Raw genomic sequence first — 440451 nt, 5'->3', positions numbered from 1 at the left:
CTCTCTCTCTCTCTCTCTCTCTCTTCCTCTCACTCTCAATCCCTCTCAAAATAAATAAGCATTAAAAAGAGTGCTAGACAAATTCCATGAATGTGGGGGTTGACTGTCTCATTCATTACTCTCCCAGAGCTTGGCACACAGTGAGAGCTAGGTAGGTTGTTGTAAATGAACACATGGGTGGATGGATGAATGAATGAATGAATGAATAAATGGAAGATAAAGTTCTTAGAATTCTAAAGATGCAGCATAAGGCTTTGGAGATAGTCCCAGGTTTGAATCCCAATTCTATCACTTCCTAGCTGTTTGACCTTAGGCAAGTTGCTTAATCTCTCTGAGCCTCAGGGTTTGTTTTTTTTTTCTTTAAAGTAGGGATAAAAAGTAACTCCGCCTCACAGTACAATCATAACTATGAGGGCTTCAACTCCACATTCATTCTTCCCCCTTTTCTTTGAGACCCTCTTGACTTTTCTTACTCATTAAGTGAGGGCTGCTAGTTACCTTATTTTAAGAGCCTCACCCGAACTTTAAAGCATTAGAAACTGGATTTTCAGGGCAGAGTACATTCCCCCAAGGTCACCAGGAGTCCATTATATATAGACCCCTGTTCCTACATGACTATTGGTTATGAACCAGTGGTTCTCAGCTAAGGGTGATTTGGATCCCCCTTCCCCAGTTCATTTGGCAATGTTTGAGATAGTTTTGGTTGTCACAGCTGGGGGATAGTGGCATGCTACTAGCATCTAGTGGGTGAAGCCAGAGACACTAAACATCTTACAATGCACAGGACAGCCCTCCCCCAGCCCCAGCAAAGAATTGTCTGTCCCATAATGTTGATAGGGTCAAAACTCTGCTGGAACTGACTGTTCTTTCAATCCTCACCGGGTTTAGATGTAATAAATTCTTCTTGGCAGTAGTTAGCCCTCACCCTTCTTTAGCCTCTGGTGTCTGGTGATAGCCACAGTCCTCCTATCCCCGGACCTCACAGCTTTGAGCAACAGCTTTTTCGCATAAGCAGTTTGAAGAGAGGGTAGGGAGGAAATGGCTCCATCTGTTGGCCAGAGCCCACATTATAGCAGGGAGCACTGGATATTTCCAGCAGAGGCCTCAGGTATGTCATAATTCACTGTACTACACATCCCAAGGGCAGCTGGAGAATGGTAAGTGGGATAGCAAGTGACTGGATAAAGTTGTCACTGAAGCTGCCTGTGTGACAAGCTTGGGGTTAGGGCATAGCGGATTATATTTAGGGCCTCATTGTATTTAACAACTTCTTATTCTTCTTGGAGTGCTTTCCTCCTTATTCTTTCTTCTTGTATTATAATTTATTTTATTTTTTATCATTTTTTTCTCTGACAATAACTCTGTGGTGTAATGGAAATACACATGAACTTGAGAATCAGAGAGACGTGAGTTCAAATTGCAAGTAATTAAACCTCTCCAGCTATAAAATGGAAGGCAATGATATTGATGGTCAGTAATCAATCACACAGGGCTATTGTGAGAATCAGAAGAAATTACATATAAACTACCCAATAATCATGGGGCGTCTGGGTGGCTCAGTTGGTTAAGCATCCGACTTCAGCTCAGGTCATGATCTCACAGTTTGTGAATTCGAGCCCTACATTGGGCTCTGTGCTGACAGCTCAGAGCCTGGACCCTGCTTTGGATTCTGTGTCTCCCTCTCTCTCTCTGCCCCTCCCCCACTCATGCTCTGTCTCTCTCTCTCTCTCAGAAATAAAATAAATATTAAAAAATTAAAACAGAAAACAAAAAAAAACCCTACCCAATAATTAGCTAAAATACATTAAAATCTTTCTCTCCCTCTCTCCTTTTCTTCTTCACTGACAGAGTAAAGTTTCTTCCCAGCAGGGGCATTAAAAACAGTTGTGTGGGGCGCCTAGGTGGCTCAGTTGGTTTAGCCTCTGACTTCAGCTCAGGTTATGATCTCACTGTTCCTGGGTTCAAGCCCTGCATCAGGCTCTATGCTGACAGCTCAGAGCCTGGAGCCTGCTTCAGATTCTGTGTCCCTGTCCCTCTCCTGCTCATGCTGTCTCTCTCTCTCTCTCTCTAAAATAAACATTAAAAAAGAAAAAAAAAAAGAGGAGGCATCTGACAAGTGAAAATACAATCTCTGACTGTAGTACAGAGATCGAACTCTGGGCTCCTCTCACCTCATCTCCCCTTCAAGGTATCCATCAAATATTATGCCAAGGGGAATAGTCCCTGTTAGAAAGTAGGTGAGGTAATGAGAGACTTAGGTCTCTCACTTTGGATGGAACCTGGTTTCTGGAGGGGGCTCATAGACTTCCAATGGGAGTGGAGCTGTGCATCCCAACCATAACTTTGACTTAATTCTTCATTACTTTTGCTACCTTTTCATTCACTTACTGTTAAAAAACAAGGAGGTTGTTTTCTCTCCCCTGACTTTTGCAGAGGCAGTCTGAATTCCAGTCTCCAATCAGAAATTATCAGATGCAGAAGGAATCTTGGAAGTCATCTTGCACAACGCTATCATTTTACAAGGGGGAAAACTGAAGCCCAGTGGGGAGAAGGAGTGGGAAAGGGGAGATTTTTCTCAGATATGTTTAGATAGAGATGGATTTCAGCTTTTCTGGATCTCCAATCTGGGCTGTCTCTAGATGACAGCCATCAAAGGGGGAAGAGGTTTGACCTAGCAATGCGGAGTCTTGCTTTCTTTACCTCTGCATGGGTGAATGACCCCTAACCCATGCTGTGTGTCCTCTCATAGAAATGGCAGTGCCTACTAGGTGTACCTATCTCTCATTGCCATAACAAGTCTCTAATGTAGGTCTTGTTATCATTTAAAAAAAGAGATAGGTCTACTTCATGGGATTCAATAAGATAACATTTGAAAATGATTTGTAAATGGTAAACCATACACATAAGATGAATTAATAATTTCTTATCATTATGGAATGTAGTGGAAGAATATGAGTTTTAGTTAGACAGAACTTGTTGCCTCACATATGTTTCCTGGGCCTCTATTTCTGCTCTGTAAAATAGGGGTAATGATACCTGCTTCACAGGGTTGTCACAAAGATTGGTGATCAGATATGTAAAGAGACTAGCCAAGTGTTCAAGAATACCTTACATTTGGGGCCCCTGGCTGGCTCAGTCAGTGGATCATGCAACTCTTGATCTCAGGGTTGTGAGTTCAAGTCCCACAATGAGTATAGAGATTACTTAAGGAAAAAAAAAAAACCTAAAAAAAAAAAAAAAAGAATGTTACATTTATATTACATTTATCCAAAACTTATTATGTTAAAAATTGCTCTAAATATATTATGGGGACTATCTCTTTCATTTCTTACCCCAACTGAATAGCAGAAATTATTGTTATAAAATCCTTATTTGATGGCATGGAATAAATGATATAATAATAAATGATATTCCCCCCAAAAAGAACTCTTATTACTACCACCATTCTACCTCTGGAGAGAGGAGAAGAAAGGTGAAAAGATGCTTAATGTCAGTTTGGAGATGAAATACCTTTGAATTAGGCTGAGATTGGTGGTGTATAGAGGGGCAATTTGGTGGAGTTCAGGGTGGGGGGCGTCACACAGGTGTTCCAGGCTCCACATTACTAAAGGTAATGACAGTGGCTTTCATTTTTTTAAACATTTCACAAATAAGATAATTATTTAGATATTTTCCTTTTGAAAAAAGGAACAGTTTTGAGTCTTGGTTAAATGAAAGAATGAGTGTGAGGTAGTTCCTGATGGTCAGATGAACATGAAATGGTTTGTTATGCACCTGTGCACTGGAAGTCTCCGAGGTGGTTTTTACTATTGTAGTGTTTTATTTTAAGTCATACAAATATTTAAAATGTACCCACAGTGGGTAATAATTAAAGACTCCAAAGCATAGGGGCGCCTGGGTGGCTCAGTAGGTTGAGTGTCTGACTCTTGATTTTGGCTCAGGTTATGATCTCGTGGTCGTGGGATGGAGCCCGTTGTCAGCCTCCACACTGAGTATGGAGCTTGCTTGAGATTCTCTCTCTCTCTGCCCCTTTCCCCTGCTTGATCTCTCTCTATATAAAATAAAATGTAAAAATATTTAAAATTTTTAAATGTTTTATTTATTTATTTTTGAGAGAGAGAGAGTGAGAGAGAGAGAGAACGAGCAGGGGAGGTGCAGAGAGAGAGAGGGAGAGAGAGAAAGAATCTCAGTCAGGCTCTGTGCTGTCAGCACAAAGCCCGACCTGGGGCTCAAACTCATGAGCCATGAGATCACGACCTGAGCTGAAGTCAGACACTTCACTGACTGAGCCACCCAGGTGCCTCTAAAAATATTTTTTAAAAAGGACTTTGAAGCATAAGCCACCTTGATGCTGAAATACTAGTTAATGGTTATAGGTAGCCACATAGGTGGCTCAGTTGGTTGAGCATGTAACTCTTGATTTCAGCTCATATCATGATCCCTGGGTTGTGGGATTGAGCCCCATGTCAAGCTCCACACTCAGCAGGGAGCCCGATTAAGATGCCCGCTCTCTCTCTCTCTCTCTCTCTCTCTCTCTCTCTCCCTCTCCCTCTCCCTCTCTCCCTCTGCCCCTCTCTCCTGTTCGTGCTCTCTCTCTAAAATAAAATAAAAAGTAAAAATTTTAAAAATTTAAAAAATTATGGTTATAAAAATTATGATTATAAGATACAGGCCCAACACAGAGACTGGTTATGTATGTTTATGATACATACATATAATGGATTACCATGCAACTTTGAAGAGCATAATGGGGAAAAATATTTATTAACGATGGGGTAATGCTCATAGGGAATTATGTAACAAATGTGGACAATAAGATAGTATGAAGGTATGTACACAGGTGGATTAAAATATTCAGAAACCAGTTATTTCTTTTGTATGGGACTTATATGGTAATGTTCTATTTATTCATTCATTTAACAGACTTCATGTTTTTAGTACAGTTTTTAGGTTTATAGCAAAGTTGAGCAGAAGTTACAGAGATTTCTTGTGTGCTCCCTGCCTCATATGTGCAGAGCTTCTCTCTCATCAATATTCCCCACCAGAGTGGTATACAGTTGGTGAACCTACCATGACACATCCTTACCACCCAAAGTCTAGGGTTTACATTAGGATTCACTCTGGGTGTTGTACATGGGTTTAGACAAGTGTATAATGACAAGTATTCAGCCTTACGGTATCATACAGAGTTGTTTCACTGTCCTAAAAATCCTCTGTGTTATGCCTGTTCATTCTACTCTCACCCAACTGGTAGAAGCCACTGATTTTTACTGTGGTTATAGTTTTGTCATTTCCAGAATGTCATATAGCTGGAATTATGCAATGTCTAGCCTTTTCAGATTGGCTTCTTTCACTTAGTAAAATGCATTGAAATTTTCTCTGTGTCTTTTCATGGCTTAATAGCTCATTTCTTTTTTTTAAAGTTTATTTTTATTTATTTAAGAGAATTTTTTAATGTTTATATATTTTTGAGAGAGAGAGAGAGAGAAAGAGAGAGAGAGAGAGAGAGAGAACACAAGTGGGGTAGGGGCAGAGAGAGACACACACACAGAATTCGAAGCAGGCGCCAGGCTCTGAGCTGTCAGCACGGAAGGAAAGTCGATGTGGGGTTTGAAGTCACCAACTGTGAGATCATTATCTGAGCCAAAATCAAGAGTGGGACACTTCATCAACCGAGCCACCAGGCTCCCCAGATACCTCATTTCTTTTTAGTGCTGAATAGCATTCCATTGTTTGGATGTACCAGTTTATTCATCCATTCACCTACCAAAGGACATCTTGATTGTTGTCAAGTTGTGGAAATTTTGAATAAAACTGCTATAAACAAGTTTTTGTGTAATATAAGTTTTCCACTCCCTTGGTTGCATGATTGCTCTGGATTGTATATTAAATGTAAAGTTTTGTAAGAAACTGCCATACTGTCTTCCACAGTATTTTTACATTTCACATGCCTAGCAGCAATGAATGAGAATTCTTATTGTTCCACATCCTTGCCAGCATTTGGTGTTGTCAGTGTTCTGGATTTTGGTCATTCTAATATAGGTATGCAGTAGTATATTTATTATTCTTCATGATTATTGTATTCTTCAAGTTTTATACATTAAAGATATGTTATTATTTTTTTAATGTTTACTTATTTTTGAGAGAGAGAAAGAGTGTAAGCAGGGGAGAGGCAGAGAGTGAGGGAGACACAGAATCTGAAGCAGGCTCCAGGCTCTGAGCTGTCAGCACAGAGCCCAACATGGGGCTCTAACCCACAAATCGTGAGATCATGATCTGAGCCAAAGTCAGATGCTTAACTGACTGAGTCACCCAGGCGCACCAACCATACATTATTTTTGTAATAGAAAAAATGCATTATAAAATAGAAAGCTACAAAGTCTATGTCATAGGAAGGATTGGGGAGGAGGGATGGTAGAGGAATAAATATTATATAATATTACATTAAAAAACAATACAAAGTAATGATACAACTAGAATAACTCTGGTTTTAAATATTGTAAAAAAAAAAAATTGGGGTGACTGGGTGGCTCAGTTGGTTGAGCGTCTGACTCTTGATTTTGGCCAGGTCATGAGTCATGATCCCAGAGTCTTGGGATGGAGCTCCGATGGAGCCTACTTGGGATTCTCTCTCTTTCTCTCTCTTTCCTTCTCCCTTTCCCTCCTTCTCCCTTCCTCTGTCCCTCCTCTCCTTCATGCTTTCTCTCTCTCTCTCTCTCTTTCTCTCTCTCCCTCTCAAATTGAAAAAAATGCATGACAATTCTATCCAATTTAGCTTTTCATTGGGACAAGAGACTGGTTACACCCAAAATGTGTTGTTTGTGGAGAAGTGCTTGCCAAAGGCATCTTGAAATCTTTTTTCTTTTCTTTTTTTTTTTTAATGTTTATTCATTTTTGAGGCAGGGGGCAGGGAGAAACCCAGCGAGAAACCTGATGAAACCTGATACAGGGCTCCATCCTGTGTCTAAAAGATCATCATCCGAGCTGATATCAAGAGGCTGACACTCCACCAACTGAACCACTCAGGTGCCCCCCCCCCCCAAACTTCTCTGTTTTTTTATTATTTAAAAGCAAGACATAGGGAAATCTGGGTGGCTCACTTGGTTCAGCGTCTGACTCTTGTTTTCAGCTCAGGTCATTATTCCAGGGTCTTGGGATTGAGCCCCGCATCGGAATCTGTGCTGAGTGTGGAACTTGCTTGGGATTCTCTCTCTCTCTCAAATGAAAACAAAAAATGGGGGCACTTGGGTGGCTCAGTCGGTTAAGTGTCTGACTTCGGCTTGAGTCATGATCTCATGTGCTGACAACTCAGAACCTGGAGCCTGCTTCGGATTCTGTGTCTCCCTCCTTCTCTCCCTCCCCCACTCATGCTCTGTGTGTGTCTCTCTCTCAAAAAATGAATAAACATTAAAAAATTTAAAATAATATTTAATAATTAAAAAAATTAAAAACAAGACATAAAAAATTATAAAATCAAATACAATTGTAAAAAATGTGATATTTTAAGGGGAAAAGTTAAGAATTCTAAACAAGTCATAAAAGTATTATTTGACTACCTATAAATCCATAAACAATTACATTTCATCCTATAAGTCAGTATATATTCAATTTATATTCAATATATATAACACGGGTATGATATAATGTAATTTTTGTATTTGCTAACAAATCATGCTTTTTTTCTTATTATAAATTCTTTTTATATTCTTATTCATATTTATATTTATTTATTTATTATTTGTTATTTATATAATTTATATATTTATATTTATTTTATTTATATTCTATACATATTTTATATTTATATTTATATAAAAGAATTTACATTAAATTCTTTTTATTATAAATTTAAAACAAGTATAAAGTGTGCATCATTTGTGTAACAAGAAAAAAGTAGAATTCTGCCAATATATTGTATATCATGGTGCAATAAAGTTGACTTTATAATACAATTAAAAATTTTTTTTAATGTTTTTATTTTTGAGAGAGAGAGAAAGAGATAGAAAACATGAGCAGGGGAAGGGCAGAAGGAGAGGAACAGAGGATCCCAAGCAGGCTCCGCACTAACAGCAGAGAGCCAAACATGGGGCTCTAACCCAGGAGCAGGGAGATCACCACCCCAAGCCCAAGTCTGGCGCTTAACCAACTGAGCCATCGAGGCGCCTCTATAATACAATTTTTTTTTAAATTTTTTTTTCAACGTTTTTTATTTATTTTTGGGACAGAGAGAGACAGAGCATGAACGGGGGAGGGGCAGAGAGAGAGGGAGACACAGAATCGGAAACAGGCTCCAGGCTCCGAGCCATCAGCCCAGAGCCTGACGCGGGGCTCGAACTCACGGACCGCGAGATCGTGACCTGGCTGAAGTCGGACGCTTAACCGACTGCGCCACCCAGGCGCCCCTATAATACAATTTTAAAAATATGTATTAATCTAAAACTACATGCTTTACCTAAATGTAGTTCTATATAACAGCCAAGGAATGACAAACGATTCGAAAAATTCTCAAGCTGGTAAAAGTATTTATTAATATGAAAGGGTTAAAAAACGTTGAAAATGTTCATGTAATGTTTAAGAACGTTAGGGTTAGATCTGGCTCATAATCTAGACTCCTTCCTTGGAAGAGTGATAGAAACTCCCTGAGGTTTCATTTTACCTGTAAAATTGGGATGATACGAATATCACAGAGCTGTTTTAAAGGTCAAACCAGATTATATCTGTAAAAGTACATAACCTGTTACAGGATAAATCCCCAATAAATGTTAACTATTCTCCCCCCGCCCCCCGCCATGGGGTGGAAAATGAGGAAGGAAGGAATCTCCCTCCACCTGTGGCCATACATCTTCCTAAATAAGAAAAAATCCAGAGGATAGCCGGCATCCTTGCTAGACACATACACCATTTCGTTGTCCAGCGGCACAGAATCTGCTGACAAACTACACTCTCCCTTCCAACCACATTATCCCTAAGATTCAGGGCACTTTCCCTTCTGCGCCCTTTCTTGCTCGTACTCCGAGCCCCAGCTTCCCAATCCACCTATTCCATTCACTACCTCTTTGCCCCGCTTCTTTTTTTTTTTCCCCTCTCTCTATCCCTTCTAGTTCTAAATTTCCCGCCCTAGTAGCTCTTGACCAATCGGGGATGGGATTGTGTCTTCTTTCCCGGCCTTTTGGTGACGTTGAGAGAAGTAACATTTCTGATTGGATTTTCTGGAGCAGAAGGCCACCAATAACTGGCAGACTTTTTTGGTGCAGACGGACCGCTAGTATTATCGTTGGTGATTGGTTGGAGTGGCGAGTCAGGAAAATGGCTGCGAGTCCCTCTGTCGTCCCTATGGCTGCTCCGGTGATGCCGGTCCTGTCATCGAGCAGCGATTTCTCAAATTTACGAGAAATAAAGAAGCAGCTACTACTCATCGCGGGCCTTACCCGGGAGCGGGGTCTACTGCACAGTAGTAAATGGTGAGACGTCAGGGTCGGAAGAGACTGGGTTTGGATCCTTGGCCTTTGGGGCTTGTTGGAATTAATTCAGTTTGGGTGTTCCAGGTCCGCGGAGTTGGCCTTCTCGCTCCCTGCCTTGCCTCTGGCCGAGCTGCAGCCGCCGCCGCCTATTACAGAGGTAAGCACTTCCATCACTGTGAGCGCTCCCCACCAACCTGAAGGGTTATGGTGTATCCCGTCCTGCTTAGCAGGAATGTTTGTAGAGAGAATTAAAGCTTTTAAAGAGCTGGATGTTTTCAGCGATTTTTATCTGTGTGGTTTTGTTGATCTTTGTAAAGATTTGGTGGTGCTTTACTTAAGCTGGAGAGAATTAGTAAACAATCCTTGCTTAAGATTTCAGCCTTTTAAGTTTGATAGCCTAGCCTAGACAACGTTCTTAACGATGAGAAGAATCAAAGGTTTTAACAACAATGTAAAACTGGTTTTGGATTCAGATAGCTCTGGGTTCAAATCTCAGCTACACTAGGGACTTTTGGCAACTTTCATTTGTGAAATGCGGATAATAGTATCTCCTTTAAGTGGATCTTGCTAGAATTATATAAGATGGGAATATATTTTATGTTTGATCTACAGAAAGTATTTTTACCTAGTCTGTGTGGTTTGAATAATTGTCACAATCCATTTTGTTTCTCCTGAAGATGCCATTTCTTGATTCCCCTCCCCTCCACACACTTTTTTTTAAATTTAATTTTTTATTTTTTAAAATTTACATCCAAATTAGTTAGCATATAGTGCAACAATGATTTCAAGAGTAGATTCCTTAGTGCCCTTTACCCATTTAGCCCATCCCCCCTCCCACAACCCCTCCAGTAACCCACAGTTTGTTCTCCATATTTATGAGTCTCTTCTGTTTTGTCCCCCTCCCTGTTTTTATATTATTTTTGTTTCCCTTTCCTTGTGTTCATCTGTTTTGTCTCTTAAAGTCCTCATATGAGTGAAGTCATAATGATTTTTGTCTTTCTCTGACTAATTTCATTTAACATAATACTCTCCAGTTCCATCCACGTACTGCAAATGGCAAGATTTCATTCTTTTTGATTGCCGAGTAATACTCCACTGTATATATATACCACATCTTCTTTATCCATTCATCCATCGATAGACATTTGGGCTCTTTCCATACTTTGGCTATTGTTGATAGTGCTGCTATAAACACAGGGGGTGCACGTGTCCCTTTGAAACAGCACACCTGTATCCCGTGGATAAATGCCTAGTAGTGCAATTTCTGAGTCGTAGGGTAGTTCTATTTTAGTTTTTTGAGGAACCTCCATATTGTTTTCCAGAGTGGCTGCACCAGCTTGCATTCCCACACACACACTCTTAAAAATAGTGAAGGTTTCTGACTTCAGAAGGTATAATGCATGTAAGAGGAGGTGGGTGAAGAAATAAGGAATTGATGAAGACGTGAAAAAGGCCACTAGACTCCTAAGTTGAATGGATACATTTAGGATTTATTAATTCAATGAAGAAAACACTGAACATGTTTTGGTTCCAGTTTTGTTCAAGTAATATTTGGGGCAAGAAGGATGAGGAAAATGTAACAAATGAAGATTTAATCGACTTACCCCTAGAATTTGGGAGATTGTATACTTTATTAACTTAAATGTGCATCATTTCATTTATATACAGAATTATGACTGTGTTCTATGCTTTTGGCAATACTAACATGTCAAAACTTTTTTGAAGTATAAAAAATAAAAGTAATTGCACAGTATGTTGCATTTCTGTACATTTTTGAAAGCCTGGAAAAGGAAGCAAATGTCAGATATTAATGCTAGACATTTTCCATGACTTTTCCACTTTTTCCTCATCAAATGTGTATTATTTGCTCCATTTTACCCATGAAAAAATGAGTTCTCAGAGAAACTAAGTAACTTCCCTACTAATGTCATGAAACCAGGAAATCAAGGAATCAGAATTTGAATCCAGTTCCCTAGCACTAAAGCCTGTGCAACTTCGCACCTCATTTAAAGAACTAGTACAACTTTCTGAGTGTCTTGGTTCAGTTTTTAAAATTTTTAGTTTTTCCCAACTTTTTATTTTGAAAAAAAGTTCAATGACCTTAGTGTGTAATAAGACAAATATACAAAAGTAATTTACATTTCTATGTATATGTAAATATGTATACATATCTACACACACGTATATGCTAGGTTTTGGGGAGGAAGAAAATACTTTTTCTTACATCTTGAAATTAATGAATATGCTTCTTGAATTTGAATTTTTGTTGTCTTGTTCCCAACCACTTATAAAAACTTGTCTCTCTTCTAGGAGGATGCCCAGGATATGGACGCTTATACCCTGGCCAAAGCCTACTTTGATGTTAAAGAGTATGATCGGGCAGCACATTTCCTGCATGGCTGCAATAGCAAAAAAGCCTATTTTCTATACATGTATTCTAGATATCTGGTGAGGGCCATTTTAAGATGTCATCTGCCTTCCATGAGGCATCCATATGTAGAACGAAGGGGGAAAAGTTTAATCTTTTAAATAGTTGAGCAGTAGCCTACTTGCTAAATATACTTTATAAATACTTAACAGTAATAAAGAGGATGTCATAAATAAAGTTAAAAAGTGGCAATATAGAAGAAAATATTAAAAATATTTTTTATTACATTTTATTTATTTTTGATAGAGAGACAGCACAAGTGGGGGGGAGGGGCAGAGAGAGACAGAGACACAGAATCTGAAGCAGGTTCTAGGCTCGAAGCTGTCAGCATAGAGCCCGATGTGGGGCTCAAACTCACAAACCGCGAGATCATGACCTGAGCCGAAGTCGGACGTTCAACCAACTGAGCCACCCAGGCACCCGGAAAATATTAAAAATATTGATAGGAGTCCATGGCTGGCTTAGTTGGTGGAGCATGTGACTCTTGATCTCAGGGTTGTGAGTTCGAGCCCCACCCACATTGGGTGTAGAGATTACTTAAAAAAATAAAATCCTTAAAAAAATTGATAATATTCATTACTGATAAAATAGGCATTAGGCTCCCTATTTTTATTTATTTATTTATTTATTTTTTAATTTTTAAAAAAACTTTGGGGCACCTGGGTGGCTCAGTTGGTTAAGCTGCCAACTTCAGCTCAGGTCATGATCTTGAGGCCTGTTGGGTTTGAGCCCCATGTCAGGCTCTCTGCTGACAGCTCGGAGCCTGGAGCCTGCTTCAAATTCTGTGTCTCCCTCTCTCTCTGCTCCTCCCCTGCTTGCATTCTGTCTCTGTCTTTCAAAAATAATAAACATTAAAAAAAATTAAAAAAAAAATTTTAAATCTTATTTATTTTTGAGAGAAAGAGGAACAGAGAAAGAGAGAAGCATTGAATCGGAAGCAGGCTCCAGGCTTTGAGCTGTCAGCCCAGAGCCCGACGCAGGGCTCGAACCCACACACTGCCAGTTCATGACCTAGCCGAAGCTGGATGCTCAACCGACTGTGCCATCCAGGCACCCCTTAAATTTTTTAATTTTTAAAAATTTATTTTGAGAGAGAGCATAAGCAGGAGAGGAGCAGAGAGAGGAGAGAGAGAATCCCAATGCAAGCCCAACACGGGGCTCAATATGTGCTCAATGATGTATGAACAGGGCTATTTATTAAAGTATTTTTTGCAATAGCCATAAAATGTCAATAACCTAAATATTCATTAGTCAAGCGGCACCTGGGTGGCTCAGTCAATTGGGTATCAGACTTCGGCTCAGGTCACGATCTCACCATTCATGATTCGAGCCCCATGTCTTTCTCTGTGCTGATAGCACAGAGCCTGGAGCCTGCTTCAGGCTCTATGTCTGTGTCTTTCTCTGCCCCTCTCCCGCTTGCACTCTGTCTCTCTCTCAAAAATAAATAAACATTAATATATATTAATTAGTCAAGAAATCCATTGTTAATTCTTGCCTGAAGTATTCTTTACTATGATATTGCAAAATAATGATTTTCCACTCCAGTATTCTCTCCACATTTGCTACTAGCTACTTGGCATTCTACTCTATGCAAGAGTTTTCCCTCACCATCCCCATTTATTTACCATCAGTATGAATTCAAGGATTCTTATATTTGTAATTGTAATTTATTACTGTACTTATAAATTATGTCAGTGCTCAAATTATTCCAGATTTGGACAGTGGGAGCCCCTGAATTATTGTTTAAAAGTAGTGACCAGTAGTAGTTGACATTTTGGTTGGACTTGAACCCTTTAGCTAGAATCAGACTCCTAGTTTTATTTTTATTTTATTTTGTTTTGTTTTGTTTTATTTTAATTTATTTTATTTTAATTTTTTTTAATGTTTTTATTTATTTTTGAGAGACAGAGAGAGACAGAGAATGAGCAGGGGAAGAACAGAGAGAGAGGGAGACACAGAATCTGAAGCAGGCTCCAGGCTCTGAGCTGTCAGCACAGAGCCCAGCGCGGGGCCCGAACCCACAAACGGCGAGATCGTGACCTGAGCCGAAGTCAGTTGCTTAACTGACTGAGCCACCCAGTCGCCACCAGACTGCTAGTTTTAGAATGAGTTTCAAAATAAACTGAGAAAAGACCAATTTGTTGATTTTCTCTTACAGTCTGGAGAAAAGAAGAAGGATGATGAAACAGTTGATAGTCTAGGTATGGATCTCTTTATCTTACCTTTTGGATGAAAGCAGGGGTTGCATAATCAAATGCCTATATGAGCCAGGCAGGTAATATAAAGGTGTGAAGTAGACTTAGGAGGACTGTTGCAAATTGGGGAGCACAACTTGGTAACTTGTAACCTGCTTGTTACCCAGCCCTGCTGACAGCTCCCTTGAGGAAATGTGGGCCTAGTGTAGTCAAGGCTTTCTTCCCTTGGCCCTACCTCATTCTTTGGGAACTGAAACTGGAAATTCAGCTTTTTAGTTGAGACTTCTACTTTTTAAACACTGATTATTTTAAAGTTTTAAAAACCTTTGTGGGCCTAGCAAAATATGACTGTAGACCAGTTATCAGTGGTAATTTCTGGAATAAAGTGGATTGTGTAAGGTATTGTTGGCCACTTCTGAGTATTTGCTGGAAGTTCCAGGTGTAACTTTGGTTGATGTCAAGGGGAATGTCTAGGTCTGTGAAATGAAGATTGGCAGTCTTTCCTTAGATCTGAGATTTGGTTCCTTTCCTAGGTCCCCTGGAGAAAGGACAAGTTAAAAATGAGGCACTTAGAGAATTGAGAGTGGAACTTAGCAAAAAACACCAGGCTCGGGAACTTGATGGATTTGGCCTTTATCTGTAAGTGGTAGAGTAATTTTGATCCTTCTATAACATTTTCTCCAGAGTGGAAGGGATGTGTTATGAAACATTAACTTCTGTGATTGTCTCTTTCCTAGATATGGTGTGGTGCTTCGAAAACTGGACCTGGTGAAAGAGGCTATTGATGTGTTTGTGGAGGCTACTCATGTTTTGCCTTTGCACTGGGGAGCCTGGCTAGAACTCTGTAATTTAATTACGGACAAAGAGATGGTAAATTGAGAGGAGCTATGTGAAAGACCCTCTGCTCCAAGTCTTAATGTAATTCTGTAATGGGCTGGGAAGAGAGGTTTGCTAAACCTTTGTAGTTACATCTTTGCTTCTTCTCTAGTCTCTTTCATTGCTGGAATTTCGGTCTTTGTTTGAAAGACTCATGTCTGGCTCTTGTTTGGTGGTTGCTGTTGGATATGTGTCTAGTTATATTAGAATATCTTTTCATTATTTCATGATTCACATTCACATTTTACTGTGACTTGCTTTATAGACTAAATGCTATTATACTTTTTTTTCCTCATTCCAAAGATGCCATAGGAAAGGTTTCTCTGATATCAAGGATTGTATTAAAAACATTTTTAAGGTCTCCGCTGAGCTGTCCTAGGACTTTGTAGAGATTTAGAAATTTGTTATTTAATGAATTAAAGTATATGAAATTGCTTTATAAACTGCAGTCATTTTATTAATTGTTATTATAGGATATTGTCTATAGAGTTTATTTTGCCATTCTGCAGTAGTTAACGGAATTGATAATACACTTGCTTTTGTTGGCTCTAAAGAACTGAAGGCTGGTCGATTTCCCCCAATAATGATATGTGCTACTAAATCTGGGTCTGAAGTCTTATCTTGACTTACTCCTATTTATTATCTCTAACTGCCTAATAGACTTTCATTAAAAGTTTGTTTTTTCTCTGAACTCAAAATATGCAAAACCAAGTTTCTGATCTTGCCTACCAAATTCTTTCTTCCTCCCAGCTTGATAGACTCCCTTGATACCATCACTATTTCTCAAGATACCCAGTCTTGATGCCTCATCAGTAGATTTGTTCTTCTCTTTCTCGTATCTCCTTTTATCTAGTCAGTCACCAGACATTGCCATGGTCTCCTTCTTGCATGCATCTCTTTTGGTTTTCTTTGCCATCTTAGTTTTCATCTCAGATTTGGATTACTTATAAGTAATAGTTACTTTTCTACCTAGTTTTTCCATTTGTACACTCCCATTCCTATGCTATCGTGCATACTGTTTTCACACTTACTCTTAAAACACCCATGTCATCGTGTCGTTCTCTTGCCAAAAATTTCAGTGGTTTCCTATTGGATCCCACTTCCTGTTTCGCCATAGGACCTGCCCTACCCATTCAGTCTTATTTTTTTCACTATTTTTGAACACATAGCCTCCTCTCAAACTAAGCTAGTTTCCTCATCCTATTCACTCACACTCAGGATTGTTTTGCCTCTATTGATGTTGTTGCCCTGCCTGGAGTGTTATCTTTTTTTCTTCCTCCTCTCTCTTTTTTTCTTTTCAAGTTCTACCTATCCTATAAGACTCACCTGAAATACTAGGCTTTTCTTTGAAGTCTTCCTTAATTTGGTCATTCCTCCCTATTGTGCTTGTAAGTCCTGTTCACTTAATTGAACTGCCCTCTGTTTGTTATGTGCTCTCCTAAAGTTTTGGTGATAAATTTCTTTAGACAAAAAGATAGTTCCTTGATGTTCATTTGAGAGAGAGGTCAAAGTATATTAAGTGTGTCCCTCTCTCTCCTGCTGGCAGCTGAAGTTCCTGTCTTTGCCAGACACCTGGATGAAAGAGTTTTTTCTGGCTCATATATACACAGAGTTGCAGTTGATAGAGGAGGCCCTGCAAAAGTATCAGAATCTCATTGATGTGGGCTTCTCTAAGAGCTCATATATTGTTTCCCAAATTGCAGTTGCCTATCACAATATCAGAGGTGAGTGAATAAGGACAATGAAATACCATCAAATCCTGAATGTAGCACTATGTTGTTTTCTAAACTTTCTTACCTTTTTATCCTGCAGATATTGACAAAGCCCTCTCTATTTTTAATGAACTAAGGAAACAAGACCCATACAGGATTGAAAATATGGACACGTTCTCCAACCTTCTTTATGTCAGGGTGAGCTGCTTCCTTTGCTTAGAATTGATCAAGCTCTTTTTGCTTTAATCTCTTGGGTTGAATTGTCACAAGTTGCATTAGCTAAGGGGTTCCTTAACTCATGCTTAGATTGTCTTTCCGTTTTCTTCTAGAGCATGAAATCAGAGTTGAGTTACCTGGCTCACAACCTCTGTGAGATTGATAAATATCGTGTGGAAACATGCTGTGTAATTGGTAAGAGTCACTACTTTTTTTCTTTTAAGATTTATTTTTACTGTAAGTAATACAGATGTAAAAAATAACAATTAAAAGTGTCAAAGAGGGGTGTCTGGTAGCTCAGTTGGTCAAGCGTCCGACTATGGCTCAGGTCATGAGCTTCCAGTTTGTGGGTTTGAGCCCCAAATCGGGCACTCTGCTGTCAGCACAGAGCCCACTTCGGATCCTCTATCTCCCTCTCTCTCTGCCCCTCCTCTGCTTGCACTCTCTCTCTCTGAAAAATAAATAAACATTTAAAAGTGTCAAAGATAACAAAATATATACTATAGAATGTAAAAGCACAGTGTAATCCCACCCCCTAGATTATTTGGTGAGCATGACTCCAGAATGTTTTTCTATGTGAATACATGTGAATGCTAAAAATGTGTGTGTGGGTGCATGCGTATGTATAACTTGCTTGCAAAAACTATATCATTATACACACTGCTCTGTAACTTTTCCTTTTTAAAAATATTAACAGTAAGCTTTCTCATTTTTGTATTTAGTATATGAAGATTTGTATTATTTTTGATGGCTATTCAGTATTTTATTTCATAGATGTACCATTTTTATTTTTATTTAACCATTTTCTATTGTATAAGTTGTGGCCAGTATTTATTAATATAAAAATAGTTTCAGGAAACATCTTTGTATGTGTACATTTATTTTTTCATGTTTATTCAACTATCATCCATGTGATCCATTCCTAGCAGTGAAGGTTGGATCAAAAGTGTGTATATTTTAACCTTAATATTACTAAAAAGCTTATAAGAATTTCCAATCCTAGGGGCATCTATGTGGCTTAGTCGGTTAAGTATCTGACTCTTGATTTTGGCTCAGGTCATGATCTCACAGTTGTAAGACTGAGCCCTGCGTTGGGCTCTCACTGAGTGTGGAGCCTGCTTAAAGTTCTCTCTCTCCTCTGACCATCTTACCTGCTCATGCTGTCTCTCTATCTAAAGTAAAACTGAAAAAAAAAAAAATTTCCAATCCTATGAAAACAAATGAGAAAACCTCTTACTTCGTATAGGGGTATTTCAATCTTTGTACTTTTGACATTTTGGGCTGATAATTTTTTTGTGTGTGTTGGGGGCCGTCCTGTACATTGAGGGTGTTAGCAGTATCCCTAGCCTCTACCCACTAGATGGCAATAACCCTCTTCCCCCAATAGTGACAACCAAAAATGTTTGCAGATATTGCCAACTCTTGGGGTCATAATCATCTGTGGTTGAGAATCATCCGTGGTTGAGAACCATGCCGTATGTACTCCACCACACTTATTGTGACCTTATCATCAATTGACATAAACATATCAGTGGCCACATTTGGATAAAAGTAAGCTTGGTTGTTTGTGACAGAAAGCCCAGGTTCCCTGGAAATGAAAGGGAAATCCCCCTTCCTGGGTATTTGGTGACCTGGCGTTGAGATCGTACATTCATATCTTTCTAGGTCAGGAAGTTGTTAGTAAACTGATAGAATTTCTATCCGTTAATTTAATATTATTAGCCCTTGAGTAAGTTGTAGTTCAGTGTGGGAAATAAGCATTAAAAAATATAATAGGTCCTAGGGTGCTTGGGTGGCTCGGTTGGTTGAGCATCCAACTTCAGGTCAGGTCATGATTTCATGGTTTATGAGTTCGAGCTCCACATCTGGCTCACTGCTGTCAGTGCAGAGCCCCCTTTGGATACCCTGTCTCCCTCTCTTTCTGCCCCTCCCCTGCTTGTGCTCTTTCTCGCTCAAAAATAAATAAAACATTAAAAAAAAATGTAATAGGTCCTGGGGTGCCTGGGGGGCTCAGTCATTTGAGCTTCTGACTCTGGATTTTAGCTCAGGTCATGATCTCACAGTTTGTGAGATTGAGCCCCATGTGAGGCTCTGTGCTGACAGTACAGAACCCGCTTGGGATCTTCTCTCTCCCTCCCTCTCTCGAATGCCCCTCCTCCGCTCATGCATGTGCTGGCTCTCTCTCCCCCTACCCAAACAAATAAACATTTAAAAAAATATAATAGGTTCTTTTTTTAAAATTTTTTTTTTAATGTTTATTTTTGAGACAGAGGGAAACAGAGTGCAAGTGGGGGAAGGGCAGAGAGAGAGGGAGACACAGAATCTGAAACAGGCTCCACGACTCTGAGCTGTCAGCGCAGAGCCCGATGTGGGGCTCGAACCCACGAACCGTGAGATCATGACCTGAGCCGAAGTCAGACGCTTAACCGACTGAGCCACCCAGGCGCGCCAAAATGTAATAGGTTCTATAGGAACATAGGTGAGAATAAGAATAAATGATCTTTTCAATATCAGAACATTATAAAGAAAATATAAAGTGCATTAGGGTGAGGGCATAATCCCATTTTATTCAGAAAACATCTTTTGAACATCTTTTTTTTTTTTTTTTTTTTAAGTTTATGTATTTATTTTGAGGGAGAGAGAGAGCAAAAGCTGGGGAGGGGCAAAGAGAAGGCGAGGCAGAATCCCAAGCAGGCTCCATACCATCAGCACAGAGCCAGTGCAGGAGTCAAACTCAAAAACACTGAGATCATGACCTGAACCAAGATCAAAAGTTGGATGCTTAACCAACTGTGCCAACCAGGTGCCTCATCTTTTGAGCATCTTCTGAGTACCAGACCCTGTGCTTTCTTTTGCAGTACCTACCCTTATTGCCCATCGAGTAAGACTAGTAAAAAAAAATAACTATAATGCAGTGGGTTGAGTGTTATGATTGAGGTAAACCTAAGATGCTAAGAGAGTACATAAGTATCTAATCTAGCCTGTGATTATTAGGGAAGTCTTCCTGAGATGGTGGTGCTTGAAGGCTGGGCAGAAGTAAAACAGTTCAGTAAGAGAGTAAAAGGATTGACTTCGGAAGGGCATTCCCTGTATAGCACCAAAGTATGAAACAGGCATTCTGCCTGAAGTAGCTCAGCATCTGGAAGCATGGTGTGGGAATGTTCAAAAAGGGGCCCTATCTTGAAGAGGCTTTTATGCCTTGCTGAACATTAGGATTTTATTATGAAGGCAGTAGGAGTCTTCTGAAGGAATGTAAACCAGAGTGATGAATGTTCTCAGATTTTCAGATTTTTGGAATAATCCAGTCTAGGGATGATGAGAGCCTACACTGAACTATTGGCAGCAGGGATGGAGAGAGGCTGTTGGACTTAAAAGGTATTTAAGAAGTAGAACAAATAGGGGGCACCTGGGTGGCTCAGTTGGTTAAGTGTCTGACTTTGGCTCAGGTAATAATCTCATGGTTTGTGAGTTCAAGCCCCACATCAGGCTCTGTGTTCACAGCTCAGATTCTGTGTCTCCTTCTCTCTCTGCCCCTCCCCCACTCACACTCTGTCTCTGTCTCTCAAAATTAAATAAACGTTGAAAAAAAAAAAAGTAGAACAAATAGGAATTGGTGACTGGGCAACCAGTTGGATAACAGTGCTCTATACATGAAGAAAGGAAATAGAGGTGGGGAAGAGAAGGAATGAATAATCCTTTTTTAAACCTCCACACTTAATGCCAGTTAAAATCAAAAGAGACTTACATATGAAGAGCAATGATTTAGGAGTTTCTTGTTTGTTTTGATTTTATAGTTGCTTTTATTATTTTTTACTTAATTTTTTTTTAATTTTTTTATTTTTAAGTTTACATCTAAGTTAGTTAACATATAGTGCTATAATGATTTCAGGAGTAGATTCCAGTGATTCATCCTCTGTGTGTAACATCCAGTGCTCTTCCCAACAAGTGTCTTCCTTAATGCCCCTTACCCATTTAGCCTACCCCCTGCCCCCCACAACCCCTCCGGCAACCCTCAGTTTGTTCTCTATACTTAAGAGTCTCTTATGCTTTGTCCCCTCCCTGTTTTCATATTCTTTTTGCTTCCTTTCTCTTGTGATCCTCTGTTTTGTAACTTAAATTCCACATGAGTGAAGTCTTATATTTATCTTTCTCTGACTAATTTCGCTTAGCATAATACCCTCTAGTTCTATCCACCTTGTTGCAAATGCCAAGATTTCATTCTTTTTGACTGCCGAGTAATACTCCATTGTATTTATATACCACATCTTCTTTATCCATTCATTCATCAATGGATATTTGGACTCTTTCCATACTTTGGCTATTGTTGATAGTGCTGCTATTAACTTTGGGGCACATGTGCCCCTTCGAAATAGCACACTGTGTCCCTTGGATAAATACCTAGTAGTGCAATTGCTGGGTTGTAGGGTAATTCTATTTTTAACTTTTTGAGGAAACTCCATACTGTTTTCCAGAGTGCCTGCACCAGTTTGCATTTACAAGAGTTACTTGTTTTTTTAATAATCATGTGAGGTGAACTCCTTAATGAACTGTTTTTTTTTTTTTTTTTCCCTCAGTATATGTGTTAAATGCCCAGCACAGTGCCTGACATATGGTCAATAAATGTTTGTTGAATTCAGCCCACCTACTTTAAGAATGAAAAATAAGGAATATTAGTTTATGATAAAAAAATATCCTTCAGCTTTCATATTATAGCCAATTCAGAGGAAGTAAAAGTAGAAAAAAGGGTAGAGAGAAGAAAAAAAACCTGAGGACCTGAGAGAAAATGAACGCTCTTATGAATAGAGTGGTCGCAAGGATATCCTGTTGGTTTAGTCCTTGTATCTGCTTTGATGTTTCAATGTGAATTCTTTCCTTCTTTGTCTTTTCTGGAGTCCCAATGTCTGACAGGCAGCATTTTATGTACTATGTAAAACAGCTTATACTACAATATAGCATAGTTAAGTTTGAACTCTGGAACCAGACTACCCAAGTTTAAATCTCGGTTCTACTACTAACTAGTTGTGTGACTTTGGGCCTAACCTGTCTCTGCTATAGTTTTCTCATTCACAAAGCAATAATAATGGATCCTTCTCTCATGTAATTGTCATGAAGATTAGATAAATTAATGCCTACAAAGCACTTACAGCAATGTAGTTGCCCAGCACACTTGTAATCATTAGTATATTTTAGCTGCTCCAAATGAGATTTAAAAAATCTCATGTACTTGATCTTTGCTCAAAACTTGGCCAATTCTGACTTCCTTAATATCTCTATCATTCTCACTCCTTTAGAAGCTAGGGCATATATAGGGCTATACCCTTCTTCCTGGGTGAGGATCAGTATTTTGGCCTAGAAATGTACTATGCTGATGTATATAGCTCTAATCTTCCCTTTCCCTACTCTCTCACTTATGACTTTATTTTTTTTACTATTATAAACATTCTTCTTCATAGCTACATTACAAACAGGATTTGTGGGGATTTAAAATTATTATTGAAGTATAATGTTATATTAGTTCCAGGTGTATAACATAGAGATTCTACAATTCTGTGTATCATTGAATGCTCACCATGATAAGTTAGTCATGATACAAAGTTATTACAGATTTATTGACTGTATTCCCTATGCTGTACTTTGCATTCTGTGACTTACTTATTTTATAACTGGAAATGTGTACCTCTTAATCCCCTCTATCTATTCATTCATCTTTTTAAAAAAATAATTTATTCCTGAGGTTCCTAGGTGGCTCAGTCGGTTAAGCATCTGATTCTTGATCTCAGCTCAAGGTCATTATCTTATGATTCTTGAGATCAAGCCCCATTTGGGGCTTTGTGCTAACAGCGTGGATCCTGCTTGGGTTTCTCTCTCCTTGCTCTCTGCCCCTCCCTTGCTCTCTCAAAAATAAATAAATAAACTTTAAAAATAGCTTTATTGAAAAAAAAACCAGGTTTATTAAGGTATAATTTACATAAGTTTATACTTCAAGGAGTTTTTGTAAATTTATACAGTTGTGTAACTATAACCATAAATCCAGTTTAGAACATTCTGGCACCCCTGGAAGTTCCCTTGAGTCCGTTTGCAGTCAGTCCCTCTTGCATCCCCCAGCAGACACAGATTTGCCTTCTATCTCTATATTTTGCCTTTTCTAGAAATTTTCATGTGAATGGTATCTTGCAGTTTTTAGTCTTGTTTGGCTTCTTTCACTTAGCTGTTTCTGAGATTCACCAGTGTTGTAGCATGTTTCAGTAGTTTTTTTTTTTTTTTTTAAGTTTATTTATTTATTTTGAGAGAGAGCTCAGCATGTGCACAAATTGGGAGGGACAGAGAGAGAGGAAGAGAGAAACCACCCAGACACCCCTCAGTAGTTCTTTTGAATGTTGAGTAGTACTCCATTGTTTGGATATGTATATTTTGTTTATCCATTTACCAGTTGACTTAAGATAAATGGGTTTTATACCCTTTCTGCAAATAAAATCTTCCACAGATTCCTAAAAGCTCTCACTTGCTCTTTTCAAGACCAACAATGATAGATCTGATTTGATTCTTATGGGAGAGAGGAGCTCAGAGCTCTACCTTTTCATCCCTTGAAGTACCTCTTCAGAAACCTGGGAGTGTAGTTGGAAAACTACCAAACTGTAGAAATTTCCCATCCTTTGTTAAGAAAATATGTATAAGTGCTATATCCAGATGAAATAAACTGAAGAAAAACTTGAAGTGTTAGGGAACATTTTTTTTTTTTAAACCAATATGTGTGATAGATGAGTATATTTCCCAAGGGAATAATGATGTTCCCTTCATGTACATTTTGGCTTTTCTGCAAATACTTTGGGGGAATGAGTTATAGTTTCATGCCTGCTCTGTGGAATGCTATTTTAGGGAACTTTTATTTTTATCTCTCTAGTTACTTACATGTCTTTTGTTTTTCAATCAGGCAATTACTATAGTTTGCGTTCTCAGCATGAGAAGGCAGCCTTATATTTCCAGAGAGCACTGAAATTGAATCCTCGGTATCTTGGGGCATGGACACTGATGGGACATGAGTACATGGAAATGAAGAACACATCTGCTGCTATTCAGGCATACAGGTGAGTTTCTAGTTGAGTGCTGAGGTGGAGGAGATTGATGTTAGGAGCCTCTCTTGAGCCTACAAGTCTCTAACCTTGATTCTCCCCTCTTACCAATCTCTCTTTTGTTTCGTAGACATGCCATTGAGGTCAATAAACGGGACTACAGAGCCTGGTATGGGCTTGGACAGACCTATGAAATCCTCAAGATGCCATTTTACTGCCTTTATTATTACAGACGGGCCCATCAGCTTCGGTAAATCTGACCAGTTGATGATGTGTTTGTTATGAGAAGGGCTGGTACTTTATCTTTTGATTAGCTACTGAAGAATCACAGTGAATGAATGGTTTTGACTCTTAGAGACCTGGGTGTAAACTTGCCCTATGCTCCTTGGTCATTTTTATGCAGTATATTCTGATGGGTTAGTTAGTAGTATAATTGTGAACACAAAATACTGTAATTATATGAAGTATTGGATTAAAGGCTAATCCCTGCATGGATCTGAATTAGTGGTTGTTGGTGGTGTGTCCTCAAGGTTGGACTTTAGTAACTTTTTAAAGTCTTTGCTCAGACTGCCTATTCCTCCTCTTTCTTAGGCCCAATGATTCTCGTATGCTGGTTGCTTTAGGAGAATGTTATGAGAAACTCAATCAACTAGTAGAAGCCAAAAAGGTATCTGAATTTGGGTCCTGGAGAATTTGAATGGAGATGTGCTGTTTGGATGAAGGGTTGGTCTCTCTGTGTTCTAATTTTCCTTCATGTTGATCTATCTACCTAGGAAAGTTTTAAGTATTTATAGGTGCATAGGCTAAAAAGCAAAGCACGGCTGACATTGTCAGTGGGATTATCAGTCTAGTACAAATGCTTTGTATTCTGCAAATCTGAACTTCTGGGAGGCTTGTAGGACTTGAGCCTTTATGTGGTAGGTCATAGCACACGGGACAATGGTCAAAAGTGATCAGTTTATTGTTTTGACAGTGTTATTGGAGAGCTTACGCCGTGGGAGATGTGGAGAAAATGGCTCTGGTGAAACTGGCCAAGTGAGTGAAAGGAATGAAATGCTGTTGTTATTTCTGCTGGCTTCTCTGGTACTGCTCATCCTGCACTCTCTAGAGCCCCCATCGTCCTCCTACATGAGTGTGCAGATGCATCAGGGTGTGTGAATACTGGTCTGGAAGTTAAGCCATCTTGACTCAGGAGACTCCTCTCTAAAGGGGGAGCTGCTTTCCTGTTAGGCAAGGGATCAAGAATGAATTGAAAGGAATGAAATTTTCATGTCAAAGCAGTCTAGGAAAACTACTTTAAGTACTGATCCTCCTCCAGATAAAGCCCAAGGAAATAAGGAATGACTCAGAAATAGCAGGCAAAGAAGTCTTAAATGCAATCTTATTCCTGCCAGTTCTTTTCTGAATTCTTAGAAAAAAGTCTGAATTGCTTGGTGTCTTTTTAAAATTTTGCTCAGAGTATTACCAGAGAATTTTGCAAAGGTGTGTTGTCCACTATAAGTATTTACCTACTCTCCCTCCATCACCAGTAGGAGAGGAACGAGGCTGAGTTTTGATGAGGTATCCATCACATTGGGACACTAATATTATTCTGGGTCCCAGTGTGCCATTTATGTCAAAACTTGTAGTTTTCTCTGTATTGCCATTTTTTGGGTCTTACTCATGTGCTTTGCATTTTACCATTAGCTTGCTCTGAGATCTGATTTGTACTTACAGACCTATTTATTTTGTAGGCTTCATGAACAGTTGACTGAGTCAGAACAAGCTGCCCAGTGTTACATCAAATATATCCAAGACATCTACTCCTGTGGGGTATGTTTCACGACCATGCGAATTGGGTTGCTGATTGTATTCTCATCGCCTTAGTCACTCTTGCTTTCCTTATCTAGGAAATAGTGGAGCACTTGGAGGAGAGCACTGCTTTCCGTTATTTGGCACAGTACTATTTTAAGTGCAAGCTGTGGGATGAAGCTTCAACTTGTGCCCAAAAGTGTTGTGCATTCAATGATGTGAGTAGCAGTTCTTTGCTCAAGGGTTTGGATTTTAGGTTCAAACATATGATGTTTAAGAGGCACGTGGGGGGGCGCCTGGGTGGCGCAGTCGGTTAAGCGTCCGACTTCAGCCAGGTCACGATCTCGCGGTCCGTGAGTTCGAGCCCCGCGTCAGGCTCTGGGCTGATGGCTCGGAGCCTGGGGCCTGTTTCCGATTCTGTGTCTCCCTCTCTCTCTGCCCCTCCCCCGTTCATGCTCTGTCTCTCTCTGTCTCAAAAATTAAAAAAAAAAAAAAAAAAAAGAGGCACGTGGGTGGCTCAGTCAGTTGAGCATTCGACTCTTGGTTTTGGCTCAGGTCATGATCTCACGGTTCGCGAGTTTGAGCCCCACATTGGGCTCTGCGTTGGCAGTGTGGATCCTGCTTGGGGTTCTCTCTTCCTGTCTCTCTGCCCCTCCCCTGCTTTTGCTCTTTCTCTTAAAATAAATTTAAAAACAAACAAAACATATGATGGTTATGATCATCTGAGAGTGGAAGATGGGTAAGAAGGTAAGTGGAAAGGCTTCCTTGGTCTGTGAAACTTTTACATCAGTATTTGAGAACTGGTTTTTGAGAATAGCCTTGGATAGACTTTGAAACACTTTCCTGATTTTGTTTCAGACCCGGGAAGAAGGCAAGGCCTTGCTCCGGCAAATCCTACAGCTTCGGAACCAAGGGGAGACTCCCTCCACTGAGATGCCTGCTCCCTTTTTCCTCCCTGCTTCGCTGTCTGCTAACAACACTCCCACACGCAGAGTTTCTCCACTTAACCTGTCTTCAGTCACACCGTAGTTGGCTGTTTTCAAGCCAGCACACTACTAGACCCATGTTAAGCCTTACTTCTGTGTAAGGAATGGCCACAGCTGTTCTTCCAAGGACCTTAGTTGTCTGTTTGTACAGATGGAAACAGCTCCTTGGGGATGGTTTACAGAATCTGACAGAATAATCCTGGCAGGAACGGACATGGTCTTTTGCCGGTTAGAAGCACTTCTGTTTCCCTTCTGTTCAGAGAGTGGCTACGAATCTGGGCCTTCTTCCCAGACCTTTTCTCCACATCTAAAAAACATCCCTTTAACAGCACTTTAGTACAGGCAAGGCTTACAGAAACCAAGTTTTAATGCTGCTGGGAGTGAGAGATTTCTTTAGGGAGGGATGGAAGGGAGAACATTGTGCCACTCTACCCTCTGCAGGCAGTAGGGGCACTGGATACCCTAGGAAGGTGAGGGCACCAGATAGACATGACCTCATCATTCTGGATTTACTGAGCATGACTATGCTGTCAGAGGTAAGATTTAAACGGAAGCTACACTTTTGTTCTTGCTCTGGGGGGACATTTTTCAGAAACATCATTTTAAGAACTCTTCATAGAAATTTTCATATTGGAGTTAACTTACTAGAGTTGAAGGAAAGAGGGGGCAAAAAGAATCTTACTTTGCATGGAACTGTTGATGGCAAAAGAGCCTATGGAGTTACTTATACTCTTACTAAAGCGAAGCAAGGAGGCAGGATTACAGATTTCATGGATGTTCAAGGAGTGTTAGGTTTTGTGACCGTATAGACAAGAATAAACCCATTTCAACCTGGTCTGTTGTAATAAATATTTTCGATGTAGTTATGTTCCCTACCTGCCCCCCACCCCCACCCCCATGCCTATTTTCTCCCAACAGAATGGTTCCTTTCAGCCTTCACCTGTTTAGACAAGGCAAAGGGAGTCATTCTTGCTGTGCTCTTGGAGGGTTTCAGGCCTGTGCATGTGTATTCAGTAGGAGGTAATATATGCTATGCTTGTAATGTCTGCTGTAATGAATTTGAACTGTAGATACCATGGATTATTCTGAGCTCAGGGCCCAGCCTTCCTTTATTGTTTCCAGAACAAGTTTGTTACCCATTCACCAACTAAAGTCTGACACTTCATTTTATATTAAGGAAGGTTTAGAATATCTAATGTCCCTTGAATTCATTTTTTACCAAGCTTTCTTAGCTGTACACTAGTTACACGTCTCCACTGCCATTCCTGTGCAAGGTTCCAAAGGGCCTGAATTTTTAATTTTCAAATTTTTTCCCCATTTTACAAGTTCTGTTTTAATGAATTTGTTAAATTTGGAATTCAAACAAAAAATGTGAATATGTTTATTTAATATAACTTTGTGTGTGCATAGAAACCATATAAGTAAAAAAGCAATGAGATTACATAGGTGATTATATTACAAAAGTGAAGAAAATAACTAGTACCTGTATATTGCATTCTGGATACAGTTCCAGGTATGTGGTAAAGCTTAAAAGAGACCTATTTCTCCAGCAGCTGACCCGCCTCAGAGCAACGACTGCCCTCTCCTTCCCCACAGCCTTAGTATTTTTTGCCAAAGGGCCCGGATTTGAGTAAAGGGGAGCGCCGTGAGCGCAGGATCCGCGCATAAGGGCTACAGTCTGTTGAGCTTTGGCAGGTGGGTGTTCTGGGAAGTAAGTTTCGAAGAAATGGTTTCTTCCCTGGGGGCTGTTGGTTTGGTTGCTGGTTTTCCTGGTTGGCACCAAGGCGTTTTTTGGTAGAAGCCTGGCCTTGGAGTTTTAGTACAGTATGATACTGCTCTGCGATGCATGCTGCCTTCTTCCGAAGGTCCAGTTTCACTAGCATCATGTTATTCTGCAGCTCAGCCAGGGTCTGATCCTAGAAAGATGAATAAAGTTACAGTCTGGTGTATTATAGAAACAAAAGGGCAAGGTACTCACCATCTGTTATTAACAACTGTTTTTAAAAAGATTAATTCTTTAAGTTAGTGCTTTTAATGGAATAGAGGGTATTTTCCTTAAGACCCCAACAAATAGCACTGAAGAGGAAGACATTTTTTACCATGAGGTGGCATGAACTCAAATAAGTTTACTTAACCTCTAAGAGCGTTAGTGCCTAGGTATCAAATCAAGATACACAGCTCCTTTTTATTTATTTTTTTTTTAGTTTATTTACTTATTTTTGCTAATCTCTACACCCACTTGGGGTGCCTGGGCGGCTCAGTCCGTTAAGGGTTCAACTTCGTGTCAGGTCATGATCTCACAGTTTGTGGGTTTGAGGCCTACATTGGGCTCTGTGCTGCCGGCTCAGAGCCTGGAGCCTGCTTCAGATTCTGTGTCTCCCTCTCTTTTGCCCCTCCCCTGCTTGCATTCTGTCTCTCAGAAAAATAAACATTAAAAACATTTTTTTTTTAATTAAAAGAATAAACTAAACTGATGACCTCGAGATCAAGAGTCTCATGCTCTACTGCCTGAGCCAGCTAGGCACCCCTTAAAGTCTACACATTTTGGATGAAATACAATACTATTTATTTTCATCAGGTTGTTACAACAGAGAAAACACCTATAAATTACACAGCATAGTGCCTTGTACTTAGTGAATGGTTATTTTTATTTTGCAAAGAAAACAAACTCTCCTCACTCTAAAACCAGCCCCCAAATGTCTGCCTTTCTCATCTGCTTCTCATTCTTTTTTCTCACATATACTCTGGGGTGGGCTGATGTGAGAGAAGGAAATATATAGGGTGCCCTTACCTGTTTGATTAAGATGTCATCACAAGTGGTCAAGGCTTGGCGAAGTTTTCCTGCCCCAGTGCTGTGGCAACAGGCTCTTTCTGCCGACTGGAGAGACTCACCAAGTTTCTGAAGCTCTGTCCGCAGCAGTCTTATATTCTGAAAAAAAACGAGTAGGAACCACACTGGCCAAGACCAACCAGGATAATGATCTGGAGGCACTCAACAGCCATTTGAGAGATGTAAAATTAGAAAGGCTAGTCAGTTAAATGAAGTAGCCACTCTCCAGGACACCACAAAAACCCCCTGGTCCTCATGTAAATCAGACTGGGAAGGAAATTGCTTTATGTAAGAGCCTTGGTAACAGAGAAAGGTATCAGTTACCTTCTGTCCCTCCTCTAATTTCTTGTCCACATCAATGGTGAAGGGCTTGGCTGATGGTGGCGGTTCTAACATTTTCTGATACTTCTGTAGTTCTGAGAGAAGGAAAAAAGAAACTTCAAAATGTAGACTTTCTAGCCTTCGACTTCCCTCTTAACTGAGTTAACAGTAGCTTGCAACAAATATAGAAAGTGAGGCCATGTGCAATCTAGAGTGAGAGGTTAGGGAGATACAGGTGCAAGTGGATGAAAGTATTTTGGAGTTGGAGTCAGAAGGCCCAAGTTTGAAAACCAGTTCTTCTCTGAACCACTCTCATGCTTTGTGACCTCTCACCTTCAGTGGTGGAACGTAGCTCTGCTCTGCACTGTTCCAGTTTAGCTTTAACCTCCTGGAGCTGCTGGCTGGAGGCAGAAGCCGCCAACCTTTGTGACCGCCGAAGGGACAATTCAGACCCTGGTTGTTGATGGGCTATTGGCTGCTGTCTGGCTTCCTGCAAAAGAGCTTCTAGCTCTTCTATTTTCTCATCCCGCTCCTAAGAGGGAAGCAGAGAACACAATTCCATCCACAGTCAGACAAATCCTACAGGAACAGATGGCCAAATGGTGAATAAAACCTTCCCTGACACTTAATGCCTGTTAGCACTTATACCATTTTCTAGGCCAAACAAATCCTTAATCAATTCATAGACTGACACATATATAGTACTAAAGACACTAGAAAAAACTTGAGTTACATATTCCTGCTGTACCAGCATTTATAAAATCTATTTATCTCAGGCAACCCAGTGATGGGAATCAGTAGCTGGCTGGGGCTGGTTCAGGACAACTCACCTGAAGCTCTTCTTGGTAAAAACTTGTCAGTGACTCCTTGAGGATCTTTAGTTTCTCTTCATACATTTCCTCTAACAGTTCCTTTTGGGTGTCCAAATGTTCACTTTCAGAGGAGAAAAATGGATAAAGAAGATGTGATATCCATACACACACATGCATGCACACACTCACACACACAGTATTCCTCAGCTATACAGAATGAAATCTTGCCGTTTACAGTGATATGGATGGACAGAGAAAAGTCTTCGGTTAAGCAAAATCAGATGGGTGCCTGAGTGGCTCAGTTGGTTGAGCATCCGACTGTGGCTCAGGTTGTGATCTCACTTTGTGCATTTGAGCCCTGCAATGGGCTCTGCACTGTTGGTGTGGAGCCTGCTTGGGATTTATGCTCTCTCCTCTCTCTGACCCTCCCCACTCATGTTTTCTCTCTCAAAATAAATAGAAAGACAAAATACCATATGATTTCACTTATATGTTAAATCTAAAAACAAATGAACTTAAAAATACTATTAAACTTAAAATTATTTACTTATTTTTAAACTTAAGACTTTATTCCAGTCTTGTCATTTAAAAAAGTTTTTTTTAACATTTATTTATTATTGAGAGACAGAGAGTGAACAGGGGAGGGGCAGAGAGAGAGGGAGACACACTATCAGAAGCAGGCTCCAAGCTCTGAGCTGTCAGCACAGAGCCCGATGTGGGGCTCGAACCCACAAACTGCAAGATCATGACCTGAGCAGAAGTTGGACGCTTAACTGACTGAGCCACCCAGGTGCCCCCAGTCTTGTCATTTTTTGTTGTTGTTGTTTTGTTTTCTTGGAGAGCACAAACCAGTGAGGGGAGCAGAGGAAAGCAAGTGGGCTCTGTGCTGACAGCCTGACGGCAGCAAGCTGATGTGGGGCTCAAACTCATGAACCGTGAGATCGTGACCTGAGCTAAAGTCAGACGCTCAACCGAGCCATTCAGGTGCCCCTTTTTTAAATTTATTTTTGAGAGAGAGAGATGGTGCAGGTGACTGAGGGGCAGAGAGAGAATCCTACACAGGCTCCATACTGTCAGCATGAGGCCTAAAGCAAGGCTCGAGCTCACCCCATGCAGGTCTCAACTTTAAAACAAAAAACAGACTCTTAAATACAGGGAACAAACTGGAGGGCAGGGGGGTAGGGGAAATGGGTAAAATAGGTAAAAGCAATTTAAAGGTACAAACTTCCAGTTATAAAATAAGTAAGTCACAGAGATGAAAAGTAAAACATAGGGAATACGCTCAATAATATTATAATAATGTATGGTTGACCAATGGGGACTACACTTTCTTTTTTTTAATTTGAGACAGAGAGAGAGAAAGCATGGATGCATGAGTGGGGGACAGAGAGAGAGAGGGAGAGAGGGGGGGGGGGGAGAGAGAGAGAGAGAGAGAGAGAGAGAGAGAGAATCTCAACCAAGCTCTGCGCTGGAACTCACAAACTGTCAGATCATAACCTGAGCCAAAATCAAAAGTCATATGCTTACCTAACTGAGCCACCCAGGTGCCCTAGATGGTGGCTACTATTGTGGTGAGCACTGAATAATGTACAGAAGTGTCAAATCCCTAGGCTGTACATGTGAAACTAATATAACATTGTGTGTCATTTATATTTCAATAATACATTTTTTTAAAAAAGAGAAGATAAGTGAGTGAAGATTCTGAGAAGCAAGCTTGGGAGACAGATCTTGAGGCACAAGATCTATGATAGTTTCTATTTCCCACCCTCTGGTCCTATTGACAGACCAAGAAGAGTCGCTCAGCTGGTACCTGCACCACTGTTCCCGCTGCTGCATCTGCTCCACCATCTCATTGCAAATTTCATCACGAAGCTGAATCTCCAGCTGCAACTTTTCTTGCCGTTCTTTACAGAGCAGTGCTTTCATGGCTTCTACCACTTGTAGGAGCTCCTAGGAGAAACGCAGAGGCGATCAGATGGAAGGCAGCATGGAAAATACATGGCCATAAAGCTGCTACACCAAAGCTTTTTTGCATTCTCACCTCCTTGCCATACGTGGAAATGTCAGCTTCATTTTCAGTGTCCTCATCAAGGCCTGGATCTGTCTTAACTCCTGTCTCTAAGCTGGGAGATGCCCGTAGACTGTGTTCCTTGATGAATGAATGTAGCAATGGGAATCCCAGTTGCACAGGTGGAGCATGCACAAGCTAGGGGTGGGGTGGGAAATCAACTGAATTCATAACTAGTCCCTAGTAGATTCCTTAAATAAAGGTACCAGCCCAAAGTGAGCACAACCATCACACCTACAACTTCTTACCTGGCTGGCAATGGCTGAGAACTTGGCCACATGGAGGGTCTCATCATAGGTAGATGCACAGGGATTCACATTGACAATCATGCAGGAACGGCCTCGGCCTGTGAAGAAGCCTTGGAACACTCGAGTCAACTTGCTGTCACGAAAGGGAACCAGGTTCTGCTTTGACCTAGCAGGGAGAACAGAGCTTTGAGCAGAATTTCAGCCTTTGGTGTAACCCAGCACCATCCCCAGTGGTGACCAGGAAGTCTCTCAGCAAACCGCAGTACTCCAGATCATCCTAGCGCATGGCTTATAATCAGAAGCTCACCGATTCTGCTGGTTTTGGCGCAGGGCAGCAATACAGCGGCCCAGGGTGTGCAAAGAAGTATTAATGTTTCCTGCTTCCTTCAGCCGCTCACCACTCTTCTGATCTTTGCAGCGTTCTGAGCCAGCCAGATCACAGAGTGACAACCTTGAAGAATGGACAGGATCTGACATAAGGACCCCACATGTTATGAGCTTTCCAGCCCTTCATATTGTTTTGGGGAGGGGAGGACCCACCAAGAATCTCTGTACTCAAGAAAGCAGAGCAAGACTCTAACAGAAGTAATTCCTCTGAGGCCCTCCCTTATCCCCTATTTCTATTACCACTTATGACCAAGAAGTCCAAATTTCTTTCTTAATTTTTTTTAATGTTTATTTATTTTTGAAAGACCGAGAGAGACAGAGCACAAGTGGGGGTTGGGGCAGAGAGAGGGAGACATAGAATCTGAAGCAGGCTCCAGTCTCTGAGCTGTCAGCACAGAGCCCGACGTGGGGCTCGAACTCACTAGCAGTGAGATCATGACCTGAGCCGAAGCCACCCAGGCGCCCCTTTTTTTTTTTTTTTTTTTTTTTTAAGATTTATTTATTTTTGAGACAGAGATCACAAGAGGGGGAAGAGCAGAGAGAGAGGGAGACATAGGATCCAAAGGGGGCTCTGAGCTGACAGCAAGCCCAATATGGGGCTCAAACTCACAAACTGTGAGATAATGACCTGAGCCGAAGTCAGATGCTCAACGAACTGAGCCACCCAAGCGCTCCAAAGCCCAAATTTCTAAATGGAAAAACTTACTCGCTGATCTTGGGGATGATATCTCCTTCCCCTTGAAGGTGCAGGATCCGGATTGAGAAGATGCTGTGACTGGAAATGAAGAAAAAAAGAGAAGTTACTGTATATCTTCCATGACTATGTAGAGGACCAATGTTTCCTAGAACACAGTGAAAAGCTGACTCTCACAACCCATTCACCTGCGGCTAGAGTTCTGGTTCAGATGGGTACTGGCAAAGCTCTGGTTTTTACGACCCACTTTGAGCAGCTTCCAGGCCTCCTCAGCATCCTGAACATGAACCCAATTGAGATCTAAAGCAAAGAAGAGAGAGGAATACATAAGATGGGAGCACCTAACTTTTCCTGGTTTCTCCCAAGTCCCCTTTCAGGGTTGTCCCCTGCCTCCCACTTTCCCATACCTTTCACATAGGGATTGCCATTCTGATCCTCACACAGCCGCAGAGTCTGCCTCTTGCGCTGCTGGCTAGGTGGTTCTAACAGGTCATAAAGCAGTTCGTTGTAGATCTCAAAGAAGGAGATCCAGATGGAGAAGCGGATGTCTGCAGGGACACTCACAGGGGCAGTGTCTGGCTGTGCCCATCGGTGACTCATTTCTGGGGAAGAAGCCAATGTACAGGATATCAGCCCTACAGGAGTCCATCTCCCCTATGGTCTGCAGTGGCCTTAGAAGGAGCAACTTGGGTTGCAACCTCTGGTCTTTACCCCTGACAGCTGTTGGGAGCAAGGGAGTGGGTTTCTACTGTTACTTGGCACAGAGCTCAATCATGGTACATACCATCCAGTTGGCTACTGCTTGTCATTTGACTGATGGAGGAGAGCCCAGCAATGCCACTGTCAAAGCTGCTACTGGTACCCATCCGTCCTTCAATGTAGACACTCCTCTTCAAGGAAGTGGACAGCTCCTCCTGGAGGGGCGCAGGAAAAAGATAAGCACAAAACTTTCCAGAGATTTATCCTCTTATCCCCACCTCTGTGAACATCAACACTTCACCTCTTGGAGGCCTCCATTTAGCAGGGCCAGTTTCTTTATCTCCTCCTGTCGAATCTGCTTACTGTCTAGCCAGATGACCTCATTGGAGAATATGGGCTTCAGATCAGGTGTTGCATGAAGTTGGCCTTGGAGGCTATTGAAGATCAGAGCCAGGGACCGGGGTAGGATTCCCCCATCCTTGATGGTACCTGGAAGCATGCGAAAAATGGACAGCTAAGTGCTATTCCCCAATTCAAAGCATCAAAAGGCAAAGAAAACACCATTACAGGCCAATCAGCAATTCTGTGAGGCCTACTAACTCACCTTGAATTGTGTGGGTTTTCCCTGAGTTGGTGACTCCATATGTATAGATGAGCCAGTTCTGCCCTTTGAGTACATCCTTTACCATCTCTTTGACAGTCAGGTTGAAGAAAGATGCCTGTCCCACTTCTGGCCCGAAGATCTAGAGATAGACCCAATTTCTCAGACGCCCATCCCTCATCTGTGTAGAGGCAGAAGCATCCCTTCCTGGGTGACTGCTTCTGGACACTACTTAAGCAACTTCTTCCTACAGTGCTGCCAGCTACTCTACAAGATTAAAAATTAAAACCACTCTCTTCCAGTGCATCTTTCATCCAAATCAACAAATACGTAAGGAATGCTAGCCACTAAGTCTGATGCTGCAAACACAATGGGGTAACACAATGATCACAAGTGTGGGCTTTGGGGATGGGTAGCTCTAGGTGCAAGTCCCAACTCTACCACTGACTGGCTACATGGCTTCCACAACATAACCTTCACTGAGCTATAATATCCTTGTTAGGAAAATAGGGACAATAATAATAATAATAGAAATGTTGGGAATTAATGCACATAAAGTACTTGATGCACCGGTTAGCACATAACAAGAGTCCCCAGAATTGTAGACATGCATATATAAGGAACTCAGAGTCAAGTAAAAAGCTTCCCTTTAAAGAGAGAATAAAGGGGCGCCTGGGTGGCTCGGTCGGTTAAGCCTCCGACTTCAGCTCAGGTCACGATCTCACGGTCCGTGAGTTCGAGTCCCGCGTCGGGCTTTGGGCTGATGGCTCAGAGCCTGGAGCCTGCTTCCGATTCTGTGTCTCCCTCTCTCTCTGTCCCTCCCCCGTTCATGCTCTGTCTCTCTCTGTCTCAAAAACAAATAAACGTTAAAAAAAAAAAAAAAAATTTTTTAAAGAGAGAATAAAGCTGCCTCTACATGTTGGTCCCTTGCTCATAAACCAGTACCTCCATACCTGGGAAAAGGTGAATCTATGTGTGGCTTGTCCAATTCCCCGCTCACTGCTCTTTTGGGCAAAGGAGTCCTTAGGTGCCTGTAGAACAAGGGTCTCCACATTCTCAATACGGACACAATCCTGAGAAGGGGGAAGAAAACAGTTGTCACAGAAGGAAATAATCCTGGGAACCCCTTCTGTTCTGCATCATTACATCTTGAATCCTCCCTCCTCAGAAACTCACCTGATCTTCCTGTCGTTCCAACTCTGAAGGTAACAAGGGCCTGACCCTCAGGTATACTTTCACCTTCTCTGTACTATCCTCAGATGGAACCTGTGGTAGAATTCCAGGCTGGAATCAGCAGTTACTTCCAAACAGATGGGCAAACATAGCATAGTTCCAGAGAATCAGGCTAACACTACCTCCATTTCACCTCAAATGTCTCTGTACAGCTACTCTATAGTTCTATAATCATTTCAATCCACATGTGTTTTTTCACTACTTCATCACCCTTCACTATCTTTAGTATCTTCAAAACCTGGCTTGCCACAATGACATTCTGAATCAGAACTGGTTAACTGGTGTGAAAATCAGCATGTGGTATTTTGGCAAAACACAACAGGTAAGCACCCTGGAAGCAGACACACCTAAATTTGAGTCCCAATTCCATCACTTAGAACAATGACACCTTGAACAAGTTCTTTAGACTCTCTGCCTCTTTTTCCTGATCTGTAGAATGGGGTTAATAGAACCCACCTCATTCATTCAACAAATATTTAGAGATCTGCCTACTATGGCCCCCAAACTTTAATAGGCACTGGTAGTCTGGAGTCAGGGACTTTCTTAAGGCTCCTACTTTCATGAAACTTACTCTATAAAAGAGGAGACTTATCAGTAGAAGTGATCTCAACCAGAGCCACTTTCCTGCCAAGGGACATTGAGGTATGTCAGGGTAAGTTCCTTGGTTGTCACAAGTGGGAAGGAGCTAGTGACATCTAGTGGGTAGAGGCCAGGTACGATGCTAAACATCTTCCAAGGTACAAGACAGCCCCCTGTAACAAATTATCTGGCCACCAATGTCACTAATGCTGCAGCTGAGAAACCCCAGTTTAGCAGAAAGCCTCCATAAATGGAAGCTACAGTTGATATTAAAACCTTACTTAATGGGCAGTATGCTCTTGTGTAAATTAACACATCTAGGCATCACAGTGAAGAAGAGAGAACTATTAGCCTTCTCTCACTGGATTAACTGATATGCACTTGAGAATGTTTGATTTGTGCAATGTAATGTTTCTTCCTATGGACACAAAAATTTACATTTTTTACTTGTCATGATCTTAATTTGGAATTCATCTCCCAGACCCTTAGGATTGTTGGTCTTTGCCCTGAAACTAATTCTGTATGGACAACTAGCAGGCTGAGGATATCACTTTCTGCTGCCAAGCCACTGTCCAAATCCTTTACCTGCTGCTTATCCTCCAGGGAGGTGGAGATGACAGAACAGTCTGTTATCAGGTCCTTGCGTACCACAGACCCTAAATCTGCAGCTGTGGACTCAAACATGGGGGAGACTACAACTTCCTCATCTGACAGCAAGCCGGCTGGCGGAGAAAGGATCCCTTGCGACATGACAGCAGGGGCAGCTTAGGTCTACAAAGAGACAAGAGTGGGTAGGGAGGAGAACCTTAAAGGACACAAGGGGCTGCAAATTCTAGCTAAGAAACAGTTTTCTTGCCCCAGGACACCTTCCTCTTGCTGCTTGAATTGCTACTCCCTTTTCCCTTCAAATGCCAGGAGAGAAGAAGGGGATGAGACGGGTTAATTATGTAATCCAGTCTTAGGCATTTCCGACCGCCAACAGGAATGAACAGATACCTCACTCCAAAAGCAAAATACCCACTCTAATTAGGGTGCCTCACCCACCGGTGTAGAGAAGGTGGTATAATTAGCTTTAGGCTTCTTCTCGAAGCCCACCCCCAGGCCCAAAGGCAGGACAAAAAAAGGGATGGCGGCAGCTTCGCTTTCTGAAAACCTATCCCGGGAGAGCAAGAACTCGTACAGCCAGCCGCTGGACTCCAGGAGACCCGCAAACTCACCAAAGACGGACACTCGCTCCTCCTCCGGTACCGGCTCACTCACACCCTGCAGCCGAACCTGGACTTTCGCAGTCAGAGAGCACAACTCCACCCACGAGGTGCACCTTTGTTACTGATACAATGTTTTAAACTACGCGCTGCGTTCGTTCGGCCAATCAGATAGCGAAGCCTGCAGCTGCCAATCAACGCAAGGAAAGGGGGCGGTGGAGCCTTTTAGACCGTTTGCTCTGGTCTGACCTCTACCCTGCACGTGCGGGTCCGGGTTACCAACTGTCGGAGTTTGGATTTGGGAAAGCCTAGAATTTTTCGCGCTTAACACTTTTCCTTGGATACACGCGTTTCTTTTCTAAGAAACTTAAAGGAAATTCTGAGGCTTCAGAGCCATCGATTTTAGCACATTGCTTCCTAAGATCGCTCAAAAAACCTGGTTTAGGGAGCTTGCTCGTCCTGAAGGTTGGGACTACGCTTCCCAGGAGGCATCGCGTACAAGCGTCGGGACTCTATTTCCCAGAGTTCCCGGGCTTAAGCCCCACCAGGTAGTCCTCCCTGGGAGGGGATTGGAGTCTTCGGGGCCAAGATGGCGACAGGAACGGGTAGTAAGTATGTCCGATGTTTTTGTGTGGAAGGCCTCTTAGACCCGAGAGTAGGCACCACATTTCTGTCACGCGCTTAGGGAACAGGTGCAATGATTTGCTTAAGAACCCAGGGTCTTCAAAGACCTGCGCTCGATCGTACTGTGAAGACCAACGACTAGACGCCCAGAAGCGAAGGGTCTTGTGTTTCAGGGAGGCTGCGGAGATTTGAGAGGAGCAGCTCGGCAAATCTTTGTGTGTTTGGGAGCTCTGCGGGGTGAGAGATAAAGGGGTTCTGGAGTCTTGGGTGTGCAGACGAAGAAATGCCGGTAGCCGTACGGAGTAGCCTGATCTCCAAAAGCCATTCGTTTTCTGACCAACGTTTTTGAGGCCCGTACTCTATCTCCCACAGAAACAGGGTACTTGAACTGTTAGTTTTTTTCGGCCACTAGGGAAACTGCGTTTTCTGCGTCTCAGCCATTTTCCTCTGTTGGATACACTGAAAAGGTCTTTTAGGCCCGACAGCTACTTGGGGGAGGAGGTACTGAGAGAAGTAAACAAGTTTATGCTAAGGAGGAGGCAGGGCACTAGGCTCGGGGTGGAGGAGCGGGTGGCCGCTCGGAATCCTGGGAAGAAGCCTTTGCGTTCAAATTTGAATAAAATAATGTTAAAACTGGGCCTCTCCGGGAAGTGCCTTATCTTACTCCGACCTTCCCCCTTACATTTTTAGAATAAAACGGTAGCCATGTCATTTGAAGAAGTAAAAGTTTTGCCAGATATTCAGTGCAATTCGCATGGAATTGCCAATCGTTCGGTGGTATTTTCTTAGGTGAAAATCAATATTCGGTGATAGTAACACATTTTGTTCTTAGAATCCGGGATGTTTTGCATTAGGCTTTTAGTCGTTACTTTGGGCCTTAGAACTAGTGTCTGGGTGGCTTGTTCTCTAAGACTTTTCTCCTTTTAGAACACAAGCTGCTGAGTACTGGCCCTACAGAGCCATGGTCCATCCGAGAGAAGCTCTGTTTAGCCTCTTCGGTTATGAGGAGTGGAGATCAAAATTGGTAAGGCATCTAAGATGGCTGCTTTCTTGGGTCTTAGAAACTGTTGGGTATTTTTTTATTACACTGGTGCAGTCTTACAGTTAATCATACTAACCTTTAAGCAGTATTTGTTTTTTAACAGCTTTATTGAGATTTAATTCAAATACCATAAAAGTAACCTAGTATATTCACAGAGTTGTGTAATCATCTCCACAGACTAATTTTAGAACGTTTTCATTACTCTTAAAAGCAGTCTCTTATCCCTTCCTTAAGCTGCCACTTGACAGTCTCCTCTCCACCTCCCACACACACCCTCAGGCAAATACCCCGTCTGCTTCCTGTCTCTCTAGATGGCCTATTCTGGAGATTTCATATAAATGAAATTTGAGGAATAGCAGAACTATGTTTTAAAAGGGCCCCATTTTAGGGCGCCTGAGTGGCTCAGTCGGTGAAGCCTCCTACTTTGGCTCAGGTTATGATCTCAGGGTTCGTGAGTTAGAGCCCCAGGTGGGGTTCTGGGCTGAGAGCTCAGAGCTTGGAGCCCGCTTCAGATTTTTTGTCTCCCTCTGTTTGCCCCTCTGCTGCTTGCACGCTGTCTCTTGCATTGTCTCACAAGTAAGTAAACATTTAAAAAAATTTTAAAAATAAAAGGGCCCCATCGTCTTTATATTCCCACAGGCAATGAATTTTCTTTGTATACTTGACAACACTTACTGTGTGTCATGCTAGTGGGTATGAAATGGTATCTCATTGTGGTTTTAATTTGTATATCCCTGATAATTAATGTTGTTGAGCATCTTTTCAGGTGCTTATTGGTCATTTGTCTGTCTTTGGGAAAATGTCTGCTCAGATCCTTTGGATTATCTATATTTTTATTATTGAGCTTTAAGAATTCTGTAAATATTCTGGACACAAATTGCTTGTCAGATAATTTGCAAATTTTTCTTTTGTGTGTTGTCTTTTCATTTTTTTTTTTTTGATTGGTTTAATTTATGGCACAAAAGTTTTTAATTTTGATGTGTCCAATTTATTTTTTCTTGTGTTGCTTATGCTTTTGGTATCATAGCTAAGAGACCATTTACTTCTATGTTTTCAAAGCTAGGTTTATTTTGTTTATGTTTTTATTTAATCTCTCCCCCCATTGTGGGAGGCTCGAGCTCACAACCCTGAGATCAAGAATCGCATGCTCTTCTGACTGAGCCAGCCAGGCATCCCCAAAGCTTTATAGTTTTAGCTCTCTATATATGGGTCTGTGATCCATTTTGAGTAATCTTTCTGTAGGTTGTAAGACGGGGATCTCTTTTACATGTAGATTTGCAGTTGTGTCAGTCTCCAGTCTTTGTTAAAAAGACTGTTCTTTCCCTATTGAAATTGTCTTGGCACTCACTATTTCTTTTTAGAGACCAGAAACTAAGGACTCTGGTTTCCAATCTTTTTTTTTTTTTTTTTTTTTTACTTCTAGGACGTACCAGTTTTTATTTTTAACATTTGCTTGTTTTTCCTCAGAATCAAAAGACGCCTTTTACTTGTCTTAAGCCTGTTAATTATTTAATAAACAAATTTGTGTTTTGTGGCACATCTCTACTATTTTAATTGTTCAAATGAGTCTACAGAGGCACCATTACTGGTTACACTTAACATTTCTGCAGCTTTATATATTTTCCAAATGACTTAAAAAATTTTTTTTAATGTTTATTTATATTTGAGAGAGAGCATGAGCAGGGGAGGGGCAGAGAGAGAGGAAGGAAGACACAGAATCCAAAGCAGGCTCCGAGCTGTCAGCACAGAACCTGATGTGGGGCTCGAACCCATGAACTGTGAGATCATGACCTGAGCCAAAGTTGGACACTTAACCGACTGAGCCACCCAGGTGCCCCTTCAAATAACTTTTTAAAGGTGAAATCTGGATATCCTAGGTAATAGCTGTTTTTAAATCAAATTAAATGGTAAACCCCAAGACAAAATGCATCACACTAGTTTGATAAATCACAAATTAAAAATAGTATAAGAACACTTAAGTAAAACTTTGAAATTTTAAGTTGCATTTCTTTTTTTGGAGGTACTAAATCATAAGTTTCCAAGTTCAGAATGGCACACAGTGTCTTCCATTGCTATACCTCATCTACCAGTGTTAGCATTTTCTTAGAGTTTCATTACTTGTGTTTCTCTGGCATTGATTTTATATACATTAGCAAATACATGTTTTTTTCTCCTTTTTTTTTTTTAATGTTTAATTTTGAAAGGGAGAGTGACAGAGCATGAGTGAGGGATGGGCAGATAGAGAGGGAGACACAGAATCTGAAGTAAGTTCCAGGCTCTGAGCTGTCAGCACAGAGCCCGACATGGGGCTGGAACCCAGGGACGGAGAGATCATGACCTGAGCCGAAGTCAGACACTTAAACTGACTGAGCCATCCAAGCACCCCTCTCCTCCTACTTTGTAAACACAAATGGTTTTATGCTATATATACTGTTCTTTACCTTGCTGTTGCTTGTCTTTTTTTCTGTAACTTAGTGTATGTGAAGCTCTGTCTCGTTCTGTTTTTTCTTAAGTGTCTGTGTAGTATGGTGATAAAGGTAACTGTAATTTATTTACCTGGTATTCTATTGATGGACATTTCATAATACAAATATGACTTTGCATATTTGTATGTAAAATAAAAATAGGATTATTGGGTCAAAGAATATATGATACAGAATTTGATAAATATTTCAAATTGATCTACTCCAATTGTTTCGATTTATATTCCCGTTGGTAATATATCACAATGCTTGTTTTTTGGTTTGATCTTTCACAATATTATAAAAGGTGAGAAATGGTTCTCATATTTTTATATTTTTCATTTACTTTTATGTTGAGTGTGGTTGAATATCTTTGTGTGTTAAAGAGCTGTTTATAGTGCTTTTTTTGTAAGATGCCTTCTTCCATTTTTCTTCTTGATTATTTGTCTTTTCTCATTACTTGGGAGAGGGCTCCTTACATATTAGGGAGATTAGCCATTTGTTTGAGCTATGAGATGCATTTTTTTAAAAACCAGTGTGCCATTGTCTTTTCTTGTAATATTTTTACATTAAGACTTTTAAAATACACTTAGTTTATTAATAATTTTTTTTTTTGACAGGTCCTGGATTTTGTGACCTATTTAGAAAGTTCTTCTCTAGTCTGAGATTATAAAATAATTCTATGATTTTTTCGAGTACTTCCATGGTTAAATTTCTTTTAATGTTAGTTTATTTATTTTGAGAGAGCACAAGAGCACGCATGAACAGGTGCGCAAGAGGAGCAAAGAGAGGGAGAGAGACACTCCCAAGCAGGGATTAACTTAGTCCTTAACTGATGCTTAATTGACAGCCACCCAGGTGCCCCTAGTTAAAATTTTTTTTAACATTTAAATCTTTGGTTCATTTGGGGCTTTTCTTGGTACAAGGTGTAAATTATGTATCGAACTTCATTTTTTGTTGATAGCTATCCATATAACAATATCATAATAGCAATATTATAAAGGAAAAGAGCTGTGTGATACCATTATCTCAACACAAATTGAAAAAAAACTTTTCTTTTTAAAGTTATGTAGTTTTTTAACCATATAGTGTGGAGAATAAGATAGGATATCCATGTATCCAGTACCTGGATTTAATAAATCTTAATAGTTTGTCATATTTTCTTCACATCCTTTTAAAGAAATAAACATAGACACAATTAAAGCCCCTTTACATACCACTGTGATCCCATTCTAGTCGTGTTTTTATTTCTGTCTGTCTTTTTATCTACAACTTTTTAAAAGATTGCTTGATTACATGATAGCCGAAATTTGTCTCATTTTTCACTTAATATTATGTAGTACATATGTTTCTTTTTGCTACATACATTTTATAATTATTTTTATGGTCTATTTTAATGTTTTGTTGAGGTGAAATGCCATAAGTTAAATCCCTTGCAGGCATTTAGGAAAAACTTAACTGTTGTTCTGATCAAGTCCACATCATGCTTTCTTCTTGGTAGTTGCTTTTTTGTTGGATTATTACTATTTTTTTAAAGTTTATTTTGAGAGAGACAGAGTGCGAGTGGGGGAGGGGCAGAGAGGGGGGCCTCTACTGCACTCTACTAGTACAGAGCCTGACATGGGGCTCCAACTCATGGTACTCTGAGAACATGACCTCTAATGTTCATGACTAAGCTGAAACTAAGTCAGAACCACCCAGGCACCCCTGTTAGGTTATTTTTTTATATTGCATTCCTATGAGTTGTATTAATGGATCTAAAGATAACTTTTTTATTAAAAAAAATTTTTTTTTAAGTTTATTCATTTTGACAGAGTGGAAGTGGGGAAGGGCCAAAGAGAAATCCCAAGCAGGCTCCTTACTGTCAGAGCCTGATGCGGGGCTCAAACTCACAAACTGTGGGATCATGACCTGAGCTGAAGTTGTATGTACGCTAACCGATTGAGCCACCCATGCACCCTATAAGATAACTTTTTAGTCTGAAATATATTACAAACTGATTTTCAAAAGACAGATCTCTTTAAAAGAGCCAAAATCAACATGAAAATACTTTCTCAAATGAACAGAAATGATGATGTACTAGACTAATACCTTCACTTCAGCCAGGAAATATATCACCTGGGAGAACAGTTTCACAATGATTCTTTACCTCTAAATGATTTTAAAGTAGTTGTGTCATTTTCCATAGTCACATATTCTAGAATACTTTCTGGTGGCAATTTATTTATTCTAAATTTTGTACTCCAAACCTTGAACTATTAGCATAGCTTCCCCTCAACCCCCCCCCCCCCCCCCTTTTTTTTTTCTATTTAGTGTGTAATAGGCTTTTCTCATTTTGTGTAGGGTATCAGTTAGCAGAGCAATCAAGCCCTTTGCAGAACCTGGCCGCCCTCCAGACTGGTTCTCTCAAAAAGTAAGTTCCCAAGCAAGTGCTCTTTTATTTTTTATTTATTTATTTTTTCCTGTGAGTTTTTTTGTTTTTGTTTTTGTTTTTTTTACTTTATGTTTTTTGATTTACATTCAAGTTAGCATATAGTGCAAAAATGATTTCAGGAGTAGATTCCTTAATGCCCCTTACCCATTTAGCCCATCTCCCCCTCACAACCCCTCCAGTAACCCTCTGTTTGTTCTCCATATTTAAGAATCTCTTATGTTTTGTTCCCCTCCTGTTTTTATATTATTTTTGTTTCCCTTCTCTTATGGTCATCTGTTTTGTCCATTAAAGTTCTCCTATGAGTGAAGTCCTATGATATTTGTCTTTCTCTGACTAATTTCACTTAGCATAATACCCTCTAGTTCCATCCATGTAGGTGCAAATGGCAAGTGCTCTTTTAGAGCAGTCTTAGAGACGTGAAATGCATTCCCTTCCAGGCCTTGCTCTTTAATCACAAGTCTTTTATACCACAAAGAGAGAAGAGTTGAGAATACTGTTTCCTTTTTTCCCTACTGTTAGCCAGTCTACCCATGTATGTTCATATTATAAACTTTTCCTGTTGTGTAACTAACAGGTAAGGAGGGTCCAAGCTTGAGAGTTAGAAAGATCTGAGTTTACTATGACGTCACTTAGACTCTTTAGACCATGATTCTCAGTTGTCTCATTTGTAAAATAGAGATAAAAGGTACTTCAGGATTCTTGTAAAGATTTAGTTGAGGCAATACCAGTAAAGCGTATAGCGCAATACCTTGCATGTGGTAACTACTCAGTAGATATTAACTATACATATTGGCTATTGGGTTGCTTTTCCTTGCATATATAAATTCTAGGTTAGAAGACTCCCTGTTCTATGTCCTGGTACTAAGTATTTTGAACTGATTTGACTGCAAAGTATTTGCCCTTCTAGAGACCACTCATATCTTACATATAGCTCTTCTTTGCAAGCCTTAGTTTGAGATGTTGAAACTTTGAAAGATCATTCCTTTCCAGGCTTGTTCATCATATTTTTACTTTTTTTTCATAGCATTGTGCTTCCCAGTACTCAGAGCTTCTAGAGACCACTGAGACCCCAAAGTGAGTACAAAACCAGGTGTTCAAGCCACATCTCTTTAGTGGAGAATGTTTACTGAGGAATCCTGTCAGTTTTATATTATTTATAATGTATAAATATATATATAATATATTTATATATATATATAAATATACTTAAATATAAATTTATAATATATGATTATAATATATAAATAATATTTTTATATTATTAATATTACTGGGTGATAAAAATAGAGCAGAAGTTATCTATGGTTAGATGGTGGAGAGGCTCAAAGAAAGCAAGTGGGAGTGGGAACAAATGTTCTTTTATGCAAATGTGCATTTTTGTTTTGAAATTTTCTACAGACGGAAAAGGGGTGAAAAGGGCGAAGTGGTAGAAACTGTTGAAGATGTCATTGTTCGGAAATTGACTGCTGAACGAGTTGAGGAACTAAAGAAAGTGATAAAGGAAACCCAAGAAAAATATAGGTACTTAGCAGAGGGAATGCCAAATGGTTGGGAGAGACCAAAGGGGCTGACTTGTGATACCGGTCAGAATTTTTTAAATAGTAGATTAAAAGACCCAGTTAACTCATTTCTCTTTATTTCTAGACGGCTGAAAAGAGATGCAGAACTAATTCAAGCTGGGCACATGGACAGCAGACTGGATGAGCTTTGCAATGACATTGTGATGTGGGTTATATTATATTGTTCTTCCTTCTGTATACCTTCCTCTGTTTTTACCCCTTTTCTCCTCAAGTATTCTGGCTTATCTCCTCCATCTGCCATCCCTTTAGTCTTGAGTGATTCTGGAAGGGAAAAGCTGCCCCATGGCCTGGTAGCTGGGAGGGGAGAATGAGTTGTAGACAATAATGTGGAATATTTCAGTGTGAAGATACAACTTAATTTTAACTTAAAAGTGGCTTTAGTTTGCCTGAATGAAGAGCTGGTAGTTTGGCAGTACACTAAAAATTTCCTGTTTTGCTGAGAAGTATTCCTTTTTAGGCCTTTCCTCCATAGAGTGCTAGCCTGGCAGAAATTTCTTTGTGAGGGTGTTATGACCTGTGGAGGAGTTAGAGCTGGCTAGGATCTTACCCTTACTTCCCGCTTTAGGAAAAAGAAATTGGAGGAAGAGGAGGCTGAAGTAAAGAGGAAGGCTACAGATGCTGCATATCAAGGTAAATGGAACCTCCTGACTCCCTTTAGCAGTTAACTATATATACAGTACTGCATGTTAATAACAGTTGAAGACTATATTGTAACATAGAATCCACTAATTCCATTTTATTTGTGCACTTATCTATGTCCTCTTCTTTTTTACCGCAATAAAAACATCCCTTTATATCCAGGAAGAAACTCTTGGAAAATGAGCTCTGCTCTGTTCTCACTAGACTTAGGGTCCTTTTAGGACGCGAAGGCTTGATAATATAGATGTTGAATATAATTAAGTTTTTAGGAAGCAAAGCTCTATAAGAAGATTAAGAATAGCCCAGTCATTGGATAAGAACATAAGCATTTGTAGCTCTAGCTCTGATCCAGTGAGGTCTTTTCTCTTATTAAAAACAAAATCGTAATAATAAGTTGTTGAAGAGGATATTGAAGGATGTTTAAGCTACTTTCCTATTCCAAGAACCTATGGGATAGTTCAGTGGGTTTGCTTAGGGTGAGAATTATGCTTAGGAAAAATGAGTCTTAAAAAGTTGCTTGTCTCATGGTGACTGGCTGGCTCAGTTGGGAGAGCATTTGACATTTGATCTCAGGGCCGTGAGTTTGAGCCCCATGTTGGGTGTAGAGATTACTTAAATAAACTTTTAAAAAAGAGGTATCTGTCTCCCACAAGTAGAATACTGCTTTAATTAGGCAACGTCCCTATTTGTCTTTTATGTAATAGCAGAGTAGTGACCAGTTTCGTTTATTTAATCTTGAAAACTTAAAAATTGTTGCTTTTTATGTTTTAGCTCGTCAAGCAGTAAAGACACCCCCTCGGAGATTACCCACTGTGATGGTCCGCTCTCCTATAGATTCTGCCTCCCCAGGAGGTGATTATCCACTTGGAGACTTGACCGCAACCACTATGGAAGAGGCCACCTCTGGAGTGAGTATATTTTCATCTGCAGGAATTGATCAGCAAAGGGGCAATAAGCCAGCAGAGAGCTGAGTGATGAGGAAACCACTTTTGGCCTAGAGGCAATTTCCTCTCTTGGTGTGAAGGCCAAAGACTTAATTTACCATGTTCTGTGCTCTTAAGATAAGGATGGACCTAAAAATGTTGAGCCTTTTGACCTTTTGAGAGATAGGTAAAATAAGAAGTTGTTTGTAAGTAAACTAGTTTTTTAAAATTTCTGCTGAAATGAGGGATAGTGTTCTTATAAATACAATATTGGTAGTGGTTAAGGAGTTTGTAAAAGGCAGGTTGGGTGGAATGTTTGGGTCACTGTGAGTTTGGGTGGAACAGAGAAACCTGGAAGAAACATATGGCTGAGAGCAGGAGGGGTAGAGGGTTCTGGGCAGTTACACTCAGGACTAATAAAGTAATAGTTAGACACACTAACCCATCCAGATTAGTAGGGAACCTTCCAGAGTATGAGAAGTCAGATAAAGGTTCTCTGTTGTCTCTTAGGTAACCCCTGGGACTTTGCCGAGTACCCCAGTCACCTCGTTTCCTGGGATTCCTGACACCCTTCCTCCAGGCTCTGCACCCTTAGAAGCCCCCATGACCCCAGTAACAGATGATTCACCCCAGAAAAAGATGCTTGGACAGAAAGCAACTCCACCCCCCTCCCCTCTGCTGTCAGAGCTCTTGAAGAAGGGCAGCCTCCTGCCTACTAGCCCCAGACTGGTATGGAGACTTCTGTGGGTGTTTGAGAGCTGTGGTGATTTAGTACTTTGGAAGGGAGTGCCTGGGACCTAAAATACGACATGGAAAAAAAAAGTTCAAAAGAGAAAGAGATCTCCTAATTAAATGTTAACTTAAAAACAGAAACAAAAAACCAATAAGTTGATAGTATCCTCGGGTCCTGAGTTATCTGAAACCACATCTGTTTTGGTTCTCTTCTACAGAGAACTCTTGTCAAATAAGTTTTAAAAAGTAGAGCTTCCCTTGTGTTTGAAATTATTCTCTATGGATATTAACTTCATGAAGTTTGGTCAACTGCTGAAGCTTTTTTGGGAAGTGGTAGTAAAGGAAAGCTTGAGTGTATCCTTCACCTCTGTTCTTCCCTAATAGGTCAATGAGAGTGAAATGGCTGTGGCTTCTGGCCACTTGAACAGTACAGGTGTCCTCCTGGAGGTAGGCGGGGTTCTTCCCATGATACATGGTGGGGAGATGCAGCAAACACCCAACACTGTTGCAGCCTCCCCTGCTGCCTCAGGTAAGTCAATACTTTTCCATTATCTACTTTACTTCAAAGATGTTAATCTTAGTATTGACTATCTTTGGTTTCTAGCCTCTGATAATAAGCAACTGTCAATCCTAGATGTAAAGCCCAACTTTTTTTGGAGCTACCTTACCTATTAAACCACATAGTGCCCCAGATTGTAAATCCATTCTGTCTTCAAAATAGTAATATCTCTGGATGACCACAGCATAGATAATGATGAGAAGAATAGTGAAGTTAGTAGTGAAGCTGCTTCTCTGGGGCTTGCAAAATTATGGAAAGGCGCTAGAGATATCTGAGGCTGTAGTATAAGGGATCAAGATTTGGAGCCAGAGAACTGGACTTGAGTCTCCGGCTTCCTACATTACTGATTTTGTGACCTTGGTGAGATGACTTAACTCTTGAGCTCCAGTTTGCTTTTTTATTAATTGCAACATAATGTACTTTACAAGGATGTTGAGAGAATTGAGTGAGATAGAAAAAGTAAAGCAAAGAGAAAAGCTTTACAAAATATCAAACCTCAGTTATTGATATTTGAATGGTGTTGAACTTGGGTGGTTTATAGCATGCTTAACTGCAGCAGAAGTGACAGATTTATTCATACCAGTTTTTCGTGGTTTTGTTGTTATTGTTTGATTTTCTTCCAGTGAAAAATTTCTACCCGTTTTTCATACACACTGTGTGTTCTAGTATTTTGGTTTATTCCTAACTTGGAAGAAGATCTTTATTAGAAAGGTTGGAAAAAGTAAGGAAATAGTAATGAGCTTACTTAAAAAAAAAGAAGAGTTCCTTTCATCCTTTGAGACTAAAACTTTTCTTGGTTGAGTCTTAAAGTGGCTCTTGCTTTGTATTCATGTGCTTTCCTCTTACCTCATTTTGTGTACCTCTTTGTCTGTTAGGTGCTCCTACTCTTTCCCGGCTTTTAGAAGCTGGTCCTACACAGTTCACCACTCCTCTTGCTTCCTTCACTACTGTTGCCAGTGAACCTCCAGTTAAACTTGTGCCACCCCCTGTAGAGTCTGTGTCCCAGGCTACCATTGTCATGATGCCTGCGCTGCCAGCACCATCCTCTGCTCCAGCTGTCTCCACTCCTGAGAGTGTAGCTCCAGGTGCGTCCCTGACCCACGCCCTGAGCAGCCACTAGGTCCAAAATTTCATCTCGAGCTTCAGTTAGAGAAAACTGACCAAGAGCATCATCTCCAATTCAGATGCTTCTGTCCTGTTCTCCATGGACATTTCTATCCTTAGAAAAACAAGAGTGAAAAGATGTGGGCGGGCATTTATGTGTTGGGGGAAGGGGGCTAAGTGTACACATATGAGTAGGCTTGAGAATGTGTGTTCACCCTACTTTCTAGATAAAAGTGGGAACCAAAAAACATAGGCAGATGCAGATCTAAGGTAACTTTTTGAGCTTAAGTGTGTGGGTACTTGACATCTGTCTATAGCCTTGGTTGATCTCCAGGTGGTCACTTGGTACTAGATAAGCTTCTGAAATTCTTTTCTCTTCCTGTTATTCAGTGAGTCAGCCTGACACCTGTGTCCCCATGGAGGCTGTGGGGGATCCACATACTGTGACTGTTTCCATGGATAGCAGTGAAATCTCCATGATCATCAATTCTATCAAAGAAGAGTGTTTCCGATCAGGGGTAGCCGAGGCTCCTGGAGGATCAAAGCCTCCCAGCATAGATGGGAAGGAAGATTTAGATTTGGCTGAGAAGATGGATATTGCTGTGTCCTACACAGGTGAAGAGCTGGACTTTGAGACAGTTGGAGACATCATTGCCATCATTGAGGACAAGGTAACTATTCACAGAGCCCAAAAGAATCTCTCATGAGTCCTACATAGGCTTCTCTCCTCAGCCTCTCCTTGCTTCTTGTAGGTACATAAACATTTTTCCTGCTTCTGCCCATCTCCATCTCCATAGTCCCAAGCCCTTTGGTGCTCACATTAGTCCTCTCGCAGCCATCCCTGTGTTACTGGTTTGCATAGGACAGGTGCCTGCCCATTAGTTGCATCTGCTACATGGAGAAGATGGGAGAGACAAGCTATAGATTGAGGTCATTTCATTTGGTGCTAACAGAATTGAGGGACTTGGGCTTCTTTCTTTGACTTCAACAGTGTATGTATTATGGGACAGGTAGATGATCATCCTGAAGTGCTGGATGTGGCAGCAGTAGAAGCAGCACTGTCATTCTGTGAAGAGAATGATGATCCCCAGTCCCTGCCTGGCCCCTGGGAGCACCCTATCCAGCAGGAGCGGGACAAGCCAGTATCTCTCCCTGCACCGGAGATGACAGTCAAGCAAGAAAGGCTGGACTTTGAGGAAACCGAAAACAAAGGAATCCATGAACTGGTGGACATCAGGGAGCCCAGTGTTGAGATTAAAATGGAACCTGCAGAACCAGAGCAAGGCATCTCAGGTCCTGAAATAGTAGCTGGAGTTGTTCCAGCCACAAGTATGGAGCCACCAGAACTCAGAAGTCAGGACTTAGATGAGGAACCAAGAAACATTGCCCCAGGAGAGATTGCTGAAGCAGATGTTTCCGGTGGGAAAGGCGATGAGACTCCACTTACAACTGTGAAGACAGAGGTATTTAAAATTGGCCTGGGAGGGGCACCTGGATGGTTCAGTCGGTTAAGCAGGCAACTCTTGATTCTGGCTCAGGTCATGATTTCACTGTTCCTGGGACTGAGCCCCAGCTGTGGCTCTGGCTCTGTGCTGTCAGCAGAGCCTGCTTGGGAATCTCTGTCTCTGTCTCTGTCTGTGTCTCTCCCCCTCCCCCTCTCTCCCCCTCTCTCCCCCTCTCTCCCCCTCTCTCCCCCTCTCTCCCCTCCTTCTGCACCTCCACTTGCATGTGTGTGAGCTCTCTTTCTCTCTCAAAAATAAATAAATATTAGGGGCGCCTGGGTGTCTCAGTTGGTTAAGTGTCTAACTCTTGGTTTCAACTCAGGTCATGATCTTACAGTTCGTGATTAGAGCCCCACATCGGGCTCTGCGCTGACAGTGCAGAGCCTGCTTGGGATCCTCTCTCTCTCCCTCTCTGCCCCTCCCCTGCTCATGGCCACTCTCTCTCTTACTCACACTTTTTTTTTTTTTAAAGAAAAGCTTTAAAAAATTTTTAAAAAAATAAGTAAATAAAATCGACCTGGGAGAATGGAGGGTTATACTTTAGGTAAGAAGTGACTGCTTAAGGGGCGCCTGGGTGGCTCAGTTGGTTGGGCGTCTGACTTTGGCTCAGGTCATGATCTCACAGTTCATGAGTTTGAGCCCCACGTTAGGCTCTGTGCTGACAGCTCAGAGCCTGGAGCCTGCTTTAGATTCTGTGTCTCCCTCTCTCTCTGCCCCTCTCCCTCTCACGCTCTCTTTCTCTCAGAAATAAACGTTTAAAAAAAAGTGATGTTTAGGCCTTTGGTTTTCCTGTTGCATTCCTGAATTGTCACATGGTTGATGTGGCCATAGTCTATAGGTGTGATCATTGCTATATATGCTTATCCTGTTCCTTGTAAGGTGACCATTAGATTCCTTTTACGTGGGTAGGACTAAGAGTTTCTTCTGTAGTCTCATCATTAAAAAATAAACTTCTGGGGGTGCCTGGGTGGCTCAGTCGGTTAAGCATGTGACTTTGGTTCAGGTCATGATCTTGCAGTTCATGTGTTTGGGCCCTGTGTCTGCTTCAGATTCTATATCTCCCTCTCTCTCTTCCCCTCCCTGCTTACTCTCTCTCTCTTGAAAAGAAATAAACATTGAAAAAATAAACTTCTGTAGCTGAAGTGATGTATCAGTATTTAGGGTATGTATTCTTTTTGGTCTTCAGGCATCCCCTGAAAGCATCTTGTCTCCATCACATGGCTCAAATCCCATTGAAGATCCTTTAGAGGCAGAGACTCAGCACAAGTTTGAAATGTCAGGTAAATAATAAGCCCAGGAAATCTGAACTCTGTAACTAACTTGAAATCCTTTGCTTAGGCTTCTTGAGGGATTGTGGGTTGTGGGCAAGTAGAGGAGGTAGAATAGGTCAGCATGGAAAGGAGAGCTGCAGGGGATTATTGTCCATAGGAAGGGGAAGGCTAAGGTGGAAAAATCTTCAGGTAGTCTTTCTCTCCTCTGCAGACTCATTGAAAGAAGAATCAGGGACTATTTTTGGAAGCCAGATAAAGGTATTTCAGACTTTTCTTTATTCCTCTTGCTGTGTGACTAGATTTCCCAATAGCACTACCTTTGTAATAAATTTCAGTGAACGTGCATCTTTTTTTCTGAGATGAGACTGGTTAAAGGAGTTGCGTGGGGAAAAGTTGCAGTGGACAGTCAGGCATACTGGCAGTACTGTGGCCACATGTGCTTCCCATCTGAAAGAATATGTGAATTTCACACAGAGCTTTCTTTTGCATATAATGCACAAAGAAACTTTGATACCTCAGAGTGATTTGAAGTAAATAGGGATGCCAGAGTCAGGGAGAACATACAAGATATCAGATTATTACTCTATCCAAAGAAAGTTATCCAGAGTTTTCTTTTTAGAATTACTAAAGTAGTTATGAACAGTAATAAACATTTAAAGTGATGCGATGTGAGCTTGCTCCATCAGATGAGACACAAAATAAAAACTATTTTTGATAACTTTGTACCCAGGGTCAGAGTTCCTCTCAAGAGCAAGGGGAAAGAAGGAACGCCTCTTAGCTTAGTCTTAAGTAAGTAGCTTTTTTTTTCTTCCTTTTAAAAAGATCCTGGGTCTTCTTCTTTGTCCAGGTTCTAAATTAAACTTGATCAGTTAGTGTAAGTAGATGGTAGTATAAGTGATAGAGAGCTCAGTCAGGAAACAGTGTGAGGCCATTTTCTAGAACTGATCTAACCCAAAAGATCATGTTTAATGACACTTTGCTGGATAGCTTTGCTTGCATTTGTTGACCGGAGCACACTGTGTCTAAGGATGCCCCAGGTGAGGATGAGGAAGAAGATGGAGTCAGTGAAGCGGCCAGCCTCGAGGAGGCTAAGGAAGAAGATCAAGGAGAAGGCTATTTGTCAGAAATGGATAATGAACCCCCTGTGAGCGAGAGTGATGATGGCTTTAGCATACACAATGCTACGCTGCAGTCCCATACACTGGCAGACTCCATCCCCAGCAGCCCTGCTTCTTCACAGTTGTGAGTATCTGAGATTCTTCTTTGAGGTCAAGATAGTGGAGGTGAGAAGTGGGAGAGTTTTACTTTTTCATCTTCTCTTTCTTGGTCTGGAACTAATAGTTGACAAGAAATCATGAGGATTTTTTTTTTTTTTTTTTTTTTTTTTTTTTTTGACTTATGCTTAATGGGACTCTCTTCTTTTATTTCAGCTCTGTCTGTAGTGAGGATCAAGAAGCTATTCAGGCACAGAAAATCTGGAAGAAAGCTATCATGCTTGTATGGAGAGCTGCAGCTAATCATAGGTGAGTGAGCTTTACCAGTCAGTAGGAACATTTTCTCCTATTCCTCCTGCATGTTTGTGACTAGAGAAGAGTCTGAGTAGGTTTATATGGGATTGGTGGCATTGGCTCTTACAACCTTTAGCTACTTAAATCATGTCCCCTCACCTACTTCTGAAGGATAAGTAAGTAATTGCACCTTACTCTTTTTGGACAGATATGCCAATGTCTTCCTGCAGCCTGTTACAGATGATATAGCACCTGGCTACCATAGCATTGTACAGAGGTAAGCCATGATCCATTCAGCATACTGACTTGCCTGAATTGTAAATTGTTTAGTCTCAGTGGATTTTTGCTTTAGACAGTAAGTTTAAAGCAAATGTTTTTGATGTAAGTAAAGGTAACCAGGTGGTAAGCTAATCATTTCAGTGGCTGGATCACCAAAGATAGTCTAAAAGAACCCCCTTTATTACCTTTCCCAGCCAATACTTACTGTATAGATTAACTTTGGTTTTTGGATTAAGTGCATATTTTGGGGTGAGGGGGTTAGTATTTGAGTCCTGGCAGCTAAGACTAAGGGTATATATGAGCCATTTGGGTCCTCTTCTCCTCCATTTACCTGTTGTTTTTTTTTTTTTTTTTTTTTTTTTTTTTAGGCCTATGGATTTGTCAACTATTAAGAAAAACATTGAAAATGGACTGATTCGCAGCACAGCTGAATTTCAGCGTGACATTATGCTGATGTTCCAGAATGCTGTAATGTATAATAGCTCGGACCATGATGTCTATCATATGGCAGTAGAAATGCAGCGAGATGTCTTAGAGCAGATCCAGGTACTTTGAGGATCTTTAGGATGAAATGAAAATATTCAGGTGAAGGGTTGATACTGATGTCAAGAAAGGGTGCTGTGGCTTTTACATAGAATATTCATCAGGGACACAATTAGGAACATAAAATTTTATTCTTGCTGGATTCATGTTGGTTTTCTCATGTTGGCTTGGTAAAAGAGTTATGAGAATATTCTCCCTTGGGCAAATAATTTCAGTTTCCTGAAGTTTTTAAATAATTCATTTATAAAATGGTAAACACCTTTTTAAAAATTATATCAAGTGTGTACATAGTAAACAGGATATAGTTTATTCTTCCCATCATAGATAATCGACTTCTATAGTAGTATTACCAGACACCCTTTGGGATATTGGGCTTCCAAGGGATGTTATCTGTCTATTGTCTGGTAAAGTAAATTGCCTAATGACTTTTGGTTCAACTTTTTTTCTCTTTCTCATTCTTAAGAGATATTTATTTTGTATGATGGCCAAAAAAAAGTTATGTGTATTTAGGGGCGCCTGGGTGGCTCAGTAGGTTAAGCATCTGACTTTGGTGCAGGTCATGATCTCACAGCTTGGGAGTTCAAGCCCCGTGTCGGGCCCTGTGCTGACACCTTGGACAGAGCTTGGAGCCTGCTTCAGATTCTGTGTCTCCCTCTGTCTCTGCCCCTCTCCTACTTGTTCTCTCTCTCTCTCTCTCTCTCTCTCTCTCTCAAATATTAATATTTTAAAAAAGGTTATAGATATTTAGCATTTTTAGTTCCTTTAGCATATGTAACTAGAATTAAAACCTGAAATGCAAAACTTGTAATCAGTTGAGAAGTGTTTGAATGCTATTTGCAAAAGGGTACTACATGAAATCCTGTTTACCAGCCAGAAGTGTCTGAATTCTTCCATACTGGCTCAGATCTTAGGGCCAACCCTGTTTCTTTTCCCTGTAGCAATTCCTCGCCACACAGTTGATTATGCAGACATCTGAGTCTGGGATCAGTGCTAAAAGTCTTCGAGGGAGAGATTCTACCCGCAAACAGGATTCTTCAGAGAAGGTGAGGAGACCAAGAAGGAGCCTTGTATGCCAGTGTTCCAGTGCTAGAAGTCTGAAGCATCTAAGGAGCCTTATGTTACTACTTGCTACTTGGTAACTGCTGGGCTGCTACATTCCAGTGGTGTATAGACATGTGTACATCTTAAGATGGTGGTGGTTTGCACTTATCCAAACATTGAAGAAATCTGCTGTGACTGAAGGGCCCAGTCATACAAGAAATTGTGAGCTGAATGAGTGAATTATTAGTTTCTCTGCGTGAGTGCTTGCATGGTGGGGGAAATGACTTGCAGCAATCCGGGACCATCATCAGTTCCTGTTCCAGACGCATAATGGCCAGACTGCTTTTGGTTCTCTTTCCTCTTGTTCTTGAGTTTTTTTTTAATTTTGTCTTTGTGTATGTGGTGCTTGTGTCTCTGTCCTGAGGTTTGGGGTGCTTGTGGCTGAGAGTTTCTGTGGAACCTGATCAGTGTTTGTTTGTCCTCTAACAGGACAGTGTCCCCATGGGCTCTCCTGCCTTCCTTCTCTCTCTCTTTGTAAGTATTGAATGGCTGCAAGGGGTGGTGTTGCCACAAAAATTCTCAGCTCCTGCTGGGGGTGGGTGGCAGAGGGAAATCCAACATGCAGACCGTGGCACTGTCTTGAACTTCTCTTTATTCAGGTCATTAAGAAACTGTCTCTTCTGCATTTCTGTCTTTCTGCATGTGTGTGTGTGTGGGCTGGGTAGGGACTATTTATGAGTTCACTGGGCTGAAATGAGGTACTCTTTGTAAGGATCTAGGATGCATCTGCTCCTCATTTCTTGACTCCACCTTTTGCCAATTCTTTTCTTTTTTTTTTTTTTTTTTTTAACGTTTATTTATTTTTGGGACAGAGAGAGACAGAGCATGAACGGGGGAGGGGCAGAGAGAGAGGGAGACACAGAATCAGAAGCATTGCCAATTCTTTTCTTACAAATAAATGATTGCTCAGAGCAGCCGCTACTAGCTGGCTTCTAAAAAGTGTTCCTCATACCAGCAGATGCCCAGCACATAATTATTTTCTTTTCCCCTAATATTAAGTTGCATGACTGATGCCTGATACACAAACACTCTATACAATTTAAGATAAGGCTCTTAGGAACGGTGACCACTACATATAGTAGTGGCTGGTAGAATTAGAGATAAACTTAGTAAAGCTAGCCCTAAATAATTATCGTTTTCCTCTGTAAATTGAACAATCCTCTGGCTCTGTGTTCATATGGGGCATTGAGGCATGATGTAATGGAAGAACATCAGGCTAGAAAACCACATGTTCTGAAACTCACTGGATTATCCGTTGGAGCCTTGTTTTCCTCATCTGTGTGATGGAGCTCATATAACGAGGTACCTGTCCAGCCTACCTCACAGGGATGTTGTGAGGATAAAATGAGATAATAAGTATGGAACTGGCTTGAAAAAAAATTAAAGTGTTATACAAATGCAAGGTGGTATTTTTATTCTTCATGTCGCCTCAAAGGCAACTTGTGTTCATGAGCTTTTAAAATTTTAGAGTCCTTGCATGTTAAGAATGTAAAAATGGCCTAGCCCAGCAAAAGTGTTCACTGATTCATCTTGCCTACAGGCTTCATTCAGCCTGTACCACAGACGGAACACTGTAATCTCCCTTCTTTCCTATTGGCCTGCAACAATGACTGTGGATCCCCAAGCAGTTGGCTGGCTGTTGCAAAGCTGGTTAATAGGATCTTTTATCTATTGAAGACAGCAAAGTATTGCACGAGAGGAAGGAGCTGGGCTGCAGGGAGAGAGCAGCAAATGGAAAGAAGCCTTCTGATTGTCCTGATCTCATGGAAAACAACTGTCAGGAGGTGCTAGGGAACTAGTGCCAGGGTCAGTCTGCAGGAAAGGCCTTTCTTATAGGGAACAACAGCTGGACAGGTATGTTAGCCAAGAATCTCACTATCCACTGCCCTTTCTGACCCTCCCACCTTTCTTTTACTCTTCCTCTTCCTTTGAACATGGTTTGGGGCCTGGGTGGGATGACTAATAGTCATTCTTTGGGACCCCAGGTGAACCCCAGTGACCTCTGTAGTGGGCAGGAGCAAGATACTCTGTCCTGCATTACCTCTCACAAACTATTGCCAGGAAGTTTTAGCCCAGTCTGTGGGAAGACAGATCTATGCCCTTCATATCCTGGATTTTTCTGCTGATTCTCTTCCTCTTTCCCCATGAAACCAAATCCCCAATATTGTTGCAACTTCTCTCTCACCTCCTCAGCACCTTGTACTCATGCTCCCTTTCTTTGTCTGCCTGTCATCTAGGATGGGGGAACCAGGGGGCGCCGCTGTGCCATTGAAGCAGATATGAAGATGAAAAAGTGAAGCTTCAGAGTACCCTCACTGAGCTGAACCTGAAGTAGAAGTAAACAAGATAGAGCTTGGGCTTGTGGGCCCAGTTCCAGAAGTGGAAGTTACAGAAGAGGAGGCATCTGGGCCATGTGACATGAGCTGGGAAAATCTCTGTCAGAGAGTTGGAGTAGCACAGTTGCCTGTTTTAGGGCAAAAATCATGGGCTGTGTTAATGTCCTAATGTGTAGCTAGCAGATTGTAGCTAGTTTGTACTGTCTTGTGAAGTGTACAGACTTTTTAAAAAAACAAAAACAGAAAAACACCTGTGAAATGTGTGTGTACACAATACACAATAAACTCTGAAAGAAAAGTCGAGTCTTTGGTGTGTTCTCTCTGTGTATGCGAATGAGAGACTTGTGGGTTTTTTTCTGCATGATAATTGTTTTATCATCTCTGGAAACGAGATTATTGCGGGGGGAGTGGTATTATAAATATGAGCTGTTCAACTGCTTGGAGAAGGTAAGTAACCAAGACTGAATTTAGAAATAATGTTTTAAAGTGTTGCATCATGCAATGAGGATAATCTTATTAAGCTTTTCTTGAATGTTTGGGAAAACAAAGTTTTCAGTGTTCTGTTCATGGCATTGCTTTTGAAGAAGATTAGAGCATGGACATAGGTCGTACTGACCTTTTTCTCAGACATCGGTTCTACCTAGTGTACTGTCTTTGCAGATGATATTTTTAGGACATTATAGTATTTCCTTCCTATTTCTATATGTAGGGTTTATGTGTAGTTTAAAATTAATTGTTGGGGCGTTTGGGTGGCTCAGTCAGGTAAGCGTCTGACTGGCTCGGCTCATGATCTCGCGGTTCTTGAGTTTGAGCTCCACATCGGGCTCTGTGCTGACAGCTCAGAGCCTGGAGCCTACTTCAGGTTCTGTGTCTCCCTCTCTCTGCACCTCCCCCACTCATGCTCTGTCTCTCAAAAACTAAACTTTAAAAAATAAAAATAATAAATTCATTGTTATCTGAAGGCTAAAATCCATGTAAGAACAAATTTATCATCTAAGTTTATTCTAAATTTTGTTACTTAATTGTGAAACAAAATAGTTATGAGCCTTATTATAAAGAAATAGGTCAATAAAAAAGAAATAGACATAGGGTATTGTCTAGAATGTAGAACCTCCTTAAGAAAGATGTGTTTAAGAAAGTTATTGGAAGTTGCAGATCTTTATGGCTTGAACTATATAGCTTGTTATGATGCTCAAGAAGTAGAAGATATGTTCCTGTGAAGTGATAGAAAAGAGTTCAGTCAATCCAGGAGTTAGAAGATTAAGTAACTGTAGTATATTCTCAAAGCAGTCTACAAACTTGCATGTGATACAAGCAGTGAGGCCCTAAAAATTGGAGAGGACTGTGGAGGAGATCCGTTAAAGGACATAGACTTTGGCTTGGCAGAGAAGGTGATGGGTGAGCTTGGCAGAGCAGATTAGATTAAAGATCAAGACACTGACCACGAGGCTATGACATTTATTCCGGAACAGAGGATGAGCTTTGAGAAAAATAGTGGATGAAAATGGGGAAGTGGGCTTGCTTACTGAATACCAGAGAAGGAAAGAGGATTAAGTAAATAGTGTTGATGATGGGCATAAGGGAATTGGGGAGAGCAAATTATTTTGGAGATATTCAGGAAGTGATAATGAGTTTTAGAAATGTTGAGTTGAAGCAGGTGGTAGAGCACCTGAAGGGAATTGACTTTTGGATGCATGGAAAAATGAGACCAGAACACACATAAGTAAAGGTAGAGGTTTAGGAGCCATTTGAATAGGAGTCATCTGATCAAAGTTGAAACCTCAAAATACAGACATTATTTTAAGGAAGTATTCATGAGGAAGCAGAGGCCAAGCAATATAGAAGAAGACAAGGATTTCTTGAAACTTGTAAAAGGGAGGATAAAGGGGTAAGAAAACCAGGATCGTGTAAATGAGGAGGAGGGTATTTTTAAAACTTGATATTGCAGTTCTCATTCTGAGAAGTGAGTGGTAAATATGATCTGGAGGGTGCCTCAGGTAATTTTAAAGGATGTTTTGAGGATTTAATGGTTGATAAATTTAAAATGCCTGTACACTGAGCAAAATATCCCTTGTCTTTCAAATGGATTGCCTTCCAATTGAGTTTAAGGGTGATTTGGGATAGAAGAATTCTGTTCAACTAGCTAGCTATGCTCTTGTTCTTCCTTCCTTCCTTCCTTCCTTCCTTCCTTCCTTCCTTCCTTCCTTTCTGAGTATAAGGAAACCCAAGAAAGAATTACTGGGTAATACCTTTGTTAAACTATTTTAACTGTTTGACATGGGGCTTTTTCATTTTATTCCCAATGACAAAGATTTCCTCTCCTGTCTCCCTTCAGCTAGCTTTTATTCTTTCTAATGGTGAGTAGAAAGAAATTTCTGAACCTTTTATCTTTCTACTGAACTTTGGAGATGGAAACGTCTTAAAAACAGTGATGTGAGTGAATTTAATGCATTTTTTTTTCTGTGTATTTACAGATGGGGCATGAGTGGGTTTGGTTGGATTCAGAGCAAGACTATCCCAATGACTCTGAGCTGAGCAACGACTGCAGGTCCCTCTTCAGCTCATGGGATTCCAGTCTGGATCTTGATGTGGGAAGCTGGAGAGAAACAGAGGAGCCAGGGGCTGAGGAACTAGAGGAAAGCAGCCCAGGGAGAGAACCTAGTGAGCTGCTTGTGGGGGACAGAAGCAGTGAGGAATCTCAGGAAGAGGCAGAGCAAGTCAGCTGCCAGAATCTGCTCCACTTTCTTTCTGAGGTAATGGGGAGCCATTGTTTCCAAAGTTTGGAAGTCCCAAGTTTCTAAGAGAATGCTTATCCATACACATTTCTACCACTTTTGATATTGTTGACTAAAACAAAAGCTCCATAGTGGCAAGAACTAAGTTAATGGCTATGTCTCTAGCACTTGGTGCTAATACAAAACGTGTGCCAAATACGTACTTTTTGACTGAACGTTCTAAGATTCCAGGTATTAGAAGCCCAAGGTCATAGGAAGTGGGATTTCTCTGTGTAAGACTACCTTATGAATAGCATTGCAGTTTGTTTTTCTGAGTTATGGGAGGCAATGCCCAGACTCTTTTTGAAACTTATAACGTGACTTGAAGGCAGTATTTTGCAGTGTCCTTATTACCTTGGTTAAGGTTTACCACCAGCAATAAACTAAATTGGACAGAGTCTGTGTGGCAACTTCACACATTCAGGAGAACCTAGGTAAAGATCAGCAAGAATCCAACTCCTGTGTTGTGTTCCTTCTATCTGGATTGTCCATGGCAGATAAAAATTTTCAGCATTTTTCTAGACTGCCACTCCCAGTTGATCACGGTTGACACAACGTGAACAATGAGAACGCAAGCTTCTTGAAGAGGCAAGAATGATATCTATCTTGTTTACTATTAGGTGCCTAGCAACTAGTCCAGTGTCTGTATATATGAGATATTTTATACATTTTATTTAAAACATTTTTTTAAATGTTTATTTTTGAGAAAGACACACAGTGTGAGTGGAGGAGAGACAGAGAGAGAGTAAGACACAGAATCCAAAGCAGGCTTCAGGCTCTGAGCTGTCAGCACAGAGCCTGGCATGGGGCTCGAACCCACAAACTATGAGATCATGACCTGAGCTGAAGTCGGATGCTCAACCGACTGAGCCACCCAGGCGCCCCCATTTTATTATTTTTTTAATGTTTATTTATTTATTTTGAGAGAGAGCAGAAGCAGAGGAGGGACAGTGAGAGATAGAGAGACAGTAACCGAGGCAGGCTCCAGGCTGTGAGCTGTCAGCACAGCCTGATGCAGGGCTTAAACCAACAAACTGCGAAATCATGACCTGAGCTGAAGTTGGACACTCAGCCAACTGAGCCACACAGGTGCCCCGATATTTTATACATTTTAAATGATGGAATGAATGAATTAATCCATTTCCATCTCAAACTTAGTCACATTCACAGTATAATCATGTAACATTATTAATATGTAGATGATCGTTTCTATTGGTGTTCCTATGCATCTAATAATAAACTATGATTGCAGGTAGCTTATTTAATGGAGCCACTGTGCATTAGCAGCAAAGAATCAAGTGAAGGTTGCTGCCTTTCGTCTGGTGCCAAACAACAGGAGGGAAGGGAAATTGAAGCTACTGAAGGAGAAGAACCATGTAGAGAGCCCGGACAGCTTTCAGCCTGGGTAGACACCCTAGTAGCTAAGAAGTCACTGGGAGAAAATGGAAGGCCAGAGGTGGCTCCAGCTCCCTCAGATATTTGTGCAATTCAGCAACTACACAGAGAGAGTGAAGAAGTAAGTGGATAACTTAAACCATCTGACTGACTGGTCCTCTGTCCATGGAGGCAGAACAGAGTGGTTACTGCATATAGGTTATCTCCAGTGAGTTAGCTACCTGGGCTCAAATCCTGGTTTTAGCACCAGTTAGCTGTGTGACCTTGGGTGTGTCAGTGAACATCTTAGAACCTCAGCTTTTTCTGCTGTAAATGGAATAATGGTGCTTTCTCTACCTTAGGTTTGCTATGAAATCTAAATGAGACATTTCGTGTAAAGCTCTTAGCTTAGTACTTGGCTCATAGTAAGCAATGAATAAAATTTAGAATGCCATTGTTGTTAATATTGTCTGATCCACTAGACTAGTTAACTTAAGGTCCACACGTCATGCTGACAGTTTTAAAAGAATACAGCATCCATCTAGCAATTAGTATATTGCTTTTTCATTTTTTTTCTTGGGGTATGGAATCACAGTTCTCCAGACATATTGTTAGCAAGAAATCATTGATGTAGGTCTAGTTAAGTCACCTTTCTCTGATTTCTTTTATAGCTTTATATAATTGACCCTTCTCATCTTAAGGTCAGATTTCATTTACCCCGTGCAGGTAGAATTACCTTGCAGATAGTAAATCTCTTTGTAAAGTTTCCTTTGTTGCCCGGCATTCTCAGGGGAAGGTTCAGCAAGAATCCAAAGAGGAGGACAAGGGTGAAGGGTATGTGTCAGAGTTGGAAGACCAGCCCTGTTCAGGTGAGTGTGATGATGACTTCAGCATTCAGGAGACTCCTTTGGTGGATATCCTTTTCAGCCGTGCTACCTCCTCAAAGTCGTAAGTATGGATTTTTATCCAAGGTTGTTAAGATTCAGACTTTTATTTATGCCTGTTTTTTTTTTTTTTTTTTTTTTTTTTTTTTTTTTTTTTTTTTTTTGACAGAGAGACACAGCATGAGCAGGGAAGGGGCAGAGAGAGAGGGAGACATAGAATGTGAAGCAGGCTCCAGGCTCTGAGTGTCAGCACAGAGCCCGACGCGGGGCTCGAACTCACGAACTGTGAGATCATGACCTGAGCCGAAGTCAGACGCTTAACCGACTGAGTCACCCAGGCGCCCCTATTTATGCCTATTTGAATTTGTTACCATGAACATGGATTACTTTTATAAATTAAAGGAAATTAGAATTGCAAAACACTAGAAGTAGATTTAAATATAATTTTATTGTACAAATAGAAGTCTGTATGTTTTCCTCTTATAAAACAAATCTGTTCCAGGTGCCTGGCTGGCTCAGTCAGTAGAGTATGCAACTCTTGATCTTGGGGTTGTGAGTTTGAGCCCCACATTGGGTGTAGAGCCTACTTAAAAAAAAATACTGTTTCATCAACATTAAGAATCTCTTTCATAAATAACTTTTCTCTCTAATTACTATCTTTATTTATTCAGGAAACCTGGCTCAGTCAAGTTGCCCCTCAAGTCTAATACTCAAACTCTTCTTTCAAAAATACTAAAGCAGCTTCTCTTAACTTGAAATATAAAACTTGATATTACTTTTGGTTAATAGTGATTATTAAGAGAATATTTATAGAGTTTGGGGTCTCTTATGGAAGCATTAAATATGTTTTTACTCCTATGGTGTTACTCCCTTCAGATATTAACTAGAAGTGCTATGTATTAAGAAAATCTCATTACCCACCTGGGAGAGACAGAATACCATTTGTGAAGTTACTGTTTACTTTCTGTCCCTGTTTTATCCCATAGGTCTGATCTAGGTCAGAGTGACCCTGTTCAGGATCACTTGCTATTTAAGAAGACTCTCTTGCCGGTCTGGAAGATGATTGCCAGTCACAGGTAGGTCTCCACACCACTCTTGGCATTCACAGCCACTCTTCTCATTTAGAGTGACTTTCCAGGGTTTCTTCATCCTGTCAGAGTTTGTCCCTTAACAGGTTCAGCAGTCCTTTTCTGAAGCCTGTATCAGAAAGGCAGGCCCCGGGATACAAGGATGTGGTGAAAAGGTCAGTGAAAAAGGGGTCGAAAAAGGTTGGTTGCTTTTATATCTGTCTTTTCATACTTTTATTTCCCATTTATTAGTTCCTTCCTTCCTTCCTCTCTCTTTCTCTCTCTCTCTTTCTTTTTTTAAAGATTTTACTTTTTAAATATATTTTTTAATGGTTTATTTTTTTGAGAGAGAGAGAGAGAGAGAGAGAGAGAGAGAGAGAATATGAGTGGGGGAGGGGCAGGGAGAGCAGGAGACACAGAATCTGAAGCAGTCTCCAGGCTCTGAGCTGTCAGCACACAACCCAACACTGGGCTCAAACCCATGAACTGCCAGATCATGACCTGAGCTGAAGTCAGACACTTAACCAACTGAGCCACCCAGGCAGCCCATAAAGATTTTATTTTTAAGTAATCTCTACACCCACCATTGGGCTTGAACTTACAGCCCCGAGATCAAGAGATGCCAACTGAGTCAGCCAGGCACTCTGATTACTTCTTTATTTCATTTACATTACTTAAAACTCAAGATATATTTTACAGCTGAACAAGTTTGTAAAGTTACGGTAAGTTTGGTCTTCATTTGGGAAGGAATGCAGGGAACAAAGGGTAAATAATAGGCTGTTTTCTTTTTCAGCATTGATTTTTAAGTAATATCCATTCATCTTATATTAGTCTTTGATACTGTTTGATACTGCTCTTTTGGAACAAAACTTTAAATTTTTTTTTTTAAGTTTATTTATTTTGAGTTGGGGGGCAGAGAGAGAGAGAATCTCAAGCAGGATCTGTACTGTCAGCACAAAGCCCAATGTGGGGCTTGATCTCATGTATTGTGGGATCCTGACCTGAGCCGAAATCAAGATTTGGATGCTTAACTGATTGAGCTACCCAGGCGCCCCTGGAATGAAACTTTGAAAAGAATGCTATATTCATTCAAGCAGTTGTAGGTATGCTAAGGCAAAGATGCTACTCCAAATGTTTATTTACACACATTGGTTGATAGCACTATTTTGGATTTTTATAGCATAGTTCACCTAAAATGCTGTCATAAACTAGTGTATAAATAGTGTAAAAGATCAGGAAAGGACGTTTGGAGACAGACTACTTCATTCTCTAGATAAGGAAAGTAAGGCTCAGAGGTGCTCATGACTTGGGAGTGATCAACAGTGAATAGCAGAACTAGATCTAAGCCAGATTCTTTTTTTTTTTTTTTTTTTTTTTTTTTTTACACCCAAGTTAGTTAGCATATAGTGCAACAATGATTTCAGGAGTACATTTCTTAATGCCCCTTACCCATTTAGCCCTTCCCCCCTCCCACAACTCCTCCGGCAACCCTCTGTTTGTTCTCTATGTTTAAGAGTCTCTTATGTTTTGTCCCTCCCCTGTTTTTATATTCTTTTTGCTTCCCTTCCCTTATGTTCCATCTGTTTTGTATCTTAAATTCCTCATATGAGTGAAGTCGTATATTCTTTCTGTGACTAATTTCACTTAGCATAATACCCTCTATTCCATCTACATAGTTGCAAATGGCAAGATTTCATTCTTTTTGATTGCCGAGTAATACTCCATTGTATATATATACCACATCTTCCTTATCCATTCATCCATTGGTGAACATTTGGATTATTTCCACACTTCGGCTATTGCTGATAGCGTTGCTATAAACATTGGGGTGCATGTGGCCCTTTGAAACAGCATACCTGTATCCCTTGAGTAATACCTAGTAGTACAGCTGCTGGGGCCGTAGGGTAGTTTTGTTTTTAATTTTTTGAGGAAGCTTCATACTGTTTTCCAGAGTGGCTGCACCAGTTTGCATTCCCACCAGCAGTGCAAAAGAGATCCTCTTTCTCCACATCCTTGCCAACATCTGTTGTTGCCTGAGTTGTTAATGTTAGTCACTTTGACAGGTGTAAGGTGGTATCTCACTGTGGTTTTGATTTATATTTCCCTGATGATGAGTGATGTTGAATATTTTTTTATGTGTCAGCCATCTGGATGTCTTCATTGGAGAAGTATCTATTCATGTCTTTTGCCCATTCACTGGATTATTTGTTTTTTTGGGTGTTGCATTTAGTAAGTTGTTTATAGATTTTGGATACTAACTTTTTATCTGATAATGTCATTTGCAAATATCTTCTCCCATTCTGTCTGTTGTCTTTTAGTTTTGCTGATTGTTTCCTTCACTGTGCAGAAGCTTTATTTTGATGAGGTCCCAGTCGTTCATTTTTGCTTTTGTTTCCCTTGCCTCCAGAGATGGGTTGAGTAAGAAGTTGCTGCAGCCGAGGTCAAAGAGGTTTTTGCCTGCTTTCTCCTCCAGGGTTTTGATGGCTTCCTGTCTTATGTTTATGTCTTTCATCCATTTTGAGTTTATTTTCGTGTATGGTGTAAGAAAGTGGTCCAGGTTCATTTTTCTGCTTGTTGCTGTCCACTTTTCCCAGCACCATTTGCTGAAGAGACTGTCTCTATTCCATCGGATATTCTTTCCTGCTTTGTCAAAGGTTAGTTGGCCATATGTTTGTGGGTCCATTTCTCGGTTCTCCATTCTGTTCCATTGATCTGCGTGTCTGTTTTTGTGCCAGTATCATACTGTCTTGATGATTACAGCTTTGTAATAAGAACTTGAAGACCAGGATTGTGATGCCTCCAGCTTTGGTTTTCTTTTTCAAGATTGCTTTGGCTGTTCGGGGTCTTTTCTGGTTCCATACAAATTTTAGGATTGTTTGTTCTAGCTCTGTGAAGAATGCTAGTCTTATTTTGATAGGGATTGCTAAACCCGATTCTTAACTTCTAGTTCAGTCCTCTTTGTACACTGCTGTGTCTTCTCTTATATACCCACTTTTTGTGTCTCATTAAATAATTATTTAGGTAAACATTGACTTGATTCACACTCTTTATCTCCACACAAGGAGAAGGACATTTTTAACTTTTGATTATGTAGTAAGAGAAGTAGATTAAACAAGTATATGACTACACATTGTAAACAGTCAGTCAGTACGATGGGAGTGACTCATCATTGGAGCTCTTTACAACTTTGGTACCTGGGGCTAGCATTCCTCCTACAGTAGTAAGAGTATAGTAGCTGGGCTTGTGGGCTCTGGAGTCAGGCTGCCTCTGAATTGGAATCCAAGCTATGTGACTTTGAGCAAGTATTTAGCCTCTCTAGATGTGTTTCCTCTTTGCCAATTGGTGATAATAAGGCGCCAGCTTATAGGTTTATTGAGAGGATAAGTGAGTTAATGTAGAAAGTACCTAGCACACCTCTTGGCCTATTGTAAGAAGTCAAATGTTAGCTGCTGTTGGCATTTTATTATCTGATGGGTATTGTTATCTTTGCTACTGTTTTATTTGCTATTTTCATTTACTACTTGGAGAGCTGGTTTTCCATGAGAGCATGTTAGGTCCCACATATTCACCATGAAAATTTGATTTTCTCTCGTTTTTCTTGGCCACCTGTAGACCCATGGACTTAACTAGCCTGAAAAGGAATCTGTCTAAGGGACGGATTCGTACCATGGCTCAGTTCCAGAGAGACCTGATGCTGATGTTCCAAAATGCTGTGATGTACAATGACTCTGATCATCATGTGCACCATATGGCTGTGGAGATGCAACGAGAAGTCTTGGAGCAGATTCAGGTAGTGTATGTAAGAGAGCTATAAGAAGAAGGAGTACAGGCTCTGGAATCTGATTTTAGTAAGTCTGAGAATAAGAGTGATGTTAAAATGTGTTCTCAGAGTTTATGTTTAAGGGTGACTAAAATCCCTGAGGTACTAACGTCGTACCTACTGCTTTGGAAAACCCTAAACCTCTGTAGGATCAGCTTTAATAGAATAATGAAGTAAAGTAGTATAGGAATACAGGCAGCAGTGAAGAAGTCTCAAGAGAGTTGGGAATACAGAAGTAACAGGAGCTCCTACTTCCAGAACCTCAAATCAGAGGGCTAACCATGCAAACCAAAGACTGGAGTCACTCCATTTTTTGGTTGTGCTACCTATTGATATTAATGTATGTTCACACTGTCTCATCTATAGGGGTAAGACATGGTAGCCAAAAGAGGACAGAGAGTTTCTTTTCTGGGCAAGACCATACTTTAAAGAAAAAAAGCATAGTCAGATCTTACTGCAGAAAAAGAAAATTACAGTCAAATCTCTGTAATTTTTAAGATTCATAACTTGCTATTACCTTGTCTTTGTAGGTGCTGAGTGTTTGGTTAGACAAAAGAAGAGACTTAAGTAGTATGGAATGAGAACCAGCCAAGCCTGTGGATGTTGGAAAACCTCTTTTGTTAACCAGGAACTGCTATCCTGACCTTTTCTGGATTTGGGACCTCTTATTGATAGTTACAGAAGATCCCAGTACTTGTTTACCAGTTCTCTGTTGTCTTTTCTAATAAGAAAAATGCCTTAATTCACAACCAAGGAGTCAAAGGTGCCTGTGGACATAACATAAAACAGGGAAAGCTGAGATTTGGGGCTAAGCCATAAATGTTGCCCACAGCTTTGTTCCATAGGCTTGATTTAGATGTAACTAAATTAAACGTCTTATAACTGCTCTGTAAATAAATGTTATTTCACAAGTTATAGATTGCTTTTTAATGATTACAGAATCTGGTATTAAAAGACAGTATCTGGTGGAATGAGTAAGGTACTTGATTTGGGTTTCTTACATATACTGTCTGCAGTGGGATGGTGTAGGATGAAGCGAGAGTGTCTGTGATTTGTCTCCGTATTTATAAAGTTGAGATAATTGAAGCGTCCTTCAAATGGCTAGAAGGGTGAAATAAGATGAAAATGTTAGAAAACATCTAGTGCTCTTAAGATTCCCAAGGGGGAATAAAGATGCCTGTAGGCTGGCATCCTCTGTTGGATAAAAGAAACCAGCCACAGCAAGTTCTTACTTGACACATCCCCAAAGGCAAGGGAATTAAAAGCAAAAATGAACTATTGGGACCTCATGAAGATAAAAAGCTTCTGCACTGCCAAGGAAACAATCAAGAAAACTAAAAGGCAACCAATGGAATGGGAAAGATATTTGCAAATGACATATCAGACAATGGGCTAGTATCCAAAATCTATAAAGAGCTCACCAAACTCTACACCCGAAAAACAAATAATCCAGTGAAGAAATGGGCAGAAAACATGAATAGACACTTCTCTAAAGAGGACATCCAGATGGCCCACAGGCACATGAAAAGATGCTCAACATCACTCCTCATCAGGGAAATACAAATCAAAACTACACTCAGATACCACCTCACGCCAGTCAGAGTGGCTAAAAAGAACAAATCAGGAGACTATAGATGCTGGCAAGGATGTGGAGAAACGGGAACCCTCTTGCACTGTTGGTGGGAATGCAAACTGGTGCAGCCGCTCTGGAAAGTGTGGAGGTTCCTCAAAAAATTAAAAATAGATCTACCCTATGACCCAGCAATAGCACTGCTAGGAATTTACCCAAGGGATACAGGAGTGCTGATACATAGGGGCACTTGTACCCCAATGTTTATAGCAGCACTTTCAACAATAGCCAAATTATGGGAAGAGTCTAAATGTCCATCAACTGATAAACGGATAAAGAAACTGTGGTTTATATACACAATGGAATACTACGTGGCAATGAGAAAGAATGAAATAGGGCCTTTTGTAGCAACGTGGATGGAACTGGAGAATGTTATGCTAAGTGAAATAAGTCCTACAGAGAAAGACAGATACCATATGTTTTCACTCTTATGTGGTTCCTGAGAAACTTTTAACCGAAGACCATGGGGAAGGAAAAAAAAAAAGGTTAGAGAGGGAGGGAGCCAAAACATAAGAGACTCTTAAAAACTGAGAACAAACTTAGGGTTGATGGGGGGTGGGAGGGAGGGGAAGATGGGTGATGGGTATTGAGGGCACCTGTTGGAATGAGCACTGGGTGTTGTATGGAAACCAATTTGACAATAAATTTCGTATTTAAAAAATACTAAAATTAAAAAAAAGAAAGAAAGAAAGGAAACCAGCCAGAGCCTGTGATGCACTCTGCTGGATTGGCCCTCTGCTGGATTGGCCCTGTGCAGCCACCATCCCTGAACTGTGCTTCAGGTCTCCTAGCAACAAGCTACGGTGGCACTAGAGGAGCAGGCACTAGGGTGAGTGCATAGATGAGGTCCTTGCTCAGAATCTGCAGTACACTTTGGAAATGCACTGCAATTTGGCGATCCTGGTTTCTACCCAGGCCAAACCTTACGTGTGGTCTTCCAGGAGGGGTGGGAACGAAGCGGCTTACCTGTCCCTAGAGTAGAGAGTTGCTGCAGAGTGGCCAACAGAGTTTTCACCTGCAAGCCTGAGAGTCTGAGCCAGGCCCAGGCCTTCAGACTGCCCCTTGCCTCTCCCCCTCAAGGAAAGCGCTTAGGAAAACCAAGGGCATGAATTAGACATAGAGGAGAAATGGTGTTTGTTTTAGTTTAGTTTAATCTCTATACCCTACCTGAGGCTCAAACCCACCACCCAGAAATCAAGAGTCTCATGCTCCTGGAACTGAACCAGCCAGGCTCCCTGCCACCTCATAGCATATTATCAAGACACTGCTAATAGAAAAAGACTCCGCAGTTTCTAATTTTATAAGTTAATAAAATCAAGCGCCTAATAACTCTGTTCTTAGTCACAATTACATTAAATTTGGGGTGGGGTTGATGCCTGTCATTGCAGTTGATTCCTGTGGAGAGTCTCCTAAATTTACATCGAAAAGGCAGAATGCAGATATCAATGCCCCCACCTCAGATATATGTAGAAAAAACTCTGGCTATTATCAAACCGGATATTGTTGACAAAGAGGAGGAGATACAAGATATTATTCTCAGATCTGGATTCACCATTGTTCAGGTAACTTCTGGGCATAATGATCTTGTTTTTTTCTTCTCTTTCCTTTTTTCTTTTTTAAATGTTTATGTAAACATGTTAACCTGTTTAGTTGCTAGTATTTAGCTTTAAATTTAACATTTATTTTAAGTATAAAAGTTATATGTGTTTTAAAAAGCTTTTCACACCTCAAAAGGATCTAAAATGAGAATTAAAATTCCTTTTTCCTCCACCTTCCTCTCCCACCCAAGTTTCAGTTTCCAGGGAAAGGCAACTACTTAAAGCTTTCTGTCCTTTCAGAATTTTTCAATGCATTTACAAACATTTCCCTCCATAAGATAGTACAATTCTCTTCCCTTGACAAAGTTGCTTAGGTAGCATTCCATGTTATTACATCTGAATCTCTCATTCTTCCTAACTTCTGTGTAATACTCCCCTGTGTGAGTGAACCACACTTTATTTACTTGTTCCTCAATTGATGGACTGTTGGTATTTTCTTTTTCAATTATTACAGACATTTAAAGTGTTAAGCCTTACACTTATTCTGCAGTTGTTAGAGGTTTGAGAATGTATGTAAAAGGAGTGTTGTTAAAGATTATCATTAAGGGTGCCTGGGTGGCTCAGTCGATTAATGTCCAGCTCTTGATTTCGGCTCAGGTCATGATTTCACAGTTTGTGGGCTCAAGCCCTCCATTGGTCTCCATGCTGACAGTGTGGATCCCAAGATCCTCCCTCTCTCTGCACCTCCCCCACTCATGCTCTCTCTTCCTCTCTCTCTAAAAATAAATAAATAAACTTAAAAAAAAAAGATTATCATCAAATATAATGGGATTTTTAAAAATATTTGTTTTTGAGAGAGGGAGACAGAGAATCACAAGCAGGCTCTGTACACAGCCTGGTGCAAGACTCCATCTCACCAGTGGTGAGATCATAACCTGAGCCAAAATCAAGAGCCAGACACTCAATCAATTGAGTTACCCAGGTGCCCCAGGATATTTTAAGTAATCCTTTCTGTACCATCCCTACTTAAAATTCCAGGATTTTTAAATTTTCTTTTATTTCTACAGTGTCATATTGTCTGTTTTGTCAGTGTTTTATGAAAGAAAAAAGAAAATTTCAGTCCTCAGGAAAGATGAGGAATTTCAGATAAGCTTAGGAGGATACGTAGAGGTTCAGGGTAGGAATGGTACAAGAAAGTATAAGGAAAAAGTGCAGGAATGTATAATAAAATATTTAATATATTTAAAAGACTCAAGTTAAGAACTTTTTAATAAATGTTAGGAAAATTCGGTAACCGTTAAAAAAAAGTTGGATTCAAATATTATACTGTGTATACCAGGGTAAACTCCAAATGGATTTAAGATTTAAATATTTAAAAATTAAGCATAGGGTTGCCTGGGTGACTCAGTTAAGCATCTGACTTCAGCTCACATCATGATCTCTTGCCTCGTGAGCTCTAGCCCTGAGTCAGGCTCTGTGCTGACAGCTAAGAGCCTGGAGCCTGCTTCAGATTCTATGTCTCCCTCTCTCTTTCTCTGCCCCTCCCCTACTCATGCTTTCTCTCTCTCAAAAATAAATAAAAACATTAAAAAAATAAATATTAATATTAAACATATAAACTGTAGAAAAAAAGATGCTTAAGTTTCTTTTTGTTCTTGGAGTAGGACAGCCTTATTTTTATTTATTTATTTATTTTTTTACTGTGGTGTCTTGTCTAGGAGCCATAAAAGAAAAGATTGATACAACTATAAACATAAGAAACTTCTACATAGCTAAGTAAACATTATAAACAAAGTGAAAAGCAAATAACAAACTTGGAAAAAAGATTTGCAATTCATGATAGGCAAAGGGCTAATCTCCTTAATACATAAAGAGTTCCTAGGAAAAGATAAAAATTCAGTTGGAAATGGGCAGAAATGTTGGGGTGCCTGGGTGGCTCAGTCAGTTGAGTGTCTGACTTTGGCTCAAGTCATGATCGCACAGTTTGTGAGTTCAAGCCCTGCTTTAGGTGAGCTCAGGCTCCTCATCGGGCACTGTCAGTGTGCAGCCTGCATAGGATTCTCTCTCACTCTCTCTCTGCCCCTCACTAACTGGTGCTCTCTCTCTCTCAAAAATAAACTTTAAAAGAAAAAAGGATAGATCATGTGGATGATCACAGAAAAAGAAAAACAAATGCATCTTAAACATATGAAAAAATGACCAATCTCTAACAAGGAAAAAGCAAATGAAAACAGCTCTGAAATACCATCTGGCAAAAATATAAAAGTAAATGGCACAACCGCTATAGAAGGGAACCTTGCAGTTATCTATCAATATTACAGATGCATGTACCCTTTGACTCAGCACTTCTAATGCTGGGGATCCCTCCTGTGACCCATGTATTAATATGACATTATATGTATACAAGTTATTTTTTGTGGTATTGTTTATTTTCCAGCAAAAGATTAAAAATAACCTAGCATTAGAAAATTGGTTAAATAGGGGCATCTGGCTGGCTCAGTCTGTAGAGCATGCTACTCTTGATCTCAGGGTTGTGAGTTCGAATCCCAGTTGGATATACAGATTACTTAAAGTATTTAGAGGGGCATCTGGGTGGCTTAGTTGGTTACGTGTCTGACTTCCGCTCATGTCATGATCTCACGGTTCATGGGTTCAAGCCCTGCATCAGGCTCTGTGCTGACAACTTGGAGCCTGGAGCCTTCTTCAGATTCTGTGTCTCCCCTGCTCTCTGCCCCTCCCCCACTCATGCTCTCATTCTCTCTCTCTCTCTCTCTCAAAAAATAAATAAACATTAAAAATTTTTTTCAAAAATGGGAATGCAAGCTGGTGCGGCCACTCTGGAAAACAGTATGGAGTTTCCTCAAAAAACTAAAAATAGAACTACCCTGCGACCCAGCAATTGCACTACTAGGCATTTATCCACAGGATACAGGTGTGCTGTTTCAAAGGGACACATGCTCCCCCTTGTTTATAGCAGCACTATCAACAATAGTCAAAGTATGGAAAGAGCCCAAATGTCCATCGATAGATGAATGGATAAAGAAGATGCGGTATATCTATACACTGGAATATTACTCGGCAATCAAAAAGAGTGAAATCTTGCCATTTACACCTACGTGGATGGAACTGGAGGGTATAATGCTAAGTGAAATTAGAGAAAGACAAAAATCATATGACTTCACTCATATGAGGACTTTAAGAGATAAAACAAATGAACATAAGGGAAGGGAAACAAAAATAATATAAAAACAGGGAGGGGGACAAAACAGAAGAGACTCATAAATATGGAGAACAAACTGAGGGTTATGGGAGGAGTTGTGGGAGGGGGGATGGGCTAAATGGGTAAGGGGCACTAAGGAATCTACTCTTGAAATTGTTGTACTATATGCTAACTAATTTGGATGTAAATTTTAAAAAATGAAAAAAAAAGAAAAAAGTCTTTAGAAAAAGAATTGGTTAAGTAAACTCTGGTGAAACCACCAAATTGAATACAATGCAGCTAATTGTAAAATGAAAAAAGAGGAACCTGTTTCTGTCCTGCTATGGAAAAAATAAGATGCAGAGCAGTGTATAAAAATCTTGTGTGGTAGAAAGAGAAAAAGTAATATGTATTCATGTTTGCCAATATTTGCAAATGAAACACTAGGAGATTAAAAACGGTTACCCAGGGGCGCCTGGGTGGCACAGTCGGTTAAGCGTCCGACTTCAGCCAGGTCACGATCTCGCGGTCTGTGAGTTCGAGCCCCGCGTCAGGCTCTGGGCTGATGGCTCGGAGCCTGGAGCCTGTTTCCGATTCTGTGTCTCCCTCTCTCTCTGCCCCTCCCCCGTTCATGCTCTGTCTCTCTCTGTCCCAAAAATAAAAAAAAATAAAAAAAAATAAAAAAAACGGTTACCCAGGGCAGTGCCTGGGTGATTCAGTCAGTTAAGCATCAGCTCAGAGCCTAGAACCTACTTCAGATTCTTTGTCACCCTCTATCTCTGTGCCTCCCCCACTCATACTCTGTCTCTGTTTCTCTCAAAAGTAAACAAAAAAAATTTTAGTAAAAATAATTAGTGAAAATTTAAGTATGAATTAAATTATGAATGAAAAATTAGTGTGAATGGTAATATTTAACACTTTCCCTAATCAGCAGTAAATTTCATAGCAAAGAAGGCCTTGGTATATTGTATGCTTTGTTTTGTTTGTTTTAATTGTGATAAGATATACACAACATAAAATTTACTATTTTCACCATTTTTAGGTGTACAGTTCAGTACCATTAAGTACATTCCCTTTGTTGTGCAGCCATCACCACTATCCATCTCCAGAATTTTTGTCAACTGAAACTGAGAGTGCTTATTAATCACTCATTCCGTTTACCCCTCTTTTCAGCCTCTGGTAACCACTATTCTGTGTTTTTCTGTCCTCCGACTTTGACTTTTCTAGATGTGTCATGTAAGTAGAGTTGTATAGTATTTATTCTTTGTATTGTATGCTTTTAAAGCAGGCTTTATTGTAGTTGGGAGTCCATTGAACTTGAGGCTTTCTTGTCCCATCTAGGGAAAACCTTCTGAAAAATGATGTATCCTTTCAGTAGGTGGCAGTCTTTCTTCTTTTAGAAACTAATGGTTCCTTTTTTGATATCATTTAATACTACTTCTCTTTGTGAAAATATTTACCCTCACAACCCCAAGACCAAGAGTTGCATGTTTCACCGACCAAGCCAACCAGGTGCCCCGATGTAATTTTAAATCAACCAATATAATTACTGATTCAGTATTAATTTCACTTTATTTTTTGAGAAAGAGGGCGCACAAGTTGGGGATGGACATAGGATCCGGAGTAGGCTCCATGCTGACAGCAGCAAGCTTAATGTGAGGCTTGAACTCACAAACCGTGAGATCATGACCTGAGCCAAAGTCGGATGTTTAACCGACTGAACCACCCAGGTGCCCCCCCCCCCCCAATTTTAGTTTAAAAAAAGCTCTTGGAGTGCCTGGGTGGTTAAGTCGGTTAAGCTTCTGACTCTTGATTTTGGCTTAGGTTATGATCTCTCAGTTCCTGCGTTTGATCCCCACATGGAGCTCTGCCCTGAGTATGCAAAGCCTGGTTGGATTTCTCTCCTCTCTCCCTCTCTCTCTGCCCCTCCCCCACCTCTCTCACAAAATAAATAAACTTAAAAAAATAAAAGGAGCTCTTAATTTTTGTAAGTATGCTGCATTAGGTGGCACACCTGCAGAAGGTGGGTTCCCTTGGTTGTTAAGGGGTGTGTGACAAGGGCTTACATTTTAACAGATCAAATTTTTATTTTTAACTCAACAACAAACCCCCCATACCAATATGCATAAGAATCACAAATACTGACACATCTTTATTTTAAATAAAGAATCAAGGATTATATTAAATCAGGCGGTTTTATAATTTCTCGAGTTTCTTTTTCTTGACTATATGAATTTCAGTATGAGAACAGATCCAAGCACCTGTTTTGTGGTAGCTGATCCTTGGCTGGTGAGAATGTTAAGTTTGTCAGTAGAGCCTGTTTACAGCAATGCTGACCCACCTAGGTAAGCATCTTCCCATTTCTTGCTTTAGGCAGTTTGGCCAAGTTTCTGAAACCTGAGGATACATGATAGTATTAGAAGTTTTAAGAGATCACTTGGTAAATTTCACACTATACTCTTAGGAACATCTAACCAACTTTAGAAAGATAGCTCTCTGCCTTAAATATGGAGATTTGTAGCTTTGACCTAGTGATTTATTCACATTCTGGTCATCTTTATTCTAGCCAGAAGTTTTCCTTAATGAGGGCTTTGAATCCCTCTTTTATATTTTGAGTCTTTTCCTTCATGATCCACCTTTAGTGGAACTGAGAAACAGTAGTATTGGATGATTTTTTTAAAGTTTATTTATTTATTTTTGAGAGAGAGAGAGAGAGAGAGAGCATGAGCAGGGGAGAGGCAGGGAGAAAGAGAGCATTCCAAGCAGACTCCGTGCGGATGCAAGGCTTGAACTCCCAAACCACGAGATCATGACCTGAGCTGAAACTAAGAGTCGGATGCCCAACCCACTGAGCCACCCGTGTGCCCCGTTAGTGGATGATTTTTAAAAAGCATTCAAATAGCTGCTTTTAGAGAAGGATGATCTCCAGTCAGAAGAATGGCTGACTTCTATGATATTTTTACTGATTCATTCATATAGTCTCATTTGTGAAGAAAATAATGTTTATTTGCCCTCAACAATTTATATTCTTTCAAATTGAGACACTTAATACCAACTATTTTTTCTTAACATCACAATCAATCTACATATTTATGGCAGAACCAGAATAAATACACAATTTTCACATTCAAGAGAAAAACTTGTTTATAGCGTCATTATACTGGGTGTTATTTCTAAGTTCCATAATGAGACCAGCTCCCTAAAATAATGTAGGAAAGTTTCACAATAAATAAGAAAATATCACACAAATAGGTAAAAGATGAATTTGGAATGTTCTAAAATCTAATTTTGTTACTTCAATGTATACAAAGTATATATTAACAAAATATTGGTGATAGTAGTCTTTTTACTTTAAGGAGATAAGCTGAATTCATCATTAACAAACCATATATTGAAGGAGACTGCCAAATAGGAATAGTTTTTCTTAGGTTAAATAGCTCTTTTTTATTTAAGTATAATTAATATACAATGTTATATTAGTTTCAGGTGTACAACATACTGATTTGACAATTCTGTACATCCCTCAGAGCTTACCACAGTAAATGTGGTCACCATCTGTCACCATACCAGGTTATTACAATTTTACTGACTCTCTTCCCTATGCTGTACTTTTCATCTCTGTGATTTATTTTGTAACTAGAAGTTCCTACCTCTTAATTCCCTTCATCTGTTTTGCTCATCCCTCCCAACCCCCTGGCAACTACCAGTTTATTCTCTGTATTTAAGAGTCTGTTATTGTTTGTTTATTCGTTTGTTTTATTGGATTCCACATGTAAGTGAAATCATGGTATCTGTCTTTCTCAAACTTGTTTCACTTAGCATAATACCCTTTAGGTCCATCCACGTTGTCATGAATGGCAAGATCTCATTCCTTTCAAGGCTGATTAATATTCCATTATATATATATATTTTTTAAGTGTATATACAATATATATGCAAACATACATACACATCCTTGATCCATATGACATCTTGATCTGGGTCATATGGTAGTTTTATTTTTAATATTTTGATGGACCTCCATACTGTTTTCCAAGTGGTTTTGCCAGTTTACATTCATATCAACAGTGAGCAAGCGTTGGTTAAATAACTTATAGAATTTTATTTATAGCCTACATTTAACTTTCTTCCCTCTCCCTTTCTTCATAATACAAAAATCTCAAATTTGTAATGAGATTAGTATTAATTTCAAGTTACTAATGACAATGAGTTATTATTGAATTGTCATTTTAAATACTTTTGTTGACTTTGTTTTTCTTATAGAGAAGAAAACTACATCTCAGCCCTGAGCACTGTAGTAACTTTTATGTGGAACAGTATGGGAAAATGTTTTTCCCCAATTTGACAGCTTATATGAGTTCTGGACCACTTGTTGCCATGATATTAGCTAGACATAAAGCCATCTCTTACTGGAAAGAACTTTTGGGACCAAGTAATACCTTAGTAGCTAAGGAGACACACCCAGACAGGTAACTTTCCTAGGGGGAAAAAAGGAGTCCAACAAAAACAAAAACAACAACAACAAAAAACTGATTTCATTATAATAGAAGTGTCTTTGCATTTGAAAGTTTTCCTAAATCAACTTTTTGGTATTTTAGTTGGGGTAGGGGGGTCAGTTTTACACTGTAGCTATTTAAATGTCTGTGTTAACACTAAATGCCACAAAAGGCCTCAGGGAATGTTTGATTTATGGTTGATTAGCCTCATTCTTCTCTCATCCTTGAATCAAACCGCCACTGAAGTGGGATTTTTTCATAGGAAAATTGGCATGGCTTTTTAAAATAATATTGGTAATAAAGGGCCATAAAACCAGATTTTCAGCATTATCATTAAAGTTTGGGAACTTGAGGACATTGAATTCTTGCACTTTTGAATATGCATTGCCTTTTCACTTCTCACAAAACACCACCTCTTAACCCAGAGAACTCCTATTTTCCCAGTGTATCTCTCCTGCAGATTTAAATATATTTGACCCTCATCTAGATAGATTTAGGCTTAAAATCAAAATAGATTAAAACTTACATATATGTGAGAAGTGGCAATGCTTCTGTAAATTTCCTGAGCAGAATGCATATGTAAAGAGTAGGGAAAGGATATCACATTGGATGGTTATCATCTCTAACTTGCTTTTAGTCTAAGGGCAATTTATGGCACAGATGACCTAAGGAATGCACTTCATGGGAGTAATGACTTTGCTGCAGCAGAAAGAGAAATTCGATTCATGTTTCCTGAAGGTGAGTTATCGATGAGTATTGCATGTTCCTATTGTTTGCTTTTTCTTTTATTTGGGTGATATAGCTGGAAAGAAAAATAGCAGGGGTTTTCTCCAATATATTTTGTCATATTTTCAAGTTATAGTTACTTAAAAATCTGAAGCCAAAAATGGAAAAGTCACTATTTCCCTCATAACTAAATTGTGCCCTCTAGGGAATCTTTTGAGAAGGGTTTGCTTTTTTTATCTTTTCTCTTAGACTAGCCCTATTTAGGGTTTTTCTTCTCCTTTGTTGCAATTCCGTAAGTTATCCCTAATGAGTCAGTAAAGTTTGTTACACATGAAAAAAAGAATCTCCCTTGGAAATTAGGATAGATGTAACATTTTCTCTACTGGTTGCCTAATGAATACTCGTGCAGTTGTGAAATTAATAGTTCTCAGGCTCATTTTTTTTTTTTTTTCCATCCTGTTATGGACATTGTAAACCTTTTAGAAATGGGCATAATAAAGAACAGCATTGAGGTTTTTAGTTTATTTCAGTAATATTTTTAGATCAGGAAGAAAATTTGCGTGCTCGCTCTCTCTCTCTCTCTCTCTCTCAAAATAAATAAACATCTTTTTTTTAATGTAAAGCATTTGAGTGCCTGAGTAGCTCAGTCAATTGAGCATCCCACTTCAGGTCAGGTCATGATCTCACGGTTGGTGTCTTCGAGCCCCTGGCCCCTGCATTGGGCTCTCTGCTGTCAGTGAAGAGCCCACTTCAGATCCTCTGTTTCCCATTCTCTCTGACCCTCCCCTGCTTGTGTGAGCTCTCTCTTTCTCAAAAATAAATAAACATTTAAAAAACTTACAGCATTGAGAAGCATAGAATATTTTTTGGCCTATTTTTTTTTTTTTAAGTCATTTAGACTTATTCCTCAGTATTTTCTATGGAGGATTTATTCAAAGAAAACTGAAAACTCTCTTGGAACTTTAAAAGTCTTGATTCTTAAACAAAACCTGGTGTGTTTTTTTGTTTGTTTTGTTTTGTTTTGTTTTACTTTTTTATTTTTAAGCAATCTCTACGCCCAATACGGGGCCCAACTGAGCCAGCCAGACACCCCACAACACCTGTTTATAGATATTTGTACCCAAAAGGATTTGTATATATTTTACTCTTACTAATTTCTGTCACATAACCTTTCCATTAGGGTATCTTTTTGAAATTGTTTATTGTAGAAAACTCCAAACATAACCAACAGTAGACAGAATAGTATAATAAACCCTTAATGAAACTATCACCCAATTTAAATAATTTTGGTCAGTCTTATTTCATCTATAACCTCTGCTTCTACTTCTCAATCTTCTATATTGTTTTGAATTATATCTCAAACATGAAATGTCTTTTTTTCAAATTTTTAAAAATGTTTATTTATTTTTGAGGAGAGAGACAGAGACACAGAGTAAGAGCAATCAGGGGAGAGGCAGAGAGAAAGGGAGACACAGAATCTGAAACAGGCTCCAGGCTCTGAGCTGTCAGCACAGACCCCAATATGGGTCTCGATTTCAAGAACCGCGAGATCATGACCTGAGCTGAAGTCAGACACTGAACTGACTGAGCCACCCACACCCCGCCCCCCTTTATTTTTTTAAGTAGGTTTCATGTCCATTGTGGGGCTTAAACTCACGACCCTGAGGTCAAGAGTCACATGTTCTGATGATTGAGCCAACTGGTGCCCCCATGAAATGTCTTTTTAATGTGATAGTACTTAGATTTAGTCTAGGTACTAACGAATTAGAATTTTCTTCTGGCTCCAGACATCTAACCTCTCTGTGAGTCTTTCTTTTCTCATCAGTCAAATGCAAATAGATTAGTACCTTCCTACCTAATAGGGATATTGTTAGGGTTAAATGTATACATATATATAAAATTCTTATAATGTTTTGTGCTTCTGTGCTCAAATATTAACTCCTATTATTGTTTTGTTTTTTCTAGTCCTTTTTTTGAAAGCTCTTCTTACTCATAGGATTATATTCCTCAATTGTTATTTTAGATTGCTTTTGATTTTACCATTAATTAGGCCTCTAGACATGAGTTTATGAGATAAAGTCAGACATTTGAGAAGCAGCTGTTGCAGGATAAATATAAAGATTAATTACCTACCGTGTTTCAGATCTTTTGCTGTGAGAATGTGAAGCTCTCTGGAGTAAATTCTCAATTAGGGATATGAGCTCCCTCTTGCTTACCAGTCACTCAAGAACTATGTGCAGGGGGATGCCTAGGTGACTCAGTCAGTTAAGCATCTGGCTCTTGGTTTGGGCTCAGGTCGTGATATTGTGGTTTGTGGGTTTGGGTCTCACATTGGGCTCTGCACCACAGTGTGGAGCCTGCTTGGGGTTCTCTCTCTCTCCCTCTCTTTCTGCTCCTCCCCTGCTTACATGCTCTCTCAAGATAAATAAAATAAACATTAAAAAAAATGAAAAGAACTATGTGCAAAACTCAGTATGATGAGTCACTCAAGCAAGTTATAAAGATATTCAAAGACATGTTCCTAACCTTTGAAAAATATAGTTTGCTTCCCTTGATTTGAGACGGCTAACTCAAAGTTTTGTTACATTCCATTGCTTCAACAAATTTATTGTATTACCTACTATGTGCCAGAAATACAAAGATGAATATGTCCCTGCTCTCAAAATGATCACATATTAAAAATCTATAAAAATAAATATGCAATGCAGTGTATAAACTATAAATATTATTAGAAAGCTTCAAAAAGTTCAATGAAGGTTCATCTCTGTAAGAAACATGAAAAGATTCTTTATTTTCACATTAATCCATCCGGCCCTAGTTGCTAGAGAGAAATAATAAATGGTCAGCAAAAATAGATGAGGTAGGAACAATCCAAAACTAAAGTTAAGGAAATAATTTCATTCACAATAGCATCAAAAATAATAAAATACTATTTCACTCATAGGTGGGATTTACAAAACAAAATGAACAAAGAAAAAAAGAGACCAAAAAAATTAGACTCTTAAAAATAGAGAACAACACCAAAAAAAAAAGAAGAAACTGATGGTTACCAGAGGGTAGCTGGGTGGGGTGTTGGGTGAAATAGGTGGTGGGGATTAAGAGTACACTTCTTTTGATGAACACTGAGTAGTATATAGAATTGTTGAATCACTATATTGTACACCTGAAACTAATATAATACACTGTATATTAATTATACTGGAATTAAATAAATAATAAAATACTTAGGAATAAGCTTAACAAAAGAAGTACAATTCTTGTACAATGAAAAGCACAAAACATTACTGAAAGAAATCAAAGACTATCTAAGATGAATAGACCTCACACGTTGATGTATCAGAAGAGTCAATGTTGTCAAGATGGCATTTCTCTCCAAATTGATCAATTAATGCAATCCCTGTCAAAATCCATGCATTCTTTTATGTAGAAGTTGATAAGCTGACTTTAAAATGTATATGTAATTGTGGGCACCTGGGTGGCTCAGTCGGTTGAGTGTCTGACCTTGGCTCAGATCATGATCTCACAATCTTTGAGTTTGAGTCCCGCATCGGGTTCTGTGCTGACAGCTCAGAGCCTGGAGCCTGCTTTGGATTCTGTGTCCCCCTCTCTCTCTGCCCCTCCCCCACTCATGCTCTCTCTCTGTCTCAGAAATAAATAAACATTAAAAAATGTATATGTAATTGCAAAAGATCTAGACAAGCTAAAACAATTTTCAAAAAGAACAAAGTTTGATAACTTCCACTAACCTGATTTCAAAACTTACTATGAGGGTGGCTCAGTCAAATTAGGCGTTGGACTCTTGATTTTGGCTCAGGTCTTGATCTCACAGTTCAGGGGTTCCAACTCCACATTGGGCTCTGCGTTGTCAGTGCAGAAATTTTTGGGATTCACTCTCCTTCTCTCTCTGCCTGTCCCCTGTTCTCTCTCTCTCTCAAAATAAATAAATAAACTTAAAAAAAAAACAAAACTTACTATGAGACCACAGTAACTAAGACAGTATTGTATGAGTCATATTAATCAATGAAACAGAATTAAGAATCTAGGAATAAATACTTACATAAATACGTTTATGGTCGATTGACTTTCAACAAAAGTGCCTAGACAATTTGACAGGGAAAAGATAGTCTTTTTCAACAAATGATGATAAGATAACTGAATATCCTCATGCCAAAAAAGAGAAAGAACTCAGATCCTCTTTTCTTACCAATTAGAAAACTTAACAACAATGGATCATAGACCTAAGCATAAGGGCTAAAAATATCTAGAAGAAAACATGGAAAATCTTCATGACCTTGAGTTGGACAAAGGATTTTTGCGTATGACCTCAAAACATGATCCATAAAAGACAATACTGATAAATTAGACTACATCAAAATTAAAAGCTTTTATGTTTCAAAAGCCATCATTAAAAGTATTGGGAAGATTAGCCACAGAGTGTGATAAGAAATATTTGCAAATCTTATGAAATAAAAGACTTGTATCTAGAATTTATGAAGAACTCTTACAATTCAGTAAAAAGAAGGCAGGCAATTAAAAATCAGGCAGAGGCACCTGACTGGCTTAGTCAGTAGAGCATGTGACTCTTGACCTCAGCATTGTGAGTTCAAGCCCCACATTGGGTGTGGAGAGTACTTAAAAATAAAACCTTTCAGGGGCGCCTGGGTGGCTCAGGCAGTTGAGCATCCAACTATTGATTTCAGTTCAGGGTCATGAGGTCCAGCCCCACATCAGGCTCTGTGCTGAACCTGGAGCCTGCTTGAGGTTCTCTCTTCCCCACTGCTCCACTCCCCTAAATGTGCATGCTCTTGCTCTCTCTAAAATAAACAAATAAATAATAAAACCTTAAAAATTAAAAAAAAAACACGTAAAAGATTTGAATAAACATTTCACAAAAGATATATGATTGGCTGATAAGCACATGAAAAAGTGTTAAAACATAATTAATCACTGGGGAGGGGGACCTGGGTGACTCATTCACTCCAGCTCTTGATTTTGGCTCTGGTCATAATCTCATAATCTCACGGTGTGTGAGTTCAAGCCCCATGTCAGGCTCTACACTGACAGTGAGGAGTCTGCTTGGGATTCTCTGTCTCCCTCTCTCTCTGCCTCTCCCCTATGCACACACATATGCTCTTGTAACCTCCCACCCCACTTCAAAAATAAACTTAAATATTTATGTAACTAAAAATTATTACAACAATCAGTACAAAAAAGAGTGCTATAATGAGACTAATAGGAAAGGAACTTTTTATTCCAATCCTTTGTGATGTTTTCTAGCTTTACCTGCCATCCTGGCAAAGGACTCTCCTGTTGTTAGTTGTATCTCTCATTGAGATTGAGCCCATATACTAGTCACACAGAAATCTGTCTTCCCACCCTCTTTTTCCTTGGGCCAGTAACGATTTAGATCTGAACATGTGAGACCAGTAGCTTTGCATCCCCATCTTTATTGAAAGTTGCACATTAATGGAGGTCATCCTCAAAAGACTTAAGACTGTAAACTACATTCTTCCTTGTATAAATATATTCTTTGGTACTACGAGTCTGATTGACCTACATAGTGTTCAAACAAAGCTAAAAAGACTAAAACTTTCCTATATGTTATATAATTTATTTAAAAACTTGAAAAATAAGCAGGAATGTTAATATATATTACATAGACACAAATAGATTTTATGTGTATATTCAGTAGTCTATAAATGAACAAGAAATACATGTACAACGTTATATCTATACCACTTTGTAAAGTGCCTGCCATTTTCTTGGCAGCAATTAATTGTTGGAATTAATTAATCTCCTAGATTTTACATGATATTCATATTTTTCTTTTTCATGACATTGTCCATTGTGATATTTACTATAAAAAATATGGAAATGGAAATGCAGGCAAGGATATAGTAGAAAACATAATCAGAACTTTATACATGATCACTGCTAGCATTTTGATATGTTTCTTGCCTGTCTTATATAGTCTTATTATTTCTCTGTGTGTGCTTGTGTGTTTTTGAACAAACTATGTATGCTATATTCTAGTTTTGTTTCCTTTTTTTAAAAAAAAACTTTGTAAGTATCATGCCACTAAAATTTCTTCGTTTGTAATGATTATATAATATTTCATCATTTGTATTATTTTTAATGGGAATACATTTGTGTTTACAGTGATTATTGAGCCTATTCCAGTTGGACAAGCTGCTAAGGACTATTTAAATTTATATGTAACACCAACTCTGCTTAAAGGACTCACAGCCCTTTGTAAGGAGAAACCAGCAGATCCTTTTGTAAGAAATGTTTTTATTCACTCTAAAGAAATTGTCTATAGTTTTCATATTTTAAACATTAAATTTTTTGAAACAGTGAATGAGCATTTTAAGAACTATCTCTTATACATTTTAGATACTCCCTTATGTATAACTTTGGATTACTTATTCTCTTACTGTGTTTTACTTCTTAAAAAATATTGTTTTTAGGGGCGCCTAGGTGGCTCAGTCGGTTATGCATCCGACTTCTGCTCAGGTCATGATCTCTCAGTTCATGGGTTCAAGCCCTGCATCAGGCTCTCTGCTGACAGCTGGGAACCTGTAGCCTGCTTTCGATCCTGTGTCTCCCTCTTTCTCTGCTCCTCCCCCACTCTTGCTTGCACTCTCTCTCTCTCTCAAAAAATAAATAAATAAACATTAAAAAATTTAAAGAATAAATAAACATTAAAAAATTTAAAAAATGGGGCACCTGGGTGGCTCAGTCGGTTGAGCAACTGACTTCAGCTCAGGTCATGATCTCACGGTTTGTGAGTTCGAGCCCCGCATTGGGCTCTGTGCTGACAGCTCAGAGCCTGGAGCCTGCTTCTGATTCTGTGTCTCCCTCTCTCTCTGCTGCTCCCCCACTCATGCTCTGCCTCTCTGTATCTCAGAAATAAATAAACATTAAAAAAAATAATACAAAAATTTTTAAAAAATTGTTCCAACAAAACAAAGAAAAAACATTGTTTCTAAATACATTTTCAATACTGCATCCTTTAATTGCAGAGCATTGTTTTTGTGTATGATTTATATAATCAAATGATAAAATTAGATATATATTTAAATACATTCAAAATTATTTTTTAAATTATTTTTTTAAAAGTAGGCTTCATGCCCAGCAGGGAGCCCAACGCGGGACTTGAACTCATGACCCTGAGATTGATACCTGAGCTGAGATCAAGAGTCCCATGCTTAACCAACTGAGCCACCCAAATGTCTCTCAACATTTTTATTTTTAATGATATCTAACTTTTTTTCATAGAAAACTTGTTTTTAATGTTTATTTATTTATTTTGAAAGAGAGACAGAGCTAGTGGGGGGAAGTAGAGAGGGAGAGAGAATCCCAAGCAGGCTCTGTGCTGTCAGCATGGAGCCTGACCCAGGGCTTGATCAAACCCATAAATTTTAAGATCATAACCTGAGCTGAAACTAAGAGTCAGACCAACTGAGCCACCCAGGCACCCTTAGAAAATTTATATTTGTTCACATCCCTAGATACTTCATTACTGCTCAGTCAGGTGAAAGAACGGTTGGATAGGAGGAACTAGGGTGCTTGTCAAGGGCCAAATGTCTTCCTGGTTCCTTCTTTTACAGGTACTCTCACTCATATGAAGACTCAGAGATAATGAGGAAAGATTATTTTATTGTGTTTATTTATTTTTAATTTTTTTTTAATGTTTATTTTATTTTTGAGACAGAGACAGAGCATGAGCAGGGAAGGGGCAGAGAGAAAGGAAGACACAGGATGTGAAGCAGGCTCCAGGCTCTGAGCTGTCAGCACAGAGCCCGACGCGGGGCTTGAACTCACAGACTATAAAATCATGACCTGAGCCGAAGTCGGACGCTTAACCGACTGAGCCACCCAGGCACCCCTGTGTTTATTTTTTTAAAGTAAGCTCTGTGCCCAACGTGGGGCTTGAACTCACAACCCCAAGATCAAGAGTGGCATGATCTTACCAATGAGCCCTCCAGGCAACTCAGGAAAGGTTATTTAAAAAATATTTTGGGGAGCACCTGGGTGCCTCAGTCCATTGGGAGTCTGACTTCAGCTTAAGTCATGATCTCACAGCTTGTGAGTTCGAGTCCCGCATCAGGCTCTGTGCTGACAACTCAGAGCCTGGAGCCTGCTTCAGATTCTGTGTCTCCCTCTCTCTCTGCCCCTCCCCTGCTCATGCTCTGTCTCTCTGTGTCTCAAAAATAAATAAAAACATTTTTAAAAATTAAAAAAAAATTTTTAATGTATATTTTATTTTTGAGAGTGAGAGACAGAGTATGAGTGGGGGAGGGGCAGAGGGAGACAGAGACAGAATCCAAAGCAGGCTCCTGGTTCTGTGTTGACACGGGGCTCAAACTCATGGAGTGCAAGATCATGACCTGAGCCAAAGTCAGACACTTAACTGACTGAGCCACCCAGGTGCCCCTGGGAAGGTTATTTCAATACCAGCCCTGATAAAATAGTTATCTCTAGCCTCTGTTACCATTCTCAAAGGGAATCCCCTTTGGAAGACAAAGATTTAATTTCTCCTACTAATTTTGCCACTTTTACCAAAAACAAACGATATTTCTTTTTTTATTATATTTTATTTACTTATTTTAAGTAATCTCTACATCCAACGTAGGGCTTGAACTTACGACCCTTGAGATCAAGAGTCACACACTCTATCGCCAGCCAGATGCCCCTAGGCAGGACTTTTTACTTTTTTTAAATGTTTACTTATTTTAAGAGAGAGAGTGTATGCACATGTGCACAGAAGAGGGGCAGAGAAAGAAGGACAGAGAGAATCCCAAGCAGGATTCGTGCTGGCAGCGCAGAGACTGATGGGGGTCTATCCCATGAACTGTGAGATCATGACCTGAGCCAAAATTAAGAGTCCAACACTCAAACCACCTGAGCCACCTAGGCACCCCTAGGTTATTTCTTTAATAATTCCTTTTCATTGTGACAATAACATCTGTTTATTTAGTAAGAAACCTGAAACTACTGAACAATGTAAAGAAAAGAAAAAGATACCTCTGGTTCCATGTACTAAACATGGTCTTTGAAGTCATCTTGTCTGGATTCAATAATGACCAAATCCAAATTCATGTATTAGTTGTAGTAACTTTCTTGTGGATTCTTTGGGATTTTCTATATATAGGATTATGTCATCTGTAAAAGGAAATAGTTTTACTTCTTTGCCAGTTTGGATCTCTACTTGATAATCTTGCATAATATAAAACTTAGTGTTTTAATTTTTTAATAGTCATTTTCTCATTCTTAGAGTGATTTTGAAAGCTAGGTTTTAAATTGATATAGTACTAGGTTTTAAATTGATAGAGGCACCTGGGTGCCTCATTGGCTTAAGCATCTGGCTCTTGGTTTCAGCTCAGGTCATGATCTCACGGTTCATGAGTTTCAGCCCTATGTAGGGCTCTGTGCTGACAGTGCAGAGCCTGCTTGGGATTCTCTCTCTCCCTCTCTCTCTGCCCCTTTCCCCATTCACATGTGCACATGGTTATTCTCTCTCTCTCTCAAAATAAATAAATAAACTTAGCAAAAGAGCATCTGACTCTTGATCTCTGCTCAGGTCTTGATCTCATGGTTGTGAGTTGGAACCCCATGTTGGACTCTGCGCTGGGCGTGAAGCCTACTTAACAACAAATAAATTGCTATAGTACATATTTATACTATTTGTAGTGTATGTTTATATAGTATATTTATACTATTTGTAGTATTTGTTATTTATAGTATTTATAATTAAATGTTTATTAACTTAAGAGTTTTTTTCTTTTTTCCATAGATTTGGCTAGCTGATTGGCTGCTGAAAAATAATCCCAACAAACCAAAGCTTTGTCACAATCCAACTGCAGAAGAACTTTAGTAAAATAAAGTTCCTCAAAGGACAAATCACTATCTTAATGTAAAAGACATGCTTCTACTATAAAAGAAACAAACCTTCCTAAGGGTTTAAGTAACTGCATGTGAAATAAATTGTCTTTATAAGTTTTAAAAGAATGTGTTTTGTGCATAAGATAACATTATCTAAGGTAAAATACAGGTTTAGGGTATGGTTTTTGTTTTCTAATAGGAAAATTGATTTTATCTAGAAGTATTTGGAATGTTAATGAAACAATTCTAAGTGTTTTGCAATTGCAGACTGGTACTCTGTTAAGAGAACAATTAATTCATCTAAGATGCATTAGAGGGGCACTGGGGTGGCTCATTCGGTAAGCAACCAGCTCTTGATTTCCGCTCAGTTTGGTCTCGCAGTCTGTGAGTTCAAGCCCCAAGCTAGACTCTGCACTGGCTGCATGGAGATTCTCTCTCTTTCTGTGTACCTCCCTCAAAAATAAATAAATAAATACACATTAAAAAAAAATAAGATGGATTAGAAACAACTGAAGATGAAAAGACTCTCATCCCCATGTATAACTACTTCATGTTGTGTGCCAAAAAGAACCTCTCTTAAATTTCCATGCTACTTTACATTCCCACACTGTACTCAGCAAAGGTAGTGGCTGCTGAAAATGCCACTAGGACAAGACTAGGTAAAGATACTTTTGATAGTGTTTTAACTATACAAAAGAAGATACTGTACAGTTTATTTATTTTTAGAGATAGCACTCAAGCCATGGAGAGGGGCAGAGCAAGAGAGAGAGAGAGAGAGGGAGGGAGAGAGAGAACGTTAAACAAACTCCACACTCAGCACAGAGGGCTGGATCCCATCACCCTGGGATCATGACCTAAGCCAAAATCAAGAGTTGGATACTTAACCAGCTGAGCCACCCAGGCACCCTGAAACTGTACATTTTAATTTTTTTTAATGTTTATTTTTGAGAAAAAGAGAGAGAGAGCATGAGCAGGGGAGGGCAGAGAGAGAAGGAGACACACAGAGAGAGAGACAGAGCATGAGCATAAGCATGAGCAGGGGAGGGGCAGGGAGACACGATCTAAATCAGGCTTCAGTCTCTGGGCTGTCAGCACAGAGCCTGATGTGGGGCTGGAACCCACTGACCACGAGATCATGACCTGAGCTTAACTGACTGAGCCACTCTGGCACCCTGAAACTGTACAGTTTAAAAACAAGTTTCATGCAGCCTTAGATTTCACCCCTTTTTCTTTCAAAGGGGTGAATTGTGTACAGGGAGTTTAAATACTTTACAGACAAGAACAAAAGTAGTACCAACATATTCATTATCATCCTCCTCGTCCTTTCCATCTTTCTTCTCTTCCTTCTTTTTCTTGTTTTCAGCCTTGATGACTTTTTTGTTTTGCCACATAGGCTTGTTTTCATATTTTGGTATTGCAGCAATCTGATTTATGTAATTTTCCTCAGCTTAGCAGCCTTCTTTTCCTAAGACTGCTTGTGCTCTGCAGCCGTGTTACTCTACATCTCTCCCTGTTTCTTTGCAGCATCACTAATGCATAGGCCAGGGTGTTCTCCTTGGATTTGGGCCAGTACTCAAAAACAAAAAGACTGAAGGTGATTTCTTCAGTACATTGGGATCCTTGACCTTCATTTTGTTTCCCCTTTTGGAGGAATGTAGGTTTTCATTTCTTTTATAACTGCCTTGTCTGTATTTGCCATATCTTCAAAGTTACCTTTCTCTTTATCACACATGGTCTTCCACATCTCTGAGTGCTTTTGTAAAACTGAGAAGGTGACTGAAGCATCTGGTTGCTTCATGTGTTCCTCCTGGCAAGTTTGCACAAAGAGTACATATAATGACATTTTGCTTCTCAGCCTCTTAGGATCTTCTTTGCCCATGTTTAGTTTAGTTGTTTTTTTTTTTTTTTTCCCAGTGTGACACAGAGTCACACATTGCCCATCTGGTTCTTACTTGCCCTAGTCCTGTCTCTATAGAGCTCAGAGTACTGCAATGGCTGTCAGTTTATGGTATGATTTTGACAATGATGTAACATTAAGTAATAGGAGACTGATAAAAGATGTTGCTGTATTATTATTATTTTTTAAGTTGGAGAAGTAAGACATGGAATTTATTTTTAAATTAAGCTTTGTATGGGGCTTGAACTCATGACCCTGAGATCAAGAGTCATATGCCTGGGATGCCCGGATGGCTCAGACTGTGAAGTGTTTGACTTCGGCTCAGGTCATAATCTCATGGTTCCTGAGTTAGTTCCCCACCTGAGGCTCTCTGCTGTCAGCACAGAGCCCACTTTGGATCCACTGTCCCCTTCTCTCTCTGCCCCTCTCCTCCTCATGCATGCACATTCTCTCTCTCCCTCAAAAATTATAAAATGAATGTTTTGGTTTTTTTTTAAAAAGGTCACATGCTCTACCAAATGACCAGCCAGACGCCCCAAGACAGAATTGTAGTTATGATATTTTCCTAAGCATATATCCTATATGTAGATGCATAATTAATACACATTTCAGACAGTTTAGTTCAAAAAGTTTAAATAAATAATCATTTTGTATAATTAAAATAGAACCAGATTATGATTTTAACCAATCACTTATATATAACTATTTCCTCAACAAGTGCCTTCCAAGGATTACCAGAGAGTAGGGTAACAATTCATCTTTGTTTGCCTAGGATTTTGCTGGTTGTATAACTGAAAGTTGTGCATCCTGGAGCTTTCTTAGTCCTGAGCAAAATGGAATGCTTGGTCACTCTACCAAATAGTCCTTAGGTTAGTATTTCCCAGTTATGTTTTTGTGATAAGGTACTAGTTTCAAAAGAAAATGTAAAATTCTCACTTCTTAAATTTTTAAAAATTTGTTTATTTTAGTAATCTCTACATCCAACATGGGGCTCAAATTCATGACCCTGAGATCAAGAACTGCATGTTCTACTGGCTGAGCCAGCCAGGCACTTCTCAATTCTTTAATTTTAATTTACTCAAAAACAAACGAACAAATAGGTTGTAAAGCACTTTATTAACAGATTTTTAACCTGGCCTAATCTCTTCAAAAAGTCAATGTCATTATTAAACAAAAACTGGAAATGTGGAAGAACTTCTACATTAAGAGACTAAAGAGACCTCTAAAATTAAAGCATCTAACTAAAAGCAACCAAAAGCATCCTAACCAAATCTCACGAGATCGTGACTTGATCCTGGTTTTAAAAAGGGGAGTGCCTGGGTGCCTCAGTTGGTTATACATCCGACTTTGGCTCAGGTCATGATCTCATGGTTCATGAGTTTGAGCCCTGCATTGCTGTTGTCAGCTCAGAACCCGCTTCAGATTGTCTGTCCCCATCTCTCTCTGCCCCTCCCTTGCTTGTGTTCTCTCTTTCTGTCTCGAAAATACACACACACACACACACACACACACACACACACACACGGCACCTGGGTAGTTCAGTTGGTTAAGTGTCCAACTTTTCATTTCAGCTCAGATCATGATTGCATGGTTCATGGGTTAGAGCTCCACACCAGGCTGTGCACTGGCAAGTGTGAAGCCTGCTTGGGATTCTCTTTCTCTCTCTCTCTCTGCCCAACTCCCCCCTCCCCCCCGCCCAGTTTGTGCTCTCTCTCTTTCAAAATAAATAATAAATAAACTTTAGAATATATATATAAGATCCTTGGGGGCACCTAGGTGACTTAGTTGACTAAGTGTCTGGCTCTTGGTTTTGGCCTAGGTCATGATCTCATGGTTCATGTCTTTGAGCCCCACGTTGGGCTCAGTGCTGATGGTGCAGAGTCTGCTTGGGATACTCTCTCCTTCTCTTTTTGCCCCTCCCCTGCTCATGCTCTCTCTCTCTCAAAATAAATAAACTTAAAAAAAATCTTGGGGCTTCTGGGTGGTTCAGTCATTAAACTTCCAACTTCAGCTCAGGTTGTGATCTCATGGTTTTTGAGTTCAAGCCCCGCATTGGGCTCTGGGCTTCCAGCTCAGAGCCTGGAGCCTGCTTTGGATTCTTTATCTCCCTTTCTCTCTGCCCCTCCCCCAATTGCACTCAGTCTCAAAAATAAATAAACATTAAAAAAAAAACTTTAAAAAATCTTTAGAGGACAATTAAGGACATTTAGCTATGGATTAAATATTAGGTGGTAATAAGGAATAATTGCTAAATTTCATAGGGTCAAAATGGTATGATCATAAAAGGAGAATGTAATTATTTTTAGATCATGCATTCTAAAATATTTAGGATAAAGTTTTTGATGTTTGCAATTTATTTTCAAATGGTTTGTCAAGAAAATATTTTTATACATTTTTGATAAAACAAAGTTAGCAAAATAATTTAACAATTATTCAGTCTAGGTGGTAGGCACCCTAGTGTTCATTGTACTGTTCTTTCAACTTTTCTGTGCTTTAAAGCTATTCATAAATAAAGTTGGGGAAAAAAAGAGAAAAGATCTGTCATCACCATAATCTAGTAAGTTTTTCACATCATTGATAGGGAGACATTCAGATGTTACATGCCTCTTTTTTTTTTATTTAGTTTTTATTTTTTTTAATGTTTTTTTATTTTTGAGAGAGAGAGAGAGACAGAGTACAGGTGGGGCAGAGAGAGAAAGGGAGACACAGAATCCACAAAGCAGTCTGCAGTCTCTGAGCTGTCAGCACAGAGGCTGACTGAAGGCTCAAACTCCTGAACCACAAGAATGACCTGAGCCCAAGTTGGACGCTTAACCATCTGAGCCACATAGGCGCCCTAAGATGTTGTATACCTCTTGATACAAAATGAAAGATACTAGTCATCTATGATGTGTTCTAGCCAAATGTAAGTACCTTAAGATTATTTTAAAGATTTTATTTTTTAACTAATCTCTACATACAACATGGGGCTTGAACTTACAGCCCTGAGATCAAGAGCTGCATGCTTGGGGTGCCTTGGGTGGCTCAGTTGGTTAAGTATCCAACTTAGACTCAGGTCATGGTCTCATGGTTCATGAATTCAAACCCCACATTGGGCTCTGTGCCTACAGCTTAGAGCCTTGGGGCCTGCCTCAGATTCTGTGTCTGCCTCTCTTTCTGACCCTCCCTAGCTTGCACTCTGCCTCTCTCTCTCTCTCTCTCTCTCTCTCAAAAATAAACTTAAAAAAAAAAAAAAGCAACTAGAGAGGTACCTGGCTGGCTCATTCGGTGGAGCATGCAAGTCTTAATCTTGGAGTTGTGAGCTCAAGCCCGACATTAGGTATAGAAATTGTTTAAAAATAAAATCTTTAAAAAAAATTTTAAGAAGCACCTAGAAAAATTTGGAAGATGGGATGTTTGGCAGGACAGCTGCCCTCATCTTCTTAACACATTGGTGTCATGAGAAAAGGGATTATTTTAGATTAAAAGAGACTTAAGATACATAATCAGAATCAATTCTTGTTTCTAGATTGGACCCTGGTTTAGACAGACAAGGGGCAAAGGATCTTTTTGAAGAGACAACTGGGAAGATTTGAATTCAGACTGAGTATTAGATGAGATGAAAATGTATTATCTTGTAAGGTAAAGATTGTTAACCCAAAAGAACACATTACAAAGCAGTATGCACAATGTGATCCTACTTTGATGAAAAAAATACATATAAGCATATACATGTAGAATATGATGTGGAAGGATACCCACTTATTATATATCTTATTATTATAAAATGTCTGGAAGGTGGGAAGAAGCTGTTTTATTTTTTTTTAGTTTTTGCTTAGTTGTATTTTCAGTACAATTCCAGTTGCATTTCTCCAGTGTTCATGTTACTGCTTTTGTAATTTTTTCTAAGGTTGAGAAAGATAAACATCTTAATAGGTGTCAACATTAAAATTGTTGGCAACATTTCTTTATTAATAGACTTTCTATGGGCAAGATGTTTTACAAGTTCTTAGTGCTGGCGTATATCTGAATTTTTGGAAGTATTCCTCCTGAGACTAATATGCCTGCTGTATTCAAAACACCTTTAGCATCAGTGTTGGGAAGACCAACCAAAATCTTAATAACAAAGGTAAGTAATAGATTGTTGTATTTTGAGCAATGGACAAGAGCACATAGGAAAAAGCAAATTTTACAATCAGAGTCCAGTGTGACAGCTTCAGGAGGTCATTTCCACCACAAGAGATTCCTCTTGTGGAAAAGAGAGGCAACATTGTATATGGCAGAAAAATTGCATTGTAGAAGTCAGCTCCAGTCTTCTGTTTTTTAAAAATGGGGCATTGGGGTGAGAGAAAACAGACTAATCTGAGATGTATTTGGGAGATCGGATAGACAAAAATACATGCACATAGAAACATTTATAGTTAGCCACAGGATTCCTTAATTTTAGGTTATTATTTCATGGGCCATATTGCAAAGGGTAGCGTAAGGTGAATAGGAAAACAAGAAGACCGCCTTCTTGTTTACTTCCTGGATCATTGGAGAAGGGAGTAGACCACTTTCTGACCAACCTTTTATGTAGTACCAGAGTACTGTGCCCACACAGGTCATCGTTAAGTGCTTTAATGCATCTCTCTCACACTGAATGATAGTGTCTTATCCTTATTAATCAAGATAGATCACTTCAATTCAGTTCCTTTCTCCAGGACTCCGAGACCAAAGAAAGCAAGCAAGCATGTAATTCTGTTATGATTTGGAACTAAATGGTTCAGATGTTTCTTTACTTCTGTAGAAGTTTAGATACAGGATAACATCTAGAAGCTTCCCGTGCCTGTTACCAGTCTTCTTATACTTAGCCAGGAAACATGGCATAACATGTCTAACCTGGGCATATCTTCTCAGCATATGTTTGGGGGGTTTTGAAGGGTAGAATATTGCTTGAAGAAGAGAGCTCCCAGCAGTAGTGCATATGCCCTGGCAGAAGAGTGCTACAGATTACCTTGATTTGAAAGTGTCACAAATACTTTTGAGAAGTGCTTGCCTAGCTCGGAAATACTACTACTGCTTTTATGGAGCTCTTTATAAGAACTATTTAAATTAAGCTTTGATTTAATTCAGAGATGGCCCAATTCTTTGTTTGCTATTTCTCTCACTTCAGATGCTTTGCCTGGAAAGGCAAAATGCTTTTCCTTAGTCCCCTCACTAACAGCAGTCCCTGTCCTAACTTTATTCCTTTCATTTTAGATCCATAATTGCTTTCCAAAAGCCCTGTCAGACTTAGGAGAAACTTTAACAGAATTTACTTCTAAAGGTAGAATCCGGTGATTTCTGGCAATTTGAGATAGTGTGAGTTTGCTTTCTCCTACCTCACCAAAGGACATGACTAAAGGAGGAGCTTTGTGGAGCAGTCGTGCATGGCTTTCCTATTAAATTAGACCCTTGAGTCCACTAGACTAGGATAACTAAATAAAATGATATTGTCTGTTCCTTTCCTGCTTCCAAGGTGACCCAAAAAGTTCTCTCCCATCCAAATCAAGGGTTGATGACATTGCTTTGATTGATACCTTTTGTCCCCAAACCAAATTGTTTTTTATAGCTCACCCCCTGCTAGCACTTTCCAAAGTGCCACTGCCATCAGCTCCAGAGGGAGCCCCTTCCTCAGGCTTCCTGGCCAGCAGCTGCACTGTGATGGCCAGTAACACTGAATGGGAGGAGAAAGCAGCTTGCAGACAAATGGGCAGCTAATCTGACCGACAGCCCCATCACTAGAACCATAAAAAACTTCTTTTTCCCCTGCCCCTCCCCCACTTGCCTCATCTGCATTTCTTAGCTGAAGTGGGTGGAATGCCTCTTGGAAGAATTATAGCTTCAATATTGTTTATCAAATCAACCTCAATTTTTTTTTTCCTTTTTTCTTTCTTAAACCAATTCTCTTTATTGGGCCCAATATTGTCAAATCACTACAGACCTTATAGATATTAAAAGGACAATAAGGGAATATTATGAATAACTTTATGCCAATAAGTTTGACAAATTAGATGAAATAGACAAAGCCCCTAAAAGACACGGATTATCAACAATGTGTCTGTCACCTGAACTATAGTTTCTAGATCCTTCTTTAAACTTTCTGTTACTACTCTCTGTGTTCAGCTTTTTATTTTGAAGCAGCCATTCAGAGCTTACTTAATTAGCATTCTCAATTCTTCTGGGATCTGGTTACTTTTCAGCACAAGTTTTGTAATTGTGTGATAGAGGGGTTAAACTATTGTATGAGAATAAGCATCTCGGGGGTTAATAAGTCTTATCTTAAGATTCTAAAACCCTGATCCTTCTGGGTGGCCTTTATGTTGAGGCCAGAATGACAGCCTCTCTGGACTTTATCTAGTGTCTCTGGTCCTTGCAATGTGAGAACATTTCAAGGAGTCGTTAACATATATATGTGGTTAGAGCCTCTTGCACCATAAAATGGTTAGACAAGGACCAATATAAAACAGTCAGTCTACAATGAAGCTGAGGCCTTGAAAACAAGCACATCCTTTTCAGTGGTACTTGCTTTTTTATAATGTGTCATTTAGCAAATGGACTGTGAAGAATTAGTCATGCCAGACTTCTAGCCATCTGATGACTGGCTATAGACTAAATATCCCAGTTGAAAATCTTTAGGCTTTAAAGCTTCAGTCTTTCCTTTCAAAGTTCAATTGAAATAAAATACTACATCTGATAGGACTCCCAAGTTCTAGTCTAGTTTAACTTGTTTGCACCTTTCAGAGATGCAAGTTCAGCACACAAATGGCAAACTTTTATGAGTTCCTTCATGCCTCTCAGGAGTGTAAGAAAATGAAATTTTGAAACCATTGTTACCTTTGTGCTGAGAAATACAATACTAGAGTTAGGTAAAAATGTAATATTATTAAGGTATTATCTCATCGGCCAAATCACCATGTTACATCCCCCTTTCTATTGTGAATATGATAGGTCCAAGGCTGAATTCACTATTGTGTATGGAAAGCCAGACCTTTTCTTGAGATTCCCAGAGGTCTGGATACCCCTACCTGCCTTCTTCTCTCAGCTCTTTCAATAGTTACCTGACTCTCAGGGCCTGACTGTAGGCTCTCCTAAGCCACCTGGCTGGCCTTTTCCCTGGACTCCACACCCTTGCATCTTCTTTTACTTTTCTTACTGTCACAGCTCCATTCTTAAAGTCTCTTCATTTTTTTCTTGATCATCATTTCCTTTTATCTTTACCAGTGAGTTTGGTATTCCTGACCTCAACATAAGCTGCTATAAAAGTTTGGGTTTGTTGGTTAAATCTCAATAAAACTGAAAAAGATAAAGATTTTTTGAAGCTATGAAGCACATCACAGACTAAAGTACTTAAAAACATTATGCTATCATACTTTGTTACTGTTCTAGTTGGCCTGGGGACTCAAGTTGAATAGACACTGCCCATGATGAAAATAGGTTTCCTTCTTCCATTGAGTAGCTAGGTTTGACATTCATTCTATTTTGTGACAACAAGTATTTGTTGAGTATCTCATGTATGCCTAATGCGTTAAAAATAGTATCATATTTGTTGGTCTGGTATTCAGAGCTCTCACAGACTGGCCAGTGCTTGTCTTTCCAACTTTATCACACCAGAACTTGCCCTTATGAACACTGCTCTAGCTAGAGTGGTCTAGTGGCTCATTCCTAATTGTGTTCATTTGCTGAAGCCAGTCTCTTCCTTTACTCCTGCATCCCCACATCACAAATACTGGATGACTCTCCTACTCTTTTATGGTTATGCAATTCCTAGTTTAGAAGGCAATTTCCTAGAATTTTGCTCTAAAATATGCTTGCTTCTTGTGCCTGTGAAATACTCATGCTTAATTTCTGACTTCTCTGGCACTTAATAATATACTCTGTAGACATAATATAGTGGGTAATATGGTCAAATGGTTTAGCAGTTGGCTTTTGGAAATAGTAAAGCAGTTTTGTATCATAACTCCATGACTTCCTAGTTCTGTGACCATGGGAGGAGTTGCTTAGTCTCTAAGAATGTTGCTTCATCTGTAAATTGAAGATAATGATAGTATTGACTTGACAGGTTGTTGTAAGAATTAAATGTGATATGTAAAAGCACCCAACAGTACCTTGGAGGCACAGAGTAAGCACTTAGTCAATGTTAGCTATCATTATTTGCCTCATGTATTTTATTATTGTTTTTAATTATGAATTTTTTTCTTAAGTAAACTCTAGCCCCAATGTTGGGCTTGAACTCATGATCCCAAGATCAAGAGTCACATGCTCCACTAGAATGAGCCAGCCAGATGCCCCTACCTCCTATATTTTTAACTCATTTATATACGGATTATGTTCCCACCATTAATGGAAGAACTTTCTCCTATTACCTATTACATGCCAAACGCTATACTAAGCACTTTTATTATTTAACGCTCACAACAATCTTGAGTTTAAAATGATGGATCTCAGGGTGCTTGGATGGCTCAGTAGGTTAAGTGTCCAACTCTTGGTTTCAATTCAGGTTTGTGGGTTCGAGCCCCACATCAGGCTCCATGTTGACAATGTGGGGCCTGCTTGGGATTCACTCTTTCTCTACTTCCCTCTCCCCCACCCCCACTCTCTCTCCCTCTCTCAAAATAAATTTCTTAAGAAATTCTTAAGAAATTTCTTTAAAAAATTTCTTTTAGGGGCGCCTGGGTGGCTCAGTCAGTTAAGCGTCCGACTTCAGCTCAGGTCACGATCTCACTGTCCGTGAGTTCGAGCCCCGCTTCGGGTTCTGGGCTGATGGCTCACAGCCAGGAGCATGCTTCCGATTCTGTGTCTCCCTCTCTCTCTGCCCCTCCCCCGTTCATGCTCTGTCTCTCTCTGTCTCAAAAATAAATAAACGTTAAAAAAATAAATAAACAAAAATTAAAAAAAATTTCTTTTAAATGATTGGGTCTAGAGGCCATATCTAGGAATTATTAGAGCTACAGTTTTTAACTTAGTTACATTTGGCTCAAAAGCCGTTCCATGACTTCATGGTGTTTTTTTCACAGACCTAGAAAACCTTGTTTTTTTCATAGGTCCTGCTAAGTGTTGTGTACAGACCAAGTTCATTCATTTAATGGACTTATTTTGTATAAATCAGTGGAGTGGAACTTGGAGCTTTCCTACATTTATGCTATTGCTTTTGGGGGCCGATAATCACAGTTTTGTTTCCTTTATCACAAATGAAATGCCTCCAAATCCCTTTTCATTTTCCATATTACTAAAGGCATTCATGCCTTTATTTACATTTAACCACCACTTGTCCTTGCTTAGCTTTACCAGTGAATATTAAACTACATAATACAACCCCTTCATTTATAGTTGAAGCAGGGTAGCTGACAGACATGCCCAAGGTCACACATCAAGCTAATGGCTGATGAGCCAGGTTCCTGGATCACATCCAGAGTGCTACTTACTATGCAAGGAGCCCCTTGAGAAGAAGCACTTTTGAAAAGACTGTTATCATAAGCTGTTAACAGCCTCCACCTGCAGTCTTTTTTGTGGCATTAATTTAACAGTAAACCTTTTAAAAAATATAATATACAAATAAGCTGCCTTCAGCACAAAATTCAAATTATTGAAATCTAATCATAAGACCATATGTACTTGAAGAACATCTTACTATTGCTGTTTTACAGGCTATAAGCTTCTAGAAACCAAAGGGAGTTCTAATTTATTCTGTATGGCAATTGGCATGAGACATCATATGAAGGCCAGACTGTCAGGATAGAGAAACTTAGGGGCTCAGAATAGAATTTTAGAATTCCGAAAAAGTTTTGTGCATATCTAATGCATTTGAATCCAGTCCCATTCTTTTTATAGTAACGATTTTGAAGCTCAGGAAGTGATTTGCATGGCATTATAGTAAAATCTGTGGCAAAATCAGCAACACTTTTCCAATAATGCCCAATTGCATTCTTTGATTACTTGAAAATTAAAATTAAATTGTGTTGATATCACAAAAATAGCAGGAATAAATACTTTTGGAGAAATATAACCTTTAGGGAACTAAAATCAAACATTACCTTAATCTCCCTTGAAGTGTGAACCGCCATATTATGTAGGCAACTTCACTGCATATACAGATTTTCCTGGCTTTTCAACAGTCCTTATGTGTTACTGGCAGAATTATTTTTTTCACCAGAAACATCAGAATTCAGAAAGAGAGAAAAAGGGAATTATCTCAGCTAAATGGGAACTTTGAACATCTCCAAATTGTGAGCTATTCTAAAGTGGCCTCAGTTTTTAACAACTTCTGATCACGGAGAGGAATCAGGATGGGTTTGGGTCATCCTCTAGGAAAATCAACAATTCTTTTCTAGTATTTTAGCCATAGAGGCAACAAAAATATGTGGCTGTTCAATATAGCTTTAACAGTATTTTTATCTTCAGTGTTTTCTTTAGGTTGTGGGTTATGTGTGTACACCTATTAGAGACCAGGATTCAAGAGAAATTTTGTATTGTCAAATTTTTGAGACAATTTCATTCTTCCCAGTTTGTGCTCATATAGATTCAGGTCACACTTTTTTCTTTGGTACAGTACTACCCAGCCTGGGTCTAAAATCAGACTGAGAAGGAGAATTATATGACAGTGGGGAACCACATCCATACCTTAAGCCCAGCCCTGTCCTTCAAACTCTGGAGATTATTCAGAGTCAACCCCAGGACACTAGTGAGTGTGGGAAGCTCTTGGAGAGGTGAGGAGTGGGAGGATACCAGGGACCTGAAAGATCTTATGAAGTTTCCTGCCAAGCTGGCCTAGGATTAACCCATCATTTCCCAGCCAGAGTTATCCCAGCTGTCTTGCTTTCCTGGGGCCTCTCATGTTAATCTATGGAATTGACCAACTGAGTTTGACCGTGACTGGCTTTGTTTTGCAAAACAAAATTGGTAAGGCAGGCCTCATGCTGACTGACTGAATGGTGTCATCAACTCAATTCAAGGGGTGCCACAAAAGCAAGGAAATGAAACTTCAATTTCCTCCTCATGTTAAATGATAGCTTATCATACTGATTATGACCCTTATGCAGCTCAGGGCAAAGTATTTTATTGCTTTTGTTGTGAACAGCAATAAACCACTCTCATCTTCCACATTTTCCTCCAACTCCTACCCCCACCCCACACCTGATTAAGGCTCATCCAAAAGGACTGTTCTTTTTTGTCAATGGTCTGAAAACCAAAGCCTTCTTATTTTTACACCCCCCCCCCCGCAACCTGTCAGGATTTTACCTTTATTCTAGGAGGCCCAAGATTTGCTTTAAAACAGAAACAAACAACCAAAGAGAGGTGGGGAAAAAACCCTTCTGGCTTCAGAGCACCCTTGTAATATCCAGCTCCTCTCACTTGAATGAGCTTTGCTTAGGTTCTGGATCAGGCAGACATTTGTTGTCTTCCCTGTGTTCACACTGCCCCTGTATATATACTTCCACTGGAATACTTCTATATAACACATTTTTATGGGCACAATTGTGCTTTCCTTCTGGATTGGAAAGGGCTATGTCTCTTCATCTTTGTGCCCCTGACCCATAGAAGGCATTCACTGAATGAACAGATTGATAGATGCCAACCCACAAAGTTCAGCTCATCTATTTCCCTACCTGCCAACAAGTCTGTACCTGTCTGTTCCCAGATTGCAAAAGAGGTCCAGTTGCTTAGCTTCCTCATTAGGCACTTGTGGACATCAGTGGGAGAAGTGTGGTGTTTCTTTGGACTTGAACCTGTACTCTCTTCCCTTCATCTCCTCCTTTTTGTAGAAGTCTCATTTATTCCCATGGCTTCAAAACTGTATGTGTATGACTCCTAAATTTACATCTCCATCTCAAATATCTTCTCTAATTTAGTCAGCTTTCCCAGATTTAATAACCAATTGCCTGCCTGATATCTCCACTTGAATGTCTCAGAATATTTTCAAAGTTTGCATGCTTAAAATGGAGCTCTTTGCAATTCATTTTTATTTTTTTATGTATGCCCTATGTCCAACGTGGGGCTTGAACTAATGACTCTAGGATCAAGAGTCCTGTGCTGTACTGACTGAGTTTAAAAGGAACTCTTTGGGTTCTTAGCTGGCTCAGTCAGTACAGCATGTGACTCTTGATCTCAGGGCTATGAGTTCAAGCCTCACGTTGGGCATGGAGCCTACATAAAATAAAATAAGGTAAAATAAAACTCTTGATTCCTGTCTTCCCATTAGCCCTAATGTCTTCCTCTCTCATTTTGCTGATGTCCATAAGTGGCATCATTTGCCACTCACTAAAGCTAGAAAACCAGAAGTTTTCCTAGATCCCTCCTCTTTTCTCACCCACCACATCCAGTGCTTCAGCAAATTTTATTGGTTCTACTTCATTTGTACATACTTCTCATTTTTCCTGTTCTCTCTAGTCGTACTGGCCCTACCTTATTCCAAGCTACCATCAGCTCTTGCCTGGCCTAATATATAATTGCCCTTTTGTCTTCAGGATTCCATGCTTGTCTCTCTCCAGTCCATTTTCCATATGAGCCAGTATGAATTTTCTTACAAAGTAAATAGGATCCAATCAGTACCCCACTTAAAATCTTTTAGTGGCTTCCCATTTCTCTGAAGTAAAATTCAGACTTTTTTACTGTGACCCACTGGATCTTGGATGATCTGACCTCTGCCTGCTTCTCTAAGTTCACCTCATGCCACCACATACAAACCATGCTCTAGTCACATCAAGCTTTTATCAACTCCTAGAATTTTTCAAGCTCTTTTCTGCTTTGGGCTTTATTGCTTTCTTTAATTTTTTTTTAAGTTTATTTATTTATTATTTTGAGAGAGCAAGAGAGAGCGGGTGGGGGAAGGGCAGAGAGAGACGGAAAGAAAGAGAATCCCAAGCAGTCTACAAACTGTCAGCCTGGAGCCTGACGCAGAGCTCAATCCCACAAACTGTGAGATCATGACCTGAGCCGAAGTCAGACGCTTAACCAACTGAGCCACGCAGGCACTCTCCCCCTTTATTATTTTAAATTTCAGAGAGAGAGAGAGAATGAGAGAGAACATTAAACAGGCTCCACACCCAGTGTGAAGCTTGATGCAGGGCTTGACTGCATGACCCTGGATTATGACCTGAGCCGAAATCAAGAGTCAGAATCCCAACCAACTGAGCCACCTAGAAGCCCCAGGACTTTATTGTTTATAACACTTCTTTCTAGAATATGCTTTCCTGAAGCTTTTATAATTGGATCCTGTTCATCTGAGTATCAGCCTAAATGTCAACTCACAGAAAGCCTTCTCTGACCACTTTATCTAAAGATGTTGCTGCCTTATAACAATCATAATTATTTCTATCCCAGTGTGTGATAATTTAATTTTTTATTTGCTCATTGTATATGTTCTCATTAGAATGCCAGTTCCATGAGGGCAGAGAGAGACCTGTCAGTGTCATGAACTTCTGTATCACCTGCATTTGTTCTATGCCTATAAAAGAGTAGGTGCTCAGTAAATATTTATTAAATGAATGAATGAATGAAATAGGTTATAAATAGGATCAGTGTATAACCATCATCAAGACAGGAAACTTTTCAGTGTGAAAGGAAACACAATTACATTTATACTTGGGACAATAGGCATAAATCATAAAGCAATAAAAAGAGCACTAGAGTTTCCAGAAATAAGTCCAAAGTACTCTGAAGTACCCTACAACAATTTTTTTCAAGTTTATTTATTTATTTTTTTTTAGTAATCTGTACACCGAATGTGTGGCTCAAAATCATGACCCCAAGATCAGGAGTTGCGTGCTCTTACAACTGAGCCAACAAGGCATCCCTGTGCCTTACAATATTTTTATATGGGAAAAGCCAAGTTAAAATGAGTACTATAGAAAGGGACATGCAGTGAAGAGTAGGGAATGGACTGACCTTTTCCTTCTTCTTGGGCTTAAGTGGTAAGGGTGTGTTTGGGAACCTCATATGTTCTTCTCTTTTCTTCTTCTTTTTTTCTTTAGTGTTTATTTTTTTATTTTGAGAGAGAGAGAGAGAAAGAGAGAGAGTGCGAGCAGGGGAGAGACAGAGAGGAGAGAGGGAATCCTAAGCAGGCTTTGCACTGTCAGTGCCAAGCCCAATGCGGGGCTTGATCCCATGAACCACAAGATCATGACCTAACCCCAAATCAAGAGTCAGAAGCCTGACTGTGCCACCCAGGCACCCCTCTTTTCTTCTTGTTATTAAAAAAAATTTTTTAATTTCACATAGCACACCCAAGCCCTCGCCCATCAGTTACCTATCTGAGTTATTGCCCCACTAGTTAGTTTTGAGAATAGTATGGATCCACCCCAGAGCAAAAGACCTAGGGTTTGCTTGAACTTGGAATTAGGAGACATGAGATCTATCTTCATCTTGACTTTTACCTATAGGCAAATAACCGTGAACAAATTACTTTCCTCTTTTGCAAGGTGAGAGGGTTCTAGGAGATGACTTAGGTCTCCTTTCTCTGAGATTCCATGAACTATTTAATGTCAGGAGAACAGTAATCACCCACCACATGCAGAGTGTTGTGAGAGTCTTACAGAGGCACTGAGAGGTGGTAACATGGTTCTACCTCCAAGGAGGAGATTTGTCAGCCCTCTTGTTGAGACATAGAAAAAGACATAATGCCTAGATATCATAGGTAGCGATATTTAGATTCTATCAAATAATTGGCAGGCAATTTCAAAGAGCAGCTAATAAACCTTAAGGACAGAGTATTTGGAGAGGGAGAGTCAATAGTTAGGGCAAAAGTATTTCAGGGAGAAAGAAGATGGTCTCCAGTGGGACACAGAAGTTGCATGGGAATGCTATATGTGAGGAACTGTCATGACTTGGTCTGGCTGGAGCTGAGGAAGCAAAGGATAAAATTGGAAAAGCAAGTTAGGAGCAGTTGACCTGTAGGAAGGGCAGTGGCTTGGAAAAAGAAGGGAGTAAAGCTGATTATTCACTTTCTGATCTATTTACTTCTAAATTGTTTGAATTTTTGAATTTTTTCATCAAAAACATATTTTTTATGAGAATGTATGTATAGAAAAAATTTTTAAATGTTTACTGTGGGATATTGTCTAGTTTAGGACACTTCAAACGTAGGCCAAAGAACTGGGATTTTATTCTCTAGGACATTGCATGTTTCTTTTTTTAAAAAAGGTTTAAAAATTTTATTTCAAGTACAATCTATGTTCCAACGTGGGACTTGAACTCCCAACCCCAAGATCAAGAGTTGCATGCTCTACCAACTGAGCCAGCCAGGTGTCCTTGTTTGTTTTGTTTTTTGATCAAATGATGATGAACTGAATGTAGTATATTAGTAAGATAAATGTGGTAACAATGAGTTAAATAGAGAGTTGAGAAGCAAGATACAAATTATTGAGTGCAAAATTCATCTACACAGTACAAGTGTTAGTCCACTGGAGGCAAAGGCAATGAAGAGAAGGGAATAGATTTGGAAGGCAAACCAAAGGAAGATGATTAAGTATGAAAAGTTGAGTCTGGGAAGATTCAGGAATAATCCTCAGTCCCTCAAAGTTTCCTTATACCACTTGACAGAAACAGAAGTCATAAGAGAAAGTCACCACTGTCCCTCTGGTAGAAATGGTAAGAAACAATAGAGCTGTGGTGCCTAGAATTTATACAGAGGTGGTGATTTAGGAATCATCAGCAGAGAAACAAAACTGGAATTTTAGAGTAGGTAAGTTCTCCAAGGGTGAGAGCAGAGAAAAAAGTGTGTCCTGATTGTTAGTTTATGTTCTTGCCCCTGTGCCACTGCAAGCCCCTTGCTATGGAGGACTTTGCTGCTTGAGGTGTCAGCTGATGGAGATGAGAACCAAGGCTACTTGGCTGAAATGAAGGGGGTTAGAAATGAATTTGGGTTATGGAGAAATGCAAATAGGGCCTGAAGGGGCAAAGTGCTATGTTGGCAGAGAATAGGTAGATTCTTCAGATACTTGAGGGCAAAGAGGATATGGCAGTGAGACTTGAGAAGGATATGTGGTTTGTATCCCGCTTACCTATTCATAGAAGACTAAATTTGGTGCATTTGAAGATAGTCTGGGAAAAAGAGTGTGAGAGAGAACTAGTGAGAAACTGGAGTTATTAGGTTTATTTAGCTTGGAGAAAAGGAGAGTTTGAAGGCCTGGTTCATAATGAGAGATCCTAGAAGATTTGGTGGGCTTAAAATAAAGCAGTGCTGATTCAGGTTAGACCTGCAGCAACTGATAAGCAGTTTATCACAGGAAAGGAAGGACTGGCTTCCTTCCCCCTTGATGGTCTTTCAAGAGTGTACAGTATGCTCCTCCTTAGGTGTTTGATTAGGAACTCTTCTGTTAAGAAGCACATGGCTGAATCAAGTGATCTCGTATAGACTGCAAGAAGCTCCTGGTGAAGAAATGATAAGGGACCTCAATACCTCTGAGTCCCAACATAGGTTTGCACAGTTAACTGTGAATCAGAGAGGAATGTGGGAATGAATTTGGGTTCCTGGTGCACCACCAGGCCTTTTCCCTTACCTAAGTCCTCTATTCCCCTATCTGGTCTCCCTACTCCTTTACTGGCCTAATGTGGTCTGAGGCTTCCTGGAGCCTTGGCCTAATTTCCCCATTGCTTCCACTGGTCACCAAACATCCCTTTTCTGATGAAAAGGGCATTCTGTCAGGGTAGGCAGAGCACCAACTGTGGAGAATGTTCAGGGCCTTGGAGTCTCGTGTTACCTCTTTACTTATCTCATTTGGTGACCCTGGGCAGGTTACTTTCTTCCTCTGAACCCAACATTCCCCTGTTTGTTAGGGAATGCAGCAGGATTAGCTAGTTTAGAGCTATAGTCCTACTCAAAGGTCTTTAACTTCTCCTGAAGCCTTTGCTCTGGTCTGTGCTTTCATTTCATTTCCCCTCAATCCAAACATCTGTATCTGGGCCCAGTCTCTCTCTGTCTTTTGTGATTAATTATTGTAAGTAGTTTGTGATCTGGGGCTAGAAATTTGTCTTTCTCTGGATCCTGTTTTTCCTTCCTCGACCCTCTAAAATAAACACTCCTCCTTTGACATTCCTTTGAAACTTTGACCTCTAATATAGACCATAACTGTTAGCATTTTTCTTTGAGTACCCCCTAGCAAACCAGGATTCTGCCCTCCCAAGTCAGCAGGAGTCAGGCTATCTTGCTTTATCATTCTAAGGAAGGCCTTTGCAAGTCAAAAGTTAGGTTTCTACATTCTGGAGAAGGGCTGAGAAATTTAATTCTCCTACTTGCAGAAGAGGGAAGAAGAGGACACCTTTCACTGCATATGAATGGTAGTCATTCTACAAAGCTGTCAAAACAGTTAAGAATGTCACCAGAGATCCCTGGGCTTCCAGAGCCTAAGTGGTGTAAAGAAAGCGTATGGGTTTGGTTTGTGTGATAGTGGCGTGAATTCATATTCACCCCCCCCCCCCCCCCCCTCTTTTTTTTTAGGTTAGGTGCTTAACCTCTCTGAACCAGTTTCCTCAGTAATAAGAAGGGAATAATTGTAACTCTCTAATTGGATTGTTCCCAGGATTGAAGGATATAATAGATACTTGACACTTAGTGGGTCAAGTACTTTCTTTTTACCATACTGTTACAAGGAAGCCCTAGCAAGCCCTGAGGAGATTGGCAGGGGACCCTAGGAGACTCTAGGAACAAGCCTCATGGTTTTCTTAGAAGCCCCTGATTCTACCCATGGCAAAGGTCAGATAGGAAGGAGAACTAGGACAAGAATGAGGACCAGGAGGAGGAGAGGAGAAAGGAGGTGAGAGGGAGAGTAGCAGAGATGAGGTGAGAGGGGCTTGGCAAACATAAGCATATTTTCCTTTAATCCAGACTGAGAAAATACAGGCTTCTATTCTCCAGGCCATGTGAAGAAGTGCCTGGATCTGAAATATGCAAATAGGCTCATGGACAGGATTCCCTTATTGAGTTGATTCCTTTTTCAATAGGTTTTCAAGACCTACCATAGACTGTGGCCAATCTCCCTGTCTTGAGCCCTGAACCTATTGAACATAGGAGTTTTACTGTTTTGTCACCTTAATGATAGCCAGTTTGTTAAGGACAAGCCAAAAGGGAAGGAGTGTAGGGTTGTAACTAGTGAATCTGAATAACACTGTAATGCCTTGGAATGAATCCCTGACAGGAAGGTGATGGATGTAGAGAATCTAAATTCCTTTAGTTCCTGGCTCAGGGTCTATGTGGGAAGATTGGTTGATGTGATTGATTGCCATGAAAGTAAGATGAATGAGGATGGAAGAGGCTTGGAAGGAGCGAGACTATGAGCTTTTTGGGGAAGTAGGAATTCTCAGTTGTTCTGTGAAAACCTCAGATATAAAGCCACAGAAAACACAAGGCATGCTCCTCTTGAATGATCATGTTTGTACAGGGCAGTGGGAATTGTTTTGTTTTTGAATCCCGCCCCCCCCCACTTCAGGATTATTTGGGAACCTCGGGGAGGTCCTGGGGGGAAAATGTCAAAGCATCAGGTAGGTACCTGGGTCCTTTGGATGGAGATTCAGTTAGGAATGAAGGGAGAATATCTAGTTTGTTCATTTCCCTAGCACAGTGTCACAACTCAGGTTTCATAATGGACACTTTGGCATCTATGTGTATTAAAGGATTGACATCAAGGCCAGATCGTTTTATAATTTTTTTTTCCCCTGAGCCCCAGGGTACTATTGTTTTGGTTACCTATTTCTTCACCATAATTTTTGTGCTTAGTGTCTTGCTCCCCTTTCCACTACCAACACACACACATTTCCTGTGTCACTAACTGTAGTGTCTTTCTGTAAACTTCCTTAGGACAGAGGTAAAGGAAATCTTCCCTTTCCTTGACATAGGCTGCACTTTATGGATTTCTCCTTGTCTCTGGCATCTATGGTAGTTGTAAACGCACCAAAAGGAATATTTCACCTTCCTTTTTTACTGAAAGAAAGAAAGAAACAAACAAAGAAACAAAGAAACAAAGAAACAAAGAAACAAAGAAAAAGAAAGAAAAGGTGGGTTATTTCTTGTTGGCATTTTAAAAAATTAGTAATTTAAAAATTTTTTCTAATGTTTATTTTTGAGAGAGAGAGAGACAGACAGAGTGTGAGCAGGTGGGGATGGGGGGCAGAAAGAGAAGGAGACACCATATCTGAAGCAGGCTTCAGCCTCCTAGCTGTCAGCACGGAGCCCAATGTGGGGCTCGAACTCACAAACTGTGAGATCATGACCAGAACCAAAGTCAAACGCTTAACCAACTAAGCCATCCAGACACCTCTCATTCTTTTTTGTTTTGTTTTTAAAGTTTATTTATTTTTGAGACAGAGAGAGACAGAGCATGAACGGGGGAGGGGCAGAGAGAGAGGGAGACACAGAATCGGAAGCAGGCTCCAGGCTCTGAGCCATCAGCCCAGAGCCTGATGCGGGGCTCGAACTCATGGACCGCGAGATCGTGACCTGAGCTGAGGTCGGACGCTTAACTGACTGAGCCACCCAGGCGCCCCTCATTCTTTTTTTAAAAAAGTATTTTATGGCAAGTATTTTTTAAGTACTTATTTTTTTAAGGGAGCACTAACTCATAATCCTGACATCAAGAGTTGCATGTTCTACCAACTGAGCCAGCCAGGTGCCCCAATAACTCATTATTTTTTGATAAGAAAAATATTTGGTTTTTTGTAGACAAGTGTAAAAATACAGAAAAACCCAAAAAGGAAAACAAATCTCTCTATGTTGGTATTATATGATAGCAAATATTTTCACATTTTTAAACATAAGTTCTATGCCCAGTGTGGGGCTTGAACTCCCAACCCCAAGATCAGGAGTCATGTGCTCTGTCACCTGAGCCAGACAGGTGCCCGAGTATTTTCATATTTTTAAAAACAAAATTGCGTTATCCTCAACATGCTGTTTTATGATTAATTTTATTCATTTAATATACCATGTGTGTTTCTCATGTTACTAAGTATTTCTCGAGAATATTATTTTAATGGTTGATAATTTCATTGTGGGGCCATGATTTAACTAGTTTGCCCTACTGTTGAACATTTAAATTGTTTTCTAATTTATTTTTTTGATGTTTATTTATTTTTGAGAGAGAAAGAACAGAGGAGGGGCAGAGAGAGGGGAGGAGACAGGATCTGAAGCAGGCTCTGTGCTGATAGCAGAGAGCCTGACGCAGGACTTGAACTCAGGATCCTAGCCATGAGATCATGACCTGACTTTGGTGAAGCTTAACTGATTGAGCCACCCAGGCACCCCAATTGTTTTCTGATTTAAAACATTAAGCTGAGAATGTTTTTCCATTCTTGGTGATCGTTCATTTCACTTGTTTATTCAACATATCTGAAATACCTCCTCCCTGCAGGGTGGTTGGCCTTTGCACAGAGGGGAGACTCCTAAAGCTGAGATGCTCAGGTTTAGGAGATCAGTTGTTGAGCCCTCAGGAGCTCCTTCTCCAAAGTTTGCCACTGGAAGATGTAGAAGTGCAAATGAAGAAGATAGAATCCATAACTTTCCTAGTCTCTTGCCCACGTTCTCCCTGAGGCATACAGATACCCCAGGAAGCCCAAGTTTAAAAGCACAAACACACTTTGAGTATGGTTCAAGTTGAAAGGGCTTCCTTGTTCCTCAAGTTTCTTAGATTGTATTAAGGGTAATACCTTCTAAATCTAGGAGTCTGGATTATTTTCTTATTGGCCAGTTCCTGGTCCTCAATTTTATTCTCTCTCAAACACTTATATCAAGGGGGTTGGATATTTCCATTTTCCCCTTAGCCTTGTGTATAATTGGAATATAGAAGCAGGGTTTCCCATTCCCTTTCTTATCCTAAGGTTTCCAAAGAGAGAAATAAAAGGTCTCAGATTGATATATATTTTAGCATTTATTGCAAAATGAAGTTGAATTCCCAATCTGGGAAAATAACAAAACAGTCATTTTACAGCTCTTTGGGGGGAAAAAATCCCTCTTTGGGTGCATGATTGGGGCAGGAGGAGACTTGTCTAGGTAACTTTGGAGTCACCTGTCCACTTACTGTGACCATCCTTTTTCTATGGCTAGAGAGATGGTTTCTGAGCTGGAAAAGTCCTCAGCTTATGTTGGGGTCCTGGTTTCCCCAGGGTTTTATGAGAAGAATTTTTTTTTTTTTTAAGTAAGCTCTACATGCAATGTAGGGCTTGAACTCAAAACTCCAAGATCAACAGTCACATGCTCTATTGACTGAGCCAGTCAAGCCCCCTGAGAACTTTATAAAAGTGCATACTCAGATGAAAAACTCAACACCCTAAAAACCTCCCACTGGGCAGATATAAGGTCTCTGCCCCACTTATTTGTCTTCATGAACATATAGTTGGTCTTCCTGGAGCCAGAAAGCACAGGGGAAGGTTGCTCCTTCAGGAGTCTTGTCAGAACTCTTTGATTCCCTCTGATTCTCAGCAGCACAGCTGGGTTGGATGTGATTTGAAACTTACAGCAACAAGTACTTTGAGGGTCCTTCTGGATATGACCCCCAAACCAAACTCCCCTTTAACAAGCTGCAAAAGTACAGGCACAAAGACCAGGAAATAACTTACAAGAAAGATGAAATGGGGTCTGCCCAAGTTAGAATCCCCAGGTTCCAATTTCAACTCTGTGGAGAATATGCTGTATAACCTTGGGCCTCCATTCCCCCCATGAATAGTAGATATGAAGACGACTACAGGCCAACCCTGTGATGTTCCAGTTGTTTTCGAATTCACTCTCTCTGTGAAAGAAGCTGTGTCCGCTTCCATTGTCATGCAACTGAGCAAGTGAATTTGAGTGGGGTGCTATCAAGCACTGCCTGGGGAGCTTGTGCAGTAGTACTTGTTTACCACATGCCTACACTGGTCACACCTGACTGTGCAACACCACTGGAATTTGCAGTTACAGCTGCTGATAGCCTCAGTTCTTCTCTCCTCCACCTGCAGGCCACACTCGGTGCACAAGCGCCCACAGCTGCGTTGCTCCCACCTGGATGTGTTGTGGCTATTCTGCAGACACTCCCGACCTTCTGTGCCATAGATGCCCAGGCTGGAATTGCGGGTACAGTAATCTGGTGATTCCTCCAAAAAGATCAGCTCAGCCTCTGCACTAGGAAGGAATCCCTCAGTGGGTGCCCAGTGGCCCTCAGCACTGTTCCCAGCCCTTAACTGCCGCTTATCCATCTCGATTTTCAGGGCTCGTTCGTACTTGGCCTTCAGGTAGTCTCCCATCTCCCGGAAGTCAGCCAGCTGCAGCCAGCATGTCTGGATACTGCAGCTTCCAGAGATGCCATGACATTTGCAGGTCCTTTTCATAATGGCTCTCACTGCCTTCAGAGAGAGAAAGAGAACGAAAAAGAATGACTCTGGGTAGGGAAGACCAAAGGCTAGTAATTAAATGGAATATTTTAGAGTTGAGCTTCTTAACTTTGGAGGGCATCAGAATTACTAGAGAGGCCTGTGAAAAACACTTATTCTTGGGCCCCACCTCAGATCTTCTCAATTGGAATGTTCAGGGGTATAAAGGCCTCAGTGTGGGTAATTTTATTTTATTTATTTATTTTTTTTAAAGTAGTTGATTTTAAATTTTTTTTTTAAACGTTTTATTTATTTTTGAGACAGGGAGAGATAGAGCATGAACAGGGGAGGGTCAGAGAGAGGGAGACACAGGATCTGAAACAGGCTCCAGGCTCTGAGCTGTCAGCACAGAGCCCGACGCGGGGCTCGAACCCACGGACCGTGAGATCATGACCTGACCCGAAGTCGGCCGCTTAACCGACTGAGCCACCCAGGTGCCCCCAGTGTGGGTAATTTTAAAGCTCCCTTGGGTATTCTTCGGGAAAGTCAGGCAAGTGTTGAGGTTACTGGAATCAGAAACCTTGGGCTCTAGGCCCAACTCCATCACTTGTTGAGCCTGTTTCTCTCTCTCATTGGAATAAGAATGATCAAGAAAGTACTGTGTAAAGGGGAAAATATGATCATTGGCACTGTTATTGTCTTGAAAGTGGGACCTGGAGTATTTGTAAGGGTTTTGATTTGTCCTCTCCCAGAGGGAGGGAAGCTCCTGCAGTCTGAACGCTTACCCTTGAGGCAATTACCCATGAGTGTAATTAATTGCCTTGAAAACCTCTTACCCTTGCCCTGGGCAACTAGGTCATCCAGATGTAGGTTCAAAGGGAAATTTTTCTGCTCTTAGCACTAAATCCAACTTGTTTCCAGATTTGAGTTCAGAATAATCGAAGTTTTGGGGTAGAATAGACCCTCCACAGAAGCCCAGATCAGTCCCAATCCCTCGAAGCCCAGACATATTTTAGGACACAGGTTGGATGAAAACCCCCATCAATTTCCTAGAACATGCAGTTGAAATGGGTAAAATTTTAAGTCATAGAAGCAAGGCTTTGGTACTATATTGTTCTGTGTTCTCAGAAACCTGCCTGTGGAAGGGGCTAGACCGTAATGTTTAGGGATAAGACTAAAGTAGAAGATCTGAGTTTATTGCCTGGTTCTGACGCTTATTAGTTAGTTGTATTGCCTTGGCCAAGCCACTTGGCTCAGCCTGAACTGGTGTTGTCATTCAGAGACTGGGGGTAGCCCTCCCAGTCCTGATAACTGCTGTATGGATGACATATGGGTATGAGACAGCTCTTGGTAAGCTGTACAGATGTGAGGCTATTGCCAGTACTGAAACTAAGAGTTCACTGGTGGACTCCTATACCTACCAGCCTGCCTGCCCTATTGTTGTGAAGATTCATCAGGGCTCTGGCATCCTTTCCCTTTTCCAGGCTGTCCACAAAGAGTTTGGAGATCCTTTCCCCAAATTCCACATTGTCGCTGCAGCCTCCCCAGATCCAGCCATGACCTCCTATACATAAGGAAAGAGTAAGTTCTGCACACATATTCCTGGTCAATTTCAGAAGAGTCAAGGTCACTTTGGCTAACCATCCCCCAAGAGCCCTAGAAGAGTGTAAAGCTATAGCTGCAGGTGAAACAGGGATGTGGAGGTGCTCAGGGTGGGTGGGTGAGGTCCTCTTCCCAAAGCCAAGTGCTCACCCTCAGGTACTTTCTATCTCTAGGCAGTTAGTTTCTATACCCACAGTAAAGGAGGCATACTGAGCCTGACCTAGATGATCTCAGAGGTTCATTGCAGCTCAAACATTCTGGAATTCTGTACCATTATCTTACAGTAGTCTTGTTAGAGCCATCTCCTCCCTCATTAATGACAAATCTGATTCTCTTAGATGGTGTACAAGTAACTGAGTAGCTCTGGATTATGGCCAAACTGTTCTCAGACTGAAATATGAGGGTTGGCTTTAAACTCTCTTTGGCCTTCTAATTCCTAAATGCCTTGTTAGTTCTAGAGTTCAATGCTACTTGGTGATCCTGTAATCAGGGACCCAGGCTCAACTCTTGGGAGACTATAGGTTCAGGACCTCCCACCAAGAAGTTGCTGCTAGTATCTAGGGATTTGAGGGAAATGTGTCCACCTTTTCCTGGAAGACCTTAGCCTGAATGTAGCTCTGCATCCCTCACTTCTACCCACCCACATCAGAGAGCACAACTTACCTGTTTTTCCGTTTTTTGACTCATCACAGCCACAGTTTTCAAAGTCACCCATGCTACAGTTCTTGGTAATGGTGTACATGACTCCAGCAGAGCTGATTGCATGAATGAAGGAAGTCTCCCTGGTGGCTTTGGAGAGAGAGAGGGGACTGGAAACTTGGGCTCTGATGACCCAAAAAAGCAGAGGCTTTGGAAAAGCAATGCTCTTTCTCTCCCCTGTCCCCTGCCCCCTTTGGGTTGAAGAGGATACTCTTTCTTCTACTTGAGAGAACAGTGCGTGTCTTTCCAGCGTCCTTACTGTCATTCACACAGACATGAGCATCCCCATGTACAGATGGGGAAAGTAAAGCCCAGAGAGACAGTGATGAGATCAAAGCCACTCTCCTTACCCCTTGTACTGGGACCAAGACCCTGCTCTCTTGAAAACCAGCCTGGGCTTCTGTTCATTAGCCACTGCTTCTAGTCCTCAGGCAGTGAGGATTCAGTGAGGTGAATACAAAAATATCTCTTTTTGTTTTGTTGTTAAGTTTGTTTGTTTGTTTGTTTATTTATGTATTTTGAGAGAGAGGGGGAGAGAGAGAGAGAGAGAGAGAGAGAGAGAGAGAGAGAGAGAGAGACAGGCAATGGGCAGAGAGAAGGAGAGACAGAATCCCACGCAGGATCTGCATCATTAGCACCGAGCCCGATAAAGGGCTTGAACTCACAAACCATGAGATCATGACCTGAGCCGAGATCAAGAGTCAGATGCTTGGGGTGCCTGAGTGACTCAGCTGGTGTCTGACTCTTGGTTTCGTCTCAGGTCATGATCTCATGGTTCTTGGGTTTGAGGCCCATATCAGGCTCCATGCTAGCAGTGTGAAGCCTGCCTGGGATTCTCTATCACTCCTTCTCTCTCTGCCCCTCCCTGGCTCACTCGCTCTCTCAAAATGAATAAACTTAAAAAAAATTATAGGGGTGCCTGGGTGGCTCAGTCAGGTAAGCGTCTGACTTTGGCTTAGGTCATGATCTGGTGGTTCATGGGTTTTCATGGGTTTGAGCCCTGTGTTAGGCTCTGTGCTGACAGCTCAGAGCCTGGAGCCTGCTTCAGATTCTGTGTCTCCCTCTCTCCTGCCCCACCCCCATTAGTGCTCTGTCTCTCTCTCAAAAATAAACAGTGAAAAAGAATTTTTTTAATTTTAAAATTACCCTTAAAAAAAATAAGTCGGATGTTTAACTGACTGAGCCACCCAGGTGCCCCCAAAAGTATTTCTATAAAATGTAATAATCTCTATTTTTAAAATGCATGCCCATATTTGTGTGTTTGTATACACTTACCTTGCACTGAGTTACATGAATTAAAAATAGGGAAAGGACTCTGTGTTTGCAGCCTTGGAGGAGTTTCCCATCTGCCCAGCTGTCATAAAATCCCAACAACAGAGATGCTGAAAGATCACACTGAGCTGTGTCTCATGTGGAGGTGTGCGTGTGTGTATGCACCAGTGCAGCTGTTTTTAACTGTGTGTAGTAGTTTGCATAAAAGTTGTTTATATAGAAACAATAAAGAGGTGCCTGAGAAGAGGTGGGGAGTAGTAAAGAAGATGATAGTGGCGAAGAGAAATATCTTCCCATGGAGTAGACACTCAGAATGGGGAGTGTGTGGAAATGAAATGGGACAATGATTTTTTAAAGAGTTTAGTAAGATACCAGCTCAATAAATGGTAGCCACGATCATTATGATTATTACATGGCTCCCGCTTCATGTCAGAAGGAAGTAAAAGTCCTTTTCTCTTTCCTAAGCCAGCTTTGTTAGCCCTCATTACTCCTGGTGACCTAAATAGAGCTGGCCTTATTGACCAAATGACAAAACTGGGGTAAGAGAGGGGAAGTAACTCATTTCAAGGTTTCACAGCAAGGAAATGGCAGATCAGCCTTTCACTGATAACTTTTTCATTTCACTGTGCATATATATGTTATACATACAACGTACACACATACTGCAAACCCACCTCCATACACATATACCCCCTTGTGCAGGTGCACAAACTTACCACTTCTCAACCTGTTGTGAGTGGACAGCTGGAGAGCATTTTCCGGGCAGTTCCAGCGTTCCCAAGCAAATTGGAACTTACACTCCTCAATGCCACTCTGGGCACCCAGGGCCACACTAGTAGTGTAGGTCAGATAGGCCTGGCAAAGGGAAAAGGGCTATGAAGTTCAGCTCTGGCTCAGGTCAGGTTGTCTGGGGGGAGCAGGGGAGCAGGCAGGACTCAAATGGGTTAGCTCTCCATTAAGGAAAACTTATGGGTTCCCCCATCTGTCTCCCCTCCCCTCTTTTCTTTCCCCAAAAGAGTTCCCTTAGGAACCCAGATGGGTAAAAACAGAAGCCAGAGACCATCCTACCTTAGGGCCTGTTATCAGGAAATTATTCACTGACCTATCAAAAAGAGAAAAAGTGAGGCAAATGGTGAATGGGGATGATATAATGGGGGTTTCCTTGGTGGGGAGTGGTGGTGGGGGGGCAAGGACTTACCAGGCAGAGGCACTGAAGGTGGCATAACATATGCCAACAGCCACCCTGAGCATAAACAGGTCTCCCATGGCCCTGCTCACCCCCAGGGGACCAGGTCCAGCCCAGGGCCAACTCCAGAGAAGTGAGGAGAGGGCAGGGTCTTTCTCAGTATTTACGTGGGGAAATTCTGAATGGCCAAGGGGGAAAAATCAACAGCTCTTCTCATTTGTCCCTCACTGGCAGGACTGCAGGAGCCACTGACCCAATGGGGGACCAGGAAGGAAGGACTCAGCCCAAAACCTCCAAGGAAAGCCCCGCCCCACCCCGCCCTGCCAGCCCTTCTTCCCTCTCAGGCTGACAGAAGGGCTGAAGCCTTTCCTTACCCTTGAGGTTTCTTTCCTCTATAAATCAGATTTGTCTCTTCCTACTGGATGGCTCGTTTCTCAGAGTCTTGTAGGCTGGAGCAGATGAGGTTCCTAACCCTCAAGGTAGGTCACCAATTCCTCAGAGCTACAGTGTCCTCATCTGTCAGTGAGACCTCGTTCTTTGTCCTGCCTTCTTCCCCAGTATTAATAATTATAGAGGAACCCTACTGGGGACCCTCTACTACTCATTTTCCCAAAGTAAGTGAATGCACCTTTCCTACCTCCTTCCTTGGTGACTGTAAAGTCATGGAATCATGGGACCATGAAACAGATCACTTCAGAGGGTATCTCTGTAATAGGCCCTTCTATTACATTCCACCAAAGTAAGTTCTGGTAAATTTCCTTCATTCCTAGAAGGTCTTTCATTTTATATGTGAGAATCAATCTTCGGGCCACCCAGGGCTGTATTTGAAAAGATTGATGACTTTCTTTCTTTGTTTTTGAGATAGAGAGCGAGAGAGACAGAAAGAGACCACGAGTTGGCAGGGGACAGAGAGAGAGAGGGAGAGACAGAATCTGAAGCAGACTCGGAGCTGTCAGCACAGAGCCTGACGCAGGGCTTGAACTCACAAACCACAAGATCATAACCTGAGCCAAAGTCAGACGCTTAACTGACTGGGCCATCCAGGCACCCCAGGACTGATGCCCTTCTGACACCAGTCTGTTGCTAGGACATCAGCTCCTTAGGCAAGAATATTTTATTTTATTTTTTAATTTAATTTAATTTAATTTAATTTTGTTTTATTTTATTTTTTGTTATTTTGTTTTTTAAGTAATCTCTATGTCCAACATGGGGCTTGAACCCATGACCCTGAGATCAAGAGTTACATGTTCTACTGACTGAGCCAGCCAGGCACCCCAGGAATCTCTCTTCTAGATTGACTTTAGTGCTTGAGATGATGCCTGGATGAGCGAACAGATGAATGAATGAACAAATGAATGAAAGAAATTGTGGCCCCTAGTAGGGACCTGAGGCACCATTTAGGTAGGTTTGGGCACATAGTGAAGGGGTGGAGCTCCTACTTGGTTGGTGAAACTCTTTTCTAGGGCTGAGGAGGCACCATCCTGACTCAGCACCCTGTGACCCTGAATATCTAGATCACATCCCAGCCCTCTGGTGCCTGATTTGGGTGAGAAAGGGAGCTCAAGCACTCCCCCCCACCAAAGGAGCTCCAGGGGCCAAGAAGTGATCAGGCTTTTTTGTTAGGGCAGTGCACTCAAAGTATGGGCTAGGATTGGTGTTAGTGTGTGAACTGTTACCTGTTACCTAAGTACAGAAATGAAAGTGTTTAGAAATTTTTACAGCATTTTGATGTAATAATTCTAGATATGCTGAATCTAATGATAAGAAATTTGGGCTCCTAATTTGTATATATATTTTTTTCTGTTTCATTTTTCTTTTTTTTTTTTTTTTTTTTTTTTTTTTTTTTTTTTTTTTTTTTTTTTGGGACAGAGAGAGACAGAGCATGAACGGGGGAGGGGCAGAGAGAAAGGGAGACACAGAATCGGAAACAGGCTCCAGGCTCCGAGCCATCAGCCCAGAGCCTGACGCGGGGCTCGAACTCACGGACCGCGAGATCGTGACCTGGCTGAAGTCGGACGCTTAACCGACTGCGCCACCCAGGCGCCCTCTGTTTCATTTTTCTAAGAGGATAGGTGCGAATGTCACAAATGCAAAGTGTCCTTAATGAACTAAAGCTCTGCCTCTTGGCCCAGCAACTAACTGTCTTCCTCTGCTTGCTTGTGGGCTTCTCTCCTTGGGGAAAAGAGGTATCTGAGACTTGAGTCACTTGGAAAAAGCCCACTGAGTTTGCCTCCTACTTTCCCCAGTCAAGAATCTAATGCCTGGGGTGCCTGGGTGGCTTAGTCGGTTAAGCGTCCAGCTTCAGCTCAGGTCATGATCTCATGGTTCGTGAGTTCAAGCCCCACATTGCCTCTGTGCCAACAGCTCAGAGCCTGGAACCTGCTTCGGGTTCTGTGTCTTCCTCTCTCTCTGCCACTGTCCTGCTTGCTCTCTGTCTCTCTCCCTCTCAAAAATAAATAAGCATTTTAAAAAATTAAAAAAAAAAAAGAATCTAATGTTTAACTTTACCTTCTTAAGACAGCAGCGTTGATTTCCGTGCCACTGTTGGGTCAGAGCACCGTTAGCCCTGAGGTAGTCCCCGCCATGCTCTTTGAAAGAGTTTTAGGAACGACTCCACATTCACTTCCTGTGTGTGAGCACCTGGGTCTTATTTTTCTGTATCCCCTATAGGAAACAGGAGAAGGTAGTGAGCTTTTTGTGTGCAAACATTGTGTATATTTCCGCTCAGATTTTCCAAAGCTCACATAATTTCTCCAATGGGAATTTAGAATGTTAAGAAAGGACTTTACTCCCAGGTCTTAGGAGCCTTCTGCTTTGGCCACTAATTTGTGGTATAACCTTGGGTAAACTATTTATTACCACGTGGACTCAGTTTTTTCATCGTAAAATGAGGGAATGCAGAAAATGTTGAACAATGAATGACTTCTATAGACTTCCCCAGCTTTCTACATGTTGTAATCCTACTTTTAAGGTTTACAAAATTTATTAGTCCCCAAGGTAATTATAGGCCAGAAATGGGGAAGTCTTGTCTTCCCTAGCTCTTCATATGGATTCATCTTATTTATCTTTGAATCCTTTAGTTGGCCATCAGGACAGATCTGTAAGACAGATACCTAGAGAACAACCAATGCTTTCTTCAGAGTGCTTTGGGTCTATGTCTACATAAGATCCCTGTGCTGGACTGATGGAAGTCCTTCATGTGGACACAGAGATGAACCAGAGATAGACACTCCACACTGGAGTCTACCAATCATTTACAGTCATTGTGCATCCATTTCCTTAACCCCAACTCTATTGTCTCATTAATTGTTTGCTTGACTGTTTAAGTAGGCTCCCATCAAAGGTTGAGAGTCCCATGCTCTACCAACTAAGCCAGCCATCCTATCTCATTAGTTGTTTTGTTTGTTTGTTTAAAGTTTATTTTGAGAGAGAGAGACTGTGAGAGAGCTGGGGAGGAACAGAGAGAGAGGGAGAGAGAGAATCCCAAGCAGGCTCTGCCACTGTCAGCACAGAGCCTGATGTGGGGCTCAGACTCACGAACCCTGAGATCGTGATCTGAGCTGAAACCAAGAGCTGGCTGTTTAACCGACTGAGCTGCCCAGGTGCCCCTTTATCTCATTAGTTTTCTTTCTTTTTTTCTTTTTTAATGTTTATTTATTTTTGAGAGAGAGAGAGAACAGGGGAGGGACAGATAGAGAGGGAGACACAGAATCTGAAGCAGGCTCCAGGCTCTGAGCTGTCAGCACAGAGACCGACACAGGGCTTGAACTCACGGACTACAAGATCATGACCTGAGTCCAAGCTGGATACTTAACTGACTAAGCCACTCAGGTGTCCCTCTCTCATTAGTTTTTAAGTGATGATCCAACTCTTGGTTTTTCTTTTCCAGGAAGGGAAATCTGGATCTGAAGACCACAGGAGATGATGACAGGGAGGTAGAGTGGGCCTGTCACAAGACAAGAGTGTCTCTGAACCAATGGCATGCTGGTAAGTAGTGCTTAACAACCAGCTGTGGTGTGACAGGAGCCATGATTGGTAGTGTTTGTTGATTTCCATGGTGTAAATACTCCCACCATGGCCTATTTCAAACTACCATCATGGACTTAGGAAGAAATGAACAGTGTCACATCATTATATAGTATTCTATCATATAGGTGTAATAGACATATAAATAACCTTAAGAGTATAGATAATAGTAAAATGTCGAAAATAATTCGGAAAAGATTAATTTTGAGTACTTGTCATCTTTGTTTTCAATATAATTTGTTCATGTAATTTAATTTTTTAAAGATTTTATTTTATTAAAAAAATTTATTTTAATGTTTATTTATTGAGAGAGAGAGAGAGAGAGAGAGACAGAGGGTGAGTGGGGAAGGGACAGAGAGAGAGAGAGGAAGACACAGAATCTGGAGCAGGTTCCAGGCTCTGAGCTGTCAGCACAGAGCCCGATGTGGGGCTCGAACTCATAAACTGCAAGATCATGACCTGAGCCAAAGTCGGATACTTAACCAAATGAGCCACTCAGGCACCCTTTAAGATTTTATTTTGAAGTAATCTCTACACCCATCCTGGGACTTGAACTCACAACCCCTAGATCAAGAGTTGCATGCTCTACTCTCGATAAAATCTACTCAATTTTTAATAATCACTGTGTTTAGCAACCAGTTTGCAAAATTTCTGAGGATTTACCAGTCAGCTTTCTGAGCTGGGACAAACTGTGCTCCCAGCACACTAATGGAGACTGTGTTCTCCCTCTACATTATTTGGAGATACAGTGCAAAATATTTTTTTTTTATGTTTTATTTATTTTTGAGATAGAGAGAGAGCGAGAGAGCAGGGAAGAGGCAGAGAGAAGGGAGGACAGAAGATTTGAAGTGAGCAGTGAGTCCAATGTGGGGCTTGAACTCACAAACCATTGAGATCATGACCTGAGCTGAAGTTGAACACTCAGCTGATTGATCCACCAGGTGTCCCAGTGCAAAAGATTTCTATGTGGAATTTAACACCAAATATTTGTCTATTCCATTTATGCACAAGGTTTTAACTCTTGCTGAGCTATAAGTCTTGCTACCTGCCCTCAAAGAGCTTAGTGTCTTGTAAACAGAGGCTAAAGTGAATAACTATAATGTAAGGCAGAAAGTAGAATCCAATGAATAAATGCATGCACCTCTGGAAATATGTTCATAGAACTAGAAAGGAGGCCAGATCAGATAATTCTGAAGGCCTCTTCTGCCTCTAATTTTATAGGATGTTGAGGTTCCAAGAATCCTATGGGAGGTGCTGAAGGCTATAATAAATGAGGAATAGGCCAGAGTCACCCTTGTTGTACCCAGCTTCAAAAAATCTAGAGGACTCGGGGTACCTGGGTGGCTCAGTCGGTTAAGCTAAGTGTCTGACTCTTGATCTCAGTTCAGGTCTTGATCTCAGGGTTGTGAATTCAAGCCCCTCACTGGGCTATAGACTGGGCATGGAGCCTACTTAAAAAAAAAAAAATTCTAGAGACAATTCATAGAACAGTGTCTGATATAGAGGGTCCCATTTTATGAGGTAACTGAGGCCCAGAGAGAGGGGAATTACTCAGGGTCACACAGTGAGTTGAGGCCAAGAAAACCTGGATCCTATCCAGGTTTGCCCAGGATTGAGGGATTTCCCATGGAGTGGGACTTCCAGTGCTTAAACCTGGACAGTGTTGGGCACACCAGGTGGTTGGTTACCCTACCATGATGATGGTGTGAATTCTAGTGCTTCTTTCCATTGTGTACTCCCACTAAACTCCCAAATCCCTGTTCCCCCACATTTCTTTTCCAGGCTCCCTCCAGGGCTCTGACCTATAAGCACTGCTTAGATTGTGGAGCAAATTGGGTTGGGGGCAGTGGAGTGAGAGGGTGGAGAGAGGGTGGAGGTGGCTGAAGAATGCCAGAGTAGAGAAAGAGGTAGGATTTCTGACTTTTTACACTCTTCTGCTAATTAGATAAGCAGGGGGAGAAGGGCGAAGCAGGGGGGAGAATGAGCCTCTATGCATATTCTTCTAAACTGTGACACTGAGCAGAGCTCAAGGATTTTCAGTCTCTGGTCTCCACCCCTTCTCCTTGGAAACTTGTCTCTTCCCACCCCCTGGGGATCCTTGACTTCCAGTCCAAATGCCACAGCTGCTTGAGCTCCTGACCCTCCCTTTGCCCCCCAAATTTACCCTCAGTGACTAGCTTCAATGAATAAGTTCCTCAACAGCATGTCCAAGGAAGGAAGAGGAGAATGCTTGAAGTTCTCTATCCCTTTCAGATCCAGAGTTCCTGGTGTAGGGAGGAAAATAAGAGGACCTCCTGTGTGGAAAGTGGGAGCAGTTGGTGGTCTGTTGAATACATGGGCCTGTGAGGGCTGAGGTACATTAGAAGGAATGAATCTGCAAGCCATGACTAGATCTATTTCAAGTTTGAAGATGTTGCTCTCTTCATTCTGGAAGCTCCTTAGGGCTAGGCCTTGTCAATCCCAACCACAGGGGGATCTTTTCTAGGATAGCAGCATATTTCTCCCACTGGATTGAGGTGCCCAGATGACAGAAGCTTCATCTTCACTATTAGCCACAGGAGGTTTGCAGTTGGACGGGTTCCTGTAAGGAGAGATTCAGGTGGCTAACCCCCTTTATTCTGTTTTTTACTCTCTCACCATTCTGAACTCCCATCTTTGGGCACTGGATAGGACACAGAAATCCCTAATTAATGTTTCTTGATTGATTTTTGAGGAAGAAAGTATGGAGATGATTGTGGGATTCTATTAGTTTTCAGAGAAATATCTGTCCATCTATCCATGCATTTATTCATTCTGAAAAATATTTATCTACTGAGTTCAGACCAGTACTCAACACCTATGGGTCTAATTTGAATTATCCTTAGTCGATGTTTTTATCCTGGGAAAGCTTTCAGTCTGCTCTGAAAAAGAAGTTTAAACAATTTATAATAATACAGTGAGGTAAATAAAGTACTCTGTTGGAGCCAGGAATGAATAAAGAGGAAATTCCAGACAATGGGACTTCTGATAGAGACCTGCCACCTGGTGGCAATGAGTGGTACAACAGGTTCCTTGTTGCTCAGTTGGAAGCTTCTCTACTGCAGTGTTAGCCTTTATAAGCACCTGCCTAGTGGGTAGCCAGGCCAGTGTGTGACACTGGTGAATATACAGTAAAGCTGCTAAAATGATCTCTCTTTGTGAAAAACTTGCAATGTGCATGTGACTATAAGGCATAATTAAAGAAGTTATAATCCAAACAAATATTTGATGTGTGTGTATGAATAAATGAGCTTTAAAAAAGTATATGTGATTCATGCTCATTACAAAAAATAAAAATAAAATGGAAATACATAATGTAAAATTTGATTCTCTCCCATCTACTCCTTGTAGGCAACCATTATGAACAGTTTAGTGTGGATTCTTTTTTCTGCATATACAAATGTTCATATATACATAATGTAATTTTATTTATTTTTATTTTTTTATTTTTTAAATATTTATTTTTGAGAGAGAGAGAGAGAGAGAGAGAGAGAGAGAGAGAGTGAAAGCTGGGGAGAAGCAGAGAGAGAGGGAGACACAGAATCCAAAGCAGTCTCCAGGCTCTGAGCTGTCAGCACAGAGCCTGACGTGAGGCTTGAATCCACAAACCGTGAGATCATGACCTGAGCCAAAATTGGATGCTTATCCGACTGAGCCACCCAGGTGCCCCAATATATACGTAATATGACTTTAAAAACAGAACTGTGTTATTATTCCTTAACGTAGTTTTTAAATTTTTATCTCAGGGACCTCTTCCTATAACACTACATAGCAATCTACCTTGTTTTTTCTTAATTTTTATATTCAATCAAAAACATTCTCCTAAAAGTTAATAGTTCTACAGGATCTGTTAAGAAAAGCCACAGCCTTCTTCAACTATACCCCCTTTTTCCTCTCAAGAAACAACAACTTTCACTTTTTTTATTTGATGCTGTTAGTATTACTTCCATATTTCTTATTTATTTTATTTTATTTTATTTTATTTTATTTTATTTTGATTTAGTTATTTTATTTTAGAGAGAGAGCACAAGCAGGGGAGAGGGGCAAAGGAAGAGGAGGGGAGAGAATCTTAAGCAGGCTCCATGCTCAGCTCAAAGCCCAACTTGGGGCTCAGTACCATGATCCTGGTATCATGGCCTGAGCCAAAATCAAGAGTCAGACACTCAACAGACTGAGCCACCCAGGTGCCCCCAAAATTTATTTTTAAGTAATCTCTATTTCCATTGTGGGGCTTGAACTCACAACTCTGAGATCACGAATCACATGCTCTGCCAACTGAGCCAGCCAGGCACCTCCTACTTCCATATTTGTAAAAAGACCTATTTGAATCCTATTTATTGACTTTTCAATTTTAGATATTATCTGTTGACTTCTGACCATGGAGGACGAGGATTTGCCTTTTTTTCTCTCCCTACCTGCCAAATACAAATCCATCTTTCTCATCTTCCCACCTCCTATTTAGAGGAGTCTAAACTAGGCTTACTTTTATTTCCAAACAAGTCTTTTTGTTTTCCCTAGAATGAATAATTTTTTATTCTTTTATTGTTTGCTTGTTTTCTGCATAGCTATCACCATTCCAAGCCCAGACTAGGCCACTTATCTAAAACACCTCTCAAGACATTTAGCTCTCAGACCTGCTCTAGTCATTTTAGTATCTTCTTTCACTCTCAGGATAGGGGTTCACTTTGCTTCTGCACTTTGTTGTACATCTGTTTCTTTTTTTTTAATTTTTTTTTTTAACGTTTATTTATTTTTGAGACAGAGAGAGACAGAGCATGAACGGGGGAGGGTCAGAGAGAGAGGGAGACACAGAATCTGAAACAGGCTCCAGGCTCTGAGCAGTCAACACAGAGCCCGACGCGGGGCTCAAACTCACGGACCGCGAGATCGTGACCTGAGCCGAAGTCGGACGCTTAACCGACTGAGCCACCCAGGCGCCCCTCTGTTTCTTCAGTATTGTGGTTTCTTTTTTTAAATCTCTGTTTACTTCCTTATTTTGGTGGGTAACATATTTTAGTAGTGTCCTGAGAATGTCCTGACAGAGGTCAAGAGGATAGCCATGTTTTCCAAATGAGACTGCTCCTGTGCCTGCCTCAAAGCTTCCTCCTGCTGAGGTCAGCAGAGAGCCCCTGTGCTTGGGAAATGACTATTCCTCCACACGACTGTCTGCCTCCATCAGTAGGAGTCAAGTGATAGCCCTAGAACTTCTAGCAGGACCTCACATCACTCTCTTCCACTGATACAACCTCATTGCAAAGATTTGCCTTGGTACTACCAAGAATAATTTCATTTTGCTCTTTATCCTTGCCTTGTCAATTGCTACAGGAAGAACAAGAAGGCCCTTATCCTCAGACTGTGCTCCCCCCTCTGCTCTGTATATCTTCCCTTCTGGCTCCAACTCCTTCCCCTTCTTATCTCCTAAAACCACTTCACTGAATCCTCTAGATTTTGCAGTCAGTCACCAGCATCTTTCCCCTTATCCTCAGCTTCTTCTAATGTTCCCTTCTCTTTCTTGCTTTAACTGAATCCTCGCTCGACGAAGGACATTGTTCTTTCCAGCCCTCCCAAGGAATGACTCTTTTTCTCATACACTTGTGCCACTCAAGTCTTCCTCACTACTCATTGACACTCCTGGACTATTCTTCCTCTCTTCTCCATAAAGACACCCAGCTTGTTATCACATGTTGCTCATCCTTCCTACTCATTTCTCTTCTTTGTCGTGGCTAATACTTTGTGCTCTTCCATCTCTAGTCTCTTCAAGATTTTAGGTCCTGGATCACTGTCAGTCTGTATTAGTTATCTGTTTTGGTGTCACAAATTACCCTCAAAACTACTGGCTTAAAACAACAAATACTTATCATCTTATAGTATATGTGGGTCAAGATTCTGGTTGCTGCTTAGCTGGGTGCTTCCTGTGTAAGCCCTCTTAGGACTGCTTGATAATGTGGCAGCTGGCTTCCCCCTGGGTGAAGGACCAAATGAAGGTGAGAGCAAGAGCAATTGTGACAAAGACCACAGTCTTATTGTAACTAATCGCTGAAGTAACATCCCATCATTTTTCCTGTGTTTTATATGTTGGAAGTGAGCCCACAAGTCCAGCTCACATTCAGTGAAAGGGATTATACAAGAGTGTGAATACCAGGAGGCAGGGATCATTGGGGACCATTTGCGGGCCTGCCTACTTACTATATTTGACTTTCTGGCTCGCTAATGATTCACATCCCTGCAACATGCAAAATACACTTTCCTCCCAACAGATCTGTGAGGCACACCCTTAATCTGATTAAAGAGCCTATGGATGATTTAGTAGTTAGTATTCTGAGGCCTCTCCCTTAACCTTTCTGAGGTTTTAACAAAAGGGTTTTCAGTCCTCAGCTTCATCTTTAAACCATATTTTTCTCAGTGTCCTGGATTTAATCTCTGCTCAAAAGCCAATTTTTAATTTTTTTCCATTTAAAATAAATTTTAAGTAAGCTCTAGTCCCAAAATAGGGCTTGAACTCACAACCCCAGATCAAGAGTCGCATGCTTGGGGTGCCTGGGTAGCTCATTCAGTTGAGCATCCGACTTGGGCTCAGGTCATGATCTCATGGTTCATGGGTTTGGGCCCTGTGTTGGGCTCTGTGCTGACAGCTCAGAGCCTGGAGCCTGCTTCAGATTCTGTGCCTCCCTCTCTCTTCCCCTCCCCTGCTTGCACTCTATCTCTGTCTCTCAAAAGTGAACATTAAAAAAAAAGAAAAAAGTTGCATGCCCCACCAACTGAGGCAGCCAGGGCCCCCACCAGTTCTTCGTTTTAGCATCATTGGTGTCTAGAGAAGGTAGAGATCTTAGACACTATCAAGCCCTTGCTCCTTTTTGTTTAACAATCCTTTCTTCAATTTATCTATCTGCTCTCACATTTACTCTGATCAGTAATAATAAACCAGCTGGCATCTTCAACAATTTGCTTTGGTAATCTCCTTAGCTAAATCACTCTGTTCATTAGGCCATATTTTCTATCTACCTCATAAATGAAAATGAAAGTGTTACTAAAATTTCTGTCTTTACATAACAATTACTCCTTTTCCTCCACTTTCCAAAATGATTTTTCTTACTTTCCTGTAAGCCCTCACCAGTGGCCTCCTCCGAGTTCAAAATTCCACAAAAAGTGCCTTCAAGTCTCTTTAAACTTTCACCAAAACTCTCCTCAAAGCCACTGACCTCTTCTAAAGCCCAACATTTTTAGTGTTTTTTTTTTCTTTTTTAACTGTACCCTACTTCCAGGTTCCAAAATCTGTATTGGTTTTCTATTGCCTCATGGCAAATTACCCAGATACTTAGTGGCTTAAAACAACAAATATTTGTCATGTCACTGTTTCTGTGAGTAAGGAATCTGGGCATGGCTTAGTTATGTACTTCCGTCTCAGGGTCTCTTAGGAGGTTGTAGCCAGGCTTTGGCTGAGGCTGGGGTTTTATCTGTAGATTTGACTGGGGTGAGAATGAGGGAATCCACTTCCCAGCTTACTCACCTTGTTGTTGGCAGTCTCAGTTCTCACCAAATGGGGTCTCCACAGGGTTGCCTCATGACATGGCAGCTGGCTTTCCCCAGGGTAAGTGACCCAAGAGAGAATGAGAGGGAATGTCTATGAGAGAAACTATAGTCTTCTTATAACTTTATATGAAAATGATATCCCATCACTTCTGCCATATTCACCCAGCTTGGTATCACGTGTTGCTCATGATACCAACGAGCAACATGTTTATAAATGAGTTATAAATTTGTTATAAATGAGTCAGTGGTTCAGCTCCTCCCTACTCAGGAAGAAGGGATTACACAGGGCATGAATACTGGGAAGTGAGAACCACCTGGGTCATTTTAGAGACTGTCAACAGCACACTTTCCTTCCATTTTCTTGGTTATTTCAGTATTTATATAGAGGATCCTTTCAAGTCCCTGGCCTCTCAGTTCCTTGTTCTCATCTCTTTGGGTGACCTTTTCTACCATTCTTTCTTAGCTACTCCCTTCCCAAGATGATACCTTATGAAATGATTTCAATTTTATATATTTTACTCTCCATCTATCTCCTCACTTTCTAACTTGCTTCCTTTGATATCCCAACTCCATCTATCGTTCTGTGCCATGGGACCTACAGTTAATCAATCTCCTGTCCTTTACCCCCCTCATGTCCTCATGTCCCTCCTTACTCAGCTGGAATCCCATTGTCAATCCTATTGACTACTTGTATCCATCCTCAACTTCCTTGCCTGGATTCAGTTCATCCTTGTCTCGACTTAATTCTCTGTAGTGGTGTGGCCAAGTAAAACCCAATCAAATTGTCATCAAATCCATTTCTTTGCTTAATCACTCCTGTACTTGCATAACTGAATGCAGCTAGAGAAACACATAGGCATGCTGCCTGGTTTCACTTAGTCATGACCACTAACCCAAAGAGGTCTCTTAACACTTCCCAGCAATCCTACTTGATTTTCTTGTCCATTTACCCTTCCATTTTCTAGATGAATATTTCATAGTTTCTCTCTCCTCAGTTCTCTATTTTTTCTCTCTTCTTCACACTGTCAATTGACTCACTTCCTGTTTTACTGGGAAAACAGAAATAATCAGAAGAGAGCTTGTGTCAGCTTCCATTGCCACCTATATCCACTTGCCTGCATCTGTGCTCTCGACCTTCTCTCCTGAGGCAGTGAATGAAGGGTTGTGCTTCTGTCTAAGTTAGTCAATCCCATGTATGTCAGCTCTCATCCCTGAATTCTCTTGTCTCTATGGGATTTTTCCATCAGCATATAAAAAAAATTTCCCCATTAAAAAAAATCATATTTTGGGGTGCCTCTGTGACTCAGTTTGTTGAGCCTCCAACTCTTGATGTTGGCTCAGGTCATGATCTCAGGGTCGTGGGATCTAGCCCCACATTTGGCTCCACGCTGAGTGTGGAGCCTACTTGGGATTCTCTCTCTCCTTCTGCCCCTCCCCTTCTCTTTCTCTCTCTCTCAAATAATTTTTTATTTTTTATTATTTTTTTTAAATTAAAAAAAATTTTTTTGATGTTTTTTTTAATTTATTTTTGAGACAGAGAGAGAGACACCATGAGCAGAGGAGGGGCAGAGAGAGAGGGAGACACATAATCTGAAGTAGGCTCCAGGCTCTGAGCTGTCAGCACAGAGCCCAACACAGGGCTCAAACTCACAGACTGTGAGATCATGACCTGAGCTGAAGTCAGATGCTTAACCGACTGAGCCACCCAGGCGCCCCTCAAATAATTTTTTAAAAATTATCTCTTGACCCTACTACTCTCCAACATTCCATTTTGCTTGTTCTTTTTATAGCAAAGCTCTTTGAAGCAGTTCTCCCTACTCACAGTCTCTAATTTCTGTTTCCATTGTCTCTTAAATCTAGTTCAGTTAGTCCTTCATCCTCACCATTCCATTCAAACTATTCCAGATTACCATCACTCTCCACATCACTGAATCTGGGGTTCATTGTCAGTCTTCATTTTATGTGATCTTGTGTCAGCACTTGACATAGATGATCCATGCTCCAACTAGTAACCGTTGCTTCTTTTAGCTTCTAGGACTCCAGGGAGTCCTGGTTTTACTTCTGTGTCTTTGGTCACCCTCTCTCAGTCTGCTGGTTCCCTTTCATTTCTCTGAGCTATTAATAATGAGGTGCCCTGAGGCTTATTCCTCAGACATTTTCTATTTTCTATCTATATTTGCTCCCATTTGGTTACTACACTGGAATTATATTTTTCATTAGACTTCACCTGAAGTCCAGACTTGTATATCCAACTGCCTACTTGACATTCTCAAGTGGGGCCTAATTGGTTATCCAGCAGACATTTCAAATGTAGCATGTCCAAAACAGAGCTTCCCATTCTCTTCCTCCTCAGCTCCCAGTTTGATCCTCTAGTCTTCCCATCTCAGTAAACGGTAACTCTATCCTTCAGCTGCTCGGAGCAAAAATCATGAAGGAAGTCTAGACTCCTCTTCCTCAACCCCACATCTACTCTGATAGCAAATCTTATCAACACTAACACTTTAGATATTTTACATACTAGTTTTATTTGTCTGTTTCCTTCACAAGAATGTAAACTCCATGAGAATGGAGTTGTGTCTGTTTTTTAATTAATTAATTAATTAGCTAATTAATTATTTTACATTCATTTGTTTTTGAGAGACAGAGACAGAGCACAAATTGGGGAGGGGCAGAGAGAGAGAAGGAGACACAGAATCCAAAGCAGGCTCCAGGCTCTGAGCTGTGAGCACAGAGCCTGATGTGAGCTTGAAGTCACAATCTGTGAGATCATGACCTGAGCCAAAGTTGGACACTTAACTCACTGAGCCAGCCAGGTGCCCTGGGAGAACGTACGTTTTTAACTCCTTTGGGTAAATATGAAGGACAATTGCTAGGTTGCATGGTAAGAGGATGATTTGTTTTGTAAGAAGCTGCTAAACTATCTTCCAAAATGGCTGTACTATTTTGCATCCCCACCAGCAGTGTATTAGCATTCCTGCTGTTCCACATCCTTGCCAGCACGTGGTGGTGTTAGTGCTCTGAATTTGGAGGATTCTAGTAGGTGTGTAATGGTATCTCTTTATTGTTTTAATTTGCACTTCTTTGATGACATATGCTGTGGGGCATCTTTTCATGCACTTGTCATTGTATACCTTCTTTTAAAAAAAATTTTTTTTTTTTACATTTTATTTATTTTTGAGAGAGAGAGAAAGACAGAACACAAGTGGGGGAGAAGCAGAGAGAGAGAGGGAGACACAGAATGTGAAGCAGGCTCCAGGCTCTAAGCTGTCATCACAGAGCCCATTGCAAGACTTGAACTAGGCGACAGCGAGATCATGACCTCAGCCGAAGTCGGATGCTTAACTGTCAAAGCCACCCAGGCGCCCCTCAAAAACAATTATTTATTTGTTTGTTTGTTTGTTTATTTGTTTGTTTATTTTAAACAATTTTTTAAATTAAGCTCTACACCCATTGTGGACCCCAATGTAGGGCTTGAACTCATGACCCTGAAATCAAGACCTGAGGTAAGATTAAGAGTCAGATGCTTAACCCAACTGAGCCACCCGGGTGCCCCATCAAAAACAATTGATTATACCATAAGTAAAATCAAAAGACAAATAAGTCTGGGGAAAAGATTTACAATTCATACTGCGGACTAAAGTTAATCTACCTAATTTAATCTAGTGTGAGCCTAGAAACTGAGAAAAGATAGCAGCTTACTAGAAAAATTGACAAAGAACATGGATAGTCCATAGTCAAAGAAAAAAAAAACTTCATCATATGAAGAGATGCTCAAACTCAGTCAAAATGAGAGCAGTAGAATCAGAAACTACACTGAGGTACCATTGCTCTCCTTGTAGATGAGAAAGCACAAGTCCAAGAGTTCGTTAGCACAGCTATAGAGAAATAGTCACTCATTCCCATTGCTGAAGGGAATGCAAAATCCCATAGCCCTGAGAACCGGAATCTGGAGCTATCTATGAAAATTATAGATGCATTTACCTTTTAATCTGGAATCCACTGTTTGGAATCTATCTGCAGGTACAGCCTCACAAATGTGAAATGATATGTACAGGATTATTCATTAGAGCATTGTTTATAATAGCAAAGATAGAAACAGCCCATCATCAGGGAATAGGTAAAATAAACTAACCACACAGTGGTATTCCCTGTAGCCTGGAAAAAGTGATCAGGAATATCTCCTCTCTATGTACTGTTATAAAGAGATCTCCAAGATATGCTGCTAAGTGCAAAGAGAAAGGTACAGAACAGCGTGAAGAATGTGCCCCTTTTGTATACATAGGGGGAGTAAGAAAAATACATATTAACATTTATTCACATTAGCATAAGGAAACATAGGAATAATCGGGGTGTCTGGGTGGCTCAGTTGGTTAAGCATCCGGTTTCAGCTCCGGTCATGATCTCGTGGTTCGTGAGTTTGAGCCCTGCATTGGGCTCTGTGCTGACAGTGCAGAGCCTGGAGCCTGCTTTGGATTCTGTGTCTCCTTCTCTCTCTGCCCCTAACCCACTCGCATTCTGTCTCTGTCTCTCTCATAAATAAATAAACATTAAAAAAAAATTTAAAGAAAGAAACATAGGAATAATATATAAGAAACTAATAAAAGTGGTTTCTTGTAGGCTCAGAGATGAGGTAGATAGGATATGGATAGATGTGGACAAGATGGGAACAAGGCTTTTCCATTGTTTTATATTGCTTTGATTTTCAAATGTGAATTAATTTTAAGGGAAGTTTAAGTGAAGTTATTATTTTAAGAGATATATCCGTTAGCTATTTAAAATGTCTTTTAAAGGACTGTACAGGGGCACCTGGGTGGCTCAGTTGGTTAAGCACCTGACTTCGGCTCAGATCATGATGTCACCATTCGTGAGCTGGAGCCCTGCTCCAGGCTCTTCACTCTCTCTCCCTTTCTCTCTCCTTCTCCCTCTGCATCTCCTGGGATTCTCTCTCTTTCTCAGTAGAGAGAGAATCCCTCTCTCTGCCCCTCTCTCACATGTGTTCTCTCTCTCTCAAAAATAAGTTAATTAAAAAAAAGAATTTCCACTTTAAAAAGGAAATAAAGGGCTGTACAGATGTTAAGTTAGGTGTAGTGGACTTGATACAATTCAGAATATAAAGACTGTCCTTGCTCTCAGAAGAAATTTTATATCTGAAAAATAAAATAATATACATACATACTTAAAAACTGACAACACTGAAACAAGGAGAGGGTCTAATAAGTACTGAATGATAGTTCTGATCCTAAGTTCTATGAGATTCATGGCGGGGGATGATTTCAGCTGTGTCAGTCTCAAGGAGGAGACAATATTGGCTGGACTTTACTTATTTGTTTAGTTTTGAATATTTTAATGTTTATTTATTTATTTTTGAGAGAGAGGAAGAGAGAGGGGTGAGGGGAAGAGAGAAAGGGAGACAGAGCATCCCAAGCAGGCTTCGCACTGTCAGGCAGAGTCCGACGTGGGCTCAAATCCACGAACTGTGAGATCATGACCTGAGTCAAAGTGTTAACCAAGTGAGCCACCCAGGTGCCCCTTGGCTGGACTATCAAGGAGAAACAGGAATTATGTTATTAGAGAGGAGGACATAGGTCACTTCAGGTACAAACTCAAGTATAACCAAAATATGGGAGATCATAAGTAACCCTTCTGATATTTCTCAAAAAACTTAGGGTTGGGTTCAAGGTGAAGATGGTTTTTAAAAATGCTAGCCATGCAAACAGTCAGGGACAAGTTTCCCTAGCAGGGGAACCCCAAAGGTAAATGCTCAGAGATCTTGTTGGAGTCCAGGAGAGAGAAAGCTGAGAAAGATAAAGGGAGCAACACGTGCCAGACCATGTGGGTCCTTCATTCTATGTGCAATAGGAAGTCATTGCACAATTTTACTTTTATGTATGGGGAGTGAAGGGAATCTGACTCACATTTTGCTTTTAATTTCTTTATTTGTTTTTAAGTAAACTCCATACCCAAAGTGAGACTTGAACTCATGACCCCGAGATCAAGAGTCACATGCTCTACTGACTGAGTCACCCCAGTACCCTGACTGATTCACACTTTCATTTAAATTTTTTAAAGTTTATTTATTTTGAGAGACAGAGAGAGAACAGTCATGCACACAAGCGTGCGTGCGTGAGGAGGGGAGGAGCAGAGAGAGAGGGAGAGAGAGAATCCCAAGCAGACTCTGTGCTGACAGCACGATGCGGGGCTCAGTCTCATAAACCATGAGATCATGACCTGAGCTGAAACCCAGCTTCAGACGTTTAAAGCTACTGAGCCATGCAGGCATCATGACCAACTCACATTTAAAAAAAAAAAAATTTTTTTTAATGTTTAGTTATTTTTGAGACAGAGAGAGACAGAGCATGAATGGGGGAGGGTCAGAGAGAGGGAGACACAGAATCTGAAACAGGCTCCAGGCTCTGAGCTGTCAGCACAGAGCCCTACGTGGGGCTCGAACTCACGGACCGTGAGATCATGACCTGAGCCGAAGTCAGCCGCTTACCCGACTGAGCCACCCAGGCACCCCAACCAACTCATATTTTTAAAAGATCACTCTGACTGCCATGTGAACTATGAACTGGTGGTGGTGGTGGTGCTGATGAAATATTGACATATCTCTCTCAAGAAGAATGTTATGTCTTGGTACTTAATTTGCCTGTCTCCCTCATCCCTGATCCCTACCTCAGTCTTAGTATTTTCCAGCCTGTGTGACTGGAGGGAAGGAGGGTAATGGTATCACCTGACAAGTCAGGGCTTCATTTGGTGAGAAAGGTAATGGCAGCAAAGTCCAATCGAAATGTTTGGTTGGTAGTTGGAAATTTGGCTCAGGCACTGGGAAGAAAGGATAGAATTTTGAAGGTCTAGATTATGAATCCACAACGGAGAGGGAATAGTTGAAGCTGTGAGACTGTGTCAGGCATCTGAGAGAGGGAGCTGGAAAAAAGACAGATCTTCAGGGAGGCAACACAGGCAAAGGAACCCAGGGGATGAATAGTGTAAGGTTTCAGCCCCAGGGCAGTGCAGAAACCCAGGACAATTTAAGCTGGAGAGCCAGCTAGCACAGCAGTTATATGGCAAAGGAGGAGTCATGGCAGGTTGGAGTGCTCAGGAAGCCTTGTGGCAAAAGCAGGACTTGAATGGACCTTGAAGGGTGGGTAGACTAGGTTGATGGAGATGAAAAGCAGGGAGTTCCAGAGTAAAAAGCTCAAGAATCTAGGTACAGCCGATAAATTCTGACCGTTGAGTGCATGTGCAAGGTCAGGGTGTTATTGGGAGTTTGTGAGAGGAGGCTTTAGTCAGGAAGTCTTGGGTGATAAATGTGTGCAGAAAGAGCTGAATCAGTGGATCAACATGCATATTTTTAGATTTTTTTTTTCAATGTTTATTTTTGAGAGAGATAGTGTGAGTGGGGAAGGGCAGAGAGAGGGAGACACAGGATCCAAAGCAGGCTCCAAGCTCTGAGCTATCAGCACAGAGCCCATTGCAGGGTTCAAACCCACCAATGGTGAGATCATGACCTCAGCTGAAGTTGGATGCTTAAGTGACAGCCACCCAGGGGTCCCGACATGTATATTTTTTGAGCAGTTCTGCATACTGTGCACCAGGTTAGGTTCTGGAAATATATGGCAAATGTATTCTATAGAATATATAGAGAGACCAAGGCCTTATACTTGAAAGCTTACCTGTTAGCAAATCAAACAGGTCTTCACAAGCAAGGAGAGGAGTTTAGACTTTATTCTATGAGACACTTGTCTCATGTGACCCTATAATGGGATCTGGATGGAGGGATATCCCCAGCGAGTGAAGGGGCATGGAAAGGAGCATAGGCAGAGGAAATGCAGACTGGCAAAGAGCCTGCATGAGCGTGTGAGCCTGAATCTTGTACACACAGACAAGGACCGGTGCACTGGAAAGGCCAGGAAGTAGTTGGAGCTTCTGAGCTCTGAGTCTTTTATTTGGAGAGACTGATAGCTGATTCATAACCTTTGCAAAGGGAATTTGCATTAATAAGAATAAAGCCTTTGTGGGGCTTCTGGGTGGCTCACTTGGATAAGCTTCTGACTCTTGATTTTGGCTCAGGTCATTATCTCAGGGTCCTGGGACAGAGCCCTGTGTTGGGCTCCATGCTGAGCATGGAGCCTGCTTAAGTTTCTCTCTGTCTGTCTGTCTGTCTCTCTCTGTCCCTCTGCCTCTCTCTCCCACTTGCATGCACAAACACACTCTCTCTAAATTAAAATAAAAGAAAATAAGTTAGAAAAAGGAGTAAAGCTTTTTTTTGGCTTACGCTGCAGTAATTAAACTCTGATGATGGAATTACTGACTTGAGTCAGGAGGAAGAAGAGGTATTTGTTGGATAGAGGGCAGTCAGAACCATACCTTAACCATCCGTTAAGCATCTGACTTCGGTTCAGGTCATGATCTTGAGGTCTGCTGTCCATGGGTTCCACTCCATGTTGGGCTCTATGCTGACAGCTCAGAGCCTGGAACCTGCTTTATATTCTGTGTCTCCCTCTCTCTGCTCCTCTCCCCCTCACGCTTTCTCTCTCTCTCTCTTAAAATAATTACTAAACTTTAATTTTTTTTTTTTAAACCTGTGATTCTTTAAAAAGTAATAATAAAAGTAAAAAGCACTGGACGACTAGAACCAAGAGGCAGAGTGACCAACTCATTCTGTTGTTCCCTGGACTTCCCTAAGTTTAAGGCCAGAAGTTCCACATGGGAAAACAGGGACAGTTGATCATGCCATTGATCATGCCAGATAGAGCCTGGGCTCTATCTCTGCATCTGCCCTTGCCTCCTTTCCCCTTGAACCCGAGTTTACTCTTCACTCGGTAAGATGAGGTACCTGGACAAGATGACATCAAAGAGCCCTTCCAGCACTAATGGAACAATCTGGAAATTTGCCCATGCTTCTCAGACAACCACTTTCTTTTGGAGCTTGCCCTGAGCTTGGGCACGACCATTGTCACCACCAGAGGGCGCACCCAAGAGCTCAAGAACCAGCAAGTTCTTCAACAGACCCTCCTTTGTTATAGAGAGCCTTCTGTGAGTGACATTAGTCAATAGCCACAAACAGTGTATTATAATTATTAGTTGTCACCTACAAAATGAAGTGAAGATGATTATTTCTAGTTGTCAGATTATTTCAAGGAATATATAAACCAGAAAGAAATTTAGTAAGAAAAATAAATTTCTCAAAGCTCCCAGCTGGCACTATATTCATTTAAATTATAGCTATACAACTGTATTGGAGTGACGTGTGGTTATCATTCCTATTTGGAATTTTACTTGGCTAGTAAAAGAATGACTTCTGTCTCTCAATTTCTATTAACATCAAATATAAATTTTTTCTTTCAGTTGTAAAACTTTTAAGTTGGGACTGTATCAAAAGTGGCCTTCTATGCCAGGTTTACAAGGCCATTATCTTTTGGCAAGAATTTGAAAAACAATACGTTTTTAAAGTAGTGCCATTGGACTTTCCCAGAGTTAGTAGTGACATAAAAGCCTACACTCTGAAGCCAGCCTGCCTGGCTCCTGCTTCACCTCTCAGCTCCGTAACTGATTGGTGTAACTTGATGTTTCTGTACTTTCATTTTTATCTGTAAAATGGGGATGATGTTAATAGTACCTACTTCATAGAGACGTCATGACGATTAAACAAGTTGTCACGTCTAAAGTGCTCAGACCTCTGCTTGGCACAGGGTGAGCACTATGTGATTGTTCCAGTGCAATGGGAGCAACTGCAGCACAGGGTTTTCCAATGTTTTGTTGACTTACACATCTCCAGTGCCTAGAACTTTCCCTAGCTCCTAGCGGGGATTCAGTGAGTATTTGCTGAATGAAGGTCTAAGATTTGGTAATAGGTGTTCAATGCAGTATGTGGTTATTCATGAAATTTTTTAAACCCGTGGGATTTATTCATTTTAACCTTTTGATTTTATTTATTTATTTATTTATTTATTTATTTTAAATGTTTTTAAATGTTTATTTATCTATTTTGAGAGAGAGAAAGACACAGAGTGCAAGTGGGAGAGGGAGGCATAGAATCCGAAGTGGGCTCCAGGCTCTGAGCTGTCATCACAGAGCCTGACATGAGGCTCGAACTCACAAACGGTGAGATCAGACCTGAGCCCAAGTCAGACGCTTAACCAACTGAGCTACCCAGGTGCCCCAATTTTATTTATTTTTTTAAGTAAGCTGCATGCCCAACGCGGGGCTTGAACTCATGACTCCAAGATCAAGAGTCACATGCTCTACCAACTGAGCCAGTCAGTTTTACCCCAACCATTTAATTTTTACAAAAGAGCAACTGAGGTGCGGAAAGAAAGAATCTCTCCGATATCACATGAGCTTTGACGGAAATAAAATTAAATATCAAATCTTTGTCCGAAGAGAAAAGCACTAGATGGAATCTCTGTTTCCCCAACTTTATTTTGTTTCTTTTCACCAGTCCACTGTTTATCAGAACCTCTCACCTAGAAACATTCAGCTTTCATCTGAGTGGTTGCCATGGTATCTGACAGCACATCAGCCATTGCAGCAGGCACAGTCAGTTTTCTCCCACAGGAACAAAACGCCTTGCACTGAGAAAAGATGGGTAACTGTGCTCATGCTGTGTCCTGGACTCCCGTGTTTCCACTCATGCAGATGCCTGCTCCTCTTTCCTTCCTCAGAAAGCCGGAGACCCTGTGTGTGTATCAAAAACTCCCATAGCCGCTCCAGAAATGAACACTGCACTGATTTTGCACTGAGGCAGACCTTGTTTCAGATCCCATTTCTGCTGCTTACTACCTGTGTGGCCTTGTTGTTCTGTTTTTTGTTTTTCATTTTTTGTTTTGTTTTGTTGCTTCCACAGCCAGAGTTTGTGCATCTATAAAATGGGCATAATGCCATCATATTCACAATACAGGTAGACATTAGCAATAATATGGGGCCAACAGATTGTTCGACATGTTGAATGCAAAGCATGTTGTAGTTTCAAGGTGGCTTTTCTGGGAAGCCAATTCAGAGATGGAAAGTAGCAGGCAGGGCACTTATGAGAGGGTGTACTTGGGGTCAATAGTTGTGGAAGGAAGGAGAAGGAAACAAGCCTGGGCAGAGGAAGAAATGGGTTGTGGTGCAGGCCCAGGGAAGATCTCAGCTGAGCTCCACAGGGAGCTCTAGAGCTGGGATGAGTCTTCACAGCTGTTGCCAGCTGAGGTGAGGGAGCTGAGCTGTTCACACTCCCATGTTCTCAGCTATGCAGTACAGGCCACGCTGGAGGTTTTCTTCAGCCAAAGCATTCTGCGGAGAGGGCTGACAGCTGCGGGTCATGGCAGCATTCCCAGAAGCTGGGGGAGTAAGTCCTGCATTCCTTAAGGGGAATCTGGGTTGTGCAGCACAGCAGCCATCACTCCCAAACCCTGGAACCTGCGTAAAGAAAAGATCCCAGGGGCGCCTGGCTAGCTTAGTTGGAAGGGCATGCGACTCTTGATCTCAGGGTCGGGAGTTTGAGCCCCATGTTGGATGTGGAGATTACCAAAAATAAATAAATAAATAAATAAAAAGAGAAGATCCCAGAAGCTTCCAGAGGGGAAACACAGGGTGTCCACAAAGGGACAGAAATAAGAATGATCATATTTCTCAAAAATGCCATTAGAAGCTAAAAGGCAATGGAGAAATGCCTTTAAATGTCCCATGGAAATTGATTTCTAACTTAAAATCCAATTCTGAGTCAAACTATCAATCAAATTTGAAGATACAATTAAGACATTTTAGATATGCAGTGTGTTTTGTTTTGTTTTGCTTTGAGAGAGAGAGCGCAAGTGAGCAAGGGGCAGAGAGAGGGAGAAAGAGAGAATCCCATGAGGTGCAGAGAGAGAAGGAGAGAGAGTGAGGAGCCCCCAGTGGGGCTTGAGCTCACACAATGCAGGGCTCAAACTCACAAACCTTGAGATCATGACCTGAGCTGAAGTCAGATGCTTAACCAACTGAGCCACCCAGGCATCCCTAGATATGCAGTTTTTAAAAAAATGTTTATTTATTTATTTTGAGTGAGAGAGAGTGTGCATGGGTATGTGGGCACACATGAGTGGGGGAGGGGAAGAGAGAGAGGGAGAGAGAGAGAATCCCAAGCAGGCTCAGTGCTATCACCAAAGAGCCTGTTGTGGGGTTGAATCCCATGAACCCTGAGATCATGACCTGAGGCAAAATTAAGAGTCAGACACCCAACCAGCTAAGCCATCCAGGTGCCCCTAGATAGGTAATTTTAACTTTTTTCTTTTTACTTCCCATGCATGGTTTCTCAAGAAGCCACTGGATGAAGAATCCACATAGTAGCCTGGGCTTCACCTCTGTCTTTAAAGCAGGTGCGTGCCTTGGTCAAATCATTGCACTTTTCAGTCATTAGTTTTCTGAGTGCTGGGACTATGTTACCCCTGATATCCCTTCCAGATCTGAGAGTCTTTGATTCTAATATCCTGCAGAGCCGATGAGACGTAGCATGGTTAACAGGAAGAGCATGTGGATGTTGAGTCTGGCAGACCTAGCTTTAGTTCCCAGAGCCACCACTTACTAGCTACGTGAGCTTTGTAAATTACTTAACTGTCCTCAGCCTCATTTCCCAGATCTGTACATTTGTAGTTGTACCTACAACGCAGGTCTGTTTTGAGGCTGAAGTGGAAGAGTGCACGTCCATGGTTCCCAAACTGTGTTGGGGCACCCTAAGGCTCTGCAGTGAACTCACATGGGACCACCATGGGATTTGCAAATTTCTGAGGGAACACAATGACTTATGTTGGGTACCAGAGGCAGTTGGTAATTTCAACATTAGATTGTTCCTTGAGGCCTGTGTTGTGGTATCTTCACAGAGTGGGGGTTTCAGTGAGATAAAAGGCAAATACCATATGAAAATCAACGTGGAACACAGAATGAGGGTGGTGGTATCTGATCCGATTAAGAAGTTGAGCAGTGTGCAGTAGGTGCATGAATCCCATTAATAAATAATTGTGGTTATTTAAGAATAAAATAAGGGGGCACTGGATGGCTCAGTTGGTTAGGCCTCCAGCTTTTGATCTCAGCTCTGGTGATCATCTCATGGTTCATGAGATTGACCCCCATGTTGGCCTCTGTGCTGACAGCGTGGAGTCTGCTTGGGATTCTCCCTCTCTTCTCTCTCTGCCCCACCCCTGCTCATGGTCTCTCTGTCTTTCCAAATAAATAAACTTTAAAAAGGACTTTAAAAAAGAATAAAATAAAAATATTTTTCTTTCAATTTACATGCATTATTTTTTCCAAATAACTACTAGGTTGTGAATATGTAAATGCTTTTTAATTTGTTTGGATCTAATTATTTAGTATTTTAATTAAATTAAATTAATTAATTATTTTTTTTAGAGAGAGAGGGCATGAGTGGGGGAGAGGGGCAGAGGGAGAGAGAGAGGGAGAAAACCTTAAGCAGCCTTCATGTTTAGCATGTAGCCCAATGCAGGCCTTGATCCAGTGACCTCGGGATCATGACCCAGAATGAAAATCAAGAGTTGGACGCTCATCCAACTGACCCCCCAGGCTTCGCGAAGATCTAATTGTTTAATAAATGGAGCTGTTAGATATTTCTTTTGGCCCAAGGGAATGGTGGACAACTTACTGAGAGAAAGTTTGGAAACCTCTGATGGAAAGTACTTGGCACATAGTAGGTGCTCAACAAATAGTAAAATTTATTAAGGAAGCTTACAAAAGGGAATAGACTTATCACTTATAGGTTATTTCTGGTAGTGGTGGGAGCTAAGCATAAATCAAGAGGAGTTTGACACATCTTTAGAATAATACTACCAGGCACATAGAAGTGCTGCATAAAGGTCACCTGAATGAGTGAAGGTGTCACAGATAAAAGGTTTTACAAGGCACCTGGGACATGACCACTAGGTGAATAATGTCTCTTCCTCACAGCCTGTACCTTGCACGATATGTTTCCCAAGGACATCCCCAAATAAGAATCCATTCTCTCCAGAGGATTTTGGTCTTTAGTCCTGTTTCACTGTGGTAAAATTTATCTTTTGTAGAATTCCAGTTTGAAGAGTTTGCCACAGGTTCCGACATGTTTCGAACTCTTAATAGGCCTGGCCACAAAGTAGGAGTCTGGTGTGGGAGTTACACTGTATCGAAAGTGAACCAGTCATTGGTTTAGCCTACTTCTCTAGAGAATAGCTGTATTTAAGCCCTTAGGAAAACAACAACATGCAACAATCCAGCATATTACATTCTGTCAATTTTAAGTTTAAAACAATTTAGAAGAAAATATATAATTATGTTCCCAAGCAGCCTCTGCCTATAGTATGGAAACAGGGTTCCCTGCTCAAATATTCAGTCCTCATATGCCTTGTTTGCAAATCAGCTCTTAAGTGAGAACAACTTCTACTTGATGGAATCAAGGCTGTTTTAGTAGTTGTACCTTCCTTTCCCTTGACTTTAGTCACTAAATGCAAAAGTTTTTGATGCATACGTGAAAGAATCTTTTGTTCTTGGTTATGTCAAATAATGGGGTGTTGATAGCAGGAAGGCAGGTTTACTGAGAACTTTATTCCTTACAGGATTTAAGTCCAAGAGAATGTGAGTCTGCTGATATTTACTTAAAAAAAAAAAAAGAACACAAAACAAAACAGGACACCTTTTGGCAGTTTTCACTAAAAATGGAGATTGTAGCTATGGAGATAACTTTAAAAAATAACTTTCAGGGAGCCTGTCTGGCTCAGTTGGTAGAACGTGCAACATCTGATGTTGGGGTTGTGAGTTCCAGCCCCACGCTGGCAGATTTTACTTAAAAAAAAAAAAAAAAGTTGCAGAAACAAGATCAGTTTCTTATCAGTCTGCCCCAAGGCATTTTGATTTTTATTATTCTTTTTGGTCTTTGTCCCTCTAACCATTCCACTGCAGGTTTAGAACGATACTGATCATTCACTCTGTCTCCTCCTCTCCAACTTTCCATTATCAATCTGTTGCAGGTGACTCCTTTTTTATCCAAAACACACTGAAAAATACATTCTAGGGAGAGGATATCTAAATCTTCTCATAACCACTGTTTATGTATGCTTTAAGAAAAGTGTTAAGGACAGGTCTATTTTTTCCCCATAATCCCCTTTTCTTAATTTGAAAATAAGGAGCAATAGGGGAGGAGAGAGGTCCCTCATGGGGTCTGTGTTCCTGACAAGGGTTAATATACTATGTGAAAGTCTTGCCCAGAGTAATTTCAGCCAATGGGAGCTCACCCTGATGAGGTCATACTTTCAGCCCATGCTTCATTGGTTGCCCTTCTCCTTACTTGGTGTTCTTGCAGATGCTGGGAAGTTTTAGGGATAATAGGAGCTTTTTTCCTCTGGCCACTCATGCATGCAGTCTCTACTGAATCTCTGTAGCATGGCTTGTGCAGGAGTTGCTGAAAATAGGTGGTGCTTAGAGCCACTGGAGAAAATCTGGTTCCCATTCTTGAGTAATTTGATTTCCTCAACTTAAGCCAGCTCTTGTACCTGGGGCTGTAGGGGTGTCTTCTAGTCTGGCCCTTTATCTTTATCTTTGTGTCAGTAACAAGGATTCTCAGCAATGAGAACATGAATGAGATGAGGCTGATGCTAAACTCTGAGGAGGCGAGAAAGGAACAGCTAGTCCTGGGACGAATATATCCCATAATGCTTGTCATCCAGCAACCTTGGGGCCCAGCACTGTTTCACTTCTTAACTCTCTGTGATCTGGGAGCAGTAGCGCTGGCTGTGAGTCAGGCTGATTGTCCTTATGGTCTCCCAACAAAGCTGGAGGGGTGATGATTAGGGGAACTGGGGCTTTTTATCAGCCATCTCACCTCTGTCCATCATCTTTTACCTTGTCTACTTCTGTTGTGGGAAATTGTGTTGTCTGCACCATAGTGGTTGGTGTAGATCTTTCGGCAAGGAAACAATTGTTGAGCTGTGACTCGGAAAGAACTTGGAGAGCTCTTGGCCCTGCTTTTACATCAAAATCTATCTAAACTTCTAGGAAGGAGTGGGGAAGCACCCAATTCTAGGTTGCAAATAGGGAAACGTGAGACAGGAAGAATGAAGTAATTGTGGATGAGATGGGAACAATAAGGGAGTGCTTATCTCTGACAATCAGGCTAGTCTATGTGCATAAACTCATGCTCTTCTTCACACACTTAAGAACTAGAGAACCAAGGAGCAAGATGGCACAAGCCACTATGGCTGAGCTCTCTGAAGAAAATTTTCATGACTAACTGGTTTAGAAGTGAACATTTTTACACAGTAAAGGATCCTATAAACACATGGGAGAAAATTGGTAGGCAGAAAATTCTAAAAGAAATTGCAGCACGAAACATATTCTTATGGTCTCTGAAAGCTGAGAGGGTGACAACATTCTGAAGGTGAATGGGTTACTTGTGCAGTTCTGTGGAGTAGGTGATCAAGCTGATGAGAAACATAATTTACTTGTAAAGCATAAATTCTCTGCCCTTCATGGTTGGGCTTCATCAAGAGAGACTCTGTGAGTCTAAGTTAAGGAAATTTTACTCCATTTTGCTATCTAATCTTGGGAAAGTGGCTCTTTTTTTGTGACCTGGTTTAACTGTCTTGAAACAGGAGAACCACCTTGAATTCAAAGAAAGATTTTGTGAGTGAAAGACTCACTCTTAAGTATTTAAAAGGGTGGAGATGCCATTTAAGATTCTGATAATTCTGATAATTCTGTCTGAAGCATCCTGAAACGAACTCCTCCCAGGGCCCCACTCATAGAATAAAGAAAAATCTCCCCATCCTGGTTCAGCCCACCCCTCCAACCTGAAACCACGATCCAGTTGGTTAGAGATCTGTCCCTCCCTAGACTGGATTTATCACAGAAAATGAAGAAAGACCAGGAAAAAAGGAAAGAAAAGATACTAGGTGGCTTCCAAGTTGAATTTGCAATTGTAATATGTGCTTATGGGATGAATCAGATAATAAATTTGAAAGTGTTTTGTAATGTGTAACATGTTAACATGATAACAGGAGAGATTATTGCTTCAAAAGAACAGGAACTATGTTCTATTTGTCACTGAACCTTCAGTGTCCAATCTGTTGTCTGCACATAGGCCTTTTTTTTTTTTTTTTTACCTTTTTATCATTGGAAAGTTTTAATCATACAAAGGTAGAAAAAATAGTTTATTGAACTTCCATGAACCCAGCTTCAAACTGTTATCAACTCATTTTACAGGCATTTAATTGGTGCTTTTGGAAGGAAAGGAGTTTAGGAGTGTCTTAGAAATAATTTACCTCCATCCCCATTTTCTTTAGATTATGATCAATATGAACAATAATATCAGAAAATCACATTTCCTATATTTCTCATTGGGTTAATCACATTTGAGAAAAAAGAAATGGAATTCTTGGAATTCTGGGTTATTAAATAAAAGAACTGTAAAATAAACATCCTGATTTTATAAAGAGCAGAACTCAAACTATTTGCTACTTATGCTTGTGATTAATAGTTCATTCAGCTTCAGAGTTTTAAAAAACTTTTGTAGTTTGGCAGGTGGGTGTTGGGAAGTGACAAAGCCATTTTCAATAGGGCTTACTTGTAGGGCTATAAGCCCTCTTCTTTGACTGTTATATGGATGGAATGGGGCCAAGGTCTCCATGTTTCTTGGTGTTTCTATTTTATCTTTGACCCTTGTACTTTGGGTTGGTTCTTTATTTCTAAGGACACAGATAATAGGCAGGCAAATCTGAAATGTTTGCCTGAACAGCCTTTTGGCATTTTTCAACATTGTTTTCTGGGAAGACCAGGGTGGTGAAAAGCCTACGAGCGGTCTACACTGGATGGGCAACTAGCTATGGAGCTGTGAGTGTTTGAGTGAGTCACTTCCCTTTGGGGTTTCCATATTTGGGTAAAATGAGGCTTTTTTTTTTTAAGTAGGCTCCACACCCAATGTAGGGCTTGAACATCCAATTCCAAGATCAAGAGTCACATGCTTTACCAACTGAGCTAGCCATGTGCCCCTAAAATGAGACTTTTTGATAAAGTGACATAGCGGAGAAAGTGCAGCCTCAAGAGTAAAAAGGGGGTTTTACGAGGGTTTAAATTTCATCTCTATATATTTTCCATATTTCTCATCTGCAAAATGGGTTGTTTCAGGAAAAACTTTATTTTTGGGGCACCTGGGTGGCTCAGTTGGTTGAGTGTCTGACTCTTGATTTCGGCTCAGGTCATGATCTCACGGTTCCTGAGATTGAGCTCAGAGTCTTCTTGAGATTCTCTCTTTCCCTCTCTCTGACCCTCCCTTGCTCTTGCTTGCATGTGCTCTCTCCCTCTCTCTCAAAAAGAAATAAATAAACTTTAAAATAAACAACTTTATTTTCAAGCATCTATAGGATATGGAAGTTGGATGGGTAATTCACCTAAGTAATGCAACCAGCCAAGAAGCTGGTTATGGGATGAATCTCCCTCCCTCCTTCCCTCCCTCCCTCCCTCCCTCCCTCCCTCTCTCTCTCTTTCTCTCTCTATTACTCTACTTGTAATTAGGAAGATGCAAGTGAAATAATGGGTACCATTGTTTTTTTCATCATATTGACAAAAAATAAAAATATACAGAATATCCATTGTTGGTGAAATTTTAAGCAAAAAGGCATTCTCCTATAAAGCCTCTTCTGAGGTAGGTTTGGTAGTTAGCTACCAAATTTATTTTTTTATTATTATTCTTTTTAAAGTTTTTTTTTTTAATTTTTTTTTAACGTTTATTTACTTTTGAGACAGAGAGAGACAGAGCATGAACAGGGGAGGGGCAGAGAGAGAGGGAGACACAGAATCTGAAGCAGGCTCCAGGCTCTGAGCTGTCAGCACAGAGTCCTATGAGGGGCTCAAACTTACTGACCAGGCTGCGAGGTCATGACCTGAGCTGAAGTCAGATGCTTAACTGACTGAGCCACCCAGGCGCCCCTATTCTTTATTCTGCTAAATGTTATGAATATTCCCAATATTACATATTATTTTTACATTTGAAAACAATTAAAAAAAAAGGGTGCTGGTGTGAATCTCTCAGCCACTCTGTGAGTTGGTTACTTGTCTAGATCCAATATCAGAGTTAAGAAGAGCCAAGCATGTCTTAGGTCTAGATGGGCAGGAGAAACTTGCATTTAAGTAGCAAAACTTCTTCATGGTTTGAGGCTTGAACTGATAGACCAGTGGATCCAAGTAACCCCTTCTGAAGATAGCACGACTACATGGGAATGAGGGAGGGGTGTTTCCATAGTCTTCTCTGCTTTCCAAGGTGCTCTGTTAAGAAAGGAAAAGAAAATAAAAGGAGAAAGAAAGAGAAGAAAAGGTCCTAGGCTTCTTTGGAAGAGTCAAGGCGATCTCATAGTTGCAGTATCTAGAATCCAAGACTCCTAGGCTGGCACAGAACCTTCCAAGTTCATCTGTCTGTTTGCTTTCTCTGATGTCAGCATGTCAGATTTTATCAGACATACTAGATACCTAGTAATGAAATTTCTCTTTGGGTCTCAGGGAGCTTTCTTTCTTTTTTTTATTTTTTTAATTTTTTGAATGTTTATTTTGAGAGAGAATGTGCGTGCACGTGCACACACAAGGGGCAGAAAGAGATTCCCAAGCAGAGCCCGATGAGGTGCTCCAACAACAGGATCATGACCTGAGTCAAAGTCAACAGTGGGATCCTTAACCAATGGAGGTGCCCCTGAGGGAGCTTTCTTGGATTATAGGTGCCCCCTAACTTCTCTGTGGTTTGCACATTTAGCTCCTACCACTGTGTACAATATCTGGGTGAGAACACAGACAAAACCTCATTTAAGATAGGGCTAAGAAAGAAAGGGGGAATCCTGAAAGAAGGGGAATCTTATTTTCTTGCTTGAGGATAACTTGCCCCAACTCTGAAAAGAGCTAGCATGGAGTTAAGAAAAGCATCACTCCAGGGGTGGTTGGCTGCCTTAGCCAGTAGAGCACATGGCTCTTGATCTTAGGGTTGTGAGTTCAAGCCCCATGTTGGATGTAGAGATAACTTAAAAAAAAAATACGCCTGGAAAATTCAAAAAAATATATTAAAAACAAAGCATCATTCTTTTTTAAAAATTTTAATGTTTATTTTGAGAGAGAGAGAGACAGACAGAGCGCAAGTGGAGGAGGGGCAGAGAGAGGGAGACACAGACTCTGAAGCAGGCTCCAGGCTCCAAGCTGTCAGTACAGAGCCTATGTGGGACTCGAACACAAACTATGAGATCATGACCTAGGCCGAAGTCAGACACTCAACCATCTGAGCCACCCACGTGCCCCCAAAACAAAGCATCATTCTAATATCCTTCAGAACTCCCTGATTTTTAGATTGTACACAGGGTGAGAATGGTGCTCAAGTACTGGCAAAGCTCTGCACAGAGTGGAAGGGTACTACATTTCATCATATAGCTGAATATTTTACCATTTAAAAAACTGTGAATAATACTTATAGAAGAGTATATAATGTATATGTGTATATATGGTTTGAAAGATAATTATAAAAAATAAGCCCCATGTACTGTCCAACCAGCTTGAAAAGTAGAATATTGCAGAACCTCTGAAGTCCCTTGGTGGGGTTGCTAGCAGTGTGGTACAAGATGGGCACTCACAAAGGTCCTACCAAGGGGAAGGAAATCTGCTCCAGGAGGATGGGGCCTTTTCCTCAGGCACAAAGGCTCCACCTGCAGCTAAGCTGTGGATCTCTGGGCTGTTGTTGGCCACATAGAGGCTAGCGCAGCCCTGTTCTTGGGTGGTTGCATATATATGCTCCATACCCTCCACTAGAGGTAACAATTATACTGAATTTTCGGTTAAATATTCTCTCATTTTTCTTGAGCATTGTTAAAAAGAAACAACAGGCCTGTGGAGTCACCTGTGCTTAGTCCTGCCAAGACTTAATACCTAACCTAACTGCAATTTCAGCCTCTCCCAGGAGTCACATTTTAAAACAGCCGGTCTGGAATTTCCTGGTCCATGCTAGTGAGGTAATCTGCTTGATAAAACCCCAGCTATTCTCAAAGGGATGGTAACTTGGCCTGAAATAATCCACTCTTTGAACTTCCTTGTCCCATCCTGCTTCTGCATATAACAATCTTCCATTTTGAACTCAGAGCTCCCTTCTAATTGGGAGCCCAATTCATGAATTATTTAATAAAGCCAATTTTATTTACCATATATATATATGTATATATATGTATTATATGTATGTATATATGTATTATATGGTACATCATCTTTTTTTCCTCCTCAGAACATCATTTGCCTTTGTATTTGTTTTTTACTGTTGTTTTAACAAACTACCACAAACTTAGTGGCTTAAAGAATACAAATTCCTATATTGGGGGCAGAGATTATCTGTGAAGTCTCTACCTTCTCAATTTTGCTGTGAACCTAAAGCTGCTCTAACGTCTTTTTTTTTTTTTTTTTTTTTTTTTTTTTTGCATTAGGTACTAGGTTTAAGCTAGCTGGAAACTCTCTGTGTTATCTTAGCAACTTTTCTATAAACCTAAAATTATTCCAAGATATAAGGTCGTTTTTCTTAAAAAAAAAAAAAAAAACAAACCCAAAACACAAATTTATTATCTTACAGTTCTATATGTCAAAAGTCTCAATTGTGTCTCACTAGTCTAAAATCAAGGCTCTGGGGGGCCTCTGGAGAGAATCTGTTTCCTTGTCTTTTTTAGCTTTTAGTAGCTGTCCACATTACCATGGCTCCTGCACCTCCCTCTACGCCCACCCCCTTGCTTTTCCAGGACAGCAATGTGGTCTGAGTCAATCTCACATCTAATCACTCCAAAACAAACACAAGATTGTCCGGCCCCCACCCCCAACCTTCAGATACCAATTGCAGGTAGTGGGTCCCTGGGTTACCCCCACTCCTGTCTGACTTGGCTATAAATCAGGGGTGTTCCCATGATCCTCTCCTCAAGTTCAGTAATTTGCTATAATGGCTTACAGAACCCAGGGAAACACTTCACTTTCTATTACTCGTTTATTATAAAGGATATTATAATGGTTACAAATGAATAACCAGATGAAGAGGTATGTAGGGCCAGGTGCAGCAGGTTCCTAAGCTTAAGAGCTTCTGTCCCTGAGGAATTTGGGATATACTACTGTCAGAGCCCATGGATGCATTCACCAACCCAGAAGCTCATTAAATCTTATTGTTCAAGTTTTTATAGATCTTAATCTCCAGCTTCCTTCCCTTCCCAGGAGGTCAGAGGTGGGGCTGCAAGTTCTAACCCCTCTAATCTTTTGGTCTTTCTGGCATTAGCCCCACCCTGAGGTTATCTAGGGGCCCTCTTTAAGTCAACTGATTAGCATGAACTCAGGTGTGATGGAAAAAGGGGCTTGTTATGAATAAGAAAATATACTCCTTTTACCCCTATAACTCAGAAAATTACAAGGGTTTTAGGAGCTCTGTGCCAAGAACCAGGAAAGAGACCAAACATGTATTTCTTATTATATCACAATGTCACACATATACATTATTTATATTCCATATTTGATAACTAGAATACTTGCAGTCATTGCTGATATTATTCTGAAGTTCATTATTTCCTTGTTTTTTTTTTTTGTGATATTTTATTATGAGGTCATATTTCTTGGAACCTTACCTATAGGATTTCCAGAGGATTCACTTTTGCTTATGCAAGGTACAGGATGGAGGGGGGCGGGCACTAACATGATCACCTTTATAGTTTTCAGCTCAGGATTTTCTGGTTCACACCAGTAGTGTGAAATTCTGGGTCCCTCAATATGCTAGTAAACTTGTTTAGAGATTCTTAGAGATGAGTTTTCTTTTTATCTACTCCATCCTCAATTAAGTTGGAGACAGTCAGATTTCCTTACCCTTTCCTTTGGTAGGTCAAGTTCTTTTTTCTTGTTCTCCAGTTGAAGATGTGGCCCTTCAGGGATCTTAGTTTGGGGAATTCTCCAATGTGAATTATGGACAAGATACCAGAGGCCCAGAGAATATGGATGCCTTATCCAACTAGATGAGATCATAGAGGCTGCCCAGATGAGGTGATACTTAGGACACTTGAACTGGAGTTAGGCTTATTGACATAATTACACTGTGTTCCCCAAAAGGCAGGAATCATGTCTAGTGTGTTCATTGCTGTGTCTCCAGAATGTGGCACAGTACCTGGCACATACTAGGTGCTCAATAAATATTTTCAAGTGTGTGAATGAGTATGTACTATCCAAGTATTACAGGTGGAGGGAAACAATACACATAAGACAAACAAGAAGAAACAAATAGCAAAATTTGTTGTTAAAAGGCAACAAATTTGGTTACACTAAGGGCCATTTCATTTTTCCACAAGTGTTTTTGTGGTACTTGTTTTTGGTAAGACACTCATTTAGGATGCAGGTAGTATCCTACTCTAAAAGGGAAGTAACACACTTGCATAATAACTATAATACTTCTCCCTCATGTACAGTTTGGTTTCTCTCTTACTATGAAAGACTGAAATAAGAATGTGAGCCCTCATACTTCAGAGTTTCTCTTCTGATGAGCTGGGAGACTGGAAAAACACTGGATGCTTCTGTAAATCATTATACCTTTGTCTTTAGTGGAAAAGAGCAGTCAGGTGTAAATATTTGGCAAAAATATGGTTGTATATAGAGTGTAATCTGCAAGTATTTGGGCTGTTAGTTTGCCAGAGAAGGTGTGGCCCTAATGAAAGGAATTTGAGGAGGCTGGCTGGTCAAATGGTAGGAGGACCCAAAAACCTCAGGCCTCTAAGGGAGAGGAAAGGTATGCAGAATGGCAAGATCCTCTTACCTGGATTTCTGGCCAAAGGGGTAGCAGAAGGCCCATGCTTTTGTGAAGGTCAAAATCTCGTTGAACCTCTGAGCACTTTTTATTTTTTATTTTATTATTATTTTTTAATGTTTATTTATTTTTGAGAGCAGGGGCGGGGGAGGGGCAGAGAGAGAGGGAGACACAAATCTGAAAGCAGGCTCCAGGCTCCAAGCTGTCAGCACAAAGCCCAATGGGGGGCTCAAACCCATGAACTGTGAGATCATGACCTGAGCTGAAGTTGGATGCTTAACTGAGTCACCCAGGCACTCCTCTGAGGACTTTTTAAGTTTCCTTTACATGGAGGGGTGCCTGGCTGGCTCAGTCGGTGGAGTGTACGACTCTCAATCTTGGGGTCATGAGTTCAAGCCCCATGTTGGGCACAGAGTCTACATAAAATAAAATAGAATCGGGGCACTTGGGTGGCTCAGTTGGTTAAGCATCTGACTTCATCTCAGGTCATGATCTCACAGTTCGTGGGTTCCAGCCCAGCATTGGGGGAGCCCCACTTCTCTCTTCCTTTCTCTCCCTCCCTCTCTCTGCCACTCGCTCACTTGCAACCTCTCTCTCAAAACAAACAAAATACTAGAATAAAATAAAAACCTTATTCCCTACCCTTAGCTAAGCTATTTTCTTCTTACAAAAATTTTTTTTCCCTCTTACACAGGTATAGGAAGAGGGGAGAAGAAAAACAAATACCTTTTTTTTCTTTTTAAGTAAGCTCTACCCGCAACATGAGGCTGTAATGCATGACCCCAAGATCAAGAATCACATGCTCTACTGAAAGAGCCAGTCAGGTGCCATCCCCCTTTTTTAAACAATAAAAGTTCTGATTGTGGAAAAAATACCTAGTTGACTATAGGAATTTAATCAAGAAGCCAAAAGAAGTTAGCCTTATAGCTGATGATTTCATTGGCTTATATTATTGACATACACTGAATTCCAAGTGATCAGGCCAAAAATGTGTACTTGGCAGAGATGAGAGTTACTGTCAATTGTTCTAGCTTCCCAAACTGGATGGCACCAGTAGCTGTGTGAGTGAATATGGAAGCTGAAATAAACATTATATTAACTTTGGTTCTATTCCAAAAACATTCTATTCCAGAGATATGTAAGATGAAGCTTTTTTAGGGCAGAGATCATGATTATATCCCTTAATATAGTACCAGGGCCATAATAGTTGCTCAAGAAATATGTGTTGAATAAATAAATGGCTCAAAGGTTACTTTGGGTTGCTAAGATCAGAACAGTATTTGCCATTATTTTGGATGTTGGCGTGGGATTTGTACACCCTGGAACACTTTCTTCTCTTTGCAGCTAGTAATTTTTTTTGTTTGTTTGTTTATGAAGAACATGCATTCTTGTACACTGGCACAATGGTCCTGGGGAAAGTGGCCCAGATAGGTTCCACTGCATTCCTTAGAAGAGCCAACAATACCACTCTCTAATGGTGAGTTGCTTCTTTATGAGAAAATTTTAATTTTGTTGAGTTTTTAGTCCTTTCTTTTTCCCCAATATACAGGAATACTTCCAGAAAAAAAAAAACTAGCTGAGTTTGATTGAATTCAGTAGCATTTTGCTACTTTGTGGGAATCCAGGTAGTTACAACATCATCTTCTAGGCAGTCGATTTTCCTGCACATAAAACTGCATCTATATCCCATCCTTATCAATACATATGTCTTATTCTATAAGTGGGAAGTGTAAATATACTTCCTTATTAGAGAGGAGGTATGCTTATATGTGTTACAATTCACAAGGTTCAGATATCTTAAAAACAGGGGTGCCTGGGTGGCTCAGTCAGTTGAACATCTGACTTTTGATTTTGGTTTGGGTCATGATCCCAGAGTCAGTTGAACATCTGACTTTTGATTTTGGTTTGGGTCATGATCCCAGAGTCATGGGATTGAGCCCTGAGTTGGGCTCTGTGCTGAGCATGGAGCCTGCTTGGGATTTTCTATCTCTCTCTGTCTCTCTCTCTCTCCCTCTCCCTCTCCCTCTCCCTCTCCCCATCTGCCCCTCTCTCCTGCTTGTATACTCTTTCTCAAAAAACAAAAACAAAAACAAAAACAAAAAACTTAAATAGCCCCAAGAGTTTGGAGGCTCTAAGTGGTTGTTGGTTTTCATTTAAAAATAGATTTACAAGTATTTAGCAACTTCTGCCAAAAAAGACTTCCACATGGGGCTCATCACTAGTAATAAAAACCCAGATGGTGGCAAAACATCTCCAGAGACTTCTTTAGGTCTCTGAAAGCAGCATAGGAGAGAAGAGTGAAAAATTAGAGTACAGAGCTTATAAAATACTTTTATGTATACCAATTCATTCAGTATTACTTTTCCTATTTTACTAATGGGGACTCTAATGTGCATTTAGGTTAGGTACCTTGCCCAGAGTCACATGGCTACTAAGTGAAAGGGCTAGAACTCAAATACAGGTTTTCTTATTGTAAGTTCAATGTTCTCTAAAAAAATTTTTTTAATGTTTATTTTTGAGAGAGATAAAGAGACACAGTGTGAGCAAGGGAGGGGCAGAGAGAGGGAGACACAGAATCTGAAGCAAACTCCAGGCTCTGAGCCGTCAGCACAGAGCCTGATGAGGGGCTTGAACTCACCAATGGTGAGATCATGACCTGAGTCGAAGTCGGACGCTTAACCGACTGAGCCACCCAGGTGCCCCATAGGTTCTATGTTCTTATTCCAAGTCTGACATTCATAAGTATTCAATGTTTGTTGTGTTTATTTTACTTTTTAAGTGATAAAGTTAGTGGGGATGGGATATGTCTTTTTGGCTTTGGCTGACTACTATGGCTCCAGTTTCTTATGAGCATGCTATTAAAAAAGATAATAGCAGCCTTGATTGAACAAAAGTTCATCTATATGCTATTCCTCAAATAGCCTTGGTCTGATATGAGATCAGTAAGGGTGAAGAGGATACTTAAATAATGAAAGTTTCCTTATTGAAGGCACAAGAGAAGGGCTCAACATCCTGCTACAACTAGAAGAGGGAATTCAGACTATTCCATAGTGGGGTTGCACAGAAATTCATTTGCTTTCTCTTTGAATAATAAGGGTGTCGGTTGTGAAGTGACTACAGAGATCTATTCCTTCACTTCAGTATCATCCCAGTGACACTGGTCACCCTGGGGAGTCAGACATGCTGAAGTCCTCCCTGGCATCTAGAATGTGTTCTGGGGTTGCAGGAAGTGTGTATTTCTTCCATAGTGATTTGACATATGACTTGACTTCTGAGGGAGATAAAGTCTCTGCTCAGAGCAGGTGGGTAAGGTGTTTGTTTTCCTGGGCTATAAAAGTCATCTCACAAAGAAATAACTACAAAGTTTCACCTGAAGTGATAACTTTCCTGGCAGGGTTTACCTCCAGCGCAAGTCTTAGCAACACACCAATCACTTCTCATCGGGTCCAAAGAGCTATCTGAAATGCTGTTTTGACACTAATTATATATTCAAATGTAACCTCTACATCTATAGGTAAAGCATTTGGAGGGAAAAGGAAGAAAATAAGTGATGTAATTTTGAGGTGTTTTCTTACTTATAGTGACTACCAAATGAAGACATTCTATTTATTGCAAGATGTTACATTTCAGTCAGATAATTCTTTGTTGTGGGGAGGGCTATCCTATGCATTGTAGGATGTTTAGCAGTGTCCTTGACCTCTACCTGCTAGATGCCAATAGCACCAAGAGCTCATAGAAATGCCTCTAGACATGGCCATAAAAATTATCCCTGGTTGAGAAATATTGTTTTAACCAAAGCAACAGGATATTATGAAAAAAATCCAACAACTCCCCCTACCCTCCAAAAAGCTCACTAAAGTGAGTTCTGAAATGGACTCCCCCTAGAAATAAGGGTTTAGACAGAATCAGGTAGATAACTCTAAGTACAACAAGTTATAAAAAGTCAAGTGAGAAAATAATTTTTTGGAGACAGTTGCTGGTATGCTGTGATTCTTACCAGATGCCTGCCTTCCTTTTACCTCAAGCTGAGGGAGAGGAACCTTCAGTGGAACTACTCAGACTACATGAGATGTGCCTTTGTAGTTAGAGAGGCACAGTGGACCTGTGTCTGATTCCTGCCTGGAAAATAGAGAGGAGCTGAGAGGGGCTGGCAGCTGTTTTGGTGGAAGAGCAGAGGAATGCCCAAACTGCACTGGGTTTGGACTGTCCTCCCCAGTTTGTTTGGGCAAGGAGTACGTGAGAGATTCACGCAGACCAAGTGTGGACCATACAGAGCCACCGCTAGCCTAAATGGCACCGTGAGAAGGAAGTTCTCTTTCATCCAGACACTTCATACCTTCTATTGAAAAATAGTCCCACTAATTTAGTTTGGACAAAACACTTTATTGCCACCTGCTGGAAAACTGTCAAAATCAATAGACAAATCTCTGTAAGGATGGTGGGAATGGTACTCCCTAGGGTATGCAGTGCACCACCACGCATAACTATATGGGGTGGCCCTGGGGCCACTTGCAAATGGGCCAGTGTGAGAGCCATCTTAGATCCTAACAGACAGAGTTCTTACAGAGCATAACAAGTTTCAACAGACAAGAAATTGGAAGTGGGCCTCCAGAATGCTAGGGCCTGAAAGAGGAAGTAAAAGAACTGTCAGAACAGAGTGCTTTTCCTGGGTGGATAACCACCAGAGGATGGGGATGCGGGTGGTTTCTAAAGTAACTGTACAAGTATCCATCAGGAAAAAAAAGGTGGCTTTAAACATCTACTATGCCCAAGTGTTAAACCATCACATGGAAGTAAAAATTAAGAACTTTCCCACTCCCCTTACTTTTCCTCTCTCCGCCTCCCTTTGCCTCTGGTTGGTAAGCTGAGGTAATACAAAAAAGACCAGGCATGACGCCTCTCTCGGGCAAATATTGAGAGAGAAATCCCCAGCTGGAAAAAAGGAAAAAGTGTCATTTTTTGTGACTCAAACACCTTAGGACTTTTTTTTTTTTTTTTAAAGTAAGCTCTATTCCCACATGGCACTTAAAATCACGACCCCAAGATCAAGAGTCATATAGTCTATAGATTGAGCTAGGCAGGAACCCCTCAAACACCCTAGGAATTTTCTATTCCTAAGAGGGACCATGGAACCCAAGGAACCCGCCTGAACCAAGTGTATAATAAATGGACTTCGACTGCCCAGGTTTAAAGGGATGGTGAAAGATGGAAATAAAGGTGTTTTGTTTCATTTCTTAAATTTTTGTTTTAAAAAAATTTTAATGTGTATTTTTGAGAAAGACACTGTGAGTGGGGAAGGGGCAGAGAGAGAAGGAGACACAGAATCTGAAGCAGGCTCCAGGCTCCAAGCTGTCAGCACAGAGCCCAACCCGGGGCTTGAACCCACAAACCACGAGATCATGACCTGAGCCCAAGTCAGATGCTTAACTGACTGAGCCAGTCAGGTGCCCCTTGTTTGTTTTTTTTTTTTGTGTGTGTGTGTTTTTTTTATGTTTATTTATTTTTGACAGAGAGAGACAGAGTGTGAGCAGGGGAGAGGCAGAGAGAAAGGGAGACACAGAATCTGAAGCAGGCTCCAGGCTCTGAGCTGTCAGCACAGAGCCCGACTTGGGGCTCGAACTCACAAACTGTGAGATCAGGACCTTTGCCAAAGTTGATGCTTAACCAACCGAGTCACCCAGGCACCCCTTGTTTTGTTTTTTTTTAAATGATACTCCTGATCTTGCATAGATTCATACTGGTCACATATAACACTGGTTACATGTTATAAAGTAGGATCTGGAAAAGATATCTTCCAAAGACATGTTTTTGAGTTTTACAGGGGAAAATGGTCATCAAATTAATTTGTGTTTTTGGGAGCCCATACTTTGGGAGTGGGTTCAAGGCAATCTCTGTCCTCTGGGAGCCTACAGTCTTGGGTTTCATACTGAAGAGCAATGTCCCTATTACAGTCAGTTATGTCAACAAGAGCCTGTGTTGCATAGGCAGGACAGGTACAAGAAGGTTTTTACTCTAATGATTTACTCTATTTTACTTGCTTACGATTAAGCTTTAGAAGCAATCATGTTGCCCCTGTTCTTCAAGGATGTAACCACAGGTAAAGCTTCCATTTAAGATGTTCAAAGAAAGATGCAAGGCTGAATGCATAGGCTGCATCTTTTTTTTTTAATGTTTATTTATTTTTGAGAGAGATGGAGGGCGGACAGAGAACCTGAAGCAGGCTCCAGGCTCTGAGCTGTCAGCACAGAGCCTGATGCAGGGCTCAAATCCGAGGACTGCAAGATCATGACTTGAGCCCATGCTGGCCGCTTAACTGACTGAGCTACCCAGTCACCCCATGAATGCATAGGCTGCATCTTGATTGGGCTGCTGTGGAACTGGGGCCTATCTCGTCCTCAGTTTGGCAAGATTCAGAAACTTACATTTCACTTCATTTAAGCCTAATTAGGCTCTGCGAAATTAATTCAGATAAAACAACTTTATAACTCAACCCAGTGAACAGAAGCTGATTTACAACCCTCAGGTGAATTTATTAATTGAGAAAGAGTATATACAACTAGTTTAACTAGTACCAGTCATGTCCATTGTCTTGGACAATTGTTTCTCAGCGGGTTTATTTACTTAAGACCCCTTAAGTGATGGGAAGACTAATTCAGAGTATGGGTCTTTGCATGTTCTTAAGGGATATCCAGAATTTAACTTTGCTAGTATATAAACTCTAATAAAGGCAGAGATCTTATTTGCTATAAGTATTGAAAGACTAGAACACAGTAAGCATTCAGTGGGTATTTACTGAGTGAGGGATTGAATTTGAATTAAATTTTTACCTGTCCTGATAATAGGTATTGATCCTGGTCATTAGAATCAGTAGCCTCTCTCCTGGACAGAGTGGAAGCCCACAATACATTCTTATTCAGATTCTGCTGGTTCTAGATTCTTTATGGACCCCACCCTTCCTTTATGACAGCATTAACTAGGCATGTGACACTGAAGGTACAGATGACTTATTTCACTGATGAAATCTGGGAGCTACTCTGGCCTCTGTAACACATTTACAGATCATCTCACACGGTGACTTTTTTTGCTTTTTTAAAAAAAATTTGTTGCAAGTTCTATGAGGGTTCTTGTTTTACATTTTCTGGGTTACTAACTTGCACCTCAGGCAAGCAGGAGACAACCGAATTGTGGTCATTTGTATTTTTACAGACAACCAGACTTCTTTTTGCAGGTGTGGCTTTACCCGCCATCCAGGGGTACAAAAGCAGAACATTGCGTTTTACTCAATGGAAGATGCCAAAGCCTTTATTTAACACACTAAAGCAAAGAAGAGATTGGCTGAATATTCACACCTTTGTGAGCTCGTGGGAGCTGCAGGGTCGGTCTGGGTGGCTATGCAAGAAGTACCGACTCCCTAGACTCAGAGGGCGCCTCATTCTTTATGCCTCCTTGCAGCTCTGCCTTTGAAACTGGTTTAGTGTAGCAAGCTCTCTGTGAACATGTAGCCTATTAACTTTCATATTCCCCGATGGTTTAGCACCAGAGGCATATATGTTCTCTCTGGAGTCTAGGGCATGTCCTTAAGTGAAGAGGAAGGGTGGAGGGCGGGCAGGGTTCCGGATCTGACCCCCAAAGCTGGGAATGGGAACGTTGAGTCACTGCTTCGGCGTGCTTGGCGGTTTTCTGTTAAGGTCTCCGTGCTCCTCACCTGGATAAGGGCACCTGGGTTTTTCTAGTCTTCTGCAGGAAGGCACGGCCCCCTCAGCAGAGGCCAGGAGAAACGTCGGTCTTCCAGTTTTTTCTTCTATCTTCTTTCCAACCTCCCCAAACTGAGGACCCCAAATACCTCCCTCAGGCCCGCGCCCGGCTTCTCGCACCCTAACTCAGGGGCCCAAGTTTGGGGCGGGAGGAGGTTAACTCCAGAGCACGCAGACTCCCGGGCTGAGGCCAGGAGCTTTGGGGAACCCCCAATCGAGGCTCGCTCGCCCGGCCTCTGTAAGCGGGCCCGCCCCGCCCCCTCCCACGCACGTCACGTCCGGTCCGTCCCCCGCCCGCCCTCCGCCCTCCGCTCTCCTCCCGCTCGCCGTTAGGGAGGGTCTGCGCCTCAGCCACTGCTTCAGTCACCGCTCCTGCCCCCTCTTCCACGTCTTCGCCGCCGCCACCGCCGGGGGCATCCGGGGGTCGCTTACCGGGCTGGCCCCGCGCCACAGCCGTCGCTTCAGCGTCCCGCCAGCGGCCGCCACAGGAGGAGGCTCGCCGGCCGCGGAGCCACCCGGGGACTCAGTTCTCGTTCTATTGCCGTCGCCGCAGGTCCTGGAGAAGCGGCCGCGGCCGGGGAACGGGGCGTCGCGGTTCCAACGGTAGGTGAACGGACGGGTACCATTATCTGCGCATGCGCGGGTCGCCCAGGGCCGCGGCCCTCCCCCGCCTCTGCGCCCCCCAAGGCATAGTACCACCCGCGCAGTGCTCAAGGGCGTTGCTTGTTGGGGTGCCCAGGCTGGGAGAGGTGCCCTGAAGATGGGCTAGTACGTAGAGCGGGCCCCCTTTCTGCTCGAGCTTGAAGAGATGAAGCCTTGCCCGGGCTGCTTGCGGGGGGGTGGGGGGGTGTGGCAGTCTTCGATTTTTCAGTCGCTGCAATGCGCGTGAGCGGGTGTGCCTTCCTACCTCCTAGCTCCCCCAAACTCCAAGGCACAGCAACCTACGCGTTTGCTAGCCTCCCCTGTGCACCAGACTGCGCCACTTCCCTGCCACTTCCTTGATGCTGTTCTGTGAAGTCAATGCAAAGAAAAAAAAGTGTGGTTTAATCTGGGCTAAACTACCCCCCCCCGCCTTTTTAAGATCACGTGAGATGAGTGGTTGCTGACTTCCTTAAATCGCTCAGAGAATATAGCCAAAATTGGGCTGTTGGTACATTGGGGACTTGTCTAGAATGCACTCTGAATATGCAGACCAGAGGGGGTACAGCGTTAAGTTTCATATGGGGCGACTGGTTTCCGAGATAAGGTTATATGGGAAATTGAATCTATTGGCACACTTGAGAAATTTGTAAACTTTTATTTGTAATCAATTAAAAATCAAACTGACTTTTAGAACGGCCGTTGCAGAATTTCATTAGGTTCCGCATTGTGCCTTCTAATCTTTGAGAGTAGTACCTCAAGTTGGGCGTTTACCTTCCTTTCAAGGAGCTGATAATCTAAAAATGATAACCCGATCCACAATAATGTACACTGTGGACATTAAATGACTGAAATGCACTTACCTTTAAAGGCAGACATTAAATGGTAGTTTGAATTAATGACTTTCTGGGTTAATGTAAGGCTAGGTCTTCAATTTTGCTTTTTGCAAGTATAGTAGCGGTACTTGTTGGCCTGGGTTTCTCACAGGTACTGTACATTTATTAATTACTTGTTGATGAAATTGAATGGTCACTATTTGTATGTCCATTACGAGCCCCTTCTTTATTAATCTGTGCTGCCTTTAAAATTAGGGCAGTGTTTTCTCCAGTTGTGTCACCAGGTAGGGATTTTTGACACAGTGTGCTTAAATCCTTAGGTGTAGAAAGGCATATCACAGTGTCACAAAATTCTTCACTAAGTAAATTTTATAGTGTGTTTTTTATTAGAATGTGATTGTTTTTAGGACAGAAAATGACTGAAATGAATGCATTATGACTTGTCAATTTTCCCTCACCAGTACAATGACAGCTTCTTTTATTATCACTTATGGATAACCTCCATCTGCATGGCTTCCTCTTCATTTTACACTAACTTTAATATTGGGGAATATAATAGTATAAATTACTTTAGCTATACTTGGGGGAAAAATTGTAAATATACATAACAATTTATGATTTTAACCATTTTTTAAGTGTACAACTTATGGCATTAAGTATATTTACAATGTTGTGCCACCATTACTGCTATGTATTTTGAGAACTTTTTTTTATTATCCCCAATAGCAACTCTGTAGACAGTAATTCCCCATTTTCTCCCCTGCCCAGCCCTTGGTAACCTTTATTCTATATTCTGTTTCTGTAAGTTTGCCTGTTCTAGGTAGCTCATGTAGGTGAAATCACATAACATTTGTCCTTTTGTGTTTGGCTTATTTTATGTAGCATGTTTTCAAGTTTCATCTGTGTTATAGCTTGTATCAGAATTTACTTCCTTTTTAAGGCTGAATTCCATTGTATGTGTATAGAACATTTTATTTATTTGTCGATGGACATTTGGATTGTTTCTACCTGTTAAAAAAAAAACAAAATTCAATTGAGTAAATTTTAACAGTCTTATGGGTTTTATTCAACTATTCATGAATCAGGCAGCATCCCATCTAGCAGACTGAAAGGAGCTCTGAGGAGCTGTGCAAAATGGAAGGCTTTTAAAGCCAAAGGAGGCAGGACAAGGAAGTTCTAGCAAAGAGTGGGTTGTTTCAGGCAGTTCACCATACTTTGGTAGGCAGCCTGAGTCTATCAGGCACATTACCTCACTAGCGCTGACCAGGAAATTCCAGACCGACTAGTTAAGATTACATTCTTGGGGAAGCAGTTAGGTAGGTAGGTAGATACTATCTCTTGGTTTGGTGATGTAGGCTTAGCCCAGGTGACTCAATTTTGGACCTGTTATCTTTTTTTTTTTTTTTTTTTTTTTTTTTTTTTTTTTACGTAGGCTCCATGCCCAATGTGAGGCTTGAACTCATGATCTCAAGATCAAGAGTCCTATGTTCTACTGACTGAGCTAGCCAGGCACCCCCTGTTGTCTCTTTTTTAATACTTGTATTAACTTTTGTGAATAATGCTACTGTGAATATTGGTGTACAAGTGTTTGTTTGAGTCCCTGCTTTTGATTCTTTTGGGTAGGTACCTAGCAGTGGACTTGCTGGGTTATGTGGTAATTCTATGTTTAACTTTTTGGAGAAACATACAAACTGTTTTCCAGGGCTGCTGCACCATTTTTCATTCCTGTTAGCCATGTACAACAGTTAAGTTTTCTCCACATCCTCTCCAGTAGTTGTTACTTTCCTGTTTGTTTGTTTGTTTGTTTGATAATTGCCCTCTTAATAGGAGTGAGCTGATATTTCACTGTGTTTTTGAGCTGTGTTTTTGTGTTTTGTGTTGTGAGCTGTGTTTTTGATTTTTATTTTCTTAAGAGATAAAGATGTTAAGCATCTTTTCATTTATATATCTTCTTTTTTATTTATTTAAAAAAAAATTTTTTTTTTCAAGGTTTTTTATTTATTTTTGGGACAGAGAGAGACAGAGCATGAACGGGGGAGGGGCAGAGAGAGAGGGAGACACAGAATCGGAAACAGGCTCCAGGCTCCGAGCCATCAGCCCAGAGCCTGACTCGGGGCTCGAACTCACGAACCGCGAGATCGTGACCTGGCTGAAGTCGGACGCCCAACCGACTGCGCCACCCAGGCGCCCCACATTTATATATCTTCTTTAGATAAATGTCTTCACAACCTGTGGTCATTTTTGGATTTTTTTGTTTTGTTTATTTGTTTTTACTTTTATTTTTTATTTATTTTTCTTTTGAGACAGCGTGAGCAGGGGAGGGGCAGAGGGAGAGAGAGAGTCCCAAGCAGGCTCCACACTGTTAACACAGAGCCTGACACTGAACGGTGAGGTCATGACCTGAGCCAAAATCCAGATGCTTAACTGACTGATCCACTCAGGTGCCCTGGGGAAAAAAAAAAAAAAAAAAAAAAAAATATATATATATATATATATATTTTAATTTGAGAGAGAGAGAGAGTGTGCCATCTCCAGGAAGAGGCAGAAGGAGAGAGAAAATCTTAAGCAGGCTCCATGCTCAGTGTGGAACCCGACACGGTTCGGTCCCACAACCCTGGGATCATGACCTGAGCTGAAATCAAGAGTCGGACATTCGACTGACTGAGCTACCTAGGCACCCCGGAAATTTCTGTTTTATACATGGATAAACAGCAGAGGGACTGATTATATCTGAAAAATATTTTCATTTATATGTTAGATCACTATATTTTTTATTTTCAAATTTTTATTTAAATATTAGGTAGTTAATGTATAGTGTGATTTTGGTTTCTGGAGTAGAATTTAGTGATTCATCACTTACATAAAGCAACCAGTGCTCATCATAAGAAGTGCTCTCCATAGTAGCCATCCTCCATTTAGCCCATCCCCCAACCACCTCCATCAATCCTGTTTGTTCTCTCTCTTTTTTCCCCTTCCCATAAGTTTATTTGTTTTGTTTCTTTAAATTCCATATATGAGTGAAATCATGGTATTTGTCGTTCTTTGATTTATTTTGCTTAGCATAATACACTCTAGCTCCATCAACGTCATTGCAAATGGCAAGATTTCATTTTTTTTTTTTTTTAACGTTTATTTATTTTTGAGACAGAGAGAGACAAAGCATGAACGGGGGAGGGTCAGGGAGAGGGAGACACAGAATCCGAAACAGGCTCCAGGCTCCGAGCCGTCAGCACAGGCCCGACGCGGGGCTCGAACTCACGGGCCGCGAGATCATGACCCGAGCCAAAGTCGGCCGCCCAACCGACTGAGCCACCCAGGCGCCCCAAGATTTCATTCTTTTTGATGACTGAGTAGTATTCCATTGTATGTATATGCCACATCTTCTTTACCATTCATCAGTTGATGGACATTAGGGTTCTTGCCATAGTTTAGCTATTGTTGATAATGCTGCTGTAAACATTGAGGTGCATGTACCCCTTTTGATCTATTTTATTTTTGATGTTTATTTTAGAGAGCACATGTGAGCAAGTAGGGGAGGGGCAGAGAGAGGAGACCAAGGATCCAAAGCGGGCTGTGCACTGACAGTAGAGAGCCTGATGTGGGGCTCCAGCTCATGAACTGTGACATCATGACCTGAGGTGAAGTCAGATGCTTAACCTACTGAGCCACCCAGGCTCCCCTTGAATCTGTCTTTTTGTATTCTTTGTAGGGTAATTGCTGGATCATAGGGTAGTTCTATTTTTAATTTTTGGGGAACCTCCATACCATTTATCAAGGTGGCTGCACCTGTTTGCATTTCCATTAACAGTGTAAGAGGGTTCCCCTTTCTCCCCATCCTTGCCAAGATCTCTTGTTTCCTATGTTACTTTTTGCCATTCTGACAAGTTTGAGGTGGTATCTCATTGTAGTTTTGTTATCTATTTTCCTGATGGTGAGTGATGTTGAGCATTTTTTCATGTGTCCATCAGCCATCTGAATCTGAATGTCTTCTTTGGAAAAATGTCTGTTCTTGTCTGTTCATGTTTCTTAACTGCGTTATTTGTTTTTTGGGTGTTGAGTTTTGATAAGTTCTTATAGAGTTTGGGTATTAACCCTTTATCAACTATGTCATTTGCAAATATCTTTTTCCGGTCCATAGGCTGCCCTTTAGTTTTGTTGATTGTTTTCTTCCCTGTGCAGAAGCTTTTTATCTTGAAGTCCCAATAGTTCAGTTTTGCTTTTGTTTCCCTTGCCTCTGGCTACATGTCTAGTAAGATATATTTAGAACTCAGCCAGTTGTATGTCAGTACCAAGAACTTTTTCCCATCACTTTGATATTACAAAAGTATATCCATTAAATAAATGCCGTCTTCCCCACTGAGTAAGATTACTTCTCCTAAACTTCCCTTTATTTTGTTAAGTGCTTTATTAAAATGGCTAGGGGCAGAGGAGAGTATTAGTTGACAGGGAAAAGGAATTGTAGTATGTACACATAAACTTGACCTGTATAAGTCACTGTTCCCCAAGTCAGACAGTAGGCTAATAGGTGAGTAGGTTCAGTTTGAGAGCCTTATAGAAGACATGACTAAAGGATATTTGAAATGGAATGTAAAAAGGTAAATTTACCACCAAATCTTGTGGTACTGTTGAATACATACTAGTAGTAATGGGATTACAAGAGTAACTCATTATCAGATTGATTTATTCTTTCACAGATATTTACCTTCTTCTAAATGCCAGAGTTAATGAGCAATCACTTGGTGATGGTTGCATAACTTGGTAAATTTATTAGATAGACATCATTGTATACTTGAAAAGAGTGAATTCTATGGTATGTAAATTATACCTTAATAAAGCTGTTTTTTTAAAAAAACAACCTACCAGCAGGCTTGAAGGAGCTTATACTCTCTTGGGAGAAATAGACATTAAACACAGAAAGGAGTGTATAATAAAACTTGTGATGAATGCTTTGGAGCCAAGGAATGATATGTCTTGAGACAATTTCACAGGGAGAGATCATTAGATGAGTGGGTTGGAGAAAGCCCCTCCAAGAATGGGAGTTGAGTGAGAGCTGAAGATGAGTAGGATGAAGGGGGGGAGAATATTTTAGGTGGATGAACCAGAATGTGTAAAAAGTCTTAGCTTGAGGAAAATGCACTGGGTTGATTAGATAACTTAATGAAATTTACTGGATTATGCTAGAGGGAAATACTTCAGTCTTTTCTGTCAGGTTATTAGCTAGCTCTGGTATGTTTTCTTTTCCTAATGTATATGATGTATGATAATTCTTATGTCTTTGATTTTTAAACAATTTTCAGAGAGATGTCTGTTGAGTTTATTATTGCCCTTTTTAGGAATAGAAAAACAGAAAATGTTGAGCTTTTTACTTGTTCTTAAAGTATTTATTTTTGCTTTTGTTTATCAAGCTGCTGTTCCATACATTTGGAGAAAAAAGTAAAAACTGAAAACAACTAAAAAAATTTGTTTTTAGTGTTGTAGTTGATATTTAATATTATGTTAATTTCAGGTGTATATCACAGTGACTCAGCAATTCTATACATTATTCAGTGCTCACCACCTTGTGTGGTCACCATTTGTCACAGTGTTATTACAATATCATTGATATATTTTCTGTGCTTTATTTTTCATCTCTGTGACTTATTTTATAACTAGAAGTTTATACCTCTTAATCCCCTTCACCTATATTGCCCATCCCTGGCAGAGTTGCCCCTTACAGCCGCCAGTTCTCTGTAATTATGAGTCTGTTATTGTTTATTCTAGAACTATATGAATGTAAGTTAAGTCATATGGTATTTGTCTTTCTCTGACTTATTTCTTTTAGCATAATATCCTGTGGGTCCATCCATGTTGTGGCAAATGGCAAGATCATGTTCTTTTTTTTTTATGGCTGAGTAAATTTTTTTTTTTAAATGTCTAAGCAATACTCCATTGTGTGTGTATGTGTGTGTTTATACCACATCTTTATCCATTCCTGGGATACTTGAGTTGTTTTCATATCTGTTCAGATATGTTCAGGATCCTGTTCAGATCCTGTTTCATATCTGTCCTGTTTCAGGTCTGTCCTGTTGTAAATAATGTGGCACTAAACATAGGGGTGCACATATATTTTTGAATTAGTGTTTTCATTTTCTTTGGTTCAGTGTGCAGTAGTGTGAAAACCACTCGTTGTTTTACATAGTAGCTGCTTAATTGTTGGGGGAGGAAGTGGGGGATGGAGGTTGGTGGGACAGGAACTTTGGTCCGCATTTGGAAAAAAACCACTAGTCACAGTGAATTTAAAATTTGGAAAGGCAGGGGCTCGTGGCTGACTCAGTAGAGCATGTGACTCTTCATCTGGGGACTGTAAGTTTGAACCCCATGTTGGGTGTAGAGATGACTTTAAAAAAATAATTTATTATTTTATTTTTTTAAAGCTTATTTATTTTTGAGAGAGAGAGAGCAAGCGAGTAGGGGAGGGGCAGAGAGAGGGAGGAGAGAGATAATCTCAAGCAGGCTCTGTGCCCTTAGCTTGGAGCCTTGTCACAGGGCTTGAACTCACTAATTGTGAGATCACGACCTGAGCAGAAACTAGAAGTCAGACGCTCAATTGACTGAGCCACCCAGTCACCCCAAAAGTAAGATCTTTAAAAAAAAAAAAAAAAAAAAAACTTGGAAAGGGAAAGAAACTAAAATTTATTATTTATTTACTTTTTTTTAATTTTTAAATTTATTTTAGAGAGAGAGAGAGCACATGCGCACATGTTCGAGTGGGGAAGGGGCAGAGGGAGAGAGAGGGAATTCCAAGGAAGCTCCGTGTTCAGCATGGAGCCCACTCGGGGCTCTATCCCATGACTCTGGGATCATGATGTGAGCTGTAATCAAGAGTCAGACACTCAGCTGACAAAGCCACTAGGGACGCCGCAAGAAACTCAAATTTCGAATCAGATAAGATGAGAGAATTTTTATGTGAAAAGCATGTACAAAGTACTCAAGTTTTTTGTAAATTACTTTCTGTATGTCTTCATACATTTCGGTGAAAGTTTAAACAAAATTTTCAGTGATGATTGTGGTCATTGTTTCCTGAAAGCATCCACTTAAAAGGTAGCAGTCTTAAGGGGCACCTGGGTTAACTCAGTCGTTTATTAAGTGTCGGACTTGGGCTCAGGTCATGATGTCACAGCTCGTGGGTTTGAGCCTGATGTCAGGCTCTGTGCTGACAACTCAGAGCCTGGAGCCTGCTTTGGATTCTGTGTGTGTGTCTGTCTCTCCCTCTCTCTTCTCTCTCTGCCCCTCCCCTGCTTGTGCTCTCTCAAAAATAAACACACACAAAAAAGCAGTCTTAGGTTTCTAGTCATTAGTTCAGTGACTTTGAACCAGTTTCTTCAGCTTTCTGAGATTTTTTGTTTGTTTCTTCTGAGAGAGGGAATGATGATCTGTCTGCTTTTCTCAAGATTTTGAATTTGAGGATTCATTTGGATAGTGAACTGGAAAGTACACCAGAAATGATAGCATCAGTTCAGATATTGGAGTTCTGCTTTTGTTCGGTGTTTACAACTGGGACAACAAAGGTGAAGTCATATCTTTTGCTCTCAAATTTTACAATCTAGTGAGGAAGACACATAAAAAATAAGTTTATTAAGTGTTTTTTTTTGTTCATGTGGTAGTTTTATTCCCCCCCCCACCCCCCAGAGCAGTTTTTACACAAGTTTGTGCAAAAAAAGAAATGTTCTGATTTCAAGGGACCCATTTTGTTAAAACACGTTGTGGAATTGCCTATAATACCCCGTACATGAAAAAAAATGAAGCGTTATAGTTTTGTGTTAATGTGCAATAAGAAACGATAAGCTAGTCTTCTTTAAACCCTGCTCATTAGTTTGGTAGGTGCTACGTGTGCATGTTTTCAGTAGAAAAGAGGTTAAAGGTTACTAGAAGGGAGGAGTCTTGAGTCAAAAGTTATCAAAATTGAGATTATGTGCACATATTTAACTGGCTAGAATATGTGGTTGCTGTTATGCGTGTATGCTTTCTCAGATATTTTGTGTCACCTTTTATTTTTTAATATGTATTTTTGAGGGGGGGAGGGACAGAGAGAGAGGGAGACACAATGTGAAGCAGGCTCCTGGCTCTGAGCTGTCAGCACAGAACCTGACTTGGGGCTTAAACTTGTGAACTGTGAGATCTTGCCCTGAGCCAGCATTGGACGCTTATCCAACTGAGCCACCCAGGCGCCCGATCACCTTTTAAATTGTAGTGCTGTTTTAAAAAAAGGGCCACTCTTTGTGCTGATACTTAGTGTGAAGAGTTAATTTAACTGTTAGGCACTTTGATTTAGTGGAACATCATGCTACATTAGTGGACCAGGGAAACTGGAATGCATGTAGGAAAAGGGAACCCATTGGGAGCCATCTTCTAGTACATTACAGGCTTACCTTTTAATCAGACAAGCATTTCAAGTGCCACCTTTCCTCATACTTTCATAAGCAGGATTAGACATCCCTGTACCACACTTTGCTGTTTCTCATGCATTGATGTTGAACAATGTAGAACTCTAGTTCTCACTTACAGATAGCTCAAGAGGTTATCCTTTGGGGAAGTTTTTTCACCTAATCTTTGAGACTAACTCCAGGTACCTTGTGGTCTCCTTGGCTTTTTGAATCAGAATTGTGGTGGCTTTCCAAGTAAATGTGAAAGTAGTCTTTTGCCTTTTTAATAGTGCTTGTTTTATTTTTATTTAAAATAAATTATTTATGAGACTGTGTTCATGCACAAGCAGGGAAGGGACAGAAGGAGACAGAAAATCCCAAGTAGCCTTTGTGCTGTCACTGCAGAGCCTGACCCTGGGCTTGAACTGACAAACTGTGAGATCATGACCTGAGTGGAAATCAAGAGTTGGACGCTTAACTGACTGAGCCACCCAGGTGCCCCTATTTTTTAATCTTATTTTATTTTTAAAGTAATCTCTGCTCCCAGTGTGGGGCTCGAACTTGCAACCCCGAGATCAGGAGTCACATGCTCTACTGACTGAGCCAGCCAGGCACCCCCAATAGTGCTCATTTTAATGTTCTGGTTTGTTAAGACTTAAGTAACTTTCATTAGAAAGTGCAGTTAGATCCAGCAGCGTATTTTAGCATTATGATTTACAAATTTTGAAGTTAGTAGCTGAGTGACTTGAGGCTCACAGTGCTTTCAACTTTTATATATGTAAAAGGGTAATAGTGTCTGCTTCATAGCATTATTCTAGGTATGAGAAATAACTTGTAAAGTGCTTTAGATACTCCATAAGTAATAGTTGGTTTCCCTTCTTGATTTGGTTATCTTTGGTTGTTGTTATTGTGGAAAATAGATATGACAGCCATTTTTGATGTTTTCTTAGTTTTTAATCACTTAAGGAGATGTTCCTTCTTGCTAATTTTGAATAGACAGTATTGTTTATGTCTTTATGCAACATATATTTGAAAAACTACATTCTGTGTCAGTCTTTGGGTGAGGCCTTTAGTGTTACAAAGATGAAATGACAGGCTTCCTACCTTCATTCATCCTCTCTATTGAAGAGATATACTTTTAAATTCTATGCGACAGTTGCTAAAAAGGGTACACTAGGAGCAAAGGAGAACTGTCTGCTTCAGAAAATCAGGCAGGGTTTGAGAGGAAATGGGAGTTGGACTCAAAGAACAGAAGTTTGGTGAACAAGGTGGTAGTTGGTTATGGTATTGTTAGGACTCTAAGCACAGAAAATGATATGTGCAAAGCCTGAGAGGTATGGACTATGAACTTCAAGTAAATTTAAGTATTGCTGGATAGTAGAGTGAGGTGGAAGAGTGGCAGGAAGGGAGATTTTACTGGTAGTTGAAGTACTTGTATGTAGGTTATGCAGTGGAGTTTAGGGTTTAACTTGTATGCCAGAGGTTCTTAAATCTTTCCATGCGTTATAATCACCGGAAGAGTTTATTAAACATACAGAGGCCCAGACCATGCTCTCAAGGATGCTGGATTGGGGTTGTGGCTTTGCGCTATGTATATTGAGCAAGCCACTCCCTCTCTGAGATGATGTTAGAGAAACAGTGCTATGGGTCACTTGGTCTCAGAAGTGAGGTACTGGCGCTTTTTTTTTTTTTTTTTTTTAATGTAAGTATGGCTGACATATAATCCTGTATTAGTTCCAGGTGTTCAATATAGTGATTTGACATTTATATACATTATGAACTGCTCGCAGCAGTAAGTATAGTTACCCTCTGTCACCAAAAAGTTATTACATTATTATTGATTGTATTCCCTGTTGTGTACTTGTCATCTCTGACTTTATAACTGGAATTTTGTGCCTCTTAATTCCATTAAACGATTTTGCTCATCTCCCCACCTTACTACCCTCTGGCAACTACTAGTTTATTCTATGTATTTATGAGCCTGTTTCTGGCTTTTGTTTGTTTGCTTGTTTTTAAATTCCACATGCAAGTGAAATTGTGTGGTACTTAAAAAAAATTTTTTTTGTAATGTTTATTTTTGAGAGGAAGAAAGACAGAGTGTGAATGGGGGAGGGGCAGAGAGAGAGAGGGAGACACAGAATCTGAAGCAGGCTCTAGGTTCTGAGCTGTCAGCACAGAGCCCAACGCGGCGGGGCCTGAACTCACAAACGGGAGATTATGGCCTGAGCTGAAGTCAGACGCTCAACTGACTGAGCCACCCAGGTGCCGCGAATTGTGTGGTACTTGTCTTTTTCTCTGACTTAAATCACTTAGTTTAATATCTTCTAGGTCCATCCGTGTTGTTGCAAATGGCAATATCATCTTTTTCATGGCTGAGTAATATTTCATTATATATACCGCATATTTTTATCCATCCATTCATAAATGTGCAGTTAGGTTGCTTCCATATCTTGGTACTGTGTATAGTGCTGCAGTAAGCATTGGAGTACATGCATTTTTTGGGAATAATGTTTTCATTTTCTCATAAGTGAGATTACTGGATTGTATGGTATTTCTGTTTTTAATTTTTTGAGGAACCTCCGTGCTGTTTCCCATATTGATTGTGCCACTTTACTTTCCTACCAGCAGTGCAAGAGGGTTCCCTTTTCTCTAAACACTTGACAACACTTGTTACTTCTTTTTGATAACTTACCATTTTGACAAGTGTGAGATGATATCTCATTGTGGTTTTTATTTACATTTCACTGATTAGAGCGATGCTACCTGACATCTTTTCATGTCTGTTGGCCATCAATATGCCTTCTTTAGAAAAGTGGCTATTCAGGTCTTCTGCCCATTTTTTAATCGGTTTGATTTTTGGTTGAGTTATGAGATCCTTGCACTTTGGATGAGCAAGATGACCTATTAAAGGTGTGTGTGTGTGTGTGTGTGTGTGTGTGGCAGTAGTAGTAAAATTTATGTTTTTGTATATTTTTTAATCTTAAAAGTTATTTTTCTATATGAGGATTATGCATATAACATACTTGTATATTTTTTACTACTCTAGTAATATGCATACAATATAAAAATGAGGAGTGGATCCATAATTTTTTTCCTGATCAAAAAATTTGGAGTCCAGGGGCACCTGGATGGTTCATTCGGTTAAGCGTCTGACTCTTGATGTTGGCTCAGGTCACAGTCTCACTTTTTTGTCGGTTCAAGCCCCGAAATGGGCTCTGTGTTGACAGTGTGGAGCCTGCTTAGGATACTCTCTCTCCCTCTCTTTCTCTCAAAAATAAGTAAACATTTAAAAAATTTGGAGGCCAGGATTTCAGGTAGACAATTGAGGAATTTTGTGCAGGGTGTGGGGGATTTGGGTTAGATTTTAGTTTTGAGGAGATTAGTGAGGGCAATAAGTGAGGGGACTTAGTCACAGGGGATTTCATCTCCCTCTTGCTTTATTACTTTGATTTGAATAGCTTGAAATCATGGTTGGAGGTGATAAAATAATTGACTTTGGCCATGAAACCCTTTTGAGAGTTTCTCAAAATGATCCAGGATATTTACCAATAGCTTATCTCTAAAGCAGTTTTTGCCTAAATGAGAGAGGAATAATGAGCTGTTTCAAGGAAAAGTAGTTTACATTTAGTGGGTCTTAGTCTTTGAAATACATGTGCTATATCTAGTATCACAATTTGGCAACTGTAGTCTTACAAAATGACTTGATTCCATTGTTCATTGTAGTTTTGTAGAATCACCAGGGAGGATTGTACCCTCAAGTAGTATGTTAAAGTGCACTCAGATGAGCAAGTCCTCAGGCATAGGAATAAAAATTGTCACAAGAAGTACTTCATGCTCTTCTTTTCTTTTTTTTTTTTTTAAGTTTATTTATTTATTTTGAGAGACAGCACAAGGTGGGGGAGAAACAGAGAGAGAGGGAGAAAGAGAATCCCAAGTAGGCTGTGCATTGTTAGTGCAGAGCCTGAGGTGCAGAAAACTAAGATCGTGACCCGAGCTGAAATCAAGAGTTGGATGCTTAACTGACTGAGCCACCCAGGCGCCCCTTTTTCTGTTTTCTAGGGTAAAGAAGTTGCTAAACTTTTGGGTATTACAGCTCTCTCTCTCTCTCTCTTTTTTTGTTTATTTATTTATTTTGAGAGAGAAAACTGAGAAGGGGCAGAGAGAGAGAGAGAGAGAGAGAGAGAGAGAGAGAATCAGAAGCAGGTTCCTTACTACCAGTGCAGGGCCCTTGTGGGACTTGAACTCATGAACTGTGAGATCATTACCTGAGCCGAAATCCAGAGTCAGACGCTTAACCCACTGAGCCACCCAGGCACCCAGTATAATAGCTCTCTAATTAAAAAAAAATTTCTAGTCTTGAATTCTGTTTTATTTTATTTTATTTTTTATTTTTTTTTCTTTTTAATCTTTGATATAACAATTTTATTTCCAGGAATTTGGTTTGAGGAAATAAGGATAAGTACAAAGATTTGGCTAGAATTATGTTCATCATAGTGTTGTTTAATTTAAAATAGTAAAAGATGATAACCTATATATAATAGTGATTGGGTTACATAAACCACTGTTCATACATAAGATCAATTGCTACATGGTCACTAAAATGTTCCATGAAACCAATACCACCAGGTACTGACAAGGATGTAAAACCAGAGGAACACTTACATGCAGATGGTGAGACTACAAATTGGCAAAACCACTTTGGAAAAAAAATATGGAACGCTTCACGAATTTGCGTGTCATCCTTGCACAGGGGCCATGCTAATAATCTTCTCTGTATCATTCCAATTTTAGTATATGTGCTGCCGAAGTGAGCACTTGAATTCTGTTTTATACTATAATAAATTACTTATGGCATGGTCAGTGAATTTAGTAATAGATTTAATTGACTTGATGTTTTTCCTGATCAAAATAGCATCTGTGAACATATGACTGATAGCTTTATGTGCTTTTGAGACATGAGGCTTTTCAGCCTTTCTGTTTGTTCGGTGTACTGTTAAGGATTTTAGGCATATTAATACCTTGCTAGTTTTCAGACCAGGAAGGAACCACTGATTTAGCATATTGGGAACCTTCATTAGTACCATCTTTGTTCAGTTTGAATGAAAGAGGTGCCTTTTCCTTTGCTTCGTGAACTGTTTAGAGCTTGCTAATGTGAAAAGCTGAATGTATGGAGCAGGGGTACATTTATTTGGTTCATTGACTTAGACTCTGTAATTGTCTACAGACTCAAATCTCTGTTCCCCAAGTTTACTATCTTTATTGAGGTCCAGTTCCCTGTTGGCTTTTTTCTCTTTGTAAACTAGTGATAGGGATTTTTTTTTCTTTTTGGCATTAGCAATTATTGAGGTAGCTCTTTCAAATTTTTCTGTGTGAATTGTATCCTGTTTTGTCAAAACCATTTGGGGCAAAAGTGGGGTTTTTAGTTCCTCTCTATTCATTTTTTTTCCTTTCTATTCATTTTGAAGGTAGAAGTTTTTCCACATGAAAATGACAGTTTATCTTGGTGGATGCCACTTTTAACCACAGGTTGCTTATTTGCAAAATGATAAAACTTTATTATTAGTATTACAGTGTTTTTTAAAATTGTTTGCTTTGACAAGACTTAATCTTCAGTCGAGCTTTAATTTTTTTTATGCTATACAGAAAAATTAGTAATTTCTGAATGTGCTGGATAGCATACCTGGGGCTAAGTAGGGTAGGTTCTTGAAATGTGGCTAAAAGAGATATTTTCTTTTTCTTTTTTTTTGTGTGGAGAAGTATATTTTAAAAATGTCACACTCTATAATGAAAATAGTTTGGTATTAGTTAACTTATTAAAGTGCTGTTATGTCTTTGTATGGTTTCTTTTTTAATTTTTTTGTTTTCATTGAAGTATAATTTTATGTGATAACATTTTATATACAATAGCATTCACTCAATTTAAATGTCCAGTTCAGTAAGTTTGACATGTGTATTAAGCATGTAACTACCACTACCACAATCATGACTTAGAACATTTACATTACCCCAGAAAGTTCTCAGTGTTTTTTGGTTTTCTCATCACTGAAATGGATATAATGAAAGTATCTGCATCCATAGGATTGTTGTAAGGATAAATGAATTAATACATTTAAAGCCCTTAAAATAGTTCCTGAGTTATTATAAGAGCTCAGTTAATACTCTCTGTTGTTATTTGTCCATAGTATTTTTTTTTTCAGGAGTAGAATGTAGTGATTCATCACTTACATATAACACCCACTGCTCATTCCAGTAAGTGCCATTCTTAATGCCCATGACCCATTTAGCCTATCCCCCCACCCAACACCCCTCCAGCAACCCTCAGTTTGTTCTCTGTATTTTAGAGTCTCTTAAAGTTTGCCTCCTTCTGTTTTTATCTTATTTTTCCTTCCCTTCCCCTATGTTCATCTGTTTTGTTTCCTTTTTTTAAATTTTTTTTAATGTTTATTATTTTTGAGAGAGAGAGAGAGACAGACAGTACGAGTGGGGCAGGGGCAGAGAGAGAGGGAGACACAGAATCTGAAGTAGGCTCCAGGCTCTGAGCTGTCAGCACAGAACAGAGCCTGATGAGGGTCCCAAACTTGGGAACTACGAGATCAGAACCTGATCCCAAGTTGGACTCTTAACCAACTGAGCCACCCAGGCACACCCCATCATCTGTTTTGTTTCTTAAATTCCACATATGGGTGAAATCATTTATTTATTTTTCTCTGACTGACTTATTTCACTTAGCAGAATACATTGTAGTTCCATCCACGTTGTTGCAATATCTGTAGTGTTGATGTTGGTATCCTACCTTTTTTATTTTATTTTATTTTTTAATGTTTATTTATTTTTGAGAGAGAGAGAGACAGAGACAGAGTGTGAGTGGGGGAGCGGCAGAGAGAGAGGGAGACACAGAATCTGAAGCAGGCTTCAGGCTCTGGGCTGTCAGCACAGAGCTTGATGTGGGGCTTGAACCGACAAACTGTGAGATCATGACCTGAGCCGAAATTGGACGCTTAAGTGACTGAGCCACTCAGGAGCTCTGGTGTTCTTTTTTAATTTTTTTTTTTTAAACGCTTATTTATTTTTGAGACAGAGAGACAGAGCATGAACAGGGGAGGAGCAGAGAGAGAGGGAGACATAGAATCCAAAACAGGCTCCAGGATCTGAGCTGTCAGCACAGAGCCCAATGCGGGGCTCGAACTCACGGACCGTGAGATCATGACCTGAGCCGAAGTCGGACGCTTAACCGACCAAGCCACCCAGGCGCCCCTCTGGTGTTCTTTTTAAAAAGCCCCTCCTTACTAATTTTATTAGGTATTTAAAACTTAAGAGATTCTTTGTTGTCTGTTCCTATTATGTATATGTATATGTAAATGGACCTGAATGGAATGCAGAAATAGCTTGAGTAGCAGAACTCAGGTTGATAGCTGCTCTATGAAGGTACATGTTCCTGAATGTACCTATCACCCACTTTTATTGAAAATTGGTATTGTGTTATTTTTATAACTGTGTCTCATGATACAGAATTCAAAATGATTTCTTAATTTGTTGTCAGTATCACTATTCTAGGCAACTGTCATTTGTATTTAAAATGATTTTGCTGTTTTAGGTATGCTGGCTGGCTAAGTCCATAGAGCATGTGACTCTTGATTGAGTTCCAGTCCCACATTCAGGAGTATATTGTACTTAAAAAAAAAATCATAAAACGAAAAAGATTCTTAAAATGTTTTTGCTGATTTGATTTATAATAAAATTATACTTCTGGAAATCTTTGGTTATTTTGAAAGTCTACACATTGTATTCCCTTGTGTCAAGCCTTTTATTGATTAAATGCTTTTGTATTTTATGGATTCTGTCTGCTAAGACATTTCATCAGATCTCTTTGGGACATTTTTCTATGGTGTCTGATCCTATTTTCTTTGAGAATTGGAATTTGTAGTTTAAATTTAAAAATTTAATGTTTATTTATTTTAGAGAGAGTAAGAGACTGAGTGCAGGGTGCAGGCTGGGGAGGGGCAGAGTGAGAGGGAGACACAGAATCTGAAGCAGGCTCCAGGCTCCAAGCTATCAGCACAGAGCCCAACATGTGGGGCTCGAACTCTTGAACTGCGAGACCATGACCTGAGCCAAAGTCAGACCCACAACTGACTGAGCCACCCAGGCTCCCCTGGAATTTGTAGTTTAGATATCGCATCAATTTTCTGGAGGTTCTGTGACAAATTACTATAAACAGGATAACTCTAAAACAACAAAATTTTTTTTTCTCCCAGATCTGGAGGCCAAAAGGCTAAAATGAGGGTGTAGGCAGGCCCTCTGAAGGTTCTAGGGAGGAATCATCCATTGTCTCTTCTAGCTTTTGATGACTCCTGGTGTTTCTTGTCTTGTGACAGCAGAACTCCCAATTTCTTCCTGTTTCTTCACACAGCCTTCTTCCCCTCACTGTGTGTCTATCTGTCCTGTCTTCTGCTTATAAAGACACCAATCATTGGATTTAGGACTCACCCTAAATCCAGGGTAATTTCATTTTGAGATCCTCAACTAATTACATACACGAAGACCCTATTTCCAAATAAGTTCACATTCTGAGGTTCTGGGTAGACATGAGATTTTTGGGGAACGCTGTTGAACCCACTACAGATAGGAAGGGAATATTCACATGATTTAAACTCTGAGAAGTGGTGGAGAACAGGATTAAATAATGTCAAAAACTACTTCACAGTTTGCAGAAATGTTATTTTGGGCTACTCTCCACTCTAAATGCTTTTGCAGTGTGTTGGTTCCTGGTTTCATTAAGAAGACACAGAAACACTGAGTACCCATCTTAGTGATAACATAGAACTTGCTTCTGACAAGACTCTTCTAATGAGTGTTTTATTGTACCTCAGGCAAATCCTGTTTTTCTTTATGACTTGAAGGTATTAACCTGAAACCTGACTTTTAATGTGAGTTTATTAAACATTTTATCCCTGAAGTTAACCTCTCTAAAAGGTCTTCTATAACTTAACTTTGAAGTTGTTTTTCAGATGAATACGCTACATGTTTTAGCAGGCATTGCAGGATGTTTGGGAAGTAATCATGTACTAAAGATTTGTTGTGGGAATGTGGTTTTCCTTCCCCTCCATTTTTAATGTTCCTCTTGGAGGTATATGTTACTAATAAGACATTTTTGAAAATCACAGTGAATGATAATACTGTTCTGCTGACCTGAGTGCTCTCTCTCTTTTTTTAAAATTTTATTTATTTATTAAGTAGGGTCTATGCCCACCCAATGTGGGGATCAAACTCACGACCCTGAAAGTAATTAAGAGTTGCATGCTCCACGGACTGAGCCAGCCAGGTGGCCCTGACTTGGACTCTTTTGAGCTGAGTGCTGCAGTGTAGTTTGCTGCTGAACTTACTAATTTTTAAATAGATTGTTAGAATTCCCAGAGGGTGATGAAACAATTGATAAATGAGACCAAATATTAAATGCATTGCCAAACAGATTTCCTCTCTCCAGCCTGTTTGCTGGTTTTTTTAACATTTAATGTGAAGAAGAGAGAAAACTGGTTATCTCTCTGCTACCTGCATGTATTATCTCAGTTAAACTTAACAGCTATGTAGGTATTACTTTTACATAAGGAAATCTAAGATTAGAGACATGGAGACATGGAAGTTTTTCAGGGTCATGGTGGAGTTAATATTTTGAATGTCAGCCTTTTTGGTTCTGTTAACTGCTCTTTTCCAACATATGCTGTTATCTCTCCAAACCAGAAAGGTCAGACAACTACATTCTTGCTAACAAAATATTTGCTGTGTACAAAAAAAAAAAAAAAAAAAAAAAAGAATAAAGTACATGAGTGCTGTTCTGAGCTTAGAATCTTGTCTTCAGTTCTTTGAGCTAAAAATGCTTCTGTGTTTTATTCTGAGTATAAGGGGACACAATGGACGTGGGTGGGGTGTGTGTATATGTGCTCAAATGCAAGATCCATTGAGGAAAATGGATTATTTGAATGGTGTAATCTCTGAAGATCTGTACTGTTAAAGATTCTCCTTTGCAGTTTTCTTTTGTTTTTAGCAAAAAGATTCTTGTCCAGGTTAGCCATCATAATTTGAAACCTTGTGCAAGATTTTTGCCTCTAACTAGGTCACAGGCAAATTTTCAGGCAGAAGAATGGTTTTAAGTGTAGGAATCCTCCTAAAAGGACTTCAGTGTTTATTCTAGTCACTTCTCACAGTTAAAGTTGGTTTGGGAAATAAAAAGAATTTTTTTTTTTCTTCTAGATTAACTGCTGAAGTACTGATCGAGTTCTGCGTTTCTTCAATGAGGAACTACAGGCTGATCTTCTGCCATAATCTCAAACAGCCATAAATGACAAAAGAATGCTTGCTCAGTGAGGGTAGCTGGTACAGAAGCCATTTTTTAAACTTAGGTGTTTAAGTACTCAAAGGTAAGTTTTCAAAATGGTATTCCCATGCTGTATAAATACAAAGAAATTTGGGGGTTTATCTCCTGTTGCTGCTATTTGGTTATTAACTTGAGGTTTGGTAGTTATTAGCTGGCACCAGATATGTTGAAGAATGGATCTTCTTTGTCTAAAGTTGTATACATTTATGGCATTTTGTGGCGCCTAAGTTAACCTCTGTTGTTTCTGTAAGTTGAATGGATTGTGTCCCAGTCACATTGTGATACTCTCTTGATCTACTGGGTACAGCTATTATGTAATGTGTATAGAAGTTGTTTTTGCAGACTTTAGAATATTGAGTAGTTTTATTTATTTTTTTGCTCTCTTGTGTGAGAAAGGAATTGTTTCTTTGGGGTTATGAAAAAAAACCACAGTTGGTGTCATTTTGTTCATTATCAACTTTTGAAAAAAGTTTTTCTTTCTTTTGAAAATACTTACTGCCCACATAAAGTAATGAATGTTTTAGTTTAGAAAACAATTTTTCTTGGGATTACTTGTTCTCTGATGCTTCATCTATTAGAAACGTTGTTTTCTCTCACTGCTTTACTGATCACAGTTACTGCAAAGTTAAGACAAATAACTTATTTCTTCTGAACTAGACTGGCTGTGGAAATTTTTCTTTGAAATAATTAATGAAACAGCAAGTTTGATGAAAGAACATTCTCGTTTGAAAGTTGATGTCTAGAACTGAAAATTTTTCTTCATTTATAAAAAAAACATTATGGCTGCTCTGTCATGTAGAAATAAAAACTGGTTAATCTTGTTCTTACTAGCCTATCATTTATAAAAAGTTATTTTTAAACCATCAATTTATAAAAAGTCATTCTCTCCTGTTTTGGATGCTAACAAATTAACGGGTTAGACGGGGTTCATGTAGCACAGTCCAGAAATGATTGGGTTTGGTTTTTCACCTGTGTCAATAAGCCTGCTCAGTAAAGGCCCTGTTGGAGCCATGTTTGCTCCTTAATTTGTCTTTGGAACATTAATGTCCTTTGCTAAGTTTAATGACAAATTTGCCATTATTTGATAAATACACGAACACTAAAGGCAGTATTCAAAACTAACTATATTTAATGGAGAAAATGTTGGGATGATTATATTGAACTTTATTTGTAGAATGTTCTGTGGGCCTGAAAGCTGGAACATATGTAATGATGAAAACACATTCTGGTATAAAGCATTTTTCTGTAATTATTTTAGTCATATTGTCACCTGTTGATTGTTAGTCTTTTTTATTATTTATTTATTTATTTATTTATTTATTTATTTTTAATCTTTCATTTGGCAGAAAAGACAGCTTTGATTTCTGGCTGCAAAAAAGATATGAGGAAGAGCTCCTCCCCTTCCTTGAGTAACTGCAACTCTGTTCTTGCTAACAAAATATTTGGAATTCCACTTGATGAGCTGCAGCAGGGAGGACATCCAGACAGTGAGGTTCCGTTCATAGTCCGCCACGTTGTGGACTATATCGAGGAACATGGTATACATTTCCTTACCTTTAGGGCTAGCCTTTGTTTTAATAAACTCAACTTACACCTTTTGACCTTGGATGGATTGATTTCTTTCCCCTTCCTTCCTTCCTTCCTTCCTTCCTTCCTTCCTTTTCCAGTATGAAAAGTCCAAAATTTAGTAAGGAAAAATGTTAATTTCTTATTTAAAGCCATACACTTAGAAATGCCCAGCATAGAGCATTTTTTAGTGGGGTGGTGATAGTAATATTTTTAATGGGCCGGGGGTGGATAAAATAGATTATCCCTTAGGACAGAGATAGTATGTTTCTAGATGTGTTATTTGAAGGTGTTCAGCCCAACCGGAGAGCCAAGAAGGGCTTTGAGAAGTATGAATATTTTAAATTGATTGGAAAATGAATATATATGGCCAAGTACTTGAAGTTGAATCTTATTTAATTTTTGCCTTGAACTAATGTAGGAGGTCTGGAGCAGCAAGGACTTTTTCAAGTCAATGGAAATGCTGAGACAGTGGAGTGGCTTCGACAGAGATACGACAGCGGAGAAGAGGTGGATTTGGTTAAGGAAGCAGATGTTCCCTCAGCTATTAGTCTTCTTAGATTTTTCCTTCAAGAACTTCCTGAACCTGTTATTCCTGGCAGTTTGCATATTCACTTGATGCAGCTTTCTCAAGGTAGTATAATTTGATTCTTACCAATCAATCATTTGCCATTAATTTCAGGATATTTTTACTTTATAGAAATCTTGACATGTAGACAGTAATTATAGTAGTTCTGAGATTAATTTCTTATGTTCCCATTTGGGAACATACATTCTTTGGATCTATATGGTCTAGTCAAGGGAATGGCAACTTTTTAGATTACGTGTAGTACTATTTACTTTTTATGATTAGTCTTAGGAAGCTTAAGATACAGGGTGAGAAGGAGGAGGAGGAAGGGCAGGAGAAAAGAACAAGGAATAAGAGGGTTGGGAAAGAAGAAAAATATATATGAAGTGATATTGTGTGGCATAACATCCACTAATAGTGCCATTCCTTAGTGGTGATGTTGATATTGGATGTTTGTCCCTGGTTTGATAGAACTTGCTAGCAAAAACCAGAAGACAACTTTGATTCCAGGTTTGGAATATACTTAAAGCTTGTTCTTGGACTTCTGCCTGGAGGAAATAAAATACCAAATTGAATATCAGGATTCCAAGCCAAATAAAAAAGCGTTGATTTATATTTGTTGGGTTAGGTTTTTGTGGTGACTAATAGTAGGGCTTAGCTGGAATGGAATAAGAAGGAAAAATAGACATAGAGGTAGGCAGAAAGGTAAGAAGAACCAAGCAGTGAGGAAATAATTCTGTTCCTAGAGCCAAATGGTATTCAGTGTACATAATGGAGTGACGTGTTTCATTATATGGGAAAGTTTATAAAGTTGGTGTATAATATTATACATTTCTTGAAATTTAAAATTATGTTTTGGCTTTTCTTTGTATTGTGGAATCTCTTTAATTTTTTGAATTGGGTCTTCTAGAGAAATTCATTGGTGTTAAGACATAACTGTTTAATGCCTATTGCTGTCATAGTTGGATATTTTATAATGTGTTTGTATTCTTAAGCCATATGTAGTCAGAGAAGGAAGATTTTCTTTTGAGTGTTTTTATCCATCTTTAAAAAATTGTTTAAACACCTTTGAGCCTAAATTAGTGAGTACCTCTGATTTATGTCTGAAGGTCACTACTTTAATTCTGTTATTTTAATGTGCCACCTGGATCAAAAAACAGATTTCAAAATACATTGTCCTTAATGTCCCATTTTTTCAAAGGGTAACTTTATTCCCCCCGCCCAAGTACTACTGTTTTGTTTTGAATTTCTGAATCCATTTCTTTGATTTTTTTTTTTTGTAGGAATATTTTCACATATTTATATTGAGTCACCTAATCGGCATTTTGCATCCATTAAATACGTAATGAAACTGATGTGTTAAAAGAGTTTTGTTTTGAGTCCTTTTTATGACTCTAGAGCCATTTTTTTTGTTTTTAAAGTAACAGGGTTCTCTGTTCAGTGTATTAGTTGAATTGCAGACAAGTCTTTATTTTTTAATAAGTTTATTTATTTTGAGAGAGAGAGAGAGAGCATGAGTAGGGGAGGGGCAGAGAGAGGGGAAGAGAGAGAATCCCAAGCAGGCTCCACACTGCTAGCCTAGAACTTGATGTGGGCCTTCAACCCATGAACTGTGAAATCATGAGCTGAGCTGAAACCAAGAGTTGGAGGCTTAACCGACTGAGCCATGCAGGCACCTCGCAGACACATCTCTTAAAGATGGAACCTTAAGTTCCAGCTATCAGATAATCTTTCACTCTTAGAATGAAAATTTATAAATGAGTAACTGGAATAAGATTTAATGGTAATAAAGTCATTGACTTTCACTGAGACTGTCAGAAGCTATTTTATCACTAGGATTATCATTTTGATTGAGTCATTTAAAATGATGACAGCATTGTGCACTATGTTATTCACAGGTTTACAGTATGCATCTTACTAATTACTGCATTGACATTTGCTTGTGAATGAATTTAAAGTATACAAATTTGTTGTGGCCCATATGTTTTTAATTGTTCTAAAATGAGAAATCCATCATGCTCCATTCTCCACTTATGTAACCATTAGCATGTGTATTTATGCATACACATACCCACATATACACCCCTTTTCTTAAGAGCTATGCAGAAAAGGTGTGGCAGTACTTAACTTGAGGTGCTGTTTCTGTTTGTTTTGTAATATAATCTGTTTAATTTTGTTTATTCTCCTTTAGTAATTTTTTGAGAAAGATGTTTAGTAGGTCACTGGATAAAGATTGCTTTCTCCACTTCTTGTAGAAGAGTATTGTGTTGGTATTTTAATTGACATTCAAAATACCTGAGAAAATTATTACTTTTTTTTTAATGTTTATTTATTTTTGAGAGAGAGCATGTGTGTGTGCAAGAGTGGGGGAGGGGAAGAGAGAGAAGGGGACAGAGGATCAGAAGCAGGCTCTGTGCTGACCGCGGAGAGCCCGAGGTGAGGGGATTGAATCCACTATCCGTGAGATATGACCTGAGCTGCAGTCGGATGCCTAACCAACTGAGCCACCCAGGTGCCCTGAGGAGATTGTTGCTTTTAGGAACATGGAAGGAGCATTGTTGCAGTTACATTTGTGTTTTTAAAAAAGTCATTTTCGTTTTCTGTGGTAGCAAGAAAGACACTGCAGTGTGGCATTTCTGGTGTGGTTAGACTTTTTGTTTAGACCAGAGTTTCAAAACCTTGGTACTGTTGATATTTTAGGCTGGATAATTCTTTATTATAAGGGACCGTCTTGTGAATTTTAGGATGTTTAACAAGATCCCTCGCCTCTACCCACTGTCATCCCTTTCCCCCAGGTCATGACTACCATTCCATTCATTGTCAAATGTTGACAGTCATTGTTTTAGACCATGATTTGTCCAGCTACTTATATGTTACGTTTTGTTAGAAAACAAGGTTTTAGTTTTGTAAATTTGTTGTAACATTTTCAAGAAATGCTTAGGTGCTTGAAAGAATTGCTAGTTAGGATAAACTTCTTTGATACATCTATTTTTTCTGTATATAATTTAATTCCGAAGTAGGTTCAAGAGGAAAGAAATTCAAGCAGGTGTGTATTTTATAGCTGTATATATTTTGAAATGCTTCTCTGCCTTATTTGAAGACTTTAGAAGAAGCAGCCTGGGGGCACTTGGGTGGCTCAGTCGGTTAAGCATCCGACTTCGGCTCAGGTCATGATCTCACAGTTCGGTTTGTGAGTTTGAGCCCCAAGTGGGGCTCTGCACTAACAAGGAGGAGCCTGCTTGGAATTCTCTCTCCCTCTCACTTTCTCTCCCTCTGGCAGTTGCCCCCTCTCTCTCAAGATAGATAAATAATCATTTAAAAAAATAGAAGAAGCAGCCTGGCAGTTATAAATATTTTTGTATAGTGGAAATGTGTACAATCAAAAGTAGAGCAACATGGACAGTATTTCAAGTAAAAAACAGCATTACCACTCCATCAAAGCCAATGTTTTATCAGTTCAGCTTTTTGCCCCATTATTGTGTATTCATTTAGCTTATCCAACTAATATTTGTTTAATACCTGCTATATGCTAGGCAGTCTTCCAGACTCTGGGAGTGCATCAGTGAACAAAACTGGATAAAAACCTCTGCCATCACAGAGCTAAACTTCTAAAGGACTTAGCAGAGACAGAGGAAAAATAGATGATAAATAAACTAAATATATGCGTGTGTCAGGTGATAAGTGCCGCAAAGCTAGGGAGGGTGTTATGTAGAATTTGTTAGTGTTATTGTTGCAGTCAGTATATTGATAATATTAATTGTTTGCATATATTTTTTGAGTTGATGACCATGATTTTTAAAAATAACCCTTTGCTGCTAAATGCTTAGGTTGTTAACATTTCCACCAACTGTAGCCATGGTGGTTTAAAAAAACATTCTAGGGACTCTTTCATTCAGTTAAGAAATCAAAGTATTGTACTTGAATGGACAGTTGGTAATATTATCAATATAGAAGAATTGGTATTGGTTGTATTTTAAATTTTAAGTAAAACTTATGTGACTATAACCTTTCCTGATAAGCTTAGGCTCAAGTGTTTTTTGCAGAGTTGGCCAATATCTTGACCATAACCTTTTTACCTATAATTTTTCTGTAAATTAATTTTAAAAATCTGAAGAAAAATATGTAGTGAAACATAATTGGGTTAATTTTCACTATTGAAGCATTAAATTACTTCATTTAGAGGGTATATGTGAGAAATTCTCTCTCCTAAGTGAGACCCTCACCAATCACGGGATGCTATAGGCCTAAGTTTCTATTAGTGAAAATTCAGTGACATGATTAACACAGGGCCTAGCTTCTGTCACTCGAAAATTAACTTCATAAACAGAAAGCAACATCAATTTAGAGAAAAACAGTTAAGAAGTGGAATTCTTCTTTATTTAGTCCTACTGATATTGCTGAAGTTAATTGTTCTTTTCAGGATGTTAGGGGAGGAAGAAAGTTACTTACACCCTGTTCCTTCCTCTTTGCCCATTCATCCAAGTGGAAAAGTGTCACTGATTCTATTTGTTGGTTAAATCTTTGTTCATTCATAGTTGGTGTTGACTAGCATTAGCCAGTGCATTTGGACTTCTTAGAGTTGGCACTGATTTGGAAACACAGGTACTGTCATGCAAAAAACAGTATGATGAGAATTGAAAAAAAATAAATTAGAGAATTTGTGCTGATGAGTAATAGATGAGGAAAACATCCTTCAGCAATTGAAGGGTTGAGTTCCTTCTCTCTAACTCTTCTCTTCCCCTTAATAAGTGAAATGCAAAGCCCTAAGGCATTTGGCTCCTGGTAGAGGAAGTGAAGAGGTTTTGAATTGTTATAGTAAAAAAGGTGATGTGGGTGGAGTAATGTGAACCTGGCAAAATATCTGAGCTTTGTTTTTACTTCATTAAAAAAACCTGTCATTATGTTTTATAGATTATAATAATGAAGATGAATTTGGAAGAAAGTTGAGGTTCCTTTTACAACAGCTTCCACCTGTTAATTACAGTTTGTTAAAGTTTCTGTGTAGATTTTTAGCCAATGTAGCATCACATCATGAAGAAATTTGGTCTGCAAACTCTCTGGCTGCTGTCTTTGGTCCAGATGTCTTCCAGTAAGTTTTTCCCCCAATTTTTGTGTAATCAAAAAATACTGAATTTGTGAAATAGAGTCATTATACTATCCCCCAAGGATCATAGGTTGCTGGGTGAACCATTATTTTTTATAGTAGATCTGATTAATCCTCCCAGCATTTCTGTGAAGAGGGTACAAATTAGGTAGGCTTTACAGATGGGAAAACTGAGGCACAGAATGATGACATAAATTGCTCAGGTTTATAAAGTGACTCATTGGTTGTCTTCTAATTTTACCTGTATTTGATTTAAGGACTCTCAGTTCAATTTGGACTTTTATTCTTAGCATTTACACAGATGTGGAAGATCTGAAAGAGCAAGAAATAGTGAGCAGGATAATGGCTGGACTTCTGGAAAATTACTATGAGTTTTTTGAGAATGAAGAGGAAGATTTCTCATCTAATGATCTGAGTTCAATTACTGAACAGGTGAGAATATTTTAGATACTTGAAGAATTTTTAAAGAATATACTCTTTAGGGCTTGGCACAAACTCAGGTGGAATTTTTAAGTACTAAACAAAGCAGTTGTCTTGGTTATTATATGTAATCATAGGTAACACATCCATGTAATATATGAATGTGATTATTTTTCTTAAGTTCTTGTTTTCAATTTGAGTAATATGGAAAAGGCATTGAAACCAGACTGTGACTATATATTAGGTATTTTTGAGGTTTGTATGTTTTTATTCTAACTTAAGCATTGTTTATTTTGTAAGAATAGGGTGGTTTTTTGCTTTTGCAAAGAAACTTAGCATAGAGGAATGCAGACAAAAGGTGAGAAATAGAAGGTAGAGGGAGAGATTCAATACAAAGTTCACACATACTTTCAAAAATAGAAAGTTTTTCTTAATGGAAGTAGCATCAATAGAACAGTGCAATCATTGTCATTAATGGGAAGCATCAAGAGTAAAAGTTGAGGTTGCAGGTAGTTTTTTAACTCTTGTGACTCTGGAAAATTAACATCCATTTTTCCAACTACATTATATTTTGTTGTTGGTTGAGATTGTACAGGACCTATTTACTGTCTCCTTCCTGAAATGAGAATATTGATGCAGAGTGACTAATTTATTGTAAAACCGTATTAATCCAGACTTTTCACGCTTAGAATTTGTGATTTAGGTCTATGTGGAGGTTTTTATTTTGTTCGTAAGTGAAATGATTTGTCAAACTTTTATTAGGTTAAAACCTATGAAGTTACTTATATTGTGGTCATGGGGTGGGGCTGCTACTTTTTAATTTTTATTTATTTATTTATTTTTTTCAACGTTTTTTATTTATTTTTGGGACAGAGAGAGACAGAGCATGAACGGGGGAGGGGCAGAGAGAGAGGGAGACACAGAATCGGAAACAGGCTCCAGGCTTCGAGCCATCAGCCCAGAGCCCGACGCGGGGCTCGAACTCAGGGACCGCGAGATCGTGACCTGGCTGAAGTCGGACGCTTAACCGACTGCGCCACCCAGGCGCCCCGGGCTGCTACTTTTTTAATGAGTAATTCACCTGGTTAAAAAAAAATATTTAGTAAAATTTCTTGGCTTTTACTCATACCCACTCCCCCCTCACTCACGTTGGTTTTTTATGTGTTTTTCCAGAGTTTCTTTATGCAAATGTAAGCAAATATTGCCTCACAGTTTTTTGTTTTTGTTTTTTTAATGTTTACTTATTTTTGAGAGAGACAGAATGCAGTCTGGAGAAGGGCAGAGATAGAGGGAGGCACAGAATCCAAAGTAGGTTCTAGGCCCTGAGCTGTCAGCACAGAGTGTGACACAGGACTTGAACTCCCAGACTGTGAGATGATGATCTGAGCTGAAGTCCGAAGCTTAATAGACTGAGCCACCCAGATGTCCCTCCTCACAGTTTTTTAAGAGGAAGGTAGCATACCACACACAGTTCTGCACCATCATTTTGTGGTTGTTGTTTTTATTTAAAGTTTTTTTTTTTTAATGTTTATTTTTGAGAGGGGGGGAGAGAGAGAGAGAGGGAGGGAGGGAGGGAGAGGGAGGGAGGGAAAGGGAGTGTGAGAGTGTGAGAGTGGGGAAGGAGAGAGAGGGAGACTCAGAATCCGAAGCAGGCTCCAGACTCTGAGCCTTCAGCACAGAGCCCTACATGGGGCTCAAACCCATGGACCATGAGATCATGACTTGAGCCGAAGTCAGACACTTAACTGACTGAGCCACCTGGGCACCCCCTGCTTTTTTTTAATCTGTTAACAGTTTATCTTGGAACTCTTTTCTTATTGGAATATAGAGACAGTACTCTTGTGTTTTTATGTCTGCAAAGTTCCCTATTGTATGGATGCACCATTATAATTTATTTGATGTATAGTACTGATCTCCACTTGAAAAGGTGATAGTACACCCATTTTCTTAGAAGAGTCCTGGTTTATATCTGCTTCTCGTGTAATTATTAGTAGCTCGCCTTTTCACTCTTACATATATCCAGGTTCTGATGATTAATTATATGGTCACTATTTATTGATGCACATTGGGTGGCTTCTTTTAATTTGCTATTAGATTATGAAATAGCATCTTTTGAAAGGTAGTTTATCATACAGATTTTTATGAATTCTTACTGACCTTGGTTCTGATAATGTGAATTAGGAGTTTTCCCACATAGCCTATCTTTTTTTTTTTTTTTTTTATAAAGGGTTTCATTACTGTTGTGTACTTTTATGAACAAGATTTTTTAATATTTGGAGTTGAGATCTTCCTTATTTTTTAATGTTTTCTTCACATAAGCATTTATACCTTTGATTTTCCTTCCCTCTTTCTATATCCCTTTTCCTTCCTTCCTCTCTCACTCTCTCCTGTTTCTTTTCAAGTATCATGTACTTTAAGGAAACAGTAACAAGCCAAATTACAGTTTTTAATGTGTAAACTGGGGATGAAAACTGCATATGTATACCATTGTGAAGTAAGTCAAGTGGGTAGAATTTGTAGCCAGAATAGTGATCCTTGGAACTTTTGGCATATTTTTTGAACTTCCCAACTATTATATGCTGTTGCTAATTTAAAATTTTGGTTAGAATAAAGAACTGACACATCTCTTCAAAATTATTCTTGGCTTTAAAGAAAATGACAAGAGAAGAGGACAAGGAGAGAGCTATGCCTTAAAACTTTAATGTCTTATTTCATTATTTTTTGATTTTTTAATGTCTATTTATTTTTGAGAGAGAGAGAGTGAGAGAGGGAGGGGCAGAAAGAGAGGGAGACACAGAATCTGAAGCAGGCTCCAGGCTCTGAGCTGTCGGCACAGAGCCTGATGTGGGGCTCGAACTCGTGAACCGTAAGACCATGACCTTAGCTGAAGTTGGACACTTAAATGACTGAGCCACTCAGGTGCCCCAGTTTTGTTTGTTTGTTTGTTTGTTTTTAATTTAATTTTATTTATTCATTTTTTTTCTTTTTTTTTTTTTTTAATTTTTTCTTTTTAACGTTTATTTATTTTTGAGACAGAGAAAGACAGAGCATGAATGGGGGAGGGTCAGAGAGAGGGAGACACAGAATCTGAAACAGGCTCCGGGCTCTGAGCTGTCAGCACAGGGGCCCGATGCGGGGCTCGAACTCACGGACCGCGAGATCGTGACCTGAGCCGAAGTCGGCGCTCAACCGACTGAGCCACCCAGGCGCCCCTGTTTTTAATTTTAGAGAGAGAGTGCAAGCAGGGGAGAGGAACAGAGAGGGGGAGAGAGAGAGAATCCCACAACCCTGGGATCATGACCTGAGCCAAAATCTAGAGTCAGACACTCAACCGACTTAGCCACCCAGGTGCACCAAATCTGTAATGTCTTTGATGCCTGTAAGAAATCCCATTTTTGGGAACTCTGTGTGCCACTTTTCTTTTCCTTAAATTGTTTTAGTTTAGTGGTGCCTGGCTGGCTCAGTAGGTAGAGTGTATGACTGTTGATTTCAAGGTTGTAAGTTTGAGCCCTATGTTGGGTGTAGAGATTACTTAAAAAAGATAAAATCTTGATTTAATTTTAGTTTTTTTGTTTTTTAGAGTTTATTTTGAGAGAGAGTGTATGTACACATATGCATGCACATGAGAGAGTGGGGAAGAGGCAGAGAAAGAGGGAGAGAGACTCTCCCAAGTAGGCTCCATGCTGTCAGCGCAGAGCCCAATGTGGGGCTCGATTCCATGAACCGGGAGATCATGACCTGAGCTGAGATTGAGAGTTGTATGCTTAACTGACCGAGTCGCCTAGGCACCCCAAAAATGATAAAATCTTTAATAATTTAATTTTAATTAAATAATAATTAAAATAATTAAAATAATTTTAATTTAATAATAAAATCTTTAAAGAAATTTGGGGTACCTGGGTGGTTCAGTGGGTTAAGCATCCAAGTTCAGCTCAGGTCATGATTTCAAAGTTCGTGGGTTCAAGCCCCATGTCAGGCTCTGTGCCGACAGCACAGAGCTTGGAGCCTGCCTCGGATTCTGTGTCTCTCTCTGCTCTTCGCCCGCTGGCGTTCTGTCTCTCTCTCTCAAAAATAAACATTAAAAAAAATTAAAAAAATTAATAATGTTTTAGTAATTTATTTAGATAAAATTAATGGCTGCTCAAAGTGAAATAATATGAATATGTTTGTGTTACTCATCTTTTACATTTCTTGAGAAGATTTGAATTCTAAGAAACTGATGATGCCAGTTTGTCCTAGTATTTATATCTAGACAGCTCTAAAGTCTTCAGGGTATATCTTGGCTGTTTTATGTCGTGGTGTAATTCTCTGATATTTCTGCTATCCTCTGTCTTCTTTATGTACACTGAAATAACTCTCCATGTAATTCACTTGTATTTAAAAAAAATTTTTTAATGTGTATTAATTTTTGAGAAAGACAGACAGAGTGTGAGCAGGGGAGGGGCAGAGGGAGAGGGAGACACAGAATCTGAAGTAGGCTCCAGGCTTTGAGCTGTGTCAGCAGAGTCTGATGTGGCGCTTGAACCCATGAACTGTGAGATCATGACCTGCGCTGTAGTTGGATGCTCAACCAGCTGAGCCACCTAGGCACCCAAATGCATATATTTCTTTAAGCACTAGCAGAATTGACTTAAAATATGTTGTGCTTTACATTAGATAGAATGGTAGTTAGTTAACACCAGCACATAATGGTGAATTCTGTAGGTTTGCCCATGGATAGAAAAGAAGATGTTAGCATATTGAATAGAATATGATCAATAATGGATTAGTGCTGTGAGTCCTAAGAGAGAGTGATGTATATTTAATTATTTTGTTTCATATTACTGATTACCAGAATTTGTTTTCTTAACTATTTCTATGATATTTCTATATTATAAACAGGTTACAATAGTAGGACAGATACCTGAAAATTTATTTTCTTTAAAGCAGATTTGGTAACTTCAGTTTGACTTGTGAGGCTGAATTGATAATGTATTGAGTGAAAGTAAAATTTCTTCCAACTTAGCACAATTTGGTTGTATGTATATTTTTAAAGTTTATTTTTGAGAGAAAGAGACAACGTGAAGGGGGGAGGGGTAGAGAGAGAGGGAGACACAGAATCTGAAGCAGGCTCTAGGCTCTGAGCTATCAGCACAGAACCCAACATGGGGCTCGAACCTGTGAGCTGTGAGATCATGACCTGAACTGAAGTTGGACGCCTGAGTGAGCCACCCAGGCACCCCTATTTTGGTTATATTTTTAAGTTGACCTAACTTAAATGTGCTAATTTCTTATCCCCATATTTAAAGATGTGGGCATACTTGGCCTATCCTTGCAGTGCTTTGATTATTTTTCTTCTGATTTTGATATTTGAAAGAAGCAAAGTTAACTAGTGCTCTTTTCCTTTGGAGTTTCATCCCATTTAATGCAAGTATTTGGCTGTCAGAACCTTTTCAAGATGGTAGATATTTCTATTAATAGTATGAGAGAGATGACTGACATGATGACTAGGGAGTGTTTGAGAAATGACCCAGAGTCGGTGGACAGGTTCTTTGTATGGGATCCCTACGTGAATGCAAATTCAGTAGAGTGGTTTGAAGATGTAGGTGATAATTATGTTTCTTTATACATTTGAGAAGGCAGGTAGCAGCGTTCTCCACAAGCTGGAGTCTGGAGAGCAGGCATTTCACGAGGCCCTAGAGAAGGGAATTACAGCAGTCAAAGAAAGAAGAGATGTAAGTATGGATGAGGGGTTTCCATTAAGTGGAGTAAGTCGTTTTCCATTAAGTGGAGTTGAGGCAGCTGCGTATATAGGACAGGTTCTTAATAACTTAGGAATAGATAGACACATTAATAAGCAGAATGTTGAGGTGACAAGGAGAGGATCAAGAACTTTTGAAGTGTGGGATGACAGGGGACATTTTTAAGTTTTTAATGCTTATTACCCAAACCAAGTTAGTCAGTTATTACTGTAGGAAGTTACATTGGGAGGCCTGGGAGATGGGAGGGGGCAAAAGAAAATCCCATTAGGTTACTGTTCGTGTCATATCTTATTGGATGATTATTGTTGAAACTACTGAACAGTGTCACTTAGTTTACACAAAGCTTATTGAATTGAATATAATATATTCAATATAAATGAGTGGTAAGGTATTTGTAGTTCCCAAGAGCTATTGACTGTAGGCACAAACTTATTTTTAAAAACATATACTGTAACATATTAAAATAGCAATACCTCTGTACCAAAAATTGTGGACTGAATAAATGTTTTCAGTTTTTTTTTTTTTTTTTTAAATTTTTTTTTTCAACGTTTTTTATTTATTTTTGGGACAGAGAGAGACAGAGCATGAACGGGGGAGGGGCAGAGAGAGAGGGAGACACAGAATCGGAAACAGGCTCCAGGCTCCGAGCCATCAGCCCAGAGCCTGACGCGGGGCTCGAACTCACGGACCGCGAGATCGTGACCTGGCTGAAGTCGGACGCTTAACCGACTGCGCCACCCAGGCGCCCCTAAATGTTTTCAGTTTAAATAGTCATCTTAAATTTTTTTTTTCCATACTCTACTGTGGTGGCCAAGCCTATATTGATCAACCACAGTAATTCCCATTTAATACTTCTGAAAACAGTATTTTCTTGCTGTTTAATATTTTTTTCTTCAGTTACCAGGAAGATATTAAGTATGCTCTTCAATTTCATTAATGTATTAAATACATACGTGGAAAATGAGGATACTTCTCCATTTGATTCAGTTTAAAAACTCCTCTATCGTGAAATTTTCACCTTTGTGTATAAATCTTACCTCAGTTCATAATCAGTTACTTCCTGATTTTTAGTTTTTTTCACCACTCTTCTACTTGATTGGAAATAGATGAGGGCTGGCATTTACAGGCACAACAATTTCAGCAGAATCTGCTGTATATGCTTTATTTATAAAGTCAGTAGTTCACAAATTGCAGTCATTAAGTATTGTTAATAATGAATTTTTAGAGACCTAGCTGACCAGTGACCTTAATACACTAATGTTTGAGAGCTCCTGCTTTAGGTGGTTTGGATGGCACATACGGTCTTTCTTTCTAATAAAAAGTGATATTACATGTAGAAATAAGGCTCTGTGCTCTATAGAAATAACAGTTCCGGTTATAATGATAGCTATTATTTACTGCTTTTTATGTATAGACACTGTAGGAGAGTTTAGCGTATAGTATTTAATCCTTTCAACTAGCCTTATGAGGGAGGTAGTATATATAGCATCTTCATTTTGTTCATAGGCCTAGAGAATTTAGTAAGTTGAGAGATAGTTAAGGGCACAGTAGGGATGTGAACATACATTTTTCTGCCTTCAAAGCTGGCTTTTGAGTACTTATTGTATTATGCTTGAAAGCGGGCAGTCTGCACTGGTTGATTAGGAGTGTTGTAGAATATCACAGGAAAATTGCCTTTCTTCTGGTTAAAGTCTGCTTTCTGAAGATATTTTATCAACTATGTTTGCCTGGGAAGAACACCACTGTTACACGTAGTGGTAAATTTATCCCAGGTGTTTCCAAGTGTATTTGGCTGGAATGGATAAAGGTATACTTTTACTGCTCAAGTGTTTTTAATGACTAGTATTAAATTATAAAAGGTGTTAAAGCAGTTTATGGCTAATGTCTTCTTTGAGATAGCTTTAAAATTTATTTCTTATATGGGAAAAAAAATACTTCTTGAAGTTTGTTTACTTATTTTGGGAGAGAGAGTGGGTGAGGGCGCACGTGAGCTGGGAAGGAGCAGAAAGAGAGGGAGAGGGAGAATCCCAAGCAGGTGTCCCTCATTTGAAAATATTTTGTTGTGGGGGAGCCTGCATGGCTCAGTTGGTTAAAGCTTCTGACTCTTGATTTCGGCTCAGGTCACGATTTCACGATTCGTGGGATCAAGCTCCACATGGGACTCCTTGATCACAGTGCAGAGCCTGCTTGGGATTCCCTCCTTTTCTTGTGCACCCACCCTGCTCTTGCATGCATGCATTCTCTCTCTCTCTCTCTCTCTCTCTCTCTCTCTCTCTCTCTCCCTCTCTCCCTCCCTCCCTCCCTGTCTCTGTCTCTCTCTCTCAAAATAAATAACTAATTAAATAAATAAATGAACATTTAAAGAAAAGAATATTTTGTTGGTTTTCCTTCTCTAATATTATTCACGGTCTTTTATTAGCGTGATTGTTTACTTAGGTAGCCAGTTTGATAATGGAAGACATTTTATAGCCCCTGCCAGAAACAGAATTATAACCTTTGAGTTGTGCTTAATGACCAAATTAGTGAGTTCCCTTTTGTAAGGTCCAATCTCCTCTTGAAAAATTCTATCTGAATCGTTTAGAAGTTAGTGACAGTTTCTAAAACATGTTTAACACCTTAAGGCAAAATTACTCTGCCCTTTTCCAACATTTACTCTGTGTTAACATCACTTGTTAAATGTACCTGGAAATTGGAGAGGTCAGTTAGAAATCTTTGTAACTATTCAGTTTATAAAACTGATTGGTTAGGAAATGAAGCTTTCTTAATGTTAACTAACTACAGTGTGCAGGCTTTCCATGGTGTGTGGTCTTACTCATATTCCTAGTGATATGCTAACGCAATCATTACTTTGTGTTTTAAAATGTTACATTTGGTTTGAAGTTTTCTTCAAATATGGAAAAGGTGGCAATTACTTATTCCTTTGGAAAAATTGGTCCTAGGAAATGAAGTAAAAAATGAGTTGTCTGTGTCTTAAGTTTTCTTAGAGTAGTATATCTTATATAATGTCAGTTAAAAGTTTCATTAAATTTTAATTGTCAATTTTGTCTTGTTAATGTAGGTTAATGAGCTTTCTGAGGAAGAAGAGGAAGATGAAAAGCTGGAACATATAGAAGAACTTCCAGAAGAGGGTGCAGAAAAATCAAGTGATATGGCAGAGGTGGTACAGTTAAGGATGACTGAAAACATCCTGGAACCAAATAGTGTTACAGCATCAACAAGGTATTATTTCAGTTGAAAGAACCTTAGCTTTTAAGAGTTTTATTCTAGGTGTAGATTCACTGAAGCAGTAAATCACACAAATTGTAACAATATGTAAAAGATTGGTTTACGTATGGAAAAGAGCAACAAGAAAATTTTAAGCAAACTTGATAAGGAAATTTCAAGTATTAGCATTTACACTTTTCTTTCGAAATAGAACTTTTACATTTCTTCTTAAAGTTTGTTTTTGTATTAGTGTGTTAGTTGGGTTGGGTAAATTTTCAGAACCTTTGGAAGTGGTTGAATTGACTTGTATTTCCAAGTTCTAGGCTACAAGTAGGCTGTAAAGAGAGAACTCTGTGATGCATTATGATAGTGCTTTCCAGTCTTATTTCAGGTATAAAGTGATACTGTTTACATGGCATACTATGTAAACTTGGTAGATGTGGTAGGATACAGTCACTGTCTTAATGCATAGCTTGGGCCACTGGTCACACTGTTTAGAAAGCTTTAGAGAATTCAAGAACTCTGCAGCTTTAGGTATTGCTCAATTCTGTGCAGTTCTCTGTAAAGTTCCATGGTTTACTAACCCTTACTAACCCCCTTTTCTAATTAGGGGAACAGCAATATATTGAGATCACTAGAATTTGTTGTTGTCTTTTTTTTTTTTTTTTGATCACTAGATATTTTTCATTAAATCTGTGTTCAATAAAATGATAGTTAAAAAGCAGAGGAAATGATTTAAAAGCATTAGAAGGCAAAATGTCATTTAAACTACCTAATACCAAAGGGATAAACTATCCATTGTCATTTAGAAAAATTATAAAGTGATTTAAGATACATACTGTCAAATACAACTCTTAAATTTCTTTGTGAGCTTCTAGGTCCTTGTATATTATGTATAATTTCTTCAAACATGATTGCAATTATGGTATATTAACTTGTTCACTCTTTTGCCCTTGATTTAACATTGTTTGTGCTATTCTATGTTTATAAGCCCTTTTAATTTATTTGGGGTTAGGGCTCTTAACTCTAATTATATTAAGATATTTATAAACAGTATGCCAAACTATTTACCTATATCTCAATTATATATTTACTGTCCTTTTTTCTGGAAATTTTGAATTATTTTAGCTAGATTGTCTGTATTAAATTGCTACTGATCAACTTTTTAGGTTCTTAGGCCCCTTCTTCCTTCTTCTGAACTATTTGCATACATTTATTTGGCTCAACTAGTGAACTTTTCTTTGGCTTTTATAAGTATTTCCAGAGTGCTTAAAATATACAGCCTGATTTATATTGCCATTAGCAGTATTTTCTCCAGGACCTAAAGACAGGAGACAGATGGGAGTTCTTGGGGCACCTGGGTGGCTCAGTCGCTTAAGTGTCCGACTTCAGGTCCTGTCATGATCTTGTGGTTTGTGAGGTCAAGCTCCACATCGGGCTTTCCGCTCTCACTGTAGAGACTGCTTCAGATCCTCTGTTCCCCCCCCCCCCTCCCCCCCCCCCCCCCCAAAATAAATAAACATTAAAAAAAATAAAATAAATGGATGTTCTTTATTTTAAGTTAGAGTTATGCTTTCTAATACAGTGACCACTAGCTACATGTGGCTATTTAAATTTTAAACTTGAACCAGTAAAAATTAAATGAAGTTAAAAAATCACTTTCACAGTTGTATTAGCCAGAGTTCAAGTGCTCGATGGCCATGTGAGTGGCCACTGTATTGGACAGTACAGTTACAGAACATGTCTGTCGTTGCAGAAATTTCTTGGGGATAGCACTGATTTAGTGATGTAAATTTGTTAAGTCTATTTATTTAATTATTAGCAAAGTTAATATTCAAATACATAGCACTACTAGTTTCTTCTTTTTGATCATCTTTCCAGTTTTGTAAACAGTCCTCCTTTCTTCCACCCAGGTAATTTTCAGATAGACTGGTAGGTAGGTGGTCAGGATTCCTTAAAGGCAAGTCACAGAAGTGGACCTTGTTAAAGGAAAGAAAAAAGACAGTTTATTAGCAGAATGCCAGATAGGTCTCAGAGTCAGAAGGAAAAGCAGAGATAACATTTGGAAACCGTGGAGAATTTAGTGGCAGGGTTATGGAAGAATCTCTAGCATGTGGCTATTTGAGAATTTCAGTTGTCTTTCTATCTGTCATTATACTCAAGGTCAAATTCCTCTGGAGTAGCAGGGGAGAGGGTGTGGCCTAAATTGCATCCACTGTCCAATCACCTGGCCAGGGTAGAACTGGTCATTGTAATTTATGTATCTACCAATACCATTGGATAGGAAGAGGAACTAGTTTGCCACAGAAGAATGCGGCTATTTACCAAAAGAAAGGGATAGGGCTGTCAGACAGCAAGATAGGTGTCTCTACCAGAGTCATCTTTGAGATTTAGTGATGATCAAAATTTCAGCTAATATTTGCATATTAGCCTTTTTTTGTAGTTTTGGGTGAATGATTGCATGAAGATAAAAAATACATTCTTTGGTTATCCACCATGGATGAAAGAAAAAGAGGGGAGAGATATCCCTAGAGTACACAGCCCTAGAATATAGGGAGCATTAATAAATTTGTTTTAGGGAATTAGTGGATACTGTACTTCATGAAACTGGAGATTGAACTTTTGGTAACTTAACGTGCCATCTTGTTGAATTTTTCTGTGAGGTAGTTCATAAACATTTACTGCAGTATTAGGTAGCTACTCTTTTTCTCTTCAGAAGTAGCTGTGGGAAAATATGTTAGAAACCTAAGGGAAATAAACATTTAAAAAAATTATTTAATGTTTATTTAAATAAAAAGTTTATTTATTTTTGAGGGAGAGGCAGAGACGAAGACAGAGCATGAGTAAGGGAGGGACAGAGAGAGGGAGACACAGAATCTGAAGTAGGTTCCAGGCTCTGAGCTCTCAGCACAGAGTCCGACGTGGGGCTTGAACTCACAAACCGTGAGATTTATGACCTGAGCTGAAGTCGGCCGCTTAACCAACTGAGCCACCTAGTCGCCCCAATGTTTATTTATTTATTTTTGAGAGGGAGACAGAGCGCAAGCAGGGGAGGGCAGAGAGAGAGGGAGGCACAGAGTCTGAAGCAGGTTTTAGGCTCTCAGCTGTCAGCACAGAGCCCCCCATGGGGTTTAAATTCACAGGCTATAAGCTCATGACCTGAGCCCAAGTCGGTTGGTTAACCAGGTGAGCCACCCAGGTAAATAAACATTTAATGATGGTTTAAAAAAGCAGTTATCAAATTTTTTGTTTTCACATGTTAAATTCTTAAAAATTATTGATGACTACAAGACCTTCGTTAATGTGGATTATACCTGTAGGCATTTACCATGTTACAAATTAAAACAGCAAATTTAAGCCACTGGAAGTGTGGCTTTGTTGGGTTGCAGTTTGGAAGATGCTTGTATTTGCAGCTGTACTACAGCTGTTTTTATGTAACACAGCTGTTATGTTTTTCTATTGATAAATTCCACCTCCTTTATTAGTTCTCAGTCAGCAGTTTTCAGTTTTTTTTACACTTTAGATTTATTTAGAACCCAAAGAACTTTTGTTTCTGGGGTTATGGCTATTGGTATTTACATTATTGGGAATTAAAATTGAGAATTTTTTTTTTTTTATTGTTTATGTATTTATTCTGAGAGAGAGACAGAACAGAGGAGGGGCAGAGAAAGATGGAGAAAGAGAATCCCAAGCAGGTTCTGCACTTTTAGTGCAGAACCCGACACAGGGCTCGATCTCATGAACCGTGAAATCATGATCTGAACTGAAATTTAGTCAGACCCTTAACTGATTAGGCCACCCAGGTGCCTCAAAACTGAAATTTATATATATTTTTTTTCAACGTTTTTTATTTATTTTTGGGACAGAGAGAGACAGAGCATGAACGGGGGAGGGGCAGAGAGAGAGGGAGACACAGAATCGGAAACAGGCTCCAGGCTCCGAGCCATCAGCCCAGAGCCTGACGCGGGGCTTGAACTCACGGACCGCGAGATCGTGACCTGGCTGAAGTCGGACGCTTAACCGACTGCGCCACCCAGGCGCCCCGTATATTTTTTAAAGTAGCAATAAACCCATTAAATGTTAATGTAATGAATTTTTTTAATTCTTAGAGCAAGAGCATGCACACGAGTAGGGGAAAAGGACAGAGGGAGAAAGAATTTTTTTTTTAATGTATATTTTTAAGAGAGTCAGCATAACTGGGGGAGGGGCAGATAGGGGAGGACAGAGGATCTGAAGCAAGCTCTTTGTTGTCAGTGAACCTGATGCTGGGCTCAGATTCACAAACCGTGAGATCGTGACCTGAGCCAGAGTCTGATGCTCAACTGACTGAGCCACCCAGGCACCCCAAGAGAGAATCTTAAGCAGGCTCCATGCTCAGAGTGGGGCCCCAATGCAGGGCTTGATCCCATGACTCTGGGATCGTGACCTGAGCTGAATTCAAGAGTCGGATGCTCAACTGATTGAACCACTCAGGCACCCCGAATTCACACTCTTTAATATCACCACTGATTGTATCAAAAACATCTTTAAGTACTGGGACATTATTGAATTTATGAAGATAGGGGTTTTCCAAAATTCAAATGTTTGCTTGAAAACTCAGATTTTAACAGTATTGTCACTCGTTTTTCTTAAAGTTGCAGTCTTGCTCATTTTTGAGAAAATGTCTGCCAGATATTCAGGTTGGAATAACCATAATTTGTCAGCTGATCTTTCCAATGAAAATGGTGTTCCATGATAAAAGTTCAGCTGTCAACTCAAACAAGACAAACATTGTACTACGCTATGCCTCAGAAGTGTTTTATGTGTACTTCCCATTTTTGTCATACCAAGTACTAAAATGAAGTATACTCAGAGCTGAGATAAAATTAATAATTTTTCTGCTGCTTCATCAAGGATTGGTCTCCTTTTTAAAAAATCACAAGTGAGGGGTGGTAAAGAATGCAATGGCCATGGTATGGTTTGGTACCACTTGCCTGGATTTGTGCTAAGACCCCAAGCATTTTTTTCTACCATTGATTTTGCTTCCTTATGCAAATGTCACCACAGTGGAAAAAGGCAAATGTTATGAAAATAGTTTTGGTCTTTTTGTTCACAGACCACCCTTTGAGAACCAGTGGTTTAAATATTTGTGTAGGAGTTGTATTGATCAGTCTGTTTATGCATCCGTTATTTCTGTATATCATTTGCTATTAGTCCTATTTTGTGATGATTTGAACTGACTTCAGAGTGGAAAAAATGCTGGGAGTTAGGTATAGGTAGCTTAGGATATGTAAAAACCAGGTTGCTTCTGAGGCTTCATCTTATCCATGAGGTCCATGAAAATCTCAAGATCCTTTCCAAAGTGACTGTATCTGTAGATAAAGAATTATTGCTCTCTCTGCACATACTTATCTGTTATTTACCTTTGTTGTTTAAATGTACAAATTTTAGGGGAATCTACCTTGAAAAAATTTACAGAGGTAGGAGAGTTCTGAACAAGTTTTTAACTTTTTTTTTTTTTTAATTTGTGCCTCATATATTTTACCTAGGCTTCAGGTTTAGGTAAATTTTATTTTTTTTATTAAAAAAATTTTTTTTAATGCTTATTTATTTTTGAGAGAGAGAACATGAGCAAGGAAGGGGCAGAGAGAGAGAGGGAGACACAGAATCTGAAGCCGGCTCTAGGCTCTGAGCTGTCAGCACAGAGCCTGATGCGGGGCTCGTACCCACGAACCGCGAGATCATGACCTGAGCCGAAGTCATACACTCAACTGACTGAGCCACCCAGGTGTCCCATTTTTTTATTTTTATTTTTAAAAAACACTTATTTATTTATTTTTGAGAGTGAGAGAGCACAAATCAGGGAGGGGCAGAGAGACAGGGGGGAGACAAAGAATCTGAAGCAGGCTCAAGCCTCCCAGCTGTCAATGCGGAGCCCTACACTGGGCTTGAACCCACAAACCGTAAGATCATGACCTGAGCTGAAGTTGGATGCTTAACTGATTAAGCCACCCTGGTGCCCCTAGGTAAATTTTAATGTATACTCATGTTTGCAGAACTATACATCAAAAGGTTAATTGGCAGGGGCGTCTGGGTGGCTCAATTGGTTTAGTCTCCGACTATTGTTTTAGGCTCAGGTCATAATCTCACAGTTGTGAGATCGTATCCCACATCAAACTGTGCTCTGGGTGTGGAGCTTGCTTGAAATTCTCTCTCTCCTCCCCTCTACCCCTCCCCTACTTGCACTTGCTCTTTCTCACTCTCTTTCTCTCTCTCTCAAAAAAAAGTTAATTGGCATTCTTACATTCTTATAAAGTTCATTTATAATTGTGCTTTGCCTTCGTAAACCTTGGAATTCAGAAATGAAAATTTCAGTATCTTTTTATGGGCTGTTGATGCTACGGCTTTATTTTTGTGAGTTCATTGGTTTCTCATGGTTTGTTCTTTTTGGGTGTAGTGCAGGATAAAAGGTGTAGTGTTTGAGGAAGAGCTCTGAGTTTAGGGTTTTGAGATTAGTCTCTACAACTTCATTCTGTGGATGCCTTATTGTTGAGGAAATGGGCCCTCAGCTGACTGACTACAGGTGGTTCATAACATTTCCCTTCTTTCATCCATTGAATCCAGTAATTTGCAAAATATTTGTTGGGCAGTCCATTACGTTTTCACTAGCTAGGTTCCACTAAAGAGGAGGAAAATGTGGGGTGCCAGAGTGGCTCAGTTGGTTAATTGTCTGACACTTGATTTCAGCTCAGGAAAAATGTACGTTGTGGAAGTGTCAGAATTGTTGGGCAGGGAAAAGTAGAATTTATGCTTTGGGTCATAAGAAAGTTCTATTAAAGTAAAAATTGTTTTAAAGTACCAGAGCACAATAGATATTGACAAGTTCTCTTTCTTTTCCCTCCCCTTGCCCTATAAATGATGCATTTAATGTTTTAAAGACTTGTAGTTATTATTACTTACTGACTTTCTAGTTGTAAAGAATCTTTCACTTTATTCTTATCATAGTTATAGGGTATTCCCAAGTTAATAGGAAGAGTGAAGAAAGGCTTTTGCTTTTGGCTTGAAAGGGATGTATGATTTTTCTTCTGTTTTAATATATATTTACTTTTTGAGATGATTGTTTTTAAAATTATAGTTTTGGAGTATAGAAATTATCATAATTTTAGATTTGAAAAATTAACCACTAATGGTTTTATGAATATGGGTAATAAATGAACAGTAGTAGTATTGTACTTTTTGTGTACTGTTTTATCAATTTCATATTAGTCATAACATATCTCCAGATAGGGTAGTATGACTAATGCAAACAGATTGGTTTTTCTGCTTTATGTTGGAGTAGGCTTAAATATTTCTACAGGAGTGCTACTCGGATTCAAAATTTTGTCCCCTTTTCCCTCTGTCCTGCAAAATTGCACAGACTTGGGAAGAAATTTGTGGACTCTTGATTAGGTCTCTCCTTGTCAGTCGTGACCTCATGTTGCAGCCTGCTTCCGTTTAGACTGCAGCTCTGATAATTGCTCAGCAGTTTTTATAAGCCCATCACCATCCTTTATGGTGTTTGAAGTCTCTTTACCTGATGTTTTTGTTGGGAGATGCCATGGGTTCAGAATGGCTTGCAGAACTCTGTTGCACAGGTAAAGTGATCCTTATCAGATTTAATTGAAGCAGAGCTGCAGTACTTTTATGAAGTGTTATTTATAACATTAAATATTTGTAATTGAGAAATTAAAATAATAGTAGTTCCCTATGATCACTGTATTTGAATTACAAAATACTTATAATTGGAATAAATGGCTGCAAGATTGATTTTATGTAATACTCTCAAGAAGATTACATGCTTGTGGGCAGATTTAAAAATAGAGTTAACAGAAGGGAGAAAAAGGTCAGAGAATGACTGTATTCTTTTTTTTTTTTTTGTAATCTTTTAATATTATACTTGACTAAGGACTTTAAAATATGTATGACCCTTGTAATTTATTGTTGCTTCTGTTAGTCTGGTCTTCTTTGGGGGTTTAGTGAAAATCCCCATCAGGTGGGTTTTGTGGCATCTGTCCATATAGTACCTAAATAATTGACTTTAAATCTGTAAGCAGTTATTTTTCTTTTGTCTTTATTTATCAGAACTCACATCCTCTTGATTCCTATGCTATTTTGTTGCTGTTACAGATGGCATAATTGTATTGATAAATCCTTTTTACAACCATAGATGTGTGTTAGCCATGGTTTGTGCATAAGTGCTTTCTACCCAAAGAAATTGGCTAAGTCTGAAAATAATAAATTCTTTGAAGTCTGAAAACTAAATCATTCCTTTGTCCTTTACAAGGTCAGAGAACGAATTTGTACAGTCAACTTCTGTAGCCTCGTGAGTGACAATCTGACTTATAAAGTATAAAATCTATTTGATTTATTTACTAAGGCTTTTTGGGGTAGGGAGAGGGTCTGTTGAAAGCAGTTGTTTGATTGTCCCTCCATATCTTTAGGGCTAAAGAACCTTTACTCTTACACTAATAATCTAGCTCATTGATTACTACATATAGATATATACAAATACATATATACATGTATTTGTAATTTAATCCCAGTATCATTTAAAAGGGATAGGAAACAAAAGATCAACTCTGTCGATCTATCCAACATAAGACCATTAGAATTCTTGCTTTTTTTTTTTTTTGCTCTTTTGGATAACTGGAAGATTATATTAAAGTTCAGTCATTTCGGAAGCTAGAAATAAATCTAGCAACTTTAACTTCTAGTATGGATAAGAATTGTCAGTGGTATTTATAAAAAAAATGTAGACTTTTGGGGAGTGCCTGGGTGGCTCAGTCGGTTAAATGTCCGACTTCAGCTCAGGTCATGATCTCATGGTTTGTGGGTTCGAGCCCCATATCAGGCTCTGTGCTGACAGCCCAGACAGAGCATGGAGCCTGTTTCGGATTCTGTGTCTCCTTTTGTCTCTGCCCCTCTCCTGCTTGTGCTGTCTCTCTCTCTCTCTCAAAAATAAATATTAAAAAAAAAAAAGTAGACTTTTGGACCCTACCTCCTCTGGGAGGGCCTCAGAAATCTGTTTTTTAAAAGGTTTAAAAAAAATTGGGAAATAAATCATGCACACAGAAATAGGCATCAACGTATATAGCAAAGCAAGTTAGTCAAAGCACATATCTTTGTAACCACCATCCGCATCTAAAATAAACCCTGATAGCACCCCAGTAGGTCTCACAGTCCTGATCTCCTCTCTCCCCTCTAATGGTAACCACTATGCTAACTTTTTGACACTAGTTTTTAGCTTTATGAAAATTAAATGTCACTGTGTATATATTTTTGATTCAGCTGCTTTCACTAAACATTGTATGTGAGATTTGTCCATGTCTTAGGTCTTTGTGGTTCATTTTATTGCTGTAAAGTATTCCATCCTAAGATTACACATCAGTGATCCAATTTAATATTGGCAGACCTTTGGATTATTTTTACTTGTTGATTATTTATTTTTGTTGTGTACATTTTTTTTTTAAGTTTATTTTCTGAGAGAGAGAAAAAGCGCAAGTGAGGGAGGGGCAGAAAGGGGGACAGAAGATCCAGAGCGGGCTCTGCGATGACAGCTCATGGACCATGAGATCATGAACGGAGCCAAAGTCGACGCTTAACCAACTGAGCCACCCACGTGCCCCTGTCGTGTACATCCTTATATACATCTTCTGGTGCACGTATGCATGTACATGAAGACATAAATTTGACTTTTAACTTTTGTAAATATTACCAAATTGTTTCCCAAAGTGCTTGCCCCAATTTACACTAACAGTGCATGAGCATTCCCAGTGCTTCGCATCTTTGCCAACACTTGGTATTAACAGTTTTGGAGGATATATAATATTATTTCCTTGTCATTTTAATAGGTTCATCCCCTTTTCATGTGTGTATTATCAGTTAATTCTTTTGTGAAATAGCTGTTCTGTTTCTTGATTTTCTACTGTTTTTTTTTTCCTTGTTGAATTGTAGGAGCCCTTTAAAAGTATGCATTGGAAATATCTTTTCATTTTATGTTGTGCCTTTTCCTTCTCATATTGTGTCTTCTGAAGAATGATTCTTAATTTCATTCAGGTTTACTGTTCTTTTCCCTTTGTGGTTAATGCTTTTGGGGTTCTGTTTAAGAAATCTTTTTCTAAATATGTATTTCTGTATTATCTTTTTTTACCATAAAAATAAATTTTATTTGTTTTATTTTTTTATTACGTTTAAAATTTCAATTTCAGTTTAGTTAACATTCCTATATTACCTTCTAATAACTGTATCATTTCACATTTCTTGTTTAGGTGTATAATCTACATTATATTATATTGTCCTTGTGTGTGAGATGGTGCCAACTTATTTTTTTCAATATGAGTTAACAGATTGTCCGAGTACTCATTTTTGGAAAGACTGCCATTTTCCCTGCTTTCTGTAGTACCAGCTTTGTTCTTATCAAGTGTGTATTCATGGGTACATTTCTGTTCTGTTTTTCTTTTTTTTTTTTTTTTAAACAATTTTTTTTTAACGTTTATTTATTTTTGAGACAGAGAGAGACAGAGCATGAACACGGGAGGGTCAGAGAGAGGGAGACACAGAATCTGAAACAGGCTCCAGGCTCTGAGCTGTCAGCACAGAGCCCGACGCGGGGCTCGAACTCACAGACCGCGAGATCATGACCTGAGCTGAAGTCGGCCGCTTAACCGACTGAGCCACCCAGGCGCCCCATGTTTGTTTTTTCTTGTGCCAGTGCTATGTTATTTATTTTTGCTTTATTGTTTTTGGGGTCTGGGGTGGGGTATAGATCTCCAATAAAATAGCACTGTCACCCCAGGACAGTGTGATATAGGTGGTCCATGGATCAAATCCTTGTTTTAGGGGTCGTAAGAAAGCCTCCACATTCTGGCTTAATCTTTACTAGCCTGTGTGTGTATAGCCTGTGTGTGTATAATTATAAAAACATGCTATTTTAAAAATTATTTATATATAATTATTTATATATATTTTATCTTAATCTTTAGATTTGCATTTCTAGTAAGTTTTCTTATATCCATGTATCTATTAGCATTTTAATAATCTAATCTGATGGGAAAAGGTGAGAAAATTCTTCTGAGAAGTTAAATAAGTAGTTGCCTAACAATGGCAGATTTGAAAAAAAACAGAGGATATATACTCCCACAAAAGTTAAAACATGATACTAGGCTTTAGTAACAGACTGATGGACTAAGTAGTTGAGAATTAGAACTTGTTGAGATTTTGGTGTACAGTACAGGAAAAGCTCACCAGAAGCCACAAATTAAATGGGGAAGGGAAGGATGTTGGATTTATATGTTTTCTTCACACCATTTGATATACTACACTGTCAGGTATTAAAAACAAAATACTTCTAATCATGTAAGTATGTAATGTGTGTAAGCTTAGAAATTGCAAGTACTACTGAGGAAAATATAACTAATCAGACCATGTAAAGATATATCTTCAATAATTAAATAGGCAACCCGTAAAGGAAATGAAAAATATAAACAACAAATCATTGTAGCAAAATATCAGAAAAAGACTTAATCTTAGTTGACATTTAAGCACTCTGGAGGAATACCTTCATTTATCTTTTCTTGTTTTGTTTTGTTTTGTTTTGTTTTGTTTTGTTTTGTTTGCGGAAGTCACTAAGTGTTAACTTTCAGCTCATTTGAAACTACTAGAAATGGACCCATGGCTAAACTCTTTTTGTGCACGTATATGTGATTTTTCTCCCCAGTGTTTCCTTCAGAAATGAACTTCCCAAAAACATCATTAAAATTTGAAAAATTTTTAAGTATTTCCCTTGAGGGTATCAGCATGAAAGCATTTAGAACTAAGAATAATCTGTTCATGAAAACTAGCATAATACTGGCTGTTAAAAAATTTTTTTATAAAGCTGAGAGATGTTATGTGTGCCAAACCAGAGTGGCTTACTGTTGTCTGATAAAGCAATTGTGCAATTTGCTACTCATATGTTTACTGTAAGGGAGACCTGAAGATTACTGCATGAATGGTAAATGATGTTATTTGGTTTCCTGCAGAGAATCCTGAGAATATTCATCTGATAGACTTTGTTTCTTATGTTGGTTAGAGTTTGTGTTGGCACATTTACAGGGGATCTTTCATAAAACTGATTTAAATTTACTTTTTAAAAGTGACTCTTCATTGAGTCACAGACATACAGAAAAGTTCACAAATCATAAGGTTATTGAATTCTCAAAAACTCAACTAGTATAACCACCACCTGGGTTACTTGTTCCTTCTCAAATTCTTCCATCTCCCTTTTTGCCAAAAGTAGTTGCTCTGTGGCTTCTGTTGCTATAGATTACTTTTTTCTGTTAACTATTTTTTTCTTTAAAACTCAACTTTGAGCAGCATCTGGGTGGCTCAGTCAGTTAAACATCCTAACTCTTGATTTTGACTCAGGTCATGATCTCACTCTTCGTGGGATTGAGCCCCACATTGGGCTCTGTACCGACGTTGTGGAGCCTGCTTGGGATTCTCTCTCTCCCTCTCTTTTTCTCTCTCTCTGCCCCTCCCCTGCTCTCTTTCTCTCTCAAAATAAATAAACATTTTTAAAAAATCAACTTTGAGGCTGTAATTTTCACTCAATAAAATGCACTTTATAAACGTACACATTTGCATGTATGTGTTTACAACCACCACTGTCAAGACACAGACTGTTTACCATCACCCAACAGTCTGGCCCCATGTCACGACTGATATCCTTTCTGTCACTGTATTGATTAGTTATTAAAAAAATTTTTTTTAATGTTTATTTTTGAGAGAGAGTGAGTGCAGGAGAGTCAGAGAGAGAGGGAGACACAGAATCTGAAGCAGGTTCCAGGCTCTGAGCTATCAGCACAGAACCTGATGGGGGCTGAAACCCACAAGCTGAGAGATCATGACCTGAGCTGAAGTCGGACATTTAACCGACTGAGCCACTCAGGCGCCCCGCTGTATAGATTAGTTTTGCCTGTTTTAGAATTTCATGTAAATGGAATCCCCTCTAGTAGGTACTCTTTTGTGTCTGGCATCTTTGCTTGGCATAATGTTGAGATTCATGTTCTTGGCATTTTTCAGTTGTTTGTGCCTTTTATTTAAAAAAAATGCTGAGTGTATTCCGTCGTAGGATGTCCTACAATTTGTTTCTGTATTCACCTGTTTGCGTTGATACCTTTGGCTATTACGAATAAAGCTGCTATGCTTGTGCAGGGATTCCTATGGAATTATACTTTCACTTCTCTTGATTAAATACCCAGGAGTTACAATTGTGGGCTCATTTGGGAAGTTTTTTTTTTTTTTTTTTAAAGATTTTATTTTTAAATAATCTCCACACCCAACATAGGGCTCAAACTCATGTCCCCGAAATCAAGAGTTGCTGGCTCTGCCAACTAAGCCAGCCAGGTGTGCCCCCGCCTGTTATTCCCCCATTTGGTAAGTTTTGTAAGAAAGTGCCAAACTGGTTGCCTGGGTGGCCCAGTTGATTAAGCGTCTGACTTGAACATGAGTTCGAGCCCCGCGTTGGTCTCTGTGCTGACAGCTCGGAGCCTGGAACGTGCTTCGGATTCTGTGTCTCCCTCTCTGATCCCTCCCTGACACTCACTCTCTCTCTCTCTCTCTCTCTCTCAAAAATAAACAAACATTTTTTTAAAAAGTGCCAAACTGGCTTCCAAAGTAGTTGGAACATTGTACATTTCCACCAGCAGTATATAAAGTTCTAGTTGCTTCACATCCTCACCAACACTTTATTTTAAACGTTGTAGTGGTGTCCACATTTCATTGTGGGTGTCAGTTGAACTTTTAACTATGGTAAAAATGGGATTATTTTGTCTATTTTTATAAGTATCAGTAGATACTGTGGTGCAGAATTGGCTGAGGAAGGTCTGCTACTGGCACAGTGAATGAAATAGTCTGATTTTAGTATCCATTTTGCCTTTTTTTGTGACTTGAATAGTAGCACATGCTGTTACTGTTGGCAGGGAGTACGGAATGAGCACTGATGCCTTCATACTATCCTAGATGAGGTGCTTTTGTTGGGCTAGTAGTCCACTTTTTTCCCCTTCAGCCTTGGAATAGGTCAGTGTTTCTTCACTTGAGCACCAAATGAAGTAGTTGCCTATACACATGGGTATGTATAGTTTTTGTATGAAAAATAAATTCTTTAGAAAATTAGCATCACATTGTGCCAGAGATGAACATGTAACTTAGTGCATGCTCTCCTGGTTGTGTCAAGGTCATGCAAATGTGGCAGTTTTCAATACTTCATGAAGTTAATATTGAAAAGTTTTAATAGCTTTTTTCTTTCTTTGATTACAGTGCCCATTTATCTCCCATCAGCATCTTACCAGCCTCTGCAGAGTAAGTAGTATACTTAGAGAAGACAAATCTGTTTTTAATATAAAAATATTACTAAACTGTGGAAATTAAAATCATGGTATATTATGCTTACTGTAGAGGAAGGACTGTACATAAGTTAGTGAAACCTAGTTAATATTTTATATACTGCAGTAGGAACAAATACATATGTATATGTCTCTTTAAGAAGTAGACTTCATGTAAAAAATATGGACAGGGTCCTTACAGTTTTCTTTGATTTAGCTAAGTATTGACAAATTGTTTTGCATTATAAATGTAGCTTTGCAAAGTCTATGTAAATGGTTTTCTGTATAGTTGCGAGGAATGAATACTGGGACAGCTGATCCTTCCCACCTTGGTAGTAATAGTGATAGTATGGTTGATTTGTCTATTAATTTGGGCAAATTTCTTTTAAAAATTTAACCTAGTATCATGTATTCCTTTTGTATGTTTCTTTTTGTATGCTAGCTTATACATTTCAGTACCCTGATAATTTGTTTTACTAGTCATTGGTTTTAATGTTTATATTTATGTGGCCAAATGCCCAGTTAGGGTGACTGCTTCTTACTAAAATGTGTTCTGTTTTGTAGCATTTTGGAAAGAACAATTAGAGCAGCTGTGGAACAGCATCTTTTTGATCTGCAGAGCAGCATAGATCATGATTTTAAGAATATACAGCAGCAAAGTCTGGTGTGTAATAATGAAGCAGAAAGTATTAATTGTGATGGGGAAGGATCTAATAACCAGTAAGAAACTTTTACAACATTTTACTGTTATTTATTGTTATAAAATGTTTGATTATCTTCTAAAAACCATAGTTTACTTAAAATGGGATCTTGGGGATTTCTGAAAGTGTGTGTGGAAAGTGACTGTATAAATTTGTATGTAAATTGTATATAGTTAATACTGAAAATCTAAATTTTCCATTAAGATGGTAGACATTAAGTCCAATACTGCCAGGTTTTCCTCCCTGAGCACCAGATGAAGTAGTGAGCTTAGCTTTAGGGACTATGTTGTATGAAAAATAACTTAAAAAACCTTAAAGACCCATACTGTGTGCAACACATGGTCTCACCATGAGAGACATGAAGTGATCTAGACAGCAAGGTACGGGGACACCAGATTGACTTTGCTTGTATTGCATAGTCATTAAGTGAAATAGTGAGCAGAATCATCCTTTGCTTTTTAAATTTTATCCCCTGTCACAAGCTACTACCCTGCTGGCCTCCCTGCATACTTTTTTTTAGGTTAGTTGTTAGTAGTTGAATTTTGTATAAGTTAAAAGTATGTCTGTGCTGTGTGATGTTATTCCACTTTTCATTGCACTTGTTACTTTTAAATGGATAAAAAGCCTCATCTCCTTTCCTGTTACCTCAGCCCTGCACTTGAGGGATAAATACGTGCCTTTCTCTGAGACCATAATGCAGTGATTTCATAGTTTTTATTTACCAGTTTTTATTTGGAGGACAGATGAGAAAGATGTATGCAAATTTGGAGGGTTCATAGGAGGTAAAAAAAAAAAAAAAAAAAAGATTGGGTAGAGTGTTTCTTTTTTTCTTTTTTTTTAAATTAGATTTTTAAAAGGCCAAGTGTGTATAGTGCATTAGAATAGCTATTAAATATGAATTGAAACCAAGAAAAATTAATGGATATGAAAACCAAGAGTTGCAATATGTTTATTTTAGGAATGCCATATTGTACAACTTGCAGGTGTGCTCTGTAGTCTGAAGAGATGGCATCACCAGCCTGTGGAGCTTTGTGGCCCTGATTTGTGTTGCTTTGAAGGCATGATTGGAACTGATAAAACTGGATTGCTTAAAAGCATTGCTTTTAAGAGTATTGGGCCAAATATGAAGGAAAACAGTATCTGAAAATAGCAGTAATTAAAAGTTGGAAATAGTAGGAAAGTAGTCCAAAGGTTATAATTCATATAAGTAGATTCCTTGGCGTTAGTCTTTAGTTTAGCTAGAGATCCTGAAAATCTATGCCCATGCTCACACAATAACCTTATTTTTATCTCTGAGGAAATAACTCATGTTCTATCATTGATGGTGGTATTGTCTTTGTAAATGAAAGCCTACTGCAGTATTTTGCATATTCTGAATAAATTATGTAACATGCAAAATTTGTAGTAGGAAACTACTGTTGTACTTGATAAAGTGTTGGACACTGTGGTGTTTAGTGTTTAGTGCTAGACTTGTATTTTAATTGAAACAGATGATTATAATTGAGAGTATGCATTTGTAAGGGAAATTATTTTGGCACATAAATTATTCTTTCAGCTGTTCATTTGTTTATGAAAATTTTCAAAGGGAATAACAAACAAGGTAGTTTTCTCGAAGCATTCCCTGGAGGGACAAAAATAAACTTAGTGTGTTTAATAATCTAATTGACAAAATGAATAAAGTGTGGAGTTTTATGAAAAGGACTCATTATCTTAACAAGTGGAAGTTTCAGATCATTATTGATATTTATTTATTTTAAAAGCATTACATATTCAACATTTGGCCTGATCTGATTTTTTATCTTCATTACTAGGGTTGATATTGCTGATGATATTATTAATGCCAGTGACAGTAACAGTAACAGAGACTGTTCAGAACCTGTGGCTAGCACTAATTTAGACAGTGAAGTTATGCAGCAAGATTTTGTATTTGAGGATGAAGAAAATAACCAGGTAAGACATGGAAAGAATAAAAGATCTTTGGGTTAGGTGTGCTAGACCTGCAACTCTGATTGCTTTGTGTATTCCTTTCATACCAGAAGTCATAGTTCATTATTGTTGACACACACATTTTTTTTGATTATGAGTCCCAAGAACATACACTCTATCAGTAAAGATCAGGAACCATCATTGGGTAGAGAAGTAGATATAAAATATTTAAAAATATTTTCCTGAAAGGAAACAAATGACATTGTTAGCTGAGGTGGTTGGTGGTATTATGGTTGTATTTTGTTCTTTTTAAAAGCTTTTTTTTTCTAATTCCCAATTTTTTCCTGAAGAACGCGGGATCTTTTCATAGAGAAAACCCATGAACATCATTTTGAAAGTAGATTGTGGGGCGCCTGGGTGGCTCAGTCAGTTAAGCATCTGACTTCACCTCAGATCCTGATATCGTGGTCTGCAGTCCATGGGTTTGAGCCCCACATCAGGTTTTGTGCTGACAGCTTGGAGCCTGGAGCCTGCTTCGGATTCTGTGTCTCCCTCTCTCTGCCCCTTACCCACTACTCTCTCTCTCTCTCTCTCTCTAAATAATAAATAAACATTAAAAATTTTTTTAAAAAGTAACTAAATTGTTTTCACTGTCATAAATTGTCCATGGTTGCATTGCTTTTAAAGTAACGTCAATAAATATACAAATTGGGGTGTCTGGTAGTTCAGTCTGTTAAGTGTCTGACACTTGATCTCAACTCAGGTCTTGATCTCAAAGAGTCGTGAGTTCAAGCCCAGCTTTGGGCTCTGTGCTGGGCATGAAAAATAAATAAATAAAAAATAAATAAACACACACACACGTATATACATATACGTACACAAAGCAGTATCTTTTTTTTTTAATTATATCTTTTATTTTTTAAAATTTGCATCCAAATTAGTTAGCATATAGTGCAACAATGATTTCAGGAGTAGATTCCTTAGTGACCCTTACCTATTTAGCCTATCCCCTCTTCCACAACCCCTCCTGTAACCCTCAGTTTGTTCTCCATATTGAAGAGTCTCCTATGTTTTGTCCCCCCTCCCTGTTTTTATATTATTTTTGTTTCCCTTCCCTTATGTTCATCTGTTTTGTCTCTTAAAGTCCTCATATGAGTGAAGTCATATGATTTTTGTCTTTCTCTGACTAATTTCACTTAGCATAATACCTCCAGCTCCATCTACATAGTTGTAAATGGCAAGATTTCATTCTTTTTGATTGCCAAGCAATCCTCCGTTGTATATATATATACCACATCTTCTTTATCCATTCATCCATGCAGTATCTTTGTACAACATGTTTCACAGTTTAGTTTTGATAACTTTTTAAAATAAGATTCTTAATGGATAAGGAAGTTTTTATTCAGCATGTTTTCATTCTAAGTCATGAACTAAAGTGTAGGTATAATAAAGAACTTAGGGTCTGTCGACTGAGATTTGTATTCTGGCTTTGCCTTTTAATAGCAGTGTGACTTTGGCCAAGTTACCTAACTTTCCTTATCTGCTCCTTGATTTTCTTTAGACAGGTAGGGAGTAATACTTCTGTTAGAGGATTATTGTAAGTATCCAGAGAAGTAGAAGTATAAAATTATTTTATAAACTAGGAAACGTTCACTGAAGTTAAGTTGCTCCTGTTATTTTTACTCCACTTGTATATTACTTATATATTAATGCTTTTACTTATGCTGGTATATTAGATAAATCCCTTTTCATGTAGTAGATCATTCCAGTACACTGGATCCAGTACACTGGATCATTCCCATCAGTGTAAAATGTTATTTTCCCATGTGTAGGAAATAATTCTCTCTTGACTCTTCACCCCCCTGTATGTAGTTAATCCCCTATTTTTTGCTTCCCCCTCTAATAAAATTACTTGAATTGTCTCTTTTCTTTAATTCTTCTTCTCTTTCTACTCTCTCTTAAACCTACTTCTGGTAACCTTTTGCCCCATCATTCCTCTGAAACTGCCTTTGCAAGGTACCAATGATGTCTCTTGCACATTTTACTTGACCTTTGAAATTTGGAACAGCCCAGTGCCCATTTCTCAGATTGTTTATTTTCATTCACTCATTTGGTAATATCATTTCGTCTAATGGTTTTGAAATACTGTCTACCTGTAAAGATTTCCAAATTTATATCTCTAGTTGAGGCCTTTCTCTTGAATTTGATTCCTATATCGAGTTGTTATACTTAACATCTCCACCTGAATATCTTGTAAGCATTTTAAGCTTTACAGGCGCCAGACTGAATTTATAATCTTGTCCACATGGCTGTTCTTCTTTTTGTCTTTAAAATCTCAGTAAAGGGCAATTTCTCCTCCCATATGCATAGACCAAAAGCCTTGGGTCATCCTTGATTTCTTTCGCTGCACATCCCATTCTTTACAGAGTCCTGTTGGCAATACCTTCAAAGTTTATCTGGCATCTGACCACTTTTTTACCATTTTCATTGCCACCCTGTAGGTCCATATCAATATCATTTCTCCTAGATTAATAGATTAATATAGTCTTGGTAACTGATATCATCTTTGCCTTCCTGTGGTCTGTTCTTAGCACAGCAGCCAGAGTGATTGTTTTAAAAGGAAAATTAGAGAATTTTCCTTTCCTTTCTCTTCTCAGAACCTTCCATTGCCATCTAGGTATAAAAATAGAGGAATAGGTACTGCAGAAACACTGAATGATATCTTAGTCTTTTTCTTTTTCTTTTAGTTTTTTAATGTTTGTTTATTTTTGAGAGAGAGAGAGGCAGAGTGCAAACTGGGGAGGGGCAGAGAGAGAGGGAGACACAAAATCTGAAGTAGGCTCAGCACAGAGCCTGACGTGGGGCTTGAACTCATGAACCGTGAGATCATGACCTGAGCCGAAGTTGGTTGCTTAACCACCTGAGCCACCCAGGCCCCCTGACAGCTCAGTCTTAAGGTTAGCTATCTGGATTGCTGTTTTCCCAGGTGTCCTGTGGTTTGCTTCTTCCTCTCACCTTGTAGATGTTTGCTCAGTTTTACCTTTTTTGTAAGGCCAAATCTCCTCATCACTCTGTATTAGTATTAGCAGGTCTTCCCATTGACCCACCCCCATCTAGTCCCTGAAGTTTCGGTCCTTTTCCCCCTTGCCCTTGATAGTGTTATCGCTATTGCACATATCTTTTAAATTAGTAGTTTACTGTCTGTCTCCCACCAGGGACTATAATCCCTCAACCCTTCATGTGGATTGAGATTTTTATTTGTTCATTATTGCATCCCATTATCTAGAACACATAGGTATTCATTAAGTATTTGTGGAATATGTGACGAATAAATGAGTAACATCTGGCACATAGTAGGCAACTAAATAAAATATATATATTTTTAAGTAGGCTCCACACCCTGTGTGGGGCTTGAATTTAAAACCCTGAGATCCAAGAGTCATGTGCTTTACTGACTGAGCTAGCCAGGTGCCCCTAAGTAAATGTGTTGAATGAAATTGGTGTATCATTTACTTTGTTAACAATGCAAGAATTATTTTTCCCCCAAACCTTTTTTTGTTGTTTTTTTAAGAGCAGTTTTAGGTTTACAACAAAATGGAGAGGGAGGTATGGTAATTTCCCCTATGCTCCCTGCCCCAACACAGGCACACTCCCATATTATCACCGTCACTCACCTGAATGGTACGTATTTTATCAAGGATGAACCTGCCTTGACACATCATAATCATTCACAGTCTAGTTTACCTTAATGTTCATTCCTAGTGTTGTGCATTTCATAGGTTTGGACAGATGTAAAATGACATGTATTCGTTATGATATTCATACTGTGGTTTTTAAACTGTCCTAAACATCCTCTGTGCTCTGTTTATTTCTCCCACCACCCCTGCAACCACAGATCTTTATTGTCTGCATAGTTTTGCCTTCTCCAGAATCGTATAGTTGGAATTGTACAGTATGTAGCCTTTTCATAGTGGCTTCTTAGTAGTATGCATTTAAGTTACTTTCACATTTGCTTCATGGCTTGATAGCTCATTTTTTAGCGCTCAGTCATTGCCATTGCTGCAGTGTACCACAATTTATTTATCCATTCATCTACTGAAGGACACCTTGGTTGCTTGCAAGTTTTGGCAGTTATCAATAACACTGGTACTAATATCTGTGTAGACATAAGTTCTTCGCACCTTTGGGTAAATAATAAGCAGTATAATTGATAGGTCAAATGGTACACTTTTTATAAGAAACCTCCAACTGTCTTCCAAAATGGCTGTACCATTTTGCTTTCCTACCAGTAATGTTTAAGTTTTCCTCTTGCTCCACTACTTCACCCCAGTATTTGTTGTTGTCAGTGTTCCAGATTTTTGCAGTTCTAATATGTGTATAGTGATATTTCATTGTTGTTTTTAATTTGCAGTTTTCTTAATGTCATCATGATGTTGAGTATCTTTTCATATGCTTATTTGTCATCTGTATCTTTAATGAGTTCAGGCCTTCTGCCCATTGTTTTCCTCACGAACCCGAAGCCCCTTTTTTAATTGGGTTGTTTTCTGTTGAGTTTTAGGAGTTCTTCGTTTATTTTGAGTAACAGTCTTTTATCAGATCAGTCTTTAGCAAATTAATGGTTTTTTTAAATGTGCTACTAGATTTGTAGTAAATATTTAGAATTTTTGTACTGATAGGAGAGTGATCTGTAAATGGTACAATAGTTTGTACAGGAATTTGGACTATTTTTGAGGGGTTGAAAGTGATCAGTAGCCTGATTAGAGATTATATCAAAATACTTGTTCTTATCAATAACTTTATCATAAATCAATCCATTTCAAGATTAGCAAGCTTTTATTGTTGATACCTAACAAACTTACATTTATTTATATCTTCCAAACAATGAGCGATTACTGAGATGTAATCTCCTTCAAGTGGAGTCCAGATGTATTTGGGAAGCTCTCGCAGAGCTAGATGATAGAGCACAAGAGATAGATGATTGTCACTTCAGTGTGTACTATTATGAGATCTCCTCAGATTGTTTTTGTTTTTTCTTAACAGTTACGAAAATACTTAAAACCTCTGCCAGGAAGCAGTCATTCAGTAACATGTTTGTTATGTTGTTTTTAAATCCCAGTCTCTCTTTATTTTTAAAAATGGTGATATAATTGGGCACCTGGGTGGCTCAGTCATTTAAGCGTCTGACTTTGACTCAGGTCATGATCTTACAGTTCATGAGTTGAAGCCCCGCAGTGGGGTCTGTGCTGATAGGTCAGTGCCTGGAGTATGTTTAGATTCTGTGTTTCCCTCTCTCTTTGCCCCTCCCCTGCTTGCTCATGCGTACGCTCTGTCTCTCTCCCAAAAATAAATAAACATAAAAACATTTTTAAAAATTGTGATATAATTGACATATTATATTAGTTTCAAGTATGCAACATGATACTGTATATATTATGAAGTGATCACAGCCTGTGTAGTTAACATCCATCACCACACAGTTAAAAAACTTTATTTCTTGTGATGAGACTTGTAAGATCTCCTCTTAGCAACATTCAAATATACTATACAGAATTATTAAATATAGTCACTATGCTTTACATTATATCCCTGTATCTTATTTATTTTCTAATTGGAAGTTTGTACCTTTTTACTGCTTTCACGCATTTTGCCCACCCCTGAGCCTCTACCTCTGGCAGTGACAGATCTGTTCTCTGTATCTATGAAGTTGTTTTTGTTTTGTTTTTTAGATGTCACATATAAATGACATCATATGGCATATGTCTTTGTCTGACTTATTTCACTTAGCATAATGCACTCATGGTCCATCCATGTTGTGACAAATGGCAGGATTTCCTTCTTTTTTATGGCAAAATAATACTCCAAATATATAAATATATACACTGCATTTTCTTTATTCATTCATCCCTTGATAGACACTTAGGTTGTTTCCATGTTTTGGCTATTGTAAATAATGCTACAGTGAACATGGCGCTGCAGTTATCTTTTTGAATTAGTGTTTTGTTTCCTTTGGATAAATATCCACAAGTGGAATTGCTGATAATCATATGTTCTAATTTTAATTTTTTGAGGTACGTCCACACGGCTTTCCATAGTGGCTGGGTCACTTTACATTTTCACAACAGTGCACTATGGTTCCCTTTTCTCCACATCTTTGTGCCAATGTTTGCTCTCCCTCCCTCTTTCTCTCTTTTCCTTTCTTTCTTGAGTGCGAGGGGAGGAGGGGCAGAGGGAGAGAGAGAATCTTAAGCAGACTCCCTGCTCAGAGCGGAGCCCGAAGTGGGGCACAATCCCGTGTCCCTGGGATCATGACCTGAGCCTAAATCAATAGTCATATGTTCAGGGTGCCTAGGTGGCTCAGTTGGTTAAGTGGCTGACTCTTGATTTCAGTTCAAGTCATGATCTCGCAGTTTGTGAGATGAAGTCTCTCATTGGGTTCTGTGTTGACATTGTAGAGCCTGCTTGGGATTCTTTCTCTCCCCTTCTCTCTGCACCCCGCTCAAAATACATAAATAAACTTAAAAGAAGAGCTAGATGTTCAGCCAACTTGAGCCACCCATGCTCCCCAACACTTGTGATTTCTAGTCTTTTTGATAGTAGCCATTCTGCTAAGTGTGAGATGCTATCTTACTGTGGTTTTGATTCGTATTTCTCTGATGATTAGTGATGTTGAATACCTTTTCATGTACCTGTTAACCATCTGTATGTCTTCTTTGACAAATGTGTATTCAGATCCTCTGCCCATTTTTAAATTGCATTGTTTGGGTCTTTTTCCTGTTGAGTTGTATGAGTTCTTTATACATTTTGGATATTGACCTATTGTCAGATATATTGCTTGCCATTATTTTCTCCCATTCACTAGATTGCCTTTTCATTCTAATGATGGTTTTCTTTGCTGTGGAGACTTACCAGTTTTGACCACATTAATCAATGGAAGAAATTGGCTTATAATGAAGTATATTTAACATACTGTTTAGTGAGAGTTTACTAAGCAGATGAAATGTGAGAGTGGAATGAGAATATTTAGCTTACTTAAAAGAAGTAACTATTAGCATGCTTGAGTACTAGGTAAGTGGAGATGGGAAGATGCGGAACTAAACAATGTGGAAGCTTCAATAATGGATGCATAAGGAATGGGTGGAGGCCAGAGAAATTACTGGAAATGCCCATCAGGCTTTAATTAGTTCCTGGCAGTAAGCTGTGACAGCCCCCAAAACATCAGCGTTATGATTATGTTGCAGCTGCTCCTCCCACTAGTACTGCCGCCGCCACCACTACCACCAGAGCTCTCTGGCTTACCTTAATTGAGACCACAGTGCCTGGACCTCCTTTTGAGGACGCTGATGTTTGTGGGGAAGGGATGGGGTCGGGGGGGAGAGTATGGGCTGTTTTGCCTGCTGATAGTTTAGAATAAAAAAGCTTTTTCTGCCCATGTACAAAGGAATGAATATTTTATGTGGAGTGAATTCTGAGGAAGTACAATTTGTTCACATGATAAAACATACTTTAGTTTCTCAAGAAAGAATTGTATATTTCTGTGTCTTTTAAGTTGAAGTCTGGCCATACTTTAACCTGACTCTAACAGCTTTTATTTTTTTGTCCTGGGGCATATTTTGGAGCATAACCCTATATTCTTACTCTGAATTTCACTGCTGGGCTATCAGCATTCGTCTTCTGTCACTGCATCTTTCTTTTATGTTCCCTCCACTTGCTGTGTTTTTTGTTCTTGTTGTTTGTTTGTTTGTTTTACTACTTTCCAGTATTTGTTTAAGAATTATGTTGGCTACATCTGGCTAGAAAATATGTAGGTATTCTGTCAGCCCTTACACTTGTTTCAGTTATTTCATAGTATAAGGAATTATAGATTAAATTAGAGTTGGTGATGTAATAGTGTACTTTTATAATAGAGCTTTATAAGTTTTTCTTGTAAGCTATTTTTTTTTTATTCTCTCCAGTAACTGTAAGATAGGCAATTAAATGATTGTAACTCTCATTTGTGATGAGACTTGAATTTGGTTCTTTGAGTAAAACACCAAGTCTTATTTTTTTTAATTTTTAATTTTTTTAAATGTTTATTTTATTTATTTTTTTTCTTTTTTTTTCTTTCAATATATGAAATTTATTGTCAAATTGGTTTCCATACAACACCCAGTGCTCATCCCAAAAGGTGCCCTCCTCATTAAATGTTTATTTTAGAGAGAGAGGGAGACAGAATCCCAAGCAGGCTCTGGAGTGCAATGTGGAACTTGAACCCATGAACTGTGAGATCATGACCTGATCTGAAATCACGTGTCGGACACTTAACTGACTGAGCCACCCAGGTGCCCCACCAAGGCTCATTTTAAATCTTGGGTCTAGGTAATGATTATTTCCTGAGCCCAGATGCCTTCATATTTAAGAATGTAAAGCTGTATTCCAGAGCAGAGAGGTTGCTGAAGTCTGATCAGTGTTCTCACGGTTTGAGTCTCAGGATCTCTTGATATTTTTAAGAGTTATTGAACATACTAGAAGGATTTTGTTTACATAGGTATATTGATTATTATTTACCACATTAAAAATTAAAATTGAAAAATTAAAAAAATGTTTATTAAACTCACTCAAGTTACTATAAATAAGGTTGCTTTTAATAAAAAGCTTAATAAAAAGCTACATAGGGGTGCCTGGGTGGCTCATTCGGTTGAGTGTCTGACTTCAGCTCAGGTCATCTCACGGTTCGTGGGTTCAAGCCCTGTGTTGGGCTCTGTGCTGACACCTCAGAGCCTGGAGCCTGCTTCGGATTCTGTGTCTCCGTCTCTCTCTGCCCCTCCCCTGTTCATGCTGTGTCTGTCTCTGTCTCTCAACAATAAATAAATGTTAAAAAAAAAAAAAAGGCTACATAAAACATTTTTTAGAGGAATGGTATTATTTTACATATTTACAAATATCATTAATGCTTGTTTGACTTAATAAAAGTCAAGTTGGATTCTCATATCTGCTTCTGCATTCAGTCTGTTGCTATAGGTTCTTTTGTTTGAAGTGCATGAAGACAATTCAACCTCAAAGAGATATTTAGTTGGAAAATGGAAAAGTAATTTAATAGCTTTTTCCAGATAATTATGAACTGTCTTTCATACTAAAACTGGACAAATAGTTTGTTAAGAATTGAACTGTTGATTGGAAGTGATTCTCAAAAACACTGAAGAGTTTACATAATTTGTAGTAATGCACAGGATTTTTTTATTAGGCTCAGTAAGTATCTGGGGAAGGAACAAGGAATAGGATGGTGTCCTTGGACTCATTAGAAAATAGGGGGAGTGTTCTCATGTGTTTCTGAGGTTTACAGTTATTTCAAATGTATATGATAAGGGGATGTGGTGAACCAAATGATTTCTGTGTTACCTGCTAGGAAGTTACCAACTTAACATGTTTGTGACTGGGAAGAAAGAGAAGCAGCAGTTGGCAGGTAGGACAATAAAGCTATCCTTTTTGGAGGAAAGAGTTCTGAGGAAGGAAAAGGAATGTGATAGTAACTGTAGTACCTCTTAATAGTGTAGTGAGAATACAGGGTCTCCGTTTTACACACACATCCACACACATGCACACAGGCCTCAAGTTTTGAGAAAGATAAATTATTCTCTGCTAAAAGGGATGCCAATACTTAAAGACGATTACAAAGAATTAAAAGGGGGCATTTGACTGACTTGTAATCTAATAGAATTTAGTTTGGAAATTTCCTTTCATATATGAGTGTTGGGAGCTCCATTAATACAGCAGTGGTATTCTTTTTGTCAGTCTGTAGGTATACTGTTAGAGCCATGCAGTGACCACGGTGACAGTGAAGATGGCTGTCTTGAGGGGTAAGCATTTCCTCTCATTACTAATTAATTGGTCATTTTGAGAATTGGAGCCCTTTACACATTTGGGGGTGAAATTTTTACATGAATCTGTTAACATTTTTGATAATCTAAAAAACCAACTTCTTATTTTAATGGTATGCATGAAGAATATTCATAAATATTCAGTGGGGCTACAGGTTCAGACAGACATTAGTTATAACTTGGAAAATATTCAGAGGGAAGAACAGAGCTTTCTTGGAGACACTTAAAAACTTTCAATTGGTTTGTAGAACAATTGGAAATTTATGGAAATTCTGAATACACTTTTCAGTAAGTTGATTCATAGGCATAGAACTGTGGATAACTAACTGAAAGATTATAGTATATTTACTTTAACACATTTGTACAGGATGGTTTTTTCCCCTTCCAGCTCCTCCTTGGTGTGTCCCAGGGTAGTGCACTCTTATGCAGTTTGTGCTTGTTTCCTCATTGGCCAGCAAAAATGGGAGGGAGATACCTGAGGCAATGAGTAGTTCAGCCATATGTGGTCCCCATTACTTGATAGAGTCCTTTTGAGCAGAAGCTTTCTAGAATATTTTAAGTCACTGAGTAGGTTTTGGTCTTGTTACCCTTTTTCTGATTCCCTGAGACATTGCCAAGAAATGTATTATAACTTTCTTAGGAAAGATGATTTGGGAAAGATGATTTGGTATTTAGAAAACACATCAGTAATGAACACAGACTAGATTGTAAATACTGAGGATTCTGAAACAACATTACTGATTTGGTGATAGCGTGTTGGCAAGGGTAAACTTGTGTTAATGCCATTGTCTTTCTTAATTGCGAATAGGAAACCTGTACTCTGAGGGTAAGTAAATTCTTTGGAGCCATGTCTCTGGAGTGTCTCCATACTCTGAAGGTCCACAGATTTCCTGCTTACAGCAGTTCCTTGTGCTTCCTTTCAGGAGGCAGGAATGATCCTCTTCCAGCCCAGGGAGTATTGGAGCTATGGGCTGAAGATATAAGATTAACAGCATTAACAGGCATCCCCAGAATGATGACATCTGGATTTGGTAGAACAATAAGGATCCATTTAGTGAGGACTCAATCTTTTTGGAAAAGATCTTTCCTCTTCAACTTGTGTATAGGTTAGCAAACTTGTTTTTAGATCCAAAGAATTCCTTGGTTAGATGGATTACATTTTGCATGTTTAACACTCATGTTTCTCAAATTAAGGTGATCGGGTCTTTTGTAGTCTCAAGGTAGAAGACTTGAGTTCCGCCATTTGCTCCCACTCTAATCAAAGGAAGCTTGCCTCTGAGCTTGCCAGGGAATTTAGGTCATTTCTCATGCTCAGGAAGAATAAGGTAATTACATATATGAGGAGATGACTTGGAATAGCTAGATCAAGACCTGTCTTCTAGGTACACACTGTTGTGGCAGGATAGAAGCAGCTTCTGTGTGTATCATTGTAAATTATAACCATATCTTTGGGGAAAACTTTTAACCCGTTATGAGATTAGATGCTCTGTTGACTGGTCAGATAGTTAGAGATCATTCGTGACAGCTTGCTCTAATACTTGTTCTAAATAGGGGTTCATTTTTATAGGGGAATAAGAGGTGAGTTGAAATTTTAAATTTCCTTTTTACATGTTACCATTATGTTTTGAGGAAGGAGAGGTCTAGAAGTAGTTGTCTTGTTTTGATTGTGATAGAACACAATCAGATTTAAAATACAGGACCATAAAAAAAAAAAAATAGGACTATAGCTATACCTTTAAAAAAATCTTCAAAAGGAAAAACAAAAAGTCTCAGAGTTGGGGATAATAAAGCTATTCAATTAAAACTAATATTTACTTTACAAAATCTTTTCCATTTGACATTCAACTCTTTTGTTTTCTATTTATTGTGGATTTAAATTTCCTTTTTAGATGTTTTTCTTTTGAGGGGTGGTTGTGTGGGAGGATGGCAGATGTTAATTTTTCTAAACCTGAAGTAATTCTGTGGATCTTTTCAGTAGTGTGTGATTTTCAGATATAGGGCTCCAAAGAATGGGCATATGTCCAGTTGTCACTTTCTCTCACATTGTAAATGCTAAGTATATGGGGAAGAGAGGAATCTAGGTAAAAAAAAAATGCAATGGTAGTAATCTATTTATTCTTAAAAGACTAATAACTGTACTTGTATTTTTAGGAAAGAATATGTGTCATTTGACAGTGATACATTGTCACACCTGATTCTGGTAAGTTATTTTTTCTTATGGTTCTTAAAAATTTGACTAAGTTTAATCTACCAATTATTATATCTGGCCTTTAATTCTTGGATTGAAAGGTTTATAAGAGACTTAAATCTAGATTCTCTTTACCATATATTTTACAGTTAAGTAGCGACTTTTAGTCGTAAGAAACTTGTTTATGAAAACACTTCCTAAATTTGGGATTCAGACTTTGTCTTCCACTAGTACATATTATCAAACTGCAGGTGTATATTTGCAAATAGTTCGGAGGGTGGAAGTGGGACAGCTGAGTATATGGGCACAGTAGACTGAAGGAAACCATCCAAGGATGTATGCTGCTTGTTTTTAAGCTGAGTGAGAAAAGCTTTGTGGTTGTGAAATGTATTTTTTATTTTAAAATACAGGATTCTAGTAGCAAGATATGTGATTTGAATGCCAACACTGAATCAGAAGTGCCAGGAGGTCAAAGTGTTGGTGTTCAAGGGGAAGCAGCATGTGGAACCCAAATTCCACATTTAGATCTGAAGAATGTTTCTGATGGTGATAAATGGGAAGGTAATTTTAGCCACACATTATTTTCCTGATATTTTTGTTTGTAACTGAAATTATTTAAAGCAATAATGAGATTACTGTTCTTTTTTGGACAACCTGATTCATTTCGACTTTCTGTTTTCTCTTTCATGTAAGAGGAGCGAGTGAGTGTTGTTACTTGACTGCACTAATGAGATTGTAGGGTGACTATCTCATAGGAACTAGAAATTCTTATCTGATCCATGAGCTTTGAAGAGGAAGTTAGAACTGATTAAAAAAGTAAAATCCCCCAGTATAGGCTTTCGTTAACTGTTAAACCAGGTTCTGCCTCCCGGTCTTTGGAAATCTTGTATGTTAGGGCTTGGGGATCTCACCATTTTGTAAACAGAAGCCTTATAGGTAGCTACCTTTTCTCTATGATCATCAGGAATACTTTTTTGCAAAATGATCTTCAAAGGCGTTCCTAAGCAAATATTGTCCCATAACCCTGCATCTGTATATTAGGTTATGAAAGTATGAGAACAGAGTCCTATCAGTTTTTACAGAGGAGGAAAGTTTAAATTTAAAAAGCAAGCCACATGTGTAATTTATTAGAACTCAGCAAATGTACACTTAAGACGTGGATTTCACTGGATATGTTTTTTTTTTTTTTAATCAAAAGATGCAAAACCTAAATAAATATTGAACTCCAGTGAATGATTTGCATGCTAAAGTGTTTATGGGGAAGTATATCATTCCCTGCAGTTTACTTTGAAATTCATGAAAAAAATAAGATAGTTAATGGGATGGATAAATGTTTATAAAGCAAGTATAGTAAAATGTTAATGGTAGAATCTAGGTGATTGGCGTATGGATGTTCACTGTAAAATTTTTTCAACTTTGCTGTCTGTTTATAAACTTTCAAATAAAATGTTGAGGGTGGGGGAATGGAAGCCAGCAACAAATTTGGATCTAGGGGTATGGGATCATATAACTTTCTAAGTAAAAGAGACATTGAGACAACTGAGGAATCTTCAAGTTACTTATTTGTTTGCTTGGATGAAGATCCCTTGGTTATCTCACCTTTGGCAAGTTAGCTGATGACATACAGTGGCAATAACAAGAATTGCAGTGCTAATACCACAGGTTCCTTTTGTCACCTAAAGTCTGTTCATTTGATCACAATTGGAGTTTATTTTTAAGGTATAGCTATTTTTTTTAAAAGCCCCAACCAAGTCATTGTCTGTGCCAATCTTTACTGCTGTCTCTCCACCCCCCTCCTTTTTTTTTGTTTGTTTTATTTATTTTTTTGTTCTAGATGTTTGGCATGCCCAATGGCATATTATGTGTCTTAACTTAGACTAAATCAGGAAGTTGTCTTTCATTTGCTTTGTTCCGGGTTATTAGGATGTTTGGAATTTATGAAGATGCTCCCCAGAATCCTGGAATATGTTAGCATCTAAAGGCAGTAAAGATTACACGTCCCTTTTCATTTATATATCCTGGCATAGTCACTGAAAAGAAGTGGTGTTAACAGAGGATCCCTGGAGCCATAATAGGAAAGGAGTCCCTGAAAGATGAGGCTGGGATTCTGACAGAGGCCTGATGCTTCTCCCTTTTGGAGAATGCAGATAAATAGCTCTTTATAATCTTTGGCCTGGGGGTCCTGATCTTGTTTTATAAGCATAGAAGAGCAGTTGTTTTCCAGTGTGTGAGGAGACAGAATTTTCTGTGTTCAGCGTCAGCTTTCTGGAGGCTTACCTAAAGACAACTTAATGCTGGGCTCGCAGTTTCCCTGTCAGAATCTACTCCTTACAACTTGTGGTAGGGAAAGAAGGTAACTATAGACCTCTAATTTTCAGTGCCTCAGCTGCCCTGTTATAAACCTGGCTCAACCACTGTTAAAAATCCACATAGGCCTCCTGCTGGCTTTCATAGTAATAGGGTGACTTTCAGAGAGCCAGTGGTAGTAGCCCTTTGAGTGAACCCAGCCATGAACCCTGCATGTGCTTGAAAAAGTGGCTGTTAGCAGACCTTGTTTTTGCTTCCAACTTTGCCACCAATACAAAGATTAATTTTGTATATCTAGGAATTAGGGTATTCTAAGGAAAGACTTCCTTAAGAGACCAAATTACTTTAGACTCTAGATACCTTAGAATCAGAGACCTACCTTGTTTGATACGACTCTTCATAGAGAAGTGGGGTCACTCCAAATAGAAGCCCACCTCACTCTTCCTTAGTGTGTGGGTTTTGTTTTTTGTATTGTTTGAAGGATTGTCAACAGAATGCAGTTGGCAAGCAGGTAGCACATGTCTACTGCCAGTATGAATTTGTAGCAGCCGTTTAGAAGTTTTTGGCTTTCAATGAAAGTGGACAATATCTTTCCTTCAGATTCTCTCCTGCTAACTCTTGAATGAAAGACAAATAAGATCTTTTTAAAGAGCAAACTAAGGGAGGTATTTTTCTGTCAAATCAATTATACTGAAAAGCTTCAAACAGTACTTGGTTAAGAGTTTCCATTTCTTCAGTTTTATGTTTGAGTTTTAATAAAACAGCACTACTTTGATTTTTTTGCCTTGCTTGCTGAAATGGAAATGTATGTTTGTGTTTGTTTTTAAAGTTTGGTTAGTAGTAATTTCTTTGAATAAAGTTTTTGAGCAGAATGCCTAACTGGTTTTAGGGAAATGTTTTTGGTATCTTTGGCTTTGTGTTAGTTATGTGTATGGTTTGTTCTGACTGTGCTGTGTGTTCACTTTAGTATTTTTTGCCATTTTTTCCATTTTATTAGCGTCATGCCCTATCACTTTTCCCCTCATTGATTTCAAAACAATGCATCTGCAGAGAGATGGGGAGGGTAAGTATGGTTCACCATAGTTTAGTTTTTTGCCTTTTTATGGTTCACTTTGTTTGCCTTTTTATGAGCCCTTCTCCTGCTGTCCCCATATATTAGGAAAAGTGTTCTGGGTTAAAAATGATACCCAGAAAAATTTGTTTTTATTATTTCTCTCTTTTCTTAAAACAGGAGATTTCTCATAAAATGTTTATTACCAGTTACTTGCTGGGGAGCAGGTACAAGGGTTGCTTTGAAAATCACTTTATTGCTGGGTTTGTTGTGGGATTGCACGCTTTGTACCCAATTTTTAGTTATCAGATTGATCTGGGCTTTAAAAACAAACTATATTATGTTCTTATTACCCTGGAAAAAAATGTAATGCTTTAAATTGCTAACATATAAAGTTAAATTAAATTACTAAAGTAATTTTATTCACTTGTGTGAAGAAAAAGAAAAGAACAGCATTGATTTTTGACACTGTCAAGCCATCTTTGCATCCAAAAATACTTAAAAACTCATTTTTGCTATTGTTAATGGCCATACATCAGGATTTTAAATTGTAGTTATAAATAAAATTAATGTGTAGATGGAAAAGTTTTTCTCCCTTCTGGACTTCAGTGGCACTTATATTTTTGTATTTGGAGTATATTTGTGGATTGTATGTTTATCTGTACGTGTTCTGTATGTAATCAAACCTTATGTGTGCACAGACATCAAATATATCAATGTGGTTTCATTTGATGACAGACGGGATAACTCCACTAAGATAAATGTGCTTAAGGATTAATGCTGATAAATTTTGTCAGTAATACTGTTGGGTTTTAATTATTAGGATACATATTAAACATAGGAATCCTGTAATAGACCATAACCAAAATTTAATGCCAGTGGCCAGGTGCTGTCAGGTTAGTTAGCTCCTCATTTGGAAATGTTAAGAATTCTTTTGGGGTCAGAGAGCTCCGTTTGATGAGTGTTGTAAATAGTATGGGGAATGGCTTCTACTTTTAACATAGCCACTTGACAGTGAGGCATAGTTTATTCACCTGGCAGCTATTATTGAGGGCTATTGAGTGTTTACTGTTTGTAAAACAGCACTTGAAAAATAATAACTAATATAACTTTAAAGAGCTTGACAGTGTTTTTTCTTGCTTTGTGACTGGGTTCAGAAATTTAAGGTGTAATTCCTTCTATGAAAATAGAACTCTTGAGCTAAACAAGAAAAATGAAACTTAGAAAATTATACACTATAATAGGCTTTATGAAGATCCTGTATCCCTTGTTTTTTAAAAAAAGTATACAATAAATATTATACGAACCACTGCATAATATGATTTAAAGACAACATAGTTGATAATTGTGTGACTTTTTTCCATGTGGAGCCAAGAGACCCATGGTACTATTCTTTGTGTTTGTTTTACAGAGCCATTTCCTGCTTTTAAGTCTTGGCAGGAAGACTCTGACTCTGGAGAAGCTCAGCTCTCTCCACAAGCTGGAAGAATGAATCATCACCCCCTGGAAGAGGACTGTCCCCCAGTATTATCGCACCGTAGTTTAGATTTTGGTCAAAGCCAGCGTTTCCTTCATGACCCAGAAACACTGGATTCCTCATCTAAGGCACTTTCTTTTACTAGGTGCATTATTTTTATGTACTTATGAGAGGTCATTCCTTTTATGTCACCAGGTCCTTTGAGAGATTTGATCCTCTAGACTTAGCTGTTCACAGCCTTTCCCCCTGTATCATGAAAAACACTCTTGTAATTTTTGGGAAGGGCCCCTTCCCCTAAATTCTGAGTTCATTGAGGGTTCGCTCTCTAATAGACATTTCCTCACAGTGTACATACTCATTTGTTCACTTATGACTGAAATAAAAAACTCTGGAAGGGAAGCAGCAAGTGGAGCTCATCAGTCCCTAATGTTTTTATTGTCAAAACTAAATTGATTCTGAATGTCAAAACCTTTCCTTTGCAGTTTGAACACAAAAAGAACTCTGAGCTGCTAGGCACCTTTGCTTCTTTTCGGCCTTTTGAGTGATTACAAATTGTTTTCAACACTGCTTGCATTACCTGCTGTTGTGGTCTGTAACACTATTGTGAAAGGTGTTTTTTTTTTACTACCTGTTCTTTAATGTTACTTTAAAGATTTGCTTCTTGGAAATGGCATTATGTTATATCAGAATAATAAGAGATACAGTGTTGGTAACAATTTTCAACTGGGTAGCTTCTTTATTTTTGTTTTAATATTCTTTTTTTATTTTTTAAATTTAGTCATTTATTTTGACAGAGAGTGAGTGAGCGTGAGCGGGGGAGGGGCAGAGAGAGAGAGAGGAGGAAAGAGAATCCCTGTTAGTGTAGAGCCCAGTTTGTGGCTCGATCTCATGAACCATGAGATCGTGACCTGAGCCGAAATCAAGAGTCAGATGCTTAACTGACTGAGCCATCCAGGCTCCCCTCTTTATTTTTTATTGAAATAAAATTGACATACAGTATTAATATTCTCTTAGTTTCAGGGGTACCTAGCTGGCTCAGTCAGTAGAGCATGCTTGATCTCAGGGTTGTAGGTTTGACCCCCACATTGGGTATAGAAATTACTTAAAAATAAAATGAAAAAAAAATCTCTTAGTTTCAGGTGTACATCTCATAGTAATTTGATATTTTTGTACATTGACATGAACCCCACGAGAACCCTAGCTACCGTCTATAATAACTTGAACTAACAGTATCTGCCTCTTGTTTTAATTCAGGATTCGAAGATCATCCTTCAGTTCAAAAGATGAAAAAAGAGAAGATAGAACACCATATCAATTGGTCAAGAAACTTCAGAAAAAAATTAGACAATTTGAGGAACAGTTTGAAAGGGAAAGAAATAACAAGGTAAATTTGTAGCATTGTTCAGGGTTTGGTAGAACTATTGGAACTGGGAGGAAGTTCTTTGGCGAGCATTAGTCCATCTCTTTCCTTAGATAGCGAAGTTGAGATGTACAGAGAAATACTGATCATGTAGAACTGAGATTATATAGATCCTTAGCCGCCTCATTTCCAGGCCAGTATTCTTACCATTGTATTTTTAGATTTCCATTGGTGAAAAAGATTGTATAATTTTTTTAATGGAAAATTACTTTATTAAAAACATTTTTCTTAAGTTTTTTAAATTTATTTTGAGAGAGAGAGCACAAGCTGGGGAGGGGCAGAGAGAAGGAGAGACAGAATCCCAAGCAGACTCTGCACCATCAGCGCAGAGGCTGACGCAAGGCTCGAACTCACAAACTGTGAGACCATGACCTGAGCCGAGATCAAGAGTTGTACGCTTAACCAACTTTGGCACCTAGGCGCCCCAAGCTTGTATAATTTTTAAAGGAAATACTTTACATTAACAAACCACATTAATGCTATTTCTGCTTCCTCAAAACCCACAAGTAGCAAGGGGAGCAGGGGGAAAGTTCGGGAGTGAGAGGGATAGGGGAGAGATATTTAATTAGAGCGTGTGAAGTGAAAAGAATCCTATACTTGGAGTCAGAAGACATTTTCAAATGTGGCTTTTGTCAGTTGCTACACCCTCCTGTGAGAGAGCTTTACTTGATATCCCATTCTGTCTACATTAAATAAGGAAAGATGAAGCAAGGACTGGGCGAAATCTCTGCTGTAGGAACTGTAAAATATTATTTGGGCATAAATGAACAATTATTGCTTACCACAGAGGGGTCAGTGTTCCTTAATTTTTCAGCCCTCCTACAGTGATATTGCGGCCAATCCAAAGGTATTAAAATGGATGACAGAGCTTACTAAACTGCGGAAGCAAATTAAAGGTAGAAAACACATCATTTTTACAATATATTTGCATTTAAGTAGTATGTTTTATTCTCACTATTTTAGTATTCTCATTACATGAAAATTACATGAACTAATAATTCTATGGCATGAATTAATGAGAGTTATATTCTATGAGAATTATGGTTATAATTTTTGATAATTTAAAATCTGAGACACTGGCAAAAATAAAAGCTTCATTTTGTTCTTCTCTTAGTTACGGTCAAAGTTGTAGTTCTGTATTCTTCCAGATGTCTTTCTTGTGTTTCTGTTAGTAATAGTGTTTTGAAAGGGGCTATAGAGTATATGTTCATAGGTGATGTTATGAAATTTATCTGAAATACATTTCAAATATTAAACAGTTTTGGATTTGGTAGGTATTTCATTAAGAATTGTTGGTGGTTATTTAATCAAAGACTATCATAATGAACTGTTTATACTACAGAGACTAAAAATTGTCTTTAATTTAAAACTAAGTCTTTGTTAGTGGGTTGGTTTGGCCCAGTACAGTAGTTGCTAAGTTGTATTTACTTTGTGGGTGCTTAGTCAGCATGCTTTTTGGTAATTGTTAATCCTTAAAAAATTATCTGTACCAAGTATGGGTTTATAATCTGGAGCATTACATTTTGGTGTATTCATTTGAATTTATTCAGCAGAATTTTTATTATCTTTAAGTACCAAATCTTGTAGACATCTGAGCCTATAGTAGTGGATAAGACAGTGTCCCTGTGGTCATTGAGTTTACACCCCTGTGGTTAAAATAAGTTCTCTTACCTCTTTAGAATTTTCCCGTACAATTCTATTAAGTATTTCCTTGTTTAATGCTAGTTTCCAACCACCAGTGAAAATCATTACCTTGAGTGTGTTACTGATAAGTGTATTAAATTGACCAGCATTAGTCTCTTAACTAATTTTCCAATTTTCTTCAACTTATGTTGTCTTACGGTTCATTCTCTGCATAGCAGCCAGAATTATCTTTTAAAACTGTTACTTATCTTCAGAGGCCTCAGTGGGGCTTCCCTCTTCAATTAGAATAAACCCTTTACCATGGCTTTCAAGACCTTGCCTATTGTGCCCTTAGGCCATTTTATCATATTCTACTCTCATTTTCTGTTCCTTAAACATGCCATGCTTCAGGGCCTGTGCATTGGCTGTTGCCTCAGTTGGGGAGGAATGCTCTTCCCCCAAATCTTCTATGCTAGGTTAGCTGCTGCTTCTTCCATGTTCATTTAGGATGTCACCATCTCAGAAAGTCCTTTTTTGTCAGTCCATTCAATGTAGTCGCTCTTCCCCCAAACCACGTTCCTTTTGGCACTGTGATGTCATCCCCTGTTCTCTTCTTTTTTTTTTTTTTTTTTAATTTATTTTTTTAAATGTACATCTATCTGAGTTAGTTAGCATATAGTGCAACAATGATTTCAGGAGTAGATTCCTTAATGCCCCTTACCCATTTAGCCCATCCCCGTCCCACAACCCCTCCAGTAACACTCTGTTTGTTCTCCATATTTAAGAGTCTCTTATGCTTTGTCCACCTCCCTGTTTTTGTATTATTTTTGCTTCCCTTCCCTTATGTTCATCTGTTTTGTATTTTAAAGTCCTCATGAGTGAAGTCGTATATTTGTCTTTCTCTGACTAATTTCACTTAGCATAATACCCTTCAGTTCCATCCACGTAGTTGCAAATGGCAGTCCCCTGTTCTCTTTATAGCACTTAGCACTCTTTGAAATTATTTTATGAATCTGATTACTTGTTTTTTGTTTTTACTTCCTTGAATATATGCTCCATGAAAACAGGGACCATGTCTCTTTGTTTATTACTGTATCACCAGTGCTTATTAGAGAATCTTTCTTTATGGTAGGTTTTCTATGAATAATGGCTGAAAGAATGAATGGTATAGCTTGCTATCTGTAGAATTTAAATATTTCATTTAACCTTGAAATATCTGAGCCTGTGTGCTGTTAATGTCTACTCTCCTGTTGTATATCATGCTTATTCTTTTGCATCTTTAACAAAGTCAATATTACTAACCTGTGGTCTTGGTTCTAAAATGTAGATGCAAAACACAAAAGCTCTGATGGAGAATTTGTACCTCAGACACGCCCACGTAGTAACACTCTTCCAAAAAGCTTTGGCTCTTCTCTAGACCATGAAGATGAAGAGAATGAAGATGAATCCAGGGTTATTCAGAAGGAGAAGAAGCCATCTAAGGAAGCAACACTTGAACTTATTCTGAAAAGACTGAAAGAAAAACGTGTTGAGAGGTGTCTTCCAGAAGATATCAAAGTAATCTTGACCTATGCTTTTTGCCCAGACTAGCCTTTAGAGTCCCTGAAACAAAATAATTACCCCAGTGGCATAGAATTGTGTAGGTGGTCTTACTGGTTTGAGGATGCTCCCCAAGTTTGCAGATAAACATGTTTTTATCTCCACACCCTAAGTGTCCAGTCATTCTGGGACTGAGTCACAGTAGTAAAACTAAGGGGCACTTGGCTGGCTTGGTTGGTAAAGCATGCGACTCTGTCAGGGGCTTGGGAGTGAGTTTGAGCCCTACATTGGGTGAAGAGACTACTCGGGAATAAGAGCTTAAAAAAAAAAAAAAGTAAAACTAAAGAAACGAGAATGCTGATCTGTTTATTTATATTGGAGACACTTGGCAAGATGAGTGTATAAAGAGTGTAAACATAACTGAGCTTGAGTCTTAGCCTTGTGTCTTAATAGTTACTTGTATTGAGTTCTTAGCTTTTGCAGGCCCTGACTCATTGTGTTATTTCCATTTTGCCCCTTTGTCCTTTCAACAGTCCTATGACTCACATGGATATGATTATGTCCTTTAAAGTGCTAACACAATATGGTTGTGAGGATTAAATAAAAGAGTTTTTTCGAAGAACTGTAACTCAATAAAGCCCATTCCTAGGACAGTCCTGGTCAGAGCATTTGGCAACCCAAATTGTTTATCAAATGAGATTTGCTGAGAGAATACAGAGTTGGTCTCAGGTGAACTTTTGTGTAGGCCGTGATGAGCCCTGATCCTGATGCTCATCCCTAGCTTGACAACAGAGTACACCTTTCTCAAAATCGAAATATTGGAAGTGTTTGTCTCCCTTGAACAGGGCTAGATTAGCATTTTTAATCACTTCCCTCCCTCCACTTTTCGTATTTTTCAGTTTTGTGTTAGATCAGCCAACCTCCTGTCTCCTCTCTCCATCCAGTTTTCTAGAGATGATTTTTTTTTTTTTAATATATGAAATTTATGGTCAAATTGGTTTCCATACAACACCCAGTGCTCATCCCAAAAGATGCCCTCTTCAGTACCCATCACCTACCCTCCCCTCCCTCCAACCCGCCATCAACCCTCAGTTTGTTCTCAGTTTTTAAGAGTCTCTAGAGATGATTTTGATTGGATCATCGTAATTTGAATTCATTGTCTTAGGTTTAAGGTGCTGGCTTGAGGTTGAAATCACAGTGTTTTATAGGCTATCCATAGCTGTCCTCTACTGGATGTATATAATCTAATGTAGTAGTTATAGGAAGATATTATCCAGTGAATTTTTTTTTTTTTTTTTTTAATTTTACCTCTCTTCCACTCTGGTGAGAAACATAGATTGTCTCACCCTGGGAGTAAGTAGAGAGTCTATTTGGTCTGGTGTTCAAAAGGCTGTTCAGTGGAACATCGGTTTGTTGGGATGTTAAAAGGTGGTCCTGTGGAACAAAGTGGGAAGGTTCTATGGGCAAATAAATTTGGGATGTCTTTCCTCCGTTACAGTTTAGAGTACTGAAAGATAGGAGATGAGTATTGCATGTAAAGAAAGCGTTATATAGGAAGGGAAACTGAGCTTATATAGTAAAAGTCTAGGTCACAAATTGGCAGTGTTTCACTTTTTCAAGATTTATCTACTATACTGCTGCCAGATTTTCTTAATAGTTTAGTAGAAATGCTAGATTATTAAATCTGTGCTATTGTGTGTGTGTGTTTTATGTGTATATATGAAATTATAGTTATAATGCTAATAGAAGACTGCAAAATTAAACAATAGGCATTTGTGTGTGCCTGTTGTGTGGTAGGTAGGCACTATTATAAATGCCTTTGTAACATATTAACTCATTTAGTCCTCAGTAAAGCCCTATGAGGTAGGGTCTAGTATCCCTACTTTATAGATTAGAATATTGGACAAAAAGAATTTAACTTACCCAAGGTCACTAAGCCAGTATTCATAATTTATTTAGGTAAAATATAAATAAGCCACCAAAGAGGGTTGGTACCTCCTTATTAGAAGACCACATTCGAAAAATGTCTGCAAATCTGTAAGGAAAGGCTGCATTCTTTTTAAAAAAAAATTTTTTTAAGTAATCTTTATATCCATCATGGGGCTCAGACTCACAACCCCAAGATCAGGAGTTGCATACTAACAGACTGAACCAGCCAGGTGCCCCAGGAAAGACTGTATTATTCTAGGCTGGAGTGGTGATTGGCTGCCCTTTTACCCTAGTTATTTACGTTGTGGGGATGATGAAAATCATGATGATGCCAGTGAGAGTGGTTTTTTTTTTTTTTTTTTTTCTTTTAAATTGTAGAAAATGACAAAAGATCACTTGATAGAAGAGAAAACTTCTCTCCAGAAAAGTCTTCTTTACTATGAAAGTCAACATGGAAGGCCGGTAAGTGTCTCTTGCTAAAAACATTTGATTTTCCATCTTAAAAAAGATCCCGAATCTCCTTTGTGGCCCACATCTGCAGAGCTGTTTCATAGAGCACTGTTTCCTGCATTCATGAGATTGCCTATTTATTTAAAATAACTTCTTAAAAATTGGGTGAAAGTCATATTGCTTAATGCTTTGGACTTCAGATTTTCTGATGACTAGGTAATTGCCATTTTCCTTGCTTTAGGTGACCAGGGAAGAAAGACACATTGTGAAACCTCTCTATGAGAGATACAGACTTGTAAAACAGATGCTGACAAGAGCTAGCATCACTCCTGTCCTTGTGAGTAAAACACACAAAGCTTTATCTAGTTCATTTTACCAAGGCCTACCCTTTAAAAAATACTTTTATGGTGGTATATTGGAGAAATACACAGCTAAAGTAGCAAGAATTGTATATGTAAGGTGAGGTTACTGTTTTTAGAAGATAGGAAATTAACAATCAGTGTGTACCTCCCATCTCCCAGGCACTTGTAAAAGCACTCTATGTATATCATAAAAGAAGATGTTATTAAATCTTGACAAGTCAGAACAGGTAGCACATAATAGCCTCCTTTTCACACATGATGAAACTGGGGCTAAGGAGTGATACACCCAGGGTCAGCTACGTTGTGGAATTAAAAAAAACGATTCCTTCCTTCCTTCCTTCCTTCCTTCCTTCCTTCCTTCCTTCCTTCTTCTCTTCCTCTCTCTCTCTTCCTTTCTTTCCCTCCCTCCCTCTCTTTTCTCTTCCCTTCTCTTTCTCTCTCTCTCCCTCCCTCTCTCTCCCCCTCTCTTCCTCGCTCCCTTCCCCTTCCCAGTACAAGTGGGGAGGGGCAAAGGGAGAGGAAGAAAGATTCTTAAGCAGGTCCATGCCCAGCACACAGCCTGATGCAACATGGGGCTCACATGGGACTCCATCTCACAACCATGACCTGAGGTGAAATCAAGAGTTGAATGCTTAACCAAATGAGCCAGCAGGTGTCCCCCACAAAAAACAAATTTCAGACGCTGGCCTAGTTTCTTTCAATTTAAATGTGCGTGCGTGCGTGCGTACGCGCGCGTGTGTGTGTTTTAATATGAAATTTATTGTCAAATTGGTTTTCTTACAATACCCCTTACTCATCCCAACAGGTGCCCTCCTCAATGCCCATCACACACTTTCCCCTCCCTCCCATCCCCCATCAACCCTCAGTTTGTTCTCAGTTTTTAAGAGTCTCTTGTGGTTTGCTTCCCTCCCTCTCTTTTTTTCCCCTTCCCCTCCCCCATGGTCTTCTGTTAAGTTTCTTAGGATCCACATAAAAGTGAAAACATATGGTATCTATTTTTTTCTGTATGACTTATTTCACGTAGCATAACACTCTCCAGTTCCATCCACGTTGCTACAAAAGGCCATATTTCATTCTTTCTCATTGCCAAGTAGTATTCCATTGTATGTATAAACCACAACTTCTTTATCCATTCATCAGTTGATGGACATTTAGGCTCTTTCCATAATTTGACTATTGTTGAAAGTGCTGCTATAAACATTGGGGTACAAGTGCCCCTCTGCATCAGCACTCTTGTATCCCTTGGGTAAATTCCTAGCAGTGCTATTGCTGGGTCATAGGGTAGATGTATTTTTAATTTTTTGAGGAACCTCCACACTGTTTTCCAGAGCGGCTGCACCAATTTGCATTCCCACCAACAGTGCAAGAGGGTTCCCGTTTCTCCACATCCTCTCCAGCATCTATAGTCTCCTGATTTGCTCATTTTAGCCACTCTGACTGGCGTGAGGTGATATCTCAGTGTGGTTTTGATTTGTATTTCCCTGATGAGGAGTGATGTTGAGCATCTTTTCATGTCCCTGTTGGCCATATGGATGTCTTTTTTAGAGAAGTGTCTGTTCATGTTTTCTGCCCATTTCTTCACTGGATTATTTGTTTTTCGGGTGTGGAGTTTGGTGAGCTCTTCATAGATTTTGGATACTAGCCCTTTATCCGATTGGTCATTTGCAAATATCCTTTCCCATTCCATCGGTTGCCTTTTAGTTTTGTTGATTGTTTCCTTTGCTGTGCAGAAGCTTTTTATCTTCATGAGGTCCCAGTAGTTCATTTTTGCTTTTAATTCCCTTGCCTTTGGAGATGTATCAAGTAAGAAATTGCTGCGGCTGAGGTCAGAGAGGTTTTTTCCTGCTTCTCCTCTAGGGTTTTGATGGTTTCCTGTCTCACATTCAGGTCTTTCATCCACTTTGAGTTTATTTTTGTGAATGGTGTAAGAAAGTGGTCTAGTTTCATTCTTCTGCATGTTGCTGTCCAATTCTCCCAGCACCATGTGTTAAAGAGACTGTCTTTTTTCCATTGGATATTCTTTCCTGCTTTGTCAAAGATGAGTTGGCCATACTTTTGTGGGTTCAATTCTGGAGTCTCTATTCTATTCCATTGGTGTATGTGTCTGTTTTTGTGCCAATACCATGCTGTCTTGATGCTTACAGCTTTGTAGTAGAGGGTAAAGTCTGGGATTGTGATGCCTCCTGCTTTGGTCTTCTTCAATATTACTTTGGCTATTCTGGGTCTTTTGTGGTTCCATACAAATTTTAGGATTGCTTGTTCTAGCTTCGAGAAGAATGCTGATGCAATTTTAATTGGTATTGCTTTGAATGTGTAGATTGCTTTGAGTAGTATTGACATCTTAACAATATTTACTTTTCCAATCCATGAGCATGGATTATTTTTTCCATTTCTTGGTATCTTCTTCAGTTTCCTTCATAAGCTTTTTCAGCATACAGATCTTTTACATCTTTGGTTAGGTTTATTCCTAGGTATTGTAGGATTCTTGGTACAGTTGTGAATGGGATCATTTTCTTTATTTGTCTTTCTGTTGCTTCATTATTAGTGTATAAGAATGCAACTGATTTCTGTACATTAATTTTGTATCCTGCGACCTTGCTGATTATTTTATGTGTTTGAAACACATTAGTTTTGCAGTGTGGAGGTTCCTCAGAAAATTAAAAATAGACCTACCCTTTGACCCAGCAATAGCACTGCTAGGAATTTGCACAAGGGATACAGGAGTACTGATGCATAGGGGCACTTGTACCCCAATGTTTATAGCAGCACTCTCAACAATAGCCAAATTATGGAAAGAGCCTAAATGTCCATCAACTGATGAATGGATAAAGAAATTGTGGTTTATATACATAATGGAGTACTACATGGCAATGAGAAAGAACGAAATATGGCCTTTTGTAGCAACGTGGATGGAACTGGAGAGTGTGATGCTAAGTGAAATAAGCCATACAGAGAAAGACAGATACCATATGTTTTCACTCTTATGTGGATCCTGAGAAACTTAACAGAAACCCATGGAAGAGGGGAAGGAAAAAAAAAAAAAAAGAGGTTAGAGTGGGAGAGAGCCAAAGCATAAGAGACTCTTAAAAACTGAGAACAAACTGAGGGTTGATGGGGGGTGGGAGGGAGGGGAGGGTGGGTGATGGGTATTGAAGAGGCATTTTTTGGGATGAGTACTGGATGTGGTATGGAAACCAATTTGACAATAAATTTCATTAAAAAAACCCAAAAGTTAAGCCAAGACAATTTGATAGGAAAGAATAATTTTTTTCAGCAAATGTTCTTGAGACCATTGAGTATTCACATGCAAAAAAAAAAAAAGCACGAATGTAGACCCTTATCTCACACAAAATTTAACTCAGAATGGTTCATTGACCTAATTGTAAGAGCTAAAACTATAAAAGTCATAGGAAATAGAAGAATAAATCTTTGCAATCTTGAATTAGGCCAGTTTTCTTGGATATGACAGCAAAAACACTGTCAAAAAAAAAAAAGTAAAATAAATTGGACCTCATCAAAATTAAAAAGAAAATCGTGCATGAAAGGACATTTTGAATTGAAAAGGCAACCAACGGAATGGGATAAAATGTTTGTAAATCATGTATCTGATAAGGGACTGTTACCAGAATATATAAAGAACTCTTAGAGTTTAATAATAAAAAGTTAAATAACCCAATTAAAAAGTGGACAAAGGATTTGAATAAACATTTCTTCAGCGATCTATAAGTGACATTAAGCACTTGACAAGATGTTCAGCATCATTAGTTATTAGGAAATGCAATAAACCACATTCACATACCACTTTATACCCACTAGTATGGCTTTAATGAGAAAAGATAACCGTGTGGACAAGGATGTGGAGAAATTGGAGTGCTTACACACTGCTGATAGAATGTTAAATGGTGCAGCTACTTTTATAACTAGTTTGGCAGTTCCTCAAAAGGTTAAACATAGAGTTGCCATCTGACCTAGCAATTCTCCTTCTAGGTATATGCCTCAGAGAATTGAAAATATGTCTGTACAAAAACTTGTACACAATTGTTCATACAGCATCATTCCTAATGGCTAAAATATAGGAAAAAATCCACATGTCCAGCAACTGATAGATAAACAAATTGTGCTTTACCCAAATAATGGAATATCAGTTAGCCATAAAAAAGGAAAATGAAAGCTATTGACAGCTATTGTTAAAAAGGCAAATGGTCCAAATAAAATTGCATGTAATACTTTCTTTTTTAAAAAATATTTATTGAATGAGTGCTTTTAGAGTATCCAGACATAAATGAACATTTAGCACTCTTGTGCATACGTAATAAGAAAACATAAACAAAAATAAATTTACTAAGGAATCCTAAAAATTTTATTTCATGTGGTTAAGATTTTGAAAATAAAAGTTTTATATCTGTTCATAGTGAATGAAGCTTCCTTGAATGCTTTAAATATTTAAAGTGTAAACCATTTGTATGTTACAGGGATCTCCATCTACCAAGCGAAGGGGTCAGATGTTACAACCAATCATAGAAGGAGAAACTGCCCATTTTTTTGAAGAAATCAAGGTAATCCTTAAGAGAATTCATTCTCTGATGTCTTTCTTAAGGAAAAAGTTGAGTCATGGCTTGTTTATCTGTTCAATAACTTTTTAGGAAGAAGAAGAAGATGGTGTTACTCTGTCCTCTGAGCTAACTGATATCTTGAAAACTGCTGTGCAGGCACAGTCTTCATTGGAAAACTCTGAATCTGATGTTGAAGAAAATCAGGAAAAACTGGCTCTGGATCTCCGATTGTCAAGTACTCGAGCAGCTTCTATGTATGTTTGCTGTTTGTGATTTTAACCTATTTGTATAATAAAATTTACATGCCGGTGTAAATGTTAAGTAAACAAGCACTTGGAGGGAATTAATGTAGTGCTTCAGAGATGGACCCTTTTTAGAGTGTGATTTATAAATCACTTACTGTGTTTTAAAAATTAAAGAAACTAAAATCCTGCATTTGCTTCATAACGGAGTACAGGAATCAGCTGAGTTAGGTTTGTTCTCTCTCAGCTTCTTTCCCTGATATGGTGTGTAACTGGTTTTCAGCCCTGGCTTCACTTTTTTTTTTTTTTTAATTGAGGTATAACCAACATGCTCTATTAGTTTCAGGTTGGTGTACACCATATTGATTTGACAATTCTATATATTACTCAGTGCTCACCACAGCAAGTGTGGTCACCATACAATGATATTGTAGTATTATTGACTACATTCCCTGGGCTGTACTTTCCATCTTTGTGACTTACTTATTTTATAAGTGGAAGTTTGTGCCTCATTCAGATCCCGTTCACCTATCGTATCTATCTCCTCACCTGTCTACCTCCCTCACAGCCACCCAGTTTGTTCTCTGTATTGATGAGACCGCTATTATTTGTTCATTTTGTTTTTTAGATTCCACATATAAGTAAAATCATAGGGTATTTGTCTTTATCTCTCTGACTTAATTCATTTAGCATTATATACCCATTAGTTTCATCCATGTTGTTGCAAATGGCAAGATCTCCTACTTTTTTATGGCCAAGTAATATTTCTGTGTGTGTGTGTGTGTGTGTGTGTGTGTGTGTGTGTGTGTGTTTATGTACACCACATCTTCTTTATCCATTACTCTACTGATGGACACTTGGATTGCTTCCATATCTTGGCTATTGTAAATAATGGTGCAATAAACATAAGGGTGCCTATCTCTTTTCAAATTAGGGTTTTTGTTTTCTTTTGGTAAATACTCAGGAGTGGAATTACTGGATCATATGGTAACTTCTGTTTTTAATTTTTTGAGCAGTCTCCATACTGTTTTCCACAGTAGCGCTGGTTTCACTTTAAGATTACCTAGGGAAAAAGTTTTTTTAAATACTGCTGTAGAGGTGCTTTAGTTTGCAGCCAGTGTTTGAACCCCTGGTAAGAGTCAAAATGTTCTTTCAATAATGTTTTCTTTCCATTTAAATTTTAGGCCTGAATTACTGGAACAACTTTGGAAAGCTAGAGCTGAAAAGAAGAAGCTACGTAAAACGTTACGGGAATTTGAAGAAGCATTTTATCAACAGAATGGAAGGTTTGTTGAACATCACAAAATTGAGTCTTCCTTCTTCCTTTTTTTTTTTTTTTTAGTTATTTTACAATGTTTATTTTTGAGAGAGAGAGAGAGACAGACAGAGCACTAGCGGGGGAGGGGCAGAGAGAGAGGGAGACACAGAATCACAGAATCTGAAGCAGGCTCCAAGCTCTGAGCTCAACACAGAGACCCATGTGGGGCTCGAACTCACGAACCATGAGATCATGACCTAAGCCAAAGTCAGACGCTTAACCGACTGAGCCACCCAGGTGCCCCGAGTCTTCCTTCTTCTTAAACTTAAGTGCTTATATGGTAAATTAAAGGAATATATAGGAATAGAAATAAATTGTGCACATAAGCATGTTATCATTGAAAAAAAAAGTAGAAAACATTCCTTTTTTACTTGGAAGTCCTGCTATTAATGGCAAGAAAAAGAGCTAGGGGAACAATACCTGATAAAATATTTCAGAGTTGTTCTAGAGGGGCTTGGTTGAGTGGCAGTTATGTTGTGTTTTTTAATTCTACATCCTCACCCTTTTGGCAGTTTTTGTGAAACAAAAGGTTTTTCCTTTTGTAAAGGGTCCTGTGACAGCTAGTGTGGATCCTTACACTAAGACTGTGGCTACTTAGGCTGCATGTTGGGCCATTCCAGGCTTCGCATTTTCAGGGTGTGCAACAGGGTGCCAGTCAGTAGTGTGGCTCCTAGAATACAGTATGGCATGTGTTTTTATATAACTGGGGCACAGTTGACTCAGTGGAACTCTTTAAGAAAAATACATTCTAGTTCAGATGATGGACAGAAATGAATGTTATCTCAGACCTCAGAAAAGTTTCTCCATGTATGTAACTGGGTGGTCTTAACAAGCCAGGAGCTGTATTACAAATTCCAAACTGTGTTTACTTTGAGAATTTTCTATATAGTGGGCAAAAATGGTTAAAAATAACACCAGTGTAAGAATGCATTTTTTCAAGTACCTTCTTATTCTTTGCCTTAATGGAAGAAAACTTTTTTGTAATTATACTTCGGATGATTTGATGCTTTACCTAGAGATTAAACTGAATTGGATTGGGTCATTAATATAAAGTGAGAAAACTGCTTTTTTCTGTGGGTAAGATCTTTTACTTCTCAATTCACTGAAGCCATAGTACAGTAAATGTATGAAATCACTGACTGTAATCCTCTAGCACTTGATATACACTTCCAGACCTGACACAGTCTAGCAGCGCGTGTCTTACTAAAGTATTTGGCTTCTGCCTGGTTCTCTGCAATGAACATCGATAAGTATAGCATTATTGAATCTGTCAGTAGAGAAATTCATCAAAAAAAGTATTTTAGGATTGTTCCTTGGGGATGGGGTGCGGGGAATTAGTGCAGTAATCTGTCTTCTTGCAGAACAGTTTTTTTATTTGAATTTACATTTGGTAACATTGTGTCTCACATCAGGACAAGTTCTGGGACTTTATTTTTCAGATGATCTCCAGAATATTACAGATTTTATTTTCTTCCCTAGGAATGCCCAGAAGGAGGATCGTGTTCCAGTGCTTGAGGAGTACAGGGAGTACAAGAAAATTAAAGCCAAACTTAGGCTTCTTGAAGTTCTTATCAGCAAACAAGATTCTTCAAAATCCATATAAAATATACTCCTTGAAAACATCATAAAAATCAGTTGTATTCCCTGAAGCAATCATCGTGTGTACTTGGCTGGTACTTGAGTTCATTTTGTCAGGCACTCAGAAAGTATCACTTTGTACTTGGTTGTGGTGCCACTAGAGAATGATGGGAGGGTAAGTAGACCCTCTCTAGGGAGCGTGGTGTTCCATATTAACCACAGACTGTCCTCTTCACCTTTAGCAAACATCAGTTTTCTTCATTGTTTTGTACTACAGATACATCCTGTTAGCAAAAGACTAGTACTTTATTCTTTCAACTTCAAGAACTTTGGCGATACAAGCTTTTTGTTGTTACCAACTTTGCTTTTATTATTATTTTTTTAATTACTGAAGAAAATTGAGAGGAACATCTTCACATTGAATTCTTCGGTTGCCTTTTTCTTACAGAATGACTGAAAATTTGAAAGAAAAGCCTATAAATGTGCACATATGCAACTATGTCTTATGTTTTCTTAGAAAACCAAACTCAAACTGAAATTTCAAGTCCTACTGTGGAACACATTTCTGTTTAATTTCCAAAGTGAAAGTTTCTCACAGGTAATATGTTAGCAAAATTTTGCAATTCAGTGGTCACACAGCTCCTGGATGAAGATAACAGAGGGCACACCAAAAAGTGACCTTGTTTATTAGTATAGTGAACACACACACCACACATCACACACAGAACTGAATCGTTTCACATGCTGCCTATGGGACATAAGTTACTGTTTGTTTCCTCAGTTATTCTTTTTCAGCTGGTGATGATGTGATTTGTCTGCATCAGATCCTGTACTTTTTCCTCCCACCCACCTCCAGATAATGTGAGAAAATAGCCATGTCTGTGTAGGAACACTGATGGTGCTCAGATTTGTGTGTTCAATCAGATGGGCCTAAGTTGGCAAAAGAGTCATTATGCGTGAATCAAATCTGTTCTTAACAAGGGCTATACCACTGCATTTTTTACATGTACCTTCCGGGGGTCACATCATTTTTTTTTTTCTCTTTTAATTGGCCAAATCCATGAAGAAAACATCCTCTAACAGGACCACTTTGGCTCAGCACATGCTATTTAAAGCAGCTGTGTAGTGGTGTTCAAAGATGTCTAGTGGTATGCCCCTTGTCATATACTCTAAGCTGATTTTTTGTTCTTTGGCTTTGCATGGCTTTCCTTCAAGTACTCTTCTGGTATCATTCTGCTCATCGTTTTCACAGAATGGTGACTTTATTTGGGCTAACAGTAGTAATAGCATATTCTGGTCAGGCTTAATCTAAGTGTTAATTCTTTTCTTGGTGCTTTTTTGGATTGATGAGTGTCTCACTTTGTGCCCATGGTTTGCATGCATTGACTCATGCGTGATTTTCTTAACTAGCTAATATTAACAGTGCCATGTAAAAATGGACCTCTGCAACATTCTTTAATAAAAGTGAGGGAAGCACGAACCTCAGACTTGCAGCACTATTACATAGTAAGCACATGAAGTAGCTTGGTAATAAGTAGTGTTTCTAGTGTTTCACATTTCACCTCTGTGTGCAATGCCTTTTTCCGGGGGAGGGAATGTTCATTGGTGGTGAACATGTAGTTTTACTGGGGAATAAAGCACTAAATCCAGCCCTTTTTGTGTGGTTTCCTTTTGGTATGCCTAGGTTGTTCATAACGTATACCTAGAAAAATGAAATTGAAAATGCCAAAACAAGTATCATATCACTTTGATTTGAATCCAGCATGCAGTGTGCATTTATTTCTTTCAGTCTCCAGACAGGAGTGTATCCAAACATCTAATTTAATGTGCACTGTGTATTGTTTTATATGAATGTTGATATATACCACATGCAAAAATGTCCATATGCACTATTTAAATGTTTTAAATAATATATTCCTTCTTTATAATGCTAAATCTATATGAGTACCATATTTTTATAAGTCAGTGGCCTGACTGGTTTCATTTTAGAATTAACAGCTGCTTCATGGTGTTGATTATTCACTGTTAATGTTTGGCTGCGAGTAGAATAGATAAAAGTAGCATGGCAGCACTTACGCTATGTGACAGTACTTGTGTGTCATAGTTGAGCAGTAGGTGGTAGAACTAGGCAGTTTGTGATGAGTTTTACTTTGGTACAAGTAAAAACAGTATATCTATATACAAATAATATATAGATATATATGATCACCAATATAATCGCATTGCTGTGTCTGGCACTTCATTGTATAGACTTTTGTAATAAAAGAACTTGAATGTTCTAAGTCATTGTAAATGTTTTTTGTTTTCACTAGATGTTAAAAAACAAAAAATCGAGACCTCAAGTGTTTCTTTGCCTTAATGTTCTTGGGCTTTGTTGGAATTACCTCATTCAGGGACCACGGGGGGACAACATGGTTACTAAGCCGCTTGGCTGGCTACAGCTCTGGGGAGTGGTAAGACTAGGGAAGGCCATGTTGTTAAATGCGTTGTGGAAGTCTAGAAGATGCAGAGAGAACAGTCAGCATTTCTTGTTGGAATGAATTATTCTATTAAGCATACTTGAGGTATAGTTTCTAAGAAAAGAGCGTGCATGGCTGGCTTGAGGAAGGTGGGTAGATTTAAAATCTTTTGAGCACCAATGTGGAAATTGAGTATGATGGTGAGATGATGTTGTTTGGGCCAAGAGAACATATGGCTCTTCCAGGAGGACTTATGTAACGTGCTAAAAATATAGAAGAGTTACCTCACACAACTTTACAACCACTCAGACGGGTTTTGCGGCACCCTCATTCATATTTCTCATATATTAAGTTGACTTCTCATAACTCTGATACTCCTACCTTGCTCTTTGTTTTTACAGTATATTTTGCTTTTAGAGTAGTTGAGGAAATGCTTAGGAACCTTTAAATGTGTTACTTTAGAAACTTTTTGGATGAATTTCCAGTTTGAAAATATTAGTGAAAATTCTGTAGATGATTGGTAAGTTTGTTCTTGTACACTTTAGCTTTTTCTAGATGACCTCAAACTGGGAGGAATGGAGGTGAGATTACTTTATTTGGGGTCTTATATAATGGTTTTCCATAATCATAGGTATTTATTAATTTATTTATGGCCAGGACAAGTTATAACATGGTACATGATGAAAACACCTAACGGTTCCTATACTCTAGGTAACATTGAGAAAACTGCTTATGACCTATTAGTTAGAGACCTGCCCCATGAACTATATGCAGCATTTGATACTTTAACTCCACATTCCTAGAATTTAATAATAAATCTCATTATAAAATCATTTACGTGTACCGGTGTGTATACTCTGGAAGTGTGCTGTTTGGATTGCACAGTGGGGCCCATTCAGGGGTACTTAATTTCTGGAAATCTTTTGGTGAAATCATTTTGGTAATTATACTTTGATGATAGCTTGATGATAGGTGGTACAGTGTTTTTAAAGTGTACCTGAAATGGGTACATGTTTAGGAAATAATTCAGTACAGGGATAAATCTTTGTTACAAATGCTCAATGATTGTATCACAGATTCTCACCTGCACTTGTCTTAATTTTGTAGAGCTGAAATCCTTCTCATCACTCGGTTTAGTTTTAAACTGATGTAGTGTAATTCTTTCTCCAGCTCCACGGCATACAAAAAGAGTCTGCAGGATAATTTAGAAGGAAGCAGAGAATGGGTCAGTAACATGCCTTCGTGCATAGAGAGACAGCAGGTTATTAGTGCCTTTTGTGAAGTACTTGGGGTGGGAAGATAATACTTTAAGCTTCTAAAACATGCCTAATAGGGCCAATTATGGATCTTATATTCTAAAATAGTGGAGAACAGGGTCTCCTGTGCATATTAAATATAAATGGCAGTTCCCGTTAAAAAACTTAAAAGGGGGAGCACCTGGGTGGCTCAGTCATCCAACTTCAGCTCAGGTCATGATCTCAGGTTCGTGAGTTCAAGCCCTGTGTAGGGCTCTGTGCAGGCTTGGAGCCCAGAACCTGCTTCGGGTTCTTTGTCTCCCTCTCTCTCTGCCCCACCCCTGCTTGCACTCTGTCTCTATCTCTCAAAAATGAATAAACTTGAAAAAAAAGTTTTTTTAAATATAAATGGCAGTTCCTATTTGGAGATGTAAGAGTAAAAGCAGTTGGTTTCACTCTCACCTTACATTTAAACAAATGGAGTATTGTGCTTTCTGGTTAATTTCAAAGTTGAGTAAAAAGATGAAAAAAAAGGGGGTGGCATCTCAGAATAAGGTTCTGATTTCAGGAAAATAATGTAATTCATGTCCCCAGTCACCATATCATGATATCCCAGAGTGCCCTGGTTAGAACACATACTTACTCTCGAAATTCTTGTTGAGTGACAAGCTGGTAGTCATCTTGAATTTCTGAAGAATAATACTTTTTCTCAAGCCTCTCTTTCCACTTTTTCATCTGCTCTGCACTTTGAATCTCCTGTCAAGTCAGAGGACAAGCATAGGCTGCACCTTTAAATTTTTCTCTATCTTAAGTCTTTGGTACCCAAGCATCACAGCATTGAGAATCTTTTTATTTTTTAATCTAAATGGCTTTATTTTTTTTTTTTTCTTGTCTTATTGCACTGGTTAAACCTCCAGTACAAGATGGAATAGAGATAGTGAGAATGGACGTCCTTGCTTTAATGCTGATCTTAGGGAGAAAGCATTCAGTCTGTCATCAGTATGTAGGCTTATAGCTGACAGGTTTTTGGGTTTTGTTTTGTTTTGTTTTTGTTTTTGTTTTTTTGTAGATACTCCGTATGAAGTCTTGTAAAATCTCTTTTCTACAGTTTGCTGAGAGTTTCTGTTATGGCTGAATGTTGACTTAGGTGAAATGCTTTTTTTTAATGTACATAAATTATTATTTGTTCTTTTCCTTTTTATTCTATTGGTATGGTAAGTTGCATTAATTGATTTTCAACATTCCCTTCCTGAGAGACACCCCACTGGTCACAGTGCTTTATTGTTAAATTCAATTTGTCAATGTTTTGTTGAGGATTTTTGCATCTGCATTTATGAAATATGTTGGTCTGTACATTTTTTTTCTTTTAGTGTCTTTCTCTGTTTTCTTTATCAGGGTAACTTTATTTTTTTACTTTTTTTTTGAGTTGATTTTTTTTTTTAATTTTAATTTTTTAAAATTTGCATCCAAATTAGTTAGCATATAGTGCAACAATGATTTCAGGAGTGGATTCCTTAGTGCCTCTTATCCATTTAGCCCATCTCCCCTCCCACAACCCCTCCTGTAACCCTCAGTTTGTTCTCCATATTTATGAGTCTCTTCTGTTTTGTCCCCCTCCCTGTTTTTATATTATTTTTGTTTCCCTTCCCTTATGTTCATATGTTTTGTCTTTTAAAGTCCTTATATGAGTGAAGTCATATGATTTTTGTCTTTATCTCACTAATTTCACTTAGCATAATACCCTCCATTTCCATCCTCATAGTTGCAAATGGCAAGATTTCATTCTTTTTGATTGCTGAGTAATATTCCATTATATATATATATATATATATATATATATATATATATATATATGCCACATCTTCTTTATCCATTCATCCATCAATGGACATTTGGGCTCTTTCCATACTTTGGCTATTGTGGATAGTGCTGCTATAAACATGGGGGTGGGTGCATGTGTCCCTTTGAAACAGCACACCTGTATTCCGTGGATAAATTCCTCATAGTGCAATTGCTGGGTGGTAGGGTAGTTCTATTTTTAGTTTTTTGAGGAACCTCCATATTGTTTTCCAGAGTGGCTGCACCAGTTTGCATTCCCACAGCATTGAGAATCTTAAACTGTGTAGTTTACTGTCCAGAGCTGTGATGTTGAGCCCTACTGGACTTTTGCCCTTCCTGGTTTTTTCAGTCTGTGCATCAGCAGATTCACTTGAGAGGGCTTGGTATTAGTACTGTTCACTCTTGTTTGGGTGGGTTTTTCTTGTGTGTGTGTGTGTGTGTGTTTTAATTAAAATCCTCAGTTTGTTCTTCACTGCCTCTTCCCCTGTGCCTCTCCAGCTGAGTTTTTCTGGTTTTCTGTTCTTCACTTGGCCAAAGCTGAGCTGTTCTTTTCTGTACTTTTGTTGTTTAATAAAGCAAATGTATTTCAGAGTACATCTGTAGGTATATGTTCTCCCAGCTGCTTCGCAGCCAGACCCCTGCAGTCTTACCCAACAGTCCCTAGTCCCTTTTTCGGGATTACTGCATCAATATATGCACTCCAGTCTGTCCACAGACCCCAAAATAAGCTCCTCATACCAGCGAATTCTTGTTGCATTTTTCTCTGCTTCTGAAGAGTCCTTCCTGTGTTTTGTCCTCACTACCACCCACTTCCTTTTTAGCATCCAAATAACATTTTCCCAACTTTAGGGGAAAAAAAAGTTATGTTGTGGAAAATAGGGGCAGCACTAAAAAAAGGGAAAGAAGAGACATTGCACCCAGATATGATCCAGAGACTTCCCAGTATCTGATACCATCCTGCTCCAGCAATAATGTGAAGTAACTAAGTTGATCCCTTTATAAGCATTCTGATTACTTTCCTCAGAGCGGATGGTGATGCCCTTGTCCATACGAGCATAAATGTATGCTATTCTGGTCAAAGAAACTATTCTATCAGACAGTGTCTATCGTTAAACCAACATACCAGAAGTAGGAAAGGATGGCTTTCAATCTTGCTACTTTTATTTTGGCCACATTATAGCATTTATGTTTTTACACAGTCACCGATAATTTTAATGTGGTAAAGCGGTAGGCCCTGCAACTATTTCTAAATGACCAGGCCTAATTAAAATGTAGATGTGTAAGTAGTCTGGGTTAAACAGACTGCCTAGTAAACTTGACATCCTTCAGAAAACCCATCTCAACTATGTCTGTGAAGCCTGCCTTGACATTCACAGGAAAGTGATGCTTTTCCTCACAAGCAGAGCACCAACTCTTCAAGGGCATTTTCTCCAAGTTCCAAGGTCCTTACACCCTCACCTCTTCCTGTAGATGGTAGCTGTCTCTTACTGTTGTCTCTGGATTAATTTAGTGTTAAACACTGGCTCTTCTAGTCCTCTACTACCTCAGAAAGGAATTCCCTGTGGTAAATACCCTCTTTTTGGACTACCTAGTGTAGTCCACTGGACCCTAACTAATGAGTACTTGGTAGCAGGGGAACTCCAAAGAAACAGACCCTTAGAGATAGCGTATTTCCAGCAAGGGACATAACAGACTTTTAAGAATATGAGACGAACACCCGGCCCTTTGGGATTCCTCAGGCTACAGAACCAGCAGGGAAAGAAGTGGTTACTCAACTAACTGAGGTAACTGATCCCAATTGCCAAGGAAAAATTGACTGCTGCTACAGAATGGGCTCAGAGAGGGCTGTATTTGGAACCCAGGGAATTCTCTGGGGGATGCCTCCTGATACTCTTATGAACAAAAATAGACTGTGTAGTTGAGGGGCGCCTGGCTGTCTCAGCAGAGCATGCAGCTCTTGATTTCAGGGTTGTGAGTTTGGACCCCTATATTAGGGTAGAGTTTACTTAATATAAATAAATCCATAAATAGTAGTTTGAACATTAAGTTCTTAAGGAATTGTGATATCAGTAGAATAGGTCTTAATATCACTCAGAGAGAGATACAGTTACTGTTGGGACTGTGCTTTTCCCTTTTGGGGTAGAGGAGAAAAGTGCCTTCATTTGTTTATAAAGGATAATTCCAACTTATTCAATGGAACCTTGAAAAATAGTTATTGTTTTATAGAAGTTCACACATGTGTACTAAAAGCCGAAAGGATGAGCTGTACTATTTGATCTCTCTCAACTCAAAATTTGCCGCCTTTTTTTTTTTAATATTTTTATTTATTTTTGAGAGAGAGCGTGCGTGCATGAGTGGGGGAGGGGCAGAAAGAGAGAGGGAGACACAGAATCTGAAACAGGCTCCGGGCTCAGAGCTGTGAGCACAGAGCCTGACGCAAGGCCCGAACTCGGAAACGGCGAGATCATGACCTGAGCCAAAGTGGAATGCTTAACTGACTGCGCCACCCAGGCACCCCTCAAAACACCTTCTTAAACTCTGATGCTGGGTCTCAGGTTTTACTAACCTCATTCCTCAGGCTTTTGCTACACTGGCTTGTTAGATTCTGCCTTCGTGGAGGATGGAGGGGTGCAGGCGAGTCTGGGTTTTTATCTATCACCATTGTTTCTGCAAATAGTAGTTGTCTCCAGCAGCAGTGGTTGGCTCCAGGCTGCGGCATTCCTGATGTCTTTTGGCATAACCAGAACCAGGCCCATCACACTCCTCAGAAACAGCAGTGGCAGGGGTGGGATGGCGATTACCCTCAGAGGTCTCACTAGACAGCTCTGGAGGCTGAGTCTCTAAGATAAGGTTCAGATAACTTCACCTTTTGTAACCTCAGCCTTGGGAGTGGTAGCATCCTCCTACAGTATGAGTTGCATCAGGGTTTTTACTTTTTCTGCCTTCCATTCCCCATGTAATCATTTCCCTGTAGTTAATTTCTTGTTTGAAATATATAATGTGGTTTCCATTTTCCTAAGTCCTAACTCACAGTATATATTCTTATTTCATCAAGTATATTTTTGTGTCTTTAAGGAATGTTTAAAATTTTTCCATTTCTTGGTTTTAAACACTTTTTATGAATTCCTGGGCATTTTCTTTGTTGCTATTATATAGTCTTCTATAATTTTTAATGAACTGGTTGGTGTTTGCATAATTGCATTTACTTAGATTATTTTTTTCCTAATGCTGTATTGAATTCTGGTACTTGCATACCTAGGAAACTTGAATACCTAGTTGGTAGACCTAGGAAACTTTAAGAGAATCGTAAGTCAAATAGAAGTAGTTTATTTATATCTCTTCCCTTTCAATTCTTAACATTTCTAATTTATTTCTCTTAATTGTTTTGGCTGATCCCTCCAGTACATCCTTTCTTGTCACTTGTCCCTGACATGTCATTGTTTCTCTGTTAAGTAAGGTACTAGCTTAGGGGTGAGATAGATGTGTTTTTTGGTGGGGGGGAGGGTGAGATAAATGTTTTTATCATATCAAGGAAGTGTTCATTGATTCCTGTTTTGTTTTGTTGTCCTAAGATTAGATATTGAATCTTCCCAAATATCTAGCATCTGTGGAAAATGATCATGTAACTTTCCTTTTGGATCTGTTAATAGAATGAGTTATGTTAATTAGTTGATTACCCAATTTTAAACCATCTTTCCATTCTTAGAGTAAGCCCTACTGAATCATGTTATATTATTGTGTTCTGTTTGATTCTGTTGCTATTATTTTATTTAGGATTTTTACTTCAAAATTTATAACTGGTATGTGTGTGTGTGTGTGTATAGTCATTTTACATAATGACTATATAGCCATTTTATAAAAATAATTTGATAGTTGTCCATTTTCTTTTTTCTCTGGAACAGCTTGAATAGTTTGAAACTATTTGTTCCTTACAAATATGATACGATTTATTTGTGGGGCCTCATTTATTTTTCAGGTAGCTCTTTCATGACCTTGTTTCTTCTACAGAGTGGATTTGTTTAGGTTTTTAAAAACCTTTTCTGGGATCAGTTTTGATAAATTTATTTTCAGAGAAAAATTACCCACTGCTTTCAGTTTTTCAAACATTATTTGCATAAAGTTATACAAAAAAGTCTCTTAGTGATTTTTTTCAGGTGTACAACATAATTTCATATATGTATATTTTGTGAAATGATCACTATAGTAAATGTAATTATTAGTCAACCTTCATCACTACACAGTTAATAGATTTTTTTTCTTATGAGAACTTTTAAGATCTACTCTCTTAGCAACTTTCAAATATACAATACAGTATTGTTAACTGTAGTCATCATCTATACATTACATCCCCAGAACTTACTTATTTTATAATTAGAAGTTTGTACCTTTTGATCACCTTGACCCATTTTACTCGCCCCTACTCCGTTTCTTGGCAGCTACCAATCTGTTCTGTTTATGAGTTCATTTTTTGTTTTTGTTGTTTTTAGATTCCACATATAAGTGAGATCATACACTATTTGTCTTTCTCTAACTTATTTCACTTAACATAATGCTATCAAGATCTATCCATATTGTTGCACATGTCAGGATTTTCTTTTTTAATAATTTTTTAAATGCTTATTTATTTTTGAGAGACAGAGGGACAGAGCACAAGCAGGGGAGGGGCAGAGAAAGAGGGAGACACAGAATCTTAAGCAGGCACCAGGCTCTGAGCTGTCAGCCCAGAGCCTGATGCGGGGCTTGAATTCATGAATCATGAGATGACCTGAGCTGAAGCTGGACGCTTAACTGACTGAGCCACTCAGGCACCCACCCCAGGATTTCCTTTAATGGCTGAGTTTACACACACACACACACACACACACACACACACACACTCACACACACACACACACACACACACACACAATTTCTTTATCCATTGATGGACACTTGGGTTATTTCCATGTCTTGGCTATTCTAAACAATGCTGCAGTGAAAATGGGGGTGTGGATATGTTTTTGAATTAAGAGTTTTTGTTCCCTTCAAAACAAAAGTGGAATTACTGGTAATCATATGTTAGTTGTAATTTACATTTTTTTGAGGTCCCTCCACACTGTTTTCCACAGTGGCTGCACCAGTTTTCATTCCCACCAACAGTACAAGAGGGTTCCCTTTTCTCCACATCCTTGCCAACCCTTGTTATTGTCTTTTTGATGACAGCCATTTTAACAGGTGTGACGTAATAGCTCGTGGTTTTGACTGGCATTTCCCTGATGAGTGATGCTGAGCACCTTTTCATGTACCTGTTGACCATCTGTATGTCTTTGGACAATGTCAATTCAGATCCTCTGCTCACTTTTTATGGTATTGTTTGGTTTTTTTGTTTGTTTGTTTTGTTAATTGAGTTGTAGGAGTTCTTTATGTATTTTGGATATTAACTCCTTATCAGATATATAATTTGTAAATATTTTCTTCTATTCACTATGTTGCCTTTTCATTTTGTTGGTTGTTTACTTTGCTGTACAGAAGCTTTTTAGCTTTATGTATTCCAATTTGTTGTATTTTTGCTTTTGCGGCCTTTGGTTTTGGTGTCAGATCCAAAAAATCATTGCTGAGACTGAGGACAAGTAACATACTGCCTAAGTTTTCTTTTAAGTGTTTTATCATTTTGGGTGTTCATGTTCAAGTATTTAATCCATTTTGTGTTAATTTTGTGTAAATTATATGGAAGATACTGGTCCAGTTTTGCTCTTTTGCATGTGGCTCTCTAGTTTCCCCAGCAGCATTTATTGCAGAGACTATCCCTTTCCCACTGTATGTTCTTGGCTCTTTTTTTTTTTTTTTATTTTTTTTATTTTTTTTATTTTTTATTTTTTAATATATGAAATTTACTGTCAAATTGGTTTCCATACAACACCCAGTGCTCATCCCAAAAGGTGCCCTCCTCAATACCCATCACCCACCCTGCCCTCCCTCCCACCCCCCATCAACCCTCAATTTGTTCTCAGTTTTTAACAGTCTCTTATGCTTTGGCTCTCTCCCACTCTAACCTCTTTTTTTTTTTTTTTTTTCCTTCCCCTCCCCCATGGGTTTCTGTTATGTTTCTCAGGATCCACATAAGAGTGAAACCATATGGTATCTGTCTTTCTCTGTATGGCTTATTTCACTTAGCATCACACTCTCCAGTTCCATCCATGTTGCTACAAAAGGCCATATTTCATTTTTTCTCATTGCCACGTAGTATTCCATTGTGTATATAAACCACAATTTCTTTATCCATTCATCAGTTGATGGACATTTAGGCTCTTTCCATAATTTGGCTATTGTTGAGAGTGCCGCTATAAACATTGGGGTACAGGTGCCCCTATGCATCAGTACTCCTGTATCCCTTGGATAAATTCCTAGCAGTGCTATTGCTGGGTCATAGGGTAGGTCTATTTTTAATTTTCTGAGGAACCTCCACACTGCTTTCCAGAGCGGCTGCACCAATTTGCATTCCCACCAACAGTGCAAGAGGGTTCCCGTTTCTCCACATCCTCTCCAGCATCTATAGTCTCCTGATTTCTTCATTTTGGCCACTCTGACTGGCGTGAGGTGGTATCTGAGTGTGGTTTTGATTTGTATTTCCCTGATAAGGAGCGACGTTGAACATCTTTTCATGTGCCTGTTGGCCATCCGGATGTCTTCTTTAGAGAAGTGTCTATTCATGTTTTCTGCCCATTTCTTCACTGGGTTATTTGTTTTTCGGGTGTGGACTTTGATGAGCTCTTTTTAGATTTTGGATACTAGCCCTTTGTCCGATGTGTCATTTGCAAATATCTTTTCCCATTCCGTTGGTTGCCTTTTAGTTTTGTTGGTTGTTTCCTTTGCTGTGCAGAAGCTTTTTATCTTCATAAGGTCCCAGTAATTCACTTTTGCTTTTAATTCCCTTGCCTTTGGGGATGTGCCGAGTAAGAGATTGCTACGGCTGAGGTCAGAGAGGTCTTTTCCTGCTTTCTACTCTAAGGTTTTGATGGTTTCCTGTCTCACATTCAGGTCCTTTATCCATTTTGAGTTTATTTTTGTGAATGGTGTGAGAAAGTTGTCTAGTTTCAACCTTCTGCATGTTGCTGTCCAGTTCTCCCAGCACCATTTGTTAAAGAGACTGTCTTTTTTCCATTGGATGTTCTTTCCTGCTTTGTCAAAGATGAGTTGGCCATACGTTTGTGGGTCTAGTTCTGGGGTTTCTATTCTATTCCATTGGTCTATGTGTCTGTTTTTATGCCAGTACCATGCTGACTTGATGATGACAGCTTTGTAGTAGAGGCTAAAGTCTGGGATTGTGATGCCTCCTGCTTTGGTCTTCTTCTTCAAAATTACTTTGGCTATTCGGGGCCTTTTGTGGTTCCATATGAATTTTAGGATTGCTTGTTCTAGTTTCGAGAAGAATGCTGGTGCAATTTTGATTGGGATTGCATTGAATGTGTAGATAGCTTTGGGTAGTATTGACATTTTGACAATATTTATTCTTCCAATCCATGAGCAGGGAATGTCTTTCCATTTCTTTATATCTTCTTCAATTACCTGCATAAGCTTTCTATAGTTTTCAGCATACAGATCTTTTACATCTTTGGTTAGATTTATTCCTAGGTATTTTATGCTTCTTGGTGCAATTGTGAATGGGATCAGTTTCTTCATTTGTCTTTCTGTTGCTTCATTGTTCGTGTATAAGAATGCAACTGATTTCTGCACATTGATTTTGTATCCTGCAACTTTGCTGAATTCATGTATCAGTTCTAGCAGACTTTTGGTGGAGTCTATCGGATTTTCCATGTATAATATCATGTCATCTGCAAAAAGCGAAAGCTTGACTTCGTCTTTGCCAATTTTGATGCCTTTGATTTCCTTTTGTTGTCTGATTGCTGATGCTAGAACTTCCAGCACTATATTAAACAACAGCGGTGACAGTGGGCATCCCTGTCGTGTTCCTGATCTCAGGGAAAAAGCTCTCAGTTTTTCCCCGTTGAGGATGATGTTAGCTGTGGGCTTTTCATAAATGGCCTTTATGATCTTTAAGTATGTTCCTTCTATCCCGACTTTCTCAAGGGTTTTTATTAAGAAAGGGTGCTGGATTTTGTCAAAGGCCTTTTCTGCATCGATTGACAGGATCATATGGTTCTTCTCTTTTTTTTTGTTAATGTGATGTATCACGTTGATCGATTTGCGAATGTTGAACCAGCCCTGCATCCCAGGAATGAATCCCACTTGATCATGGTGAATAATTCTTTTTATATGCTGTTGAATTCGATTTGCTAGTATCTTATTAAGAATTTTTGCATCCATATTCATCAGGGATATTGGCCTGTAGTTCTCTTTTTTTACTGGGTCTCTGTCTAGTTTAGGAATCAAAGTAATACTGGCTTCATAGAATGAGTCTGGAAGTTTTCCTTCCCTTTCTATTTCTTGGAATAGCTTGAGAAGGATAGGTATTATCTCTGCTTTAAATGTCTGGTAGAACTCCCCTGGGAAGCCATCTGGTCCTGGACTCTTATTTGTTGGGAGATTTTTGATAACCGATTCAATTTCTTCGCTGGTTATGGGTCTGTTCAAGCTTTCTATTTCCTCCTGATTGAGTTTTGGAAGAGTGTGGGTGTTTAGAAATTTGTCCATTTCTTCCAGGTTGTCCAATTTGCTGGCATATAATTTTTCATAGTATTCCCTGATAATTGTTTGTATCTCTGAGGGATTGGTTGTAATCATTCCATTTTCATTCATGATTTTATCTATTGGGGTCATCTCCCTTTTCTTTTTGAGAAGCCTGGCTAGAGGTTTGTCAATTTTGTTTATTTTTTCAAAAAACCAACTCTTGGTTTCGTTGATCTGCTCTACAGTTTTTTTAGATTCTATATTGTTTATTTCTGCTCTGATCTTTATTATTTCTCGTCTTCTGCTGGGTTTAGGCTGCCTTTGCTGTTCTGCTTCTATTTCCTTTAGGTGTGCTGTTAGATTTTGTATTTGGGATTTTTCTTGTTTCTTGAGATAGGCCTGGATTGCAATGTATTTTCCTCTCAGGACTGCCTTCGCTGCATCCCAAAGCGTTTGGATTGTTGTATTTTCATTTTCGTTTGTTTCCATGTATATTTTAATTTCTTCTCTAATTGCCTGGTTGACCCACTCATTCGTTAGTAGGGTGTTCTTTAACCTCCATGCTTTTGGAGGTTTTCCAGACTTTTTCCTGTGGTTGATTTCAAGCTTCATAGCATTGTGGTCTGAAAGTATGCATGGTATAATTTCAATTCTTGTAAACTTATGAAGGGCTGTTTTGTGACCCAGTATATGATCTATCTTGGAGAATGTTCCATGTGCACTCGAGAAGAAAGTATATTCTGTTGCTTTGGGATGCAGAGTTCTAAATATATCTGTCAAGTCCATCTGATCCAATGTATCATTCAGGGCCCTTGTTTCTTTATTGACCATGTGTCTAGATGATCTATCCATTTCTGTAAGTGGGGTGTTAAAGTCCCCTGCAATGACCACATTCTTATCAATAAGGTTGCTTATGTTTATGAGTAATTGTTTTATATATCTGGGGGCTCGGGTATTTGGCGCATAGACATTTATAATAGTTAGCTCTTCCTGGTGGATAGACCCTGTGATTATTATATAATGCCCTTCTTCATCTCTTGTTACAGCCTTTAATTTAAAGTCTAGTTTGTCTGATATAAGTATGGCTACTCCAGCTTTCTTTTGGCTTCCAGGAGCATGATAAATAGTTCTCCATCCCCTCACTCTCAATCTAAAGGTGTCCTCAGATCTAAAATGAGTCTCTTGTAGACAGCAAATAGATGGGTCTTGTTTTTTTATCCATTCTGATACCCTATGTCTTTTAGTTGGCGCATTTAATCCATTTACATTCAGTGTTATTATAGAAAGATATGGGTTTAGAGTCATTGTGATGTCTGTATGTTTTATGCTTGTAGTGATGTCTCTGGTACTTTGTCTCACAGGATCCCCCTTAGGATCTCTTGTAGGGCTGGTTTCGTGGTGACAAATTCCTTCAGTTTTTGTTTGTTTGGGAAGACCTTTATCTCTCCTTCTATTCTAAATGACAGACTTGCTGGATAAAGGATTCTCGGCTGCATATTTTTTCTGTTTAGCACACTGTAGATATCGTGCCAAGCCTTTCTGGCCTGCCAAGTTTCAAAGGAGAGATCAGTCACGAGTCTTATAGGTCTCCCTTTATAAGTGAGGGCACGTTTATCCCTTGCTGCTTTCAGAATTTTCTCTTTATCCTTGTATTTTGCCAGTTTCACTATGATATGTCGTGCAGAAGTCTTCCTCCTCTGGGATACCAATTATGCGTATATTATTTTTTTTTAGTGTATCACTTAGTTCTCTAATTTTCCCCTCATACTCCTGGATTTTTTTATCTCTCTTTCTTTCAGCTTCCTCTTTCTCCATAACTTTATCTTCTAGTTCACCTATTCTCTCCTCTGCCTCTTCAAGCCGAGCCATCGTGGATTCCATTTTGTTTTGCATTTCGTTTAAAGCGTTTTTCAACTCCTCGTGACTGTTCCTTAGTCCCTCGATCTTTGTGGCAAGAGATTCTCTGCTGTCCTGTATACTGTTTTCAAGCCCAGCGATTAATTTTATGACTATTATTCTAAATTCACTTTCTGTTATATTATTTAAATCCTTTTTGATCAGTTCATTAGCTGTTGTTATTTCCTGGAGATTCTTCTGAGGGGAATTCTTCCATTTCGTCATTTTGGAGAGTCCCTGGCGTGGTGAGGACCTGCAGGGCACTTCCCCTGTGCTGTGGTGTATAACTGGAGTTAGTGGGCGGGGCCGCAGTCCGACCCGATGTCTGCCCCCAGCCCACTGCTGGGGCCACAGTCAGACTGGTGTGTGCCTTCTCTTCCCCTCTCCTAGGGGCGGGATTCACTGTGGGGTGGCGTGGCCCGTCTGGGCTACTTGCACACTGCCAGGCTTGTGTTGCTGGGGATCTGGCGTATTAGCTGGGGTGGGTAGGCAAGGTGCACGGGGGGTGGAGGGGCAGGCTTAGCTTGCTTCTCCTTAGGTGATCCACTCCAGGAGGAGCCCTGTGGCAGTGGGAGGGAGTCAGATCCGCTGCCGGAGGTTTGGCTCCGCAGAAGCACAGAGTTGGGTGTTTGCGCGGAGCGAGCAAGTTCCCTGGCAGGAACTGGTTCCCTTTGGGATTTTGGCTGGGGGATGGGCGGGGGAGATGGCGCTGGCGCCTTTGTTCCCCGCCAAGCTGAGCTCTGCCGTCCGGGGGCTCAGCAGCTCTCCCTCCCTTTGTCCTCCAGCCTTCCCGCTTTCCGAGCAGAGCTGTTAACTTCTGACCTCCCAGACGCTAAGTCGCGCTTGCTGTCGGAACACAGTCCGTCCGGCCCCTCCGCTTTTGCCAGCCAGACTCGGGGGCTCTGCTTGGCCGGCGAGCCGCCCCTCCGCCCCGGCTCCCTCCCGCCAGTCTGTGGAGCGCGCACCGCCTCGCCGCCCTTCCTACCCTCTTCCGTGGGCCTCTCGTCTGCGCTTGGCTCCGGAGACTCCCTTCTGCTAATCCTCTGGCGGTTTTCTGGGTTCTTTAGGCAGGTGTAGGTGGAATCTAAGTGATCGGCAGGACGCGTTGTGAGCCCCGCGTCCTCCTACGCCGCCATCTTCCGGAACCTCTCTGTTCTTGGCTCTTTTGTCATAAGTTAATTGGCCATATGTGGGAAGGTTTATTTCCAGGCTGTTTTATTCCATTGGTTTCTGTGTCTCTTTTTATGCTAATACCATATTATTTGGATTGCTATAGTTTTGTAATATAGTTTGAAATCAGGGTGTGTTATGCCTCCAAGTTTCTTCTTTCTTCAGTTATTCTTTCCCAAGGCTGCTTTGGCCATTTGGGGTCTTTTGCGGTTCCATACATATTTTAGGACTTTTTGTTTTATTTCTGTGCAAAATGCCATTGGAGTTTTGTGAGGCATTGCATTGAATCTGTACATTGGCTCTGGGTAGTATGAACATTTTAACAATACTAATTCTGCTAATCCATGAGCCTGGAATACCTTTCCATTTGTTTGTGTCTTCTTCAATTTCTTTCAGTGATATTTTAAAAATTAATTTTAAGAGAAAGTGAGAGAGAGTGTGTGAGTGGGAGAGGGGCAGAGAGAGGGAGAGGGAGACTCCCAAGCAGGCTCCGTGCTGTCAGTGCAGAGCCCAATGTGGGGTTTGAACCCCTAAAGATCATGACCTGAGCTGAAGTCAAGAGTCAGATACTCAACCAACTGAGTCACTCAGGTGCCCCTCATTGATATTTTTTTAAATTCCTTATTTCTTCATTATTTCTCCCATTGTAACTTCTTACTTTGTATGTTTATGCTTTCTCTCTTTTATTCCATTTGTTGGCTAATGGTTTCTTTCCACTGATTTATTTTTTTCCCCCTACGGATCTTTTCAAGGAACCAGCCTTTTTATTTATTTATACAGCTTTGTGTTTGCCACTCACTAATTCTGTTTTTATCTTTATTTCTTATTTGTTGTTTTCCTATTTATTGTTCTTTTCCAACTTTTTGAGTTACATGCTAATATCAATTTCTTTTCAGTCTTGGTTTTTGTTGGTAAATTTAAGGCTACTGATTTTCCTCTGGCATTTGACTTTAATCTCATAGATTCTCCTATATACTGTTTTTATTGTTTTTATAAGAATTCTACGGTTTCATTTTGTAGTTCCCATTTGATTCAAGAATTAATAGTTTAAAATCTTGGTTAAGTAATGTTTTTATTTTCTGATTTCCTTAGAACATTTTTATTATGTTGCTTTCAGATAATTTTTTTTCTGTATTAACCAGTTTTTGGAATTTATTGAGGTTGTTTGTGCTCCAGTATGTGATCATTTTTCATGAGTGGGTTTTTAAAAAGCAGATGTATATTCTTACAGAGTTAAATATATATAACTGTAAGATCACCTTATTCATTTTATTGTTTGAGTTTTATCCTCTTATTTTTCCTTATTTATCCCTTTATTTAAAAAATAATTCTTTTTTTAAGAGAATTTTTAAGAGAGAAAGAGTGTGTTGAGTAGGGGGAGGGGCAGGGGGAGAGAGAATCCCATGCAGCCTCTTTGCTGCCCGTGTAGAGCCCTACGTAGGTAGGCTCAGTTTCACGCATGATGAGATCATGACCTCAGCCGATACCAGGAGTCAAATGCTCAACCAACTGAGCCACCCAGATACCCCTGTTTCTCCTTTTGTAAGTTTAGTAGTCCATACCTTATGGAAGTTGATGTTATATTATTTGGTGCATGGATAACCATAACTATTAAAATTGATGTTATCATTATAAAGTGGCCTTCATCTCATTTACAGCTTTATGTCTAGGATTCTACCTTGACTTATATTCAGTTGTGTCCTCTGATATCTTTTGCTTGTCTATTAAAAATTTTTTTTAATGTTTATTTTTGAGAGACAGAGAGAGCATGGGCGGGGGAGGGGTAGAGAGACAGAGGGAGACACAGAATCCAAAGCAGGCTCCAGGCTCTGAGCTGTTAGTACAGAGCCCAACACAGGGCTTGAACTTACAAACTCTGAGATCATGACCTGAGCCACAGCTGGATGCTTAACTGACTGAGCCACCCAGGCGTACCCCATCTTTTGCTTGCCTATTTAGACCTTTGCCTATGGTTTTATATGGAATTTCTCTGAGTCACTTTGTTTTACGTATATATTTTAGGATATAGCATAGAACTGGGTGTAGCTTTGTGATTCGATCTGAAAATGTTTTTCTTTTTAAGTACATTAAGCTTAGTTGCTTTTACTGATATGTCAGACATACCTGGTCACAGTTACATCATACCGTTTTATGTTACATTTTATTTTATTTTATTTTTAATTTATTTATTTATTTTTTTTAAATTTTCATTTATTTTTGAGACAGAGACAGAGCATGAAAGGGGGGAGGGTCAGAGAGAGAGGGAGACACAGAATCCAAGCAGGCTCCAGGCTCCAGGCTCCAAGCTGTCAGCAGAGCCCGACGCAGGGCTTGAACTCACAAACTGTGAGATCATGACCTGAGCCAAAGTCAGATGCTTAACCGACTAAGCCACCCAGGCGCCCCTATGTTACATTTTAAATTTTTTACCATGTGTTATATTTTATTTTCATTTTTGTTTTGATTATTCTGCCCTTAGGAATGTACATATTTTTATTTTCATGGTTTGTTTTTATTCTTTCTTTCTTTCTTTTTTTTTTTAATACTACCCGAGTCCTCTTTTTCCTGCTTTGGTTCCCTCAACTAGAAATCAAATTCAACAAGAAAATTAGCTTGTAGTTCCAACTATATTTAAATCTTATTACCACATTTCGTTGTATCTGAGAGATGGAGTCTACTGTTAGACACACCATTATTTATGTACCACTTAGGAAAGAAAGGCTGCCAATTACAGTGTGATACACTATCAACCATAAGACATATCTTGATTTTAGAGATGTTAAAATGTGAAAAGAAAATATGTTTTAAAGTCCATGAAATAGTATCTTATTGTTTATTACAGTATTTTTAAATATGCTAAAATTTATTCTTATTGGTTATTGACTCTAAATGATAATTCTCTTTTTAAAAATTTTGTTTATTTATTTTGAGATAGAGAAAGAGTGTGAGCAAGGGCAGGGCAGAGAGAGAGAGGGAGATGGAGAATCTCAAGTAGGCTCCACGCTCACTGGGGAGCCCGATGTGGGTCTGCATCTCATGACCATGAGATCATGACCTGAGCTGAAATCAAGAGTCAGACGCTTAACTGATGGAGCCACCCAGGCATTCCTACATGAATTCTTTTACTTTGAGCTATTATATATGAACCACTCCATCAGTGTTTTCTACTTTATACCTTCTCTCTCCCTTCTTCCTTTTTGCAAAATTTCTCCGATCATCTTTTGGTTGGCTGAAACTGATACTCTTATAGAACCCTCAGGAATACAACATTATTCTGAGTTGTTGCACGTTGAAAACTCTTTGAGCCTGTACACTGGAAACACAGTTGTGCTCCAAATAAATATGCTTGGCTTACATTTTCTTTCCTTGCATGTATTGTGGGTACTGTTCTGTCAACGTATGGTGTTGAATGTTGTCATGCTAACCTGGTTTTCCTTTTCTTGGAAGTCCAGATTTTTTTTTTTAACGTTTATTTATTTTTGAGACAGAGAGAGACAGAGCATGAATGGGGGAGGGGCAGAGAGAGAGGGAGACACAGAATCTGAAACAGGCTCCAGGCTCTGAGCGGTCAGCCCAGAGCCCAACGCGAGGCTCGAACTCACGGATCGCGAGATCGTGACCTGAGCTGAAGTCGGACGCTTAACCGACTGAGCCACCCAGGCGCCCCTTGGAAGTCCAGGTTTTACCTGGATGAGTCTCATGTTCATTCGAGGTGATTTCCCACAGGTACACAGTATGTCTTTCAATTTACATCATCTTTTATTTCAGAAATGGTTTACTGAATTATAATTTTGTTTTTAAAAGAATCTCAAAATTAGGGGAAAGTTACAAAAACTTTTTCTTTCCTTTGAAGTATTTGAAGTTGCCAACATGAATGCCCCAGTGTCCCTGATCACATCAATCTGTATTTCCTGCTTACAAGGACGTTTTCCTTTATAATCGCAGCACAACCATCAGAGTCAGAAGATTGATACTGATAGATGATTATCTTGTAGTGCTGAGTCCCCCCATTCAAATTAACCGTATCTCCAAGGGGCCCTCATTCCTTTTAGAAGAGAATGGTATTTGGAAACCAAGATCTAGATTTACTTCTAGATTTTTCAGTGGACAGATAGAGCTATAGAACACACACACACACAGAGACACACACAGACACACACACCTGTAATTCTAATCCAACACCACAAGGTTCATTTTAACCCTCAACCTTTCCCTTTTGTAACTCTCTTATCTCACAATGAGAAACCTCACTCCAGTGTATGTACAGCTGACAGCTGCACAATGCAGGGGTCAGGGGTGCTGACCCCAGTGCAGGTGAAAATGCATGTGTAACTTTTAACTCCCTAAAAACTTAACAACTAATAGCCTACCATTGATTGAAGTCTTAACTGATCCCATAAACAGTCGATTAAAACATATTCTGTATATATATTATATACTATGTTGTTACAGTAGAGTAAGCTAGAGAAAATAAAATGTTACTGAGAAAAATCATAAGGCAGAGAAAATACACTCACAGGAAGTACTGTACCATATTTATTGAAAAAAAACCTCACATATAACTGGACTTGTGAAGTTCAAACCTGTGTTGTTCAAAAACATGGTCCTTGAGTAACACAAGTTTGAACTGTGTGGGCTTACTTATACATGGATTTTTTTCCTGTACTGTAAACATAACCCCTGCATTGTTCAAGGTTCAACTGTATAAAACATGAATGATGATTACAAGAGAAAAATTATCATCTCAAAAGAGTATACTCACTAAACCCTGCGTGATAATCCCACAGTGACTGTACAGCTGTAGGACCAAAGTATCTGTCTGAGAGCACCAATAAAAGAAGTAGCACATAGGGGTGCCTGGGTGGCTCAGTCAGTTAAGTGGCCAACTTTGGGTCAGGCATGATCTTGTGGTTCATGAGTTCAAGCCCTGCGTTGGGCTCTGTGCTGATAACTCAGAGCCTGGAGCCTGCTTCGGATTCTGTGTCTCCTTCCCGCCCCCACCCCACCCCGCCCCTACCTCATCTCTCTCTCTCTCTCAAAAATAAATAAACATTTAAAAAAAAGAGGTAGCATGTAGAATTGAAATAATTTGTTATAAACAACAACAGCTAGATTTGGGGAGAAATTTTCGGAGTTGGGAATTAGTGCTGTAAAGAAAGCAAATAATTTCAATTCTTAATCAGAACTTTTTTTTTTTTGTAAGCACATTTCTAATAAAGCTATCTTTACGAGAAAGTTAAAATCTTACATTTTCATCAAAGCCTTCTCTTCTGGCTTGCTCAGCCAAATCGCCTTTCATACTAAGAATATAAAATAAAATAAAGATCAGAGACCCATGACAGTAGAAAGGGAAAATAAAGTATGATCAGCTCTATAGTAAGGATCTGAATTGCATTTCTGGTCTTTCTGATAACACTCATTATTTGGAAAGTGTCATTAATAGAAATTCTCCAGAGTGTCACATCTCTAGCTATAAAATAATGTTTATAGTCTGTGCCACTGCCAGAGGTCTGGGTTTGGGAAGCATTTGGACACCAAAGTGATTGAATAAATAAATGTAAGTGTATCCTTAAATATTTTGTGTAAAAATGTTTTTATTTTCATAGCTAAGTGAATGCACTTAATGTAGACTAACAGTTTTTCCTCCCTTCTCAGGGGGACTTTATTCTCCTGTTCAGCTTTCTGTTAAAGTTCTTTCTAAGTGGCACAGCACGCTTTATATTAATTTTTCATTAGCTTAGCTTGGAGCCTCCTGGCGCTCTCAGAATTAGGAGGCCCTAGTGGATGATGTATTGACAACATATTTAGAATAAGCACTTGGGGTGGTGGCTGTTTTACAATCAAAACCTTACTCTCATTGCAAGTTTCTCATATAATGTACAGTTTTAAATGGCAAATTAAAATTTTAAGCCATCTTACCCTTTATCGTCTCCATCCTTTTGAGGTTTCTTTAGTCTAAGTTTTTCAAGAGCATTGTTGTAACTCTGGACATAATTAAAAATAGTTTAAAAGTTCATCAAAAATACATCCTGTATTAAAAAATTTTTTAAAATGTTTATTTATTTTTGAGAGAGACAGAGACAGAATGTGAGTGGGTTAGGGGCAGAGAGAGGGGGAGAGACAGAATTCGAAGCAGGCTCCAGGCTCTGAGTTGTTAGCATAGAGCCCGACGTGGGGCTCGAACTCACGAGCTGTGAGATCATGACCTGAGCCGAAGTCGAACGCTCAACTGACTGAGCCACCCAGGCACCCCTATGTGCTACTTCCTGTCTCTTGATTTCAGCTCAGGTCATGATCTCATGGTTGGTGAGTTTGAAACCCCATGCTGGGCTCTGCGCTGACAGCACAGAGCCAGCTTGGGATTCTCTGTCCCCTCCCTCTCTGTCCCTCCCCCACTCATGCGTGTGCACTCTATCTCTCTCAAAATAAATAAACTTTAAAAGAAATACGGAGGGAATGCTATGATTTCTTTCACTTTGTCACCACTTATGTTTTCTGCCTACTGGTGAAAAAGAGAAAGGGGTTCTCTTGTGGGCATCACACTTGAACTTGAAAAAAAAATCTTTAAAAAGTTTTATTAATATGTATTGCATTTAATGATGTAAACACTTTAATGCACATAACCAACATCATAGTGAAGAGATAAAAGATGAAAAAAACCTACAATTAAGCTCCCTGGGGGACATATTAATGGTTTCCTTTTACAGATACGTTGTTGGACCGAGTTTTGAAACTCCACTAGCCTCATGGCCATTAGGACTTTTTCTGTGTGAAGTGATGTGGTTAGAGCCATGGATGTGCAGAGATGGGCGAGACTGTACACCTGTGACTACTAACCATGCAAGTGAGGTAGGTGTTGAGAGGACAGGGGCGATACCACTGTCAGGGAGAATAGTATGTCAGCGAGGGATTGGAGGGGGGCGGCAGGTGACCTGAGCAGGGGCCCAGAGGGGAGAGCCAGTGATGGTAAACAACACTGTGTGGGGTGCGTGGGTGGCTCAGTCAGTTAAGGGTCGGTCGTCGGCTCAGGTCAGGATCTCATGGTTCGTGAGTTTGAGCCCTGCATTGGGCTCTCTGCTGACAGCTCAGAGCCTAGAGCCTGCTTTGGATTCTGTGTATCCCTCTCTCTCTGCCCCACCCCTGCTTGCACTCTGTCTCTGTCTCTCAAAAAATGAATAAACGTTTAAAAAAAATTTAAACAGCACAGTGCTCAAAACATTAGCTGGGACACAGTGCTATTGAGTAGAGGCATTCACCCAATTCTTTGGCTAAATAATTTGGACTTATTTTGACAGGCCCAGAGAAACTGAAGAATTTTGAGTAGAGAAGTGATATCAGAGCTGGATAGGCACAGGAGAGGGGCCATAAGATGTTGCTATAGAAGATGTTCCTACACAGGAGGCTCGGTGAAAAGTACTGAGGGGCCCCACTCCGGTGGTGGCAGTTAGAATTCAACATGGCCTGGATTTCACAAATGTGAACAAAAACTGCATTGATGAACTTTACACACAGGCCGTGGCAACCAACCATATGAGGCAAAGGGAATAAAAAAATTCAAGGCTTTTAAGCCTGGAGCAACTGTTCCTGTTGCCATTAACAGAAACAGGAAAATGAGGAAGATAAGGCACATGGAGTTCTGAGTTTAGATTGTCTATAGAAATTTACTAGCATCTAAATTGAAATTTTTGGAGGGAAGAGATAGTTTTATTATAAAACCCAACAGAGCTTTGCGTTTAGTAAACAGCTCAGTTGCTATTTGATATACTGAAATAATTTTGGCCACCTTTTTAAAGCCAGAAAGAAATCTCACTTCTCTGGTAGTGACATAATACAGATATGAGCAAGACTGGACCAAAACAGAAAACAAAACAAACCCACCCCCAACCCAAAAACCCACCACTGCTTGGGGTTTAAAGTACAGGAGTAAAAAGTGAACAAGATTTGTCTTAGAATTCTAAATAGGAAAAGAAGTAGACATACCTTTTTAATCATTTCACCAAGTTCAAAATCTGGCCTTCTGCCTATTGAATAATCAGCTTTCACTTCAGAATAGGTATCGTTAATAATTGCCAAGAACATGTTCTGGGAAGAAATAGTCACAAAAATAATTATTTCCATAAAGATTTAATGTAAATGTTACTGACTCTGATGACTACTGGGATTTGTAAAATTAGTTCATATGCTCAGTAATAGAGAAATGCCTATGCAGACTGTAACACAGCAGAATGGGAAATGTATAATGTGTGGATATAGGCAAATAAGTTTATGGCAAATGAGAAAAACAATGTAAAATAATGCATATGAACTGGATACTAATGCATATATATATATATATGTAGATAGATATATGTAGATAGATATATATATGTAGATAAATATATTAACTGATCAACATTGAATATCAGACAAAAACAGAATAATGTAATTATATGTTCATTAGAGTGGTTTTTGTTTTTTGTTTTTACTTGCTCCCATATTTAAAGTTAGTTTTTATTAAACATAAGAGTATCACATTCGCACATATGCTGTTCTCTCTGGCACCACTGCCAGAGGAAGACAGCAGTCTTTACAACCATTATCAGAGTCAGGAAGCAGGGTGGTAGAGACAGCTGTTAACTTAAAGCCTCTCACAGCTCAGATTCTACTTCCCTCTATATGGCCACAACTATCCAGTCTTTGCTGCTATAAGGGACCCACTGTAGTCCTTCTTGATTCCATCAAAAGAAAGGCTTTTACCGGAGGCAGGTGGCCTGGTGGTATGGGAAAGCTAAATCTTAGTGCTGAGGAAACAGGAACCTCTCCTCCACTTACTGGCCTTAGTGTAGGAGGAGAATGGGGAAAATCCTCAGGCCAGGAAGCTTAATTTTTTTTTTTTTTCAGACTATAGGGTCACTTTTGATTGAGGCAAAGGAGCCCTATAAGAGTGGTTTTTTAAAGTTCTCTAAAGCTATTTAGATGCACAGTCTTACTAAGGCTCTTAGGAATACTCTGTCCAAATAATACAAACAATTGTGGAGAGGGTATTCTTACCCCCAGCCCACCTCTCCACCTTTCACTGAGGCCCAACTCTGTCACTCTGAGGACTTTTGGCCACCACCAGGGGATAACTGCTGTGTGTGACAAAAGTGTTGTCAAAGAGGGAAAGCAAATTTCCTTGATTAGGAAGGCCAAATAAATTCGTCTTGAGCAGATGTGAAAGACCCATCCTGGGGACTCCTAAAAACCACAAAGATACGTGGTTTTAGCCTTGAGGGCCAGAAGCCATTTGCAATATGGGCAGAATACATTCATCCCTTCTGGTATGCCATGTCCCAGGTTGGAGGGACCCGGGATATCCAAGTTATAGATGTAGAAGATTTAGCACATTCCTGGCACACACCTGACATCAAAATGGTAACTTTTATGATCACATTCTCCTTTGGACAACTTGGAAACATTCAGACACTGGAGTTATAGCCTAGATTAGTAGGAATCCACACAGTTCCTAATAAATGTAAAAAGCTCTAACAGCTAAGCAGTTATACTATAATTTCTTCTAAATTAATCATTTCATTTTTTTCTTCCAAAAAATAGAAGTGAAAAAGGGGACATACATGCTCGTACTTACCAGCAGGACAAAGAACACAAAAAAGATGAAAGTGATGAAGTAAATGGGCCCCAAGATACGATTGGCTTGCTGAATACCAGCAAAATTAAAATCTCCAAGAACAATTCGGAATTGTGCAAATCTTTGATGGGAAGAAAGAAAAACATTATATCCCTTCATAAATACATCACAACTGATGGAGGTTACCCATGTGTCCAGGAAAGTATCTAGCTGCATATTGCACAGGCTCTCTGGCTCTAGTTAACAGAGTTCTATAAAACTAAGTACGGAAATTCCCCTGAGGGCAAGACAAGGTACTTCAGTAGCTGAACAGTGATTCAGGAAATGATGGGCTTCCACTTAATGAATGTTCACCTACAAGATTGGAACCGTGAGATACTTGCTTACCAGCTGGTCTTGGCAATGGCCATCTTAGCCTGTCCTGTGTCCTTCTAAAACTGGGACTACCTGACCTTGTCCAATAAGCGATTTTCAACTTGTACCTACACCTAAGAACCCTAAAATTTCTAATATCAACAGTATGTTTAATTTGTACACCTCTTCTGCCAAAATAAGATGCCAACAATTTGTTACTTGTTGAATCTCAAACAGTCCTGGTGATGATCCTCAAACATGACACTGAGGTTTATTTTCTTCAATAACTATAAATCTTGGATTTGATGTAAGGTAACATCTAAAATATTACAGATCTTCATTTTATTAATTTTAAAGTTGGAAAATTAAGGTATTGAGCACAGTAGTAACAGAGGTAGAATTAGGATTCCTCAACCTGATGCCCTATTTTCTCATCACTAATTTGCAATAGCATTGCCAGACACATAAGGGACATACGTTAATAAGTTATGCAGATGCGTTCTTTATTTTTTTTAAGTTGAGAACTCTTTAATTTCATCTGTACTCCTACGTTAAGCAATTAATTTAAAAGTATTTGAATCTTTACAAGTTAAAATTGTTCTCTTGGGAATAATGATCTTTCTAGCTATAATACAAACACTAAGCAATCTGCAGAAGCAAGTTAGAATTTTTCATAAATGGTGATAAATGTAGTTAAGGATTGTTGCCTGGGTTCTGCATTATTCTGGTCAATTAAATTTAAGCATTACTTCTAATTAATTAACATTAATATATCCATCTGTACCAGAAATATCAGATTTAACCTAAATTCCAAAGTAGGTCAGTGGGTCAGTAGATTATTAGGTTAGAAAAAAGATTTACTGTAGTTTCCATTTCTTAAACTCAGGTTCCTGAGTTGATCATCTTAAATTAATAATTTAAAGATTATTAATAATTAGATGAAATTAAAATTTTTTCTTTGATTTATGTGAACAGTACATAGGAAAATGGTCTCTGTTACTCCTGTTTTGTAACAGTAGCATGTTATTTTATTACTCATATTTTGTTTTCTGGAATGGATAACATGTATTTTATATTCCTTATGTAAAGCCAGGGCTCTAACATTGGACAGTTAAAAAGAAAAAGGCAGTGCGCCAATTTTTCTGATTATAGTAATAATGCATGTTCATGGGAGAAATTTTAGAAAGTATTAAAGAAAAAGTTTTTAAAATTCATAAGCTGGTTAGGAATAATGGCAGTTGATACTTTGGGCTTATTTGGATTTATGGTTGATGTATTTTGATGCCACTGTTACTGCTCTTGGATGCTTAAAATGAGTTATTTATTTTAAGGGGAAGCTTGGATGGAATTTTTAATAGTATGTAGGTACTTTGCATGATTGGTTAGTCAGTCAAAAGGAAGAAGGCTTCTTGCTTCTGGTTGTTGCTGCCAAGCATGTAAAGGGAGCATACAGTTATATACAATGAAGGAAGAAAATGTATTCAAAGAAATAGGCTACTTGGAGTCCCAGGACTCAAGAGTTGCCTGGAATTTCATCCCCCGTACCTGAGACATGATTAAATCATAATTAAAGTATTTATTCAGCTTTTAATACTGGTTTATAATGCTCTTCTACACAAACTAGAAAAAGAAAAGCTGAATTGGAAGGAGGCCAAAGTTCTGTTTTAGTGTTTCAAACTTGATCTTTTATCCTTGAGTTGGATTTATAGGAGTAAAGATAAGCTAAGGGCACCATTTCTCCTTTTCAGAAATTAGCTCGTTAACTAAAGCTTCCATTTAGCCTTTCTCTGTCAGGAAAGTGACAGAGTATTCTGTAAATACAGGGTACCTGTGCTCTGTAAATAATGTGAGTAACAAAACCCTAACCAATTTGCTGAATGGTTATAATCACAAAGGAACTGGAGACTTCAAATACAATGTCATTGTAATTTCCCCCTCTCAATTGGAGTTTAGTTTGTATCTTTTAGTCCCCACAAGCTAAAAGGAACACCATGACTGCTTAGTATACAAGGTTGTATCAAATGAAAATACTGTTTTGTAGCTTCCTGATACCCCTGGTAACTTTCTAGATTTCTCTCTTATAAATTAAAATAGCTAACAGACTCTTCCATAGTAAGATAACATTGTGGTTAATATGACTTCCCAGTCTCTCACTTGGAGAGATTGCATATTTAGCTATTCCTCAGCATTTTCCAAATATTGCCTCTAGTCAACGGTCTGTCTTCTGTAACTCAGGTTAAACATATTGGGCCTTCTCATTCTAGCTTTCATATCTCATACCTTCTCCACCCACTTTTTGTATCTCTAGGCCTCATTTGCAGTAATTTTTGCTGGCCTATTTTTCACTTTACTCCTCCTTTCTTCATCTCTTGTTTGCTGTCAAACCTGTCAACTAGGTTTTTAATCTCAGTTACTATAATTTGCAGTTGTAGAATTCTATTTTTGATACTCTTTCAAATATGTCACTTTTTATACTGTTCTGTTCTCTAAAGATATTTTCTGGCTTGTGTTTTATTTCTCTAAATATAAGAAGTATTGTGTGATTATTCCATTATCTGAAGTCTATTGTCTGTTGTATCTGTTGGTTCTGGCTTCTGACTTTTCCTGCATCTGTACCAGGTTACTTTTCACTATGGGCAGTAAGTTATGTTTGAAAAATTGCTTGTAGAAGTAATTTGAGGCTTAGAATGAATATACCTTTCTCCAGGGTGGTTTTTTGTTTGTGGGTGCCCATACACACAGGCATTCTAGTCCGGGGCCATCTTAATCCAAGTTCAACACATAAAGTTCCCAGAATATCTAGGTGATCATGACAGATTGATTCACCTTTAACGTGAGGCTCCCTGCCTAATGTGCAGAGAGGTTACCAGACAATCCCTGGCTACCCCATCCTGCCCCTGCACCCTCATACAAGCCCCAGACTTTGCCTTCTGTCTCCTTCTCCCTGAGAGGTGGCCAGAAACACAGTTCATTAACTATTTCTTCTGGATTATCAAAATGCCTTGATGATGGAGGGTTTGGAGAAGGGTTGGGGAAGATGATACAATAACTGAAAAACACTGAAGAAGAAAAAAAACCAACTACTAGGAATATGTCTCCCCACCTAGACAACAATCACATAGGCAGAATTTGTCTGATGTAACTACTTTGGAACTCTGGGTCTATTTATGGCTTACAACTTCCAGGGGAAGGCTTAGCCAACTTTGGTCAATTTCAGCTTTTGGTTTGTCAGAAGCTACCCACCTCCCGCCCCCCACCCCTCACCCCCCAGCCAATGGCAGGCAGCCATGCTTTTCTGGACCAGCTTGTATGCAACCTGTGGGAGCCAGGGTAGGCAATCAGGACCCTCAGGGATCTGTGTTTAGATTGCTGATTGCTCCTTCTGATCACACGGGTGCAGACAGAGATGCGCATGTTCCCCTGTCTGTTTCAAGTCCCTCTGTCTCTTGCTGAAGCAGTATCCTTGGGATTACAGGGCTAGTGCCCTCCATTCCCCCTTCAATTTCTCTTTTTCCCCTTTTGGGAGCCAGGCATTAAAGACATTCAAAAGCAACAGCATATACAGAGGAAATTAGAAAGTCACCACGTTTGCCCATGGAAAGGTGCAGGCTCAGTAAAGACCTGAGAAGACCTTTGCACCTCAGGATAGTTCTCAGCACAGAAACAGTATACAATAAACAACAACAACAACAAAAACCCCAAACAGGAAACCCTGGTGAAGAGCAAGAGTCTCATTTCCAGGGTTATCACATTATTACATTCAAATATTCATTTTTCAACAAAAACAAGAAAAGACGGGACATAAAAGAAGCAGGGAAGTGTGACCCAATCAAAGGAAGAAAATTCACCAACAGAAACTATTACTAAGAAAGACCAGATGGCAGACCTACTAGACAAAGACTTTAAAACAAACCATTTTAAAGATGCTCAAAGAACTAAAAGACATGGAGAAAGTCAAGAAAATAATCTATGAACAAAATGGAAGTACCTATAAAGATATAGAACACCTCAAAGAAACCAAGAAGAAATTATAGAGCTGAAAAATACAATAACTGAAATGAAAATTCACTGGAGGGATTAAGAGGCAGATTTGAGCATGCAGAAGAAAAAAAAAATCAGTGAACCTAAAATAAGATGATTGAAATGACCAAGTCTGAGGATCATAAAGGAAAAAGATTGAAGAAAAGTGAACAGAGCCTGTGGAACACCATCAAGAGACCAACATAAGAACATGAAAAGATTCTCCATATCACTAACCATTAGGGAAATGCAAATCACAACCACAATGAGATGTCATGTCACACCCATTAGGATGGCTACCATTAAAAAAAGAAGAAGAAAAGAAAGGAAAGAAAAGCAGTCCAGAAAATAACAAGTGTTGACAAGGATGTGGGGGAATACACCCTTGTGCACTGTTGGTGGGAATGTAAATGGCGCAGCCACTGTAGAAAGCAGCATGGCTGTTCCTCACAAAAATTCAGAATAGAATCACCATATGATCCAGCAATTCCACCTCTGGGTGTATACCAAAAAGAATTGAAAGCAGTCTTGGGGCACCTGAGTGGCTCAGATTGTTAAGCGTTTGGCTTCGGCTCAGGTCATGATCTCATGGTTTGTGAGTTTGAGCCTGGCATCGGGCTCAGTGCTAACAGCTCAGAGCCCGATGCGGGGCTCAAACTCACGGACCGCAAGATCATGACCTGAGCCTAAGTCGGACGCTTAACCAACTGAGCCACCCAGGCGCCCCAAAAGAAAGCAGTCTTGATGAGAGATTTATACACCCATGTTCATAGCAGGATGATTCACATTATCTAAGACTTAGAAGAAGTCCAGATGTCCATCAGGAGATTAATGGATAATAAAAATGTGGTTTAGGGGAGGCTGGGTGGCTCAGTCTGTTAAGTGTCTGACTTCACATTGGGTCATGGTGTCACAGTTTGTGAGTTTGATCCAGCATCAGGCTCTGTGCTGAAAACTCAGGGCCTGGGGCCTGCTTGGGATTCTGTGTCTCCCTCTCTTTCTGCCCTTCAGCTGCTCATGCTCTATCTCTCTCTCTGTAAAATAAACATTAAATTTTTTTAAAATGTGGTTTATACATAGAATGGAATATTATTCAGTCTTAAAAAGGGAGGAAATTCTGACATACTGCACAACATTGATGAATCTTGAAGACATGCTAAGCAAAATCTGTCACAAAAAGATAAATACTGTGCGATACACTAAGTACCTAGAGTTATCAAAATCATAGAGACAAAAAGTAGAATGGTGGTTGCCAGGGGCTGGAGGAGGGGAGAAGTGGAGAATTCTTGATTAATGAGCATAGTTTCAGTTTTAGAAGATGAAAAGAGTTCTGGAGATGGATGGTGCTGATAGTTGCACAATATCAATGTATTTAATCTCATTGAATTGTACACTTAGAAATGGCTAAGATGGGAAATTTTAGGTATGTATTACCACAATAAAAAAAAAATTCCTTATCAGCTTAACAGAACAGGAGGGCAAAAGAAGCCTTGGATGCTGAGCTTACTTCTCTGGGTTCTTGCCTTTTGATTTTGGTCCACTTTTTACTCTCTTTTTTTGTTAGTTCTTTAGTGCTATCTATATTTCATCTATCTTTTTAAATTGTCCTGAAGAGGAGGTTGATCTCAATAACCTAGCACTTCATTACCAAAAGCAGAAGTGTCTTCATTAATGCATTCCAAAGTTGTCTACCTGTTTATGCTGTGCCTTATACTTCTTTTCTTTCCCACTCTCTAGCTTAAGAACAATTTCCAAGTTCTGTAAATTACTATATTTATAATCGATGTCCAGTACCACTAAGTTTTACTATTAGGTAACACTTGAATTAAAATCCTAGGAAAGGACCGAGAAGTTGTTGGAACTGCAAACCTAATTCACTCAAGAGAAAGCTAATTAGACTTCTCAAATTATAGGCTGTTTGACATTGGAAGGGATCATTGGGAGTAGCAACTTAATCCAGTTCCTTCATTTGCAGATAAAGAAATAAAGGTCTAGAAAAGTTGAAGAGCTAAGTGGCAGAATTCAAAAGTAGAATTATATCCTCTGGGTTCCTAGTTCATTCTTCTTTTCACTACTGATAAATGAAATTTCATATAAATGCCACTTTAAATATTTCCATGTGGATGGTAAAAAGAGGGCAATCTAGAACATTTCTTTACACCAAAGTTTCCCCAAAATCAAATAAAAGGGCATGAACAAATAAGTTTGGAGAATTCATAACTAAAGTTAAGAAAGTTATTACAGTTTTTCTTAAAGCCATCTGTTAATATGCACTACAAATTTCCAACAGAGTGATGCAAAATTTCCCAAACTTACTTAAATATGAAGCCATTTCCCCCCAATCTTGGTCTAAATTACACAGAACATATTTTGAGAACTGATATTTTAGACTATCATAATTTTCTTACACACCCAGAACTTGTTTTACATACCCAGAAAGGAGAGTAAATTTATTTAAATTATTCAGTTAAAAAGAAAAAAAAGTCTGAAAACTTTGCTAAGGATTCTAACTGATCAGTTCTATAAGTTTGTTGTCTAATTGCTTTATTTGTCTAAAAATATTTTTAAAACACAGCTTTGCCAGATCAGCAAAGGATAATCAGATCAGTATCAATAAAAGGATTCTAAAGATGGAGCTCTTAAAGGAAAACATTTAAGCTTGCTTTTCCCCAGAGAATAAATTATTACAGAGACACAGAAGCCAATTTCTGTTATATTTAACACTCCCAATGAAAGTGAAAAATTATCTTTCTAATTTGACCTTGTAATATTTAAAAAATGGACTGCACCATCCATTTGGATCTTCTAATGCTAAACACTACTTTGAGTGTGACAGGTTTTTTGCCATCATTGAAAATATAAAACCAAGTTTAAATTTGTTAAAATGTATGTTACTACTTATCATAGGCCTTTCTTATAAACTAGTAAATATAACTATATTTGTGCTAACAGCTTACATGGCATTTTGAAAAGTGGAAAAGTCGTCAACTTGTGATCCAAAAACAAGAAATCCTAACTGAGCATAAGCAAAGAATATTATAAAAAACATGATGGCAAATCCTACTATGTCTTTGAGACAGCGGGACAAGGTTGTTGACAGCTGAGACATTGTCTTATTAAAGCTTATGAATTTGAATATCTGAAAAAGAACAAAGTTAATTGAAATAGAAGAATATTCAGTATCACAATTACTTAGAGTAAGTTAAATTAATTTCACAAAAAAATTGCTTCAAATTAAAGGAAGTGCTTAATGATAGGAGTGTTTGAGGATTAGCCCACGATCATTCCAAGACAAAACTACTTTTATAATTACTTTATAGTTAAGAAAATCCTTTTGCTTTTTCATAACTTTGCAGCTTCAGTTCCCATTTTGCTAATAAAAGATATGTCTAATCTGCTGTATTTAATATAATAAAATATAAATACCTTTATCCATGCAAAAAAGATGGTAATAGCAATTATATTGTTGTAATAAATGTACCAGTATGCAAGAAAATAGAAGTCTGAATATTTTTCAGTGTTTTTTAACAGGTCTTCAAGTAAGAGAAAAATTTGTATATTACAGTATATGTTGAAGGAAACGGCCACAAAACACAACTAAATGGAAAAATAAGAAAGGTTAAATTAGGGACGGTTTCCACCTCTAAATCTGCAGCCTATGAGCAGACAAAGGAGCAAGTTCATCAAAAGTTTAATAAAAAGGGAGGGAGAAATAAGACGTAGGCTTTTACATGAATGAAAGTAAGCCTCAACTTACAGAAGTTTAAAATAGCATAATGATCACAAAAGTAGAAAAATACTTATCACCTGACCATCCTAAACTATCTGCTTGTTTCTTTGAGTTATAAAGCACAAATGTATAAAATGATTATATTATTCTGACTAGGCTGTGTTTGTGCTCCATATAACTACGTGATACCAAGAAGTTGATATTTTATTTATTTATTTATATATTTATTATTTATAATTCCAGGGTAGTTAACATACACTGTTATGTTAGTTTCAGGTGTACAGTGTAGTAGCTCAACACTTCCATACACATGATATGTAAAAGTTTAATATTTTCTACCACATAATACTAGAAGAAATATTTTACAGTAACACAAAAATAAGCCTTTTGAGAGCCTCTGACAACTCTTCCAGAAGAGGATTTCAGAACCAGGTTACCTCAAGTATCACAGCTTTAGAACAGTCATGAAAATCTTCCTTTGAACCTTTGCCTGAAATGCTCAGATAGTTAATCATTCAATGTTACGCTGTATGTTAAATTTTATCGGGGATAGCAGAGAAGTAGGTGGCTCATTTTCTGACTCTGAGACACTTTTAATCTGGTGTTGGGAAAAAAGGCTTATATTCTGGATTGGCTATAACTAAGGGTCAATAAGGGTGAAAGATCACGTTGTGTAAGCCAGAAATATTTGTTCACTGTTCCTAACACCAATTGCTTACCATCTGTCCCACCCCGCCTACATATCTATGTTTATTTTAATATGTTCCAGTGGTGAGAACGGACAGTTTTTGGAATTCCTTTCGGAGATTATCTCCCCCTTCCTGGTGTTCTCTGTGCTCACAAGCTACCCTCTGGCTGCTCACTCCCTTCTTCCCCCTCTTCCAGGATCTGCCTAGGCTTGATTTTGCATATTTTTTCAAAATTGTGAGGAGGAAAGCAGACTGAGGCAACATAGGAGAGTACATGTCCAAAAATAACCATGATTTTCAACATGAGGCCCTATAAGAAACATATGTTTGAGTGGGGGAGGGAGACCTCTTGTGCACTTTAAATCATAATACCTGTAGAATCACCTATTCTAAGTTTATGCTGGTCCTCTCAAGGACTAAATCAGGAAAGAAAGAGACTTCATCTTTTTGGTGGCACACCATTAGTTTGCACTATGACAGTTCCTTTTATGACTGATACTTGCAGCTTTTGAAGGAAGTTCCAGATGAGTAGAAAACCTCCTTACTTGGTAGATTCAGATGTGATTCCCTTGAACGATACATATGAATATACACTTACCACCAAAAGTAGTAATTCTAGCCAGTTCCAAACACTTTTGAAATAGGCAGACTTAAATTCTCTTATTTTTTGGGCTTCTTGTGTTGTGAAGACAATAAGAAAAATACAAAATGTGATTTCACAGGAAGCAATAATATAATCATAGTGGCTAACATATCTGAGGAGCTTCACAGAGTAAAACTGCCATGAAGTAATCATTCCTCCAGTTGCAGGGAATTCTGCCACCAATCTGTAAAATTAGGTTAGCGGAAGTCACTGTGTATTTATTTCAAGCATTTGTTTTTCAGTACCTAACTCATTGTGAAGTTTCTAATTAGTGATGATGTGTACTTTAAGAATCAGTTATTTTGTACAAAATATGTTTTCTTAGACTCGTGTTCAACTTAAACTCTAGTGGATTTGCCTATTTTTTTTAATGTTTATTTGTTTTTGAGAGAGAGTGTGAGCAGGGGAGGGGCAGAGACGGGGTGACATAGGATCCAAAATGGGCTCTGTGCTGACAGCAGACAGCCTGATGTGGGGCTTGAATTCATGAACCAGGAGATGATGACCTGAGCCGAAGTCAGATGCTTAACTGACTGAGCCACCCAGGTGCCCCAGATTTACTTATTTTTTAATGGCTCCACTTTTTTGTATTCTGAATATTCACAGTGGTCAGAGACCAACACAGTGGAGAAAGTAAGATGTGATTATAGGCAGACATTCTTCCTATTTTGTGCTCAGATTGTTTGGTTATAACTGGGAATACTATTTTATCTCCACAGGACAGTGAGATGATGTTCAAGAAAATAGTACATGGTTAGTTACTGTTATTAGGACTCCCACCAAAATGCATAATTCTTGATTATTTCAGAGAAGGAAAATACACTCTCCCCCTTTAGATTAGCAGAGACACTTCTTGCTTCTAAATGTTAAGCTTATATATTCTACTTAAAACAAATGTTTTCTGTTTGCTTTAGACACAGGATGTTGGATACAGGGATCTATATGCAAACAGAAGTATAAAAATTAATTCCTCCACTAAATAAAAATATTTGAGGTTGTTCACAGTATTTCTAGTGTTCTCTACAACTTTAGATAGCTAAGAATTGGCAGTAATTTAAAGAACGAGTATCTCTATCATGATGTAATTTTCCCACTTAGAAATATTAGCAAATATTATTGGGAATGGAATAAGGTGCTGCGAAAAAATATGTAAATAAATAAAACCAGTTAAATAGAAGACAGAACTGTTTAAAACTGTTTCACCTTGCACATAGTAGCTGCACAGCATCGAATAAGTGAGTGAAGTGAAACAAACCCAATATTTTGATCTGATGCGTACACTAATAAGGGAAAAAAGGAACTGTATTCTGTTTAGTTTGACAGATATGTTTGCAAAAAGGAAAGCAAATGAATAAGGTCTTGACTTAAGTAATGTGCTCCCCTACAACTACTGATTAGATATATTACCAGTTTAAAGTTTCAAAATCTGCTGGTTTTAAAAAGTAACATTTTATTTTATTTTATTTTTAATGTTTATTTATTTTTGAGAGAGAGCACGAGCTGGAGAGGGGCAGAGAGAGAGAGAGAGACAGAGGATCCAAAGTAGGCTCTGTGCTGATAGCAGAGAGCCCTAGGTGGGGCTCAGACTCACAAACCACGAGATCACGACCTGAGCCGAAGTCTGATGCTTAACTAACTGGGCCAACCAGGCCCCCCTAAAAAGTAACATTTTAAAAGGTAACACAGAATAAGCATAAAACCCACAGACAGGAAATCTGGACTTAGTCTAGGGTAACAAGGAGTTCTTTGTATGATTTTAGGCCAGTTATCCCAATGTTTCTCCTCTTATTTAAGGCATACAAATGACTTGTCCTCTTTATCCTGATCAGGACTATTGGAAAGAGTGATTAATGTTGGTAAAAGCTCTGATTTTCTGAAAAAAAGAGAAAAAAAACTATAAAATAAGTGGTGTAATATCCATTGGCTACTTAAGAGAATTCATTTATTTTATTCATTTTGTATAGGGTTTATTCCATTTTACTTTCTTATTATTTTTTTAAAGTTTATTTTTATTTCTGAGAGAGATTGAGAGCAAGAGAGAGTGGGGAAGCGGCAGAGAGAGAGGGAGAGAGAGAATCCCAAGCAGGCTCTGTGTTATCAGCCTGAACCCAACACGCTATCAGTGCAGAGCCTGATGCAGGGTCCAATATCCCGAACCGTGAGATCATGACCTGAGTCAAGATCAAGAATCAGATGCTTAACCAACTGAGCCACCCAGGAGCCCCTATTTTGTACAGATTTTAAAGTCCAAGGCTGTGTTTCACTGTCACTGTTGCACAAGGGCAAAATCCTCTAATCAGAGTAGACACCAAGTCCATATTTCATTCAGAGTAAAAATGTAAAACTCATGAGGGAGAAGTGGCTCACTGAGATTTTAGTGGACACTACTTTTTGCTTTTCGAGCAGTTATTATCCCAGTCCTCCTTTCTACAGAACCCCTACTGTATTAGGCATCCACCATTCCCAGATCACTCAGAGAAAGTGGATTCAATCCCCAGGCAGATCCAATCATGGTAATCCTATTTCCTTTGCCAGTGTTTGGTTCTAGAACACAGGCCTAAAGCCAATTAGCATGATCCAGGTTAGGCAAATGACCTAAGGTCATCAGACTGATGGAGATAATTTTTTCTCTTTAGATAGTTTTGTCTCTTCCCACTATCTCTTCCTTCTCTTTCTCTTCCACCTCTTCCTCCTATGGGAATGTCTCTCATCATCCTCCTGGGTCTAAGTTAGCCCAGGTATGTATGTCCGTATTGTGCAATGGACAGAAACGCAAGAGAGTAAGTTTTAATGTGCAAACTCATTTCAAACTTCTGCTTGTATCCTATCTGCTCCCATGCCACGTCACAAAGATGAGCCCAGGTTAGGAGCCAGGGAAGTGCACCCTTCCCTGAGTGGCAGGGCACCACGAGGTTATATGGCAGAGATGTGAAGAACTGGGGCCATTTTTGCAAGGTCACCACAGGCTCTAGTCATTTCTAGGATGCTGGGTACTGGTATATACTGTTTGAAATTTAAATTGTTCATTCTTGAGACAAGAATTCAAACCTTACTAAAGAAGCTCATTCTGAAAGCAAATCAACGGATCTGAATGATCTGATTTAGAGGAAGAAATCAAGACTAAATGTTAGATCTGTGCAGCTGCAGAATGACAAGAAATAAGACTATGTGTTCCTAGTATAAAACTGACATATTGTATGTAATTCTCCATGTTCTTGAATATCTTCCAAAACAATGAAACAATGAATATGATGTTGCTTTACCACATTTTTCATTATTGGCATAAGTTCATTGTATTTATTTTGATGCCTATGATTTTAATCTCAGCAAACACACAAACTGGAAACCCTAACAAGGGCTCTGGATGCTATTAATTAATTCATTTATTAATTATTTAAAATGTTTTTAATGTTTATTTATTTTTGAGAGACAGAGAAACATACAGAGTGCCAGTGGAGGAGGGACAGAGAGAGAGAGGGAGACACAGAATGTGAAGCAGGCTCCAGGCTCTGAGCTGTCAGCACAGAGCCTGTTGAAGGGCCTGAACTCACAAATCCTGGGATCATGACCTGAGCTGAAGTCGGATGCTTAAACTGACTGAGCCACCCAGGTACTCCTTCATTTATTTTTTAAGGAGGCTCCATGTCCTGAACTCCATGGGTCCTGAACTCAAGACCCTGAGAAAAAGAGTCTCATGCTCCACTGACTGAGCCAGCCAGGCACCCTTCTGGAGGCTTTAAAAAAAAAAAGTTACAGACAGGGAGGGAGCCAAACCATAAGAGACTCTTAAGGACTGAGAACAAACTGAGGGTTGATGGGGGGTGAGGGAGGGGGAAATTGGGTGATGGGCATGGAGGAGGGCACTTGTTGGGATGAGCACTGGGTGTTGTATGGAAACCAATTTGCCAATAAATTATATTTTAAAAAACTCAATATACTACGGTTTTGAGTCACTTACCTGATGATGCAAAACAGGTTTACGTTAGCATTGTATAACGAAAAATCAATGAAAATAACTCTGGTCCCTCTTGTGATCCAGCTGTTTAGTCGAAGGTTAATGAACTTGTTTTTTGTGTCAGATTTTGATTTTGATAAAGTGAAAATAAATCCCCCATTTCGGTAAACACCAACAAATCCCCAGTGCCAAGGGGAGCTACTATTAGGAGTAGAGTATTTCCATCTATTAGGTATAAAAAGAATAATGGAGAGATGAGAAAGCCTGACTGAAGTATATGCAAAGAATTTAAGCTAACCTTAAAAAAAAAAAAAGCAGTATTAAGTATCACAGTAATTTTGAGGCAAGACAATGAGTTAAGGATTAAGATTTAATATAGTTTTTAAAGTTTATTTTTCTAGAGAGAGAGAGTGAGGGAGGGGTAGAGAGAGGCAGAGAGAGAATCTCAAGTAGGCTCTGTGCTGCCAACGTGGACCCTGACACGGGGCTCAAACCGGCAAATGGTGAGATCATGACTTGACCTGAAGTTGGACGCTTAACCTACTGAGCCACCCAGGTGTCCGAAGATTTAATATGTTTTCACTTTTTGGTGTGTATTGTGGGCAACACACTGGATTAGATGCTGTGAGAAAAGTTTTTTTTAAAAAATCCGTCTGTTGCCTCAGGGAACTTAAAATCGAGAGAGCAATGATTTTTTTTTCTTTCATACATGTCTCTGTTGTCTTATGAGATCTTTAGGCTTTTTGTAGGACAGGAATATCAAGGGCTGTGATTTGGAAATATCTATTTCAGTATGGTAAAAGTGGGGCTTCATAGTCTGTCTTCTACAGGTCATGTACTATTTATAAATATCAATAAAGAAGAGCTTTGTTACAATGTCTATATTGTTATAATGAAAGTTCATAAATCAGAGTAAAATGAGCATACATAAATTGTTTCCATCCTTCCTACTTTTAACTTAATTATGAGATTTCAAAACATAAAGCCTTAACTCCTCATTTCAGTCCCTGTTCAGTTTCCTCAAACAGATTTGAAGGATTATCTGAAGATGCACTGCTTCAACTCGTTTTTCTATCAATAATACTATGTTTGTTTCCAGGAGAAGGGTAAGTGGTAACACTAAGAAAAAATACTCAGATTTAATGACAATTTCATTGTTGTATTTTCCAGTGTTTTCCACATGGTTGTTAAAATGAAACAAGAACATTTATTATACCAACCTTCTCCTACTTCCAATTTTTATGATGTTTTTAATTAGTGAATGTTTCATTTTAGATGGACAAACAAGCACACATTGATTATTAATTTGGTTATTAGGGAATGATAAGTATTATGATTCCAAATCTGTAGTGTTAATTTTGGTATTTAAATTACTTGTAGTTGTTATGAGAATTTGGAATATTAGAATACCTAACAGATTAGTTTTCAGATTCCAGTTTAAAATGTGCAATTGAGTAATTGATTTATTTTGTAATTTTTCATTGAAAGAGAAGTAGTATATAGTACTGTAATATTTAAGGCGATGTGTCAGCATACTTACGCGTTTATTAGATTTATGAGAATTATACATTGCTATCCTATAGTATAGCCAAAAACTTAAACAAAGGAAAAACAAATCAACAAAAACCACAATGCAATGATTAATCTTGGGGCTATAGGAGAGGTTGTTGAACAAAAGAAATTTTAATCACTGTTCATATTTATAATATGAATCATTAATGGACTTGTTATCAACTTGTTAATTGAATTGTTAATCGGCTCATGATTAACAAAAATTATGATTTAACTACAGGCTAAGAAAAGTGTGTGTTGAGGGAGAGACACATGACAGACGACTTTCATGACAGAGATGGTAGGTACATAAAACTGTAAAATCAAGGGGCGCCTGGGTGGCTCAGTTGGTTGAGCGTCCAACTTCGGCTCAGGTCATGATCTCATGGTCCACGAGTTCAAGCCCCGCATGGGGCTCTGTGCTGACAGCTCGGAGCCTGGAGCCTGTTTTCAGATTCTGTGTCTCCCTCTCTCTCTCTGCCATCCCCCATTCATGCTCTGTCCCACTCTGTCTCAAAAATAAATAAACGTTAAAAAATATTTAAAAAAACCTGTAAAATCAAGTAATAGCAGTATAAAGCGCATTATTTAGAAATAGGATGTACAGGGGTGCCAGGGTGGCTCAGTCGGTCAAGCATCAGGCTCTTGATTTTGGCTCAGGTTACGATCTCGTGGCTCGTGAGTTCAAGCCACATATTGGGCTCGGCACTGATAGCGTGGAGCCTATTTGGGATTCTGTCTGCCTCTCTCTCTGTCCCTTCCCCACTTGTGCTCTCTCTCTCTCTCAAAAGAAATAAATAAACTTAAAAGAAATAGGAAGTATATACCAAAAGAAACAACTAAAAGAGCTAAAAGGGGCTGCTTCTGAAGAACTGTGAGTAGGAAAGGGTGGATATTTGTATTTGTAACATTTTGATAAGTATTAAATTAAAAAACTTGTTCTCTGCCCCCTATGATTTTCATAGGATCCTAAAAGCAATGATACCAGCAGTTTCTGTATTGAGGGGAGGAAATGTCAGTGGCTTTGGGTTTCATGTTTTCAGTACAGACAGAATTAGCCTCGGCCAATTTGGAGAACCCTGCTAGAATAGCTTTGGGAAGGCGTCATCAGATGCGGTGCCTCCACGGCATAACTGCTCCTTTTCAGCGTTGGCAATAACGGAAGATATTGCTGAAGTCAGCCAGAGTGAGAAAGGAGGGAAGCGGCGGAGCACACTTAAGACACTCCCTGGGGTCCCAAGAAGCATTTGGCATGGGTCTGAGGGAATCTGGTCAGAGACTGAAAAGCTGAGTATTGTAAAAGCGTAGACAGATTCCTTACCCTGTGTCCGGAACGACTTAGCACTTCATATACCTGAGTTAGAAAAAAAGAATACTCTCTTATATCCTTTGGTAAACAAAATAACAGGTTCACTCTTACGTTTCTTTTTTTATTAATTTTTTTTTAAAGTTCATTTATTTATTTTAAGAGAGAGAGAGCAAGTAGGGGAGGGGCAGAGAGAATCCTAAGCAGGCTCCTCACTGTCAGCACAGAGCCCGATGCAGGGTTCGAACTCATGAACTGTGAGATCTCGACCTGAACTGAACCCAGGAGTTGGGCGTTTAACCAATTGAGCCACTCAGGCACCCCCAATCTTATATTTCTAAACACTGCTCCTCTGAGTCTTCCTCTGGTATGATTATTGAAATAGTCTCCTTACCTGCCAGACCTTTGTTGGTTTATTTGTAAAATATACCTACTTTCTCAGTTTTTAAAAGGTACAAAGGCAAGAGGCTAGAAAAAGTTACATGTAACTACTTACTCAGTTTCCTGCTTAAGGCCAAAATCAGACGTGTCTTCATTGCTAGAAGTGTATTTGTCATAACATTCACTCATCAAAGACTGAAAGGATGAGTAGACCTTGCACGTGTTGTTGCGGACTTTTAGTTGACGGACTCTGGGCACTCCTAAAAGTATGTTCTCATAGTAGATGCGACTGCTGTTCTTTAAATTATACAAAGTCTTGTTCGTGTACCATGCGTCCCAGTACAGACCTTCCAAAAGGGGTCCTTCCATAAACTTCATATAGAAAGATAAATGTTATGGGAAAAGTATTTTCATGTCATTTGTATAACAGAATCTACATTTAACATTACCTTAAAAGCATGAGTCAGTGAGTGTATGAGTATGAAAATTATTGACCAAGCCACCATTAACATGAATGGAAATGATGATGTCGAGGAGGATAAGGAAGATGGTTAATATTTACTGAGCTCTTAGGTAGTAGGCAATGCTCTAGTTCTTTAGAAATACTAACTCCTTTAATTCCACAACCTTTTACCCTTTCTTATATGAGGGGTACACCAACAATTGTCCCCTAAGAGTATCAATGCCCATAGCCATGTATTCATGGCTGTCATGGCCCTAATTCAGGACTTGCCCTCAGAGTTGTCTGTGTTCCCCTTCCCCACTAACTCCAGTGGTGGCAACTGCTACTCTTGGCTCTGCCCTTCTAAGAGATCCCAAACCCAGGGTTCAGTTTTTTCTTTTCTGCCTTTGTTTTCTTTGCCACTGGCCATGCATACTTCAAGACAGTACAATAAAAAAGAAGCAGGGTGATCTCCACTTCTAGTCTCGGGAGAAATTCCCTCTTTCTTTCATATTTCACCTGGTCTATACCAATGACCTCTAATCATCTGACCTCATCTCACACTTCCCCTCTCCCTCTCAGGAAGTGACCTTGTCTCTTTCATAGGTTTTAGATTCCTAGCATGACATTCATGATTTGACCTCTTGTTCAGTTTATAGTTTGCCCTTTCCATCTCATCTTCTACATGCCTATAATGCCAAACAAAGTGTCATATGTAGAATTACTTACAGCACATACTGTTTATTCTTCCTAGAATGCCCTGTTACTCATCCTTTAAAACTCAACTGAATTGTCATCACCTCTAGAAAACATTCCTGTCTCTTCTTTATGTGCCCCAATGTTTGCGACTTGGGATACCTGAAACTTCTGTTCTCTTAATGTGAGAGCATCTTGCTAAGTTAAATGTAATGTAAAAAACAAGTCTGTTCCAATGTTGATGGAATGATTCTCTCACATAGTTAAAAACACTATAAAGTTATATTTTACATATGTACTATTTATTTGATTATATACTGTACATTACTGTAATACACACAGTATAGGGCTGCATACCAAAATTATATATATCTCACTTTACAGGCCATGAAAGGATTTTTTTTAAAGTTTATTTTTTTCAGTAATCTCTACACCCAAAGTGGGGCTCGAGCCTATAACTCCAAGGTCAAGAGACACTTGCTCTTCTGACTGAGCCAGCCAGGCGCCCCCATTTAAGGATTTTTTAAGAATAATTTTCACTATACACAACTACAGTTTGATGCGGATCCTAACCCCACATAATGTTTTTCCAAATACAAAGATAGTGTTAAAAAAAGTATAACTTTTTTAAAAGTTATAAAAACTCTATTACACTGAGAGCATAGGTTCTCAATATACACTTACTAATTGGTTGATTCTAAAAGTTTAAATAAATGATATTCATTTTTACTCATTCCTTCAACAAATATGTCTCCAGTGCCTATTACTTGTGCCAAGAGTTTGTTTATGCAATACCATAAGCTACTTCATTCTCAGTCACATGATACCTTACCTTCCAAAAATCAGTTATGCTGCAAATAGACTTAAAGTTGGTTCTTTCATCACCAGGCACAGAAGTGTCCAAAAATAGAGATGACATAACTTTGTTTAAGTAATACATATGTGGGTTTACCATGCCAAAAGTCACTAAGAAGAAGAATTTTTGTTTAAAAATTTGTCTTTAAAAAGTCACTTTATCAGGATTAAAAGTTAGTTAGATTTTGTTCCCAATCTTGTTTTGAAAATCCAAATTTTTTCTTGACTAATTATAAAAGTAATTTAAAAAATGAAAATAGAAATATACAAAACAGGAAGAAGTTTTGTGTCATCTCACTGCTAGAGTTAGGTTTAGCACATATTCTTGAGATTTTTCTGTATGCCTACACATTTATAAAGAAAATAAGTTTATTTTTACAAAAATGAGATCGCATTATGCATAGTCTTCTGCCAGTTAGCTTTTTCTCTATTTTTACAGTAAGCAATATAATGGTAAATAGTTAAAGCTATGGACTTTGAAATCAAACAGATGATTTGAGTCCCATCATAAGGATAATACCTGATAGTTTTGTTATGAGAAGTGAGATAATGCATGTGGAGCACTTAAACCATGTTTTGGCACAAGATAAGAATTTTTAAAACTATTAACTAATATTCATTCTCTCTCTAGGAGTAGGTGGGTAGGTTTTAGAGAAGGGTATAGACTAACTATGTCTTTTTTTTTTTTTTTTTGCTAGAAATCTTTTAGTTTTTACAAGTATCTATCTTCAACATTACTTCGTGGCACATGAGTTTATGCCATGCTTTAATGTTCCATATTATTTCACTGTATATACCAAAATGTTAAACAAATCCTGTTGATGAAGATTTAAGTTGCTTTCTTCCTAATTATAAAAAGGTTTTTTTTTATATCTGTGAATAATGGAATCATGATCTTTTATATTTTTCTGTTCCCCAAATGTTGTAATAAGCATTTAAAAACCAGTCTAAGCTGGAGTTGTCTTTTCAATCAAGATTTGACCCAAATTCACTCCAACTATACCAAGGAGTTAACGGATATATAATTGCCAATGTGTAGGCCATGTCAACTTGTGATACGTCTGGCCATTGAGCTTACACCTACTATTTGTTGGGCACTCAAAGGATAAAATACTCCTTAATACTGATTCAGTCAATGCTCTTGACCCACAGACAGGTGAAATGCAGGTTGATATGTTTTCCTAGTCTCCTTATTAAAGATTTGCATTGTTCAATACCTTCTGTGATTGGGCACCAGCATACTTTACTGTTGTGCAATTTTACTATCACACAGCTGTGCAATAGGCCAGGGAAAAGAGCAAAGCAGACAAGACTAAGTTCTTTGGCTTCATTTGTAGTTTGACCTATGAAACTGAGATAATGTATCAACATGGTTCTAAAAGACATCATGTGACAATTGCCAACTCAAGGGAATAACTGTACTCAAGAAAGAACTGACAACTAAAAGTAATAACTCAATCAATGCCAACGATGAAAGCTTTTCATTATGTCTGCGACTTAAAGCTTTGCCCTTTAAGAGATGGAAATAGTGTACATCTAAAGGAATTTAAGATAGGTCTAAAATATGTCAATACTTTTTTTAGAAGTCTTAGTCTGAAAGTCTATGGTTTATAAAGTACATATGTTTTACTTTTCACCTCCACATAACTTCTTAGTTCAGTGTCTTCATCTACATCTGTACTTACATATACATAGGTTTATTAAAAAAATAAAGTAGAGTGACAACTCCTGAAGTGTGGTTCTAATTTCTACTTCCTTTCTGTAATGCAGCTTAGGTTTCGGAGCCCCTGTGAGACATAAAACAAATTTTTTCTTTACATTATTATGTAATTTATAATGTATATAAATAACCATGATGGAACTGTGTTTTCCACTTTTATTCTGATACACTGTGTGAAGGCAAGCTCCAATTGCTTCTGGTTATTTTTTTTATTCTCACTTTCATGAAGGAGGAATAATTACAACATTCCCAGGGGGGTGAGAGGGCAGTCACTTTATGACTGTACACTAATGAATTTTATAACATGGACGTTTTTTCAATAGTCCCGTCTGAAAGTGAAAAAGCAAAATGCAAATAAATAAATAAATAATAAAGAAAGAAAGAAAAAAATAAAAAGAAAAAAATTCCTCATCTTCACAATCGTTTTCTCTACCATCTATATTGCTTCCTGGGAAGGATGGATTCCGCTGGAGGGGTAAAGGACTTGGCCTGGGGTTCTACCGAGGTCACGACTCCCCAGACCAATAAAGGACTTTGGAGAAGGGCCTAGCGACGGTATTTGTACAGCAAGTAACAGCTCCCAGCTTGAGCCTCGGGCAAAGGGCGGGTACCACCTCCCCTCAAGGTTTCAGTTTCCGTCTGTGAAATGGGACCCCTGTACACCCCGTCTCAAGGGGAGGCTGTGAGGGCTACACGTGCTGGAAGTCCTATCTCTGACATGAATAGATATGGCGCTACATAGTTACTATCAGGGTGTGTGTAATTGCCAAATCGGCCCTGCTCCACTACTTCCTAGGATCACCCCTCACCGCCTCGGTGCCACCGTGACGCCTCAGCCATGGCCGACCTGGAAAACGACACCCGTTTGACCTCCCAGGTCTGCCGCGCCTGCGCGTAACTTTTCGACACGCGCCACCTAGCTCCTGCGCCTGCGCAAACCCTCCCGCTTCTCCACCTGCGCAAGCCTTTCTACGAGTGACAAGCGCGCGTGCGCACCGAGGACGCTCTGGAAAGCGGCAGGCTGAGGCGGGGTTAGGAATTGCGGCGCTTTATCTCTGGCGGAGGGGCCGACTTCTAGGGCAAATCTGGCTTCGGGCCTGGGGTTGGTGGTGAAAGTCGTAGTAATTAATTGTAACGGGCTACTGTTTCTTGAACACCTTTTACATTTATTGGCTTGTTTAGTCTTCACATCCCCCCTTCCTGAAAGGTAGGTGTTTTATCCTCATTTTAGGTCTGGAAAAGCAGAGCGCTGAGAGGGTCAGTGACTTACCGAAGTCCACAGGTGGCGGGGTCAGGTGTGCAGGACGCCAGAACCCGAGTGCCTGACCAGGTGCCCACGCTGCCCCTGCTGCCTGCAGACACCGGTTCTCATGAACCGAGAGCTGCAGGTAGAAGTAGCTCCCACCCTTCTTCCCACCCAGTATGGCTAAAGAAAATGATAAAATAGATTTAAACAAAATCCAGCTCTGAAGTGATGAGGGAGAGTAGGCCTAACAGGAGTCCTCGGGAGCCCAGACTCACATCTGGCACTGAAGCTTTGCAAAGATGAGAAGGTTTGTAAACCAGCTATAGAAAAGACCAAAGAAATTTGGCTGTAAATTAAGGCATCCGAAAACCCGCCAGGATATGAGACAAGAGGGAGTCTCATGTTGGAAAAGAGGAAAACAGATTCAGTAGAAAGGCCCTAGGGCAGCCAGCAAAGAAAACCATCAAGCTGCTTTTGGAAATAAAAAATAAAGCTTCTTTTGTTATTTCTCTGAAAGAGATGTAGAGTGATGTTGATAAATGCTATTTTGTGTGCAGATGAAAAGCAAAACGAGGCCACACAGCAACAAGGGTCAAAGACTACCAATAATAAACAGGAGAGGCCTAGCAAAAGGCCATGGCCAGTGGATAGGAGGCCTGAGAAGAAAGGGCTAGTGTCCTAGCTTAAGGACAGTATAATAAAAGGATTTTCCCATTCCTGTACTTAGACTCTGAGATGCTCACAAAATTATGTTTTCTAATGTACTAGCTTATCTGAAGTTTAAATGTAGGAGGATCCCCCCCCCCCCCCCCCAATACAGGTATTGAAATTTACATGAAGTAAAAGAATTAAGCAGTTGAATCTGCAGACTATTCTTGTTCCATTGAACTCGGTAGACTCAGAGGTCTTGAAGATTTAACAGATTTATTTGGTTAAAGCAAAATAACAATTTCAGGAGCGAGTCTGTCAGGATTTAAGTTACTGTGGTTGTTTCCTTATGAAATGGCAAACCATGGAATGCCTAGCTGAATTTCAGGAGGAATTGGCTGAGCCTTAAATGAGCTTCATTAAGATACAGTTATAGAACATACTATTGTTGCTTTTCTGGAAATTGTTATTCTTAGGTTTTACTTGATGTTGTATAATATATAAACACCAAAAGTTACAAAGATCTAGACTTTTGTGAAGAGAAGGCAAGTCTATTTTGAATATTTGAAATTTTATTCTCTTTTGACATTAAGCTTTGGAACACTCAGATAATCTATACCATGTTAGTATTCCTCTAAGAGAAAACGGGTAAAACAGTATTTAGAAAGCAGAACCAGTAAACCTTATTACAAGCATTAGATGTGCTTAAAAAGTTGATATTAATTCATAATCTGTAATTGTTAAATGTATATGACTTAAATGTTAAAATCTCACATTTTAAGATAGTCTTCTACAATTACAAACCCATATGCCCAGATTTTCCTTAGGCTTCACAAACCAGAGAAGATAGAATGTGTAAGAGTCAAAGGATAAATATTATAAATATATATTAGTTATATTACCTAATTAAAGCCATAATCTGTTAATACAGCTATGGATTTATTTTAAATTTTAATTGAATATATTACTAATAGTGTAGTTGTTGTGTTTTCAAATGTTGGTAATCTCATTAAAGTTCTTCACTTTCATAGAGTCCAGATTGAGCTGCCAGACGCTGAAATTCTCCTTCAGGGTTAAAAGCTTGTTTCACATCCAAACCTTTACCGTTAAGTGCTAAATATTTGCTGAAAGTTGGTCGAACACGTAACTGCTTAGGAGCCGGAAGAGTTTGCCTTTGACGGACTGAAATAGATCAAAATAGAAGTTGATTCAGAAAACATGTTCTAAACAAATGGGTTGCTCTAGGTATTCAATATCAGACAGGACAAGAAAAAAAAAATCAGAACTGTTGGGGGAAAATCTCTCGTATTTTATACCATACGTTTTTATATTATGCTGAGATTGTGTTTCTTACTAAATCTTTCTGATTAAGTCCTTTATAACACTTGGGTTGATAGGGTGACATACCTGTAACATCTAATCTTGTGTTACATGTGGTCACTCCAGCTTCATTAACTGCAGACACAGTATACCACCCAGCATCTTTCTTGTTTACGTCTTTTATCAGTAAAGTGACTCTACCAGAGTTATCATGATATAAACTGGAAAGAAACAATAATAAAAAATTAAAGCGTAAGAATTAATTTTCCTGTGAAAGTTTATTTATGATGTCTGTGACCTAGAGTGCCAGACTGTAAGAAAATGAAGTATTTGGAAATTCTGAGCTGTACCTAGTCAGTGCCATGTAGCATTGGTTTTATTGAATTTAACCTCCCCCCCACTTAATTTTGTTTGTGTCATCATTTCCTTGAGCCATCTTTCTTTATTGTTAGTAAAAAGGTAAGTCCTGGCCTACTTTATGCCTTATGTTTTTGATTAGTGGAATCTGGTGTAATGAGGTTTATTACATTTCTCTGCATGTTTTAAAAACCAGACAAAGTGAGATTACAAATGCATGCCATTTATAATGCATTTCAAGTACAACTGGATTCATCCCAATAAACTAGAGTTATGTCTAAAAATACTTATCCTACCTTATTCGATCAGTGTTGAATTGTACCATTTCATTATTTCTTTTCCAGAAAATCTTTGGTGGAGGTACAGCTGAGATTTGGCATTCTAGCTTCACTGAGTCTCCCTCAAAAACTTTTTTGCTTTGTGGTTTGTAGATAAACATTGGTGCTCTTCTATGTTCTTTTGCTACATATTAATAAAAAATTCAGGTATTTGAAATATTATAAAAAGAAAATAAGCCAAGCCAAGGTATTATGAAATTTGTATGTTGATACAAAAGTTTAAAAAAACACAAGATTGGAAGCTTATGTTTTAGCATTATTTTAAACAACATAGAGTACTATTTTGCATTATTATACCATTTAGACTTCTAAAATAGTAATGTTGCATTGAATTTACAATCATGTTTCATCATAGAATTTAAGTTATATTCTCATTTATGTCTCTTCTATAAGGAGGCAGCATGAATGGTGGCAAGACTAGACAGCCTACGTTCAAATTCTCTATTTGCCCCACCAGCCATGCCAAATGGGAAAGATTTGTTTAGTTTCTCTGAAGCTCAGTTTTATCTATTGTAAAATAATTACAGGTATAGTGACTGCTCTGCCTACCACACAAAATTACTGTGAGGATCAGCTGAGATAATGAATGAAGCAGCATTTTGTAAACTGTAAAATAGTATATAAATGTCAGTAATTATTACATCATTTCTTTAATTACCTGAAGGAAAAGAGGAAATGGTATCAGAATACTGTAACCCTAGCTTTTCTGAAGGAGAAATGAAATTGGACAGATGCCTGCCAAGGCCTCTTTCAACTCTAACATTAATAATATTTCTGGAGCTATTTGCACAAAAAGGATTTGCTCAAAGCTTAATCACTTGAATTGGATTTTTTTTTTGATTCCCTGATCACTCGGTTTTCCCTTAGACTGAGGCCCATTATTATATCATAGAATAATCTTAAAGGGTTTTTCACTGATTTGAATAGAATACAAAATCAAGGATATTGTTCATCCTTTAACTTGATCAAGATTTTATGTAATCAGCAGTAAATTATGTCAAAGTATCTTTTCTGCAGTATGCCATGGCTTAAACCATTACAAATGTAATATATATTTAAACCACTTAAATTGTAATATTTTAAAGTAGTATATAAGTTTTATAAGAAACTGCCTTACTGAAGACAAATTTGAGACAGTTTAGCCATACCTGTTTTCGAAAGCAAGTAGGTGTGTTTTTGTTATAAATAGAGACTAGTTTTCTATTAAACAACATCATCTGAGGCTAAAAGTTAACATTTATATCTCAGTTTTAAGTAATGTGTGGTCATGGCAATGCTGGAAAAATAACAATCAGATTAATTTAGACGATAGATCAGAGAAGTGATTAGACTGAAGTTTTTCACTATAATATCCTTTAGTTACATCTAGAAATGGTTACATCTAGAAATGCTTATATAGTTGATTCTTGAACAGTGCAGGGCATTGGGGCACCCCTCCACCCCGCCGCCATGTAGTTGAAAGTCTGCACATAACTTTTGACTCCTGAAAAACTTAACTCCTAATAGCCTACTCTTAACTGGAAGCTTTACTGATAATATGAACAGTCGATTAACACATATTTTCTGTGTTATATGTATTATATACTGTATTCTTATGATGAAGTAAATTAGAGAAAAGAAAATGTTATTTAAAAAATCATAAGCAGGTGACAATACTGTGTTATAAAAAATCTGCATGTAAATGGACATGCACTGCTCAAACCTATGTTGAATTGAGAGTCAACTGTACTGCCTCATTTGGTTTGTCTAAAATTGCACCATTTCTTTATTTCCTTTTGTGAAAAGCTTTGGTTATAGGTCTCTTGTTGCAGTTTCTCTGAGTTTCTCTCAAAAATGCTGTCTGCCCCCTCTCCCACCCTGTGACTTTTAGATAAAAATTGGCATTCTCCTGGGTTGTGTAGACATTGACCTTAAATATGAAGTCCTGTGGGATTTTCCTTTTTAACACTTGCTTTTTTTTTTTTTTTAATACTGCTGGATTTTAAGGAACTCTTGAAGATCCCTCTGAAGGCTTACCCAGGACATCCAGCTGCACAGTAAAGGTGGCTTCTCCTGCTCTGTTCTTGGCAACACATGCATAGGCTCCTGCATCTGAAGCTCTGACCACTTCAAAGATGAGTGAATGAAAACCCTTTTCAGACACTATCATTTTGTGCAAGTCATCTGATTGAACTGGTCTTCCATTCAGATACCATGACACATCAGGAGCTGGCAGTCCGCTGACCTGGAAAGGAAGACACAAGAAGGAGATGACAGAATTTTAAATTATATCATCACTGGTACCTATTTGTCCATTTACAACTTTTAACAATTCTAGTATCTGAGTGGGTTTGTGATTGACAGTGCAAAGCAAGAGCTTAAAAAGGTGTTTGCTTTCAACAATGTTTAACAAAACAGTAGAAATTAAACTCTCGAAATCAATGTAGTATTTTCAGACTACATCAAACCACATCTAGCTCTTTCGTATGCACCATGAGGCCCTGTAAGATGCCTCAGTTACTATATTTAGAACATTAACTTACGTTATATAGGTCTCCCCAAGAAATATGAAGTGATACGGGTTTTTTTTGATAATGTGACTGCAGTTGAAGTCTCAGAGGGACATATCTGTGATGCTTGCTGATCTAATGGATGACTTTACCAAAGTAGAATGCTCTTGAACTGTAATTTTGGTGTTTAAATTCCAGTTTAAGTGTTTTCTTATAAACCTTAACAATTAAATCCATACATGGACTTTCATTCACAAGGAATCCAGAAAAACATTTTATAAGAAAAAGGTCTCCAAAATGAGAACAATAAAAATGTAGGTCTTTCTAAAGATCACTTCTAGCATGAAGATCTCTTCTACGCCAGGTGAGCAGGTTGGCTTGAATTTCTTAATGGAGAATACTGCTTTAGAAATCTTACTGGTTTGATAGCTTCACTTATGTATTTATTAGGGGGTAGGTACTATTGTGAGTACATTATGTCTATTTACTCAGTTAATTCTCATAACACCCTTATGAGGTACATTTGTTACTCTGCCATACAGATGAGACAAAAGCACAGGAAGGTTCAGTGACTTAGGTTACGTAGCTGGAAAGTGGCAAAGCCAGGATTCAAACCCAGGTAAGCTTGGTTCCAGAATTTTTGTTCTTATCCACTATAAGTGCTGCTTGTTACAGTGTGTAACAGATTATGAAGAGGAAGAGGACACTTTTCAAAACAGTATCTTGTTGCTATTTTTCCTCCAATATTTTTGAACTCTTACTTTGAAGTCCATTCTGCAGAATCTTCCTTCTTCAATTGACATGTTCTCTGGCACTTGAATGAAACGAGGTGGGTAAAATTTCTCCTGGATTGCATCCTGATCATTCACATCTCCCCTTGAGGATGATCTGCTTCTACAAAAATATTTTAATAATCACTATACAGGAAAGTTGTCATTGTTCTTCCTTTTGCACAAATATAGTTTAGCCATCATATTGGAACCCTCAGAGTCTATGCTATTTAATGTGTCAGTGTAATAACAATAGAGAGAGGCATATTTGAAGACTGTTAGAAATGGTAGCAATTTAGGAAGATCTGGTAGAAAATATACATCTTTACTTCTTTTATACATTGCTACAAATTGATGAAGAAACTGATCTATTAAAATGGAGAGTACCCCATGGACAATTCTTATCATATGCAATGATTTGGTAATTAGAATTGGGTTTTGTTTGTCATGAGATATTTGCTTAACGTGGACATGTGGTCCTGGCTTATTTGACCAAAACATATTAAAAACTTCTTCTGAGATAGTACTGACAATTAACAGATAAAAGAAATTTTTTTACGTTTATTTTGAGAGACAGAGACTGCGTGAGTGGGGGTGGGGTAGACATGGAGAGAGAGAATCCTAAGCAGGCTCAGTGCTGCCAGTGCAGAGCCCAACGCAAGGGTAGAACTTATGAAACTGTGGGATCATGACCTTAACCGTTTGAGCCACCCAGGCACCCCAACAGATAAAAATTTTGATCATCTTCTCGGACATTAGAAAAGTCACATTGCTTTTTATAAAAGTTATGTAGGAGGCTTGAAGTCTTTACAAATAATACAGTTTTAAGCTGAATATATTTTTGGTAGTAAAATAGATAGTTCTTCAAAAATAAAAAAAAATTTTGTACCTTACTTGTGATGTAGGAACTTGCAGTCGTGCGTGTTCTGAGTTGTGCTGTTTGAAATTAAAACAAGGTGAGAATGTTAATATGTGGTTACTACCTTGAAATGAAGCAGAATTAAGTAGTCATAGCTGAAATGAACATTTCTTTGTTGGCTGTATTTGTGCCTTCATGGTTAATTCCATGTACAGTTGATCCTTGAAATACACAGGTTTGAACTGCACAGGTTCACTTATATGTGGGTTTAAAAAAAATTTTTTTTAAGTTTATTCATTTTTTGAGAGAGAGAGACAGAGCATGAGCAGGGGAGGGGCAGAGAGAAAGAGGGAGACACAGAATCCAAAGCAGGCTTCAGGCTCCAAGCTGTCAGCACAGAGCCCGAAGCAGGGCTAGAACTCCCGAACCATGAGATCATGACCCCAGCCGAAGTCAGACGCTTAACTGACTGAGCCACCCAGGAGCCCCTGTATATGGGTTTTTTTTAAGACAAAACATACTACAGTACTTTAAATGTATTTTGTCAGCATTTTTTTCTAGCTTATTTTATTGTAAGAGTGTAGTATATAATACATATAGTGTACAAAATCTATGTTAATCTACTTATCAGTAAGGCTTCTGGTCAAAAGTAAGTTTTTAGTAGTTAAATTGTTGGAGAGTTAGAAGGTACAAGTGGATTTGAATTGTGTGGGGGGGTCGGCACCCCTAACTCCTGCATTGTTCAAGGGTTAACTGTATTAAGTACTTACCGTATAGTGCACTAACTTTCTAATATTCTAGCAAGTAATCCCCTGAATTAATAGGACTATTTAACAGGTATGGTACATGAAAATTAGCTAGACGTTGAACTCATGGTAGTTCATTTTTCATATGACTACTTTACAACAAAGGGAGATGTGTTCCCCTGGTGTATTTGAAATGGGAACACATGGTACAGATTGTCCTTTAGTAAAACAGGAATAGACATGAAGTCACTTGTGTTGGCAGTAGATAAAAGGTATTATGCCCACTGCTCAAAAGTGCACCAACAGCAGTAAACACATATTAGACTGGAAAATGCTTCTCTTTTTAGCCATGGCACAAAATCATGATGGACACCATGGAAGCTACGTGTAGAGCTCTGAGAAGGTTTGAAAAACAACATTAATTACTTCCTGGTTAATAAAAGTTTATTTAATTTAAGCAAACATCTTTTAGGATTTATATCTGAGTACCAGAAAATTATTTCCATTTCAGAATAAAACCAGAGATTGATGGAAATCCTAATTAATTGATCAAATACTTAAAGCTTATTTTGTGTATTTCACTGTGCTTGGCACAGCAGGGGAGACAAGTGAAAAATCTCTCCCTATCCAAATATCTGAAAAACACCTATAATCTGAGTATACATTACTTATTTTGTGATGAATATGTTTAATGTATTTGGTCATTTTAAAATAAAATTCTTACAACTCTAACTTTTTTTGGCTAGTCTTAAAGTTCTCTACACAGAATGTCAAAAGAACAATTCACTTCTCAGATCAACTAGTTTTTTTGGTAAAAAGTGAAAATAATTTAATTAAACCCAAAATATCCAAATTAAATTGTTTGCTTTTTCATATAGTAATGCTTTGAATATGTATATATTCATATTAAGAGGTGTAATATTTCAGTTTTATATAATTTGATAACATTTTTTATTGGAATGTTTGAAGTATACACAAAAATCTAAGATTTATCTTTTCAGATTTCATAATATGTTTTGCTGCTATCTATTTTCTTGGTACTGTTACCTTCATTTTAATGTTTTTAAAGAATGAATGAGAAAAATAATACATTCTTGCCCTTGAAATCATACACTGAATTTATAAGGTAAGCCATCAATATAACATTGTTTTGAGTAATTTCTACTAATAGAGGTAGGTTTGCATCCTATTCTTGCTGTAATCTGTACCAGCCCAGAGTAGGTGCTCCATGTAAATTAATTGAATGAATGAATGTATGAACTGTTCATTAGCCAAAAAGAGGTTTAAGTTCTATTTTCAGTTTCTAGTTACTTGCACTGTTAGATCCTGCTCCATCCTTTTTAGTAGGTCTTGTTGCATTTAACAGAAACCAAAATCCTATTTTCAGTTTCCTGTACTTAGGATAGTAAGTCCTAAGGAGTCCTTAGGAGTCTTGGGTACCCTGTTTCGTCCCTTTGGTATCTAGTTTCTTGTGAACTTTTTGGGAAGAGATGAGAGGTAACTACAGAAGGAAGACAGGAGTAACCGTTCTGTCTCTCCAACTGAATATTTCTCTTTAGGGTTACATTTACGTGTTAGAATGAAGTTGATAAGCGTATGGGATATTCACTTTATGCCCTCTATAAAGTTTATACGTTCGTGGAAAGGATCCTTTTAATATCTGAGCCATTACTCCAGGCTTTTTGTTGTTGTTTGTTTGTTTTGTTTTTAATAAGCATTTTTGAATACAGAAACAAAGGGAATTGGATATTTCATTAGTTCCACAATTGTATTTTAAAACATTGAAATGATTAGGAGCTTATTATGAGAAAAGGTTATAATTACTTTGGTTTAGAGTTTTAACTTCTGTTAAAGATTTATAACTCATAAATTATCCATGTGGACATTGGAAAAAGAATTCTAGGTGTAATGGACCCCTAAATGTCCACATGCAGAGTGACAGTGTTAGCCTTCTGGTGTTTTGACTTTGTGACATTTCATATGCAGATATTAGAACACCAGAAAGTGGAGTAAAATTTTAAATTTCTCTCTATACATTTTGGCTCATCGTGGCCTCTCCTTTTTATATCTAATGGAGCATGGAAGTGATTGACTTTTGCTTCAAATGATACTTATTAGCATTTGGAAAAACAAACATTTAAAAATCACTCAAAAGAAAAATACTCCAGTTAGGTAAAGATTATTTTAATTTACCTGTGGTGAATCTTGTGCCTCACTGTCATTTTGAGCTTGAAACACAGCAGCTGCATTCTGTGGTCCTAGCAATCTGCGAGCCATCTTCTCCTCATATGTTAGCCGCTTTGAAGAAATCAGTCATTAAGGAGAAAGTAACGAGATTTAATAAAAGTTGTTTGTGCACCTTTACCTTAAAACCACCAAGAATGCTACCAAAGAAGTATAGTTCTGTCTAGTGAATTAGAGATAAATACTATGTTTTAAAACTTTTTTTCATTCAAAACATTTCCCTTCTGTTCTAGTGTCACTTTCACATCTGTAATATTCACTTCTGTTTTCCTCTTGCTCCTAGGAAAGGCAGGCATAATCCCCCTTAAGTAAGGCTCTCCCAAGTGAAGGGAAATTCTTCATGTTTTTTGTTTTGCATGTTTCCATTGACTCCATCTTTGAATATAGCACTGTATATCCTCACATTGAGAAATAACTTTTATTAAATGAACACTGAATATTTTGTTTAATTTCTGGTTTGAAAGCAGTCCATCTGATATGTTATATGTGTTTGGATTGAAGACATACAGTACTGTTTCAAAGATAAGTGACTAATACAGTGGGTACAGTAAGAGTTCTCTCATAAATATCATGGCTATTTGTCCAGTCATATACACCAAGGTACGTGAAGAAATCAAGGTGACTGACAATATCTCCTATTGTTTATTTGGTCATCAGACATATTTTATGTGAGAGTAATGCTTAAAGTGGAAAATCTTCAAATTTTTTTTTGCTTCATTCTTTTGTTTTTATATTGTTTTACATTCTTCTTTTGCATCCTTCTTTTACTACTGAAAACCAAGAGGTGATTTCATGCAGAATGTTTGGTATTGTATCCAAATATTCTCTTTTTAGATAATCCTATCCCTTGTGGATTATATGGACAAAGATTTGTGAGACAGAAAGGCAGAAATATTTTATAGTTTAATTGGCTTTTTATAGAAAATAGACATTTTGCTTACTTGATTTCCATTATGAAGAAGGCTGTCCTTGCATTTTAGCTTTCTCTCCAAATCTTGAATCAGAGCTTCTTTTGATCCTTGTATTTCATGGTCAGGAGTCCTTGGTGTGGGTTTATTAGCATTTGCATTTTGGGATGGTGTAGCACTTAGAGGTTGGCCAACTGAGGGTTGTTGATAGCTTTAAAAAGAGAAAAGTTTTTATTGAAGTTTTTATTTATTTAGGTAACCTCTATACCCAATGTGGGGCTCGAACTCAGGATCAAGAATTTATATACACAATGGAATACTACTTGGCAATGAGAAAGAATAAAATATGACCTTTTGTAGCAATGTGGATGGAACTGGAGAGTGTTATGCTAAGTGAAATAAGTCATACAGAGAAAGACACATACCGTATGTTTTCACTCTTATGTGGATCCTGAAAAACTTAATAGAAGACCATGGGGGAGGGGAAGGGGAAATAAAAAGTTAGAGAGGGAGGGAGGCAAACCATAAGAGACTCTTAAAAACTGAGAATAAGCTGAGGGTTGATGGGAGGGGTGGGAGGGAGGGGAAAGTGTGTGATGGGCATTGAGGAGGGCACCTATTGGTATGAGCATTGGGAAACCAATTTGACAATAAATTTCATATTAAAAAAAAAAAAAGAGTCATACGCTCTTCTGACTCCTGACTGAGCCAGCCAGGCACCCCAGAAAAAAAGATTTTTAAAACAGATCTTCAAAGTACAATGTGGTACTAAAATAGACTTGACCTCATTTTGTTAGTCACTTTTAGATAGTTGAATCTACCACCACTTAGTACTGGTAGTATTAGAGTTATTAAAAATACCAATTTCCTAATAATAGTCAAGAAGGATTTAATAAGAATGGTCACCAGCTTTTTTTTTTTTTTTTTTTTTAAGTCTTGCCAAATTAAAATTTAGTGACAGGAGGAACAAATTAGATTAGGTGTAAGAGGGATGTTTTTCCTTAAAGATCTGCCGTAAAGAATTGAGAGTAAGTCTAGTTACTGGCAGCTTGTGAGCCCTTCCAGTCTTGTAATTGAATTTGGTAAATTTGATTTGTGGGTAGATACTGTACTCAGTTCCCTGTGATCTCATGTTGATAGTTTGAAATTGATGGTGTTCGGAGTATCTACACCAGGGAAGTAGGTAAATACCACAAATCATGGCTCCTTTCTCCAGAGCTGTTAAACATTCTCTGGTATAATCACTGGCACTTAGCAAATATTCTTTTGCTTTGAATGGAGTGTACAGTTGTCATAGTCTCTGGCTTTCCTATTAATTTCCAGTTCCTTTTAATTTCCTATTTTACAAAATTCAAGTGTGGTACTATATAACAAATAGCTTTTACAGTAGCCGTGGCTTCTTCAACATTGCTAAAGTGATTTTTAGAGAAAGAAAGGAACGATTAGAGGAGGAAGGAGAAAGAAATGTAACCTGAATGAGAAGAGGGGTTTGGGGAAAAAGAAAGCAAATTTGAGTAGCAGTTGAAGAGTTTGGTTTACATCTGTATTTGAAGTTCTAATCTAAATTATCTGGAAAGATGTTCTTCCTTCTCTCTGAGTTCTCCTGTTGATTCTGATAGAGTATAGGAGTAGTACTTAGGAACTCCTGTATTAAATTTGTAAGGTAGTTTGCACTTTCACAGTTGTTTGTTCAGATTTCACCTAGTTTATTCATTTTGTGCCCTGCAAGTGTGCGTTTATATCTGTTTAATGTGGGAAAACTGGCCACTGTTTTCAGTGAGTATTTTAGTATTATCATAATAAACGTTCTCCAGTTATCAAGATGAGGCACCCTGGGTCTGTTCTCTGACCTGTTCCTGTTCAGATGTCCTCAAGGATCATTAACAAGAGCTTATAAGCTAAGTGGAAATGTATCTCTTCCAAGAGGAGCCAGAGTTTTAATTCTTGCAGGCTTTGGGGACTTGGTTAGTAATCTCTAGATTATAAACATACTCAAGTAAAAAAAGATGACTTATTACTCACCATTGTAATGTTTATTTTCACTAACACAGAGGCTGGGTATAGGGGATTCTTTATCACTTGAATGAGTGAATGTTTTTAATTTGATTCCGGATGCTCTGTATTGAAAGTGGTGGTGCACATTTCTCCTCCTTACATTACAGATATTCGGGGTTGTTTATATTAATCCTAAACTAAAAGTCTGATTTGTTCAGTTAAGTAAATAGCCAAATGAAATGTTTCAATAAGTAGTTGTATTTGTGTTTTCAAATTTTATTTTATTTTATTTTATTTTTTTTAAGTAGGCTTCATGTCCAGCATGGAGCCCAGCACTGGGCTTGAACTCAGCAACCCTGAGATCAAGACCTGAGCTGAGACCCAGAGTTGGATGCTTAACTGACAGAGCCACCCAGGCACCCTGTTTTTTTTTTTTTCCCTTAAGATTGAATTTTCATGTCAAAGTGGTAAAATTCCTTTGTCTTAAAAATCTCCTATTTTTCCAACTATATGGAGCTATAATAGCCTATTTTTTTAATGTTAGTCTACATCTTTATAAAAGTCACATGCTTGTTAAAGTGAATTAGAATTAAATAAGTTTGTTTTTTTTTTTTTTTTTTTTTTTTTTTTTATTTATTTTTGGGACAGAGAGAGACAGCATGAACGGGGGAGGGGCAGAGAGAGAGGGAGACACAGAATCGGAAACAGGCTCCAGGCTCCGAGCCATCAGCCCAGAGCCTGACGCGGGGCTCGAACTCACGGACCGCGAGATCGTGACCTGGCTGAAGTCGGACGCTTAACCGACTGCGCCACCCAGGCGCCCCAATAAGTTTGTTTTTTGACTGTTATAATGCAGTATATCTGAGAAATCCTGAAGGATTATCAAAATTGAGCCTGAGAATCACTGATGTGTATTTGACCCAGTCACTTTATTCAGTGAATACCCTTATCAGTTTACATAGCCTAAATGTAAGACGAGATATCTGCTCATATTTATAAACTCATATTCTTGCATTCTGCTTTATAGGTCTTTTTTTTTTCTGTCATTACACTTGATCTTAGCCAAAAGGCCAAGAAGCGAATTTTTTTTTCTATCATTTATCACCGAAATCCTTAATTTTGTTGTAGGTCATAAAACTGAATCACCAGGCAGGTAAGGCACACTTGCTGAATGTCACACAGCAAGCTTTTTGAATGGACTAATTAGAATTGGAGTTCGCCTCAAAGTCCAGTCTATGGTTTGATTGACTGAATAAAATGTTTGCTTAAGGGTTTCCTACTGATGAAAAGCTAAATAAAGCTTTCAAAGCAATCTAGGTCAGAATCCAAGGGATTATTTTCGAAGGCAGGGCAAACTTAAGCCCACCATAACAATGAGGGAGTTGTGCACAAATGTTCAAAGGGCCAGAGCTTTCCACCCCGTGCAGCTGGACACTGAATGGGTATCAAGTGGCTGTGGGAAGATTAAAAGAGTTATCTATGGTTGCTGCAAATGGAACAGCTAAAGCTGTATCTTTGATCTCTGGTTTGGGGACCTCCTATGCTTTATTTCTTATCCTCCATTTTTGCCTTTCTCTCTTAGTTCTGTGTACAGAGCTAGGAACATGGTTGAGGTTCACTAATACTTATTTGATGGCTCTCTTTTCTTAGCAGATATTTGGAATAGGATTGAAAGACTTTACTAAGAAAAATAGTAGAGTCAGAAAACGTTATTTTAGATTTAAAAATGCTCACGTAGGAAATTCGAAAAATAATGGAAAGCTAGATGGAAAATGATCATTTGGCTAGATTGTAACCAAGAAAAATCTACATTGTGTGTTAATGAGTGTAATGGGAATTTTGGAGGGAAGAGAAAGAGAGGGCTTAAAGTCTTCTTTAAAAACATATTAGGTCAAACCTATGAGGATGCCATTTTTGTAGGTGAAAAATAGTTGACTATCAGCCATTTCAAATGGTTCGTCCTAGTATCTGTAGGATTCTAACAAATGTTCTTGACTTTCCTCATTTTTGTTTTTTAAAATGTTGAAAATAATTCTTTGCAGGTTGAATTGCTGTAGTCCATTGAACTTAATTTCCAGAGTTTTCACCAATAATAGAAATCTCTACAAAAATTAGCTTCTGGGGAATAGTGAGAGAAATTATCAAGAATCTAAGCAAATCTTTTGATAAGCCTGCAACAAAACATATTCCATCAGGCAGTTTTTCAGTTGCCTCAGATTTAATTATCTGATGTTTTAGCCAGGCAAGGGACAGGAAAACTGATAGCTCTCGGTTTGCATAAGCACAAAGTATTCAGTTCATGTTTTAAAAAAAGCACAACCACTGTGTCCTTATTCATATCAGGTTCTCCTAGGATAGTTTTAGGCTTTGGAAGTAGTACATGCTTGCATAAGGCTCCAGGTATTCTTCTCTTTATTTAGACAGGACAATCAGCTCAACTCATTTGAACAAAGTTTTTTTTAATTACCAAAGGAAACGCTAAGGTCATTTATCTATTCAAGCCTTTCTTATCATAGCAAGGAAAATTCATATACTTCACTATTTGAGTCCCAGATTTTCATTAATTTTTTTTTTTTTTTAAGCCAAGTGGATGCTCAGGATCAGAAGGGAAAATGGATAGGAAGAAAAGACTAAGACTGAGAAGAAATTTAATAGTCTCTGCTTATGTGAGAGGAAATCCTAGCTGAGGAAGAGCAGACAGGTGTTCTTCATCTCAGCTGAGCCCAGAACGCGAGCAATTAAATTTATAGCATGATGATCTTAACTTAGAACTGGGAGAATAGTTCACTGTTCTTGAGTATATTAGAAATCTTCTTTTTTTGAAGATAGAAAATTATAAGTAATGTATGGGGTAATAGGTGATTTGGGTTTAGGATAGTCTGGACACTAGAGAATGGGTCAGATGACCTCTTACTGCCAGCCCCCTGGTTCAAGGTGTTTTAGGAGAATTATGAAAGAGACCTTGAGGTTTCATTGCCTTTCAAAATACTAAATAGTGAACTAGGGCATACTCCCCCACACTCCTTAGATACAAACTCAGTGTATATGCAGTATCTATTCATATATAAAAAAATATACTTACTTGGTGTCCACATTGGAAGGAATTTTACTGCTACTATAATCAGACTGTGATGGTAATATGGAGCTGAGGAAGCTGGCTGGGGACTGGTTATAGGTGGCTGTAACCCTTTGGCCTGGGTTGGAGGCAGCATGCTGCTGGGGAGAAGCAGGGAAAGCAGACGAAGACATGGTGATGTGAGAGCTCACTGTTGAGGAGGCAGAAAATCTTTGCTCTGTGCATTGGCGGGGCTGGATGGTAATGGAAGACTGTTTGGTCTGACTAGAGTAGCTGGAGGTTTCCGGTCCAGGAGGTTGCAGTCTGGAGCCACATGGGTTTTGGGTTTGAATGAAGTGTTTTGGACGTTCGTAGTTAAACATGCTTAGCTGGTATATGGAAGATGAAGGCAATTTATTACTATAATGATTTGTTCCTCGAAGGGTGGGGTCCTGAATTTGGGGTGGCAAGCCTGGAATCACAGAAGATCTCAAGGAATCTGAAGCAACCGTGGTCTGCCCCTCCTTGTTGTGATCCTGGGAATACTGTGCTCCTGTCTTTGATGGAGTGGCCTCTTGAAGAATATTGTTCCTTCAAAAGGAGAAAATGATTCAATTACAGTATTTGCATAAAAAACAGTACTGTTTAACATCTTTAGGAGCATATGTGCTGTTTTGGGGGGAGGCTTAAATGCTTTCAAGGTCACCTCAAGGTGGACCTTTCCTGGCTTCTAGACTTCTTTTCTTTATCTCTGTCTTTGTACAAATGACTTTTCTCCTGAGAACAACAGCAACAAAAAAAGTATTCATTAATGTTGGTTTGCCTCTGGGTGATTCTTGAAGCTTGCCCAGGGGCTTCAAGATACAGGAACACAAAGTTTGAGTTTGCCAAGTGACTATGAAAAGAAATACTGTGATGCTGCTCAATGTGATAATTTTATGGCCTTACGATTAGCCTTTGCCTAGGGGGTATAGTTCATTAACCACAGAGATTAATTATATTAATAATATTAATTATATTAATAATTATTTAAATTATTAGCAGTTAAATACCTAACTTGTCTGCTCCTTTTCAGTCTGAATTCTTCCCATTGCTCATGAAAACCAATGAGCAGCTCTTCTGATACACCACTTAATGAATGTCCTGGTGATCTGTGATGAATGATGTCTCATTAGATCAAGGGGAACAATATGCTTTTTTTTATAAGGAACAGTGAATGTCCATATTTACTCCTTCACTCTTTGGCAATTTCATAAAGTAGAGGGAACATGTATAATTCACTATTGTCAACTTTGAGTGTATTTTTTGCGGCTCGCTCTCAGGGTGCTGCCTCTTTTTCTCCCTTTGATTCCAAAATGACCATAGTACCAAACTAGAAGATAATTAAGGAGTATGTGTGTCTTTCTGTGTGTTTATATCTTACTGACTATTCCAGAGCCATATATAAATTTTTTTATTATTTTTAGATTATACAATCTAGTTATTGGTGTTGATACTCTTAATTATTTAGATTTTTACTTTTTACTAGTTTTACCTATTTCATATGTATTTTTAGACTAATTTTGAAATTATTTTAGCTTCTCTCTTTTTCTTTTGAAATGGAAGATGCTAATGTACAGAAGGAAGTAAGGCAATATGAAACTAGTGTATATCTCATCAAAAAAGAGGGATGCCATTTCTCTTACTTAGCTCTGCATTGATTCTTCTAACTTCCTGTAATGGACCCCATTTTTCCTTAGATGAATCATTTGCCCCTAAAATCAACCATGAAGGGTCATATTTGCCTCTGATTTCTTCCATTAGTATGGTAAATCTAATAAGCAGAACTATATACAGACATTACACACAGACTAGTTCAAAATACGTTTAATATTACATAGTATAAGGCAACTCTAAGATAATGATAAATCAAACTATAACTGATACCAAGCTGTCATCATTGAAATGAAATCTTAAAATTGTTTAATTTCCTAGCTTGAAGAATGTATCATTTTTAATGAAAAATTTCAGACCAAATAACTTCATCCCAAGGCTGTACATATAGTTTAGAATTAAATTAAAACTAGCAGTTTTAGGGGTGCTTGGGTGGCTCAGTTGGTTGTGTCCAACTCTTGATTTCAGGTCAGGTCATTATCTCATGGTTTATGGGTTTGAGCCCCACTTCAGGCTCTGCACTCATAGTGCGGGGCCTGCCTGCTTGGGATTCTCTCTCTCTCCTCTCTACCCCTGTCCTGCTTGTCTGCATGCATGTGCATGTGTGCGTGCATGCTCTCAGAGTAAAAAAATTAAAAAAAACCCCAAACAAACAAACAAACCTAAAGGTTTTAGGAAAGAACAAATGCAACTCAACAGCCAAGAGAACGATTCTGTTGAGAAAGAACACTTAAAAAGCCATATATTCCTTAATTTCAAGTTTATGAACACAAACATGTTCAACCAGAGTGCATTTTAGTAAATAACTGTATTAGGCCTTTACACTGTTGGAGGAAAACATCTAAAAGGAAGCTTTAATTAGATCTTCTCAAGGACTCTATTTGAAGGCAAGTAATTTTGTAGTTATGGGCTTATTCATTACATTGCAGAATTGAGTCCAAATTTAGTTCTTAAATTCCTTTTTAGGAAGGCAAATTATTCAGATTCATTTCAAATGGCAAGTGATAAACTGTAACAAATAGCCAGTAGATATTTTCCAGAAAGTTCCCTGTTTTTCCTTACATATATTTTTAAAATGTCACCAATCTTGTACATTTTGGTATCGGTCTTCATAGTTAACAATTACCGTTACTTTTCAAAGCTCAGTTAAGAATATATTCTTTCAAAAGTTCCATTTTACTCATGTCTCAACAAAATTTTATAGAGATGTTCAAATAGATAACTCTGAAAAGTTTTTCTTTATGTTTGTAGTTACTGTTCAACAGTTTAATTTTATAAGAGGTTCTCTTACTTGGCAGTATCATTTTATTCCAAGTAATGTTAAATAAATTTCAAAGATTTTATAAGTAAAATACTATGCAGCTCCTATTTAAAAAATCCTAACTTTTTTTTTCCTCTCTCTGATATAGTACAGACAGACTTGCACAAACAACTGATTGAGGATATTTTAAAGCTCTAGAACATCACCACAGTTATAATCACGCCAAGTATCCCTTTTCAAGGAAAAATGATGATCTAAAAATACTAACACACAACTATCTTGCCTTGTACCCTTTCTATAATACCTTCCAGTTTCAGTGGAATGAATAGGTTACTTCCTTATTAAATATTTGTATAATAACATTACAATGTTACTTGCACACTTTTTATGTGAAGTTGATTTTTGTACACATTCCTCTGATTTGGACAAAAAACCAAAACCCAAAACTGTAGCAGAAATAAAGGTGGGACTTACCCGTCGTTCCAGAGGGTGCCAGCTGGGTTTAACCCACTATTGAAGGGAAGGAAGAGGCATCCCCTTCCCTCACAGACTAATCTAGTGGCTCTGTGCTTAGTATTATAGCACCACTGACTTTTATCAGCTGCCAAACAGTGACATCTGATGTGCTTGCCTGTCCATCTACCTATGCTGGCATGTCAAAGTAAGAGTCCACAATCTAAACAATATCTCAGATGTCTTAGTGATATTTAAGGAGTGGGATTACATGAGCTTCTCTTGGAGGCATCTTTATTTTAGATGTGAATTTTGACTGTGAGCTTTAGCAAGCTCATGCAGGAGGAAGAGCAATGAATTGGGAAATGGAAAAAAGTATAAAGCAAACTCAATTTCTTTATTGTGGTGGGGGCTTTGAATGTTCCCTGTTTGAGAAAGAAGGACTGAAAGGGAAACCATATCCTAAGACTGACATTCCATCCAGTAAAAATTCTCCAGAAGTAAGATTAGTGATGGATGGCGTCCAAACTGATTTGTATTGGATAGTTGTTCATCTGAAGGCCCCCCCCCTTTTTCCCCCTCTTGCCAAATAGAAGCAGGGGTGGAGCTGAGTTCAAGCAGTTTGTTTCAAGAGACAGGGTGTGGTCTGGGTAAAGGCGAGAGAGCAGGTGATGATGACGTTTCTGGGAAGGTGGGGAGGTGGAAAAAGATGATTTGGTTTCTTAACAAGTTTTCTGACTCTGTACGGCATATGCCTCATTGACCTTGTTCTTTTATTCTTAAAGAGTTGGAAACACTTAAGAAATTACCAAAGAAACAGTCTGTACTTTTAGGGCTTTATGCCGTCAACTCTCATTTCTTCATCTCCCTTAACTCCTAACAGTTACGCAGTTTCCTTTGTCTTTTCACTAAGAAAACTATCTTGGTATTTAGGTTTCCATTTTTGTGCAGGGAAGTAAATAATTATAGAGGAAGAAACCTTCAAATCAACAACAGAACTGGTAAAAAGGAGTAGGTGACATGAGGATCAGGTCCGTTGAGTGGAATTATCCCCATTTAGTTGGTTTCCATTATGGTATGTTTCTATTGGCCTAAAGCATGTCTATTCATTACCCTCCCTCATGGATCCTCTAATCTTGATTTAATTACCATGTACATTAAGGTCCAACCAGTAGATGTTTGAATGCATATGAGCCATGTAAAATTCTTCACAGCTGATCATGTAGGTGTATGATTGCTTCCTGGGCACACAGCCATTACATAGTGGAAAAGGCATACTAAACTGGATGAGTAGGTGTTTGCCTACCAACTCTTATTTCAGGAATTTCCCAAAATATTTCTCTACATTTGCTCACTGATATTTCAGATTCCATTAATAGGGACAAAGCCTTTTAATCCTAATTAGGGAGACTTAAAATGTAAATGTAAGTGACAATAAAAGTAGCAAGAATAACCAACAAGTATGGCATTTACTATGAGTAGGTGCTGTTCTAAACAGTTTAAATGTAGTATATATGACTGTTACTTGGTTTTTCTAGATAACAGGATTTAATTAGGGCAAGGGAGAGGAGATGCTAGATTTTTTTAAGGTATTAGGTATCTTAATACCTAAAAGGTTAAGATGTATCCAACAGTCAAGTAGGTAACATGCCCAGGACAAACTATAGAGTCCCTGATATTGCCTAAGGCAGATGCTGAACCATATCGAATAGGAAGAATTTTAGTCCCATTTGCTTTTTTATCCTTTAAACTTTATCTCTTTTTTTCCTCTTAGGCCTTTGTAAGATGTTATTTTGTTATAGTGTAATAGCACCATGGTATATCTGGGCTAAGTTTTTCCCTACAGTCAGGGGCTCACAGGCTGATTTATAGAAGTTAAAGGTCTATATTTAATAATCTGTTAAGAATCTGTTTTTCTATTTTTTAATGTTTGGTTTGCCTTTTTGGAAGGGTGTTTTACTTTTCCTCACAAGTAAGGTTATTTGAATGGTTTAGTTGCTTATTTGAGAAAAATTGTCCTAAAACCGGAAGAATCAGTAAGATGTCAGGTGAGTGAACTATATTCCAACCAGTCCCCAAAGACAACTTTTTCCATTTCTTTCTCTAATTTATCAGCAACGACTTTGGTGGATCATTCCAGTGCCTCACAATATGTAGGCAACTTTCCACTGTCTCACCGAACCATTAAGGGAATTCTTTATTTCCCATCATCAGTGGAAGGGTGGCTTGGCTGTTTAGCTGTCACTCATTCATCCCTTCTTCGTGTACAGCCCTTGTTTTTTTTTTTTTTTTTTAATGTAAAATATACTATTGTACAATGGTGCTGTGAGCTTTGTCTAAAGTCAGAGGTCAGATGTATGTGATGAAGCTAATTTATGCTATATCAACTAAGAAGGCAAATACCACATTGAGTATGAGAGGACTGAAGAGTGAAGAACGCTTCCTTTATTTTCAGGTTATGTGTAGTTCACTATGATTACTGAAGCTCCATCCCACTGTAGCACTTAAAATTTGAAATCTCTCCTTTTGAGTACTTGATTCTGTCTTGTATTCTTTTCAAGTGAGAAATAATAATAGACATTCCACTAGGTTTGGTGTCAAGCAGTAAAAATTATGACATTTATTTGGTTAATGTTCTACAACTTTGTAGACACATTAACCTTCTTATTATCTATTTTGAAGACCTGAGTGTGAGGGCCCACTCTACCAAATACTGGCTGTGTAACCTTAGACAAGTGGCTTAAACTCTCTGAGCTTTAATAATTAACTGAAAAGCAAGATAGTATCTGTTTTACTAACCTAATCAGAGGGTTGCTGAGAGACTCAGATGAAACAGGAAATCATAATGGACTATTACATGGTATAATAGATCTCCTCAACCAAGTTAAATGTTTACTGAGGGAGGGACTGTTGATAACATTTTTATCTTGCTTGGGACAATGTAGCTCATAGTTGACTTTTAGTAAAAACTTAACTTTTATGGAACTTTTGTTGAATAATTTTTCCCACAGATGGTTTTATTAATGAAAAAGGTAGAAATAGAAAAGTACTTTGTTATAAGCTCAATGTCTTTTTAAGTCGTAAAGGTTCACTGCTAAACACATGAACTCCTGGAGAAAAGTTTTAGATATCTGTATTGGCTGTCTTCTGAGGGAAGTCTCACATAGAAACTGACAAACACATAAGATGTGCTTAATAAATGTTTGTTGAATAAATTGCAGTGTTTAGTCCCACACACCCATTCTTCTTTGACCTCATGAGAAATCTTTATTTGTAAGGGTAGCTACTCTCCAGGCAACTAGAAACCCCAGAAGCTAAAGGGGTTCCAGGAGACCAACTGAAAAATCACAGTGATAGGCAATTATTGCAGTTACATTGATCCTAAGAAAAAACTATGCAGTGAAGTAATAGCTACTATTTAATGAATTCTACTATGTGCCTCACGTACATTGTTGCAGGTCTGTTAATCTCCAAGTTCAGATTCTTTCCTTCCCTGGCTTCATTTTAAGAACTACTTGGGGAGTACCTATTCCAGGGTCATAAAAGCATGAGGAAGCAGCCCTCAGCAAAATCAGCCAGTCATCTACAATTGTAGTCCTTTGTAGAATGGGGTACTTCATGTATTTGACCTCTGATTCCTTTCATCTCTGACATGATAAATTTTTCCACCTAAAAACCCAAATACTACTCAAGAAATATCTTAAATACTCAAGAATATCTTAAAAGATATTCCAGTATCTTTTATTTTGTAATTAATAGATGCTATGTTTAGTTATACTGGAAAATAGTCAAGAGTGTTCATTTTTTAAGTTTTATTTAAGGTGTTTAGCCTAAATTTAATCTAAATGTAACTTTAGGTTGGTAAAATATTTAGTGGACTGTGTTAGATATTGGTAAAACAGAAAATTTTAAATGACTTTTAAGTATCAATTTTTAGGGTGTTTTTTTTTTTTTTTTTGTTTTTTGTTTTTAGTCACTGTTTTGGTTTGAGGTTTGTGTTTGGGTATTGGAGATGGTAGTGGATTGTGTTTTAAACATAGCCTGGTTGGCAAATTCACCTACTGAGTTAGCTTCCCATTTATACAGTTGCCTTTTATTATTTTTTTATTTTTTATTTATTTATTTTTTGAAATTGTGTCCTAAGTTTTTTTTTTATTATTTTTTTTAGTATATGAAATTTATTGTCAAATTGGTTTCCATACAACACCCAGTGCTCATTCCAAAAGATGTCCTCTTCAATGCCCATCACCTACCCTCCCCTCCCTTCCACCCCCCATCAACCCTCAGTTTGTTCTCAGTTTTTGAGTGTCTTATGCTTTGGCTCTCTCCCACTCTAACCTCTTTTTTTTTTTTTTTTTCCCTTCCCCTCCCCCATGGGTTTTACAGTTGCCTTTTAAATGCAGGGACAATTTTGTCTGTATTCTAAGACAACAGGAAGAAACTTATATCACAAAGTGTTTTATGTATTTATATTTAGATAGGACCCCGAATTCTTTTGGAGAAAAGATTGTACTTTTTCAAATTCTTGTGGCATTTCAACATTAATTTTTTTTTTAAAGAAGTCTCTGTAATAAAACCTTAAATGTAGATCTAAGCACATGATTTGCTGTTTCAGCCCTTGTGAAGTATACGATGAAGGGCAAGGAAATGACAGTTACATGATTCACTGCAAATGCACGCTCCCTCAGGGCAGGAACTTTGCCATGTTCAATGTTATACTGTAAGACCAAGAACATTTGTTGAGTGAGTGAGTGTTAGGTCTGTCTGCCCTTACCATTGTGGTTGTAGCTCAGTAGAATTTTCATTGCAGAAATCCTCCTTTGGAACCTGGATCTCCTGTTCATTGTGACTGGCTGGTTGAGGAATAGTTGAAATAGTGTTCATTGGGGTATCATCTACATTTTTGTCCTTCGTGTAGCTATCACTGTTCCAAGGAAAGGAGGCTAGTTCTGAAGAAAGTTTCCTCATGAGTAACTTTGGAGAACTCTCTGGTTTCTCCACTTTTCTTTCTGAAAAATATAATTATTCACCAACTCAGATAGAAACAGAAACTTTGTCCTGGCTCATGGCTGAATTGGAGCAGGGCGATCCTAAAGAACAATTACCTGGAGAAACAAAGAGTCTTGCTTTAGAGACTGCAGTCCCAGCCTCATTTTGTGCAATGCACTTGAATTCTCCAGAGTCTTCAGGAAATGCTTCTGTGATAATCAAGGTGCAGACTTCCTCTGGAAAGGCAAGAGATTCAATTTGACCAGAGTTTTTGGAGACCCCAAATTAATAAACAAATAGGGAGGATGTCAGGGAGAGTAGGTATTAGGAATAAATAGAGTATTCCTGAGTTTTTAAAAAAATCCATCTGATTAGACTTTTTGCCTTTGACTGGGCTCCTGATGATAAATCTTAAAAACACAACCTAGAATAATCCCAGTACCGTCTCCATCACCTGTCCTGTCTTTCTGACACATCTTTTTACTATACTGTGAGTTCCTTGAAAGCAAGCATCACACTTTATTCCCTGACTTATAGATTTCTGTAGCTTTAGTGTTTAGCATGAAGGTCCTGTAGAAAGATTTTCTGAACTGACCTAAAAATTATTGCCAGAATTGTTCAGCCTACTGTTAGTACAGTGAAGACCACTGTGTGATGGGCACTACCCTACTTCTTGGACAGTCAACAGCTTGGGTGTTTGATGGCAGGACACCTCCTCAGTGCCCAGAATGGAACCTGGCCATCATCTGCACTATATTAAGTGAATGAATAGATGAATAAATACACTGATAAATCTCAGTTATCTTGCTGTTTTTGTTGTGTCAACTCAAAAGGTGGTATAGGCTAGCCTCAAAACTGCTCATGTAGGCAAAATTGATCTAGGAGACAAAGTCTTCTGATGGAAATTTTGATTTAATCATTTATTATCAAGATGTTGAAAAATTGTGCTTACCAGGAATAGACGATAAACAAGCTTCTGAAAGATAAAACACGAGAGTAAAGAGAATTTACATGATGGTTAATTTAGTTGGGAGAAGGGGCCATGTTATATGAGAAATAACTTGAATAAAGCAAATGGAAGGTTGACTGTAATCTAGAGTCACAGACTATAAATTCTGTAGAAACCCAGAAAAGGTACATATTGGAATGAATACTTGGCAGGGTAGTAGAAGAACTGTGTTTTTGTCCTGTTCTACCATTGAATTGCTTTGTGATTAGGTGAAAATTACTTTTCTGGGCCTTAATTCTTCGTTTCTATCCCATTCTCTGATTGGGAACCATTACTGAACCATTAATCCTCTGGTAGTCTCTTTTTCTCAAGAAAACTTCTTTCTTTTAATCTCGTTAATTAAAATGCATATTCCATTATAAACATACTGTAGTAGTATTGTAGAAAAATAACAAAGATTAATAGTTTTCTCTGGGTGATGAGAATATGGGTAATTAAAAATTTTTTCTTTATGCTAGTATCAAATTGTATAATTTGAGATTGTATAATTTGAGATTTTCCTTCCTGAATGTGATGTACAAATGTTTAGTTCTGAATTAATATTTAAATGAATATATTTTCTTCACTTGGTGCAAGAACTGTTTTGGGCTTGAACCCTGGCTTGCAGCATTGATTAGCTTTGTAACCTTGGGCAAGGCTAGCAAAATGCTCAGCCTTGGTTGAGGTTTTGAGGCTCATTTAGTGTTTCTGAATTTCACTTTTCTTATAAAATGTAGGTAATGCATCCTTCAAAATCTTGATGTGAGGATTAAATGAAAGATTGCTTATAAAGTATAAACTCAGTATTTAGCATGAGATAGATCATCATACTTGTTACTCTTCCCTAAATTAATTATTTGGTAAGAAACTTAAAAAAAAATGCTGAGGAAGCTATGCATCATTATTAATTTGTTTTACTCTTAAAAAATATGTTTATTCTCACATTTTTTTGCTATTTGTCAAGAACTAATAGTTAATTTATGAAAATAAACCAATCTTTTCACAGCCATTAAAACTATTGTGTCACACACACACATAAAACAAACAAACAACAAAAAACCCTGCTATCTTTTCTTTTTTGGTTGTTTTGTTGAAGAATCACTTGGATTTGAAATAATAATTGTTTAACAATAGAGATTTCTGAGCCTGTAACACATCAGCTATTAAACTTTACAACATGAATTAGATTTCAAGGTTAATTGAAATAAAAAGCAAATCAAAAAGCTTGTGACAATACTTCTCCTCAGAATCTGGAAGTCCTCAGAGTCTGCTATCTCCTTTTTCTCTCTGTGCCAGTGAATTTGAACTGTGGTTATTGCCTGGACGTGGCATTCAAATGTGACAGACTGACCACTGGTTGTAGAGATGTCTTGAAGATGCTGAAGAAGAAACAGAATTCACAGAGTGGAAGAAACTCTTTCACCATATGCAATGATTTAGGATGCCTTCTGTGGTAAGTATGCTTTTTGTCATAGTTATTGACATCTGACTGTCCTTTAAGCAAAACAAGGAGTTGCTGGGATGCTTTGTGCTTTATAGTGTGCTTGACAGTCACATAGAAGTTATTTTTACCTTAATATCATAGAGAAAGTTGTTTTTCACTTCCCCAAGATCTATTTTTCAAAATAGGGAACCAATTAGTTGGAAACTCTTACCTTTGTTGTATTATTTTGTTGAGTTCATATATAGTCATAGATTTAATCTTTATTACTGGTCACGTAGCGTGGGCAGTATTTGTAATTTGTTAAGGATTCTGAATCATGAGTTAGAGGACTTGGACCAAAATCTCAACTCTTCCACTAGGTGGTTGATGCTGATCGTAGGAACTTGGAAACTTTTTTTTTAAGATTTTATTTTTAAGTAATCTCTTTACTCAACATGGGGTTCAAATTAATAACTGCGAGACCAAGAGTTGCGTGCTCTGACAGAGCCAGCCAGGTACCCTTGAAAAACTTGGGAGCTATTTAAAACAAAAATTTTTTTAAATGTTTGTTTATTTTTAGAGAAAGAGAGAAAAACAGAGACTGTGTGGGGGAGGGGCAGAGAGAGAGGGAGACACAGAATCCAAAGCAGGCTTCAGGCTCTGAGCTCTCAGGACAGAACCCAACGTCGGGATTGAACCCATGAACTGTGAGATCATGACTTGAGCCTAGGTTAGACGCTTAAAATGACTGAGCCACCCAGGAGCCCCAGAAGTTGGAAACTCTTAATCTCTGTGGAATTTAGCTTCTTTATCTGTGAAATAAGGCTAGCAAAATGCTCAGCCTTGGTTGAGGTTTTGAGGCTCATTTAAGGTAAATAATCTGAAAACCTTCTTTAAAGAGTGAAGAGTTATACTGTTATATAAAAAGTATATAAAAATAGGTGGTTTGATCTCACAGTGCATACATGAATGGGTGGCATTTGTGTAAATATCCACCTTAAATCCCGATTCCCTTCCTCTCCTGTTTTCAGCTCCAGAATCCCTCTAGAATCTAGAATTACATTTCAGATTATAACTCCAGAGAGGGAGTATCTGAAGTCCTATCAGGTGAGACACACTGACCACGAGCACAGCCCTTGAGGCCTGATGACCAGGGCTGCATTATCACAGGGAAGGAATGTAGTAGGAAACTTGTAGAAATAATAAACACATATTGTGGACAGCCTCTGCTGCGAGCAAGCAGCAAGATTACTCCAGAATCTAGAGTAATGCTCCTTCTTCTTTTTTTAAAAAAATTTATTTATTTATTTTGAGAGAAAGAGAGAGAGACAGAGACAGAGAGCACACAAATGCCTATGAGCAAGGGAGGGGCAGAGAGAGAGGGGGATAGAGATCCCAGTCTCCACCTTGTCCATCTCATGATTGTGAGATCATGACCTGAGCTGAAATTAAGAGTCAGATACTTAACTCCCTGAGCCACCCAGGCATCCCGCTCCTTATTCTTAATGACAATGTTTCCTATGGCTACCTTCCTGTATTTGGTACATGTTAAGTCTGCCCTGCTTCTCGTTTCAGCCAGCAAGAAGCAGTGGTTCCATTTCTGTCAGTTTTGGAAACTGGGGCACAGTGAGCCCAGAGGTTTCAACCTTACTTTGGGTTGGCCTCGTTGATTGAATCCTGCTTTTTCCATAGATGATACAAGAGCCTTCTTAATCCTGATCTCTCACTGTTCGCCAAGCAGGAAATAGACATTACTTTGCTTATTGACTTCTTCAAAATGGCATCTTATTGCTGGTTCAGAGAATCGGATAAACCATGAGGTCAGGTAGAGAATAGTCTACTTGGAGAGTGGAATCCAAGAATTGCCCTCCAGAGCTGGAGATTGACCTAGACCAAAAGTCTAAAGAGTATAGGATAAACCCTGAGTTTATCCCTGAGTAATGCCCTGTGACATTGAACAGTAATTTCTCCCCTTCTGGTACTCACTTTTAGCATCATAAAACAATTATTTCTGAGGTTCTTCTTAGTTTTCCCTTTTCCTTCTTCTTACCGCTTTGATAACATCTACAATTTATCTATAAAATCTTAACTTAATGCAGTATGGATAGGTTACCTTCGTGAACACAGGGGCTACAACACAGGTGGATCTGGACAGGTTGCTGCAGGGACTCAGCATCTGGTTTAAGAAATAGAAGAGACACTATCATCCATACTGTCAAGGTCCTGAAACCTAGGTACATGGTGGCCATGGACTGACTGAATCAATTTTAGCTGCTACCACCACACCCCAGATTTCCTCTTTGAAAAGGATAAAGCTTCTAATTTAAATGTTATTTGGGATATCTGTTCCTGTGCTACCTTTTTTTCCCTTTCCTGCAGCTTTCCATCAGCTGAGATGGTGAAATGTAACACTAGGCAATTACATTTGGGAAATGAGTTTTGGCAATTATGTAGAGACTGTATATAAAAGGCATAAATAACTTGTAAGTTTTACTGACTAGCTTTTTTTTCCTCCTCTATACAGTTGCTCTTGTCTTCTTTTTTAGGCCTTTGTAAAAGCATCTCCCTGCCCCCCTCCCCTCTTCTTTTAATTAAAAGGGAATTCATTCCATGGATAGTTGGAATACTCTTTTATGGGACTGAGCTCCTAGAAACCAACTGTCTCTTATGATCTGGCACATAAACAAATGGCTGACCCACAGAACTACCATGGAGTTATTTCTGAGACCTGTGGATTTCTTTCTTGTTCTTTTTTGAGGTCATGCAGCTGAAGGTTCCCCTCATGTATACTTTTTAAGAAAGTTGCATTAATTCCTTTTTCTCTGGGCCTGTGTCTCCATTACTGGGACCCCTCAGAAGGCTTTTAAAACTGAACATACCCTTTGGGGGTCAATATACAGTGGTTGAACTAAGGTAGAATAACTTGATCTGATGTTGGAGGTTTCATTAACCAGGGAACTGATGGTCAAAGAAACTCTAGTGGTTTTCTTCTTTATCCTGTTGTAGAAACAAAACCAAACACAGTCCAGTGAAAGAAATATTAGAGGCAGCTTTGATAGAAATGCTTCACTGTATTCATTTGAATGTATCACATTTTCACTTATAATCCTTTTGTTTTTGATTTGCATTATAATTTTAGCTTTTTTCTTTTTGATCAATTAGTAGATTATGGCTCTTAATAGTTCTGCTTTAAATTTCCTTTGTCTTAGTCTGATAATCAGTGAGCTGTTACTGAACACTTAAATTATGTGGAAGATATAATTTATAAAGCAAATAATCACATTAAAGTTTAGGAAAGTTTAGGAGTTTTTTTGGTGTGTTCATTTATTTTTAAAATTTTTAAAAAATGGTTTATTTATTTTTGATAGAGAGAGAGAGACAAAGCTTAAGTGGGGGAGTGACAGAGAGAGAGAGAGGGAGACACAGAATCTGAAACAGGCTCCAGGCTCTGGGCTGTCAGCACAAAGTCTGCTTCAGGGCTCAAACCCATGAACTGGGAGCTCATGACCTGACGTGAAGTCAGATGCTTAACCAACTGAGCCACCCAGGTGACCCTGGTGTATTTTTTTAAAGTAGAATTTCCTTTATATTCTTATTGCAACAAATGCACATTCACATTCTTTACTTACTCTGACATTTCTGTAGCATATTCCATGCACAATCACAGAGAGAAACGTTTTCTTTGCTCTTCCCTTGTAAGAAAGAGAAAAAAGAAATTCTGTCTGGATCTCACTGGAATTTAATAAAATTTAATTCAACTATATTGTATTCACGCCAGAACCAGCAAATTAGTTACAGGCAGTAGGTCAATCCAGAACATCTGAATTCTTGACTAAGGATGGAACTACTTTAATATTTTCAGTTTAAAAAATCCAGACATTTACCTTTACAGAGGTATAGCAGTTGGCATCCAGAAAAGGTACTGAGTCACTTCCCAAAAACAACATTTCAGAGGGCAGATGTTGGTGTCTGTGAATTTGTGTTTTGGTCGAAAGTCTTCAGCATATTTATTATAATAAGAAATCCATTGAAGCACATTGCTGTGTTGAAGGATGTTGTCAATGTTCATATTATCTCTATGAGTAAGTACTTAATAGAGAAATATATCTCGGTTCTTAGTATTAAGAACAATCAGGCTTCTGCGCTAGTATTTTGGTTTTCCTCACAGGTACTGCAACTCTTAGTATTGATTATATTTCCTCTGTGTTAGCTATTTGAAAGTCTAGTGGTCGTTTCATAGGCAGTAATTCAATAGACATTAGAGTCAGGATCTCTTAAATTTGTAACCTGATATTTTTTCCCCTGCTATGTCTATGATGATTTATTTATCCAAACCAACATGTAGATCACATGATCCCACAAAGAACTTTTATTTTATTTTCAGATAGAAGAGATGGAAGAGATATACAGACTAGCCTGAATAACAAAATAATACGATTTTCAGAAAGCCATTTGCTTATGGAAGTAGAATATTTGAAATTGTAACTATTCCAGAAAACCCAGGCTCTAAGGTCACTTTATACTTCAGTGCTTTTTTAAAAAAATTTTTAATGTTTATTTAGAGACAGAGTGTGAGCGGGGAGGGGCAGAGAGAGAGGGAGACAGAATCTGAAGCAGGCTGTAGGCTCTGAGCTGTCAGCACAGAGCCTGACTCAGGGCTCAAACTCACGAGCTGTGAGATTATGACCTGAGCTGAAGTTGGACACTTAACTGACTGAGCCTCCCAGGCACCCGTATACTATAGAACTTTAATGAAAAAAAAAATTAGTTCCCACTTAAAAAAAAATCTTCTACATATAGTGTTTGATGCCATCCATTAGAATAAGATTAATCTCCTTTTAACCTTAATACATAATCTCATAATTCTTAGTGGCTTTTTCAGTCTTTAAAAATTCCCTTATCATCTTGAAGTTTTATAACTAAAATTTTGGTGATGTAAAATATTTACTAGGGGCGCCTAGGTGACTCAGTTAGTTAAGTGACTGACTTACATTATTTTATAAAGTAAAAGATTAAAAAAAATCTTTGAACTGGAGTTGTCTTTTTTTTTTTTTTAGGATTGTTGTTTTTTTCTTTTATTTTTTAAATGTTTATTTATTTCTGAAAGAGAGCAGAGGAGGGGCAGAGTGGGGGGTGGGGTTGGAGAGTGGCGGGTAGGGAGGGGAGAGAGAATCCCAAGCAGGATCAGCCCTGTCAACGCAGAGCCTGATGCAGGGCTCAAACTCACTAACTGTGAATTCATGACCTGAGCCAAAATCAAGAGTCAGATGCTTAACCGACTGAGCCACCCAGGTGCCCCAGTTTTTTTTTTTTTTATTTTGAAAGAACAGGTAGAATTATAATTTAGTAGTTCAGAAGAAGATAGGTTCAGTTCTGTGAGAGTACATGTGCTAAAGGAATTGCAAACGTGTAGATTACCTTTATGTCCAAAATTGGTCACAGAGTCTGTACCTGAAGACTCTCTAAACAGGGTAGATTCAAACCTCGAAGTGTTGCCTGTATTTATTTGACTTGGATCATTTTTCTAATGAATGAAAACTTCACAAACACGTCAGCTTTTTGTTTTTTTGACTGGGAACCACATTGTGCTGAGTCTTTATTTTCTTTAGTAACATTGAACACTGAAGAAAGGGAACTGAGACTCCTGACCCCCTTCCTGTTAGTCATGCCAGAGTTGTGTTTGTTGACTGGCCTTCTGTCATTCTGGTGGGTGACTTGCCAGAATGCCCAGGCTTGGGCCTGCTTGCCCTTTGGCTGTGTTGAGAATTCTGTGCAGTCTGGGGCGGGGCCACTTGAAACACCTCAGCTTTTGAACTTTTGAATACTTTCTGATGTCTTCTATGCTAAGACCCCAGGAACAACACAAAGGAATTTAGAGTTAGCTGTCACAATGAAACTGTATGAAAAGATCAGTCATGCAGAAGATGTATAATAATGATATAGAAACTACCTTAACAATGCAGAAGATGTATAATAATAATATAGAAACTACCTTAACAGTGCTGTAAGACATCAAAAGTGTTAATGTCATAGACATTAAATACTGCCAGTGACCTCGCAGAATAGCACAGAACCAGTCATCCAGTAGGCTGTTAGAAATATGTACTATGACCAAGCTTGACTGTTGTGAGAAAACTTCATTCCCAGAGTCGACCTTCAACAGAACTTAGAAGGATGTTAAAATTGGAAAATATGAAGTGTGTAGGTATGTGAGTTGGGATGGGAATGTGTAGTGGTGGGGTAAATACTTGTGGGGGGTGGGTAGAAAAAGAAAACAAATAATATAGGGAACATTAAGCTGCTAGATACTGTGCTTATCTCTTTATGTCACTTGTGGAGAAAGCATTCCATAGCCATTCAATGGTGAGGAACACTATGGGATCACATTGCCTGGATTTACTATTTATCAAGTATATTAGGCTTCTCTCTAAGCCTCATGTTTCCCATTCTGTAAAATAGGCACAAAAATAGCATTTATTTCTGGGGTTGTTTTGAGGATTAAATGAGATAGCCCACAGAAGTACTTAATGCATACATGTACCACATATCAAGCACTCAATAAATGTTAGCTGCCATTATTGTTGTGATAGTGGTTGTTATGCATAGATACAGGTAAAGTTCTACCTTTCCTCAGGGGTTTCTAATTTAGCTCTCTTTGATTTCCTTCTCTTGTGAACTTAAAAACCTCTTTCATACACTTTTGTTTTGAGTTATTTACTATTGCGTACTTTCATTTGGAAGCTCCTTAACATTAAAGATCTTTTCAAATGTCTCCCATCCTCAAAGTATCTATCCCAGTGTTGAACAGAGAGTAGGTGTGGCACTGATTGATTTCATAGATTAATGCATAGGGAGATGCTATTAATAATCTTAGAAGGTGTGTAGTGTTTTGCGCTTTTGCCTTCAACCCCATCCTACAAATAAGAACGACTGAAGTAGATTCCTTCTCTTCTGATGTTGGCAGTAAATCTTCATACCATACCAGCCATCCTAGGTGGAGTTAACCCATCACCAGTCATTGAAGATCAAGAAAGACATGGGAAATCTTGCCTATCATCTTCAAAAAATAAAATTAAGGGCCAGAGAGGTTACATTATTTGCTCAAGGTCATGCAATTTGTTGGTACAGGAGTCAGGATTAGAATACAAATCTCCTGTCTTCTAGTGCAATCCATATACACCCCTAGCAAATAGATTCTGTATTACCAGATAAATGTAAAACTGTGGATATTCCTCTCAGTAGTTGAGACTGTAGTGATTGTTTTTCTTTTATCAGGATCCATTGTATTTATGGTTCTGAATTCAGTGGGTAATGAAACAGCCTTTTTACTTTGTATGTAAGCTCCATGAAGTTATGGAGCTGTTCACTCTGGTGAACACTAGGCACCCTAGTGCCTAGAATAGTGCAGTTGGCTGATACTTCAGCTGAGAATGTGTGGCTTCTAGAGACTCTAACCTTTGAGTGTTAGACCCTGGAGAGAAATTGTGTATACATCAGGGACACTGTGGCTGTGGCAGGAAGATAAAAATGAAATGCTTCCCCTCATGGGAAGGGAAGGATCAAGTGAGAGAGTGTGTATGAAACTTTTGGAACTTCTTGGAAGAAACATGCCTTATAAATAAATATAAGGTCAGTTGGTTCAAGAGGCTAGAGTTTCCTCTAAGCCCCTTGGCATGTCTCATAGGAGAAGCTAGAAAACATCAACAGAATAGTCTTGGTGGTGGATGAGATTTAGGTTTTTGCCCAGCTTGAAATTGTCTGATGTCCCTAGGCAAATGAGAACAAAAAATAGAAAATCCAGTCCTTATAAAGGGAAGGTGATACTGTGCCTCCTAACATTCCAGATACTTCCTGTTCTAAGCAGGAACAATCAGACTTCCTGGGCAAGGCACCAGACAGCCCATGCTGTCACTCAATCCATGGAGTGAGGAGGCCTGGCAGGACTTTCTCTCCTGTCTCTGATCTTCCAGCCAATGAAAGGAGATGGTGATAACTAATGGAACCAAGAAGTACCCTGCATCTTACTTTGGGTTAGCATGAATTAAACAATCTGTGTCTGAAGATCGTATCGAAAAGGATGAAAATATAGAGAGACCAGGTAATTTGGGAGAGAGAGTGCTAATTCAGGATTGAGAAGATCTAGATTTTGATTCTAGATCAGTCAATTAGTTATATGACCTTGGGCAAGACCCTTTGGGGTTTCAGTTTTCTCATATCTAATGAGAAGTGAGAAGTGAGATGGTCCCTGAAATTTCTTCTAGGTCTCTTAGCTCTTTTTAAGTATTTTTAAATTCTCAGGGCCTGATTATGCTTTAAAATGTCTGATTTCTGTAATTACCTGAGCAGATGAAATTCTATCAGAGGATAAAAGAAAGAAAGATGCACACTGGACCTAAAAGCAGAAGTGGTGGCACTTAGGCTACTCCAGAACCCAGAGGTCTGAAAGATGAGCTGAGTTTTAGAAATTACTTAAATGGTTAAAAGTGTTACTTATTTATGAAAGCAAACCTTTCAGAACTCATTTGGTTAAGTGATGAAACAAAACTGAATGTGAGAACACTACCTCTCCTCTATTTCTAGAAAAGGAAGAATTTTTAAATGAAAGCTCATTTTAAAATATTGAGTTCTGTTGCTAAAGCTACTGTAGTCTTTGAATTCAATTCTCATGTATTTTCCTCTAGGGATTAGAAAAGGAGGTTTTCAAAGGGAAAAAAAGCAACCCTTTGCTTGACTGCTATGAAATAATGCCACACTCCAGAGTATCAAAGTGAAAATGTGGATTCTAAATATGTGTGGGCCCTACACACAACTTGTCCTGAAGAGTTCCTTCTTGATTTTAGGTAGCACTCGGATGTCCTTGAGAGAAAAAATAACTAGGGATTTTACTTTCATGATGAGTTATGTTAGCAGGCTTCATGGCTCACGTAAATGGTAACCTTTGCTGAGTGTAACCCTACCTCTTTGTAGAGAGAACAGAATTAGACTCCACCAAATGAAGAGTCCAAGACTTGGCAGTCTTACCCTGGAAAGATGACAAGATACATAGAGATCATACAAATGAACAATGCTGATGCCCTTATAACATTGCATGAATAGCTAGGATGTCTGCAGAGTTATACTAGCTTCATGGATATAATGTAGGTGCAGTGGTCTGAAAAATAGACCATTTGAGCTATTTAAAAGTGAACAACTGAAGAATCTGATAGTAGCTACATTAGGCAAAAATTGGGGAAAGAGAAGTGATATAAGACAGATTAGCAACATATATTTCAGTGTCTTAAAATGTCACATTGTAGTGAGAAAACATAGTGAAAATTCACATAGTAAGCTAAAGTTGGTGCATTCTTCTTAAGTGTTACTTATTTGACTTGATGGAGAAGTTTATTGTGCTGTTTCAATATGTTTTTTGTTTGCCTATTTTATGATTTAGTGTTTATCTTAAATGTTTATCTCTTGCTTGATAACAAGTCCCATACTAAGTAACGCATATTTACAGAAAGCTCATTAATTTGCATTGTCCACAAAGCACCCGATTCCGCGAAGACACTGTTTGTTTTCACATTATACCTAACAGAGCAAGAGGAGGAAGAAGTAGTAGTTGAGGAAAGAAGTACCTGAGTTCAGTTAGAAAAGGAGTTGTGAGTTGTGTCTATGTGTGATGATTTCTGTCACTTTTTCAGGAAGTTTATTTATTTAATTTGAGAGAGACAGAGCAGGGGAGGGGCAGAGAGAGAGGGAGAATCCCAAGCAGGCTTCTTGAGGTTGGCACAGAGCCCAATGTGGGGCTCAAACCTGTGAAATCATGATCTGAGTCAAAACCAAGAATTGGATGCTTAACTGACTGAGCCACCCAGGTGCCACTGATTTCTACCAGTTTTTGAGCAATGGCAGAGTTCCTCTTGTCTGTGGCCCATGGGTGCCCTGCAGAAATGAATAGATTTGGCCTGTGAACAGACTCAGGTTTTAAGAAAAGATGGTGTTTGACACTGAGTATTTTGATGATGGTTTTGGAAAGTTCTTAAGAAAGTTGTAGTACATAGGGAGTTGTACCAACGGACCTCATTTCTTCCCGTTTATCTAGACCATTTTCTAGCAATAGTGCGTTTTTATTTTTCCAGATGTCTTTATGCTTTACCATACTACCTTCATGCTTGGTTCTGTCTCTCCATTTTTTGTTCTTTCTGTCTTGCTTTTCAGAAAGAAAAAAAAAGAAATTACCTGTTTTTATTTTTTTTTAATTTTTTATTTTTTTTAATATTTGTTTTTGAGACAGGGAGAGACAGCATGAACGGGGGAGGGTCAGAGAGAGAGAGGGAGACACAGAATCTGAAACAGGCTCTAGGCTCTGAGCTGTCAGCACAGAGCCTGACACGGGGCTTGAACTCACGGACTGTGAGATCATAACCTGAGCCGAAGTCGGATGCCTAACTGACTGAGCCACCCAGGCACCCCACCTGTTTTTATTTTTAAACTAATGTGAAGCATGGGCTGTTGTTTTCTAGACAACTAGAGATTTTACCTGATCATACTTAATGTTTTGCTCTTCCCTTAAGTTTGTCAAAATTCTTGGTTTTACACAGTGCCAAATAGATCTATACTAAGGAGATTAACAGTCATGTCTCTCCGTGTTAGTATAAAATATTCACTGTCCGAGTTCTTATGGTTTTCTGCAGTAACTAAATGGTGTTTTGATGTAAAACTACTAAGTCAATGCATCTCTTTAATTTGATTTTTATTTTTTGTTAATTTTTTATTTGAGTATAGTTGACACAAGTTATGTTGTTTCAGGTGTACAACATAGTGATTCATCTATTTAACATCTTTTTATGTTATACTATTCTTCACATGTATAGCTGCCGTCTATCACCATATGATGCTTTTACAATATCATTGCTCTGTTTCTTATGATGTGCCTTTTATTCCTATGACTTATTTAATATATTACTGAAAGCCCATATCTCCTACTCCCCTGCATCCATTTTGCGTGTGTCCTCACCTACCCCCTCCTCTCTGGCAGCTTCCAGTTATCTATATTTTTAGGTCTGATTCTGCTTTTTGTTTGTTTGTATTCATTTGTTTTGTTTTTTAGATTACACATGAGTGAAATAATATGGTATTTGTTGTTCTCAGTTTGACTTATTTCACTCAGCAAAATACCCTCTAGGTTTATCTATGTTGTTGCAAATGGCAAGATCTCATCCTTTTTTATGGCTGTGCAATATTCCAGTGTGTGTGTGTGTGTGTGTGTGTGTGTGTGTGTGTATACACTACATCTTTTTTATGCATTCGTCTTTCTACAAAGCTATTTTATTTAAAAAATTTTTATCATTATTATTTTTACTGTTTATTTATTTTTGAGAGATAGAGACAGAGTGCAAGTGGGTGAAGTGCAGAGAGAGACAGAGACACAGAATCTGAAGCAGGCTCCAGGCTCCGAGCTGTCAGCACAGAGCCTGACACGGAGCTCCAATTCATGAACCGTGAGATCATGACCTGAGCCGAAGTCGAAGGCTTAACTGACTGAGCCACCCAGGTGTCCCTCTACAAAACTGTTTTAAAAGATAACTACTAGATTCTAAGTAGCATACAGAGTTCTGTTTGGCTCTCTATGTGTCTCAACCTTTACTGTTCTGGTTTTCCTATTATCAGGGTCCACATTGTGCATGGCCTTTCTCAGAATGCTTCTCCAATATGATGCCTGGTCATGAGCAGGAATGTCACTACTTCCTCTCTCTGGTGCTGAGATCTGCGTGGGCTTGGAAAAAACTGTGACGTACCTTGAAACTCTTGCTGCCTAAGGGGCTCTTTTGAGGTATATGGTCTTTGCTTTTGTGACTTGTTTTAGGTCAGGAATTGGAGAAGCATTAGCTGAGTAGTTCATTTCTGATCCACATGTTGTCAGTTGGGGCAGCTGGGCCTAGAAAATGCATTTTTCCAGGATATTTTCCTTACTAACATGTCTGGCACCTTGGTGCTGCTTAGTGTCTGTCTTTGTGTTTGTCTTTCTTTTTTTCTCTTCACATGGAATCTCTTCCTCCAGGGCTTCTTCCTGTGGCTTGGATTTTTCACATGATGGTGGCCCCAGGGTAGTTGAATTTCTCTTGAATTTCTCACCTGGCATAGGGCTCTAAGAGCAAGTGTTGCAATAATTTATTTATTTTCTTTCTTTCTTTCTTTCTTTCTTTCTTTCTTTCTTTCTCTCTCTCTCGCTCTCTTTTTTTTTTTTTGAGAGAGAGGGTGGCAGAGAGAGAGCATGCATGAGCATGAGTAGGGGGAGGGGCAGAGGAAGAGTGAGAGAATCTTAAGCAGGCTCCATGCCCAGTGCAAGGAGCCCAACTCGAAGCTCGATTTCAAGACTGTGAGGTCATGACCTGAGCCAAAATGAGAAGTTGGATGCTTAGTCAACTGAGCCACCCAGATGCCACTATTCTTTGTCTTTTGAAGGGAAACTTCTCTCAGTTTGTTTTGTTGTGATTTCTTGGACCCTCAGTTATGGCAGTATGGGAACTAGTTGTCAAAAACTCAATTTATAGAATTCTTGTTATAAAAAATTCTGGTCTTATGACTCAAATACTAAGACAAACAGATGTTTGGTTTGAATTATGTGGCAAGCTACTTTTTACTTAGTATTGTTAGAGTTTTTGAATTTAGCTCATGGTTGGGTTTGGTAGATTCTTTTTTATTACTTGAGCATAAAATATTGAAACTGAACCAGCCCTGGGGCAAAGGAGCCGTGGTGGCAGAGGCCTAGACTCTAGGAGAATAATCTGCATTATCTTATGGTCTCATTCTCCAGCACTGGCAGTGACTGTGCTGATGAGGGATGTCAGGAGAAGACTTGCTTAGAGTTAACTGTCTTGGAAGCAGTCAGCCACCTTCAATCCAACTTTTGGCAGACCTACCAAATTGATGAAAGTTTATATTTTGTAAGCTCTCTCCACCTCTGTCATCACTGACTCTCCAGAACCCTTTCCCATAGTTAGAGTTTTCTTTCTTTAGATTGGGCCCTCCAAAGCTATCACTTCCTCAAGCCCACATCAAAACGTACCTGTTTTATATATATATTAATACTCTGATAGAATGGTGCATACAAAGATACCAATTTCTCCAGCCTTTCTCTTGTTTTTAAAAAAGAAGTTAGAGTGGGAGAGAGCCAAAGCATAAGAGACTCTTATGCTGAGAACACACTGCGGGTTGATGGGGGGTGGGAGGGAGAGGAGGGTAGGTGATGGGCATTGAAGAGGACATCTTTTGGGATGAGCACTGGGTGTTGTATGGAAACCAATTTGACAATAAATTTCATATATTAAAAAAAATAATTAAAATAAAATAAAATAAAATAAACAATAAAAAAAACAGTAAGAGCCATTACTTTAGCCCAAATGTTACCCTCTCTGGTGGTTGCACTCTGAAGTAGATAAGCCAGTTGGGAAGTCATCTTGGAGGTGGGGGAGATTAGATTCCTCCTAATGTCTTTCCCATCCTGCTAAGTTCAGAAGAGACTAATATTTAACCTTAAAACTTTTATTTCCTTTTATATTTCACCTAACATAGAGGATATTTGTCCTTTTCGATGCCACTCCTTGAGTATGTAAGTTTTTATGTTATAAAATCATGCCTGACTTTTAAAAGAGGCCTTTCCATTTCTGTTTGCCCTACACACACATGGAGTTATTGCCAAGAGGAATACTGTGTGCACAGGACAGCTAAGACCACATACTGTCCTTAGATGGGAGTCAGGTTACCCACCACATGGACAGCGGCATGTGCTAGAGCTATGTGTAACTAGAAGAGTTCCAGAGAGAGGAATCTGTAGCCTTAAGCAGGCTTTGCAAATTAAAAAAAAAAAAAGACCATGTACAATCCGTTCTGAGTTATGATTTTTAACAATTATAAAATAAGATTAATACCCAGGCACTGTATTAACCACTTTATATACTTTTCATTATTCATTCTTCACAAACCCCAAGATGTACAATTACTATTATTCTCATTTTATAAGTGAGGAAGAATCAGCTTATACAGGTTATACAGATTGCCCAAAGTCACATAGCTAGTGAGTGGTGAAGCCAGCAATAAAATCCACATAGTCCATCTCTAGTTCAGAGAGCTTTTAACCTCTATTACGAGAAATATACTTCCCTGACCTGTATATTTCTTGGGAAATCAGAGGAAAGGGTACCTAGGTTCTGAGGGAAAGCCCGAAGTTCAACTTTGTAACTAGCCTTTGAGTTCAGGAGGGACCTTATAAGGATGAGCAGAATTGTCCACGAATAATCTCATACACAGGACACTGGGTTAAAAACTTAACTCTGACAGTATTCTGTTTACTGCTTAGGTGTGTAAGAAAATATGATGTGTTGATATAAATTGAACTGGACAGTGTGCAAAAAGCTGTTTGCAAAATGTGGGAGAGATGTGTGGTAACTGTAATGATTCCATTTTTGAGATGTGAAATAGCTTTGGGTCAAAGCTCCAAAGACCCATATCAGAGGCCCTTGGCAGAGATAAAATTGAAACTATGTTCATTGAATAAAAATATTTAAGAGGTCCAAAGGGCAGATTCTCCCTTTGTCCTGTCCCTTCACTACAGAGTATGATTTAATGATACCTCACCTCACTTTTCTCCAGAAAGTTCTTAAAGATTTACACACAGGAAGGAGACTCTTGCTGATTAGGACAGGTTAGCAGGACATATTTCTCTCCTAACTTTCTTCTTTTAGCACAGATTAATTTAGCTCATTGTCACCTTGGCAGTGTTGAACTGTGTGAAAGACTGAGAAGCTAAGTACAGACTAGGGGAGAGAAGTGTGACAGTGACAGCTCATGGAGGCAAAGGGAAGTTTGAAGTGCCAGGAGATGGGGGTGGGGTGGGGCATGGGTCATAATAGCAGACACATGTGCAGAGCAGGAGCTTTTCAGGGAGGGTACAGAGAAGCTGGGGTTTAGAGAGAACTAAGAGAGGAAGTCAGGCTTTGCAGCTTCAGACTTAATCTCAGGGCTCTCCTTGATTTGTCCAGTCACTTCTGGGACAGTGCAGAAGTGATGTTCCCTAGAATCATAGACTCCTTAAATATTAGAGTCCAAAATGACCTTAGAGCCCATCAAGTAAGTGTGGGTCCTCAGTTCTAGTTTAAAGGAACTTAGAGTGATTGTCTAGTTGACCCAAAAACAGTTTGGATGTTTATGTCAGGCTTTAGCATCACTTTCTTTTACAGTTTTATTTCCTGTTAAGAATTCTATCCCTAAAAGACTGTGTGTGTATTGTGAGTATGATGTCTGTGTTTATTCTGATTTGTCAGACCATAGAGTGAAGGATAGTGATTTTAGTTATCTTTTTAGCTGCATTACTGAAACCAAATTAGTCAATCTGTAGAACTTTGTTGAGTATTCACTTAGTGCATTCCTTAATTTCTGAGGGCTGAACAGCATATCTTAGGTACATAATTTGGATAGCGCTTTGCTTTCTAGGTGCTCATGTGTTCTGCAGGGAGATAATAACAATTTCAAGCACCATGGAAGAACATTTGATAGTTTTACAGTTGTTCTCAAAATTTAACATGCATTTGCATCACCTGAGAATCTTATTAAAATGCAGATTCTGATTTAGTAGGTCTGGGTTGGGGCCTGAGATCCTTCATTTCTCACAAGCTCCCAGATAAAACTGATGCTGCTGGTCTACAGACTACACTTTGATCAATAGCATGAGCAGAATCTTAACATTGGTTAAAATGGGAGGCATGCATAGGGAATAACAAGTAGGTCAGTTTAACAGGATAGAGAAGGTTGCAAAGATTGGTTAGGATCAGATCTCAAAGGGCTTTGAGTACCAGGGTAGGGATTTAGGAGATATGTCTCTTAAGGAATCATTGTGGGTTTCTGTACTAGTATAGAATAACATGACAGGGCCTGCACTTAAGGGAGATTTATTTGTCATCATGTATAGGACAGAGCGGATGGAAGTTTCATATTAACTATCAAGTATCAGAGACTCAACTTCTGGCCCTTAATGCCAGTTGAGAAAAAGTTGCAGAAAGGAGAGAGAGGAGAGGGCTGGCAACCAGGAAGCTACCTGTTTGACAGAGTGGCCCTGGGTGGGGTGCTGGGGAGTTGTTTGGTTCATAAATCTCTTTAGTCTGCCCAAATTCTGAGAGATCACCACCAATCCCTTGTTTATTTAAGGATGCAGTCATAAACTATGTACTTGGTAAATTTTTTTTGATAGATCCAATTCAACCAGAATGTATTGAGTGTCAGGTATGGTGCTTGCTTTGGTATCTCAGGTATCTGTGTATTTCCCAAAGGGTCTAATGCCCTTCATCAAAATCATTGTAATATTCATAGATGAAGGTAGGAATTCATCTTGTTTAATTCTCACATTTTGCCATAAGGTAGTTAAAATAGTATACACAAAATAAAGGATTGTTGGTTACAATTGAGGGAAGGAGGGTGGGGGTTAGCTTTAGGGGAGAAGCACATAGATAATGTCGGTTATTGGTATTGTTCCCATTCTTGGGTTGAATAAGGGGTTCACAAGATTCATTTTATTATTTCCTATAAATAAGGAAATAAAGAAGGGTCAGGCATGTTAATCTATAATTTATAATATAAATTATTATATGTGTTAGGCACCTTAGGTCCCTTTAAAAAAAACCACATGCACACATTTATGATACTGCAAAGTAACATCATGGAGAATCTATCATATCTAATGGGTCTGCCGAAAGGAAGAGAAGGAAATTAAAGTTGCCATCTCAGCCTACATCTGTGGAAGGCTTTTCTGTGCAGTATGTCAAAATGCAGATAAACTGAATAGTTTTCCTATGTCCAGCCTGAGATGTGTAAAATCAGGTAAGGTAATAGCCCCAACAAATACACTAATATACTGCTAATCTAAATTTCTCTTCTACTTAGTAATTTACAGAGTACTTTCCCACATCAGAAGAACATACTTGCTTGCCGTTTGCTCAGTGTTACGTCCTTGGATTATTGCACCTGAGGTCAGAGGTCACTTATTTAAGTATAGTTGACATACAACGTTACACAAGTGTCAGGTGTACAACTTAATGATTTGACAAGTTTATACATTATGTTATGTTCACTGCAAGTGTAGCTACCATCTGTCCCATTATATCCATTTTACAGTATCATTGACTGTAGAGGGGCCTGGTGCCTCAGTTGGTTAAGCATCCAACTGTCACTTTTGGCTTAGGTCACGATCTCATGGTCCTGAGATCGAGTCCTGTGTGGTGCTCCACACTGGGCGTGAAGCCTGCTTAAGATTCTGTCTCTCCCACTTCCTTTGTGCCTCCCCCTCTCTTGCTCTCTCTCAAAACAAAAACAAACAAAAAACAGTATCATCGACTGTATTCCTTTTACTCTGCCTTTTATTCCTGTGATTTACTCATTCCGTAACTCGAGGCCTGTATCTCCCTTCTTCCTTCACCCATTTTGCCGAGTCCCTCGCCTCCCTTACCTTTGGCAACCATAACCTCATACCTCTTAGAATGGCTCAAATCCAAAAGACAAGAAACAACAAATGTTGGCAAAGATGTGGAGAAAAAGGAAGCCTTGTGCACTCTTGGTGGGAATATAAATTAGTATAGCCACTATGGAAAACATTGTGGAGGTTCCTCAAAAAATTAAAAATGGAAATACCATATGATTCAATGATTCTGCTACTGGATATTTACCCAGAGAAAGTGAAAACACTAACTATAAGAGATATATGTACCCCAATGTTTATTACAGCATTATTTATAATAGCTAAGACATGGAAGCAACCTAAATATGTATCAGTAGATGAATAGGTAAGGAAAATGCAGTATATATGTATCACACACAGTGGAATGAATATTCCACACCTATAAAAAAGGATGAGATTGTGCAATTTGAGAATACATGGATGGACCTAGAGGGTACTATGCTAAATGAAGGAAGTCAGGCCGAGAAAGACAAATGATTCCACTCATGAATGAATCAAAAATAAATAAATAAATAAATAAAAAGTGGAATCAGACCTATAAATACAGAGAACAAACTGATGGTTGCCACAGAGGTCCTTTTTATGAATGTCTTGAAGGAATTTAATATTCTTAGAGTATTGTCAGACCTAATATTCTCCTGACATTAGATCATATAACATTAAATATTTTTAAATCATTGAAATGACAACATGATATGAAGAAATATATTCTGGAAGGTCAATTCCCTTTTAAAAATAACAGTGATGGGGGCACCTGGGTGGCTCAGTCGGTTGAGCGTCTGACTTCGGCTCAGGCCACGATCTCGCGGTCCGTGAGTTCAAGCCCCGCGTCGGGCTCTGTGCTGACAGCTCAGAGCCTGGAGCCTGTTTCGGATTCTGTGTCTCCCTCTCTCTCTGCCCCTCCCTCGTTCATGCTCTGTCTCTCTCTGTCTCAAAAATAAATAAACATTAAAAAAATAAATAAAAAAATAAAAAAATAAAAATAACAGTGATGTATGAAAATGGTATCCTTTTTGTTATCTGTCATAGTAAATGAGTGGAATTCTGGCCAATTCTACCAAATTTAAGGAATTTTCAGAGAACCAGAATACAATAAAATATAGGCAACACTACAAACTACTCTGAGTATAATTTAATTCTTTTGATTCATAAATAATTTTTAAGGACTTGGGATGTTTCATGCAAATGAATTTTCCAGAAAATTGAAACAGACCTATGAATGCCAAAGGATTTTTTTGCCAGAACATTTTTAAAAGTAAAAGTAGCAGATGTTTAAGGCAAAAATTCTAAAAATTTAGAGCATACAGAAAGTATAAAGTGAAAAGTAGAAGTTGACCCTTTCCAGTCTCCAATTTCTATTACTAAGTTTCTTAGTATCCTTCCAGGTATATAATTATACACATATACAGTTTTGTGTATAATTTTATTATTTCATAAATGCAGTCATACTATATATATTATACCTTGCTTTTCTACTTAATATATTTGTGTTATCATTTGATAGCAGCACATAAAAATCTATTGTTTAAATTCCTACATAGAATTTTTTATGTGATTTATAATATTTATCAATTCACTGTTGAAGAATATTGGAGTTGTTAAAACCATATTTAAGTGAGCATCTTTTTTTTTTAATTTTTATTTTAAGTAGACTCCACACCCATTGTGGGGTTTGAACTCACGACCTTGAGATCAGGAGTCACATGCTTTTCCAAAAAAGCCAATCAGGCACCCTTTAAGTGAGCATCTTTATAAACACACCTTTGCATACTTTTCTAGGTATATCTGTAGTAGTGGAGTTACAAGGGGGAGTAAAGCACATACATTTCACATTTTAATAGTTATGCCTCATTGTCCTGTGTGAAATAGTATATCCTTACTAGTTACTTGAGAATAACTTCCTTATAATCCTCATATGTGGTATCTCATTTTTTCATAGACTTGTATTTATTTATTTTTGTTTGTTTATTTATTTTGAGAGAGAGAGAGAGAGAGAGAGCGGGGAAGGGGCAGAGAGAGAGGGAGAAAGAATCCTAAGCAGGCTTTACACTGTCAGTGCAGAGCCTGATGCGGGGCTCGAACTCATGAGCTATGAGATCACGACCTGAGCTCAAGTCAGACGCTTAACCAACTGAGCAACCCAGGTGTCCCTAGACTTGTATTTCTTTAATCATAAATGAAGTGGTACATGTTTTGTGTGTTTTTTGATCACTTTTGCTTTTTCCTCTTGTAAAATGGCTGTTGAGAAATACAGTCTTCCAATCTGACCATAGAATATTAGCAATGTATTTTTACATTGCTTTTACAATTAGACTTTTACAATTAGATTTCAGTCAACGTGAATGTTTAACAGATAATTTTTTAGAATCTTGAGATTATTCTCCCTTATTATTTTTTTATCAAATATATTGTCATAGTAAATATCTAACACTGAGATGATGACATTTGGTCTTTACTGTTTGATTTAATGTACAGTTGCACCTTATCCAGACTTAAGCCTAATTTGAGCCTCATGCAAGTTTGGAAAATTCCTATAGAGGGAAGTTCCAGAATAAAAGGATGGTAGCGTTGGAGTTGTGATAGTTGACTTCGCTTACTCCCTACTCTGTCAAAACAGTACATACTTTCCACCCATTTTGGTGAGAAATAATCTTGGAAATAAGTTTGTACCCATGGGTATAATTCTGTATGTTTAGGGCATATGCCTTTTTTTTCTTTTCTTTTTTTTGGTGATACTTGCAGTTTCTACCACACTGTGGCTGCTAAGGAATTGTTCAAGAAAAACAACAATAATGCTGGTATTTGGTTTGTCATTTGTGGCTCAGGGCATCAGTGGGACATAGAGCAGAATTCTTGCTGAGAAATATGATCCTAACTTGATGCTAATTTTATCTTTGTGGTGCAGCTTTTAAATATGAGGACAGCTGGTGTTGGATAAATCTGTCCTCACAAGCTGTATGAGATGGAAATAAAATTAAATATTTGGGGTTAAATCCAAATGCAAAAATGTGGAAATGACTGATGAATATTTTGATATTTCACTTTCTGCATATCAATAAGAAAGATACTCTCTATTCGTTGTGAATTCCTACCAACAGTCCTATTTGAAGCTTAAAATAAGCAGAATGTGAGCATTAAGGTCTACATTTCATGAAAGGAAAAGCTTAATTCTTGTTTTTTACCCTATTCTCCACCCTGCTGATAAATATGATAGACTCTACATACCTATTTTTGTTAGCAACCTCTCTTTGTCTTTCTCCCTTGCGTAAAAGATTGCTACCAATGAAACAGGCCCCTACTTCCACTTGGGTTGGGATAGTAATTCTCTGTGGTCTCTGAAAGTTTGCAAATGATGGGAACCCCAAACTCCTAGTAGATTCTCCTCCAGATGACTAAATGTCTTGCTGATTGCTAAGGGATAAATAAGGGTGGTGAGCTCAGAAAACAGTCAGGTTGCTGGCTTTTCTTCAGCTGACTGGATTACTAAGGTAGAAAATCACTAAAAATAAATCAGGGCACAAATTCTCCTGCCAGGGGTTGAGTATTGAGATAACTGGTCTTGACTGGTGTTGACATCATCTCTTCTTCTAATGTACTGTGCAAATAAGAACCAGAGTGAGAAACAGATTTGGCCACGGACTAGTGTCGGCACAAGTTTATAGCCTTGTCCTTATACACTTTCTGTTACTTCTTGTCCGGCTCAGTTAATTAGTTCTTCCAGCTCCTCTAGGAGATAGCTAAATACATCAAGGTGAGAACTTGAAACCAAACTTGGGGCCAATCTCGGGAAGTCACTTGATCTCTTCTAGTTTCAGATATATCTATGCTAGGTCTCTTACACATCAGTTGGGTTTCAGGGTTTCCCCCAGGAGGTCAGATTCTACCAGAATTGGAAAGGTAGGATGATCTCTCAGGAACTCAGTTCTAGGACCTGCAGATTTCACAACAATACAAGTTACCTGACACGGAGTAAAGATTATTCTTACTGCTGAATTTCTGTTTCTCTTGTTGCTTCAGATGTCCTGAGCAGAGCTTTGCTAGTCAGAATTAATCTGTGAATCTCCTTTGAACTTAAACGGAGGGGAAATCCATTTAAATCCCTACCTTCTTTATATCTATCCCTACCCTTAAAATATTTTTTTTAATGTTTTATTTATTTTTGAGAGAGAGAGACAGACAGACAGACAGACAGACACAGTATGCGTTGGGGAGGGGCAGAGAGAGAGGGAGACATAGAATCCAAAGCAGGCTCTAGACTCTGAGCTGTCAGCACAGAGCCTGACATGGGGCTAGAACTCACTAACCGTGAAATGATGACCTGAGTCAAAGTCAGATGTTTAACTGACTGAGTCACCCAGGCGCCCCAATATATCTATCCCTACTCTTTTTTAGTTTTATAGAAAGTTGCATTATTGGTGCAGCCACTCTGGAAAACAGTGTGGAGGTTCCTCAGAAAATTAAAAATAGACCTACCCTATGACCCAGCAATAGCACTGCTAGGAATTTACCCAAGGGATACAGGAGTGCTGATGCATAGGGGCACTTGTACCCCAATGTTTATAGCAGCACTCTCAACAATAGCCAAATTATGGAAAGAGCCTAAATGTCCATCAACTGATGAATGGATAAAGAAATTGTGGTTTATATACACAATGGAGTACTACATGGCAATGAGAAAGAACAAAATATGGCCCTTTGTGGCAACGTGGATGGAACTGGAGAGTGTGATGCTAAGTGAAATAAGCCATACAGAGAAAGACAGATACCATATGTTTTCACTCTTATGTGGATCCTGAGAAACTTAATAGAAACCCATGGGGGAGGGGAAGGAAAAAAAAAAAAAGAGGTTAGAGTGGGAGAGAGCCAAAGCATAAGAGACTCTTAAAAACTGAGAACAAACTGAGGGTTGATGGGGGTGGGAGGGAGGGGAGGGTGGATGATGGGTATTGAGGAGGGCATCTTTTGGGATGAGCACTGTGTGTTGTATGGAAACCAACTTGACAATAAATTTCATATATTGAAAAAAAAAAAGAACCAAATCAGATATATTAAAAAAAAAAGTTGCCTTTAATGGGAGTAATACTATCTCCCACTGATTAAGTAGTTGATACTCAAAAAACACTTCCACACTTTTATCTTGTTCTTATCAGAACAAGTCTGTAAGGTAGGCAGATGTTATTATACCCTTGTTAACTGCTGGATTCAGTAAAGCTAACAGATTCAGACCTTGGCAGAGGTTGGTATTAAGCCCTGGGAGCTCTGGGATTTCTTAGTCCACTCAGCAAGGTCTAGTCTGACCCAGGACCCTCTCTCCAAGTCTGGAGGTTTGTTCTATTTTTTAAAAAATAGTTTATTTAAATATGTCCATAAAAGGGTATTCTCATTAAAGAAGAGTTGAAAATATGGCAGAGAAGTCCGAGAGAAAAATCAACTACATACCTAGTACTCAGAAACACATTCCTTGGGTTTACTTAGGTTTTTGACTGTATCTATGGGATGGAAAGAGAGATCAAATAGATATTCAGTAATGCTTATTCTGTTTCCACCTGTTTCCCTGCATGGAGCATAATGTATGTCATAGACATTTTAGTCTAGCCTCCTCCAGGGGTACCTCACAGGTAGGTAGGTATTGACTCTAGACCTTCCAGGCTGAGCTCTAAATGCTGAATCAACATCTCACTGCCATCCTGGTAGATATCAGCTATTCACTGTTCTCCTTTTGTTACTCTTCTCTTTTTTTCTACTAAGCTTATTTCCTTTCCCTCTGGCTATATCAGTATAGTTTGTCTTGCTTGTTCCCTACAGTATATCATTTCCAGCCCTAAAATCACCAGTAGCAGTGGGGGCAGATCTTTCTTCAAATTCTGCCTGGCTTCCCCTGGGCAGAGTTAGGGGCCCAGGTAGCAATGAAGAGAATGAGAGCGTTGTTCTTTCTCTGGTCTCCCATGTACCCCGCTTGGCACTCAGAAGGTACATCTGACCAAAGAGGAGTGCTGGGACCTGTAGGCACGTTAACTCCAGATGTTTGGACCCAAGAAATAGTAAATTGCAATGTAGCTTTCAGTCCCCTCCTGCATTTTTTTTAGTACTTTAATAATAGACACTAGGTAAGTGTTTACTGACAAGTGTGTGAGTGAGTGAGTGAGCGAGTGAATGAGTGTATTTGGTCCTGAGAGTAGAGGTGGGAAGCCCCTGAGCTTACTTCCTATAAATTGAAATCACCAGGAATGCATTCTCTGTCCTACACCCAAAGAACTTTAGTTTTCCTCATCTGTAGCATCAGTATGATATGAGAAAACCCAGCCAACCAGCAGCCTTGGTGTCAGAGGTACTCACAGCTTCCACGTTGTCTGCTTTGCAGGTCCTGGTGTCCCCATAAAAAACACCCCTTGAGGCTGGATTTGTTTGAGGTAGATCCCTACTCTCTGGCAAGGAGGGGCATAAACTGGAATGACAGCTGTGTGCGAAGAGGCTAGGGGATCAACTGGAAGGGATGGGGAAGGGTCTCCCTATTCTGCTCTATTTGGTGCAGCCCTGGCTTTCAACTAACCATACTTGGGGAGTGTGCATGCTTGTGTGTGTCCTCCCAACAAAGGGACCAAAAATATGTGACCCTGAGTTAACCACTAATAATTATACATTGAATCTAAATGAAAATGAGAAAAAGGCAGGGCAGAAGCCAAAGTCTCATGGTAAGTAAAGCATTTTTAGCTGGAATGTAAAGAATTTTGGTATTGGCATTTCAGGGAAATTCAAGCTGCCTTTTCCCTCAATCCAAAAGACAGGAGGTAGCTCACAGTTGCTTGGGTCTGGATTACAATTTTACTGATTTGAGAAATCTAATAATAATCTTAGCATTGGCTTTGATGGAAGATCTGTGCAGGATTGTAGATCTTTATGGAAAATTATTTTTTTATTGAAAAAAACCATTTTTTTCTTGGAAGCGAGACTTCTGTGTTTTTTTTTTTTTTTTAATGTTTACTTATTTTTGAGACAGAGACAGAGCGTGAGCAAGGGAAGGGCATAGAGGGGGGAGACACAGAATTTGAAACAGGCTCCAGGCTCAGAGCTGTCAGCAAAGAGTCCAACATGGGGCTTGATCCCATGGCTGATGAGATCATGACCTGAGCCGAAGTTGGATGCTTAACTGACTGAGCCACCCAGGCACCCCTGAAGACTTCTGTTTTACACACTTGTGGTGGATGTGCTTTTGTTTGTGTGTTGCATTGATCAATACCCTTAAATACAATAAAAATAACTTAGGCCCAAGAAGTAGAGAAACTTGATGTTATCATGAGTAAGCAGAATACTTCCTGACAAGTATAGACTTCATTGTCTGTAATAAATTATATGATTAAATATAATTTAATCAAAGCAACCTTTGATTGAGGACCTACTGTGTGCTCAGTACTGGGGAGCTAGAGAATCCTGTAGAAGAGCTAGCATGAGGAAGAAGCATGAATTTCATACTGCATTTACAGTAAACTAAGTGTATCCTGAATGCAATGCTTAGTAATTCTCAGTTACACTGAGTAAGTGACCCTTAAATAAGTAATACAGGGTTGCTGCAATACAGTAAACTAAGTGCAATTGGTCACAGACCCTCTTCCCCGCCAATGATACAAGAATTTTAAAAGCCATTCAACTCAACCAGTGTTTTTTGAACATCTCATGGAGGGCAACTATTTTATTTTGTTTCATAGTTGCAGACTACTTCTCCCTCTGGTTCCAGTCAGTTTAAAAATGAAATGATGCTTGTTGGTCATGACAGAACGGGAGGGGAAGTCATATTTCTGGTAATAGTGCAAAAAGGCAAATTATCCTGGAGTGGTTAATTAGAAGTACGGTCTTCTTCATCAAGAAAGGCGTGTCCCGGGGCGCCTGGGTGGCGCAGTCGGTTAAGCGTCCGACTTCAGCCAGGTCACGATCTCGCGGTCCGTGAGTTCGAGCCCCGCGTCAGGCTCTGGGCTGATGGCTCAGAGCCTGGAGCCTGTTTCCGATTCTGTGTCTCCCTCTCTCTCTGCCCCTCCCCCGTTCATGCTCTGTCTCTCTCTGTCCCAAAAATAAATAAAAAAAATGTTGAAAAAAAAAAAATTAAAAAAAAAAAAAAAAAAGAAAGGCGTGTCCCAGAAGAGAAATAATTTATGTGATGTGATCATGAGTGCTGATGGCTTGAAGGGCTCTGTTACCTGTAGGAATCTCTAACTCAGCATCTGGCCGTTGGAAACTGGTTGTTGTCAAGCTGTCAAAGATCAAGACAGGCTTGGGGCACCTGGATGGCTCAGTTGGTTAAGCATCTAACTCTGGCTCAGGTCATGATCTCACGGTTTGTGAGTTTGAACCTCACATTGGGCTTGCAGAGCCCACTTTGGATCCTTTGTCCCCTTCTCCCTCTGCCCCCTCTTCCACTTGTTCTCTCTCTCTTTCTCAAAAACAAATAAACATTAAAAAAAAAAATCCAGACAGGCTTTAAGTCTTCTAAGCCAATTGCTCTTTAAAAAAAGTTGTTGTTGTTGTTGTTTTAAATAAACAAGGACCTGAAGTCCAAGAAAGAGAAGCCATTTGATAAGGTAGTAAATTACCTTGAATGCCAGAAGAATGTCAGGAAAAAATTTGAAATCTGGGGAAAAAAAAATCACTGAGTATCTTTTAGAATGCTAGGCATTGACTAGTGCATCCTTCCAAATTATCCAGTTTATCTTTCATTGTCTTTGAGCTGTTGAAGCTCCCTAAATTTGCAGAAAACGGAGGATAATGCCTACTGTTGTCTATATAAAAACAATCAAATTTTGTCTTGTGGGGATGCAGTTGATCACCGCCCCCTGCCACTGCTTTCCCCAAGAAGCTAGTTTTGTATCTCTTAACAAATTCATTTCATTGTTTCTGCCTACCTCTTAAACCAGTTTTTAATGTTTTACTGGTTATCTTTAATGGGTTAAATAAACCTTTGTCATGTGTTCATTTTCTGTTTGTATGACAGTCATACTTTTACCTTAAAAAATTATCCTCTAGAAGGAAGAAACTAGGATTTTAGAAAGAACATTCTGTTCTTTCCTTCACTGTGAATAGAGGCCTTGTTTGCATGGGGTATCTGAGACAGCTAGACAATTGCTTGTAATTTTTTTCTTATGCTTTTATATATGTTTATAGGACATGTGGACAATATCTTTTTTAAAAAAGTTACTGAGACCAGTTTTATGTAATCTAAAATGAATCTTTTATATTTTTAGAACATTGGTTATAAAACTATTTTAAAGGGGACAAATCAGTGACATTTAGTACATTCACAACTATATCTCTCTCTAGTTCCAAACTCCAAAGTAAAACACTTTATCTATTAAGCAGTTTCTCCCTATTCCTGTTTCTTTATAGCCTTTGGCATCCTCTAATCTGCATTCTGTGTCTATGCATTTATCTCTTCTAGATATTTCATATAAATGTACTCTTTTGACCTTTTGTATCTGTCTTCTTAGTGTAATATACTGGATCCATGTGGTAGCAAACATCAGTAATCCACTTCTGGATTGAATAATGTTGGATTGTATGTATATACTACACTTTGTTTATCCATTCATCCATTAATGGATATTGGGGTTGTTTCTACCTCTTGGCTGTTGTGAATAGTGTTGCTGTCAACATACATGTACATCTCACTTGTGGAAGTACCTGTTTTCAGTTCTTTTTGGTATATATCTAGAAGTGGAATTATGGCATCATATGGTAGGTAATTGTTAACTTTTGCAGCATCATATAGTAGATATATTTAACTTTTGAAGAACTACCAAATTGTTTTCCACAGAGACTACTGTACCTGCCCACCAGCAATGTATGAGGGTTCCAGTTTGTCCACATCCTCTCCAGCTGTTGTTCTTTTCCATGTAAAAAGTGAATAGCCACCCTAGTAGGTGTGAAGTGAACCTCATTTTGGTTTTGATTTGCATTTCACTAAAAACTAAGGATGTTGAATATGCTTGTCAGTCATGTGGAATTAAAAAAAATTTTTTTTTAAGTTTTTTTAAAATTTATTTTTGACAAAAAGAGAGACAGAGTGTGAGCAGGGGAGGGACGGAGAGAGAGAGAGACAGGCACACAGAATCTGAAGCAGACTCCAGGCTCTGAGCTGTCAACACAGAGCCCAACGTGGGGCTCGAACCTGTAAACCACAAGATCATGACCCGAGCTGAAGTTGGCTGTTGAACTGACTCAGCCACCCAGGCACCCCTCGTGTGGAATTTTTTTAAACAGTACATCATTATTTGTTTTTCATTAAAATGTTTTTATTTATTTTTGAGGGAGGAGGGAGGGGCAGAGAGAGAGGGAGGCAGAGGATCTGAAGTGGGCTGTATGCTGACAGCAGAGAGAATGCTGGGCTCACACTTATGAACCGCAAGATTATGACCTGAGCCAAAGTCAGATGCTTAACCACCCAGGTGCCCCAGTGCATCATTTTTTGAATATGCTAGGAAATGTGGCTATTGAAAAGAAATTTTTGATAACTCCCATTGTAATACAAGTAATTATCCCCCAGTTTATGTTTCTTAATTTAAGATTGTGTACATTAAATTTTATCAGATGATTCTACAGAGAACGTTACGTTTTTTGAACATAAATTGGAGAGGATTTTCTTCACCCCTTATATGATGCTATTTACAAGGTTTTTTCACAGATCATGCTTGAACCTTCCACAGCATCAAGCAAGTGCTATTAAGGAACTCAGAAAAATATTGCCATGGTGATAATGTCTGTCCTTGTGAAACACTACTGTGTGAGCTGTTTTCTACTCTAAAATCTTGCTTGGAACTTTTAGTTTGTAAGATTTATTTGCTGATAGGCTTTTTAAACGTGGATATACAGTGTATTTTTAATAATAATGATTACAACAAGTAACATTTATTGAACATTTCTTAGGGACCATACTCCGTACTAGGCATTTTATTTGGATATATCCTTTAATCCTAGTAGAATTTTAGCTTTGCAGCGTATGATCTTTTATTTCTTGTCCATTGCTGTATCCCAGGCATCTATCATAGTACCTGCTTAAGAGTAAGTGTTCAACAAATGTTATTGAATGAATAAACACCCTTTGAGGTAGTTTCTGTGATTATCTTCCTTTTTCAAATGAGAAAGCTGAGGCTAAGAAATGTAAAGCAGTTTTTCCTAAGATCATACAGATGGCCAGTGGCAGAGCCCAAATCAGAGCCCAAGCAGCCTACTCTAGAGTCTAGACTAAACTAACTACCTTTTAAACCACAGCATTCAGAACAGCACTTTCACCCTTTTGTTCCACATTCTATAGGGTGGCCAGGTATTTTTGTCAAACAAAGAAGCAGCAATTAAATTCATTTCATTTCAAGAAAATATTTGTTAATGGCCATCTGTGTGCCTAGACATTATTGAATGTAATATTGAGAACTGGGAGATAAGAAAAGGAGATTCTTTTATGGGATCTGACACTAGCTGCGTGACCTTGAACAAATAACATACTCTGTCTAGACTTTCAGCTCCTCATGTGTAAAATGGAAAAGATGGACTAGATGATCTAAGCAATAAAATATAACTTTAAGAAATAGCATGGACAAGGCTACATTGAACTTGCTTGCTGGGGATGGGATCGTGGGTGGTGGGAGATGTCATTGGTTTATATATCTTAATCTTTAATCTAGAAGGAATGAAAAAGAGGAAAGGCAACAAAATGGTAAATATATGATGGCAGTGCTAGAGTGTATCATGTAGAAGAGAAAATAAAAACAATTATCCAAGTAACAAGGAAGTGTCAGCTCACCTTTAATTTTGAGAAATGAAATTTACTTCTATCCTGGCCCTTACCTTTGAGAAGTATAGTAGCCTGAAGTTATTTAATATTTTATACTTTTCGACACTTCGTGCCCTGTAAATCTGCTGAGAAGTAGTTTGGGGATATTTAGAAAAATCAAGGGCTTGGCCAAGATTATACAGTTGTTTAGTGATTCTTGATTATTTATTTATAAAAAGTTAAATTTTTAAAAATGTATTTATTGTGAGAGAGAAAGAGAGAGAATGAGAATATGTGCAAGCTGGGGAGGGGCAGAGAGAAGGAGAGAGAAGATTATAAGCAGGCTCTGTGCTATCAACATAGGGGCCAAAGCGAGGCTTAAACTCACAAACCATGAGATTTTGACCTGAGGTGAAATCAAGAGTTAGTTGCTTAACTGAGTGAGCCACCCAGGTGCCTCATCACTTTTAAATACCCTAGTCTGTCTTACCATGAAATTTGAAGGAAATGTCCAATTACTATTTTTTAATATTGTAAAATTTTCTCTTTAATTTGCTTAATTAAAAAGTCTATATGCCTCATTATAGTTTTTCCTTGGCTTTCTAGGAGTGGAGGATATTGTCTAATAAAACAGATAATAGTAGGATAGCAGAACTTGAAAAACAATGTGTTAATTTTTTAAGGAAAAAAATCTTACAGATAAAACACACTTTTAAAGGCTCACTTGTTTTATATTTTAAATTTGGTTGAATGATTATGCTTTTTATTCTGCAAAGTTTAGCCAGTAAGTACACTAAACACCATTAGATGCCTGATGTGTACAAAGCACTACCCTAGATGCCAAAGAAATTTAAATATGATCCTTGTCCTCAATCTTATAAACATTATGAAACCTCTACAACCAACCACATCATGTGATAGAATATTATGAATACCTTGAGCGAAATCTAAAGTGTTAAGTCAAGAAGATGCCCCTTAAAGGGGCACCTGGATGGCTCAATCAGTTGAGCATTCGACTCTGATTTTGACTCAGATTATGATCTCATGATTCATGAGATCAACCCCACATCACACTCTGCACTGATAGTGCTTAGCCTGCTTGGGATTCTCTCTCCCTGTCTCTCTGCCCCTCCCCCACTTACGAGCATGTTCTCTCTCTCCCTCTCTCTCTCAAAATAAGTAAACTTAAAAAAAAAAAAAAGATACCCCATTCAGCTACAGTGGTTGAAAAAAGCTTCACGAGGGGTGCCTGGGTGGCTCAGTTGGTTAAGCGTCTCACTTCTCAGGTCATGATCTCTCGGTTTATGAGTTTGAGCCTGTGTTGGGCTCTGTGCTGACAGCTCAGAGCCTGGAGTCTGTTTCAGATTTTGTGTCTCTCTCTCTGCTTCTCCCCTGCTCATATTCTGTCTCTCTCTCAAAAATAAAACATTAGAAAAGAAAAAAAAAAGCTTCATGGAAGAGGGGATACTGAAACCAAGTGTTGAAGGATGTATATATTAAGTGTGAAGGTGAGGTAGTTGGGGGAGGGATATTAATAGGTAGAGAGAATAGTTCGAACACAGGCTCAGAAGGAAATTTAGGATGCATTTGGGGAACTGTAAGTATTTCATGGGAATAGAAGTGAATTGGAAGTTGTAAATAAGTTTGTACTCCCTGATAAAAAACTGTTAGAAAGATTCATCCAACATTGGTTTCCTGCATGTCTATCAATGTTTCTTTCCCATTCCTGCCCCACTCCAAATAAAACAAAATAATAGACAGTTAATTTCTTCATGTAACAAATATTAAGTACCTGCTCTATCCCAGATGCTTTGCTAGGAGCATAAGCTCTAAAGATAAACTAGACACAGCCCTTGTCCTCAAGTAGGCCACAGACCGGGAGGGAAGACCAACTCTTAGTTAGAAAAGGGATACATATAAAGTGCCCATTTTATCTGAAATGGGGCCACCTTGAAAAAGAATGATCTTGGCTGAGCTGGGCTGATGGCTTGAGCTCTGTTTTTAGCCCTTGGGAGCAACCTCAGGATGTGTGGCATACCAGAAGAACAGCTGCATACTATATTCTGACAATGATGAAAGTGGCACCTCCGTTTTTCCAGAGCCACAGCAATGACTGTCCCTGGAAAGGAGAGCCAAGCTCTTTCTCTCCTGGCTTATGCTGTTGGGCACATTGTTCCATAGAATTTCAGAGGGGAAGTTTCAGAAAGGATATGGAAAGGAAAGGGATAAGAAAATAAACTATCGAGTACTTTGATTTAAAATTATATACAGAATTCAACCATTAGTGTCTCTTAGATGCATCAAGATATAATAATAATGATAGATGATAATTACTTTGTGCTAGGCACTATGATAAGGGCTTAACATATATTACCTAATTTAACCCATATAGTAGTCCTAAAAATTTGCTATTACATTCATCACTTTTTAAACTGAGGCTTAAAAGATGAAGTAACTTCCCTACATCACATAGCTCATAAGTGGACATAATGGAAAGTATATTGGGATAAGTTTTATATTTCATATTTTATAGAGAGAGATGAAGCAGAATGATGTCAAGCCAAATTTAGAATCCATATCTCAATTTTATAACTCTTGAACAATTTTTAAGTTATTTTGTAGTAGAAACTTTCAAACATATGTATCAGTTAGCTTCTATGATTACCTATTTGTGGCCAGTCTTATTTTATCTGTACCCACTTGTTCCCTATTATATTCATATGAAGCAAATATTAAACCTGATATGATTTCACTTGTAAATATGCCAGAATGTTTCTCTAAAAGATGACTTAAAAATAATCCTAATACCATTACTACACCTAAAATTAATAATGATTCCTTAATACCATCAACTAGTTTGTCTAGTTTGAATGTAAATTTCCAATTGTTTTGTAAGTGTCCTAATTTTTTCTCACCGTTTATTTGCTTGAGTAAGGATCCAGGTAGGGTCCACACATGATAATACATTGATAAATGTATGTATGTATGTATGTGTGTGTGTATGTGTGTGTATATATATATAAATATATATACATACATATATATATACATATGTATATACATACATATATATATATAAATATATATACATACATATATATATATATATATATATATATGTATGTATTTTTTTGGAGAGAGAGAGAGAGAGAGAGCACAAGTGAGCAAGGGGCAGAGAGACTCCCAGGAGGGGCAGAGGGAGAGAGAGAGAGAGAGAGAGAGAGAGAGAGAGAAGCAGGGCTCGCCCAAAGTGGGGCTCATGTTTTACCCAAAGTGGGGAACGTGCTTGCCTGAAGTAGAACATGAGCTCACCAGATGTGGGACTTGAATTCAGGAGCCATGAGATCATGAACTGAGCTGATGTCAGATGCTTAACAACTGAGCCAGCCAGGTGCCCAATACATTTTTATATCTGAAGTCTCTTTTCATCTATAGCTTGCTTTCCACCTTTTAAATTTTCTTGTAATTTAAATTGTCAAAAAAGCTAGTTGTTTGTCCTACAGAGTTTTCTGAAATTTTGATTTTATTGATTGTATCTCTGTGGTATAGTTTAAGATATTCCTCTGTTTTATGTATTTCCTATAAATTGGTAGTTATATCTAGAGTTTTGATCAGATTCAAATTTGATGTATACTTTTTTGCAGGACTACATCGTAAATGATGATGTGTCGCCAGGAGGCACATAATTTCTGATTATATCTCTCATTGTGATGTAAGCAATCATTGATGCTTAGTGAATTAATTTATTTAGGATTGCAAGGCCCTCCATTTCCAGCCATGATAGAGTATAAGGACCTTCAACAAGTAAAAAAACCCAGCAAGATACATAGAACAGTATTTTAGGCATTGGACAGCAGGTATCACATGATTGTAATCTTTAAAGGAAGGCAAATGACATAATTGGATTCTTATGAAAAATTACAGGACATGCAAAGAAGCAGGATCATACAGTCATAATGTGGATAAAATTCAATTAATAGAAACAAAATATAGAAACGAGAGCATAGAGTGAGTAGACAAAGATATTAAAACCGCTATTATAAATATGCTTTACTTGTTAAAGTGATAGAAGAAAACATGAGTATAACAAGGAGAGAAAATGGAAGATACAAAACAAAAGATCCAAATCTAGAAATTAAAAATATTTGTGATGAGAAGTACTTTGGATGGGATTAATAGATTAGACATAGTAGAAGAAAAGATTAGACACTTGAAGGCATAACAATAGAAACTATCCAAAATAAAGCACAGAGAAAAAAGACTGAAGCAAAGCAAAGCAAAACAATGAATAGAGCATCAGTATGCTGTGGGACAATATCATGTAATTGGAGCTGGAGAAGGGCAGTGACACCAGAAAAATATTTAAGGAAATAATGGCACATAAAAAGGATCTGGAGAACTCTTTCTCTGTTGTGATGACAGATAAGGTTGCTTCTCAGCAGGTAAAGAATGGTTTCATTATGAACAGTCAGAAAGCTCTAATCTACAGACTGACCCTTTTAGAGGTCTTCTATTTTCTCTCCTTGTTATACTTATGTTTTCTTCTATCACTTTAACAAGTAAAGCATATTTATAATAGCTGTTTGAATATCTTTGTCTACTCTATGCTGTCATTTCTGTATTCTATTTCTGTAATTGAATTTTATCCATGTTATGAATGTATGATCCTGTTTATTTGCATCCCCTGTAATTTTTCATAAGTATTCAGAAATTATGTCATTTCCCTTCCTTTAGATGACCTTATACATGATAGGTACATGTACAAGGCACTGACTTCCTCTTAGGACCTTAATGGAAAAATTGTGATGTTTGTTTTTTATCTTCCTCTTTTTCCATCCTTGAATCTCTCTTACCCACTCTTTTTTTGGTTGGGGGGGGGGATGTTCTGGGTACTTTATTGATGGTATGTGAGAAGGTAGGCCTTCCTAGGCCCCTCATCTTCTTCAGGGGGTCTGGGATGGAAGCTGTAGAATTTGGGAGATTCTTAGTTTGTTGGGGGAATGAATTGGACCAAGGACTCTCCAGCAGCTTAGGGCCTCTTTCTTCCTCTTGCTTTCTCTGGGACTGGTGGTGTAGGGAACTCTTACTCCTTGAAGGCCGTGTGGACCATAACGTTCACCATCTGGTTGCTGTAGCCAAATTCATTGTCATACCAGGAAATGAGCTTGACAAAATCGTCACTGAGAGCAGTGCCACCCCCAGCATTAAAGTGGAAGAGTGGGTGTCACTGTTAAAGTTGCAGGAAACAACCTGGTCCTCAGTTTAACTCAGGATGCCCTTGCAGGGGACCTCCAATGCCTGCTTCATCACCTTGTTTTTGGCAGCTTTGTCCAGGTGGCAGGTCAGATCCAAGACTGACATGGTGAGGGTGGATACACAGAAGGCCATGCCAATGAGCTTCCCATTAAGTTCTGGCAACACCAGTAGAAGCAGGAATGATGTTCTGGGCAGCCCCTGGGACATCACACCACAGCTTCCCAGAGCTGTCGTCCATGGTCTTCTGAGTAGCAGTGATAGCATGGACTATGGTCATGAGTCTCTCCATGAGGCCAAAGTTGTCATGGATGATCTTGATCAGACGGGCCAAGCAGTTGATGGTGCAGGAGGCATTGCTGACAATCTTGAGGGAGTTATCATTCTTCTCATGGTTCATGCCTGTCACAGACTTGGAGGCATTAGCAGAAGGGGCAGAGATGATGACCTTCTTGGCCCCATCCTTTACCCTTCTACATGGTGGTGAAGACCCCATGGACTCCACAATATACTCAGCACCAGCATTACCCTATTTGATGTTGACGGGATCTCTCTTCTGGAAGACGGAGATGGGCTTTCCATTGATGACAAGTTTCCTGTTCTCAGCCTTGACTTCTGTTGAATTTTCTGTAGGTGGATTCTTTCTGGAACATACAAACCATGTAGTTGAGGTCAATAAAGGGGTAATTTGTGGTGACAGTATTCAGTTTGCCTGAGTTCAAAGCAGCCCTGGTGACCTCGGGCCCAGTACCGTCGAGTCTGTTTACTCTGATTTCCACCAGTGTGTCTCAGGGATGCAGCTGGCACTGTGCCAGAAGATGCAGCTGTCTAACAGGGAGGAACAGAGAGCCTACTTTAGTCATAAAGTGATTCCTTTCCCATCCTCATTGAATACCCCTACCCAAGGAGGGCCTGCACCCATTTTCTGAGCCACCACCTGGGATCCAGGATCCTTCCAATCCTTCCATTTATCCATGCATCCACCTCCAACCTCCCCTAATGAAATTTTGACCCACTTTGGTGCTGTCAGTTTATATTAAAGGTTAATCCTTGGTAATCAGTTCTAGTGGGTTTCAATGATTTCATGTACAGCATTAATAAGTTAGTATTCACATTCAAAAGACCATCCAAAGATATGCTTTAATTCCTATTTATTTATTTATTTATTTATTTAAGGTTCAGCTGAGACATAATTTTTATTCAACAATAATTTTTCTAGTAGTACCATGAGTCATATACTGTGCTAGGTGCTAGGGCAGAATGGGGAAGACCTAGCTAGCTTCTGCCCTCCGGAGCCTCACATATCTGAAAGACATACAACAAATACAAATTGGTATCCCATAAATACAGTAAAGGTGATGTGAACCAAGGTTCTGAGCACTCATTGGGAAACAGCTGGCAAAGCATAAGGCACTCAAGAAAAAAGACTTTTGTGATGGTTCTAAAGGAGAAATACGGATAAAACAATTTGAGAAGGTAAAGGGAATCTCAGGCAAAGGAATCATGATCAAAGGCAGAGAGATAATGAACCATATCATTTACTATTTATTAAGTCTTTACTACATGTCAGGCACAAATCTAGGTGCTTTGCATACATGTATATCACTTGACTCTCACAAAAACCTTTGAAAATGAGTCTTACTATACTCTCCAATTTACAGATCAGGAAACTGAGGCTTCGAGAAATTGCATCACTTGCCCAACGTTGTTTAATGTGTCAGAGCTGGGATTAGAGTCCAGATCTGTCTGATTAAGAGTTAAGCCTAACTCTTAATCCTTAAAGTACTGAAGAAAACTTGGGTTCAGAATATGGTAGGGTGAGAGCAAAGTAGTAGCAGAAGAGAAGGCAGGGAGGGTTTGTAAAGGCCAGACTGTGAAGGGTTTTATGTGTTAAATATCCACGAATTAGTTCTTTATCCACTTCTTATCCCTAGTCTTCTAACCCCAAGCAAGAAAAACTCTTATTTTTCTCTTAACTCTCAAACACTTAATACTTGCATCTCACATAATTATAATTATGTTCTTTACCTATTTCCCTCTCTTCACCATTAGGCAACAAAGTCCTTATCGAAGGGCTTATCGCAGTACCCTTCTCATTTAGTGAAATGTGCACTATTCACTTAGGGAATGAATGAATGAGTGAAACTAAAGGGATACTTATGGGTGGTGGAAAGTATAGGCACTGGACTTTGCAATTCTGTGTCAAATAAGTTACGGTTGCCTTGGAGCAATTGGAAACTGTCAGATTAATTTCAGATCATACTCATATGCCCGTTGAAAAATCATACAACCACAGCATTGCCCCTCAGGTTTCAGTGAGCATGACATCATTATGGGGCAAGCCAACTGGGCTTCCCTCTAAAACTTGTAAGAAAATTTGGACGGAGTCTCAAATACAATGAACTGTAACCCTGGGACAGAACAGCACTCCCAGTAGTTCTTGCTGATTTCTGGGTGTTGTGGCTTCCTTGCCTAGGATCCATTTGGTATTCAGCATTTAGCTGTAAATAAGTCGTGAGCTCCATGGGTAGTCTGGGTTGGGGAGCTGAGGGAGGCAGAGCAGCTGGAGAGGCTTAGAGATGTTAACCAAGAATCTGCAAACTTAGGAAGGAAGGCAGGAATTCAGGCTTATTTGGATGCTTTTTTTCTGTAGCCATGCAGTCTAATTAGGGATTTTGGCCAGTTTCATCTGTAAAAGAAATTAAGCTTTCCTCTTTGTAAGGCTCCCTCTCTCAAATTCCTAGTCCTAGAGCATATCTAAACCTGTTTCATCCTCAATGAATCGCCTGATTTAGAGTCAGGAGGTGTGAGTGCCCATCCTGATTGCCAGTTACTAACTGTGACTTTAGGCAAGTGTCGTAGTTGGTCTGAGCTTCGGTTTCTTCCATTGTAAAATGGAGTTTAACTTCCCTTCTGCTACTCTACATAGTTGTTGTGAGAATGAGATGAGATAATAGGGTTGAAAGTGTTTCTGTGAGTCTTCAAGCTCTGTGTAATTATAAGGGAGGTTTCCTGAGGGAAACCTGGGGAAATCTGGGGAACTCAGATTAAGTAAACCCTTCTTTCTAAACTGCCCAGTGTGCCACAAGGTGGCAGCAGGATCCTATCTTTGCTCCTGTCTTTAGCATAGGGAAAACAAGTAGGAAAGGGATTTGGATGCTGCTTTGCTCTGCTTTGCAAAGGTGAAGAGGATTTATTCCTTTACCACTGCCTACGTCTCTCACTCCACAAAATCCTTCAACTCCACATGAAATAATTTCTCACAGGACTCACATTCTTAAATTAAAATCCCAGGGCACTTCCCCTGCTGTAGAAGTGAATCCAGCCCTGGCAGGTTTTGGTTAATGGTTGCAAATCTTTTCTGAGCTTTGGGCTTTCATACAACTCTTGCCCTCCTGGGATTTCAGTGCTATAGACTCCAAGCTCACTTTCCTCTCATTCCTTGAATCAGAGCTCTAGTACCTCTGGAAAGCCAGCTAATCCAGCTTCTCTTTACAGAAGAGGAAATTGAGGCACAGAGAAGGGAAATAATTTGTCCATGATTAAACAATCAGTGTATTCAAGCTTAGGACTTCAATCCAGGTTTCTTCCTGTGGGTTCAGTCCCTTTGAAAATGTGAGTTTTTTCAAGGTGTTTTGGGAGGCTTCATGCAAATTTGTTTCTCCCACTGATAAGAATTTTGAGGGCATTCTGAGGCACTGGGAAACGGGAGACTTCTCTAGCATATGTTCAAACAATCCTTTGAAGAAGTTTGCCAAAAGCACCTCATTAGGAATTGCCAAGTATCCTAAAGGTAGGCATTAGAAACTCTCAGGGATGCATGCTAGGGCTGCAGCAGAGAATGCCTCAGGAGAGAGAGAATCCATTTAAGGGGCACACTTCATTATATGGGCTTTTGTGTTAGGCTTGCCTTCCCAATTATATTCTTCTTAGAGACACATGTTCAAATGACACCACTAGTTTACCACTGCTTATGGCAAAAGAAGGCAGGAATGAGGGAAGCCAACTTTGAACATTTGCTGTCTTGTGCAGGGCATTCTCTGTATAAGTGCATCCATTCAAAGGTTGTCCGACTTCAGCTCAGGTTATGATCTTATGGTTCATGAGTTCAAGCCCTGTGTTGGGCTCTGTGCTGACAGCTCAGAGCCTTGAGCCTGCTTCAGATTCTCTGTCTCCCTCTCTCTCTGCTCCCTCTCTCTCTTTCTCTCTCTCTCTCAAAAATAAACATTAAAAAAACAAAACAAAGGTGACAGAGTTGTAGAATAAAAGACTGTGACTTGATAGTCTGACAGATAATGGTTCAAAGCCTGTCCTAGTTACCTACCTTTACAAGTAATTATCCCAAGTCTTAGTTTTCTTATCTACAGGATGGGCATAATGACATCTACCTTATTAGCTCTGTATTGTTGGACAGGTTATTTAACCTCTGTGTAACTTGATTGAATTGTCTGTAAAATGAGGGTAATAGGAAAATGAAAAGCCCTATTTCATAGGTTATATAGTGATTAATAAGTTATTACCTAGAACCATGAATGACACATAATAAACAGTTGGAAAGTATTAGCTGCTGTTATTATTATTAGTACCACCATACAGCATTGTTGTGAGTCTTAAATGAGACTGTGTATGTAAAGGTTTTAAAGAGAATAAGCACTTGTTAAGGTAGCATGTATGTACGTATGTATGTATGCATGTATGTTTATATGTATGTTTCATGCCCATTGCAGAGCCAAACATGGGGCTTGAACTCATAACCCTGAGATCAAGACCTGAGCTGAGATCAAGAGTTGGACACTTAACTGATTGAGCCATCCAGAAACCCCAGAATTATATTTATTTTTATTCATGTGTAATAACCACAGTAGTATGAACAGTATTCACAGTAAATGAACCTGCTTATTTATAATATAGGTACAAGAGTATTATATTGTCATTTGTTTTTTTGTTTATTCTTACTGTTATTTGAAGATAATTCTTGGCTTTTTCAATTACAAATTCATCTCTTTTTTAGTAATCTAATGGCAACAATGATTAACATTTTTGAGCCCTTACTATGTCCAGACCCAGTGCTGTATGTATGTTGTCTCAGAAGGATTTGGTAATTTGTTTATGTGTACATATCTAGCAAGTGATAGAACTGGAATTTGAACTCAGGCAGTTCTATTCCAGAATATGCTTTCTTGACTATTTCTTACTATTCTGTACTATTACTGTCTGCCTTAAAAAATGTTTACCATGAGAGGATTCCATTTCTTAGCTGTTGAATTCTAATATCCTAGAGCCAAAAGACATTGAAGAATTCATCATGGATTTATAATATATATCAGGCATAGTAAATAAAAATGTTTATAACTTTTGACCTGACATCCACTTTTAGGAATCTGTCATAAAGAAATAATCCAAAATACAGTAAAAGTTCATCATAGTGTCGTTTATAATATGGAAAACTTTAAGGTAATCTCAACACTTAACTACAGAAATGACTAGTAAAAATATTATATATGCAGTTGATGAATTATTACACAGTTTTTAGTAAATGTAAATAATGATGCTGTTTAGATTTTAAAAGATTTTTTAAATTAATTAATTTTTTAATTTACATCCAAGTTAGGTAGCATATAATGCAACAATGATTTCAGGAGTAGATTCCTTAATGCCCGTTACTCATTTAGCCCATCCCCCCTCCCTCAACCCTTCCAGCAACCCTCTGTTCTCTATATTTTATTTAAGAGTCTCTTATGTTTTGTCCCCCTCCCCATCTTTATATTATTTTTCTTTCCTTTCCTTATGTTCATCTGTTTTGTATCTTAAATTCCTCATATGAGTGAAGTCATATATTTGTCTTTCTCTGACTAATTTCGTTTACCATTGTATGTATATATACATACATATATATCAGTAATAGTGCTGCTTTAAACATTGGGGTGCATGTACCCCTTCGAAACAGCACACCTATTTCCCTTGGATAAATTCCTACTAGTGCAGTTGCTGGGTTGTAGGGTAGTTCTATTTTTAATTTTTTGAGGAAACTCCTTACTGTTTTCTAGAGTGGCTGCACCAGTTTGCATTCCCACCAGCAGTGCAAAAGAGATCCTCTTTCTCCTCACCCTCACCAACACCTGTTGTTTCTTGAGTTGTTAATATTAGCCGTTCTGACAGGTGCAAGGTGGTATCTCATGGTTTTGATTTGTATTTCCCTGATGATGAGTGATGTTGAGTGTTTTTTCATGTGTCTGTCAGCCATCTGGAGGTCTTCATTGGAGAAGTGTCCAGTCATGTCTTCTGCCCATTTCTTTACTGGACTGTTTGTTTTTTAGGTGTTGAGTTTGAGAAGTTGTTTATAGATTTTGGATACTAATCCTTTATCTGTTTGCAAATATCTTCTCCCATTCCGTCGGTTGCCTTTTAGTTTTGCTGATAGTTTCCTTCACTGTGCAGAAGCGTTTTTATTTATTTATTTATTTATTTATTTATTTATTTATTTATTTAACGTTTATTTATTATTGAGAGCGAGAGACAGAACATGAGCAGAGGAGGGGCAGAGAGAGAGGGAGACACAGAATCCGAAGCAGGCTCCAGGCTATGAGCTGTCAGTACAGAGCCCTATGCGGGGCTTGAACCCACAAACTGTGAGATCATGACCTGAGCCGAAGTTGGACGCTTAACCAACTGAGCCACCCAGGTGCCCCAGAAGCTTTTTATTTTGCTGAGGTCCCAATAGTTCATTTTTGTTTTTGTTTCCCTTGTCTCCGGAGACGTGTTGAGTAAGAAGTTGCTGCAGCCAAGGTCAAAGAGGTTTTTGCCTGCTTTCTCCTTGAGGATTTTGATGGCTTCCTGTCTTACGTTTAGGTCTTTCATCCATTTTGAGTTTATTTTTGTGTATGGTGTAAGAAAGTGGTCCAGGTTCATTTTTCTGCATGTCGCTGTCCAGTTTTACCATCACCATTTGCTGAAGAGATTGTCTTTATTCTGTTGCATATTCTTTCCTGCTTTGTCAAAGATTAGTTGGCCATATGTTTGTGGGTCCGTTTCTGGGTTCTCTTTTCTTTTCCTTTGATCTGAGTGTCTGTTTTTGTGCCAGTACCATACTGTCTTGATGGTGACAGCTTTGCAATACATCTTGAAGTCTAGGATTGTGATGCCTCTGGCCTTGGTTTTCTTTTTCAAGATTGCTTTGGCTATTTGGGATCTTTTCTGGTTCCATACAAATTTTAGGATTGTTTGTTCTAGCTCTGTGAAGAAACTGGTGTTATTTTGATAGGGATTGCTGGATTTTTTAAAATTTATTTTTATTTTTATTTTTGGTGAGAAGACATTCAGATTATTTTTCTGAATAAAGAAAAATAAAAGGGTCTTCTTTTCTTTTCTTTTGTTTTTTCCTTCCAAGATTTTATTTAAGTTCTAGTTAGTTAACATATATTGTAGTATTGATTTCAGGAGTAGAATTTAGTGATTCATTGCTTACATATAACACCCAGTGCCCATTCCAATAAGTACCCTCCTTAATGCTCATCACCTTTTTAGCGCATCCCCCACCCACCTCCCCTGTAGCAGCTCTCAGTTTGTTCTCTGTAATTCAGAGTCTTTTATGGTTTGCCTCCTATTTTAATCTTACTTTATTTTTCCTTCCCTTCTATTATGTTCAACTGTTTTGTTTTAGATTCCACATATGAGTGAAATCATAGGGTATTTGTCTTTTTCTGACTGACTTATTTCACTTAGACTAATACACTGTAGTTCCATCCATGTCATTGTAAACGGCAAGATTTCATTCTTTTTGATGGCTGAGTAATATCATCATATACATATATACACACATATATGTGTGTGTGTGTGTGTATATATATATATATATATATACATATATATACATACATATACACACACACACACACACACACATAGACATACACACACTACAGCTTCTTTATCCATTCATCAGTTGATGTACACTTGGGCTCTTTCCATAGTTTGGCTATTATTGTGATAATGCTGCTGTAAACATTGTGGTGCATGTACCCCTTCCAATCTGTATTTTTGTATCCATTGGATAAATACCTAGTACTGCAGTTGCTAGGTTGTAGGATAATTCTATTTTTAATTTTGTGATGAACCTCCATACTGTTTCCAGAATGGCTGCACCAGTTTGCATTCCCAGCAATAGCACAAGAGGGTTCCCTTTCTCCGCATCCTTGCCAACATCTGTTGTTTCCTGAGTTGTTGATTTTAGCCATTCTGACAGGTTTGAGGTGGTATGTCATGGTTTTGATTTGTGTTTCCCTGATGATGAGTGATGTTGAGTTGTTTTTTTTTTCTTCTTATGTCTGTTACGCCATTTGTATATCTTCTTTGGAGAAATGTCTTTTCATGTCTTCTGCTCATTTCTTAACTGGATTATTTATTTTTTGGGTGTTAAATTTGACAAGTTCTTTATAAATTTTGTGTCCTAACCCATTATCTTTGCAAATATCTTCTCCCATTCCATAGGCTGCCTTTTAGTAGTTCATTTTTGCTTTTATTTCTCTTGTCCCCAGAGATGTGTCTAGTAAGAAGTTGCTATGGCCAAAGTTATAGAGGTTGCTGCCTGCTTTCTATTCTAGGATTTTGATGGTTTCCTGTCTCACCTTTAGGTATTTCATCCATTTTTAGTTTATTTTTGTGTACAGTGTAAGAAAGTGGTCAAGTTTCATTCTTCTGCAGTTTTCCCAGGACAATTTGCTGAAGACACTGTATTTTTTCCATTGGATACTCTTTCCTTCTTTATCAAAGATTAGTTAGCCATATATTTGTGGGTCTGTTTCTGGGTTCTCTATTCTGTTCTCTTGATCTTTGAGTCTGTTTTTGTGCCAGTACCATACTATCTTGATGATTATAGCTTTGTAATACAGCTTGAAGTCTGAAATTGTGATGACTCCCACTTTCCTTTTGTTTTTAAACTTACTTTGGCTATTCAGGGTCTTTTCTGATTCCGTACACATTTTAGATTTGTTTGTTCTAGCTTTGTGGTGAATTCTGGTGTTATTTTGATATGGATTACATTGAATGTGTAGATGCTTTGGATAGTATAGACATTTCAACAGTATTTGTTTTTCCAATCCATGAGCATTGCATGTTTTTCCGTTTCATTCTGTCTTCTTCAATTTCTTTCATAAGTGTTCTATAAGTTTTAGAGTACAGATCTTTTACCTCTTTGGTTAGGTTTATTCCTACATGTCTTACTGGTTTTGGTGCAGTAGTAAATGGCATAAATTCCTTGATTTCTTTTTTTGCTGCTTCATTATTGGTGTATAGAAATGCCACAGATTTCTGTAGTTGCTTTTATATCCTGTGACTTTGCTGAATTCATATATCACTTCTAGCAGTTTTTTGGTGGAGTCTTTTGGGTTTTCCACATAGAGTATCATGTCATCTGTGAAGAGTGAAAAGTTTGACTTCTTCTTTGCCAGTTTGGATGCCCTTGATATCTTTTTGTTGTCTGATTGCTGAGGCTAGGGCTTCCGCTACTATGTTGAACAATAGTGGTGAGAGTAGACATCCCTGTTTTGGAAAACTGAGAGTTTTTCCCCATTGAGGATAATACTAGCTGTGGGTCTTTCGTATATGACCTTTATGAAGTTTAGGTAAGTTCCTTCTATCTCTACATTCTTGAGGGTTTAAAAAAAATTTCTTTTTAATGTTTACTTATTTCTGAGACAAAGAGAGACAGAGCATGAGTCGGGGAGGGGCAGAGAGAGAGGGAGACACAGAATCAGAGGCAGGCTCCAGGCTCTGAGCTGTCAGCACAGAGCCTGACACAGGGCTTGAACTCATAAACCGTGAGATCATGACCTGAGGCGAAGTCAGTCACTCAACTGACTGAGCCACCCAGGCACGCTGCTTAGGGTTTTTTAAAAAGAAAGTTGCTGTATTTTGTCAAATTTTGTTTCTGCATCTACTGAGAGAATCATATGGTTCTTATCCTTTTTATTAATGTGGTGTAGCATGTTGATTGATTTGTAGGTAGTGAACCACCCCTGCAGCCCAAGGAGCAAATCAAATCCTACTTGATTCTGGTGAATAATTCTTTTAAACTGTTGGATTCAATTTGCTAGTGTCTTGTTGAGAATTTTTGCATCCATGTTAATCAGGGATGTTGGTCTGTAATTCTCTTTTTTAGTGAAATCTTTGTCTGGTTTTGCAATCACGGTAATTCTGGCTTTATAGAATGAATTTGGAAGTTTTACTGCCATATCTGTTTTTTTTTAATAGTCTTAATTTTTAAATTTAAGTTTATTTTAGGAGACAGAGACAGCATGAGTGGGGGAGGGGTAGAGAGCAGAAGAGAGAGAGAATCCCAACCAGGCTCCATACTGTCAGCATAGAGCCCAGTGCAGGTCTTGAACCACAAACCGTGAGATCATTACCCAAGCTGAAATAAAGATTTTGACACTTAACTGACTGAGACACTGAGGCACCCCTGTTTTTTAGAATATATTTAGAAGAATAGGTATTAATTCCTTTTTAAATGTTTGGTCGAAATTTCTTGGGAAGCCATCTAGCCCTGGACTCTTGTTTGTTGGGATATTTTTGATTATTGATTCAATTTCTTTGCTGGTTATGCATCTGTTCAAATTTTCTGTTCCTTCCTGTTTCAGTTTTGGTAGTTTATATGTTTCTAGCAGTTTGTCCATTTCTTCCAGATTGCCCAATTTGTTGGCATATAATTGCTCATAATATTCTTTTATAATTGTTTGTATTTCTGTGTTGGTTGTGATCTCCCCTCTTTCATTTATGATTTTATTTATTTGGGTTCTTTCTCTTTTCTTTTTGAACACTCTTTTCTTTTTGATAAGGCTAGAGGTTTATGAATTTTGTTAATTCTTTCAATGAACCAGCTCCTAGCTTCATTGATCTGTTCTATTTGTTGGGGCGGGGGGAGGCTTCTATATCATTGATTTCTGCTTTAATCTTTATTATTTCCCTTCTTTTGGTGGTTTTGGGTTTCATTTGCTGTTCTTTTTCCAGCTCCTTTAGCTGTAAGGTTGGATTGTATATTTGAGACTTTTCTTGCTTCTTGAAGAGAACCTGTTTTGCTCTATACTTCCCCCTTAGGACCACCTTTGCTGCATTCCAAAGGTTTTGGATTATGGTGTTTTCATTTTCATTTGCTTCCATGTATTTTTAAATTTCTTCTTTAATATCCCGGTTAGCCCATTTGTTCTTTAGTAGGATGTTCTTTAACCTCCATGTATTTTTGGTCTTCCCAATTTTTTTGTTTGTTTGTTTTTGTGATTGACTTCAAGTTTCATATTATTGTGGTTTGAAAATATGCATGGTATGATCTCAGTCTTCTTGTACTGGTTGGAGCCTGATTTGTGATCCAGTATGTGTTTTGATCAGGATAAAGTTCCATGTGCATTAGAAAAGAATGTGTATCCTGCTGCTTTAGGATGAAATGCTCTGAATATATGTATTAAGTCCATCTGGTCCAGTGTGTCATTCAAAGCCATTGTTTCCTTGTTGATCTTTTGCTCAGATGATCTATTCATTTCTATAAGTGGGGTGTTAAAGTCTCCTGCTATTACTGTATTATTATCAGTATTATTACTGTATTATTACTGTTTCTTTAAGTTTGTTAATTGATTTACATATTTGGCTGTTTCAGGTTTGGGGCATAAATATTTACAGTTGTTAGATCTTGTTGGATAGACCCCTTTATTATGATATAGTGCCCTTTTTCATCTCTTATTACAGTCTTTGGTTTAAAATCTAGTTTTTCTGATACAAGTATGACTATTCCAGCTTTCTTTTGATGTCCATTAGCATAATTAATTGTTTTCCACCCCATCACTTTCAATCTGGAGGTGTTTTTGGGTCTAAATGAGTCTATTGTAAGCAGTATATTGATGGGTCTTTTTTATCCATTCTGATGCCCTATGTCTTTTGTTTAGAGCATTTAGTCCATTAACACTCAGAGTAATTATTGATAGATATGTATTTAGTGGCATTGTATTACCTGTAAAGTCACTCTTTCTGTCTCTGTTCCTTTCTAGTCTTTGTTACTTTTGGTCTTTCTTTCCCACTCAAAGAGTCCTCTTTAATAATTCTTGCAGAGCTGCTTTAGTGTTCATGAAATCCTTTAGTTTTTGCTTTGTCTTGGAAACTTTATCTCTCCTTCTGTTCTGAATGACAGCCTTGCAGGATAAAGTATTCTTGACTGCATATTTTTCCCAGTTAGCACATTGAATATATCATGCCACTCCCTTCTGGCCTGCCATGTTTCTGTAGACATGTCTGCTGCTAACCTTATGTGTTTTCCTGTGTAGGTTAAGGACCTTTCACCCCTAACTGCTTTCACAATTCTTTCTTTGTCTTTGTACTTTGCAAGTTTTACTATGATACGTTTTAGTGTTGACCTGTTCTTGTTGATTTTGAGGAGAGTTCTCTGTGCCTCTTGGACTTGAATGCCTGTTCCTTCCTCAGATTAGAAGTTCTCAGCCATGGGACACCTGGGTGGCTCAGTCAGGTAAGCATCTACCTTCAGCTCAGGTCATGTTCTCATGGTTTGTGAGTTTGAGCCCCATGTTGGGCTCAATGTTGACAGCTCACAGTCTGGAACCTGCTTTGGATTCTGTGTCTCCCTCTCTCTCTTTCCCTCCCTTACTTGTGCTCTGTCTCTCAAAAATAAATAAATGTTAAAAAATTTTTTTAAAAAGTTCTCAACTATAATTGGTTCAAATAAACCTGCCCCTTTTTATTTTTATTTATTTATTTATTTATTTATTTAATTTTATTTTTTTTCAATATATGAAGTTTATTGTCAAATTGGTTTCCATACAACACCCAGTGCTCATCCCAAAAGGTGCCTTCCTCAATACCCATCATCCACCCTCCCCTCCCTCCCACCCCCCATCAACCCTCAGTTTGTTCTCAGTTTTTAAGAGTCTCTTATGCTTTGGCTCTCTTCCACTCTAACCTCTTTTTTTTTTCCTTCCCCTCCCCCATGGGTTTCTGTTAAGTTTCTCAGGATCCACATAAGAGTGAAAACATATGGTATCTGTCTTTCTCTGTATGGCTTATTTCACTTAGCATCACACTCTCCAGTTCCATCCACGTTGCTACAAAGGGCCATATTTCGTTCTTTCTCATTGCCGCGTAGTACTCCATTGTGTATATAAACCACAGTTTCTTTATCCATTCATCAGTTGTTGGACATTTAGGCTCTTTCCATAATTTGACTATTGTTGAGAGTGCTGCTATAAACATTGGGGTACAAGTGCCCCTATGCATCAGTACTCCTATATCCCTTGGGTAAATTCCTAGCAGTGCTATTGCTGGGTCATAGGGTAGGTCTATTTTTAATTTTTTGAGGAACCTCCACATTGTTTTCCAGAGTGGCTAAACCTGCCCCTTTTTAATGCTTTTCTTCTTCTGGGACTCCTATGATAGGGATATTATTTCACTTTATAGAATTGCTTAGTTCCCTATGTCTGTATTCATGATTTAATAGTTTTCTTTCCCTCTTCTTTTCACCTTCATTATTTTCCATAATTTTATCTTCTCTATCACCTAATTAGCTCCTCTGGTACTTGCATCGTTGGTGTGATGTCATCCATTCAGTTTTGCGTCTTTGTTATAGCATTTTTAAATTTCAGCCTCACTAGTTTCTAGGTCTTTTATCTCTGCAGCAAGGATTTCTCTGTTGTCTTCTGTGCTTTTCTTAATCCCAGCTATTATTCTTATGATTATTGTTCTAAATTCTTGTTCAGATATATTGCTTATATCTGTTTTGAGCAAATCCCTGGCTATGTTTTCTTCTTAATCTTTCTTTGGGGGAGAATTCCTCCTCTTATCGTTTTGTCTTGGTTTCCATCTTTTGCATGTTATGAAAGCTTGTTATGTTTCCTGCTCCTAAGAGTACTGCTATATTAAGAAGGAGTCACACACTATCCAGGGCTTGGTGCTTCAGAAAGTGTTTTTGGTATATGCTGTGTACATTATCCTATTGTTATTTGACCGTTGTTTCCCCCAGCTCAGTTCTCTGCAGAGTTCTTCCTTGTTTGCAGTGTGGAATATTTGAACCTTTAACTAGGTATGCTTTTATTTGTTTAAATAAGCCTGATTAAGAAAAAAAAAGCCTGGAGCACCTGGGTGGCTTGGTTGATTAAGCGCCCAACTTCAGCTCAAGTCATGATCTCACCACTCATGAGTTCAAGCCCCACATCAGGCTCTCTGCTGTCAGTGCAGAGCCTGCTTTGGATTCTCTGTCCCCCTCCCCTGCTCATTCTCTCTATCAAAATAAATAAATAAAAAAAAGCCTGATGCAAAAAGGAGAAAAGGAAAAGGTACAAAAAACCAAATAGACAAACAAAAAATTATAAGCCTGTTTACAAAGAAAAAGAAAGAAAGAAAGAAAGAAAAGCCTGATCAAAAAATGAAAAAAGGAAACAAACAATAAAAAAACTATAAGCCTGATTCCAAAGAAAAGAAAAGCATTAAAATTTAAAAAATCCTAGTCCTATTTCTACTAGAGCTGAAGCTGATGCTTTGGAGCACTCTGTGGTCAGTAGACTTGGTTAATGTGGGGTGCCTGTGTTGGTCCTCTGGAGGCAAGGCCTGCTGCACTGGCTCACAGACCTGCCCTAGTAAAGATGCCCCTGCAGGACACATGTGGGGGTGAGGTATGGTGTAAGGACCCCAGCCTCCAAGGGGGGGGGTGCCATGTTGCTCACTGAAGTCCAACCATGCTGGTGGGCAGGGGAAGATGGCATCACCCTGCTCTCTTGTCCTGGGGTGGGGAGCTTGCACTCTCCGCTGTTAAGGAAACCCTCACAGATAAGTAAACAGTCTCTTCTCCTGTGTCCCAGGCTTTTGTCAGATCCCTGCCCTCAACCCGTCTGTGCCCGCGCCATCAACATTCCCGGAGCCACAGCTCTCGTGTGTTTTGTCTTTGATGTGCAGCTGGGATTCAAAACTGCAAATCTTTTTTTAAAATTAATTAATTTATCTGAGAAAGAAAGAGAAAGAGGGAGAGAGAGAGAGAGAGGGAATATCCCAAACAGGCTCTACACTGTCAGCGTGGAGCCTGAAGCAGGCAGGGCTTGATCCCACGAATCATCATGAACTGAGCTGAAATCAAGAGTTGGATGTTTAGCTGACTGAACCACCAAAAAGTTTTGGGAGGCACCCCCAAAACTCCAGATCTTAAAGGACCTGTCAAGGCTCAGACCCACTCCCCGCTCTCGAGGAGAACCTTACAATGCTGCACCTGGTGCCATTCTGTCCCAGAAAAGCAGTCCCTTGGCTGCACAGTTGCCTGGAGTTTATGGTGAAACCCAGTGAAAAGTTGCAGATCAGGTTATCTGCACTCTGCACATGCCTCTGTCCCCTGCTGTTGAACGGCTGCTCAAAGAGGCCAGCTGGGTCTTTTGTCCTTGGAGAGGTAATCTAACTTCTTCCAACTGCGTTCCAGGAAGCAGAATGTTCTCTCCTGGGGTGACCCAGGGAATTCCCACACTATGCTGTCTGCTATCCACTCCTGGGCCTCTGCCCTCTTCCCCAGGAGCATCACCACCTGCCCAGATCAACTCCAATGAATGGCACAGACTTCAAAACCTTCAGAATTTGAACTCCAGTGTTTGCAAAAACTTGCAGTAGTATGTTCCTCCCGATTCCCCAGTCATTGGTTTTGGGGGAGTGCTTTTCTTGCAAAAACCAGATGCAGTGCTCTGTCTCCTACTCTCTCCTCCTTTCTGTGAGAAGGGCTCCCTACCTTCTGTGGCAGCAAGGCTTTTCTCTCTTCCAGTTCACCTGACAGGTTCTGTCTCTCTAATTATGCAGATTGTTCTCTTGATCCTCAGGATTAATCCTTAATTTCCAAGATGTTCAAAATTATTTCATGTCGACTTAGCTATGTTCAAGGAACGAGGCAAGCCCAGGGTCCCCTGACTACTCTGCCATCTTAACTCCTCTTGTTCTTTCTCTCTCTTTTTAAGATTTTATTTTTAAGTAATCTCTACACCCAATTTGGGGCTCAACCTCACAACCCTGAGATCAAGAGTCACATGCTTTACTGACTGAGCCAGCCAGGTACCACCAGGGCCTTCCTTTCTACCTGGCATGGTTTTTCTTGGTCCAATAAAATATGTGACTTTCTTGTGTGCATCTTCTAGATGAACTTTCAAGGAAGTTTTCCAACACTCAAAGGCCCACACTCTATTTTGTTCTCGATTCTGAAGTAGGTGGACCACCACTTTCTGTGAGATCAGTGTGGGTTCTGGTCACACTTGGGTTCCATTGTCATGGAGCTAGACTTGTTGAAGGCCATTGACCATGGTCAATCCCTTCCTCTTGGTATACAGAGGTTGGGGGGTGTGACACACAGGGTGGGATGTCTCGTCCCGGCTGATAAGAAAGTAGAGAGCTGGTGTCCACCTTGGTGGGAAGCCTCAGACCATAAATCCTCACCTCCTCCTCAGACTACTGGCAAGCCTGGGTGGGACAGGAGGACACTCCTCTTCTGCTCCTGTCATGTTAACATTGACTGTCAGCTGGGATTTAGCTAAGGCTAGAAGGCTTCCATGTGGCTTCTCCATGTGGCTTAAGCTTCCTCACAACTGAGTGGATGGATTTCAAGGACAAATGTCCTATACTCTTCAAGGAGCGGGGACTCCCTACGTGGTGCCATTCCAAAGGCATCTGGCTAGCTCACCTGAAGTCCCTCAGGATATATCTGGAAGGCTTTGGGAAGGCCTTCTATTCAGGCTGAAAATAATCTGTCTCCTCCTTTCTCTGCTATGCAAGATTTTCTGGAAGTCTTTTCCCAAGTGTGGACTGCATAGGATGCTGCTGCTCTCAGCTGTCCTTATATCCAGGAGATGGTCTTATATCAGGGCCCTGTTTCATTTCATCAGAGAAGATCTGCAGCATGTGAGAGTATAGCTCTCATTTTGTTCATTGGGAAACTGAGTCAGAAGGGCCCTATCATATATTCCATGATGGTCCAATCATGCGCTCTACTCCTGGGTATGGAGCAGAGAGGTTCTTCACAGCATTGTTAATGTTGGTTATTTGAGATAATGCACTTAAAACAATTCACACAATGTCTGGCTTGGTGCGGTGGTTAACAATGTCAGTTTCAGTAGGTACGTAGGCCTTCTTGTGTTGATGTGAGACCATAAGATGCCTGTGTGATCCTCTTTTGGAAATTTGTAAGAAAACAGATGTTGTATCTGAACTCATGAGAAGATAAATAATGAATATTTTCTTCTTTTCTTTTTGTATACTAATCTTTAATTTCTTCACTCTGGCAAGATTAAATTGGACAAATGGATTTTTAGTCCTGCTATATGTTACGATTTGAAGAATTTGGGTAATTTCTGAAGGTTGATTTTCTCTAGCTAATAGAAAGTTTCTAAGTAGTCTTTTTTTCACTCATCAAATAGATCTGACTCCATGCTAATCATTCAATGAGAGTCAAGATATATAAAGGCCTGAATCTGTGGGTGAGATGCTCACAGTTTTGTTAGGGACAGGCTGGCAGGCTGGAAGCACAGTACTATGTGTAGAAATGGGGAAGGGGTGGGCAGTAGGAAGAGATGACTTTGGGTATGTGTGCTGAGTAGGCCCAAGGATTGGAGACACAGTGTGAGTCAGGGTTGCTGAGGAAAGGCTCCCTAGGGAAGGTGAGTCTTGGACTAGACCTTAAAGGAAATTATGGATCAAAACTGATTGCTTTCCAGACCAGAGGAAGGGACAGTGGACAGAGGCCCAGAGACTGCACTGACCATATGGTGTGGATAAAATAAATGAGTGTCTTAATTAGAGTGCAAGGGCCACTTTGGGAAAGTCAAGGGGCGAGCTGTGTTTTTTTTTTTAATTAATTTTTTAAATGTTTGTTTTTGAGAGAGAGAGAGACAGAGTGTGAGCTGGGGAAGGGGCAGAGAGAGGGAGACATAGAATCTGAAGCAGGCTCCAGGCCCTGAGCTGTCAGCCCAGAGCCTGATGCTGGGCTTGAACCCACGAGCCATGAGATCATGACCTGAGCGTAAGTCAGACACTTAACCAATTGAGCCACCCAGGCACCCAATTTTTTTAAAATCTGTTTTAATACAAGATCATTAAAACACACATAGTATAGATCTTTAAAAACACATAGTGGGATCCTGGGAAGATGGCGGCGTAGGAGGATGCTGGGCTCACTGCGCGTCCTGTTGATCACTTAGATTCCACCTACACCTGCCTAAATAACCCAGAAAACCGCCATAAGACTAGCAGAACGGAGTCTCCGGAGCCAAGCGCAGACGAGAGGCCCACGGAAAAGGGTAGGAAGGGCAGCAAGGTGGTGCACACTACACAGACTGGCGGGAGGGAGCCGGGGCGGAGGGGCGGCCCGCCGGCCGAGCAGAGCCCCTGAGTCTGGCTTGCAAAAGCGGAGGGGCCGGACGGAGTGTGTTCTGACAGCAAGTGGGACTTGACATCTGGAAGGTTATAAGCTAACAGCTCTGCTCAGAGAATGGGAGAGCTGCAGGACAATAGGAGGGACAGTTGTTGAGCCCCGGACGACAGAGCTCAGCTTGGCGGGGAACAAAGGCTCTCGCCAGCGCCATCTCCCTCGCCCATCCCCCAGCCAAAATCCCAAAGGGAACTGGTTCCTGCCAGGGAACTTGCTTGCACCGGGCAAATACCCAACGCTGTGCTTCTTCAGATCCATCCCTCCGGGGGCTCTGACTCCCTCCCGGTGCCTCAGGGCCCCTCCCGAAGCAGATCTCCGAAGGAAAAGCAAAAGCGAGCTGAGCCTGCCCCTCCCGCCCCTGTGCACCTTGCCGATCCACCCCAGCTAATACGCCAGATCACCAGCACCACAAGCCTGGCAGTGTGCAAGTAGCCCAGACGGGCCACGCCACCCCGCAGTGAATCCCGCCCCTAGGAGAGGGGAAGAGAAGGCACTCACCAGTCCGACTGTGGCCCCAGCGGTGCGCTGGGGGCAGACATCAGGTCTGACTGCGGCCCCGCCCACCAACGCAAGTTATTCAAGACAGCACAGGGGAAGTGCCTGCAGTCCCGCACCACTCCAGGGACTATCCAAAATGACGAAATGGAAGAATTCCCCTCAGAAAAATGTCCAGGAAATAACAGCAGCTAACTGATCAAAAATGATTTAAACAATATAACAGAAAGTGAATTTAGAATAATAGTCATAAAATTAATCGCTGGGCTTGAAAACAGTATAAAGGACAGCCGAGAATCTCTTGCTACAGAGATCAAGGGACTAAGGAACAGCCAGGAGGAGCTAAAAAATGCTATCAATGAACTGCAAAATAAAATGGAGACAACTACGGCTCGGATTGAAGAGGCAGAGGAGAGAATAGGTGAACTAGAAGACAAAATTATGGAAAAAGAAGAAGCTGAGAAAAAGATAAAAAAATCCAGGAGTATGAGGGGAAAATTAGAGAACTAAGTGATGCACTAAAGAGAAATAATATACGCATAATTGGTATTCCAGAGGAGGAAGAGAGAGGGAAAGGTGCTGAAGGTGTACTTGAAGAAATAATAGCTGAGAACTTCCCGGATCTGGGGAAGGAAAAAGGCATTGAAATCCAAGAGGCACAGAGAACTCCCTTCAGACATAACTTGAATCGATCTTCTGCATGACGTATCATAGTGAAACTGGCAAAATACAAGGATAAAGAGAAAATTCTGAAAGCAGCTAGAGGTAAACGTGCTCTAACATATAAAGGGAGACCTATAAGACTCGTGACTGATCTCTCTACTGAAACTTGGCAGGCCAGAAAGGAATGGCAGGAGATCTTCAATGTGATGAACAGAAAAAAATATGCAGCCAAGAATCCTTTATCCAGCAAGTCTGTCATTTAGAATAGAAGGAGAGATAAAGGTCTTCCCAAACAAACAAAAACTGAAGGAATTTGTCACCACTAAGCTAGCCCTACAAGAGATCCTAAGGGGGATCCTGTGAGACAAAATGCCAGAGACATCGCTATAAGCATGAAACGTACGGACATCACAATGACTCTAAACCCATATATTTCTATAATAACACTGAATGTAAATGGACCAAATTCGCCAACCAAAAGACATAGGTATCAGAATGGATAAAAAACAAGACCCACCTATTTGCTGTCTACAAGAGACTCATTTTGGACCTGAGACACCTTCAGATTGAGAGAGGGGATGGAAAACTATCATGCCACTGGAAGTCAAAAGAAAGCTGGAGTAGCCATACTTATATCAGACAAACTAGACTTTAAAGGCTGTAACAAGAGATGAAGAAGGGCATTACATAATAATCACAGGGTCTATCCATCAGGAAGAGCTAACAATTATAAATGTCTATGCACCGAATACAGGAGCCCCCAAATATATAAAACAATTACTCACAAACATAAGCAACCTTATTGATAAGAATGTGGTCATTGCAGGGGACTTTAACACTCCACTTACAGAAATGGATAGATCATCTAGACACACGGTCAATAAAGAAACAAGGACCCTGGATGATACATTGGATCAGATGGACTGGACAGATATATTTAGAACTCTGCATCCCAAAGCAACAGAATATACTTTCTTCTCGAGTGCACATGGAACATTCTCCAAGATAGATCACATACTGGGTCACAAAACAGCCCTTCGTAAGTATACAAGAATTGAGATGATACCATGCATGCTTTCAGACCACAATGCTATGAAGCTTGAAATCAACCACAGGAAAAAGTCTGGAAAACCTCCAAAAGCATGGAGGTTAAAGAACACCCTACTAAAGAATGAGTGGGTCAACCAGGCAATTAGAGAAGAAATTAAAAAATATATGGAAAGAAGAGAAAATGAAAATACAACAATCCAAACGCTTTGGGATGCAGCGAAGGCAGTCCTGAGAGGAAAATACAATGCAATCCAGGCGTATCTCAAGAAACAAGAAAAATCCCCAATACAGGGGCGCTTGGGTGGCTCAGTCGGTTAAGCGGCCGACTTCGGCTCAGGTCATGATCTCGCGGTCCGTGAGTTCGAGCCCCGCGTTGGGCTCTGTGCTGACAGCTCAGAGCCTGGAGCCTGTTTCAGATTCTGTGTCTCCCTCTCTCTCTGACCCTCCCCCGTTCATGCTCTGTCTCTCTCTGTCTCAAAAATAAATAAACGTTAAAAAAAAATTTTTTTTTAAAAAGAAAAATCCCCAATACAAAATCTAACAGCACATCTAAAGGAACTAGAAGCAGAACAGCAAAGACAGCCTAAATCCAGCAGAAGAAGAGAAATAATAAAGATCAGAGCAGAAATAAACAATATAGAATCTAAAAAAATTGTAGAGCAGATCAACGAAACCAAGAGTTTTTTTTTTTTTTTTTGAAAAAATAAACAAAATTGATAAACCTCTAGCCAGGCTTCTCAAAAAGAAAAGGGAGATGACCCAAATCGATAAAATCATGAATGAAAATGGAATTATTACAACCAATCCCTCAGAAATACAAGCAATTATCAGGGAATACCATGAAAAATTATCTGCCAACAAACTGGACAACCTGGATGAAATGGACAAATTCCTAAACACCCACACGCTTCCAAAACTCAATCAGGAGGAAATAGAAAGCTTGAACAGACGCATAACCAGCGAAGAAATTGAATCAGTCATCAAAAGTCTCCCAAAAAATAAGAGTCCAGGACTAGATGGCTTCCCAGGGGAGTTCTACCAGAAATTTAAAGCAGAGATAATACCTATCCTTCTCAAGCTATTCCAAAAAATAGAAAGGGAAGGAAAACTTCCAGACTCATTCTATGAAGCCAGTATTACTTTGATTCCTAAACCAGACAGAGACCCAGTAAAAAAAGAGAACTACAGGCCAATATCCCTGATGAATATGGATGCAAAAATTCTCAATAAGATACTAGCAAATCGAATTCAACAGCATATAAAAAGAATTATTCACCATGATCAAGTGGGATTCATTCCTGGGCTGCAGGACTGGTTCAACATTCACAAATCAATCAACGTGATACATCACATTAATAAAAGCAAAGATAAGAACCATATGATCCTGTCAATCGATGCAGAAAAGGCCTTTGACAAAATTCAGCACCCTTTCTTAATAAAAACCCTCGAGAAAGTCGGGATAGAAGGAACATACTTAAAGATCATAAAAGCCATTTATGAAAAGCCCACGGCTAACATCATCCTCAATGGGGAAAAACTGAGAGCTTTTTCCCTGAGATCAGGAACACGACAGGGATGCCCACTCTCACCGCTGTTGTTTAACATAGTGTTGGAAGTTCTAGCATCAGCAATCAGACAACAAAAGGAAATCAAAGGCATCAAAATTGGCAAAGATGAAGTTAAGCTTTCGCTTTTTGCAGATGACATATATTATACATGGAAAATCCGATAGACTCCACCAGAAGTCTGCTAGAACTGATACATGAATTTAGCAAAGTTGCAGGATACAAAATCAATGTACAGAAATCAGTTGCATTCTTATACACTAATAATGAAGCAACAGAAAGACAAATAAAGAAACTGATCCCATTCACAATTGCACCAAGAAGCATAAAATACCTAGGAATAAATCTAACCAAAGATGTAAAAGATCTGTATGCTGAAAACTATAGAAAGCTTATGAAGGAAATTTAAGAAGATATAAAGAAATGGAAAAACATTCCGTGCTCATGGATTGGAAGAATAAATATTGTCAAAATGTCAATACTACCCAAAGCTATCTACACATTCAGTGCCATCCCAATCAAAATTGCACCAGCATTCTTCTCGAAGCTAGAACAAGCAGTTCTAAAATTCCTATGGAACCACAAAAGGCCCTGAATAACCAAAGTAATTTTGAAGAAGAAGACCAAAGCAGGAGGCATCACAATCCCAGACTTTAGCCTCTACTACAAAGCTGTAATCATCAAGACAGCATGGTATTGGCACAAAAACAGACACATAGACCAATGGAATGGAATAGAAACCCCAGAACTAGACCCACAAACGTATGGCCAACTAATCTTTGACAAAGCAGGAAAGAATATCCAATGGAAAAAAGATAGTCTCTTTAACAAATGGTGCTTGGAGAACTGGACAGCAACATGCAGAAGATTGAAACTAAACCACTTTCTCACACCATTCACAAAAATCAGCTCAAAATGGATAAAGGACCTGAGTGTGAGACAGGAAACCATCAAAACCCTAGAGGAGAAAGCAGGAAAAGACCTCTCTGACCTCAGCCATAGCAATTTCTTACTTGACACATCCCCAAAGGCAAGGGAATTAAAAGCAAAAATGAACTACTGGGACCTTATGAAGATAAAAAGCTTCTGCACAGCAAAGGAAACAATCAACAAAACTAAAAGGCAACCAACGGAATGGGAAAAGATATTTGCAAATGACATATCTGACAAAGGGCTAGTATCCAAAATCTATAAAGAGCTCACCAAACTCCACACATGAAGAACAAATAACCCAGTGAAGAAATGGGCAGAAAACATGAACAGACACTTCTCTAAAGAAGACATCTGGATGGCCAACAGGCACAGGAAAAGATGCTCAACGTTGCTCCTCATCAGGGAAATACAAATCAAAACCACACTGAGATATTACCTCACGCCAGTCAGAGTGGCCAAAATGAACAAATCAGGAGACTATAGATGCTGGAGAGGATGTGGAGAAACGGGAACCCTCTTGCACTGTTGGTGGGAATGCAAATTGGTGCAGCCGCTCTGGAAAACAGTGTGGAGGTTCCTCAAAAAATTAAAAATACATCTACCCTATGACCCAGCAATAGCACTGCTAGGAATTTACCCAATGGATACAGGAGTACTGATGCATAGGGGCACTTGTACCCCAATGTTTATAGCAGCACTTTCAACAATAGCCAAATTATGGAAAGAGCCTAAATGTCCATCAACTGATGAATGGATAAAGAAATTGTGGTTTATATACTCAATGGAGTACTATGTGGCAATGAGAAAGAATGAAATATGGCCCTTTGTAGCAGCATGGATGGAACTGGAGAGTGTGATGCTAAGTGAAATAAGCCATACAGAGAAAGACAGATACCATATGTTTTCACTCTTATGTGGATCCTGAGAAACTTAACAGAAACCCATGGGGGAGGGGAAGGAAAAAAAAAAGGTTAGAGTGGGAGAGAGCCAAAGCATAAGAGACTCTTAAAAACTGAGAACAAACTGAGGGTTGATGGGGGGTGGGAGGGTGGGGAGGGTTGGTGACGGGTATTGAGGAGGGCACCTTTTGGGATGAGCACTGGGTGTTGTATGGAAACCAATTTGACAATAAACTTCATATATTGAAAAAAAATAATAAAATAAAAAATAAAAACACATAGTGACTGGGGCGCCTGGGTGGGTCAGTTGGTTAAGCACCTGACTCTTGATTTTCACTTACGTCATGATCTCACAGTTCATGGGACTGAGTCCCGCGTTATACTCTGTGCTGATGGCGAGGAGCCTGCTTGGGATTCTCTCTTTCCCTCTCTATCTGTCCCTACCCCTACCCCCCAAAATAAATAAAATTAAAAAAAAGATTCTCTCTCAAAAACAAAACAAAATAAAACACATAGTGGCTGATCATCTTGTTCTGGCTTTCAGTCCCAGACTCAGATAGTGAATTTTATTTTTAGATACCTTTTTTTTTTTTTGACCATTTTTAGGAGTCTGTGATTGAGATGGTGCTGTGCCAAGAAGGTAAGAGTCAGGATAAAAAAAGTAACTTAGGATAGAAAGAAGCCTTTTCATTATGTTAGGAAGAAGCTTTATAAAGGGGAATGCTTTTCTGTCAATTAGTGCTTCTTTGAGCTCTGAAGTGGGAGTCACCTGGAACAAACATATTCATTAGAAGAGTCAAGGCTTAAGGACCAACTAGCAAACCTGTCATCCCTAGAATTTTAGAAAGTGAAAAATGATAGAATGATAGATCACGGTAGAGTGATAATCATTTTCACTTAGAAAATGAAGGATGATAATCAGGAGATGTTGTAGAACCCTTTGAGTTCCCTTGTAAAGGCTCTGGCCTGACCTGTGTGAATAAAGATAGCAATAACTTCAGATCCTTTGTGGTAAAGACTTCTGGCGTTCACCCACATCTGGTTCTCTTCTTCTTTTTTTTTAATCATTAACAAATTAAAAAAAATTTTTTAATTATTTATTTATTTTTGAGAGAGAGACAGCATGTGAGCAGGGGAAGAGCAGAGAGAGAGGGAGACATAGAATCCAAAGCAGCCTTCAGGCTCTGTGCTGACAGCTCAGTTTGAGCCTGACATGGGGCTCGAACTCACGAACTGTGAGATCATGATCTGAGCCGAAGTCGGATGCTTAACCAACTGAGCCACCTAGGTGCCCCTAAAAATTTTTTTTTAAGTTTATTTATTTTGATAGAAAGAGAGAGTGAGTGAGTGAGTGAAAGAGCAGGGGAGGGGCATCTGTACTGTCAGCACAGAGTTGGATGCAGGGCTAGAACTCACTAACCATGAGATCATGACTTGAGCTGAAGCCAAGAGTTGGACCCTTAATCAACTGAGCCACTCAGGTGCCCCTGGTTCTTTTCTTCTAGGCGCACTGCAGGGTTATAGTTTCCCATCCCTTGCATTTAGGTAGCAACATATGAATATTTCTGGCCAATGAGTTGTGAGTGGAAGTGGTGCTTATGTTGCTTTTAGGCCAAAGTATTTAATCGCTGGTATGAGACTCTTCAGCTCCTCAAATCCTTGCCTTAGTTACTGAGAAGGTTGTGTATTCCAGATGGAATTCCTACAAGATGGTGGTACCTCACTGTCTTGGGTCCCTGATCATTACATATAGCATAACCCTGCCCACCCCCTTCAATCTGAGGCCTGGCCCTGAGAGATTGGGTGTTATGACCGTAGCATATACTAACCTATCCTGACAGTATAACCATTCCTGCTCATTTCTCTCCTTATTCTCTCCTTTCTTGGGACTTAAGAGAAACATTTATTTGCTCCTAGGGAATGGGTTGAATGTTAGAGAGGTATATTTGGGAGAGAGGGGAGAAGAAGATGGTGGATTTAGCTGGCAATAGTGATTATAGAATTGCTTCTGGTATGTGTCATAAAGGCAGGAGGAAGAAGGAGGGATAAACTGAGAGATCTGTAATTTGTTCACCATCTCTGTGGGTATTATGGTCTGTTTTGGGGGGATTGTGAGCCGTAAATGCTGCTGTCTGCACAGATTTGCCCATGTTTACCCCTTAGCCTACCTGTAGAAGCCTTCCTCCTGAGAAGGCTTTGAGTGGTGACCAAGCAGAAAGAAAACTGTTCTGGAAAGCTTGACAGTTAAATCCGTGATCAGCTTTCAAGGCTGAAGTTTCAGGGACTCTGACTTGAATTGTTCATACAGTTTCTTTGAAGACTCACTATGTAGGAAGAAGTCAGCTCTTCCAGCTTCTTTTCGTATGAAGTCTCTGTGTGAATTTGAGAATCCTCAACTATTAATCACTGTCAGTTCAGTTAAAGAATACATATTGTTTTAATGTAACTTACTCCAAGAATGCTTCTCACCAGCCTTCTCTTTTAATTCTCCCACTGATCTGCTCTGTGGCTGGTAGCACGTCACTTTCCCCTCTGGGCTTCAGTTCTCTCTGTAAACTGTTCCAGCCCTGACATTCTAAAGTTATGAGAGGGGAGAATAAGAATGTTCCCAATTTGTGGGTTGAAGATTCTAGAACAAGAGAGGGAAGAGTTAACTCTGATCCATGTTTAACACTTTCAGAGGCTATTCTTGTTCCCTCACCCATAGGAGGGTGATAATGCAGTGTGAATGTGAAATTGCTTTATTTATTTATTTATTAAAAATTTTTTTTTTAATATGAAATTTGACAAATTGGTTTCCATACAACACCCAGTGCTCATCCCAACAGGTGCCCTCCTCAATACCTAACACCCACCCTCCTCTCCCTCCCACCCCCCCATCAACCCTCAGTTTATTTTCAGTTTTTAAGAGTCTCTTATGGTTTGGCTCCCTCCGTCTCTAACTTTTTTTTTTTCTTTCCCATCCCCCCATGGTCTTCTGTTAAGTTTCTCAGGATCCACATATGGATGGAAAGTGAAAACATATGGTATCTGTCTTTCTCTGTATGACTTATTTCACTTAGCATAACACTCTTCAATTCCATTCACGTTGCTACAAAAAGGCCATATTTCATTCTTTCTCATTGCCAAGTAGTTTTCCACTGTGTATGTAAACCACAATTTCTTTATCCATTCATCAGTTGATGGACATTTGGGCTCTTTCCATAATTTGGCTATTATTGAAAGTGCTGCTATAAACATTGGGGTACAAGTGCCCCTATGTATCAGCACTCCTGTATCCCTTGGGTAAATTCTTAGTTGTGCTATTCCTGGGTCATAGGGTAGATGTATTTTTAATTTTTTGAGGAACCTCCACACTTTTCCAGAGTGGCTGCATCAGTTTGCATTCCCACCACCAGTGCAAGAGGGTTCCCATTTCTCCACATCCTCTCCAGCATCTATAGAATCCTGATTTGTTCATTTTAGCCACTCTGACTGGCGTGAGGTGATATCTCAGTGTGGTTTTGATTTGTATTTCCCTGATGAGGAGTGATGTTGAGCACCTTTTCATGTCCCTGTTGGCCATCTGGATGTCTTCTTTAGAGTAGTGTCTATTCATGTTTTCTGCCCATTTCTTCACTGGGTTATTTGTTCTTCATGTGTGGAGTTTGGTGAGTTCTTTATAGATTTTGGATACTAGCCCTTTATCTGATATGTCACTTACAGCAATGGATAGATCATCTAGACACAGGATCAAAAAAGAAACAAGGGCTCTGAATGATACATTGGATCAGATGGACCAGACAGATATATTTAGAACTCTGCATCCCAAAGCAACAGAATATACTTTCTTCTCGAGTGCACGTGGAACATTCTCCAAGATAGATCACATACTGGGTCACAAAACAGCCCTTCATACGTATAAAAGAACTGAGATCATACCATGCATGCTTTCAGATCACAATGCTATGAAACTTGAAATCAACCACAGGAAAAAGTCTGGAAAACCTCCAAAAGCATGGAGATTGAAGAACGCCCTACTAAAGAATGAATGGGTCAACCAGGCAATTAGAGAAGAAATTAAAAAATATATGGAAACAAGCAAAAATGAAAATACAACAATCCAATTGCTTTGGGATGCAGCAAAGGCAGTCCTGAGAGGAAAATACATTGCAATCCAGGCGTATCTCAAGAAACAAAAATCCCCAATACAAAATCTAACAGCACACCTAAAGGAAATAGAAGCAAAACAGTAAAGACACCCCAAACCCAGCAGAAGAAGAGAAACAATAAAGATCAGAGAAGAAATAAACAATGTAGAAACTAAAAAAACAGTAGAACAGATCGATGAAACCCAAGAGTTGGTTTTTTGAAAAAATAAACAAAATTGATAAACCTCTAGCCGGGCTTCTCAAAAAGAAAAGGGAGAGGACCCAAAGAGATAAAATCATGAATGAAAATGGAATTATTACAACCAATCCCTCAGAAACACAAGCAATTATCAGGGAATACCATGAAAAATTATCTGCCAACAAACTGGACAACCTGGAAGAAATGTGAAATTGCTTTAAAGCTTCCTGCCTGGAGGCTGTAAGTAGCTTGAGGTCATTAACCTGGTTTCATTTGCTTCTGTTTCTCTTGTATATGACATAGCTCTTGGTACAGGGTAGGTGCTTAGTAAAGTTTGCTGACTTGAATTGGAGTAAATACTCTGTGTTTCTTACAAACATTTTTTTTTTACAGCTTTATTGCAATAGATCAATATATGATAAACTGCACATTTTAAAGTGTATAATTTGATAAGTTTTGACATTTGTGTACACTTGTGAAGCCATTACCACAATCAAGATAATTAACATATCTGTTACTCCCAAAAGTTTTCTCATGTCTCCATTGTAATAACTCTCTTATACCTTCCTGCCCCTGTCTTCAGACAACCACTGATTTGCTGTCACTGTAGATTAATTTGTATTCTCTAGAATTCTGTATAAATGATATATGCAGTATGTATTTTATTTTCTTGGTGGGGAGGTATCTGCCTTTTTTCACTCAGTGTAATAATAATTATTGTCATTATTTTTGTATTTTATTTATTGTTAAAGTTTTTTTTTTGAGGCAGAGAGAGAGAGAGAGAGAGAGAATGGGGGAGGGGAAAAAGAGGGGGACATAGGATCCAAAGTTGGCTCCATGCTGACAGCAGAGAGCCTGATGTGGGGCTCGAACGCATGAACCACAAGATCATGACCTGAGCTGAAGTTGGATGCTTAACTGACTGAGTCACCCTGGCACCCACTCAGCATAATTATTTTGAGATTCATCCATATTGTAGTCTGTATCAATAGCTGATTCCTTTTCATTCCTGAGTAGTATTCCATTATAAAAATATACCATGGTTTATTGGTTCATCTGTTGTTGGACCTTAGATTGCTCTGGTTTTTGGCTATTACACATAAAGCTATTATGAACATTCATGTATAAGTCTTCATATGGGTAATATGTTTTTATTTCTAGTAGGTGAACACCTAGGAGTACAATATTGGATCAAATGGTAGGTGTCTTTTTAACTTCTAAGAACATGTCAAATTGTTTTGTAAAGTAGTTGTTATCATTTCAGATCCCACCAGCGCTGATGAAGTTTCACTTCCTCTACGTCCTCATCCTCACCAACTCTTGGTATATGTCAGTCTTTTATTTTGACAAAGACAATTTTATCAGTTCTTTAATGTTCATTTATTTTTGAGACAGAGAGAGACAGAGCATGAATGGGGGAGGGGCAGAGAGAGAGGGAGACACAGAATTGGAAGCAGGCTCCAGGCTCTGAGCCATCAGCCCAGAGCCGGATGCGGGGCTCGAACTCACGAACCGTGAGATCGTGACCTGAGCTGAAGTCGGACGCTCAACCGACTGAGCCACCCAGGCGCCCGTCAGTTTGTTCTTTAAAGGACAGTACCTTTGGTGTTGTATTTGAGAAATCTTTGGGTAGCTCAAGGTTGCAATGTTTTTTACCCTATGTTTCCTTCTGTAACTTTATAAGTTTAAATTTTACATATAGGTTTGTGATTCATTTGAGTTTTTATATTGTATGAGATATGAAAAAAAATCACCTTTTTTGGCATATGAATATTCAGTAGTTCTAGCCATTTGTTGAAGAATACTTTGTATATAATTTTCAGATGAAAAACATCTCTATTAGCTCAGATCATTCCATTTTGCCAATAAGAAAACTGGCTTGGAGAAGTGAAGTGACTTGCTCAAGGGCCACATAGCTCATTTGTGTAGATCCAGGCCTCAAACTCATGTCTTCCAATTACCATTCCATTCGTTTGTTCACTAAGTTTTCTTTTTGTTTTACCCTTTCAAGTACCTTGTTCTTGAGTATTATCATTCTGCCTAATCTTTTAAATATTTTATTTATTTATTTATTTTGAGAGAGAGAGTGTGTGAAAGCAGAGAAGGAACACAGAGGGAGAGGGAGAGAGAGAATCCCAAGCAGTCTTCATGCTGAGTGGAGCCGCTTAACTGACTTAGCCACGTAGCTGCTCCTGCCTAGTTTTTAGAAGGGAGAACTGAGGCCTAAAACAGGACCATCACTTTAGAGACCATATTGTGAAGGTTCTTACCTCTTGAACCTCATCCTCTATTATTCTCCCCTCACTCCTGCTGCTTCAGTCTCCCCACTCTTCCTTGAATCCACCAGGAGCACTCCTGCCTCAGGGCCCTTGAACTTGCTGTACCCTCTCCCTAGACTCTCTTCTCTTACCTATCCTCATGTCTTGTTTCCTTATCTCCTTCAAGTCTTGGCTCAAATGTCACCTCAGGAAAACCTACCTGAACCACACATTTAAAATTGCAAGCCCTTGGGGTGCCTGGGTGGCTCAGTCATTTGAGTGTCCAATTTCAGCTCAGGTCATGATCTCATGGTTCACGTGTTGGAGCCCCACATTGGGCTTGCTGCTGTCGGTGCAGAGCCCACTTCAGATCCTCTGCCCCTGCCCTGCTTGCACTCTCTCAAAAAATAAATAAGCATTAAATAAAATTGCAGCCTCCCCCAAGCACCCACATCCCTTTTCCCCACAGTATTGTCTAGTCAGGTTGTGAAGTCACGTTGTGAAGTCAGGTTGTGAAGTCAGGGGTGACAGGAGATTTCTTGTCAGAATGACACCAAGGCTGTGGCTGAGTGAAGGTGGAGAGTATTTTTCTACCTGATGAGGATTGAGGAAGGATGCTGAAAGCAGTTTGAAATCATCTGATTTTTTGTTTTTCAGCTATCATCTTTAAGAACTTAGAGTTTTCCATAGATTTTTAGCCTAACTCTGAGATCTGTGGGCTGGATCTGACACATGTAAATTTATAAAAGAGCAATCTCCTCAGGGCTTATACTGGTGTCAGAGATTTTAATATTGCCACTATTTCTGTAGTCCCTTCTTTGGCCAGGCACTGTACATACATTATCTTCAGTTCTTACAACAGTCCTGCAAGGCAGGGATTACTCCCTGTCTTATGTATGTAACTTTTTAGGGCCAGAGATGTTAACGAAGCTTGCCTCAATTCACACAGCTAGTATCTGGTAGGGCCAAGATTCAAGCTCAAGCCTGGGTAGCTCAAAACCTGAGCTTTTCCCGCTATGCTTGGATAATGTGTTTCCCTTTCCTGTCCTTTTCTCCCCATGTACAAGCAATATCATCAAGTAACTACTCGAACATGGGGGTGAATAAGGAAGGCTACTCCAGTGTCCTCTCCACAGTTCTTCCAGGAAGGAGGACAGCAGCAATCCCTTTCTGTAGATGGCAGAACTGAGGCACAGAGGGCTTAAGCGACATATTTAGGGCTACAAAATAAGTCTGTGGAAGAATTGAGATCAAAGTCTCAGGACTCCTGGCTCCCAGGTACATTGTTTTGCAATCCTGTCCCACCAACACCAAAGGCAATTTTATTGTTGATCTCAATGTATGAGCAAATGGATGCTACTTGGGGCCTCTTAGAGGGGTGAGTAAACATCTGAGATCTGTGAGCTCTTTCCCCTCAGTTACTCTGTGAAGGAATTGAGTTCCTCTATACAATACTGTAGGCCTAGTGTCCACTGAACTATTGACTTGGAAGATACATCTCACACTCATTCTAGCAAGCTAGATGCCTAGTGTTTTTGTGAGGCTCCCAAATTAGAAATAGTATCTGTTTCTGAGAGCTCCTGGTTGAAGCTCTTCCAGGAGCAACTCTGAAATCTTGGATTTGTACCTCTTTTCTCAGTTCCCTGAAATCAGAGAGGAGGGGTTTTCTTCAGAAGACTTATGGGTAAGGAAGCTTTGTCTGAAAATTGTCATGAAGTGTTCCACCATCATAGCAGGCATTCTTTAGCTTATACCTGCCTTTCTGTAGGAGCCAGTGATGCCACTGCCAGCGTTCTTCATCATTTTGGGGTGCCTGGGAGCATGCTTATTCTGCATAGTAAGATGAATGGATACCATTTGGACACTCATTTCCCCTGGAAGATTTTCACCTGAATAGAGTGTCATGGCCTAATGGTATAGCAGACAGAGCTGTTGGTCGGTGCCAGTCAGGGATGCTAGGCTTCAGCTACAGCTTTGAAAATTTCCCCATTTGTATAGTCTTTGTCATTGATCATGTACCTCCAGATTTCCTAGGAGACCTAGGGAACTAGATTGTGATGAAAAGACATAGTCACACTCTGCTTCTTTCTAAACACTCCACGATGTTGTAATTGTCTGGCTACTTAAAGTTCCCCCTCAGACAGTGCATTCCTCAAGAGCAAGAATATAGTTTTACTGATCTCTTCATCTCCAGTGTCTAGCAGAGAGCTCGACAGGTACTTAGTAAGTGATAATTGAATGATGAATGAAGGAGGATGGGATTTTAGATAGATGAGGATTTACCCCTGTCTAACTTCAGGCAACTTGCTCAACTAATACTTCATTTGTAAACTGAAGTAAAATTATCTACCTACAAGAATGTTTTTAGGATTAAGTGAGTTAATGAGTAGAGGGACAAAATGAGTGACAGATGACCCTTTGGACTCTGTGATTCAGTAACACAGCTTAGAACACAGAATCACAGAATTACAAAGCAGTTACAGGCATAACCAGCCTCATCTTTGCCTGGCTAAATCCCAGTCATCCTTTGGCTCTCAGTTTATTTCTTTCAGGAAGATTCTTTTATCTTCTTTCTGTCCCCATTCTCCCCAGTTTCTTCTACTCATTGCTTTCATAATATTGTATCTTCTTCTGTTATAGTACTTGTCAAAATTTACTTAAAAAATTTTTTTTTACATTTTTATTTATTTTTGATAGAGACCGTGAGTGGGGGAGAGGCAGGGAGAGAGGGAGACCCAGAATCCGAAGCAGGCTTCAGGCTCTGAGCTGTCAGCGCAGAGCCCGACATGGGGCTCGAACCCACAAACCACGAGATCATGACCTGAGCTGAAGTCGGATGCCCAACCGACTGAGCCACCCAGGCACCCTCAAAATTGACTTTTTTAAAAGAAGTAGCATCTCTGAGAGACTGCCGTGAAGGCAGGGAATTAGGTCAATCTTGCTCACGATTATATTTATTCACATAGTAGATGCTTGTTAAATATTTATTGAATGAATGATGTGTTTTGCAGATGAAGAATCTGAAGCTTAGGAAGGGTAAGTGATTTTTCCAAACATTAAAAAATTTTTTTAATGTTTACTTTTGAGAGAGAGAGAGAAAGAGAGAGCACACATGAATGGGGGAGGGGCAGAGAGAGAGAGAGAGAGAGAGAGAGAGAGAGAATATGAAGCAGGCTTTGTGCTATCAGCGCAAACCCCGACATGAGGCTTGAATCAATGAACAATGAGATCATGACCTGAGCCAAAGTCACTCAACCAACTGAGGCAGCCAGGTGCCCCTGATTTACCCAAACGTTAAGCTAGACCCTTGTCTCTTGATTTCTTGTACCACAGCTGCCTCATGGCCAGGCACTTTGGATTCTTAGGTTTTTTTGTTTTGTGTTTATTGATTTTTTTTCAGTTTTAATCTTTTTCTCTCCCATTTTAAAAATTATACAAATAACACATGTTTCTAGTAGAATATTTAGAAAACATAGATATCAAATAGGAGAGAGGAAGGGAGATTAGAACGCAAGATGAAATAAGGGAAAAAGAAGTAGAGATAGGTCACCAAAAAAATCCTGTCACCTGGGCATAAACACTATTAACATTTTGGAATATTTCCTTTCAGACATTTTTTTAGGTGCTACACACAAACGTGTGCACATGTGTGCGCGCACACACCTTTGTATTTGTTTTTGAATTGAGAAACTTCACAGGAAGTAGAAAGGTGTAAAGCTTGAATTACCAGGAGACAGCTGTCTTGTAACAGTGTCCAGGAGTCAAGGACTCCTGCTGTAGAAAACCAAAAGGCATCTTCTGGGATCCCAAGATGAGGAAGATCGCTGCCAAATCAATAACTCAATAACTTTTGTTTCTGGTTTTATGTTCTCTTAATGGAGAGGAAGAATTTGGCTCCCTGAAAAAGACGAAGTTCTGTCCTGCCTTTTATAGAGAGTCTGATTTTTCTTCTGATAGGGTCATAATGGGCCCCGCTCTTCTGCAACTTGTTGCTCTGGAAGCCTGGCTTTGGATTTCTTAAAGCTTTTTGCTCCAAGAACCTGTCAACTTAGTTAATTGGAAATTAATAGAGAAATTTCTTTCAATCCTAGGATCTGCCCAGTTAGCTGACTCTTACTGGCATAACTGTTACTGGCAAATAATGTTTGAGCCACAAATAAGTACACTTTGCCCTTGAGCCTCGCCTACAACCAAGGTGCGTTTGCTTTTGTCCTCTTGCCATTGCAGGTTTCCTGAGCACTGGCTATTATATTTCAGATGGAATTTTGGCTTTCTGCTTCTTCAATTACTGAGTCCAGGAAGTACAGGTCCCATATGCTATTCAGATCCACAACCCACTTCCAAGCAAAGATTTGTTATCCTCAGATTTATTCTGCATCTCCAGCCTGCAAATATTAATTTATTCTCTACTTTGTGGAGATATTGTAGTTGGAGATGCTGTAGCCAGTTGCTGTAGTTGACACTGGAGCTACTTGGGTGAATAACACCCAGTCCTCCTTGCCTTCAGGGAGCTCATGTCTTGTAGAGCAGGCACACACGTAAACAGACCTTCAGGGTTCTACATGGTAGGTATACATGGGGTGCTATAAGAACAGTGACTAGGGGATCCTAACAGCCCTGGGGGATCAGAGGAGGTTGTTAAGAAACATTTAAATGGAGTCGCAAAGGACTCAGGATTTTCTGGTTTATTGATGGTCCCATAATCTCTGTGTAATTAGGATTATATCTTTCTACTCTCATTGGACAATTAATAAAACATAGGCTTGAAAAACATTCAGGTATTCATTAAGTAAGTAATTACTGTCTAGCCGTTTTTTTAAGGAAATAATAACTTTTAGAATCTATATGTATTAAATGCTTTTCCCTTGCCTTGTCCTGTCCTAAATACTGAGGACGGTACTGGACTGCTGGTATAGAAGGAATAATGGATGTAGGTCAAGGTCTCTGAAAGTTCTCAGTCCAGTTAGAAGAACAGATTTAAAATAGAGAATCATAGGCAACAGTCGACAACCAGATATAAGATGGATGCGTTCCTGTCGCCAGCACCACACATCTTGTTGCTTCTCCAGCAGGGGAGGCACCAGCCCAGCTTCCAGGAGTTTGGTAATAGAAATAGGGGAAAGAGACCTGCCTTGCCTTCCCTGGTCCCCCTAGGAATATATGTCAGTTTTCATTCTCCAATTTATTGCATGAGCACATTTATTGCATAGATGACTTCAGGGAGAATTGTAAGAATTCCTGAGCACTTCAGTTTTGAAATCTTGCCCCTTCCCCTTACTGGGGATACTTATTCTTCTCTTGCCCAGTATATTCTTACTTTGGGTATAGAAGTAAATTGAGAATTCCATTGTCACTGAGTCTGCCTTCACTTACTTTTATTTAAAAATTTTTTAATGTTTATTTATTTCTGAGACAGAGAGTGACAGAGCATGTGTGGGGGAGGAGCAGAGAGAGAGAGAGAGGGAGACACAGAATCTGAAGCAGGCTCCGGGCTTTGAGTTGTCAGCACAGAGCCCGATGCGGGGGTTGAACTCACAAACCGTGAGATCATGACCTGAACCGAAGTTGGTCGCTCAGCTGACTGAGCCACCGAGGCACCCCTGCCTTCACTTAGTTTTAAATTTTTTTAAAGATTTATTTTTGAGAGAGAGAGAGAGCAAGCGAGCATGAACAGGGGGGGGACAGAGAGAGAGGGAGACACAGAATCTGAAGCAGGACCCAGGTTCTGAGCTGTCAATACAGAGCCTGACGCAGGGCTCAAACTCATGAACTATGAGATCATGGCTTGAGCCCAAGTCAGATGCTTAACTGACTGAGCCACTCAGACGCCCCAGCCTTCAATTACTCTTAGCTTTCCTTTAGCCAGCTTTCAACTTAGCCAGAAGGAAAGCCTTCAGAACCAAGACAGTGAAAGTATATACTAAGGGCTTTATATATACATAACTTTATATATACATATACGTATATGTATATATGTCTATATGTTTACATATATAAATATTTATTATTCTACAGAATACAAAGTTTATGGGATTAAAGATCGACTCTTTTCCCTGGGCTGACAAACTATGCTGTTCCTCCTCAGTATCAAGCGGGAGACTGCTTCTTTGAGTTGAAGCCTCATGCATGTTACTCTGTCAAGTTATTTATGCCTTTTTCAGAATGTTTTATTTTCCATTGCAGAGAAGTATACACTACATGCATTTAAACCACATTTGGGTATTCTTTATTTTGAATCATTTATATTGTTAATTTTTCTCTGTTAGAAATTGTTTGGGTATTATTCCTAAGGGAATCTTTAGAAATAGGCAGAGAGAACACGTAGAGGACTTGTTGTCAATGTTTTAGCATTTTTAAATTTAGCTCTGGTGCATTGGACAGATACATTCAGAATAGTTAATTTAGTAATTTTTTGAGAGCATAAATATTTACTCATCTCACTAATAGTCACCTTTTCTGGAAACTATTAAGGATATGAACTACTACTCTTCAGTCCAAATTGATTTGAGGTCAGGAGATAGTGGAGTAGAATTTTTGGAGCATTGGCCACAGGACATGGTGTTTCCAAGGCTATCTGGCAAACATCATGAAGTTCTAGATTGATAACTAGTTTCTAGTCTCAAAAGAGACTCTAGTCTGTTAGAGAGGAGAATACAGGCCCATTAGGCAGGTGAGAAAATAAGGCCTTATTTCATTCACCAAGTGGCTCAACAGTAGACCACATTTGGGTGGACCAAACAGACCCACAAATACTACAAAACGGAAAGTTGACTTTCCTGAAATTTTCACTTGTTTCCTCTAAGAAATGATTTTTACCTCTGCTACTGGGCCCCACAACACTTGGTTTATATTTCTATCATACTTTCTTTTCTTTTCATTTTTTCTTGTTTATTTACTATTTTTTCATTAACATAATTTGGACATTTTACTTTCTTAAATGTATTTTTTATTGAAATATAATTAATATACAGTGTTCTATTAGTTTCAGGTGTATAACAATTCAACCATTCTATAGATTACTTACCTAGTGCTTATCATGATAAGCATATATATTTTTAAATAGTATATAGAAATCAGAAGTAAATTTATTGAAGGGTGAAATATTTGCTTTTATGTAATTGTTGGAATTGTCTTAATCATTTACATATATATGTATTTCTAAAATTTTATTTTTTTAAAATTCCACTATAATTAACATATAGTGTTCCATTAGTTTCAGATATACAGTATAATGATTCAACAATTCTGTACATTACTTGGTGCTCATTATGATAAGTATACTTTTAATACCCTTTATTTATTTTACCCACATCCCCATTCCCCACCTCCCCTCTGGCAACCAATTGTTTGTTCTCTGTATCTAAGAGTTTGTTTTTTTTGTTTGTCTCTTTTATTATTTGTTTTGTTTCTTAAATTCCACATGTGAATGAAATCATATGGTATTTGTCTTTTCTCTGTCTGACTTATGTCACTTAGCATTATACAGAATTTCTAGGTCTGTTCATATTGCAAATGGCAAGATGTCATTCTTTTTTATGGCTGAATAATAATCCATTGTACAGGGTTGTCTGGATGGTGCAGTTGACTGAGCATTCTACTCTTGATTTCAGTTTAGATCGTAATCACAGGGTCGTGGGATTGAGCCCTGCATCTGGCTCCATGCTGAGCCTGCTTAAGATTCTATCTCTCTCCCTCTGCCCCTCTCTATAGCTCACACATGCTCTCTCTCTCTCTCTCTCAAATAAAAAAATTACAATTAAAAAATATTCCATTGTACATTTATACCCCGTCTTTTAAAAAAAATTTTTATTTTAAGTAGGCTCCGCGCCCAATGTGGGGCTCGAACTCATGACCCTGGGATCAAGAGTCATGTGCTCTACTGACTGAGTCAGCCAGGCACCCCCTATTTATATTACATCTTTATTCATTCATCTATAGACAGACACTTGGGTTACTCCCATATCTTGGCTATTGCCAATAATGCTTGGTTAATGACAGTAACATAGGGGTGCACATATCTTTTTGAATTAGTGTTTTTGTTTTCTTTGGGTAAATACCAAGTAGTGGAATTACTGGGTCATATGGTAATTCTCTTTTTAATTTTTGTAGGAATTTCTGTACTGTTTTACACAGTATCTACGCCAAGTTGCATTTCCACCGACACTGCATGAGGCTTCCTATTTCTCTAGATCCTTGACAACACTTGATATTTCTTGTCTTTTTGATCCTAGCCATTTTGTTAGGTACGTAGTGATATCTTAATGTGGTTTTGATTTGCATTTCCCTGTCCATCATACTTTTTAAGTAGCTGCTTCTAGACCTTTGCTCTCCTACCTGTCAGAATATAAGCCCCTTAAGGGTGAAAGCATGCATCAAAAAATTTATTTCACTACTTTTTTGAGGTAAAAATAACCAGAAGAAAGACTACTGTTGATAGTTACACATTAGTGACTTTCATTTCATTAAAGCTTAAGACAGGTTTAGAAGAAAGACATAACAGTTTATAGGAGGAACTAGCTCTTAGCCTGGAGCCAGAAATAACACCATAATATTTAATCATAGATTGGAAATATCTTTTGAATGATCAGGGTGGTGGTCAAGGTTAGAGGTGCATGTGTGTGGATGAGGGGTGGGGGTCATGTACGAAGTTGATAAAAACCTTTTCTTTTAGTATCTTGGTTAGAATCATTTTAGTAATGGAAACTGTCTTTACCCAGCAGGTAAAACATCATATTACATCTTAATTATAAGACTGACCACTGTCTGTCAGAAGAGACAGAAAAAGGTTATCTAGGGAGAATTGACTGTTTCCAGGGCTGAGGGGCTACCGTCTTGTACCTTCAAAATTCTAAGCTGCACCATTTGAAATTGGTGTTTAGATAATAGTTTTTATTTGCAACTAATACTGTGAGACTTACATTTTATTTCATTTGGGTGCCCTGCAGTGCTTTTGTTGTTCATTTTTTCCAGTGATAGAGTAGAAATGCTGAAGGGAAGAGATAGGGAAAAGGAAGGAGGTGGAAGGAGAGGTAGAGAGAAGGAAGAAATCTTTCAGGAGGGAAATCATGAAGGCTGATGTGAAAGAAAAAAAAAACACAGTGGAAAAACCACAGATAATCAAAGATACATTACCTCTTATTCAAAAGAAAGAAGGTACAGTTACATTTTTGACAGACCAATAAGCTGCAGCTCAAATGTAATAGTATAAGGGTGATTTATCCAAGGAAGAGATAAAGCTGGCCATGATTCAGTAGAAATCCCTGAGCTAATGGCTATTGAATGATAGTAGCTTATTATTATTATTATTCTTATTATTATTCTTATTATTATTATTTTGAAAACAGTCTAGGGGCAGCTGGGTGGCTCAGTCGGTTAAGTGTCAAACCTCAGCCCAGGTCATGGTCTCATGGTTCACAGGTTCAAGCCGTATGTCCGGCTCTCTGGTGTCAGAGCACCAGAGTGCTCTGGCTCTTTTGTCTTCCTCTCTCTCTGCCCCTCCCCTGCTTGCGTTCTCTTTCTCAAAAATAAACATTAAAATGGGGCGCCTGGGTGGCTCTGTTGGTTAAGTGTCCCACTTCGGCTCAGGTCATGACCTCGTGGTTTGTGGGTTCGCGCCTCACGTCGGGCTCTGTGCTGACACCTCAGAGACTGGAGCCTGCTTCGGATTCTGTCTCCCTCTCTTTCTGCCCTTCCACTTCTCATGCCCTCTCTCTCTCAAAAATAAATAAACATTAAAAAAAATTTATTTTTAAAAATAAACATTAAAAAGAAAGAAAGAAAAGAAAACAGTCTAGCTGATTCTCCTATGTGATACTGTGGGGATAAGGGATATTTAAAAAAAAATTTTTTTTTAATGTTTATTTACTTTTGAGAGGGGGCAGGGAGGCACAGAGAGAGGGAGACACAGAATCTGAAGCAGGCTCCAGGCTCTGAGCTGTCAGCACAGAGTTCGATGTGGGGCTAAACTCTCAAACCGGGAGATCATGACCTGACCTGAAGTCAGAAGTTTAACCAACTGACCCACCCAGGTGCCTCTAAAGTTTAATTCATGAGATTTATGAGAAGTTTAAAAAAATCTGGAGCTAATTGTAAAAGTGCTACTGATGAATTCCCTTAAACCCAGTAATAGATGCATCATAACTCCTGTTTAACATACATAAAGAATTAGGGATAAAAAGCCATTTGATAATTAAAATTCTATATACATTAGCCATTGATAAGTTAGTTAGGGTGATCTCTAGCATAACTGGAGTGCTGACGAGTTTGTGGTCTGTTCCAATGGTGCTTAATAGCGTTGTTAGTGAAGAAAATGTACTGTTAGCATAAACTAGAGAATCTGATTCAGGCATGGGAAATAATTACAATACTTAGTTTCAGTGTCATTCAACTTGCAATCAAACTTACTTTGTTGACTAATTAATAGGTTATGATGGGGGCTTTCTGACTTGGCTAATTAATTGAATGGTTACATGGTTGAAAGTTAGAGTTCCCAAATATGAAAGTGAAATGTCTTGAACACTGAGAGGTATAGCAGTGCTTTTACTAGGCTTATAATTAGTAATACCTTTTGTGGGCATGCCATTGAGTAACAGCTTCTGGAAACTTGTTCCCTGGCCAGCAGTGCTGCTTGCCTCAGTTGCTTTCTCATTGTAATTCTTTGCCCTAAATGATAACAGCTAGTTTGAGTTACTTAGCATTGTTCTCCTCAGAAAAAAGGGATGGCGTGTGTGTGTGTTTTGGGCAGATATATGGCACGCACAGGTCTGGCCTAAAGCAAAACTCGGTAGTGTCAAGTTGCGCTCTCTCTCTCTCTCTCTCTCTCTCTCTCTCTGTCTCTCTTCTGGTTCTAGCTTCTTTTTAATCATCTTTATGCCATTATCTCTCCATCTTTCATTCAAGAACATCTTTAGCATTGTTAATAATTTTTATATACCTGTTGATGCAAGAGCCAATCTTAATGATGCCTTGGATTCATTGATGTGCATAGTGGAGATGGCAGTATTTTCATATCTTTCCCGAGGTGCAAAGCACCAGCAATGGTGAATAAGCATTCCCAGATCCTTCTGGAAAGCTTTGTTGAGAAATCCAGAAAATAGAGGATTTATGCATGTGGAAACCATAGCAATCAAGTGGCAGACAGACTGCAAATACTAGGTCCTGGTGACAGCTCATCAGCACCTTGTGATACCAGTCAAAAATAACATTGAAGATGTTCAAGGGCAACCAGCAGGCCCCAAAGGTCACCTCAGTGGAGATCAATATCGTGTTGATTCTTTTGTTTTCATTGAGCTGACCGTCGCTTTCCCTCTTTTCTGTCTTCCTTCTCATTTCTCCTGTGGAGGCAAGTAACAATCTTCAAGTAGTAGATGAGGATGAAGCTCAGAGGGATGTGATACTGGACCATAAACATTAAAGTGGTGAAGAGGAGCTGGTTTATTTTGGAGGGCCAGTTCTCTATAAGGGCTGCACCATGGATGTAGAGGTCAGTGGGGAGAGAGGCTCTTAAAAGGCTCATCTGGGAGGTGATAGTACAGGAAGAAGAGAAAATAGCCAAATCACTGTGATATCCCAGTAGACATGAGATACACTGGGTTTCTAGTCATAGGGCTTTACAATCAGCTGCTACCTTTCAACAGTAATTAACACCTGTGAGAATATGGACACAGAGATGGAGACACCCTGCACATAAGAGCTGAGCTTGCACATGGCATCCCCAAATATCCAGTAGTCCATCAGAGTGTACATGGCAGTAAAAGGGATGCACATGACACATACCAAGATGCCAGAGAAGGACAGATTGGCAGTCAGTATACTGATGATGTTTTGAGCTTTTCTCTGCTTCTTAACGATGATAGTGATGAGAGAAAAGTTTGCAAAAAGGCCCACTATTAAGACAACAGTATAGGCTATGAGGAATAGGAGCAAGGCTAGAGAAGGAAGCCGAGAGGCCTCAAAGTAGAAAAAATGCAGAGTTGTTGCTTTCTGCATTGGTTTTATTAGATGCTGGATAGTTTAGAAAAAGTTCCATTATGTTAGGGTTGTAAGAAGACCTTTTGTTAGCTTATTTTGACCATGATTTCTTGGGAAGTACTTGGCTCTGAGTCTTCCAGTGAGTAATTAGTAGAGTTTAATCTTCCTTGATCTTTACATGTGCTCCATGAAAATGCACCAATGACTTGAATATCCTCCTTAGATCTAAAAAATGAAACAGAACCCAGAATATTAGTGCAAGTTCTTAACAACCTGAGAGGACATAGAGAGATGGGTCTGACCTCTCAGTCCTTGCCCTTCTTCTCATCTCAGGGTGCTTGATTTGTTCCATCAGTATAGTATTGTTTTTTTAATTTCTTTTTTTACATTTATTTATTTTTGAGAGGCAGAGAGAGACAGAGCACAAGTGGGGGAGGGGCAGAGAGAAAAAGAGACACAGAATCTGAAGTAGGCTCCAGGCTCTGAGCTGTCAGCACAGAGCCCAGTGTGGGGCTTGAACCCACAAACCATAAGATCATGACCTGAGCTGAAGTCGGACGCCCAACCGACTGAGCCGCCCAGGTGCCCCTAGTATTTTTTTTTAATTTAAGTTTATTTATTCTGAGAGAGAGAGAGAGAGAGAGAGAGAGAGAGAGAGAGAATGAACATGCAAGCAGGGGAGGGACAGAGCGACAGAGAGAAAATCCCAAGCAGGCTCCATAGTGACAGTATGTAGGCAGACATGGGGCATGAACTCACGAACTGTGCCATCGTGACCTGAGCTGAGATCAAGAGTTGGATGCTTAACTGACTAAGCCACCCAGTTGTCCCACCCATCAATATAGTCTTTAGAGCTAATAAGGAAGAAAATGTGATAGCATTCTATTAGCTATGTAAGATAGATAGCATTTTATTAACTAGGTAAGGGAGCCCAAATGTGTTTCCATTCCCGGTACTCCAGTGTTGTGTGTGTGTGTGTGTGTGTGTGTGTGTGTGTGTGTGTGTGTTTGTGCATGTGCTGTGGAGGTCACAGTACCATGTTTGGGTTGAATTTCAATTGTAACATCACCATTTGGTGTCCATATGACTTTGACACAATTAGTTACCCTTCATGCTGAGTTTTCTTATCTGTAAAATGGGAATAAATAGTGTGAGTTGTTATGAGGATTGAATGAGATCAACTGAATTTATCTCTCAGCCTCAACATATAATAGTGTTCAGTATGTGTGTACTGAATAAAATTTGTCAGCTCCACTGCCCAGAGTTAGTCCACTGCCCTTTAGTCTGGAGGCTAGAATCATAGATCATGCTTGCTATGGAATAGCATATGCTGTCTCCTTTTTGTACTACTTATATTCTCTGGGGCTGAAGCCATGCTCTGCACAGGCAGTTCCTGGGTATGATGTTCAGATTCTGGCAAGGTATCCATTGCCTAGTGAGCTCCTCCATAGAGTTACTTTATTTAGAAAGCATTTGTCCAGTTATCCCTTCCTCTGGATCCCTTCTTCTGACTTCGAGAGGAAAGCGGGGCCCTGATTCAGTGGTTCAGCATGGCTTAGGGTGGTTGTATTCTGTGGAATTATTCAGACCAGAATATACAACAGGCATGATGTACTCCCTACCTTTTTAAGTGCTGAGATTTCTAACTCAAAGAGGACACATTAAAGGAGGGCAAAGGGAAAAAAATACCCCTCAGCTTGGTTTATTCTTCACGAATTTGAGGAAAAAACATAAATAACATTGATAAAGGAAGCTGAGCAATAGGAATAAAAGAGAACAGATGTTTTTTGCTGTTTGAAATTACCCTGGCCTGCTCTCACATCCTCTCTGAGTTCAAAGCCTTGACGGATTCTTACTGGAAAGAAACAACCTTAAGAATACTTGTTATGTCTGTAATGGTTTCAACAGTAGATAGTACAATAAGGAACACCATAAAAATACCACAGATGAATACAAACTGTTGATAAAAATAATATAGTTTGTAAAGCAAGACCCAAGGAACTAATGATTTGTGGCTCAGATGTGATGTGGTAATGAGTAGAGATAGCAAAAATTATAAATAGTGGTATTCAAAATGGTTTAGGGGTTAGCTGATTCAGGCATTCAGCAGACCTATATTCACAGATATTGGCTAACGAGGAATGTCAAAGCAGATTTAAGTTCTTTGTGACAGTGAATTAGAACCATAAATGAGAAATAGAACATTTTGATTAAGAGACCTCCTACTAAGCAAGCTTTACTTGGAGGAGGAAAGGAATGAAAAAGAAGTAGGCAATAACTTCATATATAGGTAGGTATGCTAGAGTGAGCACCAGACTTTCTATCAGGAGGCACGTTCTACTGCTAACCATCTCTTTGATCTTGAGCATGTCACTCTCCTCCTCTGGGCTTCAATTTCTTTATCTGCTAGATGAAACTTAAAAAATGGCCTCCCTGTTTCACACACCTTGGTTTAAGGGCCAATGAGATCATATATTTAAAATGTCCTATAAACTGTTAAACACTGTGCAAATTCATATGCTCGTTATTGTTATCACTATTATACTTGTTGAATGTTTCACACTGAATTGATCTAACCCCCATCCTCCAGAAAGCTGTAAGTGTTTTTCTTTCTGCTGCACTATTTATTTCTCCAATAACACGTTTGCTGGAAAGAGGTCAGATTGTTATATTTCCATTTCAGAGACAGAAATCAAACTATAGAAAGGTCTAAGAGCTTAGCTAAAGCCACACAAAACCAGCAAAATCTTGTGCTTGTTTTCTTCCCAGTTCTTACTGTCTACAAGAAAGAACAGCTTCCTATGACTCCTTCAGAGATAGGTCTGAATAATAGTTTCCTCTACAGATGTGAAAATGTGCACAATTTTTTAGAGTTCTAGCATATTGGTGACAGAGAAGGGAATTTACATAGGGAACCCTTGTGTTTCCTATGTTCTAGTTGATCTGGGTTGTCTGGGCTGAGTGAATGGGGATTACTCACCACCTTGCAACAGCTGGTCTGAAGCTTTGTAGTGACCCCTCTACTCTCCTCTGTGTTGACTAGTAGCAAAGTACAAATCAACTCCCCAGTCTATAAATTCCTATAGAGGCTTGAAGCTCAAAAAAGCCAGAAGGTCAGATGGGCCTCATGTGGGAGGAATTCAAAGGGGAGTGCTGGAGTTACATTATCCAGTGCTCTCTACAATAGACAGAGAAGATTAACAGGAAAATCCTCAGTGTGAATGTTAAATGGCCATGTGGGGTTTGTACTTTACATAATTGGTAACTCTTAGGTTGAAGTATTTAAATCCTACATATCTGGAAGCAAAATAATGCTAAGCTCTGATTCATAAAAAAATTCTTGAGATACATTTCTATTTTAGGGAAGTTCATCTTTGGCTTGTTTAGTTGGAAATGACCTGGAGATGTGAGATCTGAAATTACCAAGTCACATGTTGCCCAAAAATATGAGTAAGATATAGCAGAGGTAGGTAATCTTCAACCTCCAACATAACTGTACTTAACTCATGAAGCATATGCCTTGAACTGGCTCCCTGTATGCCTTTTAATGCAAAAGTACAATGTTACACATTTTGGATAGTTTTTTGTTTAAAGGTTATTCTCCACAGTCTCTGCACATTTATTTCTGTATTTAAATGGTTTTTTTATTTTTATGTTTTATTAGTGTGTCTTTCTCTGTTCATACAACTCTTTTTTTGGTGGGGGTTTGAGGGTAGAATTTGTGTGTGTGTGTGCACGCGTGTGCATGCGCACCCCTTTTCTCCTTACATTTCATTGTTTTCCTCTTTCTCCCTACTGCATTGTCTTCTCTGTTTCCCTTTTCCTTTACTGGTCGATAACACAGAAAAGTTAAAGCATAGTTTAGGTTATCTGTTATATTTCATTCGGTGCTGTGGTGTCTTGGCCTGAAAGAGACTCTACAGGCGTTCTAATATACCCCTCTCATTTGACCCATGTTGCACCTTTGCAGTTAATTACTGGTAAAACAGGGACCAGAACCCGTCTTCTGGCTCTCAGATTTCCATGCTCTTTCCACTGTTTTCTGCTGCCTCCTGTTTTATTTCTTGAATAGATTTTTATTTTTCTTGTTGTTAATTTTAAAAGCAAATGAGTAGAACATTTTCTGTTTCTTTTACATTAAAACATTTTCCTTAATGTATCTTCAGGGAGTCTGTGGCCTTAGTCAAAGTGTTTATGTGAAGGTCCGGGATAGGTCAGGGCCACACTGCAAGCATCCCTCCCCACCCCGCCCCAATAGAACTCTTTCTCCTTTTCCTTAAACCTTTAGGAATACAGATTCTGCAGCTATATTGATGTAAATAATGTCTCACACTTGTTTAGGGCTTGATGATTTTAAAGTACTACCCCATTCATTAATTTATTCAAGAATTTAAGTGTTGACAAAGTGGGCTGTCTTACTTGATCTCTATAGGAGTTCTGTACTCTAGATAGGAATGATACTTTAATTCTGATTTAAAATCATCGCAGTTGAGGGGCACCTGAGTGGCTCAGTCAGTTAGGCATCTGACTGGCTCAGGTCATGATCTCTCTGGCGGTTCATGGGTTCGAGCCCCTCATTGGGTTCTGTTCTCACAGCTCCGGGCCTGGAACCTGCTTCATATTCATTCATTCATTCATTCTCTCTCTCTCTCTCTCTCTCTCTCTCTTTCTCTCTTTCTCTCTTTCTGCCCTTCCCCCGCTTGCACTATCTCTCTCAAAAATAAACATTAAAAAAAAATCATGGCAACTGAGACCCAGTGACTTGTGCGTGGTTGCATAGTAAGTAGCAAAGCTCGGAGGAAGATTTTTACTTTCTAAACCATACCCAAAGCAATATTTTTTGGTTTACTGGTCATTTCATTTAAAAGAAAATCAATCAGGGGCGCCTGGGTGGCGCAGTCGGTTAAGCGTCCGACTTCAGCCAGGTCACGATCTCGAGGTCTGTGAGTTCGAGCCCCGCGTCAGGCTCTGGGCTGATGGCTCGGAGCCTGGAGCCTGTTTCCGATTCTGTGTCTCCCTCTCTCTCTGCCCCTCCCCCGTTCATGCTCTGTCTCTCTCTGTCCCAACAATAAATAAAAAACGTTGAAAAAAAAAATTAAAAGAAAATCAATCAAATTAATCATTTGTGTTCCATGAAAACAAATAGAACTAGAGGCTGTGTAAAGATGCATCTTAGAGCTCTCCCTAAAGAACAAAGTAGTATATTAACCACAAGAAGCATCAAGAAACAAATGCTAACTCTTTCCAGACTTTTTAAAAAGTGTAATTGGCCTGGTTATTTTATATCATGCAGACTTCTATTCACCTATTCACCCATCCCAAAAAAATAAAATTTCATGGCTGTTGGAGAAATGTTTGTTGTCTTTTAAGATTGGGGATAACATTTGACTTATCCATTCTTTCATTATATATATTTTTATTTTCTCTGCTGGAAATGGTTTAGCTGTTTTTCCTTGAGTTTGACAATTGCCTGAGATCATATGAAGTGTTAGTGGAAAATGTATACATTTAATTTCCCAGTGCCTAATAGTTACTTTTAAAATCAAGCCAACACAGATTGTCTGAATTGGTTTTAATTTTCTGTGAAGGTTAATGGCTGAGTTTGTCATTATAGGGGTGTTGAGGTTTTTAATTCTTTAAAATAATATATTAAATGTATCGAGAAAAGAGAGCTAAACTCTGCCAATAAAAGTATATATATCAGGTTTTAAAGTTTATTTACAAACAGAAACAAAAGTAATCGAAACCATATTGTGCCAATACTAGCATTTGGTGATTTCTTTTGATAATTTTCTTACAGTGGTGCATTCTAAAGCCATGGGGTTGTTTTTAAGATCACATAAGCAAGAAGACATCTGGTATAATTAGGCCTGAAAGCATGACAGTTCTAATTTTTAATGATCTTCACATTTTAAAATTGGATTATTTTAACATGAAAAGAACATTTGCAAAAACACATTTGCAAGATTTTTCTTTAGCATTTTAGAGGTTTGCTTCCCAGTTTCTTACCTGTTAGAAATTTCTAGCTCTTTTGCTGTTCTTTTCATATTGTACACATTTTCCTTCATTTCCATGATTATTTTTCTAAGTTTACTTCTTTGTCAAAAGATGCCATGTGACCCACCTCTTCAAGTCAGACACCCCCCTCTCCCTTCTTGGCTTATTTATCCACCAAACTATGAATAGCTTCATTTCAGAAGCTGCTCTTAGAGTTAAAATCTTTGCACAGAGGATCAAGCCTGAAATCCAGTAGGATATGAAGGCCACTAAAGAGTCAGAAGGGAGGAGTCAGAAATCTCAGCAGCAGCAGTGATATTAGATGGAGTTGTTCAAAAGATGTATTCAAAATATCACTTTTAGTCCTCTTGTAGAGGTAACAAGAGTGTGTCTTGAAAAGCTGTGGCATTTTCTGGCATATATATTTTGATACTTAAAAAAAACTAGCTTTGCCAAAATCAGAAATTTGATTTAAATATTTTTAAAAAATGTTTATTTTGAGAGAAAAAAAGAGAGCATGCCATGTGTGTATGTGTGCACAGGGGAAGAACAGAGAGAGAGGGAAAGAGAGAATCCCAAGCAGGTTCTGCTGTGTCAGTGCAGAGCCCAAAGTGAGGTTTGAACTCATGAACCATGAGATCATGGCCTGAGCTGAAATCGAGTCGGAAGCTGAACAGACTGAACCATGCAGGCTGTAGGATTTTCATAAACCACTTTGAAACTGACAGCACATAAGCTGCTGAAATAAAAATTTTTAAAAAGCCCTCTTAGGGAGCCAAAGCATAAAAGACTCGTAAAAACTGAGAACAAACTGAGGGTTGATGGGGGGGGGGGGGGGGGGGGGGGGGGGGGTGATGGGTATTGAGGAGGGCACCTTTTGGCATGAGCACTGGGTGTTGTATGGAAACCAATTTGACAATAAATTTCATATTAAAAAAAAGCCAGTGAATTAAATCATCTATATCTAAAGTGGAAAAAAAAGCCCTCTTCTCTATTTGGAAAGTTATTGATGGAAGAAGGCTATTCCTCATTGTTACAAAAGACTGAAAAGTGAGATTTAGAATAAATTAAAATACTTCCTTATAGTGAGAGTGTTTGAAGGCTTTGAGAAAATAGATTAAAAAATTTTTTTTAAATGTTTATTTATTTTTGAGACAGAGAGAGACAGAACATGAACGGGGGAGGGGCAGAGAGAGACGGAGACACAGAATCCGAAGCAGGCTCCAGGCTCTGAGCTGTCAGCACAGAACCTGACGCTGAGCTCGAACTCATGGACCATGAGATCATGACCTGAGCTGAAGTCTGACGCTTAACTGACTGAGCCATCCAGGAGCCACTGAGAAAATAGATTTTAGAATATTAAGCATGGTTGAAGATATTTCTGGCATGCCATAATGGATAGACTAGAGACATTTTGAATTATTTTGTAACTCAGACATTCAGTGATGGAGCCCCAGATTTAATTTAATTTATTTTTATTTTTAAGTTTTTAATTCTTGTTAGTTCACATAGTGTTATATTAATTTCAGGTGTATAATATAGTGATTCAACAGTTCCATACATCATGTGGTGCTCATCATGATGAATGCACTCCTTAATCCCTATCACCTATTTTGCCCATTCCCTTACTCCCCTCTCCTTAGCAACCATCAATTTGTTCTCTATAATTAAGAGTCTGTTTCTTGATTTCTCTCTCTCTCTCTCTTTTTACCCCCTTTGCACATTTGTTTTCTTAAATTTCACATATGACTGAAATCATATGGTATTTGTCTCTCTGATGGACTTATTTTACTTAGTGTTCTTATACTCTCTTGCTCCATCTATGTTGTTGTAAAAGGCAAGATTTCATTCTTTTTTAGGGCTGAGTAATAGCCCATTGTATATATGTACCTCATCCTCTTCATCTATTCATCAGTCATTGGACACTTGGGGTGGTTCCATAATTTGACTATTATAAATAATGCTGGAATCAATGGAGGGGTGCATGTATCTCCTTGAATTAGTGTTTTTGTGTTCTTTGGGTAAATACACAGTAGATTGCAGGATTGTAGGGTAGTTAGTTCTCTTTTTAACTTTTTGAGGCACTTCCATACTGTTTTCCACAGTGGCTTCACCAGTTTGCATTCCTACCAATAGTGCGTGAGTATTCTTTTTTTCTCCACATTCTTGTCAGTACCGTTGTTTCTTGTATTGTTGATTTTAGCCATTTTGACAGGTATGAAGTGATATCTTGTTGTAGTTTTGATTTGCATTTTTCTGATGGTAAGTGTTGATAAATGTCTTTTCGTGTGTTTGTTGGCTATCTGTATGTCTTCTTTGGAGAAATGTTCATATCTTCTGCCCATTTTTTTCTTCTGCCTGTTTTTTTTTTTTTTAGTGGATTATTTGTTTTCTGGGTATTGAATTTTATAAGTTCTTTTTTAATTTTTTAATATTTTATATGAAATTTATTGTCAAATTGGTTTCCATACAACACCCAGTGCTCATCCCAACAGGTGCCCTCCTCAGTGTCCATCACCCACTTTCCCCTCCACCCCACCTCCCATCAACCCTCAGTTTGTTCTCAGTATTTAAGAGTCTCTTATGGTTTGCCTCCTTTTAAATGATCCTCACGTCACCTGAAGATAGGGTAAAGATACTCATTAACTTTGGTTTTGATAAACTAAATTTGCATAAAGTCATTTCTGGGATAACTACCAAAAGAGCAAAACCTGTGGGTTGTTTCCAAAATCCTTCAGTAGATGCATAAAAAGGAATGATGAAATACTCATTCTCTGCAAGTGAAGGGTTATTGAAGCAACAGGGATGACCTGTGGGTTTCTGAATTTGGCAACCAGGTCGATGATAATATTCTTAGCTGAAGTAGGTGGCAGGAGGAAGAGAAAGTTTGGAAGGAAGATGGTGAGTTCCCCGTGTGGGACAAGTTGAATTTGAGGTGTTCGAGGGACAGCTGAGTGGAGATGACCTGGAGACAGCCTTTGAGTTTCCTCAAGGAGACGCAGGGCTAAGGCAGTGGGTTTTGTTTTGTTTGGTTTCGAGAGCTTCTTTTTAAGCTAAAGTGATTCTTTGTTTTTTTATTTTCCCTGAACTTAAGAATGTGTCTAACTATTTTGACTTAATCTTGGCTATATTATCCTGATACACATTTGTAACAGACTTTTCCAGTATCACTTGGGTGAAAGTTGTGAAATTGTTGTCTCTGGAAGCCTTTGAAAAAGTAAGGTGCTATTCTACTTTAAGATGTTTGAATTTACCCCCCATCTAGAGCGCTGGATTTCTCCTAGTATAAGCAAAATTGCTTTTTGGTTTGTTGTTTTTGTTGTTGTTGTTATTGCTGTTGTTGTATGTAGGAATTTATTCTCTACTCTTCTCTGCCATCTGGTGGCTTGTGAATGGAACATTGCATTTGGAAGGAAGACAAGGAATTTGAGGTATTTTGGGATATATAACTTACTAAAGAGAAGAAATATATGGTTGTGTGTGTTTAACTTTGAAACCACCAAATCACAGCAATAGTTTTAGGGCACAGAAATTTGCCTGTGGTATTTTTTGGATTTGCTACCCTCTCTTCTCTTACCTCCCTTGCTTTGCTTCACAACATCTGGAATTTTCAACCCCATATGTAGTGCTAAGTAAACTGAGTAATCAAAGTTAAATTTCCTTCTGCACTTAATTAAATTATTGTTGGCCTTGTGACCTGTATGAATGTATGGTCTCCTTTAGTGCCCACCTGGAGGCATCCTTCTCCTCTTCTATCTCTGTAGCCTTGTGGTAGATGGAGTAACACCCTCCACAAATATGTCCGTGTCTTAATCCCCAGCCCTGTGAATGTGGTATATTCCGAGGCAGAAAGTGCTTTTAGATACGATTAAGGCCAAGGACCTTGAGGTAGGGAGACTATTTTGGATTGTCCGGGTGCACACAGTCTAATCATATGAGCCCCCCTCCTGGTTGCAGTTGGACAGTGAGAGAAAGAGGAGTGGGGAGAAAGGTAGATGGGACAGTGAAAAAAGTGCGAAAGGAACTAGACTCACTGTTGCTGGCTTTGTGGATTGAGGGAGGGGGTCATGAGCCAAGGAATGTGAGTGGCCTCTAGAAAGAAATGGTTTGTCCTCTCTAGCCTCCAGAAAAGAGTGCAGGCCTATTAACAACTTAATTTTAGCCTAGTGAAACTGGCATCAGACTTCTTATACACAAGAATGTAATTTGGTAGAATTGGAGCTGGAAGTCTGGATTTGGAGGAGTGTGGAGCTAGCCTGAATCTGATCTAGTGGCAAACCTAGAGACCTGGGGGCCAGTTGATAATAAACTAATTTCTTTTGCAAGTTTATTGATGCTCCTCTCTTTCCAGGTTATACTGTGACCCTGTAAGCACCCATCTACCCTATTATTTTCACGCTTCTGTTTTTCTAGGTTTTGTTGCAGCTTTCTTTTCCACCTTTTCCCTCCTTTTTTTAAATGTTTATTTATTTTTGAGAGAGAGACAGACAGACAGACAGACCATGAACGGGGGAGGGGCAGAGAGAGGGATACACAGAATCCCAAGCAGACACCAGGCTCTGAGCTGTGGGCACAGAGCCCCACGCAGGGCTCATGAACTGCGAGATCATGACCTGAGCTGGAGTTGAACGCTTAACCGACTGAGCCATTCGGGCCTCCCTTCCCTCCTCTTTTTTTTGACTAAAGGCAGTAGTTTGAAGCAGATTTAGTTCTTTTATAAATATTCTTTGAATTCTTGTCATGTGAGGGACAGTTCACATTCCTTGACACTGCAAATCTCATAATTTAGTGGGGGAAACAGCAAATAAATACTGCAAATCTGTCTGATAAAAGCAGTAATAGGAGTGAGCATGTGATAGATGCATGTAACCTAGCCAACAAATTTAGGGGGCTGACAGATCCCTTTAATTCATTATCACAGATCATAACTGGGAACTCCAAACTTCCTGGAAATCCTACTAAATTTTCCAGAAATCTTATATTGATCCCACCACTCTCAGAAATGGCTGTTTCTCATCTTTTCTTTTCATAAGCCTTCTTAATTTCTTCCTTATGGTGGTTTAAAATATGTCCACAAATTCTTTAATAATCTTCCTTTTAAGAGATGGAAACAAAGTCCCTTCCCCTTTGAATATGGGCTGGATCTAGTGATTCATTTCAAACAAAGTAATATGGAAGAAGCGACACTGTGTGTGTGTGTATGTATGTGTGTGTGTGTGTGTGTGTGTGCGCATGTGTGTATAAAATTGTCACATTGTACACTTTAAACATATTACCATTTTATTTGTCAGTTATACCTTCAAAACAGTTGGAAAAAAAAGTGATTATGAAGGGCTTCTGAGACAAGGTCACAAAAAGTAGTGTGGATTCTCATGCTTGCTCTCCCTACTTTGGATCATTCACCCTGGAGGAAGCCAACTGCCACGTAAAAAGCATCTCTTTGGAGAGGGCCATGTAGCAAGGATGAGGCCAACGACCTAAAGCCTTGTGGATGAGTGGTCTTGGAAGTAGATCCTCCAGCCCTGGCTGATATCTTGGTGACAAACTTTAGCAAACCCTGAACCATAGTCACCAGGTAAGCCAGCTGCAAATTCTTGACTCACAGAAACTGTGAGATAATTAATATTTGTTGTTTTAAGCTGCTGAGTTTGGGACTAATTTGCCATGGGAAACTACTACAGATCTTAGTCACTGAAAGTGGATTTCTTCCATAACAAAGACGTAAAAATGCGCTTGGAGGGACTTTGGGGGAAAATGTTAAAGAAAAATTGAAGCATGTTGAGGAGTCTCTTTGAAGAAGCCTCATGGATTTTCAGGAGACTGTGGGTAAAAGCTTGAAGAAAAGTAACAAAAATATTACTGGAAATGGAAAGAAAGGGGATCCTTTTTATATAGAAGTGGAAAGTTTAGCAACATTGTCTGTCAGCTGTGTTAATATGGAAAGTAGCAAATGTACGCAAAGAGCTGTGGTTTAATTAAGGAAATTGCCAGGCTGAATGTTGAAGATGCTGTCTGGTTCCTTCTTAGAGTTTCTGCTTGTGGTAAAATGTTGAGAGAAGAGAAGTATGGTAAAGGAAAGATGGTTAAACATGAAGGAAGCAGGACTTAGTAGTCTCAAAATGTTTCACCATCTTCAGAAAGTAGATGATGCTAAATTTAAGAATTGGCTTCTGGGCAAAGATCAAAATCCAGGAAACTGTGAGGAAAATGAGCTAATGAGCTGCTGAGTTTTGGCAGGGATAATTTTATTTTATAGCAGTGTAATCGTTCTACTTCATCGTCCTTACTCTAAGTTGATCACCTTGCCTCAGACTCCATGGAGAAGATCGCAGCCCTTTCTCATCTGCCTAACACCGTGTGCAGTTTGCTGACATATGTGCCTAGGCTCTCTGCCTCCTCCTCATTGAAATGAATGCACACCAGCCTCTCCATTAGTGCTTTTTAATCCATTCCCATTTCAAGGACTTTAATTCAACAACAGACATTTTCTCTCTTTCATTATCAGTTTCTCCCTCTGTATTGATTCATTCTCATCAACAAACATGCTCTGTTGTCTGTCATCTTATGAAAACAAACCCTCTTTTTATCCATATCTCTCAGTAGCCATTAATTACCCCATCTCTGCAGTGGTTTACAGTAAAACTTCTTGGATGCTATTTCATTTCTCATTCCCTTTCAGTCCATCCCATTTGCCTTCTGTCTCCATTATTCCTCTAAACGTTGGTCCACATCACAAATCACCTTCATCCTACCCAACCCAGTGGGTTCTATTCTAATCTCAGTTAATCTCTCAGCAGTATTTGCTTTAGGTTACACCTCTCTTTTTAAAAAAATGTTTTATTTTGAGAGAAAGAGAAAGTGTTTGTGCAAGTGGGGGAGTGGCATAGAGAGAGGGGGAGAGAGACAATCTCAAGCAGGTTTCATGTTCAGCACGGAGCTCGACGCGGGGCTCCATCTCACAACTGTGAGATCATGACCTGAACCGAAATAAAGAGTTGGACGCATAACTGAGCCACCCAGGCGCCCCTCCCTTATTCTTTTAAACAGCTTTATTGAAATATAACTTACATACCATATGATTCATGAATTTAAATTATACAATACAGTGTTTTTAGTACATTCATAGGATTGTGCAGCCATCACCACAATCTAATGCTAGAACATTTTTGTCCCCTCAGAAGAAACCTTGTACTTATTAGCAATCACTCCTCATTTCCCCCTCTTCTGTCCCAGCGCTAAGCAACTACTAATCTACTTTCTGTTTCTGTAGGTTTGCCTTTTCTGGACATTTCATATAAATGGATTCTTATAATATATGGTCTTTTGTGTCTGACTTATTTCACTCACAAAAGCGTTTTCAAGTTTATCCATGTCATACCACGTATGTCAGTCCTTCATTCCTTTTTATTGCCAAATAATATCTCATTGTGTGGATATGCCACATTTTACTTAGCCATTCATCAGTTAATAGACATTTAGGTTGTTTCCCCTTTGGGATTCTTTTGTTAATAATGCTGTTCTAAACATTTGTGTTTAGCTTTTTGCATGGACATATGTTTTCATTTCTCTTGGAAAAATACCTAGGAGTGGGATTGCTGGGTCATATGGTAACTATGTTTAGCCTTTTAAAGAAACACCACACAAAAATTTTCTAAAGTGGTGTACCATTCTACATTCCCACCAGCAATGTATGCAAGTTCCAATTTTTCCACACCTTTACCAACATTTGGTTATCTTTTATATTATAACAATCTCCTATAGACTGAATGTCTGTATCCTCCCTCAAATTCATATATCCCTCATTTCCAGTGTGATGGTATTTGGAGATGGGGCCCTTGTAGGTAGTTAGGATTCATATAGGTCATGAGGGTGGAGCCCCATCATGATACTGATTCCCTTGTAAGAGAATGAAGAGATCAGGACTCTCTCTGTCTCAGCCATATGAGGATACCGGCAAAAGGCTGTGCACCAGGAAGAGGGCCCTCACCAAGCCACCCAGTCTATGGTATTCTGTTACAGCAATCTTCATTCATTTTTTTTTTTTTATATTTAAATTCAAGTTAGTTAACATCCAGTGTAGTCTTGGCTTCAGGAGTATAAACCAGTGATTCATCTCTTATATATGATACCCAGTGCTCATCTCCAAAAGTGCCCTCCTTAATGCCCATGACCCATCTAGCCCAACCCCCCATCCACCTCCCCTCCAGCAACCCTCATTTTGTTCTCTGTATTTACAAGTCTCTTGTGCTTTGCCTCCCTCTCTGCTTTTATCTTTTTTTACTTCCCTTGCCCTATGTTCATCTGTTGTGTTTCTAAAATTCCACATCTGAATGAAATTATATGATACCTGTCTTTCTCTGATTTACTTTGCTTAGCATAATACGCTCTAGTTCCATCCACATTGTTGCAAATGGCAAGATGTCAGTACTTTTTATTGCCAAGTAGTATTCCATTGTGTATATATACCACATCCTCTTTATCCATTCATCAGTCAATGGACATTTGGGCTTTTTCCATAATTTGGCTGTTGTTGATAGTAAGAAGCCCTCATTCTTGAAACACTTCCCTGTTTTAGCTTTGAAGGCATCACACCTTCCTATTTTTTTCTCCTATCTCAGTTGCTGCTCTTTCTCAATCTCTCTTGTGTGTTTACTTTATCTTCCTCCTCTTCATTAAATGTTGGGATGTCACAGGGCTCTTTCTTGAGATATCTTTTCTATACACTCTTACTATGTCATCTTATGTTTTTAAATACTATGTGTAAATTGATTCCAAATTTTTATCTTTAGCTCTGACACTTCCCTTATCTCCATACCCCTATATCCAATTGTTTACTTAATGACTCTTCCTAGATATATAATAGGGATTTCAACTTTAATATGTCTAAAACAAAACTCATGGTTTTCATCCAAAGACCTGCCTCCTCTCCTAGTCTTACAAATTTTATTAAATGGAATTGTTGTCCACCTTGTTGCACAAGTCAGAAGCCTAAGGGCCATTCTTGATTACTCTTGTTCTCCTATACCCTATATCAAGTGTATTAGCAAGTTACACTACCACCCTAGTGTATTTGAATTTATCCTTTCTTTTGTATATACCAGCTTGGTTGTAAACATTAGTACCTGTTCCCTGGATGGCTACAGTAGATCTCTACTTGTTTCCTTGCCTCTGTTCTACATTCTGTGATTCATATAGCAACCAGTCATCTTTTAAATATTTAAGATAGCACATCATGTTACTTCCTTGTTTAAAATCCTCCATTGGTTTCTATTGATCTTAAAATCTAAATTTGTTTGCCTGACCTATGAGGCCCTCTGTGATTTGGCCCTTGCCAGATCTCTGCCCTCATTACCTACCACTCTTCTCTGTCAGTAGTATCCATCCCAGTGGCTTTCTTTCTTCCATGGGGCTTTTACACTAGTTATTTCCTCTGCTTGGAAATTTCTTCCCCTAGATCTTCACATGGCTGACTTGTTGTCATTTATGTTTCAGTACCTGTCATTCCTAATGTTTGGTTGTGTTTGTTTTTTGGCTGCTCTTCCAACACCCCCTCCACTAATTGTAAAACCCTTGGGCTTTGTCTGACTCATTCAGGGATGCATTCCCAGAACTTAACAGGATGTCTGGTAGACTCTCTTTAAATATCTATTTAAAAATATATTATTATTTTTTGAGATTTGATTGCCATATAACATTATATTAGTTTTAGGTGTACAACATAGTAATTTGACTAGGTTTATATTATGAAATGATTACAATAAGATTAGTTAACATACATCACTATACATAGTATTTTTTTTCCTGTGATTAGAACTTTTAAGATAACTCTCTTAGCAGCTTTAAAATATACAGTACAGAGTCTATTTCTGAGGGGCGAAGATGGCAGAGCAGCATGGAAGTTCTCTGCCTCTCTTATCCATGAAATGCAATAGATCAACATCAAACCATTTTCACACCCAGAAAATTGATCCGAGGATTAACACAATAATCTGCATAACTTGAGCCACAGAACTCAGCAGTTATGTGGCACAGAGAGGTGAACTGGGAAAGAAAGAAGCTGCAGAGTGTAGGGAGCAGTATTTGCAGAGAGAGGACAGAGAAAGGGGGGAGAGTACAGGAAAAGCAGTCCCCCTGAAGGTAGCTGGAGAGAAAGAGAAAGGGCGGAAGCACCCATATTCACCTGAACAAGAAAAGGAGAAAGGAGAGGGTTTTCAATATCATTAGGACTCTATAAACAGGGCAGAGCAGCATTGGAAATTCCTCAGCCCAATACCCAGCAGTGCTGTGTTGTGAAGGGTGAATCCCAGGAGCTGGCGGCGAGGTCCGAGCGGTCCTCAGGCCTCACAGGGAGAAATGGTTCCCCTGCTACCCTGCTAGGAGGGCATTTAGTAGAGGCTGTATGGCCTCCCCACAGGCAAAGATCCCAGCAGACCCCAAAGAACACGATTGCTTGTATTGGAAAACACCAGGGTGTGGTGAAACCTGATGCAGGTTTTGTGTTGTGATTTACAATAATCCCTGAAATGCTGCCACTAGGAGATCCCGCGAACTTATTCTGGGGTAAGCTGGCATCCAGTCACAACCTCTGAACCTCTACAGCAGCGTGATCACAGGAACATTCCCGGGGGCAAGCTGGCATCCGACCATTGCTCAGAGAGAACCTCCCCCAGAGGGTCAGAGTGGGTTCAATCTGCAGGGCCCTCAGAAGTAAGGGGTTTGGAACACAACCCCATCTGAGGTGCCACCTGGCAGACTGATGGTTTGGATGCAGACAGTATAGAAGCGAGGAGTGGAAGGAAGCTGGAGACAGAGGATGGGCGCTTTATTGCTGGTGGGTAGAGCACAGAGTTCTGTTGCTAGAGACTGGGAAGCGGGGTAATGCCATTTTCACCTCTCCCGTGCATGTACACACACGTGCACATGTACCACACAAATCCACCCCTTTACACTCAGCAGTGCCACCTAGTGGAGAACGGAGCCTATACCAAGCACCGTCAAACTGCACCAACCAAGCCCTGGAGGACCACCACAAGTCTCTCCTCCTGCTTAGTGTACGGACTCTAAAGTACTTCATAGATTGACTTTTAGGGGAAGCTAGATATAATTTCATTCTGTTTGCTGGTCCATCTATTCATTTTTTGTTTTGTGTTTTCTTTTTTTTTCTTTTTCTTATTCCTGGATCCAGAAAGAAAAAAAACCATTATTTTCCATTTTTATATAAAGTTAAAAAATTTTTTACTATTCTTTTTGGAAATTTATTTTTTTATTCTATTTTATCTTCTCCAATTCATTTTATTCTGTTTTATTGTATACATTTTCTTACTTTTTAAACATTTTCTTTTTCTTTTCTTTCCTTTCCCTTCTTTTCATTCAAACTTCTTTCAACAACCAGACCAAAACATACCTAGGATCTAGCTTCCTTTATTTGATTTTTTGTGTTGTTTTTAATCTTTTTAATTTTAATTTTTTATTGTATTCTTTTTCTTCCTCTAAAATGACAAAATGAAGGAATTCACCCCAAAAGAAAGAGCAGGAAGAAACGACAGCTAGGGACTTAACCAACACAGATACAAGCAAGATGTCTGAACCACAATTTAGAATCATGATAATAAGAATACTAGCTGGAGTTGAAAATAGATTAGAATCTCATTCTGCAGAGATAAAAGAAGCAAAATCTAGTCAGGATGAAATTAGAAACTCTATGAATGAGATGCAATCTTGGATCAATGCGACAGCAACAAGGATGGATGAAGCAGAGCAGTGAATCAGCGATGTAGAAGACAAAATCATGGAGAATAATGAAGCAGAAAAAAAGGGAAACTAAGGCAAAAGAGTATGATATAAGAATTAGAGAAATCAGTGTTTCACTAAAAAGGAATAATAGCTGAATCATAGGAGTCTCAGAAGACAAAGAGAGAAAAAGGGGTAGAAGGTTTATGTGAGCAAATTATAGCAGAAAACTTTCCTAACCTGGGGAAAGACATGGACATCAAAATCCAAGAAGCACAGAGAACTCCCATTAGACTCAACAAAAACTGACCAAAATACACAGACAAGGAAAGAATTATGAAAGCAAGGGTAAAAAAGTCCGTAACCTATACGTGTAGATCAGGTTTGCAGCAGACCTATCCACACAAACTTGGTAGGCCAGAAAGGGTGGCAGGATGTATTCAACGTGCTGAATTGGAAAGATAGACAGCCAAGAATTCTTTATCCAGCAAGACTGTCATTCAAAATAGAAGGAGAAACAAAAAATTTCCCAGGCAAACAAAAACTAAAGGAATCTGTGACCACTAAACCAGCCCTGAAAGGAATTCTAAGGAGGACTCTCTGAGAGGAGAAAAGACAAAACAAAACAAAAAGACCAAAAGGAACAAACACTAGAAAGGACCGGAGAAGACCACCAGAAACTCTGCAGGCAACACAATGGCAATAAATTTGTATCTTTCAATACTCATTCTAAATGTCAATGGATTAAATGCTCAAATCAAAAGACATAGGGTAACAGAATGGATAAGAAAACAAGACCCATCAATATGCTGTTTACAAGAGACCCATTTTAGACCTAAAGACACGTTCAGATTGAAAGTAAGGGGATGGAGAACATCTATCATGCTAGTGGTTGCCAAAAGAAAGCTGCAGTAGCCACACTTATATCGGACAACCTGGTTTTAAAATAAGGACTGTAACAAGAGATGGAGAAGGGCATTATATCATAATTGAGGGGTCTCTCCACCAAGAAGATCTAACAACTGTAAACATTTATGCCCCATCATGAAAGCACCCAAATATATAAATCAATTGATCAAAACATACAGAAACTCATTGATAATACCATAATAGTAGGGGACTTCAACACCCCACTTACAGCAATGGACAGATCATCTAAATAGAAAATCAACAAGGAAACAATGCCTTCAAATGACACACTGGACCAGATGGACTTAACAGATATATTCAGAACATTTCATCCTAAACAGAAGAATACACATTCTTCTCGAGTGCACATGGGACATTCTCCAGAATATATCACAAACTGGGTTCCAAATCAGCTCTTAACAACTTCCAAAAGATCAAGATCATACCGTGCATATTTTCGGACCACAACGCTATGAAACTTGAAATCAACCATGAGAAAAATTTGGAAAGACAAGAAATACTTGGAGATTAAAGAACATCTTACTAAAGAATGAATGGTTTAACCAAGAAATTAAAGAGGAAATTAAAAAGTACATAGAAGCCAATGAAAAGGGTAACACAACAGTCCACAACCTCTGGGATGCAGCAAAGGTGGCCATAAGAGGGAAGTATATAGCAATACAAACCTTCCTTAAGAAGGAAGAAAGTTCTCAGATATACAACCTAACCCTACACCTTAAAGAGCTGGAAAAAGAACAGCAAATAAAACCCAAAACAAGCAGAAGACAGGAAATAAAGATTAGAGCAGAAATTAATGCTATTGAAATAATAATTAAAAAAGACAACAACAGAACAGATTGATGAAACCAGGAAATGGCTGTTTGAAAGAACTAACAAGATTGATAAATCCCTAGACAGTATGATCAAAAAGAAAAAGGAAAGGGCCCAAATAAATAAAATTGTGAATGAAAGAGGAGAGATCATAGCCAACACTGCAGAAATACAAACAATAATAAGATGATATTAGGAGCAATTATATGCCAATATTGGGCAATCTGGAAGAAATGGACAAATTCCTAGAAACATATAAACTACCAAAACTGAAACAGAAAGAAATAGAGAATTTGAACAGACTGATAACCAGTAAAGTAGTTGAATTAGTAATCAAAAACCTTGCAAAAAACAAGAGTCCAGGGCTGGATGGCTTTCCAGGGGAATCCTACCAAACATTTAAAGAAGAGTTAACTGCGCTTCTTTGAAGCTGTTCCAAAAAATAGAAATGGAAGGAAAACTTCCAGACTCATTCTTTAAGGCCAGCCTTACCTTGATCCCAAAACCAAAAACCCCACTAAAAAGGAGACATATAGATCAATTTACTAAAAAGGAGACATACAGACGAATTTACCTGATGAACATAGATGCAAAAATTATTAACAAGATAGTAGCCAACTGGATCCAACAATGCATTAAAAGAATTATTTACCATGATCGAGTGGGATTTATACCTGGGATGCAAGGCTGGTTCAATATCCACAAACCAATCAATGTGATAGTTCACATTACTAAAAGAAAGGACAGGAACTACATGATCCTCTCAATAGATGCAGAAAAAGCATTTGATAAAATACAGCATCCTTTCTTGATAAAACCCTCAAGAAAGTAGGGATAGAAGGATCATACGTCAAGGTTATAAAAGCCATTTATACATACATCCATTGCTAATATCATCCTCAGTGGCGAAAAACTGAGAGCTTTCTCCTTAAGGTCAGGAACATGTCAGGAATGTCCACTTTCATCACTGTTAGTCAACATAGTACTGGAAGTCTTAGCCTCAGCAATCAGACAACGCAAAGAAATAAAAGGCATCCACATCGGCAAGGTGGAAGTCAAACTTTCACTCTTTGCAGACAACATGGTATTCTATATGGAAAACTCAAAGATTCCACCAGCAAACTGCTAGAACTGATTCATGAATTCAGCAAAGTCACAGGATATAAAATCAATGCACAGAAATCAGTTGCATTTCTATACACCAATAGCGAAGCAGCAGAAAGGGAAATGAAGGAATTGATCCCATTTATAATTGCACCAAAACCCATAAAATACCTAGGATACACCTAACCAAAGAGCTAAAGTATACAGTACAGTATTGTTAACTATAGTCATCATGTTGTACTTTACATCCACAGCACTTATTTATCTTATAACTAGAAATTTGTACCTTTCACCCACCTTAATCTGTTTTATCCCTCCTCCCCCCACTTCCTTTGTCTAGCAACAACCAGTCTGTTCTCTGTATCTTTGAGGTTATTTTCCTAAGATTCCACATATGAGATTATACAGTATTGTTGTTTTGTGTTTTTGTTTTGTTTTGTTTTTGGTCTGACTTAGTTCAGTTAGCATATTGCCCTCAAGTCCATTCATGTTATTTCAACATAATATCCTTCTTTTTATGGCTGAAAAATATTCCACCGTATATATATACCACATTTAAAAAAATCCATTCAAAAATCAGTGGACATTTAGTTTATTTCCATGTCTTGGTTATTATAAATAATGCTACAAGGAATGTTAGGGTACAGATACCTTTTAGAGAGTGATTTCATTGCCTTCAGATAAATACCCAGAAGTAGAATTGCTAGATCATATGGGTAGTTCTTTTGTTAATTTTTTAAGGAACCTCTATGCTGTTTTCTATTGTGGCTGTACCAAAACAGTGCTCAAGAGTTCCTTTTTCTTCACATTGTTGGCAACACTTGTTATTTCTTGTCTTTTTGATATTAGCCATTCTAACAGGAGAAGGGTGATAGCTCCCTTTGGTTTTGATTTGCATTTTCATGATCATTAGTAATGTTGAGCACTTTTTCATTTGCTGTTCATGTGTTGAACAAACACCTGTTGGCTATTTGTATGTCATCTTTAACAAAATTTTTATTTAGATTCTTTGCCCATTTTTATTATTTAAAAAAATTTTTTTTAAATTAAAAGTAAAATTTATTTTTGAGAGAGAGTGTACATGCACATGTGGCATGAGTGGGGGGAGGGCCAGAGGGAGAGGGAGAGAGGGAATCTTAAGCAGGCTCCACACCCAGTGAGGGCTGACACAGGGCTCAATCCCACAACCCTGAGATCATGACCTGAGTCAAAATCAAGAGTTGGGTGTTTAACCGACTGAGCCACCCAGACTCCCTTCTTTGCCCATTTTTAAATTGGGTTTTTTCTATTGAGTTGTATGAGTTCTTTATGTATTTTGTATAACCCTTATCAGATATATGATTTGTGAATATTTTCTCCCATTCCATAGGTTGCCTTTTCATTTTTTGATGAAATCAACAGAAACTTTTTTGTTTGATGTACTCCCACTTGTTCATTTTTGCTTTTGGTGTCAAATCCCAAAAATTATTGTCAACACAGATGTTACGGAGCTTGCCTTCTGTGTTTTTTTCTAGGAGTTTTATGGTTTCAGGTCTTACATTCAATCTTTAATCCATTTTGAGATTATCTTTATGTATGGTTTAGGGCACTGGTCCAGTTTCATTCTTTTGCCTGTGGCTGTCCAGTTTTCTCAACACCATTTATTAAAGAGATTATCCTTTCCCCATTGTATAATCTTGGCTCTTTTGTCATAAATTAATTGATCATATATGCATGGGTTTATTTTTGGGCTCTCTGTTTTATTCCATTGATCTTTGTGTCTGTTTTCATACCAGTAGCATACTGTTTTAATTACTGTAGCTTTGGAATAGAGTTTGAAACCAGGAATTATGCTGCTTCTAGCTTGTTCTTTCCCAAGACTGCTTTGGCAATTCACAGTTTTCTGTGGTTTCGTACAAATTTGGGGATTGTTTATTCTATTTCTGTGAAAAATATCTTTGCAATTTTGTTTGGGATTATGTTGAATCTGTAGATTTCTTTGGGTAGTATGGACATTTAACAATCCATGGTCATGGAATATCTTTGCATTTTATTTGTGTGATCTTCAGTTTTTGTCATCAGTAGCTTATGATTTTCAGTGTACAGGTCTTTTACTTCTTTGGTTAAGTTTAGTCCTAGGTATTTTATTCTTTTTGATGCAATTATAAATAGGACTGTTCACTTTAGAATGTTTATAACAAATTTAAAAATTTTCATGTACCTACCCACAAATAAAGTTTCTTGTGGATGGCGAATGTCAAAAATTGAAGAGATTATCATTAAAAATTCTTTAGCAATAATTGCACGTGGCCATTTCAATTATAACCTGTTTACATTCCTCCTTCCTTTCTTCATTTTTAAATAATTTAATTTAAAAAATTAAGTAGGGCTAAGCAAACTAGGCATTTGCATCAGAGTTGGGTGGGAGGGGGAAGGGGCTATCTGACATGGGGTATCAGAACATGAGTGGAGTGAGGAGGGAGTCTATGAGGGGGAAGAAGAGAGCAGCCTATTTGGTTGTTGGAAGCTCGAGAGAGGTGAAGAGGTTACTGGCACAGGATGATGGTGACAGCAGTGATCTTGCATAAGAATTTGGAGCTTGAGTGAGAAAAATAAGGTATTTAGTTTGGGAGGTGGTAGCTCACTAATAAACATTGGCTACCTAAGTGGGGTGAGAAGAGTGATTGCTGGCCTGGCACCATCTGTCAGAGCTTGATTGGGGTGGGGGAGAGAATGTGTGCAGAAGGCTGGAGTCGCCTGGCACAGGGTATTGAAGCCCACTAGGATTAGGGGGGCATCCATATGAGAGGGGCATGTGGCAGCAGTGATGGGCCAATAATGTATCAGAATCTGAACAGGGTAAGGAGGACTTCTTTGTGAGATGATGGTGACAGGGTGGGAAGTTGATTACACAAAGGCAGGATTGAGTCAATAACTAAATATATTGAGGATAACAGCAGCCAAGTTTTTCACTGTTAGAGGAGAGAGTTCTAAATATGAAATAGGAAAAAAAAACTTCAATAATTCTGTGTTACTGGATTGGAATTGGAGGTAGTGATGTGAACTCAGGGTTTGATAGATACATAGATAAATGTAGAGATGTTGATGTAAATGCATGAATTATGTACATGTGATATATGTGTATAAATAATATGCTCTGTGTATACATACATCCATATATTTCCCATCTCTGGGACCAGCAGTACCCCTAATAGCAGTGAACCCATCTAGTGCCATATTTTGATTTCTAAGCACCATTCTCCACTAAAGGGAACCAAGACTACCTGGAGAAATAGCTGATTTTAGCGTCAGGCAGGGAAAGTCCAAGATGAGCCAGAAATATCTTGTTAAGAAAGTAAAAAGTGCTTAAAGAATTATGGGAACAAGTCAGAGGGATGCAGATGTCAGTTTGAATGAGTTTCTAGTCGCCAAATCTGGATACTTTGAGCATCAAAATAAATAATAACATCAGTTCATAATCCATTGAATAAATAGGAACCCATGAGTCCATACTGATATAAACAAATGAATACATAATTGAGGTGAGAGAATTAACAAGTGTGGAGTGAATGATTGAGTTGGAAAGCTACCATTTTAAAATCATCATCGTAATAATTGAGCCAAGAAGCATCAATGAATATTAAAAACTAGTGGATGAAAGTTGGGTGAAAGAAGGGGATATTATGTATTCTCAAAATACCTTCCTGAAAAATACTTAGTAGTTACAAAGACTAAAAAGCAACTTTACGGTGGATAAATCTGGCAGATACTACCTTAATTGAGTGATCAAAGTTAATATCACCCGTAATGACACAAATAGAAATCATATGCCACCTGATAGGTGCACATGTCACCTCAGTGATACTCCTGCCCCAAATAAATAATCTAATGATGAGGGAATATCCGACAAATCCAAATTGAGGGACATTATACAAAATAACTGGGCTCCTAATCAAAGTCAAGGAAAGATTGTATACTGTTATAGATTGAAAGGGACTTAAATAGACATGAAAACTAAATACAACACGTGTTCCTGGACTAGAACCTTCACAGTATTGGGATGATTATTGAAACAGGGCTTGTGGATTAGTTGATAATGATAGGTCAGCATTAGTCCTGATTGTATTTGTTGTCTTGTGGTTATGGAGGAGAATGTTCTTTTTTTTTTTTTTTAAGTTTATTTATTTATTTTGAGAAAGAAAGGAAAGCGAGAATCCCAGGCAGTCTCCGTGCTGTCAGCGCAGAGCCCACACGGGGCTTGATCCCACGAACTGTGTGATCATGACCTGAGCCGAAACCAAGAGTCAGACACTTACCCGACTGAGCCTCTCAGGTGCTTGAGAATGTTATTCATAGCAATTATAAAGTTTTAGCATGGGCACTGGGGCATCATATTGGCAATTTATTATTTCAGGATAAAAATTATTTGTACTATTATTGTTGCAACTTTTGAAAACATTTGGAATTATTTTAAAATACAAAGAACTGTTATGTATAAATGAGCAAGCTAAAGCTTCTCATGAAAAAGCTTTGATATCTTTTTGAATATCTTCCCTACTGAACTTTTTTCAACAAGGCCTATATAGATAATCCAAATTCTTCCCAGTTTATCACTGAGGTTGTACAAATATTATCCTTCTGTATATTTGCACTATACTGTGAAAAAGCCTGTTCAGCATTATTTAGACAGAGGGTGTCACATATGCAAAGGCCTGGAGCTCAGAGAGTATGACTTTTAGGAGAATTGAGAGCAATTCACTGTATCTGGAAAGTGTGGAATTGGTGGTGGTCTAGCTGTCAAGAGAAAAGACGTCTAGTAACCTCAGCTGGATGGTGGTGTCATTCACTGACATGGGGGACATGTGATAGTTCACTTTTATGTCCCTAAAACTGATAATCAAGAGCACAACATTAATGAGGATGTCTAGAAACTGCCCCGGGATGCTTCTTGACCTCAGAGTTTAGTCACAGAGTAAGTAAACTTACGCCTGCAGAAGGCACACCTCAGAAATGTGAAGACGGTTGGAGAAGGTGGCCTCTTTTGTATCTGCTCTCAAATAATTTAGCAAAAAGGACACATGTGATAGGATAATTTATTGAGATATTAATTTGCCTTTTGTTCTGTTTTCCTGCCCTATTCCAAGAATGCTTTTCTGCTTTCTTTCTTTGAGCTTTTGTTCAGTAGGACCAAAGCAGTACAGTTGCCTTCTGTTTTTTAAAGGTAGAGTCTTTGAAGGGCTTATGCTACGTAGTCTCAAGATGGGAGAGAAGCAGGAATCCAAGAGGAGAATCTACTTTGGAAACTCAAAGAGAGATTTATTTGGGGAGGGAGAACTCCACAGAGTAGTGGCAACCAGCATCCAGTCCCTCTGTGCTGCTCCATTGTAACCTCTTGGGAATGTGACTTGTCTTTACTGTGGAATGACTTTGTGGTAAAGTGGATACCTCAACATTTGTGTTGGGGCTCCTGCCCTTGGTAAGGAGTTCCAGCTGCAGTTGAGAGGTAAGTTTCAGGAAGCAGCAGAACCACCTTCCCGTCAGTGATCCTGTGGTCTTAGACAAAGAACCTGTCAGCAGTGACCAAAGGTCAGAGGATTATCTGTGAGTATTCTGGACTGTGTAAAATCTGACGTTTTTGTTTTGGGGACAGGACGTGGCCCCAGTATTGACTGAAGTTAAATTTCCATCAACCTAAGGAGTGATGGCTTGGGATGAGATTTAATTTGATAATAGAAAAAGAATATGGTTTTTCTTTCACCTAGAAGTATGAAGTGACTTTCATTCTTACCCATACATGTTTATAGCTCTTAAGATCTTGGAAAAATTACTTACACATGAAAAGACATTTTTTTTCCGAGAAAAATTCAGCCTAAGTCTTTAATTGTACCCTTTCTGTAAAAGAAGTGGGATATTGTTGTGTGATACATGCCTCTAGAAATTAATGCCGGATGAACTCAGGATGTCTCAACAAACTTGGTTTTCCGTTACTCTTTCTAACCCAAAAGCTAAAATATAGTGGAGAGGAAGGAACAAGTTAGTCTGACATTTGGTAGATGAAGGTGCCTTTCTGCTTGCTCCCCTTTCCTACTGCTTCCTAAGCTGAGTGAGGGCAGGAGCAGGTCTAGAGTAAATACCAGTTTAGTTTCAGTTTTCTTGCAGCTTTATCTTCTAGATGCAAAATCTCATTCAAATACCCAAACCTCATATTTCTTTTAATTTGAGTCAGGAGAAATTGAGCCCTGAGACTTACCTGTGACAAGCTGTCAGTAGATTTCAGATAAATGATAACCGAAAGTACAGAATGACGATCCATCTTCTGCTTTAACAATGTTTTTATTTTCTAAATAAGGAAAGCGACACAGAAACTGTACCAGCAAGAGTGTTATGGGATTAGCATGTGTGAAAAAGTTGTTGACTGCAGATTAGAAGTTGTAACTCTGCCACTACCTATTTGTGTGGCTCTAGACATACCATTTCAGCTTTCTGGGCCACATGTGTGAGATGAAAGTTTTGACCATTAATGCAAGTAATCCATGCTTTATTATTCTTAAGATTCTAGGGTGTAGAATAAGAAGTTGCTTTGAAAATTGAAATTCAGGTTGATGAGGAGACTTATCAACAGTAAATGCTTAGATGGCGCTATTGACAGTATCCAAAGTATGTAAAGAGCCCAAATGTTCATCAACTGATGAATGGGTAAAGAAGGTGTGGGATATATGTGTATACAATGGAGTATTACTCAGCAATCAAGAAGAGTGAAATCTTGCCATTTGCAACAACATGGATGGAACTAGAGTGTATTATGCTAAGCGAAAGCAGAGAAAGACAAATATCATATGACGTCACTCATATGTAGAATTTAAGATACAAAACAGATGAACATAAGGGAAGAGAAGCAAAAATAATATAAAAACGGGGAGGGGGACAAATCATAAGAGACTATTAAATGCAGAGAACAAAGTGAGGGTTGCTGGAGGGGTTGTGGGTAGGGGAAAGGGCTAAATGGGCGAGGGGCATTAAGAAGGTCACTTGTTGGGATGAGCACTGGGTATTGTATGTAGGTGATGAATCACTAGATTCTACTCCTGAAATCGTTATTGCACTATAATGTTAACTAACTTGGATATAAATTTTAAAAAATTAATAAATAAAAAAAATGAAAATAAAGATCTAGATCATCCAAGAAAAAACAAACAACATGTGCTCACTTTGGCAGCACATATACTAAAAAAACAAACAACAGTAAATGCTTAGATATAATGTGACTTAGGATTTCTAGTAGAATTTTTGAATGTGCCAATAAGAGCAATGCAGTGTTTGTATAAAACCATACTCAAACTTGTGATGAAACTTAGAAAATGTATTGCTGATTTTGCTTGGATGCTATAGATAATCATATGAGAGCCAGGTTAAAAATAAATCTCCTAAACCCAATGAAAATTACATGGGAATTAGAAAATTATTAGAATTTTAACAGATTATGTGCAGTTTTTTTTTTTTTCCAACGTTTTTTATTTATTTTTGGGACAGAGAGAGACAGAGCATGAACGGGGGAGGGGCAGAGAGAGAGGGAGACACAGAATCGGAAACAGGCTCCAGGCTCCGAGCCATCAGCCCAGAGCCTGACGCGGGGCTCGAACTCACGGACCGCGAGATCGTGACCTGGCTGAAGTCGGACGCTTAACCGACTGCGCCATCCAGGCGCCCCGATTATGTGCAGTTTTAATCCTTGAAAGAAACTCCTTTAATTGATACTGATGAATGAAAAGTGCTTTTGTGCTTTATATATTTATTTCAGAGCTGGAAAATAGACCATATTCAGAAGCCTGGGCAACAAAGTAAAATAGATTTCACATAAGTTAGGTCATGTACATGGGCAGTCCCAAACAAACAAATCACTACTGTATATACTGAGAGGTTTCAACCAGTGAGTATCATATGAATTAAGTTCCTCAAGGAGCATGCAATTCTTGATTTTATAGCTCTAATCATCATTACACTGTTGCTCATATAAGTGTTGGCTATTTTTATTTTTTCCACTGTTCTTCTGCTAGTTTTATTTGAAAAAATATTTTCTCTGTTAATGTGCTGGTATTATGATAATAAATAACATTTAACTAAAAATGTTGTTTAGATCCTTAATTATTCACAGAAGCTTTAGAAGCTTTATATGTAATCTGAATTCACTAAACAATTGCAATTAAATACCACTCTTGTAGTTTACTGAGTAGACTAACCTATTCTTTGCTCTGTTCAGTATGAATTTAGAAGTGAGGAGGGACCAGATACCTGAAGACTCAAAATGTATGTCGTGTATGAATGTTACTTCTTTCATAGGTCTTAGTATAGAACACTTTACAAATGAAATCTCACTCAGTATTGTCACTCTTTAGGTTGATGGAAATTTGATCTCATTGCACAAGTTTTCTGTATAAGTGAGGAAGAGAAGATTTATAAGTTGCCCACATACCCGACTCTACTACAGGCTGAAACTAGAAGGGGAAGATGGATTTAACAGGTAAAATTAGAAACTTGATTTGCATATTGATCTGATACATGCCTCATGGAAAGTAAAATATCCAGTATAAATTTGCTGAAGGAAATATTCAAAAAAATTGAAATTCTTACTGGACTAAGTAAAAATAGTACATTAAAAAATGTGAGCTTTAGAGTGCCTGGATGGCTCAGTTCATTAAGTATCTGACTCTTGATCTCAGCTCAGGACTTGATCTCAGGGTTGGGAGTTCAAGCCCCATGTTAGGCTCCACACTGGGTGTGAAGCCTACTTTAAAAAAAGAAAAAAGAGGGGCGCCTGGGTGGCGCAGTCGGTTAAGCGTCCGACTTCAGCCAGGTCACGATCTCGCGGTCCGTGAGTTCGAGCCCCGCGTCAGGCTCTGGGCTGATGGCTCGGAGCCTGGAGCCTGGTTCCGATTCTGTGTCTCCCTCTCTCTCTGCCCCTCCCCCGTTCATGCTATGTCTCTCTCTGTCCCAAAAAAAATAAAATTAAAAAAAAAAAAAAAGAAAAAAGAAAAAAATGTAAGGTTTTAGGGTAATATAAATAGAAGTCAAAATTCAGGGGCGCCTGGTGGCTCAGTCAATTAAGCATCTGACTTCAGCTCAGGTCATGATCTCATGGCTTATGAGTTTGGGCCCCACGTTGGGCTTTGTGCTGACAGCTCAGAGCCTGGAGCCTGCTTCAGATTCTGTGTCTCCATCTCTCTCTGCCCCTTTCCTGCTTATCCTCTGTCTCTCTCTGTCTCTGTGTCTCTCTGTCAAATAAACATTAAAAAAAAATTCAAAGCCAAAAGTTAAGTAATTTATGTAATGTTAAAGATATATAATTCTGTGACCCTCTTATGGAATTCATAGGTAAATTACTAAATCTGGTATTATTTTGCCTAGAGAAATGCAGGCAAGATATGTACAGGCAGCTTTGAAGATACAAATGAGTGAGGTCTGATACACCTGCACCCAAACACTTATCTTCTAGGTAGCTGTATAACACACTACCATAGACTAGCTGGCTTAAATGACAAAATTTTATTTTCTCGTAACTCTGGAGGCTAGAAGTCAGAGATCAATGTACTACGTGAGGGTTGGTTTCTGGTGAGACCTCTTCTTTTGGTTTGCAGACAGCACTTTCATCCTCTGTTCAAACATGATCTCTGCTGTGTACCCATGGAGAAAGGGAGGGCTCTTGTGTCTCTCTGTTTATAAGGACACCACTTGTATTGGATTAGGGCCCAACTCTTATGACCTCATTTAACTTTAATTACCTCCCTAAAGGCCCTCTTTCCAAATACAGTCACATTAGGGGTTTAAGGATTCAAGATATGATTGTGGGGAGGTACTAAATCCCTAACAAAGGTTTATGTCCTTTAATTTCTTTTTTTTTAACTTTCATTTAATGGATTTTTAGGAGGAAGCTATGGAAAATGTGTTTAGTTTGTCATGTTTTAGTTTGCATATTCATGAAATCCTTCTAACTGTAGTTCCTGAATCACTTGGAGATAAAGAATAAAAGGTCTAAAGAAGAAGAAGAAGAAGAAGAAGAAGAAGAAGAAGAAGAAGAAGAAGAAAGTTCTAGAATAAAAAGTTCTAAGGCTCTCTTCATTAGATTTTATCTTCTTCAGGGTGGGGCTTATCTTATCCTTTTTCCTTCTGACTTTGCCTTTTGGCCTTCCATTTTTTGGTTTTTCCTTTGTGGCTCTTCACACTGAAAGATTCAAATTTTGGTTCAACAGTGTTCTCTGCTTAAATTGTCATTTGCAACTATGACAATACATGCCCAGGTGAAGTTAAGTAAGCACATTACTGATGTAAAACTGGTAATATCTTCCTTGAAATTTTAAAGAATTTTTAATTTTGAAGTTGAGAAAGATAAAGAAGTTCAGAAGGATATGAATATTTCTTCTCCTCCTTATTCTTTTAAAAAATTTTTATTTGTTTATTGTTTTGATAAAGAGAGTGTGAACGTGAGTGGGGGAGTGGCAGAGAGAAAGGGAGAGAGAGAATCCCAAGCTGGCTTCACATTGTCAGTGCAGAGCCTGATGTGGGGCTTGAAATTATGAACTGTGAGAGATATGAGCTGAAACCAAGAATTGGAAGCTTAACCAACTGAGCCACCCAGGCACCCCTCCTTCTCCTTATTCTTATACCTTATTATTTCTGTTTCCAGTCCATTGCATTTATATTACCTGACATTTTGGGCACAAACTTTTTGTGTGGGATAGTATATAGTAGGCAGACAGTGGGCACTGTGATATCATAAAGTCTCAGTTTTTTCAACTGAAAGATTGGCATAATAATAAAATACACCTCTCAAGATCCATGTGAGGACTCAGTAAGGTAATGTAAACAAATAGCATCTGGCATTGAATAACATTGATGGTCCAGTGGTAATTATAAGACAAAAGTAGAGATCATGGAATCCTTTTATGAGTTAGAATTAGTTTATGTAAGAGAGGCTTAAAAAGATAGATATTTAGGGGCACCTGAGTGGCTCATTTGGTTAAGCATACAACATTGGCCTAGGTCATGATCTCACCATTCCCTAGTTCGAGCCCTACATCTGACTCTGTGCTGACAGCTCAGAGCCTGGAGCCTGTTTCAGATTCTGTGTCTCCCTTTCTTTCTCTGCCCCTCCCCCACTCACGCTCTGTCTCTCTCTCTCTCAAAAATAAATAAACATTAAAAAAAAAAGAAGATATTTCTCTGTGACCTAAAAGCCTAATGACAGGCAATCTATGGCTGATAAAGCAGCAGCAGCAGCAGCCTCAACAACTCTAAAACAATTCTCTGACCTGTCTCCTTTTTAAAATTCACTAGTTTGGTGAATGAAACCATGATCTATCTTATCACAAAATAAGAAACTTAACCCACTAAAATCAGTTGATAACCACATCAAATCAATTCCAACTCTTAAATATCTCTCAAATAATTCATCATTCCCACCTCTGCCTTACTTCTGGCCCTGGAGATGCTAACCAATATTATGCACTGCAGGGTATTCTAAATGGGCTCATTTCTCAAGTCATACCCTACTCTAATCTTTCTTCCACACATAGTCTCTTTCTAAATGCAAATCTCTGTATTCCTTTTCCTTAAAACTCATCAGTGGCATCATGTTATTTATAGAATTAAAGACAGGAGATTTTTCAAAAGACATACATAGTACTTCTGGTCCAGACCCTGCTTACCTTTCTAGACTTCTTTTTTATTCCCATCTGTGGTAGGCAGAATAATGGTTACCTCAAAGATGTCCACATCTTAATCCCTGCAATGTATGTCTATATTATGTTGCATGACAAGGGGAAATTAAGGTTGCAGATAGAATTAAGGTTGCTAATCAGTTGACTTTAAAATAAAAGGATTTTTGAGGCACCTGGGTGGCTCATTAGATGAATGTCTGATTCTTGATATCAGCTTAGGTCATGATCCCAAGGTTGTTGGATTGAGCCCTGCGTTGGGCTCCATGCTGAGCATGGAGCCTGCTTAAGGTTCTCTCTCTCTCTCTCTCTCTCTCTCCCTCTCTCCCTCTCTCCCTCTCTCCCTCTCTCCCTCTCCCTCTCCCTCTCCCATTCTCTCCCTTTCTCTCTGCTCCTCTCCCCTGTTCACACGCTGTCTATAAAATAAAATAAAATAAAATAAAATAAAATAAAATAAAATAAAATAAAGTAAAATAAAGTAAAATAAAATAAAATAAAATAAAATAAAATAAAATAATTTTCGTGAATTATCTGAGAGAGAGAAGAGTCCATGTCAGAATGATTCAGTGTGAGACTCAACTGGCTGTTGATGGCTTTGAAGATGGAAGGGGGTCAAAAGCTAAGAAATATGGGTTGCCTATAGAGGCTGGAAAAAACAAGTAATCATATTCTACCCTGTAACTTGTGGAAAGGTACACAGTCTTGCCAACACCTTGATTTTGGCCTACTGAGAGCTGTGTTTGATTTGTGACCTGCATACTATAAGATAATGAATTTGTTTTTCAATTTTTTAATTTATTTTTATTTTTTAAAAAAGGTTTATTTATTTATTTTTGAAACAGAGAGAGAGAGGCAGAAAGAGAGGGAGAGAGAGAACCCCAAGCAGGCTCCATGCTCTCAGCACAGAGCTTGATGCAAGGCTCATCTCACAAACTGAGACCATGACCTGAGCTGAAATCAAGAGTTGATGCTTAACTGACTGAGTCACCCAGGTACCCCTGAATTTGTGTTTTTAAGCCACTAAATTTGTGGTAATTGGTTGCAGCAACAATAGGAAGCTAATACATCATCACAATTTTGATGATTTACTTGTGCAACTCCAAACACAGTATATATACATACTATTTCCTGTACTTGGCATGCCATTACCTTTTTGGAGGCCTGTCTTTTACACCTACTTCTGAACTTAGCTTCTTTCAGAAGAATTTACAGACTGGATTTCTGCCCATTTCTGTTCTAGCACACTGTATTTGCAACCTCTCTTGTACTACTTCTTCTCCCAAGACTGTTGAGCTCATGGAGGCCAGGGACTTTTATCCCCAGTACCCAGCCCTTGAATGAATTAAGTGAAAGGGTGAGTAAATAAAAATGGAATGTTCTAAATGTTTTTATTTTAGAAGGCTCATATTCTGGTGTGAGTCTGTGCATGTGTTTATATTTGGGTATGTGTATTTTAGGGCAGAGATATTCTGAGAAATGTGAAATTGTTAAGTCTTCTGAACTAGTCCATTTAGGCTGTTATAACAACAATGCAGAGACTGGGTGGCTTTTAAACAACAGAAATTTCTTTCTCACAGTTCTAGAGGCTGGGAAGTGTAAGATGAAGGTGTTTGCAGATTTGGTATCTGATAAATGCCTGGTTCCTCCTTTGTAGTTGGCCATCTCCTCATTGTGTCTTCATAGGATAGAAGACTAGAAAGCTCTCTGGGGTCTCTTTTATAAGGGTACAAATCCCATTCATGAGAGATCCACTCTCATGTCCTAATTACCTTCCAAAGTACCGCCCCCTCAAAATACCAGCACAGTGAGGATTAGGCTTCAACATATGAATTTTGGGGGACACAAAACATTAAGTTTGTAACATCTTCTGCCTCTGATAATCCACCACAACCTCCTACACATCTGGCTGGAAATTTAGTATCTATTGTTACTGGAGTTTTACATATAAGAATTCCAGGTTTATTTGGGGTCAGGAACATGGATTTGGTCCCACAACCAAGGCAGTTTACCTTGCTTTCAAAATAATTCATGACCAGCCTGCATTGGTGTGTGTGTGTGTGTGTGTGTGTGTGTGCGCGCAGGGTGGGGTGGATTGGTGGGGCTATATACTTGCTGGGCCACCATTTCCTCCAGTGGATAAAAAGCCAGAAGCTTCTGGTTACTTCTTTTAAAAAAAACTTTTAATTTTAAAAATAGAGATATCATGGACCTATAATATTGTATTATTTTTAGATATACAACATAATGACCTGATATATGTATATATTATAAAATGCTTACAGTTGAGTTAGCATTCATCACCATACATAATTACATTTTTTTTCTTGTGATGAGGACTTTTAAGACCTACTATCCTACCAACTTTGAAATATGGAAAACATGATTGCTAACTACAGCCACCATGCAGTACATTACATCCCCAGGACTTACTTACCTTGTAACTGGAAGCTTATACCTTTTGTCTGGTCACTTCTCCTAAACTTGGGAAGCTATTATTTTTTATACCATGCCTTTGGTCTTTGACATCTCCTCCCATGTGAAGGAAATTAATATAATTCCCTTCTAAAAGCCTACATTTTGCATCCAAGGAAAAGGAATACACAAGCAGTGAAACAAGATACAATTAATATCTCCACAGATTAAATAGGTCTGTGTTTTCTCTTGCTTCAGGACAGTCCCTTTTAACTTTTTTTTTTTTTAAGTAATCTCTACACCCAGCATGGGGCTAGAACTCACAATCCTGAGATCAAGAGTCATATGCTCTACCAACTGATCCAGCCAGGCACCACAGGACAGGCCCTTTTAACGCCAATTCTTGTGGTGGCTTTTTGATATACTTTTTAAACAAAAAGCACTTATTCAGAGTACTAGTCTTACACTGCCCAAGAGGGGAAGCAGAGAGAGGCAGATGCCTTTGAGTGAAAAATGTGAGAGGAGCCCCAATGATGACATTTTGACATTTTTTTTAATGTTTAGTTATTTTTGAGAGTCAGAGAGAGAGAGACAGAGTGTGAGCATGGGAGAGGCAGAGAGAGGGAGATACAGAATGAGAAGCAGCCTCCAGGCTTCAAGCTGTCAGCACAGAACCCGATGTAGGGCTCAAACTCATGAGCTGTGAGATCATGACCTAAGCTGAAGTTGCATGGTTAACTGACTAAGCCACCCAGGCGCCCTGACATTTTGACATTTTAAAAATGTTTATTCATTTTTGAGAGAGAATGTGAGCTGAGGAGGGGCAGAGAAAGAGGGGGACAGAGGATCCTAAGCCGGCTTTGTGTTGACAGCAGTGAGCCAGATGCGGGGCTTGAACTCATGAACTGTGAGATCATGACCTGAAGTCAGACACTCAACCAACTGAGCCACCCAGGTGCCCTTGACTTGTTGACATTTATGCCATTCTGTGAAGTATGGGGTTCAGAATCAGACTTAATTTGGTAAAATAAGTGATGTGATGTTTCACACATCACCATGGTGGTATTAGATTCATATCCAAACACAAGTCATTATTTTTCCTCTATAATATCAATTTAGCTGCTTCATAATATTTTTAGCTAGGGAATAATTATTTCCTTATTTTATTAGCTATTTGAGAGAAAGTAGGCAGTTTGCAATTTTTTTCCTACTTTGAGCAATATTGAAATCCTTGTAGCTAAATCTTCACACAGATCCTCAATTATTTCTTTAGCATAAATTTCCAGAGGCATGCTTACTGGTTTGAAAGAATGGGTCAAATTTTAAGGCTTTTGATATGAGTTGTGAAAGAGTCCATTAGAAGGACTGAAGCTCATTGTAAATGACGGAAAGCACCCTCTTGGAAGGTACCTCGAGTAAATAAAAATGGAACATGTCTTATTTTGCTAGGGTTTCCATAACAAAATACCACAGAATGGTGGTACCTTAAACAATTAAAATTTCAAATTTAATTGTAACTTAAAAACAAAACAGGTGGGGCGCCTGGGTGGCCCAGTGGGTTAAGCGTCAGACTCTTGATTTCTGTTCCGGGTCATGATCTCATGGTTAGTGAGTTGGAGCCCTGTGTCAGGCTCCATGCTGACAGCGTGGAGCCAGCTTGGGATTCTCTCTCTGCATTCCCCCTCCCACCCTCCCCCCCATCCTTTTTTTTCTAGGTATAATTTAGGTACAGTAAAATATACCTTTTTTAGTGTGTAGTTCTAGGAGTTGTGTAACCACCATGTTCAATTATGTTACTGTAATCAAGCTTACAAGAGTGATGGAAATGTCTAAATTTCAGCTATATATATATATATATATATATATATATATATATAATTTATTTATTTAATGTTTATTTATTTGAGAGTGAGAGAGCAGGAAGAGGGGCACAGAGATAGAGGGAGAGACAGAATCCCACGCTGTCAATGCAGAGCTCGACAAGGGGCTCAAACTCACTAACTGTGAGATTATGACTTGAGTCTAAATCAAGAAGTTGGATGCTTAATTGACTGAGCCACTCAGGTGCCCCTAAACTTCAGTTATATTTTTAATTTTTGTTTTGTTTTTGAAGGCTAAGGCACTGGTAAGCAAGGTAAAGCCAAGAAACAAACTCAGGCAATTACCTGAAAGGTAAAATAAAAAAAAATTTTTTCTTCTTGAATGATCTGAGGGGTAGGAGATTGACTACATCATTTAAGTGTTTGTATAACACTGCTTATTCATCCCCAACTTTACCAATCTACTCTCCAAAAAGAGTGTAACATCCCAATTACCTTGCACTTATCCTGGCTTCATAATGTCTCTCAAACAGGATTGTGTTGCCTCCCATCATCCTGTAAGTCCCTTCTGTGAGTAAGATTTTTAACCAGACAAATGTGTCTCTGAAGCTTTCCTCATCAAGAGAAATTAACCCCATAATGGATTCTTAATTAGGTGGTTTGGAGGATTATTTTTTAAAACAATGTAGGACAGACCTGTTACTTTGGAATTTACAGTTTAGATGGGAAAATAAGTTATGATCTTATTCTCTTTCCTTCAGAAATTCATCTTTTACTGTTGTAACTTTGTGTGTGTGTGTGTGTGTGTGAGTGACTCTAAAATTTATTTCTAAAGGTCTAATCTTTTATATGAGCTGTAGTCTTGGGCAGCCCAGAAAACAGTGCCCTATAAATATCCCATATCACCTTAAACATTAACAACTCAGTTCATCATCTCCCCTACTCCCTCTAAAACACTTTCCTTTCTTAGTTTGTCAGGCTGCAATTTTAGTTGTTCCAGATTTCAAACACAGGAATGCTTTTGTTTTCCTCATTCTTTATCATCAGTCAGTTAGCAAATCCTGACATATCTGAATTGTTTTTGTGGGTTTTTTTTTTTTTTTTTTTTTTTTGTAACAAATATGTAATAGCTTCCTATGGTCCTCCTCTTAATCAGGAGCACACTGATCACCTAATAGGCTATATATCATTCTTTTTTCCTTTAATTTACTTATTTTGAGAGAGAGGGAATGAGCATGTGCGATTGGGGGAGGGGGAGAGAGAGAAAGAGAGGGAGAGAGAGAATGAATCCCAAGCATGCTCTGCGGGGCTCCAACTAGTGAATCATGAGATGCTGACCTGAAATCAAGAGTCTGAGGCTTTACCGACTACCATTTTTATTGTCTGCTTTTCCCCAGTAGAATGTAAGCTCTGTGAGGGCTCTGTTGACTGCCATCCATATTTCCAGCATCTGGTATATTTGTTAGATAAATTGAGCATTTACTATGTACCAGGCACTGTGAGTTTGCATATGGAATCTCATTTAATTTTTAGCACACAGGGGAGTGTTTTATTGTTTTGATTTTCAGATAATAAAACGGGTTACATTTTTAAAAAAGGTTAAGTGACTTGCCCATTATCTAGTGCCAGACTCGTTTTCTTCTCAAGCCTTCAAGCTTATCTGTATGCCTTTGCAATAATATTTAAGCTACTTAATCTAAATTTCAAGGCATTCCATAATATCAAGGACTCTAAACCTATCTTACCAAAGACGGTTTTCTATCAAAAACCTCTTGCTTCAAACTACCTATTGTACCTTGAACCTTATATAGTTTTCCTTTCCTCTTTATTTTGCTCATGTAAAGTCCCTGTAGAAATTTTATCTAGCCTTTGAATCAGAGATTGAGCGCAAGTTCCGCTTTTCACACCATTCAATCCTGAATACTCCAGGATGCAGTGAGGAATTCATTTTCTTCAGGAAGTACCACATGGTTTGGGGGGCTCTTGGTCATGTAATGTCTCATACTATGTCCCATTCCTTGTATCTTGCTTGACACAAAGGTTTGATATATGTAAGCCTTGGTAATTTGCTTGCATTTTCACCTGAGGGTAGGTAAGGTAGTTCCCAGGGTGCGCGATATTTATGTATGATATCCTCCGACACCCGGTTGTAAAATACCTTCAAAAAGCTAACGTTTTTGTTGGGAAGGAAGATCGCATAGGTCACAGAAGCATAAAACGATGTGTTCCTGAAGTAAAATGAAAATGTCAACTGTGGGAGTACGCTAAGGGAGGCTGAGCAGGGCGTCGGGAAGGGCTTCAAGGCCGGCCGCAGGGTGGCGGGGGGTCTCGCGCCACGCCTCGGTCAGGAATCGCAAGCGCTTCTAGCACGTCGCTGTCCTTCACCTGGCCCCGGGCTCGCTTTTGCGACGGGCCACGTGCCAGTGTTTAACTGCACGTCGGTGCGTCAGTGAACAGTTAATAACCGCCTTTCCCTCCCAGGCCTCTACCCTCCATCTTTGTGCGGACAGGGGGGCGGGGCGGAGAGGATGCCAGGTGTAGCGGCCCGGTCGAAACGCGGCGGGTAAATCCAAGCCCCCAACCCCAACAGTCAAGTTTTCAAAAAGCCCGCGCGTGGCGCCCCAGGACGCACCCGTTGGGAACGACCCGCAGCGCGCCCCTGCTCACCCCCACTCCCAAGCCCAGGGCGGGGGCAAGGCGTCGGGTGGCAGACAGGTCCCCCACACAGGGGGCGCCGGGGCCAGCGCGCACTGGGGAGCGCGCCCGTCCAGCCGCGGCCGAAAACGGAAGTGGGCGCGAGCGGATCGCGATCATTGGCTGAACTGACATGTCTCTCAAGGGGCTGGCGCGAACGCCACTGCGGAGTTGGGCGAGGGGATACGGCTAGGGGAGGGGGGAAAACACTGGGAACAGCCGCGGGGCTGGGAGGAAATGAATTGAGGAGGTGCGCGGGGAGCCGGGAGAGTCCCCGGTCAGGGCACACGGGGGAGCCAGGAAGTGAGAGCGAGGCTGTAGAGGCGGTGGCGGGAGCAGCGCAGGCCGAGGGCTTGAATCGACCGCGGAGGGCGGGGAGTCCGTGACCGAGAGCGGCGCTGCGGCGCGGTAGGCGGGACTAGAGGGAGCCACGCAGGGATTGGCGGGCAGTGCTAGGCTACCGTACGTCGGCGGTGACGCACGCCTCGGGGAGGGTGCGCGCGCGTTCAGCGGCCTCTTTGTGTGGTGCCCAGATAGGGGAGCGGAGGTGGCGGTAGCGGCAGCGGCAGCGGCAGCGGCAGCGGCAGCCCTGGTTGTCTTCCAGTCTCCTCGGCTCGCCGTCTAGCCGGCACCTCTCCCCTCCCTCCCCCTTCCTCTTTTCCTCCTTCCCTCCCCTTCCCTTTTTCCCTTCCCCGTCGGTGACCGGCGGTGGCGGCTCCAGCAACAGCTGGGCCCAAGCTGTGAGGAGGCCTTAGCCAACGATAACGGCGACGGCGAAACCTCGGAGCTCGCAGGGCGGGGGGAAGGCCCGGGCCGTGGAGATGGAGAATTCCCAGTTGTGTAAGCTGTTCATCGGCGGCCTCAATGTGCAGACGAGTGAGTCGGGCCTGCGCGGCCACTTTGAGGCCTTTGGGACTCTGACGGACTGCGTGGTGGTGGTGAACCCCCAGACCAAGCGCTCCCGTTGCTTCGGCTTCGTGACCTACTCCAATGTGGAGGAGGCCGATGCCGCCATGGCCGCCTCGCCCCATGCCGTGGACGGCAACACGGTGGAGCTGAAGCGGGCGGTG

At 39.1% G+C, this 440451-nt stretch overlaps 9 protein-coding genes, 1 long non-coding RNA gene, 2 other non-coding genes and 1 pseudogene across 36 annotated transcripts in view; 7 read left to right on the top strand and 6 right to left on the bottom strand.

Annotated features, from left to right (window-relative positions):
- Window positions 1-9260: 9260 nt before the first annotated feature.
- On the top strand, window positions 9261-27570 carry CDC23 (cell division cycle 23). The gene is made up of 16 exons (XM_049649266.1): window positions 9261-9461; window positions 9546-9618; window positions 11772-11909; window positions 14048-14090; window positions 14618-14723; window positions 14822-14954; window positions 16507-16684; window positions 16773-16870; window positions 17002-17083; window positions 23820-23973; window positions 24089-24208; window positions 24550-24625; window positions 24932-24993; window positions 25692-25770; window positions 25848-25967; window positions 26608-27570. The coding sequence occupies exons 1-16, from the start codon at window positions 9307-9309 to the stop codon at window positions 26776-26778; spliced, it is 1788 nt and encodes a 595-aa protein (XP_049505223.1). The 5' UTR covers window positions 9261-9306; the 3' UTR covers window positions 26779-27570.
- A 535-nt stretch (window positions 27571-28105) lies between these two features.
- KIF20A (kinesin family member 20A) lies at window positions 28106-38672 on the bottom strand. Its single transcript, XM_049649265.1, has 19 exons — window positions 38425-38672; window positions 37793-37978; window positions 36572-36661; window positions 36349-36468; window positions 35399-35537; window positions 35096-35283; window positions 34880-35009; window positions 34503-34697; window positions 34284-34395; window positions 34108-34176; window positions 33322-33465; window positions 33015-33180; window positions 32740-32904; window positions 32509-32648; window positions 30717-30819; window positions 30220-30418; window positions 29890-29981; window positions 29527-29664; window positions 28106-28651 (listed from the first exon to the last, which is right to left on the bottom strand). The coding sequence occupies exons 2-19, from the start codon at window positions 37955-37957 to the stop codon at window positions 28334-28336; spliced, it is 2673 nt and encodes an 890-aa protein (XP_049505222.1). The 5' UTR covers window positions 37958-37978; window positions 38425-38672; the 3' UTR covers window positions 28106-28333.
- A 188-nt stretch (window positions 38673-38860) lies between these two features.
- Window positions 38861-69885, top strand: BRD8 (bromodomain containing 8). Of its 10 annotated transcripts, none has more exons than XM_049649255.1 (28): window positions 38865-39020; window positions 39964-40060; window positions 44884-44953; window positions 45999-46048; window positions 46373-46495; window positions 46619-46699; window positions 47120-47184; window positions 47965-48101; window positions 48627-48845; window positions 49233-49377; window positions 50283-50492; window positions 50902-51182; window positions 51522-51974; window positions 53200-53293; window positions 53496-53542; window positions 54312-54526; window positions 54715-54807; window positions 55001-55069; window positions 55440-55617; window positions 56553-56657; window positions 57145-57189; window positions 61526-61804; window positions 63078-63341; window positions 63990-64147; window positions 65070-65159; window positions 65258-65326; window positions 68763-68940; window positions 69501-69885. In XM_049649255.1, exons 1-28 carry the CDS (start codon window positions 39002-39004, stop codon window positions 69549-69551), a joined length of 3885 nt encoding a protein of 1294 aa, XP_049505212.1. In that variant the 5' UTR covers window positions 38865-39001; the 3' UTR covers window positions 69552-69885. The 10 variants fall into 10 exon arrangements, with proteins under 10 accessions (XP_049505214.1, XP_049505216.1, XP_049505212.1 ...); XM_049649258.1 differs by having other exon boundaries at window positions 38865-39024; XM_049649257.1 differs by lacking the exon at window positions 44884-44953 and having other exon boundaries at window positions 38861-39024.
- A 1472-nt stretch (window positions 69886-71357) lies between these two features.
- On the top strand, window positions 71358-90591 carry NME5 (NME/NM23 family member 5). Its single transcript, XM_049649254.1, has 6 exons — window positions 71358-71429; window positions 71989-72162; window positions 79601-79806; window positions 80471-80571; window positions 86719-86837; window positions 90356-90591. Exons 2-6 carry the CDS (start codon window positions 72034-72036, stop codon window positions 90434-90436), a joined length of 636 nt encoding a protein of 211 aa, XP_049505211.1. The 5' UTR covers window positions 71358-71429; window positions 71989-72033; the 3' UTR covers window positions 90437-90591.
- Window positions 90592-91676: 1085 nt separating this feature from the next.
- On the bottom strand, window positions 91677-92323 carry LOC125935205 (high mobility group protein B1-like; annotated as a pseudogene).
- Window positions 92324-113256: 20933 nt separating this feature from the next.
- On the bottom strand, window positions 113257-122024 carry WNT8A (Wnt family member 8A). Of its 2 annotated transcripts, XM_049649253.1 has the most exons (6): window positions 119379-119446; window positions 119249-119282; window positions 118897-119035; window positions 116873-116998; window positions 116029-116171; window positions 113257-114640 (listed from the first exon to the last, which is right to left on the bottom strand). In XM_049649253.1, exons 1-6 carry the CDS (start codon window positions 119444-119446, stop codon window positions 114119-114121), a joined length of 1032 nt encoding a protein of 343 aa, XP_049505210.1. In that variant the 3' UTR covers window positions 113257-114118. The 2 variants fall into 2 exon arrangements, 1 of the variants encoding a protein (XP_049505210.1); XR_007461711.1 differs by lacking the exons at window positions 113257-114640; window positions 116029-116171; window positions 116873-116998; window positions 118897-119035; window positions 119379-119446 and adding an exon at window positions 121875-122024 and having other exon boundaries at window positions 119248-119282.
- Window positions 122025-155047: 33023 nt separating this feature from the next.
- Window positions 155048-155120, top strand: TRNAE-CUC (transfer RNA glutamic acid (anticodon CUC)). The gene has a single exon. It is a non-coding gene; the product is annotated as a tRNA-Glu (tRNA).
- Window positions 155121-161702: 6582 nt separating this feature from the next.
- Window positions 161703-251507, top strand: FAM13B (family with sequence similarity 13 member B). 11 transcript variants are annotated; one of them, XM_049649238.1, is made up of 25 exons: window positions 161703-161781; window positions 182590-182756; window positions 184060-184251; window positions 184701-184913; window positions 189759-189936; window positions 190242-190383; window positions 195990-196085; window positions 199171-199331; window positions 213633-213674; window positions 214262-214417; window positions 216210-216348; window positions 226093-226157; window positions 228330-228378; window positions 228777-228927; window positions 231671-231736; window positions 233136-233346; window positions 234456-234585; window positions 235418-235517; window positions 237572-237801; window positions 240091-240174; window positions 240404-240499; window positions 244997-245080; window positions 245168-245331; window positions 246504-246605; window positions 248117-251507. In XM_049649238.1, the coding sequence occupies exons 3-25, from the start codon at window positions 184095-184097 to the stop codon at window positions 248238-248240; spliced, it is 2940 nt and encodes a 979-aa protein (XP_049505195.1). In that variant the 5' UTR covers window positions 161703-161781; window positions 182590-182756; window positions 184060-184094; the 3' UTR covers window positions 248241-251507. The 11 variants fall into 11 exon arrangements, with proteins under 11 accessions (XP_049505195.1, XP_049505194.1, XP_049505201.1 ...); XM_049649237.1 differs by lacking the exon at window positions 161703-161781 and adding an exon at window positions 162580-163067; XM_049649239.1 differs by lacking the exon at window positions 161703-161781 and adding an exon at window positions 162581-163067 and having other exon boundaries at window positions 235436-235517.
- LOC125935942 (U6 spliceosomal RNA) lies at window positions 177047-177156 on the bottom strand. The gene has a single exon (XR_007461902.1). It is a non-coding gene; the product is annotated as a U6 spliceosomal RNA (small nuclear RNA).
- PKD2L2 (polycystin 2 like 2, transient receptor potential cation channel) lies at window positions 248559-296246 on the bottom strand. Of its 3 annotated transcripts, XM_049649250.1 has the most exons (15): window positions 296180-296246; window positions 295336-295437; window positions 293628-293761; window positions 291773-292029; window positions 288423-288644; window positions 284420-284648; window positions 282829-282999; window positions 282360-282541; window positions 275029-275149; window positions 273402-273503; window positions 271341-271405; window positions 270670-270721; window positions 252553-252665; window positions 251759-251866; window positions 248559-248668 (listed from the first exon to the last, which is right to left on the bottom strand). In XM_049649250.1, exons 1-14 carry the CDS (start codon window positions 296208-296210, stop codon window positions 251770-251772), a joined length of 1878 nt encoding a protein of 625 aa, XP_049505207.1. In that variant the 5' UTR covers window positions 296211-296246; the 3' UTR covers window positions 248559-248668; window positions 251759-251769. The 3 variants fall into 3 exon arrangements, with proteins under 3 accessions (XP_049505207.1, XP_049505206.1, XP_049505208.1); XM_049649249.1 differs by lacking the exon at window positions 296180-296246 and having other exon boundaries at window positions 295336-295766; XM_049649251.1 differs by lacking the exons at window positions 282360-282541; window positions 282829-282999; window positions 284420-284648.
- LOC125935539 (uncharacterized) lies at window positions 296177-435462 on the top strand. Of its 3 annotated transcripts, XR_007461710.1 has the most exons (5): window positions 296177-296577; window positions 301266-302132; window positions 322986-323142; window positions 429141-429265; window positions 433696-435462. It is a non-coding gene; the product is annotated as an uncharacterized LOC125935539 (long non-coding RNA). The 3 variants fall into 3 exon arrangements; XR_007461709.1 differs by lacking the exon at window positions 433696-435462 and having other exon boundaries at window positions 301266-301558; window positions 429141-429723; XR_007461708.1 differs by lacking the exon at window positions 433696-435462 and having other exon boundaries at window positions 429141-429723.
- On the bottom strand, window positions 298230-312936 carry MYOT (myotilin). The gene is made up of 9 exons (XM_049649252.1): window positions 312373-312936; window positions 307329-307506; window positions 306337-306441; window positions 303428-303474; window positions 302530-302662; window positions 301296-301503; window positions 299238-299403; window positions 298672-298805; window positions 298230-298446 (listed from the first exon to the last, which is right to left on the bottom strand). Exons 1-9 carry the CDS (start codon window positions 312726-312728, stop codon window positions 298274-298276), a joined length of 1500 nt encoding a protein of 499 aa, XP_049505209.1. The 5' UTR covers window positions 312729-312936; the 3' UTR covers window positions 298230-298273.
- A 4131-nt stretch (window positions 435463-439593) lies between the features above and the next one.
- HNRNPA0 (heterogeneous nuclear ribonucleoprotein A0) overlaps window positions 439594-440451 on the top strand; it is a 3138-nt gene continuing 2280 nt past the window's right edge. The window contains exon 1 of the mRNA XM_049649236.1: window positions 439594-440451. This exon is cut by the window's right edge and continues 2280 nt beyond it. Coding sequence (XP_049505193.1) covers window positions 440203-440451 — 249 coding nt within the window. The 5' untranslated portion in view covers window positions 439594-440202.

The sequence above is a fragment of the Panthera uncia genome (assembly GCF_023721935.1).
Source record: "Panthera uncia isolate 11264 chromosome A1 unlocalized genomic scaffold, Puncia_PCG_1.0 HiC_scaffold_17, whole genome shotgun sequence".
Lineage (NCBI taxonomy): Eukaryota > Metazoa > Chordata > Mammalia > Carnivora > Felidae > Panthera > Panthera uncia.
This window is presented reverse-complemented; position numbering and strand designations above follow the sequence as displayed.

Bases quoted from the DNA above. Each gene is read 5' to 3' on its own strand.
- CDC23 (XM_049649266.1), top strand. From the start codon at position 9,307: ATGGCTGCGAGTCCCTCTGTCGTCCCTATGGCTGCTCCGGTGATGCCG. The intron at 9,619-11,771 runs GTAAGCACTTCC...TCTCTCTTCTAG, and splicing joins CGCCGCCGCCTATTACAGAG to GAGGATGCCCAGGATATGGA. The intron at 14,091-14,617 runs GTATGGATCTCT...TTCCTTTCCTAG, and splicing joins TGAAACAGTTGATAGTCTAG to GTCCCCTGGAGAAAGGACAA.
- KIF20A (XM_049649265.1), bottom strand. From the start codon at position 37,957: ATGTCGCAAGGGATCCTTTCTCCGCCAGCCGGCTTGCTGTCAGATGAG. The intron at 34,177-34,283 runs GTGAATGGGTTG...CTTCATTTCCAG, and splicing joins AACCAGAACTCTAGCCGCAG to TCACAGCATCTTCTCAATCC. The intron at 33,181-33,321 runs GTGAGCTTCTGA...TCTCCCTGCTAG, and splicing joins CGCCAAAACCAGCAGAATCG to GTCAAAGCAGAACCTGGTTC.
- BRD8 (XM_049649255.1), top strand. The intron at 48,846-49,232 runs GTATGGAGACTT...CTTCCCTAATAG, and splicing joins TGCCTACTAGCCCCAGACTG to GTCAATGAGAGTGAAATGGC. The intron at 61,805-63,077 runs GTAATGGGGAGC...CTATGATTGCAG, and splicing joins TGCTCCACTTTCTTTCTGAG to GTAGCTTATTTAATGGAGCC.
- NME5 (XM_049649254.1), top strand. From the start codon at position 72,034: ATGCAGATATCAATGCCCCCACCTCAGATATATGTAGAAAAAACTCTG. The intron at 72,163-79,600 runs GTAACTTCTGGG...TTTTTCTTATAG, and splicing joins CTGGATTCACCATTGTTCAG to AGAAGAAAACTACATCTCAG. The intron at 79,807-80,470 runs GTAACTTTCCTA...ACTTGCTTTTAG, and splicing joins AAGGAGACACACCCAGACAG to TCTAAGGGCAATTTATGGCA.
- WNT8A (XM_049649253.1), bottom strand. From the start codon at position 119,446: ATGGGAGACCTGTTTATGCTCAGGGTGGCTGTTGGCATATGTTATGCC. The intron at 119,283-119,378 runs GTAAGTCCTTGC...TCTTTTTGATAG, and splicing joins ACCTTCAGTGCCTCTGCCTG to GTCAGTGAATAATTTCCTGA. The intron at 114,641-116,028 runs GTAGGTATAGGA...CTCTCTCTGAAG, and splicing joins ACAATAGGGCAGGCAGGCTG to GCAGTGAGAGCCATTATGAA.
- FAM13B (XM_049649238.1), top strand. From the start codon at position 184,095: ATGAGGAAGAGCTCCTCCCCTTCCTTGAGTAACTGCAACTCTGTTCTT. The intron at 226,158-228,329 runs GTAAGCATTTCC...TTGTATTTTTAG, and splicing joins GAAGATGGCTGTCTTGAGGG to GAAAGAATATGTGTCATTTG. The intron at 235,518-237,571 runs GTAGAAAACACA...TCTAAAATGTAG, and splicing joins ACTGCGGAAGCAAATTAAAG to ATGCAAAACACAAAAGCTCT.
- PKD2L2 (XM_049649249.1), bottom strand. From the start codon at position 295,504: ATGGTTATTTATATACATTATAAATTACATAATAATGTAAAGAAAAAA. The intron at 292,030-293,627 runs GTAAGGTATCAT...TTCTATATGAAG, and splicing joins GCATAACTGATTTTTGGAAG to TTTATGGAAGGACCCCTTTT. The intron at 283,000-284,419 runs GTAAGTGTATAT...TTTTCCATTTAG, and splicing joins TAGAATTACTACTTTTGGTG to TTGTGTTTTGTGGCCGTTTC.
- MYOT (XM_049649252.1), bottom strand. From the start codon at position 312,728: ATGTTTAACTACGAACGTCCAAAACACTTCATTCAAACCCAAAACCCA. The intron at 299,404-301,295 runs GTAAGCCTTCAG...ATTAATATGTAG, and splicing joins TGTGCAGCTGGATGTCCTGG to CAAAAGAACATAGAAGAGCA. The intron at 298,806-299,237 runs GTAGGATAAGTA...GTTTCTTTCCAG, and splicing joins TTCAACACTGATCGAATAAG to TTTATATCATGATAACTCTG.